The following is a 509,918-nucleotide window of genomic DNA, read 5'->3' as shown; positions in this document are numbered from 1 at the left end:
ATGTTCCAAGCGAGAGAGCAGCAAATCTTAATGCGAGCTAGCTTTATTTCTAGTGCTCCATAGGCATACGTGCCTGGTGGCTGGTACTGAGCAATGTGATTATAACTACCTAGACCTGGAGGTTTAGCCATTGAAATCTGTGTGGTAGAATTTGAGGAAATCTTAGAGAACTATAATATCTCAGCCCCCAAAATGCTGCTTAACCAATATTGATCCATAATATAATATTCCCAACAAAGTCTCAAATGTACTTGTCATTTCTTTTTTTTTAAATTTTTTATTTATTTATGATAGTCACAGAGAGAGAGAGAGAGGCAGAGACACAGGCAGAGGGAGAAGCAGGCTCCATGCACCGGGAGCCTGATGTGGGATTCGATCCCGGGTCTCCAGGATAGCGCCCTGGGCCAAAGGCAGGCGCCAAACCGCTGCGCCACCCAGGGATCCCGTACTTGTCATTTCTAACATCATTTCTTTCTTTATCATTCTTTAAGATTTATGTATTTATTTGAGAGAGAGAGAGAGAGTGTGGCTGTAAGCTGGGGGAGGGGCATGGGAGACGGGGGGTGAGAGAGAAGCAGACTGCCCGCTGCATGTGGAGCTTCATGCAGGGTTCCATCTCATCACCCTGACATTATGACCTAAGCTGAAATCAAGAGTTGGATGCTTCGCCAATGGAGCCACTTAGGTGCCCCTAACAATATTTCTATGACATAGAAAAGTCTGTATACAAAGGATATTCCTGGAGATAAGCCAAGTGAGTTCTAGGTACCAGGAATTAGTAACTTCGCCATGATTTTAAAGAAGGCCTACTCCAAATGCCAACTACCTTGATGTTAGTTTTGTATGTAGGAGTTTCTATAATGAGAGTATAATTGCTTAGATAAATGTATGTTGATTTAGCATTCTGATATATCCCTAAAACTAGAATTTATGTTCCTGTGGTAGTGTTTCTCAATGCTGGCTACTGATCAGAGTTATCTGGGGAGCTGGTGATCCTTAGGCAGTTATAATCTCCAGGATGACTCTTGAGCAGGTCTATATTCCAAATCTTCTATAAGGCATTTTGATGGGCAGCTGGGGTCGAGAGCTACTACTATGGGCTTATGCCCATATCTGGAAGATGAGGATGGGCATGAAAAGGTAGTAATTGTCATGAGTGATAGTTGGCCTGATTCTGGAAAATGGAGAGAGAGAAAATTTTATAACCCAAAAGTACAGCAGAGTGGAAGGAACAAAAAAGAAGAAACTTTAGGTGGAAAATCCAGAAATGATTTATTATCATCTTGACAAAACCAGCCAGACATTACATAGGTAGGTATTATACCATCTGTCTTCTGGAACGTAGTCAACATTTAACAAAAATTATTTGCTGCATCTCTACTCAAATCCATCCTGTGTGCTTGCCTTTGGAAGAGTCTCCAGAAAAGATTTCGATTACACATGAAGTGTGCAATGTTATGGTCTTTGAATGAAGAAGAATACGTGAAATATGTGAATTTAGAAACTTCTAAATATTATAGGACACTGTTTCTTATTAGTATTTTTAGAAAAGGGAATTTATGTCATTTACCGACTTGATTACTTAGGTAAAAGAGTAATTAGATATTTCCCCCCACAGTGTTATTAAAATGAGCACAAATGATCATCCTTTAAGTAAATATGAATACATTTCCACCTTTTAGATAATTTTAAAAAAAGCGTTAGAAGAATATATGTGATTATTTGTGGCTACACGTCCTTTATTCCATCTTGCCCAGAACTTATGCTTTGTAGGTGTTGACTGCTTTTCTGATCCCAGATCATCCTCTCTGCTCATTGCCTGCTATGCTCTGACCTGATGATGATTAGCCTTCTGAGAAAGGGAGATTCAGAATTATAATAGTGGAAGAGGGAAAGTGGCAGAGAACCTAAAACTGCTTAGAATTTCAAAAGAGAGAGGAGTCAGCTTAGGTTCTGACCCTAACAAGGGCTTGAGGGCTGGATGGGTCAAAAGGGAATATTTAATAATCTAAATATATAGTGGCACTAAATAGGTAGAGAATGCCTGAAGTCTAAATGGCAGTAAAATGAAATGTGGGACAGATGTGAGAAAAAGCTACAGAAAGGATTTAGAAGAGAAATAGGAAAAAAATTATGAAAGTGGACAGAACAGTTCCGCTGGTGGTGAGTTATTTCATTGCACTTGGGAAGTTCTTTCCTTTTAATCCCTGCCTTTCATGGAAGCTATTTCTAGTGTTCTTTCCATCCTTGCTTCGCTTGCCCAAAGTTCTAGGGGAGACTATTGGGTTGGCCATGCTCAGATCACTTGCTTGCCTCCTGGTTTTATCATGGCAGGACAAGTAGGTCCTGTTAGCCCTCCCTGGCTTCTGTATATGGAGACAGGAATCTGAAATTACTGGACCATCAAGATGATACACACTGGGAACCAGGAAATTGGGATGCTGTTAGGGAGGGGAAACAGATGCAAGAGAGCAACACAAATCAATCAAACAAAAATCTGATAACTGTCCCTTATAGTTCCTATGTCTTTGATTATTTACTGACCACATCCTATAGTTAATAACATCAGGACAATTTAAAAATAGGAGTGGTCTATGTGTGATTAGTTGGATATAAAATGATTTATACAATATTTTGCTTAGGAGTTATATATATATATATATATATATATATATATATATATATAATGAAAAGTGCTTTATGTATTTCTCCATTTCCTCCTCCTCATTTACTGAAAAGCGTATTAACTGAGCATTTTCCATTTGTTAAGCACTATACTACATACAGGAAATACAAAAACAAACACAGCAGACGTGGAAGTTCTCTATGTTCATGCAACATATTACATCAGCAAAGTCACATTGAGGGCAACTCTTGAGATGATGATTAATTAATCCAGATTAATCTGGTACTTTCAAAAAAGCAATATTTTCTCAGGCAAGAGTTTCACCTCTATTTTATAAATAGCATGATTTATAGGGTGATTCCAGAAGTATGAGTAAAAGAAGGAAAGTGTGTGTGTGTGTGTGTGTGTGTGTGTGTGTGTGTAGGTAAATGGAATCCCAGTTTAGTTAATTCAAGTATGTTCAGCCTAGGACTGAGCATATCTGAGGATCTGTGGTTTCAAGAAGCCTAGAATGAACATAGCTTTTTAGTGAAAAACAAAACAAAACAATACTAATACAGATAGATTTTTGATAGGTCAGTGATGTCAATATCTTAGAAGTTCAACAGAAATCACTTTTTAAAATTAAAAAAAACATAGTTTCCTTTAAATATTAGGTGAAAATGTAAAACATTACTTTCTGGTCATCAGATTAAAGAGTTATAACTATATCAATGAAATTTCATCTTAAATTCAAACTTTGCTAAGCTCTTTTCAGCTGGGATTTGACTGGCTCACTTGTTGCATTTCCATTAAAAAAAAAGTAAGATGACCTCTAGGAAAGGGTTAATGCCAAGGAAAGAGACAGTTGGTCACACAAGCTTGATGTCAGGCCAATAGCTCAGGGCCAGAGAGGAAGGGTGATTTTGATTATAATATAGTGCTTGCCAATCATATTGTCCCATGATCTAATTTCCAGGCATTTATTCTTGGATTTTGGGAGAGGGGCTTGGAATAAAAGCTGAGATCCCTGTCAGTTGTTGAGGATCACAGTGGCTCTACCCGCTAATTTGTGTAAAGTAGAGGAATACCATGTAGGCAAAGATGATGTATATATCTCTTCACTTGACATTGTCAGTGGTACGTGGGGTGGATATGGGTGTGAGTCCAAAGTTTGTTCAGAATCAGAGAAGGTGTTGGAGACCTACATAGCATGCCATGATCTATAATCAGAGTAACAGAAATTAGGGTTGGAGGCACAGTGTTCACTTGAGGTGGCCCCAGCAGCAGCTCTGGAATTAACAGGAAGACTAGGCAGCAGCAAAGCGGAAGGCTGAACAGTGAAGAAAGAAAATAATGGATATTCCAAAGACACTGAGGGGAATTAGTTTGAGCATGTGATCCTTAGATCCTTAGATCCTTCCAGAAGAAATGAAGGATAGTTTGAAATGAGGGTAGGAAATCCAACACAGTTGTACCTGAGCTTAAAAAAATCCCAGATTAAGGTTATAAATGTGACCATAAACCTAATTTCAGATTGGTGTGGCCATTAAAAAGACACTTATGCAAAAATTTGTACTAAAAATAACATATAAGTATGTGTGTTAAGTGTATAATTCAAACTGAGCAAATATGTGAGGAGAATTGTTTTTCTTCATAGTGCACATAGCCTATTTTATTTTACTTTTGAGAGAGAGAGAGAACACAGGCATGAGCTGTGTAATTGGGAGGGGAAGGGGTAAGAATAGAGGGAGGAAGAGAATCTTAAGCAGGCTCAGTGGGAGTCCAACTTGAGGCTTGATCTCACAACCCTGAGATTCTGATCTGAGCTGAAATCAAGAGTGGACACTTAACCAACTGAGCCACTCAGGCACCTCCATAATCTAGATTATTTTAGAAGTGATGATGCATAAAACTGTTTTGATCTTATAGCTATTTTTCCCTTAAGATAGGAAACAAGTGTTATATGAAATCTATAGAACATTTACAAAAATATATATTGTTTGCTTTGAGACATTTCAATTGTTATTATGATAAAGGAAATATGCAGGAAAAATTTTGCTTTAGGTTTATTGAACTAACCTGGATTTGTGTCTGTAGACACCATTTGGCTCCTAAGTGATTTGAATCTCTTTCATTGACTTCAAAGGCTAAAAATAAACACCCAGGAAAGCATTCTTCCTTCTGAAATAAATAAAGAAAGCATTTACAGAGATATAAGAAAGATGAACTATCTTATCAGTTCCAAATCAACACAAATCAATTTAGGATTACCTTCCTGTATTTTTTTTAATGAGGTAATAGAATTCTAGAATAATGTCCAGTTGGAGATAGAGCGTTTTAATCAGATGTTTGAGTTTCAAGAATTTCCACAGAATAAGAAAAGTTTAATTTATTGTCTTTTCAGAAGGAACTGATTAAGTCCAGTTAATCAGACAGATTCGCCCAGGAAATCAGCAGAATGTCTATTTGTGTTGCCTTTTCTTACTTCTGATAATGCTAAAATTAAAAGCATGGGTTAACGCTTTCCCAGCTGTCAAACACAATTATTTTCAATGTTCTCTTCAAGTTGATGTAGTGAAACCCCCAATAGATGACTTTGTAAAATAATATTTTAGAAAACCTGTCATGCATAGTTGAGTGGAATAAGAATTTTTCTAAGAATGATTTTAACATTGGGAGATATTGCCTTGTTACTCCAGTTCACTGATGAGACATGGATTCACACATTTAAACCACTGGATTTATGTACATGCCAGTGAAATTTATATAGACTTAAAATAAAAATGTGAGCACAGGAATCTATATGACAGTGAAAAGTATGGTTAAGGATTTTAGAATCATAGAAAAGCTAGACCTGGAAATCACATAGCTGATATTACAGAAGTCCAATTATTTTCCTACTATGAACAGCTACATAATAATAAAAAAAAAACCTGAGAGAACAATGTTTTCTGATTAGAGATGCAGTGTGTTAGCCATTAGACATTGTTTACCCACATTTTCTGAAATATTTGGTAAAATTTTATTTTTAAAATTTTGAAAGACTTATTTATATATTTTGGGGGGGTAGAGAGAACGCAGGTAGGAGGGGCAGAGGGAGGGAGAGAGAGAGAGAGAATTTCAAGCAGATACTGTGCTGAGCAGAGCCCAATGAGAGGCTCAATCTCATGACCCTGAGATTAAGACCTGAGCCAAAGTCAAGAGTCGGATGCTTAACTAACTGAGCCATCCAGGTGCCCCCATGTGAAATTTAAAAGATGTATTTTTCTACCAAAATAAAAAATTACACTATATCAATGAAATTTTATATAAATTCCAAGCTTCGTAAGTCATCATGTTGACCAGAGTTCAATAGTTGCATTTACCATTTTAGGAACAATTTTGCTAGAAAAGTTTTTCATGACTTTAGTATTTTATGATTTTTGTATAAATTAGTCCTTAATCTCCAAATAATTCCATTTAGAGTTTCCTACAGATCACCTTTGTTTTCTATTAAAGAGAATTTAACAGAAAATATGATTTTCCTGAGTCATTCTCAGATTAATTGACCAAAAATCTTACTAAAAAACCAGGGGAATTCCTGAACCCTACACTTTATGAGACAAAGTTTAGATGTCTATACATTACCAGATTTTTTTTAGAGATAAGAGTATTAATTAAGATTATTTAAACAAAATCTAATAATCCATGATAGGAGGAAGACATATTGTTAAGAGAATGAAGGCATAATAAAAAAGATTAAAAGGTGATTGATGCCTAATTTTAGGTACATGCTAATTTGACAGACAATATTACGCACGACATACATCGATTTCTTTTTATGTAGAATAAAATTACCAGGCTTCAAACTAGAAAAAAAAGGAAACCTACTTTGATATTTTTGGAAGGACGTTTAGACATGTGTAAAAAAATAATATATTTATACTTAACCTTCAAATTATCATCATTACTTAAGTAATGGAAAGATCTTCCTGTTTAGAAGTTAGCTACTTAGGGACACACTTTAACTCTGAGGATTTGAGGTCCAGAGGAGCACATGATGCCTCAGTGCCTTGGGGTGCTGTGGGATAAAGCCCTGCAGCAGTTACGCACTCAACAACACTCCAGTGGTTTGAAAGTTAAGATGCCTCGTAATTTACCATGAGGAAGGGCCTTAGGGGAAGAAAGAATATGGCTCAATTAATTAGTACTTGTTAGCAAACTTCAACTATTACCCTATTTAGATTTTCAAATCACTGATATCTCAAATACCCACAAGATTTGGGAAGGAAGTGAGAATAAGCAGTTAAGAAAGCTAATTTGTCCAGCAGGGCACCAATTCTGGAATATAGTGTCCGCAGCCAAGCAATTGTCACAAGTTAGCCTTTCCATAAAGAAGAAAAAGGAAATGGTTTCAATTTGCTGTTTTTAACTGTTGTTAAAAAATTCATGTCTTTTAGTATGAGTTTCTGAATAAGAGGAATATTCTTGATGACCACCTATGGATTCCTATAAATTAATTTTTGAGAGCTCTCTGGAGCTTTTTTTATGGGCGTAGGCTTTCTATACTCATTATCTTCTAAGTGGCTATTACTGGTATTTAGAAAGCTTGATGATTCTGTTTTTTTTTTTAATATTTTATTTATTTATTAGAGAGAGAGCACGAGCAGGGGAGGGCGGCAGAGGGAGAAGCAGACTCCCTGCTGAGTGGAAACCCTCTCCGGCCCGCCAAGTTGGGCTCAATCCCAGGACCCCGAGATCATGACCTGAGCTGAAGGGAGATGCCTAACCGACTGAACCACCCAGGTGTCCCGAAAAATTAATGATTCTTAATGATTATCTGGTAATTTTCAAGTAATTAGCCAATAATGTCATCTGTGTTCTAAAAGTTTTTTGGTTAAATCTCATGTTTTCATGATAGGAAAGAATATTATCTTAAAATAATAATTATATAAAATATATTATATTCAAGAATTTAGCTCTATTTTTATTCTAACTGCTTTGGCCAAGATTTCCAGCAGAATGTTGAATAATAATATTGATAGTGAACATTTGAGTCATACTTTGAGTTTTTGTCATTAGGTTTCCTTTTTTGATGTTTATTTGGGTTTTGTTTAAATATTTAGCATAATGAGGAATTTGGTTTAAGATAACGATTCTTTATCATAATAAGAAGTCTTCTCATATCCTTAGTTGCCTTTAAAATATGTTTGTAAATCAACTTTATAAAACAGTATTTAGACTGATTTAGTATGGTGGAGCGTGTTTGAATTTGATGTAGTTCCCAGTTCCTATATTCTGTTACAGCCTCTAATTTCCACATTTATATTTCATACATATATGTAAACTGTCCAGCCTTGTGGACACTTAAACCTGAGTTCTTCATATTGGATTTTCAAAGAGGGGAAAATAGGAAGTTTTCTCAAATTTATTCGTAATGTTCATGGGAATCAAATTTAATTATAGAGGCTTCACGCCTTTAAAAGGAATAACTTCAGGAGAATATTCTAGTTTGTAAAATGTAAACATAAAAGTGTTCAGACGCATGGTTATAACCATAGAATGTAAACTGTTTAGTTAGCTATTTAGTTTACACGCAAGCCTTGCGTTTATTTAACTTACTTAACTTGTAGTATATTACAGACAGCATGATGATTGGTGATAAAAGGCTGAGCTGAAGCAGGTGGATTCACAGGAAGAGGACAAGAATGGAGTCAATAAAAACCTCCCAAGGAACAGATAGATGCATTCAGATTTTCTTCCTCTGGAGCGAACATAGCTGATTTGAAAGGAAGTGATTGCCTTGTTGAGCCAAGACACTTCCATGATTCACACTAACCTTCCTCTGGTGGGCAATTTCGTTCTCGCTCTTACAGCCCCCAAGGAACTGCATGGGTGCACACTGGAGGATTTCCTGACCAAAGTTCATGTTCAGTGTAATTTAAGTAAAAGCCCTGATTACATTCTGTGCTGCTCTGAGTTAAATGATAGGAGAACCTGATATGTGTGGAAGGGCAGAGGTAAGTACATGTGTTTTCTTCCCCCAGTTCAGTAAAAAATAGCCCAAGAAATACATGAGCTGATGCTGATTCCAAACATAGAACAGCCAATTCTAGGAAGTTGGAAATAAAAATAAGAGTATCTAGAGTATCTACAAGACCAATATATTGATTTGTTAATTTATGTATCGCATCCAATTGCTTCAATGGAGAGCCATACTTTAATGTATATATATTTGCATATGCAATTGTCAGATTATTCATCTGAATATCACAAACAGTTAAATATCAGCCAAATTAAAATCTGTTGTATGTACATAGCTAAATGCCCTACTTTGAATTTCTCAGTGGGTCTATTAATTTTCCTGTGAGATGATTGTAGATATATCCAAAAGCATATTCTGAATGATTAGGGCACTTACAGAAATTTATCCTATTAGTAACCTACCTTCTGGTAATAGACGTCTTATTCTGAAACCATCCCACTCTATTAAATCCTGACACTATCCAATGAAACATGAGCAAAGGGGCTAGTGTTAAGATGAAATCTTTTGTTACAAAATTTGTAATAGGCTCCATGTGCCTTACTGTCTTAAACTCTGCTTACTGTATTTAAGTTATTGGTTTATCGGGGCAAGATACACCAATAAAATGGAGGAATTGTTTGGATATTTTAGAATAGATTCTTTTTTTTAGAGTACATTCTTATCTGACTCATAGGCTGATTTATATTAAAGCAAGAAATGGGCAAAATTATAAGTTACAAATAATAGATTTGAAGTATTATAATTACTCATGAATAAATTATGCATAATTATAAAAATACATATATAAATTATAAGTACTTGAAATTATCATAAACATTATGGTTTTACTGTCTCCATAGTCTTGAGAATATAGTGATTTAATCCTGAGTTCTCATTCTTAGTTTGAAACAAAGGCATATGTAAGAGATGTGACCCCTACTCCTCCTTGGGTGGCATAATCATCTTTATCTGGCTCTTATTTTTTTCCCATGTTACAAATCACTATCCAAAAAAACCCCTGTAAAATATACATATTCATTTGATTTTATTCTTCTATTCTCAGAATGTAAGCTCTGTGAAGGGAAGGATTTTTGAGCATATTTTCGCTGACATATTGACATAATAGGCACCTACTAAATACTGGTCAAATGAGTAGATATGGAACATCATACCAGCATAAAGTGACACTGTACAACTTAATAATTTGTACACAAACATGAGTTAGGGGCGCCTGGGTGGCTCAGTTAAGCGTTGAACTCTTGATTTCAGCTCAGGGCCGGGTCTCAGGGTGGTGGGATCTAGCCCTGGGTTGGGCTCTGAGCTCCCCACAGAGTCGGCTTGTGTTTCTCTTTTTCTCCTTTGCTTCTCTGTCTCTGTCTCTCAAATAAATAAATAAAATCTTAAAAACCAAAACACACGAGTTAAACTCAATTATGGGACTAGTGAGGAAGTTTCAAAATTTACTTCAGATAGCAGTTTCTCCAGGGAGTCTTCTCTGAAATCCGCAGCGTGGGCTAGATGCTCCTGCTATGAACAGAACTCCATCCTTTACCACAGTATGAAATCTTACCAGAATGCTTTTGCTTCCTTTCGCTGTTCTCTGGGCTCCCTGTGCTCTGAGGCCTGGGGCCAATGGTGTTTCGTTTGTTCATTTTTGAAATCCAGACACGATGTTTGGCTCCTAGAAAGCACTCAGTTAAAAAAGCAAAGGGAAGGGGGTCTAGAAAGAAAAGAGAAGGAATAGGGAGTAGAAAGGAAGAGATGAATAAAGGGGTGGGAGCAAAAAAAAATTGCTCATTTCATCAAGATAGAACATCTAGACAAGGAAAGAATTTGGGTATTGCATTAGGTTTCCAAGAGAGGTTTATTTAACAAATGAATTCCCGTATAATGAGTACCTCTGTGTGCCAGGCACACTTCTAGCCACTGAGGGAGTAAACAAGGAGATAATGTCATTGTCCTCATGGAGAACTTTTACTTGAATTAAAAAAAAAAAAAAAGTTTTAGTTTTTGATTTTTTGTGTGTGGGGGAGACAGACAATAAACAAGTATAATATACATGTAAAACAATGCACAACATAATGTGAAATATAGTGGAAAATACATAAGCTGTAAAAATAAATGAGTCACATAAAATATACAAATTATTGAAAAATATAGAATCATAAAAATGTGAATTATAGAAAAATGTGAATTAAATATATTAATTATATATGATATGATATGATATGATATGATATGATATGATACAGTGTAGCTTTTGGGATGCTTAAAGGGAATCAGTGGATTGCCTCTTTGTAAAGACTCCTCATAAGCCTTACCTGTAGAAATGCTATTTGCCATATCTCAGAAAGTGAAGCACAACATAAATCACCCCAGGAGTGGCATTTATAACTTACATGTGTGCCTCAGCCCGACTGCATGTGGGAGGAAGGATTTGCATAGATGTCGAAACCATACGTAGACCTCTGGGGGCCCATCTCCCAGTTGCTCGTGGAAGCAAGGAGCCCTGGGGGGTGATGTGGGGCCTAGGGGCTCCCTGTGCTCAGGCCTCCTTCTTGCACAGCTGGGCGGGACCCTCATTTCTCAGCTGACAACAGGGATGCAAATGGCCTGAGAACCTACAGACCAAATAAACTTCTCCAGACTTTTGGCTCCTTTCGACTTCACTCTGTTTCTTTCTCCAAGGTCTGGATTAACTCGGTATTACTAACATTTCAGTAGACAAAGAATCTAGGCTTGAAGTGGGGCGGGGGGGTGGGTAGGCTGGATCTGAGTTCCCATCGTTGACTGCTGCTGGTACGTGATAATCATAAGAAATGCACGGTCACTTTTGCTTTAATATAGGCGAATTATTTTGCTAGCATATGGAAGAGTGCGCTTACCGTGGCACCGTGCTTTGTGGTAGAGAGGAAAAAAAAAAAAAACCCAAAACAATTACATGAATGAAGTAGAATGGCTGTGTTATTGCAGTACATAAGACTTTGATTACATACTGCCAAGATTCATACCAGCCTAGTAGTTGTTGACAGATAAAGTAACAAAAATGAAACTCATTTATTTTTTTCTTTATTGAGACCTCAAGGAAAAGCAGATTTTCAGTTCTTGTACTTACTACGTTGATAGAACAGAGCCTGACAGCAAAAATGTGCCAGTCCAGAAATATAAATTAAACCTCGGTTCATATCAAAATTCCATTTAGTCTTGGAAAAGGAGCTGCTGTTTGGATTATTTTTGATCCTACATCAAATATACTAGGGGGTATCACAGTATACCTGGTGTACGTTAACCCTTTCCTGAGAACAGTACTTGCAATGTTATTGTTGTTTCCGGTCTCGGATGCTTTATTTCTTTTGCAGCGTTTGAGGCAACTCGAATTATCGTCAGAGTAGGTTATATTTTCCTGAATGCAAATTGCTGGCAACAGACATATACATTTCAGGCTGCAGGAAGTATGAAACTAGATTTGGAAAATTGATAACAGACCCTTTTCTCTATTACAGGGTCCTATTCGATGCTACATTTTGATTGTGGAGACAAGGACAAAGGTAAGTGAGAGATGCAAAAGTGAGGATTTGGGGATTGTTTGTTGAGATCGTGGATGTGTATTGAAGAAAATTTCTGACGGCATCATTTGTATCTTCCATTCATGTAACTTAAGTTGACAGAGCAGAAAAGATCTGCAAGCAGGACCCCCTCTCGCTTTCTTTTCTTGTTCTTTGTCTCCTGTCCTTCTCTCTCCCTCCCTTCCTTCCTTCCTCTTTCCCTTCTTTCTCTCTTTCTTTGGCACTTTCCCCCTCTTTCTTTGTATCCAACTGTCAACATGGAAATTTTGCTTACAGTTTCTCATAATTAAGACACTACTAAGTCGACGACAGAATTCTGGAAATAACACAATAGACGTGCGGGGAGCGATAATAACACGCGGGTAAAAAAAAAAAAAAAAAAAAAGATCAGTGAGCCCTAAACATCATTATGATCCAACAATGTCTGTTTCTTGAGTATACCCTCGACATAATTTTACTTAAGCTTTTTTGTTGTTGTTATTATGATTCTTCTAAAGTCTACATTGGATCATTTTCTCATTAATTTTTTAGCAACCGAAAGATAGCGTGAACTTGTTTCTTGAATTACCTTTTCTGACCTTTTGCAAGATGATAATTACAAAAAAGGGAGGGCCTGGAAGTACTTGCACAAAAATTAAGCTTATAAAGTAGCCAAAATGGCCCTTCTGTGCTGGTGTCGATTTCAAAATTAACATTTCGGTTCATGTGCTTCTAATAATCGCTGACCCTTACTTCATGTACTTTCCACAGGAAATGAATACAGCAGAAATTACTTTGACCCACTGATGGATGAGGAAATAAACCCAAGGCAGTGTGGGATGGAGGTCAGCAGAGAGGGTGAGCTAGAATTAAGTATGCAATTTTTGTGTCAGAATATTCTTTTCCATTCATGAAAATGAGGTGACAAAGATCACACATGCAGTTCCGTTTAGATTTTGCGGCTTACAATTTAAATGGTGAGTTTTAACCACTAACAACATGATGGGCAGTGAAGGTAATTTTTGATCAAGGACAACCAGCCGGTCAGAGGGAAGAAGCAGGAATTTGCTTTCCTTTGACGGTGCCGGAAGCAGTCTGGTGTCATTATACGGCCTGTGTTACGGGTTTGAGGAGCATCATCCCTTTACAAATGCCATCCCTGCTCTTTGAGTTTAAAATGAGCATTCTGGGATGCAGTGCAAAAGTCATCCGGCAGAGGAGATTTCTGTGCAAGGTGTCTGTTGATTCCTTTCATCGAAGGCATGGAACCACCGCCTGGCTCCTGAACCACAAAGATGTGGCGATCTGATTTCCTCTTCTGTAACCTTGGGTCTAGTTGCAGTTGTAAGATAACAGTTCAGAAGACCACGTTCCATGGCTGGGGACCAGCCACTGAATCTGAACCTTTTAGGGAAAGGCTGGGCTAAGTCCTCGCAGATAGAGGGGCTCGAGCACCATGCAAAGATTATTTTAAAAGATGATTTTCAATTACTACACCTCTTTTTAGATGATCAAGGATATCATCAAAAGACATATATACAAGATAAGGCAAGGACTTACTCTCAGGGCAGTTTTTAGCAGTAGCTCAAATCAGGATGAATTGAAAACTGGAAAGATCTCAACCTTTTATTTACCCAATGCACTTGGGGGATGAAAGATAATCCCAATGATTTCTGGAGAAGAGTATCAGTTGGATTCTTCTGGAAACCTGTTTTAATTCCTCACGGATCACAGTAGGTAGTTGTATTTGTTGGAGTTTTTGTGACGTAAGGACCAAAGTTGGCTTAATAAGATGTTCTGTGATATGTGAATGAAGAATGGCTCTGCCCACGGACAGGCAAGTTTCATGAAATCAAATATTGTTGGTCACTCTTCCCTAGTCAGCGGTGATGGCCCAATGCCTGTGGTTCATTTTGGGTCTCACAGTTTAGAGAAGGCAGCTGTCTTTACTTCCGATTTTAAATCTGCAGTTAATGATAATTTTTTTTTTTTTTGGCTTGGTATTCAAGCCTGTGCATTTATTTCATGCAGGCATGTAACAGGGCCAGGATGGGTTCTGAGGAGGGCCACCCGAGCAAAGGTGCAACGTATGGCATTTTGTGTGTTTGCCCCATCTGTCTTCACTGTGGTTGTTCTTACATTTATTTATGATTTGCTTTAAAAAAATCAGATCAATACAGCTTTTATCGCATCTTTAAAATACCACAAATTCGTCTGAAAAATCATTCGGCATCTTTCTGTTTCTGTAGCTGAACAACTTAGATCTTATTCGTCAACCTGCCAGACTCTTCTCCTTGTTTTTAACTGTTGTGGCTTACTGAATCAAAGCAGCTGAGTTTGATACAAGTTCAGTGTCATTTCCTTCAAGAATTAAATCACCTTTCCTGAGTTACTGAACAAGCGATACCTGGTCTCATCCAAACCCTGTGGATGTGTTTTTCACCCAAGAAATTTCAGATTTCCACGAGAGAACCATTCTCCTGAATAACAATGTAAGTCTCCACAGACCTCATCTTGTAATGGAAGCCCAGTGTAATGCCCGTGACCATGTTCTATATATAACTACAGACAGTGCAGACAGTAGCTAGTTCTTTTCTGTTTCCCATCACTTGTCAACTCAGAGCCTCTTCTATTTCTTTCCAAGGAGACAGAGTTCTACATTGATGTGATTGAAGTCTCTTCTCAGGGTTCCTCTGGGATTTTTCGCAATAGCAGTGTCCCTTCAGAGTGATGTCGACACTTTCTGGAATGTCGACAGTCTGATTGCTGAGAATGGTCTTCATTCTCACAGTGGATGTGGCAAAGCTGTTTATAATTTGCGCTCTACTTGCTTCTGAAAGAGGGATTTGAGAACACCTACACAAAGAAGTAAATGTGCAAGAAATAGACGACAGTATTATAACTGTAATTGACCACTTTTACTTTGTGTTTCCTGGAAGTTAAATATAAAGAGACATAAATAATTAGATAATTTTCAATGTTAAATAGAATTTATAACTCTTTTTCAGTGTATATAACTTACCAACAGCACCGCCATTTTAAAATTCATTTTAGTTTTATTTATTTATTTTTAAGGATTTATTTGTTTATTTTTTTATTTGGAGAAGAGAGAGAGAAGAGGGAGAGGAAGAGAAAGAATCTCAAGCAGTTGCCTCATGGAGCATGGAGTCTGATGTGGGGCTTGATCTCATGACCCTGAGATCATAACCTGAGCCAAAATCAAGAGTTGGACACATAATCAACTGAGCCATCCAAGTTTCCCTACCATTTTATTTTTTTAGCAATAACTCCTGGAAGGATAATATTATGTTAATTTTCATTCAGTAAAGATTGTAAAAATAATGGACAATTGGTCCTTGGTTCTTCATCAGTATATTTTACTTAATATGGAATATAGACCTGAATGACGGTATGTACCATCTACTACGTAGCTGCACAACATTTTATTATTTTATAATTTTGTATATGATTTGATGTAAGTAATATTAGCTTGTGGATCAGTCAGGGTTCTCTAAAGAAACCGAACCCAGAACCAATAAATAAACTCTCTCTCTTTCTGTCTCTACGTATTACACAATACATATATAATATACACATACATAATACATATACAATAAATGTATATGCAGAGAGAGAGACAGAAAGAGGGAGATTTATTTTAAAATAGTGGTTCATGTGATTGTGGGAACTAGCAAATCTATCTGTAGGGCAGGCTGGTAGGGTAGAGAGAGTCAGGTAACAGTTGATGTGAAATTCAGGCAAGCATTGATATGTAGTCTTGAGACTGAATTCGGCAGGGCAACGGACTGGAGGTGGAGGTGTAATTTCTATATTTCAGTATGGAGGAGAATCACTTCTTTGGGAAACCTGCATATTTTCCTTATGCCTTCAACTGATTGGATGTGGCCCACCCACATTATATAGATTCGCTTTACACAGAGTGTCCTAGTGTAAATGCCAGTCGCATTTAAAAAATACCATCACAGCAGTATCTAGACTGATGTTTGGCCAAACCACTAGGTACCACAGCCTAGCCCAGTTAACACATCAAGTTAACCATCACCTGTTGTATTTAATAATAACGAATTAATTCAAAATAACACCTTATGAAGTGTTGAGGCCCGTGGATTTGACCTACTAAATGTGTTTTTCTTGATAACCAGACTGTAATTCTGCTGCTTTTTCTCTTATCACTCTGTTGTTTCATTTTGGCACGCATCCTAGTTATTAGTTTCAGATTTATCACCATGCTTATTTCTTTAGCAGCTTTCTTTTCCACTAAACCTTAAATGTCCTCAGACTCTAGCATAATGTTTGACTCCTATAGGATACCTAATATTTATGTGCTGACATGGAAATCACAGGATATATGAGATCTTATTCTCTGTTGCCTCTCAGCATCTCTGTTGTTCCTACTCAGTCTCAAGTGAGCACCAGCTCCTGCCTGGAATTGTGGGACTATTTTTGTCCACATCCATTCTTCTTTTGCGTTAGTCTGTTGTCCACGCAGCATCTTGCTCATCCCTCATTGAAGCTCTCTTACTGTTGCCCGTTGCTTTCAGGATAAAGACCAATCTACTGTCCTTCCTCATCTCAAGTCCCCTGCACTTGCTCACCATGCTCTGGCCACATGGGCTTCCTTTTGTTCTTTATATGCATGGAGCTCCTTCTGTATACTGAACCCTCATAGAGGCTGGGACAACTTCCTTACTGGCCATTGTAATCTCTTCTGGAAGGTTCAGCTTAAATGTCAATTCTCCACTCCTTTGACTAACTCACTATTTATTAGTGAGGTTATCTGTGAAGTGTGTTTCTTCCCTACTAGACCATCTCCTGAACATGAAGAGGGCAGAGATTCTGCTTACCTTGTTCACTGATGATTTTTTAAAGTTTAGCACAGTTGTTGGCTAGAGCATGAGTTTGACTTGAGAAGTCTTTGTTGAGTTATGCATTAATGATGAAATGAATGGGAAGTGCGAAGCATAATATCCCAAACATGGTGAGCCTTCTGTACACATGAGTTATTATTACTTCCTCGGTGCTCAAGGGGTGCCTTCAGCTCCGACATGGCAGCTCTGGCCAACTAGTGCAAAACTGTCCAAAGTAGCTGCCATTATTTCTATTTTTAAGATAATGAAACAAGCTTAGCAAGATTTAGTATTTTTCTTAAGCTCACAGAGATCTGGCAAGTGTGGAGTGAAAATCAGATCCCTATCTTTGGTGCTGTCTGTTCTCTTTCCCCTCAGAAGTTGCCTTTGTCCTGCTGGCCTTCCTCACTTTTCCCTTTGCAGAAAACTTCTGAAGGGAAAAGTAAGCAGATTGATTCAAATAGTTGGCATTGAATTTGAGGGGGACATTCTCTTGCCTTCTGTTTCTGTCTCATAGAACCCATTTGACCCTCCAGGGTCTTACTGGGGCACCATGGAGGGAGTTTCTCACCAGGTCTGCCTACCAAAGGAGCTAGAACCTCTATAGCAATTATCAGTGTGGTGTTTGTTTTTCAGGTTTCTCTCCTACAACACCCAGAAGCTGTCTACAGTTCATTACTTCATAATGAAAACAAAAACACTAGTTCAAATGACAGAACCTAAACTATTGAAAAGTTATGTACTTCATACAATTACTAAGTAGTTAACAACAAACAAACAAGAAAATGGGGGTGGCTACCTTTTGCTGAGCCCCTACCAAATGACCGGCATGAAGCAAGGTGCTTTGGTGTGTGTTGTCTTCCTAACCCTAACTTCCATTCCAATTTTGGGACCAGGAGATTAAAACTCTATCAAGACTCTAAGAAGCTTCCCCAAGATTACAGAGCTAGTAAGTAGTAGAGCTGGGATTTGGATGTAGGTTGCCTCTCTCTGAAGATGGTGTCTCTGTATCAATCCCATTTACCCTTTGTCTATCTGTTTGTTTTGGCATGCAAAATGTATGTTCATTTATTTTTTTCTGTGACCCTCACTGGTCTGTCAGGATTACCTAGTCCTTATAGTAAGGCTTTTGTTACATCTGCAGAGATCTCTCCTGTCTATGCATCTGCTATTGCTCATTGTTAACCTCCAAGTAAGATTCTTTTATGAGCCATGTATCAGCTTTATAAGTCTTGTAGCTGTTCTCTCGAAGAGCTATCAAGTTCCAGGCAATGTTGGAATACAATGCACAAACTGCAAAATGTCTTCCAGGAATGGCCCCTCTCCCTTTTCCCCAAATGTTGGGGTCATAGGAGGTTTGTGCGGGCTCTTGGCAGTAAAAGAACATTTGTAGGTCAACTGATACTTGAGAAAGTCACCTTCAGGGTTTAGTGAGCAGAAGCTAACTTCAAAGCCCTTTTTATGTTACACTTTAAGACATTCTATCTGGCTCCAGCAGCCTAGGCTTTCCTGAATAGTCATCCCAAGTCCCTGAGCACAGGCTACATTGAATTTCTTTCCAACGCTGATGTTAAAGAGATCATAGGAATGGATGGTAAGGGGAGACCTAGAATTCTCGGGAGCTTCTCTCTTGGAGAGCGAAGATCCCTCAAGGCTCTTCTAGAACACTTGCTGGTGGAGTTTCAGATATGAGTTGCAGAATTAGCAACCGTCTTCAGAGTTGGCTCACCCACGGTGAGAAGTAGTGAGAAGTGAGAAGTAGTAGAAACACTTGGGCTATATTAAAAACTACCATTGTAAGAGTACAACCACAGTTTAGCTAGTTCACTTGCCTTCCAGAGGAAGGGGATCATGTTTGATATATGTATATTCTAATTCTAATACTAGGGTGGTCATTCAAATTTGCATAATTTATGTTCCTTTCCATCCAGTGGCAGATCTACCTAGATGACTCTTTAAACTCTTCCAGAACCATGTTTTTATGATCACATATTTTTTTATTTGGTTGGTTGGTTGGCTGGTTTTGCTTTTTTAATGACATGACCTTGTTACTTTAAATTCACAAAAGAACTAAATAGCGCATGTATTTGCTGTTATATTGCAGTAGCATATATACAGGAATGTAAGACCACCTAATGCCACCTAAGTTAGCTGTTTCTTACATATATGCAGTAAGAAATAGGATATACAGAGGACAGTTAGTGGAAAACACTCATTCATGTTGCTCGTATCTTCTGTTGTATGATTTGACAAACCATAATGGCTTGTTCTGAAATGATTTTTGTATAGTGCATGTCACAATCTATTGAATATTAGATCATTTTTATTGGAGAAGAAGTATCCTATTATGAATACCTTGCAATATACATCTAAAAGGCATTGTTCCAGTTATCATTGATTTATAAAAGGCTTTTTTTTTTTTACTGTCAGAGCAAGATAGCATATTGAATAGAATTTGTGCCTATGACCTATAAAATAACTAAAGAGCCATGATGATTAAAAATTAGTTTGTAATTCAATTTGCATATTTATAAATTAACTGATGTGAAAGTTATCATAAATATGTTCTTTTAGCACCGTTACAAGTTGATAATAGAATTTTCTCTAATGGATTACTGAGGCTGTTTGACAAGAGTGAACACGGAGAAGCCCATGATAAGAGAATAATTTTTTTCAATCTTTTATATTAATGTTAATTAATTATAAATTTGTTAAGATGTTTTCCTTCAAATGCTGATCTGTGTTTTTTAAATATAACCATTCACTGATGACCTACCTGATTTTGAAGGTTGCAAATACTTAAATATAACTAAAGTTGGGGGGAAGGTATTTATGGCCGAATTTTCTAGAATTGGATAGAACTTATAACCCTAGATAGCAAAAATTATTTACTTGCTATTGCAGGATTTTGCAGTAGGATATGACATATTTGGATTCTCTGATATGGTGCTATATGCCGCTTTTTTTTTTATGCCGCATTTTTTAAAGAGTGTGTTTTAGCTTTTAAATAAATGCTTTGGATGATAGAAGACAGGCAGTATACTGTTTTCAATCTTAGCATGGGAATTCATACTTGTGAATGTTAGGCTCTTAAAGTAAGTAAGTCTCATGTGTATTAATCTGGGAATTTAAAGGTAATCCCTTAAAAACTAAAATCTAAATTCTTAGGTTAACACATATAAATTCATGCCAGAACACACTGGGGATTTTATCAAAGCATTAAGCATAAACTGTTGCACCCACATGTATTTAAATTCATGGGGAATCATTCTATTAAGGTTATTTCTCCCCTCAGTGTGTGCTTAGTTCTTCTCAAATGATCATTTTCTATTTCTTATTTAAATAATTCCATAAAATACTTGTGAGGAGACCGGGATTATGATTCTGTCCTCTATGTTTTAGTTTTTTTTTTCTATTGAATTATACTTTTCATCATTTGTAACTGTGTCACATTAGGCCAACTTCTTAACCTTTCTTTGCCATTTTTGCCAAAAGGACGTAAGGCCCCTGCCACAATGGAGTAGTTATAGGAATTAAATTATTCGTTATTACATAGGCAGACACAATAATCACATAAAGAGAATAATGAAGATAATTGATGATGATGAAAAGATTCACACCAGCTAACATTTCCTGAGTGCTGACTAGGTGCCTGGCACTGTGCTAGGCACTGTTCAATTCTAAATAGGGTAAATATGAACTTACGTAAACCTCTTAACAATCCTGAAAGTTAGGCTGCCTTCTTCATTCTTATTTACAGAATAGTATCCCTGAAAAAGTTTAGTCTTGCCTAGATACATCTCCTCTTAGCTTTTTTTATTTATCTATTTATTTTTTATTATGAATTTTTATAACTTTTTATTTATTTTTTGTCTTTATAAACCCAACAGACTCATTTTTCAGGACAACTTGATCCCTCATTTTGAGGGATCCTCACTTGAATGAAGAATTAGGTTTCCCCAAGAGAAGCAGAATCCAATAGAACCAATAAAAAGAGAGAGAGATTTATGGGGGCTGGCAAGTCTGAAATCCTTAGGACATAGTGGTAGGGTGGAGATTCAGGTAAGAGTTGATATAAAATTCAGGCAAGAGTTGAAGTCTTGAGTCACAATTCCACAGGGCAGCAGACTGGAGACTCAATATGAAATAATGTTGCAGTCTTGAGACTCCATTTTTTCTCTTCTGGGGAGAAACCCTACTCTTTACTCTTAAAGCTTTCAAATGGCTGGATGAAGCCCACTGACATCATAGAGGGGGATCTACTTTGCTCAAAGTCTACTGATATAAATGTTAGTCACATCTAAGAATTACCTTTGATGGCAACATCTAGACTGGTGTTTGAACAAATAACTAGGTACAACAGCCTAGCCATGCAGACACATAAAATTGAGGTATCACAAATGGTTAGGTTTAAGATAGTGAGATCTCCATATTTTTATTCTAATCTGTGAGTCAGAAAACAGATATTGAATATCTTTTCTGTGTGTGCTAGGCATTGAGCAATGCATTTTTATACCTATTATGTCCCTTCCGTTCTGACATGTCTTTGCAGCTTGGATCCTGGAAACCATCCAGGTACACATTTACAGGTGGCACCTGATAGGTTTACGAAATCATTTGTGAGCTTTCAAAGTCTTATGGCATTTGAAGAATGAATAATCAGGCACTTTACCAGCTATATTGTACACGGAGATCTACTGAGACTTAGAAAGTTTAAAAACTTATGCAAGGTAATATGGTGAACCAGTGAACAAAGAAGGAAGGCCAGCGGTCCTCTGGACACTGCAGCCTGGTGATCTTTCCCAGTACCTTCACCTCCTGTCCTTCTGGAAAACCAAGCTCTCTTCCTTTGGTTAAAAGTGTCCAGGTTTTTGTTAAAATTCTAACTTCGGAGGCATGGAAAAGTCCATATTTTATCTTCCAGCGTTTTTTTTCCAAGTCTGGAAGAGAGAGGAGTATTTTATATTTACGGTGTATATCTAGCTCAATGAATAGATGCATTTTGTAGGTGATACTGTTTTCGGGTGATAGAGAGAGAAAGAAAGTACACACATACCGTTTAAATAAATGCAGGCATCTCTATGCAAACAACAAGGCAGCCCAAATAAAGTCTCTCTGTGTTTGCAAAGCTAAGGAACTGTTCTCAGAGATCCTAACTTGAAAATGAACCCGAGTGCTCTGGCTTCTCCTACACCTATTCATCTCCCAAGTTGGTTTCAGAAAAAAATGGTGAGCAAATGGTAAGATGTTGACATAAACAGCATGTAATATTAACGTACAGAAACCAGAGTATCTACACTTTGGGATGTATTTGATAAGTGGGAAAAAGGCCTTAATGCAGAGCCTGTACTTTACTTGCTTTGTGAACATGGCAGGAAGAATAAAAGTTGTTGGTGTTGGGCTGGTGTTTTAATCCTAAAACTTGTTCTGGGCTTTAGCAATTTCCTAGTACGTTAAATAGAAAATAATCCGCTAAACTGTAGATTATGGAAAACCAAGCTTTATCCCCTATTAGAAAAAAAAGTGGTTAGGTTACTGTGTGTTAAGCTAATGTCAAAGTGACAAAGAGCAAGTCACATTTTGTTTGGTCTTTTTGGGATAAATAGATGAGAGCTTCAAGGAGATAGGATTCTGAAGAGGCAGTGGGTTCCAGAAAGAGACCTGAACCCCATAAAGAGGGCAGCAAAGCCACCCCTGCCTACAGCGAGGCGTCTGAAAGATATGTTCAGAGAAGAGGAATTCTGCTTGGAAATTCTTCCTCGGAACAGGTCAGTATTCAAATATATATCTAGAAATGTAAGATGATGTCTCTTTTTAAAATGACAAGTTGAAATGTCAGTCCTACGCATCATATTATCCACTGATTTTACTCACCAACACGCCCCTGTCTAGAACACATGATTTATGATCCACCCAAATCTTTTCCTTTCTGTTTCATATACATTTTAGCAAGCAGAACTCCTGCTACTTATCAATATCAATCCCAGCCCTCACATAATTTTGTTTTACTTCCTCTGGTTTTACTTCAAGTTGAGAGTGCTAATTTGTAGCATATTATGAGGTATCTATAATAAAACCCCAAAGCAGCATAAAGGTACTTGGATAAAATTAAGAAACAACCTGGGCTTGTTTGCATATGCACTGTGTTCCCGTGTGAACACTCTGGTAATTGTGAAGTCGCCATTTAGGAAGCTTAACCTGTAGTACATTTTAACTGTTGTGATTTATGCCACACAAAGGTGCCTTTAACCTATGGATGCATGGACTCCAGTGACACCTTTTCTTTTTTTCTTTTCTTTTTTTTTTTACTCTCAAACCAGTTCTTCCTTTTTTTTTTATAAATTTATTTTTTATTGGTGTTATTTGCCAACATATAGAATAACACCCAGTGCTCATCCCGTCAAGTGTCCCCCTCAGTGCCCATCACGTAGTCACCCACCCCCCACCCACCTCCCCTTCCACCACCCCTAGTTCGTTTCCTAGAGTTAGGAGTCTTTATGTTCTGTCTCCCTTTCTGATATTTCCCACTCATTTTTTCTCCTTTCCCCTTTATTCCCTTTCACTATTTTTTATATTCCCCAAATGAATGAGACCATATAATGTTTGTCCTTCTCCGATTGACTTACTTCACTCAGCATCACTCCTGTTCCATCCACGTCAAAGGAAATGGTGGGTATTTGTCGTTTCTAATGGCTGAGGAATATTCCATTGTATACATACCTTTTCTGTTTTCTATATGCATTTCTATTTACCTATAATGTAGCATTATGTGCTCAGAGCCACCAAAGAGAGAAGTGTTTTTTCTCTGTAGTCACCCACCTTATGTATCCCACCTAAAAACACAGGAATTCCACATGGCTAGCTCAAGGGGTGTGTGTGTGTGTGTGTGTGTGTGTGTGTGTGTGTGTGGTTGCTGTTGTTGTTGCTTTTATTGTTGTTTGTGAAATGTAAGCTGATTCAGGCTAAAGAGGAAAAAATATCACCAGGGGAGTGATACATACTTCAGTGCATCGTTAGTTGGAAGAGATGAACCATTCATAAAGCATTCAGCACAAAGAAGTTGCTCCTTAAATGGCATGGGCACATGGAGAGAAAAAAATGGTAGTCCCCTCCCCAGGTCAACACTCTCCGTGTTCTCGTCTTCACCATGTTAGGAAGTTTCCTGAACATTTGTTGCAGGAAAATCCTTCAGATTTGATGTTAGAGCTCATAGCTTTCATCCTTGGTTCTGGTATATATATGAATTTATTTGAATCTCTGTGTAGAGTAGGATGAAATAATTTACGCCCTTTATGGTTGTGATGAAGACTAATAAAATGTGTCCAAGTGCCGGGCAGTTAATGTTTCTCTCTCTCTTTTTTTTTTTAAAGATTTATTTATTCATGAGAGACACAAAGAGAGAGAGAGAGAGAGGGAGGCAGAGACATAGGCAGAGGAAGAAGCAGGCTCCTCGCAGGAAGCCCAATGGGGGACTTGATCCCAGATACCAGGATCAAGACCTGAGCTGAAGGGAGGTGCCCAACCGCTGAGCCACCCAGGCATCCCAATGTTTCTCTTTTCTTATGGTCCATCTTACATATTTGTTGAGAGCTATGCTTATTTTTTTAAAGATTTAATTAATTTCTTTTGGGGGGGTGGGGAGAGTGAGAGTAGTTGGGAGAAGGGTAGAAAGAGAGGGAGAGAGAATCTCAAGCAGACTCAGTGCTGAGCATGGAGCCAGATGCAGGCCTTATTCTCATGACTTGAGCCAAAATTGGGAGTTGTACACTTAACTGGCTGAGCCCCCCACCCCCCAGTGCTTCACCTATCTTACTTTTTGTTGCTATTGTAAAGGTGAACTGACACTTATAAAAGTCAAGGTGTTTAAATGGAGATAGGAGAAGGTCCCAGCGGAGGTGAGTGCTGTTGGGTGAGTCCTTCCTCAAACTGTTTATCTATACCTATTAATTTATATAGGGACTGAGTGGGATTGCTTTTCATCTTAATATTACATGGCTTTGTTGTGGTGGGAGATGTGGGGGTGACAAGAGACTCTAGATTGCATAAAGAGATTCAAAGGACCTGTACTAAAATATCAAGAGGACTGGCTGAGAATTGTCTGGTACAGGGATTACTATGGGAAAGTGGGAGATCCTGACAGAGATCCTGACAGTTGTATGCTTTGGAGGAAAACAGTAAGACTGAATACTATGAAACCAAAAGAGCAGTGGTGGATTGCAGGGAGCATGCATTTGAGAGTCAATTGAATCTTGGAGTCATTTGAGAGGTCCCGTTTCAAGGGTCATGCAAATGATGACATATTACTTTAATTGTTACCACTGGGCAATTTAGTTACCTAAGTATATAGAACTCTTTAGAAATATTTGCACTGACTTTATATATCTTGTAGACATGTAGGAAAGACATCGGATGAGTTGGGTCTGAGAGTTATCCAGTAAGAAGTAAAACTAAGCAATTAAGTGCATAGTGTTAACAAATTTAATCACAGAAGGAATCCAGGGAAACAGTAACACACTATTTTTCAAATAAATATTGAATTAAAAATAAAATAATTTTATTTTTTTAGCTGTAAGAGGGAGGTGTTTTCCTGGACATTTCCTAATATTTATTGTATATGATGTACCTGTTCTTAATCAGTTGGAGGTAACTAGGGTTTCCTCTCGATTTTAATAATAATTCATATATTTTGTTTATTCAATTAGGAAGCTATGCTTTCAGGAGGTTTTAAGAATTGGTTTATGTGGGCGCCTGGATGGCTCAGTCAGTTAAGTATCTGTCTTTGGCTCAGGTCATGATCCCAGGGTCCTGGGATTGACCTCTGCATCGGGTTCCCTGTTCACTGGGGAGCCTGCTTCTCCCTCTCCCTCTGCCTGGTGCTACCTCTGCTTGTGCTCTCTCTCTTGTTCACTTTCTCTCAAATAAATAAATAAAATCTTTAAAAAAATCTCTGTAAGTAAAAGATGGATTTCATAAGACACTTTAACAGATTAACCAGTATATTTTCTGTAAGCCAAAGCACATTCTACTCTGTGGTCAGTAAAGAAAATATTCTGAGATACAGTAGATTTTTAAAAATCTCTAGACTTTTATAGGAGCTAAACTATTTTATTACTTAACCAATACAGTTGCTTATCTATCACTCCTTAAATATTACCTTAAATATAAATGTAAGTTAAGATATAATGAATAAAACCATAAAGATAAACAGAACAAGAGCACAAATACTATTTCATAGAGGGGAAAAAAGCAGTAGTGATTTTCCACATGTTAATCTGAGAGAAACCATAATGACACTGTCATGGTCCCTAGTTTCTGAGCATCTGCCACATTCAGTGCCTTTTCTGAAGTAAGCAGGGAAAATGCTATATTATTACAAATGTGAAACATGGCTCTAGAGAGCAGAAATACAATTTTATAAATTAAAAACCTCATGGAATTCTTTTTTAGTTTTAATGCATGGTTATATCTGTATAAGAAAAATTTACTCTCCAATTGATGGCACTCAGATTTTTCCTTACTTAGCCTCCATTTTATGTATTTAGTTTGCAAGTCCTCATTAGTTACCTGGCATACGTTTTGACCATACCAGAATGTTCAGGAAACAAAAGGTTTCAGATGGAGACATTCTTGCCAAAGCAGACTAGCATTGAAGGAGCAGCAGTTTACCATCTAGAATGAACAAATACATTTCAGTGATGTTATTTTTGCTCTGGAAATCTTTATCTACTGCAGCCACAATCAATTATTTGCTTGCTGTCACTTCACATTTTATCAGCACCTCTAAGTGAAGAGATTTGCAAAACAAAAAAATGTTATTAGTTGTTACTTCTTTTCACTGAGATTTATTTTACATCTTATCTCTTTTTGCTGTGATTCGAAAGAATTTTAGTTTATATTAAAACATAAATTTTTCTCCATCTTCTCTTACCTCCTTTCCAATAGTAGGAGCTATTAAAGCTGATAATTAGGCAACTGGGATCACTGAAGCAATTTATATCATGAAAAAAATGTGTGGGCACACAACATAATAGCAACCTAATAATGAATAAGGCAACTAATTCTACAAGCATCTATCTCTGGTGTATAGACATGGTCCAAGGATACCATTTTATGTATCTAGAGATTGGGTGAATTGGCGAATTGATCATTCTTTAAAAATCTCCATTAACATAATTTCTTAGAACTGAAAATTCAGTATCCTAAACCATCAGAGAATTTGAGGTTATACTGTTGGTTGCAAATCTAAAGTGCAAAGGTTTTTTATTTCAAATGAATGGTAAATGCCTTTCTTTTAATACTCAAGTAAGCCATGGGGCATGGCTTATTCAGTCCTATGGAAGTCCAGGAGCCTACCAGGACATGTTCCAGAACAGGAAGCCATCCCACTTCTGTGTGGAATTGAGTCAAGGAAGGAGATTTGGAGACAGGATTTGGAGTATTGGTTTTATGTGCTAATAAAACTATATGTAGAAAAAGACAAAGTAGGAGAGCTGAATAATCTTCAGTAGATTTTCATATTCTATTAAACTTCTAGATCCTATTCTAAACTCCTGTATTTAAAATTATAGTAAAGTGGTTCCTGACATCTCTAGCCATACCCCTTTATCTTTTATCGATGTGGAGTCCACCATCACCAACAATCAAGCTTGTTCAAAGTTCAAGGCAAGTTCACGTGGGTGTTAATTAACATTTTGGCCAGATATCCTCTCACCTTTAGTGAGACAAATCAACATTTCTGAAACACAGATATTAATGAAAGGGTTTCTTGTTTGTTGTTTGAGAGCAAAGCATGCTACTTTTTACATAACTTTTTTGTAATTTCATCATGTTGAGAATGCCACACAAAACACGATTTTATCATGTGTATTTGTAAAGCAAAACAGCATCAGTCTGACAAATGATTTAATAATTGTACTCTCTTATTTGCCCAACTCCTCCCATTCTCTTATGAAGTTCCTTGTACAACCAAATTTCCTTCAGAAATTCAGCCCTCAGTTATATATCAACAAATGAAAATTTGTGCTAAATAAGACAGAATGAGAATGCTACACTGTGTTCAAGAGAAAAGAATCCCCATACATGATATTTAATATTTACTGTAAGTACTTCAATAAATAGGTCAAGATACTTATGCTTTTTTCCATGAGCTTCTTTACATCAAGGTCCATTTTTATTTTTTAAGTCTTCAACACCAGCTACAGAGCCTGGGAGAAAACATAAAGTATACTCTCAATTTTGAATGAATGAATAAATGAGTGAGTGCTGTAGAGATAATTGATAGGACAAAATTTTCATGGATATCTTTAGCATATAAATGTTCTCTGATACTAATTTTCTCTAATAGAGTCTAACATCACTATGTGGAGTGTTAGGATTTGGTACTTTTCATACATATCATCTTAATTATATTTAAAAATCTTTTGTCATAAACAAAAAAGTCACTTTTATCTCACGGATTTATTGAGGTATAATTTAAAAATAAAATTATAATATATTTAAAGTGTAAAATGTGATGATTTGGTATACTTTGTTTTGGTGAGAATGCTTAAGATCTACTGTCTTAGCAAATTTCAAGTACATAATCTAGTATTATTAACTATACCCAATGCTGTACCTTATATCTTTAGAACTTATTCAACTTACAGCTGAAAGTTTGTATCTTTGATCAACATCTCCCCATTTTTCATACTCCTCACCCCTGGCAACTACCATTCTATGCTGTTTCTTTGAATTTGACATTTATTTATTTATTTATTTATTTATTTATTTATTTTAGATTTTACATATAGGGATATCATACAGTATTTGTCTTTTTCTGTCTAGCTATTTCACTTATAAAAATTTCAACAAATTAGGTATAAAGAACTATACATCAATGTAATAAAGACCATTTATGACAAGCCCACAGCTAACATCATACTCAATGGTGAAAAGTTGAAAGCTTTTCAGGAATAAGACAAGAATGCCCACTTTTGCTGCTTCTATTCAATAGACTACTGGAAGTCCTAGCCAGAGCAATTAGATAAGAAAAAGAAACGACATCCAAATCAGAAAAAGACTCTTAAAAATACAATAGTGAACTTTCATTACATTCCTAATGATTCTATTTTAAACATTTTTCATAATTTAACATCGTAATTGCCTTAAGAACAAATTATTATTTTCATTTTATAGAAGAGCAACGTGAGGCACAGAGAGGCTAAGTCACTTGGGAAGGGTTTGTAGCTAAGTCACTGAGCCAGGATTCAAACAGACAGTCTTATCCATTACATTATGATGTTAGTAGCAGTTCACAGTATTAAAGGAATATGGCTTTTTAATGTAGAATCTTCGTCTTTTATCTGGCGTTTTGGAAGAAGTGACATTCTAGATCAATTAAGTGCTTTTGACATCTTTTAAATTATTCTGTAGGATATGGACCAATATATTTTATGAAGTGAATGATAACACTATTTCATCTTGCATTTGGTAGAACCAAAAAAAAAATAGTTGAGGCATGTTCATAATAGCTTAAATACTCAGTGACATTCCTTGTAATTAAGTTGGTAAAATAATGAATTACAAAATAATCATTCTGTACTTTTGAAAATACAGAGCATTAAAAAGAATTGGCTAGCATTATGAATTCGTTGAATTGAATTTGTACCTTATATATCTGTTTCACCTTAAAAAAAGACCGTCATTCCTCAAATATATACATTAAAAATAAAATTCTCCACAATCTGTAGTTAGTCACATTCTACTACTATTTTTTTTAGAAAGCCCAATCTCCTGCTCTTCTCTTGTCATCTCTTACCTTGTATTCTTGGAGTAAGTGACATATCGCTATCATGCTCTGCTCATCTTGAAGGTAGGAGCTTTGTCCTATTTGTTTGTGTGTCTTTCTACCCAACACCCATCCTGGAGTTCAATATTTGCTAATTAGATATTTATTGAATGGGCATTTGATACATAGCATATTGGATAAAAGAATACTTGCGGAAACATCTGAACCATTCACCTAACATATCTGTATAAGGTCATGAATCCAATTAGAATTTTTATATGTTAAGACTAAACAAATCATTACAGCCTTTTGCTACTGTTCTTTATATTATTCAACTCTAGCTGCCATAACAAAATACCACAGACTGGGTAGCTTAAACAACAGGCATTTGTTTTCTCACTCTTCTGGAGGTTGGAAGTCTGAGATCAGGGTGCCAGCATGGTTGGTTTCTACTGAGATTCCTTTCCCTAGTTTGTAGGTGGTTGTCTTCCCCTATATCTTCACATAGTGGGAAAAGAGAGAGAGCGAGGACTCTCTGGCTCTCCTTAAAAGGGCCGTAATCCCATCATGAAGGTTCTACTCTCACCACTTCATCTAAATCTAATTATCTCCAAGGCCCCATCTTAGCTAGTCACTTTGGAGATTAAAGCTTAAATGTATGAATTTTGCTGGAACATATTTCATTCTGTAGAACTCTTCATGAAAAAATACTAGATTTTCATGAAAACTTTTCTGCATAGATCTTAGCTCATGAAAAATTCATTTACCCTGAGTACTGAAGAATGTACTTGTTTCACAAATGTTTCAGCTGAAGTGCTTCTAGTGGCTGAGTGCTTTGTTTATTTTAGGATAGAGCTTTGCATGGGAGAGAAGCCTCAGGCTGAGAAAGAAGTCTGCTCAGAGATAGGTGGACTGCCGAGCCTCTGAGAAGTTGCACTCCTTCTTGCCTATCAGAGACCCAAAGTGCTTCTAAATATCCCTGGAAAACGATTTTTGACATGCACTTTTAGGAGGGACAAAGTAAAATAAAATTGCCTACTTTCTTGTTAATATTTAGAAACTTTTCTTCAACCATTTGAAATCTGATTTGGACCATCATGGTTCTGTGCCATCTATCAATTTGGAAAGGTTGAAATCTTTTCAAACACATGCTGAATATGTAAAATTTTTGCTATTTTAGTTGCTCACTCTGAGTGTTTAATGTGTTAGAATATAGAATGGTTCAGTGAAACATGGTTTGAGAAGAAACAGAAAGCACATGTGTATGGGATTGAAAATTTGTGGCAAGTCCAAACTTTTTGACTCAGCCTCTTTAAGCGAAAATTTGGATTACTTCATTTCCAAAGAAAAGTGAGGTGAAAAAAAGTGAGTATGTGTGTGTGTGAGAGAGAGAGAGACAGAGAAATTTGTCAGTGACATTGCTTAAGGATCGGTAAGATGAGAAAAGGAATATATAAGAAAATCTTCTTACGATGAACTTTCAATGCAGAATCCTATAACCCAAGTCAGTTGAAACATGAGTTCTCTGTAGAAATTGCACACATACGAGAAAAACTCCCAATGCACAATCCTCTAAACCCAGGATGTTGGGTAGGTATATTTACAAAAGACTTCCCAAGAGGAACTGTTAGACTACAGGAAGCCCATTTTCAATATGTCTGCATAACACCCATTAATATTAACAAGAATTATATCTGAATATGGAGAGGAACAACCTTCTTAACTTTAATCTCTTTTTCCCCCCTGATAAGTTATTGCTGACCACAATGCTCATTAGTGGCACAATAAAAAGGGTCTACGGGTAAATAATAACAATTCTTTGTAGTTATATACAGTGCCTTTGATCAGAGCAGCTCAAAGCCTCATGACTCATTAATTTTTGAAATACCTCAGTGAAGTATGAGGGTGTCAAGGATTACTACCCTCATTTCGTAAACAGAGAAACCAAGTTTTGCAAGCAACTATCCCAAGGTCATTCAATGATCTGGTGACAGTATCAGGGATATGATCTATAAGCCAGAGACAATTAGAACAAACAGTACTCAACAGAAACGAGCAGCTTCTGAGAGATTGCCGAGAAACTTTATGTAATGCTTAGAAATAATACAGCTTTTAAAAGCTTATTTTTCATTTAGGCTTTACTTGAATCATTTCTTCTATTGGTAATGGAGAGCCCCCCCCCCACAGCTTCTCATTTAGATCACTTAATATTGAACCATTTCCTTGAGTCTTCTCTGTGTCTGTATTTCTTTTGTATGAAAAAATAGTGTATGTATGTTTTCTATGAAACCATTCAAATTCATTGCTAATAAAAAAGAAGAAAATCATTACATATACATATATCCACACCTATATATGTTTAGGCAATTAAATATTGATCTATTTCATCCATTGATTCTGAAAAACTACCATCTGAATGAAGGTTAAGAGAATAGACCCTGCATTATTATTATTTTTCAAAAGGTAACCTCTCAGTTACAATAGGAAATAACACTTAAAAGCTGGCAAATCTGATTTTCTTTAAAATTTGTCTCAAAAAACCCCTCCCTGTGTGGTGTATGGGAAGGATGAAAATTTACCTTTTCCAGGATTATTTTTTCAATGCCCCTGTGTGCTGTTATGGTTACTTAAATTTTCAAAGGCTTGTGCCTTGGGATGCTCGTGGGGTGGCAAAGTCTCTAAACAGAGGCATTACCTTTTTGGGCGCATGAGCACGCACACATATGAGTTTGTATTTTATGTCTGTCCCCATGCTCTGTTTTCTAAGTATATCACGGTTTTATACATAGTAGAACAAGATGGTCCATGGGTTTCCTTGTTATTTTTGCAGAAGACTTCCTTTTCTCAAACTCTCCATTTTGCTGCTATGACACACCAATTCTCTCTTATCCTTATTTCTTTTCTTCTTCAGATAAAATGCAATAATATCCTGATACTGATCGAGATATCTGAGGTGCTAATTAGAATGTACATCTCCGGGAACAAAACCATACCCACTATCTCAAAATCTCTAGATTTTGAGCCCTAGATTATATAAATTTTTTTTTAAATTTATGATAGTCACAGAGAGAGAGAGAGAGAGAGGCAGAGACATAGGCAGAGGGAAAAGCAGGCTCCATGCACCGGGAGCCTGATGTGGGATTCGATCCCCGGTCTCCAGGATCGCGCCCTGGGCCAAAGGCAGGCGCCAAACCGCTGCACCACCCAGGGATCCCTAGATTATATAAATTTAATACAGACCCTCTAGAAGATTCTGATACACACTAAACTAAAGATCTTATTCTTATAATCATAGATAATACTTCTATAGCACTTACTATGTGCCAAGTGTTGGTCTTAATGTATAGGAACTCATTTATTCCTGCAGAAACCCTTGAGATGTTATGAATTTAAAAAAAGCATGTTGCTAAGAACATAAATTCCTACTCTCCATATAAATTTGAAATGTACTAGCCATGCATGAGATGACAAGACCTTTAAGCAATGAGGTGGCATTTCAAATTTAATTGATAATAAGTTGCAAAATTAGTATAGCAAAGTCTTGATTACCCTTCATTCAGATTGAGTTGCTTTTAAAAATAATTATCTCTGGAGTGGTACAATTATTTCACTGAGCTCTTCTTCCATGGTAGAGTGGATTTATTCTATCTTTAGGTCTCACAGAAAATGATGTATTTTCAGGAAAGTTTTGGACTTTATAGACATTCATCCATTGTCAGTTTTTGTTTTTAGGTTCTTAAAAGTTTCTCACAAATGAACTATTTCAGAAAACCATTTTTTTCCAGGGATGTTTCTGGAATAATCAAGGAAATTGGGATATAGACAGGCTACTAGAAGATATGAAAAAATTAGCTGCTGTAGTAATCAAGACAGTGTGGGATTGATGAAAGAAAGATAAATGTAAGATAGTAAAAGAAAAAAATAGATGGCACGGATATAGTCAACCGAATTTTGATAAAGGAGTAAAACATTCGGTGGAGAAAAGACAGTGTTTTCTACAAATGGTGCTGGAACAACTGGGCATCAACATGCCAAAAACAAACAAATAAACAACTGCCCCCAAAAACAAAATAGAACCTTGGACACCAACGTTACACCTTTCACAAAAGTTGACTCAAAATTGATCATAGACCTAAATGTAAAATACAAAATTTCTAGAAGATAACATAAGAGACACTTATGATGACTTTAGGAATGGTGATAACTTTTTAGATACAACAACAAAAGCATGATCCAGGAAATAAATAATTTATAAGCTGAACTTGATTAAAAACTAGTCTGTGAAAAACACTAAAGACAATGAAGAGGTAAGCCATAGACTGGGAGAAAATATTTCCAAAGACACATCTTAAAAAGAACTGTTATCCATGATATATAAAGAACTCTTAAAACTCAACAACAAGAAAATGAGTGACATGATAGACATATTAAGAGTTGCTGAATGTCCTAAGTCACCAGAGGCATGCAGATAGATTAAAACAACAATGAGATACCCCTGCCCATCTATTGGAATGGCCAAAATTCAAAACAATGAAAACACCAAACACTGGGAAGGCTGTGGAACAAAAGGAACTCTCATTCACTGCTGGTAGAGTGCAAAACGGTACACTTTAAAATACACTCTAACCGTATGATCCAACTCTAACCTCATGATCCACTCTTCTCAATATTTACCTAAATGAGCTGAAAACATATTTTCACAAAAAAGCAAAAGCTTGCATACAGATGTTCATAGCAGCTTTATTCGTAATTACTAAAACTTGGAAACAACCGAAATGTCCTTCAATAGGTAAACGGATAAACTGTACAACAGGATGTTATGTAATACTAGAAATACATAAGCTATCTAGCCCTGGAAAGACAGGGAGAAACTTTAAATGAATAGTATTAAGTGAAAGAAGCCATTCTGAAAAGGCCGCATAAGGATTCTGCAAAAGGCTGTATGACATTCTGGAAAAGGTAAAATGGGGAGGCAATAATAAGATAAGGGGTTGGGTAGGAGGGAAGGATGCTACAATAGGCAGAGCACAGAGAATTTTTTAGGGCAGTGAAACTGTTCTATATGATACTATAGTGGTAGGTACATGTGACTCTACAATTTGTCAAAATCCATAGAATGTAAACACAGAGAGGGAATCATACTGTGGACTACGGACTTTGTGTGATAATGATATGGCAACATTGGTTGAGTCAGTGTTTTGATCAATCCATCAAAGAGTCATTGATTTTAACAAATAGACCACTCTGGTGTGAGATGTTGATGGGGGGAGGCAATGAATGTGTGGGGGGCAAGGCGTATGTGGGAACATTCTGTGTTTTCTGCTCACTTTTACTGCAAACCTAAAACTGCTCTTAAAAAAAGTCTATTATAAAAAAAAAAAATCAGTGCTAGTTCTGTAATGTGTCATAATGATAGGGTTATAAAGAAAATGACCCTTTTTGGGAGATGGATACTGAAATATTTAATAGTGAAATGTCAAAATGTTTTTGATTTACTTTTAAGATTTTTCAGTTTTCTTGTGTGTGAGTGTATACACATATGTATATGCCTGTATATATAAATGTAACAAACATGGCAAAAATTAATCATTAGTAAATCTAGGTAATAGAGATACAGTGAATTCATTATATAATTAATTGTTACTTTTATGTATTTTGGTATAGTTTATAATTAAAAAATAAAAAGAAACACTTTTATCCAATTACCATATGTTAATTTTTTAAAAAGATTTATTTATTTATTTATTTGAAAGAGAGAGAGAGAGAGAGAGAAAGAGTTTACACAGGAGTGGGGAGAGGCAGAGGGAGAGGGAGACTCAGAATGCCAAGCAGACTCTATGCTGAGTGTCGAGTCTAACTCAGGGTTCATCTCACAAGCCTGAGATCATGCATGACATGAGCTGAAATCTAGAGTCAGATGCTTAATGGACTGAACCACCCAGGCACCCCCACATGTAAATTTTTTTAAATGTTAGATTGGTTCATTCTGATTTATTAGATTAATATGCCATTCACTGGGGCAGGAATTTTTGTGAACTAATTTGTTTTTTTGTACAAAGCCATGGGAGATAAGTGTGATGATCCCCATGGTTTCAGGTGAAGAAATTGAAGCTGAGATCCTGTATTGTCTCCTCATTTTTCACCTAGAATTCCCAGATGCCCCTTTACTCTTGACTCCTCACAGTTTCTTTCATTCTGTTCTTTGAGGTGGTTACTGTAGCATTTTGTTGTAGGAGGGAACACCTGACTATTCTTTCCAGTCTTTGTATCTGGGGATTCTTTCATTCTTCATGGCTTTCCCATAGGGTCATTAAAACGCGTGACGCATCATGCTTGATAGAATTGACAAAAATATATTTAAGCAGCCTGCCATTCAAATTATTTTTTAAGAAGCAATTTTCTACTGTTGATTTAGAGACCAAGAGATCTATTTTAGCCAGCTGAATTTCTGGTTAGCTAATTTAATCTGTACAAAATTACATAAGTAAACCTGAAACAAGCCTCCATCCTTTTTTTTTTTTGCCTTTGGATGTAACAATATTTTCAGAAATGAATCAAATAGAATAAATAGCACTCAGGCAGAGCAAATGACTCTAATGGTAATCTCTTACACATTCCTTTGTTGAAAAGATTGAAAATGAAGATAAAAACTTGGCAGCTCAAGGGTTAAACCCTTCCATGTGTTCTGTTAAGTAACAGTTTGGAATGTGAACACATAGGGTTGCCTTTTCAGAAGTTCAAAATGGGGAAGAGAATTGATAAATCTTTCCTTCAGGCTGTCCAAACCTCTCTTCTGATGGACCATCTGACTTCCAGCAGCGCTTGGTGGTCTATATTTGCATAGAGAGACATCTAGTTTTCAGTTCTTTGGTTAATTAAGTTTCTATTTGGTTTCAAGTCCATTATTTGTGGCAGCATAAGGTCACAAATAAAATATTATAATTGTAGTTGATGGGAATTACCCTTTTATGTGTAGGCCATATGAGTTCTGGGTCCCAAAGCTCAGACTAGTTCTGTATTATTTGGAAAAGCAATCAAGCAGTCTTGATCTTGGTTTTTCAGTTAACACAATTCAAGGGGATGATCATTTGTAAGTTTTTCTTTGGTTCTAAAATTTTAATGATGTTACCTTACATTTGAGTACAGACATTGTGAGAAAGATAGCAGGCAATCCCCAATTCATGAAATGTTGGGGATTTTCTTCTTTGTGGGTTAATTATACTTTACATTAATATTTCTAAGATTTTTATGAGCCTTAAGGCCACCTGAGGTGCATGTAGAGATGTGGGCTCTTTGTTAGGTTTGGAGTATGACCAGGAATCTATGTTTCTTTTTTTTTAAATTTTATTTATTTATTTATTCATGAGGGACATAAAGAGAGAGAGAGAAAGGCAGAGACACAGGCAGAGGGAGAAGCAGGCTCCACGCAGGGAGCCCGGCATGGGACTTGATCCTGGGTCTCCAGGATCCCACCCTGGGCCGAAGGCGGCGCTAAACCGCTGAGCCACCAGGGCTGCCCAGGAATCTAGGTTTTAAGTAAGTCCTCTAGATGATTCTGCAGCACGTGGTGCTCAGGTGGTGCTTTGAGGAGCTCTGTACTATGATTCCTACTAGGAAGCAGTGCTCAAATTTTTCTGTCTAGCCATCATAAGGGAACTGATTTTTCTGGCACTGCTAGTAGAGGCTCACCTCTGAGCTGATTTTTACTCAGGGAGAGAACCTTGCCAATGTAGGGAGTGGAGTGACAAATGTAAAAATAGCAGGGGAGCACAGTCTGAAAAACCTTCTAGGTGATTCTCAGGCATTGCTTTGACAGTGGTGGGGTGGTGCTGGCAGGGAGCTTGGCTCCCTCCATAGCCTCTGCAGTCAAGAACACAGATTAAAATTACATAATTATGCTATTTTTTATAACATACAACATGATTATGTTATATGAAGCAGTGTAGGACTTGCTTAAAATTATTTTGACTCAATGTGTGTATTATATTGTAAAGCATTCATAGAGAAAAGGGCAAATCAAAGAAGCTTTTTCAGTGGAGGAAGCATCCCTGGTCCTAAAACTAATTCATGTTTCTTTACTCTGGGTCAAAGCCCTCCCCTAATCTTCAAATTCTCTGTTCCTTATATACCATTCTAAAACCTGTGGTTATTCTATTTTCCTCATCTTCATAATCTTCTCAAGAACTCATGTTTTACCTTTCAGATTTCGTCTATTATTTGTTCATTATCCACTTAATTGATTTCTTCACTCATCATCATCATTCCTTATTGTTTTACCCCACAGGTGTGTGATGGACTCCCACACCACCCCAAATTTATGTTAGATATTGAGATTGATGGTTTCACGTACATCAGGAGGGTATGAAAAGGTTTATTACTTATATAAAAAGCTTTCTGGGGGAGAACAGGACAGGTTCACAGGACCTAAGAATGGCTTGAGAGGGAAGGGGAGGAGATGCCTGGCTTTTATTGTGGTTCAGTGGTGGGGCTGGGGTGAAGACTCCCCATCCATCATGTGCTAGCCTGGTTTGAGCTTCTCACTGGCACCAAGGGAGACAGTACCTAGGCTTTCTTAACAATTTGCTCACATATGGGGGTAGGATGGGAGGAAAAAGGCTAAAATATCAACAAACATAAAAAAAAGAGTGATTCTTTATCACACTTCCATTTGCTTACTTTTGGGTTAATTCACTTTTTAAACTTTTTTTTTAAAGGTTCAAGGTGAAAGCATATATCATTGATTTTATGCTTGAGAACTCTCTCTCTCTCAATGTAGAATTTAAGAGCTATACATGTTCTTTGATGTACTTCTTTGCTCCATTCTAGTGATTTGGACACATTAACTTTTATTATGTTTTAAAATTCATTTTATTTTACAATTTAACATATTTTAAAATTTCTCCTTTGATCTATGAGTTCTTTAGAAGAATGCTATTTAATTTCCCAAATATTTGGAAACTAAGGAACTTCGTTTAATAACTTATAGTGCAGGGCTGCTGTAAGTGAATTATTTTCATTTTCACCTGGTTGAAAATATCTCTATTTTGCTTTCACTTTGGATATTTTTGTTGAATATAGACTTCCAGACTGACAGTTTTTTCTTGCAGCACTTAAAATCTGCTATTCCATAGTCTTTTGGCTTTCTTGTCTCATTTGTGAAATTGGCCTTCATTCTTAATGTTGTTTCCTCCCATGAAATCCAGTTGATTGTCATTATTCATAGATTCCTGATTTGCAAATTCTCTTTCTGGCTAAAATTTATTTGTGACTTCCAGATCAATCGTAGAAACACTTTGTTATAATTCATGAACATGTGCAGAGTGGTGAAAAAGTTGAGTTGCCTTATGTGCAAGTTCCCAGCTGTGGCTGGACAAGGCAACCCCCTACCTTCTCCTTTCAGTTCTCATATTTAAATGAGGGTTCTTTTTGTGGTCTGTTTAATGCCACATTTTTGCACTCACCCCCCCCCTTTTTTTTGATGATTTCTCTGCTTCAAACAGTCCCCACATGTAGCTAAGTGTGTCTAGTGTTCCTAAGCACAAGAAGGCTCTGATGTGCCTCATGGAGAAATTATATATTTTAGATAAGCTTTATTCAGGTGTGAGTTGTAGTGCCATTGGCTGTGAGTTGAATATTAATTAATCAAAAATATAGTACATCCAGAAAAAGGAAGAGGAAATTCACCTACTCTGCATTAGGGTGCTCCAGAGAGTGTTAAGGTGACTTTGATACTGGGTAATGAAGCTATGGAAAGCATGGAAAAGTGGCTAAATTTGTGGATTCATAAGATGACAACTGATTTAAAAAGCATAATTGGTTGTATTTTTCTGAGACTAAAAGCCAGATAAGTTTGCAGTCGTGTTTTCCAAATTCAGGAAAATGCTAAACGTACCTCAGTTAGTGTTGGCCTACATTTATGTTTTAAAAGGTGATGCAACATGAAAAATGCTCAACTTGCATTTAGGGCAGGTTCTGTAGAACAGGCTGTGGAAGAATTTTAGAAATACCCGCTAAGTTTTATATGAGGAAAGGTTATATGGTAAGGAGGTTTGTATAACAGGATGGGCTTGTTTCATATGGACGTTGGCAATATCTTTATGTAACAGGAAGTGCTTCTATTGATGAAATGTGACCAGAGGCTCACAGGCACCTAACCCCATACGTTCTTTAGGAACAGTGTGGTTCAGTGTTCACCAATTCAGCGTGTGCAGTGACTTTATTGAACATAACTACCACAAATGACAAGAATCAACTACATGTCTTTTCATCTGGGTACTTTGCAGATTTTTCTCTTTATTTGCTTTCCATTGTTTTGATTATGATGATCTTTAGATTTGATTTTTTTTCTTTATATTGACTGAATGAAGTTTGCTGGGTTTTTTGATTCTGGGTTTTGGGTCCCTTTATTAATTATATAAAAGTCTTAGCTGTTATCTCTTCACATATTTCTTTTGTTCCATCCTTTCTCTTTCATTTTCCTGGAACTCTTTGTATATTTACACCATAAGATAATATTTCACAGATCTCAGACTTTATTTATTTTAACCTTATTTATTTATTTATTTTTAACATTTTTTTCTCCTTGGATTTGCATTGATATTAACTTGTCTTTAATTTTACTCATTTTCCTCCTCAGCCCCATTCAGTCTGCTAAGTCCCCTGAAAGAGTTTTTGATCATTGATATTGCATTTGTTTATTTACTTATTTTTAAAGAGGGAAGGGTAAAGGGAGAGGAATCTTAAGCTGGCTCTATACCTAGTATAGAGCCTGAGGTGGAGCTTGATCTCATGACCCTGAGATCATGACCTGAGCCAAAATCAAGAGTCAGAAGCTTAACTGACTAAGCCACCCAGGCACCCCTCTTATTTATTTTTTAAATGCTACTTGACTCTTTGCAGTCTTCATCATCTGTTAATGAAACTTGTTCATCTTTTTTAACAGGATCTTTTTACTTAGTTTTTATTCTTATTATACAGGTCCCCATCTGATAATTTCAGCATCCCATCCATCTATGGGTATGGTTCCATTGACTGCTTCCTGTCTTGATAATAGGTCATGTTCTCCTGCTTCTTTGCTTCTTTTCTGTTTTTTTAATTGAATGCTGGAATTCTGTGAAAAAAAGAGATACTAAAGTAAATAATATTTCTGCCAAGCAAAGGTATGTTCCTTTCTCTGTCATGTTATAAGTGTTGGAGTTAACTCCAACAGTCATACAAGCAGTATGCAGTCATACAAGCATTCAGTCAGGAGGTCTGGCTTGTGTGCTTGCATTGAGTAGATGTAGCTCATGACACTACTTGAATTATCTGATGATAGAATCAGAGCCTTCTTTAAAGTGGGGCTTCCGATCTGGGTGCTAGAGGTTTTGTCCCACTTTTCCTGCCCTCATCTGCCCATCAACAGCCTCTGTGTACTTGCAATGTGGGGATGTGGTCTCTCTTAGCCTTTCTGTCCCTCCTCTGGCAAGTCCATGAAGGGGCCGGAAGAGTGGTTGACTTTTCTGTCTCCTGCTCTGCCTTCAGTATTTTGTAGCTTTTGTGTCCTGTGCTTTGGGCCTAAGGAATCTCTTTTGGCTTTACTGTCCTGCTGCTAATCTTATGAGTATTCGGTGAGGACCCATGGAAGAGAATTGGTGGGTGGATGTAGATTTTGTTTGTTTGTTTGAAACTCCAAAGACTTCAAACTTCATTCTGGTCTACTCCTGATTTGATAAAATTAAGGAAATAGTTATGTTTTTCTTCCCATGTCTATGGCAGCTTTTACCTCCTACCACTGCTCTGTGAGGATAAAATCAGCCATGGGACTCTTTTCTTCTAAGAGAGAATAATAATTTTCTGGGTTTCATTTGATTATGTTTCTTTGTGACCTCAGCTCTCAAATTAGTTTTAAGAAACCCTATTGTTTGGTAGATTATGCTACTTTTATTTTTAGGAAGGGAGAGACATTCTCTTGAGACTTTCTGTCTTTAAGTGAAAGCAAAATTCTTCTATCTTCAGATTCTCCCTTTGATTCTTCTCTTTATCAAATTATTATTTTGAATCATCTTCAGTTTAAAATCAACTGAACAAGAAAGTCCCAGTAGGCTAATGGATAAGGCATTGGCCTCCTTAAAACAAAAACAGAATGACAACTCTTCATTGACTGCTTATCCTTTTTCCCCCATGGCCACAATATTTATTCTCCTCACCCCCAAACTAGAAAGAATAACTTCCTCTTGGTTTCTCTGTTTCTTTTCCCTCTTAGTCTTTTCTCAACTTGCTGATGTTTGGTTTCTAATGACTGAGACTGTTTCTGTTTCTGTGACCTCCAATTGCTAAGTCAACCGCTGGTCAATCTGTATTTTATTTTGACCTATTGCATTCAAAACCTTAGAAGCATTTTGCTTTTTTGAAACTCTATTATTGCTTGGTTTTTACACTTCTGAAAGGTCCTCCTTTTCAATGTATCTTTAAAATATTCTTCTAGAACTCTTCTAACCCATTATTTTGATGCTCTGCACATTTCCTGTAGGTCATCTCATCCATGCCCATCAGCTTTAGCTTTTCACTGAGGACTCAATTTCAATTTCCAACTCACATCTCCATCCTGCTCTCCAGAGCCGTATATTGAACTGCCTTCAAGATCGATCATCAGGGTCAGTCTAATTGGCTAGGTGGTTCAATTAGTTAAGCAACTGACACTTGATTTCAGCTTAGTTCATGATCTCAAGTCATGAGATCAAGCCCTGCATCAGGCTCCCTGCACAGCACGGAGTCTGCTTGAGATGTCCTCTCTCTGTCTCTGTCTCTCTCTCTCTCTCTCCCTTTGCCTCTCCCCCTTCTCACATGTGCTCTCTCTTTCTCAAAAACAAAAACAAAAAAACCCAAAATGATCATCGGATGCCCTTTTTCTTACCCTATTCTCAGCTCAAACCTCCTCTTCTTGAATTCTTTATCTGATTGAAAATTACACCATCCTCTATGTGGTTTTCTCAACTAGGAATCTGGAAGTCATCCTGGGTTACTACCTTTTTTTCTTTTTTTTAAATCAAATGAAGCACCTGCTCCTATTCATCCACATCCCATGCATTTCTCTGATCTTGTTTCTCCTCTCTAGTCCCATTACCACATCTCTAAAGCTACGGCACCTGCCCCCTCACTATAGCTATACCTTCTTTACCTGTTTCTTTGTGGTATGATCAGCTCTCCACACTGCTGCCAGAGATGCTTTCTAAAATGACAACCTGATTAGATTCCCCCTTGTTTGAAACCTGCAATTGTTTCCCTTTCATCTGTAGTGCCCTAACACATCAGAGACACTCAACAGTCTTGGAGGAATGAAAGGTAAAACTCAAAATTATATTGAAATGTATTCAACCTCTTTTGTTCTATGATCCTTGTCAATTTTTCCAATTTGACCTCCTACTTTTCTGTCCTTAGCCTTTCATACTCTAGCAATTATGAAATCGTTTATAATTTCAGGAGAAGCTTGTTTGCCACTGACACATTCTTGCTTTTTTTTTTTTTTTCTAAGATATTTACCTTGTTGACTTTTCCCAAGAAAACTAGATGGTCTTTTTCTTAGCTCCTTCTCATGAGCTTTGGTGAAATCTCCACCCTAGCAATTCATTATTGGCTTGCTTATAGATTAGATTTCTATAAATGATACACTCCTAAGATGGGAACTTTGCCTTTCTACTAGTAGCTAGTAGAATTGGTACACAATAAAAGCTCAAAAAAGTAGAAAGAAGAAGGTGTTAATTCAACCCAGGTTATGACATACTAAACCAGGAGCTGGTTGTGACATACTGAAGCCTGAGGGTTGGCTTATTTGTTAATTATTAAAGATACTGTTCTTTGATTGGAAGGAAATCATTTAAGATTGCAAAAACATTTAGAAAAGCAGTGATGTGGGGCAAAAGATGATAAGAACATAGTAATTTTTCCATTTTTATTTTGTTTCCTTTGCACAAGAGGTACTGAATAAAGAAAGTATTGGAGAAAAATAGCATTGAGACTTTTTCAAAGAATAGTTATATGGCGAGGGTTGAGCACAGACAGAAGGAAATCTCATAAGTCCATCATTAATGTAGTTCAGGCATCAGGAGGAAGTTTTGCTGATTTTAGAGCTTGCCAGAAGGGTTTGGACAGTCCAGGTCAGATCAACACCTGGAGGCAATGTAGGCAAAGAAAGTGAAGGGAATTATAAGAGCAGAGAGAAAAGTCAAGGATATGTCAGGAATAACACAGTAGTAGCTGACTTGATGAGATAAAGTACTTTGTAGGGCTCCTTAAATTTTGCAACTTTCTGTATTTGTAAAACAGAGTAATCAGAACACATTAATGACTGGCCTTCTGATTTTTTGGAACAAGTTATTTCTTTATGAGACACATATACATATAATACAGGTGAATTGTGAGCTTTTGTTCTTGTGTGGTCTCTTTTCTTGGGTGATTTGGTTCCATCTTTATCCATCTGGAGTGGTTTACCTGAGGCCATGGTAGTGGAGGTATCATGGGCTTGGTTCCTGGAAGGGAATAGCTCGTCTCTGGGAACCTGCCCTAGTATGTCCAGATTGAAGAAAGATGTGGGTTAATCAGGAAAATAAGAAAGCATGTGGGAATAAGTCATAATATCTTTAGGTCAAACCATTGAAGACATTTAGCCTATTGTTTTCAAAGCCATAAGCCAGCAAAATGGGCTCTCTGCCATGTGATAAAAACATAAGAAAAAAAACATTACCAAGTTACATAATAACGTACTTGCTTTGGAATCCTGCTACATTGTGTTCCACTTATGTGATCTTGGGCAACTTGTCTGACCTTTCTGTAGCTCAGTGTTCTTATCTGTAAAACAATAGAGATGACACTTGCCCTTCTTACTTCATAATGTTGTGAAAGACCAGTTTGATACAACATCTGAAAGTGTTTTTGAACTATTTAAAGTACTATATAAAAGTAAACTATTATTATTGTGCTGTTTAATATTATTATTATTTTATGGTATAGATTTTGGACTCACCCGACTGTCCCTTAGGTGGAGTTCTTTTGTTGGATGACATGGAATGGGAAATTGGAGGCATGGCATGTAGATGAGATCACAGGCTCAGGGAGGGGGACAGACTGGATTCAAATCCCAGCTCTACCATTTCATACTGGGTGACCTTGGGCAAATTGACTTCTCTATGCCTCAGTATTTTGTTTTTGTTCTGTAAAATAGAAATAATAATAGCATCCACCTCATATGTTGGTGTGAGGCTTATATTAAAACCTAAAATAATGAATGCGATAATTTAGATAAAGTCTTAGTAGAGTTCCTGGATCATTGTAGACGTGGGATAAAGATTAGCTTCGGGAAGGAAGATACCCTAACTACTCTGGATAGATGGCTGGGACCTTGGCAATGAGTTCTGGAAAGAATTGTTGCTTGGTGAATATAAATTTCATAAATTTTATAGAACCAGGCGTATGCTCCTTTAAAAAAAAAGACTGGTAGATCCATCAAAAGTCTTTATTAAGATCTATTCCCTCAATAGTTTGTCATTTTCCAATCTGAAGACTCTGCCAAATTCTAAACATAATTGTTCCTTAGCCACAACTAGCCCAGAAGGCACAAGTGGACCAGCATGATAACATGTTCAGTGGGCATTGTGATTAGTGGGAAAGGCTTTATTCATTCATTTATAACCTTCTGGTCATCTTATCATGTGGAAACAAGGAAAATAAATAGCAGAGTAACAACAACAAGAACAAAAAGGCTGATAGATATGGGTATATATATATATCTACATATATCTCATACATATACATAGTCTTTCTCACGTATGTATGTATGTATTCATATATATTTATATATGTAAACATATATTTACAGAGAACCCAATATTACCAAGTGTTAGAGATGATAATAATAATGATGGATAATTAAATGAGAAATGGATGTTTATTATTTACTAACTGTTATGACCTATTCTAAGTACTTTATGTTCTTAACTGATACATTGCTTGTATTATAAGAGAAGATAAATATCACCACTCACACTTTACAGATGAAGAAACTAAGACTCAGAAATATTCAGTAACTTGCTCAAGGTCATGCAACTAATAACAGTGGACTGGATTTGAACCTAATTGACCTAGGTATGGTGCCCACACTTGGAAGCAATAGAACCAATCTCAGCCAGCTCCTGGAGAAAAGTAAGTGATGAAACAAATTCAGATTGAGACACAGCAGACTAATAGAACATCTGCTCAACCCAAATCTCCATCAAGTGAAATTTCTGGCAGTTTAACAAACCAAGATTAATGGGATGAGATAATGTGAATTATTGTTTTAAATGTTAATGTACTCAGTGTCCCCAATGGATGATTAATAAAGTTGAATTAACTATTCCTAGAAAAAAAAACCCTAAATATAGACATTCCTATGAGTCTGTAGTTCCAGATCAAATGGGATTATCCCACAGAGAATTGGAATCAAAAGAATGCACTGCAGCAAGCATATATTCTAGGAACAATAATGCACATGATGTAATTTTTTTGAAAAGGCCGAAATATGTATTTCCAATCTATCATTTAAAAAAAAAACTATATTTTTTCAGCTTTCCTTGAAGGGGAATGGTTTTATTCCTTACCTTTCTTTTCTCCCTTCTCCCTGAAAATGTCATTTTACTTCTTCGTTTAGCATGTATAGTGGTCATAGCTACTTGTAAAAACTTGGAATGATTAAAAAATTATAATTTTTACATGGATATATATAATTTTTGAAGGATTGGTTGATGAATGATGGGAATTAGAAATGCAGAAGCAAGGAATGTTAGGAATGAGGAAGGGTGGAGCAGGCTGTGGAAAAAGAAGAATGTATTCTGTTCAAAAACCCATGCCATTTGGAATCCCCCTGAAATTATCTTAGAAGATATTTTCTAAGATATTTTATTTTTCTTAGAAGATATTCTAAGATAAAAATCTTAACTAAAATCGATATACGTAAATATTTGATTTTTTCAGTCCACCCTCCTCAAGGGATTCAAGGAAGACATTATAATTTGACATAAAGACATTCTTTTTATATAATTTTTTTTCCCTTGCTCAACCGTTGTACAAATTTTAACAAAGTGCTTCTTATTAAGGTAGTTCAATGCCTATGAGGTAACAAGTGTCAAGCATAAAACACTTTAACAAAATCTTAGTTGTTTTCCTACCTTCTCTTCTCTCATTACTACAATCCATTCAGTACTTAAGGTATAACTCTGATCATTTTACTTCTTTGGTCAAAAACCTTAAATAGCTTCTCATAGGTGTTCCCTGCTTGGTTAGTTACTTTTTGAGGGAGGCATCATGTTATGGTGGACAAACTTGGATTCTGGAGTCAGAGAGTAGTGAGTTCAAATAGCCTCCAAGTCTTATGGCATATGTGGTCTTAGACAACTCAATTAATCTCTCAGGATATTAGTTTCAATAGGATGGAGATACTAATTCATATCACACAATGCTGCCACGACTATTATGTGTAACTGAAGTGCCTGATCCAATAAGCAGTATTAAAATAATAAAAAATCAGCTATTAAATCATATATTAATAATCTAATATCTTTATCAGTCAAGAATTTCCCATCTTCTCTGTTTTTGATCCTATAATACATTGTGTACTATTATCGTAAATGTATTTTATTGCAAAATTAATCATAACTTTCTTATGGGCAAGGGCTTTTTCTTACATCTTCTATATAATAGGAGCCTAGAAATATATGTAAACTTAATGTTAAAGTTAACATTAAGGCTACTTGTTAAGCTCTTAAAATGTAAAAGTTACTTTATGTGAAATGAAGACATTCAAAACCAGAACATACGTGTGTGTGTGTGTGTGTGTGTATGTGCAACTGTGTAAAATTTCTCACCATGATTTAAAATGATTCTTGTTTATTTGGTATAGATGCCAGAGGGTCCTATGAAGATTTAATCTGGGGGGCACCTGGGTGGCTCAGTGGTTGAGTGTCTGCCTTTGGCTCAGGTTGTGATCCTGAGGTCCCAGGATTGAGCCCCACATCAGGCTCCCTGCAGGGAACCTGCTTCTCCCTCTGCCTGTATCTCTGCCTCTCTCTCTGTGTGTCTCATGAATAAATAAATAAAATCCTTTAAAAATTATCTGATTCTATAAAATAATTTATAAATTACCTCCATCTATGATTTTGAAAAATCTGTTCATCTTGCCCCATATTTTAGTTGTTACATCACTTAAAAGCTCTCCCTACTTAAAGCTTCTTAATGATTCTTCTTGTTCTGTGATAAAACCCTCAACAGAAGGGTGCCTGGGTGGCACAGTCAGTTGAGTAGCCAACTCTTGGTTTTGGCTCAGGTTGTGATCTCAGGGTTCTGGGATCGAGCCCTGTCACCAGCTCCATGCTCTGCGCAGAGTCTGCTTAAGATTCTCTGTCTAGCCTATGTCACTCTCAAGTGGGTAAATAAACCTCAAAAAAAAAAAAAAAAAAAAAACCTCAGCAAGCATGCCACCCAAGTTGGACTGTCAGCCTGCTCATTCCCAGTGAATATAAAGTTCCTTCTTTAAATAACTGTTAATGAAAGTAATATAAAACATTAAGGAAGCCTTAAGATAAATGACATCAGTGCAAAAGGGGAGGCACACATAGAGTGCCAAAAAATCCATATGTTTGAAAAGCCCCACAAATTAACGTAATATTAGAGGAAAAAAAATTATAAATATTAAAGTTCCTCAAAACACTTTTTTTTTGCCATTTATATTGAATAGCTTCATTTCAGAAAATATAATTTTTTTGTAACGGAAAAACCACCTATTTTTTTGTTATTTTTTTTCTATTCCTGCTACTTCCTAACTCTGTATCCCCAAGGCAATTGTGTGCTCTGAAATTTACATTATCAGCTTTGAGATTTTGTGAATATGAAAGAATAGGATCCTGTGGTGACAGATGGCAGCTCACTTGTGGTGAGCATAGCATAATGTAGAAACTTGTGTCACTCCGCTGTGCCCCTGAAACTACTGTAACATTGACTGCCAACTATACTCAAATAAAAGCAAATTATTTTAATGATTAAAGTTATGATTTTTTTATGACAAGTTTTTGCCGGGTCCCAATTCTTGCCACAGCACCACAATTACCAACAAATTTTTGGAGATTTATGCGGATCACGGATAATTTCTGAAATGATGCTTTAAAATGAAGTGCTTATGGTAGGGAAGGAAATGGGGATTTTGTCACATCTTCTCCGTGTGGTAGGCAGCTTCTAAGAGGATCTTGATGGTCCTTGCCTCCTGAGATTCATGCTCTGTAATCACATCTCCTGAAGTACTGGTTGGAATAATTTACAGGATTCTAATAAATGGAATACTGTAGAAATGATGGATGTCACTTCTGAGAATAGGGTATAAAAAGACTGGAGTTTCTGTGTGGGTCTTCCCTTGGATCAGTTAGTTTAGGGGAAGCCAGCTGCTTTATGAGGAGGCAAGTCACATGGAAGCGTACATGAGGAGTTCAAAAGAACTTCCTCACTACTGCCTGAGTTGACTCAAGTCCCTGCCAACAGATCCATTGCACTCTGTGAGGGACCCTAAGACAGAACCATCTTGCTATGCCAATCCAAGGTTTCTGATCCTCAGAAACTAGGGTGATCAAAGGTTGCCATTTCCAGATGCTAAGGAATTTGTTACAGAACAACAGACAACTGGGGTGTCTGGGTGGTATGGTAGGTTCAGCATCTGACTCTTGGTTTTTGGCTCAGGTCATGATCTCAGGGTTGTGAGATCGAGCCCCGCATGGGTCTCCACACTCAGCCCGGAGTGTATTTAGGATGCTTTCTCTCTCCACCTTGGCCCCTTCCTCCTGCTGTCTCTCTCTCAAATAAATAAGTAAATAAATCTTTAAAAAGACCTCAAAACAGTAGACAACTAATAGCATGCCCCCACCCAAGTTTTTGATACATTTATTATAATAAAGGGTAAAATAATTAGCAGGATTCCAGGAGTGGAGAGCACAGCTATCTCAGTGTGCCAGTGGAAATGATGTTGATAGCAGAGTGTATAGGAAATAAATCCCATTCCTCAGGCACTTTCTCTAAGCTCATTTTCCAATGCCTTTATAGGAGTTGTTTAGTTGGTATAAAATTTCATTTATACAAAATGAATTAGTCCTTGAAATCTGCTATACACCATGGTGCATACAGCCAACAAGATTGCATATTTACTTAAAATTCATCAAGAATTGCATGTGGGGGCACCTGGGTGGCTCAGTGGGTTAAACTTCTGCCTTCAGCTCAGGTCATGATCCTGGGGTCTTGGGATCGAGCCCAGCATCAGGCTCCCTGCTCAATGGGGAGTCTGCTTCTCCCTTTCTGTCTTCTTCTGCCTCTCCCTCTTTTGTGCTCGCTCTCTCCCTCTATCAAATAAATAAATAAATAAATAAATAAATAAATAAATAAAATCTTATGAAAAAGAAAGTGCATCTCCTATTAAGCATTCTAACAACATACTAGAAAAAATAGACACAAGGAAAGTTTTGGAAGTGAGGGATAGGTCTACTACTTTGATGATAGTGATGTTTTCATAGTCATCCAATTGTACTCATTAAACATGTGCTGGCTTTTAAATATCACTTACATCATAACAAATTTGTTTTAAAAGGTTTAAAAACTAGAAAATTATTTACACATAGTAGTGAATAAATCACATTTTAAAATCATTTCCAAATTAAAAATATATATAGGTATATATTTCATGTAGAAGATGTATTACAAGTTCATAGTAGTTTTCTGAGAAGAACCTGAAGTATTAAAGTTTTAATCTTTTTTGTTTAGATAAAAACTTATTAGCTGTGATTATCAATCATAGGTTATTAACTATTTTTATCTATCCTATTTTACTGTCCAATATCTGTATCTACATCTGTTCACAAATACAAGTTTGCCTGGGTAATGAAAAGTTTTTAAGTATTGATGTGACCATTATGACAATTTTACACCTGCTTAACTATCCACTTGTCTCACACGAAAATGATATCAATTATTAATTAATATTCAATTGGAAATTGAATTTATATAGCATGCATAGGAGACTCTGGTGTTTAATCCTTCTCTCTTAAAATTCATATTTAAGAAAATATTCTTAAGTGCACTAATAGGTTCTTCAGCTACATTTTTCCTCTCAGGTCAACTCTATAAAGAGAACTAATGTAGCAGAGTATAACTTTAGAGAAATATGAAAAAAGGAATTATGCCTTTAAGGAATGCTTAAAGTAAAGATGCTGAACTTTAGGGTAATCATCATGAAGTAATGTTATTTGAGACTCTTTGACCCAATATTCCATCTGACAACCTCAGACTCATTGTTTAATATTTTAAAAGGTTAAATAAAAAATATGTAAACTTTTTCTCACGGTTCCAGTTCTGGCTAGTTCTAGCAGCGCTCTGTGACGGAGGTCACTATGGTTGCCAGGCCCTTACTCAAGGCCATTTTCTGATGGCAGCTTCATAATAAGAAACTATTGGACATCTCAATGGACATGTCTTAGAAGAGGGGGAGCACATGCATAGTTATGTTGGTTTTGTAAGAGGCACGTGGAGCCAGCCAAAAAAATTGTAGATTTCTTTATGCCTTGGAAAAATAAGGACATAGTCCAAGATATCAAAATAGTTCATGAAATTCAAGTAACTCCTTAATGTTATCTAGTATCCAGTCTATATTCAAAATCACCAATTATTCCCCAAATGCCCTTTACTGTATTTTTGTCCAAACCAGGACCTAATCAGGACCATGCACTGCATCTCATCTTGTGTCCTGTAAGTCAAGCCTGACATATTGATTGGGTCAGATGTACCACAGATATTCGTTCTATAGACGGACTTGTTGCATTGCTTCCATCTGGTGATGTTAGCCTGTTCTCTTATTCCCTGTACTTCCAATAATATGGAAGTTGATCTAAAGGTGTTAACTTCAAGATGAATGTCTTTGGCTGGAAGACATTGGAGGCAATATTGTGAACTCCATATTTTGACACAGTTAGATGAATAATATCTGATCATCGCATCATTTATGATGCTAAACTTGGTCATTGATTTATGGCGATGGCAACTTGACTCATCTATTATGTTCCCTTTGAAACAAACAAAAATCTATGTGATTACTTTGGTATCAAATAATATCCACTTCTCATCAACCATTTACTTTTTAGTGTTATTATAACAATTGGTAATCCTTGCCTGAAATAATAATTTCATGAAGAATTTCAAAATTACGGGGTACCTGGTTGGCTCAGTCAGTTAAACAACTGTCTTCAGCTCTGGTCATGAGTCTGGAGTCCTGGGTGAAGCCCCTCATTGGGCTCCCTGCTCAGTGGGGAGCCTGATTCTCCCTCTACCTCTGCCACTTCCCCTCCGGTGTACTATCTCTCTCTCTCTCTGTCAAATAAATAAATAAGAATCTTTAAAAAAAAGAATTGCAAAACTATGGCTTTATATTCTACCATTTTGTCTAAATTTGTCAGCTGTAATTCTTCCATAAAATAGAATTTTCTCTGCCCAACTGCCATTATTTTATTACCCTAAATAACTTCTAAAAAGATAGGGTAGAGGCACATGGATGGCTTAGGTGGTTAAGCATCCAACTCTTGATTTCTGCTCAGGTCATGATCTCAGGATTGTGAGATCAAGCCCCGTGTCCAGCTCTCTGCTGGGTGTGGAGCCTGCTTAAGATTTTCTCTCTCTGGGATCCCTGGGTGGCTCAGCAGTTTAGCACCTGCCTTCGGTCCAGGGCGTGATCCTGGAGTCCCGGAATTGAGTCCCACATCAGGCTCCCGGTGTGGAGCCTGCTTCTCCCTCTGCCTGTGTCTCTGCGTCTCTCTCCATGTCTCTCATGAATAAATAAATAAAATCTTTCAAAAAAAGATTCTCTCTCTCCATCTCCCTCTGACCCTCCCCTCTCCTAGTGTCCTCTCTCTAAAATAAATAAATAAATAAATAAACAAGCAAACAAATAAACAAATAAAAATAAAAAGACAGGGTACACGTAGAGAGTTTTCATGATATTAGGTCATTGGTAGACATTTTACCTAAAAGACAAATGTAGGATTTTATTTTATTATTTTATTTTCTCTTAAAGACAGGATTTTATATTTAACATCAGAAATATTTTTTTCCTCATGACTCTAAGATAAACCTCAGTAAAGCAGTTGTTAAAAATAGTTTGAAAATTAAACAAATTTAGGAAATTTGTATGTTATGAAAGAGCTTTCAAAAGTCTGTAAAGTGGTGCATTATTCCTCAGATATTTCTCAGTATCTCCCCTACTCTGGATCATACCAAATATTTGTATCATATTTGATTTTATATTTTTTGAAAATTTAAATTTTCTTATTTTTTCAACCCATGTCTTCATATTTTTATATTCCTTTGCATATTAATAGAAAACCTATTCATTTTTTAAAAAATTTACCTGAGAGACAAAGAGAACACGAGCTCTCTTGGGTACAGGGGGTGGGAGAAGCAGAATCCCCACCAAGCAGGGAGCCCCATGCAAGATTTGACCTAAGCTTGGGATCATGACCTGAGCTGAAAGCAGATCCTTAACCAACTGAGCCACCGAGGCACCCATAGAAAATCCATACTTCTAAGGGCCTGGGATCTGATTCCCATGAACTTTGAGTAGAAGATGATGTAGAATGGAAAGATAACTTTTGTTGTTTCTTGGTCTATATTTGGAGAACGACTTTTAGGAGTGTTTTTGTTTTTGTTTTTTGTTTTTCGTTTTTTAACGATAGTGTATCTTCACTCCTCACTCTGATATTTGAGAAATGTAATATGGAGTTTAAAGTATCTAGACATTTTTATGGATTTCATCTGGCAAGAGTTTGATGACTATTGGGTTAATCCTTCAATATAAATAATTGTATGAATGTTATATTTAAAGTGAATTGTTTTAATAAGGTTGTGCCCCTTCAAAGGGTAAATTCTACCTATAATTTGACTTGAAAATTTTATTTTAATGATATATTTACATTTTCAATCACCATAGAATTATTAATTATATCATATATACATAGTCTTGATATATAGGTTTAAGATTGACATATTTTAAAGTTGCTGGTACCTATGTACTTATTCAAAAACTATATAATTTTTTGGGAAACTGAGAGAAAATTAAAACAGTTAAGTCACTAGAGACAGCATTCCTACATAGAAATACAGATCATATATTTTCATGCAAGATTTTACTTAAATATATTGCTTATATTGCTTGGCAAGGCTCATGTAAATTTTACGTTTTTAAGATTTTACTTATTTATTCATGCAAGACACAGACAGAGAGAGGCAGAGACAGGCAGAGGGAAAAGCAGGCTCCATGAAGGGAGCCCAACCTGGGACTCGATCCATCACACCCCGGGCTGAAGTCGGTGCTAAACTGCTGAGCTACCTGGGCTGCCCAAATTTTAAGTTTTTAGAAAAAAAAATTGAAGAATTGATGTTGAATTCAAAGGCAATTTTAACATTACTCTTTTATAAATTTGATAGATGAAATTCCAGTATAGAGATGATTTTCCATATAAACTTCAGTTTTTGTTATTTATAAATATATAATTGCAATGTGGCAATGATTTCTCATATGGTATGTTTGGCTACTAAGCATTGCTTTCAAATAAAGATAGTTGGTTCAAATCATGTAATATATGGTTAAATAATATTAAACTCAGAGCTCCATAATATAAGGGTTAGGAACATGTGTTCTGGAGGCCAATTCTCCAGGCTTGACCTAATCTTGCTCTACTCAATTTCCTCACTTCAAAAATGAGGATGATAATAGTATTTACCTGAAATAGTTAATGTGAGGATTCGGTGGATGTTACGTAAAATCTTCACAAATTAGTGCCTAGCATTACAGGTACTCAGCCAATATTAGCTAAAATTGAATTATGTCCTTTATTTCTTTCTTCTTCCCTATGTTAGCCATTACCACAGGCAAGAAGAGTTCGAATAATAACATCCAAGTAAAGTATTCATTGTTAGATAAAATGAAAAATAGGCATCTACTCAGTTTGCAGAATCCAACTGACTCTTTGGTGACTTACATTACTTGTTAAAAAACAGAGAGAGTTGAAGAAATAGAAATAGTTTTTGAGGATTTATGGATTTTTTGAAAAAACTAGCAACATTTACAGTGATTATCCTATGTTGTTTTTTTGAATATAGAAGCATCTAGGACAATCATGTTCTCTTTGTGTTATTTTTTTCATACTTTGTTTAGAAAAGGTGGTTCAGACTAGGAAAATCTGAAGACATGTTTTTGTAAAAATGTTTAAATTTTTTAGGGATAATTAGTTAGGAATATTTTAAATGTGTTTAGATGTTGGATGAATACTCAGAACATAACTATCTTAATTTCTGGTTTAGTAACAATATTTACTGATAATTTTGCCAAATTGTTCCCTGTGTAATCCCCAGTTATAACAAACCATCACTTGTTCAGACTAATAGGATATGGTGGAAGGTCAGAGTTGCAACATATTTTGAAATAAACTCTATACAAAAAAGAATTATTTTTATATGGAAGAAGATATATCACTAAAGCTGCATGAAATAATTATTACATGATAACATTTGTGATAAAATCTTCCTTAATGAGGTGACAAATTTTAATTTCTTCACTGTTAATAAATAATTGATGCTTCTTGAGTACTTGAGAGGATCTGAACATTTTTGGCTCTGTGAGGGCATCCACTCTTTTTGCAAACCATGCTTGCTCTATTTGATCTTTTTTGGAAAACTGTTTGATGCAAAGGATAATTTCTAAAGTTTCTAAAGTTTTAATAAAGTTTTACTGTTAGCCCTTTCTATTCATTTCCAAAGGACCATATACATCCATTGATTTAAGCCTTAATTGTTTTCACAAGGATGGGCTAGTTATGGGCTAGTAATAGAAACTGTATGAGGTCAAGTGAGTGAAAAAACTGTCACCCTATGCATACAACCTCTAAAATGGCAATATAACTCTGTGAAGGGCCTGTTACATTTAGATTAAGAACTGAGCTTTGGAACCATAGAGACCTGCCACCAGTCTTCACAGTGTACTGTCACCTTGAGCATGTATCTGCAGCACTCCAAGCCTCAATCTACCCAAATGCAAAGTAAGTCTGATGCTCAGAATATAGGGATCACAGGGCTGTTGTAAGAATCAAATGACAATGCATACAGAAGTGCTTAGAAGTGTCTCAGGGTGGCTTTGTTAATTCCCATCACTTAAATTCCATTATCTTGCTGGTGACAGCCAGAAGCTCTGATCTCTTCTCCTTCTATCAGACTCCTGTGTCTCACTCCTACTTACCATTGCCACGCAGGCATCACAAAAACACTGCAAATTTAACACGTCCAACCTGGAAGCTTCTATTTTGTTCCTCAAAACCGTGTTTGCATTACTTATCCCATCTTTCCCATCTCAGTAAATGACACTAGAGAACACTAATTGACTTAGGCCAGAAATTTGAAATTAGTTTTTGGGTTTTAATTTCCCCTTGTCTTCTTCATTCAATTCATCCTCAAGACTTCTTTGTTTTGTCAAGTGGTTCATCCTACAGCTTGTTCTACATACACCTCTAGGTCTTTGGTAAGCTGGCCAGTCTAAACCTACAGTCTTCTCTGTCACACAAGGCTCAACTGTGAGGGCACATCCATAGGCCTTCTGGTTGCTTTCCATCAAAGGGGAGTTTCTTAAGAGTTAGGAAGGGGAGAAGAGAGGTCGTGTGATAGATAGTTCTTCCCTCCCTGTGAGGTTAAGGCTGCACTGAGCTGGCTTCATCCCTCCATTCCAGAGTTATTGTTCTGCTCATGATAGATGACTTTATATGACTCTCCTTCCAGTGTCTGGTGACTGCTCTGTCTCCTCATCCCTTCAAACCTAACAGTGGGAGCAGCCTGCTCCTAAATCTACAGCTTTGCAATAATACATTCATAAATCCCTCTTTCTTCTCCAGTCATCTAATTTTGAGAATACGTGTTTCTGCTGGGGCCCTCACTAATACAGATCCTAAGCTTGGGCTTTCTCCGTGGTTAACCACGACAAGGCACCCATTTTTCTCTCTTGCAGTTAACTAACAGCACACTTGCCATGTTGGTTCGGGAGGTACCATGGAACATGTCTCTTCTCAGGATTTTAACTGAAAGCCTGGCATGACCCTTCTGTTCTTTGCTTTCTCCTCAAACTGTCTCATACTTCTTCTCCAATTCTTGGAGGATTTCTACCTCAGAGAGGAAGGGTTGGGGTGGGGGAAAGCCACCACATGTGCACATTTGGCTGCTTGATTCCCTTATTTTTACCTTTTTCTCCAGTTCATAATTCACAGGGAGCGACAAAAGAAAGGTTCGCCACTGCCTCATGCATTCTAGTTGTGACTTTTTAAAAAAGATTAATTTATTTGGGGGGGGGGTGGAGCAGAGGGAGAGGGAGAGAGAGTCTTAAGCAATCCTACCTTGAGCACAGAACCTGACTTGGGGCTCGATCTCATGACCCTGAGATTACGACCTGAACTGAAATTGAGAGTCAGAGGCTCAACTGACTGCATCACCCAGGCGCCCTGGTTGTGATTTCTTTTTAATGTCCTTCACATTGAGAAGACATTTCCCCCTCTCTGATTACCTGGAGCTATAGTAGCTGAATTTTGCTGAGAAACAGGATATATAGGAGATAGGAATAAATAAACAGGCATTTAATATTTTTAAGATTTCATCACTGGTTATATATAAGACAGATAATTACTACTCATTTACTTAAACCTTTTACTAGCTTCCCGATTGCACATAATATGTAGATTGGTTAACATTATCTGTTGGTCCAGCAGGAACCTCTTTATGTTTCCAACCCAATTTCCCAATATTCTCCTTTGGGGCTGTACTTAGGTCGCACTGATCTTCTTTTTAAAATATATATAACTATCTCCTACCTAAGGCTTTTGTACATGCTCTTTGTTCTGCCCGAAGCAATGAATTCCTTTCACTTTTTGCATGGCTAGACTATTCTTTTACTAAGATGTCATTTAAAAAAATCACTGTCTTTCCTAACAATTCCCGCACAACCTTGTCCCCTAAAATTCTTCTCTATACTATTCTTTAGATTGTTCTTACCATGTTTGCCAGTTTTATTTATTTCTCAAGTTTATTTATTTTATTTACGGTGTCCACTAGGAAGGTGACTTTAGAATGTCAGGTATAATCTTTATATACCACTGGCCTCTACACTGTGTCTGACATAAAGCAAAACTATAATAAATATCTGTAGAATAAGAGACTGAATGAAGTACAATGCCTGGTAGGGTATCAGTGCTCAATAAATATAGATTAGCATTGCTGTTACGAAATCTCACTCTAATTAGTATGTGATAAACTTAAGAAGATTTACTTAGTAGAATCAGATTTTTTTTTTATTAGATCTCACATACTTATTTTAGAGATCCTCTTGGCAGCTATATTAAGAAACTTATTTATCTAAACCAAGCACAATACATAACATGGCATCCTTTCCTTGGAAGCCTGTGGTAGGGAAGGTCTTCTGAACAGATTTGTGAGTTTTTTTTTTTTTTAATGAAGTGGACTCCACTAAGATTTACAGAAGATCTACAGAGTTTTAAATGGAATTAGATAACCAGAAAAACCAACTGCTGCAACTAAAAGAGAGAGAGAGAGAAACCAAAATAAAGGAGTCTTTGGACTCCCAAATCTACTGACAGGAAAAGGCTGAGGAAACTACTTAGCTGCAGACATGGGCTAGCTTTTATGAAAAAAGCAAGGAAAATCCAAAGAATAGAACCAAGTGTCCAGAGGACAGAGCTGAGATCTATGGAGAATCATTCCTACCTTGACCTTGAGATTTAATCAAGGAACTACCAATATTCACTTGTTTGGCTTTCATAATTACTATAGAGTCAGGATCTTGGCCTCCTATTTGCACATTTTTGTAGTTTCCTCTTACCTGTACCAGAGTTCATGGCGTACAGCAGAAGTGCTGCTTTGTCCTTCCCAAGGCTAGATTATAATGGATTGCAGCTTCATTCTTGAGTTCTCTCTTTCTCTTTCATTCCCTCAACATTCACCTTCTCTAAATATGTTGATATTTGTCTATATGATACCCTTTTACAACATCTGGATGAGTATTATTAATGGGGTTGCTATACATTATACTGTGCATGGGGTAGTCCTGAGTTATGCCTGTTGCCCTAGAATAATGGCTTCCTCTTTGACTATCAGAATGTCCTGGATTGGATGATAAATTATACGATCACAATTATTATTAACATCTCTAGCATCCTACACATTCAGCCGTATATCCATTTACATTTTGTTAAAATCTACCATTGTGTGTTATGAGTACTGTTATGCGGTATGTGTGTGTGTTAAAGTGTGTGTGTGTTTGTGAGAGAAAGAAAAAAAAAGAAAAGAAAACTGGGTTTGTATCCACCAAACATTTCTCCTACTTTTTAAATTTTTTTTTTATAATCCTTTCCACCTTCCTGCCTAAAAGTAACTAAGCAGAGTAAGGAAAGTAATAATCTATAAAAAAAAAAAAAGTAGCTGCTGGGGATTCCTGGGTGGCTCGATGGTTTAGCACCTGCTTTTGGCCCAGGGTGTGATCCTGGAGTCCTGGGATCGATTCCCGCATTGGGCTCCCTGCATGGGGCCTGTTTCTCTCTCTGCCTTTGTCTCTGCCTCTCTCTTTCTCTCTGTCTCTCGTGAATAAATAAATAAATCTTTAAAAGAAAAAGTGACTGCTGAAGGTATAACTCCCATATTTGTATTTGTCTCCTGGAACCCTAACCTTAGAGTAAGCATATCCAGGTCTTAGAAAACCCACTTTTGCATGCAATGTTCCAAGTGTATTTTTAATCAATTGTATCTCATTTCTGTTTTCTTTGATACAGGATTTGAAATTTGAAGGGGAAGGACTCAATCAGTACATTCCTATGTCCAATTTAAAGACTGACAAAACATTTGAGAAGTACGTGCCTTCTTGGCAGGTTTAATGCATTTTATTTTCTTTTGTCTGTTTTGCTATAGATTGAATATGGGTCAATTATAAGCATCAGGCACAAATCTACTTTGATTCACTTTAAGAATCAAGTTTGTGGAAACCATGACCTCCTTTCCTCCTGACATTTATTTGTGTCCTTTCATTCATATATGGCTGTTGAAGATGGGGTGTTATAGATATGGTATTATAGCTGGGAGCCATGTCTTATTTACTTCTCAGGAACTATCTAAAAGTGGGAGCTTCTATCCAAAGTAGTGACTTCCAGGATCTGGGTGTGGCAGTTGCTGCTTCCCCATGCCAGGAGAGGAGATGCAGAAGTAGTGGGTGTAGGTCAGAGGAGTTTGCACGTTAGATGGTCTCACTTTGAATCTTTGACTTTACCCCTTAGGATTCTGAAATCTCTGATAAGATATCCAACATTCCCCAGCATCAGTTCATCAGTGAAGCAGAAACAATAATACCTTGTTGGATTATCTTAAAGGGCTAAATGAAATAATAGATATAATGTATTTAAAAGAGTGCCATGCTTAGGGGGGCACCTGACAGGATGAGCACTGGGTGTTATTCTGTATGTTGGCAAATTGAACACCAATAAAAAATAAATTTATTATTAAAAAAAAACAAAAACAAAAAAACAAAAAACAAAAAACAAAATAAAAGAGTGCCATGAACATGCAAAACATTCAGTAATAACTGCTAATACTGTATATCAGTGGTGTTCAACGGGGACCAATTTTGCTTGTAGGGGACGTTTGGCAAAGTATGGAGACATATTTTATTGTCACGACTGGAACTAGAAAAGGGTCTGTTGATGGCACCTAGAGGGCAGGGGCCAGGGATCTTGCTAAACATTCTACAGTGCACAAGCCAGCCTCCACAACAAAGGGTTTTGTGGTTCAAAATGTCAATAGGGCAGACGTGGAGAAATCCTGTTGTAGACATCAATGCTACATTTATTCATTGTTATTTTACTTAATTTCTAATCTGACTAGCAGTGAAAACAAGGTATCAACTGGAGAGGGGCCTGTATTTCTGTGAAGAGTATTCAGTGCCCCAGAGAACAGGCCATGGGGGCAGGATTATACATTGCTTAGGTGTCAATCAACATTCAAGTACAGTAGGATCACTATACTTCTAATCCTAGGACTTTAGATCAGGACAATGGCCAACGAGGTTTACAAGACATTATATACAAGAGACTTAATCATAGGCTAACTTATAATAGTGAGAATTGGAGCTAACCTAAATATCCAACAATAAAAGAGTTTTGGTGTAGAAAAAAAGCTTAATCTCATGGAAAAGTCCTATAATGCACAAAGTGGTATAAATATGGGTTACCAAATAATATTTACATCACGGGCCTCATTTTGTAAAGAAAAGGAAGAATAGGTCTCAGTATTTTATCCATGTTTATCTCTGAGTTGTGGACTAATGGATGACTTTTGGGGGGCCTTTTATATAATTAAATTTCATATAATGTGCAAATATAAACATCTATTTATATAATCACAAAATTAATACGTGTTTTATATGAGGGGGAGAAAAGAGTAATAATATGCCACAGGACCTGATTCAAAATGAGCTCATGTCTGGTCTGGCTCCTGCTCCAAGGTATGACTGCTCCAAGGGGACACAAGTCTCCAGATTTAACTCTAGGTACCAGGTATCCTGTTAAAACTCTGTATTAACCTTTTGATGTGCATTGTGTTCCTTTTTAACTAAGGGAGGTATTTTTAGAAAATCTTTAATTACAAAGAACTGGGATTGCAACTAAAGATCTTTTTTTTTTTTTCTCTTTAGGATGATAATCATGAATTCAGCATCTGATTATTTAGATTAAGTTTTTAGGATATTTCATGAGTGCCTTACAATGCTTGCTAAGAGAACAAAGAAAGAAACTGAGGAAACCATTCCCTTCTGGTTAACATAACATGTTTGATGTTTACTAATGAAATCTGTTTACCTTCATAACTGTATAATAGGGCCATTAAAGACAATAGATACAGTAGTTTAAAAGTAATAAAATTTACAACAAAGTGTATTTAATTTGAGATTGAATTGCCAGCAAATGGGTGTCCTAATGAACCCTTGTGTCAATGTAGCTCTAACCAAATTAAGGGAAATCATTTCTATCACCAGAAACTAAATCAGCTGTGAGATCCAAAAAGGCCATTCCTCTGGTGGGGGTACAGTCATTGTCACAGATGGCCCTGCTGATGGAATTAAGCTGAAGTCAGGAGAAGTGAAATATAAGATCCTTCCTAATTCAAATGAATATGGGAAAGCAGGAGAATGTTGTTAGGACTCGTGAAGCTTAAAAAAAAATAATAATAAAAATAAATAAATAAATAAATAGTCAGTAAAATAGAAGCTCAAGTAAAGTCACTAAATGTTAATAGCAGGAAAAAAAAAGCCTGGGGATCACTTTGAGGGTAGAAATAGCTCTTAATCCCTGATCATTGCAACAAAAAAAAAAAAAAAAAATGAAGTTTATGTCATACATCAGCTATTTATCTATTTAAAAGATTCCTTCACTCCAGAGGTTTTTTGTTTGTTTGTTTTAAATAAGATTGGAGGATGGGGGTAGAAAATGAAGTACCAAAAGGGCTTACCAAATATTTGATCTTCTGGTCTTTTCTGAAACGAGCCACATTTTCATTGTTGGGAGATCTGCATTGGATATAGTGAGTCTTGTATTTTATAAGCTGCCATTTCAAAAGCTACTCATCTCTCCAACTTTAATCAATGGTGGTAATGTGGCATTTATCTAATACTCAGTTAATCTGACACAATGTTTAAGGAAAACATCAAATTGTGCTGTGTTTCCAAAGGCAACCCTTTTCATTATGCCCATTGTCGATTCCTATTCCTTTTATCTCCCCTCTTCTGGTAACCGCAGCAGAGTGCCAAGTCAACCATTAATTGCAGACCTAAACGACTGTAGAGAAGACAGCGCAGCCCAGCTCCGCACCCTCCCAGAAGTAACTCATGAATCAAAGGGAGCAGCAGGACCTTGCTGGCAGGTGAGGCTCTCCTGACGAACTTTTTCTCTGCTGCAAAATGTTAAGTGATGAGATCAGTTGTTATCGACTCACTTTCCTGGTGTGCTTTTTCCTCCTGTGGGCCCTTCTGGAGAAAAAGAGCTTGAGCAGCTCTTAGTAAATATTTTTGAGCAGAACTCTATGCTAAAATAGAATGGCTAAAATTCTCAGCAGTAGGGCCATAGGAATTCCTCAAAACGGTGTCCATGGTGCCAGGCTGGGTTCTCACTAGACAGTGAGGCTGAGCTGCCACCATGCAAATGAGACAAGGTTTGAGATTTGATGAATCTTCTGTCTTCCTTTTCCTATTCATCTGACACTCGCTTTGAGGAAGGTTGTAAATGCAAGAGAGATTGTGGTATAATTCCTCAGACTGGCATTTCTGCCCCCTGGTCACCATTCGATTATCTTCCAAATTGCTGTGTTTCAGAGAGATAAAGATTTTTTATGGCTTGCTGACTTGAAACAACCACAAGAGCCAGCGAAGAGATGGCTAAGCGGCCATGCATAGTAATTCTATTGGTAAATGACAAAATCTTTGTTTGTATGACATTTCCAAAATTACTACAGAAGATGAATCTAAAATACAAAATGTCACATTTGGCATGCAAAACTATCACAACATATTTCAGTATAAAATTCATAGAGGCGTTTAATTTAGAATGTGTTTAATAACTGGGTCTGCCTGCATCAGTAATCCTGCCTTGAGGTTTAAAGAGATTGTCTTATTTATTCACACGGTGTTAATTTTTAAAATATTTTTGGAAACCAAAATATTAAGGTTAAGTCGTTATTGTTAATTAAGATTTTCTAATTAAACAAAAATAATTGTTATTCTGATGAGCTTTTAAGTATGACTTATATGAAAAAACAAAAGGAGTTTAGCAACTTTCACTATTTATTTAACAGTGATTTGACTCCAGAAGCATACTGTCTATATGGGAATATATATTAACACCCACAAAATAAAGTCTAGGCAGGATTAATAAGTACTTACTGTTGGCTGCAGATTAATGGATAGTGCTACTAACTCCAAGAGAGTAACCTGCTTCCAAAAACGACATTATTTTTTGCTTAAAGCACAATGTAATAGAGAATTCTTGGAGGTCAAATTATTCTGAAGACTATTTGGGACTTGTGAGTATAGAAAACATGACTTAATGACATTTGAGTTATTAATAATCCCAGTTTAATTTTTATTTAATCTGAAACAAGTCCATTAAAAACCTTATCAAATTGTATAAACTTTCCAGCACTTACTAAAAATGAAAATGGCCTATTTCTGTCAGCTGAAGGTAAGCAATGAAATTCAAATGCCCCATAAAATATTCTTGAATCGTGTTCTTTGGTTACATACAATGTATGCTACATTGTAGGTGAAAGTGCATACAAATGCTACCCCCTATTTTATCTTTTTACTCTCATTTGAAGCTGATGGGACAGGTTGACCTCTTGTTGAAATTGAGTAAAAGTATGTATCAGATGAGGTATTTGTCTGACCTCCTCTATGTTTCCCTCATCAACCTGGTATAGGGGCCAAGGGCAGGCTGCCCAAAATGTGCCACAGTGGCACATTGATTATCTGAAATTGAAACTACTTGAGAAACAGCCAGCGCAAGACCACTCAGCCCCTCCTCTGTCCCCCTGAACACAGGAAATGCATCTCCCATATGAAAGGTGCCCTCTCTGTACTAAGATGTGAAGAGATGTCCTTATCACCAGAGATTGGAACTTTGAAGTGAAGAAAGCTGTAGAAACCTTGTTATTGATTTACTTTTTTTACTAATCTACTACCTCAGCCCCAATTTTGCTTAGAATTTCTTCCTAATTAAAACTCTCAAACACCTGTTTTCCTTATCCTGTCAATTTCTCACAAATTTATTGTCTCTCTTCCTAAAACGTATAAAAACTGCTTGCCACGGTCCTTTCCATAGGTCTGGCTGTCACTACTGGGTGTCGTTGTGCATTAATACAACTTTGGCTTCTTTCTTCTGTTAATCTGTTTCATGTAAGTTTAATTTGTAGTCCAGCGAAGATCTTGAAGCGTAGAAGAAAAAAATGTTTCCTCTCCTACAGTGTCACATGGTCTGTGGTTAGTGTCTGAGGTAAGAGCTGTTGCCTTTCAGACTCAGAGTTTGAAGCTCACTGCCCATGGTCTCCATCCCAGATATCTGAAAGAGGCATGATGTGTGGTTTTTAGAATATTGGTTTCTTGTTAATTTTATCTTATTATAATAGATGAATGGTTTCTGATGTCACAGATCATTAACATACCATGCTTTAAAACTGGCTAAACTTTCCCTGGCATAATTGGCAGGCTTGCCTTTTGACCTCCTAATTACATATCGTGTGTCCTCCTCTGTTATCATTGCTAATACCTGACAATTACAGGTTGAGTGAAAATAATTGTCCATTTCCCCCCCACTCCCAAGAAGCACACTGTGGCTAATTGTGTGGTGCTACCCAGTTCCTGCATGTTTCAAAGACCTGTCTTGTTTTTAGGTTGAGCAGGGTCAGGCACCTGAGTGTCTTCAAATACAGATAAAATGCGTAAGAGGCCTCAAGAACAAGACTCCCCAAGGCTCTTACCTCCTCAGAGTGTCCTTGCTTCGTCGACCAAGTGGCTGTGTCTTGCAGTGGAGGCAAACAGAGCAGCTGAAGACCAGAACCCACCCAATGAGGCACGATGGAAACTTTTATGATGTGGGGCTATACTTCCATGAAAGCCTTTATGTGGTAAGCTGGTCTTTCTGCACAAATATCACTTTCTATATAGCTTCCCCATACTTCCTATCTGTCCATCTTTTTCATCCCTATTGGTGTAGCTTTAGATATTCAACTTTGTAGTAAACAGAAAGGATTTCATTCATTCATTCATTCATTCATTCATTCAGCAAATACTCAGTAAGCGCCCACTAGGCATGTGTTGTGACCCATAAATGGATACCCTAAGTCCAGTGTAAAATGGAAATGCTATCTTTATTTATCAAGAACGTATAATGTGGGTGCTTGGGATACTTCTTCACCTTTTTTAGGATTTGTGTGCTGAGCGCTTAATGATTCATGTTATTTGGTGTGTAGTACCTATGTACATGTGTGGGCAGCCAGGGACACTGATTGTAGGTGACAAACAAGCTTTAGGTTGGAAAAGAAGTTGGAGGGAATGTTCAGAAAGTATACCATGGGTATAGGGGGAATGTGTTTATCATGCAAAGGGATTCCAGAAAAGATGATGCTGAGTAAGGAAGGAAGAGGTGGGTAAGATTAAAGAGAGACCAGGGATGAGAAGCAGGGTTGGAGATCTTCAAGTTACCTTTGGAAGCAGAGAGGGAAGGCTCAGTTTCTTCTGGGGCATGTTCCAGGGAACTCCAGCCCAATAAAAAGAAAGGGGGTTGGTTTAATCCTGGGACCCTACTTACATGCTGGTGCATTAGATGCTGGGCATGAGCACATGTTCACAAATGTATATTTGCCCTTTATACTATTAAGTTGAATGAGTAAAACAAACATCTTGAGAGTCAATATAGGTATCACAGAGTGCTACTTAAGAAAAAGACTAATTTCTCTCTCAAATAGATAGAAGTGTGTTCTCTCTCCCCATTTCCCCTTAGGTTTTGTGCTAAAAGGTATGCTTTTAATTAATTTTAGCATGTGGTGTTTCATTAAGGGTTGTAATGTATTATTCACATGAATATACTCTTCAGATAGTGTATTGTATTTATTCTGACCAATGGAAAAATTAAGACGAGAAGTAAAGTCATAAAAAAAATGAGCCATTCTGTATAGTAGATCTATAAATACAAACCTAGGAGGCCATTAATTATTTACTTGTAGGGTCCAAGAAGAAAATTATCAACCTTATTATTATTATTATTATTATTGTTTTTGCAAATTTTATTTTTTACATGTCTAAGCCCCTCGAGGACAGACAGTGTTTTGGTTCTTGTTGTTTGTTTGTTTGGTTTTTATTTTTGTTTTTGAATAAGCAGCAACTCTGTAGTGAATTTTAAGAAATAGAAAAGACCTAGTATTCATGAAAGCCACACCACTGAATAAGCGCAGAGTGTCAGATGACCTCTCTGTTTGGAAGTTAGTAGGGGTTAAAAGCAAAAAGCAAAGCCCGCCTGCTGCTGGGAGCCATGTAGTAGTAACTGGACATTCAGTGAAAGTCACAGTTTCATCTTAAGATGTATCCACGATCTACTTGTGATGCGGTTTGGAGAACTGGTAATGCTGACTGCAGTGTTAACACCAGACATCTCTTTAAGACAGAGACCTAAACTCTTCCTAGGATGGCATTCTCCGTAAGCTAGAAGGAATCCTGGATGACAACATTTACTAGGGAATCAGAACTCAGTTGACTCAGCTGTGAGATGGGGATAAATAATACCTGCTTAGCAGACTTATTGTGAAAAATGACTAAGAGAATACTTGTGAAAATCCACAGTGCCATTGTATAGTAAGAATCCAGTGGTTTCTTTTATTATCATTGTTATAATTATTCTGTTTCTTTGATGATGAAGCCCATACATTTTTACCCAGTGGACTTCCATTTTAATATATATAAGAGATGTTTCTATGGCAAGTAGCTTTCAACTGACCTGTGCTTGAGAACAATGTTGGTTAGTTTTTTTCCCCCTCTAATGACAGATCCTAACAACCTTGTGAAGGCTGGGATCCTGTGAAAGAGGTTAGTCTAGGGTTGGATTGAGAGGACATTTTTGCTGGGGGAACCCACTGCCTCTATGACATCAGACCTTGAGGATGCACAGCTGGCATAATTCAGCCCCTGAGCTGAGGTCTTGGTTCTCACCTTAACCTCAGAGAATTTTCCCGAAATGTGGTGTGACTTAAAATTTTAGTTTTTTTTTTTTTTTTTTTTAAAGAATTCAATCAGTACCTAGTGAGCAGTTATACTCTTTTGGTACATTTTAATTAAATACCTGAAATTTTAAAGCATGGAGTTAGGCTACAGAATATGTCATTTAAGGAGCTTGCTGTCTCGAGCCATCTGCATCAATAACTGTTTTATGTTAAAAGGCAACAGAAAGTGTTTTTATTATTGTTCTTATTCGTGTAGTTGCTCATCCCTGGCTCTTGCTATCAGAGCGTGAGCTCTGAGTGCAGAAGCCACATATATTGCTGTGTTTGCTTTGAGAATATTCCACGCATGATAACAGAATATGCTACAGATCAAATGCCAGGAGAGATGAAGAAATGCACTAAGGGACACTTTCAGGGACAGGGGCAAAACCACTACGTGGCTGATGTGGCAAAAATGTTCAGTGCTAAAAAGTGCATTGAGTCTGTAGAGGAAAGCAGAGGCTGGTCCTTCTTTCAGTAGTAAAATGCATTTTTTCCCCCTGCCTGCCAAAAAGAACAAAAAGTATCCTAGAATAGTTGAAATAACAACCCCAAATTTTCTTCCCCTGTGTCAGAAGCAAACAAACAAAAATAATTACCTCCTGCCACAGCCAAGGAAAATTTACTCTTTAACAGCCTGACAAAATGTCACAGAATTACATCCATCCCTTGGTATCACCTAACAAAATCCCAGATCCCTAAAGAAATGCACTAGGCTATTTCACATTCAGTGTATATAAGAGAAGTACAAAATTCAGGACAAAAACAGAAACAAGAAAGGCACCGAAACCTCCAGAACTTGACAGGAAAGAGTAGTCATCTGAGGCTGTTTGATTTCAGAATAAAAATGCTGTTGCTCAAAGTCCTGTTCGTTCCATTGGGTTCTACCCAATAACAGCAAAATTTTCACTAACCACACAATTCTGCCTGCCAGTCACTCTGCTAGAATCTGTGGGAGGCTGACAGTTAAAACAGCAAGTTCTCCCGAAATACGATTTTTAATAATAGGAATGCACATACACAATGCGCGTAAATGCGCATAAGTGTGCATTGCCTATGCAGTTGATATAGGGACATTTCGGATGTTCATGCCATCACTTTTAAAATGCAGGTCTAAGACAGGGTCATCTCCATTGTAACTCCATAAACAGGAGAAATTGGCTTCATAAGGTCTTTTGGGGACGCAGGGCATCTTAGTGCTAACTGGCAGGAGATGGTCATCTATTCTCATGCAGAGAGGAGGGACTGAGAAGCCATTGCCCCAAAGGAAGGGCAAGTTTTAATTACAGAGGCAACCAAATCTGCTGAAGAAGTAAGTGCCTGCATTTCCCACCTGTAAGGTTACGTGGCGAATGGATCTTAGAATGAGGGGGTACAAGGTTACAGCACCAGGGCTGGCTTCCCTTTAGCATCAGGCTGTACCAGGAGGTAAGTTCTTGAAGGTGAAGGTGAAAAGTTTGTGTATAGGGTTTGAGAAGTCTCCTAAGAGAGGCAGCGAATATATTGGTAAGCCCAAAGGTAGTATCACCCCCAACATCCACAAGACTACTTCCAGGTACTACCACTTGAATTTTGTCTAAATAATTCCACATCTTAACACTAGTTTTCCCGTATTGCAAGGTGGAGGTGATCACACACTCAGATGACTGACAAGTCTGAGCTTCAGTCCTCTCATGTAAATGGGGTAAGAACAACTCCCTCCTCATTTGCATTACTGTTAAGAATCATATTAAATTAAATTATGTATTTTAAACTTAGGTTCAGTTTGCCTGATGATTTTGAGTAATTCCTTGGTAGAGATATTTGGAACTTCTTTGTCTTTTGACATTTATCCTGGAAATCTTTCAAATAGAAAGCATGCCCTTCGTTTTTTGTTGATCATGTTCATTAACAACACATAGGCTAGGATCTTTGAGAAGGTCTACTCCAAAAAAAATCTGCCTTTTGTCTTTCAGTTTTGGCAGGATGATGCACTAAGTTAAATATTCAGATTGTCTTAGTCTACCATTCTGTCAGAATCAGGAGTCAAAGGCATAGATTTTTTTTTCAGATTAGGTTCTATAAGCCTGGAAATTCTAGATAAGATATGAGCCAATGGCCTTCAGATGCATAGATGAACACTCAAGAGAGAAAAGAATCTCCTTGGTTATCAGAAATGAAGAGGAAATTGAAAACCAGACAAGTAAGTTAACTGGAGCTGTTGCTGCCCTGGGACAGGGGAAGTGATCAATCTTGGGTATCTAAAGCTTTGGATTTCAATGACCATTCAGGAGGTGAGGCCTTGGGCCCATTAGGCATGGAGTTTTGAAAGAAGGTCTCCTGGATCAAACTAGGATATCTAAGACTTATCCAGAAAGGATAGATTGGACAAAAAAAAATCTGCCCACCAATAGAGGGAAATATAATGAAATTTCCCTTTCTCTATGCTCTGCTCAAAATTTTATTTCTCCTGTTAACCTAGCAATAGAATTCCTGTAATGGAAAATATATAGTGGCTGAAATTAAAAATTTAAAAGATATATTATATAGATTAGACCCTCTAATCTTGCCTGGACTGCAGCACTAGGAGATAAAGAGATGAAAAGGTGAAGTAATTTGAAAAGATTTAGAAGAGAAGGTCTAACACACATCTCATAATATTTCTGGAGGCAGAGAATAGAGAGGAAGAGGGAATAAACACTACACAAAGACATAACAGCTATTAATTTCCCAGATTTGCCAGAAGACCCAGCTCTCAGATGAAGGGGGCACACATTATGAACAGGACAAAGTAAAATCAATCCACGGGTGGACACATAGTGATGGAGCTGCAGATGGCAGTAGTGGAGGACTGACGACAATAGAACAATGTATTTAGGGTCCTGGGAGAAAATCGAAGACGATAGTTACCTAATCTATCACTCAAGAGTCGGGGCAGGGGATGTTCTCAAGTGAATAGGAACAGTTTTGACCAAAAATATTATATTAGCTTCCTAAAACTGTCATGAGGAAAGGCCAACCCTAATAACCTCATCTTACCTTGGTTAAATCTACAAAGAGCCTATTTCCAAATCCCATCAAATTCTAGAGACTCTGGGGGTTAGGATTTCAATATATCTTCTTTTGGGGGACATAATTCAACCCATAACCAATATAGCCTTTATAGAAACTTGCTCAAAGAACAAACAAGGAATATGTTTCAAGAACAAGGAAGAATGAAAGAACTAAAGCTACCTTGTGTTATTCTTTTGAATTTTCTATATTTGAAATGTTTTATAATTTTCCAAAGGAATATTAAATAAACATTCTGCCTTTTTTATTCAATTTTAATAAAATATTAGGCAATTAAGAGCTTTTGAGTAGCAGGAGAAAGAATAAATGATTATATAATTTGTATAATGAAATGATTATTTTTCCAACTAATGAACTCAAAGTTGAAGCAAGGGTTGGGACTAAGACATCTCTTCTTTCACAAGATATGTATGCCACAGTTTGGAAGCACTGATTGAAATTATTCATATATGTTTGGGAATCAATCCTATTTACAATTACAAAGATGAGAAACTATAGAAAACAGTGCTATAGAAAACCATTAAATAAGGAAAATCTTATTCGGAAATCTGACCGATCCTTTGAAAATTTGATGAAAAGTTTTACTCTTCAGTTGTACTGGGTTTCTAATATTCTAATCTATGCAGATAAATACATGTGGAATCTTTAGTGCTATATAGAAAATTGAAATAGGAAATATACTAAACTACTTTTTAAAATGTGAAGTCACAAATTAAGAATTGTGATGATTATAACTGTTTTTACATTATCATTTAAAATATGTCATTGTTCAATATGATATTTAAATATGACAAAAATATTATTGTACTTTGGCATAGTATCTGAGCTGAAAGAACAATTTCTTAATTTTTTTAAAAAGATTTTATTTATTTGTGAGAGACAAGAGAGAGAGAGCCAGAGACACGGGCAGAGGGAGAAGCAGGCTCTGTGTAGGGAGCCTGATGTAGGACTTGATCCCAGGACTCTGGGATCACAATCCAAGCCCAAAGCAGACACTCAACCACTGAGCCACCCAGGTGTTCCAACAGTTTGTTAATTATTAGACAAAACTGCTATGCCTGTGATTCTCATTTTCATTGAGTACAGGGATTGACCAACTTAAAAACAAAGGGTACAAATAATAGGTTAAAGAAGCAAAACCAGCAAAATTCAGGCAAGGAACATTGATTAATGAATTAAAAAAAAAAAGTTCTGAAAGGTCATGTGCTTAGGTTGGGCTAAGCCTCAGGCAGCTCTAACAAACATGACCAGGCTGTCTGTGTGGAGCAGGTAACCCATGCTGACTCCAAATTTGCTGACATTACAGGGTTGTTATTTCTGGAAGGATGTAGCATTCTGGAACAATTTCTCTAATGATTCCATTAAGACCATGGTTTCCTTCAATTTGGGCTTACATATTTCATTTTTCACATTACCCTACACCGCAAAGAAAATAAAAACATGTCTTGGATTGAGTGTCTGTGTCACCAACAGGGGGAAAATCACTCAATTTTGATGGTACTTAACCCCATTTTATTTGATAAGAACATCTGTTTTTTGAATCACATGTCAGTGTGTGAATGATGAAATTTTATGAATACTACTTTAAAGGCAAAAAATAATGTGTCTTACAGTAAGTTGTGGCAATCTGAGGATATTTCAGACCTATGCCATCGTTTGATTGGATGGTATTTAAAAAGCACACTATAGGGAAGAAGCTATAGGTAAAGGAAGATCATGGGACAGAATGTGACAACACAGGCTTCTTTCTACATGATGGATTCACATTGGGCAGACATTTATTAGTCTCTTACTTTCAAGAAGATCTGCTCTGCACTTATTTGTGACTGGATGAGGCTTTTTCTTTGGGTTAAGGCAAATAAAATACATCTTAACCACAAAAAAATCTTTTGGAAAGACTATCAGAGAAAATGTTCTTGTGTATTTGAATATAAAGAATAAATACAGGGGACCAAGGTGTGGAGGATGGTGGTTAAGCGTGTGCTCTTTGCCTTGAATTGAATTTTGTTTCAAAACCTCCTTAGCAATGTGACTTAGAGCAGTCATCTAATCTCTCTACGCCTCTGTGAACTCCACAAAATAATCATCACAAGAAACCCAACCTTGCTGATTTTACAATGTTATTTACCACCAATAGGGTCGTGGTCTAGGGTAAATGTCATACTGCAGCTCAGGGCCGACGTGCTTCAAGGACAAAAGTCTTTTAAAATTAAGAACAAACCGGCTCTAAAAAAAATGAAAAATAAACCACAAATATATGCCTAAGATGAAGTTTTGGCTAACTAAAATATGTTGTTATTTCTAACATGTCCATGACTATATTGTTCCAAAAGATGAATGAGCGATTGTGAACAACATCTATACCCTTAATCTTCCCCTTCTAAAATCGGTGAAGTATTTCAGATCAAGGTAGTGTTTACAGTCTTCACTAATATTATGGCATTTAACCCCAAAAGAAATAAAGGAAGTAGACATTAACATTTCTATTTTACAGATGAGAATCTGCATTATGGAGAAATAATGCTAGTTAGGTAAAATCTTAGCAGGGCAATGTTGGCAATGAACTCCTTATTCTATAACTCTTGATATTCATTTCCTTTCTAGCTCCAAAAATGGCTTTCCATTAACCCCAGGGGCATCACCAGTATTCCTTTGGTCATCATTAGTGAAAGTGGTCTTTTCATCGTATTACTCCAACACTCTCCTTTTGAAACATCTGTTGACTTCCCATTACTCTTAAGATAAATCAGAGTCCTTGCCATGAATTCAGAGACCCTGGTAATGTGGCCTCAGCCTCTGTCCATGGTCTTTACCCTCATTACACTACAGCCAACTTCCCATTATGTACACAAGCACACTCTTAGCACAAGCTGTACATGAGTTCTAGATATCCTACAAGTTTGATGTGCCATTGGATATTTGTCTCCAACGTTAATGCCTGCCTATCCTTCAAGTCCCAAAACTCAATAACTTTTGCTATTGTTTATACACGTGAATGAGCTTCAACAAGATTTCACGTGTTTGAGGACAGAAGCCATACCATATTTATTGGTGTGTTTGTTCAAAGCACACAGTATTTAGTATTCAAAAGAAGCTTCTTAAAAAAAAGGAAATGAAATGTGAAACTCTAGTTATAGATATGCAACAGGTTTAATGTGAATTCAGTCTTTAAAAAATGAGTACAAGGAGATGTCAAGATTATCTTAAGAGTTAAATCTTGGTAACAGTAGCTTCTAAAACAGGTAGATCTGATAGAGAAAAAGGAAATCAATGCAGAGGAAGAGATACTACTTTCACATTACTTATAAATGGGGAGCCCATTGCTGGTAATGAGTAAGAAAATAAACATCAATGTTTTATAGTTTTACAATTTCATGTTTGTTTTCTTCCTTCTTTAATATATAAAAGCAATATTTTAGGCAAACATTATCTAGAGAGAGGAGTGAGCTCATAAACTCATCTTCCCTGAAGCATGAGCAAAGTCAACAAAGCTCATTCTCAAGTGGAATGCCTTCTGAGAATTTTCAGGGTACTTGGGCATGCATAGGACCTGTCTGAATGCACCTGTTTGATGTTATATCAACTATAAACGTGATTATTTTAAAGACCAACCAAATATTTCTCCAGATTATTTTTGATGTTTCTAAGTGAAAATAGCTCTATTTGACCTAATTATAGAACACAACTATAAGCTCTTTATTAAGAAAACCATAGAATTTTAAAAAGTTTACATAAAACTCTAGCTCTCAGCAAGCATGTACTCCTGTTCTGGAGCTGCATTAATTGCATACATATTTATCATCCTTTTATTAGTCATTACCATCTAACCTAAGTTGATTATTCATTCACTGTGCAAATGAAAAGTAGGTTTAGAAAATAAATAAATAAGCACTTAAAGTTAGGAAAACTCCAGGTAATAAAAGAGTTAAAAAATATGAAAACCTGGTGAGTAGCATTTTGGAATTCACATTAGCTTGCTTGAGTTATTGGAAATCTTTCATGTTTGGTGTTAATTCAGATGGAAGTTGCTGGGTTAGTCAAAGGTCACTGCAATGTACATGGCCAAATAGATTAATTTTACTCTTATTGCATAATATATTTTACATATTGTTGTCTATTCAGTTACCAATAAGCCATTGTGATAGATTAAAGATGGCCAAAACTTCTTAGCTCTTCCCTCTACTGAAAAGTGAGATCTCTGTTTCCTCTTCTTGAATCTGAGGAGGGGAGAAGTTTGTGACTGCTTATCCATTGGAATGTGATGGAAGTGATGCTGTCAGTTTCTAGGTATAAGTTCTGGCTTTGAAAGACTTTAAAAGATTGGCAGCTTCACTTCCTGTCCTATGGGAAGCCATGCTCTTAGATCCTTGAGAGGTGCTGTGTAAAAGAATTCCTAAAAATCTCCCTTGCTAGAGAGACCAGAAGGTGAAGCTCAGTGACTATAAGAGAAAGAGCTCTTGAGCAGGGCCTGGCCTTTCATTTGTCTTTGCCGCAGTGCTTGGTCTGTGAGAGAACCCTCCAGTTGAGCCCAGCCACCAGTTAAATAGCATCAAGTGGCCCCAGCCAATGCTCTGTGGAGTAGATGGGTCACTCTGCTGAATCATGCCTCTTTTTTTGAGCCACAGAAATGGTAGATATAGTAAAATGTTGTTTTCAGTCACTAATTTTTGCAGCAATAAGTAATTGAAGAACTTATTTATTTAGTTCCTCATGTGACCAAATACTATATCAAGAGCTGGAAGGATAGAGTCAGGACTCTTTCTTTAAATTGCATGGGTAGCTTTTATAAATTAGATCTTGTGTACTTAAAGGGGAAAAAAAAGAACCTTTTTATTTCTAAATTAAGCTTTGAGTCACCCAAAAGGCATTTGGATTTGTATTAAATGGATTGTCCTTTAGTTATGCTATGGGTGTATAGGAAGGTAGATATAGGAGACGAGGGTGGATAGAGAGGGGGCCGTTATGGACTGAATTTTGCACCCCCGTGCATCCCCACCATTCATATGCTGAGGCCATAAATCCCAGAACTTCAGAAGGTGACTGCATTTGGAGATAGGGTCTTTAAAGGAGTTAAAATGAGGTCAAAAGGGTGGGCCTTAATCCAAAATGGTTGCTGTCTTTATAAGAAGGGGGATTACGGCACAAATACACACCAATGGAAGACCAACGTGGGGGAGACAAGATAAGGAGAGAAGCCTCAGAAGAAATAAGCCCTACCAGCACCCTGACCATGGACTTCCAGCCTCCAGAACCATGGTAGAATGAATTTCTTTTGTTTAAGCCACCCAGCCTGTGGTACTTTGCTATGACAGCCCTACTACATGAATCCATGGGCTCATGAAGAACTGGTGACAGTGAATAGTCCCTTTTTTCCAGTGGGAAAGAAGAAGCAATGATAGATTTTCACCTTTGAGAATTCAACGTGTAAATCTGGCATAACTGACATAAGGTATGGCTCTTCTAAATCTCTGGAGTAGCCATGTTGTAGGTAGGTGGGTTTAGGTTGTAGGGCACTTATAGGGCTCAGAAGCTCCAGAGAAAACCCTATGTAGACTCACTGTACTATCAGACTCTTTCACGTATCTATAGAATTGTAGGAAGTCTATCAACCAGTTAATATTTATACATCAGTGTGGTAAGGTATCATTATTATAGAACTAGATGGGCACCATTTTTGTTTTACTGGAGGGAAATCCAATATGAATAAAATAGCAACTTTTCAAACATGACATTTAATCCATGCATGTAAATCAAACTGAGAATCTATTATTCATTATTAAAAGGGTGGCATATTTTTATTACACTGAGAATGAAACAAAAATACTGTGAAAAATTTAGTGCCTCTTCTTGAAATTTTAAGACACTTATCATGCAGTCAGCTAGCTGGTACCGGCACTCATTTTAAAATATAGCCATGAAATTAATAAGTTTGAAGTTTTATGCCTGAAAAGAGGATGCTCAATTTCAGTGAAATAGGCAAATTTATTTTTTATTTAAAGCTTCCTAAATACTTAAGATGGTAAAGTACTTCAGTAATGTTCTGATTCCAATATGTATATGAAGAATATAGTTCATATTCTTGTCATTATTAGTCATGGCCACAGTGTTCTTCCCTGAAGTGCTTTCTGAAAACTGCATATATCAGAAACTGATTAAAATGACCTAAAGTATTAATTCTTAAAATATGATGAACCCAACATTTTGCGAGAGGTTATTTTCTATGTGACATTTAATATCAAAAAATTGAAATGATTTTAATAACTCATAGGAAGGAGCAGTCTTAGGAAAACCAGAGACTGAGCATGATTGCTTTTATTGATTATTGATTATTACCATTAATAATGAATAGCCCTGTAGTATATTATATTATGCAGCTTTGGAGAGTTTTCCATTATGTCAGTTGGAGGGAGGCTGTTTTGTTTTGGGGGGGTCAGTTCTTGAAAGGGTTACTTCTGGTCAAGGGGTCCCCAGACTTGTGAGAACCTACATTGCAAATAGCTTTTCCTGAATGGCGTGGGTGGTCATGGGGTGTCCTGTTCTTGGCAGTGGTCTGGTTCTGGTAAGCATTCAACACTTCAGGAAAATATTTAATCTCACTGGCCTCAGTTCCCTCATCTGTACAATGGGAATCTAATACCTAATTCACAGGGATTTTGTGAGCATTAATATAGTATATAAATTGTTGAGCATAATGGGTTGCATATAGGAAATAATTCTTTGCTATAACTATTTTTATCATAATAATAATCCACCATCTAGAATGCTCTCTGTTTCCCTCTGTGTTATGTTCCTCTAGTTCTTCAAAACATCCCTTCAAGAAGAGGGAGAGACACAGGCAGAGAGAGAAGCAGGCTCCATGCAGGGAGCCTGACTGTGGGACTTGATCCCAGGACTCCAGGATCACGCACTGGGCTGAAGGCAGGTGCTAAAATGCTGAGCCATCCAGGGATCCCTCTTTGATGCTATTTTGACTCTACTCCTTGCTGCTGAATGCTGTGAAGGGTTTCAAGTTCATCAGTGTGGAAAGTCATTTTATCACCGTGCCTCATAGTCTCTGGAAGAGAGGAAGAAAAGGGTATGATTGAATGCCTGCAGGATGTCAGGTTCTTTCCTATATGCTTACCCCACCCTATCATGCAAACTTCATGCAACCCAACCTATTGTTAAACCCATTTCACAGATAAGAGAAACTGAGGTTTTAGAGATGAGGACTTGCCCAGATGTATGAAGCTGAAATTGCAACCCAGGTGTGAATGATCCCACAGGCCAAATACTGAAGTTCACAATCCACCCTAAAGGAAGCAACAAGAACTGAAATACTGGTTTTTCCATATCTCTAAAGTCATCATCGATCCTATTATATTTCTTTGTATTTTTACCAGATTTATTTTTATTTCTAAGCCAAGTCCCTCTCTCTTTTGAGTTTCTTCCTCTGTCCTTTTGGAGGAAAGGTTTTGTATCATATAGTAAACGAATATTTGGGAATGAGACTCTTACATTACATGATATGGGCAGATGGTCATTTAATCTTAAGAATATTTGGTAGCACTAGAATACCAACTTCTTAGGAGTAGGAACTTGGGTGTATTTTGTCCATAACTTGGGTATATTCTGCTGTTTCTCTAGTACCTAGAAATGTGGTTGTCCCAAATATTTCTAAAATGGATAAATCTAAAAATTCTAATCTCATTGCAGACTTTAAATAGTCAACTATTATCTGCCTTTTAGTTGGAAATTTTTTTTTAGCTTTAAAAAAATTTTGGTGTTTTATGCAGATTGACATTCTTTATTTTATTGCAAATGCTTTTGAAATGCCATAAATCCATCTTTGCCCTTTGTGTCTGTTCTCTACATCTGTTCACATCTGATGTATTCAGAGTTAAGAATGCCCTAGTTACAAAATAGTAGTTCTTGTTCATTTTGCATGCAATTCAACAATCAAATCATTTTGAATTCTCTAAAGAGGAGAAACTTGCTTCTATATTTGAACTCACATTCAGAGGGAATATGTCTTAATATTTCAACATCTATACAAAATGCTTTACAATTACTTTTAAGGCCCTAATTCTCGTATGAACACCGAGTGAAGTCACAAAGGGCTGAGTAGGGTAAAGAATTTCTGCAAGGTCACGTGGGCTGTTCATTGCGAAGAAAAGGGTTGGTTATCTTTTCCTATTTGTCAACCTCATACATGTACAAGCAGTAGTCAATGACATTTCTACCGATGGACCTCTCAAAGCTCATGGTGGAGACAGGAAAATAATTTCTGTTCAAACAAAAACATCATTAACTCAAGGACCAATGAAGGTCAATCTAGTAAACTACAAATCAGGTCATGTTGAGCCTCTGCTTAAGATCTTCTAGTGGCCCTCCATTGCATTTAGAATAAAATCCAAATTCCTTACCTGAGCCTTCAAACCTATGTGATTTGGTCTCTATCCTCTTCTTTAATATTATTTCATACTTTTCTGCTTGTGTGTTTCCCTCCAGCCTCACGCCTTTCCATTCTCTGAGCACAACCAGCTCATTCTTGTTGCAAGGCCATGGAATTAGTTGTGGCTTCCTGCTTAGGAGGGTTCATCCTTCAACTATGACAGCTGGTCTCAGGTTAAGTGTTACTTTCTTAGACTAGATTTGTTTAACAGAATAGTTCCTTTTCCGGTCATTTTCTAGTATATCACTATTTTATCTTGGTTATTTTAATATCAGTAGTGATAAATTAGAGCATTTATTACTATTAGAATTCTTATTTTTTATCCATTATTCCCTCCTGCACCAGACTGTAGCTCAAAGAGAATAGGAAGCTTGTTTGTCTTCATTCGATTATTTTTATTCTTAGTGCCAAAAATGGTGCTAAGTACAATATGGGCACTTAATAAAATGGATGTGAATGAATGAATGGAAGGAGGGAGGGAGGTGGTAAAGTTGGGTATCATTTTTTATACAGTCAAATAAACAATTTAATAGCTGGGAAAATGTGAGCAAATCATAACTTTCCTAAATCTTTGTGCTATCACCTGTAAAATGGGCTAATATCAATGTTATAATAGGATTGATATGCAGATCATATGTGATAATGTACATGTAAGAGCTTTGTAAAGTAAAAAATGCTGCCCAGGTGTTACTAATATTACGAGATGTCTTTGGTACGAAGTGGGTTGCCCAAAGGAAAAACGTTGATTAGCAATCATTGCCAAAAGTTTTCTCCTTTCCAAATGATATATTTGCCTGCTCCTTGTAAAACCATTTGTGGTTAATTTGTTGGTCTTTGATCTAATCATGCTGCAGATGTTCAGAAATGCCATCTTTTTGTGCATTGGGGCTCAATCACTGGGGTTTGTAAAAGTAATGGGCTGTGCCCAATTTTTCCCCAATGTGTTCAACTCTCAGGGACAATGAAGGGAAAATTTATCTTTTGCCTAACAAGGAGAAACTGAAAAGAAAATTCAACTTTTTGTTTTCACGTTAAAAAAAAAAAAAAAAAACGGGGGGGTTAGAAATCCCAGAACTGAATTTTCTAAATTAAAATATTCAATTAGATTTTGCCATCTCCCTAGAGTGAAATATTCTTAGTTGAACATTTGAGTAGCATGTGAAGAGATGAGTTATGACATATTGAGGTTGAGGTCAGGTAATGGAATTTCGATATAATGAGATGACATGCCATATATTTCCTCTTGATTTCAGTCATGTTTGATGGGAAAAGGGGGAAAGGTCATATTTTTAAGCCTATAATTATTCAGGTTTGAATTGGTTTGATTTTAGACAGAAATGTGGTTGCCCTAAGCTGTTCAAGTCGTATGATCAAGGACACACAAACCTGTCTTATCTCTGTGTCCATACTGGATGGTGATACTCAAAGTGTAATCTGAAGGACCACCTGAATTATCTTTACCTTGGCATGCTTATTAAAATTCAGATTCCCAAGCCTCATCACAAACTTACTGATTCAAGGATGAGGATGAGACCTGGAAATCTGTATTTTTAATAAGCACTCTAACTTTATTTACAAATTAAATTTGAGGGGCTACTAGTCTAGAGCCTCGAGGGTGTCATTGTATGATTGTTGATGTTCCTCAAATTATTATGTTAGTTGTTCAGAAATCAAAAAATTGAATGAAGGGACCATAAATTTTGAGGGATTGGAGAGTTGAGGACCCATTTCAGGAAGGTTTTAATTCAGAATTACTAATTTGTAAGCTATCCTGTGAATCTAACCCTTCAGAAAGACTCATTCTTTAAGGATCCTGGAGAATGGGATTTTATTGTAGTAAAATTTTTTTTTATTGGTAAGCCCCATGTCTACTTTCAATGTCAGAACTCAAAGTGAACAATTTAAGAGAGAACAGGCTGAAACATGTGGAGGAAGAGCCCTAGATCCTTAGTGTATAGGAATCAGGAAGAAAAGTAAATAGGGCAGAGAAGAATGTTCTTGGGCCTTCTCTGTGAATCCAAGGTAGGCTTTCTGATGTTGCACCTCTTACAGTCAGATACCATAGTAGCGTGAATGGCTCTGCAGTAGTTTGCCAAAAGTCAGGAACCAACTCCATCCTTTACATCTCTTTTCCATGTGACCTTAAGCTTGGTCTCTGTCTCATGTCATCCATAAAATGGAGTTGATAATAAAATCTACTTCATAGAATTATTGTGGTGATTGAACTGACAAGGATAAAATGATTCAAAAGGTGACTTGCATTACACAAACTTTCAACAAACATTAACAATTGATATACTACCTTTTAGGATTAAGGAAAACAAACAAAAAATCAATTTTCTAAGACAAGGAATGGGAAATATTACATTTGCACATGAGACTGCATGGTTTTCCAGTGGTATAGGATGTAAGATTTTCTCTCAGAAGCTATGACAGTTGTAGCTGTCACCACTCTCTGTCCTTGATCCCTAGTCCAAGATAAGTTTCCAAGAATAATTACTTTCTTTTATCCCACAGCAGAAAGACTGGGGATTAGAGCTAATTTGCCTATTTATTTATCTTGGCTGAGGGATTGGAAAGGAAAGTAATGGTACTATAAAATTCTCACTGGATAACCTAGATTACCCTGTGTTGTGGCATCAGTTCCCACTCATCTGTCCAGAGTTGTCTGTCTCAAAAGGATTATTTTGCGATTTCTGCTGCAAATTAAGTGTATCTATTTACTTCCTGGACTCCCCTTATTCCTTGGAATATTAGTCCTGGAAGACAGTGTTTAGTTTATTACCCATTCTCTTACCTTTCCTTGTCATCTCTGCCCTCCCTCCTCCTACACCCCCAACTACTACCACAGGCATTTAATCAGGGGTAAAAGCAAGATCCAGAAGATGGTAGATTACCTACTTAAGTGGCACATTGGGATTTGATCTCATGTTTGTCTGATGCCAAAGCCCATGATTTTAACCACTAGGATATATAGCTTCTCTTTTAAAGCAGGGGAGCAATTAGGATGGGATTGAACAATTAGGATTGGAGTAATCAATACGTAAAGTCAAGAGAACTATTTAAGATGCATTTAGAAGAAATGGAATCAAAGCCCCGTGCAAGCACACCATGGTAGACTTTCCCAGAACAGTTTAAGCACTATTGAGTGTTCTGCTTCTCTATGGAAGTCAGATTATATGAGTATTTGCATGTTCTTCTATTACTGACTTTGTTATGAACCTGACAAAAGCCACTACACCCTTGACTCCATCTCTGGTGACTTAAACCTGTGGCTCAGAGGCTTTTTTGGCACAATAATCATCTTTATAGAACTTCTGAGACTGGACTGGAGTAAAGCAGGGCCAGTGAGTCAGTCTGTTTTAGCTGGGTTTTTCTATGGTAACAAAATACCCTCATGACATCTAAGTAGCTTACTACAATAGAAGTTAATTTTTCCCTTAAGCGCCATGTCTACCTCAGGAGAGTGAGGGGTTCTGTTTTACCTATTCTCATTCTAATCAAAGACCGGTTGAGAGATCACCATCTAGAAAATCATTTGTTGCTGTGGCAAAGGACAGAAAAAGAGAACTCTCCAGGGTCTAGAATCAAGAATAAATGTTCCAGCCTAGAAGTATACTTGGTACATTCACCTAAGGATCACTGACCAGAGCTAATCAAAGGGGCCACCTAACCACCAAGGAACTTGGAAGTGCAATCCTACTGTATGCTTAGAAGGTGAAGAGCTAGGGCACCTGGGTGGCTCCGTGGGTTAAGCTTCTGCCTTTGGCTCAGGTCATGATCCCAGGGTTCTGGGATTGAGACTTGCATCAGGCTCCCTGCTCAGCGGGGAGCCAGTTTCTCCCTCTCCTTCTTCTCCTCCCCCTGCTTGTGCTCTCTTGCTCTCTCTCTCTGTCAAATAAATTTTTAAAAATCTTAAAAAAAGCTGAAGAGCTAGAAATATTAACTAACAACATTAATGACATCATGACATCATTCCTATTGATGAGCTTCCGAACAGTTAGAGCTGTTCACACATTGATTTATCTTTGAATTGACAAAAACCTTCCCATCAGTGTAGGGTTCAGGTAGAGAATGAACAGTGGTCTTACATACTATAGAACAGATTTCTAACTGAGCAAGGGATTGACTATAACACGGTTTTGCAATTTTTGCTTTGTATATGCCACCAGTATTTTTATTACATAATCTGTATTCTTCAACAAAATTTCTAAAATGGCCTTTTCTGAGGTCATTATATATTTACAACTCTTTTCTTATTATTACAATTATTAACTTTATGTTTAAGTACTTTAAAGTTCTTAGACTATCTTAGTAATTGTTATGAAAACATAGAAGTCTCCTAGCCCATGTCTGTGGCTCATCAGTATCTCTACCTATACTTCTGCTTGAGAACCTGAAGATTAGAAATTATTACCTCAAAGATATTGTTCAAACTGAAGACCCCAAGATTCTTTGGTTATTAATAAGCAGAACTTGGGAGAGAAAGAAAGATTTCCTGAGAAAGAGGCTTTAATGAAAAAATAATAGACTCTGTGTGTGTGTGTGTGTGTGTGTGTGTGTGTGTGTGTGTGATGGGCAGATATTCAAGAAGATAATTTTGACAATACTTAATATGGATGTGTATGTATTATATATTTTAATATATGTATGTTTATTTTATTAATTTTTAAGATTTTATTTATTTATTCACGAGAGACACAAAGAGAGAGAGGCAGAGACATAGGCAGAGGGAGAAGCAGGCTCCAGGCAGGGAGCCTGATGTGGGACTCGATCCTGGGTCTCCAGGATCACACCCTGAGCCAGGGGCAGTTGCTCAACCGCTGAGCCACCCAGGCGTCCCTATATGTATGTTTAATAAGAATACTAGGAAGTTACATTTTGGTGAGGCTGCATTAGGACTTTAATGTGGTGCTAAGGAATTACTAGTTATATGGTAAATATAAGGTGATAATAAGATGTCAGGCAGGCAAGAAACAGCCTACCAAGAAGCAAAGAGTGGAGTTTACTCTTAACAAAAGTTTCTGGACACCTTTTATTCAGTGCCAGAGACAAGAATAACTTCATATAACCAGAGTATAGAACAACAACAACAAAAAGAAAGTAGGAAAGTAGAGTTTTCTGTATGATATAAATATTTTTATATTACATTCAGGACTTGTGAAGTAAGGAAACATTGATACTTGACCAAGTATGACCCTTTGACAGCCAATAATAAACTTTTCTGTTACATATCAAAGATGGTTCTATATTTTTAAGATGTTTTATGTTTGATATTTAGTAGTTTGTCTATGAGAAGCCTAGGTATTATGTGCTTTTTAAAATTTCATCTTGTTTGGGCAGCCCCCATGGCTCAGTGGTTTAACACCGCCTTCGGCCGAGGGCGTGATCCTGTAGACCTGGGATCGAGTCCCATGTCAGGCTCCCTGCATGGAGCATGCTTCTCCCTCCACCTGTGTCTCTGTCTCTCTCTCTGTGTGTCTCTCATGAATAAATAATAAAATAAAATATTAAAAAAATAAATTTCATCTTGTCAGGGTTTTCTGAGCCTTTTGGTTTTGTGGGTTGATGTCTTTCAGCAGTTTTGGAAAGTTCTAAGCCATCATCGCTTCAAAATTTCTTCTCTGCACAATTGGCTTCCACTTTTTCCTTCAGGAAAAAAAAAAAGATCACATGCTGTGATCTGGCTTTTTCTTTTTTCATTCATTATATCTTTGTTCCTCAGATAGAATATTTTATCAGTTTTTCTTTGAGTTCATCTATCCTTTTCCTGCTATGTCATTTCTACTGTGAAGTCCACCCAATAAACTTTTTATTTCAAGTATTTTATGATATGTATATTTTTTCTAGACTTTTTACAAGTTCTCTCTTGGAGTTTCTTCCCTTTCACTAGTTATTTCTGTCTTTTCCTCCATTTTGTTATCCTGGTTATGATTGTTCAATGTCTTTGTTAATTCTAACGTCTGGGTCAGCTGTGGGTCAGTTTCCATTGGCTGTTGTCTTTTGTCTAGACATCACATGTTCCTGCTTCTGTGGATGTCTTGTAGTTTTGCACTGTGGGCCAGACATGTAGAAAGGAATTATACAGACTAAAGAAGAAAATATTTATCCCCTACTGAAAAGCTGTCTGTGTCAGGAATTTAGGGTGAGGGGATGGTTTCTCTGGTTAGAATTAAGCTAGGTTTGGGTTAAGTTATAGCTCTAGTTAGTTTTAATTCATCACTGGCTTTCAGAAGTGTTGAGGTACAAAGGATTCCTCCTTCCAGCCTGGCTTGGTATCCAAACATCATGTAACTGCAGGATTCTGCTCAGCTCCTTGGTCCTGCCTCAAGATTTCCAGTGCCACTGGAGATCTTTCGTTGACTCTCACTCTGGATCCAATTACCCACATGCTGCTGAGCACCGGATACAAGTCCTCAGGTTGGTGGATAGTGAGGACTCGATGTGTATCTGGGGCTCCTATGTATTCAATATTCCACGTTAGTCCAAGATGGCTAAACATTCGGCCAGTTTCTCTTTTGACCTCTAAAGTCTCCCACCCAATGACAGGTCTGCTCCCTCACCTGTTCCCTGAGATTAAAGCCTCTCTCTAGTCCTCGCTCATGTATGAAAGGCTTATCCATCTCCAAGATTTAATTTCCCTCAGTTTCTTTGTGTCCTCAGTTCCCCCATGGGTTTAAGAATATACCTAATTGTGTAATTTAGCTGGTGTTTTTTCTTTGTTATAGGGAGAACTTTGGTCATTTATGGTGGTTCCTCTCATAAGCAGAAGCAGAACTTTGAAGTTCTGTGCTTTTTAAAATTTCATTTCATTTCACTTTTTAACAAAGATTTTACTTATTCATTTGAGAGACAGAATGAGAGAGGGAGAGAGCACAAGCAGGGGGAGTGGCAGAGGGAAAGGGAGAAGCAGGCTCCCCACAACAGGGAACCCAAGGCAGAGCTTGATCCCAGGACTCTGGATCATAACCTGAGCTGAAGGTGGCTGCTAAACTGTCTGAGCCACCCAGGCGCCCTGAAGGGCTGCTGTTTTTGAAATCACTTGTTAGTTTTTTTTTCTGATTATAAAAATAACAATTCTTTGCAAAATTCCAGAAAGTCCAGAAAATTGAAGAATACTTTATTAATATACATTTTCATGATTTTGTTTTTTTTTTTTTCATTTTCATGATTTTGTAAGACTACCCTAATCCTCTCTGATTTGCTTCACTTTCAAAGTATTTGAAAGTATTTGGTGTTCAAGTGGGAAGAATTTTACTTTCTCTTCCAATTTTCCATGCATCCTTCAGCCTTCAATATTCTTGCTTGCTTCTTGGATTTGGCTTGTTCATTACTCTCCTTTCACATGCAGTTTCTGTGATATGGAAGATGAACTGCATCACCCAGTGAAATTTAGTTTTGCAGTGTCTTTTCTTCAGAAAGTATGCTCTTTTTGGTACTCAGAAAATAAGGGACATTATGACCCCCCAATCCTCAGGACTCTCGTGATGAGATGGCGTTGGTGGTTGGCAGAGACTAGTTGATACATTAATTTCCTTCATTGTATAGCATTCAATTAGAAAGCTATTGAAAAATGCTCATGGGTGCACTTGGATGGCTCAGTTGGTTAAGCCTCTGACTTTGGCTCAGGTCATGATCCCAGGTGGAGCCCCGCATCCAGCTCCCTGCTTAGTGGGAAGCCTGCTATTCCCTTCCCTTTGACCCTCCCCTCCACCTGTGTTCTCTTTCTCTCTCAAATAAATGAATAAAATCTTTAAAAAATGTTCATGGAAATATCACATCATAAGACAGCTTTGGAAGTATTCAGGTTTGTGGAAAGGATCCTCTGAGAGACACAATGAAACTTAGTGATCCTTTGTTGCCAAAAGAGGAAAAGAATGAGTCCCAAGCTACACATAGAGCGGCACATTTCTCCTATGATACAGGGTGAGGGAAAGACACTAAAAGAATAAATAAGACAAGTATTGTCAGATAAAATAAATGCCTTTATTTTATAACATATAGCTCTTATCCTCCTTTTCAATCAATATCAGTGACTAAATTTTGTCAAGTTCATGTACTTATTATTATTATTATTTTTTACAGCTGTCAAGGTAGTTGTGTGGGACTCTTCTATCTTGTAAAATAGGTTGCTGTGGAGTTTCCTTTTGTGCATGAGGACTGGACTCTTATTGACGATGTTACAGCAGACACATGCTGCCTGATGGTAACGGGTTATGTTTGGTAGACTTGAACTGTTGTTCTCATACACGAAATGATATTGGTGTTTGATACATCTAGAGGTGAACTTTAACCTTGATATATTCTTTTCTTCTTTATTAAATAAATTGTAATCTAGCTCATCTTAGAAATAGTGGAGATAAAGTCTTAGCATAACAATAAAAGAATAATAATAGTTATATGCATTTCATGTTTTTTCTGACCATTTTTATATTTATTGTCCAACCTGATAGTTGTGTCAATTCTGTGAGGAAGATACTTATATCCTCATCTTTTATTTGTTTTATTTTTAAAATGTCATTTACTTATTCTAGAGAAAGAGAGGGGGAAAAGGGGAAGGGAGAGAGGATCTCAAGTAGACTCTGTGCTGAGCACAGAACCCTAGAGAGAGATTTGATCTCATGACCCTGAGATCATGACTTGAGCTGAAACCAAGAGTCAGACGCTCAATGGACTGAGCCACCCAGGCTCCTCTCCTGGTCTTTAATGGTGAGGAGACTTGAGTGCATCAAAGACTTGATGCAAAAAAAGAAGTGACTAGCCTGAGACCACAGAAACTTAACAATAGAATTGGGTCAGTACCACCCAAATTTTGCTTTATCTACTTCAAACATATCACTGAGTTAGATCAGGTTAGTATGAGAGGGGTGCTTCGAAAGGCAGGATTGAGAATAGATAAAAATCATTGTAATGACATCAGTTCAGCTTTATTTTTAAATGATGATCCAAAACAGGTTTCTGACTCCATTTTTTCCTCTTCTTCCTTCTCATTTAGCTTTTATTTTCTTATCACAAAGGTTACTCACAGCCAAATAGCCAAATGAAAAGTATGGCTTGATTAAGAATCTCTTTTGTCAGTAATTTGTGTCTAATGTTTTTAGCTTTCCCATGGGCTGTTGTAGAAAATGGTAAATCTGGTTTAAATGAAACCTGATCCTGTTAATGGTTTAATAGCAGCTGCCACAGGGTTATGGTATTTTTCAACAGATGCTTCTGTTTCATTTAAAACATAAACTAAGTCTTGGAATATTTACATAAATCATATAAAATATGCCTACAGACTTTTGGCTAAATATATTGCTATAAAATAGTCTTAGGGAAGTCCCTGTCTTTGCCCATTTATAGTTATTCACATAGAATTTTAAAATGAAACCCAAACCTATACTCTATTTTTAAAAAAAAGGATTATTCATGTCTCGCACTTTCCTAAAATTCTTTTTTAAAAGGTCAAAGCACAAGCTCCATCTCTACAACTGGGGACCGGAATGATGGTTTGGTCAATCTGATCATTTCATTCATCTTTATACCTAGCACTGTTTATTGAACACCAACAAACTGATAACACAGTGATGTGTATTATAGTGTCTATTGAAATAAACGGGATAGTCAAAATAGGACACTATTTTTCCTTAAAGAGGTAGACCTTGTAATAGTAATTCAAGCTATCATCATGCCTGGGGTTAGTTTCTCTGGAGTATGATAGTTTTTTCAACCATTTTTTTTTTTTTTTTGAAAAGCATTTCTTCCATATGAAGCGCCGTGCTGGGTACATGAGCACTACAAAGATGAGTGACAGGAGAGTAAAACAATGATCGTGACAACTGATAGAAGTAGTTATACAAGAGAAGTACCAGCTCAAGCAAAAAAGGGCTGAACGTACAGTATGTGGTGTTAGGTTAACTTATTACAAGATTGATTCCCAAAGCTCATAAGGTGCAGAATCTTAAATTGGCAGCATCAAATTTGTCCTGTTTGGTTTACATATTCATGATGCCATGGTTGCTCAATTCCTTTGGGCTGGAATTTATATAAATGCATCCAATAGTGAATTTTTATTTAATTTTTTTTTTGAGCATAGTTGACATATAATGTTCCATCAGTTTCAAGTGTATAACACAGTGAACTGACAAGTTTAAACGTTGTGCTGTGCTCATCATAGGAAGCTATGTCATGGGCCACTATACAACCCAATTACCATTATCACTGACTATGTCCCTTATGCGGTGCTGTTAGTTCCTGTGACTTACTCAGTCCATAACTGGAAGCCTGTGTATCTCCCACTCCCCTTCACCCATTTTGCCCATGCTCTCATCCCCTTCCCCTCTGACAACCATCAATTTGTTTCTCTGTGTTTACGGGTCTGATTCTGCTTTTTGTCTCTTTATTCGATGGTTATTTGTTTTGTTGTCGTTGTTGTTTGTTTGAGATTCCACATATGTGAACTCATATAGAATTTGTCTTTCTCAGTCTGATTTACCCACTGGCTCCATCCATGTTGTTGCAAATGGCATGATCTCATCCTTTTTTTTTAAAAAAAATTATTTATTTATAAGAGAGACACACAGAGAGAGACAGAGACAGGCAGAGGGAGAAGCAGGCTCCATGCAGGGAGCCCCATGTGGGACTCCATCCCAGATCCTGGGATCACGCCCTGAGCCAAAGGCAGACGCTCAACTGCTGAGCCACCCAGGAACCTCTGATCTCATCCTTTTTATGCCTGTATAATATTCCATTATATGTATATATCTCATCTTATGTATTTGTTTCCCAGTGGGCTCTTAGGTTGCTTCCATATCTTGGCTATTATAATAATGCTTCTGTGGAAACCAGTGTGAAATTCCTTCCTCCCCGCCCCACAAAAAAAGAGAAATACCATGTGATCTAATGATTTCATTACTGGGTATTTACCCAAAGAAAACAAGAACACTAATTTGACAGAATATATTCCCCCCCCCTTTTGTTTATTGCAGCATTATTGACAATGGCAAATTTTTAAGGGCAAAAATAGAAGTAAAACCCACTTTTGGGAGCACCTAGGTGGTTGGGTGTCTGCCTTTGGCTCAGGTCATGATCCTGGGGTCCTGGGATCGAGTCCTTCATAGGGCTTCCCACAGGGAGCCTGCTTCTCCCTCTGCCTATGTCTCTGCTTCTTTCTCTGTGTCTCTCATGAATAAATAAATAAAATCTTAAAAAACCCACTTTTTACTTAATTCTAAATAATATATAAACTTCATTGACTATAGCACGTTTCTATGTATAAGTATCTTAACGTTCCCTTGTCTTGATATCTTTTCCCAGGTACTCCCTCCTAAGAAAGATGTGAAACCCGGCATGGCTTTCTTGTTTGAACTCTGTCTCCTTCGTGGGAAACATGTTTCTTTTGAATGCGTTATGGGCTGGGCAGCCTTCCCTTTGTGTGATAACAACTTTGATGTAGTGGAGGGAAAATTCAAGTGTCCCCTTCTCCGGGGACATTATGACCAGACACTTGACAACTTCAAGAAAATGGAAGATTTGATTTGCCTGGACTTGGACCACTGGCTGTGCAATCTCTACTTTCAGGTTTGTAATATGATTTTGTAAGTGGAAAAAGAACTTAGAATTTTTCTAAAGCTCTTATTTCTAGCCTTCACCTTACTTTTGGGCTATTGAAAATTTCAATAAGTATCATAAATCTGTAAAAGCAATCACATCCTAATGCTTTCTTGATACTGATTAAATTGATATCTACAAATAAGGAATACAATTCTAGAATGGGCAGAAATCTTAAAGAAAATTTAATTCAACCTTCTGAGTCATGAGTGGCCCAGAAAAGGCACCCAAGTCCTTCAACTCTCAGTTTACAATCTGTTTCTGCTGGAGCTGAACTTTCTCACCAGCTTGGGTATAAGGCTATGTTTCTTTATCGGAAATACTAACTGAGCTACTATTGTGTGTTGGGCAATGCTTATTCTAAGGATACACGAGAGGTTAGATATAGTCTCTGCCTTCTGGATGCTTGCCATTTATTTGATGAGACAGGCATGTGCTCATAAAAAAGATAATTAATGACCCACATTTCCACAGGATAAAATGGCCATTATCACTTCAAAGCATGCTGTCTTATTTACCACAAAAATTAAAAACAAAAAACACTCCCCCAAAAAAAATCCTTGGGCACATACCATTTATTGGTCTTTATTTGGAGATATATTTTCTAACCAAGTTTTTTTTTTTTTAGCAGAAATGTCATTGCATAAATTCATTCTAAGCAAACACCATGGAAAATAAAAAAAAAATGGCAGCATACATTAAGTTTAAAGCATTCTAGCACAACTTTAGTCTATTTCTGTCCTAAATGTCCAAATCTATTCTTCCTATGATGTCTTTCTACAGTGCCTGTAATATAAAATGCTATTTTTTTCTTGCTAATTTACATGTGTGACTTTTCCCAGTCTGTGTGTATCTGTCTGTCTAGCTAACTGACAAGGTGGCTCTCAATCGATCTAATCTAATCTATGTATGTATGTATCTTATCTGTCACCATCATCTATCTACCTATGTGATGGAACTATTAAATATGGACATTTCCAGGAAACAGATAGAGTTTTGGCTTAAAAATCATCAGCTATATATCTTTCTTGTGTGATGGGCTTCCTGTTTCCTATATATTTTAAGTTGAACCTGCTGGCATTTTTTTTTTTCCTTTTAGCGAATTCCATTAAAGTGTTTTGCTGAAATATTTTTTTGAGATATTATAGGTTCCTGTTAGGAAAATAAATCTAAATCTAAATCTAACTATGGCCTTTCTACTCATTCTGAAAATAGTGCCATTCTGAGGTAAATCTGACTACATTGGGATCATTAAAGAAGCTTTTAAAATCCCATGCTCAGGTCCTGTTCCTAGAGATTTCGATTTAATTGTTTTGAGGTCAGGCATTTGGATCAGAAGTTTTTAAAAGTTTCTAAGGTTTAGAAATACTGATATAAATACATTTGAAAATGAATCCAAAAGAGTTATTAAACAATCACCCAAATTTTGAAGAAAACTATAGATAGCCCATAACATAATATTTAACAAGTTGGTGACTTGAATACTGTACCAAGAAATCAAAATTAAATAAAAATAAAAAATAGAGTCATAAAAGAAAATAAATTTTATATAGGTTTACTACCTAATGTGAAAGACATTTAAAAAAAAGATATAATTTTTTTTACCAATTGTTACCTAAAACTCAGTGGTCTGTAAATTATAGCAAGGAAAGTCAGCACAAATTATATTTCATAAAAGATCATTTAGGTAGTACTTGTATTGCTTGTAAAGATATAAATTCATTACAGTGGTTGTAATTGTCTACTAACTTTCTTATTTGGTAGCACATCTTCTCTCTCTGTATATTTCATGAGGCAAGGGGTTGGGGGGGGTAGTGTGAATCTTACTAATGAAAATAGTGCCATTAGTCAAGATATGATTTTTTGATTGTAAGGTAGAATAAATAGGAATGTGTTTGCTTCTCTTTCACGAGCATAAAATCGAAATTTGCTTATTTTGAAGCCCGATTTTCCTCTTACGTGAAATTCTAAAATATTAAGATTTTTCCAATGTTGAGTTTTCTCAAATGCAATTTTTAAACATGTAAATGTAAGTTTTGAGTAGCACTTTTTGGAGTTACTCAGGAAAAAAACATAGCTTGAAATAGGGCAGAGAAAAAATAGGTAAACCAGCTACTAGAACAGAAAAGTGGTTTCTATAATGCAGCCTTAGAAGAGATCGAAGGAAATGAGATAAATGATGATCATTTCCCTCCCATGTCTGTTAGTAGGAGGAAAGTGCCACACTCACAACGGGGCTGGTGGAGCCAGGGCATGTGGCTGAGCCATGACCTCACATGTCCTACGATGTTATTAGACATAGAATCCCGGCTCCCACTTCAAGTGTAGACATAGGAGGACAGATCTGATTCACCTCCCATAGAGTGTGTGAAAGAATGCAAGAGGAGAAACCATGAAAGCAAGATAGTCTTTAACTTCTTCCCAGAACAAGTTCCTCACTTTTCTAAATATTTCATTCCCTGTGTCATTGATGATTTCCACCAAGCCCTTAATTATTAAAATTGTAAACATAGAGAAAAGTTGAAAAAAAAATTGAACATTGAAAAAAAAATTGAACATTGAACACCCATTTGCTCACCCACTGGATTCTACAATCTTGTCTTTTATATTTGAACTAAAGATGCTGTTTCTTGGAGATAGCAATTACTGAATGTATATTTGCTAACTCAATCCCAGTGTGAATATCAGACAAACGGTGTTATTTGCGAGAAGAAATGAGAGAAAATTATGAGGCAAGACAAAGAAAAAACGAAGAACTATATAAAGCAATGGTAATATCTGAAGCAATTATGTAAATCTGCTAATACAAAAAAATGCATTCTTTGTAAGGCAGCCAAACAAAAGCAAATATAAGGTTTGGAAAATTAAATTTATCATTGACCTTTTAGAGTTTGCAAATTGTTTCATTGTTCTAGGGTACATTAACTGTGTGTGTCATATTTTCAACAGTTTAGATAAGAGATTTATCTCCTAATAGGTTATTAAACTTCCTCTGTATTTGGATGATCAAAAAACCTATGAAAGACAAACTCCACTTCCCCCTGAATTTCCAGTTTCTTTAATGGCTGAAGCACAGAAAGCAGAACCAGGCGTGGAGAACACGCCTGGCCTTTCAGAGAGACAAACAGAGGAAACCATTTGTGCATCATTGGATGATAAAGCTAAATCCTCCCTACGCTCTTCTCAGGGTTAGTAGACCATTTTCAGCATTCTTTTGTTAATACTTCCAGTTGTGTAATATTTCAGAAAACTGAGAAAGAAGTTTTAATTATTAATATATTTCTTTCTATGCCATTATGCTTAGGGAGAATGTAATCATTGACAAGAACATCAGTTTTCATATAGCTTAATTATTAAGTAATTATAATAATTATAACATTGCTTCATTGAAACGCAAGACTTTCTCCATGCTTTGTGGCTCTAAAAATATTTTTTAGTTTTTTGGGGGAGCTTTTTGACTTATTTTCTTTCTCAGTTCTAGAGCCAGGCTTTCTTGCTTGCTCACAAGAGTGGTAACCAACACATGGCTCTGCGAGAGGAAGCAGTCTCAGAAGGAAGTTCTCAAATAATGTAGTTTATTTTATAAAACTCTGTTTTCAAAGACTGGCTTAATCAAGCACTAAATGAGCAAATAGCATTCTTTGAACTATTTCACATACAGAAGTTTCAGCCTACAGGAGAGATATATTAGAAATGACTATTATTTTTTTGCAAGACAGTTATTTCCTTTACCAAAAGATTCACGAGATTCTTTAACAGATTGGATCCTCTAGCAGTAATAATAGTATTAGAAAGAAGCAAGAGTAGGGGATGGATCGGTAGTAGTTGTAGTAATTATAGTATTACTTGTAGTATGAATAGCAGCACCTATAGTGTTACCAGCATAATTCTAATGTTAGAAGGATTACCAGTGATAATAATTACATGTGATACAGCTTTTCTTTTCGTGTACCAGGCATTGTAGTCGAGATTTTATTTTTTATTTTAGAAATTATTGAATATTTTAAACATACTGTATACAAAAATAACATAAACCAGTAATTAGTACCCAGCTGTGTTCATTCTTGCTATTTTGCATCTTTGCTGTACATCTTTTTTTTAAATAAGTAACATTTTACATGTGATTAAAGGCTTCTGCAAACCGCTTCCTGATTCTGTTTCCGACCCTCTGAGACTTCTTATTGATCATTTCCATGTATGTTTCAATACATTTCCTACATATGAATGTAATTATAAACAACGTGTAATATCTTTTCTATGTTTTTAAAGTTTGTGTAAGTACCATGCTTTATATCTATTTCTGCAACTTTATTTTCTCTCAATATTATCCTTGAGATTTACACAACTCCTGTGGACACACTTCTATGTATTTTTGGTTTATTGATTTTACTGCTGTATAATTGCATACGTGGCAACATACGTGATTGTAACAAAATTTGTTTATTTTTATCTTATTTGTTGTTTCCAGTTTTAATCTACTGTAAGCGAGATTACAGTGATCATTCTTGGACATGTCGTTCTTGTGCACAGAGGGGCAAATTTCACTAGAGTATAAGGTATTTCCTGTACTGGAGAGAGGAACCACTACATCACAGGGCACACACTTTTAAAATGTATAGCATAGTGACACACTGTCAGCAAAGTAGTGTCAATTTGCCCTTCTAACAGCTATGTAGGAGTTTGTCTGGCTCACATCCTATCAATCTTTGTTATAATCATTTTTGCCAAAACAAATGCAACATAATATCCCATTGTTTTAATTAGAGTATCTCTGAATGTGGCTAAGTTTGAGCATATTTTTCATGTGTTTCTGTTGACCTTTTGGGTTTTACTTTTCATGAATTGCCTATACACATATTTTGTTCACTTTTCCTTTGAGCCATTTTTGAAACTGTTTTCTTATTGATCTGTAAAAGTTCTTGATTCTTTTCTTTTTTTAATGTGGGATAAATCATGGGAATCATTTGATTTCTAATTCAATCTTTGACTGTTACTGATTATTCAATCATTCTATTTAATTCATTTGAAAAACCAATTAAATTAAGTTAGTCATAGTATTATATATTATGCTTATATTACATACACATGTATAATGCAATATTATATATACTTATATTAAGTAAATAATGCAATATATGTTTTATATTATACAGATAATATATATATGCTTGTATACATAATATATTATTTTTAAAGTCTATTTCCTTTTGTTACAGTTTTATTGAATAGAGGATACACTCAGATAGTTCAATAAAATCTGCCTCCTACAGCAACCTAGTGCTTCTCCTTGGAGGAAACTATTTTTTGTGTGTGTGTGTATCATTCAATAGATGTTTTATGTATCTAAAGGAAAATATATAAAAATACTATTATAATTTTTAAATACCATTAAATTCATGTTCCTCTCTTCATTATTAATATTGGTTAATATATGCCTTCTTTGCTTTTCTTTAAGAGTCTTGGTTGAGTTTTATCTTTCTATTCATTTTTTAAAAATATACAACAGCTCATTTGCCTCCATTAAGACTGTCTCTCCATTGATCTTTTGTTTTCTATGTATTTATACTCAGTTTTATTGTTTCTTTCCTCCTATTTCCTTCAGGTTTTGGAGGAGTTATCTTTTAATCTCCTTGATTTGAAAGCTTAAGTCTTTATCTTGAGTTTTTATTTATGTGGTCGGTATGTATGAAATCTCCAGTTCTGACTAGATCTGTCCCTTTATCCCTGTTGTTCTGTCAAATATTGATTTCTATATTTTAAGTGCCTGCAATTTTATGATTATTAATTTTTGTGTTATTTCTTTTATACAGATGTAGTCTCCCTCTATATGTCTGTGAATGCTTCATTTCATATTTATTTCTTCTGATACTAATACTAGCACCTGATTTTTTGGATAAGTATTTTTATGGCATATATTATTTTTCTAATTTTATTTTAAAAATTTAAAACTCATCTGTGGTGGTCTTCTGAGTATAGCTTAACAGCATAAATCTGAATTTTATTTTTGTATTCAAGACAAGTAGTTATAGATGTGTTTTTAACAGGTGAGTTTAGTTTTTGTAAATGCTGTTATTACTGTTATATCTGCATTTGCTGATAACATTTTTTACAATTTATTTTAGCTATTCTATTTCTTTGCTTTTAAAAAATAGTTTCCTTAGTTTCCTGAATTTTTCTTTAACCAAAAATAATTTTCTTTTTTTGTTTATTCTCTGATGTTTATAATCTTATAGATTTTATTGTTAATTATTTCGGATGTTATCCTGAATTTTCACATCTACGTATTTAACTGAAAGTTATTTTAAAAAATCTAATTTCATCTGGTTTTTCTCTTCTCTTCCTGAGCATGACAAGGACTTTTAGTATGTTTTACCTACTCCTCAAATACCTCTGTTAAACAGAAAACTTAGTTTCATTTGTTTTTTTTTTGGTCTCAATAGAACATTAATTTACTGATATATTTGGCCAATATTTGTGTTTCATAATATTTTTTATGTAGTTGTCTTTACTTACATTTTTCTTCTTGTCGAAAAAATTTTTTAGTATTCATTTAGAGTTTGGGTCTGTAAGTGGTAAATTCTCTTAGCACTTGTATGTCTGAAAAAGTCTATTCTTTTCTCACTTCATTCACTTTTCCTCATGTCTGTCATTTATCCATGTATACATTCTAGGATAGTAAAAAGTCTCTCACTCTTTTCTTGGATGTCTTTTTGTGTCTATTGCAGCTATTGAGGGGTTGGTATTAAGTGGGTAGCCACTGAAGGATCTTAAGAAGGAAAGTGATTTGAGGGTGCCTGGGTGGTTCCATTGGTTAAGTAGCTGAGTCTTGATTTTGAGTCAGGTCATGATCTCAGGTCTTAAGTTTGAGCCCTGAGTCAGGTTTTCCACTCAGTGAGGAGTCTGCTTGAGATTCTTTCTTTCCCTCTCCTGCTGCCCCTCCCCCTGCTCCCATGCTCTCTTTCTCAAAAATTAAAAAAAAAAATTTAAACAAAAAAGAAGAGAAGAGACATATTTCAATATCTATTTTAAGCAGTTCTCTGTGGTAATTTTTAGGAGGGTTTATTTGAAAAGGGCATATCTAAAACCAGATCAGTTGGAAAAACTCAAGAGTGGTGCCATCCACAGAAGAGGGCCTGAATTAGGGCAGTGATAGTAAAGTTGGAGAAGAGAGTATAAATCTATAAAGTATTAAAGAGGTGTAAGGGAATAAATATAAGGCTAAGAATAAGAATTTTGCTGTTGGTTGATTGAATATTGATGATGAGGGATGATTAAGGATGATGCTTCTCCCTATCCCTCTGCCTGCAGCTCCCTCGCTCATGTTCTCTCTCTCTGTCAAATAAAAGTCTTTTAAAAAAGTGTATTGCATCTCATATTTGAGACTGTGGATTTGCTTTGCTTGTAGCCAGAGATGATAGGTGACTGGCATCATGGTCTGGTTTTGCTGGGTAATGAGTAGAGCTGGTTGTCCTCAAAATGCACAGTGTTAAGTTGAATTTAAACATTCTGTGTTGGAATTCTGTAAGGTTCCAAATAAAAAAATAAATATTTTTTTATTTTAAATGCGCATATCACAGGTGGATAACAATGAGTGTGCCATTATCAATATACTTGGTGTGGTACAGGGAGGAAGGAGGGGGTAGGGGGCGTAGAATGAGCCAAAGGTAATGACAGAGTGAGAAAGAGCAGAGTGCCATTAAAAAGGCAGCCAATGTCAGACAGCCCCATTCCAAATTGATTGGCAGGGCGGCTCTATTGAGGACATTTGCAGATGTTGTGTTTCAGACTCACTATGTGTCTACAGGAAAATGACTTCTGCTGAACATCTTTTCTTTATGTTGAATCAGACTAGTTAGGCTTTACAACAGGAGGTCTGGGATGCCTTCATTTTCTGAAAACAAATGACTTCAATGTTAGAATATTATCTCCTTAATTTGGGAATCCAAGATATAGAAGGGGGAAAAAAAGTCCAAACCTTTTCTGATGGTTGAATATCCTCAAGAATTAATAAGTCGAGAAATGTAAATGAAATGATTGTAATTTCATTAAATAAAAACATAGAGAACATTGCAGTTGACTTTTTGTTTAAATATCAAGTTCAAATGTCCAGTGAACTCAAACCATTATGTGGGACACTAAAAAATGTACATCTGTAATGTGGATATTTCTTTCTTTCTTTCTTTCTTTCTTTCTTTCTTTCTTTCTTTCTTTCTTTCTTTCTTTCTTTCTTTCTTTCTTTCTTTCTTTCTTTCTTTCTTTCTTTCTTCTTTCTTTCTTTCTTTCTTCTTTCTTTCTTTCTTTCTTTCTTTCTCTCTCTCTCTCTCTCTCTCTCTCTTTCTTTCTTTCTTTCTTTCTTTTTCTTTCTTTCTTCTTCCTTTTTTCTTTTTTCTTCTTTCTTCTTTCTTTTTCTTTCGTCCTGGTTTTATTTCCTCCCAATGTTTTAGGATTAAGCACGGAACTCAAAATCTTATTTTAGAATTTTTAACTTTTGAGAAAGTAGCTTCTGACTTAGTAATAATATTTCAGTGATACTGACATTTTAACCTAGTTTTAGGGTACTGAGCCCAAGACTAGAAGCAATTACTCTTAGACCATTTTTCACCAGATCATTTTTGCTTTTAGTTTTTCCTCAGGGTACTGTGGCTATATTTCCCACACTTACTGCACCGTGCTCTGAACTTGGCTTTTAGAATGGTGTCCTCAGTTCCCCTAAAAGGTGGACAGGTGACACTCCAAGAACATGAATACTGACATAATCTATATGAAAACACTATGTACTGGTAGAGGAAGAATCATTTATGTTCTAAGAAAACGATTGCAAAAGGCTAATTTGCATTTGCTCTGCTCTGAGCTCAGAAACTGATTCAAGTTTCACATTCAAAGACTGCACAGGGACGTTTTGCTCCTATTCATTATAGATTTATACAAGAAACAAAACATAAAAATCCCTCCAAATACATTATTTGCTACATGGCTTATATTTATTTATTTTTCTTAGAGTCTTCCTAAACATATTATTAGCAGTTAATATTCCCCATGGGTTTGTTTTCTAATATATCAGGGCTATGCTACACTATGCTGTTTCTGCCACTGATATGTTGCTAAGAGATTTAATAATGGGTAAACAAACACAACATGTGGTAATTCATTTCAAATTAAAAGTTTATTAAACTCTGGCTGATGGTTTTCTGGCTATTTACAATTAAAGGAGCGGACCTTAGGGAAGGGGTGACCACGTGATGTGTTCATGGCTGCAACGTTTCTATCTGAAAAATATGTTTATGATCTTCCACAAGCTGTCTCACACTGATAGGCTCCATACGTAATCTGCTGAATCTACTCTAGCTGTCAAATCATGAAAAAGTGACTAATGCTCACTTTCAAGCACATATGTGCATGCACATGCATGCACACACACACACACAGACATTTGAGAGGATTCTGAATTTAATCCCAAGGCTGATATTTTAAGTGATGATCAGCCTTGCAAATAGGTGGATGCCTGAGGCCAGGAAGTATGAAAGGCTGGAAGAAAAGAGCCATGATATAACTTTTGGGTTATTACCATCTTTTAGGCTGTTTTACTTTTTAGGGAACAGACTAGGGAAATATTTGTTATGCTTGATAGTTTTGTTTTGTATGTGCCTACATTGCATAAACAATGGTCTCTGGCAACATTTATATATGTTTTGTGATGCAGAATTCAATTCAGGAGAGTTTTATTGTATAACCACCATCAACAAAGCACACTGCTAAATGCTTTGGGAATACAAACCAAAATAACATGCAGTCCCAGACCTGCTGGGGCTTACTTGAGCCTAAGCTTACTCTTCCTCTGAGAAAACACACACACACACACACACACACACACACATTGAATAGATGATGGGAAGGTGTACCAGCACTCTATTTACATACAGGACCAACAAGCCTTCTGGGACAAGCTTCAGACTTGGAGAAGTGAAGCAGATGCAATTAGATAGTTAGATAAGAAAGAATAAAAAGAAAGATAGTAAGATGAGAGTGGGAAATGTATGCTGCCTGTCAATCAGACTTTTCTCTAGCTCACTTATCTCACAGTGGAATTCCCAGGGAGAAGGGACTTCATGGAAACACTCAGCAACCTGCTAAAAAAGAGAAATTCTCAATGAAGTTATGCAAGACATGGAAGTCTACAATATAGTATAGTACACACTGGCCTGTGACACATTGAGTTATGTTATATACATATACTATGTTCTCTATGCTACAATTCCATAATCCAAGTTGTTACAGAGCCCACTATGGGACAAGATAAGTAAGCACATCATGAGTTCTAATGGACTCTCAGAAACAAATGAGTGAGCTTTGGGGGACAGGTGAATTGCATGAACTCTTTTTTTTTTTTTTTAAGATTTTATTTATTCATGAGAGACACACAGAGAAAGGCAGAGACACAGGCAGAGGGAGAAGCTGGCTCCCTGTGGGGAGCCCCATGCAGAACTCTATCCCAGGACCCCAGGATCATGACCTGAGCCAAAGGAAGACACTCAACCACTGAGCAATCCAGGTTACCCGCATGAACTCTTTTTAATGTAATCCCATTTTAAGTCCTATATCAATGTAATCTGGAAAATAGTTGTTAATTTCACAATTTTGATCTGGGGCTAGAAAGGTAGTTTGGAGTTCAAAGGGCAAGCATTAATGGAGATGCTTTTGGATACAAGAAAAGCCATTAGAAAAGTTGAGAGGTCAGAATGGTACAAAGTATATTTGAAGAACTGTAAGGAACTATTGGGTTCCAGCATACATTTGGGTAAGGAGTAATAGAAGGCAAAGAGTCCAGTAAGAATGCCACACCATCATCTCAAAAAAGAGATGATATGGGTAGGATAGTGGCAGTGGGATGCAATCAAGAAGTCTCATTTAAGAAAAATGCTAAAGTTGAGTCAACAGGATTTGGTAGATGACTAGCTGTGCCATAAAGAAAGACATGAAAATTATAGTCAGGAGTATTTCTATCTCAGGATCTCAGAAAATAGTGTTGCTCTTGTCAGAAGTGAGATACTCAAAGGGGCAGGTTTCAGATAAAACCTGACCAGTTGGTTTGATCAAATGGGGTTTAAAGTATTGGGGAAATTAAGAAGACTGTGACTACATCAGACTTGGAAAAAAAATGGATTTAAGTTCAAGAGGAACATCCTAATAAGGATGGGTGTCATCCTAATAGGGATGGGGCCTAATAGGGTGTCATCCTAATAGGGATGGGGCCTAAGACACAAAACAAAGAGTAGAAAAATTCTAGGGGACAGATGAGAGAAAAGGATGAAGTAAATTGAAAAGGAGCAATCTGAAGAAGTAGAAGGACCAGGAGTTGTGGATTCATGGAAGCTATGGAGTTTTGAGAATCTCAAGAAGGGAGAGAGGGTGTTTCATCAGCAAAATATTATGTTACAGCACGATTCAAACTCTAAATGCTTACAAATCAGTTAAGATCTAGTTAAGATCTAGTTAAGATGTGAGTTCTGATCCAGTAGGTCTGAGATGGGCGTTAGACTCTTTAGTTCCCATATGATGCATATGCTATTGGTCCATCCGTGAACCTCACTTCACCTTAGCAAGGCTCTGGAAAGATTGACTCAGGCAAAGATGAAAAGACAGTTTGCTTTGAAAAGAAAGTACATTTTGATGCCTTTTGAGAGAATACATAATAAATAAGGGCACAAACCAAACTGCAATGACCAAAGGAGGGAACAAGAAAGGAGAAACAAAGGTGGTACATATAAAAGACACTCTTGAAAATGAGGAGGAGAGAGAGTTTCAACAGCTGCTTAATGGAGTCAAGGGTTGAGGGAAGATTTTATTTATTTATTTTTTAATGGCTGAACACTTACTCCTCTCTTGATAAACAATGGGAACATACCTGGAGGAGGAAACCTTGAGGATGCAGGTGAAAGAGAAGAAAATTGTCTGGACAAATTCCCATCATAAGCAAGATAGGTGGGAGAGGTGAGTGCTGGGAAGGAGAAAGATAATTTCTTCCTCTGAAGTAAAAGAGAAAAGAGAAAAAGGCAAACTAGTTTAAAAAATTCTCTGATATTTTCTATGTAAGAAAAAATTTTTAAAAATACATTTTTTTCTTTTTAAAGAAAAACAATTCTTTGTGAAATTTAGGAAATGTAATACATCATTGAGGCACAATGGTGTTATTTGAAATTCTAAGTTTAAGTGTTTTAATCTTACTAAATATTTTCCCCTACTGGCCCCTCTCAAGATGAGCTACTCTTTTCACAGTTGCTGTAGGTTTTGTTCTGAGGACAAAATAAAGATGAAAAGAGCTCTGATACCTTCCAGAACAGCTGAGCCACCAAATGTAAAGAAGCACCTACTTAGAGAGAACATGAGTTAATTGTGGCACTCATTTTTTATCTAACATTGTGAAGAAATATTGAGACCCCATTTTACTGCTTCCAGATGGGTTAGTGATATGGGGGTCAGATATATGTTCTCTAAGCCTCCCATAAGAATGGGACTGTGTATCCAGGAAGCCCAATTCAAAGAACCTTTCAAATAATGGTTTTCCATTCTGATACCTAATTATTTTTTCCTTCAGCCTGTGATCCTGTATGGGTGCTTCCTTGGCCAATAGACCACTCATCCATCTTTGGAAGTACACTTCTTTGGGAGTATAGATAATTGGATGAGTCCATGGTCTCTTTCTTCCTAGAGCTTTCTCATTGATAATTATAAGTACTATCATATATAACAGGAAGCAAAGAACCACTATTCTTTCATCATGTTTACATATATTGAAATCAGTTAATATTACATGAGCCTTTTCATTATAAAACCAGACCACTCGAACCTAACAACAACAAAAAAGTGCCACTTGAAATTAATCAAATGTTGATAAATTCTGAAAGAAGTCTATTCATACTTCTATGTTAATTTGTCTATAGCCATGGTTCAACAAGCCTAATAAAAATGCTTCTTAATTTTGCCTATATATTGAATCTTCCATGGAGCTTTAAACACATACTCTTGTCTGGGCTTCACCCCAGAACAAATGTATTAAATCCTCAGGGGGCAGGACCTGGACATTGTCATTCCTAAAAAAAAAAAAATCTCCTTCTGGTGATCTAATGTGCAGCCAGACTTGGGAAACACTGATGTGCAGCTGTTGATTGCTCTGCTTTTCTTCAATTCCTATAAATAGAGCAAGGTGATTTCCACCTTAGGGTATACTGTTGTCTCTCATGAATTAATAAATTAAATCTTTAAAAAAATAATAAACTAACATACAGTAAAACTGACTTTTTTGAGAGTGCTAATGTACTTTAGATTTGTGTGATTAGCACCACAATCAGGATAAAGAACCAAACACCTTCCTTTTCCTTTCTACTCTCTGCTGCAGGGGCATCCTTACCCTCACTCCCACTCCCACCCCCACTCCTACACCCTGGTACTCCCTGATCTCTTTATCATCCCTAAAGTTTTGTATTTTCAAAATTTTCATAGGGTACATAATCTTTTGTTGACACTGCCTTTTTTAAGTCAACATAGTGCCTCTGAGACTCATGTGAATTATATAGATCAACAGTTCATTCCTACTCATGACTGGATGACATGCCACTAAATGGATGTACCACAGTTTATCTGTTTACTCATTAAAGGACATAGTGATTGTTTCCATTTTTATCAACTATGGATAGAGTTGCTATAAGTATTCCTACACAAGTTTTCATGTGAACATAGTATTTCTTTCTCCAAGAGATATAGCTAAGAGTAGAATTGCTAGGTTGGATAATATGTGTGTGTGTGTGTGTGTATTTTGTTTGTTTGTTTGTTTGTTTAGAAGGAGAAAGAGAGAGAGCAGGAGTGGGGGAGAGCAGAAGGGGAAGGAGAGAAAAAATCTAAAGCTGACTCCATGCTCAGGGTGGAGCCCAACTCAGGGCTCCATCTCATGACCCTGAGAAGATAACCTGAGCCAAAATCAAGAGTCGGACACTTAACCAACTGAGCCACCCAGGTTCCCAGATAGTATATATATATATATATATATATATATATATATATATATATATATATATTTAACTCTATAAGAAGCTACCTCTTTTACAGAGTGGCTATATAATTTTGCATTTCCATGAGGAACATATGAGAGTTTCAGTTGCTCTGCACCTTTGTCCACACTTAATATTGTCGGTTTTATTAAAAGTCATTCTAATTTGTATTCAAATTAAATTTGAAATCATAATTTCAATTTGTATATTTTTAGTGGCTAATTTTATTTTATTTTATTTATTTTTTTTTTTTTCTAATTTTATTAACCATCTCCATATGTGCTTATTGGCCATTCATATTAATCTTTGGTAAAGTATCTGTTTAGTTTTTTGCCTATTTGGAATTGGGTTGTTTGATTTTTGTTGTTGTTGTTGAATTTTGAGAGGTCTTTCTACGTTCTGGATACAGATCCTTTGTGGGAAAGGTGGTGTGCAAATACTTTCTCTCTGTCTGTCTGTAGTTTGTCTTTTTTTTTCTTAATTTTTATTTTCAGAGCAAAGGTTTTGAATTTTTTTAAAGATTTTTATTCATTTATTGATGAGAGACGCAGAGAGAGGCAGAGACACAGACAGAGGGAGAAGCAGGCTCCATGTAGGGAGCCCGATGTGGGACTCAATCCAAGGATCCCGGGATCACTCCCCAAGCCAAAGGCAGGTGCTCAACTGCTGAGCCACCCAGGCATCCCGAGGTTTGAATTTCAAAAAATCAAAATTCAATTCAATTTATCAATTTTTTCAATGGATTGTACTTTTGAACTTATAACTATGAGCTCTTTGCCTAATCCTAAATCATAAGATTTTCTGTTATGTCTTTCTTCTGAAAGTTTTATAGCTTACATTTTATTTAGATTGATGATCCAATTTGGATTTAGCTTTTGAATAAACTGTGAGGTTAAGGTTGAAGGTTTTTTGCTTTTTGTTTTTTGTTTTTCTTTTTATGTATGACAGTCTAGTTGTTTCAACACCATTTGTTGAAAAGACTATTCTTTTGCCACTGACTGGCCTTTACCCTTTTGCCAGAAAATAACTGGCCATGAATGTGTGGTTCTATTTTTGCAATGTAATCAGTGGCCTAGTGAGAAGGCCTTGCAGTACAGTATACACTGTACTGTCTAATCTAAGTCATGAGTAGGGGCAGGAGGAGGGCAAATTAATTAGCAGCAGTGAGAACATAAGAAAACCGTGGCCTAAAGTCTTCAGGGAACATAATATGAAGACTTGTATAAAATTGATCACCCACACAGTAGGTCTCTTAATAAATAATGAACACATTAAGCTCTAGTGGCCAGCTTGTCCATAGATCCTTGTTCTGAATTCCAGTTTTATGGACCTTCACCTACTCTCCATCTGGGCTTCTGGTATATATTTTTAGTCAGTAATCTGAAAATTAACAGTTGCTTTGTTTCTATGGGAGAAATATGAATCTGATATATGAAAGTGGTTTATATGACTTTGCTTTTGACAGTTTGAGTAGAGTTTGCCGAGAGACTGCCCAAAGAATTTCCCGTTAGGTGTATCTCTGCTCACTCAGTTAGCTTTAAAGGAATGGGTGCTTCTACAAAGTATGCTTAGATTTTCAGACTTGGAATGGCCACTTCAGACCCACCATTGGGTGCGATGTTTGAGGCAGTTTTTAGACACGACATTTATTCTTTTGGGTTTCTTGATCTTCAGATTGTGTGAGTACAGCTTGGTTATCTGAATCCAAAATTGAACCTCAGGGACCCACAGTATGTTTCAAAGTGATTGATCAGCATAAAAAGCTAATTACCTGCAATTTGAAGATGCCTTTACTTCATACATCAGGGAAATGCATCAAAATATTTGAAATCCTAAAAATGCTACAAAACATTTTAAATTAATTTAAATGTTTTTTATTTTTATTTTTTATTTTTATTTTTTTAAAGATTTTATTTATTCATGAGAGACACACAGAGAGAGGCAGAGACACAGGCAGAGGGAGAAGCAGGCTCCACGCAGGGAGCCCAATGTGGGACTCGATCCCAGGTCTCCAGGATCACGCCCCAGGCCAAAGGCAGGCGCTCAACCGTTGAGCCACCCAGGTGTCCCTTAAATGTTTTTTAAAGTGTCAAATGGTCAAGATAAATCAATCCTTGCTTCCCTTTCTCCTTCCTTCCTTCCTTCTTATCAATGAAGTTGTCATTTTGCAATTTACAAACTAAGTAAGATTTTCAATAGCTGCACTAAAGTCCTCAAAGTGAGGCTCAGCTGGGAAAGTTCCGCTGACATGTTGTTAATTGGAGATGCAATAAGAATTATATATATATATATATATTATAAATAAATAAAATAAAAATGTGTTTTCAGCCTCGTCTTATTTTGTGAGCATCTTTCACATCCACTGTAGTTAATTACAATGGTTTCTGGTCTGATCCACTTCAATCTCAAAGTCATTTCAGAATACCCCTGGAATTGAGAAAGCTTTAAACAGTCGTGCAGGTCTCTAATTGTAAATTAGTTTTGACAGAACTAAGGCGCAGAGTCCTGCCTGATTCCAAAGTGATGCTAGCTGACAAGCCCTCGCCGCTCCAGGAGCAAAGAACATGTGGGAGGAATTGTTCTTTTACATTTCACAGCTTGTCATTTCCTCTGCAGGGCAGCCCCTGCCCCCTCCGAGAGCTCCCAACGCCCATAAGGGAAGTGTTCCCACTGATGTAAAGGAAGTAGAGAAGCAGTTTAACACTAAGGAAGGAGGGAGGCGGGTGTGTCAAAAGGATCTGGGGGACAGAGAGACGAGATGGGCTTAAAACGTTTCCAGCAGGTTAGAATCTTTGCTGTGTTGCCTTCTTTTGTGAGAAAAAAAAAAAAAAAAACCTGAAAAATTACTTGGAAGGGTTGAAAAAAAATTTTTTTGGGGGGGTTGAAGCTACCCATTTAAAATTCTTTTTTTTTTTTTTTTTTTAAGGAAATGGCAATAAAAATGAACATGTCACATGTGAATGATCAAAATAAAAGTTTAGGGAAAAAGTACAAATCTGTGCCTGCCACCCTATTCCAGTATGTTTTTAATTACAGAGTGTGTGTGGATTCGATTGACAACTGCAGATTACAGCTTGTGTTTTCAGGACATTTTACACCCTCGCCGTTTTATTTGGTCTCATATAGTCGTCACACTCTGCTTTCTTTCTGTACCTGTGCTATGAAACAGCATAGTGAGGAAACAAAAAAGGGCAACTGAGTTGCGTTACCATTGGAACTGGCTTGTCATCCTTCCCACTCCGTCGACATAGGCCATTGCAAAACTCTTCAAGTTATCAATACTTTAGGAGCCGCTAACAAAGTCATTTTTGATAATATCTTTTATATTTTTTGAAATAGTTGAAAGCGTTTTTCAGGATGTATACTTTACTGATTGTGGTCTTTAATGCAGAGGTAATCAATACTTACTCCTCCCTCCAGACACACATACCGTTTTGTGGTTGTGTGTGTGGTGTGTGTGTGTGTTCCTTCTGTTATGGGAAATAGGTTGACAAATGCAGGTACCTTGTCTATTCAGCAATCGCTCAAACAAATGTACTATCCACAAAAATAATCTGGTTTTTCCTTGACCAATCTCTCTTATTTAATCTGTGGGTTCTCAGGGCCTCAAGATATCCTTACAAAATGATGTTGCTGAAGTGGATATTGATGACAAATAATATCATAGTTCTCTACTGATATAAGACACCACAGTTGACCAGGTTGGGAAAATTTGAACCTTTCTAGAAAGCCTTAGGAGTAGTGGTTTAGGAAGGAAGGATCCCTGTGGACCTGGGATAAAACACACTTGTCTTTGGTCTCACTATTTGACCAGAGCATTCCCAGAAGACCCAAAATCTAGATGGACAGTCTTGGACAAGCTAGAAATAAGAAACTGTGGCAGTAAAATGTACTAAATGAATTATGGTGTAAGAAACCATGGATGAGGAGAATTTGCTCCTCAGACATGACAAAGCAGTAGCCTCTGACATGGCTTTACAATTGTTATAGTTTATAGAACTGATTTTAACTACTGGCATTTTCATTTTTTAAACATTATTTTATTGTGGTAATAACATAATATGAGAGCCACCCTCTTAATAAATGTACAATACATTGTTGTTAATCATATGGCTGATGGGTACAGCAAATCTCTAGAATGTACTCATCTTGGAAAATGAGATTTTATGCCCTTTGATTAACAGCCACCCATTTCCCCATCCATCCACGATTTTACTCTCCAGTTCCCTGAGTTTGACAATGTTAGATGCTTCTTGTAAGTGGAATCACAAATAGACATTTCTCCTTAGAAGACATGGTATAGGCTCTCTGTGCAAGTCCTTAGCAGGAAACATTTCCTTTGGTCCAGTACCATCCTTTGCAAACTGGAGAAACTACAAGTGGAAATGAAAAATAAATCGTATTGTGAGTCATAGCATGAATAAATGGGTTCATTAACTCTTTCTAAACATGAGTCTGGCTTTGAACACTTTAATGGTCTGACTCATTTAGTTCACCTACTTCCACTGACTTCCTAGGAACAGATGATTGACTTTGTTCAAAGTGGAAATAATTAGAATCAAAAATGCTAGAAAGGGATGGCAATTTTTATTCACAATGATCCACTTAGTCTAATTAGACAATCCCCATGGAATAAGAAACAGGAAATATAAATTAGAAAATAGGATTTTGAGTCAAACAATATTTCCTTTGGCGTGAAGTTGGAGAAAGTCAGTCTCTTGGAATTATACTCATTTCTTAGAGAAATCAGTCTGTTCTCAACTGCTGACACCTTAGCAATGAGTGATAGAAGGACTTGGTGCTTTGTGACACCATACATAACACATGGTCCTGGAATATTTTTATTGCTAGAAGGTGATGAGTTTGACCCACCTTTATTTGCAAAACCACAACTACTGTTTGGGTAAGATTATTTGCTTCTTAAATGAACACTGGACCTTAGCTATTTGACTAGGATTTGAGCATTTAGAAATTCGTAGGTTTTAAGTTGTAGTGAGAAAAATCCTGCAATGGTTTTGAAGTGTGTTGAATGAACTTATAGAAGGTGCAATGCTAGTTTTAAAGGCACGGATGGTTCCTGTAGTGTAGTGGAGAGACATAGGTTGTGCAAACAGAATTTGGTGAAAAACAATAATACGAAACCCTAAATCACAAATATTTCTCCTTTCGTTCTATCCATCCTCTCTTTTCAAATCAATTATTAGTTAGTTGCTCTACAATTAGACTGGTGTCTTACTTTAATCAGCAAGCATGTCTTCTCCAGCATTATGATGGTATCAATTACATGAACACACCCACATACATGCATAAATGCACATAAAACTTCCTAAGGCCAAGTATTTAAAAGGTGCCATCAGTTTTTAAAGACATTATAGCATTTTCTTTTTAAATCATAACTAATTATACTTCCTTTACTTTTGCTCAGATTTATAATATGACATCTTCCCCCACCCCAAAAGACTTGTAGATACAGGCATCTTGTGTGTGAATAATTACAATGAATTGAAGTTTTATTTATTTATTATTTATTTATTTATTTATTTATTTATTTATTTATTTTTTAAGATTTTTTTTTTATCTATTCATGAGAGACACACAGAGAGAGGCAGAGACAGAGGCAGAGGGAGAAGCAGGCTCCATGCAGGGACCCCAATGTAGGACTCCATCCTGGGACTCTAGGGCTATGCCCTGAGCCGAAGGCAGATGCCCAACCACACAGCCACCCAGGTGTTCCTGAATTGAAGTTTTAGCTGAGTGTAGTGAACTAGTTGTTGGAGACACCACCACGAGTTTGTCATTTTGATGTTTTCCCTGTAATGCATGCCATGCTGGATAAAACCAATAGTTCTTGAATATGTTGGTTGGCAAACATTTTCTCTCCATCTACAGCTTGCATTTTCATCCTCACAGTTGAGCCCTTCATAGAGTAGAGACTTTGAATTTTAATGAAGTTCAATTTATCAATCGCCTTTTATGGTTCAAGGTTTTAATATCAGGTCTAAAAACTCCGTGTCTAGCCCAAGACCCTAAATATTTTGTCCTATTTTTTTTTCAAGAAGATAATCCATTTCAAGTTATTTTTAATATAAGGAATGAGGTTCAGGTCAGTTTTCATTTTATTAATATCATTTTTCTTTGAGAACAGTTGAACAGATGTCTAGTTTCTCCAACACCATTTGTCGAAAAGGATATCTTTTCTCTGTTGACTTGTTTTTGCACTTTTCTTAAAAATCAGCCATTGAGCATATTTCTTGAACTTTTTTCTGACTTCTCTGTTCTAATCCACTGATTTATGTGTCTGTCCCAATATCACATGGTATTGATTACTGTAGCTATATCGTAATGCTGTGTAATTCTTTTCACACACTGTTGGATTCAATTTGCTAGTATTTTATTGAGGATTTTTTTTTGGGGGGGAGGGCAGACAGAGAGAGAGAGAGAATCTTAAGCAAACTCCACGCCAAATAAGGAGCCGAAAAGGGTGATCTCACAACCTGAGATCATGACCTCAGAGGAAACCCAGAGTTAGACACTTAATGGACAGAGCCATCCAGGTAAACCTTATTGAGGATTTTTTAAGTTTCTGAGATATATTGGTCTGTACATTTGTTGCTGATGCACTTTGCCTGGTTTTGGTGCCAGGATTATAATGTCCTCATTACATGATTAGGAAGTGTTCCCTTCTCTATTTTTTAGAAGGGATTAAAATTGTACAATTTGTATTAATTCTTCTGTATATTTTGGTAGAATTGCCTAGGGAAACCATCTGGGCCTGGGGTTTCAAAATTGTGAATTCAGTTTATTTAATGGCTGTAGGACTAGTCAGATGATCTATTTCATTTTGGATGAGTTTTGGTTATTCTTAGTATTTGACGAATTGGTCCATTTCTTCTAAGTTGTTGAATGCATGAGCAAAAAGTTATTCAAGGTATTCCTTTATTTTCCTTTTTAATGGATGCAGTATCTGTAAAAATATTCTACTTAATTCCTGGTTTTGGCGAATTGTATCTTCTCTCTTTTTGTCTTTTGTCATCTTGCTAGAAGTTTATTAATTTAATCAATTTTTGGAATTCAATTCAATTTCATTGCCTTCTATTCTAATCACTATTATTTTCTTCCATCTACTTAATTTGGTTTTATTTTGCTCTTTTTCTAGGTTCTTGAGGGAAGATCTTAGATTATTGATTTTTCCTTTCTCTGACGTGAGCATTTAGTGCTATAGATTTCCCTCTCAGCATTACTTTAGCTGAATCTCACAAAAGTTGATCTTCATTTTTATTCAGTTCTATTTTTTTATTGCCTCTGAGATTTCTTCTTTGACCCACAGATAATTTAGAAGTGTGTTTAATTTCCAAAAGCTTAAAGGTTTCTCCTTGTTTTTCTGTTATTGATTGCTGGTCTGATTTCATTATGATCAGAGAACGTATTCTATGTGATTTCAATTATCTTCAGTTTGATGAAGTTTCTTTTATGTCCCAGGATAGATTTGTGAATGAACCATAGGCATTTGAAAAAAAAGTATATTGAGCTGTTGTTGGGTAGAGTTTGTGTTTAAATTGATACCGTTTCTTGATTGTGTTGCTCAAATTTTCTATATCACTGCTGATTTTATGTCTAGTGGTGCTATCATTTGATGAGAAGGGAGTTAGACGATTTACATTTAAGGTAAATATTGATATGTTAGGGCTTAAGTTTGCTGCTTCTAAAACTTGTGTTTTCATTATGCCTTATTTTTTATTTCTCTGCTCCTCTTTACTTCCTATGTATACTTGAACACTTTTAAGAATTCCATTTTGATTCATTTTTGGTTTTTGAATGTATCTCTTTGTGTAGTTTTCATAGTAGTTGCTCTGTGTCTTGCAATGTATATATGTGACTTACCATAGTTTCTAATAGTTTACCTGCTTGAGTCAAGTGAAGACATCTTACTTCCATTGAAGTCCCTTTACCTTCCCCACTTTTAAATATAATTGTCCTGAGTAACACAGTGTTATTATGTTTCCAATCATCTAATATGATTTATGATACATATAGGGGAAACAAGAATATATACTCACATTTGATGATCTCCATTTTTCTCTTTCCCTTCCAGATACTTCAAAATTCCTTCCTTTATCATTTCCTTTATTATTTCATGTTTGAGGAGCTTCCTTTAGCCATTTTTTAAGGATAGGTCATTGAGTGTATTCTGTTTTCTTTCCTAAGGATAATCACTGGATATAAGATTTGTGGTTGGCAATATTTGTCTTTCAGCACTTGAAAAATGTTGTGCTATTTTGATCTCCACTATTTACCTTGTGCATCTAGGGCTCCCACTAGATCCTGCCGGTAACCCCTGGGAAGATAGGAGCTTCTCCAGGCCTAGACACCTGGTGCTCTGGGTGGGAAAAGAAAGTTCCTGCCTCAGGATGTTAAGAGGCTTCCTAATCCAGTCACTAGTAGCAACAGGATCCACCTTCTAGTGCCACTCAGCTACCTGTTGTGTCTTGGTCAGAGAGGGCTATCACAAGCAGCAGGGGAGGAGAGTGCATCCCCTGGATGCTCATGCCAGTCTGACTTCCAATTTATCCTCCTCTCCAGCACTACTGGACTTACTTGGTGCTGTTGGTGGGACTTCTTTTGAAAGGTAGGTGAATGAGTCTATCTAAAGCACTATCTGCTGATGGGATGTATTTGAAGATGCTGGGTCTAGGTCTTCTGTTGGGTGGTTGGAGGGTGGGATAAAATTGCCTTGCCCTACATTGTTGCTCTGGTCCTGGGGTCTATAATTACTTCTCCTTCTTCATTACAACTTTCAGAATTCTCTCTTGACTGCCTTTTACATGATTTCTGGGGGTTATAGTTATCCTTAGAAGGAAGGAAAAGGGAGAAATGAGTCTAAGTCATTTAGTGCTAACCAGAAGCCCTTTGTTATTATTTAGGATCCCATAGCATTTTGAAAGTTTCTTAGCATATCTTTTTAGACTTGAAAAATATGGAAGCAGAAAAATGCTTTTAATTGTGGTAAACGATAACATGAAACTTACCACTTTAACCCCTTATAAACTGTATACTTCAGTGACATTCAGTACCTTCACAGTGTCATGCAACCATCACCACCATATCCATCTCCAAGCTATGTCATCTTCCCAAACTGAACCTCTGTCCCTATTACACACTGACTTCCCATTCCCTTCCTCTCCCAGTCCCAGGCAACAACCATACAACCATACAGCTTTCTCTCCCTATGAATTTGACTATTGTAGGTCCTTCTGATACATAGAATTATACAGTCTCTGCTCTTTTTTGACTGGTTAAATTCACTTAACATGATGTCCTCATGGAAAGTAGTACAATTTGAATTGGCAAAATGTAGTACTCATCGAAGTGTTTCAAAACACTTGGAGAGAAGAATTTTGAATTAGTATTTAACTTGGGACTTTGAAGCCTGTAAAGCCTGATATGGAGTCTGAACTCAACAATGTAGCAATCACTATTATTTTCTTCAGTGCTTTGTTATTTCTTCTCTTCTTAGCATGAACAAGTAAAAGTTGTAGGGGGTTGAGTCAAAATTCTATTTTTATTTGTATTTGTGACAACTAGCCATAATCTCTGTCTACCACAAGAAATGAACAAAAAATTAATCAATAGAGATAATTCAAATCAGTGCAAATTCAGTGGTGGTGGTGGGGGATAGAGCTACGGTATTAGAGTCAGGTTTAAATTCAGGCCTATTTTCTTATCATTTAATGTCTCTTGTCAAGTTCCTTAAACTCTCAATCTTGTTTCTTCACTTATGAAGGGGAGGTAGCAGGCCCTATTTGAAGGTTAGTGATAATTTATGTAAAGAATTTTATATATGTATATGTGCCTGGATGGCTCCATCAGTTAAGTGTCTGACTCTTGATTTCGGCTCTGGTCATGATCTCAGGGTTGTGAGATCAAGGCCCACAGTTAGACTCTGCATTGGACTTAGAGCCTGCTTAAGATTCTCTCTCCCTCTCCCTTTGTCCTTCCCACCCTGTGTGCACTTGCACTCTCTCTCTCTTTCAAAAAAAATATATATATTAGGTACTCACTAAATCACCCTTGTGTTATTGAGTTGATTACCATAATATTAGATACATCCACATTTATATCTATATCCTGCTTAATTGTGGTATTGGTCAGTGACTCTCTCTCTCCTTACCTGTAATTTTCTTTTAATACTAGAGACTTACTAGTGGGGAAAATAAGTTTTTATTCTAAATGGCTTTGAGTATTCTACATTCAGTGAAAGTGTTAGTTGATGGTAACCAAGGAAAGCTCATGAGAAACATAATAAAATTTCTGAATTCTTTCATCGTGCTTAAGATGGAGAGTTTAATATTTTTAATAATAAGGAAAATAGATGCTTTCATGAAAAATATTTTCATAAAAGGGTAAAGTCTTCTTAAGGATGGCAGAAATAGGGACGCCTACGTAGCTCAGCGGTTGAGCACTTGCCTTCGGTTCAGGTCTGATCCCGGGATGTGCGATTGAGTCCCACATCAGGCTCCCTGCGAGGAGCCTGCTTCTCCCCCTGATTATGTCTCTGCCTCTCTCTCTCAGTCTGTGTCTCTCATGAATAAATAAATAAATCTTTTTTTAAAAAAAAGGATAGCAGAAATGGGTGATGTTTAAAAATTATTCTTAGAGAGAATAACCAAATATATTTCTGCTCTTACAATAATATTTTATTAGGCAAGGCATGCATGCATAAATTTATTTTTATCCTACAAAGGCAGAATACTCAGAGATTTCTGCTGGATTGATATCATGGCAGGAATATTTGCAGTTCTGTGTCAGCAAAAGGTTAATCAAATAGTTTGAGTTAAATAAGTAGCATACAGAAATCCGCATTTAAAAACTGAAAAAATACTATATGAAGTGTATATATTATTACCAATCAACTAGCTGCTGAGATTCATAAGTAGTACTCAAATGTCACATGTGTTGAAGTTCCATGTGGACAGATTATGATACAATAGTTTGGAAAGAAGTGAATGTAGAGATGGTTTTGTTGTTTTTCTGCTGCTAATAATATTAAAACATCCCCAAATATTAAACCATTAAGCTTCTTAACACTTTTAAGAAATCAATTCATAAAATATGCCCTTTATCTATTACCAAGCACTTTGGACTTTGGGGGGAATAATCCTAGCCAAACCTAACCTCCAATTTTATGATACTTGCCCTTTGTCAACAGTTAAATTTAAAAATCAGTTTGCTTATTTGTTCTTCCTATGAAGAAAGAGAAGAGAATTTCTTGTTTCTTGACATTTAGACAAACATTTATCTATTTATGTTTGCAGCATCCAAGAAGTTAGTGTTTATAGGTTGAAACCATGCTGCTAGCCAAAGATGTTGTCAACTCATTGCTTGAATTTATGTAATTTTTAGTTTGTTCACTATATCCTCATATAGATATTGATGATCTTTTTAAAAGTGGTTAAAACTTTTTTCCGCTTAACTAGAAACTAGATATTAAAAAAAATCACATTCCAAAAATTTGAGGCATCTATTTCTGATGTAGATAAACAATGCTAAGATTGTGGTCTGTGGCTGCAGTCAGGGTCACTGCAATATGTCATTGAGAATTCATACTTTGGTGCTTATTTTGGCCTTTTTTTTTTTTTTTTTTTTTTTTTAAATTTTTTTTAATTTTTATTTATTTATGATAGTCACAGAGAGAGAGAGAGAGAGAGGCAGAGACACAGGCAGAGGGAGAAGCAGGCTCCATGCACCGGGAGCCCGATGTGGGATTCGATCCCGGGTCTCCAGGATCGCGCCCTGGGCCAAAGGCAGGCACCAAACCGCTGCGCCACCCAGGGATCCCTATTTTGGCCTTTAAACTGTTCATTTGTACTGTGAACTAGATTATATGCTTTTAACTGTCAGTTAGCTGAATGCATTTCAAGTCAATTTACTAAAATAGTCACTGTTAAGCGGTATATTTGGACAGAGTTGACACCTTTGACATTTTCTAAAATGGCAAAAATAACTGTATTTAAGGGTATGATTTATGAATGTCGTGTGCCTACAGAACTTCCATCTGATTATGGTTTTCACATAAGCTGCTGAGACTCTTTCCACAAACTGCTGAAAGAGCAACTAATTAGTGTGGTATGATCAGATATTTCACACAGACAGACACACATACAGAAACACATAAAAACATAATATATAATCCAAAACCTGTGATCTTGGTTCTTCTTAGAATTGCCTTTGTCTAACGAGAGAATGGTTGAGGCCACAGCAGAAGCAGTGGAAGTGAGGGAGAAAGGGTAAGATTGATAGAATAGAACTGCCTTTATGAAACACATACACTTTGGTATAAATAAGGAAAGCAACTTGCAATGATTAAAAAGTATTTCCAATCTTTAGTTGTCTTCTAGATTGCTGGCTTCTATTAAAAACTTCTTAAAATAATAGATAGCTTTAATTCTTCAAGCAAAAGAAAAATTATATCATCTTAAAGATTTTCTATATTTATTGCATAGATGTGACTTGACTATGGGGGAAAAAAAGAGCAAAATCTCTTGTATTGCAAGTTTTAAATGTACCAGGCTAAGGTTTACTTAATTAGAACCTCGAGGCAATAAAGGAGCCCTTTTTAAAATTCTGTGATTCTTAATATGCTAAATAATGCAAAGCTTCGACTCTTCAAGCATGAGACACACATCTGGCAGCTTAACATTTAAATTACAGGGGGAAAAATTTCTCACTTCAGTAGTAATTTTCTCAAAGAATAGAAAATGTATTACAACTAAATTTAATTTCTTTTTAGATTTCCATCCTATCTAATTGCAGACATTTTTTCTAGATTCTTTCTATTTATTTTTTTACACATATTTTCTGTACATTTTATTAATGTTTAATCTAGGATGCTTTTCACTATTAGAAGTCTTGAAAAATTGTGGTGTATTTTTCTTAGTAAATTGTCTTGAGAAATCTATCTGATCTCAAGTAATAAAGAAATGGTCTAGAAAATAAAGGGAAAATAGAATTTCAGAGACATACAAAAATATTACTGACAAAAAGGCAACATTTTTCAGTTAGTTCCACTTTCAAGCCTTATTTTTTTTTCTTAGTATTAATGTTTTCTCTGTTTTGTCATTTTCTGGCTGTTTTCATGCAAAAGTTATTATAATCAGCATTCTTTCTTTGTATTTCTCCAAAGGATAGTGTCAGATCCTTGATTAATTTTACAAAGGTCATTTGGAAAAACCATTAAAAATATGCCAAGTGAAAAAGATTAGCACAGCACAGGGAAAACACACTTTTATAAACATATACATTTATATATAGATAGGGTACTGTAATATACAGTTTTGACAAGTGTTTTCCTTATGCACCTCATACATTATTAAAAATGTGACTATTCCATTTATTTTTTCTAGGTGATTCCAGCTGACACATTCCAAAGGCATCCGCAGGTTTTTCTTATTTATAAACACTTTGTCCTTTTCTCAATATAAGAGGATCTGATAATTAATTGAATAGTAGTTCCATAAAATAAAACGAACTTTTGAAAGAATTAACCTATATTTGTATTACTAACACATAAACAGGGGTGCTAGTTAGCCCATGACAAAGCTTCTTAACACTAAATGGATAAATGTATCCATTTATACTTTTAATTAAAAACAAACAATATTGCAATGTCCACTTTTAGTTATGACGGAGTAGCTCATTTCAGACCAGCTCTTCTGCTATAATCAACTATTATACTAGAGAGAATGTTATGAAGCAGCTGTTCTGGGGATTGGCCATGAGGAAGCAAAGACTTCCTGATCCTTGAGAGAAAAGAAATTTTGAGGCAAATCCTGCCTCTCTACTGAGGCACAATATTTTGACTAGAGCAGAGAAATGGAATCCTAACAGAGAACATTACTGAGCTAAGGATACAGAGCTTGGAATTCAGGAAAGCTGAAGCAGCTAGGGTCTGCAGAATAGAACACAGAGCAGAGATAGGCAGAAGGAATCCCAGAAGTCTGTACTGTTAGGTGAGTCTGAAAATAGAACAGAGATACTAGAACTGGAATGGAGATGAAGTTCAAACCAGGAGAGGCATATTAATACCTCAATATCTTCAATATCAATCTGACAGCAAATTAAGATGTCCCAAATCTATACATTAGGAACAAAGAACATTTACATTTGCATCAAAAAGAGTAAAATGCCTGGGAATAAATTTAACCAAAGAGGTGAAAGACATATACTCTGAGAACTATAAAACCCTGATAAGAGAAACTGAAGATGATACAAACAAATGAAAAGGTATTCCATGCTCATGGATTGGAAGAATTAATTTTGTTGAAATGTCCACATTACCAAAGCAATCTACAGATTCAATACAATCATTACCAAATACCAACAACATTTCTTAAAAAAAAAACTAAAACTAACAATACTAAAATTTGTATGGAACCACAGACCCTGAGTAGCCAAAGCATTCCTAAGAAGAATAAGACTGTATGTATCACAATTCCAGCAAGATATACTACAAAGCTGCAGTATGGTATTGGTGCAAAGAGAGACTCATAGATTAATGGAACAGGATAGGATCCCCAAAAACAAACCTACAGTTATAGGGTCAATTAATCTGTGACAAAGGATGAAAGAAGATACAGTGGTTAAAAGATTCTTCTCAATAAATGGTGCTGGGAAAACTGGACAGCTATATGTAAAAGAATGAAACTGGACTACTTTCAAACACCATACACACACACACAAAATAAACTCAAAATGGATTAAAGACCTAATGGTGAGATGTGAAACCATAAAAATCTTAGAACCATGCTTCAGCAAGATCAGCAGAGGAGTTAGGGTTTTGAGATTGAGTTAAAGTGGCTTGGAAATCCTTGTTTTTTCACAGATAGGTTGTACCTAAAAGTAAATTCAAGCCTACCCAATTTAATGGTACTTGCCAGTAATTGAATTGTATACTAAAAACAAAACAAACAAATGTAAATGGGAGAAAAAAACACAACAATTTTTCCAAGGAAGACAACAGAATCCAAAGCCTTCTCTAGTTTACATTATATAATCTATAATTACTAGACATGCAAAGAAACAAGAAAACATAAATCTTAGATAGGGAAAATAGTGAATAAGAATAACCCCAAATGATTCAGATATTAAATTTAGAATGAAAGCATTTACTATAAATACACGTGTACATTTCAAGAAATTACTTTCTAATAAGGAAAGGGAGATATGATCTTAATGAATGGTTAGATCATCCAGTAGAGACATGGAAATTATAATCAATGTAACCAAATGGAAGTTATGGAACTAAAAATCCAAGAATTAAAATAAATTAATCAAGATAAAGTAAGAAAAGAAAAAGCTGAGAAAGAAATGGAGAGACTTGAGAGACCCATGGAAAAATATCACATGGTTTTAATACATGTAAAGGAAATCTTAGAAGGAAAAGAAGGTCATAAAATGGAAGAGCTATGTATTAAAAGATAATGACTGGAAACTTCCCAAAATCGATGGAATATATTGACTTACAGGTTGAATACCCTCAGTGAACCTTGAAAAAGTAAAAAAAAGGAAGCTTGTATTAAGAGTATCATAGTTTGGGTGCCTGACTGGCTTAGTCTCTTGATCTTGATCTTGGGGTTATAAGTTCAAGCTCATGTTGGATGTAGAGATTAATTCAAAAAATATTAAAAAAAGAAAATATCATGGTCAAACTGAATAACACAAAAGTAAAAGTAAAAATTCTGGAAAGAGATGGAAGAAAAAAAGAAAAACATTATATGCAAAGGAACAGTGATATGAAAAACAGCCAACATTGTTATCAGGAACAGTGGAGACTGGAAATCCTTGCAATCACATAATTAATTTACTGATGAAAGAAATGTCAATCCAGAATTCTGTATCTAGCAAAAATGTCCTCAAAATTGAGGTTGATATGAAGACATTTTTAGATGAAGGAAAGCTAAAAAAATATTTCTCCAGCAGACTAGCACTACTAACAAACAAACAAAGCTAGAGAGTATTCTTTAGGTTGTAGGAAAACATTACAAGATGATTTACATAGAAGAATAGAGAAGTTCCAGAAATGGCTAATATAGAGGTAAATATGAAGATCTCATTTGTCTAATATTTTTCTTAAAATGTAACTATTTAAACAAAATAAAATGGCATTATGAGGTGGGGTTGTAAACTACATACTGATAAAATACATATAACAATAGCTAAAAGGGTGAGGAGGTGGGAGCTGGAATCATACTGTTATTAGTTTACCATATTTACAAAATGGGAAGTGTAAAGTGGACGATGGGAACTGTTGGGTGTGAAGTATAAAATTCTATATTCTTGACTATAAATAGACATGGATAACTTTAATATCCATGCTATTAGTCCTAGATTGAATAGTAAAACAATCTCAAAGATGCAAAAATAATAGAAAATAATAGAGGAAAGAATAAAAGATAGAGAAAATAAGATATAATACTAAAAACATGTAAGTAACCCAAAAGAAGACAGAAGAGGCTCAGCAGAAGAACAAAGAAGCAAAAGGTACAGAGAAAAAAATGAATAGCAAGATGGTAGACAAACTTAATCATAAACAATTATATAAAATGTTCAAGACTAAATAATTAAATTAAAAAGCAGAGACTGTCAATTAAATGAAGCAAGACTTCACTCAATGCTGTCTATGAGAGATGCACTGAAAATTTGAAGGTGAAAGGACAGAAAAATATATACCATGGAAATGCTATACCTAAGGAAACTGGTGTGTCACATTAATATCTCATATGAGAAATCTGAGAGTAGACTTTGAGACAAATATGAAAGGGGCAATTTATTAGGAAGATATAACAATCCTAAATTTGTTCCTAATGACAGAGATTAAATATCCATGAAATGTCCTGAAACTGTAAAATTAAAAGAATATATAGGTGGTGAGTTCTTTGGTGTTGGTCTTGATGATGACTTTAGGATTTGGTACCAAAAGAAAAGGAAACAAAAGCAAAACAAATGAATACATAAAACAAAACAAACAAGTGGGATTACATTAAACTAAAAGCTTCTGCACAGCAAAAGAAACCACCCATAAAATGAAATGATGACAATCTACCAAATGGGAGAAAGTATTTGCAAATCATATATTTGATAGAGGACTACATCCAAAATATACAAGTAACTTACACAACTCAATAGCCAAAAAAAAAAAATCAATTTGATTAAGAAATGGGCAGATAATCTGAATAGACATTTTCCAAGATAGATATATGGATGACCAGCAGATACACAAAAAGATGCAAAGATACTCATTATCATCAAGGAAATGCAGAGACAAAAAAAGAAGTCAAGAAGGATATGCAGGATCTGAACAATACTATTGATATCTACAAAACTGTTCACCTAAAAAAAAGTGGCATATATCTTCTCAAGGAAACACAGAATGCTTGTAAGGTAGATCATATGTTGGGTAATAAATTAGATCTTAGTATATTTTAAAAGATTTAAGTAGTACAGCATATGTTTCTCTGACATAATGGAGAAAGATTAAATATGTCCTTTTGTAAATCAGGAACAAGGCAAAAATGTTTCATCTCATCTCTTTATATCCTGGAAGTTCTAGCTAGTGCAACAAAACTTCTAGTAGAAATCATAGGGGAAATCTTTATAATTTTGTCCACAGGACACAGAAATTATTTACTTTAAGAGAAAAACAAATACATTGGATTTCAACAAAACTAAGCTTTTTCTAGTCAAATTGCCACTAGGAAAAATAAATGACAAGTTATAAACTGTGAGAAACCAATTGCAGCACCTGTATCTAAAAAATGGTTTGTATCCAGATTATGTAAAGAACTTTTACAATTCACTAATAAGAAGAAAACAAATCACTTAAAAATTATAATACTTAAAAGTTTCATAAAAGGATAGATGAAATGCCCAATTAGTTTATAAAGGACCTTCAGTCATCAGAAAATGCAAATTAAAAGTAGGTGTTGCCACTTTATGATCATTAATATGCTAAAATTAAAAAAAAATAACCAAGTGTTGATGGTGACTTGGAGGAAACTTGCATACATTGCTGGTAGGAGTATAAAATGGCACAACCATTTTGTAAAACCTTGTTAAATGAAATAAACACTTACCAAAGACCCAGTGATTCCACTCCTATATTTCCCAAATAAAAACAAAAACATGTCCACAAAGAGACTTCACTGTGAGTGTTCATAGTAGCTCTACTCACAACATTCAAAAATTTGAAATGTGCAAATATCCATCATTAGATGAATTAATAAATTACAGTACAGTAACAAAACAGCTTATTAGTAATAAAAAAGAGATGGATATCAAAATACTATTGGAAGAAGCCAACCACAAAAGAGTAAATACTGTATTATTCCACATGTATGAAATTTTGTAACAGAATTCTAATCTGTAGTGTTAAAAATCAGTGAAGTGGTTGCCAGTGGCTGCCAGGAGTGTGTGTGTGTGTGTGTGTGTGCATGTGTGCACTGGGAATGGGGGCTCAACCACAAAGGATATAGGAGCATTTTGGGTAGTGATGCTAAATGCCTTATATTTTAATTGTGGTGGGAGTTACATGTTTGTCAAAACTCATGAAATTAGAATATGTACATCGTTATACATAAACTATCATTTAGCACTTTGATTTTAAAAGTAATAATATTGGATTCAGATATTCTGGATTTAGCCAGGGAGAGTCACAGAGTGTGTGACAGCAGAGTTGCCAGTAACATCATCATCTGATTCAAGTGTTAAAGTCTGCAAGGAGTACGGTGGTCTTTGACCTTGCCTTTTATTTTTTTATTCTTAATTTTTTTCTAAAAATGCTTTTTATTAATTTAAAAATTTTTTATTTTAAATTCAATTTAGTTAACATATAGCATATTATTAGTTTCAGGGGTAGAATTTAGTGATTCATCAGTTGCATGCAACATCCAGTGCTCATTACATCAAGTGCTCTCCTTAATGCCCATCACCCATTTACTCCCTCCCACCCCACACCTTCCATCCGTCAACCCTCTGTTTGTTTCTTATAGTTAAGAGTCTCTTATGGTTTGTCTCCTTCTCTGTTTTTATCTTATTTTATTCGAGTTTTACCATAAACACGGCATGCAGAGTTAGAGCGATGAGGTAAGTACCTGTATGAATGGAGTCTGTGATGAGCCATAATTCCTCTCTTGACCTTATTAGCACCCCTGCCTCCAGTCTGAAGTTACTGGTTCATATGTCTAGTCTGGCTAGTAATAAAAAAAAAAATGTTATCAACATCTTTTAAAGACTTTACCCTGCCTGCAGTTTCCTTCAGGCTGGCCCTAAATATTGAGAAGGGAGGCAGAGCTTGGGTACATTCTTTTGTGAGAATTATACTTTTGCCAGTTCTCTCCATCTTGTGAATTATGTTTATTGACTCCTTTAGGATCTAATCAGGGGCTGGCCAGGGGTAGATGGCAGAGAAGAGCTTATTTCTCTGGTGTTAACAAATGGTAGAAGTTGCTGGGTTTTTAAAACCTGGCCTCTTCTTTCATGGGACACGTTTATGCTTTCTTTGGACATATACTTTCAGATCTTTCCTTTTGCCAGGGGTCTCTAGCTTGGTGCTGTTTCGTTTTTTTGTTTTGTTTTGTTTTGTTTTGTTTTGTTTTTGTTTACCACTCCTTTATTAGAACCAGGCATTCTGTGGTACCCTTCTAACTTTGTCCTTTTTGTATATGCCTATGCTACAGAGAAATAAAGTTATCATAGTTGAATGGAAAAGCATATACATTAAGGAAGGCAAGGCCAAGAGAAATGAACACATCATCCCAAGTGAATCAGCAAAGATTCAGAAAAGGAGAAGAAGTAGAAAAGTAAAGTGATTAAAAAAGAAATAAAATATATAATATTTCTAATAACATGATAATTCCCCCAGTAAAAGAGACCTTCAAACTGAGTTAGAAAGAAAACCTGCAACTTACAGTAAACGTGCATAAGTAGTGACAAAGAAATGTTGCACTTCTATGGATGAACTGATACCAGAAAATTAAAACAAAAATAAAACTGTCTTGGGAAGCAATGTTTACATCAGGCAGGTTGGCATTTAAGGTTTAATCAGGTCTGAAATGTAAAAGAAGAACATTTCATAGTGAGAAAAGGTACAATTTATGAAAAAGATATAATATGACATAACTTATATGCATCAAATAACACAACAGCTGAATATAAAGCCTAACATAACCTTGTTAGATGACAGATGTATACAAAATACAATAATTGAATCTGTTCTCTCTGACCATAATCTAAGAATACTATAAATTAATAATTCAAAGATGATCAAATGGTGGCAAGGATTCAGAAAAATCAATTTCCTTATGGAAGTATATAGAAGTTTTTTGGAAAGCAACCTGACAGCATCTATTAACATTTAAAATATGTGAACTCATTGACTCAGCAATCTCACCCTGGAAACCCAACCACAGGAATGAAAGCACTAGTGTGGATGGATACAAGTACACAGATTTTGTTGTAGCATTCTTTTTGTTAAGAATATAAAAATGAAGACAAATGAATTTTATGAGTAGGCAATGGTCAAATAAATTGTGCTACATTTATGATTTAAGATACTAGACAGCCATTAAGTATAATAAATTAGAGCTGTAATTATTGACTCAAAGGGATTTCCATCAGATATTGTTGAGTGATAAAGGTTAAATAGTCAGGAATATGTAGTATCTAACAGTGAACAATACCTTTATCAGCGTGTGTGTCCCCATGTCTAATATATGTGTACATGTATATATCTGATTAAATGAGCATGGAGAAAATAGAATGGGTTATGTGGAGCAAGTGGAATGGAAAGGTGTTAGGGGTATATGGATGGAAGATATGAAGGAGGATCAAGGGAAAAATTATTTTAAGTAAAATATAGTTAAGGTGTATATTTTATGACTCACTGAGAAGGCCATGATTTCTTATTATATGATAAAAAAATTGGGAATGAAAGTATAAGTATGCTTCAGTTTAAAGTCACCAGTTATCTGTATCAATCTATGTATCTGTCTGTCTATTGCCTGTACATGTGCTTTGGGGAAAGTGATGAAGGTTGAAGTCAGGTTTATGGCTGACAAGAGGAAGGAATGGCTATAAAATCTTCTAAACAGGGTAGAGGAGAAAAGTGGCAAATGAGTAGCTGTGAGTCACAGTAGGGAAGGAAAACGCATGGAGGAGATTTTGAGTCTGGGTGACTTGGCAAAGTAGTGAAAAGAAAAAGGAAATAAGAAAGAGTCCTTTGAGAGGAATGAAACTTGGTTTTATTTTCATGTCTAACCCTGTGATGTTAGGAGGACTCCTCATGTCATGGTTGCTTACCTGAATGGCAGTGGGGAAATATGAAAGAAAATCCTGCAAGAATCATAGGAATTATTTACTTAAAGTTTGCTTCTGTAACACTTTGTTTGATGATCTAGTGTGGACAAATTTGGTAAGCTTATAAGCAAAAAGAGAAACAATAAAGGGAAAACATTGATATTCATGATTATATAAGAATGAAGACTACATCTTACACACGTACACACATACATACACGCACCTCAAAGAAATTATGATGCAAACTGCAAACAGAAAAATATTTTGAACCGGTGTGCCAGGCAAAGGAGTTAACATCTTTGATATGGAAAGATAAAAATCCTAAAGAAAATGTTAAATATTCCAACTGAAAAAAATTTGGGGAAATGGCAATTTACAGCATAAAAAGCATACTTGCTCAGCAAACATAAAAGTGTTCACATTTTTTAGAATTACAGGATTGAAAATTAAAATAACAATGAAATGTTAATTTTGTCTACCAAGGAGGCCAAACTGAAGAATATGGTGAGAGTCTGTTTTGGCTAGCATGTGGGTAAATTGGATACTCTCAAACATTGTGAACTGCAGATAGAATTTTGATAGTTCTTTTTGTGAATCTTAAGTGTTTAATTTAGTATTCCTGATCTTAGATACTTGTTGTGGAAGCAAGCACAGATAAATCTTAAGATTTTTTGTAAAATTTGTTCAATATGATGTAAATATCCAACCAAAGCGGGCTGATTAAGTAAAAACAAATGATATACTATTGCGTGGTGTTTAAAAATCAGACTTTGAGGAATATTTAATAATAAGAAACAATATAAATGTAAAAAAGAATGAGAACTGGGTATACAGCATGGTTATAATTTGATAAGAATTGTATTATGTACACATTTATATCATGTATAATAGTTTGTTACATAAGGTATATAATTATATGAAGTGTACATTAATAATTATCTAATGTATATGAATTTACTATACACAATTTTATAAATAAGAAGGTAGGTTTTAGAGCAGAGAATATTTTACATAAGAACAAAGAAAATATTGAAGACTTTTATTTATTTTTTATTTTTTAAAAATTTATTTATCCATTCATGAGACACAGAGAAAGAGAGAGAGGTAGAGACACAGGCAGAGGGAAAAGCAAGGTCCATGCAGGGAGCCCGATGTGGGGCTCAGGATCACACCCTGAGCTGAAGGCAGATGCTCAACTACTGAGCCACCCAGGTGTCCTAGAAAACGTTGAAGACTTTTAGAAGACTGTCTCTGGTTGGGACTTGATTGATTACCTGGACATGCACAGCATCACTGCATTTTAACATACAGCAATATAAATTTCGTTGTGTCGAAGATTGCTTCTAGTAGGCAGGATTTCTAACATTGTTTCCCAGCAATGTCCAAGCACTCATCCCCAGAAGCTGTACATGCCTGGAAAGAGATGACCTGAGTGAGACTCTAAGGTAATCACATGAGCGTTTAAAGGATAGAACTTTCTTGGGCTGGTAAGCAGAAGAGAAGGCAGAAGAAAAAGTTGGAGAAATTCAAAGCATCAGGATGCATCCCACAGTTGTTGGCTTGAAGGGGACCCTGAGGAAAGCGTGAGAAGGAAATGAATTCTGCTAGCAACCAGCAAGCCTGGAAGAGGATCCCAAGACCCAGACAAGAACTGCAGCCCAGTCTGATACATTGACTTTGGCCTGGTAAGACTTCAAGAAGTGGAACCGATTGGGCCATGCTTGCCCAGATTTCTCACTTGCAAAAACACTTAAATGAATATTAAGTGTCCAAGTTGGTAGAAATGTGTTCCAGCAAGCAATACAAAATCAATATATTGTTCAATGTTCAAAGAAATGTCTATAAGTAGAAAATGGAGTATGGTTCTCACATAAGATGTAAATGAAGGGTTAAATACATGGGCTTTGAGGTCAAATAGAACTGGGTCTAAATTCCAGATTTTTTACTGGTTAGCTGATTTGCACCCGTTCTTTGATCTGTTCGAGTCTCAATTTCCAAGTCTGTCAAATGAGGTAATGACAGCTCTTTTAACAGTTTTGTGTGAGTGTGTGTGTGTAATAAACAATATAATATATGTGAAGTTCTGCAAAAACACTAAAAATTCATTCTATCATGATTTCGTATTTGTTACTCCACCCACCAGCTTTGCACTGCAAATTTAAATTTCAAGTCTTTTAAAGAAATGGTATATTTAAAATGTAATTCCACTTCTTTCACTTCTCTCTTTCGCATCTTGATTTTGACCTCACTATCAATAAATTCTGTTTTGGACTCAAGGAAGTTCTTTTAACTGTTTACAAGACCCTCATCTCAATAGACTAAAGTGCCAGGCTTCTCACACAGGGGGCACCTGACTCATCGGACTCTCCCTGAAGAGGGACATTCTTTGGTGTCTGCCTTCAGTTGGACAGAGCACTAGGAGGAGCAGAGCTAGAAAATACAGTGAAACCATCGCTGCTCAAAATGCATGAGCCACATAGACCTCATCTTGGAAGAAGAGGCTGGCTGGGTCATCTTTAGGGAAAACAAGTTTTCTAAAGCATGCATACATGGAGTCCATGTCTTAAAACTTTAATAATATGGAAATCTCATTAAAATAAATATCCACAAGAGCAATTGCAAAGGGCCTGGCAATGATAATATTTAATTCCTGGAAGGGGAGAAGAGGGCAAGCAGCAAGACTTTGGCTACTTATCATATATGATATGTATATACTTAAATAAAAAGATGTTAGGTCAACTTATATGATTGATGTATATTTAAGAAACAGTATTGAAGGTACACTGTTTCAGGCCCTGTGTTAGACATTGTGGAAAAAAACAAAGATGAACAAGACCTATTGCCTGCGAAGAGGCTTTTTTTTTTTTCAAAGAGATTTTGACCTAGAGCAGTTGTTCTTAACTGGGGATGTCTTGTCCCCCAAGGGACATTTGGCAATGCTTGGAGACATATATGGTTGTCACAAAATGTGGAGTGGGGTGGAGAGGTGGAAGGTACTGCTGGCATCTAGTGGGTAGAGGCCAGAAATGCTGCTAAACATTTTACAGAACACAGGGCAGCCCCCATAACAAAGAAGGATCCAAACCAAAATACCAATAGTGCTGAGATTGAGAAACTCTGATACAAAATAAATCATGCACCATACACAAGAAAGCTCAGCTGGAAAATGCTGGGCACAGAGAGAGAACAGAATTTTCTAGTCTCAAAATATGAGAACATTGATATGAAGTGCAGAGGAGTTTCTTTGAAAACTCGATCCCAGAAAAATAGCTGATAATGGAGAATCCTACCCAGATGTGGGTAAGAAAGCAGATCAGACACAGCTGCTGCTTGTAAACTGCATCCCTGTGGTGTGGCCACTGGTAGAGTTCTACTTGAAGTCCATACATTGATCAAATTAAAATTGGAGGGATAGAACATCTTAAGAGCCTCCTTCTTACAATTCTTCATTTTACCCCCATTTGTCAGGCTTTACAAAAACTCTTAGATTACAGTAGTATAAGCTTACATACCCTATGAAGTGAAAATCTGTAATATATTTTTGCCACCTTTTGTTTTTAACCCTAGGAAGCATTTCTAATAAAGTTGGTCCCTGCCCTATGGACTGTGATCTCGATCTCTTAAAAGAAGACCATGAATTACACAAGAAGGTAAGATGAAAGCTGTAGACACTGGCTTAGGAAAGACCATGAAAACAGCAGACCCTGATTATTAACTATGATTTCTTAAAATATATTTACAGGTAGAAAGTAATTTGGTCTTCAAAGCAGGTTTTGAAGTGTGGGACATGCTAAAGCAGCTGACGTTTGTGAAATCAGTAATGCCAATAAATTTTTATTACATCCGAATCAGACTTCTTTAAGCTGTTGAAGACTTTAGTTAAATTAATCAGTCTACAAGACTCTTTCCCGCTTGGGCAGGTGATTAGCAAATGTGCTGATTGTACTGTGTGTTATTTGGCATGATCATGGCTGCCATGAAGTCTGTCCAGAAACTCTCTTGATAAATTTATATAAATTACATAGCCTGGGTTTTCAAACATTGTCTAAATTAATTTTACTAAATCCAGTTTTTAGATATTCAGCTATTTTCAAAATCCATATCTACATAGAGCAAGTGACTTTGGGTTTTAAGAATTCAGAAAATTTGGCCTGGCTAGAAAATTGAAGTGAAGGGATTGTTCTCCAAGCCCTGCCTTTTCTCATACAAATTGCTTGAATTATCTTGATTTTCCACTTTTTTGATTAAATAGTTTTAGGTCTATAGAACCAACTATTTTTTTTTTTTAAGATTTTTAAAATTTCATTGAGAAGATAGAGAATGAGCAGGAGGTGGGAAAAGGCAGAGAGAGAGAGGAAGAAGCAGACTCCCTGATGAGCAGGGAGCCTGATGCAGGGCTCTGTCCCAGGACCTTGAGACCATGACCTGAACCCAAGGCAGACACTTAACCAACTGAGCTACCCAGGTGCTCCTAGAACCAACTTTTTGCCTTAACCTCAAGATGGACTTTAAAGTCTATCTTATTTTCATCTCTAAATAGTGGGCCACCATCTAATCAAATAAATGGCTAAGTTTTTAATGTCTAGATGACCACTACAGCATTCACAATTGCTGTTTCTATCATAGTTTATATTAAAAAAAAAGAAACTAAGGAATCAAAAGTTTAGTGAAATTTGTAATGATGACATTTGAACTCAGTCTTTACTGAGTGCTTGGAAATAACTAGGTTCCAGGAAATATTCTCAGTTCTCTGCATCAAATGACTCATCTTGTTCTCACAACAAACTAATGGCACAGATACTGCCATTATCACCATTTTCTCTATTTTACAGGTAAGACAAATAAGGCAAGTGAGATGGAGTGAGTTAGCCAAGATAATGTTGCTAATAAGTGTATAGCTGGGCTTTGAACCCAGACTGTCTATTTCTCGGCTCCATATTTGTTTTCATCATGAAATAATACTTCCGAATAGTTACGATTTGTTTTTCTTCCTCTAGCTGGGTATACATTGTGTTCTACTTCTTGGGTTGTAAAGGGCTAGGATAAGGAAACAAAGAACAACTTCTAGGAAGGAAAAAAGCTCATGTCCTTTTATACATATTACATATTAAGTACTATTACATAGTATGTACTTTTTAGAAAATTTTAATTATTTATTTTAGGAAGGGAGGGAGAGAGAGAGAGAGAGAGCATGAGCAGGGGGAGGGGCAGAGGGAGAGAGAATCTTCAGGTAGATTCCCACTGAGCATGGACCCCAGTTTGGGGCTCCATCTCATGACCCTGAGGTCATGACTTGAGCCAAAATCAAGAGTCAGAGGCTTAATTGCCTGGGCCACCCAGATGCCCGACATATTACGTACTTTTATGTATACTCTTTGGGACACTGAAGAAAGGGTATGCCCATGAGACTCCCAGAATATTGTGGATCTAATGTTAGTTTTCTATGTGCTTTTGTGAATTTCCCTACTAATCGTTGAATTTAAACTTTTGGGATTAGAAGAAAAGCTAACATAGGGTAAGGTGAGAAAGAATACAATCGTCCAGAAAATCTAAAATTCTTCCCTATATTTTCTGAGTTTGCATGTTCAAGTAAGGAATTCTTTTTCACTTTATTTTTAATATTATATTTCAAAAATTGTGAGTCAATTTCTTGGGATATTATACTCTTCCCTGGGGGGTCAGCCACTTTGGGAAGGTGTCTTAATTGAATCGCTTCAGAAAGGAGCTTGTTCTTATCAGGAATATGTCTTTGTTAAATCAGTTCTGTAAAGAGAGCCAGACACACACCCATCACCCAGAATCACGTGACTGAGTGCTGTGGACAAGGGCAGTTATACGACCTACTAAACCTAAATTTAAGACTCCCTATTCCAATTTGAGTGTTTTCTTTTTTTTCCTCATCTTGGTATGCTTACTGGGGATTAAGTTGGATCTTCCATTGATATGAAAGAGCTGACCTAGGCAATTTCCAGGGTGGCTGTTGGCAAATGAGGCTAATGTACTACTTCACAAGGGATGCATTGGTTTTCCAAATAACACATGACCAGAGAACAATCAAAATTTGTGGTTTCAAGTGGCCAGAACTGCTAGTTGTCCTCCAGAGGGCAGAAACAGAAGACTGGGGGTGGAGTAAGGTGGGGAGGTTGGTTACTCAATTTAGAGGTCTCTCTAGGTAAATTCTAGGCAGCCAGGGGTACTTTATTTCTCCCTGGTCATTGCTAACGGATAGCTATCTTGAAAAATTATCTGGTACACATATCAGATATGAATTAAGGAAAGAGGAAAGAGTATACTTGCTGGATGGGTTCAGGATTTAGGCTGGTTTATTTTAGAGCTGTGACTTTTTTTTTGTATGCTAATAACAGCATGGATGGAATTGAACATGATGTCATGTTTGTTTGCTTTGATATTTCAGATGCACCTGGTGTTTGTTGTTGTTATCTCTGACTTGTAATTCTGTGATCTTATTAACACAAGCCTCTTAGCAGAGTACCTCCACCCCAAACCTTCCTCCACTGCCTTCTTAAAAAATGGTGCACCTTATGGGGCAGGCATTAAAGCGTCCACCACTGCTCCCTTCTGATCTTCTCAGGGAAGTTCAAAAGCATTTATAATCCTCAGGATTCAGCCTTTTATTCACTACTTCCTTTTTCTAAGGCTTTCTCTTTTGATGAAACAATCCCCTTGCTCTTCATCTGGCCAGATGGGCAGATGAACAGTGCTCCCTAGAGCCACACACAAAGACTCTGTAAGGAGTTTTGGGAAAAAATGCTGCCACTAAGTGGAGCTTCATTGTATTAATGCGTAATGCTTTTCCAATGCACTGGTGCCACTGGTCTGTGAACTGCAAACTCTTTCTCTACACAAAGACTTACCTTCTCATCAGTGCCATCATGGTCACCCTTCTCCACTAGCTGATTGGGTCATGGAAGGAATCCTGGCTAAAGGGCAAAAGCTTTGAACAACGAGATAGTGACCCCGGGCTTTGCTTCCTATCCTATAATGCAATTTAATGAGCTTACCATGTCATGAGTTGGACAACTTTGAGATTTAATATTAATCTCCTTGTAATATTTTCTACTTAACTGCTTCATAGAAATGCTGTAATAAAAGCAAAAGAAAGGATGTGAAGTGTTCCATTAATCGCTTGTGCTATGTAGTACATTGTGCCAGATACCACTTCTGTCCTTATATTCTAAAGCATTTTAAGTGCTCTCCACCCCATGCCCAGAAGAATTTTATAGTTATTATCTCCACAGATTCTTGTCTCCACAAGAATCCTGTGATCTATGTAGGTCAAATATTATCTCCATTTTTCATATTAAAAAACATAAACACATGAACTTTAAATAATCTACGTTTCCAAAGAAGTGAGAAGACTTGAATGTATGTCTTTCTGAATATTACTTGTCGACCCCTTTCACTCCAATGCTATATATACATTAATTTTTCAAAATTCTGTAAAACACTCTTGGCTGTCATTTTGTATTGTTTTTGAGAGAATGTTCATTCATTGTTTGCTAAGCAATGTTGCATATTTTTTAAAGATTTTATTTATTTACTTGAGAGAGAGAGAGAAAGCATGAGATGGGGAGGGGGTGGATGGAGAGGGAGACCTAACTTCACACTGAGCAGGGAGCCCAATGCAGGGCTTGATCCCAGGACCTGGAGATCATGACCTGAGCTGAAGGCAGACACTTAACCTACTGAGCCACCCAGGAGTCCCATAAACATTTGCATTTGAAGAGCAATCCCAACAAACCAAATTTATAATATATCAATTTATATTAGCAATTTATATTTCAATATTTGTTACTAATTTCTGTGATGGATTAGGGTATGAGTAGCCATACACAAAATATATGAAATGTGATGTTCCAGAACAAATTTTGCACCACTGATTTCTTAAAATATAGATATTCATCTTTCTAAAGACATTACTGTTGGAATAATTTCTTTTCAGCGTTGATGTTCTTTGGCTTCAGGGTACAGACAGGATCTGTTTTCTATCTTTTGAATGTTGATGATATCCTAGTTAAAGTATTATTCTCAGGTATAGATTCAAGGTATAAATCTATGGTTGGTGGATTCCTCTTTGTGAGTAGGCTCATACACCCTGGTACTTACTTGGGAAGGTCCCTGCCTGTACTTAGCTCTTTTTGAATTTAAATTTATTTCTTTGTGTTTTTTGTTCCTTTGGGGGCTCATATCTTTGGACATAAACTAATTTCCATGACCTTGTATTATGAAACATCAATTTGAAGTAATTTTTAGCATATTTAGATATTCTTTGAAGAAAATCCAAAGATTCAAAAAATATTTATTTTAAAATTCACAAGTGTTTTGCTTTGTGATTTAGCAACTAAAGATAAAGTTCATTGTTGTTATTATTATAGAAGTCCTCAATGAAATGACCACTACTAGCTATTTCTTGAATGTCAACCATGTGGTTATTGCCATGTTAGATACTATGAAAGATAAAGAGGAATATAGTACCTCCTACTTCCACCATGAATTTAATTAAACAATCAAGATATATATTCATACATTAGCCAAATAGAAAGCAAGTTAACGCATTCTATCATGAAATACCTATACTTTATCAAATCAGGAAGTTTGGTAAACCAAATCTATGACATGATTCTAAGCAATTCATAATGACATTCCTTTAAATCTAAAATATAAGTAGTTACAAAGCATGTTTTAAGCAGTCTAGTAAGGTATACAAATCAAATGTATTTAATTGGGACAATTCAAAACTCTATTTTTTTTAGTATATGTGCTGCCAAAGCAAGCACAAAACTCATTTTTTTAAACCGTTTTGTCATTTTTTAACTTACTCAAGGAATGGAGTAATAAACAGATGCTACCAGTAAGTAATCTTATTAAAAATAGCATTAAAAATAGCATTATTGACACAGAAGTTACAGAGGCTGAGAAAGACAGAGAACCACAGTGATTGATTGATTGATTGATTGATTGCTTTTGAGGGGATTGGTTTCTCCTTTTTTTAAAAAATTATTGAGATATGATTGACATAACATTATAATTAGTTTCAGGAGTACAGCATAGTGATTCGATATTTGCATATATTGCAAAATGGTCACAAGTCTAGTTACCCTCTTTCACCATACAGACTAGAGACATTATTAACATTATTAATTGTATTCTCCATGCTGTACGTTACACTCCTATGATTTATTCATTCTATAACTGTAAGTTTGTACTTTTTAATCCCTTCATCTACTTCACTCACCACCACCCCACACTGGCAACCAACACACTTGTTCTCTGTATCTATGAGTCTAGGTCAAGGTTTTTTTGTTTTGTTTTGTTTTTTTGTTTTTTTTTTTTAGTCAACCTATAAGTGAAATCAATGCAATATTATTCTTTTTCTATCTGACTTATTTCACTAAGCATAGTATCATCAAGGTCCATCAATGTCATTGCAAGTGGCAATAATTTTATTCTTTTTATACTGAGCATATATGTATATATATATACACTATATATATACTATATATATACTATATATGGATACTATATGTGGATATACTATATGTGAACATACTATATATATATCCCACATCTTCTTTATTCATTCATCCATTGATGGACACTTAAAGTTGTTTTCATATCTTTGCTATTGTAAATAATGCTGCAATGAACATAGAGGTGCACATATCTCTTCAAATGTGTTTTGTTTTCTTCAGATACATATCCAGTAGTGGAATTGTTAGATTATATTCTAGCTCTATTTTTTTATTTGTTAGTTTGTTTACTTATAGAAAGGCAGAGAGAGAGAGAGGTAGGGGGCAGGGGCAGAGGGAAAGGAAGAGAGAATCTTAAGCAGGCTCCATGCCCAATGTGGAGCCAGAAATGGGGCTTAATCTTGCAACCTGAGATCATGACCTGAGCCAAAAACAAGAGTCAGGCACTTAACTGACTGAGCCACCCAGGTGCCCAATATAGCTCTATTTTTATTTTTTGACGAAGCTTTATATTGTTTTCTATAGTGTGTGTAGCAGTTTACGTTCCCACCAACAGTGCATTATGGTTTTCCTTTCTTCACATGCTGCCAATACTTGTTCCTTGTTTAGTGTAGTTTAGTTTTGAGAATAGTCATTGTGATAGGTGTGTGGTAAATCTCCGGGTGATGTATTTCCCTGATGATGAGTGATGTTGAGCATCTTTTCAGGTGTCTGTTGCCCATCTGTGTGTCTTTGGAAAAATATCTATTCAGATCTGCCCATCTTTAATTGGATTTGTGCTGTTGTTATTATGTTATAAGGATATTTTTTTTTAGGATATTTTTATACTTTGGACATTAACCCCTTATCAGATAGTTTACAAATATCTTTTCCCATTTAGTAGGTTGCTTTTTCATTTTGTTGATTGTTTCCTTCTTTATGAAGAAACATTTTTTAGGCTAAGTTGTGTCATTTGTTTATTTTTGCTTCTGTTTCCTTTGCCTTTGGAGTCAGAACCAAAAAAGAAAAAAAAATTGCTAAGAGCACTCTCAGAGCACCTATGTTTTCTTCTAGGAGTTTTATGGTTTCAGATCTCATGTTCTTTAATCCATTTTGAGTTAATTTTTGAAAGGTGTAGGAAAGTGGTTCAGTTTCAGTCTTTTGCATGTAGCTGTTCAGTTTTCCCAACACCTTTTATTAAGAGATCATTCTTTCCTCATTGTATATTTTTTTTCTTTGTTGTAATTCAACTGATCACATATAGTGGGTTTATTTTGGGGCTTTCTTGTTCTATTGACCTATATATCTGTTGTTATGACAATGCCATACTCTTTTAATTAATATAGGTTTGTAGTGTAGTTTGAAATCAGACTTTGACTTGTTCTTTTTTCTCAAAACTGTTTTGGCTGTCTGGGGTCTTTTGTGGTTACATACAAATTTTTAAATTATTTGTTCTAGTTGTGTGAAAAATATCATTACAAGTTTAATAAGGGTTGCATTGAATCTATAATTTGCTTTGGACAGTATGGACATTTTAAAAATATTGGTTATTCCTTTTGTTTTTAAAGATTTTATTTATTTATTCATGAGAGACACACAGAGAGAGGCAGAGACACAGTCAGAGGGAGAAGCAGGCTCCCTGCAAGGAGCCTGATGCAGAATGTGATTCCCTTGATCACGAACTGAGCTGAAGGCAGATGCTTAACCACTGAGCCACCCAGGTGCCCAATATTGTTTCTTCCAATCCAGGAGCATGGAATATCTTTCCACTTATTTGTGTCATTTTCAATCTCTTTTATCAATGTCTTACAGTTTATATCATATAGACAATTTGTAGAAATGTGTCTCTCTCTTGACATATTCAGCTATTCTATGTCTTTTGATTGAAGAAGTTTGTTCATTTGTATTTATTTATGTATATATGTATTTTTTTAAGATTTTATTTATTTATTCATGACACACACGCACAGAGAGAGAGGGGAGCGGGGAGAGAGAGCTAGAGATACAGCTAGAGGGAGAACCTGGCTCCATGCAGGGACCCCGATGTGGGACTTGATTCCAGGACTCCAGGATCATGCCCTGCCTGAGCTGAAGGCAGACACTTAACTGCTGAGCTACCCAGGTGTCCCTGTTCATTTATATTTAAAATAATTTTTGAAAGGTATGTATTTACTGCCATTTTGTTCATTATTTTCTGCCTATACTTGTAGTTCTCCTCTGTTCCTTTCTTCTTTCTTACTTCCCTTGTCATTTGGTAACTTTCTTTAGTTTAAGTTGAGATTCCTTTCTCACTTTCTTTTGTATACTTACAGTAAGTTTTCACTTTGTTGTTACCATGAGATTTACATTATCACCCTACATAAGTAAAAGTCTATTTTGTTGATAGCAACTTAAATTTGAGCACATTCCCAAACTCTACATTTTTACTGTCTCCTCCAACATTTCATGTTTTTTGTTGCCACTTTTGATATATTTTATATTATATATTTCTTGATTATTGTAGTTTTAGTTAATTTTACTACTTCTGTCCTTTAATCTTCTTAGTAGTTTTATAAGTGATTAATCTTCTGCCCTTACTATATATTTACCTTTTCCAGTGATATTTTTACTTCCATATATTCTCTTGTTATTAATTAGTGCCATTTCTCCTCAGCTTAAAGAAGTTCCTTAAGTGATAAAGTACTTCAGCTTTGGCTTATCTGACAAACTCTATCTCTTCTTCAAATCTGAATGATAATCTTGCTAGGTAGAGTATTCTTGGTTGGAAGTATTTTTTTTCCCCCTTGAGCACTTTTAATAGTCATGTTCTCCCTTCTAGCTTACAGAGTTTTTGTTGAACAATATTCTGATAGCTTTATGGAGTTTCCCATGTAAATAGCAATTTGTTTTTCTCTTGCTGCTTTTAAGACTATCTCTTTATCTTTAACTTTTGACATTTTAATTATTATGCATCTTGGTGTGGCTCTCTTTGGGTTTATTTTATTTGGAAACTTGGGGATTCCTGGATCTGGATATCTGTTTCCTTCCCTAGGTTAGGGAAGTTTTCAGTCATTATTTCTTTATATAAGTTTTCTACCTCTTCCTTTCTTTCTTCCACTTCTGGGACCCTTATGTTGTAAACATTATTCTGCTTAATGTTGTCCCAGAGGTTCCTTAATTATACCCATTTTTATTTATTTATTTTTTATCCCTCAAATTTAAACTCCAGGTTAAACAAATAGGCCTTTTTTTCAGAGGAAGACCTGGCTCATGTTTCAGTTTGCTATCTGTGCAAAGGCCTGGGGATGATGGCCTGGCAAAAATAAACAGTACTTTAAATTGATGGGTGTCATAACTGGATTTTGTTCTTAAGGTAATCAAACTAGTCAACTTAATATTAAAAGAAGTAGCCTTGGGGCCCCTGGGTGGCTCAGTTTGTTAAGCATCTGACTCTTGGTTTTGGCTTAGGTCATGATCTTGGGATTGTGGGATCAAAGCCCACATCAGGCTCTGTGCTCAGTGCAGGGTCTGCTTGTCTTTCTTTCTCTCCCTCTGCTTCTCCCCTGATCTCTTTCTCTTTCTCTCAAATTAATTAATTAAGTAATTAATTTGAAAAGAGTCTAAAGAAAAAAAGAAAAGTATTGATAAAACTATCTTATAATGCAAGTCATGCCTACTTTCCTCTTTCTGTAGACTAATGGTTTTCAAATGAATTTCTATTGGCAGCACTTTGCAATAAAATCTTACAAAAGAGGTATATCTCTATCTCTATCATCTCTATCTATCTCTATCTCTATCTCTATCTAATATATATCATCTATTTATATCTATATAGATGGAAGTTGAACTGGTTTGGTGAATAAGGGAGGAAGAGCCCAGATAGGTTAGCTTTTCCCTCTCCCTACTCCCCACCATTGTAGGGCTCCTAAGAATTGTTGGTTGAACAGAGTTCAGTTTCTCCAATGGGACAATCACTTTGCTGGATCCATCATAATGGATCATACATTCTCTAATATTCTACTCAATTAACTCCACAGACATTGTATGGTCCTGAGTTTAAATATGTTGTTGAGGAACTAAGAAACTTAGTGGCAAGGCTAAAATGAAGTAGGCTGCTGAAGCAGAGAGAAGGAGGGAGCAAGAGTCCTAGGGACCTTTGATTCCTTTGCTACCATATTCCTGAAATCCAGCTGCTTCTGTCTTCTCCGTGGGCTGATTTTTCAAACTTTTTTCCAAATTCCTTTTTGCTGAAAGCTAGTTTAAGCTGCATTTTCTTTACTTGCAACCAACAGTCCTGACTTAAAACAAATACCATGACCATGGTTATTTTTTTAATTCCAACAACATTTATGAAATAATGCAAAATTGAACATGATCATCTCTCCCAAAGACATGATTTAGTGAGAGAATGGGGCATGTAAAGCAATGATTTCAATGCAAAACCCATGGCTAACTATGCTTCTACAAGTAATTCTGGAGAAAAATGTCACTGAAACCAGATAAACTTTCCATCTGATATCTGCTAAAATACTTTATTTTTTTATTTCTTTAAGTTCACACATAAAGGCAGAAGTCTGATTGATCACTCAGTGATGGAAAACTCAGCTGTGTGGAGAACTAAAGAAATTGAGGACTACTCAGAGGATGCATCTTACTTGGAAGAACTGGAGAAACACAGATTTTCAGTTTGGTAAGTAACTTGCCCTATTTTCAAATTTAAATTAATTGAATTAAACAAGTCTTTATTCATCCTATGCTTTTATTATTCATTTATTCAACAAATATTGATAGCATGTCTATTGTAGTCTATATGATATGCACCCTGACTTGGGAAAGTTCAAAAAGGAATTGGATGCTTAAAAACATCAATGTGATCTGCTAGTTTATATCATATATGTAATAAATATATATTATATATATCTTATATATATGTAATAAAATATATAATATATATATAAAAGCACAAAGTGCCATGCACACATTGAGAGGTTGACGGCCAAGTTTGCTCAAGAATGGAGAAAGACTCTCAGAAAAAGTTTGAGCCAAATCTTCAGGAGAGGAAGGCAGCATCTGGAGATGGCATTGGGAGGGTGGCTGGAGTGGAAATGTGCTGTAAACCTGAATTCTCTTAAGATTCAAGCAGGTAATAGCTATTGCTCTCTTTCCCTGATGGTGTATATACAGGTATATTTGTCTCTGCAAGCATACATATAATAAATATTTTTAAAAATACATAAAAGAGTGAACAATGGAGCCTCTTAGAGGTAATTATTATAGGATTTTGCAATGGTGGGATTCATCAAGGGTAGCAGGGAATGAATATGTAAGTGACAGGATGACATGTGGAGTAACCTAAGAAAGAAGAGACCTAGTAGCTGTTCAAAGTCATGGGGCTCCTGGGTGGTTCAATCAGTTAAGCATCTGTCTTGGGCTTGGGTCATGATCCCAGGTCCTAGGATAAAGCCCTGCATCAGGCTCCTGCTCTGTGGGGAGTCTGCTTCTCCCTCTCCCCTGCTTGTGCTCTTTCTCTCTCTCTCAAATAAATAAATAAACCAACCACACAAAGTCATCCATTCCAAACCACTACCTCTCTGTTTACTTCAAGATTTTTGCCCTGAATGGTTTTCCCAATGGGCAATTATCTACCTCACAACTTCATCCTAAAGAGCGTTCTTTTACTCCTCCATTCTGGAATCACCATCAGGAAAGCATAGTATCAACTCAAATCTCTCTTATCCAGTCACATTTTAAATAAGTTCTACTGGTTTTCAGTTAAATTTCAAAGTTTAAATGCTTTTCACCAAGGCTTTCCTGGAAGGGTTGAAGTGTGGTCTCCAGGTTAACTAGTGAGTCATGCTCTGAATTAAGAGATGCAAGCCTGTGCCTCGGAAACATCATGTAGGAATGGGAGCCAAGGAGCCCAGAAGATGAAAAATATGTATACTTCTTCTAGAATGAAAAACAATATATAAGAAATACTCTAAGTCTAGACTAGGAATTGGCAAGTCCTAGGCAAAATTCGGGTCTCCATCTGTTTTTGTAAAAGAAAAAAACGTCTAACTGGAACTGAGACACACCAGTTTGGTTACATATTGTCTTTGACTATTTTTCTGTACAATAGGAGAACTGAGCAGTTGAGGCAAAAGCACTATGACCCATACAGTCTAGAATATTTACTATCTAGATTTTAGCCCAAAAGTTTCTCACCTTAGCTCAACACTGATGTAGATATTTTTCTCTTGCTCACTCATAACTCTCACATTATTTTTAAGATGTTTTTATGCTTGGGGCACCTGGGCAGCTTAGTCTGTTAAGCATCTAACTTCTGCTCAGCTCATGATCTCAGGGTCCTGGGATCAAGCCTCATGTTGAGCTCAGCAGGGAGTCCACTTGTTCCTCTCCCCCTCCCCCTGCTTGTGTGTGCTCACGCTCTCAAATGGGTAAATAATCTTTTTTTTAGAAAAGGTATTTTACGCTTATTTCCTTTACCAGTTTTGAGTTCCTTATGTTTTTTGGATATTTATCGTTGCATGATGAATGTCTGAAGGCTTAGTGCCTTGAAATACCAACCATTTTATTTGTTCACAATTCTGAGGGTTGAGAATTCGGGCAGGGACACATCATAGAAAGCTAGTCTCTGCTCCACCATGTCTGAAGCTTCAGCTCAGGTGGCTCACATGGCTGTCGTCTGGCTTGAGTAGTTCAGTTGGGACCATACATGTGCGATCTTGGTTCCTGTTCTCACTTGAAGTTCTCACATTTCCACACGAGTCTTTGCGATGTTTGGGCTTCTTCTCACTGTGGTGCCTGGAGTCCAAGTTGCATCCTTCCAAGCAGAGAAGGTGGAAACTGCAGATATCTCAAGGCCAAGCCTTAAAAGTTAAATGGTGACTTCCACTGTGTTCTACTGGTGAAGCAAGTCACATGGTCAGGCAGAGGGGGAGTAGATTCTACTTCTTAATGGGAGAGCGGAAAGGCACCATCGCAAAACAGCATGTTGGGTTGGAAGGTATTGTACAGCCATCTTTAGAAACATAACCTACCATGTTTTGCTTTATTTATTTCTGTGTGCACAGCTTCTAGCATAGGGTCAACAAGCGTTTGTTGAACAAAACAAACAAATTAATGGAAATGGAAGAGTATAGGTGTTATGGATAAATCTGAAGATGGATTCCAGTTTTGCCACTGCTTATAAACTTAAACAATTTACTTAACTTCTCAGAAGATATTTTATCCTGTATGAGACTGGAATAATAATACCTGTACTTGGATGCTGTCATTCTTGTGGAGGTTGAAAGATAATGTATAAAAATCTAGCATGTAGATTTTTTTCATAAAGGCAACTAAAATTATTAATATTAATAATAATAAAATTTGAGGAAAATATCTTTTCCAAAGGTTAAAATTGAGGCCAAAGGTCACACGGCATGATTTCTCATTTCTCACATCTGTCTTCCTTTCTGGTCTTCAAACACACCAAGCTCTTTGTCACATCAGGGACTTTACAGTTGATGCTTCCTGTGTCTGGAATGTTTTCCCAGTTCATAATAGTATAGTTAATGGCATATACTGCAGGCCTCGGCATCAACTTTATCTCCCCGGAGAGGCCTTTCCTGACTACCCTACATAAGGAAGCACCGGCCCCTCTTCTGATTATTTATTTTCTCCTCACCTTGTTTTCTTCTTTAAACTACTTACCTTGGTTTAAATTAATTTTTTTATAGTTATATCATTTATTTACTAATTTCTGTTTCTTTCACTAAACAGAAGCTGCAGGCAGGAAGGAACCCCTCTTATCTGATCACTCCTGGGTTTCCAGGCCCTGGTTCTAGAATACTTGGTTCATAATAGGCAATCAGTAAATATTTACTGAATGAGTAAAAGGATGAATGAGTGATCTGTCATCATCTTCTTTTCTCTCTCTCTCCTAGCTCCCTTGGTTGTCATACCTATTTATTTACTTTCAATCTTTCCTTTTTTTGAAATTGCTACCATTAAAAAAAAAAGTAATATGGGATAATTAACCACTATAAACATTTCTTTTTAAACTGAGTTTGAGGATATGGGGGCTGCTGAGACCTCTATAAACTTGTGTTTTAACTGGTCTGAGATACAATCTGAACAATTTCCTTGATGTTTTATTAGAGCTGGTAAATCATTTATTGGGGCAGCCTTTACCTAAATCCTCTCCAAATCCCCATAAAATGCATTTAACACAGAATACTGTATAACTCAGCTTCAAAGATATATATGACATTGTATGAGAAGTATTTGCTTCAGTGCAGCAAGTTTGAATGTGTGCATTTTCTTTCTCTATTTCTTACATGGCCTATCTCACCCCCTTCCATCTTTCTGCTGTGCCTCATTGTAACATGCTGATTTGGGTAAATTTGGTAGATTGTTAAGGCTTCAGTCAATCACACCTTCCAATTAAAAAAAAAATGTGTAGACCTTTAGTTAGTCAAAAGCAAGTTTACCTTGTTTGTAGCTGTCAATTTTTTTTTAAAGCCTCCAAAAAAATAAATGAAATAAAAAGCCTCCAAATTGTAAAACTATTACATTTTCTCAACTGAAAAGATATCTAACTGACTTGTCTCTGAGTGTGTAAAGGAGCAAGCACGACTTGGGCACACCTCACCCCAGTGGGCTTGCTGCCATGAGTGTTAGGTAAGCACAAGCGAGCGTCATCCAGGCTGTTCCTGATGGGTTTGCGTCTTTGGTATATTTGCTGGGCCACGAGGCCTATACTGGCAGGAAGTTTACCTTTTTTTCTTTGAGATATATTTTGGTGTGATGGAATGACTGTCTTCTGCTTATATTTTGAGATAACATGATATATCCAAGTTATCCCTCGATACTTTTGTACTACAAGATTTATGTCTGGCATCACTCATTTGGGTGCACAGTGGTTGGTCTGTTATATGCTCCCCTAACACCCTGCATATTTCCTTTGTGCCACTTGGCACATGGCGAGTGGGTGTTCCGTAGTCCTTTTCTCCCATTAGACTGGAAGTTTAACAAATTTCGCAAGGGTAGAGATTAAGTCTCTCATGTTCTTTCTGGTCTAGCCACAATGATTGATGAATTGCCAGCACTTAATATATATTTGTTGAGTTAGTACATAAAAAATAAGAATAAAATAAAAATATTGTCATTTCTGGAGTGCCTGAGTGGCTCAAATTTTAGCTCTTGATTTTAGCTCAGGTCATGATTTCAGAGTTGTGGGATCCAGCTGCATGCCTGGCTCCATGCTCAGGGAGGAATCTGCTTGAGATCCTCTCTCTCCCCTCCCTCTACCCATCCACTGGCTTGTGTGAGCATGCATGTGCTCTCTCTCTCAAATAAATAAAGAAACCTTTTTTTAAAAAAGAGAAATTATGTTAGAAATGACGAGTATAATTGAGACTGTGTTGGGATACAATTATATGCATCCTTGAGAACATGCATTTCTGTTCGGGTTCCACTAAGAGCTTTATTTTTTTTATTCATTTCTTGTTTGTTTGTTTGTTTGTTTGTTTATTTACTAGAGAGAGAGAGAGAGAGAGAGAGAGAGAGAGAGAACATGAACAGGAGAGGGGCATAGGGAGAGGGAAAGAAAGAATCTTAAGCAGGTTCCATGCCCAGTGCAGAGATCCAGGTGGGGTTCGATCTCAGGACTGGGAGATCATGACCTGAGCCAAAATCAAGAATCTTAAGAGCCGAGTGCTTAAATGACTGAGCTACCCAGGCACCCCCTGGAGCTTTTTAAAAATGTATTTTCCTATGAGGGCAAGGTTTCAGTGAGAAAGTTTATAATGTCCATTCAGTTAACTACATACATACCCACTCATTTGCCTGTGTAAACAGCTGTAGAATCTCATTGCCTACCATGGACTGAATGAGACCCTGCTCCCTGATGCAGTTCCTTAATCTTGGCACACTGACTTCTCCGCAGAAGTAAGCCAGATTATGTGTTAAGTTCCTCTGCAAGTACTGCTAACGATGGCTTCAAGGCAGTGGCTGAAAGAAGTTAACATAGTTTTCAGAGGTACCTAACTCCCAGCTGGGGAGAAGGTTCAATAACAAGACAATCCAAAAATGTTTCCACTGCTGTTCAAATATGACTAGGTGGGTAAGTGACCCTGAGAATCACATGCTTTTAGAGCAGGAAGGAGGTTTGGGGATTATTTAGTTCAGTCCTGCCTGTTTACACGAGTATAAAGCTGAGACCTATAGAAGTTAGTGAATTGCCTTAGGTCATATAACTAATAAGTAGTGGAAATGGGACTAGAACCCACTTCCTTTCTATCTTAATCCAGTCCCAATTACAAAAAAAATAAATTCTCCTAGAACTCTGCTTCTTGTTTTATAGTTTCCTGTCTCGATCAATCGCAAGCTGCTATCATATCCCTCAGTACTTCGAATAGAAGGTGCTAATTCTTGGGAAAATGCATATAATGGATTAATGGCAGTTTTCTTCTGCCGTGGGTGTTGGAAGCAGGCAGATGCCTCCCTGTGCGTAAAATGCACATGTTGCTGGCCACACAGAGTGTTCTCAGCCAGTCGTTTATATGGCTGACCTGAGTTTGTTGCTCAGGGAAGGTATGAGTTAACGATAAACATCACAACAGGAAAGTTATCCTTTAATAAACGTGATACACTTTCCTTTTTTATAGCACACATGTGATTTGACGTTGAAATAAAATGCAGATGCTACTTTGATTGGCATATTCCCTATTGTGCTTTTCCAAAACACCTTCACATATGGTCTGCCTCATTCCTGAGAAATGACTTGTTGTTTATGTCATACAAACAGAACAGATTGATTTTACAGTGAGTAAGGAGGATGATGAATTGTACGTTGGAGAGAAATCCTTGTCTTGGCAATCTAAACACTTGAAAATAAATGTTGCCTTTTGGAAAAGGCTTTTGTGATACACCCATGATCCCTGCATTTCATGCCCCCTTTCTAGGGGTTAAATAGATACACACATGCCATCTCAACAAATAGAAAGGGTAGTTACAGGAACCTTGAGATGTAATTTGTTCTTTTTTATTTAAACATACCTGTGAGATCTAAAAAGTCACAAAATGGCAGAATTGTCCCAAAGAACCAACTCCGGATATCTATTTTCAATCTTGTATCTGTACTATGACTAGAATAGAAACATTTCACATCTTGGTAGGAGAGTAGTATTATTGCTTTAGTTGTCAAGTCCATTTTAAGTATGAAATTTTGACCACATGAAGCTTTCTTAGGGGTCTCCAACTTTTATCCTATCAGACTTATCCTGCACAAGACAGTGAAAGTAGTGTCATGTGCTCACTCCTCTGACAATAGGCTAATCACAGCCATTTTTTTTTTATTTTTACAGAATTTACAGTTTACGAATCCCTTAATTTTATTCCTGTACTTTTTACAATTAGGTGCTCAAAACAGCCCTGTGAGATAATATTATGCACCCCACTTTATGGATTGTATAAAGGGAATCCAGATTGCTCAGAGGGTTTATTTACCAGTACTCAACTAGCTGGACTGTATGTATCCCTATTCTGTTCTCTTTCCACTATGGCCTGTCTTCTAGCATGTTTCTACATAGCACTTCCTGGCTAGACTGTTTCATATGAAGATGTCACTTTGGGCATTTTGCAGCTTTTACTCTTTTAAGTTATATTTTGCTGGCATGTCGCACTGAGTTGGATGAATGTGGTGGGAAGATAAAATGCCACGGAGAATGGGTTGCTAACTAAGTTCTAGAATGACCCATCAGAGCCAAATCCCCGTGGAGGTACATTTCCGATAGTAATTTATCAATAACCCACATACAATTAGGTGTTATTGGTTGATGTCTTTATCTTATGATATGTGACTCATAAGACCCATCTATTTCTACTGAGAAGGAATAAATCTTTTTTTTAATATATTTATTTTTTATTGGTGTTCAATTTGCCAACATATAGAATAACACCCAGTGCTCATCCCATCAAGTGCCCCCCTCAGTGCCCATCACCCAGTCATCCCCACCCCATGCCCATGTCCCTTTCTACCACCCCTAGTTCATTTCCCAGAGTTAGGAGTCTCTCATGTTCTGTCTCCCTTTCTGATATTTCCCATTTTTTCTCGAGAAGGAATAAATCTTAATGGCTAAGAATATAGGTTCTGCAGCCATAATACCCAAGCTCAAGACAAATTAGTTTTACAAATTACTAGTTGAGTAAACCTAGACAAGTTTCTCAAACTTGGTATTTCAGTTTCTATGAAAATAGTTATAGGTTTTCCCTGCTATCCCAAAGTAGATGTTCCTATGAAAACTTTTGTAAGCCCAATGGAACAAAGTGAAAACGCAAATGCCATTAATTTAGATGGACACATTTTTAAACATGCCCAAATCCCCAAAAATACCTCTCTTAGGCTTTTCTGATACCTTAAGACACATCTTGCTAATGGATACACAAAATAAGTCGAGATAAAGCACAGATACTCAGAGCCAAGCTTCAGAGATGTGGTGGCTTGATGCTGAGATGCTGAGTGTAGTTCCTGGGGAAGGCGCTTAGTGACCCCACTCTTGCTGCTTTGGGGTGGCCCTGCTTCTGTAAGGGCTCGCTGCCAAACAAGTGCTGAATGCTACTCTCAATTTTGCCTTTTTTTCGTGAAAGTAAAAATGCTCTTTGGATTTCTTTTAGTTTGCGAAAACAGGCCCTAACGTAGGTCTTTAGTAAAGGCAAAGGAGCATAACTTGAACTTTCAAAAAGCAGGGGATACCTGTATCTGTAAGATAGAGCTAGTAGCATTTGCTTTATTTTAGCCAGGTCAGATATGTATGTAAGACAAACAAACGACCAAAACAAAGTGGACCAGTGTAAATGGTCAGAGAACATAGTAAATGCTCAATGAATGTTAGCTGCTGTTACTGAGGTTCCCTTCTCTCTACTACCCTTCACAAATATCTGCTTTCCAGCTTGTATTTAAACTATTAATAATGACCTGTTTGTTTTTGGGAAACGAAGTATTTGCTAGTAACTAAAAAACCTGCAATGGGAAAATAAGATGTTCACAGTAGAAAAGAGATATCAGAGGCGTAAACATGATGTGTTAGTTTCCTATTGCTGCATCCCAAATTATACAAATTTAGCAGCTTAAAATAGCACTCTATTTTTTTTTTTCATCCCACAGTTTCTGTGGATCAGGAATCTGGACCCAGCTTAGCTGGTTCTTCTCCCAGGATCTAACAAAGCCACACTCAGGGTATCAGCTGGGCTGCATTTTCATCTGGAGGCTTAACAGGGGAAGAATTCCTTTCATGTTTATTCAGGTTGTTTGGAAGAATTTATTTCCTTGTGGTAATATGAGGAGAGCCTTGGCTTTTTTTTCTTTCTTTCTTTTTTTTTTTTTTTTAGATTTATTTATTCATGAGAAGCAGAGAGAGAGAGAGAGAGAGAGAGAGATGAGGCAGAGACATAAGCAGAGGGAGAAGCAGGCTCCATGCAGGGAGTCCAATACGGGACTTGAACCTGGATCCCGGGATCACCACCTGAGCTGAAGGCAGACGCTCAACCACTGAGCCACCCAGGCACCCCCTAGAGCCTTGGCTTTTTATGGCCTATTGTCCAGAGGTTGCCCACAGTTCCTAGAGGATGCCTGTATTTCCATGCGTTGGAGGCTTCTTCACCATGGCCCACAAGGGGGGTCTTTCATCTCAGGGAAAACTCTTAAGGCTTTTTTTACCTGATTAAATCAGGACCTCTTAGGATAAATAGGGTTTGATTAACTCAAAGTCAACTATTCGAGATCTAATTAGTTCTGCGAAATCCCTTCACCTTTGTCATTTTCTGGCTAGAAGCAAGTCCCTGGTGTCTTCTGCACTCTAGGAGGGGATTGTACAGAGTACAAACATCCAGAGGCTGGAATCATGGAGGCCCTGCTCATGACGTTCTCATCTGTCTACGCATGTAGGAAAATGATGGGACAGGCTGTGGCTCTTTGTAGTACTGGGCAACTGTCTCTCAATGAGCAATAAAATGAAGCGCCACATATGGAAGATCCCAATCTAGTTTGACTTTTGGTTTATAGTTGGGTGCGTTTCTTTCCTAAAAGTGGGCTTGAGGCTGAGAAGACCCATGTTCACATCCACGGGTGGGTCTCAGCAGCCCACTATGCTGAATATGCTCACCTCTTCCTTTTGGAAGACTTTTCAGTTCTACTATACTTTCTTTATGCCATCCTTTTGCCCTTTGGCCCTTCTTCTGCCTATACCCACTGTTGCTTCTACAGATTGGTCTTAGTTATATTTTTATGAAGTGTTTTCTTTTGATTTTAAGTTTCATATCAATTTTTTATAGTGCTGTTGGTGCTCAATGAACTCATTTTAAAGGCTAAAAGCTACTCACTAACAGGATTTCTCCCTGTTCATTTAAAAATAAACATATATATAAAAGAAGCTATAAAAGCTTCAATAAATGGTCTTATTACCTGGATTCCATAGTTCACTAGATTCCTAGACTGATGAGAAATACCAATAAGATACTGATAAGAGGGATCCCTGGGTGGCGCAGCGGTTTGGCGCCTGCCTTTGGCCCAGGGCGCGATCCTGGAGACCCGGAATCGAATCCCACGTCAGGCTCCCGGTGCATGGAGCCTGCTTCTCCCTCTGCCTATGTCTCTGCTTCTCTCTCTCTCTGTGTGACTATCATAAATAAATAAAAATTAAAAAAAAAGATACTGATAAGAAATATCACCTTTTTCTTCATCTATATTTAAAGAAGTAAAATAGCAAAGCAAAATTTACTTACCATTGACATCTACTAGGGTACTTTAAGGCTTTGACCTTTCTGACTTCCCTTCATACAAAAGCAGAGTTATGTGTTGTGGTGGGCACTGTTGGTTGCACCCAGCAACCAGACCTCTTTCCTGTCTTTCTAACTGGTGATGCTGCCTCCGAAGACTGAAAACGTAGACACTTACCCAATCTATCATGCACTGTGGATGGTGATGGACCCACTTCTGGCCACTGAGATATAAGAAGATTGCAGCTTGGGCTTCCATCCATTGAAGAGGGAAGCAAGTAAGAAAGGAAACCCCTTTTTGCCACTCTCTCATTTCTTCCCACTGAGGCCATCGCTGTATGGATGTGATGCTGGAAGCTTCTGGAGACATTTTGCAGCATGAAAAAGAAAATGGGAGAGAAACCAACCGAGCACTCTGTTATTTTGAGCCATTGCTTATGACCTTCTTTTACCTGTCACAAGGTTTTTAGATGAGGTAATTAAATGCACTTATTGCTAAATACTCTTAGATGAACATTCTGTTGTTCACAGCTAAAAGCAATCTTACAGAGACAATCAACCTGCCTGAATGTGGTTCTGATACATTGAGGAGCAGGTGTTCTTTCTTTCATTTACTACTTATCAGGTTTACATGGTGCCCTAAATTGTGGACACATAGTATTAGAATCTTTTCCTATTGCCTGGGATCCACCAAAGCATAGTGTGTAACTAGTTGCTTTTTAGTTTAGTACAATTTGGAAAATGGGCACAGTATGGTGCAGGAGATTCTTCTCCATGGATACCACACTGATTCAGTTGGGAAGGTGGAGAATGAGGTGAGTCGAATTAATTTACCCAACTGTCTGGAAACCTAACTTGACATCAGTGATAAGATTTAAATATCCAAGATCTTCCAGTTATGAGTCAGTCCAAATTCAAGCTGCTTGATTTAAATGATGGGAGGACAAAGCTGGGCGTGAAGCAACATAGGGATTTATTTGATGCAAAAGCTCAAATGACCAGTAAAATAGATAATGTTCTGTTGTAATCGTTTGCAAGCAGCATCAAGAAAACAATTGAGTGGGTGTATTTTGAGCTTCAGGCATTGTAAATTCTCTCACTCGCATATACTTTATGCCTTCTTTAATAAACTGGAGAATCTTGGGCCAGCTTCATCGGTGACGGTAGGTGGTCATTCATTTCACAATCCACTAATTTTCATGATTATTCAGTATTTTATGTTACTGAAACTGGTTTGGATTTTGTCTCACTCAAATTGTAATATGGCAATAGCTTATAAGATTTCAGAACCATTCATTTAATTGGTGTTCTTAGTATACAAGAGTTTACTCTTACCTCTCCAAAAATGAACAAAGACTCAAAGGTCCTAAATGTGAGGATGGCATATACGATTTTTTTGAATATCTATCAGTAGTCTGTTGGCTTAATGTGTCTTGTTCAAAAGATGAAGAGTCTAGAGAAAATTCCTAGAAGGGAAAAAATTGACACCCATTATAGTCTAATATTACCTTAAAGATATAAACATATCTACCCGAAACTTATTTCTAACTTAATAACTGAATTCTAACATAACATGGAACAAATGATGATAATAATCAGGATATGAAATATTTTAAGATTTTTTTTTGTTTTTTTCTCCTTGTGTGATGTCTTACAGGGATTTTACAGGAGTATATTACAAGGACTCTTAATATTATGTTCCATCATTTTGCCTTGTCTTTCTGCTGTAGCCCTCCCTGCCTAAAATTTGACACTTGTTTACAGCTTTCTGCTGAATTGTCATAAAGTATATGCTAATACTTTCATGGATGGGCCACTTACTATATATATTTTTTATTTTTTTAAAGATTTTATTTATTTATTCATGAGAGACACACACAGAGAGAGAAAGAGAGGCAGAGGAAAAAGCAGACTCCATGCAGGGAGCCCGATGTGGGACTCGATCCTGGGACTCCGGGATCAGGCCCTGTGCCAAAGGCTCAACTGCTGAGCCACCCAGGCATCCCTATATATATTTTTTAAAGATTTTATTTATTTATTCATGAGAGACACAGAGAAAGAGAAGCAGAGACACAGGCAGAGGGAGAAGCAGGCCCCATCCAAGGAGCCCAATATGGGACTCGATCCCAGGACTTCAGGATCATGACCTGAGGTGAAGGTAGACACTCAATCGCTGAGCCACCCAGGCATCCCAACTTACTATATTTTAAGGGCAATCTATTAATTGCTGGACAATTTGGCAATTAAAAACTATTTCCTTAATATTGACTTAAGTTCCATGTCCCAGTTTTTTTTATTTTTATTTTTTTAAACTTTTTTATTTATTTATTCATGAGAGATAGAGAGAGAGAGGCAGAGACACAGGCAGAGGGAGAAGCAGGCTCCATGCAGAGAACCTGATATGGGACTTGATCCTAAGTCTTCAGGATCACACCCCGAGCTGCAGGTGGCACTAAACCGCTGGGGCTGCCCTCCATGTCCCAATTTTTTAAAATTTTCTGTACCTGTTTGATTCATTAAAACCCCTAGTTAAAAGCCAATCTACTTATTTCTCCGTTTATCTTTTATCTATCTGTCATCTACCTATCTATCATCATCTTTGTAACTCTCTATCTCAGAATTTAAAGATTTGTTAGACATCATTTAGATCAATTATTTATCAGATTATCACATCTTGGGTTCAATATCATTCCCCATGTTCTTAGCTAATCACCCCTGATAGTGATGAGAAACTTACCACGAAGTGAAAAGAGCTTTACATAAGGGCTTTGGATGAACTCAAGGATGGGTATAGATGTAGTTTACGTGTCTTTAGGAGCCCAAAGAACAAGCAGAGTATACTCTTTTCATTCATGGACTAAAAAATATTGTGGATTTGGGAGACATTACTCTGCTCTCTCATACTTAGTTCTCATCTTCCAGGTACACAGAGGACTACATTCTCTAGTTTCCCTGTAGTTGAGCAAGTTCCTTTGAATTATTCTGGCTAATTAGTTAGGAGCAGAAATGGTATAGAGCCCTCTGGGCAAAGCATTGAATTGCTAGTGTGAGACCCAATCCCTCCTCTGCCCTGCATGGTGGTTGTGGAGGAGGCCTGGTGTGGAGATGACAAAATGAACGATCAAAGCATCTTGGATCATGGAGTTTTCATATGGAAGAAAACCACACTGAAGCATCCTCCTGTGGCAAATCTTTCATGAATAAGAAACAAACTTTTGTTGTGTTAAGTCATCAAGATATGAAAGTTGCTACCACAGTCTGAGGTAGTTTTTAATTAATTTATTACAGTGGGCAACTCTAAAGGTCTGCATTCACTAGAAATGTAGAAGTTTCTTGAGGAACTATTTGAAAATAGCTTGTGATGGGACCAAAGTCCTGAAGGGAGTGAGCTAGTGATGAGTGAGCCTATTCAGACTGTTCTATCTTTACCTAATAGGTGATCTTAATCCTCAAAACATCAGGATGAAGTTATTAATAAAATATTTACCTAGCAGGGGCACCTGGGTGGCTCAGTCAGCTGAGTCTGGCTCTTGATTTCAGCTTAGGTCATGATCTCAGGGTCATAAGATAGTAACCGGCCTTGGGTCTGAGCTCGGTGAGTAGTCTGCTTGAGATGCTCTCCCTCTTCTTGTGCACCTCCCCTCACTCACACATGTGCACATGCTCTCTCTCTCTCTCTTTCAAATGAATAAAAAAATCTTAAAAAATTATTATATCTACATTGTAAATGTGGAAGTGATATAATTTTCTGTGGAAGTATTTCTAAATTGGGAAAAATCCCAAAGGCCTCAGAATGTATAATTCAAGGATGTCAAAGTGTATGTTGCAGTAAGAGGGAAATATACGTGAGAGTCATAATCTTAAATTCATCAACTGTTAGTCTATTTTCCACCTAACATAGGGACTCAGAAGCCATCTCCCTCTGGTATATCTGGGAAAAAGAACAATCAATTCACTGCGGTTCCAGAGTTATCTATGGCAATACTTCTCTGAAAGAGTCATGCTCCTCCTAGAGCTTTCCAGATCTCCTTGGACCTCATTCATTCTGCTTAAGCCAAAAGGGATACGTGGACCTTTGGGATCACTATCTTTCTGAGTTGAATGACTTCTGTTCTAGCCTCCATCGATGACTGATGTGGTTCAGGCTACATCTTTCTTCTCTTTACCAGTTTTTCATAAATTGCCCATAATGCAATTGTACCAGCTTATGAATATAACTGAGTCCTTATAAGGTTGGTGTAACTGAAGAGACTACAATATAGGAGACTTAATTAAAAGCGTCATGCTAAATATAACTAGCCTCAGAGTTCAAGGGAAAAGAATCTACCTTTAAGTGAAACCATTTCTATGATATTCCTTGATTGGTTTTCTTTGCTTCTAATCTTGACCTTGGTCATAAGATCCATCCTTCCTCCTTATTTCTGAGACAGTTTCCACCATCAACTTTTACTGTGTCTATTTCTAGTCCTTTCATAAAACTCTACTCTCTATATACAGGGTTTTGCCCTATAATCAGTCTTCTCTGTCCACTTGGCTAATCCAGAGCCCCCCGCCCCCACCCCACTGCCAAGACCTCAGCAGCAAATTTCCCAAGGATGACATTAGTAGGTGTGGGATTAAAGGAGAGTCCAATGAGGGCTTCGACCTCTCCGTGTACATCCCTCTTCTTGGACTCTGTCAGCTTGAGGGACAGCTTTATCCCCTGTTTTTTTTGTTTGTTTGTTTTTTTTTTTGTTTTTTTTTGTTCTTTTTTTGGTATATCAGGTAGTTGTCATATAAAACACATACAAAACACATATATGCATGTATACCTACACATTCATCCCAAAGAAAACTCAAAATGCTCAGAAACAATCCAATCTATGTTTAAATTAAAGAAAAGAAACATTTTTTTCTAATATTTCACTGATTCTCTGCCCACAAGGATGCTAGTTGTTTGCTCCACGGGACACGACAATAGCAGTTCCCAGAGACAGCTCTTCTTTTCCATTTAGGTTCGGGAATTCCCAGGGCTTGGGAAATGTGGCTTGTTACAGGGTCAGCCTCTCACCGATGTCCACTTTTTAGCTATATCAAAACTCAAATGGAACATTACAGCTTCTGTTTAGCTTATACTCAGGAACATTCTCAGGAGGACCATCTTTCTCACTTCCATGTACAGACTATGGGGCTGGGATTTGGGGAAGAAGTTGGTCCTTCCAAGCTCATTATGAATCTAACATTAGTTTTAAAACAATGATTGGCATACTTTTCTTGTGTCAATAGGAACTGATATGTGTGCTTCTCTGTATTTTCCCATTATTTGATGATAGTCCATACAACTCTATAAATGCATCAGTGCACATGAATTTGGGGGGATTAACGTTTCTGTTCATCTGACTGTAATGAGAGGACATCCTGCCATCAACCACTCCTTAAATGAAAATAAAGTTCTTTTCTTTGTCCTTTTGACCATCATAGTTCTGTCATTAAATTATCATTCTCCCTAGCACAGTGTTTTGAATTTGAGATAGGAATGGACACCTCCACCCCACACCCCTTATCAGTTCCTAAATAGTCTATATTCTTTCCTTGTAACATCTGTAGCAAACAAATATCCCTTCTTCATTTCTTTTTTTATGGCTAATTATTATAATTTTCTGTCTTCCAATCTCTCCACTTCCAGAAGCTCCATTCAATCTTGCACTCTAGGAACTATCTAGGATGAAGGATTTTTAAAAAAATTTTTTCATGCCTTCCTTTTTTTTTTTTTTAAGATTTTATTTGCTCATGAGGCACACACAGAAGCAGAGACATAGACAAAGGGAGAAGCAGGCTCCTGCAGTGAGCCTGATGCAGTATTTGATCTGAGGACCCTGGGATCATGACCTGAAGATGCTCAACCACTGAGCCACCCAGGTGTCCTCATGCCTTCCCTTTGATGTCAGTAATAACTAACTCTTAGTCAATGATACTTCTATGTGGGCACTATTCTAACCACTTGTATCGCATCTCAAGTCCTCAACAACTCTATGAAGCAGTTAATATTATTATCCCCAATTTACAGAGGAGGAAACTGAGGCACAGAGAGATTAGTCAATATTGTCACAGTCATACAGGTGGCAAGCAGTTGAGCTGGGATGCACACCTAGAAAGTAGGAAATCACCATACTGTGCTGCCTCCAACTACAAATGAAAATGGAAAAACAACTGCTTTAATAAAATTCTTCAATCCAGCAAATAGTATGTTAAAGCCATTTAGCAGGCAGGAATTCCAAATGTCAGATGGACGAGGTTCTCTGATGTGGCCAGTGAGTCGTGTGGCATAATCCTGCCTGGGAGAAAAGCCATGAATCACAATGAGGCTTTTAGAGACATGGTCCTTTCTACAGGAACATGAGTGGAAGAGTTGCTTTTCTCTTAGTCTTTTTTTTTTCTTCTTCTTCTTTTTACCACTTTGGGAGAAACATTTGTTGCACCCTGTGGATCTAGAATAGGAGAATTGGGTTCAATGATAGTAAATCTCAAATTTATTCTTATCTTGGGTACCTTTCTGATTCTGGCTGATAGCAGATTGGAATCAGGGGAATAACTTAAGAACAGCAGTTCTCAGGATATTTTAAATTAAAGTTGTTTGGGGATTTATCAGTCCTCAGCAGTCTCCTCTAGATAATTCAGTTTATGGATTTGGGAATAGAGATTTTTATTCTTATTTTTAATTTGATTTCTGACCTTTTTGCTCTCCTCCCCTTACTTTTTCTCTTTCCCCTAAATATATCAATTTTAAGGCAGCTTTTCCATAGGTAAAGCAAATAATAGGGCAAGGGGTTCGAAACAAATAGCTTGGCTTATTTGGGGTTTTTGCCCCAAATTGAGATTTAATTTAGCCCCACCTACTCTCCTAATACCTCTCTTACTACCGTGTCCCTCTCATGCCATCCTACCTCACCCCTCCCTCCACAGATACACTTAAATAATTCTTCCCTTTCTGCTAGCCAGTTCTCATTTCCTATCACACACATTTCATTCTTCTCCATCTTGTACTAGTTTAATAATATGTCTCTGCTACCTGACTCCATTGCCCCTTTATTGCTACTTTACTTCTCTTTTACCTGTAAAACTATCATCTATTGGCTGGTGAGACCCAAATCTAAATACCTCCCGTGTTCTAAACCTGTATCTCCTGCTAGCTCATTAGTGGCACTTCAAAGGCCAAAAGACACTGGCTTGAAGTCACTTTCCTCATCTGAAAACCAGATCATCTTTTTCAAAGGGTGTCTATGGATGTACCCATTGGAGGGTTTGGAATCTCTTTCAATGTCCCCTACTTTGTTCTCTGTGTGGCATTATTGATTTACTCAGAAAACATTTAATGGGCACCAACTGTGGTGCTTGGTTCTACAGATACAAATGGTTCTTTGATGATGACTTAACCATCATAATGTGTTTGATGTGTGTTTTTGAATGTTGTGTATCATTATAAAGTATGTTCTATTGTTCTGTGTGGGTTTGCTTAAAAGGAATTGGATTATAGATATTCTATTTCTGTTATCCATTGCTCACCACTATGTCTTTTGTATCTCTTCATGTTGATGTGTATAATATCCTAATAGCTAAAGTAATTCATGTATTATTCTAACAGAGTCTAATAGTTGTGCTCCATTTCCTATGATGCATTCTTTTTTTTTTTTTTTTTTTTTTTGAGACTACTCTCCAATCTCAATACTGAAGTAAATGTGTGCCATTCTGGTCCCATGTGTCAATTTCTCTGAGAAATATGCCTAAGGGTAAGATTTCTGATTCATAGTATGCAATTGTCCTTGTACCCAAAAGTTCTATATCCACCAACAGAGCACGAACACCCTGTTTTCCATCATATCCTTCTGCATGGGGTATTATCCAACCTTCTAATGTTTGCTAATATGATCAATTTCAAGTGGTATCTCATTGTTGTTTTGTTATTTTTTCTAATTACAAAAGAGTTTGAGTGTTTCTTTCATATACTTCCTGCCATCTTGGTTTCTACTTCTGTGAATAGCTTGTTCACATACCTTGTCCACTTTCTACCAGGTTTTCTGTATTTTTCTTGATAATTTGTGGAACAGTCTAGTAAATTTTAGATATGTGTGCATTCATACCTTTTCTTAATCACTTATCTGCCTGTTAATTTTTTCTACTGATCCTTGCTAAATTGAAATCCTTTACCATAATATCCTAACCCATCACCTTTTTTATCTTATGATTTGTGCATTTTTAGGTTATGTTTTATTTTTTAAATTTTGAAATATTTTAACTTTAATATTTACTTTTTCATTAAATAAAAAAATTCTACAGTGGCATCAAATAGTGAACAAACTCTTTTAAAATAACTTCCCATGGCAAAACCTCTTATTTCTGTGCTTAGAAAAGACATTCACATTGCAAATTCTTTTTCATTATCATTGTAGTTTCTAAAACAATCTATCATGTATCATTCACCAACTTAATTCATCTGTGAGTTTATTTATTTAATTTATGTATTTTTATTTTAAAAAAAATATTTTATTTATTTAGTCATGAAAGACACAGAGGAGAGAGAGAGGCAGAGACACAGGCAGAGGGAGAAGTGGGCTACATGCAGGGACTCAATCCCAGGACTCCAGAATCACGCCCTGGGCCAAAGGCAGGCGCTAAACCCCTGAGCCATCCGGGGATTCCCTGCGCATTTTTTTGAATTGAGATAAAAAATATCATTATTCATGCCTGTTAAGCAGAATTTTGGGCTCCCTCTCAAAGATATCCATGTCCTTAATCCCCAGAACCAGTGAATATGTTACTTTATATGTCAAAAGGGACTTTGCAATTGTGATTAAGGATTTTGAGATGGGATGATTATCCTGGATTACCAGGTAGGCCAGCTAGTTTTAAAAGGCTTCTTATAAGAGAGAAAAGGGAAGGTCTAACAAGAAAGGAGATGGAAGCAGAGGTTGGAGTGATGTGGGCCAAGGGATGCATGTGGCCTCTAGAAGCTAGAAAAAGCCTCAGAATGGATTCTCCCTAGAACATCCTGAAGGAACGCAGCCCTGCAGACCCATTTTAGACTAATCTTTAGAATTGTACCATAATAAATCTGTATTGCTTTCAGCCACTAAATTTGAGGTTATTTGTACAGCAACAATAGGAAAATAATACATGCAGTAAAATATATAAAGTGCACTGATATTAAGTATATAGCTTGAAGAGTTTTTACGAACACATAGACCTGTGTAACCAATCCCCTCACATTAACATCTAGCACATTTCCAGCATCTCAGAGTTTTCATTTGCCCCTTCCCAGGCATCCTCACACACCTACCATTCTGGCTTCTTTTTGCCATTAATTGCATGTCATTGGACTTTTATTTTTTAATTTAAATTCAATTAGTTAGCTAATACAGTATTATTAGTTGCAGAGGTAGAGGTCAGTGATTCATCAGTCTTATACAATACCCAGTGCTCATCACATCACATGCCTGCCTTACTGAGTGATGGACATCAGGTACGTTTAAAAGAAGGCTCTTCATCACCCTAGATCACAAAGATATTTTCTTACTTTTCTTCCTCCAGGGTTATAATTTACCATTTACATTAACATCTCAACTCACTTAGAGTTCACTAAACTCCTTTTTAAAATTCACAAAGCAAACAGGTTTTCCCTTTTGTAGCTACTGAAGAGTATTATGCATAGCTCAGGAAACTGAAGCTTGGCCATTGAAATAATTTGCCCTATAAAATTAACAATTAAGAGTCAGGCTGTGGTCCTCTTAACCTCAGAGCTTGTGAATGCCCTTTCCCTCGTCCTTTCAATGGAAGTCCCTTCTACATCGTAATTTCCTTGAAGGCAGAGGCTGTGTATTGTCATGTGTTTATGCCCAGTATTCTAGAGAACAACTGGCACATGCGATCGCTTCAGTGTTTGCTGGAGTTGAGGTACTTCATTCTATCACTCTGTCCTTTTACCCTCTGTAGATTATCATAAAAAGTTGTAGAATTGGCTCTTCATCCATTCTACTGACAAACTCTTTCCCCGTAGTGTTGTCTTTTGATTAGATTGGCCTCAGCCTGCGAAGGCTGGACACACTCCAGGGCTTGCTGGTAGAGATTTGACACCGCCATTTGACTTGAAGAGTAGCACTTTGGTGGCACTAGTGGACTAAGTCCAGCGACTAATGGGAACATCAATGATGGCTTCCAATCTGGGACACATTAGGGTAATTGTGCAGATACCACAGCTCTGGAGACATGAATTTTCATCTTTATCTTGATGCTACATTGTTGCCACGTCCTGAATGACACGCTTCCCAATGATGCTAGTCGCAAGCTAAATGAGAACTGCTGTCTCCTTATCCAACTGTTTGTTGTTGGAGTGGGTAGTATGGAGGAAATTCAGTTCCAGTCTTTGGTTTTCTGCCACAGACGACAGGATTTGGATGCCTGTGTGATTTTTCCAGGTGTTGGCCACGTCTGACCTAACTTTCTGCCAGCTCATAATGATGTGGCTCTGCTAAGGAAAATATCAGCCCATCTCTGAGCCCGTTTGCTCGTGTAGTTCAGCGCAACCGTCAGCATTTGTCTGGAGGATTGCCTTAGAGGTTCTGGTAGTGGCTGACTGTCTACTGGGGAAAGGAAAAAGTGCCGGTGAGAAGAGAATTTAGTTTTCATGACGATGTTTTGAGCTTTGGTTGTAGCATTATTTCAGGGTAAGACAGACAAACAAACAAGCAAACAGAAAACATCAGATTAAGTCTTCAGTCCACCATGCTAACCTTGTGAGATGGAACCCAAGCCTGCACAAATGTTGATTTAGCTTTAGAAGTCAGAGGGTATCTGGGAACTGGGGTCGGATGGGATATAATAGCCTGGAGGAGTCTAAGACTGGCTTAGGAGGAGCCAAAGAATCAAGAGGAAGATCGCTTATTCATTTTTTCATGTACAGAAACCGTACACACTCACTTATGAACACTGACCATGGGCTGGGTGCTAGGGATACAAAAAAATATCAGACCCAGCCTGTACCAACAAGGCATGAATGGCTTACTCAGGGTTGCTAAGTTCATTATTATGGGTAATGCTGTCTTGTGGATGTGGTAACTAAGGGTTAGGGGAGGTGAGTAACTCATGAAAGCATACTCAGCTAGTAGCCTTCAAATTGTGACATTAGATCTGGCTGTTCTAATTCTAAGTCATGTGCTATTTGCACGGTGATGCAGCTACCCAGATATCAGTGATTTAATCATAAATAAACTGAAGGGTGAGGAGCACCTGGGGGGCTCAGTGATTGAGCGTCTGCCTTCGGCTCAGGTCATGATCCCGGGGTCCTGAGATCAAGTCCTATATCGGGCTCCCCTTGGGAAGCCTGCTTCTCCTTCTGCCTATGTCTCTGCCTCTCTCTGTGTGCCTCTCATGAATAAATAAATAAATATATTTTTTTTAGAATTTAAAAAATAAGCTGAAGAAATAGGTAAGGTACTTCATGCACTGGGTCCTCCCATGAGGGAGAACCCCAAGTCACTGAGGAACCAGGGGACAGAGAGTTTTGCATCTTGGAAAATAGTACCTAGAGAAATAATACCAGGGGCAGATGAAGCCCATAGCAACACTTCCATATGCCAAGCCAAGGGATATCTTTCATCAATCTTTAAATATAACCCCCTTCCTGGGTTCCAGGGTGGTTTTGGAGTTGGGGGTGGGGCTGCTGATGAGCCAGGGTCTATGGAACCTAAGGATGCTCAGCTACTAAGTTTGGAAGGCTAGGTTTAGAAAACATGGGGGACTAGATCATTTTGTCCTTTATCTAATTTGTTTTCAATGAATATATTTTAATGACTTCCTCAAAGTATTTGGATACAGATTTTACAAAATAAGTACTGTTATTAAATCAGCATGCCCTATTTCTCTTTAAGAACTAACAGCATCGTCAAACCTCAAAGTTGAAAAGGATACTTTACTAACTAAACATTTGCGACCACAAGTTGAACAAAACATTACGCTTCACATGGACTAGCTGTAATTATGCAAAGTAAAAGTTTAGCTCACAATTGACGTTGGTTTGAAGTGGTTTTATTCTTCTGTACTTTTGTGGGATGTCTCGTGGAGACATCTTAATCGAGAAATATAGGTTAGTTTAGTGGTGAAGAGCACAAGTTATGCAATTTGCTACTTGGCTTTATCAATTAATAATGTCCTAGCATACGCTTAACCTCTTTGTGATTCCATTTCTTGAGGCAGAATGACAGTATCTACCTCACAGGGATGTGGTGATGATTAAATGAGTCCATACAAACAAACACTTAGAGTAGTGCCTGGCATACAGTAAGTCTCTCATTATTAATATTAAGTCTTAGTCCCATAGGCTGATCCAAATTCTTTGTGATACTTTCTCCGTTGCAAAAAAAAAAAAAAAAAAGGAATATTTAAAACGTAAATTTTTCTAACATTTTACATATTTAGTTACCTGTTGCTTTGTGCCAGAAGATAAGGAACATTTCCTTTTCTGTACCCCTGTGGGCTCAGTAATAGAAGGGAGCCTATCCTTATCTCTCTTCTATGGTAAAGCTTAAGAATCTTGGCATCTAGGATGTTTTTTTATCTTGGCCGATTAATTTCACACCAACCAGGAACACCCAGCACCTGTGGAGCTGGCATGGAGTCTACTCCTGCTCAATTGTGCCCTGATGATCTCTGGTCCCTATTATCAGAGAGGAGAGAGGAAGGCCCTCCCCATCTCTTCTGCCCTACTTACTGCCAGTGCTGAGCTCAACCCACCTGGAAGCTGTATCAAAGATAGTGCATTGAAGAGGAGCATTCCTTCCTAGGTGCCTGGGGCTCTCCTTGGTCAGTAATATAGGCAAATACATAAGCTGTTCTGATGGATGTTAGGCTGGTCTTCATGGAATAAGGTTGCTGAGCTGTATGTGGCAAGATGAAGTGACTTGAAGCTCTGCTGTGCATGATATAACTAGTCTTCTCTATATCCCGAGAGGTGAAGGGATGGATCCTGCATGTACATAACATACATGAATATAAATGAAATGCTGTAAGAGGAATCAATGAATCATTTTGTTCCTTTGACTTATACCAAGTAAAATACTTGTTTTGCTATCAATTTTGCCTTTGTGGACATGCATAATTTCTAGTGTCTCAGTTTGTGTGGATTTTCCAGTTGAGCCCAAGAAGACATAGCAAGGGGTTAAATACCTCCACTTGGACTTGGAGAAACCCCAGTGCATAGATGTAATTCAGGTATGGGGCACCACAGATAATATTGGGTAATTGCTTTTTAGATTTTGAGAAAAGTCTATTCTCTCTCACCTTTTTAAGTATCATAGAACCATATTATGACTTTATTCCCCTTGGGTAAACATTTTTGAAATTTATCTACATAATAGCTTTTGTGAATCTTCTTTGATTACTCATAATAATGCTGTTTGCTATCTTTTACTTTGCACAATGTCTACATACTGAGAAATATTGTAATTGTTTACAAATTAATTCACTTAACAAATATTTACTGAATGCATACAATGAGTCAGGCACCATTGTAGAAACTAAGGCTAAAGAAATGAAATCTCTTTGAGTGTCCCAAAAAACATGTGGATGTTAATAGACTATCAATAATTACTTGTTGGTTGAATTAATCTATGTGAGAGAAAAATTCATCTTTCTTATTCATATGCTATGTTTTTTTTTTTCCTTCAGTAAAACAAACTGATTGACAGTAGTTTTAATCTGAGAAGTAACAAAAGTGAGAAGTCATAGCTAATTCCATTATATATCCATCCTTGGTTTCTCCTCTTCCTGTACGCGATTCAACCCTAACCATCCAACATACATTTCCATGTATCAGGATACAAATTGTACTCTTAATGAGTTAGTGGAATCGTATTGGTTCTTGGGACCAAATTATTGGCTAATGTTTGCTCTTTTTCCCCAATTGGAAAAGAAAGCAAATAAAGCAAATCAAGGAGTTAACTGCTATTTTCCCGATGCGAAAGGATTTGGTCTCAAAGCACTTGGCAGTGTTGGGTCCACCATATAAATTTCTCCATGTATTCCCACACCAGTTAAATTTCTCTTGTTCTTCCCCAGTAAAATACTATTTAAAGGTGCAAAGTAACCAAAGGAGAAATTTACCAAATCTCTCAGTTTACCTTACTCTTGAAAGACCAAGGATTTAACATTCTGTGCTTGATAATTTTTCCTGACTCTAGGAAGATAAATTTATTTAGGGAGGAATTCTTATGTCCAACATTGTGAGCTTATTGTGATCTTGAGGTTGTGACTTTCATTTGAACTTACCAAGAGTATCCTGTCTTATAATTAACCTTTCAATCTAAACAAGAAGTTAATTTTGGAGTGGGGGTGCAGACAAATTTATTTGATTCTTTAAAATTTTTTAAAAATTTATTTTGTGAATCAGTACTTTAATGTCTCAGAGGTTCTTGACCAATCCTATTATTTAAAGATAGAGGATAAATGTTTTTACAGGCCTTTTACCTAGCTACTGATATAATTTGTTATGCATTGTTTACCAGTTAATCCTTAAATTATTCTTAACTTTGAGGTTTTGATTCAATAAATGAAGACATTTTGACCTTACACTGCCAATATGCTATTTTTTAAAGAAAGAAATGCCTAATGTGAATGACTATATATTATTTCTCTGCTTAGCCTGATCATTTCAATTCATATTTATTACAGTTTTACAAGAATTAAAGCAAAATTTATAGGGTTTTCTGAAATAGATTCTTATTCTTGGTAGTCTTTTAATTCCTAGAAAGACATTTACATGTATTTATAAATGAGTTTAAAATTTCACTGCACTGAGTGATGTATGGAATTGTTGAATCTCTGTATTGTATAACTGAAACTAATAAAATACCATATGTTTAAGAAATGAAAAAAAAGAAATTAAGGTGTTTGGAGGGAAAAGATATAGCAGCAATGTCCACAATAGCCAAACTGTGGAAGGAGCCTCAGTGTCCATCGAAAGATGAATGGATAAAGATGTGGTTTATGTATACAATGGAATATTACTCAGCCATTAGAAATGACAAATACCCACCATTTGCTTCAATGTGGATGGAACTGGAGGATATTATGCTGAGTGAAATAAGTCAATCAGAGAAGGACAAACATTATATGGTCTCATTCATTTGGGGAATATAAAAAAATAGTGAAAGGGAATAAAGGGGAAAGGAGAAAAAATGAGTGGGAAATATCAGAAAGGGAGACAGAACTCCTAACTCTGGGAAATGAACTAGGGGAGGTAGAAAGGGAGGTGGGGGGGTAGGGGGGGGACTGGGTGAGGGGGGCACTTGATGGGATGAGCACTGGGTGTTATTCTGTATGTTGCAAAATTGAACACCAATAAAAAATAAATATATAAAAAAATAAAAATAAAATTTTACAATGAAAAAAATTAAAGTCAAAGTCCTAGGGCTTGTGAAATAGATCCCTGTTTTAGAAACCTCTCCATTTCCAAAAATTCTTTTCTTATTCCCACAAGTGAGTTTAATGTGATACTAAACAAATAAACTAAATGTGGTTGAGGATGACCATGAGTGGTGCTAAGAAAGAAGAAGCTTTAGAGGTTCATCTCCATAGTCACATATGAACGACTACTACATCTTTTACTTTGCATCCAGTGGTACTACACTACGTAGCAAGGGAGACAGGCTTTTCCCTTTTCAACTCACATACTCTGACGAGCAAGTAGGTTTCTATCCAAGGCTAGGGGGGGAGTATCTTGAGTATGAGTCATTCTCAAGGAGACTTATTGTTTCTTTCCTACAGTTACAATTTCAGAAAGTCATAATTCTGGTGAGAACACTCATTTTGTGCATTAACAGGCTTACAGAAGATTCTGTTGCTCTCCTTGATTCCTTAAGAATCTCCCTGATGCATCGTTAAACTTTAGTGGCAAAAAAAATTTAAAATGAGAGAAGTTACATGGGAATGTGCCTTGATGACTAATGACTAGGTGTCTGCAGTAACGCCATTAAAAGCCGGCTTTCAATAAATAACCTTAGAAATAGGTGATTTTAAGACCATTTTCCAAGTAAGATCAGGTGTAGTTGATTCTATATAGACATTGTGTACTAGCACATTTAATAAAGATAAAGATGGGAGTGAGGATGTTGATATTCCTATTAATGATGTGCAGTGTTTGTATAGAGTTTTACAGTTAGGCTACTACATTCATATACATTGTCCAATCTTCTAAACAACTCATGAGATAATGCATTTTCATTTTTCTTTAACAACTAAGAAATTGTAGCTCAGAGATTATTGGTTATGGGCCTTGGACAGTTTTTTGTTTCCTTAAAGCTTCCATGTAGGGTTGATTATTCATGGTATACTTTACTCTTGACTATAGAAGAATAAAGACCATAATCTGATCAGAGAAGTATTTCCTGGACACTTGCTTTTTTTTTTTTTTTTCATCTTCACCCTTTACCATGAGAAATTCTAAGTTACTTTGAAAAACTTGCCTAGTCTGGATTCTATGATGCTAGCTCCTCTTCATAAGCTCCATAAAATAACTTAGAAAATCATCCTTCTATTTTTTTCCCACCCAACTCTCCTATTATTATAAGTATCATTTTGAATGAGCTCATTCATTCAGAAGAGGCCCATGACACCCCATATGTCATCAGACAGAGGCTATTTCTCGAAGGTGTCATCTGGCACATTCACAAGAGTTTCCCAAATCTCAGTAATCATTCAAATAATGATGAAGCACCACATGATAATTACCTTTGTCAATGGATAAAAATATCTGGGTGAGTTTCCAGCTTCTATTTGTCAAGGTTAAGTTCGTAAGTTTAATTTTTTGAAATAGTATTGTTAATACTCATTACATGTAGACATTTTTCTTTGTGCATTTCAAAGATTGTGAAACTTCTTGGTTTCTAATCATGATCAGTTGAATTTACTATGATACACAATATGGCAACATTTCCAGTGGATTCTGAGATTCGTATTTTGTCAAAATGGTCCTTCCTTGTGTATAATATGAACCCTCTGTCATTGAATTTAAGCCCTGCACTTTGGTATAAATCTTTGCCTTCTGGAGCACGTTGATGACCTCAGACACAGCCCGTGGATATTCTTCTTTATAACGGGTAAGAGTTCTCTTTCTCGTCTTAGTACAAAGAATGCTGGTTTCTGTGATATATTTCCATTTAGTCTCATTGATGAGGAACTTCCTGTGTGTCACTGTAAACGTTATATTTGAATCTCAGCAGCAATTGATAAAGGCCTTTGTGTGGATTGTCAATTTCTACATACAGTGCAATTTGCCCAAAACAAAATCACAAATCAAAATACAATTCTTCAATACAATCACAAATAATACAATTCTTCCTTATAATAGCAATTTAATTTTATGAAATGTATCCTTCTGAATAATACTTATGAGATATATCTTGCCATCTCATAAAAACATCCCTTTTATATTAGTAAATAATAGGGGGGTGAATAATGTTTTGGCAAATGACTGAGCTTAGTCTATATTCAGGTGTCCAGGATTTTTCTCTTCAGGGCTCCATGTTTCTTTTCACCTTAACATAGAAGAATTCAATTCTTTCAAAATATGATTTTCTAGAAACTAGGCTAATGGGCATCTGCTCTATGCCTTGCCTCAAAATAGTACTTTTGAGCACTTGATTTGTTGAAGCTCTAGGATTGAGACTGTCTTAGTAGTCCTTAAGAATAACTTTAACTGCATGAGGGTGTTTAGATTTCTTTTAAAATATCATAGGATTTTTTTTTTTCTCTGGACTTTCCCTCTCATCTTGCTAGGTGGTTCCTCTGCTTGGAACTTCTTCCTTCTCTTTTTGGCCTTTTTGCTTTCTAGTCATTATTTAGATGAGTGTCTTCCCTAAAACCCTATTTTGATTCTCATAATACTGTATATTTCTCCTTTCTAACACCCACCATTGGTGCAATTTACCTTTATTTGTCATTTATTTTATTTTTTATTTTATTTTTTAAATATTTATTTACTCTCATGGGACTGAAAATTCAGTGATGGGAGGGATTATATTTTTTCTTACTTTTATACTCTAACCCTGACCCCAGCATTAGAAACACGTAAGTACATAAGCTTGGGAGATATATCAGTTACCCAGCAGAAACAATCTATTTCTGCCTAACCATAATTATTCATATCCCTTCCACACACAAATACAGTCACCTGTATTTCCATACACAAATGCAGTCACCTTATAGTCACCTGTAAGAAGATAGTTTTATTCCATTATGACATCAGGATCAAATCATCCTGGATCTCATCATGTCAATCAGGACCAGTCTAAATCAAGCTTCTTGGATGTAGCTACTCAGATATGGAGATCAGTGAACTAAAAAGACAAGTTATCTGCCTCTTACCTCCACCTCTTGCTCCCCCCACCCCATTATAGACATTCTCTTCAAAGGGAGAGGATCAAGTGGCTCCTGTTGATAACTGGTTCCTAGCATTTCTGAAATCTAACTGGGTAGATGTTGTTGTCAGGTCCCCTATTCCAGAGGTACAGGGCTATTTCTTGGTTAGACTTCAGTTACATTCCCTGAAAATAGTTCTCTATGCCATTGTCCTCTCCTGCTCTTAGCTACTGCTCTGGGCTCTGGACTACATGCTCTGAAATATCTCTCATGTTTGGTAAGAAATTTCCTGTGTTTGCATTTGAATGGCCTTCTCACTCTGCTTCCTGCCCACACAATATTGCCCACGTTTATTTTGAAGTGTCTTTCTTCCATGCTTTTACCATGGTGATGAAACTCCACTCCATTAGACTCTTCCATGAAAACCACAGCTACCATTCTTTTTTTTTTTAAAAAAAAGAATTATTTATTTATTATTATTATTATTATTTATTATTATTATTATTATTATTTATTTATTATTTGAAAGAGTGAGAGTGAGAGAGCACAAGCAGGGGGAGCAGTAGAGGGAGAGGGAGAGGTGAAGCAGGTTCCCCACTGAGCAGGGAGCCTGAAGTGGGGATCCCAGGACTCTGGGATCATGACTGGAACTGAAGGCAGATGCTTAACCAATTGAGCCATCCAGGTGCCCCTACACTTATCATTCTTTTTGAAATTATTCAAACCTTGGATGGTGGGTCAGGATGCTGTGGTACAATATCCTTAAGATTCTTAGAGACCTTTTGTCCTAAGGACAAGATCTAGTCACTTCTTTTCATTTTTTTTTTTTCAGGTCTTGACAAAGGGTCTTACAGCTATACCCTTGATTTATTCTTTACTCTGGAGCCATTTCTTACTGAGAGAATCTTTTGCTAGCTAAAGAGAGAAAAGATGAGAAACAGTTTTACTTATCAACCCAGGATGTCTTGGCCCTCTGCATTTCCAGACAGAAAAGTCCTTTCTTCAGCTTCTATCTTTCCTGTAGTACTTTGTTCAACATAGCTAGAAGCACCAAACAGGTACATTCAATATTCTAAGATTCTCCTGAGCAAGATCTGTTAAGTTATGAATGCATATTTTCTACTATAGCTACTATCAGTGATGGTTTTGCAAATTGTCCAACCTCCATATGCAATGAAGGACTACATCCTTTGGCAATTTTCTCATTGATTTTCTCCTCAACTAGCAGTTTTATTGCTACTTTTCCAACCTTCACCCATCACCCCACCTCCTACCAAAGCCAGTGTCACAAGTTTTCCATTTTTGTTATGGAAGCACATTTTTAACATTATGTGGAAGTACCATTTTAACATTAGTTATCTATTGCTGAATTAAATAAAACCCATCATTTTATTTGCTCACAGTTCCTTGAGGCAGCAGTTTGAGCTAGGCTTGTTGGGCAGTTCCATTATTCTTGCACGGGATCACTCATATGGTAGCATTCATCTGGCAGCTCATGTGGGAATGGATGGTGTATAATGTGTCTGCTAGTTGGTTCTTGTCTCCTTCTCACATGTGCTATCTCATCCTCACAGAGGCTAACAGAGACTTCTTCCTAGGATGGTCTTAGGGTTCCCAAAGGGCAAGAGGAAAATACACAAAAGCTTCTTTAGCCCTCCACCCAGAAGTAGTACAGTGTCACTTCTGCTATAGCCTATTCACCAAAGCAAGTCACTGGCCACTCCAGATTCAAAAGAAGGGAAATTAGTTCTGTGTCTTGTTGAGAAGAGCAAGCAAGTCACATTGTAGAGGAATATGTGCACAGGGATGGCAGGGACTTCTACAACCACCTAGGGCTTAAGGGTTCAGGGAAGCAGGAACTGAGAATGCTATGGGGGATGGGATGTGTGATAGGAAGTGGACTGTGTACAAATGTGTAAGAGGTGGGAAAGTGATGGCTTAAAACAGATCTGGGGGATCAGAAAAGTCATTAGCCAGCAACCCTGGGCTTGGCCCAGTGGACAAGTCAGAACTTCCAGGAGAATCCGCCAGGCCAAGCACATCCAACTATTGACGAGTGGAACTGTAAAGGGGAACTTGTGGAAGCATCTATGGGAAATGTGGCCTAATGAGTCCACCACTAAGTATATGGTGGTGAACATGGAGTCACTGGAGGACAGGGTCAACAGGTCAGAATATGAGCAAAGGTGTGTGTGAGGACACCTTTAGTGCAAAGGAGTATGAGGACAAACTGGATCCTGCTGAGACGTTTGTGGCTCACCATCACTGCAACCCACCATGAGAAGACCTTCAGAGGGTAATGACCATCGCTCTACCAAGCCTCCCCAACCTCACCAACCCCAGTGACAACTGGGCACAGGGGCCATGATGACATCTTTAGATGGATCAACTTTCCTGGCAGCAGCCTGGCTTCAGCGTACTGGTCCAGCAGTTGGCAGGAGGGAGAATCTGGCAGCCAGTGGACCTGTGTATGTGCAAGCTGAATCATGGGGCAGAGTCCCTGGGAGCATGGGTGAGTTTGCCCCAGGCCAGAGAGTATCTCTACATCCATAGAAGTGAGACATTAAATAACAATGTAAAAATGAGTTAAGAGAGAAAGATGGCAAAGAAAGGGAAATATGTTACATATTAGTACCTGTAACAGCACTTTTTTCCTGCTATTTGATCTGTTATATGCTGAATCGTGTCCCCTGAAATTCATAGGTTGAAGCCCTAACCTCCAGCACCTCAGACCATGACTCTATTTGGAGATAAGGTCTTATTTTTTTAATTTTTGAAAAATTACTAAAGATTTTTTAATTTACTCATGAGAAATACAGAGAGAGAGGCAGAGATGTGGGCAGAGGGAGAAACAGGCTCCCTGCAGGGAGCCCGATGTGGGACTGGATCCCAGGATTCCAAGATCATGACCTAGGCCAAAGGCAGATGCTCAACCAGTGAGCCACCCAGGAGTCCCTGGAGATAAGGTCTTTAAAAAAAGTGACTAGGGGGACTCATGGGTCACTCAGTCAGTTAAGTGTCCAACTGAGTCACCCATTCTTGGTTTTGCTCAGTTCATGGTCTCAGGGTCATGAGATCAAGCCCCACGTCAGGCTCCACACTGAGCGTGGAGCCTGCTTAAGATTCTCTCTTCCTCTTCCTCTGCCCCTTTGTCCCCGCAATTTGCTTGTTCCTTTTCTCTCAAAAAAATAAAATAAAATTAGTAAAAAAAAAAAAGTTACTAAGTTAAAGTGAGGTTCTTAGGATGGACACTAATTCTGTTACTGGAGTCCTTATAAGAAGAGAGCACAGGACACAAAATCAGACATCAGGGGTCCACAGACACAGGAGAAAGACCAGAGGAGGACACAGGGAGCCATATGCAAGCCATGGAAAGACAGGCTTCAGAAGACACCAACCCTGCCAACACCTTGATCCTGGATTTGCAATCTTCAGAACTTTGAGAATGGAAATTTCTGTTGTTTCAGTCATTCAGTCTGAGGCATTTTCCTATGGCAGCCCTTGCAAATGACTACAGGCCCTCACATTTGCATTTTGCGCTGGATTCTGCAGATTATGTAGCCAGTTCTGACTTTTTAATGGATAAATTGGGCCTGCTTTGGGGTGATTCTAACCCAAAAGCATAAAGGGAAGGAAATTCTAGAAAACGTAACTCCCAGCTTTTCCAAGTTGGCAACCCCTTACTGGAAAGCATAAAGATTCCTAGAAAAGCAAATCTGTGCTTTTCTGTGCCACAGCAACAGTATTTGTGGAATACTGCGGCATCTTTAATAGTTACCTGGACACAGAGGAATGGAGGCATAGGTGGGCATGTGCACACTGAAATGAATTTCTGTTTATCTGTACCTGTTTAAGGTGTAAAATGTGACAGAGAACCAGAATATCCTTATAAGTGACCTTTAAAAAAAAAGGTTTTATTTATTTATTGATGAGAGACACACAGAGAGAGGCAGAGACATAGGCAGAAGGAGAAGCAGGCTCCCCGTAGGGAACCTGATGCAGGACTCGATCCCAGGACTGTGGGATCACGCCCTGAGCCAAAGGCAGGTGCTCAACCACTGAGCCACCCAGGTGTCCCCTTATAAGTGTCTTTAATTGAAATTGCATGTTGACATTTCCAGTTTGAGTTTTACAGAAAAAAAAGGAATGGAAGAACATTTCCTTGTGCTAAAACCATGAACCTTCTGAACTTACTTAGGATTTGACGCATACGCCGCTTCTTGTTGCCAGGGCATATATATGAAGCATTCATGATATCCCAGCTACAAACGCATACTCATTCTTTTATTTTCTTTTACAAACGCATATTCATCCTTTTATTTTATTTTATTGTTAACCTTTGCTTCAGCGCACCCACAACGAGACTGTACATTCTATAGCTGTGTTTTAACAGTTTTTAAATTTCAGTTGTGGTTGGAAGCACTGTATCGGAAATTAGACACTTTTAGTGATTCATTTATTGTTGATTTATTCATCCCTCTTGTATATAGATACGGTGTCACTACAGTATGGTTTCCTAGTTCTGGATGCAAGTGCCAATGCTCAGAGCATGGTTCTTGGCAAGTTACTGGCCTAGAATTGGCTACACAAGCATCAGTGCCTGGTGGCATTTGGCTTCCTGCTTTTCATTAAATAGCAAAAGACAGAAGAGGACAGTAATATTCTGACTTCTTGACTGAAATGGTTTCTCAATATTTTAAGAAAAAAATTGCTAATTTAAATAGATGTCAGGCCTCAACTTCCCATGGGAACAGCATTGCTTTGATATATATTTGTGACACTCTTGTCATCTTCCAGTAAATGCTAGAACTTTGCTCTAAGTTGTGCAATTTCTAGAAAAAAAATAAACAGTGTGCTTCCTAAAATACTTAAATATCTTCAAAACAACCCAAAAATCATTATTTAAAATACCCAAGCTTTAAAAAATCTGATTGTCATGGATCTTTTCCTAGTGTCTAAGATGGTTGCCAGCCAGATAAATGGTTTTATGACATATATATATATATATATATTTTTTTTTAATATTGAATATGGAGCAGAAGTATGATCCCAGGATATCCCAATTCCCCAATCAATTCCATAATTCTTACTTTTCTATTATATAACAGCATTTGAAAGGAACTGGGTCTTCGTCTAAATAAATGCACTCATAATTCTTTCTTTCAATATTAGTATTCACAGTAGTTATAAAACAATCTTGGTTGATGTTAAAATTTCCCTATTTTCTCTACTTAATAATTAAAAGAGCATACTTATTTGTACATGGCTCTAGAAAAGAAGTCTAAGGAATATTTATACTTACATTGGATTATTGATATTCTTGCAACCACATTTAATGTTTTTCCTTTTTCCTCATTAATTGGGTAATGTTCTTATGAAAGTCTTCCCCTATTAGAAATTAGTTGAAAAATGATGCAAAAGGGGCAGTGGGAGGCACCCAGGAGGGAGTTTAGCCATTTCTCTTTTCCCATGGGCAGCAGCTCCCAGATACTTTCAGGGCCTAGCTTTTCCAGTTGCAAAAGGCCACACACTCTCCTTTGCATTCTCCATATGCAGCGGATGCTCAGTCAGTGTTTATTAAATGGGTGACTAATTAGTGATTCAATTATTTTAGTGTTATGGTAGCTTTGAGTCAGCATGGTTATTTGTCTTCCAGATTTTTCCTCACCAATAACTCTTTCCAGTAATGTGTATTAACCGCGTTTTTAAAGGGGAGGCATAGCTTTTCAGGAGGCGAAGTGATCTGCCCACTACTGCTGAATGGTTAGCTGCTCTGAACCCAGGTCCTGATAGGAGCTAAAATCCATGATCTTTCCATTACAGAAGCAGAAAAAAATTGAAAGCCTTGGAAGGGATCCCCCTCCCCCATTGTGTGCATTTTCTTACTGTTTCAAAATCCAGCCCAAGTTGATTGTGGACACAAGTGACACTGATGCCACTAGGCATGTGTCACTTATTTACACAGAACCACAACTGAGGATCACTGGTAAGCACTGTTGTGGGAAGCGGTTTCACACTTGGTGCTCATTTCAGTATGGCCCGAGTGATGATTAAATGCAGATAGTGCCCTCTGGGTTCAGCATTTAGTATAATCGAGCGCCAGACTTAGGTTTGTGTGTTTGTTAATAAATCAAACTTTGCAAAGGAAACCTTATCTTTAAAGGAAGATAGATGTCTTTTCCTTCAAGATTGTAAATTTGGAAGCTCCTAACAATGAGCTCTTCTGGGTGTATAAATTCTGGGAGAAAAGTCATAATAATTTGGCATCGTATAAAACATGATTTTTTCTAAGCAGAGAGAACAGATTAGGTTGTTCCTCATTATCTTTTGAAGAAATATGTAATTCTGGATATTAACAACCCAGAGCCAATGGATTTTTTTTTAAATGTACTTAATATTTAAGATCTTTTGGGGGGGAAGATATTTCCCCCCTCTATGAAGAAAGATGAGAGGCAGCTAGGTTTGTCTTGGCCATCCTGGCACTGCCCTCTTCTCAGATTCTGCTTTCATATTGTTATTATTCTCAAACTCTACTCCTTGGCCAATGCGAATCCTGCCACTCCTTCAAAGTCCTCCTCAAGGACCATTTTCTCAGGAGATGGCCTCTGAACATTCCTGGCTACCTTGGTCTCTTATCCTCTCCAGATGTAGAGACCTCTCCAATTAGAGAAGCAACAATTAGCATGTGGCCCGTCGTCTCTCCCCAGGGAAGGGAGGAGAAACAGAGACCGTGATATTTCTGCTCTGTTGTTCTCAGCACCTAAAACAGTGTTGGTTGAACCGTGAGTGATGAATAGAAGGATATCCAACATATCCAAGGAGACTCTGGTTGGCAAGAAGTGTCGCTTCCCACAGTTTTGAGGTTAGACATAACTTCCTGCTTCGTGGTATTAGTTTCCAGGTGGCATGGCTTGCAGGATGGAAAAACTGCCACAGCTGAATCACCGAGGGCTTTATGCTTGCTTGAGGGCCTTGGAGATTCAAAGGGAAGTAAGAACTTCTATTGGAGACAAGGGGAGCCATTCCTGACAGTGGCAGTGTCAGCAAATGACACTTGTTATTTGTTAATCCTGTACAATTAACAGTGACATGGGGAAAATCTGGTTTGCAGGGCTGCAATGTAATCACAACATATCCCAGGAAATCGTGTAGGATTTAGCAGGGCAGGTGTGAAATTAACCAATGCAATTTTCATAAATGCTATAATTAACCCAGATTTCCAGGAAGAGGTCTTTAAGATTCTGTAGAATTCTCTGTAGTCCCCTCTCCTTATGCAGTTGCTTCTGAACCGGTAGGTGTGCCCCTAAACAAGCTTTCTCCATGAGGTTTTGGCCTGATCCTAATTCTAAGCAAAGTGGTAAACGTCAGAACCGTGTTTATCTCCAGCTATTCCCCTTTTGTTCCCTGTGTTTTAAAATGTGTATTGCAGGTTCTGGTTAATGTTTAATTTTGCTTCCAGTAAAAACTGTCTCTGTATTCGGCTTTGTTGTATTTGCCACTTACGAACGCAGAATTTATTATTATGTGCTTAAAGCAATCATTTAACACTGACATTTTAAGTATGACAATAATCCGAGTAATTGTCACCCATTCACTTAACTGAAAATATCTCTACTTCCTGAGACAACTAATTATAATGCAGTATTACTATCTTTTAATTGTAGGCATGTTTGTTTTTGTGTTTATTTTGGTTTGGGCTGTCTTCAAGGACATCCTCAGTCTCAAATTTGGCAATCTGCCCTTAATCTCTCTCTGCTGCTTTCTGAAAATAAACGAAAACACTATAGCAACAATCTTGAAGGAAAACAAGAGGATTTTTATGTTTCACAAGCTCTGCTCATGACTTCGGGATGTTGGATTATGAGTTGTTTTTGAAACAATCTGATCAACTGCGATATAAATGGGGATTACTTTCCAAACATACTCAATGATTCTAGAAGCTGAGGTGAGGCATCTCAGGTATTATTCTTTTTTAAAAAATATTTATTTATTTATTTATTTATTTATTTATTTATTTATTCATTCATTCATTCATGAGACAGAGAGACAGAGACATAAGCAGGGGGAGAAGAAGACTCCATATAGGGAGCCTGATGTGGGACTGGATCCTGGACCAGGGATCACGCCCTGAGCCAAAGGCAGATGCTCAACCACTGAGCCACCCAGGCGTCCCCTCAGGTATCATTCTTTTATATGGCTTTTCATCATTGAGAAAGGTGGTGTTGCCCTTTTGGCTTTATGAAATTTGGGTTCAGATTTCCTGTATGGCTTCAACTCTACTCTGGAGTTCTATTATGATTTGCCTTACACAAGCATTATTGCCCTGTCCCCTGATTTTGAAAACCCCCTAAATTCAGGAAATTTTTATTTATGTATTTATGTATTTCTTTGTATTTCTTTTTTAAAGATTTATTTATTTCTTCATGAGAGACACAGAGAGAGAAAGGCAGAGACACAGGCAGAAGGAGAAACAGGTTCCTCTCAGTGACCCCGATGCAGGACTCGATCCTGGATCCCTGGATCAGGCCCTGAGCAGAAGGCAAATGCTTAGCCGCTGAGCCACCCAGGCATCCCAATTCAGGAATTTATAATTGCCCAAGATAATACTAGATGGTTCCATTCAGAGCAGTTAAGCATTTCATTGACTTTTATCACATTATGCCATACCCTTCTTATTTAATACGTTGTGTTCCTGAATTACCTATTGAATGTTTTTTTTTCCTACCAAATTGGACCTAATAATTAATGTTATAGTTGTGAGGAATAGTACAGGGAATGTAACATTTCACATAATATATTTTCACCACGTTTCTACACTTATTGTGCATGCATGTCTGTGATTGCCTCTAGGGAGATACAATCTCAGGACTGTGAATTGCTTCTGAACACACACACACACACACACACACACACTCAGATGCTCAGCTTGGAAAATGTTTTGTTAGGATATATCATAGCGTCCTCTCTAAATGATACTTGTTCATATCAAGTGGGGGCATTTGATGATCATCCTGCCACCTACAAACAAACTAGCAAAGACACACGTTCTTTTTTTTTTTTTTTAAGTGACTTGAGTGACATCATGAAGACAAACATAATGATGTCTTCTGCCTTTTTATGATTTTTTAATTCCTTTTAATTTTGTTTTATTGGTACGTGTCAATTTCATGACAACTCCTAGGTTTTGCAAGATTTTAGAAATTAAATATACTGCATGGTCAGTATCAGCAAAGAATACTTTAAAATTGGAAATAAAGGAATCACCAGATACCAGTGGCCCATACAATGGGTTCATTTTTTTTTTTGCATAATGAGGAGGAGGTAAGAAGACACTTGCTGGTATTGTTTCAACAGCTTATCTAAAGATGGATTGTGGTTTAACATCTCTGTAATTCTTTCTTTTGACCCCTCACAATTTCAAGTGCTCTAAATATCACGTTCAAAGGCAGAAGAAAGGGCCAGTGGAGAGTGAGCTTTCTTCTCATTCTTTCTTTCCTACTAGGGAGATTTCGGGCAACCTTCCTCTTACGTCTCATCTCATTGTCCAGAACTGGGTCAGATAGTCATTCAGTTGCAAATGGGAGCTAAGAGAAGGGAACATCTAAATTTTTCTTGCTTTTACACTTAGAGATGGGCAAGGGACATTTTTGGATTGGAAAGTTTTTCTGAGTAGCCAGCTAATCATTGCTGTATGGTCCATAAAAATCTTATAATTATTTTAATTAACTTTTAATTAACCACAAAAAGAGGTTTTCCCTCTCCCCTCTGCCCCACCCCCAGCTTCTGAACATGGTATATGAAAGAAAAGTAGGTCTGAATAGAGGTAGAAGATAAAGAATAGTTCTGGCTTACTGGCCTACTGGCCTCAGGGATGGCTTAACCCAAGGACATAATCATTCTATCTAGAATACTTTTCCCCATGGTCATCATCTGATAGGGAAACAACTAGATCCATCTCATTCAGATCTCATCAATGCCACCTCCTCAGATAGTCACATTCTATCTCATTATCCTTATTTGTCCTTTTTTGTAGCACTTACCAGTTTCTGATATGATCTCAATTTTTAAAGTAAGCGGCAAGAACGAATGACTTAGAGCTTCATGATTCTTACCATTGGTGCACTGGAGGCCCTGGTTTCCAAAGGATAATATGTCCATCTGGGAACACAAACCTTCTAGCTATAGCCACCACCAGGTCACATCAGGCTCCTCATGAAAGGAGTCACCACTACCAGCAAGGTTAATCATTGCTTATCTGTAGTTGAAGGTAGAGCTGCTAGTATGCAACACAGGTAGAGAAGACTAGGTTTGGTTTTCACGTGATCCTTTTGGGGCACCTCTAATCTTCTTGAGCCCGGCTTTAACTGAGAACAGTTACCGCCTAAGGGAGCATACTGCTAGGAGTTTGGAAACTTCAGTAATCTCTATTCAGACTATACCACCAGATAAGCCTTCCAGACCTTCAGACATGCTGGTCAGGACAACAGGAATCAGAGATGATGGTGGAGGAGGGTGATGAAGAATTTCATTTTCACCTTGAGCTTAGTTACACAGCTCACCCTATAGTTGTTCCCACCAACCCTTCTCCATTAATTGTCCCAGGAAAGAAAACTGGCCATAACCCTCTTGGAACTGTTCCTAGATAGTAAAAGTTTACTATAGAAGCAAAGGGGTCTGAGGAGCAGAAGGGCTGGACTTGTGATGGATACTGTGGTGTTTCACCTATGTCCCGTCAGGCTAAACCCACACCCCTCAGTTGCTGAGAATATTGTCTGCTCATGGCTTAGACCAGAGTCTCTCTTTGCAAACTTTTCTTGACAACAGGAAACATCCTCATCCGTGTCATGCCCCTCCCACAGGAAGATTTGTAGTCACTAACTGACTGATATGGAAATACAGAGCCTTTCCTTCAATTTTGAAACAGCTCTCAAGAACCAACTCCAGATCCTCAGCTAAAGCCCCAGTTACAACCTGTGTATGGGTCAGGACTTCCTTGTGCTCAGTTATACTTCCTTTGCTCCTGTGTAGGTATGGCTGTCAAGATGTCTTCTCAGGGAGTCTTCTGCATGCACCTCTGCATCAGAATGAAAAGCAACTACTTAGTAGTACGTAACTCAACATTTCTGTGATGTAGGTTTACTTTACTGTTCTATTCAGCTTTGTGTTTGCCGATGGCCCCATTGAGAAAGTGTTTGGTGTGAAGATTAAGAAACGATCATTTTTATATGCTAGAGCTCCAACTGATAAAAGCTTGTGCATTCTTTGAAATAGAGGAGTATATCTATATAGCATTCAATCAGTGAAGTATTTTGCAAACTGTGGTCATATTTTTGTTTCATGATGACATCCTGGAATTCTGACACCAGATGTGGCTTTCTTATAATGCTCTTATAAATATGTTTAAAAGCTACTTTTTGAAAATATTCAGGCAAATTATTTATGAATGTATCATTTAAATATACATTTGGGGATGCCAGGTCATTTATAGAAGTGGGGCCATTATTTAAATGTTTTATAGATTACTTATTATTTTTTAACTTAAGATAGTAAAAATTTTCATATGATTCTCCATAAATAGTAAGTTCATAGCAAATAGGTCAGTTTCTCATTATCTCTCATCCTTTCTTGATCATAATTTCTGACATTCTCATTCAGCCCTACCATGTGCATGATCTATGATTCCTTTGGAAATATGGCTTAAAGGTTAGATGTGCTTGCCTAGAGGAAATGGTTAGTCAAAATAGATATCATGGAAGGTCAGTTTCCAGAAACATCTAGCAGCATTTGTCCATTTGCAGATGTCTAAATATGTGCTCATACACACATGTACACACACACATACATATATACATATATATATAGATACAGAGACTCAGAAATTACTCAGAAAAAAATTTAATTAGCTCAATTTCTAGATTTCCTCAGAGCTATCAACACAAATTACTTTTTGTAATAGGTGGCTAAATAAAACAACTCAGAATTAAATTGGAAAGAAAAAGAGTTAATATATTGTATTATGTACTTTTTTGTACTAAATTATGTGATATAGGTCCTTCCACTTTTAGGTGTTTATTTAGAAGTTTTAAAAGAAGGTATGGGTTAATAATTGTTAAAACTTCTCTTGACATAATTGGAAGGATTTCAATTTTATTTCTACCGCAAGAATACTTCCCTGTGAGTGATCAGAAGAGGGTGAAATTCAAGCTCTTTTCATCATTGTTATTTATAAAATACTATTATTGATGATGATAAAATAGTTTTGTCAACTAATATCAATTAGGCACTTATTAAGAGACAAATATTACATTCCCTCTTTAGCTTTCTTTACAAATCTTTGAATAGGTATTATAAGTATGGGTATCTTATAGGAATTATTTTAGAGAGACTGAGTGCCTGGATTCACATAGGCATGTTTTGAGAGTTGATTCTCAATCCCAGCTCCATCTGATTTTAAAAATTCATACTTTTAAAACTATGCTATAAATTTCCTTTTGATATTATATATCAAATATATATATGATATGATATACTGTTATATAAAGTTCATTTATTATGCTATGTGTATTTTTTCAATTCCATTCAATTCAATTCGATTGCATGAAATCTTGAACACTAGTAAGAATTACCCATTGCTCTAGACACCAGATTAAGGGGCAGGGATGGCACCCTCGGACTTCTTGTCAAGAACTGGTCATGACTTTTTTCCTAATCTGTCTTCATCTTCATCTTAACTTGATCATTTGATTTATATCTGAATTAGGCCATCATGTTGGGGTGAGATGATGTGAAACTAAGAATATATTTGCCATGTGCCCAAATTTTGCTAAAAATGGCAAAATTAAACTCAATCCCACAACAAAATCTGAGTGTTATGGCTTTTACCCATTAAAATAGTTTATCAAGCTTCTGTTTATTTCTTTTTAAAGATTTTATTTATTCATGAGATACACAGAGAGAGAGGCAGAGACACAGGCAGAGGGAGATGCAGTCTCCATGTGGGGAGCCCGACGTGGGACTTGATCCCAAGACTCCAGGATCATGACCTGAGCCAAAGGCAGACGCTCAACATTGAGCCATCCAGGCATCCCTCAAGCTTCCATTTAAAGTCTTCTGTACACCAAGAGAATATTCTCTCTTTCCTATTTTTAACCTACCTAGCATTGTCAATAATTTGGGTTTCACTTCCATTTATGAATTTCTTACTTCAAAAAACCCCAAACAAACAAACCCTCCAAAACTCTATTTATTTAGCACACACTATGCAAATTACGATTTTAGGAAAAAAGCGAAGAGGATCATCCAAAGCTATATCTTTTGTTTTTTGATGTAAATGTCTGAGCCACCTATAGATGCCATTGGTAGGATCATAGTGCAATTCCCTCTATTGGAATGTGTTTTTCCACTGCCTCCAGCAGTGGAGTTGAAATTAGAATTTTGTGATTCATATCACAAAGCAATCCTCCTTTAAAAATGGCAAGCATTTTCCTGGGAATCTGACATCTTTACTAATTTAATCCTCATAACTCAAATAAGTAGACATAACAAATTCCTCTTTTTAGAGGAAGCATCTGAGACCCAGAGATTAAATAAGTCACAAAATATAAGAATAGTAAACAGAAGAGCTAAGATTTAAACTAGGCTCTGTGCTCTCAGCCTGTATGTGGATTTGCCTTTGTTTATCCTACAGCTATAGGTAGCCTGACAAGTCCTGAAGCCTCCTGATAATAGTCTCTCTCTTTCTCTCTCTCTTTTTAAAGATTTATTTATTTGAGAGAGAAGAGAGAAAAAGAGAAAGAGAGAGAGAGACAGTGGGGAGGGGCAGAGGGAGAGGAATAAAGAATCTCAAGCAGACTCCCCATTGAGCATGGAACCTGGGATGGGATTCCATGAGCATAGTAGCTTGAGATGGGGCTCCATCTCAAGACCCTGAGATCATGACCTGAGTTGAAAGCAAGAGTTGGCCGATTAACTGACCGAGCCATCCAGGTGCCCCATCCTGATGCTATCCTGATGGCTAAGCTGTGAAGCATCTTTTTTTTTTTTTATGCCTCCTTGCTTATGCATGATCCTGCCACTCGCTAATGAGATTGTTTTCAAAGCTAACTGATTTTACATTATCATTCCGGTTATTAATAAAATTTCCATTATGCATAAAGTATTTAGCCATTTTCACTTAGGAAGTGCTTTGTAAACATTTTAACTAATTAGATCCGAAAACACCAGCAAGGTAGATGCTCTCCTTCTTACTAGCGCATTAGCTGCAAAGCTAAGTGACTTCCTAAAGCCAGAAGGAAAGCTGCAATAAAAAACTTAACTCAATTCCTCTTTCTGCTCCCCAGTCCAGGGCTGGTGTTGGGTCAGGAGCGCTAGCTGTTCTTCTTGTCATATATACTCGTTCCTGGCTCTAAGTGAATTTCTCTTGGAAAAATTAGATGCATTCTAATACCACATCCGGTGTTTATTAGCACAGACTATTAAGAAAATGTTATGTGTGAATGGCAAAGATTGATGGAAAACAGAAACACACACACACAGTGGATAGAAAGTATTTTAGAAAGGCAAATAGACCTTGCCCCCTCTTTGCTCCAAGTGGTGACTTTGTTTTTGAAATTGGCTTTCATTGTCTCCTGCTCTGGGTGGAGTGTTGTCTGTCCCTGCCCCCCTCCCAGTCCCACTCCCATTCTGAGACTGTCACTGGAAATAACAGCCTAAAGAGTTTGGGAGTCTCTTTGGACTCCTTCAATACACTTCAATCCCTGTTTTCTCATTAGAACATTCATACTTTTGTGCCTCAGTGGGAATGATCAATTATTTCAATGTCAGTAGTGGTAATATTACCCCTAAGATTTAGCAATTTTCAAAGATCTTTTAACTTAATTAGAGGCATTTGTTATAAATTGAATTAAATCTGTTAAAAGTGCAATGTGTTACATGAAAAGTATAATACCCAAATTGGCCAAGGAGACACAATTTTAGGGGGGATATCTAGTTTAAAATGCTAACATCAAGATAAACTTGTGAGGTTTTCCTTTTCATAAAGTTTTATAAAAGTTGAAAGAATGGAGAACAATTTTATCCAGAACACTTTGGTGACATCTACATACATGCAGATATTTTTGTGAAAGGATTTTTCCGAATACTTGAAACAATGACAAACCAATAGCAGATTTGAGCATTTTAATACCTTGGGTTAAAAATGAAACTGATACTGATGTTATTTATAAGTTATTAATATCAATCCAATAATTGGCATATGATAATAATATAGAAATTCATTTTTAATTGTGGTATAACTGACACATAACATTATATAAGTTTCAGGTATATGATAAGACTATTCAATATCTGTGTATATTGTGAAATGATCAGCACAGTAAGTCTTGTTACCACCTGCTGCCATACAAAGTTAAATTTTTTTATTTTCTTGTGATGAGCGCTTTTAAGATTTACTTTCTTGACCACTTTCAAATATGCATTACGATATTATTGACTGTTCACCATGCTGTATGTTACATCCATATGACTTATTTATTTTATAGCTGAAAGTTTATATATCTGGACCCCTTTCACTCGTTTCGTGCATCTCCCCAACCCCCCTCCCTCTGTAATAATTCATTTTTGATTAATTCTCTCTCTTTCCAAATAAGTGTTTCCTAATCTTGGCATATTTTACTTCATTTTCTTTTAAACATGGTATCCTAGTGAACTTGCCCAAGAGTCCCTACCAGTCAAATCATTTAATAATATACTGCTGTGAATTTAGAAAGTTTTAATGGTGGTTTGCCAATTTCTAAAACACCAAACAACTAGATTGCAATAGACTATGAATCTTGAAATGGCAAATTAAAGGTACAGACCTCCTCACTGACGTAGATCATAGTTTTACCTAAACCATTTAGAACACTACATGTTTAAAAAAAATATTCATTGAACAAATACTTGTTTTTAGACCCCTACTATGTGCAGGGCACAGCACTAGGACCTGAAGATATAGGAGTGAACAAGACAGACCATTCCTGCCTTCATGGAGTTAAGAGCCTTACTAACACATTAATATTAATATATCAGATTGCATTTTCACTGATTTGCAGTATAACCTTTGGGTACATGTGAATAAGTTGTGATTCTCCTTCCTACCACCTCTATCAACTCACATGTACTCACCCACATGGATCGTGGAGATATACAAGTTTTGGTATCAGCCTAACATTAGGTTCAAACCTAGATGCTTGTCTTGTTCTGTCTCTTAATAGCTTTATGATCTAAAGCAAGGAATTTGAACTTTCTCGCTGCTCATTTCCTCATCTGTAGACTGTGTATAGAAACACCTGCCCTCCAAAGTGGCCCTGTAAATTAAATGTAATATACACATATTATATAGTGTGTTCAATATAGAAGAGCTATTATTATTACATTAGTTATTATTGTCTGTGCCCCAAATTCTCACTTACCTTAAAAACTCTTTTCCATAATCTATTTTTCAGGGAACTGAATGAAGGAGGAGGGTTTTGTCTAGGCTAAGTGGATTTGCAGCTGTAAACCAGCATATGGGAAAAGAATCTCTTCAACGAGTGCTTGAGTTAATGTTGTTCAAGATCATGATAGCTGATTTCATTCAAAGAAAACATTTATATTAATCCTGGGACTAGCATTTGTTTTGCCTTTTTTTTTTTTTTTTTTTTTTTTTTTCAGTTTTCATATCATTTCCACATGCTGGACATTGACAATGGGTCTCACCATTCGAGTGGCTTCTTGTTACCATGTTGGTAACTCCAAACTGTTTTCCAGTTCTGATGTGTCATGAACCCCATTTCCGTCAGGACAATAGACTATTGGGCAAATTCCTTTGGATTTACCATGAGCATTTCCATATGCGGGTCAATATGAGCTTATTGTTTTCCTCATTTTTCTCTCTTCCTCACCAAATGCTTTTTTTTAATATAATCATCCACTCTTTGGATGAGCTACCTGAGCCAGAAACTTTGGAACCAGTTTTGATGAGAAACTTTGGTCATATTTTTGAGATCCCATATTCAAATGGTCTCCACATCCTGTTCACTTTAGTTGACTATCTCTCAAATCCATCCGTTTATCCCTGTCCTGCCACCCCTCCAATTCTCTTTTCCTCTACAGGGCTGCTGTTGGCATTTGGGGGTGTCACTGGTTAAATGATAGTCTCTCAAATAATATGTTGAAGTTGTAGGAGCCTCAGTACCTTAGAATGTGATCTTATCTAGACACGGGGTCCTTGCAAATGGAAACTAAGATGAGGTCAGATTGGAGTAGAGTGGGCCCTTAATCCCATTTGGCTGATGCCCTTAATCCAATATGGCTGGTGTCTTTATTTGTGAAAACACAGACACACAAAGGGAAGACAGTCACATAAACATGGAGGCAGAAATTGGATTTTTGCTGCCCCTAGTCAAGGAATGCTTGAGGCTACCAGAAGCTGGAAGAGGCAAAGAGAATCCTCCACCCACTTACGCCCCCTCTCCCATCGCCTGGAAACTTCCGAGAAAGCATGGCCCTGCCAACATCTTGATTTAGAACTTGTAGATTCCAGAACTGTGAGGGAATACATTTCCATTATTTGTAATCACCCAGTTTGTAGTTTCAGCAGCTCTAAGGAACTCATGTGGGGTCAAGAGAGATCTTCAACTCTTGAGACTCTCAAGCACATTTCAGGAAGCTTGGTGCCTTTGCCACCCTTTTGTTATTGTGACAACAAAAAAACACCCATGCCACACTTCTGAAAGCTCTACACTTCTGCTCATAGTTGAGCAGTACTAGATGGGCATCTTCTAAGTCATAATCTGTTCTCCCCTTTGGTCTGGACCCTACCCAAACTATTTCCCCCTTGCAACCTGAGAAGTGTTTGTAAAACATGAATATGACACCCCCTGTTTCCTCTCCACTAAAATACTCCAGGGGCTACTGAGAGTGGCAAGATGAAGTCCAGGTAGTGCAGTATGGCATCCACCTGCCAGGCCTCCACAAGCCGACTCCTTCCACTTCTGTACTGTCTTCACCTACTAGGACTTTCTCTACTCAATTCAACTTATTTTCAGTTTTAGAAATGGAACTCTATTCTTCTAAGAATTGCATATGTGATGGCATGCCCTATGGGATGTATCCCGTCCTCTCATTTGTTTAATTCTTGACCTCACAGGTATCAGGAGAGAAGTCTTCTTAGACCCATTTTGAGCTAGGTAACCATCCTGTGCTCTCTCATAACCTTCTGGATGTTGCTATTACACTTCCCACCCTGGATTTTATCCCCGGATTATTTGTTTTTAATATTTTATTTATTTATTTATTCATAAGAGACACACAGAGAGACCAGAGACACAGGCAGAAGGAGAAGCAGGCTCCCTGAGGGAAGCCTGATGTGGGACTCGATCCCAGGGTTCCAGGGTCACACCCTGAGCCAAAGGCAGATGCTCAACCACTGAGTCACTTGGGCGTCCCATTTATCCCTGGATTTTGTCTTTCACTCATCTGTCTCTACCAACAGAATGACATTTCTGTGGGTGAGTGAGAGTGACAATGTTGCTCATCTGTGAAAATCAAGAACACATCTATGTTAGTATTCTATCACTGCTTTCCCACATTACCACAAGCTTGTGGCTTAAAGCAACACAAGTTTATTATTTTTAAGTTCTGGAAGTCAGAAGTCTGCAAGAGACTCTTAATCATAGGAAATAAACTGAGGGTCCCTGGGGGGGAAGGGCTGGTGGGGATGGGGTAACTGGGTGATGGGCATTAAGGAGGGCATGTGATGTGATGAGTACTGGATGTTACATGCCTGATGAATCACTGACCTGAAACCAATAATACATTATAGGTTAATTAATTGAATGTAAATAATAAAAAAAGAAGTCTGCAGTGGGTCTCACTGGGCCAAAATTAGGTGTCAGCAGAACCACATTTTTTTCTGTATTCTAGGGAAAATGTTTCCTTGCTTGCTCCAGCTCCTAGAAGCTGGCCTCATCCCTTGCCTCCTGGCTCCTTTCTTCCATCTTCAAAGCCAATTCATTTGGGCCAAGGCTTTCTCACACTGCCATTCTTCTGGTTCTCCTCTGGTTGTCTTTCTGTGTCTTCTGCTTCCTACTTCACTCTTTAAGGACTCTTGTGGATTCATTGGGCCCATCCAAATAATCTCTAATAATCTCTCTATTTTAAACTCAATTGCTTAGCAAACTTAATTCCATTCTGCTACTTTAATTCCACTTTGCCATATAATTTAACATAATCACCCATTACAAGGATTGGAGTGGGGACATATCTGGGGGGAGGCCACTATCCTGCTCACTACATCATCTCAGGGCCTGATATATACATTCATTTAATGATGATCTCTTGAGTGAGTGAGTTGTGTCCCATTAAACCAGCTTCCACAAAAGAAGAACCCTTTCCTTCTTTCAGGTTTCAAATAAAAGGGCTCATTTTAAAGCAGCCTAGTGGTTCTTGTCTTTCTAAACCAATGGGAGAGTTCCTCATGGCAAGTCAGCAGACAGGAGTTAGAAAATTTATGAGTTGTACCAACTTGGGGAAATCACTTAACTCACTGGGGCTTTACTTCAGGTTCTGCAAAAGTCTGAGGGACCGTGATGAGGCCTTCTCCAACATTAACATGGTATGACCTATCCATATTTCTTTGATACCATTATTGTAATGACTCCCTGAAATGCTAAATATAAGCTTCAGGAAAAGTTTCACAATCACCGAGGATTCCATGTTCCAAAACTTCATAAATGGAACATGATGAAAAGAGAAATGAGAAAAACTCAAAGGAATTACACAAAAGTAAAAAAAAAAAAAAAAAAAAAAAAAAGCCCCTTGATTTAAAAAATGCTACATTTAGAGTATGGTTAGTTATACCAGAAAAGGGGAGTATGGAAATTTTAGTGGCATTTATCGATAGTGTCTTTTTAAAAGGATTACTATGCACAGCTGATGAATGATGGAGTCTGGTTGTATACAAATCCCTAAGGACTCCTGTTCACTGTAGAAGAGAGTTTAAGAATGCATTCCATGCTTTTTTTTTTTTTTTAAAGCAATTTTGGTCTTTTTTTATTATTACACTGATGGATCATAGAAATCTTGTTTGATATCGGGTCTCTATAAGGACTGGGCATGGAAGGGGGATATATGTGTGTCATATGAAATGTGGCTGAAGTTCAGAGAAATAGGTTTCATTTAATAGCTGAATACTGGATGACCTGACCATTCTTCTCAGCCTCTGGCAGCTCACCCCGTGAGCGATAGAGGAGTCGCCTGCATGAACTGAGGAGTAGCTGCTGGCCTCAATGTGATTTTGCAGTGATCTGTGTGCTCTATGGCTTCCTTCATAACCAACAAATCAATTCCCACTATACGTATTACACACCCCAGTGGCAGAGGCCATTTATTATCCTTTTGATGGTCATACTCTTTGTACATAACCAAGAAAGATTACAGAAAAGGAAAGAACAGTTGAAATGTGGATGAAGATATTGTACAATGGCACTGCATTTTATAATGCACCTTACATGTATACAAGAATAAAAGAGATGCTTTCTTTCAAGAAAATTTCAAAACATGGATGCAGAATTTTCTTTTGAATGAAATATATTTAGAGAACGATATATGGAGAGATAGTTGTGGATGCAGTTCACTTTCAGTACCCATTTGGATTTCAGGTACAAATTCAAAATCATTAAGAGAAAAGGACTGTCACTGTCATAGGAGATTGTTTGTAAGGCTATTCCTGACGACTTACTTTTGTTCACCTAACAAGATTATTGATATTTGCTTCTATTTCCCATCATCTAGCATCAACTTATGTCTGTATTAATTTCTAACTTTGCAGTCTATAATTTTTCAAACTCTAAATGGCTGATTCCAGGTCTTTCTTAATTATTTGCTCCAGATACTATAGTTATCACTGTTAAACAAACAAGTAAAAACAAATATTGAATTGTGTTAAGTAGGTACAGAGTAATTAAGTATTTTGAATTCAATATAAATTGTCCTAACTCAAATGTTCCACCAACAAGCATGCGTATCTGAATGCTGGTGGGAAATATTTATCAGTGAAACTAACGACCAAAGTATGACTTTATAGTGGGTTCTGTGCATAAACATTTAAACTGCTTAGTCATTTATATCAATGGATGTGAAAAGAAGAGTGGAAATTTCCAAAGGTCAAATAAGCTACTGTCTCTTCTGTTTTGCATCATTTGAGATTTTCTGGGTTTTTGCAAACAACACAATGCCAAATCTGTATTTGATTTTCTCTTCTCTTTGAAGAGGCAAAACAGCAACAGAATAATTAACTGAAGAGGAGCATGCACAGAATATTTTGCTTTAGCAGTGTAGAAAGTTCTGGATTTCATTTCACAGGATGATAAATGTAGTAAGGTATTCTGGAATCCTTCTATGAGGACTCTATTACCATCGGTAAACCAAAACCTCTCCGGGGCCTGTTTCCTGTTTAGCTGTTCCTCGTTTGTGTTAATTGAAAAGCATGCTCAGTACAGACTGCACATAGATGGGTCAGATGACGCTGTACATCTTTATGGCAAAAGACACACAAGAACAACAAAAAGGATCTGTCAGTGTCAAGTTCAATGTCTCATTAGTCCTGTGCGACCAAAAGGCTAAAGTCATGGATTGGCCTTCTAAGAACAATATGTGTTTTCTTTTACTTGTTATCAGTATTTAGTTTTTTTCTTTTATCGCCCCAAAGACTCTTGTTTCTATTATTTATCTTCTCCTTTTCACGGTACAATTATCATCATACTTAAATAATCTTCAGACAGAGTTGAGCTTTTGTATATATAATCTTTTGAATCTGCCTCTGAATTTCATTTCTGTTATGTCCTCACATTGCCTCGACTTGCTGTGGTTTATCACTGTCATGGAGTTACTTCCTATCATACTAGCTTCTCCTTTGGTAAGACACTTTTAATCAAGACCATTTTTTTGATTGAGGAATTTACTGAATTATTCGGAATTATTGTTCTAGAATAGAATCAGACACGCTACCCCGGAATTTGGAGACTAGCTATTATAAAGGTCAATCACGGATTTTATAAAACCAACATTTTACTAAGCTGGTGGGTATACACTGATAATATTTACGGTTCAAATTAAAGATTGATTGATTGATTTTAATTAATTAATTAATTTATTTATTCATGAGAGACAGAGACAGAGAGAGAAAGAGAGAGAGGCAGAGACACAGGCAGAGGGGGAAGCAGGCTCCATGCAGGGAGCCCGATGTGGGACTCGATCCCGGGACTCCAGGATCAGGCCCTGGGCTGAAGGCATCTCTAAAACCCTGAGCCACCTGGGCTGTCCTTAGTTCGATTAAACAACATATGCCCATCCTGTTTCTATCTCTTTAAAAATAAAGAGAACCATATTGTCTTCTACATTTCTTGGCCAATTTTAAAGTAGTTCTGGTAAATAGTGGAAGGGAGTGAAGCAGTGGATTGAGTTTTTGTTATTTTGTGATGGTAGCACAGGATTAGCACTGTTCTTAGTGTTTCATGTTTCTTAATTTAGTCATCATACTGCCCCTGGAGTATGGGTACTGTTATCATCTCCCCTTTCCGCCTTTCCGTGTGAGCAAACTAACGCATTAAAAGGAATTCTGTGTAGACAGAGTCCAGAGCTGTAGTCATTAAGCTAATATACTCTATATATGCTCGAGACTGGGTGGGGAATGAGTTCTGCCTCTAAATTATTTTCAAATACTTCATCTTCTTTCCTATAAAAACTCCAATTTTAGAAACTTTGAAAACATCTCTTGATCCCAACAGCAAACAGAGAGAGAAAACCTGACCTAAATTCGAACATTTTGCATTTGCTTATTTTATGTTTAGTTTCAACCCAAAATATCAGTATTGTTAAGAAATAACCTTTAAGTTTCAAATTCTCGTTCACATATTTTTGATCCTACATTAGCTCATTTCAATTTTTTTAAATAAAACAGTGAAATTTGAACAAGCCATATGCTAATAACAAAATATAATTTTAATAGAGATCACTATGGGTGGGTGAGATAAGCAGGAATATATTATGGATTTTAAAGATTTTTAAAAATAAGTTTTTTGTTTATAATAATTCACTTCCGTATTTCTCTTAAAATTTCTGATTATTGTAAAATACACATAGCATAAAATTTATCATCCTAACCATTTTTAAACATATGGTTCAGCAATATTAAGTACATTCACATCATTGTGCAACCAATCTCCACAACTTTTTCATTTTGCAAAACTGCAACCTGTACCATTAAACCTCTCCCCCCGCACCAGCTCCCCCTGCCCCTGCTCTTGGTAAGCTTCATTTTACTTTCTATCTTTGTGAATTTGACTACCACATATAAATGGAGTCATACAGGATTTGTCTTTATATGACTGGCTTAATTCATTTAGCATAATGTCCTCTAGGTCCAGTCACATTGTACCATGTCAGAAGTTCCTTCCTTTTTAAAGGCTGAATAATAATTCATTTGTGGAACATTTAGGTTGCTTCTATCTTTTGGCTATTGTGAATAATGTTGCTATAAACATAGGTGTACAAATGCCCATTTGAGATTTAGCTTTGAACTCTTTTGCATGTATACAACAGGAGTATTGCTGGATCATATGGTAATTCAATATTTTATTTTATTTTATTTTATTTTATTTTATTTTATTTTATATTTTATTTTATTATTTTATTTTATTATTTTATTTTATTTTAGTTTGTGTTCTGTTATTTTTATTTATTTATTATTTATTTATTTATTTATTTATTTATTTATTTTATTTTATTTTATTTTTTTTTAAGAGAGAGAAAGCATGAATAGGGCAGGAGAAGGGAAGGGTCATGGAGAGAAGCAGAGAGAGAATCCCAGCGTAGAGCCTGACTTGGTGCTCCAGCCCACGACCCTGAGATCATGACCTGAGCCAAAATCAAGAGTCAGATGCTCAACCAACCAAGCCACCCAGGCGCCTCATGATAGTTCTATTTTTTTGAGAACCTGTCGTACTGTGTACCATAGCAATTGCACCAGTTTACATTCCTATTTTTCCGTCTCCTCATCAACACTTGTTCTTTCGTGACTTTCTTTTCTTTTCCTTTTTTCCTTTTCCTGATGGTAGTTATCCTAGTAGATGTGAGGAGATACTTCATTGTGATTTTGTTTTCCGCTTCCATTTGCGTGCTTCTTTCCATGCTCCCTTTTAGTCTGTGATTACAGCAAAAAGAAACATACATCATCTGAGTACAAGTATTTATTTAAGAAATAATTTCACTCAATTTTATTTTCACGTCTTTATTATGGCTTCAAAATATTTTATTGCTGGCTGTACCTTGAGCTCTGAATTCATTATTTCTTTGTTTATAGCTCTTCTTCAGTGGCTGGTGGTACTGGATCTGGAGGATTCTTCAAGCATCTCCATTTTGTGAGGGTGTCAGTGTTTTCAGAACTTCAGTTAGCTCAGTGGCGAAGCCAGGGCTTCTGGTACATCATCCTGCTGATGGCTTCCCTCTGGTTCCTGAGGCTCTACCTGCATTACCTTGGCCAGTGGCTTCTCCTTCAGGCCATTTCAACTCCTGTTACAAAGTGAGTGTTTTCTCCTGGAAGTCAAAGGGATGCATTTTCATCTTGATAGGCCAAATGAAAGTACAAAATTCCTCTCTGTCCATTTACTGGAAGACCTAAAATGCAGGTATGATTTGAAAAGACAAAAATGTCTAAGAGCAGGAACGTCGATTACAGTTATGTTCTCATCTTGTGGGCCTGTATATACAAATGCATTACTGGTGCATCAATATTTATTTAAAATTTAGCAGATTCAAGTATGTTCTAATATCTGAGCAGAATCCAAAAAGGAATTTAGCAACTATATTTTATTCTGTTTTGATTTTATCAGAGTGACTCAGGCTGAAGGTATTTTAGAAGTAATGTAAGTATGATTTATCACCTATACTCAGAGAGGCAAAGATTGCTTCTTCTGCAAAATGATTGAATTCGAACAATTACCAAACTCAAACCCAGGCAGCTTTCGGGGCCATTATACTCTGGAAAAAGATGACGCTTTACAGGTTATCTCTCCATAAACATGATTCCATAGACACTATAGATAGACAGATAGAAATCAATACAAGAAGAATTCATTTTCTCAAATGTAGATGTTTCAGATAAAAATAAAGATGTGTATCTACTTTCAATTAAGAAGATTGCAAATAACTTTAAGACACTGGGAAAAAATATACGTGTATTATATATACACACAGAGTTTTTGACTGTGTTTTGAAATTAAATCCTAAACATACAAATGCTTTAGAATATGCACATTTACACATCCCTAAGTTACTGTATCTTCAAATCTTTTATACAGATACTATTTTTCTTCCCTTCTCTCTCTCTCTCTTTTTTTAACTCTCTTTTTTCTTTCCTTTGTGTAAGGGTCTCCAAAGCAGAAAGGACCTATGTCATATGCTTGAGGTAGTTGCTTTTTGCTGACTGCTTTTTTACTCCTTCAATAAAAAACATAAGGAAGAAAGAAAGCTCTATCTTTATTGGCTGTTAATAAAATAATACTGCAAGAAAAATACCTTGGCGATTGATTTCTCAAACATCAGAACATCTAAGAGATGTCAGGATATTTGGTTGGCTATTGTCTGGATCTACAGGCTTGAATCGTACAGTAGTTCCGTGTCACACTGTAGTCATGAGACATGACAGTAACTACAGTGACACCGAGCATTTCTTCTGCTCTTACTCTATGTTAGGTCCTCTGCTAAGAAATGTACACGCGTTACTTCATTTGACATTCACAACAGCATAAGAACAATGCATAAAACTTCCTTCAAAGCAAAGGTCAGGGAGTGGATAAAATGAAGAACTCTTTTTAGTAGAGAATTGGCAAAGAGGGTGCATGAGCAGAATGACAATGGCTGAAATGGGGTCAGGGGAACTTAGAGCACAATGAAATCTCACTTTGCTATAGAAAAAGGGTGCCAACGCCTGGGTCAAGGCTGCTTGAATGACTGGGCTCACCTTGGATTCAACCCATCTGTTTTTAGGTGGTGTCAAGTTGTTCCTTTTGGAACAGCTAAGAGATAGGATATTTTTGTTGGTCACAGAGCAGTGTTGTTTTGTATTTCAGGGTCTATTTAGAGGAATCACAGCAAAATTAATCAGGTGTGTTAAAAATCAGAATAATTAGCCTGGTTTACTTATATTTCTGGTTTCTGATAGAGGCTGACCCGTCACTAAGTCCACAGGTATATTTTGTAGTCCAAATAGCCTACCTGTGAGTATGTGTTATCTGCAGGGCAGCTCTTCTAGAGTACTTCGCTCAGTGGATAGAATTGTTATTCTTTCTATGCTTATCTATGACACAAGAACAATGGACAAGATAGAATCTGCCTTTTACTAGAATGTGAGCTCTTACGGTGGTCCCTACGGGGTTGGGAAAAGATGAAGCCTTCTGACATGCAATTTGGGGGCAGTATTAAGTATCAAGTTTCCTATATTAAAAAAAGAAAGCATATCATTTAAAAATTATTTTGTATCCCTGGCATCTTGTATAGTTTCTCTTGTTTACACATATGTTTATTTTGTTTTCCCACAGATTCCACTTTTCCCCTTTCACCGTTGAGCTTTGCTACCCAACCTCCTCCCTTCAAATTGCAGAAGAGTTGCTTGTGGTTGTGGTGGGACCTTTAGGTCTGAATGCAGTGATACTTCCTTTGGTTCTGATCAGATGGGGTTGTCAGCTACTGTTTGCCTCCTGCCCTGACGTCTTGTCAAAATTAATCATCACCATGGGCCTATGGACAATTCTGGACCCGTTGGCAGTGTTTATAGTGGATACTGTCCTGGGGGTAAGTCAAGTACAATAATCGGGATATGAGTTCTTGACATAGAATTTAGCTTTAGTGCACGAATCAGTTGACATGGGAAGTTTCAGTAATCATAAACAATTCAATATTTATCTTAAATAGAAGTTATTAAGTTTTTCTTCATCATAAAAAAATGATGGATGTCTCTTATAATCAGTTGAAGTGCTTTGAACTATCTTAAATGAACACTTCCAAAATAAGAAGGAAATAATGTTGGAGATCAAATCCAAACTAATTGGTGAATTTTCAAAATTATTACAGTGAAGTTTTATTTGATAACATTTTGTTGGTGACTTTGTTTTTAGTATAAGGATTTTCATAGCCACACTTTATTAAAAAAGTGATCATACTGTAGTTCCTTCAATTGATTACGTTACTTATTTGCTTTGTGATCTAATAGTCTTCTGTAATAAATATACTCAAGAAGAAGTAGAGCTTTTTGAACAATTATAAGTAATAACTGAAATTTAAAAACGTAGGCACCTAATTTGACTTTCATGATGCTCACAAAATGAAAGGAAATCTGAATTTCAACTAAATTATGTACTCTAGATCTGGCTGTGAAATATGGCCCCAAGTAAGAGAGCAGATGGATACTATAAATAAATCAATATGATCAAATAGTCAGTTATAAAATTATCTTAAGTTACCAAATAATATTCCATACCTGATGTATTTCTCCTTTCAAGAAGAAAAAGAAAAGTTTACAATTGGGTTCGTGTGTTTAGACTGTACTCATTGGGCCAAACGGATTACAGAGGTGGGCATTTTGATGGACTCTACTCATTAACAGTGTTTGAAATGTGCTTTCAGAACAAAATCCTATGAAAAGGTAAATTCTGAGTCAGCAGCTGGAGGGGTCTGCGATTCTGCATTTTAACAGATTCCTAGGTGATGCCAAAGATGTTGGTGTATGGGCCAGGCAGCACTGTGACAAGGTGCTGGGTGCTTTACTCTCCATTTCCTTTGTTTGCTAGGCTGGACTTTCACTTGCTCAAGGTTCCTGGGGTGTTCTCAACAAGACTGGGGACCTGGATGCACTGAGTCTATTAATGGCTTGCTAGGCTCTGTGTGAGGGTTCTGATAGCTTATTTCTAAGTGGCACGTGCTCTGCTAGAGATGCTCAGAACCTGTAAACAAAGGTGCTAGTTGACCCTGCAATCATATAGATCATTTAACATTATTAAAATGAATTAAAAGCAGTGCACATTGAGCCTACCAACGTTTCTATTTTTTTAGTCTCACTGCTGAGGATTAAAGGAAGAGCCAGGCACAAAGGAACGTTTGGAAGGCTGACTTGTTTCCAAGTCAGCAACCACCCTCTGGAGTCTCAATACCATTGAACACCTTGGTGACAGGTCAGAAGTGGTTGCATTTTCAACCCCATCTCTTAGTTTTTTTCCTCCTTGATCATCAACCTTATTCGGATTCTGAGTGGATTAAGCTGGAGCCAACTGGACTTTGTCCACGTTCTGACTTCCCTCAGACTTACGGTTAGCAAGGGGGGGCCCATGTCATCAAGGATGGTTGAACAGGAGGTGTAGAGAGGAATGCTGTTGGCATTCCGAGAGGATCCTTTTCTGTGGCATCTCACAATTTCTGCCAGAGGCCTGATGTGCATATTGAGCAGATGGGGTGCCACTCTGATCCTATGGCAACACCACACGTGAAGCTGTGTGGGGAGGATGAGCAGCTGTGTCTATCATCTTCTGAGATCTCATCATACAGAATGTGTGCAGCCCTCCTGGAATGGCTCTCCTTATTCCAATCAGGTCCTCTAGAGAGATTAATAGCTGAGTGGTCCACTGTATCAAAGGCGGCTGACAAAATGAGCGGTCTAAATTTACTCTGGGGCCTCTGATGTAATCTACAGGAAAGCAGCCTCCAGCAGGGCCATCTCAGCACCGGTTCAGAGGTCTGTAACCTGATGGAAGCTGACTTGGATTCTAATAGATGATTATAGCACCCATATCTTTCTCCACTTGGAGAGAAAAGCTGAAGGCTCGTTCCCAATCTGCACAATTATTGACTCTCCGGTTAGAATCGATCAGGCTTCATTGCAGATGACATCTAATTTTGCTGTCTTTAAAAAAACTTTAAAGCTGCATGCAATCCACAGAGTGGCAGCACTGGGGCCGACACATGGACACGCCCATTAATTAAATCAAAAGTCACATTCTAACATGCTCTCCAGTGACTTATCAGCACACCAAGTTTGGAAAGTCCTGCTCTAAAGCAGTGGTTCTCAAAGTGAGGCCACTGGACAAATAGCATCAATTTCACCAGGGAATTTAATTGCAATGCAAATTGAAATGTAAGATGTCAGACCCAGCCCCAAATCTATGAAGTCAAAAAGTCTGGGAAGGGGCCCAGCCTCTGAGAAGGGCCTATTGTGTTTTAACAAGCCTTCCAGATGATTCGCATGCTCATTAAATTTAGAGAACTGCTGCTCCACATGGGATCATAGTTATCATAGATTGAATGTCACTCATGAGATTCAGCTTGCCTGGGTTCGTCCTTCCAGTTCTTTCAGCACTTCCTTTCAGCAGATAAAGCCAGGGATCACTTGTATTTGATCCTGGTCAGCCAGCCAAGAGAGAGGCTACCTTACTTTACCGATATATTATGTTCTGGATTCATTTTTTTTTTAAATGGCAATCTAAAAAGAGATGTGGCAGATGGAATGGTTTGAGGCTGAGGCATTGAGTGGCTGTTGCTGCTAATAACATTTTGTTAGTCTCTCAGTTTGCTGGCTCAGAGGTTGGCAAAGCATTCCCGGATCCCCATTGATGATACAACAATTACCCTGAGTTCATAAATTCTTTCTCTGCCTGAGCCCCCAATTTAGATAAAAAGTAGAGGAAGGATTTGCTGTTGAATGTTTTAACTGATCAGCATGTGTTTATTGGCTATATATTCTGCACAGGATTTTAACAGAAACAGTAAGTATGGCACCGTTTCTTCAATATAGGTGGATCAGAATAACATAAGAACAAAGATCAAACAAAGATACACTGCAAGTGTCTTCATTCAGCAAATGATTCTTGAAAATCCATTGGAAGTGATCACGGATTAATAGAGGATAGACTTGGAGTTGGGGAAAGTGCGTTCTGGTCACAGCTCTGCCATTTGTCAGCTATAATGACATTAGATAAGTCAGTCTTCAACTGCTTCATATGTATCAAAAAAAAGTAATAATACCTACAAGTAGTACCATTTACCTTACTCACTTCACAGTATTGTTGGGACAACCAATTGGAAATACACCTTGAAAAATCTAAGGCACCATACATATAAACTGAAAGGAACAAGGATGAGGATTATAATGAAGTAATGATACTTATGCTCTATGTACAATACAGGATGTAACAGCCCTTGCCCTGATCCACGCAGGAACTTACAGTCTAGTTGCAGAATCACATACACAAAGATGAAGTATGGGCACTGTGTGATGAATGCCATCTGGCATATCACTCATTCCTTTATATCCTCCAAGTCTTTGTTCAAATGACATCTTTTCTCATTTCAATATTTTATAATACACCTCCATCCCTCCTATACTTTGTTCTGTTTCATGTTTTTCTTCAAAATGCCATTGTCTGGGATCCTTGGGTGGCTCAATAGTTTAGCGCCTGCCTTTGGCCCAGGGCGCGATCCTGGAGTCCTGGGATCTAGTCCCACATCGGGCTCTCTGCATGGAGCCTGCTTCTCCCTCTGCCTGTGTCTCTGCCTCTCTTTCTCTCTCTGTCTATCATGAATAAATAAAATCTTAAAAACAAAAACAAAATACCATCTTCTAACATACCATATTTATTGCTTAATCTTACTTGCTTATCCCCCAGCACCCCTACCCCAACTTAGGTGTAAACTCCAAGAACATGGGGCTTTTATCTAATTTTAGTCACTCTTCTATCTTCAGAGCTTAATGACACATGGTGAGTATTCACAACAACGTGTGTGGACCAAATGGATGATTAGCATCTATTGATTAGATAATGTTATTGGCATCAAATATATATCATTATTTGTGTATGTCATCAGTGAATCCTATGTCTCTTTCTTTACCTTTAAGAAATAGCAGCAGGGGAAGATCTAGAATAGGAGAAATGTATGACAACACTTACCAATCTTTGCCTAAAGCCCAAGTGACAGATTCACATTCTGCAAGGTAGACCAATTAATAAGTACAGAATATAAAAATTAAAGTTTTAGTGTAGTAATAAAAGAAATATCGGTTGGGAGTCAGAATATCTGACTTCTAGTCATTGTTCAAATGTTAAAGGATATTTTGGTATAGGGAAAACATAGATTAACCTCTCTGAGCTTCTGTTTTTTTGTTTGTTTGTTTGTTTGTTTGTTTTGTGTGTGTGTGTGTGTGTGTGTGTGTGTTTCTGAGGTTCTGTTTTTATCTATACATTTTTAGTATGGATTAGTTTTGACCATGCTCTTTTAAGCTATACTTACTTATATAATTGTCAGTTAAAAAAGTTAAGAAATTCTTCCTCCTTTCTTACACTGAAGAAAATATGCTTTATTTACATTTACATTGCATACTACTTCCACCTGATACCAGAAAGTCATAATTACAGAACACATATGTTTTGTAAAATTCAAGGGTCAAAGATGTCAAACGGCAATGTTCTAGGTCCGTAGCATTTAATATTTTTTTTAAAGACCTCATTGCCTTGTATTTATTTCTAATTCATACAGAATATGTTTTCGTTGTCTAAAATAAGAACTTATGGTTAAATTGACCTAATGTAAATTTTGGTTTTCAAGCTCACATTAAATAGCCTGATAACTTTTTTATAAGTTTCTAAAATAAGCCATCTATTTTATGCATAGCACAAATTAAATTCCTTTCAAATCTGCTTCAGTGAGAAAGGGGTATTTCCACCATCATATTTAATTTCTTCATATCTTGTGATCATTAAGTTCAGAAGTTAATAGTACATAAATAATACATGGTTTTTCCTTTATGAATTGCATGTAGAGTGTACACATTTAAAAGCTTATAGGGAAAAATGAGAAAAAAAAATCAACTGCTAAACCAGCCATGCAAACCCAGGCTTTTTCTTTTCTTTTGCATAGCTGAAGATCTGGTGATCTTTAGTACCTTGATAATTTAATTTAAAAACAAATTATGGTATCAAATGGTTTTCATGTATTTAAATTAATCTAACTTGATCAGTGTTTCCATCCTTATTTCTTAAATTTTATTTTCTTTCTCAGAGGCTTATGCATAATGGGGACACTCCCATAGCTGATGCAGCAAAGCTGTACTGGGTGTTTGTAAGAACCATGGAATCGGGAGTTCTCGGTATAATGCTCACCGTGTTAATTTACGTGCTGCTGTTCATCATTTCTTCTTTAATTTTATATTTGTATTGTCTCAGGTAAGGTGCTTCAGTGCTTTGGGTTCAGGGTGTTCAGTCTCCAGTCTTGTGCATTTGAGCTGTGAATGTATGATTAGAGAAAAGAAGTTAGATCCACATCTATATGTCTAAGATAGAAATGTCCTTGGTTAGGGCTCCTGGGTGGCTCAGTTGGTTAAGCATCTGCCTTTGGCTCAGGTCATAATACCGGGGTCCTGGGATCCAGTCCTGTGTTGGGTACCCTACTCAGTGAGGAGTGTACTTCTCCCTCTCCTTCTGCCCTCCTCATCCCCCACCCTGCTCATGCTCTCTCTCTCTCTCTCTTTCTCTCTCTCTCTCTCTCCCTCTCTCTCTCTCATGTATGCTTTCTCTCAAATAAATAGAGTCTTAAGAAAAGAAAAAAAAGAAAAAAGAAATGTCCTTGCTTATTTGTAACAGCTGTCACAAAGTCCAGCTGAGAAGCTAATCAACTTTCAGGGAAATGTTTTCTCTCCATAATAGAGAGATCTCCTTTTTCTGTAAACCATTATACTTGTCTCTTCAAACTGGGGGCCAACCAGAAACAAAGATATCCAATAGTAACCTGGTAAATTTCCTGAGAAGCTTATGTAAAATTATTTTTTTCTCTTCCTTCCAACCCAATTTCTTCCCATTCTTTCCACACACACCCCTGCCAAAATCACCAAGAGAAGTATTATCCTTCAGCTTTGATTCTGAATATCTTAGGGTTTGGCTTTCCAGGTCACTCATTAAGCAAGCAATGTATATATATGAAGAAACAGAAAAGCAACAAATTCAAGTATAAAAAGTGCTAGGAATACTTTTCACTCTGTTGGTGGTTTCCTTTGCTTTACAGAAGCTTTTGAGTTTGAAATAGTCCCACTAGTCCATTTTTGCTTTTCTTGCCTGTATTTTTAAAAGCCATTTTCATGTCTATGAAATCATTGGCAAAACTAATGTCATGAAACTTTCTCCTTATGATTTTTTATAGAATTTTTATAGTTTCAAGTCTTATATTTAAATCTTTAATCCACTTTGAGTTGATTTTTGTGTGTGGTATAAGGTAAGGATCCAATTTCTTTCCTTTACATATGGATATCCAGTTTTTTTCAGCACCATTTGTTGAAAAGATCATACCTTTTCCATTTAATATTCTTGAAGATCAGTTGACTACATGCATGGAGTTATTTCTGGGCTCTCTAGTCTGTTTTAATTGTCTATTTTTCTATATTTATGCCAGTGACATACTGTTTTAATTACTGTAGCTTTGAAAAAGGACATCTTGCAATATGTGACAAACATGGATGAACCTTGAGAATATTATACTAAATGAAATAAGCCAGTCACAGAAGGGCCAAACCTGCATGATTCCATTAATATGAAGTGTCTTCAATAGTCAAAGTCATAGAAGCATAGAGTGAAATGGTGGTTGTCAGAATCTAGGGTGTGTTTTCAACACACATTAAAGTTTCAGTTACATAAGATGATTAAGTTCTGATATCTGCTGTGCAACACATTGTGCCTATAATTAACAATACGGTATTATACACTTAAAGAATTATTTAGATAATAGATTTCATGTTGTTTTCTTACCATAATTAAAAGAAAAGTGCTAGGAAGAGGTCAACACAAGAGTCTCTGAGAGCATAGAGTAAGGGAATCAGCACAGGTCTGGAGAAGGATTAGGGCAGTAGCCAAACACATCAGTTGAAATATAACCCTTGACTAATTTTCCAAGATTTAATATAATTTGGCTGGAAGAAAAACATAAGGAAACATATTCCTCAGCACAAGAAAAAAGTATGAAACTGTATGAACATGAGAAAGTTCAATATATTTAGTCACTCAAAAGTACTTTAATATGGTGGGAGTATAAGACATGGGGCAAAGGAAGTTGACTGATATTCAAAGACTAGATGATAAAAGTCTTGAGTTTCATGTTATGGAGCTGAATTTGTTCTAATGGTAAAGTGAAAAGGTTAAAAGATTTTTAATAATTTTAATTTTAGGAAGATCACTCTACTAATAGAAGGGAAAGTGGCAGCCCGGGTGGCTTAATGGTTTAGCGCTGCCTTCAGCCCAGGGTATGATCCTGGGAACCCAGGATTGAGTCCCATGTTAGGTTCCCTGCATGGAGCCTGCTTCTCTCTCTGCCTGTGTCTCTGCCTCTCTCTCTCTCTCTCTTTCATGAATAAATAAATAAAAATCTTTAAAAAAACGAAGGGAAAGTGGTCAGGTTGAAAGCATGGAAATCTAGTTAGAAAGCCATTTCAATAGTCTAGACACTGTCAAGAGCCTTCACTGAAGATAATAACATAGGAAATGGACAGTTGTGGAATACTGAAGGAATAGTTGACATATATAGAACTTTTGGGCTTGTTGGGAATTGAAGGTGAAGGAAATAATGACATTTAGTAAAATCTTAAGTTTTGAAGTTGGGCATCTATGGGTAGGTGGTGATAGCATTCTCAAAGACAGAGATGACATGGAGAGTAAACATTTAGAGGAGATGGGCAATCAGTTAAATTTTCATTCCTAGTTGACCTTAAGATGTCATTGATATTGCCAAGGGAAAAAAACATCATAAGAAGTTAGATAAATCAGTGTAGAACTCAGGCAAAACCATATAGATGGTGAATTTGTGTGGAGGAAGTCTTAAGTTTCATTGCTTTATGGAGTAGAGGGTCAATTGGAGTGGGCTGAGTAAGGGATAGGGACATAGAGTCAGGTCTTACTGACTTTTTAAATATACAAAGTGATGCTATAAATGGAAAATGTTTAAAAATGTATTTTTATAAAGATAGTAGTTTTTAGGGCCACCTCGGTAGCTCAGTTCAGGTCATGATCTCCCAGTCTTGGGATGGAGCCCCAAGTGGGGTACCATGCTGAATGCAAAGTCTTGTTTCAGGTTCTTTCTCCCTCCCCTTCTGCTCTTCTACCCATTGCTCTCTCTCAAATAAATAAATAAAATATTTAAAAAAGAATGGATTTTAACATGAGTGTGGTTTGAATATATTTATATGCAAATATGAAAATTCTAAAAGGAAGAAAATTGCAAATGGCTAAGCAAGTGAGGATAATTGAATGAGGAAATCCCTGAAAACATGAAGAATAGCACAAATGGAGACAAACCCAGGATTTGGGAAAAGAATCTTGTCCCTAGATGTGATAAGGAAAGAGATGAGGGGAAAGCAAAAAGCATGGTGTTTTGTGACAAAGCACTGAAGGAATTCAAATAGGATAGACCTTATAGTTTTCTGTGAAATGGGAGGTGAGCACACTCCTCAATTCTTCCTTCCTTAGATCAATAATATAGCTGCAGTAAAGTTGAACTTGTTTTTCTGGGGAAGGGAAGAATATAGCTGCAGTAAAGTTGAACTTGTTTTTCTGGGGAAGAAGTCTTCCCTGATCATTAGCTTTCATTTGACCACTAACATGTCCTGTGGCCCCTAGGCAAAGATGTTCAGGCATTTTCTTGTGTAATATGGTACAGATGACACATATGTGTAGATCTTACAAGAGGCTCTACATAAAGCATGACCCTATTATTTAAAATGACTAGACTTTTCTAGGGAAGTTAAAGAAATAAAATAGTACATCATGTAGTTTGGGCTTGAATAGGATTAAAAAATTGTCAGATAACATTATGTACCATTTATTACATTGATATATCTCTTCTCACTTAAAATAAGGTGAATGTTTGCAACCATGCATTTCTCTGCCCAAGGTTCACATTTTTGTTATCAAGATTGCTTGTAAAGTATGAAAAAGGAAGTGTAGAATTTATACACTGAGTAACTAGGATTTTTTTTTTCTTCTGCCTAAATGAAATAGTGATTTGCTTTAAAATACAATAGAAGGATTACCCCATGAGAAAGCATGGATAGGAGGAGTGAGAAGCTCTGTAATGGATGGAAAAATGATTTGGGAAAAGGAAAGACAGACAAAGTGTCAGGACATCATAGAGAATGAGTCTGAAAAAGTCTAAGAGGAGTAAGTTTTGTGCACTCTCTGAACGTAGTCGCTCACTGTTTTCCATGCTTATGCTGTCCCATCAGAACTAGACATGCTCAGTAACCCCCAGGTTTTACTAGTGTTTTAGAAGCAAATGCTCTCAAAATTTCTTTAGGTAATAATAGAGGTAACAACAATCTCCTGCAGGGAAAATACTTGTATTTTTTGTATGCATAAAGTCGCTCTAATATGTCAGCCGAAAGATCGCTTTACTGATGTTTGCACAGCATCTCTCTCTAAAATGTTGGAGAGCTGAGTGGCCCTGTTCTTCTCTCCAGCAAGCGCTGCCATCAACAGAGGCATCTGGTCAATGAAGTGGGGTTTGCTCTGGCATAAAAGTAGGCAAAGAGATACAAAAATCATAAGAACTCATCTTCGTGAAAGGTGCCAATATGGATTTGTGCGTGTTGACTGATTTAGGTTAGCATTCTTAATCCAAACATTTAAGCAACAATCATTAAGTCTTCTGGGCTTTTGGATCAGTCCTGTCAAAACATGTGATAACATGACTAGTATTATAGGAACACAAAGGAGATCAAGTCTGTTGTGCAGACTGTTAACAGAGAATTTTGTCTAGCTCTGGGCACCGAAAGCTCTACATTATGAAGACTGGCTGTGTAAGCTCCAGATTGGACCCTATTGAGTTTGGCTGATTGGATCTTATTCCTCCAAGAGCCTGAGTAATTTATTGCTGAAGGGTTTCTACTAGAAAAATTCTCCCTCTCCATGGCTCTAGTAGGAGAGTTGACCTGCATGGGGAAGTTCCTGACCTTAGTGTAATTATCCGAACTGGATTTTATAGCTTTAAAAAAAGCATTAATCTTTTTAATGCTTCTTCCTTATTATAGGAAGAATATGTTATTTAGGAAAAAAATTGAAACTACAGAAAGGAAACAAAAAATAAATCTAGAAACACCAATAATATCACCACTGAGACAAAACATTGTTAATCATTTGGTAAAATTATTTCAATTTTTCCCCACGTGTATTTATTTTTAAAAGTTGAAATTATTTTGCAAGAATAACTCCATATGTTGATTTTAAAATTAATATTGTATGATAAATATTTTCATATTCTTTACTTACTTCATGAACATTTAATGTCCACACATTATTTTATACCAGATAAGCAGTATAAAATATTTAAATATTTCTTTGTTCCTGGACAATAGATTGTTTCTCATTTTTGTGCATCTTATAAATAATTCTGATGAACATCTTAAGACTCTGGGTCTTGTTCACATTTTAGATTATTTTTGAAGAGTATCCTAGTGACCCAGAAATACTGTTTCAGATAGAATGATGTTTCTAAGACATTAGATAATATTGAAAAGTTGTGTTTTTGAAAAGTTGTATGGATTTATACTTCTATAGAAGTGCGTGGGGGATCTGACCAAATCATGTTCACATTGTTAAATTTTTTTTTAATGGGATTTCAACCTTTTCTAAATGTGCCCTCCTTTGTTCCTAGTCACTAAACATTGTTAGTATGCTTATAACTCATTTATATATCCTCTTTGTGAATTGCCTTTTAAGTGTCCCTTTGGCTTTCTTTCTATGAGTATTCAAATGTTTTCCTTACTGGGTTATATGAATTTTATATATATTACAGTATTAACCCTTCTGTCATATTTTAATGGATGTTTTCTCCATTTGACAATTAACTTTTAAATCTATTTTTGATGTTTTAGAAAAATAGGTATTATAGGGGCATCTGGCTGGCTCAGCTAGATCTTGGGTTGTGAGTTCAAGCCCTACGTTGGATGTAGAGATTACTTAGAAAAACAAATATTAGAATTCATATACTGCAAAGCCTTTTGATCATTGTTAGACTATTTAAATAGATATTAAAATTTAAAAATCCTTCCTCATTCAGAAATGTTATAACTACTTACTTCTATTCTTATAAAGGCTGAATTTTTTTCATTGAACTCCTTATCATTAGTCATGTAGAATTCATTTGATATGGATAGTATCTAGGTCTAAACAAGACATTTTTTATTTTATTTTACTGGTCTTTTCTCTCAATTGACATATTTAGATATTAACTGTTTTGCCATTTTGTTTTACTTTGGGAAATTTTAATTCTCAGCTCATGTTTCCATTGGGATAAATGAAACTCCTCTTTTCTAGAGCATTTTTAAAAACTTACATTCTGAACAAACATTAATAGATAACCATCTATAGGCATCGGCATGAAGGAAATCTGTGAAGACCATCTACATGTCTCTAGGTGTTTGTTTCATGTGGCCTTGAAATGCTTCTCATAACCCTTCTGGGTAAAGCCTTTGTTGATATTATATGGAACCTTTCACTCTAAATCCTTTATCTGAGTAGCCTAAAAGATCTACAGGCTGCTTACATATTTCTTTATAATATTCAGGGAATGAGAAATCACAATTTAATTTAGATTTGCTTAAGCTTTTATATTCCTGGAAGCTGTACACAAATCTGAAAGACTGATACTCAAGTTAATTAGTTTTTGGGGGTGCTGATGTCTTCTTAATCATTGACTTAATAGTTCTAAATAGCCTTATAAGTTTTAGCTGTGGCCACTTATTACTTAGGAAAATTAATTTAGATTAAAATAATTTAAAGGTAGGTTTTGATGAGAATATTATGAACATATTCATTGTCTAGGGAATACAGATAAGATAAGCAAAGATTTTCCACTTTCTGAATCAACCTTCTTTGCAATATTCCTCACTAAAAGCAAACTATTATTTACCATGTGGAGAAAAAGATTATAAAAATTATCCAATTCATATACAGCTAACCAACTTTCATACCCCTTGAAACTGTCACCTAGTATGGGCACTCAATGCCCTAATAGCCCTAATGGACTATGAATATTGTGACATGTTTTATATAGGAATAGCCCTATTTAAAAGATTTGGATCCTACACTGGGTCAGCTCCAGAAAAACTGAATGACTAATCAAAATAGTTCATTACTTTGGATCCAGATAGCTCATGGATCATTCATGAGCCCAAAGGCCATCAGTATCCTCTCTCTGTTCCTCAGGCCCTAAGTTCTTTGGTGTAGGCAGTTGAGTTCATGCTATCTTTTCTTCCACAAACAGCCACATCTATTTCTACCTCAACTAACCCCATCTGGAGCTGCAAGAAGCTGGGTCAAAGATAAACTGAACATTTCTTGATACGCTCTTCTCTTGCAAAGATAAAATAAAAGCTGCTTAGTTAAGTTGAAGTCATTAATCAGTCATTTGATAATCAGCTTTTGGTGAATTAGTGTTCTTCTGATTCCTCTAAGACAAAAGAAAGTAAAACAGTCTACGACAACTTCTGTTTTCATCCCAAACTTTGGGAAATTGGGCATGTGGGTTTCTACCAATGAGAAGCAAATGTCAAGAAGGTATGTGTATCCAGAGAAAGAGGCAATGTCCATACTCTCGTACAGACACAGTCCAAATCACTGGTGTGGGCTTCTCTGAGGCCACGGGGGTGAGGAATGACCTTTCCCACTTCTAGGTGACTATCTCCATCTGTGCAGGAGCCAGTGTCATTCCCTACTTCTCTCTATCAGCATCCTGTATAATAGGTACAATTCATACTTATCACTGAAGTAATTAAACAAAAAACTGAATACTCAAAAAGAGTAATTATTTTGCTTTGCTTCCATAAAACAATGAGGATTCCATGTGTATAAAGTAGTACCTCAAACACTCAAATCATGTATTTAAAATGCTACGTAACATGACACTCTGGACTCTAGAAGGCAAAGTCGTCTACTCTAGAATTCACCATTGTCTTCTCTGTACCCAGAAAAGTGTCTAGAACACAATAGACACACAAATAATATTTGTTGAATTAAAGCCACAAATAAATCAAGGGATATATTTTCTTTTCCTTTTATTTTTAAAGATTTATTTATTTATTCATGAAAGAGAGAGAGAGAGGCAGTGACACAGGCAGAGGGAGAAGCAAGCTCCATGCAGGGAGCCCAATGCAGAATTCCATCAGGATCACGACCAGAGCCAAAGGCAGACGCTCAACTGCTTAGCCACCCAGGTGCCCCAAGGAACATATTTTCTTAATGATGTAGACATAACTCTTTCAAATATGGCTCACAAGCCATCTGTTAAAATGACTCTAATTCCCAAGTATTTTTTCATTTTGAACTCTCCACTGGAATATAATAGAGAAGTGTGAAAAAGACATACACACAGCTTTCATGTGTGTTAATTTGACTTACCCAAGAAATTAGAATGGATTTTGAATTTGAGTTTTTTGACAACACCCAACTTTACAAAATCACAGTGCCATGTGGATGGAGGAGTCTAAAAGAGTCATAATGATGTGCAAAACATTTAGGCATTGGATGCAAAAAAAAAAAAAACCCACAAAAAATCCAGAGGAACCAGGGAAGTGCTAAACACATAGTAGACATACAATGCTTTGTGACTCCCTTCTCACCGGTTCTCTGTTCTGATGCGATATTTCCAAAACTCAGTTCCACTTGCCCCAGCCTTCATTCTCTATCACACTCTCCAAGTAGCTTTTTCTTTTTAATCATCTGGTGAGGAGGTTCATATGAAGCTTAGATGCTCAAAACTACCAGTGGGTTCCTAGTGATCTCGATCACACTTGTGAAGGAGCTGTCATTCTGCAAGGTCACAGATGGTAGAAGTATCTCGGCCTTTAGACTGGCTTAAGTGCTGAAGCAGCACCATTTATTTATTTGTTTGTTTGTTTGTTTGTTTGTTTTTTGTTTGTTTGTTTTTGTTTTTGGTGTTAACACTGATCATGAGACCAGGACCTCTCATCAGCCCCGGGCTCTCCCAGTGGCCAAGACCTCACAGTTGAGTTTGATTTGAAAAAATGCTGTCTTAGTTATTCTGGTTCACTTTACTCCTTACAGTTTGGATTTTCCTATAAAACTGATGTACCTACATAACCTGAGTTAGTAACCTCATGGAAATAGAAGACACTGTGAACTGGAAAAGCTGATCCTTGTGACCATTAGAATGAACAAGAAAGAAGAGAACTTTAACTCTAATATATGATTGGATCTCACAGTCATCTTAGAATATCTGAGGATAGGGTTCAAAATAATTTCCATCATGTGCCATATAAATTGATATACTGGAGGTTCCACAGAGGGTGTTTAGTATTTTCCTTTCAATCACTAAATAGTAATTTCTGACATTTCCTGAACACTTACTGCATGTTAAGTCCTGATTTGAATATAGTATGTGGTTACTTCATTTAATCCTGACAATTCAGGATCTGTTAACATCGTCTCCTTTTCATACATGAAGACACCAAGCCTTATTGACTTTCAGTAATTTACCTAAGGTTACACAATAGGCCAGGGTCTCAGCTGATACCCATATGAAGTCTTCCTAATTCCAGAAATGCAAGATTACTTGTATATCATATTTCTTAATTTTTTTAAAAAAATTTTAAGTTAATTAATTTATTAATTTATTTGAGAGAGCACACAAGTGGAGGGAGGAGCAGAGGAAGAGGGACAAGTAGACTCTGTACTGAGCACAGAGCTTACTTGGGGCCCAATCTCACCATTGCAAGGTCATGACCCAAGCTGAAACTAAGAGCCACCCAGGTACCCCCATATTTCTTAATTTTTTAAACAATGAGATTACTTAAAATTCGTATTTGTGGTTAATTTTCACCTAACGAATGAATATGATGTAGTGGTTTGATACTTGGATTGAAGATTGTTTGGCCTGGCTTGAATCATGGCTCTGTCACTTCCTAGTTGTACAACCTTTGGCAATAGTTTTAATTTTTTTTTTTAATTTTTTTTTTATGATAGTCACAGAGAGAGAGAGAGAGAGGCAGAGACATAGGCAGAGGGAGAAGCAGGCTCCATGCACCAGGAGCCTGATGTGGGATTCAATCCCGGGTCTCCAGGATCGCGCCCTGGGCCAAAGGCAGGCGCTAAACCGCTGCGCCACCCAGGGATCCCCAATAGTTTTACCCCATGATTCTTTTCTTATCTTTAAATTGTGTATAGTGAAAAAAGAGAAAAACCTTTTTTTTTTTTAGATTCCACATATGAATGAAATCATATGGTATTTATCTTTCTCAGACTGACCTTGCTTAACAAAATACCCTCTAGATCCATCCATGTTGTTGCTAATGGCATAGTTTTATCCTTCTTTATGGCTGCATGTGTATACACACACATGCAATATACACTGTTTTCTTCTTTCTACTTATCTATAGATGGACATGAGTTGCTTTCAAATTTTATGCTATTTCAAATCATTCTGTAGTAAACATAGGGGTACATATATCTTTTCAAATTAGTGTTTTCATTTTCTTTGGGTAAATACTCAGTAGTAGAATTGTTGGATCAACAAAACAAATGAATAATCAAAAGGACAAAAAAGTAGAATCAGACCCATAAGTACAGAGAACTCCTGATGGTTGTCAGAATGAAGAGGGTGAGGAGGTGGGCAAAATGGATGAAGGGGAGTGGGAAACACAGATTTCCAGTTTTGGAATGTATAAGTCATGGGAATAAAGGGCACAGCACAGGGAATATAGTCAATGATACTGTAATACTGTTGTATGGTGACACATAGTGGCTACACCTGTGGTGAGTGTAGAATAAAATACAAAAAAAATCAAACCACTATATCATATACCTGAAACTAATGTAACATTGTGTGTCAACTATACTAAAAAAAAATGTTAGAAAAAAGAGTAAAAGTTTAATCTGCTTCTTGGGAATGAATTAATTGATTTAAATAGTATATTTGGGGGCACCTGGGTGACTCAGTGGTTGAGCATCTGCCTTTGGCTTAGGTCATGATCCCGGGGTCCTGGGATTGAGTCCTACATTGGGCTCCCCGTAGGGAGGGAGAGCCTACTTCTCCCTCTTCCTATGTCTCTGCCTCTCTTTCTGTGTCTCTCATGAATGAATAAATAAAATCTTTAAAAAATAGTATATTTGTAACAGATTTCTAATTTAGGCCGCTCAGTTGAGTTCTTTTTTAAAAAAAAAAAAGATTTTATTTATTTATTTAAATATAGAGCATAAATAGGGGGAGGATCAGAGGGAGATAATCTCTAGTAGACTCTGTTGAGCACAGATCATGACCTGAGCTGAAAACTAGAGTTGGACACTCAACCTACTGAGCCACCCGGTCACCCCAAATCCATTTAGTTTTATAATTCAGTTCTTAAAAGTAAATATGAGTTTAATTTAGAATTCTCAATTAACTGACAATTCTACATATATATGTCACTAGAGCTTCAAAATTGACATTCTGAAAAGAAATTCATGCTCTCCTCCAAATCACTTCATCTAGGGTTTCCTGTCTCAGTACAATATGAAGATCACCCATCCAGTTCTAAGAAAGAGGAAAGAGAGAGAAAGAGAGGAAGGAAGGGAAGAAAAAAGAAAGAAGAAAAAGAAGAAAGAAAGAAAGAAAGAAAGAAAGAAAGAAAGAAAGAAAGAAAGAAAGAAAGAAAGAAAGGAAAGAAAGAGAAGTGGAAGGAAAGAGGGGAAGGAAGGAGAGAGGAAGGAGAGCCTTACAACTAGTCTCTTTATATTCCTTTTTACTTCTTTCAATCTATTTTCCTTACAGTAACCAGAATGATTTTTAATTAAAAAGTATTTTATCACATCTTGCCTTAAATCCATGTAATGGCTTCCCATTGTTCTTGCATTAAGAGCTCTTGACATGAGTATACCACCCAAATACTTTGTACTTTCCTTGTCATTCTGCACTCTTCCTGCCAGCTGCAGGGCCCCCTGTAGGCTCCTTTGTAACCCCTTCCTGGGATTTTCACCTGTCCCCTTCCCTATTGCTTGCACTTACCAAGTATTTGGCATTTGGTAAGCAAGGGTGAATATTTGTCGACTGAGATAATGAATTAATGACCAGTAAATTAAGAAAATGATTGTTCCCTTATAAACATGAGACCACACGTATTTTGAAGGATATAAACTTCATAAACTTATGATAGAGCTATCTCTGGAAATAGGGGTAGAGGGGTTCCTGACAATTTCCTATTATGTGTGTCTTTTTATTTTCTGAATTTCTCTTTTTTTAAGATTTTATTTATTTATTCATGAGAGAGACACACACACAGAGAGGCAGAGACACAGAGGGAGAAGCAGGCTCCAATGCAGGGAGCTGGATGTGGGGCTTGATCCCAGGTCTCCAGGATCACACCCTTGGCTGAAGGGGGCACTAAACCGCTGAGCCACCTGGGCTGCCCTGGATTTCTTTTTCTTTTCTTGTTTTTCTTTTCTTTTCTTTCTTTCTTTTCTTTTCTTTTCTTTTCTTTTCTTTTCTTTTCTTTTCTTTCTTTCTTTTCTTTTCTTTCTTTTCTTTTCTTTCTTTTCTTTTCTTTCTTCTTTCTTTTCTTTTCTTTCTTTTCTTTTCTTTTTAATATTTTATTTATTTATTCATGAGAGACAGAGAGAGAGAGAGAAGCAGAGACACAGGCAGAGGGAGAAGCAGGAGCCCGAAGTGGAACTTGATCTGGGGACTCCAGGATCATGCCCTAGGCCAAAGCAGGCTCCAAACCTCTGAACCACCCAGGGATCCCCTGAATTTCTTTTTCTAAAATTATTTTCCCCTTCTTCATTTTTCTTTCTTCCTTTTTTTTTTTTTTTTGTATTTATCTTTTCCTCTATTTACTATAATTTCAAACCAAAGCCATTTGGATTTCAATTAGTGTTACCCAGGATAGGGAGTATTCAATTTTTTCTTTTCTTTCTTTTTTTTTTTTAAGAAAACTCACAAAAGCTAGCTTTTCCCATACATATAAAAACTTTAGGGTCATACATCTAAAATATTCAACAAGTCTGCTAAAGAATATGTGAACAGATTTCACATACTCATTTTTTTAAACATAAAAATGAGAATGAATTTTGGCAAGCATAAGCTGCTCAGACCTTTACCTGAAGCATTCTAACATACTTATACCAGTAGGTAAGTAGTTTTATCAATAAGCACATTATGATATGTGTAAAACCATACTGCTAAACTCATTTGTAACTTTTAGAGTTTGAAAGAAGCAATCGTATTTTGATTTTTTTTTAATTCATATATATCCATATATATCTATATATGTAGATATATATATCTTTTTTTCTTTTGGAGCTAGTTTAAGTTATAGACTCCATCTTTTTCATGACCCTTAAAATACTATATTAGCTAAATGTCCACACTTGTCCTTTTTAGCTGTAACAGAAATGTCACATCCTAGGTTTCTGTAAATGACCCACATTCAGATGTGAACCAAACATAATAGCTTATGCCATTCACCAAGCAATGAATTACTTCAAATGTAGGACACAGGGCATAGGACTTTGTAAATTACTTTGTTTCATTGGCCGTCATCAGAACCTGTGGCATAATATGTGACCTATTTCTATAAACAATAATGCCTACGGCTTTACAGACAGGTGGAATACAGTTTCTTTCTTAATTACATTTTGAAGAAATAATTTAAAAATGTAGAATTTTCAGACACTTTCAATAGTTGTATTGTTAAAAGAAATCCAAATTTGTAGCCATCATCATGTAATGATATATATTATCATAAAATATTAGCTTTTCATACATAGCACAACTCAAATCTATAAAAATGCAAAAATAATGCAATGAACTTGAATATTCTTCTCCTAATTTCACTAATTATTAAAGTGTTTGGTTTTCTCTTTCTTTTCGCTCATCTAATATATTTAATATTTTCAATTTTATATAAATCAATCTGATCTTTATACACACACACAACCAAAATGGCAGGAAATACATGGAAATACATGTGCATCTGTGTGTGTATATGTGTGTGTGTATTTCTGACCCATTTGAGAATAACAAACTTTAATAACTAATTACAATCATGGAAAATTTAAGCTTAATATTTTATTGACTGACTCAATGTTGTCTGAATAGAGAAAATAGTCTGTTCTCTCTCTCTTCAATACCCAGTAATGCCCAGTTTATTTACAAAATAATTGTTTCAATTTTTTTTACAAATAAATATAAACAACATAATGTTTTATAAATAAAATGTTTAATTATGAAATGTACTGAAACTGTTTTGACATTGTATATCTTTATAGAAATTTTCTTAACATTTAATCAGACTAACTTTCTAAAGAGAGCCAGAAAAGTGAAGTTCAATAGATATGCACCAAAGTTGATCACTATGTACTGCCTAACTCTCTGAAAGGATGAAATATTTTGGGTAAATGTTGTATGGCTTGATTGATTACATAATCAAATGAATTACATAATTATCAACACTCAATTTATTTTTAAAATTTTGCATATATAACCCTAGACTATTTTTTTGTGTCCCTTTTTTTGTGTGTAAACAGTCTCTAAAAAAATAAATAAATAAACAGTCTCAGGCTGAAAAATATGCTAAAAACTAGTAACTGTTGGTAGGTTGACTTATTTACAATCCATCTTTAACCTTTTCACTGGAAAATGCCACTCAACATGGCAAAAAAAATGTAAAAGTAAAACTAAAAGGCAGTTAATCTTTGTATAGCTTTCCATATTCCAATGTGTCATTTTGTTCTCTGTTCAAACATTTGTGTACCATCCTGTAGATCCTGGCTAGGATGTTCACATAATTATTCTTTCACACAAAATGAAGGAAATATACAGAGGAGACAGACACTTTCTGGGCAAAAGGAACAGAAGCTAGCAGAAACAGGACTGTGATTCCTAATTAATTCAAAGTTAATTGCATAGTTGGTAATCCTGCACTTAAAATCTTCATATAGAAAATGTTTATGGCAGCAAATTGACAGTAATTTAACTACATTAAATCTTACTACCATTAAAAGAAAAAGATGGATGTTACATTAAACAAGCTTAAGAGAATGGCAAAGACTAGTTTTTATTTAACAAGACAACTAGCAAATCATTCAAATGGCCAACCTAGTATCTCAAATCACAGTAAGAGTAGTAGTTGATTTTCAAGATGGTACCAAGCCATATGGTCAGTCTAAGGCCATCAGTAACACTGGTTGGCAGTTTTGCTTTTATTTCCACTCTGTGATGAGCATAAAATAGGGGAAAACAAAGACACAGAGTTCTTATTTGGCAGGTAGGGTCAAAAAAATCTATTTTACTATTTTGGAAGAACCATGATAGAGGTCCTTCCTTAAGTGAAGATGTGTGTTGTATTGGTTATTTTCACTCAACAGTCAGATGGTGGAATGAAATGAACTTTGGTGTTAGTTCTGAGTTTAAATTCTGTCTCTGTGACTAATAAGCAGCAAGACTAATTTTTTTTTAATTTTAGCATATTTATATGTATAAGACAGGATTAAAGGAAGGCTAGATACACAACGGATGTGAAAGGCCACCATTATAATGGGAACTCAACAAATTTTAGTTTTAATTACCTACACTATAAAGCAAAATATAATTATCCTGATCATTGAAATTAAATACTTACAATTCCCCATTTTGTATGGAAAGGCACTCCATGTAATGCTCAACTATCTTGGTACTCCAACTTATAACTTGGGCATTTGGTAATAACTTCTCAAATGGGTAGTTTATTGATACTGTGTTACAGTAGGGTTCTTGACTATTAGTGGCCGTTAGTTAATTATTAATTTATTATTATGTATGTATGTATTTATTTATTTATTTTTAGGGGGAGAGTGAGAGTAGGGCAGGGACATGGGGAGCAACAGATGGAGACAGGGAATCTTAAGCAGGCTTCATGCTCAGTGAGGAACCTCATGTGGGTCTCAATCCCATGACCCAGAAATCATAACCTGAGCCAAAATCCAGAGTTGATCACTTAACAGATGGAGCCATTCAGGTGCCCCACAATTTTACTAGTTCCAGGTATCCATGGTGAACCAAGAGTGTACTACATCACAGGATAAATATATTTCCCTAGAGCTTCAATTTTATTCAAAGTTTTACAAAACAAAGCATATGATATGAAAGCAAATGCACTGATTGATGAGGGATAGAATACATATTTTCTCTTCTCTGAACTTAAGTGTATTTAGTGGAAGAATTTTATAAATATCAGTCTAATTAATATTTATAGTACTTACCCCAATGTTACTAATGAAGTATTAATGTTTTTCAGTAAGATTCTTCCCTAAAATTACAAAAAAAGCAGTGCATTTCTAAATTAATATTAAGTGTTGTTTTGGAAAGGGAAAAAGATCCAATGAATGGTTTATCAGGTTAGGTGCTTCACTAAAGTGGTCCATATATCATTCATGTTGGAAAACAACTGACCAAGCAAAACCTCTGTTCCAACTGAGCTGGTCCAATGGGGTTTCTACCAAGGGGCACTAAGATCAACTCACTGAGAAAGAATAAATTCAAACTTAAGTTTCCTTTAACAAATCCTTCACATTTGAATTAATCTGGTATTCATAATATAAATTAATGGCTAAATATTTCTTAATATCTACCCTCTATTACCTAGACATCAAAAATCAGAAATTGTAGGCTTAAATGGGTAGGAAATATCAGAAACAGAGACAGAACATAAAGACTTCTAACTCTGGGAAGTGAACCAGGGGTGGTGGAAGGGGAGGAGGGCGGGGGGTGGGGGTGAATGGGTGACGGGGACTGAGCGGGGCATGTGACGGGATGAGCACTGGGTGTTATTCTGATGTTGGCAAATTGAACACCAATAAAAAATAAATTTATTTAAAAAAAAGAAATAATATTGCACTGTATGTTACCTAGTTGGAATTTAAACTTAGAAAATAATCATTTTAATAAAAAAGAAAGAAAAGTAAAATATCCAGCTATTAAGTATGTTTACTTGTTAATATATCATGCAAATTATGATTAAATGTTTTTAAATCAGCATAGGAGGGGAAAGTTGAGTTAATGAATGCATTTTGCTTACTCTCACTGATTTCCTTCACTTATCATTAAATCTTTGATACAAAAAAAAAAAAAAAGAAATAATAGGCTTATGGGAGATAATTGCAAAAAAAATCCCCCCCAAACCAGATTATTCTTTGACTATGATAGTTAGTGAAGAATAGTATTAAATTATTTCTGGAATGTTAGTCAAAGAATTTCTGAAAAATAAATGGGAACAATGAACTGGAATAGAATTGATTAAATTGATAAAATAAACAAATTCTTTAAGATTTTTTGGAGGACAAAAAGTAAACAGTATTTGGGGAACAAAAGTAACAGATGGTTTTGTTTTTAGATTGCACAGTGATTCTTGGATATTAGATGCATTTCAGCGCATCCACAGTGAAGAAGCCATGTTTTTCATGCCGTATGATTTGGAGATCTCCAATCAGGAGCTCAGCTACATAGTGAAAAGGTCTGAGCAATGGAGAGGAATCCATGGTGAAAGGAAGAAGGTGAGTTGGTTTGAAATAGATTTGTTTTTTGACTGCACAAGAGAAGCTCATTCTGTTAGCCTATCAGTAAGTTGGTACATTTTCTCACATTGTTCTTTATGATTGTATTTTACTGCCACCACTATACAAATCTTGCAAATTGCTTGTATACTGATTATTTTTTATTAGTTAAAATGAGGAAACATGGCCAGGTGGTTTTTAGAGTGTAGCACCGTCATTTTCCTGTGGAAATATTTCTTGATACCTGCTGTATATATATAGCAAAATTACACAAGGGTTGTGAAGAACATAAAAGAAGTTAGTGGAGCACCTGGGTGGCTCAGTCAATTAAGCATCTGACTCTTGATTTCAGCTCAGGTCATTATCTTGGGGTCATGAGATTGAGCCCTTTGTTGGGCTCCACACTCGGCAGGAAATCTTCATGAACTTCTCTGTCTCCCTCTCTTTCTCCCTCTGCCCTCCCCTGCTGTCTCTATCACTCTCTCTCTTTCAAGTAAATAAATAAAATAATAAATAAATCTTTAAGAAAAAAATAAAAGAAGCTAGTGACCAACTTCCTGCATGTGACATGATTGCTGGCTTCAATGTCATCTTGTAATGACAGGAGGAAGAGAATATTATTTTTCTCCTTTGATGTTTTGTTAGTCAGTTCTCTTGCTTCTCTTCATTCTTTCAGTAATCTCCTTTCCAGACTTCTCCATTGGCTCCATCAGCCTCTTCTGTGTTAGAGTCTTTCAGGGTCCTATACTTGGTTTATTTCTCTTCTTACTCTACACACTTTTTTTTGTTGCCCTCCTTTCAAGCTGTATCTTCCATCCTTCTGAAGATGACCAAATGTGTATCTCAAGGCTATGCTTCTGTTCTGAGTCCTAAACTAACAAACTAGCAGCCTACTTGATATCTTCAGGTGGATGCCCCACCGATACCTAAACCCAGCACGTTCCAAACAAAATTGACTTAACACATGTTGTTAGTTAATTACCAAATGCATTTCACCTGTGTCACAAAGCCACAGGATTCACATATCCATAACCTCTGTACATGGCATTTTCATCTACTCTGATCACAAAGAACTGAAACTCAGAGTTTCTCTAGACTTTCTTTGTCTCCTAGAATTTTTTTTCCGTTTGTTCATGGAGTTAGTTATATTGACTTTACTTTTTTAATATTTATTCTCTATGCTATTTGCTATTGCACATCTATGATCTCAATTCCCAACTTCTAAAGAACAATAACACTCTGCTAACTGCTCTGTCTACCTGCAGTCTCACGCTGCAGTTACCATGTCATCACATCCATGAATTCATTCTTTAGAATATTTCTAAGATGTAGATCTGACCCCCCCTTTTCCTGTCATAAACCCTTTGCCTGGATAGTAAAAGCCAAAATACAGATATTTGCATTTTTGCCATTTGTTATGATTCTTGTTTACCTCTCTGGTGATTAGCCTGTATCCACATGCCTTCCTTCCCTCTCAGACCTCCTCTTGTCAAATGCTTCTTGCTGAAATATAATGAGGCCATATAAAAATAAGGATATTTTGCTAAACATGTTATATTGTTTTACATTACCATCCATTCCTCTCTGTTTTGAGGAGCATCCTCCCAGGTCCTCAGGGACCACCTGGCAAACTAATTCTTCTTCCAGGCTGAGTTTGAGTGTTGCTTTGATGGAGCCTGCCCAAAGAGGGCCATCTCCTTTGTGTCATGGCTGCTTGTTCTATCTGACCCTTCTAACACACAGTCTGAGGATTACTTGTGTTTCCCTCTTCCTGGGAGCCTGATGTGGGACTGGATCCCAGGCCCCCAGGATAATGCCTTGAGCCAAAGGCAGACACTCAACCACTGAGCCACCCAGGCTTCCCTCCTTCTTCCTTTTTAGATTAAGATCTTCTGGTGCAATAAATGAATGGCCTCTCCATCTTCGTGTTCTCGATCTTTAATAGTGTCTGCAGAACATAGTATATTTTTACTGTCTATTCGTTCAGTACAACAATGAATGCAAGCATGAATGACTAATTGAAAATATATTATTTGCCCATATAATGAATATATAATCTACCTCATTCCATTCTCTACCTGATAGAAACCTAAACATTAGCTTTTAAAAAAACTCCACATGGGTTTACTATTAATATATGCAATATGTCTCAAATTCTGTTAATTTGATAGGTAAATATAACATTACAGCAGGCATTTCCACAACAACTGTCCCTGACTTAAAGTAAATCACATTTCACTTTATGATATAGTCATCCTGTCTTCTTCTTCGAAAATCCTTGACAACAGCATAATTTTTAAAAGGCTTGAATTGTTTAATAAATCATCCTAAAAATTAAGCAAAGAGCACTTTCTCTGTAGGATAATGTCAAAGTGACTGAGGTAGATAGAATATATTTATTTCATTATTAAGTTTCACAATATGGAAGTTTAGGAATTTGGAAGTAATCCAAAGTTCAGTATCAAAATGATCTGAGCTGAACCATAGTACCTAACAAGAGAATACAGAGGAAAATAGAGAATTATTTTATTGTTCATGATTATTTGTTTTGTCTAGGGAAGTCAGAGAGAGTGAGAGACAGGGGAAGGTGGGGTGGAGAGGGGGTTGGGGATGAAAAGGAGAAGAAGAAAATGAATGTTTAGCTGCCAGAGGGAAAATTAAAGGAGATTATGAAATTCTTTAATTCTTAAAAAATTAATATTTATTCCCTCGTTTATCAAATGATTTAGCTGACCCATGATGGACAAAAGTAGAACTCAAGAAAAGACCTCAAATCTTGTGTGTTCATAATTCTGACAATGTATACACATTTAAATGGATCAAAGAAAAGACAATTGGATTAAATGTAATTAAAGTAAATAATTTAATAAAAAAACATTTGTGTCCTAAGTAAAATATTTTGGCTTAGATTCTTTTGGGCCATTAACAAACATTAATATATCTAGATATATTGCTGCTGTCTCTTCCCCAACATGTATAGACTCAGCATCTATCAGTGAGGAGACTCACAGAGATGTTTATGCAAATCATCTGAAAATCTGGAAAGCACCTGTTATTTCTCATTATCTGGGTTATGTTTATTAAGCATACAGAAACGTTCCTAAACTTAAATGAATAGACATACATATTTTATTTGTTATGTCTCTTCATGACCTGGTGTTTATACCATGAAGACTTCCTCTTATGATTAATTTTTTAATGTTCTTCTTAACCTATTTTACCTTTGCTTGTTTAGTTTATTTCAATAGGGAAGCAAGGTAGTCCTGTTGAATAATTGAAGTACTAATTTCAAGATACAATGCCAGTTTAATTTAGAACACTCATCTGTAGTCTAAGTTGCTAAATTAAGAATGGAACAGACACTTTAATATGAAAGTATTTCAAGTAAGTATTCTAGAATTTTTGCATTTTAAAAATTTGATCTAGATCTTTGCCATAGTACCAGCTATTAAGCACATGCTTCTCGTTTTTATGCTCTGGATTAAAAATTGCCACATAAATGGACACTTTATAATATGCTTAATTTCCTTTTATTAAATTGATAAATGCAAAAGCACAGAACACATTTACAGTATGATGAGAATTTAGGATTATTGCATTTTGTAATTTTTATATTGTTCATACATATAATTTGTCATTTGTACAAAGACAGCCAGATGATAATTTCAAAGTATTTTAACCATTTTTTTTTTTTTGAAAAGGAAAAGGTCACTTTCAGTAGTCAGAAAAGACATCATTCTATTAAACTAATTTGCCTACATGCAAATTTTGTCATTTTTACCTCATTAACTATTTATCATGAGTAAAAATATATATATTCATGAAGGGGCAGCTCACAGCCTGATGGAACTGGAACTAATATTTTGCAACTCTAATGATTTTTTGCATCCCTAATTAGATAGCATAAGGTTGATATGATTAGGTCAGGATGTAGTGTTTTTCATTAAAATACATTTTAGAAGCTGTATTCATAATCTGCCCTTGCAATTAAATAATGAGCCTATGAATTTAATATTATCGACCCAATTATTATCCCATGCAAACGTATACCTTTAATAAATTTGTGCCGTAGGACCTTCATTAGCAACAGAAGAAATGATATTTCTAGGTACATAGATTGAATGGCTATGGTTAAACTTATATAATGGTTTTAAACATATCAGGAAGCAAAGCTTCAATACTTAGGAATTTAATTCCGAAATGTGCCTTACTATTTGTTGAAGACTAATTTGCATTGTAATTATTTTCTTAAAGAAACTACCACTTGAAAAGGGGCTATTGAAGCTCATAAAAATAGCAGGATGTTAGGGAGAGAGAAAGGGTTGGAGAAAGTTGTGCCTTGTGGGACAGTGGACAGTACAGTTAGAGATCCATTCAAGCAGCATAATTGAAAAGCATACATACTAAAACGTCTATTTCTTGAGTGTCTGTATTATCTGGGAACTAACAGATGCAATTAATGAAGGTTAGCATTTTGTTGTTGTTGTATGTTAGAATAGTTTTTATTAAGAGATGGCTATACGATGGAATTATGTTGGGGACTCTGAGAAGGAGCTACTTATCTCTTATTATGAATGTGTAGGGGGAAACACAGGGCTACATATACACATACCCATTTCCCCTTCTTTGTCTAGTCTTCACTATTTATCTACTACTCTTGTGCACTGGGATAACGATTTAAAGTTCTTTAGTTGATGAAATTCTGTTCTGAAGGTTATATACAATCTATAATTTTTAATAAAACAAGATGATTAATGAAAGATGAATTTGCATTTGGTAATGAGTTTTATAGGGAGCTAACTCCTAAGCATTGTTATTGACACAGCAAACTGCAGGCAGTGTGTCATGGCATGACTTTGTTTTCCTAACTACTCATTTTTACTGGGGGAGTACAGTAAGGGAGGAGAAGAAGCTTCAATGAGGATCTTGAGGGGCAAGGTGGTAGCAAATAGATAAATGGATGTACGTTGATGAGGATTTAGGATGGAGACACTTGATAGAACTTTCCGTGTAGAAGGAGACAGTGAGTAGAGGTGTTGTGATAGGAAATGCCAAGGCAAGTTTGAAAACTGAGAGCAATTTGTTAGGGCTGAACAAAGGACAGAGAGTGGAAGGAAGTGAGAGAGCAGTCTGGAGAAGGAGATTAGAAATTGGAAATGTGCACAGTAGTGGAGCTATATATTTTTCATAGGCAGTGGGAAGCCATTGAAAGCTTTAGTAGAAAGAGATAACTCATTCCATCAGAATTTGCGTTGCCTCTGCATTGAATTCTATAAACTGCTTATTTTAAAGTTCTAATGTTTTTAATACACTCTAATACATAGTTCAGTTATCCATCAATCATTCAATTCAATTCAATCATATGATCACTTATAGATTCTGTTCTACATGTCATTTAGTATTCATTATCCTGATCTTCAGTGGAGGGATAGGTTTTGCAAGCTTGATGGGGGCTTGAAGTAGGTGAAGATAAATAATAAGCTAAATTGGACCTAGCCAAATTTGAAATTAAGAATGGAAGGTAGTAGCAAGTGGAAATGGAAACCAGGAGTCAGACTGAATTCAAAATGGCAGATGTCAGGGATCCCTGGGTGGCGCAGTGGTTTGGCGCCTGCCTTTGGCCCAGGGCGCGATCCTGGAGACCCGGGATCGAATCCCACATCGGGCTCCCGGTGCATGGAGCCTGCTTCTCCCTCTGCCTGTGTCTCTGCCTCTCTCTCTCTCTCTGTGTGACTATCATAAATAAATAAATAAATATACAAAAAATATTTAAAAAAAAAAAAAAAAAAAAAAAAAAAAAAACAAAATGGCAGATGTCAGAGTGGTGACTCCACCACCAAGAATCTTCACATCTTGTCCGTTCAAAGGGTGGACAGGCTGCTTTGATTATAGGAGGTGGGAAGCAGGAGCCTAATTCAATAAGAGCGAGGCACATTTTAACTCCTCACATCAAGAGAACAAAAGTTGAGCATTCAAACTTGCCTGTAATACTTCTCGTACCCCAAACGTGATTCAAGTGAATTTCATACTTGCAAGATCTGCCTATAGAGGGTTCACTTCCAAAATGATGGAAAAGCTTTTTACACTGAGTGGAGGGCACAAGAATAAGTGCTCACAATAATAAATGAGCATCTTGGATGTCAAAAGAGTATCCTTAGTGAAAGAGACATTAAAATATAGGAATGCAAATTCCTTTGCATGGGAAGATAGTATGGGGTGCTAAAAACATACTTTGTTGCATTGAAAAAGAGCACTATTTTTATTTTATATTATTTTATTTTATTTTAGTAAAGGACATGTCTTAGGGCCTGGGTGAATACATCCTGAAAGTATGCCTAAATTATCTTAAATATAGGTGTTCCTGTTCAGTAATCAAATATATATTCTGAACTCTACATCCAGTATTATTTTCCTCTTGCATTGAATAAATTCCAAGATCTCAAGAAGCATGAAGACACTTATCTTTTAAAGGTTTTTATGTAAATGTGGACTGTATTTAGAACTACTGTTTATAGAAATTTCAACTTTTGCACGATAAAAAGACTGATATTATTTCAACTAATTTGAAAACACAAATCCTAACCCCAACTTAAAAAAATACATATAAAAGAGAATGATTTAAAAAGTTATATGACCATTGGCATTTTTCTTTTGTTTTGTCTTTCAAATCATGATAAGCATGGAATGGGGAAAACTGTTCTATGTTGGCATGGTGGTTTTGGTTAATTGATACATATTTTTCTCTTGATCTTTTTTTATCTCTGAACTTCTGGGATGTCTTTGTATAACTTACTCAATATATTGTTAAATGTTTGAAAGCTCATTTGGCCTTGGAGAGACTGATCTTTTCTATAAAATGAAAATGATAGGTAACGACTAAGGAAAGGAATAACTAGGAGCTTTCTGAAGATACCATAAATGTTTGGGTTTTAAAGATTGACAAAGACTTACATTTTGCTAAGTAGTTCCCCCCTTTATCCTAAAATCATTTCTATTTGAAGTGAAGTGTAATCCATATGTTTTTGATTCATTAACACTTAATTTGTCAGCATCTCTTTACAGGAGTGCTATATAGCAGCCTTTTCATCTTTTTTATAAGCTTATTTTCCTCAGACACAGGAAATCAAGTTTTTGTAAGAGTAAACAAACTTAAACTCAAAGAGACATAAGAGAGTTTTGTTTGTAACAAAGCACCTATTAGCTTTGAACTACTTCTGTACTTGGTATGCAAATTTCTTCCTTAACAGTCCCTAAGAATCAGATATATTTGTAATTAACTGAGGCACAATACACAGCTTTCTGTTTTATTATTTATTGAATTTTCCTACTATCTGACTCTAATTTCTCTTCATGATAAAACAGCCGACTACTAACATATTAATGAACAAGTCATTAATGATAGTTACTTAATTGCCATCTTATTATTTATTCTTATTAATAATGCAGAAGCTACTTATCTTTTAATAATTATGTGGTGGGAAATGGAATTTCATGTAAAGCATTAAACAATGTTCTTTTTTTTTTTCCTTCCCTTTGTAAGTATAAATGTTCTTTACGGGGAAGAATGAAAGTCAAACTCCTTTCCATAGCTGACTGTTATTTGAGAAAAGCTGGTTCCCCAATATCACTTGCATTTGTATAGGCTTCAATGAGATGAAAATACAACTCTATTGAAATACTAGCTCTCCTATTACCCTTTGTCCCTTTTAGCTTATCTAATTTCTGTAGGGTGTTCTTTGGGCTTTTAACAGTCACAAAGCTTGAATAAATTAGAATTGCAAAAATGTCACCTAGTATTATTACCTGCTCAGAGAAACCATTTGCTTGACTCTTAACACTCACGTTTTTGGTAGATAGGTCAAGGAGAAGTTTTTAAAAAGGAACTTAGAATTTAAGTAATATTTTCTTAGGAACAAAGGAAGAAAATGAATAGCTCTTAGGGTGGGTCAGTCACTATGTCAAGCAGTTAATGCATTGGTTCATTTAATTCTCAAAGCAAATATATGTGGTGGGTACTATTTCCATTTTACAGATGAGGAAACGGGCTCAGAGAAATGAGATAACTTCACTCATCCATCTATTCATTTATTCGCTATTTTGTTATGGATCATCTAATATGAAGAAGGTACTTTTTTTTAGATGCACATGAAAATAAAATGAAACAGTATCTCTTCCCTGATAGTACAGTGAGGAAGTTAAATAGTTGGAGCTAGAATGCCAATACAGTAATGGTGGGGTAACAGCTATGTGCTGGGGCCGTACGGTGGCAGCTTGAATGAAGATAATATTGTTAAAATACAGAACTCCACCCAGTACATTGCAAGATCTAATTGGCTTTATTAAGTGATTCGGGCAGGGGGCAGCATCCCATCTAGCAAGTAGAGGGAGCTCAAGGAGTTGTACAAAATGGAAGGTTTTTATGGGAAGGAGATGAGGCAACAAGTTAGCAAGAGAAAATAAAGGATTATTTCAGGCAAGGTCTCCCTTCCTTAGAGAGAAAAGGCTGAGGGTTTTATCATGCAGATTGCCTCCTTTTCCTTTAGGGCAGGGTAAGAGATGGAGAGAGCCCCTGTGACACATTACCTCATTGGTACTCCCGAAAATTTTTGACCAAAAATTCTTGACCAGCTGGTAAAGACTACATTTCTGGGGGAGTTTGCAACTGCAGTTAAGTTAATTAATAAGTCTCAGTTTGGTGACTTGGACCAATGGACTTCATCTGGGGCCCGTGGCTTTCTTTTAAACAGTCTTAACTCGTTTGAAAGGACCATTGAAAATCTCACAAAGGAGATTATTGATATAGGTATTTAAGATGAAGAAGAGCAGTTCGAGGACAAATTGGGCACCAAAAGAATAGGCAGAGGATAAAATATCATGGAGGCAAACCACAAGAAACTCTTAACTATGGGGAACAAACTGAGGGTTGCTGGAGGGGTGGTGGGTGGGGGCCATGGGGTAATTGGGTGATGGTGAGTAGGGGGATGGGGTAACTGGATGATGAGCATTAAGGAGGGCACGTGATGTAATGAACACTGGGTATTATATCAACTGATGAATCACGAAATTCTACCCCTGAAACTAATAATACACTATATGTTAACTAAATTGAATTTAAATAATTAAAAAAATATTATGGCATTTTGGAGAACAGGAAAGAATTTAGTATGGCTGGAACATGACTAATGAAAGCAATAGGCAAGAAATGATACATATTAATATCTCACTTTTCTGTGTGCATTGCAAACCACAGTTGCCCGTAATTCAATATTAGTCGATACAAAAACAACCCATGGAAGACTGTAAAGTGAAGTCGAAAGTTACAAAGACATACATAAAATATTTACATAGGTGATATCTTCCTTTGGTGTAGGAGTATGGGACATGTACCTTGCCTTCTTTGTGCTTTTCTGAATTTCCTACTAATTTTCATGATGAACACATTATTTTTATAATTTGGAGGAAAGATCTATAAAAGTGTTCTTTGAAAGGAAAAAGTACCAAGCACAATATAAAATCCTTTGCAAGGACGCTGCCACATACTACTCGGGAGCAATTCATGCTATGCTCATGACTAAGAGTTTGAGCCATGACAATCTGTCTTCTCCGAATGGCCTCATGATCTGTCTTCAGACAGGGAAGAATGAAAATCACAGAGAGCATTAATGTCATAAGGATGCCCTGGCCAACATTGCCCGGTGTTTCTCCTTCCCCATTTGGATTATCACTCAGATTTGATGAAACATGCACCTTTCTTAACTTGGCAGCAAAGCGCAGTCACATTTTGTGTCTCCTGATGAGATTTGGTTGGTTGTTTCTCTTTGTTCGCATGTCCTCCTTTCCAATTAGAAATGCGGTTTGGTTTCCATTGTCACCAGCAACAGCAGCAGTTGTGGTTTATGCCTCGATGAGGTCCTAAAACACAGCTAAGCTGCTGTATATTTGGCAGGAACAGAGTCACCATGCAGCGCTCCAAGTGACACACACCGCCATCTACATTTAGCTCCTGGTTTTCAGGCTGGTCCCTTGGCTTCTTCTCAGGCAAGCTGTTGGAAAAGCTCTCATTGTCACTCCACAGGCTGTCACCAGGTCAGGCAATGACTCATTTGTCCTCGTGCTTTCGATACTTGCTTACTTTTTATTTCTTGATAGAAAAAATTTGTTTATGGATCTCTTGGTACACTTTTCTCAAATAAATGTTGCCCTGGCCAAAGGTTTGATCTTCTAGATGGTTTTAAAACTCTTGTTTTTTCACATTTGACTGATATTCATTTCCTGGGTCTTTTCTAATTGTCTTAGTCAGATATAAAACTTAAAAATTGTGAGTAATAAGCCTAATTTTGTCACTAGGATGGAATGAGGTAGGGCAATAAGTTTATTTTTTTTAACAAAGAGCACAGTTTTTTAAATAAACTTTCAATTTCTTTTAAAATAAATGCGATGTTGTTAGATATTGCAAAATCTAAAGGAGAGGTCAAGAGATTCTTAAGTAGAGGGAATTTATTACCCTTGATCAAGATTTCAAACTCTAGGCCCTCTCCACGGAACAATAGTCATAGTCTAATGAAAGGTAGAGATACTTATTAGTATATATATGCATTGGTTCAAATCATACCATTGTTTTATATCGTGTATTACCAAAGGAATTTTTATTTTTATTTATTTTTATTTTTTTTTCCAAAAGAATTTTTAATTTGGAAAACTAATTGTCCCTATTACCAATTTCTTTTAATGTCTATATCATACTTTTAAAATCTATAGTTTCCATTTCTTAATTTCCACTTTTTACCTATATATCCCAGAAATAAACTAAAATTCCTTTTAAAGGAATCTGTGAGCATCCCTTAAAGTATAGTTACAAACGTCAGAGCAATCAGTGGACCCTACTGAGACAAACATTGAGTTAACTAATAAAGGTCTTATTATTTTAAAATATATTTGCCTTTAAAATGAGTCAAATACTTTAATAACTTCATTAAGATATAATTTGTAACTTAAGGGCACCTGGGTGGCTCAATGGGTTAAGCATCAGCCTTTAGCTCAAGGTCATAATCCCCGGGTCCTGGGTTCAAACCCCACATTATTGGGCTCTCTGTTCAGCTGTTCAGGGGCGTCTGCTTCTCCCTCTCTCTCTGCCCCTCACCACCATTTGGGCTTTCTCTCACTCTCTCAAGTAAATAAATAAAATCATTAAAAAGCAACAACAATGATAATTTATAATTATAATGTTAACCCATTTAAAGTCCCTAATTCAGTGGTCTTTATTATGTCTACAGAGTTCTGCAACCATGACTCTAATTTAATTATAGAACATTTCCATCACTTCAAATATTATCATGGAAATAGAAATTTAATAAAAAAGGAAAATTAATCTAAAAATAAAACAAAGAATTTGCAATTGTGGAGAACACATCGTTCCCAGTTTAAGGAACAATGCTTCAGGTTCTTCAGAGGTAGCACAACAGACCTGGGTTGAATCTAAAAAGTTCAAGTCTGAAGATTCCAAGAGGTCTTTTTAAAATTTTTCCCCAAGATTTTTAAAAGGGATTTTAGAACAATACAGCCCAGAGAATTTTGACCCAATGCTCAATAATAAATGCCAAGAAAAAAAGTTATTAATAGTGTGAGGGTTTTTTTTCTCTTGAGCCTCATGATAGCTCTTATGATGTTCTGTTTGTTGCATACCATACAATTATGTAAGAGAAAATGGTACCAAAGATCATCAGGATCAAAAGAGAATTGGTTCTGTCATGATAATAGTGTTTTTCTGAGGCTCTCATTTTATTTGCCAGAGCTTCAGGGTCGTTGAAAATATCTATTATAGTTTTTACTTAAAACATCAAGCTTTCATCTTGGTATTTTTTTCTCTTCCCAAAAGAATGTAGAATAGTATCAATCCCAGTAACAGACGTATTAATGATGTGTAAGCAGTGGTGGAGATTGACCCAGTTAACAGTATACTATCATCCCCTGTATTATCATACCTGGAGAAGTGAGTTGTTATTTTTTGCAGTCTTCAACAGACAGGCAGGCTGCTTCTCCTGAGTCCAGGAAGAGTCACACAGGAACTATATACACGTTACTGAAATTTACCACAGTTCAGGAAGAGTTTCATTGTCACAAATGAATGTATTGATGGCCCTCAAGGTGATTTTACAACAGTGCTCAGCAAAAGCTACATCCCTATTTGCCTTCCATTTTTCTCAACTTCTCCAAGATCATTCGTGTCCATTAGTCAAACTGCTAAAAATTCATTGAAGGAAGGCCTGTCATCAAGGGGATGACATAAATAGAAGAGGACACTCAGGGTTTTTGTCCTATTTACAGGACCAAAGATTTCTGAGACTTCCTGGCAGGATGTGCTACATATGCTATTTTCTAACTTGAAATTTGATTCACTTTATCATTTAATAGATTTGCCTACTATTCACCAAGAATAATTAATATCAAATCTAAGCTCTACAAATAAAACATGACATTCAGTTGTCCCAGAGAATGGCATATCATATACACCATTTCCTGAATTTAGTTTCTTTTGTTTTGGGGTAGGAATCCCACATTCAGGAAAATTTTTGTTGTCACTTGTTTGCTTCTTTGTTTCTGATGCATTGGATTCACTGAGAAGGCAAATCACCTCTCTGTATGAAACAATACTAAAGAAAAGTTTAGTTTTTTAAAAAAATATTTTATTTATTTATTTATGAGAGACACAGAGAGAGAGGGGGGCAGAGAGACATAGGCAGAGAGAGAACAGGCTCCTCACAGGGAGCCTGACATGGGACTCGATCCCTGGACTGGTATCATGCCCTGAGCCAAAGGCAGATGCTCAACTGCTGAGCGACCCAGGGATCCCAAAAGTTTAGTTTTTAATACTAATTGGTAGTTTTATGACTGAACCAAGTCATCTAGTAGGTTAGGTAGAAGTATCCTTCCTTCTTTCCTCTCTCCCTCATTTTTTTCTTTTTTCTTTCTTTCTTTCTTTCTTTCTTTCTTTCTTTCTTTCTTTCTTTCTTTCTTTCTTTCTTTCTTTCTTTCCTTCCTTCCTTCCTTCCTTCCTTCCTTCCTTCCTTCCTTCCTTCCATCACTTTTTTAAAGATTTATTTATTTGAGAGAGAGAGAGAGAGAGAGAGAGGAAGAATATACACATAAGCATGAGCGGGGGGAGGATCAGAGGGAGAGAGAATCTCAAGTAGACTCACCACTGAGTGCAGAACCCAACACAGGGCTTAATCTCATGACCCCGAGATCACGACGTGAGCTGAAATCAAGAGTCAAGATTCAGTTGCTTAATCAATGGAGCCACCTAGGTGCCCTCTTTTCTTCATTCTTAGATAAATTCTGTGCATAACAATTTTATTGTTGTTGGGCTCAACTCAAAGATATAATATATAGTCCTCATGCTCAAGGGCTGGGGAAGCCATTCTACCATGAGGGTGTTATAATGGCTACCCATAGTTTGAAATGATCCTGTCAGCCACTGGTATTTCCCATTTTCAATATTCAGAAAATTTGCCAGTGATGAAAAAATTTAAGAGGAATATGATGAGGAAACATGATGGCAGGTAGCAAAACAATTAAAATATTTTTTATTAATTGTGTATTTCAGCCTTGAGATTTAGCTAATCCTGACATTTCTGAATATGAATATAATAGTGGAAGATGTTTCTGTGTTTAGACTTTTCCACTAAGCCTAATCATTGTAAATGTATTGGCTTGGCAAATGGTAGTCAGTATAGTGCAAATAGACAAGTAGGTTTTTTATTAGTAAATATGTCAAAGGGGTAATGAATATGGTTTTCACATGTTACTATAAAACAGAAACACTCATCAAATATTTTTTTTATGTAATTCTCCTAGGTTGTTTCTGATAAAAACTGTCCCAGCCCCAACTAAATTTGTAAATTGCTTCCCAATGAGTGATGAAGTACAGAAACTTATGCTGTTAGGTAATTGGAGTAGAAGGAGATGCTTATTCCCACCTTGATTTTTGGTGAAGAATCACCTTATACTGCAGGAGTGCTATATAAACGTATAGATGTAAACCTTGTGTAACAAGTCAGAGTGGCGAAACATGATCATACGAAGTGGAACCCTTCTAGAGAATGGGAGGTCTTTTCCTTGTCTTTGTTGTAGATTTTAAATCTAAAAGATTTTGCTTCTAGCATCTAACAGTTATTTGAGTACTTTATGAAAATGTAATCTATTTGTAGATTTTAACTTCAAACACCAAAGGAACAGCAGTATCTTACATTAATATCACATGTTAGAGTCTTCAACATGTTGTCAACATAATTCTATTTGTTCCCCAGAGAAACCTTGAGGTAATCAGGTCAGGAATTTCACAGGTGAGGGAAATTAGTGAGATTCAGAAAGATGACTTGCCCATCATAATAGATGTCAGAGCCAGGACTAAAATCTAGGACATTTTGCCAGGCATGATCTTTGCACATGTCAGAATATTTCAGGGAAAAGATAAAAACCTCCCAACTATGAACATTTTTGCCTTTAAATTTGTGTTATTTAGTAAATGATGTGCAAGTGGGTTATATGGCATTTTGCCCTCAATTTGAAACCTTGAAATGATGAATAGTAAAACAGCTTCTGCTGGATGTTCAACCCAGGAATCTCAGCTTGTCTGTCAAAGCATCAAAAGTCGAGCAGGAGGGAATGGGTTTTCCAGTTTCCTATTCGAGATCCACCGGAATTTTAATATTACTCCCAAAACACTGAACAGGAGCTGAGCTTGTTCCTGTGGTAAGATCTAGTAAGGAAATAGTTGGAAGACCTTGATGAGGGTCCTATTGGTAGGAAGACTTTTCCAGATCTTAGAAGGCTACTTAATGGATCAGAACACTATATTTTACCTGAACACTATCACTTTAATGGAAGAAGATTTCAAGGTCATGTTAATACTTTATGTGTTTCAATATAGTTAGGTAAATAATAATAATAGTACGTTATTTCCCTAAAACATAAAGACCATAGAAAGTAGACTAACAATCGTGTTACTTTATTCACACACACAAAAACAATTATCAGACTGAAACTCAATATTAAAAGAACAGCCAATTCTGTGCAAAGAAAATAAATCAACCAATTCTTTGACTTTACTGTTGTCATTCAGACAGAGTCACTGTGTAATTGGAAGTCAAGACATCTCATAAAATGGACTTGGGAATCTGGATAGTAGAACTTTACAGGCTTTCTATCCTGGCCTCTGCTTTCAGCAGTCCTATATCTTTGTGTCAATGTAGCATAAAAAGCTAGTATGTTGGCTTCCATGTCTAATAAAGAAATACCCATTAAAATGCATGAAATCAGCTAGTACATCTGTCTTCAGTCGCTTTACCTTTACATACAGAGGAGGATCTTTTAATGCAGTAGTGATGTGACCTTTTCCTGATAATCTCCATTAGCCTCTCACCCCCAAACATCCCCCAAAATATGTAACCTAAGTCAAAATTGCTTGCAGATTTAAAATACACACCTCAGCCCACCTCCAAGCTGAAGATGTCGCTCATTCCCTCTAATGTATTTTAGAAAATCTGCCATTGCCACTCCCTAAGAGCTTTCTCTCACCCCATACTGCTCTAGGATTTTTAGCATATTTACAGATTCCACATGATTTCCTTTCTTTTTATTCTTTTTTGGCCACAGTCAAGTGATTTCCTAGCCAAAGTCCTCCAAGCTTCTTTCTTCTTAATCTCCTGATTCCTCTATCTCCTTTCTATGATAACACTACACACACACAGACACACACACGCACAGACACACACACACACACACCCTTTTGACCATTCCCTCCTTTTCTCCTCCACTTTATACTGCTTCCTTAATTCCACTAGATATAAATCACTGCATAAACTGCAGATCTGAAGTCCTGGGAGCTCAAAACTCCTGCCGCTTAGCACAGGTTTATAGACTTGTTCTTTTCATCATGGCTTTATAAACGACAGCGTGTGAAGCGATGTGTAGGCTAAGTAAAAGAACACCGAGGGTTTCAATCCTTGGGTGTTTGGAAGCTTTGGTCTTGAAAAGTACACTGAACTTTTGTATGTGAAACAGCCATACTTGAAACTTTAGCACTGACCTCAAGATTCAGTCTTAGTTTGAGCAAGGAAGCGTCATTGCAAGCATAAATGACTCTTTTTAAAAACTGAACATTCCTGAGGTTTGAACAACAGGTTGGGTATCTGACATTGAATGTGGAATAGAATCAACCTACTGGAGGAGAAAACCCATTTCCAGTCTTGTTAGTTTGGAGATTTTTTTTTTTTTCACTTTTATCTTTAGCTTTCTCTCACTGATTTATCACTAACTACATCACTGACATATTTTCTTTTACTAAATGGCAAAGTCCTTTTAAAGGAAGAAGGAAAGTCCTTGATTTTTGTAATTTGTAATTTGTAGGAACCCTCATTTACACATCCTTTTTAAACTCTTTGATATAATTAAATGTGACTCTAAATATTCCAGTTTATATTATAACGTATGGGTAGGGTGTATTATATTACTTCCTTTTATAAAGTTTAGTATTTGACCTGAAATGCTTTTATATCCTCCTATTAAAGAACATCTTCACCAGATAAACCTATAAACAGGCTTTTCTAGGTCCTGCTGTAATTATTAATACAAAGCTGCTACTGAGGCTACTACTACCGTAAATCATTTAGTAAAGTACTTTCACGCATCTAATTTCAATAAAATGCCATACTTTTAAGGGAAAGATTTTTATTTTCTTATTTAACATTGATTGAAGATGTCAGAGCAGCTCCAAGGCTTGAACAAAGCTTCAGCCCGGGCTGAAGCTTGGGACTTTGGATTCTAGTACCTGTATTCTTTCTCTTTCCTCTGCAGCTTTTGGAATTTATACGTAATATAGCATGAAGGTCTAGTTCACCAAAGAATTGAGAACAAAAGTCACTTATTTGTTGAATATGATGCAAATTGAACTATTACATTTAATCTATTAAATGTTAAAATAACTTTTAAAAATCTAGGTTGCAACCCACTTTTCAAAACGTTAAATATGTATATCACACACCACAGTATGAACAAATGGTAAATTTTAAGTCACATTCCTAACTCCAAAGAACATGCCATTCTATTAGAGTAGATAGAAAGCATAAGCATTTTAATACATGGAAAACAATTCGAAGACATTATTTTATTATTGTTATTTTTAAAAGATTTTATTTATTTATTTGACAGAGAGAGAGAGAGAGAGAGAGAGAGAGAGAGCACAAACAAGGGAAGCGACAGAGAGAAAGGGAGAAGCAGGCTCCCCGGGGAGCAAGGAGCCCAGTGTGGGGCTCTATCCCAGGACCCTGGGATCATGACCTAAGCCAAAAGCAGATGCATAACTCACTGAGCCACCCAGGTGCCCCCTGAGGAAATTATTAATATGATAATGAGTCAGTTCTATAGGAGTTGAAGCTTCAGACACCATATGGGGTAAAGGTGGTATAAGATAAATTGTTTCCTTCTTAAAAGTCACACAGAAAACCGCAGAGAGTTTACCAAAGAAACACTATTCTCTGCATAGGGAGGGTGGCTGATTCATGTGACTCCAGAAAATTCTGCCCTGGTGTCATTTCCCCTTTGGGAATTTTACCAGCATCACTGCTGATCCTGCTGGCTGGAACACAGACTTGTCTTCCTCCCATTCTCAAACTCCAACAGAAGTGTGGATAAGCTATCCTCTCTTTGGATCCTTCCACATTGCCCAAGTACCCTCAACTTACAAAAGAATTGACTAAATACTTGGAACAACAGGGAAACAAGATGAAATGTAAAAAGTGTCCAGCTTACAAACCAGTTTATGACCCCAGCATAGCTAATTTACTCAGTGGGAAGACCCTGGCCTTTTAAAACATCACTTTGGAAATACAGCATCACACCTTTACTCCGGAGAGCCTGTATAAATTTTTAGGAACTTCCTATTTCCTTGTTTTTTTGTGTTTTGTTTTTCTTTTTTAACTCCAAGTTTGCTGCCAAACAAAGGAAACTCTTTACAACCAATAAGATTGGAAATGATCTCCTAGGGTCTTTCATGGTGGCAAACTAGGAACTTTATGGAGTTCTGTTTTCTGGTCCGAGGATACATCCCCCCACTCCACCCCAGTGAGTTGCAAAACTGTGGTGACTGACAGGACAAATAATCCAAATTAAGGGAGAAATGTAGCTTTCTTTTTCTTTCTGGGAACAGAATTATACCATGACAAACTCAGTGTTCCAGCAATATCATCCAAGTAAATATGACATTCCTACAATGGGAATGATATTTTTATATCACCAGGAAACAGGGGGAATTGGAATTACCATATTGTTGGATCCTAGTAAGGGAACAATTTGAAGAAAGGAAACGTTTCAATAAGCTACTTGAAGGATAAGATATAAAGGAGGAAGCACTCGTATTGTACGTGACATATTGAGCCTGTTACATTTCTTAAAATAACCTTATTTTTCCAAGAATAGGAAAAGTGTCTGCTAATGAACCTTTCATCATCAGACTTCTTAATTAAAAGAATGTGAGGAGAGGAAGGAGAGTGGTGGGGGGTGGCACTTTTATCCAGGTCATCCCCTCATCTCAAGAGGCATTGTGTTGCTTACGACATCAATAAACTTTCTTCTTTAAAAGAATTATTTAGTCTGCAAGCAGCAAATAAAATTTTATTTGTTCCTCACACATAAAGTTTATTCCAGACAGACCACCAGCCTGTAGTTAAAAAAATAAAATAAATAAATAACTCCTGCCCCCCAACAAAGCCCTCAGGATTTATTTGATGTTAGAGATCAAAATATTAAAAGTCACATCATAAGTGTGTAACTTCCTTTCATAAAAATCATTTCAGACATGGGAAGCCTATATATGCCTGTTATTTGTGTTTATTATTTGGAAATTTTAAGAAGTATGTAATGTTTATTAAGGCATTGTTGCAGACATTAGACGTTTGACAAAATCTCTCAAAGGATCAACCATACATAGAGTTATCCCAAAGCAGGAGCCATATGGTTAAGACATGGAAGAGGAAATTTGAACCATTATTGTGTAGAAGTTAGATATCAGAAGCTTTATGTACAGTGCAGATTATCCAGTGAAGCCATCTTCAACTTGTCAGTCAATTAGTAAATATTTATTAAATGCACTAGGTTCTCAGAACGAATCTTAGTGGTGGCTAACCGTGAGTGTTTACTCCGTGTGAGGCAATGCACAAGTGCTTTGCATGGATTATTTAGTTCTACAGTCATACTGTTGGATAAGTGCCATTATAGATGAAGAACTAGAAGCACAGGGAGCTCTGATAACATGCTCAAGGTCACACAGTTGGTGAGAATAAAGCTTGGATTGAGTCCAAGGATCTTTGGACTTACCTCTGCTAAGATATGTCTCTCTTTAAATTTATTTACACAGCCCAGAAGTTCCACTTCTGTATGTCTATCTAAAATAACAACAGACAGAAAATATCTTTGTACATGAATCTTTATAGCTCTGTCATGCTCTTCATAATAGCCAAAAATAGAAATAATCCAAATTTCTGTCAACTAGTGGTGGGTAAACAAAATTCAGTATACTCAAACAATGAGATACTCTTCACCAATAAAAAAGTGAACTAGGGATCCCTGGGTGGCTCAGAAGTTTAGCCCCTGCCTTTGGCCCAGGGCATGATCCTAGAGACCTGGGATCGAGTCCCACGTGGGGCTCCCTGCATGGAGCCTCCTCCTCCCTCTCCCTGTGTCTCTGCCTCTCTCTGTGTGTCTCTCATGAATAAATAAATAAAACCTTAAAAAACAAAAACAAAAACAAAAACGAGGCAGCTAAAACCCTGACATGTGATCCCCATAATGCACGATGTTTAAAATGCTCACTAATTTGGCCTCCTCAGTGAATAAGTTGGTTTCTCCCTCCCAAATCCAATCCGGATAAAGCATGGTTTTGAGGTCAGAGCTGGGATGGAGGAAGATATTGCAAGAGCATATAAAAGCTGGGAGGTTGTCTCTTCTTGTTCCTTAGGAATTGGCAGATTGGCGTGGGAGGTATAGAATCAAGAGCAACAGAGGCAGATTCTAAGACATGCAGTTCTCATTTTTATGTTCTGGTCTTTGGTTCAAAAAAGGGAGTGGGATAAAGTAGTTGATGGAAACTGGAAGTGCAGCCTCTCTAACCCTATACCCCACCCAAATTTAAGCTAATACTGACAAGGTATGACACAAAGCATTTGGTAGAAGATAGATTTCCTATTCCTGGGAGCATGGGGACCTGGAAAGATGGAAGAAGCTGGAAGGGGAGCTGAGTGGCAGGGCATGCAATCCTGTGATGGCGCCTTTATGGGGGCCCACTGTGGCCATGCCACAGCACCCGCTGCAGGGTGAGAGGCAAGGCCAGGGATGGAAGTAATGACAGAAATGCAATGACAGAGGATGTCACAGCTGCATCAGCAAGAACTGAGGGCTGGCTGAATTACCCAGGGACCTCCACGGGCCTCTGGCCAGGTAGAGAGCCTCTCATGAGTTATATCAGCTGCTCGCCTCAGTAGAGTGAGCAGTGACCAGGCCATAAGGAAGATTGCCTCGATGACCACAGGGCATGGAAAGATGCCAAGAAGAACCACCGGCCCTTCGTTCTCATCCCACCACATCACCTAAAACCTGCTGTATTCCCACAACCCTTTGAAGAATCTCTTTTGATTCTTCAGAGAGAAACAGAGTAAAGGGAGAGAAAATAAGTGAATGAGCTATTTAAAAAGATTTCTGTGAAGTCACTTTGATGGATTGGATGGATTTGGAATGTGAAGAACGAGAAATGGAAGGCGACACCCAGGTGTGAAGTCTGAGCAGTTGGGAGATGCTGTGGTGCCATTAACTGTGGTGATGGCAAATACCAGAAAGACTCCCTTTTCAAAGGTGCAGGGTAGAGTGGCAATCAATCGATCTGCTCTTCCAGCTATGAGAAATTTGAGATGGCGGAGAGGGGTACTCAGGCAGATGTCAAATAGTTAATTGGGTACAAAGTTTGTAGCTGAGGGGAGAAGTCTGGAGAAATAATCTAAATCTGAGAGTCATCAACACATAGGTAATATTCAAAGAGAGTGTCAAGAGAGGGTTGAGAGTTGGCCGGGAGAAAGGCCGCAGTCCTAAAGGCAGTATGTAGGGGTCTTGTAAAAGAAAAGGGACGACCCCAGAAGACCATATGATGGTAGAGCCAAAATCAGTGTATCTTCCCTAGGAAAGGCCTCAAAATATTTGAGGTATTTATTATAGGCTGGTGGCAAAGTAGAGACTCATTTGAAATAAAATTCCAGAGAACCGTGAAAATCGAGAACATTTTTGGGTCCAGTGATATTTCTGACATAACAGAGAAATGAAGAAAGCGTGCTCAGACAAACTGTGAGCATCAGATAGCCACATTTCGTTTATTTCCACTAGAACTTGATGAATCTGGGACAATAGCTTCCAAATGGAACAGCTGGAATATGATATCCATCACACACTCTGTGGAAGCTGGAACTCCCATAGCTTTTTATCCCGTGTATTAATAAGTCTTGGGGATGCGAAAGGAGAAAATTTAGTTAGGATAATGTTGTGTTCTTCTATGTGGGATTATGAATCCTTAATGTTATTGTCTCTACTGATGTTTGTTGGACTAGGAAAAGGCAGCTGGCTCTCTGTGGTTTTCACAGGAAGATATCCACCTCACCAGGCTCTCACAGTGAGAAAAATTTTAAATGCATAAATGAAGATGGATCATTTTCCCAGTCCCATTGCTTCTCTTTGTGGTGCTTTTTGCCCCGAGATTATACAAATGGATGGTTTTATGGCCACGGAACACAGCACAGCTGTAGATACAATATATAATACAACAAGAAATTGTTCAGAAATGGGGAGGGGGGGAGCACGGATTATGGGAGCGCTCTCTGTGTAACGGGTTCAAGTTCAAGAGCTGCATGTGTCACCCTACCCCGTATAGCACATACTGGTCATGGAAAGTTAGAAATAACCTAGAGCCACTTTTAAATCAAAGGCATGACGCCTTTGAATATTCTTGGCATTGTGCTTTTCTTTTCTTTTTTTTTTTCCTTTTTTTTTTAATTTAGTTTGTGTGAACTGTAGGAAAAGAAAGAAAGAAAGAAAGTTTTCTTTCATCTTTGTCATTCTCTGCAGATCGTTTCCCTGAAACGAGGGCAAACTTAGCATGCCCTGATGTGAGCTGAGGCCACCAATACACCAGAGCCACCAAAGGTGCTATTCTCCTTGCGATCCACTAATTTTCAGAACAATAGAGTTTTACAGTCATTCATAAGGAAGCCCCAGGAGCACAAAACAATATAGAAATTAAGCTTAGTGTGTGAAAACATTATGTACTTTTCTCTTGCTACTCCTCTGCCTTTATGTCTCTGTTCTCTGAGTGATAACATCGCCATAAAACCTCACGGCTACACTGGAGTGTGTCACTTTGCTTATACCTAGGGGTGTGAGGCCCTTGTAAATCTTGGCTCTTCCACGACTAGCAGCTGATTAAAATGTGTTGGCTTGCTCTGGAGCTCTGCTTTTTCCTGGGCTCTGTCTGTCATTGCCAGATACCCGCAGTCACCGACAGGGCTCCCTGGTCCGCCTCTGCCAAGTGAAATGTTTTGAAATTAAAAATCTGAAGAAATGGTGCAGTGAGTGCTTGATCAGGTGGTTTCTCCTTAGGAAACTGCTTAATGAGGGAAATTCAGCACAACCTCCCAGTGGCGGCCCAACACAGAACTCGAATTTAAAGAAACAGGGTTTCTTTCTCAAATTAGACCAAATATGCTCAAGTGCCTCCAAGTGAAGACCTTTGTTTCTTGAGAGAATGGTGTAGTTTTTGAATGATGCTTATTGGGTTTCCGGTGATCCGTGGAAATGCATGCTCACCCCAGGAAAAATTGGAGAGCGGATCAAAAGTATTGGGAGAAAATAAAAATGATTCATAATTTCCAAATCTCATCAAAATTTAGGTCATGCCGTGTATGTCTCAAACTAACTGCTTTGAAGAATTTTCCAGTGTCATTAAAGGTTCCACGGAAATATGACATCAATATTTACATAGTAGATCATTGCATGGAAGTAACAACAGTGGTATAGTTTATATTCTATTATTTAACATTTAAGTACTTTCTCCCCAAATGTTACGCTCTCGTGAATAATAACCGACACTGCTGTACGTAAGTCTTGGTAGGTGATAATTGTCTGAGATTCATTTTTTAGCAATATAATTACCAAGTCAAACATATTAAATTTTAAAGATTTATTATTTAAGAGAGAAAGAGAGAGACAGAGAGAGAGAGCATGAGCAGGAGGGACAGAACGAGAGGGAGAGAGAATCTCAAGCCAACTCCAAACTGAGCACCAAGCCCCTCGAGCTGGTTGAGGGGCTTGATCTCACCACCCTGAGACCATGACCTGAGACAAAACCAAGAATCAGATGCTTAACCAACGGCGCCACCCAGGTGCCCCTAAAAGAAATAAGATTTTAAAAGACTTTTTATCTCTGAGTGATAACAGAAATGTAATAGCTTATATTATCATCAGTGGTGTAGAGCAGTGTCCATTACAACCCATCATCGCCATCACTGAGTGTTTTCCTTAAAGCCAAACCAAACCAAACCTTTGCCAGTCTGAAATAGAATTTCATAATTTTAATTTTTATTTCTTTGCTAAAGACTCTGAAGTTTTCCACACGTTTAATGCCTATTTACATTTCTTCTGTGAATGACTCACTTAGGACAATTGGTATTTTTCTGGTGGAGTATTAGTGATTTCCTTTTTAATTTGTCAGAACTCATTACTGATTATAGCTATGCTGTTTTACATTTGGCCATCATTTTTCTCATTATAAACACAGTTCCAGTCTGTCACTAGCCTCTTAATTGTGAATATTTTTTTTTTAAAGGAACTTTAATTCTTAGTGACTTAAATTTTTCCTTCTGAGTACTTGCTTTGCTTTTATGGTTTCTGGGTCTTTCTCTCTAACTCCTAATAATTTGGTCTAATGTGTAAGGTCATTTCTTATTTTTTTAAACTGATTTTACTTTAAACACTTGAAACTATGATATACCTGGGAATTTATTTTGGTATATGGGTGGCATTGTGAAAATCCAATAAAAAAATCCTAACTTTCCTAATCATCAGTCATTTCTCTTAACTATTAAAGACGTAAATGCACTGGGACCTAATGGGGGGCAAAATATTCTATTATATTCAGTATTAATTCTCATAGATCATAGTATTTTATTGTTCCTTATTAATTCTCACATCTGATCACACAGTTTTATTCTCATCATTCTCCCAATGCAAACTTGTTACATATGTTTGCATATTTATTCTTTTAGATGAAATTTGGAATCATCTTGTCAAAGTTAGAAAAATATAATCAGAATTATAACAAATTGCTTTAAAATTACAGTTCGTCCTCACTAGGCATAATTCGCTGGAATTGATACCACATGAAGGTGCAAAACAAGGCCTATGTCCAATATATACATGTTTTCATTAACACAATCTGGGACAAAGTGAGAACAGCCTGAATAAATTGGTTTGTGACTATATTTCACTAATAGTTTTTATTAATACAAGAGCATCATTCATCTCCAAAATATTTATAACTTACAATCTATATTCCAGGCATAAAAATTAATTCCTTAATTATATTTTCATTTTAAGATCTCTAAGAAAAACATTTCAGCGTTCTTCGTCTAGGTTGAATATGTTTTAAGGTACTTCCTTGTTATTTTAAATTTACTTTAAATAAAACCTTTTTCCTTCCTCTTAGATCTTTTAATGGCTTGTGCTCTTAAATACCAAAGTTATTGATTTCTGTACTCCCCTAATAATCTAAAATCTCCCCTTTTATTTTCTGTTTATTCCTTTCAGTTTTCTGGAATAGTAAGGCAACTCTTGCCCACTCTTTATTCTTCAATGATTACATTTTTTTTAAATTTCAATTCATGTATTATTGATTTGAAGTTCATAGTTTCAAAACAATTTTAAGTAGTACTAGTGATAACAACACTTACTTTTTAAAAAATTTAAATTGGTGTGCCTCTTGTGTTTCATTGCTATGAATTATGTTGGCTTTCAGTTTAAGGCAAATCTTTTTTTTGTAGTTGAGTAAGAATCCCTGTTTTTGTGGCTTTGTTAGAATTTTGTCAGGAATATATCCTCAATATCCTTTAAATTTTTAAACTTTTATTAAGGTTTTAGAATATGCTTCTTTTAAAACTTTTTAATATAATATACTATGGTACTATGTTTACCAATACTGAAATAATTTTGTGTTTTGAAGAGGAACCTTACTTAGTTGAGGGAGATGGGTTTATTATTACACTAATGAATAGTTTTCCTAAGAATTATTAAGATTTCTAAATCACACAGTAATAGTGAGTTTGAGCAATTATTTCTTTTTTTATACTTTCATCTATTTTTTTGATTTTATGATTATGAGTTTTATAAAAAATACCTTTTTTTTTGTCTGAAAGTATGTATATATGTATGTATGTATGTATGTATGTATTTTTATACTTACATAATCTCTGCAACCAGCATGGCAAGAGCTGCAAGCTCTTCCAAGTGAGCCAACCAAGAGTCCCTGGTCTGAAAGTATTTAAATAGCATTAGAATAATTTGATTTTTGAAAATTTTATAGTACTGTATTCACAAATAAGGTGCTCTGGCATAAAGCCCTTTTTATTTTTTTTTATTATTATTTTTAAAGAGTCTATTTATTTATTCATGAGATACAGGGAGAGAGAGAGAGACAGAGACATAGGCAGAGGGAGAAGCAGACTCCCTGTGGGAAGCCCAGTGTGGGACTCGATCCCAAGACAAAGGCAGACGCTCAACCATTGAGCCACCCAGGTGCCCCTAAAGCCCTTTTTAAAATAATTTTTGATGATACATTTATTTTCTTTCCTGGTTACTGATGTTTTCCCCTTATTGTTTTTTGGTTAATTTTGGAGGAGTTTCTATTTTCTCAGAAAGCTTTCATCTTTATTGAGACTTACAAATCTGTTTACAAAGTTACATGTCATTATGTTAATATAAACTATCTCCATCTTTGGAGCCTGCATCTGGTGTACACCCTCTTGCCACAAAAAGTCACTTCCTTGAAGGTATCAAGTACTATTTCTGTGTATTTTCAGGGTCTGTTCAAATACAAACCCTGTCAACTCGGGCACCTGACGTTACTCCTCCTGCCTTCCTTGGTTTTCTGGGGCTGCCAGGTGTGTAGCTGTTCCTCTCCATTGATTACCACTTCTGCAAAACCCAGTATCTTCCCCTAAGCAGTAGGCACTGCTGTTTCTGCGAGGCCACCATCTTTTCTCTTGGGTACTGCTATTAACTCCCTCTCCTTAATGTGGATTCCTAGGTTCTGATTTCCTCAAGGTGCAAAGCCACCAATGGAACTCCTGATTTTATTCAGAGGTAACTTTCTATGCTCTCGTACTAGTCTCCCCCACAAGGATACTGAAGTACCAGCAAAGGAGAATCTGATTCAAGATGTCCGGGATGCAATCCTGAGTTTTCTTCTTGGTTAACATGTCCTCAAAATATATATGAAGCACTTTACAAATGTTTACTTTACACTGGCAAAAGGCTGGACTTGAAGCCAAGTCCCGGTAGGCAAGACCATGCTGCTCCCAGATCCTGGTCTCTATGTTGCCCAAGGCTTTGTTGATGGGCAAGGTTTGTCTTCTTTGAGTATGAGTACTTCCTAAAAAAATCTCTTCAACTCTTCTTATAAATAGATTGCAATCATCCAAGCACACCACCTATCTGCTTTTGTCACCCTAAAGGAAAACATGGAACTTAACATAGCATTTGGCTTCTTCCACTGTTTAGTCTTTTTTTTTTTTTTTTTTCTTATAGCACATTTTATTTGGCTAAAAGAAAATGTGTCATACCAGCTTTTGCTTAAAGGCTGTTAGGTTGAAAGAACCTTGAAAGAATAGGAAGATAAGTTTAGGGTGACCAAAATGATTTAAGAAGTTTAATATTACAAAATAGCTATCTTACGCACATGTATCTAAACATAAGAATAGATAAGTCAACACTGATGAAAAGGCAGGGAAAAAAACTTTCATCATGCATTTCATCTTTTTGATCCTTGTTATATCCCTGTTTTGACTTATTATGGTTTGAGAATTCAAAATGTTTATTCGTATCTATTTTTTCTACCTTGCCTAGATTAGATAAAGATTATTATCTGCTTTGCTTTACCCTGTTCAAATGCATAGCAAATGCATTTATGTATTAATTTAATTTAATTTTGTATTTATTTACATTTTATTAAAATGTGTTTTCTCCCCCTAACTTTTTAGTTGGAATTTTATTTTAAAGCATTTATGTCCATGAATCTATGTCTAGATATAAGTATTTATAGATTTGATTTCATGATCTTGTTTCATTGTATGTTATCCTACTTCTATTCTTTAAAATGTAATTAATTGTAGTTTTGATTTCTCTTGTGACCGAATATGCATTTAGAAGATGCTATTTGCTGTTATAGTGTTAGGTTTTTAATTTCCAAATGGTTTGATTTAAATTTGCACAATTCAAACAAAAATAAATAAATTAATAAAAATTTGCACGATTGCCTACATAGCTTAGTTGGTTGAGCTTCCAGTTTTCGGTTTCAGCTCAGATCATGATCTTAGAATTGTGAGATTGTGTCTTGAGCTGGGGCTCTGGGCTTATCACGGAGCCTGCTTCACCAAGTCTGCTTGAGATTCTCTCCCTCTGCCTCTGCCCCTCCCCCTACTCATGTTCTCTCTTTTTCTCAAATAAATAAATAAATAAGTCTTTTAAAAACTTAATTTACACAATTCCATTTAAATTTACATGATTAGTTCCTAGTTTATCATAATATATTCTGAGAATATGCATGTCTTCTATATATTTTTTACTAAAAATTTTATTGAGGTTTTCCTTTTTAACACATGAAAATTAGTATAAATGTTTAATGTTCGCTTGAAAAAATTATTCTCTTTTTGTATCTACAACTTCATATGTCTTTTTCTAGAGTGCCCATTAATTCAAATCTTTGTTATTAGTATACTAAAATACCTCATGTCTTTGTCTTGCACACTCGATGTAGCAAAACCTCAAATGAGTGCTTTTGAGTTCTAGTGTAAGACATTACAGTTGTCTTCTACTTCTGAGAACTTTAGATTTCTATTTCTATAGCTAATTAATCATGGCCATGATTTGACCTTTTAGGATTTGAAATAGGTTTTTTTTCCCCTTCTACCTTGAATGCTAATTTGATATGAAATTGGTATTTTCCACATACTGTTTTTATACTTTTGTTAATTTTTCTTAGTATGGTATATACCTGCTGTCAGTGCAGGTTTGGAAAGACTGGTGGAGTTTTAATCCTGTTTCTTCCTACTTAGTGCCCTGTGCATTTCCTTATTTATAAAATGAGTGTGTGAGGTAGGACCATCTAGCTGAATGTAATTCAAATTAATTTGGCACCCTCCTACATCATTTCTTTGAAATGCCTTTTGCTGTGTGTCCTCTGTCTGTTATCTCCACTCTCAGGCTGGCCTTACCCACAGTTGCAAGAGAGTTAGTGTAGCTTAAAGCTTCACATGCACTGACCACGTTCCATGGCCAAGATCATGGAAACTTTTAAAATCTGCTCCCCGTTATATCTCATTGATCTCGTAGAGACCAATGGAAGCAAGAGGCCTGGTCAGATTTTTTTCTGAGCGAGGCTGCAAGGCAAGGACTGACCACTTCCTAAAAATTGTGTCTGTTGAGGTGGAAAGAGCAGAAATCCACAATGAAGGACAATAATAGCATTACCTCATATTGAATGAAGTCATCTCGCTAAAGCAACTAGAAGTGTCTGGCACATTGCAAATGCTTAATAAATAAAAATGCTATTATTATTAACCTTTTCATATTGCTTTTTACTTCCTTGTGAGCAGCTTGCATTTGAATTTTTAAAATCTAGTTTGGATCCTGCTCCTCAATGAGAGAATTTATACCATTTTCTGCATTCCCAGAATTTTCATTTGCTAATTGGTTCTGTCATCTTGTTTTATAAACTGTTGGATAATCCATCTTCCTTGAAATTGCCTTGATTCTTTGTTGTTGGTTACTGAAATGTATATGTTTTCTCCTTCCTCAGTGATTTGCAAAGTATAACTGCTATTTTTTGGAATATTTTGTTTATTAAAAAATATTTTGTTTATTTACTTCTTTATTTGAGAGAGAAAGAGAAAGCACGAGGTGGGAGGGACAGAAGGAAATGGAGACAGAGAATCTCAAGCAGACTCCACACTGTGCACGGAGCCTGGTGCAGGGCTTGATCTCATGACCCTGAAATCATGATCTGAGCTGAAATCAAGAGTTGGATGCACAGCTGACTGAGCTATTTTTTATTTCATAACTGGCTAAATTTAAGATTAAAAATTACTTGAGCCTCTGTGTGTTTTTTCTAACCTCTTTAAGGTCAATGGTGGAATAATATGGAGACTTTTATCTATCTTTATGTGACATGAAGACAAAACATGCTTTTATTTTCTTTCACTAGCTCCATGGTATTTGTCCATATGAGTCTGGCTAATAGAAACAAATTATTAATTGTTGTTGTTGCTATTTTAACATAGTGTAGTTTCTTCTTCAAGGATTTACAAAACCAGAACATTCTCATGTATCTCTTTGGAGATATTTTCCAGGTGTCCTGTGTTCTTTTTCTATGGATATTGTCCAGTGCAAATCTCTGAGATACTCTACAGTCTAACATTTCTCTCTCATGAAACTCAAGAGGAGAAAATATAACAACAGTTTTCCTGAAGGACACAGTCTGGAAAATGCAGCTCTACACAATGGAGACAACATTTCATATTACTATGTTATCATGCTATTATAAAAAATATATAATATTATATAATATTAGCAGTTTTCTCAGATTTTTTCAGAGGCCTCCTTGCCAAATAGAATCATATTGTCCCTTCTAATAAGCTAACGGTCCAGCTAAATGATTTCCTCAAGACAAAAGAGCAGTCTTATTTTTAATTTGAATTTAAATACATTCAGAGAAACACAAACATGGTATTTAGCCTTTAAAGGTAGTATTCCTTCTCGCTGTTTCCACTTAAAAGTGTGGGTGTGGAGTTTCAAATAGAATACCCTGTTAAAGGGGCAAGGGGCTGAGTTCAAAAAAATCTTCAGAGATGGTTTCATCATTTATCACTTCATCTGATACCTGCCAAAGTTCTGCAACCTGCAGGTATGATGAGATACAATGTTCTTAAAAATCTTACCGTACAGTAGGTGAGATAAGAAATTCAGGCAATGGCTTCTGTGTCTAAATCCCTTTAGAATGCCACAAATGGGGTGGCACAAATCATTCCTTTAGAATGCACAGGCAGCACAAGTGGAATAAGAAATCAAAGAAATATAAGAGGTCAGACATTTTTGAAGTGACCACGTTGGTGATCATTAAGCAGAGTAAAAAAAAAAAAAAAAAAAAAAATGCAAAAGCTATTTAAAACAGGAGTTTGAATTACCCGCCCTGCTTTCTGGGAGAGGCTGGGGTTAGGCAGGTGGCATAAAGCAAGCAACACTACTGCAAAGCCTCTACCACTCTTTCATGCCACGAAGGAAGAGCTGTTGAGAGTACAGGACCCTTCATGTTGGAGAAGCACATCAGTGACCCTTGGTGTATAAGTGTGGACACCAAGGCAGCCTCCAACAAAGGGAAACTAGAATTCAGCATGCAACTAAAGAAATGTTTGCTCTTTTTTTTTTTTTTTGGTAAAGTTTTGTTTGTTTGTTTGTTTGTTTGTTTTTAAATTTTAGAGGCACCTGGGTGGCTCAGTCGGTTAAGCTTCCCCCTTGGGCTCAGGTCATGCTCTCAAGATCCTGGGATCGAGCCCCAAGTCTGGCTCCCTGTTCAGTGGGGAGTCTGCTTCTCCCTTTCTTGCTCCCCTTGCTTCTGCTCTCTCTCTCTCTCTCAAATAAATAAGATTTTTAAAAAGATTTTATTTGAGAAAGAGAGCAAGCATGCATGCCAGTGGGGGAGGGGCAGAGGTAGAAGAAGAAGCAGATTCCTTGCCAAGTGGGGACCCCGATGTGGGATATGATTCCAGGACCCTGAGATCATGACCTGAGCTGAGGTCTGATGCTTAACTGACTGAGCCACCAGATGCCCTAAAACATGTGGTCTTGAAATATATATTTAGAATAAATGTACATAGAAGTAACAATTGCCTTAAGGACTATAAACCCAAGATCCCTTATAAAGAGATCACATGTCAATACTAGGGGAGTGATGATTATCAGACCATTTTGGTGATGCTACTTAGAAAAAGAAAACTCAGGTTATAAATATCACTTTGCTACATTTACTTTAAATTATTTGGCAAGCAAAGTTGCAGCTGAAATGTCCTGTTTACACTTTGAGAAGCCAGTGACTTATTAATAACATGTTCACTTTCTAAACGAGTTAACTATGACCTAGTTCCTAACAAATATTGATGATCATTTGAAAATAATAACAATAATAATAACAAAAGACTTAATTTCACTTGCTTTGTTATATTTCATCTTATCAATACTACCCTGAAGAGTAAGCTGTAAATCTTATTTTCCTAATAGGGAAATGAAAGCTCAGATAGCTTAAATTAAGTGATTGAAATAACATTGAAACCTCGACCATCCTGGTCTGAGTCCAGTAAGCGTTCTTTTTCACTAAATTATACTTGATGTTGTCAAAATAGTTGAAGGAAAATGATTTGTTTTCCGTAGGAACACATGCTCTCCAATAGCCATTAGAATGACACATAGCATCCACCCACAAATAATCACACATCACCTCAGTCTGGGCAATAATGACCATTCACGTGGCAGAAAAAGCAGGGATTGAAATTATTTAGAAAGTCCAAGGTAAGAGATCTCATGATATCAGTGTTTGAACAGGGATCATCAATAATCAAGACTGAAGAATGGATGCCAATCCAAGTCTGATCGGTTGTGAACTGATAAAGCTGCTAGCCCTATATTTTGCCTCATGCCCTTTCCCAATGTGGCTACGCTGACATGAATTCCTCAAAGTTACACAGATCGCTCAGTTGATATTGCCAGAAGTTATGTTTTGAACGTGCAATTTTGCCTCCTTAATGAAGGAGCTTCTGCAGGTCATGGCAAAGGAGACAGGACACTAAAATACTACTAAAAAGGCATCGCAGAACTATGAACCTGCTTGAATCTTTAAAAATCATTGAGACTGCCAAATATCCTTGATAATGAGTCTGGCATTTATGGAGCTACTGCTCTGTCCAACACTGCAGTAAATATAAAGACATATATAGTATGTAGTAAAGGAGCTTACTAGCCAGAAGTGTAAGACAAAAATTAAATGCATAAAACAATCAGAGCAAAGAATAACCATTATAATTAATTGCTCAATTGTTTGATATGGTTTTGAAGTGTATATACAACCCTTAAGGAAATATGTGTGCCTGTATGATCTGAGTCATATCTACATATCAAAAAGTTTCAGAGGTAACATCACTTCTCAAAGAGTTTGTTTGTATCAGGGAATTTATTTGCCTCCAAATGAATCAGTTTTATTATCACCTGAGGAACTGTTGGGAGCAAATAGTCCTTAGAATTGAGGCCAATAAAAAGAGTGCACTGATAAATTTTTTCTGGCCCTTTGGCACAGCTGCTCTGCCTGTGGTATGTGATCAACAGGACTCAAGACCATACACCAAATCCCTCCTCTGGAGGCAAACCCAACACATGGGGTGGGTCTATCATCTGGAAGACGTGAGATTGCTTGTATGGCCCTCAAATCAAGCACTGTGGAAATGAAACATTTTTGAAGAAACTGTTCTTTTCACAGACTCTGTCCTGATTCACAAAACATGCTTTGGGGGTGTGTCTGAAATATAATAGAATGCTCAGTAAGTGTAATATAGTTGAGACAGCACATATTGGTAAATAGCATCAGCTTATTTCTGGTAATGTCTGCAGATATGTAGATAGAAGAAAGCAGAGATAAAATACAGTAACTTGGTTTTTAGAAAGTCATTAAAATAAGAGAGGTGGCTAATGAAATAGTGTGAGCTGATAGTTTGTAGAATTCCAACTTTTAAGTCAGAAGGACATGTAAAATTATTACTTCAAGATGGAAGTAATAGTTCATCACTTAATGAGCACAACAACATCTTGGGGCAGTCCTTGGATCTTTTATTGGTCAAAGTTATAGGTTGTGGAGAGCAGAATAGCTCTGGCTGGTTTAAGAAGGAATAAATATATAAAGGGGACTTGGGGCTGAAAGGGGTGTGGCAAATACTGTCTTCAGTTTTCTCTACTTATAAAGGGTCTGGCGTGTAAATCAAGTGAGCCAGTCTGCAGGATCTGGTACAGAGCTCCAAGCAATATACTCAATTGACCTAAATTTAAGTTAATTAAAATCTTGATGTCTAAGAATCATTTATAGGTTTTTTTTTTTTAGCAATTTTCTGTAATGTTTAGCTTTTACTTACATATCCAATAGCAAAAATAAATATATACATTTTTGCTCTCTAGGATACTCATTGATCTAATAAACCTTAGGCAAATATGTAACTTCGGTGATTTGGAAGGGGACAAAGAGCCATCAAACTTTCTGCCTTTAAGATTCTTCTATTAGGGAAGATGTTGAAGTTTGAATATTTTGATAGTCTCATGTAGCTTTATAGTTGAGAGTTATGAACTATATGACATTCTTTTCATGTATACTTACTTTGGGATGTAGTAGAAGTCTTCCCATTGAACATGTGATTTTGGATTTCGAACCTGGTAGATTCTCTCTCTCTCTCTGTGTCTATCATAAATAAAAATAAATAAATAAATCTTAAAAAAAAAAAAAACAAAACCATTGTAGAGATGTTTTGGAGGAAAAAAACTAGGATCACTTTCCTGGAAAATAAGTAGTCAGACCATATGTCTTTTATAATACTGGTTGAAAAGTGAAGCATTGAGTCCTTGCACAGTTTATGGGTTGCCTGACTGAATTATTTACAAAATTTCCAGTTATTAGTCACTTGAATGTTAAAAAACAGATTAAAATGAAATCTGTCAAGTTTAGAAGACAACGCATTCCTGTTCTTGGCTCTAAAATTAACTCCAGATGAAGTTCATCTTATAGTAATCAGATTTAGGGTCTCTGGCCAACACATATTAGAATCTAGAACACATACGAGGCCAACTGGACCATTCTGGATGGCAGAGTGTGGTCGAATCAAACCATAAGCAGTGGGCCCTGCCACACAGAGTGCTAAACTGCCAGGTTTTTTTTTTTTTTTTTTTTTTTTTTTTTTTCAGATTCTGTGGCTCAGGCACCCGCCAAGCAGGAGATTTGTGATGAATAGCGCCCATATTGATTTTTCCATAATGGAGTGTAAAAGAAAAATGGACAGGTTTTGTTGCAGGTATTTTCATGGGGTACTAAATTGGAGGATTAGTTGCAAACAGCAGTACTGATAAAGTCTGCTGTCCATCTTGATGGTTGGGTCTTTCTATTAAAATGACACATAAATAACCTATTATATCCCCCACCCATGGAAATTCAAATGTACCTGTCAACTTGATAAAGCACTTGCCTGGAGGGAAGCATTGTTTACATTTTTACTCTATTCTTCAGAAAAAGTGAGATTCTAATTATTTCTCCCACTGTAAATTAATGCTGACTATGATGGTTAGCATATCTCTGTATTGTTACATCTTTTGGAAAGTTAAATAATAGAACTGATCCATCATGTATTATGCAATGTGTATTTTATGACAGCCTTCCCTAAGCTCTTCCATCTCCTCTCTATAAATGCTCATTTCTTCTCTAACTTGTGTGCTTTCTGCGTCTTTCTTTTTTCTATCCCATGAGAATTTTTTTTTTTTTGATACCCAGTTAATTCCAAAACTCTGAACTTCCACCCTCTGTAGCCTGCCTTGTTTCTTTCCCTTATGGAAAAACATATACAATTTTCAACTGTACAACTACTTGTTTTTAATCATCCAGTGCCATTCTTAGCCTCCTCCTGGGATATTTTTCCCATTAGATATATCATGTTTGAAGACATATCATTTGGTTATATACAGAATTTCTTACCTCGTAAGTAATTGGGTTGATTTTTCTTCAGAATAACTTCACCTTTCCCTTGTTGTTATCCTTTGGTTGATACTTGTGCTAATAATCATGTTAAATAATGCCCATAATAATAAGCTCTTACCACTTTCCCCAACTTATTCCATCTATTTCTCTTTTAACTATTCCTTCCTCATCCTCCCCCCGACCCTAATCTCTACCAAAAAAAAAAAAAAAAAATGTTTCTCCTCATGGGCAGAAAACATATGGGAAAACATAGTCTCTATGATTTCCTATATTAATCCAATAACAGTCACCTAAAGTAACTTTAACAATAAGGGTATAAAGTACCTAATAATCCCGGATCTAGTGTTTTTTTATTGTTTCCTATATATAGATAGTCACTAATATATTCATCTGTTGAGTGCTGCGCTTACTAAGTTTTATGTATCCACGAGGTGACCATGGAATTCAAAGCACCTGAAAGATACAGATTCAAAAGAATAAGTGCCACTGCGTATTTGCAGATCTCTGCACAGCCATCGCTAGAAGTGTGGCAGAGAGAGAACACCATGCCTCATGCACCCTGGGCTCAGCCTTCCCAGCTATTCTCTTAAAGGGTCTCCAGGGGTGAATGGATTCCCTAGTTGCTCTTTTCCCCTAGTTTGTAAATAAATCTCAAACCAATCTTTAGCTTAATCTTCTCTAATACCTGTGTCTTCCACGAGTCAATTCCTGCCTGAATTCAAGATAGTACACCACAGAATTACTGGCAAGTTTCAGTTGGGGATCTGTAGCATAAACAATTTAAAAATCTGTAAATATTCTTCCTTTGAGCCAGTTTAACAAAAGCTAAATTAATGATAATGACTTTTAGCTGAAATAGTAAAGCAGTTTAATAACTTCATTAATTTTAACGTGTTTTACAATCTTAATAGTCACCTATATGTCTTTAAAAATTCAATTTTCCTATTGCTCAAGAGATATTAATATATTCTTATGATTTCTAAGGAATTATACCAAATGCTCTGGAAAAATATTACAGTATATTATCTGTCAGCTACTATTTTATTTACAATTATTTTACATTATCTTGAAAATTATATATTGTAGTGAGAATTAAGACATAAATTTTATTTCCTCTATGCCTCCTTTCTTATAAAGGGAATGGGTAGACTAAATGCCTTATTTGACAGTTTTGGTTCTCTTAGTAGATTTAAGAGAAAAATAAAATATGCTGAGATAATATGTTGAGAGATAATCTGATAGCTGGACAAAACTCAGCTGCTGATCAGCTGTTGATAAAAAATAAAGCTATAGTTTTGACAGAGATGGTATTAAACTGTAAATTAAAAGATAACTAAATAAATCTTTTTTAAAAAACCAGAAATGCCTGGGTGGCTCAATCCATTAAGCATTCAATTCTTTTTTTCTTTTCTTTCTTTCTTTTTTTTTTAAGCATTCAATTCTTGATTTCGAATCACGTCATGATCTCAGGGTCATGAGATCATGCTCTGTGTTGGACTCCACTATCAGCAGTCTGCTTGAGATTTTATCTCCCTCTGCTGCCCTGTTCCCCACAACTTTCTCTAAAATAAATAAATAAATTTAAAAATAAAAAATTACAGAAAGGAATTGCTAAAAATTCTTTCAATCTGACATTGATTAAAGTCTGGATTATAGTATTTTTTAATTACCCAGAAAATAGAGGTGCTCTGTTGTGTGTACGTACGTGTGTGTGTTTATGAGAGAGAAGGAGACAGACACACACAGAGACAAAGTACGACTCCACACTGATGTGTCACTCTTATCTAACCACTTATCCATTTGCCAGTCTCATGTCAAGTAAACTGAATAAATGAAAGAAACTAGATAGTGCTGCATGTCACCATACATTACCTGAAATAAACAACTTACGAGTCCAGTGGTCTATTCTCTTATATAGGGAGATGCGGACTCTGTTTGGTGTGTGCTCAGCAGAATTTTATAGTAGATGAGTTTCATGATAAATTTTAGCTAAAATTTTGTAAGTATTTATTTCCTCTAGACTCTACATGAGAAATGCTTGTTAATCATGGTCCTGTCACTTGGATCTTGAATTTCTGGCTCCCAGATGGAAACAGTGATGGGTTATGTTTACATATTTTGGCATTGTACTCTTTCAGATTATAGCAAAGTTGAAGAAAAAAGTTCTATTAAAAATAAGTCTATTATTATGATTTGCTGATCTCTAGGGACTTGAGGGAAAATACTGACTTATGGAAAGTCATATCCCTCAATCTTGGATTTTTTAAATGTATTCTCATTCTAATGCATGTTCATTACTCTAATATTTTACTGTATTTCAGAGATTGAAATTCTCTTAGAAATCACTGAGTTCAATCATTCTATTTTACCACTGTGGAAAATGACAAACCAAGAATTTTGCCCAAACAATAAGAATACAAATCTAGAATTTTTCTTATGACTATTGTGCAAGACGTCTTTCCAGAAAGAAGAAAGGATGATAAGCCAGAAACATAGACAAAAATCAATGGCTTATTTACATTAAAGTAATATTATCCATGTTTCCAGACTTTATGATCACAGAGTGTACAATCAAACAATCCAAAGTTTGTATTTTTAAAGTGTTTTGGGTTTGTCTTTGGCCTAAGAAAAGAACTAGAGGGAAATATTTGTCAGTATTTCCTTAATTGCTCTTTAAAATTTTTAATGTAAATTCAAATTAGGGAACCCCGAAAAGAATAAATGACAAACGTGTATAAAACTTTGCATTACTATGGGGTCAATCTCTTAGAAACCAAGAAATGCCACATTGTCAGTTTCTATTAGCCATGTTAATAATTTTAAGCATTCTGTGTCATGGACTATGCAATTGCCACATGGATGCACTGGTAAGCTGAGCTTCTACAGTGCAGTGACTCTTCAACATTATGTCAGTATTGTCTTCAACTGGAGGGGTAGGTGTTTTTTACCTTTAAAAGAAATAGATGTAGAATTTACGGATGGCCAAAGTAATAAGAAAACAACCTATATGACTCTTAGACCTAGAAGATACCTTAGAAATTATTTCATCCAATTTTCTCATTTGTTTTTTTTCTTTTTTTTTTTAATTTTTATTTATTTATGATAGTCACAGAGAGAGAGAGAGAGAGAGGCAGAGACATAGGCAGAGGGAGAAGCAGGACTCCATGCACCGGGAGCCCGATGTGGGATTCGATCCTGGGTCTCCAGAATCGCGCCCTGGGCCAAAGGCAGGCGCCAAACTGCTGCGCCACCCAGGGATCCCCAATTTTCTCATTTGTATAGATAAAGAGTATGACCCCCAGAGTTGGTGACTAAGGCAGGGCACAATATAGGTGCTCTTTTTCCTAGGGTATTGTTCTTCATCAAAGTAAACAAGAGATGGGATATTTCTTTACAAGCCCTCTCCAAACACTTGATCCCCATTTCTCAGCTTCAATAATAAAAAACACAGATATAGCTATTTAATATATATATATATATGTGTGTGTGTGTGTGTATTTATGATTCAAAGTGCATATAATTCCCTAGCTTCATTGAAATAGGCACTTGGCAACATCCATTTCACAGTTTTCTCTTTTTTAAAAAAATATTTTATTTATTTATTTATTGAAGAGAGAGAGAGAGAGAGAGAGATCACGAGCAGGGAGGAAGAAGGGTAAAGGGAGAATCAGACTCCCTGCTGAGCAGGGATTTTTTTTTCCCCACACGGGACTTGATCCCAGGACCCTGGTATCATGACCAGGCAGATGCTTAACCTCTAAGCCACCAGGTTCCCCCACTTCACAGTTTTTAAATGTGTTCTAAGAGAAATAGTAGAGATAGAGTTTAAAAGCCTGAGTTCTGGGGGCAGATGTCCTTGCAACCATACTTTGGCCCTACTATTTACTAATTCATCCTAAGTAAGTTAGTTGACTTCCCCTCCCTAACACCCATGCTTCATTTTCTTCACCTGAAATTTGGGTTAATTACCACCTAGGTTTATAAGGAGGATTAAATGCAGTAATTTATGTAAGTGGATCATTCATTCCCTGTGTTAGTTTTCTGGAGTTGCCCTTGCAAAGTGCCACAAAGTAGGCAGCTTAAATAACAGGATCGTACTATTTCACAGTCCTGGGGGCTAGAAATCCAAGGTGAAGGTGTTGGCTGGGTTGGTTTCTTCTAATAGTTCTGAGGAAGGATTTGTTCCATGACTCTCTCCTGGCTCGTGGCAGTTTGCTCTCCACCTTTGTCATTCCTTGCTTTGTACATAAATCACCCCAATGTCTGCCACCATGTTTATGTGGCATTCTCCCTGCATGTGCATGTCTATCTTTGGATCCAGAGTCCTCATTTTAAAATTTATTTATTTATGTATTTATTTATTTGAAAAGGAGAGAGAGAGAGAGAGAGAGCGTGCATACAGTGTGGGAAGGGGCAGAGGGAGAAGGAGAGAATCTCAAGCAGACTTCACGCTGAGTGTGCAGCCTGACCCAGGGCTCAATAATACAACCCTGAGTCCATGACCTGAACAAAATCAAGAGTTGGATGTGCTTAACTGACTCAGCCACCCAGGCACCCCCAGATTCCCCATTTCTGTAAAGACACAGTCATATTGGCTCAGGGCTCACCCTATTGATTTCATATTGGTGGATTGCAAAGACTCTATCCCCAAATACATTCACATTCATAGGTACTGGGGTTTAAGACTTAAACATCATTGAGGGAAACACTATTTGATCCACAGCCTTGTCCCCATTCTCAGTCTATTCCTCAGTGTCAGCCAGATGATCCTTTCTATAATGCCATAGATGTTACTCTTCTGTACACAAATGCTCAATGGTTTCTCAGTCCCATCAGCATAAAAACCATCATTCTAGGGCAGACGGGTGGCTCAGTGGTTTAGTGCCACCTTCAGCCCAGGGCGTGATCCTGGATACCAGGGATTGAGTCCCACGTCAGGCTCTCTGCAGTGGAGCCTGCTTCTCTGCCTGTGTCTCCGTGCCTCTGTGTGTGTGTGTGTGTGTGTGTGTGTGTGTGTGTGTCTCATGAATAAATAAATAAAATCTTTAAGAAAAAAAACAAAAAAAAAACCCCATCATTCTTCAGTTGTCTACATATAACTGAATGCTTGGTTTCTCGCCCTGGATTCCCACCACTCTGATCTTACATTCTTTTTCTCCCCTTGCTCATTTTGCTTTCAGTTCTCTTGGTCTCGTTGCTTTCCCTTGGACACATGGCAAGTGTATTCCCCTCACAGCCCTTTTAGTTGCTGTCCCTTTTTCTGATACTATTCTCCCATTTAATATACAGAACTGATACTCTTTCACCACATTCACATTTATTCCATTGTCTCCTTCCCAGAGAGGCTTTCCTAGAATAAAATAGAAGCTCTGAATAAAAAGTAGCAACAACATAGCCCGTTATCCATGGACTCCACCCATTGCTTCATCCCCCACCCTGTTTCCTTTTTCTCCATAGCATTTGTAATATATTCAGTTACATATCCTATGCTTCCTCCCTTGCAATGCCACCTGGGGTAGAGCAAGGACTTTGTCTGATGGGTTTAGTTCTGTATCTCCATATTCCCCCAGTATGAGGTAAGATTTCAGTAAATAGGTTTTGAGTGAATCGTCAAATAAATGCATGTGCTTGGAACAGAGGCTTTTATATAATGAGTCTAAATAAGTATTATTTATCATTCTTATTCTTAATATTTCCCCAAATAGCTACTGCTGTGATCAATTTTCTATATGCTGTTTTACTTCCTTTTTAATTCTGCCCTGGAAATTCCATGTCTAAAGAGAGAACTCCATTCACAACAAAAGGGTAAGGATGATGATGAAGTCAGGAACCTGACAAAATCTCGTGAAATCCTCAAAAGGTGTTAACATTCTGGAAACTTAGACTCACCGAAAGTCTGGTTGAAAGATGAATGCCAATTTCCCCCATTCTTTTATTTTTCAGGACAAATTCTCTTTTCCCCTGTGTGTAGTTTTTCTGCTCCTTCCAAATCTTAGCACAGGGGAGATGTCCAGCATTAGTCATCTATCGTCATCACTTACTGACATGATTTATTCCTCCTCAAATCTTTTAGAATTCCTAATATCTCATAGGGCATTTAATACTTGTAAATGAGAGTTATTTACATATGTGTCTCACTTCCCGTACTAAATAATGAGTTTCATGGAGCCCAAGATAATGTGATTTAACTTGTCTATCTCACCTGTATATCTGGCTGAATGAGTGACTCAAAAATGTCCATGAATAATGAAAAAGGACCTAGTTGTTGTTGTTTAAGATTTATTTATTTATTTATTTATTTATTTATTTATTTATTTATTTATTTATTTTAGAGAGAGAGAGAGCACATGTGAGTGGGCATAGGGGAAGAGAAGAAAGAGAGACAACAGACTCCTTGCTGTGTAGGGAGCTGGATGCAGTGCTTCACCCTAGGACCTGAGCAGAAACCAAGAGTCGGCCACTCCCTCAACTGAGCCACTCAGGCATGGTACCCCTAAAAGGGACCTAGTTTTAAAGCCCAAAGGACACATTCTGATTTCTTTTATGGTTGTGAAAAACAACCAGAAAACATTCCCTGGTCCTATAAGAGGAAGGTATTAAACTAAATACACCCCCTTTTTCCCCATTAAACAACTATCATTTCAATCAAAATATTTCTTTACTTGTTGGGCTGTTAATAAGGCAATTAATTACCATATAATGCATTGTAGCTTTGGAGTAAAGGTTTATATGCGTGCAAAGGGGTATTATTCCAGGAGAGGCAATCTTTGGGTTGTGGGTGGAGTAGGCGGATGATGTGATAAGATAGCAGCTGAACAAACTTCACTAAATTAGGAAATAAGGAGTTACAACTTGCATTGCGGGAAGTTGGTGGAGAGTTCACCTCACTGATACTTCTGAAGGCGTGGCCTTACTGCTTTTTTAAAATGACATGAAAGAGCGGTTGTTTTGCATATTCATTTTGGAGTTGGCAAAAATGAATCCATTTCAGTGGCTTCAAAGATAGGCATGCGAAAAAAAAAACGAATATAAAAACAGGGTGCCAAAAAATAAAAATAAAAAATAAAAACAGGGTGCCTTCAGTACTGAGTCCATTCAATACTGAGTCAAATCACTGAATTCATTTATGTATTCCTTCAACAAATATATATTTAGTGCCTCTTATGTGGGCCAGGCCCTATTCTCTTTTCTCACAAAACTTACATTTGTGTGCAGGAAGACAGACAATAAACAAGTAAATCTATAGTATGGCTGCTAGTAACACTTTTAGCAAGGGTTATGATGAAAATAAGGCATAGGGCATGGCTGACGGAGGAAGTGTTATTTCATATGGGGGGCGGTCAGAAGAGATGCAGTGATAAGGTGACATTTGGGTAGCATTTTAAAGGAATGGAGTAAGCTAGTAGGTGTCTGGGGAAGATTCATGCAATAGCCATTGCAAAAGCTCATGTAGGAGCATGCTCAGTGTTTGGTAAGTTCATCCTTGCTGCTGCCAAATCTCCCTCCTAGATTTTCAGCCAATTTATACAACCTAACTAAGGTTTAGAAAAAAAAAGAAGAATTGGTTAAGGTATAAATAAATTATAATATATGTACTTTTGTTCATTTAGTTGATGCAAAAATATTTGGGGACTACATCTTGGGAGTCATTTATCCCGAATATAAAATAAAACAGTCACACATATACATATACATAGAGACAACTTCTCCCTGCATCTTTTGCATGTCTCATTGTTTGGTATTTTTTGACTGGTAGAGAACATTAAACTGAAGGTATGGGTAAGAACCAAGTATTAGTCACCAGTATGGTGGTGGCCACCCTTTTAGATGAATAATTTCCTGATAGAGAGCTCAGGGCACATCAAAGCAAATGTAGAGGTGGCTGGTTGAATAAATATTTTAAAAAGAAGGAACAACTAATCTTCATACTTGTAGATACCTGAAACTCATTTTATCAATGACTTAGTGGCTTAGTTGGATTGATGGGTTTGAGTAAACTCTAGCCGTAGCCAGGTCTATGGATCACAAGGCAAGCCTGTGATCCAGAAAGGAAAAAAAAACAAAAAACAAAAAAACCCCCAAAACACTGTAGTCCGATTTTTCTTCTTCTGATAATCGGACTAAAGCTGGCTGCCTTAATTAAATCAGTTCAATTATTTGTCTTCAGTTGCTTGGGACCAGACACTAAAATATTAGATCACAGACAATTTCATGTTGTGTTGTGTTTTGTTTTGTTTTGTTTTCTTTCTGGAATTCAGGGGAAGAAAGGCTTCTTTTAAATTTGAAGATTTGCGTATATAGTGCAATTCTTTGGCCATGGTTTAGGTATTTTATGCAATCTGACTGTAAAATTAAACATTTTTTTTTCTGTGTCTCTAGAGAGTGAAGCCTATGAATGGAAAATACTGCTAGCCATGTTATTATGATTGCTTTCCATTTAAACAAATGCATTTGCCACCTGTGGGATTTATCTCCAAAAGCAGTGGGCGACTGGAGCAAATTTTTGTTTTTTTCCTTTCCTTTCTCCTTTCCGTCATCTTTTGAATCTCTTCTCTGTTCCTGATCTCAGATTTGTAGGAGAATGTTTTCACCTATAGTCCTCTCTTCCTATCGGTAGCCAGTGCTTCCCAAGCACAGTGTAAAGGCAGAAGTGTGTGTGTCGGGAGGGGCGGAGGTGGAGTTGCTCTATGCTTGTGCTCTCTCTGAAACAAATCTGTAGCTGTTCACATAGAGTTGTATTGGTGCTATTATTAATATTTGCATGCATATGCCCAAGCAGAAGCCTTGGGAATACTGCTAACACCTGTGTCTTTCTACTTGCATGAAATAACCTGTAACTTTTTCTTTCATTTATTTCTATTCCCAAGAGCTTTGAAAAACGACATATAACCAGAAATTCTTTGTGGTTTTCCAGTGTGTTTCTTATTTTTTTTTTATTTTTTTTATGATAGTCATACACACAGAGAGAGAGGCAGAGACATAGGCAGAGGGAGAAGCAGGCTTCATGCACCGGGAGCCCGACCTGGGATTCGATCCTGGGTCTCCAGGATCGCGCCCTGGGCCAAAGGAAGGCGCCAAACTGCTGCACCACCCAGGGATCCCTCCAGTGTGTTTCTTAAGAATTTTGCAGTAGTGCTATGAAAAGCACGTATTTCTGCAGACAGATGCAAGACGTAAAACCTAGGGGTTACTAAAATTAGAGACAGTCATAATAAGGGAACTTACTATACAGTGAGTATGCAAGCACATATAGATATACATTAGCTTTCCCAAACTGCATAATTTCTACCTAAATTAAGTACAGGTAATTTTGTTTAGAAGTATGGCTTTCTGGCAATGCGACATAGTTTATTGCCTTTCTCCAAATTGATTCGAATTTACTTAAGTGCTTGTTCCATACTCCTAATGGTTATGTTAAAGAAAGTAACAACAAAGGGATAATCATCTTACTTACCTAATTTATTTGTAGGTAATCTTCTATTATTTTTTTTTTTTGCTGTTTTGTTTCAAAGCGACACAAAAAATGAAGGAATGTGCAAAATTGCTGATATACGTATAGTCTGCATGGAAATAAGAATGTCTTGATGAAAATTGAAAACATTATCAAATATGTGGGATATGCTTTCAAAACTTCTGATATTATCTCAGGTTTTCGTGTTTAAATCAAGGTCATAAGTTACATTCTCCTGTGAGCCAAGTATGTCTTTGTCCAAAAAGTGGAAATTACGGATGAATCAAGGAAGACTATCCATTTTTCTGTTTGGAAAACCAAACCAACTCCTGCTATGTCTTTTTTTTTTTCTTTTTTTTTTCCCATCCTGTGAATAGGAGTTATCATCTTTTACTAGATCCAAATCTTTGACATTTTTTAAATTTACACTGAAATAGATGATATTCGAGAACTAAAGACATGCTTAGTCATACATATGCATTCATTGATTCGAAGGCAAGGCATTGCTTTCTAAGACAAAATAAAGCACTTTTGGGTAAGACATCCATTTTACTGAGACCCAGGTTTTTGATGACACGTTCTCTCCCAAAGAAATGATGAATAAAAATCACCGTCATCGAGGCACAACTTATTTGGAGTTCTAAGCTTTAAATACACTGGGGACCAAGTGGATCATCCAGTATGACCTAATTTCCTGACCCCGGTTCCCTCTTGCTGACTTTCCACACTTGTAAATAGAGTGCAAATTCCAGTGAGGAAAGAAAAGAAATCCACCCAAGAGCTGGCCTGTTAAAAATGTATCTATGCAGTAAATCTATGTACCACTGTGTAATTATAATAACATAAACAAATCCACTATAAGGACATTCACATCAGACCTAATTTCATGCCGAACTATTATAATGCAATTAACAGCCTCATAGTCCTGTTTTAATTAAGCTCTGTTGTGAAATATGCAGCATTTGAACCTGTTCCGGCCTGTTTCGTCTACCATTGAATTACCGCCCTTAACTTGTTTTTCTACCAAACGATGAACTTCATTTAAGGATTAGGGTTTGCGGGTCTGGCGTGCTGTGGGCTCTTCCTAAGCTTTTGTGACTCCAGATTGAGCTCCTCAGCTGTGTCCTATATGTGTAGTCTCTTGACTCACTTGTCTCCATAGATCTGTTAACCTGCTCTGGGCATTCCTGGAAATGAAGGGACAGAGGTGATGGGTTTAATGAGAGAGATTTCAGATGGCCGGAGAGTTCACTTGTGGAACTACCTTTGGATTCCGTAGGGCACAGTGGCTGTCTTCCGGCCTATCGTTTTGCACAAGTCCTGAGTGAACTCCAATTTTCCATAGGTATTATTCAGACTGCCAAATAGTTTAACCATTCCTCACTAGGAAATTGAAAACAAAAGCATCCCGAGAAAATGCAGTTTATAGAAAAAATCATATCCTGCTTCCCCCCTTGTATCCCTCACCTACCCTAGGCGAGGATGTCTAGGTTGTCTGGTATTTGCCTTAACAGATCTTTCCCTCCCTCTATTTGAATTGTCTTCATGGCCTGAAATAAAATTAAATGAGAACTACTGCATGTGAACAGTTATCAATGATCACAGGTCAGTTTGCCGAGAAGCTTATTACTCAACAGCTCGTTTTAAAGAAATAGAGCTAATAGTCAAGGAAGCACAGTTGCTGAGAATCACATTCACCCACATAGATTATTCCGACATGAGCCAAAGGACCGAAGAAAAATCAAATGGTGATTTCCCCATCACTCCTCACCTCTGTGTCCACCCTCTGATCTGCCTTTCTTCAGATTTAGTTCCTGTTATAAAAACCATGTTCTTCTTCTTTTTCTTTTCTTTTTCTTTTTTTCTTTTCTTTCTTTCTTTCTTTTTTTTTTTTTTTTTACCTTGCCCTACTTTCTTAACCCTAGGGAGGATTTTAAGAAGGTTTCAAAGCTAAGCATCCCCAATTGCTTCAGGCTGTCTTCAGTTGTAAGTCAGAATATAAAGCAATTACCCGTAGGGTAGGATGTGTTCATGGCCAATGGGAGAATGTTCGATATATCAGCGGGTAACCGAAAATATTCTCTTCTGCGTGAACATCTGGTTCAGATTCTTAACCATTTCTAGTGAGGTTTTATGGGTCTCTCTGCCTCACTTCTGCTGTGCTCTGCCTTCTTTTCTAGGAGGAGGTGTGTACCCGTAAAGCAGAAGAATAGGGTTTAACTCGATCCGCATGCCCTGTTGTTGATAGATATCCCCTTATCCTATCTGAAGACCTGCTAGCTAGAAATCCTGAAAACTATGCTGGTTGCTTTTGTATCACAGCTTTATAGCCCAAAGGAGGGGAGAAAAAACATACTCCGGTATCTTTTCCAGTTAATCATCAATTCAAAGAACCTTGAGAAACTTCCATGGGCTCTCGGTAGACTCACTGCCTGCAGTAATTTGGACACTGCCTCTGTTCCCGACTTTAAAGACAACTCCACAACATCCCTTTTGAGTCAAGAAGGGTGTTTACAAAGTTCCCACCCTGACCGAAGATAGGAAGAAAAATCTTCCCTTGGCTTCTTCCATGAGTGCTTCACCGAAGGGAAAGCGCAGCATCTGGAATCATGCTCAGACACATCCCCATTCTGCAGCCACACACTAGCGTGCAAAGGTGATCGTGTACTATGTGATCACGCATTTTACCCACGGTGTAATCAGAAGTGCCTGGGCTGTAGAGTCAGACCAACCTGGGTTCAGATATCAGAGCTGCCTCATTATTGTTGGGGTGTCAGGAGGCTACTAGGTTATACACCTCTTTTCCCCATCTGAGCTATTTGAGAAAATTAAGGAAACACAGGAACTGGACCAAAGGCAATAAAAATGCCAGCCTCATTACTGATAAAGCTGTTTGGAAGATCTGGCTCTAGATCAGCTGCCAAGTGGGCTTGTTAATTCATCACCCCACTAGGGAGGAGAGTCGACACAGACGGAGCTGGAATGCAAGGTCATGCTCAAAAGAGGCTGCTCTTGTTAAAACCAGACTATGGATGGGCAGGGACTATGGGTGCTTTCTTGAGGCAGCTTGGATGTAACAGAACAAGGAGGCAAGGGCAAGGGGGTGACTCTGATCTCTTGTTCCAAATTCACCAGCGAGGACAACACGTAACATTGTGGAGAGGAGCCAGGAGCATAGGGCTCCCTGAGGTGAAGGGATAAGGCTTATCATCTCTTAGAAAATACCATCACGTACCTGTAAGTTGCTTAAAATTTCGGAGCTTCAGTTTCCTTGTCTATAAAACTGGAATAATATACCAACCTGGCACACTTGCAATATTAAATTAAAACATACATATAAACGTGTGTGTGTATGTGTGTGTGTGAGTGTGTTAACTGCCACTAAGGATTGACAACTTCCTTTCAAGTCTACTTCTCCCTTTCTCCCTAGACACTTAGATCAAAGGTGTCTCTGGGCAAAGGCAGGTTATGTTGTCTTCCCTAGGGTGAGAGATAGTTAAAAAGGAGAAGAGGGACGTGCATATCAAAGTGACTAAAGATTATTTTAAAATTCTACTCTGCACGTTTCTACTGCCCAAATCTTCGATATCACTTACCTTTTGAAGTGCGTCAACTTCCAAAGTAGGAGTTGCTGCTTTTCAGACAAGTGTGCGCATCTTCGTGGACCTTTCAACAGACCTGCGGCGTCTAGGGGTGCAACACAGGTCTGTGTCAGAGTGTATTTCCAAGGCGGAGAGGCTCTCGTCTATCGGGGCTCCAATCTAACTGCCTTTTCAACACTACTTCGTGAGACGAGCAGAGACTGTCTGGTTCTCCGGGACATGGCATGCTTGTTCCCAACTCATTTATTTTATTCTGCTTTTTCTGAAGCTTAATCTTTGAATCCAGAGGCTGGAAAACATCAGTGAATGGGCTGCCTTTAAAGAAGAGAAGGAGAGACATATGTAATACCCGGCCTGGAGCTGTGTGCACACAGTGGAGAGCAACGAGGCCTCTGTTCTGATCCCTCGCAGACTTTTTGAGGGGTCCGAAGGGCAGCCTGTCCTCATTCATCTCCTGATTTTACCTGGGGATGTGTGGTGTTGCTTAACATCCTCAGCAGGCCACTATGCAGATTAAGGATTAATTATAAAAGTTGATTTATATTTGCAGCTGCTATCACAGTCATGCCCCAGTTTAGTGATTTCCTCCTTGAGATATATGTTCAATGAACTGTTGTCGCTCCCCAAACCTGCACTGCCTGCTTGCTCACCGTAGTGCATTTCAGGGGCATCACTGGCCAGCGGGGTCTCATGCTTGTCCACCTTTGAGGTGCCTTTTTCACTCACAGCTCATATCTACCTGGTGACCAAACTCTGATGAGTCCAGTATCAGGAAAAGAAATCATGCACTCTGACTCCATCCAACTGCCGCTGCCCAAACACCAGGCCTCATCATCTCTTTCAGGTCAGATGAGCTCCAATCTCTCATCCTTCTGGTCTACCCTCCCTCCAGGGCGCTTTCAGCTCTATTACTCTATAATACAAATCAAGCCTCTTCTGCTCAAACCTTCTTGCTCCCCCACCCCCTACAAATGATCAAAATATCTTAGCACAGCAGGCAGCAGCTTTGCAGTTCTGGATGGTGTTTCCAGCCTCACATCCCGGCCCTCACACCCCCTGCTGTACAATCCAGTCCCCTGGAGCATTCATCGGCCTCTGACCCAGGTGCACTTCTGCAAAGCAGTGCCATTAGGACTATGACTCCTTTGCCAAAAACATCTTTAGTGCTTTTCATCCCTCCTGAAATCCTGGGGAGGTCTTGGGGACCCAACTCACACCTCATGTCCTCAGGAAGTTTCCTTCTGTGTCCTCATCTCAGAGTAGAGTATTCAGTTAAATGTCTGCTTACTGTGAATTCCTGCTAGGGTGTTAGTTCCCAAAGCATGTTTAGATTTTCTCAGGAACCGAAAATAGAATGGATCCTCAGTAAACTTCTGTTTTTAATTATAACAGACCTTGATCTTTTCTCTCGTTCAAACTGTTTCAAGACATTTACCACTTCTGTACCTGTTCATCCAGATTTCAATCTTGCCTTTTTTTTTTTTTTTTCAAAGAAAAACATCACTAGCTGGAATCTTGGGAGTTTATTGTCAATTATAGACTTGGGGTAAATAGTAATTGGCCAGAACTTTCTTTCATATTGTTAAATCTTTCCATATTTCTGAGGGTTTAAAGCATTTGTAAATCATCTTCGGAGAAGTTAACTTTGGAGCACATGTTTGATCTGGACTTTCTGCAACAACAGATAAATGTTTCATGCCTCAGAAACAGCCAGTGAGGAAAGAAATCCATTGACTACTTTCCTCTATCTGCTTCTGAAACTACCGGCATCTGCAGATATGGAAATTGGAAATTGTAGAAAGCATCTCTATAGCTCAGTGGTTGTAGGAAATGATAACAAAGATATCTGGAGACCAGAAGGTTTATCAGCCACAAACAAGTTTTAGAGCGGTTTAGTCTAATCTTCATCACTAATATTTTAAACGAGCAATAAAGGTGTTTTTTCCATTTATTCATAATTCATTTAATATTAATGAAGGCCTCACACAGGTACATTGTATCAGAAAATGGAATTGTTACCTGAGAAATCCTATCAGAAATAAAGTCCAGTAAGTATAAAAGTAGGAGTTGTTATGAAGGAAAAATAGTAGATAAATGTACGAAATATGCAAAAGTCCTGTCCTGTGAACTACAGCAAAATGTATCTTTAATTTATCTCATCCACTGTTTTGATGATGCCAGTGACTTAGCACTTAGCACAGTGAGAACAAGGAAAACGAGCAGGGATTTCTTTTGGATGAGAAAGCACAAACACCCATTCATAACACCATCCATAAGCATTTTTTTTTTAAATCAACATTGTGCATTGTCACATCCTGCTTGATCTTCCTACTTTGGGTTAATATGGGAGCCAATTACAGCTTCATCTGTGTAGAATTAACTTTATGGAGCACACACCGGGGATTTGTCTATCTTCACTATTTAGATATATGTCATAAAAATATGCATGGAATGGAGTACAGGCATTGCAGATGGCAGAGACTTTCAGATTTATTGTAAAATCATTTAAAATTGGTTATGCTCATGCCAGAAGTTAATTAACTTTTTTCTCTTCTTTTCTGGGGCTGGGGGGGTTTGGGGGGGGGGGGCTCTGTGTCTCACTAGGTGGCAGTGTGCGATTATATCTGGGAAAACCATGGCGTCAAGTCCAGAATCTCCAGCTGTGACCTCCAACAGCAAAATAAAATTTCTGTGTCTGCGCTTGGTCCAGGAGATGTTACTTCTCATGTGTCTATATGTACCGTTTATCCCAGTGGGTTCCAAGAGCTATACCGCCATTTTCTCCGACTCCCCAGTGGTGCTATTGTTGAGGTATGTGCATCTGAACATATTTTATTTTATTATTATTATTTTTTGACCATATTCTAATGCAAGTGCTGTGTATGTTGTAGTGCATGAGTGTATATGTGTGTGTGTGTTTATACTTGATTTCAAAGGCTTCAAAATGACTTTGTAAGCATATTGTATAATTAATGTCTCTAATACCATAATAGACTTGAAGATACATTTGAGTGTTTTCCTAAAGAAATATATGTGCTGCCAAAGTGAGCACTCCTAAAGAAATAAAGGTGTTATGTAAGAAGTAAATTGTTTCTGCAGATAGCTTTGTGGCAGGGAGACAGGAAACAAATCAAGTGAAATGATTCAGGATTCAGCCTATGAGAACTTTAACTCAGTTAACATTTGTAAACATCAGCAGATTGATGAAGAATTCTCTAAATCCACGGACACACTTCAATGCCTCAGGAAAGTTTGCAGTCCCTTGCTCAAATGATCTCACACAAAATGAACAAGATGGTAGCATTTAATACTTTTTCCATAAGAAAAATCTTTTTTTTTTTTTAAAGATTTTATTTATTTATCCATGAGAGACACACAGAGAGAGAGAGAGAGGAAGAGACACAGGCTGAGGGAGAAGCAGGCTCCGTGCAGGGAGCCTGACATGGGACTTGATCCTGGGTCTCCAGGATCAGGCCCTGGGCTGAAGGCGGAGCTAAACCGCTGAGCCACCCGGGCCCTCTATAAGAAAAATCTTAAAAAATAAAGTCCCCATCCTTAAATCTTTAAAAATGTTAAAGGGGTGCTTAGCAAAGATCTTGAGGCCATGCTTTCTCTTAAAAGGCCGGAGTCTTTAGGTGAGCTGAGTTTAGTTTAAAATAGGGATCTCTCATGTTGCACCATATTCTTCAAACCCAAATATCATGGCCCGTTGAAACCTGAGGCTCAGTCCTATTTGCCTCAGTGTTGTTGAATTCTAAAGTCTGAAAGAATGTTATTTCCCATTAGATGGTAGAAATAAAGGGTGGAGGAGGAGGAAAATCTAGATATATTTCATGACTGCTCCCCTGGTGATGTTGGCATGACCACATCACAGGGGCACAATATTAATTTGTAAGAATTTGCAGGATATTTCACCCTTTCCGTATGGACTTTTGCCATTGTGTTTTTTGCTAGAAAGTTGATGAAAGTCTGTCCTCATAAATGAGGACATAGTCGGTCCTATTCCTTTTAATAGAACCTTGAGGAAATTTCCAATGGCTTAGAGATCAGTGTTGCAGATAGGGAGCTTCTCCTCTCTACCATCCCTACCCAGACAGCATTTGGGTACTTGAGCGACTCACAGAGACGCTCTCCTGGGAAAATCCCAGATGTGCCAGACAGATTCTCCAGTACTTCACCTCCGGGATCCCTTATTGAGTGGTGAAATGATGGAATTGTGTATATTGCAGCAGAGCAACAGATGGAGGAGATTCTGATTGTATCTGTTGGAATTCCTTGAGAATTTGGGTCAAGGGTTGCTATAAGTACTTTGGCATATGCTCCCTTTTTGGACTTCAGAGACATTTGCTTTAGAAATCTCCAGAGAAAAACTGTCACGGCTGAATTGTTGTTGTTGTTTTTGTTTGTTTGTTTTTCAGTTTTGTTGTTGTTGTTGTTTTTGTTTGCACAGGCACCTGTGCTTAATTATGTGCATATACCATGCACTGAAAGACCTGAAGAAGCCAGAACACCAGGGGTGTCTCTGCTTCTGCTACAAAACATCTTGTGGCAGCTTGCCAACCTTGAGACCTGAGTGGGAAGCCCTGACATGAGGTGGCCTGTTCCCAGGCACAGAGCAATCCTCAGGGCCCTCTGATTCACTCACCTCTGCGTTTGCCCCAGAACCTTGCCTTACTCCCTTCCCACTCCTCTCTGCCGACATTCTTATCTGTAAAACTGGGTTATGAAGACTTAGACTGCCTGCCTTATAGAGATTTGGGGCAGATTAATGGGATCATGTTGGCAAAGTACTTTTAGCTCTTTTTATAAAAGAAGGTGCAATAAAGATGACAAAGCATTATGGATCATGCAACGTTAAATTCATTCAACTCGCACACCTTTTTTTTTTTTTTTTTTCTCCCCAGGTACTAATGGTAACATTAGACTAAAAAATAAAACCCCTCTGGGAGTCTTGAATGGTGAGGGAATTGGGCTCAAGGGGCCATCTGACTCTCTGCCTGTGTTTTCACCACTACTGCATTATGTGGTGGTAATGATATGGTGATGGAAGTACACGTCAGCACTTCTGAAACCGTGTCCAACAGAGATTCTAGCAAATACTAAACCAGCTTTCCCTTTTTTGCAGATCCCAGCAAATGTTTACACGAGGTCCTGCTTTCATGTGGGACTGCATCTAGACACTACCTGCTTATTGCTTCATGTTTTACATTCCCTGCTTTTGGTCCATGAAATCTACTGAGAGCCATTTCAAACAGACTTATCCCCTTACACCATCTCTACCACTTATCACCAGTACCAGATTTTATTTAGCCCCTCGAAACATATTACTAGTATGAAATTTAGTCTCCTAAAGGGCAGGAACTGTAAAAGAGTACAAATTCTAGAGCAACTTGAAGATTAGACAAATTTTCTTTCTAGCTACTCAATAGTCATCCTGGTCTCCTTTCTCTCTCTCTCCTGACCCTTACCAGGGACTTCCAGGTGTATTATTGGCCTTTAGAGCTATAAAACCTGAACCTGGGGGGTGTTCGAGACTGGTCTTTTGTAACTTCAGTGAGAAATGAAGTTAGTGCATTTCTTCCCCAAAGATGTATGCATTGAAAAGAAATTTCAAATATCAACACTCGGGTAGATTATGTTTTTTTGGATTAATGAAAAATCTATTTGATTTTTTAAATTGTGGTTTATAAGTAGTTACCTACTTGGAAGTTAACTTCTATCCTGGAGCTCCCTATGGCTGTGCTAAGTGCATTATTGATGCTCTAGGAAATCTATTAAATTGCATTGACTTTATAGATGCCAACTTGTTCTATATGGTAATTCGGCACCACGACATCCTTTCGATTACGATGGAGATTTCTTTCCAATTAATATTGTGCCACTGTTAAGTGATTTCATGCCAACATGGCCAGGGAAGCAGACATGGAATGTATCACATTATGTGAATTGATGGAACTTATACTTTGGATATTACTTAGAACACTCACTTAAAGATACCTGTGAGATCCGAGCCACAGTTTGAGTGGATAGTCTGACAGGAGAAGAAACAGGTAATTGTGTCTGAGCCTAATTTATTTACATAATAGCCATGGCAAAAAAAAATAAAATAAAATAAAAATGGATGAAGTTTTGCTTCAGCCTTATAACCTGAACACTATTCTCAAAGGTTTTATGGTGTTTTTTAAATAGGATATCCAGTTATCTAAATTCCTTTTGCATTTAATACAGCTTTCACCCGTGACAAGAGTGATCTTGAAGCCTCTCTTTAACCGGATATGAAATATAGGTCATATATTAACCATTTTTTTTTTGGTCTTGATAAAGCCCTAGCAATGTGGGTTTGAACAAATTATCTTCAAGATTTATTTCTATGGAAAGCCATGTTTTTGAACAGAATGAGTTCTATTCTAAAGAGGTCAGATTTCGTGAGTCTGAAATAGAAGTTATATTACAAAGGATCTCTCCTATGGATTTGTGTTCATCGTTTTCTTTTTCCATCCAGGCCTGTCACCCTAATGACATGGCTCTTATTATATCCTACATATTTTGCTTTAACAAGTAAGGTCCCCTCTGCACTTGTCGAGGTCATCATTGGTCTGTCTTGCGGTGAGCACTTCTCTGTAATTCTGTTTTATATTAGCCCCTCCGAGCTCTGTGATTCCATAGACTTTTGGAGAGCAGTGCCTCATCTCTGCTCCACAGGTAGGATATCTTGTGTGTGTGTGTGTGTGTGTGTGTGTGTGTTTGAACAGAGTCGCTTTAAAGTTTTAGTGCTACAAAACCTAGAAACCCAGGCAAGACTAGAGCAGATTCATCAAGTCACAAATAAGCTTCCCGATCCCAGGGTATCCATCGCAATTAAGAAAGTCCTTGGAGCATTGGTTGGGGTGGAATGGGAAAAGGGTTTTTTGTCATTAGAGGCAGTGTCGCCTGGTGGTCTGAGCGGAGATGTGGGAGTCAGGAACTCAGTGATCTCAGAGGCTCTGTGAGACCCAGCTGAGCGGCTCCAGGCAAGTGTCTGGGCCTCAGGAGAACAGGCTCACCTACTTTGAATCTCTCATCTGAAGAGCTCCTTACCCAGGGCCAGAAGATACACAGCAGGAAGCCTGATTCCTCGTCTGCAAAATGAGAATATTAATACTTGCCTAAATAACATATTAACCAATTAGTGATTGTTAAGTGCTCTGCTGATAGAAAGCAGCAGGAGAAGAAAGGCAAAAAATAAAAATGGGAACACAATTTTGTTATTAGATGGGTTTTACTCAGCTCTGAGCTTTTCTTCCACTCACTGAATTTAATGACCATATAGTGCAAAGAGCAGGTCTTGAGAGACCCAGCCTCACCTTTATTGGGCTCAATGAGAAGACAACAGGTGAAGCTGACTGTCCCCTGCAAATCCACAGATGCTTGGAATAAGCAGGATGGGGGAAACCACATTTGGTTCATGAATCAGTGAGTTGCAGGGGAACATCATACAAATAACTGAGACTTCAATTTTAACTCTTCTATTTTAGTACATTTCAGGAAAAACTACTGAATTTCAGAATCCCCCCATTCACCTATTACAGTGACCAATCGTCAGTATAGTGTGTGAGAGAGAAATGTGCACACTAATGTGGAAGAGAAATCAATAGGAAAATATAGGAAATTGGGGCCCCTGAAATGTATTCATTAAACATATAAATTGATGATAGCTTTCATTTTCTGGGGTGGGAGGGATTTCTACCATCCAAGTTTTTCTTTTGTTGAAAATCATTACATATGGGAAGGAAAAAAAACATTTGTTTATTTTTTTTATTGTGTAGATTCACTTAAAGAAGATATTAAAACTAATTTGCTCATGCAAATGAGAGAAAGTCATGTTTTCATTCCCTAAATTTGGACCATTTTACATTTTTTGCACAACACCTGTATAGAAAGATGCAGTGAGTCCTTTGGACACATCTGCTTATGTGCAATATTGAAAATACACATTAAAGTGAAATAGTAATAGCAACAGTTATGGCTTTGCATAAAATATTGTTAAAAAATGTCAGTATGCCAATGCCCTTTATTTCTAGTTTTCAAATTCAAATTTAACAGTCTCCACTTCGTTTAATTTTTTTAAAAAATGGAGTCCTAATACTATTTTGCCTTTTTTTCCCCACTAAGAATGGTTGGCTATTTTAGTAAACTATAAAGAGTCATCATTCTGTTGTATCTAAAACTTAGACCCCATTATAAGAAACATTAAAAAGGAATCAGAATATAAAAGCAAAGAGGAATTCAACAGTCAGACTAATATTAGAATATAATGTCACTTACAAGACATTTTCTGTCCTATTACCATAAAAAGTCTTACATAGGCATATTTGCTAATCTTTTAAATATATGTATATATATATGAATCATATTATTTGAAAAATTATGTGACAAAATTATTATTCCCATATGTATATCTCAAAATAAGTGATTTTATTTGTCCATAATAATTAGGTCAGTATAATTTGCTATGAGACAGTTTGCTTTTCACAAAACTAAGCTAGACAATTCTCACCTCAGGCTAAATTTATCATTTATATATATTGTATATAATATATATAATTGGCATATATAATATGTCTATTATCGGTAACCTATAAGAGAGAAAAATAGAAATTTTCTCACGATTAGGACACTATAATTTTTAGATAAATACAGCAGATTTCAGACACATTCTCAGGAAATGTAGCTGTTCAATAATAAGGTCAAGACATTAACTTTTAGTGACTAAATTAATGTTAGTGTAACTGGGCTTGTTTTCCATAGAAAATCATGAAGAACTGTTTGATTCTATTTATTGTGTACTGAGATATGACATTTAGAAACATTTTAGAGATTCTAAGGTCTTTTCTGAAGTAACCACTATTACCTTAACTTATAAAATATTATTTCTCCCTGCATTTTATTTATATTAGTAATTTGAGACAGTCATTCATTAATAATTTCTGGTTTTTATAGATCTCATACTTTTTATTTGTGTATAAAGAAAAAGAGTTATAAGATGCATACTTTGATAATACTTACATGTAAAATTATTTTCAGCATCTTAGATTTCCTTTGAATCTTCAATTAGAATTTATGAAAGTTAAAGAAAAGAATTATTGTATTATTATATTCATACATCTATTAGAAATAATACATATATCTGACATACTGGAGAAAAATATTTTCCAGGATTCAAAGTCATAGGAAATGTTTTAAAACATATATTAAGTATAAAGAAGCCATGTTAAAAATAAGCCTTGACAACTAAACTTATTGGTTAAATGTCTAACATAAACATTAGAGAGGGAAATAATTACATTTTTATTGCACAGTTGATAAAGATTGATTTTATCTTTCATAAAAATATGTTCACTTTTACTTCCAAATATTTTTGTCCACTATTCAATTGGATTTTAGCAACCATATCTTGAAAGGTGAAATGTGAAGTGTGAAAAATGTGATAAATCTTTATTTATTAATCTGAAGTTACTATATATTGGGAAAAATTTTGAGCTTTTGCACTGAAAATACATTTTAAATCCATGCAAACAAAATCAGAGCTTGAGAGAAGCATTTTCAGAATATGCCATACTACTAATCAGTGATTTTTATCTTGACTCCAATTGATAAGGCTAATATAATACTAATTTCCCAAAAAGTCCAAGATAATTCACTCATGAAAAAAAAAAAAACCTCGATAAAAAGTCAACATAACTATTTTTCCTTATATCTATATTTAGAAAAGTCATGGAAATATTTTGATGCATTTTGTAGTTGTATCCATATTTACCTAAGAACTATCTGGAGATGTACTGATTTTTTATTTCTAAGAATGCATGGATATAGAAGTATAATGGTTTCTTCTGTTTAGCGTATGGGGGAGATTTTTTTGTAATTCCATGAAACAATTGTTTGATGGTAATATTCGAAAACGATGTAAAAAAAACAGTTCATAGTGTCAATTACATTTACATATTTGTATCCAATAAATTATTTTTAATCCCACATTTTCTAAACACTGATATAAAATCATATAAGCTTATTTTATGTGCAAAATCGCATATAGTATGCTGAATGACACTTGAAATAGTAACAGTAGCTTATTTTCTGAAGCAATTTTGACACTAATGCTAAATTACAACTTGGAAACATCTAGCATTTTTACTTTTATGAGAAAAGGCTTTTTACATATTTAACATAATTCCAGGGAAAATAAACTGGAATTATGTATAAAGGTATGTACACTGTAACCAAAGGGCATTTATATTCCCCTGTAGAATACTTACAATGATTTTATTGCCATTTTGTGTCATTTTCTAAAGGATATAAAATACAGCCAGTAAACAAACTAGACTTTAGATTTAAGGTGACACCTGCTCCTTCAGAAGCAATATTCAGATATTTAATCCTAAGAACATTGCATATTTTACAACCAAGTAAAGTACACTTTTGCAAAACTGAAAGGACCATGTGCTTTGGCTTATAATTTTCACAGCTGTGATGATCAACGGGGTCACCACTACCAGCGCCCCATCACCACTAAATCTCAGAGAATAAATCCCATTGTCAGCCTTTATTTAACTGCTGGAGGAAATTCACATCAACACTCTACTTCTTCAAAATGCAAAACGCCCTTTCTGTAAAACAATGTTGATTCAATCTATTACTTACACAGAGTGTTGTATTATTTCTGGTTCTATTTTTGAAGCCTACAGTTGTAATAGAATTTTAATAGACTCTTTATCCCTAGTCCAGATTGCTATACTTCAGGTGTAGCAATCTGAATTCCATTGAGAAAAAAATTCTATTTCATTACAGAACTATAATGGGTTTAACTAAGCCTCCAAATCCTGCTGTGTTGCTGCGGTCAGTGAATTAGTGCTATGCATACATGAATCCTGTGGTAAGGGGCAAATTAAATCAAAATCCACCTGGAATGTTGTGTCCAGTTTATTATTCTTCATCTTCTTACTATATATATAATGGGCTCTCAGGTGCGTTTTTTGGCAGCTAGGTATGACCCATTCTACCAGGTAAATGGTCAATAAACTTGACTTCATTTTCCCAGTTAGACACCTGAAGAGCTATCTACCCTTATTAGCAGACAATTCATTATCTCTTTCTTAAGGCCTGTTTTATCCCTATGATTTCTAAGAAATTCGGGGACCTTTTGATACCACAGAGGGCCAGGCATGTTTCAAACACAAGACAGAAGGAACTCACATGTGCTATTGTCTGCACAGCCATGGGCATCACCAGCTCCATGGAGCCTGAAAGATCCTTGTCTGCCTCTGCAGAAATCCTCTGCCAGTTATGCTGCTTGGCAATGGCACTCAAATATCCCATGCTTGAACTCTACTCATTCACCTCATACATTTCTAAAAATAGGTGGGGTCCTGATTGGCAAGTCAAGTCCCTAATGGCTTCAACCTCAGCTGCATGATTTGCTGGAACTTGTTTTCATACCAAAAAGTTGATTGTGAGAGTTTTTGCTCATGTCGTTTTGTTGTTTTTTTTGAAGGTGTTGAATATGGAATTCCTTACTCCGCCATTTTCATTGATGTTTTGAATTACCTTTTTTTTTTAAGACTTTATTTATTCATTTATGAGAGACACACAAAGAGAGAGGCAGAGACATAGGCAGAGGGAGAAGCAGGCTCCATGCAGGGAGCCTGATGTAGGACTTGATCCAGGAACTCCGGGATCATGCCCTGAACTGAAGACAAAGGCCCAACCAGGCGTCCCTCTGTATTATCTTTTAAAGCTAGATTCTGATAGTGGAATCACTAGGCCAAAGAATATGACAATTTAAAAAGATAGACATTTATGTGTATATTTGCTATATATTTATGCATGTGTTATATATGTGTGGACAAGTGAATATATATGGATATATGTATCCCAATTGCCCTCCAAGATGAACAAATACGTAGCCACATCTGTAGTGATTGAAAAGTTTGCCCAACAATAGCACTTGAGTATTACAGTTCAGGATCACTTTCTGCCTCCGAAAAATGCTACACGACTAAGTAGTTTTTTTGTTTATTTTCAAAGTGTGGCAAATTCCCATATAAATTTGCATGAGATTATACTTGTTTGTAATCTATTTTCTAGCAACATTTCTTCCCAGTAATCGATGAAACTCATAAAGTAAGTGGGATTATATTATCAGTTTATTGTTCTCGCACAAACATTTGAGATAAATGACTACATAGATTGATAGAAATTAAAAATATTCTAAGATCATTTTTTAATAAGGATTTTATTTATTTATCAGAGAGAGAGAGAGAGAGAGCGAACGAGCATGGGGAAGGGTAAAAGAAGTGTAGGGGACAAGCAGACTCCCTGCTCAGCAGGCAGTCCAATGCAGGGCTTGATCCCAAGACCCTGAGATCATGACCTAAACCCAAGGCAGATGCTTAACTGACTAAGCCACTCAGGTGCCTCTAAGATTATTTTTTATAGTCACATTGCAGTAATTGGAAAGAGACGTGTCCTATATACAACGGTTAACTCAGAAGTGACAACAAACACATTTCTGTAGCAATAGATTTAAGGTTAGTTATTTTCTTATTTCCCTTTTCCCAACCCTCTCAGGCCAAAGCATATTTGTTAATTTGAGATTATACATATATATAATAAATGACCTGGATATATATCTCCAAATCATTTTAAAGAGGTAAATTTGAATACTTCATGGTGACAGCCTTGATGAGTACAAAGAGGATTCTTAAAATTATAGGACCACATGAGAAGGACCAGTGTGAGCCAGAAGGCTACCTGCTTCTAATCAATGGCTCTGCTGGTGAGCAGCAGGAGAGAGAGATTATTCTGGGTAATTGGTCCAAATAATAACTGGAGGAGTTCCTCAAATCTCCAGCCAACAAAATATCTCCTACACGCATGTCCCTTCTTACCCACACACTCTGAACTCTTTGAGGAATTCTTATGAATGGAGACACGCTACTGAATAAGAAGTCCCAATAATTCATTTCTTAGAAGACAAAGTGATGATTGAGGTTGTTTCTCTGAATCTAATTCTCAGCCACAAAGAAAATATTGTAAATGATGAGAAACTTAAGAGAACTTGACCTTGTGGTTGTTATTCCTAATGCTGGTAGAGGCTGAGTGACTTCCAAATTGACATTAGGAATGTGCATTCCAAAAGTTCTGAGGACAACTGGCATGATCCACCATTTGAAGATCTAAAAGGGAAGATATCTCAAGAGACATGGACTGGATGAAGCTCTCAAATGGTGATTCTTACTGCATTTTTAGATAGTCTTGCAAAGAAAGAAAGTGTGGCATCTAAATAGGTGCTGTTGTGGCATGAACATTACCCAGGAAATTCAGGTTTTTAAAGATCATATGCAGAAAAAGTGGAAAGAAAGAGGTATAATAAGGAATAAATATAACAGATGGTTAAGAAGAGTGACAAAGAAGCAAATAATGGAAAAGAATCACAAAATTTTAGATCTCAATGGGGGAAGTGGACTCGAAGAAGGTCTGCAAGAGAGAGTCCACAAGACAGGAAAAATCAAGGTGTCCAAAGATACTTATTTTTCTTAACTCATGTAGTTGTATATGTCAAACATCTATTTCTGCCGAATCACAAAAGGTATTTGTTGATGCACATAATTGGGAATTACAGTAGATAGTCTAATGGAATGGCTGAATTCGGGAGTTCAAAGGATGTTATCAAATCTCTCTCTTTTCTCTCCCATATTTTCATCTATTTTGGCTGCATTCTTGATACTGTCTTTTGCATATGGTAACATATAGCTCAAGGCTTTTATCCCATCTGTACCCATTTATTTGTCCATTTCTGGAAAAAGGCTTTCTGATTGGCTTGCTATATGATTTATAGCCCCATTAGGAGATGGAAGAGTAATTCTAGAAAGAAAAAATGGCTTCTGGAACCAGAAGAGGAGTTTGTCAAATAAGCAGATGTCCTCTTTGCTATCCAGAGAAATGCATTCATTTAGGCAATGTAGATGTAGCTGTGGCTCCCTGCCTTTCTAACCAAGATAGCCTTCAGTTAAAGAGGTCATAAGTTCTAGGGAAAACAGTCATTCAGCAGAATGCCTGGAAATGCTAGATACCTTCAAGATGTGGGAGAGACATATGAAGTCAGTGAAATTGAGGATTATTATAAACAACCCAGGAATAAACCCAAACTGTGTGTGACAAGTGAAACAGGATGTTGGCATGGTTGCTAGTTGTGCTCAGTGATAATTAGTCTTGTATATACAGAAAGTTTCTCTAGGGACAATGAGTTCCTACTAAAAGGAATGCTGTCCTGTGTTTTCCCCCATTTGAAAACAGTTTTGTGTTGGATCCATTTCATCACACAAAAGTTATTAAAGGCAGAGGAAGAAGACGAAGAAGAAGAAGAAGAAGAAGAAGAAGAAGAAGAAGAAGAAGAAGAAGAAGAAGAAAGATACAGTCTTGTATTTGATTTTCACATTTTTGGTTTCCATAGAATTAGGATAATTCACTTTCCAAATGTGTTTGAATTGCTAATGTGTTCTGTACTAGTAAATGTTATACAGATTTAATTTTTTTGGTGTGTTATATGATGAGTACGAATAGCAAGTCAGAAGTGAAACCAAACTATGATACCTAAATTGTAAACTTCTGTTAAACTGTGGAGTTCAGTTACCATATGGCATTTCAGGGGATTTCCAAGCTGTAATCTTGAGGCAGAGGTAAGGAAAAATCACAGCATTTGTTCATTCCACCTAAATATTTCTTTGAAACATGGGAGATTAATATGTGCCATTTTACCACCACTTTTCAGGTGTTTGGTGATATCAGTGGCCTAAGGTTTATCCCCACTGAAATGGTCATGGCGATTCAGGAGCAGATGAGTGAACTGGACAGTATACCAGAAGACTCTTTTGATATTAAATCAAGAGAAATGAAAAGAATCCATTAAAATAAAAAGGTAATTTTTTTCCTACTGATTAAATATATAACTGGGCTGTATGTGAGTGTATCAACTAAGTAGGAGCCACCAAGTTCTACTTTGTTCTTGTTTTCTTAAAGCCCCATGGTGGCCTGCAAATCACACGAGAGTAGTGCAACTTTCTTTTCCATCTACTGCCTTATAATATGTACTTTACTAGAACTCAATAACCAGTACTGAAAACAACAGTTAGAAGTCATAATAATCCTAAATACATTTTATGGAAGCACAGAATCCTGCCAATCTTTGTTAGTTTAGAACGACACTGGGCTACTGCAGAATCTGAAGAGTGGTAGGATACCATTTTTGACTTTCTTTTATAAGTGATACTTTCATTCTTAGGGAATAAGGAAAATGGATAGAACATGATATAACTAACTCTAGTAAATCCCTTTCCCTTTTTATTTAGCTGAAAAATTTAATGTTTTATTTTTTTATTTTATTTTTTTAAATTTAATGTTTTAAAAGAAGGAACTTTAAGAAAAAAATGAAAAAAAATTAAATCATAAAAAATAAAGTCCCTCAAATTAGTTGGCTTGCAGAACATATATTTTGTGTTTTAAGATAACAACCAACCCTAAAATGGCTGGCTCAGATATGGGGTCTCTGCGTATACCTCAACTCTTTCTAAAGGGATCAAATTAACATACTTCTCTTTCAGTTCTTATAGTGTCTTTTTTTTTTTTTTTTTTTTAACTCCTTGCTTTTTTCTCTTTCAATCTGAAGGTTTGGAGTAGGATTTATGATCACAAATGGACAATGAACTATCAGAAGGTAGATGGATCCTAAAAAATCCTGCATTGTGAAAACTCCTTTGCCTCACTACCAAACAATAAATACAGTGGGTAGCTAGGCCCTCCTATTTTCCTCTGCACTTTTCAGGAAGGGTGAGCAGATATTCTCTCAAACAAAAATCAGTGTCCTAGAAGGGTCAAAATTGATTCTTCTAACTAGGAAATATGAACACATCTGATCCTGGTGATTTGCATCCCAGGGTTTAATCATTGTCTGACTATGATGGTATCTTCAGTCTCTCATAAAACAACTGCATTAAGGATTACACTAGGTGTTCCCTCTATTGGTCAAAATTAGCATATGCATATGCTGTCTATATTTTTCATTCTCTACGGCTATTATTGAAGGCAGATCAACATACAGTAATATCTCTGTCAACAGATCTCAACTCTATAAAAATGAATAAATAACCAGACACCTTTTAATAACTTAAATTAACACACAGGCCCACTTCAGGCAGTTCAACTCTTCTTTCAAGATGAAACTTGAGTGTCACTATCACTGATGTTTTCCTTCCTCACCTCCATCCCTGCAAGTGTAATTCATTATGGTTTTGATGACCAGGCACTGACCTCCACTTTCACTGAATGGTTTTGTATTCTAATTTCCTATTTCTGCCTTCCCCATTTCAGCATGGTGTACCCGTGGACAGAGAATTTCTTGAATGTATCTTCCTACTGACAGAACTTAGAAGAGTGCTGGGTATAATTCAGGGGCTCAGTAAATACCTCCTGTTGAAAAGACAATGTAAAAAAGAGTAGGGGTGGGATGGTAATTAAGGCCAGGTATTCATGGTGTTCTCCTTTATAAAGAAGGTCAGAAAAAAAAGGGATAAGACAAGTTCTATGAAAGAGTTGTCAGTACAAAATATACTGAGGAGGAATACAAATAAGATTTCTACCTTTTAAGCTATATTTCATTAGATCCTTAATTCAAGTCGATAACTCGAATAATGTTCAATAAATGATATGTTTTTTTTACTGAGTTGTCATTCTCTTAACTGAATGAATAAAAATGTCTACTGATTATTTAAATCTGCTACTTTTATTTATACTCCCTTAACTGAAATTTAAGTTTTATGAGGGCAGGAATCACTGCTTCCTTTATTCACTTTTACCCTCCCCAGTCCTTAACACCATACTTTGAACTACCTGGTGCTCAGTCAGTTTTTGTTGCATGAAAGAATGAAGGGATAAGTCAGGTCTCACTTAACTTTATGTTTAAAGTACTGTATGACAATAAATTGAATAAACAATACAGAGAACAACACAACCACCACAAAACACTTTTCTTTGTTGTGTTTCCTGTAAGAATAAGTGGCCCCAATGGAAAGACTATTATAATTAAGAAATTATATTTCTCCCCCACAAAGGATACCCACAGCCACAGTGTATTTCCTAATCCATGGAGTCTCTTACTACATTTTTGTAACACACGAGTTGTTCAGTACTTTAAAATGGAAGTCTGGAGTGTTTTCGTTGCTCTTGTTGCTTTATATTTGTTTTCCTTGCCACTGAATTTATCTTACTGAGCATTAAACATTAAGTAATGGATTCAATATATGAGTCATTCTAACACTTTTATAACATGATCTGTGTGTGTGTTGTGTAGAGATAGACTAACATGTTTTTTCAAGAGTCCTCTCTTCTTGTTGAATATTTATGGGCTCAGTACTAGAATTCAGGCCAACACTGAAACAAGAATTTGACACTATTTTACCTTTGTAGTAAATACTGCATTTGCATTGGCATTGAAATAACCTATTTAATTTAGATTTATTTATTTTTTGGGTATACCTGTATGGTTAGGTTCTTAATATAAAAATTTAAAAAAGAAAAAAAGAAGAATTTTTTTCTTATACTCAATACCTCTCATCCTCTGTGCCTCTTTATGAACTGCCAATAAGAATTCCATGGATAAGGAGAGAGACAGAGTGGTCATTGCAAATAGATGTTCTATAAGAATGGAGTTCTCACATGTGGGACCCTGCTATAAAATCACCTTAACAGTGTACACATATTTATATGCAGTGCAAAATGTATGTTAAAATTCAAGATAGATTTCTGGAGCACTGTATATATATATATATATATATATATCTGTGAGTCCAATCATCAGTTTTCATAAGCATATTGAAGATAATTTATAATGCTCATAATTATTTTTCAAGAATCTGTTAGTAAAACAAGTTTTGCTTTATCTATAAACTCATGCATGTTTATTTAATATTTTCATTGGTAATTTTATTTCTAGTATTATAGTTAGCTACAAATTGATATGTGTCATTCATATTGATATTTTTACATATAGAAATAATACACAATATAACATATGGCTATAATTGAAAACTGTAAGTTAAAAAAATCCTTTTGGTAGATTGTTTTTGCTCTTATATACTGTGTACTTATTACCTAAATATATTTTCCATATGAAACTAAATTCTTTTAAGGAATAAAAATATAAATAAGAAGGAATTAAAAATTTAAGTGCCTGCTGTAAATTTGAAAGTGAAATCTAGTAAATGTTCCTTGTATTAAGCTCAGTGACAATAGATAGATTACACTAAGTGTCAGTTGAGCAAGTGGATAAAAAATGAGTGATTTTCATCCTTCAGTTAAATATGGTGCTAAGTGGTATGTGCTAGCATTAAAAGCAAATTACTTATCACTTCAACAATCACAGCATGAGAGCATTCTATTGGAAGTTGTATTTCCAGTCTTTCTCGGTCTTCAGTTTTATTAAATAAATCAACTGATAATGCTTGGATAAGCAGAAGAAAAAAAAAAAAGCCTTGATGGCATTATGGCATTTCCATTTTATAAGTGCTTATTCAAGATGTCTCCAAAATGGTCTTTTCTCTATATTTTAGTCAGTAAGAATTTACACACACACAGACACACACACACAATGTCATTTAGCCCAGCCACCTCTGTGATACCACTTCTAGTTGGCCATCTAGCTTAGTCTTAATCACCTCGAGGAATGGGAAAATCACCACTTTAAATGAGAATGCTTACTACTAGGAATACCTTCCAAGACGTTGAAAATTGCTCTTACTGGTCTGAGATCTTTGTGGAAACCTGCTAAATATAGTAGGTCAGAGCCTTGACAAATGGTGAGTCCTAACTAGCTATTAACTGAGATAAAGTAAGCCTTGTTATTTTTTAAAATCCAAAAAAAAAATAAAAAATAAAAAATCCAAAATATTTTCTTTAAATAAATAGTGAATTTTCATAGTTTTTTTTATTTTTGTGATTGATAAAGAGTGGAAGAGGGATCCCTGGGTGGTGCAGTGGTTTGGCGCCTGCCTTTGGCCCAGGGCGCGATCCTGGAGACCCGGGATCGAATCCCACATCGGGCTCCCGGTGCTTGGAGCCTGCTTCTCCCTCTGCCTGTGTCTCTGCCTCTCTCTCTCTCTCCGTGTGACTATCATGAATAAATAAATTTAAAAAGAAAAAAAATTAAAAAAAAAAAAGAGTGGAAGAGGGAAGGGAGCAGATATACTCAAAGGTGAAGGATAATCCTGCATACTTCCTCCAGGGATCCAGGAAAAGTTCAACTCTCCTGCCCCATCCCCACAAATGAACTTATTACCTATTCCACCAATGCCTCCAATGTTTTAAATAAGGTCAAATATTTTATTATATAGTGAGACATTGGCCTTGTGGCATAGAGGGTCTGCTTGATCTTAGACAATGAGGACATTTGCAGCACCGGGATCGATTGGAATTTAAAGGCCCTTCTCTTACTTTCTTAATATGTTGAAACCCTGAAAGGAGCAGAAGTTCATTCCCCAAATGGTATAAATTCTTTAAGGATAACCTTTCCAACATTTATGTCATAATAGGAATTCAGTAATTATACAATAAATGGGTTGATGAATGATACAGCATAGTGGTTAAGAGCTAGGGCTCTGAGTTAGATCTAAGTCGAAATCCTCCTCTATAACTTACTCTCCATGCAACACTGAATGAGTGGCTCAACCTTCTGAGACAAGTCAAAGAGTATCTGCTAATCCAGTGACATAATTCATATACATAGTTTTCAGGTTGCATGATTAGAGACAAAATCTGCATATATGATGCACACTGGCCACTTGAGACCTGGAGAAAGACTACTTCACAATAAGCATCAGATTAGGACTTGATGATGCCCTAAGCCGACCACATAGGATGTGAGAGCTGCTTGGTCAGGAACAGAGCTTGAATGGGCATCAACCAAGACTCCAAGAGATAGCTTATAAACTAATGCACCAAAGATTTTTCTTCTTTTTTTCTTTCTTTTTTTTTTTTTTTCTGAATCTAACTGTATACTTTCAGTTCAGCCTCTATTGAATGGCCTTGGATATTCTATTTCAGTTCAACTAGTTCTATGTTCAATGTGAGTATGTAGGATGGTTTTTTTGTTTATGTTTGTTTGTTTTTTTAGTTTTTATTTATTTATTTAAAGTAATCTCTACACCCAAAATGGGGCTCGAACTGACAACCCTGAGAACAAGAGTTGCATCTTTTTCCAGCTGAGCTAGCCAGGCACCCCAACATGATTTTCTTAACAGTTCTCTTCATGAAGGCACCAAAGTTCTAACCAGTCTCTCATTTGGAGCTTTGTCGTGTTCACTTCACAGGACTGTTATGAGAAATAATAAGGATGATGAAAGAAATATATTACCTAAGATGCTGGCTGAGCAAATTAATGAGAGAAAGAAGAAGAGGACAAAGAGAAAGAAACAAAAAGAAGAAGGAGGTCGAGAAAAAAGAGATACTGGAAGGATTGAAAGAAAAAGAATAATGATAAAAATAATAAGAATAAATTTCTAGAAGTAAAATTATTAAGTCAAGTGTACCACATTTAAAACTTTAATATATCCTAATTTGATTTCAGAAATATTGTACCAATTTCCATTTCAATTATAAATGATAGTTGAGATAACCTCTTTCTCCAGACTATTGCTAGTAATAAACAATAATAGTAAAATTATTTTCTTACCTATAAGGGTAAAAAATAGTTTACTAGAAATGCCATTTATTTTACATGATTAATGAAAACGTATAGTTTTACCATTGGAACCCATTTATTCTTGTTGATTTATAGTAGCTCTTTATGTTTTAAGTGGAGTAAAACTTTGCATGTAGGTTATGTCACCAAAATATAGTAAGGTTGTAAGTTATTTAGTTTGCTTTAATATATATTTTGGCATATAGAAGTTCTTTATTTCTAAGTCATTTAATCTCTACATTTATTTCTTTTTTAACATGATGTATTAGTTTATCATTTTCCTTATGTTTCGGATTGACACTTTTATTATATAATAAGCACATATAAGTTATATATTTTTAACCTGGAAAATGTTGTTGTTCCACTGATTTATTGCCTATTCTCATAATAGTATCAGACTCCATTGATTAACATAGTTTAGAGATGAAGCAGGGGCATCCTGTAACTAAACCACACAGCACTATAAAAGACTTACGGGCAACAGGGGAAGAATGAGAATAAAGATAAGAGAGCACAACATAAGAATATTGGATTGGGGTAATGGATATATGAAAGTTTAGTGGATACTATTTTCTTCTAGTTTTGAATATGTTTGAAGTTTTTCTTAATAATAAATTAGGAAGGTCATAGAACAGAATATACACATACAAGGCATAATGTAGTATGACCTATCCATTAAAGTACATTTTCAAATAATAAATAATAACATGAGGAAATGTTCAAAATATAATGGGGAGCATAAACAGAACTATGATCCAGTTATAGAAAACATATTGCATAGGAAGAATCTGAAAGCACACAAAACTATGTTGATAGTGGCTATCTGTGGGTGACAATAAATTTTATAATTTTTTCTAATATTCTATTTTTTCCTATGAGCTCAAGTTGCTCTTACAATTAATGCTGAAACAATGAACATAATTTTAACCACTAAAATCACTGAAGAAATAATTTAAAAATATGTGATACCGCTTATAAAACTGAAAGTTATCTCTATGAGCATTATCTGCCCAAGAGAGATGCATAAAAGTTGCATTCTGAAAACATTTTAGAAGATAAGCATCTATGAAATAGGATCAAAACCTGCAACATATTCTTCCCTAGCCTCATTTTACACTGATAAATTGGTTTTCTACTTCGTTGGGAAAATTGAAGCAGTCAGAAGAGAACCACCAGCAAAAATTCTTGCCACCCTATCTACTGACCTACCAGCACCTGCCACCAGTGCTTCCTGTCAGCCTTTATCAAAGATGAAGGCATCATATTCTTCTAAAGTTTATCCGCTTACTTATACCCTAGATCACGTGCTCCTTGAAGGACACCACTCCCAACAGCTTCTTCCTCTTTTCTAAATTATCATCTTAACTCTATTTAATAATACAAATCTACTATTGTTTCTCCATATTGGAAAATAATTACTCCAGACTCCATTCTTCTTGTCATCTATCACCTCACATCTTTGTTACCCTTTATTACAAGACTCCTTGGAAGAAATTTTTCTTCTTGCTATCACTAATTCCTCCAATGCTTGCTGACACTCACTCCATTCATGATTTTACATCTGTACTCCATGGAAACTGCTCTCACCAAGGCCAACAGTAACCCCACCCCCATATTTTTAAATGCAATGCCCCATTCTCAAGCCTCTTACCTATTTTCGTAGAAATGTTTTCCATAATTAAGCACTCTCTCCATTCTTTGTACACTTTCTTTATTTGGCTGCCAGGACAGTACCAGTTTTCTTCCTAAATCTCTAGTGACAGTTTTACCGTAGCCTCTTCTTTTCTCTTACTTTTATTTTTTAAGGTTTTATTTATTTGACAGAGAGAGAGAGAGAGAGAGAGAGAGAGAGAGAAAGAGCACAAATAGGCAGAGCATCAGAGAGAGGGAGAGGGAGAAGTGGGCTCCCTGCTGACCAGAGAGCCCGATGCAGGGCCCAATCCCAGGACCCTGAGATCATGACCTGATCTGAAGGCAGATGACAGGACTGAGTCACCCAGGCACCCTCTCTCTTACTTCTTAATGGCGGAGTACTCCAGGACTCAGTCCTTATTTTCTGTTCTCTTTGCTCCCACTTTTCATTATTGATCTCAGTTACCAAAGGAGATCACCCCCAAATTCAAAGCTCTGGCCCAAATCTTACAAACATTAGACATACATATCCAAATGCCTACTATACATCTCTGCTTGAGGGAACATCTACCATGGTATGGCCCCAACCTATGATTTTTCCCCTCTAAACTTGATTTTTACATCTTTTTGCATCTCTGTTTATGGCAAGATCAATATTCCATTTTCTCAAGCTGGAAGTTTAAAGTTATCCTTGACTCTGATATTATTTGGGACATTATAATGCAGTAACAAGCCCTACTCAAATCACAGTGGCTTATAACAGCAAAATTTCCCTGTTATGCTACATTTCCACTGGGGGCTCCCAGGGTTGGGACCAGAAGGATTTGTTCTGCATCACTGTCATCCTCCTTCTGGATCCAGGCTAACAGAGAAGCCATTATATGGAGGAATTCCCAGTTATTAAGGCAGAGGGGAAAGATATTATATTGGCTTGCACATCTCTACCTGGATGTTTTACGTGTCAGGTATATTTCTATATCGCTAACCAAAGCAGATTGCCAAATTTCTCCCAATGACAATTTGGTGGAGAAGTACATTCCTGCCATACCAGAAGAGAAAGGATTGTGAACACCTCTAATGACTACAACAGTTGGCCATTTTGGTCAACTAAACCAGTAAACCAGATGTTTGGTTCACTCATCATTCAGGATGAAAAATACACACCCCTGTCTCAAAGTCATATCACCCATAGTTCAAGGTCTCTGGGTAACGTACAGTGGCACATGTAGTAGAAAGAGGTGATGCCAGGCAATCTCTACATTAGGTATGAATGTAGCTCTACTTGATGGAAAAACCTATTCACACTAAAGTAAAGTTACTAACTACCCCATGTACCCAATATATGATGGAAGAACAGAGATAGAAGCATAGTAGATACTTCGATTCAAAAAGAGAGATGGCAACCACTGGTCTAGAATCTTTCTAAAACTCCTCAGGCAGTTGAAAAGGTCTATTCCTTTGGTTGCAGGGAATAATTATTGATCAGACTTTATTTCTGCTTCATGGAATAAGTTCCCCCTGTTCATTGTTCTTTATGACTCTTGGCTTCACTTTCTGGAAGTTCCTTTCTGTGTCATTATCCTGTTTAGTTGTATCTGAAGTGAGCTTTAGAGAATATGTCCTCCTTGGAGACTAAGCAGTTTTGTCAAGCTGTTTCTTGATCCTTGGGGCCTCAGGGTTATTTTAGGTCTTAAATGATTAGAGTCTTTTTTGGTTTAGGTTAGCAGCTCTTTTTGGCAGTACAACTGTCTCAGAAACTTAGGCAGCCTTGTATTCGTTTGATTCCAGCCCGTTTCATGTGCCAATAACCATACTTACAGTTCTTTTTGAGACATGACTTAATTGCAGGTGCCCTGAGCTCATTAAGCATTGGTAGGAAAGCAACATCTTTTTCCTAAGCCATTTTCTGCTACATTAACTGAGCATCACCATAATCTACCCAGAGGTAGTAACAATGGGAGTGAGGGACATCCGTTGATTTGATCCTTGCCAAAAGGCTTTCTCTGCTCAAAGACATTCCCAAGTTTACTTCCTGCTAGTAGGTGGTGAAAAACGGTTACCTATTCCAACCTTATAAGTCTTCACATTTTCTCTCTTCATCACTTTTTATTTCTCCTTGCTAATTCTTTTTAAGCTCATCTCTTTTTGTAGAACATTGTCAAATGTAGCCAGTAATATCCAATAGAAGCTACTAATATTCTATTTTTTCTCATTTTTTTTCATATCCTAGGATACTCATTAAATGTGTTATATACTTTCCAAATGATTGCTGGTTAGCAGTTGATGGTTTAAAAAGGAAGGGTAACTTATTGTGCTGGTTGTACATTCATCCCATGTCCCCTGAGGAATCTATACAATAATGTCATCATTCTCACTCTGTGCTTATGTTGATCAAGTATCCACTCTCCAGAACACTGCTGATTGTCCAAGCGGAGAGAAAAAGGAATATGAGACAGCATGACAGGTTCTTAAGCTCTCAGGAAGACATGAAATATGTCAACTACACTCCCATGATCAAAGAAAGTTATATGGTCACAGAGAGGTGGGAGTGTAGTCATGAAGGCCTGGCTTAGTTATAAAGATCTCTACTGCCTCCAATAGATCCTTTTGACTCCATATCAACCATTCAGAAACTCAATTGGACATGCTTTGAAAATAAACCCAGAATCTGGGGTTACTTATCTCATAATTCTCTGCCATGGTTCCAATTTGAGCCACTATTATTGCTCTACTGGATTTCTCAGTAGTCTCTTTACTGATTTCTCCATTTTTACTCTCATTCCACTTTGATTCATTCCCAACACATTAGCTAACATGATCCTTTTAAAATAAGTGAGATTATATGACTCTTTTGCTCAAACTCTCCATTAGCTTAGCATAAAAAGCAAAGTTCTCATGATGACCTCAAATCATCCTCAGTGAGCTAAGTCATTACCTCTTCTTATCTCACATGTACACTTGCCTTTATTCACTATGTCCTAGCATCCTGAGTTTTTCCTATTTCCCAAAATACCTGTTTTTTCAGCCTGGAAGATAATTCTGTGTTTTCTGTTAAATCTGATATCCACACTGCTAAATTCCCCTAGAGGTCCACATGGCTAACTCTTTGACTTCTTTCTTGTCTTTGCTCAAGTGGTATTTTCTCACTGGAAGCACTGACCCTTCTTTAAAAACTGCATCTCACAATCACCCACTAGAGAGCCCTCTAAATCTGGTGAACACTTTTTTCACACTCTCACAGTCCCTAAGTCTTATATAGTTTATTATGCAGATCAGTTAAACTCTTTTTATTTATTACACCTTTAGGCTTTTACACACATAGCCACTGGAGGATCACCCATGGAACAGGCTTTTAAAAGTATATGCTCACCAAAAATCTTGCCTAGAAGAAAATCTTACGTTAAATGCTGGGGAAAAAAAAAAAAAAAAAAATATATATATATATATATATGTCCAAAACAAAACAAAATCAACAACAACAACAAAATCTTCAACTTCATGAGGCAAGTTTTATTTTTTATTTTTTTTTATTTTTAAAGATTTTATTCATTTATTCATGAGACACACACACACACACACACACACACACACACACAGAGCCTGATGCAGGATTCGATCCCAGGACCCCAGGATCATGTCCTGCGTCAAAAGCAGGTGCTAAACCGCTGAGCCACCCAGGGATCCCTGAGGCAAGTTTTAATAAACAACCCTAGAACCAATTCTTAAATATTTTGAATTAGGAGAGCCTGAGTGGTTCCTGGAAATCTATATTAAAAAAATATGTTGAATGTAACTATAACACATTTCCAAATATTCACTAATATAGATAACATAAATAATACAATAAATAAGTATACTTTACATAGAAGGATGTTAATGTCTTATATTGTCAATATAAAATCATATTTATAAGAATATAACATATATTAGGATTTCCCAACAAAAAAGAAAAAAAAATCACTAAATCACACACAACAGAAGTTGTACAATACATATTCAGGTAAGATTGAACAAAAACAATTATAAAATTACAGAAACTTATATTGAAAGAATACATGTTGAGGACCTTTTAAGAGTTCTTATGCCTCCCACTAAAGTACTTGTGGGCCAATAGGAAATAAAATTTGCAATTATAAATTATTAAAAACAATATTTATTTAGCAATTAGAACACTGTATATGAAAACTCGTAAAATGTGACCAGAGTTGTATCTAGGTAGAAATACTTTTATTATTAAACCAATAAAAATAAACTAGAAAAAATATATATGAAAGAAACCTTGCAAAGCTGAAAGTCATTCAGAAAATCGGATGTAATTTAATTGTATTTTTTTTTTGTGATAAACTCATAATTTCCTCTTCTGTTAAGATTGAGAAAGGAGAAAAAATTGCAAACATACAACAGGTATCAGAGAAGTGTCATATAACCACAGATAAAGAAGAGTTTAAAAATCAGTTTGAGGGATCCCTGGGTGGCGCAGCGGTTTGGCGCCTGCCTTTGGCCCAGGGCGCGATCCTGAAGACCTGGGATCGAATCCCACGTCGGGCTCCTGGTGCATGGAGCCTGCTTCTCCCTCTGCCTGTGTCTCTGCGCCTCTCTCTCTCTGTGACTATCATAAATAAATAAAAATTAAAAAAAATCAGAGTTTGATACACATATTTCTGTGGTGATAAATAAAAACATTTCATTGGGACAAATATTTTTTTTAAAGTATCAAGTTTATTTTAGAGGAACTGAATTCCTAAAGTAATAGACATGGACATCATTTTTTTGAAGTATTTTGGAAAACATCCTTCAGAAAATCATTCAGACTGGATGGATTTCTGATTGATTTTTGGAGAGAGTGATTTAAACAAAATCATGAAGAAGTTGATAAATTCCATATCCTCTTTAAATTAAATTATTCTAAATAACTGAAAAATGTGAGTTTCTAATCATTTAAAGTCTATATTATCTATTTACATGTGTTGCTACCCAACAATGATGTTGTATATCTGTCCCCATACACACACACACACACACACACACACACACACAGAGGCACACAAGAATTACAGGCCTGAGGAAAATGTTAACAAGTTTTGTGATCTACTAAATTAAGAAAAAAATCTGTTCCTAATATGTTTTACTTACTCATTGAACAATGATACCCTATTAAAAAGTTTGTTAGTATAATGCATAACGTTAGTAAGGGAAAGAAAAATAAGAAATGACCTAATTGATGAATTTATTCAAATTTTTCAGGAAGAGAAGAATAATCCAGTAAATTGTGTTGAGGTGATTTAGAATAGTGACATTAGCAAAAAGGTAGAAACAGCTTTTTACCATCTTTTTCCTGACGAACACCAATTTTGATAATCACCCTCAGATAAGAATATGTTTGTGGAAGTCCCAAAGTCCAATGGAGAGGTTCTAGCACACTATTAGTTTAAAAATAAAATTTCCAAGAATGGACCCATTGAAAAGGGTAAAAGGAACAGTTTTATTTTACCTATATCAACCATCCTCCAAAGCAGCACACCTCAGTACTGTTGGTGAGTGATTTTGTCCATTGGAAAGTGAAAGTGTGCAGGTGAGAACCTAACTTCTGTAGCTATGCATACAGATGCGGCCAAAGAGGCCCACTTTCTTCTTGTCCCAGACACAATATTGAGGTATACTGCAAAACTGAGGGTCAGAGAAGGGTGGGAAGAAAAGCAGCAAGGGCTTAGAGATAATTAAGGGAACACAGATCCTACTAATTACTTTTCAATCTCCATCAGGAATCTTGTCCATGAATCACTCAGGACCCGTCATCTGTGGATCTCTCCAACTATCCCATAGGCACCTTCAATGCTCCACATGTCTCACCCACACAACCCGCACCTCATAGTCAGCTGTCTGTGTGTCTCCCAAGGGCAAAGATTGCAAACATTTGCAGACAGCTAGTGAGAGTATGTGAAAAGCTGACCTAGTTTCATGGGATTGAAAAAAAATGCACAAACTTGAGCATTCAGTAATAACCTAGGGAAAGTAACCCTAAAGGAGGCTTTTAGAACTTGGTCTGACTTTGCAGGATCAAAAGTAGCCATACAGTCATAAGAATTCACCCCACCCAAAAGGAAGAAGTATGAAGGCAGGCATATCATAGAAAAAGTCCAAAAAAGCCTGAGAACTCCTAGCAAGGCTGACAGAAGGTATTTCTCTCTTGAAATAAAGACTGGGGAAGATGACTACTTTAAATCCAAAGACAGCAATGCAAGACTTCAAGAAACATGAAAAAATCAGGGAAACATAATACCACCAAGGGAATACAACCATTTCCAGCAAATGGCCCCCAAGAAATAAAAATCTGTGATTTGACTGATAAAAACTCAAAATAATTCTTCTAAGGAAGCCCACTAACCTGCAAGAACACAAAGAACACATATTTCAGCAAAATCAAGAAAAAAGATATGTGAGCAAAATGACTGACAGAGATAGAAATCATAAAAAGAACCAAACAGAAAATTTGCTGCTGAAGAATACAATGAATGCAATAAAGAGCATCAACAGCAGGCTTGACCAAATAGAAGAATCTGTGATAAAGAAGACAGGCCATGTGAAATTATCCAGTCAGGTGAGAACAAAGGAAAAATAATTTGAAAATATGAGATACCATTAAGTGAAAATATCTGTGCATATTGTAGTTCCAGAAGGAAAAGAGAGAGAGAAAGAGGCAGAAAACTTACTTAAAAAATGAACGACTAAGAACTTCCCAAATCTGGAAAAGATTCAGATATCCAAGTTCATGAAGCTCATAGATCCCCAAAAAGATTCAACCCAAAGATGTCTTCTTCAAGACACATTATATGAAAACTACCTACAATTTAAAAGAGAAAGAGGAACTTTAAAAGCAGCTAGAGAAAAAAGTTCTTACATATTAGGGAACCATTATAACATTATCAGGAGATTTCTCAGCAGAAGAAACCTTGCAAGCTAGAGGACAATGAGATGATATGATCAAAACATACCACTACAGAAAATCGTCAGCCCACAACACAAGACAATAAAAGATGAAGAAAGGAACAAGGAACTACCATACAGCTAACAAAACAAAACAATAATAAGGTGGCATTCATAAGTCCTTAACTATCAATAATTAGCTTAATAGTAAATGGAATAAATTCTCCAGTCAAAAGGCACACTGTTGGTGACTGTATTAAGAAGTAATAACCTACAAGACACTTCAGCTTTAAGGAAACGCACACAGGTTCAAAGTGAAGAGTTAGAAAAAGAGATTCCGTCCAAATAAAAATTAAAAGAGAGAATGGATATATATATACTTATGTCAGATAAAATAGATTTTAAGTAAAAAAAAAAAAAATGATACAAGAGACTTCCTTTGGCACAGGTCGTGATCCCAGGGATAGAGTGCCTCATTGGGATCCCAGCAGGGAGCCTGCTTCTCCCTCTGCCTATGTCTCTGCCTCTTTCTCTGGGTCTTTCAAGAATAAATAAATAAAATCTTTCAAAAAAAAGTAACAAAAGACAAAGAGGGTCATTATATAATGATAGAAGAGTCAATTTATGAAGAGGATATAACAATGGCATATAAAGATAACAATACAATAATAGTAAAGAACTTCAACATTCCACTTTCAACAATGGGTATATTGTCCAGACAGAAAATCACTAAAGAAACATTTAACTTGAACTATACTTTGGACCAAATGGATTGAACAAACATGTACAGAACATTCCATCCAACAGTAGCAGAATACACATTTTTCTTAAGCACATATGGAACATTTTTTAGAACAGATCACATGTTAGGTCACAAAACAAGTTTTAGCAAACTTACAGAAAACTGAAATTACACTGAGGATCTTTTCCAAATATAATGGTATGAAACTAAAAATCAATAAAAGGAAGAAAATTGGAAAATTCACAGATTGTGGAAACCAAGCAACACGCTCTTGAAAAACCAACAGACCTAAAAAGAAATCAAAAAGGAAACTTAAAAAATCTTGAAATAAATGAAAATGGAAACACAACATATAAAAACTTATGGGACACAGCAAATCAGTTCTAAGTGGGAATTTTATAGCAATAAATATCTATATTAAGAAAAAAGAAATATCACAAGTAAAAATCCCAATTTAAAACCTCAAGAAGCTAGAAATAAAACAACAAACTGAACCCAAATTTAAAAGGAAGGAAATAACAAAGATCACATAAGATATTAATGAAATAGAGATTAGGAAAACTATAGGAAGATAAATGAAGCTAAAAGTTTTTTTAAGATGAAATTCACAGAAATTTAGCTAAACTAAGAAAGAGAAGACAAATACATAAAATCAGAAATAAAAGAAGGGATATAGTAACTGATACCACAGAAATATAAAGAATCATGAGACCATCATGAATGCTTATGCACCAAAATTTGGACAACCTAGGAGAAATGGCTAATTCCTAGAAACATAGAATCGACTACAATTCAATCAAGAAAGAGAAAATCTGAACAGACCAAAAATACATAAGGCTATTAAATCAGTAATCAAACACCTCCCAAGTAAGAAAAGTTCAGTTCCTAATGGTTTACTGAGTTCTACAAAACATTTACAGAAGGATTAATACCAGTCTTTCTCAAATTCTCCCAAAAAATTGGAGAGGAGGAAAGACCTCCAAACTCATTTACAAGGGAAGCATTAGACTTGAACAAAAGAAGAAAAGAGAATTATAGACCACTATCTTGATAAACATAGATGCAAAAATCTTCAATGAAATACTGGCAAACTGAATCCATGGTGTATGATCCATTAAAAGATCATACACCATGATCAAGTGTGATCTATCCTGGGATGCGAGATGGTTTAATGTATGCAAAAACAATATAAGTGATACACTATATTAATAAAATAAACAAATAAAAATTATAAGATCATTTCAATAGATGCAGAAAAATATCAACAAAATTTAACATCCCTTCCTGGTTAAAACTCTCAAAAAATATAGAGGAATGTACCTCACAAAATAAAGGTCATATGTGACAAGCCCACAGCTGACATACTCAATGGTAAAAAGCCAAAATCTGTTCCCCTAAGATCAGGAATAAGACAAGGATGCCCAATCTTGCTACTTTTACTAAACATAGTACTGGAAGTGCTAGCCAGATCAGTTAGGCCAGAAAAATAAAGAAAAGTCGTCCAAATAAGAAAGGAAGAAGTAAAACTTTCTGTTTGTGGGTGACATGATGGTAAATATATATAAACTCTAAAGATCCCAACAAAAAATTATTATAACTAATAAATTCAGTAAAGTTACAGGATATAAAATCTATGTACAAAAGTAAATTGTATTTCCATACAGTAACAATGGACTATATGAAAGAGAAATTAAGAAAACAATTCCATTTACAATATCATCAAAAACAAAGCATAGTTAGAAATAAATTTAACCAAGGAGGTGGTACACCTATACACTGAATACCATAAGACACTGATAAAAGAAATTGAAGACGACACAAATAAATAGAAGGATATCTTATGTTCATTAATTGGAAGAATTAAAATGTTAAATGTTAAATATTAAAATGTTCATTCTACCCAAAGAGATCTATAGAATCAATGCAATCCCTATTGAATTTCCTTTTGTATTTGTGACAGAAATAGAAAAAAAAAACCCTAAAATTTGTATGGAACTGTACCAGAGTGATCTTGAAAAAGAAAAACAAAGCCAGAGGTGTATCACACTTCCTACTCTCAAACTGTATCACAAAGTATAGAAATTAAGACAGTATGGTAATGGCATAAAATAGGTAGACTAATAGAACAGATAGAAAGCCTAGAATTAAATACCTTCTGTAAATAGTCACCTAATATTTGGTGAAGGAGCCAAGAATACCTAAAGGCGAAGGACATCTCAACAAATGGTGTTGGGAAACTGGATAAACACATGAAGGAAATAAAATTGGACTCCTATCTTATATCACTCACAAAAAATAACTCAAAGTAAATAAAAATCATAAACATAAGTACTGATACCATATAAATACCAGAAAAAAACATAGGGAGGAAGTTCTCCAACATTGATCTTGCTTATGATCTTTCGGATATGAAATCTAAAGCATAAACAAACAAACAAAAGAAAAATCAACTATTAAGACTACATCAAACCTAAAAGCTCCTGCATGACAAAGGAAACCATCAACAAAAGGAAAAGGAAACCTATACATACCAGCCATATACCTGATAAGGGATTAACATCCAACATATATAAGGAACTCATACAATTCCATGGCAAAAATCAACTCAATTAAAAAATGGGCAAAGGACCTGAATAGGTACTTTCCCAAAGAAGATATACAAATGATTAACAGTGTTCAAAATCACTAATCATCAGGAAATTGCAAGTCAATGACACAATGAGGTATTCTACCTGTTAGGATAAAGTGGCTTTAATAAAAAAGACAACAGATAAGGTGAGGGAAAGATGGGGAGACTCTGGCCAAAGCATATAGGCTTCAGTGGTAAGATGATTAAGTTCTGGGCATCTAATGCATAACATGATAGCTATGGCTAATAATGTGTATTCTATAGTTGAAATTGGCTAAGAGGACAGACCTTAAGTGTTCTCACCACACACACACACACACACACACACACACACACACACAAAGGTAACCATATGAAGTGTTGGGTGTGTTAATTAATCTGATTGTAGTAGTCATTTCACAAAAATATACGTAGTGCAAACTTGTATACTTTAAATACACATGATTTCATTTTTCAATTATACCTCAATAAAGCTAAATAAAATAAAAATAATGATGCAATATTCTCAAAACATGAAACATTTTTGGATATTCCATTGGGATAACTGGCTCATAATTTGTTACAGAAAACATTAAAAAGCTAGGGATGCCTGGGTGGCTCAGCGGTTGAGTGTCTGTCTGCCTTTGGCTCAGGGCGTGATCCTGGAGTCTGGGGGTCAAGTCCCGCTTCAGGGTGTCTGCATGGAGCCAGATTCTCTCTCTACCTATGTCTCTGCATCTCTCATGCATAAATAAAATCTTGAAAAACAAAATAAATCATTAAAAAGTCCAAATAAATTACTACCAAAAAACTGATATTTAAAGCCCTTAAATCAAGCCAGTTCATTATGAGGTTCTCATAATATATTATTATGATCAAAATCATCATATCAAAATATCATATCAAAATATAAGATATTTCATTATCTTAAGGAATACTTGAATGAGTATAGAAAAAATACATACTATTTTCCATTGTGAATATTTATAAATTGGACATTAAAAGTAATGTAAATATTCAATCTATGATAAAGGATCGATGAAAGAAATCATTTATATTCTTGTAATGCAATTCTCTATAGTCTTAAAAAATACAGAGGAATATTGAAAGCTCACTAGCATACACAAAAGTATATTTCTCATTCACTGAAAGTCCCCTGTCTCATATCTTTTTTTATCGGATACGACTGACATGGAAGAAAAGACAGTTGGAAGTTGCACAGGGATTCTTACATCAAGACCTGAAAGTGGTTATGTCAATTCCACTCATGTCTCATTGACCAGAATTCAGTCATATGGTCCCAAACATGCTGCACAGTAGGAATGTAATCTTCCCAAGAAGATATGGTCTAATATAGGGGTCTGTATTTTTCCTGTAAAAGAGCAGATAAATCTTTTAGGCTATAGAATAAAATGAGCCTTAAACAATATATAAAGGAATGGGTGTTATTGTGTTCTGGTAAAACTTTATTTATAAAAACAGGCGGTGAGCTGGATTTGGACTGTAAGCCAGAGTTTAACCACTCTTTGTTCAGCGAAAACAAAAGCATGGTTACTGCTATTTCATAATTGACTTGGAAATACATCTCTCTCTCTCTCTCTCTCTCTCTCTATATATATATATATATATATATATATGTATATAACTCTCTCTATATATATATAAAATATATATATATTTTAAGATTATATTTATTTATTTGATAGCTCGAGTGACAGAGAGAGAGAGAGAGGGAGCACTAATAAGGGGAGGGGCAAAAGGAGACAGAGAAGGAGTTTCCCTGGATCACAACCTAAGCCTAAGGCAGAAACTTGACCAACTGAGCCCCTGTAATATGTTTTTTTTTTTTTGTAAAAGATTTTTAAATTAATTAATTATTTATTTTTTTAAGACTTTATTTATTTATATGACAGAGAGCAAACACAAGAAGGGGGAGTTGCAGGCAGAAGGAGAAGCAGGCTCCCCTCAGAGGAGAGAGCCTGATGCAGGACTTGACCCCAGGATCCCAGGATCATGACCTGAGCTGAAGGCAGAGTTTCAACTGACTGAGCCACTCAGGTGACCCAAAACATATTATTTTTAAGCAGTCTCTACAGCCAGTTTGGGGCTCGAACTCACAACCCTACAATCAAGAGTTGCATGCTCTTGACTGAGCCAGCCAGGTGCCCCTGTAATATATTTTAAAGAAAAACGCAAAGATTGTTATTTGTAATCTAAATATATTTTTATAAAAGTTTATCTCTCTTTACATAAATACAGATATATGTGTATATTTGCATTAGAATTACAGAAGACCATTAACACTGGTTGTCGGTTGGTATTTCAGGTGATTTTCTTTTCTGTATCTCTACATTTTCCAGTGTTTTTGCAAGAAACATGCAGCACATGTGTAATTAGTAGAGGGACAAAAAAGGGTGAAGGAAATCCGGAAAAACAAAGCTTAAAATGTATTTTTTAAAAAATCTATCAATTATCAAAATAATTTACTGGCATGGATATAAGCAGACACGTCAGTTGAATTGAATAGAAAGCCTAAAATAGGCACAAGCAAAGGATAAATATTTATTTTTAGTAAAGAGCTTTTGTCTTGATAAATATATGGATGAACACATGTATATATATATACATATATATCTATATGTGTGTGTGTATATATATATATATATATATGCAGACACTGTATGCCAGGCATTTTGGCAGATAGTTAACTGATATATATATGATCAGATACATATTTTAGATATTTAGATATTTATGATACGGTGCCTGATACACAGAGTGTTGAATAAATATTCAGCGAGTAAATTGAGTTATTGATTAAATAATTAATTCAACCATGTATACATTCATTCAATCAATTATATATCATTTTGAAGGTATTGGTGATTATATTATATGCAGAGAGTTTTTATTTCTATGCCATCAAATATACCCGTCTTTGCCTTTGTCTGGTCCCCTTCTCTACACTACAAATATTCTCAATCATGAGACCATATTCTCCCTTCATCATTCCATGGTTTTATTTCTTAGAATTAACACTTTAAATCCTGGAGAATTTAGTTTATGGAGGAAAAATTGGGGCTCATTTTCTTTTCACTTAACCAATTCTCCCCAGACCATTAATTCCTTAACACTTCCTTTTCCAACCAAACTGAAATGAAGGCGAATTTAATCCTGCTCCCAACTAGCCAAACCAACTACCAGGACTGCCCTCTATGGGTTTATGACAATAAAAACTCTAACCCCTCAGGTCAGATAATCAGATGTATGATAATTAACCATATGAGTAATTATTGTGTTATGCAAATAAACAATGCAGATGAGTCATTTCATTAAACAAGCACCATGGGGTCATTAGGTTTTGATCTCTGTCCTAGTCTTTTGGGGAAAAATACTTTCTATGAACAGCTCTCCTGAACTGGCAATAAAGCATCACTGGTCGGCTCACATTAAGCTGGATAATATGCCGTCTGCTTGATTTGTATTGAATATGTGTCTGGTGGTTGGGGCCCACTGTAATGAACTAGCCCACAAATCACAGCTTAATGGGAATCTACTTTTACATATTGCTTAATTAAAAGTTGTGAGCTTATTAACATGTGTCTTTGGCACTGAGCTTTGGGGATGTAATCTCTGTGCAAATAAGACTAGGTTGTAAAAGTTTTATAGATTGACTATGATATTTTAGTCCATACCTTAATAACCCATCATTTCCCCAAAGAATTTTTCATATCTTACATCCCTCCATCCAGCTATAACAGATTCTTCTGTTTATGTTTTTCATTGTGTAGGTCCTACTGCACTATGTTCTGGCACCATAGAAGGGTTATGTCTTAAGTATTTCATCTGATCCCTCCATCATCATTTAATCTTATTAGCAAAGTTACCTGGACGAAAGTCTCAGAGCCCGCCTTTCATAAGAGGGGCTCCAGGTCGTACAGATCTGTTAGGTATGGGTTTCAAGAATTTCCATTATAAATCTCTATTTTCAGGGATTTATAATTCAGCTATAAAAATTTTGCCCTAGGCTTCAACTTGGAATACAAGGTCTTAGCCTGAGAGAGTACATTGTTAACACATAAAAAAAAAAGAAAAGAAAAGAAAAGAAAAAAAGTCATGTTGTTGTTTTCATCTTGCCAAAGTGAGAAAAGTAATGGCATGTAACCATTTTCAAATACTTTCTGATATGCCACTGTAAGGTGGTGTTTGGCACTTTTTGTTTTGTTTTGCTTTGACATGACGTTTTACAGTATGTTTGTTTGTAATTCTAACCAAGCCATTTGGTGGCTTTTTCTAAATGTCAAAATGAAATATGTCTTCCTCGTGTTTGGCATTACTGTCCTTGGACCAGAGACCTCGGCTCTTCTCTGGCGGACCCTTTGATTTGAAGCATTTCTGGCCTCTTTGCATTGAATTTTCTCAGTTTACTAACTCCTACCAAAATTTAGAGAAAACAAAATATATTGTTCTAAGCAAGTGAACCTCATTATTACTGCTTTGGACAATCATAAGCCTAATTTACTTAAAAATTCAAATTGATGATCCAGAATAAGAAAATATCAGTGACCATGGTATAATGAAAAGAACTGTGGAAGAAGCTCCTGGCCCAGAGTTTAATATGTGACCTTGGGAGGTTTCCTTAGATGCCCTGAACCTGTTTTTACATCTGTCTAAAGAGTTTCAGGACAAAATGAACTGCAGTACTCCTTCAGGAATTGAAATGATCATATAGCCGCTAATTAATTACACGTAGTTTGTCAAATTCACCAATGACTTTCATGGCACTGAATGCAACGGATATTTTTAAGACTTACTTAAATTCTCCATTACATTATGAACAAATGACCACTTACCACGTATGGACCTGTTGGCTTCTAAATTATGCTAATGTCAAATATTGGTGGTACTTTTGTTCTTAATACCTCTCCATTGAATATTGACTTTGTGGATGTGGTTTGGTGAAGTCTTCTTTCCTGTCCTAGTCTCACCCCTGAAGGGGATGTGTCCTTTCCAGTGGTTTTAAATGCCATCCAGGTACTTTCTCCCAAATCTGATTTTATGGTCTAGATCTCTCTCTGAACTACAGAGCTCCTAAATTCAAAACGTCCACACAACACTTCCTCTTGAATGAATGTCTATTGTTATTCGTAGATTTCCCCACCTCTTGTTTTAAAGCTACTCCTTCTCTTCTCTATCAAATGTATGGCTCCACCTTTTGCCCAGTATTCAAAATCAATGGCTTCATCTTCTAACTATTTCTCCCTCTCCACATCATAATCCATCCATCTGTTCAATTGTTCAAATGTACAAATACTGATTTTATTCCTAATGTTACTTCTTTAGGTTAGGCCCCTGATTTTCTCTTTCATGACTAATCCAACCTCTACCTCTCTTCACTTCCTCTCTTGTGCTATTTAATTCAGGTTAGAACTTAAGCAGCCGGATTGACACTTAAGAAAAAAAAGAGAAAGTAATTCTAATCTTGTCACTAGCTAGTTTAATGTTATTCAAGAGCTATATATTATGCTTAAGCAAAGATCTCAAATCCTAGCTACACAAAGCCCTGCAGGATCTGAGTCTCCAGCTTCATCCCTCATGACACTCCCAACTACTCTCTTTGTTCCAGGCCTCCTGGATTTCTTTTATTTCTGCAAAATATCTTTGCTTTTTCTGCATTAGGCGTGGCATGCTGTTCTTTTTGCCTGGAACAACCACTCCTGTGGCTTTCCTGTCCTTCTCCTAGGAACTCTCCCTCACATTTGTGTGGGGGGATGGAGGAGGAGGGGGTGGTCCTTAGGATAGGCTCCCTATGTCTTACTGATTTTCTCTCTTCTTCTTTAGAGTTAAATCCTCATGAAGGCAGAGTCCTTTTGCTCTGTTTCAGGAACCTGACCCAAATTTCACCTGGAACCTGGCATATGGCAGATGCTTAGTGAACTCATTTTGTGACAGACTATTGAGACTGAAGTCCAGGAGATGACAGATGCTAGGTCCAGGTCACAGCAATGTCTTAGACTGTGATCACAGGGGATTACACATTCCACTCATCACTCTCTAAAGTTATTATTATGTTTTTAAAATTTTATTTATTTATTTATGAGAGACAAAGAGAGAGAAAGAAAGGGAGAGACAGAGACAGAGGGAGAACAGACTCCTTATGGAGCAAGGAGCCTGATATTTCAAATGCCCTCCATATACTTACTTCCAAGTACAAGGTAGGGCTCTATCCTAGGACCCTGAGATCATGACCTGAGCAGAAGGTAGACGTTCAAATGACTGAACCACCAGGTATCCCTCTCTAAAGTTATGTAATATATGTTACATTGTTCCACAAGATGGTAAGAACAATTAAGCAACAGCTGCTGATGACATGATTTGGGCCTTTGGTTTATAATAACCAAGGTATACGTGAAGTACTTGCTCAAGGCTCTCAGGCAGTTCAGAGAGGATAGAGACTAGGCTAGCCCTGAAGTGCTAAAGTTTCCATTTACTATTCACTACATTTCAGGTAGGCAATTTCTTTCCCTAGATTTATCCTCTCCCCTTTCCTTATTTATTAAGTAATATTTGATATAAAACCTTATATTAATTTCAGGTATACAACATGGTAGTTCAACATTTGTATACATTGCAAAATGGTCATTACCCTAAATATGATTACTGCCTGCCACCTTACAAAGTTAATGAATATCATTAACTATAGTCCCCACATACATTATACTCCCCATGAAAAACTCATTTTAAAGATTTTATTTATTTATTTATTTATTTATTTATTTATTTATTTATTTGAGAGGCAGAGGAAAGGGCAGAGAGAGAGAGGAAGAGAGAGTCTTAAGCAGAGTCCCGAGAACAGAGCCTGACATGGAGCTTGATCTCATGATCCTGAGATCATGACCTGAGCCGAAACCAAGAGTTAGCTTAACCAACTGTGCCACATTCTACTTTCTAATAGAGAAATTCTACACCTTTAGGAAATCAGATGTGCTTAAAACCTGGTAGGGAGCAAAGCTCCCCCATGGTTTCAGGGCTGAGTTTAAATCAAGGCAGATTTCATGGACCGTAGCATGGAAAATATCATAGACCATGGGAATGGAAAAATACATTTATTTCCTACACATGAGCATAAATGATGTCATTAAAAGTTTTCCTACCTCATGAGGACTTGGCAAATATTATGGGGGAAACTCCACAGCTAAGATGTGGACTAAAGTAAATGACCCTTGAGTTTCTTTCTAACTCTTGGATTCCATTACTCTAACATTTCTTTTCACAGCACATAGATAATGGTCCTCCTTCAAGAGAGGATTCATTTAGCACCTACATCATTGCAAGGAGTTAATATGATTCCATTTACCTGGATGAGGCAAATCCTGCAGAATAACCTGGAAGGTCATGACCATTGAAGCATGGTGCCTTAGTGACATTAAAGAGATTAAAGAAAGTGTGACTGGTCCCTAGACCAGGTGACTACCTGGAAACCCATTCACATCTGAAAATCATTTGATTCCATTTTCTTGTTCAACAAATTCCCTTTAAATGAGGCAAGAAATGCTGGTTTATGGCAAAATGAACAGAAAAAAGTTTATTGCAATGTCTCAGGCCAGGTTTTGTGTGTGTGTGTGTGTGTGTGTGTGTGTGTGTGTGTGTTTCCAGTTGTATGCATAGAGCTTTAACAGGAAAGCCGTAATTTTCATGATGGTAAAAGAAAACACTTTCTTTTTTTTGTTTGTTTTTTTTTTTTTTAATTTTATTTATTTATGATAGTCACATAGAGAGAGAGAGAGAGAGGCAGAGACATAGGCAGAGGGAGAAGCAGGCTCCATGCACCAGGAGCCTGACGTGGGATTCGATCCGGGGTCTCCAGGATCGCACCCTGGGCCAAAGGCAGGCGCCAAACCGCTGCGCCACCCAGGGATCCCAAGAAAACACTTTCTATTTTAATCAAAAGGTTGGGCAAAATGACAGCCAGTCACTTTGCTGCCATCTTGGGCAGTTAGCATGTCACAGTTTATATTTCTGTTGATCTTGGTTTTTGAAGAAAAGTTTTTTAGGATAGAAAAATTGTTTCCAATCTACTACTAGTGTGGAATAGCCAGAGATACTGAAAAGATTTAATCTTCATTGCATTAACTTTATTTAATAATCCTGGCCTAAGACTGGTTGGACTTCTCTGTAATTGCTCTACAGAGAGTCATCAACCAATAGAATCAAAATGGTTACTTTGAACTATTTCAATACACAATAGTTGTAAAGCACATACTACACTCCAAAAATTCTGTGGAGTTACAAATATGTATAAGCCAAGATTTCTACTTTTAAGCAGCTATAATCTACTTAAGAGGGTGAGATATATGAGAAAAATACACTATCTGTTGAATGGCATTTGCAAAAAGAGCAGCTAATTTTTTTTTTTTTTTTGAGGCTGATCTCATGAATATAAATAAAAACAGAAAGCAACTTAGGGCAATCATCTGGTAAATTTGGCATTAGATAAGATATCAAGATTAATCAAATAATGTAGCATTCCCTTCCCTTGTCTTTTTTATTTTGAGTAGCAGCAAATCTACTGAATAATTGCTATGCTGCTGGTCATAGGTTAAATGCAGGTACAACTAATCAGATTTTGAATAGGAATATGGCTTGATAGAGTCAAGCTTGATCTTTAGCTGATCTAGAAGTAGAAATAGAAGATAGAAGTAAATAGGAATCTACTACCTGCTGGTAGCAGAGTAGCTGACATTTTATTAGTGGTGGGGCAAGAGATCCCACTGCAGGACCATGGCCACTATTGCGGGAGCTCTTGAATTAGGAACCTAAGGAGGGAAGATCCATCAGATCCTTACATTATACAAATTCTTCTCACTATGTACTTGCATGTATCTCATCTTGTGAATGTGTAATGAAAATCAGGTCTGAAATTTATCTGAAACTTCCCTGCAGGTCCATCCCCAAAAGGATGCTATTGTTGAAATATATATGCAAAGTGCGCTTAGAATGTTTATTAAGAACATGTCTCTAGCCTATTGACATGAACACTGAGAAGCATGCGTTCCAATTTCTATCACTTCATATCACATTGCTTTTTCTTTTACCCTCTTTGTTTTCCATTCCACCTTCTTGTTCAAGCTTCCTTTGAAAATATTCTAAACCTTAACAATTTCCCCAGTGACCTAGAATATATGTATCTGATTATAATAGGAAAAAATATTTCTCAGACTGTAACGAGAGAAAATAACTCTCCAAAATAGTCATATTTTATTTGATGAAACTGTTTCACTGAGATTTGACAATTTGATTGTTGTTTTTGATGCATGATATCAATATTAATTTCTCTGACTTTTGAATATGTGTGAGATTGTGTATCCTTTTTATTCTGGGCAGAGACATCATATAAATACATTTTTTGATTAATTGATATTCATATGAAATGTTCCCATTTTAATGGAGTCTATAGTTGTTCTTCAGGGAGAAATCAGCATTTTTATGTGAAATTAGGTGTATATTGTTTAATCAAGGCTTTTTCAATTTAATTTACTCACAATAAGTATTCATGAGGGTTCACTTTCTGGAGATCCTTTGTTTCATTATAGCTAATAATTTTTGATGTAGTTATAGCTAATTATCAAAGAAAAACTAATGAGGCTTCCCATGACATAGTAAGATAACTACTTCTATTAAGTAACCGAACTCTTACTGGTATGGCATTTTCAAGAAATATTGCTAAATATTTAACATGTTTAAAAATATCAGAAGTATATACCTGTTTGGTATATAAACTCAAAACTGTATTACCTCATTTTCTGAACTTTATAATATACTATGTATAACATTTCCTCCTGTTAAATATGCAGTGGGAAAATTATATATATTAGTCTTGCTATTCTGTTACTTTTAAGCAATTGTGATCTTTCTATGTATATCAGAAAGGAAGTTTTACTAGTGAATCACTAAGATCACTACATAAAGATTTGTGAGCATATTCACAATGCTTTTGAAAAAGGAAACTGGATGTTAAGAATTACTTTTTATTTTTTAAAATATACTTGGATAGTAGAATTTTTGTTTTTAAGTTTCCACATATTTTTTCTGTGTATATAAAAAGCTAAGATTAAATAAAATTTGCAACTATGTGGAAATCAAATTACAAACAAGATATGCTCTACTACTACTGCTATTAATAACTGAAATGCAATTAGCTGTCTTATGTATGTATAGCCCTAGTTAAATCTTTAAATACACCAATGATATAGGTCCTGTTAGTTCTACTATATTTACCAATAAGGAAACTGAGACAAAGAATGAAGTAACCTGCCCAAGTTCACGGGGTTAGAGAGTGGAGAGTGGAGAGGCAGTGTAAGATGTTGAATTGTCTTCCCAAAATTCATAGGCTAAAGTCCTAACCTCCAGTACCTTATTATAGGACCTTCTTTAAAAATGCAGTCATTGCAGAAGTAGTTATTTGGGGTGGAGTAATACTCTAGTAGGGTGGTCCCCTAATCCAATAGGACTGAGATCCTACAAAAAGAAGAAATTGGGAGATACACTCACATGAAGAATGCCATGTGAAGATAAACACAGCGATCAGGATGATGCTTCTACAAGCCAGATATTGCTTGCAAACCATCAGAAGGTGGGAGACAGGAATGGGGCAAATTATCTCTCACATAGAATTCACATCTCATTCACATGGAACCAACAATGTCAATGCCTTACTCTTATTTCTGGCCTCCTGGACTATGGACTAATACACTTCTGTTGTTTAAGCCACCGAATTTGAGTACTTTGTTATGACAGCCGTAGCAAATAGGTAGTCAAGACAACAGAAAATGTGTGGATGCTGGAACAGTTACTGCTTCTTTTATATTTTATCATTTACTGATAGTTGAGTTACTTTCCCTCCTACCAACTCCTATTCTAAAAGAGGGAGTTCAGTTCAATACCTAGGTCATTGGTTGAAAGCCCACTGTTGAACTGAAAATAGGATTCACCCACAGGAAATAAATAAATTTTATGTATCTGAGGAACAAATGTATAATTTTTAATTTAAACTTTTATTTAGAATATGTTTTCATTACATATACGTTTGAGCATATAAAATCACATTTTTCCTCAGTACTTTAAACCTTCTCTGAAACTTTCTCTGAAACACTGAATAAAATATGTTGACTAGAAAACAGAATATATGTCTTACTTTAACAGATATTGATCATTTAGCATAAATATGAGTAACATTTTATGAACAGTTGATTGGTGCTAAAATATGAAACAAGGCAAAACAAAACTTTCTTAAGTTTGGCATGGCCAAAATGAAAATTAATCGTATTATCCTACTAAAATTTAAAACATTTCAAATTTTGAAAGATTCCCTGAGCTTGGTTACTAGAAATGTCAATAGTGGAGGATTTATTTTGCATGGTAGGACTTTGGTAAGGAAGTTTTCAGAAGCAGCTTCCAGGTGATGGTGAAGTCTAATTCTTTCAGATTTATGGCACCACAAGCACCAATTCAGTTATGACAGGTCTTGGAATTCTACTAAGAGTCAGGAACTTAATAATTCTTCCTCAAAAAAAGTCACCTGATTAAACATCTCAACCATTTTGCTTATAAAAACCATTTGGAGCCTGTTATGATTCATGGGCCACATTTCTTGCCAAATGTTGATTTCAAACAACTTCTCAATAAAATTCACTCTCAACTGAAAATGTAATCTACCAATTTCAGTACTGCAATAATATTTTTCGACATTTTAGAAAATAATTTCTGGGATAACTACTAAAAGTTTATGTCTGCTAATGGCTTAAATAATTTACACATTTCAAGTCATTGTAATGATTCCATTATTAATCACTAAAACTCCCTCTATCTTCTTATAAGAACTCTTAAGTCCTTCTTCAATTTTTATTGCCTTTTTACTGATTTTTGGTTTTGTGTAATAGAAACCTGTAATGGATCATGCTATTTGGGCTCAAGAGAGATCCATCCTCACATTGAGAACCATACAAATTTTGCAGTTAGTCTTCCTCTTTCACTCAGGACAGAACTGGTTCCTTAAATGTCAGACAATAATCTCAACCATTTTAAATTGTGATATATACTCCTTTTCCTTTAAGTTTGTTTGCTAACTGCCTGGACCCACTTCAGATTAACTGAATACTTTCTACGCAAATAATTTATTTTAGGTTTTCTTTAGAGATGCGGATCAAGATACTTAAGTACACCTGTCTAAATTGTCCTCCCCCAATTCTCTACAAAAATAATAACTTAGATTTAAAAGTTTAAGGTAACACCTCTGTCAACACTGACACTTGCTAACATAATAGCACATGCTGTCAACTTAGAGGAATTTTTTTACAGTATAATGGAAATAAGGCAGGAAGTAAGGATTTCATAGAAAAAACCCAGTCTCAAGGACTGAAAGGAAAATTGGGTCTAAGGTCATGTTTGATTTCATTCTCCTTTTCATAGAAGTGCCCATGAAAATAATAGCCACACCAAACAGTGATCTCACAATATCACTGTGGAGGGAATGTCATGCTAATGAGAAATAGAACCATTACATATGGCTGTTTCATAAAAGGAACAGTTAAATCAGAGAAAGAACATGGGCCATATCATGGGTAATTTCTGGTTGTCACAGCATATTTGACAAAGAAATGGATCTTATAAGTACAATACACCCTGGGTTGCAGAAGACTATGGCTCCTGCTTACTTCCTGCATGTTCTTGAATTTCTGATGAGGCCAAGATCAAGTACAGGGAAAACTTGTTTTTTTTATAGTTTAAATTTTCCCTGAAAGGCTAAAGACCTATTTACTTTTTGAGATAAATCATTTTATTTTCCATTAAATATGGAAAATAGAGGTCTTTCTACACATGGACAACAGCTTGAGACATAAGGACAACCATCTGGAAAAACGCTACATTTCCAACGAAGAGAACTTACCTGACAAATAAGAGAAAAGAATTTCTAAGAAATAAAGTTACTGCCAGGAATAAGCAAAAAATAAGGAAATCGATATAACTATTGCCTCTGTGAAAAACAAAATGACAATAACAAAAAACAAGCAATCACGAAGACAAACAAAATTGAGAAGCAAGCATAATTTCTAACTTATATAATAACTATAATGGAGACAATGAGCAAGTTTTGACTACTGTCAAAATTTTAAATGGTAAAGTAAAAGACAAAGTGAAATAATTGTCCCCAAAAATACAGAATAAAAAGAAAAGAGAAAGATGAATTGATTAGAGAAGTCAAGAAATATAAAAGACAATCTAGGAAGACCATTATAGGAATCCTACAAATTGTAGAAACAAAGAACAGAGTAGATACAAGGGAATAAATACTCCTTAAAATAATAATAATAATTTAGGGGAAAAAGTTGAGGGGCTAACTATCTCTCACATTGGCATATTCTAAGGGCTCGTACAATATTCAACATAATGGAAGTCCAGACCTAGCCATATCCTGGAGAAATTTCAAGGAACAAAATTTCTATGCCAATAAAGAAGAAAAATCAGATTTCCAAAGAGGAGAAAATTCAATTTGGTCAAAGGCTTCTCCTCTGTAACTTTAAACGTGATGATGGGATATGTCTTCATAGTTTGATGGTAATGCATTAGATCTAGAAATTGCTACACCCAGAGAGGTGTCATCTATATGTAAAGGTGACAGAGAGGCACTCTTTATGAGCAAGGATACATTGCTTCCCCAAAATGATTACTCAAAAAAGTGAAAGATTGATCAATATACAGACGACTAAATGAGGAAGCTACTATATCAGATAATTATGATAACTATTGGGCACAATGAATAGATAGAATCAAAATAAATGATATACATGCCAGAATAATTCCTAGCTCTGAGGATGTAGAAGATAAACAAAAATTTAGTAGTAATTAGATCTAAAACATGAGATCGTAGCCATGAAACTAAAAAGTGAATAGTGACAGAAGGCTTCTGGATAAATGTGGAGGGGTTAGATATAAATACCACAGCTATCTATAGTCATCTTACTAAATGAAAGTAAATATATATTTAAAGGTATAAACACACAAAATAAAACAAGAATAAATATCAATAAAAATTAATATATATAATAATTAAATATAATATTGGGACGCCTGGGTGGCTCAGTGGCTGAGCATCTGCCTTCGGTTCAGGTCTTTATCCCAGGGTCCTGGGATCAAATCCCACATCGTACTCCCTACGGGGAGCCTGCTTCTCCCTCTGCCTATGTTTCTGCTTCTCTCTCTGTGTCTCTCACAAATTAATAAATAAAATCTTTATAAAATATATTAATAAATCTTAATAAAAAGAATTAGATATATTCATGTTCTGAAGTCCTAGAATTATTAAGCACTAGCAATATCTTTGAAGATGGAGGCTGAAAGTCTTTATATAATGCAGTTATAACTTCAGAAGCCAACCTTATTGTAGATAATTAACAGAATGAATTTTATCTACCTGAGTACCAAGGATGTGCTCTCTGAGGTGAATGAATCTGAACCAGACTCTGGATTCGAGAACACCATACAAACCAAGTGCAGGCAGGAGTGTTTACCAGACAGGTAAATAAAAGGGACTTATTTTGGAAAGGGGAAATCTATGGGACTGCTTATGTCTGGCTCTGAAAATTCTACCAGCCAAGCATACTCCAGATAAAAACAGTAAAGAAAGAAAGACCAAAAAATATAATCATTGGTTTCCACATTTAAATGACACAAGCAAATTTTTCTGTAGAAAAGGCTACCATTTTGAAAGCTCTGTTAATGCAGACAGTGCTCCCTAGTGTCTCAATCTTTAGTATTTATTCTGCATGGAGTTCTCTGAGCATCTTGGTTTCTATAGTTTTATGTCTTTACTATTTTGGAAATTCTTGACCATTATCTCTTCAAACATTTCTTCTTCGCTCTTGTTTTTTCTTATAGATTTCAAATTACACACGTTAGACCATGTGGTATTTTCTCACAGCTATTGGATTCTCTATTCTTTTTTGTTCTTTAATCTTATTATGTCTCCGTTTGAACAATTTTTGTGGACTTATCTTCAATTTCATTGATTCTCTCTTCAGTTGTGTCAAGTGTTACTGATGATTCCGGTTAAATCAGAAACTGAAGTGTCTGAGATTTTATCCTACTTACAATCTAACAAGTTAGCCTATCACTATGACACACACACACACACACACACACACATAGACAGAACACAAAACCCCTAGGTCAGAGAAACACACTATTTATTACTTTCAGCCAAAATAGCAGTCAGAAATATTTTGTGTTGTTTGTCCATGCCTCAATTCCCACACAGTGATATGATAGGGGCCAGACATTTACTTGCATAGTGAGATGCACCACAGGTAAAGGATTTTGAAACTAGATGGTGTTAAGCTTTTTGGAAGCTTTTGGCACAATTGCCTGTCCTCTCTTCCCAAGAAAGAGATTACATATTACCCTGGAATACCAGCAGATTGTTTTTCTGGGGAAGAAATCAAAGTCTTTAACTCTATTACTATGGGACACCTCTAGGTGGGTAAGTCTCCAAATTTTTCTGTAGTGAAATACTATTTCTAGTATCTCTAGTTTCCAACGTTGTTTTCTTTTCTTTTTAATTTTTTAAAAATTTTTTAAAATTTTTATTTATTTATGATAGTCACATAGAGAGAGAGAGAGGCAGAGGGAGAAACAGGCTCCATGCACCGGGAGCCCGACGTGGGATTCGATCCCGGGTCTCCAGGATCGCGCCCTGGGCCAAAGGCAGGAGCCAAACCGCTGCACCACCCAGGGATCCCCAACACTGTTTTCTGTTCAAATAAATAATTTCTCATTAGGCCAAGATAATGCAAGAAGTCAAGAAATCCAGGGAGAATTGTCTTCCAATAATTTTATTGAAGACATTCTTCATCTCATACCGTGTATCTTTATTTTTAGCAATATTTCTTGAATTTTTCTTCTAGTTCTCCTCTTTCTCTTAAAATTTGTCATTTTAACAAGAATGCTGTCCAGGTTTCTACCAGAATTTTAAACAAATTAATCATATAGACTTAGGTTCTCTGATAGTTCCAACAACTGGGTCATTTTTCAGTGTGATTCTGTTGATTAGTTTCTTAAGTGTATTGTTTTGTTTTACTCTGTATATTAAAATACTTTATTGTATGCAAAACTTTATTTATAGAACAATGTAGCTGAGGTAGATAGTATTTACACCTGGAAATGGGCACAATATTCTTGTGCTATTGATGTGGGGTGTTGAATCCAAGTGGTGCAACAGCTGAGTAATAAATTATTCACAAATTAAACAAAAGAAAAGGAGAGTAGGATAGCAGACAATTATCTACGAACTTATTTAAATAGAATTCTCCAAATTGAAGGATGTGAGTTTCTAAACAGTGAGGACCCACCGATATCCTGTATCAATAGATAACAGAGACTTAAGCATGACACAGCTTATGATATGAGACAAAGAAACATTTTTTTAATGTTCTAGAAAAAAGAATAAACAATAAAGAGCAGAAGTCCAAACGACATCAGATTTTTAGTAGCCATACTGGTGGTTTAAAGTTAACAATGATCTGAAATTCTCAAAAAGAATTTGGGTAATGATTTTTGAAAAATGATGTTTAAATAAAACTCTTAATCTAAAAAAACTATAAATCAAGTAAAAGGGTAAATAGGAACTTTTGATACATGAAAGTTGGAAAAATTACCTTCCATGAGTAGTTTCTCAGGAACTAAGAGAAACAATAAAACATGAATGAGAGCTGATACTATAGAGAGGTGAAAAGAAAGCCCACTGAAAATTATATCACAGGCTTTGTGAACAGCCAGCTCAGTGGTAAATTTCAGGAGCATGGAAATTCTGGAGACAAATTTCCAATTAAAAAAAAGAAGGGGGCCATTGAGAAAATTTCTTTTTTTAAAAGATTTATTTATTTATTCTTAGAAGGAGAGAAAGCACAGGCTGAATGGGAAGGGCAGAGGAGGAGGGAGAGAGAATCTCACATAGACTTCACACTGAGCTCCTCAGATCAGGACCGGAGACAAAACCAAGAGTCAGATGCTTAACCAACTGCACCATCCAGGTACCCCATCCAGGTGCCCCTGAAAGAATTTTTGATCTTTAAGAGTATCTGGAGGAGATTTACTAACTCAGAGAGTTCAAGGCTCAATATATTCATAGAAAACTAAATAAATGAAAATAAAAAGATTATTATCTCTTATAAAAACAAAAGTTTTACACAAAGACAGCAATTATTATACTGGCTCAGCTATGTATAATATTTACAGAGTCATAATAATATAAGCAATGGGTATTGATTTAATTGTATTTCAACTTCTTTATGAGGGTCAGAGGGAGAGGGGTAATATGTACATATTCATGGCAGTGGAGGATGAAATGCAAAAAAAGCAGAATCTTTTATTCCATGTTAGGAAATAATAGCTAAACTAAGGAATCATGTAACATAAGCTTACTAACTCAAAGAGGATGGGTGGCCCAGGTGGCTCAGTGGTTTAGAGCCACCTTCAGCCCAGGGACTGGATCCTAGAGACCCAGGATCGAGTCCCATGTCAGGCTCCCTGCATGGAGCCTGCTTCTCTCTCTGCCTGTGTCTCTGCCTCTCTCTGTGTGCCTCTCATGAATAAATAAATACGATCTTTAAAAAAAAAGAAAGAAGTGAATAAAAATGGTTGCTTCTGAGGAGTTGAAATTAAGGTCATGACTTAGGTATTCTTGTATATTTTTAAGTCCATAACTTGAAGAGGTATTATATATGTCAAAACAGATATATGTGTACATATATATGCATATACGCACACACAGATACATGTTTATACATATTTAAATAAGATGATCAGATTGTGTTTGTTGGTGTATCATAAACATGTAAACACACTTCATAGGTGATAAATATAGTTCACCATCACTTCAAAAGAAAAAAAATTGCACATCTGATGGAAGAAAAGAATTAAAAGAGTTATGGATATCTTGTCATAACAATAAATATTTATTCTAGTTAAAAATTAAACTATGCATAAACATTTTAATTTACTAAAGAAAATCAAGTGCCTCAAAATATAGTTCTCACAGCAAAATATAAAAATAAGGGAAAAAGCAGGATAATACCTAAAAATATATGGCAAAATATCAGGTAGTTGTCATAAGACCAGGAATATTAGTTACCAATGAGATATTAAACTCAGCTTCCTAAGTTATATTTGAGGAAATAGGAAATGTTGACAATTCTTTAAAAATATATTTTTAATTAATTAATATTTTCAGTTGAACAGGGCACAATTCAAATATAATATAGCACTGCAAGCATTCAAGGACACTTTCTTCAATATTTAGTAAAATACCTGGAAAAGGTAATTCTACCATAACCAATTGGTAATACATGTCTAAAATTTTATTGTTAAAAAATTCTATATTTGGTAATATTAGTAAAGCAGTTAAGTCTGATGACCTTAAAGATCATTTCCACTTAAGAAGATTAGCTACTTTTTTAGACATCAATAAGCTCAAATAGGTGGAGAGATGAAGTTTGTTGTGAATATTTTAAATGACCTTAAGTTTCTGAATTCTCTAGGTCTTAGTTGTGGCTCTAATGTTTTGCATTTAAATTAGCTTATTTCACACAATTTTCCTTTCGGTCTTCTGACATGTGTCTTCAACACGTAAGAATCTATAGTAACGTGTCCCTTGTAAACTGTAATGGTCACTCATCTAATCTCCATTATTGGTGGAAGATTTACATGTGCTTGAGTGTCTTTATATAAAACACTGAAATGGATTCTGAAATGGTGACAGTTTTGTCTTTCCTTGATATTTTTACTTACAGGAAAAGGAATACTACAGAAAAGTTAGGCTTCATTCAAACTCTAAGAGACCGGAATAAGATTATGATCACATCCCACATTCTCTCAAGTCACAAACTGGACTAGGAGGGCTTAAATTTGTAATTCAGGACCTACTTGTTATAATCTTAGACATGTTATTTCATTTATCTGACTTTGAGATTTTTCTTCCATAAAAGGAATACAACAATAATAACACCAATCTGAGTTAATGTACCTAAAGATCGTAGCATTTCAATATTATCACTTTTGAAGGAAAGTTTAAATTTGGACCCAATGTGTTATAGACCATTCCAAAGATATCACCAAATCTTGAAGAGTTGGCCCAATAAAGAGAATTTGGTAGTAAAAGAACATGTTTGTAAAAAATAAACAAATTTGTTTAAAGAGAGACATTGGCAACAACAGGTTATAAGAAGAGACACTGGAGTGAACAGGTGGAAACATGATGGAAAGTAGCAATGAATTAGATATCTTTTGTGCACCAAAATTCAGAATCCTTTCGACACCACCTCTTACTCTGCCACTGCTGTGGCACCTGGCTTTGTACAAGACATGAACTGCTTCATGCAGGACTAGCAAGGGCCTTGTCTCAGAGCCCTGATACAAAATTTTGCTTTCTGACCTGAGACATCTCAAATGCCATTGCTGAGGATGCTCACAGGAAACTTTTTACAGTAACCAATGATTAAACCAAATTATGGAGAAGTAAATGTCCTTGAAGCCACTCTTGACCAAGGAAGAAATGGGAGTCTATTGTTAAATGAGTGTGTTTGAACCCAATAAGACAATTTCCACACACTTTGTAAGCTCCTTCAGAAGGTTCTAGTGGGATGAAGCATAATTGCCATTAATGAGGGCCAACATAATCATGATTCATGTCTTGGTTTTCATTAATTTTCTGTTTTATCCCTCCTGCCTTACCATCCTGCTCCTTGGAATTCTATTACTCTCCAAACTACCTGCACCTTTATTTTCAAACTCATCTTTTGAGGAAACTCAGTATAAATGAATGGGTGTCTATAGGATGGAATTGTGGAGCTGAGTGACTCACCAGTCAGATGTGAAAAATAACTTCTTAATGATGGTCAGCAAAGCTGATAACTCCTGACCTACAAAGCCATTTCAAATACCAAGACTTTTATATATGTGAATTGGGATGAGGTATAGGTAGAAGGCAAAACACTGGGTTACGAAGTCATTGTGACATTTAAAACACATGAAGGCAATTATAATTTAAAAGATTATAGCATTGATGAGTTTTTTAAAAACTATTTTGGAATCCTTGAAAAAGAAAGAAAGACAAGCCAGTGGGAAGCAAGGAGTAGAAGACTCTCTCATTACCACTTCCAGTTGATCCCTTTATGGAATTTGTGCTTTCCCTCTCTATGACCTTCAGCTTGTTAGAGGAGAATCTGGTTTTAGGTATGGGATGAATTTAGCAGGGGATAGACCCTCACTGCTGAATGTCTGGGTCATCTCAGCAATAAAAGATGTAGGTCAGTTAAAATACTACCAGTGGTGAAGGGAAATTGGAAGGAATAAGTAGAAGAGAGAGATAGCAAATGTCATGATATGAGGAAGACCTGCACTGATTGGGACTAGAGTATCTCTATTCTCTTTGTATTAAGACTTTCAGAGGTTATAGCAACCCTCTGCTTAATAGGGAGTCTGTGATTGATTAGACTTCATGGAAAGAAACTTACTTGCTTAAATTTCTTTCATGAAGGACAACTGTGAGTGATACAAAGGAAGTAGGAATCAAGGAAGGAAGTGATTATTCCTCTTTGGAATAGAAACTAATAAAGTGATTTAATGGTGGGCGGAATGAAACATGCTCCCAATTATTTTTAAAACAGATTTCAAAATTCTGAGGTTAAGAATAAGTATAATCCTGTCTACAGAAAGCCTGAAAGGGATGACATTTAAAAAACAATGGAAATCTTATAAGGCATTGATGAAAGAAATTTAAAAATATACAAATTAAATGGAAAGATACTTTATTCTCATGGATGGGATGAATTAACTTGTTAAAATGTCCACACTACTCAAAGCAATCTCTAGATTTAATGTGATCTCTATCAAAATTCCAGTAGCATTTTTCACAGAAATAGATCAAACAATCCTAAAATTTTGATGGAACCATAAAAGGCCCAAATAGCCAAAGAACTCTTAAGAAGAACAAAACTAGAGACATTATACTCCTTAATTCTAAATGATATTATAAAACTATAGTAAGCAAAACAGTATGGCATTGGAATAAAACCATACACATAGATAAATGGAACAAAATAGTCCAGAAATAAACCCATATGTATTTGGCCAATTAATTTACAACAAATGAGCTATACATATACAATGGGGAAAGGACAGTCTCTTCAATAAATGGTGTTTGGAAAACCAGACAATCACATGCAAAAGAATGAAAATGGACACCATCTTCTTGCACCATACATAGGAATTAACCCAAAATGAATTAAAGACTTGGATACCAGATCTGAAATCATAAAACTCCTAGAACAAAACATAGTTAGTAAGCTCCTAGACATTGGTCTTGGTGATGATTTTTGGATTTGACACCAAAACAAAAGCAAAGATAATCAGTTGGGGCATCAAATTTAGAAGCTTCTTCATAACAGAGAAAGCCATCAATAAAATGTAAAGGCAACCTACTGAATGAGAGAAAATTTGCAAATCATATATTTAATGTGTTATAAATATAAAGAACTCAAACAATTCAATAACAAAAAACCCTCAACCAATGTGATTTTAAAAATGGGCAGTGGATCTGAGTAGACATTTTTTCCAAAGAAGATATACAGATGGTCATCAAGTGTGTAAGAAGATGCTCAATGTCATTAATCATAGGGAAAGGTAAATCAAAACCACAATGACCTATCACCATGTCAGAATGGTTATTGACAAAAAGAAATAAGAGATAAATGTTGATGAGGATGTGGAGAAAAGGGAACATAGTACACTGTGCATAATTGGAGCATAAACTGGTGCAGCCACTATGGAAACATTATGGAGGCTCCTCACATAGTAAAAATAGAGCTATCATATGATCCAACAATTATACCTCTTGGTATGTATCCTAAGAAAACAAAAGCACTAATTTGAAAAGATATATGTACTTTCATGTTCATTGCAGAACATTACCTATGATAGTCAAGATATAAAAACAACCTCAGTGTCTACAGATCAATGAATGGATTAAAAAAAAGTAGTATACATATCATATATATATATAGTATATCATATATATATATACACATTATACATATGCCTACAATGAAATATTATCCAACCATAAAAAATAATGAAATTTTGCCAGTTGAGGCAACATGAATAGGCTTGGGGGCATTTTGCTAAGTGAAGTAAGTCAGACAGAGAAAACAATTACTGTATCATGTCACTTGTATGCAAATCTCAAACAAAAAGAAACAAAAACGATAAAATAAAATAAAAATAAAATATAAGGTTATAGAAACAGAGCAAAATTGTGGTTGCTAGAAGTGGAGACCGTAGTAGGGGAAAAATAGGCCTAGGAGTCAAAAGGTACAAAGTTCATTTTTTTTTTTTTAAGATTTTATTTATTTATTCATGAAAGACACAGAGAGAGAGAGGCAGAGGCATAGGCAGAGGGAGAAGCAGGCTCCCCAAGGGGAACCTGATGTGGGACTCGATCATGCCCTGAGCTGAAGGCAGATGCTCAACCACTGACCCATCCAGGCGTCCCCAAAATTCCAGTTATAAAATAAGTCATGGAGAGGTGATGTGTGACATACTGGCTATTGTTAATCGTTATAGTTCAACTTTGAAAGATGCCAAGAAAGGAAATCCCCATCTGAAAAAAGGAAATTTTTAAAAGTTTTTGTGGTAACAGATGGTAACTAGACTTACTGTGGTGATCACTTCACAGTGTATACAAATGTCAAATCATTACGTTGTACATCTAAAACATAGAATGTTGGTCAATTATACCACGATTAAAAAAAAGGAAAAAAAAAGATGGAACTCTTTAAGAGTATAATATTTCTACAATTTGAAGTACGTCTCATGACACAGTATAAGGAAAAGTATTAAAATCAGTCTACATATAAAAAGAGTGTTTTGATGAGTTTACATGTGGAAGGATATTTATAGAAAATATCAAGGAAGTCACAACATCAAGAGCCATAAACCAAGAGTATGATGCAAGTTTCTAAGAATTATGTCAACATCACTGAAGCTCAGAGTAAGCAAACATGTGTAAACAATGTTAAAAGCAGGAAAACAAAATTACTTATAATCTACGGTTGGAGGAAAAAAATGAAGAAGGAAATGGGGCTTCTGTCTGGAAAATATAAGCGAGATAAATAGATGACACCAAGCTAGGAACGAAACAGTAACATTCAGAGACTAAAGGCAGCCAAATTTAACCAATATGGCAGGGGGAAAAAACTTGCAAAATCACTTTTGGATATACTTCATTTCCAAAGATTGATTATGTTATTAGCTTCTTCTAGATGATGAAAACCATTTCTCTGTAAAAATATTTGTGTGCATGGAATGCAAGACTTAGGGAATTCAAACACATTTATAAAATAAAAATGTCTTTCATTTTCCAGGATCCTGGGATTGAGGAGCAGCATTTTATTGAACTCACAGAGGTAAACAGAGTTCTTCAAGCTAGCTAACGATGAAATACGGGTGCTATCTGTGTAGGCATATAGAACACACACACATGTGCATATATTAACACAAGTTAGTATATCTTAGGTCATAAGAAAATATGGTTTATATGTAGAAGAGCGGGAGAGGCAATTTATTGGGGGCAGACAGAAACAGAGCCATGGGATTTCCCAACCCAGACAGAGGGGTGTGGGAAAAGGTGTCAGGCTTCTCTGGACCATCCAGGAAGTCTTTGTGAGACAGACAACTTAAGGGATGTTAAAATGTCTACAGATGTGTAAACCTAGTCATTTCAAGCGTGTATTTATCCCCGAAATTGAACCCATGTGTGTCAAGTCACTGACTATAGATTTCAAAGGGAAACAGGACTGAACATTTCTGTTCCAAACAGGTTTTTTTGTAGTAGCAGCTGCATTGATTTTAAGATAAGGGCTTCTTTATCCAGGCAGATGCAGCAGTCATCAGAAGCTAATTTGCTGGGATATTCACATATGCAAATCATGTCACAATGCTGAAATGCAACCACGTAATGACTGGAAAATGTTATACTCATAAATCATACCACCACGATCATCAAAATTTCCACTCAGCCAGGACAAATTCAACAGCATTTATGTCTTTCCAGCTTTTAGCCCATAAAAACTCTGTGTTTTTGGAGAGTGTGTTACACTGGTGATCTTAAAACTCCCAAGTCTGGTATAATGAGTCCTCAAGTGCGTTATAACTTACCAGTAATTACATTTCAACATATCTGCTTTCAGCAGTTAGTGTTTTATTCATAAACATTTAAACACTGAATTAGGCATAAAATAAGAATGTTGGCAACAACCCGGCTTAATTTCATTAACTATTAGGTAAACTTAGTATTTCTTCTTCAAATAATCCTTGGTTTTGAATGCTAAAGATGTAATGAACTTCATGGTTCATAGCATCTGACATTGCTTAATTAATGGGTGCATTTATAGTACATAGGCCTTGGTAATTGATTTATATGCATGATTTGCACATACAGCTGTTAGTTCCTGTAGGAAAGTCATAATTCAAATGTGTGCATATTTTGCAGATATGGGAAAAAGAAAAAAAAATTGAACTTGACAAGTTCCCCCAAAACATGATAGCAAATTAATAGCTCAGAAACAAACCTACAGGATGAAGCATTAAAGTTATAGTCTTGAATTTTAACAAGATACGCATTTCAAAAATATTGAGAAAAGGCTTCTGTTTCTTTTAAAATTTTGTTTCTTTTAAAATATTTCGTTGATGAGAAAAAGGGGTTTGCATACCTTTCTGTTCAAATCTACGTGTTGTAAGGAAATGTGATTAGCTTACCCATTGACTGAGTCAACTTCATTAAAATGTAGCAAAACCCTAAGAGATATTCACTGATGTCATCACTGGTCCCTTCACTGGAATGGTGGTCAAATGACTAAATAAGCACTTAAATGTGTTGTTCTTTAGATATGAAAGGTCTACACCATTCATTACATTTGAAGGTTGAGGAACACCCCCCCCCCCCCGCCCCCAGAAGTAATGGTAGAGTGCCATTTACATTTTCTTAGCTAGTTCTCTGAGTTAACAACGATGCTAATTTCCAAGCAAGCTACCCTTACGTGAGGGCACAGTTGGGGATGATGAACAGGGGCAAACTAATAGGTCTCGTGAGTAGAAGTGGCGGCTCTCTTCTATAAGGAATGATGTGTGAGATATTGTGAGCGCTGTATCTATATTTTCCCCATGGCACCCAGGGACCTATACTATCAGGAATAAACGATGATTTCTCTCTACTCAGGGTCTTGGGTTAAGTCTTCTCTAAATGTAAGACAAATATTTTATGGGCAGGCCTGGGAATTCCATTTTTTTACATGGTACAACAGATCATTCGTGAAAGCCAAAGTTGCAAATGGAGAGGTGAGAACCGAAGACTAACCAAGCTCTGAGGACGAAAGTCTTCCATGGCAGGTAAGAAGGTTGGGGCAGAGAAATAGTTGCTTCTGGATTCCTCATTCTCCCAAAGGAGGGACAGTGCTCTTCAGCTATGGTCCTGTTCTGTATTCTGGTCCCATGCTGCACCCCATGCCTCTCACTTGCTCTGCCATTTGCCAGAGTCATTTAGCACCTTTCCCCACATCATTGATGACGACTAACCCTTTCCCCTTTGTTAGCTGCTGGAGGTATTTCAGTGAGGCTTTCAGGAAACACTTGCAAACATTACCAGTTTTTTTTTTTTTTTTTTTTAAGGCAGCTATCAAAGTGCTTTATTGTACATTAAAACATTCACAGCCCAGGCAACTTGATGGTTTTCACCATGCTGGCCCCATTTCCTGGCGCTCCAAGGCAATGCTTTAGCTTCTCACTTTCTAGCTTCGTGCTCTACATCTGCTATTCTAATGCCTTCATTCATCAGAAGACCGGCAGTTGTAAATTGTTCCAAAGCCCTTCCCACACATGTGCATACATGTGCGCACATGCACTCACACACGCACACATACACACACACACACACAAGCACGTACGTATAAGTAGTTTTTCTAGCACCCATCTGCACTGTATGGAGAAGAGCAAATCCATTTGATTTGCCCAATTGTTGATGCCCTTTTAAATCTTTCAGTGGTTACTTGATGCTTTAACTACTCTTTGAAAATCTGGAATGTATAATAAATATACAATCTCCTTGGTGGAGAATTAATTGGTTTACTCTAGCAAGGCATTCCATTTGAGATAACGCATATTCTTGTCTGGGGTTGTAGCAATGTATGACCTATGTAAGAATCGACTTCTACTAGCTGATTAGCATGATGAAAGGTGGAAGCTGCCCTGAGTTTCTTTGGCTTCTTCTGATAGAGTATTCTGTAAGATGCTGGCATTTATGGGCAATCCCTACCCACCCACTTGCTTTTATATATATATAAAAATATATATTTTATATTTAATATTAATATATTATATTAATTGTAATATATACTATTAATTATATATAATATTATATATTATATATCACATTTTAAAAACAAAAAATATATATTTTATATATATATATTTTTGTTGTTGTTGCTACTGCTGCTGTTGTTGTTGTTATTTATATCCAAAGCCTTGCATTGTCAGGGCTAGAGATGACTGAATAATACATGAAATCCACCCATCCTTTCTTTGAAGGAAATCGTAGGTTTGTAACTCATTATTCTCACATGTTGGAATTTTGCTTTTGGTCCAAGTTTTTGAATTTGAGAATAATTCCAAGCTCTATTCTGTTGCCATCATTAATAATTTCCATTTGGTGCTTAATCAAGGGAACAGAAGGGGAACTTAGGTGATACGTTAAGTCCCTACTAGAGAACAATACAAATAATTAATATTAGGTCAGTGTCCTCGAGTCTAGTGAATGACAATTATTTATGTAATTCTGTTGGATACAAGGTTAATCCTTACACGTAGCCTAAGGTCATTATTTTGTGCCATGGGATATTATGAATAGCAATAACAACTACTCTTCTTATGTGTAGCACATCGCATTTTAAGAACTCTTTCCCCAAGCATAAGCTCATTTGAGCTTTGAAGTAATCCTATGGCACAGGTGGTAATACATTAGCATTATCTTTTCTCTATAAGGACAGAACTGGGGTTGAAAGAGGGAAAATAAATGGAGCTAGTACATACGTTTAAGTTATTTAAATTCCGAATTACATGACCTTTCTCTTATAACCAACTGCTATCCATTATCATCTCTGCATCTCTCATCTTAATTATAGGAGTGCTTCATTATAGATATTTATACATTTGAACCTGTCACCACTTACACCTCAGAAAAAAAAATATAATTCTCTTCTTTATAAGGTATCCTGAGAAGAAAACTTTGGAGCTGTTGTCAGCTCCCATGATCATACCTACAGGAGAGATGATAAACTCTATGGTGGAGTGGACCTATCATCTGACAACAAAACAATTGGAAAAGATAATCCATTCATTCATCAATCCTTCCTTCCTTTCTCCTTTTCTTCCTTCAGCACTTAGAAGGGCCGCTAAAATAGTGACACTTTGAGAAAACACTGGTGAAAGCTTACTCAAGATACGAACAGAGAATGTGGCAAAAAGAGCAGTTCAATAAATTAGTAAGTTATGTTCTACTTAAACAAGTATTGTATCTCTCTGGGTTTTCTGTTTGTTTGCTTTTAACCTAGGAAATGAGAGGATTAGATTAGTTAACATCCAAGAGTTCTGCACCTCTGACATTGTATTCGATTGAACGTCTCATAAGAAGTTTAGCGTAAAAAGAGCTAAATATTGTGCCCAGGTCTTAATATCTTACTAAATATTCAATCAAGTATTGAATGAGCCTCTGACTGCGATCTAAGAAACTCTATAAGGCAGGCGGAGCAGCTTAACAGCATAAGCCAGTTATGATGATTCTATGTGTAAAGATTTTCTAGGGAAAATGACTCTTATTCCAAATTCTCTAAAATTTATAAACACCTATAGGGAAACATCCTTTGCAACTAAAATGAGGCCTGACTTATTGAGCTTTAAAACTTAAAAGTCTCAATAGCAGAAAAGAGTTAACATTTCTTGAACCCTTGCTATGTTCTCAGGCCTAAAATGAGGTACTTTGATGAAATTAGCTCATCATGTAGAAGGCCTTACAGCCTGTCTACTCAGATTGGCTCTTACTCACTGGTGGTACGGATTAATTCTCTTATGGGTGTTGTTAGTACTAACCACCCCTGTGTATTTTCACCTTTCTCCCAACACACATGCTCTGTGTTGATCAGATTGTTCTCTTCCGTTTTCTCTGTCCACACTTACCTCTTCCCTCTGCCTCTTCCAGCTTTTGTCTCTGTATCTCCCCCTGCCTCACTGCCTCCTGCTCTTTCTTTCTTCCATAAACATTAACCAAACGTCTCCTATGTACCACGCACTAGTCATTTCTGCTGTGGATACATCAGCGAGCCAAACAAGGTTCCTGGTCTTATATTTTAATTGGGCACAATTGATACTTTGGTAAATACACACATGCCAGCTTGGTTTACGTGCTGTGATGAGAAATAAAGCAGAGTGAGGGTACAGAAGGGGACAGTTCCCATCCACCGCTGCTCCTTCTCTTGACTCCCTGGTGAGGGCTGTCTCCTCCACCTCTTGAATTTTAACCATGCCTCAGTGTCCCTCTCAAGCCTCACCCCCTCCCCATGCAAACTTGCCCAGCATTTGGGGTCCATCTGAATATCTTCGTTTTTTTTTTCAAACTCTGCTTTTGCACTTATTGTTAGCTTAATCAAGTTTTTGGATCACAATTCTGCTCCAGTCGTTATAAGTCATGCCTGCCACTCAGCTTGACTGCACAGTCTTTGAGAGTGGGCATCACTGCTATTACACTTCTTAGCAACTTGATTAGGAGCACGCACATATCGAATGCTCAACCAATCTCATAAAATGATGCATTAATATATTTTATAGAAACGTGTAGATAGATCTTATGGAAAATATAGGCATAATAATAAACTTTAATTAAGCCCTGATGTGCTAGAAGCTGTGCAGAATAGTGAACATGTTTTTTTTTCCACTTAGAAACTAAAATGTCTCAGTGATATATAAATTTTTATATAACCTGAAGCAGAGTTTCTTAACTCTTCATGTGTCGTAGGTTCCTTTGGCAATCGGACGAAGCCTGTGAATCCATTCTCAGAATTAGATTTCAAAATGTGCAAAATAAAATACTTCAGATTACAAATGAAACTGATTCTAGGAAAATTAAGTTATCAAAATTTAAAGGGTTTTGACAGAGCAATGCAAGTACTTCATCAATTTATTAAACAACAAGATCGAGTGGCGGATCCAGTAACCACCACAATGTCAAAGAAGTGATGAAGATATATCCTATTCCATGATATCTCTACCAGTGTGATAGGAGTATACCTGTGATTTCTACTGATGACAAAATCGTAAGTATTGCTACTACTACTACTACTACTACTACTACTACTACTACTACAGTTTTTGACATTAAAAAGATGAAATGCCAAAAGTGTTTGTCACATGTTAGTGAAAATAAAGAAGTAATTTTTCCTATCCATATTCACAGACTCCTTGAATCCTCTTGAGGGATTCTGGGGTCCCGCATGCATGCAACTATATATCTCAGGTTAAGAATCAGTGTCCATAGTCATTCATGATGGAGTGTCCTTAGATTTCACCTTCAAAAATATCTCAGTTCTTAGGAATCTTTAGTCCACTTCCATCCATAGCATAAGATGCATAAACATGAATGATTGGAGCATCTTGATGTACTGAAGAAAAACAAAATTAATCACAGAAATGTATATTGAAATTAAGCACAGCAGGTAGACAAAGATCCTGTGTGGATTTCAAATGATATCACACATCAGTGCACTGGCTCACGTTGTCTTTCTATTTCTGCTGCAAAGAGATCTTATTGGAAACAATTAAATATGCTAATGAGAGCTGAGAAATAGAGCTGAGAATTTACAGAATATTCTTTTTCTGTTTTATAATATCCATCCAAGTTTTGGCTTCTTAACAGCAGGATCTACCCTGGGATTAGATCCTGGGGTTCTCGGTGGACAAGGGGATTACATTTATTTAGTGTGATCAAGGATTTTATTCAGAATGGGAGAAGTGATCTGTTATGGAGATTTCTCTAGTTTCACTTCACATCATTCTGGCTAAATGCATTCCTTACTATTTATACATAATGTGAGGGTCAGGGCTTAATTTGGAAAACTGCAGGATATAAGGATGGTGGAGTGAAGGCACCAACAAAGGGACCAAGAGGAACAAATTTAGGTCATCAATAGGAGTCAGCCAGATTTCTTACCTTATAGGCTTTGGAGATGGCACTGTGTAAATTTAAAGCAGTTGAGACATTGTTTTCATTCTGTAACGTAAATCAACTTTCCTAAACTAAAAAATCAACTTTTTAGGTGATTATACTTAGATATATTTTTTGGTGAGAAAAACAGCTTCCTCTCATGCATCCTGAAGGAGGTTGATAACTCCACAACAAATCCATCTGTCCCAGCCATATGGCCCAGAAAAGGTAAGGAATATGTGAAAAGTCAGAAAAAGGGATTATTCATGATGGGGCCATGTAGATTTTCCCTAGAAGTTGTGTAACCCAGCATGAGCTGCAGGAGACAGAGGGCAGCCATGGCTTGGGGGGGCCTTGAGAAACCTTCACTTCATATGAACATATAGAGACAAGAGTCAAGAAATAGGAATCAGAAAAAAAGTGTATAAATATCAAAAGAATCAAGTTCCTGGTAGGTCAACAGATGTCTCGTTGCTCTGACACGCTCAGAACCTTAGCTCTCCTTTCTATTTCTTCTCTTTACTCCCTGCTACACAAAGAAAGAAGAAAACAAAGACAAATTCAAACATCTTCTCTTCACCAACCCCTTTTACTCATAGGGTTTCACGTGATACAACTCATTCCCAGTTGAGACCAGGTGGCTCCTTGGCTTCCATTGTAGAGTGGTCCTATAGAATAATCTAGCTTCTTTGTTGGGGTTCCCCAGTACTTGCCCCCCACCCACGGCCAGGTTCCAAGCTGGTGGGCACAGTGCAGCTGCAAGGGGACAGGACAGGTTTGTTTAGGATTTTCTTTTTCCTAATCTGGCTGTGCAGAGTGGGCAATATTTGCTTGTTCGTGGAAACCAAATGTCTCATTTTCTAGTCCTAGAAAATCATTGTCACTTCATTCAGGAGAGTGAGTTAATGTTAAGTCTGTGATTAAAAATAAGTTTCAAGTAAACAGGTTTCTGGGGGAAGAATCCCATGGCTATGCAGAGGAATTACAGTTAATTCTAAAGATGACGTACTTTAAAACTATTATGAGACAGTAATTTTAGCAGTTCTACAGATGATTAAAAAGCCATTTTCTAAAATATTCTCACTGGAGTTTTTTTTTTTTTTTAAAGAAAACATTTAATTGCTCCAATCAAGCATAACTACTTTCTGCTTATGGTGTAATTTGTATACTCTGATCACACGGTATGTGGCTATTTGTCATAATTTTATAAGTAGATATTCCCACTGTAGTGATTGGCTATCATTAATTGTGAATAATTCTCTGCTCATTAAGGTAGTTCAAGAAGATGGCAAAACGAGGTCCAGCAAACATGAGGAGGAGGACGGGAGGCCTAGTTTGAGTCCTTCTTAAGTTTGAAAGACTTTCAAAAATGATACAAACAAGCCACCCAAACCTGCTTTTCGAAGCTTCTCGGGGGAAAAACTGAGCACACCCCCAATGCTTTCTCCGCTGCAGGTAGCAATCGCTCGATGCAACTCAAACAAGCTTTGCTTTGAAACATTGAAACCTGCTGCAACCCTTCTCTCGTGTGTAGGTTAAACCATACTGACAGGAAACAGGAAACGACTTAAGGATTTTCCCAAAGGGACCATTTCGGAATATAGTAATACCATTACCCATTTAGGGAACATCAAATCCTTACAATATGCAAACGTTTGGAAGAAATAATATCTGGAAGTAACATCTATCTAAGTAGCTGAATATGGGCCTCGATATGAATACGTTGTGTAAGGCTAATCAGGATGAAAACAATCCAGGTTTCTCTGGAATAGAGCAGAATTCAGGACACCGAAGGCAGCACCGTGCTAATCGTAAACATCTGCAGTCAGCTGCCTGTAAGACTTTATCTATTGTCCTGATATAATAAAAACATCTTACACATTTAAACTTTATGTGCAACTGCCCCCATTCCTTTCAGGTGAGGTCTTTTGTCGTTCTTCCCACTCCTACCTCTGCTCTGGGTTTCAGGTGCAGAATGCACCCCAGGTCTGCAAATTCGCCCACCTGTTGTCCAAGCAGTTGCAGGCTTCCCATTGCTCTCTCCATAAATCCTCAACCAAATCAATCCAGAAGAGCTCACAGAATGTTCTTTAGCCTTCCTGATGAAGTGACGGGGTGGGGGTGGGAGGATTGACAGCAGTTCTGTGGCTGGCACCAGGCCACCAACATGGCTGCCTCTTCAGACCACAAACCCTACGTGTGCTACTTCTATACCCACGTTGGAGATATTTTACTTAATCATGTAGCTTCTGTATGTGTTGACATTTTCCTTATTTATGTATTTGTTGAAACTTTCTTCTTTTTCACATCAAATCAATAACTCTATATTAATCCCTTATTATCTGCAAGGCAACTTCTATCCAGATCAATGGTAAATATTACTAGGTTTATATATAATTTTCCATGGTGTCTTGAGCGAGTCGGCTTATATCATAGTTACTGCTAGTATCCCCAACATCATCATCATCAAGTCCTAGTGCCCTGGACTTGGATCGGGTGAAGAATGTCATTGAAGGCCCCATAAAGGATCCCTGGGTGGCTCAGTGGTTTAGCGCCTGCCTTCAGGCCCAGGGCATGATCCTGGGGTCCTGGGATCGAGTCCCACATCCGGCTCCCTGCATGAAGCTTGCTTCTCCCTCTGCTATGTCTCTGCCTCTCTCTCTCTCTCTCTCTCTCTGTGTCTCTCATGAATAAATAAATGAAATCTTAAAAAAAAACAAAGGCCTCATAAATTGTGTCAATTCATTACACATATCTTTATTCACTTAATATTTATTTTTTAAAAAAGATTTTTAATTTATTTGTTCCTGAGAGACATAGAGGCAGAGACACAGGCAGAAGGAGAAGCAGGCTCCCTGCAGGGAGCACAATGTAGTACTTGTCCCAGCACCCCCAGGATCGTGACCTGAGCCAAAAGCAGATGCTCAACCACTGAGCCACCCAGATGCCTGGCATATCTTTCTTTAAGAAAATATTTTATTAATAGTCAAGGCAGAAAAATAGAAGAAATATTGATAGATATTAATCTGTTGTCTCAAGTGAGTGCTACAATTACTTAATATAAAAATTACTTTTATGGGGATACCTCGGTGGCTTAGTGGTTGAGCATCTGGCTTGGGCTCAGGGCGTGATCCCAGAATTCCGGGATAAGTCCCACATCAGGCTCCCTGCATGGAGCCTGCTTCTCCCTCCGCCTGTGTCTCTGCCTCTCCTCTCTCTGTGTCTCTCATGAATAAATAAAAAAATCTTAAAAAAAGAAAATATTTTATTTATTTGTTTGTTTATTTGACAGAGAGAGACAGAGCCTAAGCAGGGGGAGTAGCAGGGAGAGGGAGAGGCACACTCCCTACTGAGCAGGAAGTCTGACATGGGGCTCCATCCCGGACCCCGGGATCATGACCTGAGTTGAAGGCAAATGCTTAACCAACTGAGCCACCCAGGTGCCCCTCATCTCACATATCCTAACAGAAGCAGGCCATCACAGCTTCTTTCATGCTTATACTTTCCTTTGTGTGTATGTATGTATACATGCATGTGTGATTCTTCTTTTTTCCACACAACATAATAACACGCCCCTCAAATCAACTTCCTAGTGCCCCAATGCCATAGACATTAATTTTTGGCTTTCTCCCTCCAATCGCCCACCATATCATATCATTGCTTTGTCATTTTGTTTACCCAATTTGGACCTCTTGTTTTGGTTTCTGTTATTGGTTCAACACTTTCCCTTGGGAATTGACAAATGGATATGGCTTTTCTCATTTGCTTTTGAACACAGTTGACCCTTGTGCTTGAGTTCAATTTCTCACTGGCTGTTTCTGGTCATTCCCTAGCCTCATTTATTCTCAGCCCTCACGGGTCCATGCTTGCTCATCCTAAAGTGGAATCCAAGGCAGTGGTTAAGAATTATCCACTAGCTACTTGATGAATAGACAATTATGGATGAAACAATTCCAGTTCCTGACGAGTTCATGATCTAGTTGAAAATATAAATTTGAAAAAAAAAGGAAAATATAAATTTGTAAACATTATTAAATAACATAGTAATGCCACAACAAAAGGATATTCAAATTGCCATGGCTGCTCAGGAAAAGGCAACAGTGTCTACGTAAAGGATATTTTGAAAATATTTAATTACACAAAAGAGGAAAAGTTGTCTAAACAGAAGGCTTAACTCAATTACTTGAGTATTTAAAAGGAGACTAAAAATTTCTATTATAATTCTCATATATTGTGCAGCTTCTTCATCAATTACTTATAAACATCTTTTTTTCAGATGTCATTAGTGTCTTTTTTTTAGACACAAAGGATCAATGTTTTAAAAGTTGTTCAAAGTCATTTCTGAAAGATGAATAGAACTAGGTACACATTATGATATGAGAATTCAGTTTGGTTCTTTTGATCTTATTGGTTGGGGTTTTCCTTTACAGACACCCATGTTTTCTTCTGAGATAGTCTGGATTTTCCAGATGCATATGAAAGAAGAAAGCATATACCATCGTGTGTAGGTATCTGATCATACAAATGATTTACAATATTTATCAGTATTTAAAAAGAAATTCTGATAAACTTCTGGACTAAAACCTTTTTAATTTTTATAAGAGAGTTCTATATACAGACATGGAGGTTGGAGATGTGGTACCAGGAAGTCACCGGGCACTGTAGCATTAATGAGAGAAAATTGTTACCTCCACCTAATTATGTAACCTGAAAGGATATAGTAGAAACCAAAGAGGAGGGGAAATCCATTGGTTTGTAATGACTTTGCACGTGTGAACTAATGGGGCTCTTTATAAATTGAAAGACATTATCGAAACACATGTATATACTATTTGCATAATTATAAATATATCATAAATGAGTCTTTGTCTAACTGTCCAATTCTATTGACTAAAGTGTCAATTTTGGAAGACATGAGTATATTCTACTGTGTCCACAAGTCACAAAGACAGTGGATTCAACTGGCTCCACCAAATTCAAATAATTCTTCTAAACAATATAGGCTTGAGTTCTTTATCTCAGGCTATATAAATACTATCAAGAATAGGGATGAAACAACACTGCCTAAATCATGTACAGAATATTACATGATTAAAGCAAGTAGATCGAATATTTCAATTTTGATGTACACATGCTAGGTAGTTAGAATTCCTCCTTGGGAAAAAAAAAAAAAAAAAAAAGAATTCCTCCTCAGGTTATTCTAGAGCCCTTATCTAGAAGTGAGTATCATTGGTTGAGGTTTTGTCGAAGTGCAGGTTCCACTCAATTCATTGTACGTGTTTCTACCAGAGCCTTCTATTCTGTATTTTCATAAAACTTACATTTGGATGCCCATTTTGAAAAATATTTTAACTTCATAATTACAGGCTCAGCATTGTGTTTCTACAGTATAGTCGTTTTTAGCAAATGCTAAGTCGGTCAACTGAAATATATTTTTCCAATCAACTTCTTTTGTTACCATACGTTTGTCATTTGTGAATTGTTCACATTTGTTGTATAAATGATTTTGGAAAAAAAATCTGCTTTTGTAGCATCACCTTTCTGGAAGTTAGAAGGAGCAAAGTCCAGGGGTTGGATATGAAAGAAGAAAAACATTTTGACTGAAGAAAAGATAGAACTTATCATTAGGGTATTTTTTAAAATGTCGTACTTTAAAGGAAAAAAACAGCATTTTTTTAAATAACTGGATCTTAAGACTTGTAGCTAAGAGTATAAGGAAGGAACAAAACCAAACTCTATTCAGTTATATATAATTGCCAGAGGAAAAAAGAGGTACACACCATCACACATACACAGATCTACCTGTCAGAGTGAGTGAGTTGCATTAGAGTGGAGAGGGCTAGAGCTGGGACAGGTGTGGTCACCCTCGGTCTATCAGGGTCAACATCACCTTCCATCTCTTGGTCACATATTTTATCACCTTCAACTCTCCCGCTGTGCTAGAGTTTACTGTTTAGAATCTACTGACAGGCTGACATACTTCCCACTCTAAAACGAAGCCAAAGCAATATAATACTACTTCCTCTGCCCTTGCATTCCCTCCTACCCATGCCATTTCTCTGCTCTGCAACTCACTTAAACTTCTCAGATGTGAACGGAGACAGAGGAGCTCTTCCTAGGAAAATATTAGTCTACATTCGACGTCCTTAATTCCTTGCTGGTAGTTAACACAACAGTGTGTCTTCTAACCATCACTTCATGGACACCAATCTCCTTAAGATGACCATTTACTTCTCAAATTAAATAGGCACTTTTAGCTCTTATCTTGCTAGATTGTAGATTTTATTTCTATTGATTAGTTCTCCTTGGGACTGTTCCCATGATTTTATGATATACATATTTTTTATCATTCTGCTTCTCTTACCACTCTCTCCCCATTTCTTTGTGAGTCTCTTCTTTTCTCACTATTTTAAACATAGCATTTATTTCCTTCCCTCTTTCCTTCCTTCCTTCCTTCCTTCCTTCCTTCCTTCCTTCCTTCCTTCCTTCCATACTTTTTTCTCTAAGCCCACTTCTTTCCCATTTGTTTTCCTCCTGGGCAAACTCATCACTTTTTAGTTATTATTGATATGTAGACAAAATTTGATTTATACCCTCAAATAGGACCAGTCTCTATTGAACCATATTCAGGTGCCTGCCTCATCTAATTACTGAAAGGATTCCAAAGCATTTTAAAGTACATGAGTCCAAAATGGAAGAAATTACTTTCTTCCTCAATATATATTTCAAATCTTGTGTGTGGTTCTAAAAGGCTCACCCAAGTAAGAAATTTGGAATCATTACTGACTCTTACATCTCCTAATGCCTAATCTTATTAATCAATATTAGTAATCCATTATTTTACCTTAAAAATAATTTGTAATTCACTTTCTTCTATGCCTATTTCCATTGTCCAGTTTAGGCTTTTAAGATCTTTCTGAGGGCTATTACAGTAGTCCTAATTAGTCTCTTTGTCTTTCTTTTTGGTCTATTTAAATCTGTATTGTATGATCCTTACACAATGATAATGCTTGAGTTAAAGTCAAATCTGTCTGACTCATGTCAATAGCTTCCCAGTGTCTAGGGTCTGAAATTCAAGTGCCTTGGAACAGCATAAAAGGCTGTCTTCTATCTGACTGCATCTATCATTGGCCCCATCATTCTTCATGCCTCACTTCCAACATAAGGTTTAGCTTTACTAACCTATTTTTAGATACTTACAAATTCTACAGCTTCTCATTTGTATGCTCTTCTTCCTACCTCATTTGTGGTATCTTTTCCTACCCCTTCACTCTGTTTTCATTCAGCCAGTTGTTTTTATTTTTATTTTTTAATTTTATTTTTGAGTGAGACCATGCACCCATGAGCATGAGCCAGGGGAAGAGCAGTAGATAGGAGAGAGAATTCCAAGCAGACTTCATGCTAAGCAAGGAGCCCCTTGCAAGGCTCAATCTCAAGACCCTGAGATCATCACCTGAGCTGGAACCAAGAGTCAGTCATTTAACTGAACCAAGCCACACATCATTTAGCTAGTTCTTATTCATGCTCATAAGACCTAACTCTGGAGAGTTCCTTCATGGTCCTCTGGGCTCTATCAAGTTTACCTCAATGGGCTTTCAAAGCAGCCCTTGTAGGTCTTTTTGGCACTGTAAGTACATTATATGTATGAGCAACTCAATAGTAGGGTCATTTTCAATGATATATATCTTGGCACTTACAAGGTGAAATTTCTTCAGAAAATCTATGCAGTATCTTCAGACTAAAACTGTGGTTGACAATTTTTTAAAAACCATATTACAGTTGTTGCACGTGTTTTTTCATGAAAGGTCAAAGATTTGACTCACAAGATCAAAATTTGTGATGGCATAAAAACTAAAATGGCTTAAAAATGCAAACTTTTGTTAGAGAAATGTAGGCCATGTAAATGCAAGTTGATATTTGCTTTCTCTGCTTGATCTAGATAAAATTCTGCATAAAATCATATTATCCCAAGAGTGGCTAAGATCTTAAAGATTATCTGGCTCTACCAGATAGAAGTGACTCTACACAACAAAATCCCCTCCTACTGTTTATGAACATGTACCTCAATACCTCCAACGTTGAAAGACTTAACAATCACACGTTCAAGCACTTTCACCATGTGATGGGATTGCCTTGAACAAATCAAAATCTGTATTCCAAAAAAGCCTGCACATGGCTTTTCTCTTTACAGTCAAACAGAGCTAGTCTGCTCTTTTCTACTTGACATTCCCTTCTCAAGGAGCCATATTTTAGATGCCATTTGGCCATGTCTTCTCCAAGTTTTCTTTTAAGCTTTTTTGAGATGATTCTATTTTAGGTCCCCTTCACTGAGTTGATCATCCTCTAAGTTATATTTCTACTCATGTATGTTTCCTACAGTTATGTCCAATTCTGTTCATGAATCAAATACTTCAGGAGCAGCTGATTGAACAGGTTATTGCCTCCTCCATTCTAGATATTCCACTTCTATTGATGTCTCAAAAGTATATATGGTCTATATTAGTAGGTATATAATATTATTGATATCCTAAATCAAATAACTATTATGAAAACAATCTTTCTTCTCTGTGGGTCATCACATAGGCCAGGGATTATCTTTTATGATGCTTTTGCCATGTTGCCCGTGATGTAGAACAGATTTGTGTTACAGAGAGTTCTAATTAATTCCCACACTGCTTCTTTTCCAACACCTGACTCTTTGATCTCATTCTCTTGCTCTACTCTATTTCTCCCATGCTTGCCTATTCCTGTGGCATTCTCCTTATTTCTGTATTACCCCATTTTCTTCCTTCTCCTTCATCTACTAATCAAACTCCCACTTTTCTCGATATGCACTACTTTCTACCTTCTCTGACCTCCCTCCTACCGTTTAGTCATCTCTGTTATTAGCAAATATACTTTTAATTCTAACAATGTACTAGAATACTGCTAGCCCATTCTTGTGATAGATTGAATGGATGCCTTTACTTTGCCAAATTAGATCAAGGTCATTCAATCCACCAAAGATAAATACTTGTTTGGGCAAATTGTGAGTCAAGTTGAGGCAAGGATGCCAGTGATTAGAGAGAAAAATGGAATGCCAAGGGAAGTGAGTGAAGGGATATGATGTGAGTAACGATGCATGATGAGGGTAATGAACTCTCCTTCATACAAGCCTCTTAACAAGCAAACAAAAGGTCATATGAACAGGATAAATGGGGAGAGCTTATGAGTACAAACTAACAGGTTAAATATAATACAGTGCATCCATCATTTGGAATATTATGTGACCTTAAGAATTAATTTTCCAATATTATTTAATATTCATAAGAATATATTCCCAGTGTAATATAAAGGGGAAATAATCTTAAAAAACTAGCATAAAATACCCCTAATTATATAACTTATAGTACATAGAATAAATATATAAGATTTTGTATTGTTTTTATAAATAAAAGAATAAAAGAACAGAAAATTAACCAGGATATCAGAATTATAGATAATTATTTCCTCTATGTCTATTTCTACATTTTTCAAATTTTCTACAGTGTCATACATAATGAGTACTTTTATGGGAGTAGAAAATAAATGCTACTAAATATAAGATGTGCCCACTGACAAATACAATTAACAGCTAAAACACAAGGTGAGTTATATGTTTCATAGTAGATATCACATGGATCATAACATGCAAAAATGATATTCATAATTTCATGGTTTATGTATATAAAATATTATGGAATGTCAAACATAAATAAACATAAGATGATATGCGAATTTAGCATCTACCTTTATGAAAGAAGTGCCATCCCCCCCATTCTCCATCTTATAACACAACCCAATCATTCAAGCATACTTTTAAATAGCATTTCTTGTATTTGAAAAGTTATTGAGTAATCAAACAGTGACCTTTAGTGCTCCACCAAGAAATGCAATTCAGCTTTGTATGGCATCCAAACTAATCAATATCCTATTATGATCACAGACGAGATTTTCACCACTGAGACACAGTAGCTAGGGTATCAGACACACCTTTGTTTTCTCTAATGCCAGAAATTTGGTGGTTTTGCATAGGAAACCACTGTAAGTAAGAACATCAATTCATTTTTCTTTTTAAGCAGGACAATGAAATTTTAGCTTCTAACTTTTATCATGACGTTAAGAGAATAAGGGTGAACTAGGCTTCATTACCTCATACAAACTTACTCATTACAAAGACTAAAAATGTGTCTTATCAGCCTCTTTATATCCTGTCTCTACATTCTGAATGGATCTGTAAAAAAAAATAATGTACATAATACTGTCCATACATCAGCTCACAGAAATGGCAAGAGATACTAATGCATGTAGCTGATTTAATTATTAATCTGCACTAGCTAGTTATCTAACCAGTTATTAATATAGTTGATTAGTTCATCAGTAATGACCAAACCATTTGTAATGACCAAACCAGTACAAATATATCTGAAATGTTTATAAGGCACTTGAAAATCTGACATACAATCTAGGTAAAGTGTTGTCTGCTGATTTTAGCCTGAATGGGCTTCCAGGGTAAAGTCAGTTTTGTTCAAGGTCACTGTTGAGAGTGTCAAGGACAACTGACTTTATATATATATATTTGAACTTTTTTATAAAGAAACAGAGTTTCCTTCTTGCTTCTTGAATAACACACACTTTTGGAATTCACTATCAGTATATATGTTTCAGAATATTACAAAAGAAGTTCTTTTTGAATAATAGAAATGAATGTTTGATGAAGTTACTTCGACAAACATCAAAAAAGGGACATCTTCCTTTTAATCTACCATCAACAAGATAGATATTTTAGTAAGATTCTCATGCTATTAGCTAAGTTAACCAAGAAAATGAACCTGCCAGGTCTTGACCATCATCACTAGGAACAATAATTGATCTTCATAAAAGCATTATTGGCCCTTTTAGCTACTAAGTTTTGAAGGGGAAATCCCTAAATTCTCTTACTATTTATGGCACTTAAAATTTTCTATATATTGAAGAAGGGCCCTATTTCTATCATGTATATTCATTTTATTAACATATATTCCTATAATCTTCCATTACAATAGGTTATAGATACCTTGGTTTGGAGCTTTTTGTTTAAAAGTGACCAAAAAAGTAAGTAATAACATTCTCATGTTACTTTGAATTTGAAGAGGTCTACTTTCTGTGTTGATATCTGAAAATTACTTTGAGCCAATATCTATTCTGTGTAAGGGAGTTATGTATGTCTCTCAGAGAGTCCTAAAGGAGCCTTGGCCATTTGAGTCATGGGATTAAAAAGGAAATCCTAGGGACAGGAGTGAAGAATCTTTATTGGAGATTATGTTCCAAAAAAGGGATCAAGAATAATAAGTAAAACTTCTTTAGTGCTTCCTGTAGACAAGTCCCTGTTCAAACTTCTTTATATGTATTGCTAATTTCAATACTCAATCACACTATGGAGTAAGTTTTATTATTACTAGCCTCATATCACAGATGAGGAAACTGGGGAAGAGAAATGTTGAATTATTTTCCCAATATTACAAATCCAGGAAGTGCCTGAGCCATGTTTTAACTTGGGCAAGTGTGTCTCAAAGGCCTACCTTTAAACCAGCATAGTCCCTCTGTCACCCAGAACATGTCGGTTTCCCTCTGTCCAGGAGCAACATAGCATCTGCTCCTCATAGTCATTGTATCTCTTAGACAGGAGTAATTCCTCTCCAGTGATAATGACTCAAGGGGAAAATTTCAACAGCAGCAAGTAGGGCTGATTGGACTTCCTTTATCTTCAGAAGTGTGATCTAATGCCCTCTAGAGGGAGAAGGAGGAGATTATGGACTATTTAGGTTTTTATGATTATAAGCAAAAAAAAAATGCATTAAGAAAATATGAACATAGGTTTTTGAAAAACCTACACTCCTACGATTAAATTTCACTCTCTCTCTCTTTTTCTCTGTCCCTGGTAAAGTTACTCATCTTCCTGTCATATGGGAGGGATAATGTGTTCTGGATGTTGTGCAAGTGAACTACAGCCAAGATGATACTATTAAAATAAAGAGCATTAGAAAATACAGAGTAAATGTTAAAATGTCAAAAATAATCATTTGGGTAGTACAATTTCACAGCTGTATTTGAAGACACCAAAAATTACTTTAAGCAGCTCAAATAAAAGAGAAGATAATTAGTGAAAAATCCATTGTTCTTTTGCAGGGAGCCTTGGTATCACTCCAATCAACATGAAATCAGGTCATCTGCACAGTGCATAGAGATGCACACCAAGCACCAAAAACCCGTCCTGGTTTTGAAGAAATCTGATCTCTCTAGAAATCAGTATTTTGTCGATGCTGAAAATAAAGAGACCTTTTTCTTTTTCTCTAAGGCAGAAAAAAAATATATATCGCTAATATTTTAGATAATTGGTACTCATTAAATACTTGATAAATTAGTGAATGAATTCTGGTTCCAGTTATACTATAAAGGTCAAATACAAAAAAAAAAAAAAAAAAAAAAAAAAAAAAAAAAAAAAAAATACTCTTTGGTTCTTTTTTTTTTTATGTATTGTCTAACTTCTCACCCATCTTTGTTGTACTAATGAAATGAAGATATCCATCATGATGTAACTGTGAGCTGGGGGGATCTAAATTACCTTCATCTGGCACCATTCCAATATACTATAAATGAGGTAATTGTCCTTGACTATAAAATTTGCATTTTCAAGACTTAATTGCTATCATTACATCTTTTTGTAATTCTATTAATTTAACTGAATGGAGCGTTTGGTTTTTATGGTTAAAAATTTGCATTAAAACATTGTACATCTAAATAGAATTTTAATATTTTTATCAAAAGCTCTGTACAGTTATCCCAGAGGAGCAAAATAATTTCTCAAGAAAAAAGTAGGAAGCTGTCAACAAGCAGGTTTTACCTTCAGTGATCATTAACAGACCTTCAAGTCACCTGGCAAATGCTTCATTCTGGGATTTGAGAAATCACTGAGGCTGTGTGCTCCATGGAGTCCTCCTAGTTAATCATTAACAGGAAATCTATTAGCCATGGCCAAGGCATGGATGGGTGCCCTTTCCTATGATCGTCCTGGTGTTTGAGGCATTTCCCTCTTATCCTTGGTGAATGGCTCTTTCTATGTGTGCACGTGTTTGGCTTCTGCTGGAACATAATGTTCTGACTGCCCTCTCCCCTCCCGAGCAAGCCTCTACATTTACAGGTCTGATCTTCCGGCCATGGTTCACTGCACGGACTAGTTAGGAAAATGTTAGAATTCTCTCGCCTACTGGAGGGTGCAGTTGAGAAAACTTTCCACCTTTGCCTTTGGAATCTTCTCGGTCACCTTACAACTATGTAGCGATTTCTTAATAAATCTGAATGGGAATTTAGCACCTTTGTAGCAGATTAACTAAAGCACTTTTTTTTTTTTTTAAGATTGTATTTATTTATTCATGAGACACAGAGAGGCAGAGACATAGGCAGAGGGAGAAGCAGCTCCCTGTGGGAAGCCCAATATGGGACTTGATCCCAGCACCCGGGGATCATGCCCTGAGCCAAAGGCAGACACTCAACCACTGAGTCACCGACATGCCCCCTAAAGTGCTTTCTTAAGTAAAGTTACAGATAATTGCAGTTAATGAGATTACCTTTCTATTTAATAATTCTCCAACCCTTTAGACCCTTAAAAACTGCCAGCATCCTCACTTGAGGTAGGGTTACAAATCAGAAGTGAACTGGAGCAAAATGTCAAAATAAAGTTTGGAAGGAGGGGTAAAAACTCAGAAGCAGTCTTTGTTTTAAAATATTTGGGCTCAGTAGTAGATTTCTCTTCATACCTCACTATAGTTAGGATGAAAGCACTCACACATCTCTGTTTACACCTTTATTTACACTACGGGAAAATGGCCAGTATTTGCAGAAAATGGACCAAGAACTTTATGACTTGACCCAGGGCTTACATTTCATCAAGTGGCACAGACAGGTCCAGCAGGGACAATTCTTGATTTCAGCATGAACTTTTTTTTGTCACCGCCTCATACTTTCCCCCTGCCATCATTAGGTCTTCTGAAGAGCTTCTGGAAAGCATCACAGAATGCACATAAAGCAGCAGGGCCTGGGAAGGTTTGATGAGAAGTTGTTGATACTAGCCCTGGATGCCAGGGTTAATTCCTCATTAACCCATCTCTCTACCTTGTGGATCTTCCTCTGAATATTCCCAGACCCAACCCCTGAAGCCCAATAAATTGAAGGGTGTGTGTCCAGTCAATGACGAAGCTATCTATGGTGTGTCACTAGGTTCCTTTATCCACCAAACTGACACACCCATCACAGATTCTACACCTGATGTCAGTTTTAATTCATTCAGAGGCTTGAAATGTGAAACTCCCACCTCAAAGTAAATTCAGGGTGCATACACCAGAAATACAGAACCGTATTGTATTGAGCACACAGTAATGTGTCTACTTAGAAGGAACAGCAAGTGTGAGTAATATATGAAAATACATTAATTAGCATATTCAAAACCTATAGCTGTGTCAATCCAGGGCTACAGAACGGGCCCTTCTCATTGGATTGAACCCATCATTTCAATTATATAACCCAGTTGACCAATTTAATGAAATCAGCCAATTATTTATGGATTCATATTTACAACAAAGATATTTCTTGCTCAAACAGGAAGTTAATTTCCTTATCTCTGCTTTTCTGCCCCTAATCCTCCCCCCACGATGTGGTTAGTCATAGCTTGCTTTGCTCTGTAAATCTTTAATATATGGTATTTTGAGTTTGCCCATTTAGATCAGGGCACATGATTATCACAAACTTACTATCACCATGAGCAAGTCAAAAGACTTTGTGTAACTTTGACTAATATCCCACTCTTTTATTTACCAAACACCTCAGCTCAAAAAATCCAAGTCAACTTAATAAATATTTATTGAGCTTCTACTATATTCTAGGCACTAGACGAAGTGCTGGAATCTTATAAATGGATAAAGCATCTCCCTCTGCCTAAGTGAGACAGTATAGGGAAAGCAAGAGAGACGTAAGTCCTATAAAGCCACTGGTCTAAGGCAAGGGTTAAAGTTTCCATAAGCTTTGAGACAAATACCTCCTTCTGGAAAAGATGAGAGATAACAGCCATTCGGAGTAACGGTTGTCTGAGCAAAATTAGAAGTAACAATCTAAAGCCTGTTTGTACAAGTATTTCTGTTTTGCAGGAGCCCTAAAGAATGTCGACCATGAAGAAAGACATCCTGTGGTTGTCTTGCGTCCACTAAAAAGTAACAACCACAAGACAGTGACGGTGGGACTGAAGGGACGCTTCCCTATTCCCAGCTCCCAACCCTTTGGGAAAGTGCCTTTACAAACCTCTCATGTTACCCCTTCGGGGAATGATATTTCTCTATCCTTTCAGCTCCCTTATATAAAAGCTATCTCTAATAAACTCCACATGTTTTCTTTTTTCTCATGGACAGTGTTCCTCCTCTCTATGGCATTGAGACTCCAGAACTTGGTCTGGTAGGTCTGGTGACATAAAGAATATATTCTTTCTTGTCTGAATAGCTACAGCTATTATCACCTACCTGTCTCTTCTTTGTCACTTTGGGGGTTTTTGTGTGTTTTTTTAAAAATTATATTCTAAGTCCCAACCTACTTTCTAAAGAAGCTAGAGTTTGAAAGCACAACTTACTCTTTATACTCTGACCTAACTTACTCTTGCTTTTGTCACAGCATAACTCAGAGTAGTACCCCATGGCTCACCGGCCAATACATTCTTCTTTGGATGATAAATTCTGTCTCCACGACATGGTGTTTGGCTTGTTGTTGATTCTGAGACCAAAGGAAAAAAGCAGGAAGGGTAAAGTTTCAGAGGCTGAAACCTGTGTTTAACCTCTGCTCCAGCACTGGCTAAACCATCCCAGGTTAATCCCTTCAAACCCAGCCTTCAGCCTCCTAATCTGCAAATGGACAGGTGACATCAGTGCCGTAGACTTCTAAGACCAAAAGGTTTCAAATACTGGTAAGCAATTTGTAAAAGTAACGCGTTGTATCACCATTCTAATAAATAATTGTGGTTGGGGAGATGATGGTAGTGTGAGGAGTCCTAGCTCTCAGCAACGGAAGGAAAGAAGCACACTAAAGCTTCCGGTCTAAACCCAATATTTAGATCTTCTGTCCCTGAGTCTCACCAAGGAGTTAGCCAGATATAATTGACTACTAATAAGAGGAACAATGGAAACAATCTTAGCTTTCACCCACTGGATCTTTCAGGATCTATCAGCCAGGCATTCTATCAGGTATTACATATGGAAAAAAATAAAAATAAATAAAAATTAAAAAAATTAAAAAAGGTATTACATATGGGATGTTACTAATCCTCATTTTCCCCCCATTTTACATATAGAGAAACCAAGGCTCAGTGGTTGAATAGTTTATAATGGGCATGAATTAAGGAATGGCAGAGTTAGTTTTCAAATAAATACTTCCTATCATTCCAGACTGCCTTTTGCTGTGTACCTGCCCTGGTGGGAAATTCCCAGCACAGATACAGTAATACAAATACGTGCTTTCACACACACACACACACACACACACACACACACACACACATTCCTATGCATACAGCCCTACACATCAAGGAGCTAGATAGTATAACAAAGACTGTATGCACACACTGTGTATACAGTGCTTTAACCAAACCAAAACTTTTTAAAGTCTTGATTTCTTTGAAGACGTCTTTAAAAATTTTGGGGGGCGTATGACGGGATCTTTCTACAGTCACATTTCTAAAATACAACAAAATGTTTTCTATGAAACTGTTCCTTTTTAATGTTTGTCATGTGTTTTAAATAACTTATTGTTTTAGGTGATTTTTTAATTTAAATGACCACCAAATAAATAGTATAATTAATCTTAAATTCAAAAACATATGTTAACTTTCCAGTAAACAAGAAGATTAACTATTATTTGTGTGTTTCTATTGCTGTGTTAAGTTTTGGTTCTATATTAATTTCACCTTTCCAAAAATAATACTCATTGCTTTTTATTCACAATATCTTTTATTAGGTAAGAGTAATATGATTTTTCCACATTTCATTTTATTTATTAGGTACCTCAGTTACTTTATTTAAATGTTAAAGCTGTTGGCTTTTTGTAAAAAAGCATAGAGATATCACAGTAATAATTTATACTCTTCTCTGCAGGAAATCACTTTTTTCTGAATCTTTAAAAAAATGCAAATTATTAACAGTACATCAACCAATATTGCACTTTACACACTATTTGAAGAGGAGTGTTCTAAACTGCTTGTATTAAAATAATCTATTTTACTTCTCCCTCAGCAAGTCAACTGTTACTTTTGTACCAGGACTAATCTGGCCAAAGATACGCAAGCGTATTTTGCTGTGAACAGCTCCCCTTATATTCTAATGCTAGGACTGGGTTCAGGAGGGAAGATAGCTGTTCATCATGATATGCTGAAGGTCAAATACAATAATACAGTGAAAGTCATTTTCAAACTGAAAATTGTGGATTTTTTCCACAAATATTTAGTGAGCAACTTTTCTATGCCAGGAACTCTACTGTGAACTGGGGATAAAAGTAATAATTAAAAAATGAATCATTGTCATCAGCATCTGTGCCCTCAAAGAACTTCAATTCAGGATGAAGATGCTTGACAAAGAATAATACATGAAAGTGCACTGGGATAAATGCTGTGATGGTGGAAGGCGTGAGATTCTGTGGGACTGTGGCTATAGGAGAAGTCTGTAGCCTACATTGGTAGGGGCACCATGGGGTCATCGTGTTGATTATGGTGTTTTTTTTTAATTTTTATTTATTTATGATAGTCACAGAGAGAGAGAGAGAGAGAGAGAGGCAGAGACACACAGGCAGAGGGAGAAGCAGGCTCCATGCACCGGGAGCCTGATGTGGGATTCGATCCCGGGTATCCAGGATCGCACCCTGGGCCAAAGGCAGGCGCTAAACCGCTGCACCACCCAGGGACTATGGTGTTTTAAGCTCAATCTTTAAAAAAAAATGGGCAGAAGATAGGGTCTAAGGCAGGAGCACAGAGCAAAGTCCAGAAGTGAGGGTGCAAAGCTGTTCCAGTGGAGGTTTTGTATTGTTGATTTTCTTGTTTGTGTCTTTGTTTGGTTTTTAATGATAAAATGATTGGAAGGGCTTTCTAGAAATTGTCCACAGATTTGAGTTGCAGAGTTATTATTCTCTTTGTCCTGACTATACTCTACACTTATTGGTGAAGCTTGATAATACCTTTGAATGCTCCTCCAAAAGAAAGAAGAAAGAAGAAAAAAAGAAAGAAGAAAGAAAGAAAGAAGAAAGAAAGAAAGAAAGAAAGAAAGAAAGAAAGAAAGAAAGAAGAAAGAAAGAAAGAAAGAAAGAAGAAAGAAAGAAAAGAGAAAGAAGAAAGAAAGAAAGAGAAAGAAGAAAGAAAGAAAGAAAGAAAGAAAGAAAGAAAGAAAGAAAGAAAGAGAAAGAAGAAAGAAAGAAAGAAAGAAAGAAAGAAAGAAAGAAAGAAAGAAAGAAGAAAGAAAGAAAAAAAGATTTTTTCCTGTGAATCATCTGTGCTTCTCACCCATTCAGATCTGAGGATAAGATGAGGTACTAAAATGAGGGAATATCCCTTGAAAAATTCTACACCGATCCCTGCAAGAACTGAGAGAAGAAACAAGACCCCGGTCCTGCAGGAACTGGAAGAGCAAGCAAGGACTAGAAGAGAGAACAGAATTACTGCAACTCAGCATTTTACAATATGCTGGAATCCCACTCTCCATGCAGGGTTGTGGGCTACCTGCTTGCATGATGCAAATGCCCGCCTACTGGAGAGTCAGCCAGTTCCCTGCTGGGAAACATGGGGATTCTATTTGTTTGCTTTCTGAGACTTTACAACAATTATTGCCAAGACATTAACATAGTATTAATCTCTAATACTTTTTTTTTTTCCAGACTGACCTCAAGAGAGGTCAAAGGGAAGCAAAGAGCTCCATAATTTGGCTAAACTATACCATGAAAATGTTGTGCTTAATTAAAATGATCACCCACTGTGGTGCTAGGTTAAAAATCTCCCATAACTATTTTGATATAAAATAGGATTGTTTTGGGGCGCCTGTGTGGCTCAGTGGTTGAGCATCTGCCTTTGGTTCAGGTCATGATCTCGGGATCTGGGATGGAGTCCCACATCAGGGTCCCCACAGAGAGCCTGCTTCTCCTTTTGCCTGTGTCCCTGCCTCTCTCTGTGTGTCTCTCATGAATAAATAAGTAAAATCTTTAGAAAAAAGTTTAAAAAAATAATAAAATAAAATAAAAATACGATTGTTTTTTACAAGAAGTGGAATCATATAGCTACTAGAAGTATGTTTTCTAAAGCCAAGACTATCTAGGTTTGAGTCTTGGGTCCCTTGACTGCTAGCAGAATGGTCTGGAAAAAATGATTTAACCTCCCTTTGCCACTGTTCCTTCACCTGTAGAATGGGATAATAATAGCATCTACTTCATAGAGTTCTAAGGAAGAATAAATGAGGTCATTCGCATAAAGCTGTCAGAACAATGCCTGGCACATAATAAATGCTCAATAAATGCTGGCTAGTATTATATTCGGCACCAGGGCCAAGATAGGTTACCTTATTGGCACTCAATAAAATTGGTGATTGAAACAAATGAATGTTGGACTCAAATAATGACATAACACTTCATATAAGTTCATTTTAATGAAATTATCCCCCCCCCAAAGGCATACCTGAAAGCAAACTCCGACATTAATGCAACTCAAATGGACACACATGAGAATTGCAATATTCAACAGTGAACAGTTTTATAATGAGGGGAAGTTTCTGTCTGTGGGCTGTTATAACAAGAGCTCAGTGAATACCTTGCCTGTTACAGAGTGGGAAATTGTCACAAAGGGAAAACTTGAAGGTGTCGGAGAGCATTTAAAATATTGAGTCATGAGTGATACTTTCAAAGAAACAATGCTCTCTGCTGTTTTCCACTTGTACTGAAAATATCAAAACAAAACAGCAATGATGAAACTTATTATTTTAATCAAGCCTCCCCATTAAAATCCCACCTCTCATCACTCTGGCCAAATGTCACAGCAAGGGAAGTTTTGATTCTCTACCACCAGGTGTGTCGAAAGAGGCTGATGTAAACGTCAACCCCCGCAAACAAAGGTCTGTATATTTGGAAACAGCCAAGTGGCTTGCTGAGTCACTGGCTTGCATCTGCTTTATCTGATGTAGATCTATGTGATGTGTCGATCCAGTGACTGAGCCAGTGGTTCAAAGCATGTTTATAGTTCAGACTGGCTACTACAAAAGTGTGCAGTCAACAGCCAGCATCGAAAACTTGCTCCAGAGGGTCAACCCAAAGAGTCAGCACTTCATTTTTGAAGAAGCATTTTCCTGCTTTGACAATGTCTAGAGCACTGTGCTGTCCGTCATGAGTTGCCTCCATCTGCACATGGGTGTTCTAGATTTCTCACAAGTGTGGTTGCACCAAGTTATTCTTCCACTAGTAGTGAATGGCTCGCTTTTTCAACACTGTTGGTGTTCTCTCTCTCTTTTTTAAATTTCAGAAACGTACAGTGTTACTAGCTTCAGGTGTACAATACAGTGATTCAACAACGCTGTGCATGACTCAGTGCTCATCATGGTAAGTGTCCTCTTAATCCCCTTCACCTATTTCATACATCCCCCCCCCCGCTCTGGGAATAATCTGTTTGTTCTGTAGTTACCAGTCTCTTTTTTAAAGGTTTGTCTCTCTCTCTCTCTCTCTCTTTTTTTTTCTCCTTTGCTCATTTGTTTTGTTTCTTAAATTCCACGCCTGTGTGAAATCATCTGGTATTTGTCTTTCTCTGACTGGTTTATTTCGTATGCTCTAGCTCCCTCCATGTTGTTGCAAATGGCAAGATTTCGTTCTTTTTTATGGTCGAATAATATTCTATCATGGTTAAAAAGAGAATGCCACTAGCCAAATTATGGAAGCAGCCCAAGTCTTGAAAATAAAAGGCTTATTCTTTTAATGTGCAATTCTTTTATGATTAATTAGAGGGACACCTTTTCATAAGCTTATTGACTATTTTGTTTTCTTAAAAAATGTTTGAGTTGCCTGTTCATATGCTTTGTTCATTTTTATATTGGGCGGTTTCTTCCTCTTAGCACTTCACTAGATTTCCTTATATGTAATAATTCTCTCTTGACTCCCTATATTGTTTCCCTTCTGTAATCTGTGGCTACCTCTTTCATTCCCCTCCCATTGTCTTTTAAATACTTTTATTTAGAGATCCTCTCAAACATATGGAGAAGTTCTAAGAATAACAGTGTAAAGAAGAGCTATGAATATTTTTTTTTCCAGATGTACCTATTCTATATTCTGCTCTCTTTGTATGCACTGGTGTATATACAAAATCATGACCCATATATGTGATATCTCGTTATACAAATATGCTTTTAAGGAGGTCAAATTTCTCAGCTTTCTTCTTCATGCTTGTGCTTTTGGAGCCTTATTTAAGAAGTTGTCCTTACTCCTAATTTAGTATTATATTTTCTTCTAGAAATGTAAAGCTTTGTTTTTATTTATTTTATTTTATTTTTTAAAGCTTTGTTTTTATATTTATGCCAAGTACCCACATATTTTGTGTACAGTGTGAGGTAAAATTTAGTTTTCTTTTTCCTAGAGATAAAAAAAATTTGCATTGCCTGTAAGTGCATTAGTAATTTTTTTCATATTGATGTATAATTATACTTTGATCATATAAGATATCTAGAGCTATACCTATAATTGTAGTTATAAAAACATACACACATAAAGAGGACATAAGAACACAACAGAAATCACAAAGACAGACACCTGTCCCTCCCACTCTCCCTATATGTCTCTCCTTGTCTCTCTATATATTATGGATATGTGTGTGTGTGTATAGTATGTATATATACTGTGTGTATATTGTATGCATCTGCATAATTATACAGTATAGATATATAGGAATAGATAGAGGTGTGTGTATGTATATGTAGATAGATATAGAATTATACTATATTTTTGTATATAGATTTATATTATGTATATTATACGGTATATCATATATAAACCATATATACATGTATAGGCATATATGTGTACAGTGTAGACATATATATTATATAAATGTTTGTGTATATAAAAACATATAGTGGTAACTGTTTTTACAGTTTCTGTTCTGTTCCAGTGGTCTGTTTGCTTAATAATTGAGATTGTAGTTTAGGTATTTTAAATACCATATCTTCAAAATATGGCTTCATAAATTTCTCCCACCTTGCAATTCTTCTGTGGTGTTTTTATTGTGTTTGGACATGTTTTGTTTCTCTGCCACCATCATATTTTAACAGCAGATTGTTAAATTGAAAACGTTTTGGCATTTTATTGGCTTTAGTTTAATTTAGAGATTTAATTTGGACATTATATCTTTTCTGATATTGGGTCTTAGCATCCATTAATATAATATATTTTCCCATTTATAAAAATAGTTTTTTGTCTCCCAGTTATATTCTCTAATTATTTTCATAGAGATCTTGAGTACTTTGTTAGGCTTATTGCTATGCACTTTACTGTTATACTGTTTTTGTTTTCCTACTGAAATAAGCTTTTTTTTTTTTTTTTGCCTAGTATATTTCACAACAATTTATTTCGGTGCTTTGAAATGTTCTTATTTTTAGGTTGTTTTTAGTCACCTAAACAGGTCATTTGTCTTAGTTTTAAATGTCTGCAAGTACATTCTCTTGGATTTGGATAGCAAAATATACTATCAGTCAGATAATTTTGTTTCCTCTTTTCCAATTATTATTCTCCTTTTTACTCATATTGCACTGATTAGCACCTCCAATACAAAGTTAAATGGAAGTCTCCCGTGATTCCTCCCTTAGCAGGCATGCTTCCAATATGTCTTAATGAGCATTTTGTTTGTTGTAGTTTACTTGGAGATTATATTTTATTACTTAAAAAACTTCCTTTTCTTCAGAAATGTAATGCAGGGGGCTGCCCGGGTGGCTCAGCGGTTTAGCGCCACCTTCATCCCGGGGTGTGATCCTGGAGCCCCAGAATCGAGTCCCACATCAGGCTCCCTGCATGGAGCCTGCTTCTCCCTCTGCCTGTGTCTCTGCCTCTCTCTCTCCTCTCTGTGTATTCTCATGAATAAATAAATAAAATCTTAAAAAAAAAAAGAAATGTAATGCAGTTCTATTATGAATAAATTGTATTTTTGTATCTTTGAGGTGATTGTGGTATTTTCTTCTTAATTTTATGGTATTATAATAGATTCTTTGGAGTTGAGTCACCTTTACATATTGTGAATAAATCTTATGTAATTGCAATATTTTTATTTTCAAGCACTGCCATCTTTGATTTGCTGATATTTTATTTAGGATTTCTGCATCAGTCTTTATATAGGAGAGTGGCCTTTATATTTTCCCCTATCCAATATACAATCAAAGTTATAATATTTACTGGCATACTGTTTAAAGCTATCTACCGAATCTACTGTTAGCATTTTTTTCTTTTTTTGTGATACCAATATCATGTATTTTGAGATTTTTTTTCATTTATTAGTATTGCTTGAGACTTATATGTTGTGTTACTTTTTTTTTAATGGATGATTACTTATGTGGATCCTTTGTGTTAATATTTGTTAATTTTAGTGCTTACCTGTTTTTATTTCATTCTTTCTGCTTTCTTTAGTTTCATCTCTTTTTCATAGCTTTTTGAAAACATCACTCCACTTTTTTCAATTTCTCATTTTTAAAACTGAGTATGTTTAAGATATAAAATAAACATGAAGTTGCATTTGCACTCTATCCCCAAACTATGCTATATTTCACTTTCACTGTTGTTCAGCTTAAAATATGTAGTATATCTGATATTCCCACCTTAAATTTTGTAAAATTGTTCTAATTTCTTGTTTTTCTACAATTTTTTAATCTACTGGAACTATAATTTCTCAGACATGTGTGTTGACATTTCTCACAATGATTGGAAATTAGTCATTTGTCAGTTTTGTTTTATATTTTGAAGTCATGTTCTTATGTGCTCACTAGATTGTGACCATTATAATTTCTCAGTAGATTGTTATCTTAATAATTATCTAGTTTTTCTAGGACTATGAAAACTCTTTCCTTGAATTCCATTGCTCTATAACAATTTTGCTATATGATATATCTTTGGCTTGGAATTTTTCTGTTTTTCTCTTTCATATCTTTATTTTCAATCTTTATGTAGGTTTACTTTAGGTATATCTCTGCTACCTGGAGAGCTAGATTATCTTAAGTTTGTGCTGAAGATTTTGTGAAAATGAGTTCAAGTCATTTATGTTTATTTAACCATAAGAATAATTGGACTTATTCTATCATTTTGTATTACTTTTCACATCAAAACATTTTTCTCTCTTTCTGCTTTTAAAAAAAAATATTGGTATATTTTAAATATCTTTCTCTATCTGCCATTCCTAAAGCTGTAGATTGCATTTTATTCATTTGAATGATTAATTTGGATTTTATTTTATTTTATTTTTAAGGATTTTATTTATGTATTCATGAGAGACACAGAGAGAGAGAGAGAAGCAGAGACAGAGACCAGGACCCCGGGATCACGCCCTGAGCCAAAGGCAGACCTCAACCACTGAGCCACTCAGGTATCCCGATTCATTTGGATTTTAATTTTTATGCTTAATCATTAGTTTTTCTACAGAACATTTGGGTTTTTAGTGCTTTTATTACCTTAAAATCTCAAACAGTCTTGTTATTTATAATATCCCACAGTATATAGTTATGTTTACCAATTTATTCTATCAGTTTGTATATTCACTATTGTTTCTTTTACCCCACATGATATTCACTTTTTTTCATCAATGAAATGCATTTTTCATTGAGGATATGATTATTGTAATCCCTCTCAGTCATTTTATATGAAAAATATCAGTATTGTGTAATGATTAAAACCTTAGGTTCTAGTGACAAACTAGGTTCATATTTGCCTCTGTACTCATTAGCTCAATTAACATTGGGAAGCTAACATTTATCTTAGCATAAAATGTAGTAAAAATTATTTCTAGGTCATAAGGACCGTGAAAATTAAATAAGATAATATATGTAAAGGGCTTAGGACAGCGGTTTGTGGCAAACATGGAATAAATGTTCACTATTTTTATTAGCATTTGACTTTTACCCTTCTATTTATTCCATTTGGAAATAACTTTATTAAAAAGTGGCAAAAATAGAATGCCCAGGACTTTTTTCCTGACCCATTGAGAACATGTGGCCAACCTGATGACTTAACACTTTAGTATATATTTTCATAAACATATTTTTGACATCTGTTTTTTAAAAACAAATTTTCTTCTAACATGACCAAAATGAAAAAAAAATTGACATTAATATATTACCACTCTAAACCTCAGACCCCATTCAAGTGTTCCTAATTGTTACAAAATGTCCTTTGTAGCAAAAATAACGCAATTTAAAACCATGAATTGCATTTAGTTTTCATTTCTTTTCAGTCTTCTCCAATATGGAACAGTTCCTAACTCTTCCCTTGATGTTTATGTCCTTGATAAGTCTGAACCTTATAGACCAGTTATTTTGAAGACTATTTCTCTATTTGGGTTTGTCTGCTGTTTCCTCATGATAGGTTTATGTTACAACTACAGGATTATTTTAGGAGAGATACTGCTTTTTGCTGCATTTTATCAAGGAGCACAAAATCTCCATTTATTCCATTACTGATGATGATCACAAGGGTCACTTGATTTAAGTGGTATTGACAACCTTCTCCATATAAAATTATTTTGTTTTCCTTTTGTGATCATGATGGCTTTGCACCTTTTCACCTTAGCTAAGCTTGAACTTGGGTTCCCAGAATTCCTTTCCCTGTATGGCTCTGAATGAGAAGCTCTCACAAGGGAAATCTGATTGAGATCTGAAAAGCAGGAAGGCAGTAGCAGCCATGTTCATGATCAGAAGGTTGAAGAAGTGTCAGAGGCTGTGACCGTTCTCAAAAATCTGGCTGATATGAGCCACCATTAGAATCCACAGTTCCTCCGGCTCCTGCTGGAACCATGTCACGTGCATGTTTATTTAGCTTTGTGATAAAGGGCATCAGCGTCTCCTGCAGATAAGATAGCTTATCGTCAACACTGGAGGCAGTGCAAAACTGACATGAGTTCATCCTCGTGGGTTCCAATTTTTCCTTGCCCTCCCCACTTCACAACCAGGTTTCCTTCCTGCCCACCCACTCTGCTGACTTCTGACCTAGCTCAGAGGCAGAAGCAACAGCTATGTGCTAAATTGCATAACTAGAACTCTTGATTGCATGAAGTTAAACCTCTCACCATAAGTTCCTTATTCTATATCACTCCTAACACTTCTGTTTCTCTGATCAATCCCTGATAGAAATATAGAAATATTTGTACCTATCAACCTATCTAGAAAGCCATGAGTTAGTCCCCTTTTGAAGCTAAAACTATGAGGTTCATTTTTTTCTCATGTTTCTAACTCTCTTCTAATATGAGAAATGTAGCTTCTATCAGAATTAATATGTTTACTATTTGACCAATTCCTCTGAATATAACCGATTTTTCATAGTCATCCAACACAGATGCCTTACTGAAGCTACTTGGCAGAGACATCCCAGACGAGCTCATTTCTCTATGTGGACCCCCTCTTATTCTGCTTGGCCTCTGATGTACCATGTCAGATGAGTCTTCTCACCCTGCTAGCACATGGGTACCTTTCTAGGCAGGAGCCCACCATCGTCCCCCCCCACCCCCTATCCATCTCTCCTCATTCTTGTCTGTCTCTGATACACTGTGTACCACCCCCTTACATCTCCAACTCCATGCCTGATTAGATGCAGTGTTGCTCAGCCCCATCTAATGATGGTAAGAGTTTTCAAAAAGGAAAAGAAGGACAAAAAGATAGTAGAAGAAACAGAAAAACTTGCTCTTATATTTGCATGACAGTTTGTCTTGAATACCTTTCTAAGTTAAGAAGTTTCTTGTTTGTTTTTTACACAAAATTTAAAGATATGTTTCTTAATTTCTAGCTTCTCTGGTTGCTAAGATGAGTGATGTTGATTCTAATTGTCCTCCTACTATAGGTAATGTATTGCTCCTTGATTGTTTTAGAATATTAGTTTTGTTTTTCTTTCCCTTAAGTTTTGCAGCTTGACTACAACATGCCTATATAGATATATTTCTTTGTTCATATATTTTCTGTTCAGTATTTATAATGGCCTTTTGTTCTGTCTTTATATGTTTCTTAAGTACTGAAAGAAAGTCAATAGTTGTGTGAGCCGAAAGACGTGTTAACTAATCCTACTGTGATAATTATTTTGTGATTTTAAGTATATCAAATCATCACATTGTGCACCTTAAATTCACACCATGGTATATGTCAATTATATCTCAATAAAACTTGAAAAAAATAAGTTGAAAATAAAATTTTAAACAAGTGGCAATTGTGCACAAAAAGAAAACCTTTTGAGTATGTTTTGATTTGTGAGATGAATATTTGTTTCATTCAAGTTGAATTTAAAAGCCAAAAACAGTGGTTATTTTTAATATATTCTTTTCCATCATCTGTATACTATTCCTAGGTTCCTTATATGACAAAGACTAGAAGGTTTGTAATGTCTTTTCTTACTTGTCTTGAGTTCTTTTTGGATTCCTTAGTGCTATCTTGAAATTCAATGATTCTCACATCTATTGTATACAGACAAGAGTCCATCCCACCTATTTTATTGAAAGATTTTTAAAATGTTTTAATGAATTCTAGATCAGACTATTCTACATGTTACTGTGTGACTTGGGATAAATTATTCTTTCACTGTCCCTCAGTTTTCTCATTTTTAAATAAGAAAAGTATCTACTTTATTGCATTATTGTGCTGTCATCCTTAGCTGTTACTATTATTTTATTATGTTAAATTCTTATTTTTTCCTGTACTTCAAATTATATCATCTTTATATCCACCTTTTCTTTTAAAGATTTTATTTTATTTTATTTTATTATTTATTTATGAGAGAGAGAGAGAGAGAGAGGCAGAGACACAGGCAGAGGGAGAAGCAGGCTCCATGCAGGGAGCCCGATGCAGGATTCGATCCCAGGATCATGCCCTGGGCTGAATGCAGGTGCCAAACCGCTGAGCCACCCAGGGATCTCATATATCCACCTTTTCTTGTTTCATTTATGCCTGTTTTTATTTCATAATTTAAAAAGTAAAAAGAACCTCTGTGTTCCTTTTGTATATACAGAACATATAAAATACCTTGTCGGATTAATCTATACAATTATTTTTCATCTACAGTGCATTTTATTCCAACAGATTTTGTGAACTTCTTTCTTAATTTTCTTAGATTATTTACATGCCTTAGAAATTGGGTTTATATGTATGCTGTGTGGAAGTCTCCTTACAGCCTTTACTCTCTCTGTGCTAACTCCTCCCTGTCCACCAATATTCTATTTGTATTTATGGTCCTCATCTGAAACAGGTCAAATCATAGAACCTGTTTCCTGCCTCAAAGTGTTGCAAGGGATATCACATATACAGTTGAAGAACTAGAGGGTGGTTTGAGTAGTTCCTCGTGGAAGAAAAGAACTGCATTTGTGTCCCTTGACTAATAATTCTCTAAAAATAATATCTTCAGACAGGTTATCAATGACTTTTTGTCTAGGTTTCAGGCTTCAAATTATGAGAAAACATTTTTTTCCCTAGTTATACATGGAGCACGTTTAGTCTCCATTTCCCTTTCAGAAAACAAAGTCTTGGCTGCCACTGCCTGTGCAAGGATTTTTACATCCCTTACCCTTTTATGTTCCTGTTTTCTTTGCCGTGAAGATGTTTATTTTATTTTGTTTTGATTCTTCTGTGTCCTCATAATTTTTCTTATTTTCTTCTTATGAATTATTTACTTATTTTTATTGTTTATTTTTATCTGCTATTTGCATATGTTGGAAGTTCTGCTTGGTCTCTTAATTTCTAGATAGTTATGTTCCTACTGTCTGTACTTTGGTTCAATTCTCCATTTCAAAGTTGATACAGTTGTCAGAGTATATGTTGACTTTTTACATAACACACACACACACACACACACACATCTCTAAACATAGAGTATCCACTTAGGCTCAGAATACTGAACATATACAATAAAAATAAAATATTAACATACTGACGTCTATATTTTCCCAAGACTAGTTAAGAGTTTTGTCATTTATTTCCAGTTGACTTCTAGGAAATGTGCAAATGTATTCCAAGTTTTAAAAAACAATTTGTGGAGGTCCCTGGGTGGCTCAGCAGTTTAGCACCTGTCTTTAGCCCAGGGCATGATCCTGGAGACCCGGGATTGAGTCCCGCATCGGGCTCCTTGCATGAAACCTGCTTCTACCTCTGCCTTTGTCTCTGCCTCTCTCTCGCTCTCTTGGCGTGAATAAATAAAATATTTTAAAAAATAAAAATAAAAAAACAATTTGTAAGAAAAAAAATCACATTTATGATCAGAATTGACTGAGTAGGTAGAGACTCTTACCCTTAAAGGAACAACAGAGACAGGTAGTACATTGTAGCATCTAATAAGATATGTATAGTCTCTCCTTTTTAATGAATGCCAGACCTTACTGCTTTTTGGTCCAGTCTGTTACTAAGAAAAATAGCATGTTTCAAATAATTTAAAGATGTAGAATGTTGCAATATTTTTTTGAAAGAGGAAAACAATAGTACCAAAACAGTGATAATTTTTAAGAAGCAAATCATATTCCAAAACCACAGTTCTGTTTTGTCAGACAAAAGCTAGAAAATGTATTGTCACTTCTAAAACCACTAAATCTGTATTAATTTTTGCATGATGTTTTAAAACATAATAGAACGCTCAGAGGGAATGTCTTTAGTTATAATTCTGCTTAATAATTGGGACATACCATGATGGTATGCTAGGCCACAAAAGTGGGATTTGCAGAAAAAATGGGGAAAAACAAATTTGCAGTACTTTTCTGACCATCTAATTCTCTCATAAAGAAAGAGACTGAAAATAATTTTGGATTGCCTCTTGGACCCTGTGAGTCTTACCCCTTCACCCAGGTATGGGCTGCTTACATGGGAAAGCTGCCCTAGGATTCTCTTAGCTCTTGTTTAAGAGAGTCTTACAAAGGAACAAAAAAGAGTTGCAATGCACTGTGATAAATAATATGATGGCAGTAGGCATGAGATGTTATGGAGCTGTATACACAGGAAAGGCTCTGATGTAGGATCTTAGGGTCACCTTATTGAATGTGGTGATTCAAGTTCAGTCTTGAAGGCAATGGGTATAGGATGAGGTCTGAGGCAAGGGAACAGCTCAGTGTCCACTGGTAAGAGGGGAAGCTGTTCCTAGATGCTGGGGAAGTGACCAAGTAAACTGCAGGTGTTTATTAAGTATTTATAATAAGTATTAAGTATTAAGTATAAGTATTAAGTATTTATTATCTAAATAAGATAATAAGTAAATATTAAATATTATCTAAAGCGAAGGAAATGCCAAGGAGGAATTCCCAACAATGTAACAGAAGGGACTCAAATGATCCACAAAAGTCCGGCAGAACATTTGCCAAGTTCAGTGAGAAGCAACACAATTTCACACAGTATTTATCTAATAACACCTTTCTGCTCCCCACTCCATCCAAATTTCCCCTGTTTACTGCACTAGTCCAACCAGGAGTCAAACACCATGCTCAGTAGGATGGGGGACAGAAATAGAAGTATAAAGTAGGGGGAAGAGGAAAGCCAACAGCCCTCTGATCACCACAGCCACAGAAATAGAGGCATGACAAGCTCCATAGCATGCGTATTAAAAGATGTGAAGGACCAAAATGACATTTCTTTATGCTTATTCCCCACGAGTTTTGTTTCCTTAATGTAACATTTATACTCGTAAAATGGGATTCGTAATACTCACCTCATATGGTTTTTGTGGGAATGGAGAGAGGCAATATGCATTAAAAACATGGCACACACCTGGCTTAAAGGAAGAGCTTGCTATTAAATTATTTTAGCATTCTTCCTTTCTTACATTCATCATGATTGGAATAATTAGCTGAAATGATTAGCAAAGGGAGAAATAAATTACTAAGATGAATCAGAGATGGAAGCTGATCACTGATAAGCTAATCATGTACCTTATATAGGGAAAGCCCAGCAGATGGGAGGAGGTCAAGAGTGGCAATGAGCTTTTCATCCGTCGGGCCTTCCAAGACTGACCTATCACACGGGCTACCATCTTGGGTCTGTGTCATTAATTCATCTATCTTGTCTTTTGTTTAAATCACTCAGCTAAAAATCTTTGATAGTTCCCATGTGAGACTCTGAGAGACCATCTCAGAAGTCAAAGGAGAAGACACAACACTCTTGATAAAAAAAAAATTACACAATGTCAAGCTAAAAATTCCCCCTCAATCATCTGTTAAATGACTCACTTTCTGAAGATTCTTTCTTGAATATGTGGTATTGAAGGATATGATTCATAGTTTTGGCATATTTGTGGATTTGTCCCATGAAGATAAAAGGAGTGAAGTACGTGAAGAGCAATAAAAGGCCACTACTGCAGAAGAAGGTCTGTGAAATTATGGTGGCTTTCTGTTTCCATGGAAACTCACCTGTGGTTTGGGTGCAGCCCATGCCTTCTTTTAGAGCCAAAATGTTATATCCAATCATGATAATGTTCTGATCTATAGTTTTCTAAAATATCCAATCAATTTATTTCATGTTCTGACTTTTCTTCTCACATAGTGAATATTTAGTTGAATCAATGATTTGATGTCACATGGGTACAATCAAGTGCCTATTGCATTCATTAGATTTTTAGTTCAATTACACAAAAGGACATTTTCCTCTTCGGCATAAACTTGGGAGTATGAAACACTTGGGAAGTAGTTTCATTGGGTTACTTTTAATCTAATAATGTATTTATAGCACTCAGTTTCCTTTTCTTTCAGGAAACAGTGTACTTATTACAAAAGAAAGTGTTATTTTTTCAGCATCCCTTTCTATATATAGCAGGTATTACATTTCTGGCATTCATCTGCAAATAAGGTTTTAGTATTTATGTTTGCTATTTTGCTATACTGTTGTTACACTGATCTGTTTTTAGGGAGACTGATGGTTAGGGATATGAGATATTGACATTATTCTGAATTTCGTCTACTTAAAATATACGACTACATTTAGTCACGGTTTGAAATATATGTTCAAGTGTGTTTAGTCAATATTTAGAGTCTCTTAGTCTCATGCAGAAGGAAATAATCATTCCTTTTTTTTTTTGGAAATAATCATTTCTATAAGAACTTTTATGAATGAAGTCAGCAGAATCTGAATATAGTATATTTATGATATTTAAAAGGGAGTGGGGTGTAGCAAGTGTTGATACAGATAGATCAATGAATATTGTCAGAAATTTAGATAATTGGATAATTATAAAATAGAAATCCTGCAGCACTTGAGTGGCTCACGTGGTTAAGAATCTGACTTGAGATTTCAGCTCAGGCCACGACCTCAGAGTCATGAGATTGAGCCCCATGTCAGGCTCTGCGCTAAGTGTGGAGTCTACTTGGGATTCTCTCTCCCCCTTGCTCTTTGCTTCTCCCACCAATTTATACTTCTTCTCTCTTAAATAAATAAATAAATAAATAAATAAATAAATAAATAAATAAAATCTTTAAATAAAAATTCCTTATTCCTGTGATTGGGCACATGACCAATCACAGTATCTCTATTTTTTACTATTTTGTTTCATCTGTTCTCCAAGGAAATTGCAGTTTCTCATTACCCTTGAGACATTGAATTGTATGGATGCTAATTTTATTTATGTCCTGTGTAAAATCAACTTCAACTATGAAGTGAATTACTGTTGAGAACCAAATAAATAGTATTACTTATAAATTAGGGAGTGATACTTAAACATGATTAAGTTTCTTACATAATTTTTAGATGTTTCAAACAAGATGTATCTGAGCAGACTAGGGTACTCTGATGCATACATTTTGCTTTATTTTGGATTTCCTATATGATGTCAAAATATTTGCTTTGAAAAATGAACTCTTTATTTAGCCCCTGAGCTAAATGATTTATATGACAAGAGTTTGCTTAATGCCAAAAAATAGAAGTTCTGTGTTTATCACCTGAATATTTTGGCATTGTTCTAAAACCTGGGTAAAATAGGTAATGGGAGTTAAGGAGGGCACTTGTTGTGATGAGCACTGGGTGCTAGATTATACATCACTAGATGTACACTAGATTGTACACCTGAAACTAATATTATAATGTCTCTTAACTAACTGGAATTTAAATAAAAATTTAGAAAATACAAATAAAACTGATATATATATATAATATATAAAATACTGTTACATTTATAATGGTTTCATGTGTCCTTCAGAATTGACTTACCTTAAAAAAGGGTATTCTAGAGAAGATAAATAGGTGATACATAGACTCAGTGCTTCGTTACCTTAGTCCCTAAATGTTTTTTTTAACCCATTGATTTTATTTTATTTTTTTCATTTTTTTCTGGGTGTTGTTTTTTCTAAATTGCTTTAGAACAATGCTATTTATTTTTTTACAATGTAAATATTAAATATTTAATACATAAATATTAAATGACACACTCTTGCACAAGCAATGGGACAAACAACAATACAGCAAATCAAAATAGGTCTCAAAACAAAAGAAGAACACACAATACTCCCAAGCCTATGGGATACAGCAGAAGCAAATGTTAGACTGAAATTCCTACTCTAAATGCTTTACCAAGAAAAAAGTTCAAATAAACAATATGACACCACAAGGAAATAGAAAAATAAGAAACTTAGCTGAGATTTAGTAGAGGAAGGAAAGAACAAAGAAAAATCAGAAATAAATAAAATAGAGACTAAAATAAACAATAACATAACACTGAAAGTACCAGTTTTTCCACAAAAAGAAACAAAATTGGCAGTGCTTTAACTACATTAGCTAAGGGGGGAAAAAGAAAGAGTTCTCATAAACCAAAATGAGAAATGGAGGAAAAAACAGTACAACAGATAATCACAGAAATATGTAGTATGATAACAGATTACTCTAAGCAATTATATACTAACAATTCAGATAACTTAGGAAAAAAAAACCCAGGTTAATGCTAAAAATGCACAAGTTACCAAGATTGAATCATGAATCTTAAATCCAGTACATACGAAATCTTAGAAGAATAATAAGAACAAAAATTGAATTAGGAATAAAAATCTCCCAGCACAGAGAAGCCCAAGATGGCAGGTTTCATTGGTGAGTTCTATCATTTAAAACAATAATTAATGACAATCTTTATCAAAATCTTACAAATAATGGAACATAGGAAACACATTATTTCATTCTGTGAGGCCAGTATTACCCTGCACCAAAGCAGGATAAAAACAATACAAAAACATAAAGGTAAAAAAAAAAAAAAAAAAAAAAGAACATAGAAGTCTAGTTTGTCCGGTAGAAGTATTACTATTCGGGCTTTCTCACTCTCCTATTCCTCAGCTCTTTACTGCTGTCTTAAGTCATATTTTACACAGCAACCACCATCTGCCATCAGGCTGACTGAAACCCAAGTGGAACCTCATAATTCCCCTTTACTAAACTATGCAAAGTAGCTGGCAGGGAAAGCCCACAATCAATGTCATTTCTAGATTTGAGCATATCCTCCACTATTGAAATGTAGCCACCCTGACAGTTCTGGCAGTTTGAACTATTGAAACTAGAGCCACTCTGATCAGAAAGGATCATCCGTAATGTATTTATAAAATATGGTTAGAGTTTGATCTTGTATGATTCATCAAATTACTGTAGGGCATCTGTTTGGTGACCAGCTCACTCTTCTTTTGGGCAAGTCAAGGCATTAGAGAGCTTGCGTTAAAACACACCCAAGGTTCAGTGTAGTTGCCTACTGAGTCATACTCTGGAATATAGAATGTGCCACTCTACCACACTATTCAGGGGGGGAAATGTAAGTTATATGGCTCGTAAAGCAAAAGGGATAACTCATACTCTCCACTCCTCCAGATGTATGTTTGAAAAATTGCATTTTGGAATACCTAGATACCTCCAGCAATTATTGCCCTGAGCATGTAGCTGCATCATCTCTTCAAATATTTCATCCTTAGACAACAGGTTCAATTCTTTTTCTGGTACATAAATACTTCATTCTTAATTCTACTTCACACCTGATCTAGGGAAACATATTTTCACTTGATCTCTAATCTTGAGAACCAGGAAGAAGAGCAAAAGTAGTAACCTAGGGATCCCTGGGTGGCGCAGCGGTTTAGCGCCTGCCTTTGGCCCAGGGCGCGATCCTGGAGACCTGGGATCGAATCCCACGTCGGGCTCCTGGTGCATGGAGCCTGCTTCTCCCTCTACCTGTGTCTCTGCCTCTCTCTCTGTGTGTGACTATCATAAATAAATTTTAAAAAATTTAAAAAAAGTAGTAACCTAGAAAGCCCTAGTTTCTACAACCTAAGTTTTCTTACATTTTTTTTCCGATATATTATGGAAAATATCAAAAGTTGACTTTAAGACTCAAGAGAGATCACCAGAAAGTCTGACTTAGAGTTGACAGCAATTCATTCACTCATTCCCTTGCTCACTCATCCACTGGGCACTCATTCTGCGCCCCGTACTGTGGTTGTATACCTTTCATACACCCCTGATGAAAGGATGATGATATTTGATAACACAGAGGTCCTTACAGGGTGATTGGCATGTCGAATTGGAGAAGGTAGTGTCACTCAGTTCACTTCCAGGGTTTATCTAGGGCTAAAACAGAGTTTATCTGAGCTCTTCTCTGTGATGCCCTGGAAGGAAGTGAAATGTACAAATGAGGTTGCCCCTTCCTCTCTGTGGATATAACGTTGTCCACATTTTAAACTCCATTTCAAGGAATTAAGGTCACTTAAATACTCTTTAGAACAATGGAAATGTTAGTGCAAAAAATCTGGGAAGTGATGAATTGGGATTGCTAATGGTAGAACAAGTGAGGGAAGAGAGAATAGGAAGCAAATAATTCAGTTCTAATTCCAGTAGAAAGAATAAGAAAAAGAGGAGGGGGGAGAGAGAGAGAGAGAGAGAGAGAGAGACAGAGAGAGACAGAGAGAAAGGGAATGCAGGCAAGTCTTTTTATAGTTTACACACCCAAATCCCTTGGCTCAGGGATGGATCACAGCAGATTAGAGGTTGCTGGGTGGAGTGGAAGCTGTGTTGCTCCTGTTGGGATGGCAGGCTGTGTTGCCCTGAATGCTGACTCACATGTGAAAGAACAAGGGGATGACTCCATGCCCAGAGCAGTGTCTTCTTGCATCCTTGGCCCCCATAGGGTGTCTGGCGTACATTGGCCTACAGCCTGCCACTCAACAGGAGGCCCATTTGTGACCAAAGCTCCAGCCTGGCAGCAAAACAAGATACCCGTCTCTCAAGTAAAACTTGCTATTTGTGCTGCATCGGCCGCTATTTAAAGCTGATCAATCCTGGTAGCGCCCCTGTCACTATAAACTGCACTTCCCAGAGCTGTATTTTTAAATAGGGAACTGCTTACAATAGCCATTTACAACTGTATGCTGTTTAATTAGCCAGCCTGGGCAGTGCTGCAGGCATAGATCACTTTGCTTTAAAGATTTGAGAATGTTAATAGTACAGTATATCATTTTAATTATTGCTGGATTAATGTTGTGTCTCAAAGAACACCTAATGCAAATCATGAGAAATGGCGTAAAGTGACCCAAGGGTTGCGCGTTATTAGAAAAGTAATAGTTGTGATGCTTAAATATAAGGACATTTTCTTTGTTCAAATGTCAGTCAGCATTCAGCAGTAGGGCTTGGTGAAAAGAAAGATTTTGCTTCATTTATTGGTGGCGGCATTCTGCAGTTCACGCTCAGAAAGGCCAAAGAGTTGGGTGAGAAGCTGCGTGTCCAATGTGGTAGCCACAGGCAACCATACACGCAGAGGAGCACGTGGAAAGTAGTTCTTGGAAGGAGACATGTGCCCTAAGTGTGAAACACACACAGGATCTCAAGGATTTAGAACTTTGAAAAAGGAACATAAGACACCTCAGTCCTACTTATTTCACGTTGATCACATGTCGCATTACTAAGAATATTTTAGGGGGGCACCTGGGTGGCTCAATGGTTGAGCATCTGCCTTTGGTTCATGGTGTGATCCTGAGGTCCTGGGATCGAGTCCCCAATGGGGTCCCCACAGGGAGCCTGCTTCTCCCTCTGCCTCTGTCTCTGCCTCTCTCTCTGTGTCTCTCATGACTAAATAAATAAAATCTTTAAAAAAAAAAGAATATTTTAGAAATATTTGGCTAAATAAAATATATTGCTAACATTACCTTCACCTGATTCTTTTTACCTTTTTAACGTAGTTGCTAGGAAATTTCAAATTACCTAAAAAAAACTATCAAATTTTCAAATTGGTGGCTCACATATGTGACCAATGCCACATTTCTGATAGTCAATGCTGGGCTAGATATCCAGGAGGAAAGAGAAAATTCTGTCTGACAATAAAAATGTATTTAAATTTCTTTTCTATTACCACTAGCCGACTGTATATAAAAGAGACTATTAGTAAGCAAACTGTAGAAAGAGGGACAGAATGCATCATGGCATGACAAAGAATGATTATTACGATTATTTCACACCGTGAAACCAAGAAACCTAAAAAAAAAAAAAAAAAAAATCTTTTTTTCTGAGTATTATAGCATTAGTCAAAATGTAGCCACATTCTAAATACATTTTATAAATGTCATTCAACAAATAGATGATTAGCTGCCTCACCTGTGTGATAGCAATCTATGCCATGCACCTCGAGGTGTGTCTTCTTTCTGAACATCTGAATGTCTGGAGCTAATAAGAAACCTTGGGTTAGTCAAGGCTCACTTGAAATGGACTTGCTCACAGAATAAAAGGGGTTAGAAAGAGACCAAAGAGTATGTGCCCATGAGATAAATCGGCTGGAAAGCTGTGGATGATTCTAAATCCCATTAAGATATAGAACCAAAGGTAAAAGAAAGCCGAGAGAATTAATTTGCAGGGTTGTTTTATATGTCTGAAGTTTGCATAAAGTTAGAGAAGCGGTGAACAAGCTTGTCAGAAAATTATGGAGCTAATAAATTCCAGGGACGATCTCCTAGGGCCGCCTCCCTGAGCCTCACCTTGGCCATGATTATGTTGCTACTTGTTGAGAAAAGCTTCATTATATCAGCAGCGTAGTTAAAAATGTTTTACAACAAACCATGATTAAGCCCATTGAGGCATATGCCTTGTAAGAAACAGGACCAAATAGTTTTGACTTTACAACACTTAAATCTATGATTTTAAATAGGTTTTTAATGTTGGACACTATGCCCCTTTCCAGCCTCTGTCCCAGGATGATTTTTTTTTTTTTTCAAATGCACACTGTTAGGTATATATGAGAACCAAAAGTTTAAGGAGTCAGGTGATGACAGGTTCATACTCCAAAGGAGATGACAAAAAAATGATGAAGGAGTCTTATTTGAACAAAGATTATTTAGAGACTTGTTTGGTAACTTTTTGGCATTTCAGATTCTCTATTAAAATTTCCAAGAAATCCTCACACACTCGTTTGCTTTTTGAAAACTCTATTTCTTTAGTTAACACTTGTCTGTTCTCTACGGGTGTTCCTAGGCAAAAAGGCAGAAAACAAACTCATTGTTGCATTAGGAACGTGCAGGGTATATTTGCCATGGCTCATCTCTCCAGCGGGAATCTAGAAGCACTGATTTCTACCATTCTCATTACTTATTTGTAAGAGTTACATTGAAAGAGGTGACATTTTAGGAGTCTTTAGAAATCATCAAAACAGTGGCAAAAATAACAATAGTGAACACTTATCAAGTGCCATATATGCTAGCCACTGTCTCAAGCACTTTATATCTCATTTAATTCTTCTAACATGCCCAAGAGCTAGATACTGTTACCCCACCTTATAGATTAGGAACCCAAAGTACAGAAATATGGCCCCATGGCAGAGATACGATTTTTGCTCACATTTGTCCGCCTCCAAATTATGCTCACATTCTCTGATGCCACACTTCCTTCTAGACACACATTTTACTCAAATACTAGAAATGTCACCACATTTATTATAATAATATAAATTGTGTGTAAGATTGACATTCTCACCTGCCACTTCTAGAAGAGTTGTCTGTGACAAAAAACAAGTATTATTTTATTATGCACTAGTTATATTTACTTGCTCTAATTAGAAAAATAAAGTTCTGTGAATCTGAAGCTGTATCACTTGGCATTGAAAATCATTTGACAAGTGAAAGCAGTCGACAGTCAGCACATATGGAATACACTCAGCTAAACCAGCTTAACTGTTTAGTGTCAGTGAATTTATCAGCATATGGACTGGTGCAGTCTATATGTGGTAACCACTGGCCACACTTGGACGCTGAACTATTAAACGTGGCTAGCCCTGGGGCAGATGAACTGGTAAGTATAAAATCCACACCAAATTTTGAAGACTTTATACCAAGAAAATTGTCTCATTCATAACTTTTCATATTGAGCATTATTGAAAGGATAATCATTTGGACTAAATAAAATATTATTAAAATAAATTTTACCCATTTCTTTTTACATTTTTCAAAATACAACCACCAGAAAATTTAAAATTGAATTTGGCTTCTATTATATGTTTATTGGATGGTGCCAGTGTAGAACAATCCAGAAAATGAGTATGATAGACAACCACCAGATAAATCCCTTAAACTTAAGAAAAAACATTTCTTTTTTCCTATATCCTGAATACTCTTCCAGGCATGGAGGACAGAAGGGTGAAAAAAAAAAATCAAAGTAAACAAAGCCTTTAAGAATTTACAGTTGACTTTGAGGAGGGCACATGATGAGATGAGCACTGGGTGTTATACTCTATGTTGGCAAATTGAATTTACAGAAAATTTTTAAAAAATAAGAAAAAAAGAATTTACAGTTGAGGCAAGGAAACAGGAGCATTTAAATAGAGTGCTAGGGAGGAAGTAGTAGAACAGGGGAGGGTACCCGCTGAGGAAGAAGTAGTGAGTCCTAAAGCTGCAAATTGAGGTTCCCTTTAAACCCTGCTTTAGCCTTGGTTAGTGTCTGACACTCACTGGGGTGTCCTGCACCGGGGAACGGGCCAAATATAGGCGGGCCACATGGAGCCGCTTCCAAGCGTTCCTAATTAGTGATGTTGCTTGACCAAAGTTTTGAGGGCATCAATAGAAGGAACTTTTGGCTTTGCTAGAGAGGAGTATATGGATTATTCTGCACAGTTTGGGACTCATTAGTGCCCAGGAACTTTGTACTCTAAATGAGAGACTGTTTCACTGTTCAAAGAGAAATTCCTGCTGACCTTAGACCCTTTTTTGGGGGAAGTGGAATAATGGGGCACAGGAGCAGAGTTTGGTATTTGACCGAATCCTTCACAATTATCATGCATGTGTATATAATAAAATTAATTCTGTGTCTCTGCATCGTAGCCTGCGGCAAGAAGCGTACAATCAGTTTTGTATGTATAATAGATCACAGAGTTGTTCATGAATAATACAAATGCATTGAGCAGATACTAGTGAGAGAGGATGTTTGTCTTTGCATGGAATCGAAGTGAACATGTAATATTGTGATAATATATATTTGATGAATTCAGGTCTGACTTGCCTTTGCCATACTCTGCTAATTCCCCGACAAGGGTTGCCACAATAATTGAGTTTCCAATAACATTATGATTATTTCCACATGATAATTTAATTGTGGGTATTTTTTAATATTGTAATATTGTAGATTTGTGATTATTATGCATTTACATGCAGATTTTCATGGTGACTTGGAGCACATCCCCACATTTATAACTTAATTTTATATATTATTGCATATATATTTGAGGATGAGCTCATTAATGCAAATAAAAAAATGTAGGTCTGTTTAGTCATTCAGCTTTTATTATAAATGGCTGAAAGCCTTGCTCATTTTTTATAACAGTTCTTACAATACTGTGAGTAAACGAAAGAGAACCTTAATTCAAGAATGGATTCATTAAAAATAATGGTAATAGTTATAATAATTACAAATTGTACCATATTTGTTCCACCTAATTGGGATACAAGATACTATATATTACTCTTCAGGATGTAAAGGTTCTGTGTGTGTTATTCATTGACCTTATCACATGAGCTCCTTGCTATTAAGAATGTAGAAATTGCTAACTCAGAACTCAGTCAGTGGAAAATAAGAGAAAACTTTAAGAAAAAAGTAAAATCTTAAATAATGTTCAGATTATGCATCTAAAAAATCAGTAATAAATCTCATGGTAAAGACATCTGAGTTTCCTTAAAACTAGAATTTGAATTTTAGGGTAGAAATCAGAAGTAAATATAACAAGCAAAATATTATGACAGACGTGAACTCTTCAGTAGTTCTCTAGCTAAAATAACTTGAAAATAAAAGCCACCAAAAATTTAGTGTTAAAGGCATGTATCCTAAAACAACAAATATGAATAAATTACATACCTACTGCCACTTAAAAGCAATAGAAATGCTTATCAATTTAGAAGATTTTTTTTTAATGTAAGTTAAAGAGATGAGGCAATCATTAGTACAGTAAGCAGGCCAAGAATCACTTTCAATGAAGACTCCAAAAATTTATGGGCAATGACCTTCAGTTAAGTATTAATCTTGGGTGCACTTAAGTATTAATCTTGGGTGCCAAGAAGAGAAAGAAAGACTGCTCTTTCTGGGATTAATTTCATTCATTTCATTTTAGCTAGTTTGCACTTCCATTGAGGAAGAGAAATATAAACCATCACTGACACAACAACTGAATTTGAACTGACTGAATTCACGTAGATGTGTTCAAGCTAAATGATTTATCATAATTCAGCCATTTTTTTAAATTGCAGTGCAAATTTCATCTCAGATCATCAGAATCAAAATGGTGAATGGACATGCCATGCAAAGCTTAATTTTAATAGATTTTTGTTAGAGTTCAGTTTTCAGATTCATCAAACATTCAAGTATTGATGTGAAGTTGAGCTCTGGTTTAGTTACTGTGGGAGGTCAAGGGGTTTCCAGTCAGCAACAGTCGGAAAGTTTCTTATATGCTTTTTAGGCTAGAGAGAAACCAAGGCACATTGAAAACCATGCTACAGTGGAAATGCAACCAAGAAAAAAAAAAAAAAAGAATTTTTTTTTTTTTTTTAAAGGAAATGTGACCAAGGACAACCCAGGGGATGACCAAGTTGAGAACATCTTCTAGACTGATGAAGATCTCTCTGTGAAGCCAATCAAGAAGATGATCGTGCCATTCGATAGAAGTGGGCGAATGACATGATCAAAGATGATAGAAAGGGGTCAATGTGATTGGGGAAGATGCATATCTGGAGTAGATAAATTAGATAAAAATTTAACTTCTATGAGCTTCGACTTCTTCGATTAAAATGGGTATAAAAATAGCCACATGCCAGAATTATGGTAAGAATTGGAGATAACTGTTAGAAATAACCTAAAGAAGAATGACCCAAAGCTTGGCCTAAAAAGACATAAAAGACAACGCAGTAAATAATAACAATAGCTAACATTAACGGGAGGCTTACAAGAACCCAAGAGCTTTTGCCTCCATTCTCATTATTTGTATTTGCACCCTTGTATGGACTTGAGCATGTGGACACTTTAGTCCAAAAAAGAAAATTCCTTTGAGAGAAAGTCATGGGGAATTTTGGGAGGGGAAATCACAGATCCTAGCGTGAGCTATGTATTTATGTGAAGATTCCTTTACCCATAACCTCTTCATTTTATAGTGAGATACTCCCAACAATCAAATTAGTCCCTCTGTGTAACAGAAAAATAACCCAAATGCTAATCCATTAATCCTTAATAAATGTGTCTGCGGAATTATCAAAAGTATCTAATTTTAGTAGTATGCGTATATGTTACTACAGATAATTAATGCAATTGTCATATGGAAACATTAACCGTTTAATGTCCTATTCAAATGAATGATGCCTGATGTCCTATTCAAAGACTGCCGAATATTCTCATTGACCTTCGTGTGTAGCTATTACCTGAAACTATTACTGTTCCTCCACCACACCCGTACTTGGGTGAGGAAGTACATGCACATATGTTCACCCTTGTGGGAATGATTGTTACTGCTGATAAACGCCTCCCTCACAGAATTGTTTTCTTCCCCCATAGGTGGAGGTTGATGCCTGGCAGTGGCTGCCTACCTGGCAAAGAACCATGTGATGCTATTTGCTTTTGATCTTCTTGGAATTATTCACCTCAATACTGAAGCAAAAAGGGCCTGGGCAGGTTGGCAGATACAAATCTACTCTTCACAACATGTTGGACTTGTAGCTACCCAGAAGCATGGCAAGATTCTTAAAAGATTTACCTGGTATATTGTATTAAATTCTGACTCCTATAACCCAGAAGAGGCTAGGAATTCTTCTACTTTTTGTTGTTGTTGTTGTTGTTCTTGTTGTAGTTGCTTTAAATTCCATGCCCTAGTTGGTATTGCTGAGCATTATCCTTGAATCTGAGATAGAGCAACAATCCAGACGTGGTTCTGTATCAGTGACTGAAAGGCAGAGAATTTCTTCAGGATTTATTCCACATCAAAGTAACAAAACCCCAGCTAGTGATTAATCCCGAGAAAATGCCCTGATACTTATTATTGATTTTAAAGACTGAGAAAAAAATATATACCTCCCAGGATTTACTTATAGATGCGAAGGTTCCATTTATTCTTATTAGTAGTAGTAATGATATGCTCCCATGGTGCTTTTGTGACACATGTTCCTTGCCCTACAGGTCCTTTATGCAGAGCAAGAGCAAGAGGAAGTACACTGATTTGCATTGACTTCCCATGGGGGTTCTACGGGCAAGGGGATTTTTTTCACATCTCCGAGGGTAGTACAAGATCTCACTGAGAATGGAATGTCTAAGGAATTACTGCCCTGTACATTGGCCAATCAGATTTCCTGAATAATTGCTCAACATTCCATTTGCCTTATTACATTGTGTATCATTTTAATTTCCTCCAGGTAATCATATGACGGATCTCTCATGCACATAAGGCGCTCGTTTTCCCCCGTGCAACAGCTATAAACAAAGGACTGCATGTTCAAGAGAAGGAAACAAAAATGGAAGAGTCAAAACATATTAAACAAGCTTAATTTGTTTGAACATATTTTATGCCCCTCATCATTCCCAGTGGTTTCCTGTTGTGAAATGATGCATTTTGTTTTCCAAATTGCAGACTTGAGATAAAAAGAAGGCATTTTTACTATGAGGTCACATTCCAAGAATATTATCATATGCCTATTTCTTATGTGTGGCTTTTACCAGAAGAAAGACCCACTTTGTGTGCTTTTATATTTTAGGACCATGTGATGGTAGAGCCATCTCGAAATTCTTTTTAAAGAATTTGCTACTTACCAAAATTCTGTGGAATACCCCACTGATCAGCCACTCATTTTGTCTATAGAATACAAATTAAACTTTTTGACTTATAATTTTCCCATGAGTTTGGCTTCTGAGCTTAAAAGTGTATGGCTATTTAGGATTTGTTAAAGGATCATTGTTTTATTCAGGATTTAGGGCACAGAGGGTTTCTTCAAATTGGAAGAAATAGGGAACAACTGTTGAACTCAGGAAAGTCTTCCTCCATCACAAGAAGATTGAGCTCCCATTATATAATTATAATAGCAGGCGTAGCTAAAAGTTGTATTTATGAAGTGTCAGGCACTATTCTAATTACTTTGCATTTATTAATTAGCACTTGTAAAACAAATTTGGGGTTTTCTTTATTAGTCAACTTAAAAACTTGGGTTTTAATTCCACTTTTATCAAGAATTAATGAGACGAAACTTTCTCTATGAAACAAATTCAATAGCTAAGTACACACTCTTCTATTTTACCTTTCATGTTGGACCTAAGTAATTGACTACTGTCAATTATGAGATGTAGAGGCTTTGTTTATTTTATATTAGTGGTTAATGACCACTTTTCAATTAGAAATGTAATACAACTCCTTTTAAAACTAAGACAATAGTGCAGAGAAAGACAATTGCCCATAATTCACTGGTTTTAAAGCATCAGCTTTGGAGTAACAGAGTTGGATTCAGGCCCCAGTTCAATTACATTCTGCAAACGTCAGCAAATAATTTGCCATGTTAAGCTTCAATTGTGGATCTGCAAAATGAATAAGACAGGTCTAACTTATGAGTATTCCTCTGAGAGCGAAGTCTGTTTTAAAGTATGAATGGAGGCTGGAACACAGTAGATGCTCAATAAAGCCACTTTCCTTACAGTTACTGAAATATAAATATTATGGTACTTTGAATTTTACATACATATGTATATATACAAAAACATACATATTAGTAGTATTAATGATTGTGCATATATACGTATTGATAGTAATAATAATACACTGCCATGGTTCTTTTGTGACACACACATATATATTTAAAACCAAAAAATAAAAAATAAAATAAAATAAAATAAAACCAGGGCAGCCCGGGTGGCTCAGCGGTTTGGCACCTGCCTTCGCCCGGGCGTCATCCTGGAGACCCAGGATCGAGTCCCACGTCGGGCTCCCTGCATGGAGCCTGCTTCTCCCTCAGCCTGTGTCTCTGCCTCTCTCTCTCTTTCTCTCTCTCTCTCTCTATGTCTCTCATGAGTAATTAAATAAAATTTTTTTAAAAAAAGCAACAAAGGCGCCATACTCTATGTGTGTATATATACAATGATAATGATTGGTTACACATAATTTAGAATCCTACCTGCTTTCTTCACTTTCTCTACTATTAAACTTTTTATAAAAGTTTCAAAGTTATAAAAAGCAAAGATCTTGCAGTTTTGAACTCCAAAAAAAGACCATTCATTTTAAATTCTCTCTTGAGCTCTAGAATACTAGTTTGAAAATTATCTGCCTTGGAGCATCCTGGTTCTTCAGAGGGGCTTTATAGTCAGTTAGGGATGGATGATTGGACATGATTCAAGCAACTTTGCTTTTACAGGTTTTGGAAGTCACTGGAAGGGTTCTATTTCTTTTCATTTTGCCTTTGGTGCAATGATTTGGTATCTCAAGTCCGCATAAGCATTACTGCATTCATTTGCAACAGAATAGTCTAGTAGAAAGGACCCAGGCTCAACAGCGAACCCCACCTGGCTTGGGACTGTGGTCTTCTTGCTTCCTGGCTGATATATTTGGTAGAACCACCTACTTTCTCAGAGTATCACTTTCTTCATCTGCAGAATGAAGTTACTAACCACTCACATTTTAGGGCCATTGTAAGATTGAAGGAAACAATTACACAAAGTTGTTAGCATTTAGCAGTTCCCAACATTCCTTCACTGTACACTAAAATCACAATTATTTACCAAGGCTTCTTGTTATACATACATGTAACTGTATACATACATAAACACACATGTGTTTATAAATATGAAACAGAAACTATAAGACAACATTAGTTTTCAAAGCAACAGATACACAGTTTTTCAGGCTGGAAAATATAAAGAGGTTCTTGTAAAAGAATGACTTCACTAAATGAAATTTAGCGTTGGGTTGTGGATCAAACCCAATGATACTGTTTCAATCAAGTGTGGCTGAGCACCCTCAAATAATTAACCTTTCAAAGTAACACATTTGTTCGAAAATTATATTTAATCAGACACATAAAATGTCCCAAAGTTCCAAGGAATATGTTCATCTTTATTAGCTGTGTATACCTGTTGATTATTAGACTTATTAGTTCCATTCCAAAGAAGCATTATGGATCCTAATTGTAATGATGGTCTCTGAATCAGAGGTACATTTTCTTCGTGCTATTTCTTGTTAAAGTTGAATTCCTTGTGAGTTTCATTTTTCCAATAGATGCTCATTATTTTAGATCATACGATGCTGTGTTTGTATGATTAATGAGCTTGAGATTCCAAGCTGAAAGTAAGAAATTTGGTTCTTGCTTATTAAGAGAGGCATTATGTCCTATTTGTTTACCCGAGAGTGATACGAAATAGGGTGGTTCTCAGTGGGGCAGTACCATCAATGGGGACATTTAAGATAGTTGTGGGGGCATTACTAATCGTCACAATGTTTGTTTGTTTGTTTGTATTTAAGATTTTATTTATTTACTCATGGGAGTCGTAGAGAGAGGCAGAGACATAGGCAAAGGGAGAAGTAGGCTCCCTGCGGGGATCCCCATGTGGGACTGGATCTCAGGACCCCAGGATCATGACCTGAGCCAAAGGCAGACGCTCTACTGCTGAGTCACCCAGGTGCCCCATGACAATGTTTAAAGGGGTGCTGGTAGCACTGAGTGGACAGAAGCCAGAAGACCTAGTTTTCACTGCACTGTGTGGGTCAGTTCTGCCCTGCAAGGAGCCTCTTGTGCATCACATGGCTTCTGTTAGTCCTGCTAGAAATTCCCGTACATGAGAATCTGGTGGTCTGAACCTAGAGCCTAGCTCAGGTAACATGGACAAAAAGTTGTTGCTACTGCTGTTGCTTTTTGTTGTTATTGTTGCTGTTGTTTTACTCAATTTTAATCTATGGATATTCTAATACAGCTGCTACATAAATTGAGATAAGATGCCACTTTGTAGTTATTTGGAGAATTGCAGTGGCTTGTTCACCATTTTAGAAAATCACATCACTTGACCGATACCACTTTTTATCCTCCTCCACCTGTATCCTTCCACATTTATTTTTTTTAAGATTTTTTTATTTATTTATTCATGAGAGACAGAGAGAGAGAGAGAGAGAGAGGGAGAGAGAGAGAGACAGGCAGAGGGAGAAGCATGCTCCATGCAGGGACCCCGATGTGGAACTCGATCCCAGGACACCAGGATCACGCCCCAGGGCCAAAGGCAGGCGATAAACTGCTGAGCCACCCAGGGATCCCCTCCTTCCACAGTTAAATCTGTTGCATTCATGGTATTTGAGCTGTATGTCTTCTACTATTGACGTGTCTGATATTTACACAATAAAATGCACCTCACTTTATTGTAAAATCCTTTCTTTTTATTACTCCTCTATATTTCACTTAGTTTTGTACTAATATTTTTCACATTTTTAGACACCTTGTACTATCTAAAAATTTCATTTCAGAATGGTACAAGAGGAATTACAAACTATTCATGATTAAATACAGTATTGGGGGAGTGACTGAGAACCACTCATACAGTGGTCTATACACCGGCTTTGGCATGAGAAGTATTTCTGGTTTTGAATTCAGTTCTGCCCCTTAGTAGCTATGTGATCTTACACAGTCCGAATGAGTCAGAGCCATCATAACTTCACATGTAAAATAAGACTAATAAGAGAAACTGCCTCATACATTTGTTGAGATTACATCAGTTAATTCAAGCCAAGCTTGATGCACTGTAAGTGTTCAATGCATATTACCTCTTATTGCGTTCATCATGGGGAACGTGGAGTCATTATATGCTGAGATGAATAGCACTGTTCACTTTTTCTTTATCTTGTTGTTTCTGTGTTTGTTTTGGCTTCAAAGTGATCTTGGTAATATAACCTTGTCAAGGCCGAGGTGGAGAGCACGGTGAAGATAATGACCTTCATGTTAGTTGCCGGATGTTTTCTGGATTCCAATCTTTCATCACCCTCCTAGGGGCTGCGTGATTGTATTTGTGTTTGGAGGAAAAATGACTACTTGGGATACTGTTTTGAGCCCGGATTGGACATTAGTGAAGAGCGCACGTGAAAAGAACACTTAAATAGTGCTATTCAATGAGAGCCAGTGGCAGCCTGGACTGGGCTGTGGTCATGGCCAAGGGGAGGAGTGGAAAGAGCAAGTTTTTGCATTGAGTTAACTTAGAGTGGAATATAGGGTAGAGAGGGAAGCCACATTTGATTCCAGATTTCTCTCTTGGAACTCTGGCTGGATAGCAAATATACAAGAAAAAGATCAAGTATGGATAAATTAATTCAAATTAAACTGGAAAATATAAATATGTTTCCTTGGAAATGGGAGTAGTAACAGAATCTTCCTCACAGGATTATGTGATGAATAAATAAGCTTAAAAATGTGCTTATTATAGTATTTGGCAGCAATAAGCATTCAAGGGATGGTAGCTATTATTATGACAAAATATTATTATTATGAAATAATAACAGTAATAGATAATAGGTAATAATTCACAAGTAATTCAAAATAATCTCAAAAGCTGAAAATGTATTCAGTTCATTAACTTCCTATGAATGTTTCTCTTTCCCACCAGAAAGAACATGATGGATACTTGTCAGTTTTTTTGAACTCAGACTAATAGAAGGATAGTTTTACTTTACAACTGATGCCTTCACTAAATGGTTTATATATCTACCTGCCATCCTTACTGTTAAATGTAAGAAAATAATTTTTTTATAATCCAGACTTTTATAAAAGTCCTTGTCTCTTTTGAACAATTTTCAGTGTTATATTTATTTGAACAAAACACTGAAAAAAGAACACATTTTCAAATAATTATTGTTTTTTTATTTCCTCAAAGGCACTCTGTGCAGGTCATTGCAGTTGGTGCTGTCATGGTTTAATAGAAGACTGCCCTGATCTCCATTGTTTACAGTCTTCTTGCTAAATGAATCATTTACTCTCCTATATTATTGGTTATTTTTTTTCTAATTTGAATATAAGTATCAAGTTATACAGTAATTACTCTAAAGAATCCAGAAACGATTGAAGAAATCATTATCAACAGCAGTAGAGAAGGAGGCTTTATGAAGTAGGTAGACATTGGTTTTTGCCCTGAATGATATCTAAGACTTAAACATGCATAGACACCCAAGAGAGCATTCTGTTTGGCAAACAGGAGAAATGGATATGAAATACAGGGCATTTGTTTTTTGCCCTAAAAGTTGCCTATGCCAGTGATTACATACAAGGGGAATTGTAAAGGGAACTAGAGCTAAAAGCCCCTAGTATTTAGATTCCTGGAGCATTTGAGGCAAGGAACTTTCTTGAAAACAATTATTTCTTCTTAATGTCTGCCAATTCTTAAGGAGAACCTATGTTATCCTGAAACCTACCCATTAACCCTATGTCTATTGCTGTTACCAGAGTTTACTTTTTCACAGATGCTGTGGCTCAGGCTGATGGCATCCACTTTTCTCTGTACACTGACAGCTTTTAACACTTGCCAAATATTAAATCCTATAGCAATCATCCTAAGTCCCTTCCCACAATAATCTCATCATCTAATGTGGAAGGCAGATGTATAAAAGTTTGAATGATATGGCATAACCATGATAAATATAGGAAGACATAAAGAACAGAGCCCTCCAAGTCATGCAAGGAGAATCTAGGAAGAGTTCACATAGGAGTGATTTGAATATTTATGTGGATGGTTTTCCAGACAGAATTCACCTGGGGAAGGTGTGTGGGAATTCAAGAGACATAATACACTGGGAAAGAAATTTAATCTACTTGTATTGCTAAACATAAAATATACCTAAAGAAAAAAACAAAAAATAAAGCTGATTCAATTGGTTTATCATTAGCATTGATATTTCTTTTAACAGCTGTATTGAGGGATAATAGACATACAGTATTTAGAGTGTATAACTTGTTTTGTTTTGACCCATGTGTATGGTGGTAAAACCATCCTCACAATCAAACTAGTCAATATGCCCATCACCCCAAAATCTTCATTTGATCCTACTGGAAGCCCTTCCTTTCAGCCCTCCTTATCTCCCATTACCAAGCAATCACTAATCTGTTTATATTCACTATCAATATATTTCCATTTTTTAGAGTTTTATGTAAATAATACCATCCAGGAGATCCTTTTTTGATTCACCTTCTTATTCTCCATAAATATTTTGAAATCATCCATGTTATTGTGTATAACAATTGTCTACTCCCTTTTAGTGCTGAATAGTGTTCTATATATACCATGATTTGTTTATTTATTATCTGATGAACATTTAGTTTTTTTCCCACTTAGGGTAAGTGTTCTTTTTTTTCTGTTGACTAAATATCTTTTTTTCTGTTGACTAAATATCTAGAAGTAGAATGGGTAAGTCATGAGGCAATTGTGTTAAGAAACTGACAAACTTCCACGGTGGTTGTAATGTTTCACATTCTTATGAGCACTGGATAAGAGTTTTAGCTCTTTCATAACCTTACCAACAGTTAGTGAAGTCCATCTTTTTAAAAGAATTTTAGCCATTGTAACAGGAGTGCAGTGGTATCTTATTATTATAGTTTTAATTTGCATTTCTCTAATGATTCATGATGGTGATCACCTTTTCATGTGTGTATTGGCCATTCATGTCATCTTTGGTGAGGTGTAGATCTTTGCTCATGTTGTAAAACTATGTTGTTTTCTTGTTTTTGAGTTTTGAATTATCTTTACATACTCTGGATATAAGCTCTATATTAAATATATGATCTACAAATATTTTCTCCCTGTCTGTGGCTTGTCTCCATTCTCTTAATTGTATCTTTCAAAGAGCAAAAGTTTTCAGTCATCAAAGATGTTGAATTTTGTCAATTTCATTCTTTTCCTCAGTAATCATGTTTTTGGTGTCATATCTAAAAAATCATTAAATTAGGATCTTTGGGAATAGTAATGGGAATCATATACCATTACTTTTGAAAACTCCCCAAATAATTCCAATGTACAGCCAAGTTTGAGAACCATTGTGCTATAAATAGTGCTTTTCAGAATTTAAATATGAATTCAAATAATCTCAACATCTTCTTAAATTGAAGGTTCTGTTACAGTAGGACCTGGGATCCCACACTTCTAACAATGAAAACAACAGAAAAGATAAAGCTGATGAAGCAAGCAGTAAGTAGGCAGACAAAGGAGAATTGCACATGCTATTCTCCTTTGAAGGAATTAGGAATTTTAGTTTGATTATTTGGGCAATGGAGAAACCATTGGAAGGTGTTTAGGGGAGGAATAACATGGTTGTATTTGTGTTTTAGAAAGATCATTCTGGTAGCAAATGGGGAAAGATGGATAAATGATACAATGAATCAGGGACCCATTTGGAATATATTCTGTAATCCAGAAGAGAAATGAGAGGTAATGAATATCTGAATAAAAGGGGAAGGATGTGAAGAGCATTTAGGAAAGTTATGTCACTGACTAAATATGGCGGTGAGGGAAAGGATGACATCTAGAATGGCTTTGGATACAGGGTACTTTGAGGTATTATCACATTTTTCAGTACAAGAGGAGCTAGTTTGGGGTAGGGGCTGAACTGGATGGCATAAACCTCTAATTTAGGCATGATAAGGTTGAGAAGACTTTGCAGTGTTCTGAAGACCATTGTTCAGTAGACCATTCATTGTTCAGTAGACCATTGGCAAATGGACCTTGAGTTCAGGAGAGAGATACGAATTGGAAGCATGCATGTGGGAATTTGCAGGATAGGACAGTTGAAACCATGGAATCAAATGGAATTAACCACTGAAGATATAGAACATGAAAATTAAAAAAAAAAACAACCCACAACAGCCTAAAAGTGACCACTTTGGAGGTCATCCATGTCACGTGTCAGTAGGGTGAGTGACAGAAGCCTGAGTGCAGGGTTGAGGGCTGAAGAAGAGCCTGTGCCTTCAGGGTCCTCATTGATCACCTTGGAGGGTAATTATTAGGTTACAAGGGGTGATTGCGTACTATATTGTCCTGAGCATCTGGGACTACTTCTCTAGAATGCCAGTTTGAGGAATGATTCTCTTCCCCCGACCTCTATAAATGTCGGCAGCCTTGTGAGGCATAAGATACAAGGGGTGACACTGTCACACCTCCCAAACCAGAGTGAAAGACAGGGAAAAGAGTCTCCATGAGCACTTTTCTCCAGGTACCATGCAGAAGTGCTCTATTGATGGCTGTTTAAAAAAAAAAAAAAAAAAAGAAAAGAAAACAAAACCAACCAAAGAAACAACAACAACAAAAAAAACCCACAAACTTCTTTGTACTACTACCCTGGCCTTCTGGCTGTGTCATTACAATCATTTAATAGTAAAAGAATTGACCCAAATTTCAGAAGTGTCTTCCTCAACAAGCTTATTTCCCTAGTTGTATTTTCATCTTGCAAGTAGCTTGCCTTACCCTAGCACAGACTCATGTACTGGGTTTGAAGGATCAAGGGCAAAGCCCTCAAGCCATACCAAACATAATCAGAAACATTTCCATTTTTGTTCTGATTGTATGAGACAAATCCTAAAATTGCCATGTGGATTTAAATGCTCAGTATCATGTGAGAAATCCATCTCCAAGTTGGTAATTATACCAACTCACTGTGGGTTTCTGGATTCCTTCTCTGTCTTTATTTTGCCCTCCAAATCTATGTTATGCTTGTAGCTATGAGGGCCATGACTATGTTACATGTGTAGCTTTTAGGGTAAAACTTGGAGTATATGCATCACTTCCTTTAGTCTGGGCAAGGTAAGGGTAAATTCCTTGTGTGTTTCATCACTAAATTCCAGCCTGTCACAGAGAGTGAGGGAGCACCAAAGCCACTATGAAAAGGGGACTGTGCATCTTTAAAGAAAACTGCAAGGGAAACCCTAACCTCTCCTCATTTACATACGGTGACATTTTGCAGAAATATTGAAACATTAGCAGTGACATAATGAAATTCTGCCTATCAGCCATGGAAGGAATAATGTTACTGTAAAGGTAACCTGTCCACAGTTTGTTATCAAGAAAATATTCTTGCCAAGAAACATATATTTAGTAAGGCATGATAAGGAGGGATTTTTTTTTCCCCTTTTATATTTTCTCTCCTGGGCTATCCATCTTCCCCTACAGATTTACTGTGCGATCACTCCCTTTACATGCTAATTATGTGCAGGTCTGGTGAATTTGTTAGTGGTGACACTTCTGGGACCCAGTGGGACTACAACTCATTATGTGGCAATGTCCAGATATATCAGATATTATTAGCTGTCATTAATCTGCTGTGGAAACACTGAGTGCTAAGCTAGGGAGCAAGCAGAAAAGGGTGTGCAAATGAAGTCTGGGAACAGCCTGAACCCTAAAAGGTCAAAGGGGAAATCAGCCAGAAGGGGACAACGACTGGCAATGGACAACACCTTGCTCCAGATTTTCTACCCCAATAGCTAACTAGGTGCACCAGAAAGAAGGAGCAAGGAAGCATCGCTTAGCCATTTGTTATTTTAATACCCCTTGTGGCCATTCACCAGTGCTAACCTTTTACTGTAATTATGTACAATTATACACTGTTTTTTGTCTGTGCCTCAAAAAAAAAAAAAAATAACACAACCACCACAACAACTGAAAAACTCAACCTACCAGTGGTGGGCATTTGACTGTGGGATGGAAATTCAGCTCCAATTTCCTACAATGATTCATAGGAAAATAATCTTGAAATACATACCTTCTTATTGTTATTATTTGAGTTTTATTATTTGAGTTTTATTATTTGAGTGAATTTGAGTAAATTCAAATTCTTCGAATTTATTGGTTAAACAGTTTCCTCCATATAGAGTGTCTAGTCCATATGTACTCCCCACCCCATGCCATCTCTGCATGCCCAAATTGTTCTTTCAATGCTCAGCTAAAATTTATGGAATCTTACTATCTTCTGGAGTGCTGTAAGAGGTTCTCTTTGTGCTTTAGTGATATATAACTATATTACATATTTTCTCTAGCTATCTATCCACTTACCCACCCAATTTCCCTTAGTAGATCATAAGTCTTCACAAGGAGAGTAAGTTGAGATCCCATTTGAGCTTTAAACAAGATGTTTCAGGTCTGATAAGCACACAAAATTAATTTTTACAAAAAGTACATAAATAAACATATATAAGTGATTTTATCATGGAGGTGTGCATAATAAATGTATTTATATGTTCTATATGTCTGACACATATAAGCACACATGCCTACACTAGAGACATGTATACAGAACAGAAAGAGAGGATAAGAGTTTCAATTGTATTAAAATGCCTCATTTTCTCTACTTTCATCCATTCTTTGCTGCTATAGGAACTTGCCTTGTCCTGCTCTCTTTCAGGACTACCCATTTTTCAGTGATTCTATGGTCTCGAAGCAAGAAGTCATCCTCACATCCTGAGTGATTCAAGGTTCCAATTCAAATCTCTTCCTACTATTATTTATCTTCCTTCTACTTTAGATTCTTCACACTCTAAAGGAAAAACCTTTCAGGGATTCCTAAGATTATGCCAAATATCTTTATCAGTTAAGCAATTTTTACATTGTCGAATATTGTACGGCACCCCAGAATGCTCAAAAATAAGTTGACTGAGATGTCATTGATGATTAGCTTCCCAGCTGTAGCAGACATTGTTACTACTCCACCCATAACCCTTTAGTTACCCTCAAAGAAGGTTGTATACAATCTTACTCAAAGCCAATGACTTTCTGTAATCTTCCTCCAGAACATTCTGTCCATGGAAGCAGCCAGAAGTTTCAGGGAGTAATGTCCCAAGAGTGGCTCTCAACAAATGAGAGATAGAAGTTGATGGATAGATATATCAGTTTTCTTGTGCTTCACTAGGAATCTGAGATATGTTCTACTTAGCCTCTGAAGGAGTGGGGCTAAGCTTAGTTCTCCATAGTTATAACCCCTTCATTCTCATGTTATTTCCTTCCCACATCTTCACTACATCACCATGAGTCCTATGATACCTCCCAAATAAGCTACATGGACCCAAATCCTGTGTTAACAGCTGCTGTTAAGGGAGAACAAATAGAATAGTTAGTATCCTAGAATCACAGTGAAAATTCTTGAGTTGGACAGCCAGTGATAGGATGGCAGCAGGCGACTTATCTTGGTGACAAGTAGAGTGGTGATAACTTTTGTGTCACTGTTACTATCTCATCTATGCTATAATATGATGGGGTACAGGGTAAGGGGATATATCAGTGTGGACAAGATGGTGACAAATGCCAATACAGGGACCACAGAGTAGGTTGTGTTTTGTTAATTTCTGTAAAAAATCTTAATATAAGATGATAAGGACAGGCTTGCCAACTCTCACCTTGGAGTTCACACTGAAAGTCAGAAGTCCTTATGCAGGGGTTTAAAGAGACCCTCTTCCTGTACCTGAAACAAAGTATAATCAAGTCAGGCCCAAGATTTGAGCATGACAGCAGTGGAATTAACACGGATCCTCAATTTACAGCCCCAACATGTTTTCCATATTAAAGTCAGGTCTGATAGGATAAGAAAGAAGCCTTGAGACCTCAGATAAAGACATTTGGGTGATGCACTTGAGTCGCGTAGCCTCAGAATCACCTGAATGATGGAAATGATATACTCTGCTTGGATGGCATTCAGAAAGCTTGCATAAAAGCCATGCCTCACAAAATACTGCTCCCTTTTCCCCCCAAAACCTGCCCCCATCTTCCCTATTACTAAATCAATAACTGGAATCAGTGGTCAGCATGGCTTAAGTAGGAAAATATTGTTCCTACATGGGTAAAAATGGGGTATGCCACAACATCTGCACAAATCCTGGGGAATAGGTACTAGCAGGAAGAGGAAGAAGATAAATAAATTGAAGGGAAAGGTTGCCTTGGGAGGCCCAGGACATAAAGCTGGAGGAAAGGTGACCGTCAGTGGCCACCTGTTTGTGACATAAGATTTAACATGCTGGGATCCCTGGGTGGCGCAGCGGTTTGGCGCCTGCCTTTGGCCCAGGGCGCGATCCTGGAGACCCGGGATCGAATCCCACATCGGGCTCCCGGTGCATGGAGCCTGCTTCTCCCTCTGCCTGTGTCTCTGCCTCTCTCTCTCTCTCTCTCTCTCTCTCTGTGACTATCATAAATAAATAAAAATTAAAAAAAAAAAGATTTAACATGCTGACGAGCTCACCTGAGTCTGTCTTAATTCATTGATAGGATGGCTACTTGGAGGCTTGGACATGATATTGACCTATAGAAATGAGATGGAGAAGCTGAAGGTACCTGGCAGTTGTTGGAAGGGAACAGAAGGCTCAGAGAGGTGGTCCTACACCCACTATAGAAAGTTGGCAAACCACCAGCAAGCTGTGTTCGGAGGAAGAGCTTCCTTTACAGGAAAGGATTTCTTTACCAAGTAATAAGGGATGCACCGGTGTGGAGGGCAAGATTACACATTTGTTCTATTAACCTAAGAAATCTATTTTTAATATTTAGGTTGTATGATTTCCCAATACTAAAAATGATGTGATGGATACTTTTGCCATATGGTGTTCTTCGAGTAAATTCCAAAATATCGTGCTATATTTTGGAATTTACTCGATATATTTCTGGTCAAATGATACATTTTTGGATTTCTGGGATATATTGTAAATTGTTTTCAGAAAGTTTGAGCAAATTTATAGTACCGACCACAATATATGAGTAGATTTCTCAGCACCATTACGAGAAATGAGTATTCTTTAATATTTTTCTTTTGACCACTGAAAAGAAATATGAAGTATATGATTTAAAATCAATCTTTATTTGATCTTAAAGATGATATCCCCCAATTCTTTTTGTTACTCATCAGGAATTTGGGAGGCCAGAAAGATTTTGTTGATTATCCAAATACACACAGCTCATCATTTCAATGTCTATAGGTTCGCTTTCTTATCCAGATCTTTCCCTTGTCTTATGCTACCTGATTCTGAAGTCTTATCTGCCTCTGCCCATTGCTTGAACAGTTTTTTAGCATATCTTCCAAAAAAAAGTATTAAAGTTGAAAGGAATGAGCACTGCATTTGAATAAAGATTTGAGGCAAAAGCGATCTGCTGATGTTTATAATCTGACACTTATCTTTTGAAAATATTTACCGCAGTGCTTTATAAATGGCTGGGAGGATATCCTCTCCTGTTGTAGGGAGTAGGATCGCTCAATTTTGCAATATTTCAGTTGACTTCTGGCTATAAATTCAAATAGTTCTCTTGAAATAAAGGTTATGGTCTTCTTCCCCACACTTCCTTCTCCTCTTCCCACTCCCCACCACCTCTCCTGGTGCCCCTCTCCTCTCAGTAAACCTTTACTTCTTGTTTTGCCTGCCTTATTGTAACTCATCTAATATCACACATGTATGCTGTCTCTGCAGACTTACACTGTAATAGGCCTGGCCAGGGTGTCCATGGCTAAAATCAAGCCCCCTGCATTGTTACTCTCACTACCATTCTAATTCTTGAGCCAGTCCTATCATTGTCAAGTCATATATCACTCACTTCTCTGGAGTTAGATGTGGAATCTAGAGCCTCGCCATTACAGATTGGTTACATTTAGTTCCCTAGCCTTTTCTGCCAGCTACAATCTAGGGTCTGGACTTTTTTTTTCAGCTTGTAAATTATAGATTTCCCTTTACCGTACTTCCAACACAATATTTAAGCCAAGAGAATAGTCAATTTTTTCATTATTTTTATTTTCTTTTGCTGCACTGTGTGCAGTGCTGACACAGCTTCCAACATTTGACTGTTTATTTGAGGCAGCACCCAACTTTTGCCAGCGATTTCCTCCAAAGGTTTCTCTAAACTATAGATTTAGATTATGCTGTTTATAGTTAGATCTTCCCCCATGATGACCAAAACCATCCTAACTCCTCTGTAGGCAACTATCCAACTGGATCATTTCCATCTGTTGTCTGCAAACTCTGGAGGTAGAACTAATACAGTTCTATTTAGTCTAATATAGTCTAAATTTAGTGCAGAACATAGAGATCACTCTAGGTAGGAGAAACAAGAAGGGACTTACAGAGATAATTAGAGAGAATGGAAAAGCAAGGAAGGAGATGGCAGCTCTAGAACTACTCAAGTTTAAGATTAAACAAATGCACTGCGGAGATTAGGCGGAGTGCTGAGGCTGGCCACTGCAAATGTGCCTCAACATCCATGTTACATGGTCTTGCCTGGTGTCAGAATCAACATAAAAATATAGCCTCTGTCTCACCTTTACCTTTCAGATCTTCTAAAGGTATATCTAACTAGAAAGACTTGATTGCTCCCCAGAACTCTCATTGTAATGGAGCCTAGGAACTGCAGATTTTAACTTCACAGCTCTGTAGTAACACAGAAAAGAGGTAGGAACAGATGTTGAGTGTTCATCATCTTAGCCTCTTGTCTCTCCCCACCCCTACATAAGTGCTCTGTGGATAAAACTTCCCTCTTCTGGATTAGGCGCTGCCGCTGCCGGAAGTGCAATCCTCCATACCCTATCCCATCCTCTTCCCCTCAACCCCCACTCAGTCCTCTTTGTTGCTCATTCAGTTTCCTGATGGCTTATAATGCTTTGCACTAGAATCAAGTCAAATGTCTTCTGCGATATTTAAAAGGGGCCTGTTTTGTATCAGAAATTCCCAGATCTTAGCCAGTCAGAAAGTGTTTTTCTCCCTCAGATAGCACTTGCTTATTCTTTTTTTAAATTCAACAATCAAAAACAAGTGCAAACTTGAAATATCCCTCTTCTCTCCCACCATGATTCTCATTTCATTCCAAATGTCTAATGTACAGTTAAAGGGCTCACAAAAAGACACTAAAGAGTATAGTGGATGGTGAATGAGTCCATTAAGCCCTGCCATATTATTATTTTCTCTGTTGTATATGCATGTAGCCCTAGGTGTTGTCCAGATGCCTTTACCAAATTGTTCTTTCCGTGTTGTCCTTTATACTGTTTGTTTGAATATCCAAGGGCGACAGTTTCTGCTATCTGCCTCAAAAAATTCCTCAATGAATTTGGCTTGCCCAGACAGGTTTGATAGGATCATTCACAAAGTACAAATATGTGAAGCTTGAGTATGTTTTAAATTCTTTTAAAAATCCTATTTTCTTTATAGCTCATGCATATCCCTTTACTTAACACTGACACTTTGTGTATTTGAGCATATGTCTTGTTGAAGCAAATTATGTGCAGTTCAATTGAGAACAATAACAAAATTGCATGTAAATATGTAGCTAAGGTATGGGCAAGAAAAACAGAATTGCTAAACACATATCCAGGATGATGTTTCCTATATACTAGTCATATGGATTAAATATTAAATATTATGGACAACATGCACACATATATACCCCATAGGAAAGAAAGACCAGCTTAACCAAACACCCCAAAAGTTATGGAATATTAGATGATTCCTTCACTCAAAAGCTAGAGTAGCTTTAAACCTCGGTCACAAGCTGAAATGCCTATTGCGGCCAGAAAAGGGATCCAAGTAAGTAAAGTTGATGTGTGAAAAATGAAATATTAGTTGACACCCGCTCTCCATACTGTAGATCGGTAAAGGGTAACAGTGACTATGTTGTACCAGAGAGCTCATGTTTGGTCGAAAAGGATTAACTCCTGCTCAGGAAGGCAAGCCCACTATTTTCACCTCTTCCACTTTTCCAAGAAAATCAAAATTGTAGATTTCTTTTTAAGATTTTATTTATTTATTTATTTATTTATTTATTTATTTAATTTATTTTTTTGACAGAAAGAGAGAGAGAGAGGGGATAAGTGGAAGGAACAGCAGGCAGAAGAAGGAGAAGCAAACTCCACACTGAGCAGAGAGCCTGATTTAGGGCTCAATCCCAGGACCCCAGAATCATGACCTGAGCTAAAGGCAGGCACTTAATGGACTGAGCCACTCAGGCACCCAAATTGTAGATTTCTATATGAAGTGCACGGATGTTTAAATGTTGTGATTAATGCAATTATAGGCAAGAAAAGCACTGTAGGCTAGCACACTTATACTAAGGCAGGATCTGGCTTAGGAAATCCAGGTTTACCTTCTGAAGTTATCCCTGGGATGTAGGAAACTCTGGGATGTCATAACACCCCATCTTGGAAGGACAATTCATTGAGGGGGAGCTGTGTCTCAGTGCTGCTCTGTTCCACTTGCATTCCCTGGCACACTCCTTCGAGTCTCTTTCATGTCTTTCCCTCCTCCTTACCAACTCCCCTACCTCAGGCCAGGTGAGATGACTATTTGTGGTCTATGATCAAAACTGATTGATGTATGCATTTGGTTATATTTTTGAGTTATAAAGTTATTTGGCAAATTTCCACCTGCATCGAATCACATGTCTGTGGGATTATGAGGCCAGTTTACCTGGTCTCATCAATCAGTTTCTTTCTAAATTTCAGTGATTCTTTTCCTGCTGAATTCAGTGTCCAGTTGAGTTCATTGGCCAAATTGGTATCAACGGTATTTTGGAGAGAAGTCTGGATCTTTCCACTTCCTTGAAAGTGTAAAGTGCAGCTGCCCTAGTCCATACCCATGTGGAGCAAATGAAATGAATTTGTGCTCAGGCAACTCTAGGTTGAATTCGCAAGACTCATTTATGTAGCAAATTATCCCAGGAAGTATTTGAAAATATCCATGCACAGTGCTTTATTTTCATGGCTGGACCCTTTAGCTGACTCAATTTTCCAGCCCTGTACTTATTTCATAATGCTTCTAATTGGCCCAGTTGTATCAAAGATTACACTTGCTGCTTTGGAGAAAACACTTTTGAAATCATTGTGACAGCTTGTGTAAGTTTCAAAATCAAAATAATTGAAAAAAATTGAGTCTTAGTCACTTATCTTATGGGTTCAAATCTAAAGCCCTACATCAACTCTCTGTCTCTCTCAAATACATAAATAAATCTGTAAAGCACTACACTGGACCAACGTGAGCTATTTCAGTTCCCTGGTGATTTTATCCCTTAAGTGAAAAGAAAAAGTGGTAAACAGGTTAGCAACACTTTGGGAAATTACAAAAAAACCACAGGCACTTAAGTGGTATACGGCCCCAGACCATCCTAATATCATTCAATAATAACCTTAATAGAGAGAGGTCAAAGCATAGATGCATTTAGTTATTTAGGTTAAACCAAGAAAGCTGGTTTCAAGACTGTTATTGCTGTAATTTAGACAAGGAAGCCCCAATTTGAATTGCTAGAAAGCAGAGGAAAAACTTCTCCAGTGGTGTTGCTTCAAATGGTTTATTAGCTGCTGTGGGATCCCTGGGAGGTGCAGCGGTTTAGCGCCTGCCTTTGGCCCAGGGCGCGATCCTGGAGACCCGGGATCGAATCCCACGTCGGGCTCCCGGTGCATGGAGCCTGCTTCTCCCTCTGCCTGTGTCTCTGCCTCTCTCTCTCTCTCTGTGACTATCATTAATAAATAAAAATTAAAAAAAAAAACAAAAACAAATGGTTTATTAGCTGCTGTAACAAGCAGCAGTGTTGATTATCATAATTCCTTGGGGCTTCAGTTTCTGTCCCTTTAAAGTTTCCCCAAAATTTGTTCCTACCTTCAGATGAATATTTTATCTAGTTAAACAATCAGTTCAGTGTAATAAATGAGAAGAAGGCACACTGTGATCACATTTGGCAACCGTGAGTAGACTGGCTGTACATTCCTTATTTAAGGAAACCATCTCAGACCAAATGTGTGCATATTCCTGGCACAAAAAAATATAATTGAAAAGAAAGCCAGAAACAATTGTCTTTTAACTTATAACATTAGCCAATGCTATAACTTTGTTTCTGAGTTGAAGTTGTCAGTAATCAGAACAATTATAACAGGCCATGAATGTCCTAAATTAAATAGATAATTGATGCATTTAGCACTCAATGGATTCCATTATTCAGTGCCTTAAGCTGCCAACTGGGACATGGGACAGATCATCTGATAATTTTGGTTATCTCCATTCAGCTGTGTGATTCTTAGGGGCTGGAGCAAGTAGAACAATTTGGCCCATTTATCATTTTGGATTTTTTTTTAATTCTATAAGTTTCTTCTTATACTTTCCCAGGAATTTTGTATGGTTTATAAAAATTGCCAGAATTCTACTAAAAATCAGAATTAAAATCATACGCGATTTTTCTTACTAGTGAGCCTTTGTGCAATTACCCATGTTCATTGCTGTCTACTGGCATCATCCAATAGAACATGTTGCATTCCTTTGCTTAAATCATGTAGCTCACACAGTCTTTAAGTAGCACATGTGGCACCTCCAGAGAAATTAAGGAGGCTCAAAATAAATCTGCTTACTGATACTTTTGAGTCAAGTCAGGTGGACTAAAGCAAGGATGACTACATAGCTCATTGTCTAAACTGGTTCCATTTTAGAATGAAATTAATGATTTGCTCAAGGAAAATGCTCAAGTTAGGGCTGTCTCAGGTAGATGGGGACAAGCCTGGGAAAAACTGACATTCTTCCAAAGAATTCACGATTTGTGTCTTTTGTCTCTCATCGTATTTTATCAATGATGCATGTACATTTCTGATGTGACAGCTTTCCTCTTGTTACAGCTCTCAGAATCATTTCTCAAGTTATGTGGATGATTCTGTGCTATTTCATTTGGCCCCTGTGATAAAACACAAACATTAATAGGTAGCTGGTGGGGATTTGGGTTATAGACTGTGACAGCGTGACGCTGGCATCCCGTCCAATGATCACACTCAACCTCATTCCTGGCTGCGTCAGACTCTAATCAACTGAGCTAATGCTCATTCTAACAACACTCCAAGACTTTACATGGTATTTTATGATTCAGCTTCTTTATGCAGAGCTTCTTCTAGGAACCTTAAACTTTAAAGGAAGACTCAGAGTGAAGTGGATCCCATACTGAATAAGAGCCAAAGTCTGTAAGATTTGTTTTGCTTTTCTGGAAGCTTTGTTACCACAGCACAGATCTTTGTGCAAAGACTTCCACTGGGTCCCTAGTGGTAAATGTCAATGAGTCATTATGAGTAATACTAGGTAGTGTTTATGCTTTAGCCTCTTTGCTGTATCCTGTTGGCTGGCAAAAATCATGCCCACTCAGTAATTGTTATAATGTACTCCCTTTTCATAATATCTGGGCTGAATCTCTGTTGCTTGGCACTTCAGTTTGCATTCCAGCATCTTTTCATGCCAATTCTGGTGATTACTTTCGGTCCCTAAGCTACAGGCATAATTAGCTCCCAAGAAGTCACTGGGGATTCCAGAGAGGAAGGAGGAAAGTGGAGGAAAGAACAGGAGTTAAAGTATTTAGGTATATCTTGGGTGACGTGAGCAGGGGATGGGAAGACACGACGGAGGACATTCACTTACCAAGTGTTTAGAGGGGGCCAGGAGCCTAAAATTACACCCCTAATGTTAAGACCTAAGTTAAGGTCATAAAACAACCTAAATGGCCACTTATCCCTTTTGTCATGGCAGTCTGCAGCTTTGCAAATACACAGAGATATCATATCATTTAAATGTAGCTAATACTTGGTTTTACTTCAAGTCAAATTCATCAATCAGTCAATTCACGATATCTCATATTTTTGAAGAAAGATTTGATTTCCAGAGATCTTCAGAGGTCATGCTCCCTAAAAATAGTGTCCAATGATGCTCGTCTTTCTACATCCATGGGATGCGCTGCGTGGCTTATGAAACTACATCATTAACTAAATAAAAAAGATATGGCACCTTTGGCTGGGAAGCGCAAAGTGGAGGTCATTTAGTAACACATGAACATCAAAATGCACGAGAGATAAAGGAAAAAAAATGCATCTGATGAAAAATAAATAAATAAATGACGAAATGTTAAGTCAGTATGATTTCATGATCACTGCAGAAAAGTAAATAAAAATCCTTTGATTATTTACATTTCTGGCTCGCCTTAGTGGTGTGTCATCTATTACCAGTTCTGTTTATAGAAAACATTGCTTTTGCAAAAACATGTTTGCAATGAAAAATAAAATCCATGAAAAAGGATTTCATTGCAAAATAAACTTGTAGATTCATTACCCTTGGCAGCATTCTCTATAACAGCTTCGTGTTTCTCATCGACCAAGATATGGTGGGCCTTTTTAAAAATGTTTATTTTTCTTTTAACAAGCCACCTAATGTATTTATCTTCATAGGCATCGGGAGAAAAAATCTGGGACCAATCAGTTTCTATTTTATTATGAGATAATTTATTACTATGCTAAGTGTTACCTATTTTTTTCCCCAGTAAAACAACTAAAAATAGGAATGTCTCTCAAACACTGACATATGTGATCAGGCTAATACCATAATGTGTGCACTCCTTATTCTAAAATAAGTTACTGCAATCCAAAATGCAATGTGTGTACAGCAAGCAAAAAGGACCATGTGACTATGGGGTGCCAGGGTAGGATTTTTGCATTCGAATATACATGGCATCCATAAAGCCTTCTTTTCAGAAATGTAATTAGCTTTTTTTATGAACTGGTAAATATAGTATATAGAACACCCAGGGGATTTCCCTATAGCCACATTTATTCCCACATGTCTCTGGGAATCATAAATGGTTGTCTCCCTCTGAAATGCATTAGGACAAATTACATTAGGACATGATTGTGAATCTGATTAAGGTGGAACACAGTTAGTTTTTTTTCTTTTCTTTTTTTTTTTTTTTTAGCCTTTTTGGGATGACCATGTTTTCGTCTAACAAGCAGAAGATGAAAGAGCCTTTGGCAAGATGTTTCAAAGGCATGTTTCACAACACACATAAAAAATTTTTCACGCTTATTCAAAAATTGGTCCATACCTTTAATTTCTGTATCTAGCTAAGACAAAGCTTGAAGCACATTCTTCTCTAGTAAAGAGCAGTTTCAGATATGATTTGAGGTGTCAATGAAATCTTGTAAAAAGGAAATTTTTGTGCATAATTTCCTCTAGGAGAGGAGAACCTGGTTGGAAGGATTTTCCCTAACTAAAAATCTTTAAGAAAGCAAGAAAAATGACTTCATAGATGGTGATAATACCTTATGGCAGTTAAACATCTTCACACTCTTGTGAAATAAAGGTCAACCATAAGGCAATGCCTGTTGGCAGGTGGCAGAAATTGGACATTGGCTAAAACTTGGAAGATGGAGGGAGTTGAGAAGTTTTGGGATAGTGATAAGAGTGTATCAGGAAAAATAAGGGAAATAAGAAAATATGAGATCATAGCAGTGATCCATTTTTTTTTCTGGAAATTAAAAAAAATGATTAAAATTGAAGCAAGCTATTTTCAAGCTACGTTTACTTCATTAATAACAAATATTTCAAGTGTGTGTGTGTGTGTATGTGTGTGTGCGTGCACATGCCCATGTTCTTTGATTTGTAGTCTTCTTATTTTTGGAATTCCAAATCAGTGGTTGTCATGCTTTGCTCCATGCTAGAATCATCTGGGTAGATTTTAAAATCACCACATCTGGGCCACAACCATGAGAATGGAACGCAGTATCTATCACCATTCAAAAAAAAGAGAGTTTTTTCCAACATGCAGCCATGTATGGGAACCAGTGCCCTAGGATTTCATTATGATCCAGAAACTTGGCATTCAACTTGTGGCATAGCAAGATCCTCCAAGATCTATGGTAAGTATTTATTCTGATTGCTTGATAAGCATGTCATACTGGTTATGAAATATATTTTGAATATCTTACCTCTTAAAATTTCTTTAAACATATGGCATATGTGCAGTGATTCCTGGCCCATTTGACTTCTAGATTTTCCCAGTTCTTGCTTACTATTGAACCTCTTATTCTTTACAGACATGAGTTTTGCCAGGAATTCCAGCCAGTTTGTCTAGAAGCTGGAACACTGTCTTTCTTCTTAAATCTTGATTTTTCTTCTGAGAGTTGGATCCTAGCTTTCACACTATTGCCATTGTTTATGGGCCAGATTTCCAGCAGATCTAACTGGAGACAAGGCATTGCTGTCTATCTTATTTGTTTTTTTGTTTTTTGTATTATTCCATTCTATGGAGAATAAATGCACATAATGTTTTTTGTTTGCTTTTTGTTTTTGGGTTTTTTTTGGCATATAATGTTATATTAGTTTCAGGTATACAGCACTGTTATGCTACCCTCACCACAAATGTAGCTACCATCTGTCCTGATACATGGTTATTACAATATCATTGACTATATCCTTTATGCTGCACCTTTAATTATCAAAAGTTATTCATTCCATAACTGGATGCCTGTCTATCTTGATGCTTGACATTTTCAAGCATCTACACTTTTGCTATTGTGTACAACCTTTTGATTGGAACTCCTTAGGTATTTATAATGGCCCAGAGTTGCAGGGATGCTGCATATTAGTTGTACTATTTGTAGAAACTATGATGTGCTCTGCACAATTCTAGGGGGAGCAATTCATATCTATAGCTACTGTGGATTTCTCTCCATTCTTCAACAATCCCCTTCATGTGCTTTTGGATGTGGAGTGTTCACTTGAATGTTCCTTGCTTGGTGGCAGACCCTAGAAGTTAACCGGTTTCTTCAGTTCTGTGTTTTTGAGCTGCTTCTCCTTCTTGCAGCTAAAGTTTCAACTAGTTTAATGACCGAGGCCCCCCAAGATCTATATAACACTGGAAAAATAAAGTGCTTAGTTTGAATAATAACTTGCAACCGCTTCTTGGAATTTTCAAAGAATATAGTTGGTATATAAGACAAACATCATGGATAACAACAGTTCAAGAGCTTCATAAATCAACTGGAAAAATATATATTGTTCCCTATAAAAATGAAGGCAATGAGAAGAAGGAATTTTCTTATATTTTTTCCTCAATGTTCTCTAGCTACTCACCAGGTCACCAAGTCTAAAGACAGAAAATTATGCATTAAGATTTGCTTTGTAATATCATGTATTAGCTCTTTAGTTCATAGACACTCTACAAATGCTACTTAAGGTAGAATATTAGTAAACAATCTGGTACTGATCTGTGATGAGCTAAGATTATACATCATTGTACTGCTTCCTTCAATGAAAAAGTCTTGCTAAAAAAATTAGCTGTGTGTCTATGAAATAGTTGATTAATGTTCTAGCATAAGCTTTTCATCTCATTAAAGACCATTTGCAAAAAGTTTTTAGGAAAATGCTGGTTCAGGGAGCACACCTGGTATTCTTAATGACCTTGACAGACATCATTGCTTCACTTAAAAATATATATTACTCTTTCATTTATTCATCCATTTTATGAACATATGAAGACCATTTATATACATGGGATCTGTGTTTAAGCAAACACAGATGAGTAAGATATAATCCCTGCCCTGGAGAAATCTCAATTAAATTCATCCTGGTCATAGCTTGGCAGTGAACCAATCCATTTATTAAAAAAGAAAAATAAATTTAGTATATCTAAAGCCGGGGAGTGGTATGGCACAAATGAGTTGTAAATAGATTCTTTGGGGGATTTCTGGGTGGCTCAGCGGTTTAGCGCCACCTTCGGCTCAGGGCGTGATCCTGGAGTCCCAGGATCAAGTCCCACGTCGGGCTCACTGCGTGGAGCCTGCTTCTCCGTCTGCTTCTCTCTCTCTCTCTCTCTCTCTGTGTGTCTCATAAATAAATAAATAAATAAATAAATAAATAAATAAATAAATAAATCTTTAAAAAAAGAGAAAATAGATACCTTAAGATTAAGAATCTTCTATTTAATCCTACAAATAACCCTTTGATTTAACTAAATCAGGAACAGATACTAACAAATGGTTAAAATTATTTGTAGCTGGAATATAGTTTTCCACTCTGATGACTATATTTTAATATTCTTTTTCTCTGTTCACAGAGTTGGCATACAAATCTAAAATTGGTTTATATTACCTAAATAGTTTTTAAAAACTGCTCATATTATTAAAATGTTTCCCCCTCTTCATCTTAACCTGTTATAAACAATTATATATGTATATATATAGCAATATATATGTGTATATATATATTTATAATAATCAACTTATTAGTATGCAATGTTAAAATGAAAAATTCCAACTATAGAGACTAGAATATTCAAATATATAAAATATACTGCATGTAAAATACATTAATTATTACTTACACCAGACTAGGATCTCCTTAAGACATAGAATTTGTTTGATTTTTGTTGGTATCCTCCATAGTATGCAGAATGCTGCTTGGGCCATGGTAGATGATTGATTAATAGATCTTCTACAACACTACTACTACTACTATGAATAATAATAATAATGACAAAAATAACAACTTACATTGTGGTCACTTACAAAACAAGGGGATTTGTGCTAAGTGATTTGCATAGATTAATTCTTTCAATTATAAAAGAGTTTCTGTTTCTAGGTACTATTATTGCTTCTCCATTTTTCAAGTAAGGAACTTAACCAAGATTTTCAAAAAGTGGTACTAGATGGTAATACTAATTTAGAAATGATTGTAGAAATATAGTTCTCCTTTGGAGGTCAGATTCCTGTCACTATCTTCTCTTAATTTCTTTTTTTTTTTCTTTTTTTTCCACAGGCTAATATCTCTGATGAATAAAGAGGCAAAAATCATCATAAATATTAGCCAACTGAATCTAACAGTACTTTAAAAAATTATTCACCAAATGAAATTTTTATTCTAGGAATGCAAAAGTGGTTCAGTATCAACATATTAATCAACATGATATGTTACATTAAAAGAAAATATAAAAAAATCAGTACCTCAACAAATGCAGAAAAAATACTTGACAATGTATTTGTGTATGTAACACATTGGAATAGGTCTTAAGAATAAAAAGAATGAAATCTTCGCATTTGCAACAATATGGATGGAATTTAAAGGTGTGAACCATCTATTACCAACTGCTGAGCTAAAGGCTATCTATAAAACATACTGGTATGTATCACAGTTAATAGTAAAATTATTTCCTTTGAGATAGAAACAATACAAAATTTCCCACCGTTACAACTGATTCACATTGCATTTGAGGTTCTGGTCAGTTGCAGTATGGTAAGAAAGATAAATAAAAAGTACAAGAATTGGAAAAGGAGAAATAAAAATAAAAAAATAAAAAAACTGTATATATACATGTGTGTGTGTATATATATATATTCAAAAGAACCTACAGATAACTTTTTCAATGAGAATTTAGCATTGTTCTAGATTCAGAAATCAATAAAAATGTATGCCTATAAGAAATAAAATTTAAAGTAATAACATTATAATACATTATATATATTATAATATATATACTATATGTATACTATACTATACCTATAGTATACATATACTATATATAGTATCAAACATTATAATAACATTATAATAGTATCAAAAACATAAAGTACCCAAGAATATTTATGAAAATAAGTATGACTTCTATAGAGAAATTTATTTTTATTTTATTTTTTCTAATTCAAGTATAATTAACATAGTTATGTTAATTTCAGCTGTGCAATATACTCAACAATTTTATACATTTCTCAGTTCTCATCAAGATAAGTACACTTTTAATCCCCTTCATCTGTTTCACCTATCCCCCCACCAAACTACCCTCTGGCAACAATAAATGTGTTCTTTGTATTTAAAAGTCTGGGGTTTTTGTTGTTGTTTTTATTTTTGTTTTTAATCTTGTATTTAAATTTGTACTTTTGTTTCTTAAACTGCACAGATGAGTGAAATCTTATGGTATTTGCCTTTCTCCGGCTGATTTACTTGAATTAGCATTAATTTCTAATTATAGGAAGAAAAAGCTGATTGGACTAGCATGGCTCAGGCGATCACCCTTTAGACCATTGACTGCCAAGGAGAGTAAGATGATGCAGCTTTCTTCTGCTCTGTAATCCCTTTTGTTTCCTTAGGGTAACAGCACCTCAATTTTTCAATAATGAACCAGCCTTTGCCAATTTCAGTTCATGTGCCTCAAGTCATGGGGTGAACATTTAGCTCATCGGTGTCAATCCCAGGACATTTGCTGGAAATCTTCGGTTAGCTGTGTTCACTGCCTGCAGTCATGTTCACCAGTACCAGGGAAGATCCTATGCAAGTAGGAAAGAAAAGAAAAAACACATTCTCAGCAATGTCGACTGAGCACTCGCATCTAGCCACACCTGGACTTATATAATGGAATTTTAGCCAGTTTGACTTTGGTTTTTGTTGCTAGCAGTGAAAAGATGATGAGTGTGGTAGACATACAGATGTACTGCCCATTGTTAGGGAGTGTAGTCATCAGCCAGCCTCCAGGTGACCCCTCCTTCATAGTCGGCCTCAACTTCAAAGAGCTGCCTTTCCCTAAGGGTATGGTATACCCAAGGCAGCCCAAATCCTATGACTAAGCAGGATGGAGTAGAAAGGGTGAGCCATTTTCATCCAATATAAGGCAGTCAGTATCCACTTCAGTTCCCTGTCTAGTTAGGAGACATGCCATGTGTCCACTGTTTAGCATTTGCCATATGTAATGATGCTTCTTTCCCCTTAAATTTATAACATGTTAACCCCTAATAAGCATCTTATGCCTTAAACTCTCAATGTTTGCTGCCAGAGAACCCATTTTGCAGTAATAAGTAGTCTAGAAGTGTATACAGAACCCGAAACATCAGGGCAAACTTCTAGGTTCACAATCAGCATAGAAATTTGTGGTTATGAATAAAGTGAATGAGAAGAAGAAAGCAATATGGACAAATCAAAATAGCTGTGTCAGGGTGGTGGATGATTTTCTAGTTTTATTATTGTGTATGAGTTAAATAACACTTTAAAAAAATGGCATCTGAAAGGTTTCCGTAATAGTCCAAGCAATCGAGAATTGCGAAGGAAAGGATAAGCTTATATTTCCTCTATTTCAAAGATTAATAGACTCTTATCTGAAATTTAGAAATCAGAAATACAATAGAACTGTTTTCCTAATAAATTGATCATTTATTTTCTAAATTTTGGTGTTTGAATGTTCAAGTAAGTGTAAGATAAACTTAGTGATTGAGAGGAATGGACAGGCTTTAAACAAGTTTAATTAATAACGGGGCAAGTCCAAAATCTGTTTTTTCTTTCCAGTCAGTGAAAGATGAAATGAAGTGTTAAAAGAAAACTGGTAAATAAACAAAATCTTTTAAAAAAGGAAAGTCAGATCGGTAGCTCTGTTGGTTAAGCCTCCTGCTCTTGATTTCAGTTCAGGTCATGATCTCAGGGTTCTCGGATTGCGCCCTGTGTGGGACTCAGCCCTCAGCACAGTCTGCTTGTTCCTCTCCCTCTGTTCTCTGCTACTTGCTCTCTCTCTCTCCCTCTCTAAAATAAGTAAATAAAATCTTCAAAAAGGAAAGAAAAGAAAAGAAAATTGGGCAATATGGTGGCCCAAGGAATCCTAGAACTTGTTAATGGATTTTATTAAGGTTTTAAAAATAGGATTTATAATAAACTGGGCTAGGTTTTATGTTTACATTCCCTTTAATGCATACAGAAATTCCTCCAAGTTCTTTTCCAAAGTCTAATCTTACATTTGGAGGATCATGATAAAGATAAAGCAAGAGCAGATATTTCTAAGAGGGTGTTTATAGCTACTTTATTTTTTATGTGTGCTTCCAATAGTTATGCTTTCAGCAGGCGAACATGCAGTAACAGCATTCTCTTGTCAGATACCATAGTGTCTGAGGTTACTTTTCTTTCTAAACACAAGCCAAGACTTCCTGTATTATTTCACAGATTATTTTTAGAGGGGAGGCATCCCACTCTCTTCCCCTTTCTCCGTAAGTGGTGACTTCTGTGCAAATGTCTCATAGTATTCTGAAATACATACTTGCTGGTAGGGGTTCCTCTTTCTTCTTTAACAGGGTAGAAATGTTGAGCACAAGAGACATACATAGTTCCTAAACTTAGCACTTTGAGGGGGAGATAAACAGAAAATTGAGCCGATAGTAGATATTATGCAGATCAGAGAAGATGTGTGTTAAAATATTGATTTGTGCCTCATTTTCTGAGCTCAACCCATTATTATCAATATAGTCACCAGGTCCTACAATATTTAAAGAGGTGTTCCACTAATTGCAAGACTGCATTCACTAATTGTGAGGCTGAGTTAAATTGTATCTTTACTCAGTTAGCCAAGTACTTATCTTTGATGGTGACAAGATGAAAGTTAATGATCCCAGGGCACTTTAACATGTGAACAAGCCACTTGTTACTTCCTTGGGTCAATAAAATATCTACCCATGTGCTATGGGTAAACAATTCTTAAAGTGCTAACAGTTGTATGTTTTTGATTCATATTAAAAAAAACTTTTGAGAAGAAAGATGTCCATTAAATACAAAATTAAGTAGCTCCATGGAATTCCTAAGACAAATAACAGTTCCTCTCTCTATAGTAAATTTCAGTATGCCATAGTCTCTCATCATTTGTCAGTTGTTATATCCCGTTTTAGAAAAATAAGCTAATCTTTTTGTTTTTTTTTCACATTTCAATTTTATACAAGTTATTGATGGTGGCATTAATTTGTGACCGATGATTTTCATAAGAGCAGGGTTTTATGTATGCATTGGTGGATCTCACTGAAGTGGTAATTGTGAACACCACTGAGAATGCTAGTCAAGAAATGTGAAATCCTCACTAAAGTTCTCTGGAGAACAACAGTTTAATGGATGACCCCTTTACTTTTTTCTCCTGAATGGTATAATGAAGGCTTTGGGGGAAAATACCCATGCCTAGTATTTTTGGATCTCTTTTTTCCTTGGAAAACAATGCCTCTTGAATAATTAAAAGACAAGGGCAAAGAACAGGGGAAAAGGATAATTCGAGATAAGAAGGATGTAGATATAACAAAGCTAATGCTCCTTTAGTATTTTCTTTTTTCAAAATTTTAGAAAACACCGATAGATTTTCTTCCAAATAATAGAGCAAAATTAAATCACTGCATTTCTTTTATTGGGGAGAAATAAAACAGAGGCTTGCATCTGAGAGCTCCCAACAGTGAAATAAAAGCAAAGAGGCTTTACCAGCCACAGAACTAAAGTTCAGTAGAATGTAGGGTCTGCATGTGTGATGGGAAATCAATGATATGGAGGGTACTCTTTTTTTCCTATAAAGTTAATTTTTTTTGCCTTTCATGTGATGCATTTATTTATTTAATTTGATTTCTATGTTTAATTGTATATCCTCATAACATATGCAATTTAATTAATATGTTTTTAATAGACATAGCTGATTTCCAGGGCTTGCAAGAGATGACAGAGTATTGACACATCTTCTCTCTCTCTCTCTCTCTTTCTCTCTCTCTCTTTAACTGGCTCAGTTTCTTCTAGTTACTCTTATTTCTAGCCAGTCATATAGGGGATTTCACCATCACCTTCACAATATATGTTCTACAGATTTCTGAGCTCAGTCTTCTTAACATTTAGATACACATTATTCCTTGAAAATCTTATTTTTTCTATAGCTTGAAATAGTACATCTCATTCTTTTTTTCTTTTTAATATTTATTTATTCCAGAGACAGAGAAAGACAGTATGTAGGGAAGTGAGGAAAGGCAGAGGGAGAGAGAATCCCAAGCAGACTCCCCATGCAGCCCTATATAGGGGTCTATCTCATGACCCTGAGATCATGACCTGAGTCGAAATCAGGAGTCTGAGGCTTAACCAACTGAGCCACCTGGGCTACCCATAATGCCTCTCAATTCTAAGCCTCTAAGTCTTTCTTCCAAGTCCCAAACCCATAGATTTAACTAACTGAATGTCTCCATGTGAAGGTCTTAGCTCACATTCAACATAGAGCAGCTAAACTGATCACCTCCACCCAATGCTCTGCCATTGAATTCTTTTCACCCATATTATTGAATGGCACACACATCCACTAAGATGTCTAAAGAAGAGTGCTAGTAGGCATAAATCTTGATGTATTATCTGTGCAGATCCAAATTAAATCTGTGATACATTTATGTGGATTCAATCTTCCTAACATCTCTCAGATCTATCCTCCTTTGCCATCAGCTTGGCCACTGGATCATTCTGTTCTTCTTCACTACACCCATGGCCACTGGGTTGCCAGTTCTCCTCCCTGAGAAGATGTTTGGTCTGAGAGGATATTCATTTTCATTTTGGTACTTAGGATTTTTAAATATCTGTTTTTTTCTTTCCTTTCTCCCACATTAAATAAAAAAACAAAACAAAACTCTAAATTCATAACTTGGCGTGCCAGGTCTTTCATGCTTTGAGCCCTTCCTGCATATTTGGCTTCAATTCCTGACACTCCCTCTCAGTCTTGGTTTTTCACAGGGATACAGATATATTCTTAGTTCCCCAGACATGCTAGATGGGACTGCATTTCTGATATTTAGTTCTCTCTCTTCCTTTTATGTGGCATCCCTTCCCTTATCCACTATCCCCAAATACCTCACTTCCTACTCACCCTTCAAAATCAGTTCTTATCTAACCTGGTCCAAAAATGTTTCATGAATCTCTAAGCAGGGTCAGCCGGTCTGGCTATGGGCCCCTACAGCACACTGCTTGCCTCTCTCCCTTCTCTCTGATGCCTCTGCCTCTTACCCAGGATGGCTTAGTTGTGAGCTCCATGGACAAGGGTTGGTGTCATTGGCATCATCTGAATGTCCTGCACCTAACGTAATGACTAGTACATACTGATCATATAATAAATATCCTAGTAAAGATACGGTCTTTTCTATGGAAGAAAGCTACATTTTTTAAGGAACGGACAATGTGTAAAAGTATGAATAACTCAAATGGGATGTGTAAGAAATGCAATCACAGTTTACGTCCAAAGCACTACTGCCTTAATGTAAAGGAACAACTCAACGACATTTATCTAGGAAAAAAAGAAGGATTTTATTTAAAAAAACAAAAAACAAAAAACAGAAGTACTTTAGGACAGGAGGTCTTTTTCCTATTCAGGAAGTAAAATAATAAGCTGGACATGATATGAGGGAAACAGGGAAATGGCATGGAATGAAGAGCTACTGAATAGATTTGAGGAGCTGGCAAAGAGGTTTCAATTCATAAAATACAGAGAAACCCAAGAGAAAGCCACTTGGTGATTATATTTTTACCCATTTATTTTAATCTAGTTGCCTTAAAGCTATGTTAAACATACAATCAACCTTTTCAGGTACAGTTCCAATTTCAGATATGTTTTTTAAATCAATATTTTGAGGTTCAGAAGATGTGATGGCTCATTCTAGATTCTTTAGGTGATACACATGCACATATTCTATATCATTGTATTTCAGTAGTCTCTGGGAAAGAATATCACAATGACTATTTTACTAAGACTTAATGGTAGCAATGACTTCATGAAAGGAGAGATCTAAATTGAAGCTTTTGTAAGTACAAGAATCTTCTTGAATAACCTAAAGAGAGATAAATAATTACACTTTAAAGGTGTTTTCTAATCTATTCATCATTGTTGAAAACTCAAATCCATAGCACTTGAAAAACATATTTTGTCCCTTTCAAGTGCCTTTAACTTTTATAGAAAATAATTTCAAAATTTCCCATTCTAAAATGTTGAGAATCCTTTTCCTAGATTTGATGTGGGAGTTAAATATTAATTGATCTTGAACTTGTGGGGATTTATAAATATAACTATCAAGCTGATATATTGCTTCATTTCAGAGTAAAGACTCTCAATGTTTTATTTACATGAGACATTTTATTAGACTCATTGAAATTCTCTTTTTCAACATTCAAATTGCAGCAGTTCACATCTATCTACTTTTTGCCCTATTTCCCAAAAAGAATCAAAGAAGTACACATATTCAGCAAGAAAGAAGAAAGCCATTTCAAATGTAATGCTTTCTTAAAGATCTCAGTGGATGTGGTTGGCAAATCAAATTTTGCTATTATATCTATAAAAAGGGGAACGATCGTTAGTATTCGTGAACTGCTTCACTAGTTTGTATGTTGCTGTGACACCAAGTATGTAATGACTCTGAGTCTCAATTCATTGGCCATAATGTGGGAAAATAAAGAAATGAATGGAAAGTGATTTCTCAGCCCATTCTGTCATGGCAGTTCCTTTTGGTATGATTTAGGAAACTATAGGCAGTAGAAAAGCCTCCCTTTTAAATGTCAAATACAAGATTCATTTCTGTACTGCTTTAATCCAAATGTCAGAGTTCTGAACTGAACCATCAATCTCACCAGAACTTTCCAAGCTTTACGCATCAAAACTGCTGTCCTTGAAAAGAGAAATCCTGGTTTCTGGGACTACCCAACATTCAATTTGCATGATGCCGAGAAATGCGTCCCTCAAGTAGCGAGATATGTTCAACGTCTTGGGTACATATGACCACTCAAGAGTAAGGTTAGAGGGTATTCTAATCATACTATAAGAGGGACTAAAGTAAATTAAGAGTATTTCCTCCTAGAACTGAAAGATTTTTTTTTCAGGGATTTTTCTCCTGTATTTTTTATTTCCCTATCCTCTGTTTCCTCAGTGTAGAATTATGTCCTTTGTTCCTCAACCTAAAGCCATTTACACTTGTCAAGTTAAAGTGACCCACGCTTGCTGTTCACAATTTAAATGTCCCTGTGGGGTTCACTGTAGAGCCCAAAAGATGTGTTTGGACTCTAGTCTTTACATGGAGATGCACAGTGAAGCAAAGCTCTCCACTTCCAACCCCCAAGAATCAGAAAATAATAAGAGATTTGAATTAAAACAAAACAGAACAAAAAACAGACAACAAAATAAAAAAGAAAGATATGAATCATGTACCCAAAGATCCAAATAACTTTCATTTGTTCTATGCTTTCCAATTCAGGTTAACACTGAAAATATTTTACAGTGTTCTCAAAACAAACTATTCCTTCAGATACATGGAGATCTATGTGGTAATCCTCAGCCTACACACTAAATCATTCAGTCCCAGAACAGAACATGCAGAGCAGGTCTCTCCAGCCTGGCTGAAAAAGATGTATCAGGTGGATACAGAGAAGCATGGATCGTGACTAAAGGTCTAGAGCTCAATGGATAAGTTTCAATGGAACACAGTCCCCTGGGAATAGGAATGCTCTTCCTTTATAAAGGATTCTTCTAAAGATAATTTATTTTTAATGTCTATATTAAGAAGTTTTTCCTTGGTATGTATATCTCTAGTGGAGAAAAGTTCTGTGATCATGAGTGCATGGAAAAGCCAATTAAATAGTAATTCTTAAGTTTGAAAATTATTAGCATTGATCTTCAGTTATTTCAGAAGAAATTATGCATAGGATAATGATTCCATCTTCATTTTCATGGAACTCTGGGAATACATTAAAGAAACTTTCAAATGAGTATTGTAAACAAACAAACAAACAAACAAACTGAAATCTGCTTTCTCTGGATATTTTGTGTATTCATCAAAAGGGCAACTTTGTGGTTGAGCGTCTGCCTTTAGATCAGGGCGTGATCCCAGGGACCTGGGATCAGGTCTCATATCAGGCTCCCCGTAGGAAGACTGTTTCTGTTTCTGCCTCTCTCTCTCTCTCTCTCTCTCTCCCTGTCTGTCTTTCATAAATACATAAATAAATTAAAAATCTTAAAAAAACTCTACATTATGGGGTTCAGATAGCTTCCAGGTCAGTGAACACAGTGAGTTGCTTGGAGAGTGGTAGACCCAGAGAGAACAAGGAGGCCCTGTACCCATTCTTGCCCCCATATTTTGCCCTATATGCATCCCTTCCATTTAGCTTTTCCTAACTTGTATCCTTCTAGGAAACCAGTAAATGTGGGTAAACTTTTCCTGAGCCCTCTGAGCCATTCTAGCAAACTGTCAAACCCAAGGAGATGGTCAGGGGATCCTCTTGATTTATTACTGGTTGGTCAGAAATATGAGAAGCCTATTATCTATCTATCTATCTATCTATCTATCTATCTATCTATCTATCTATCTATCTATCTATCTATCTATCATCATCATCATCTATCTATCATCTATCATCTATCTATCCGTCATCTATCTACCTATCTACCTATTATTACAACTGACAAGGCTGTACTGTAAAGAGAAGTTGCCAATGAAACCCATTTTATACTGGCTATGCCACTGAGAGTGTATTGGCACCCTTGGATTTCAAACACTCGTAGGGAGATGTGCTTATATAACTTGCTTTGTAGCAAAAGAAAAAAAAAGGCAGTAGGAACTGAGAAATGTCTGTATTGTATCTTAGATTATAACCATTAGTTTATGGGTCTTACTCTCCTTACTGTGTTGACTAGCCCCTCAGGGTACAGAATGCACAATATATTTTACTTCCTTGTGTAATGGTCAGCATGGAGCACATTTCTGGCCAACAGTAGTTGAATGAATGCTTGTCAAATGCAACTGAGGATCTTTGCTGTCTTTAATTACAAGTAAAGCAGGGGCAATAAGAAAAGAGTATGGCAATGTAACCCCCTTCCCAATTTCCATTATTTAGGGACCAATTATTGTGTTTCTCAATGCCTTGTACTTCCTATGCCTAACTCATTTCACTGCTCATTAGCACCTCCACTACACCAGAGGGTAGACAGGAGTTAATAAAGTGATTATAAGGGATAATATGCAAATTACCCATGCTGTTTTGGTAGGCAGGTAGTTTGGAATTCTTCATTAACAGGAGGCTATGGGATTATCTTGGAATTTTCAGTATTATGCATCTCCCTGTTGGTGAACATACACAATCCAGAGTATATATAGATTTGATCTACAAGACTTTGGCATAAAAATCAGCATCCGCTGGCTGTCTGGCCACCTGAGCTGTGATAGGTGCCGGCACATCAGAGAAAATAGATTCAAAAGAGCTTGGCAGACTGAAAGGCCTTGAAGCAAAATTTGTAATCTGATTGGCAAGCAGTTTAATAAAGCAGAAGTGGAGTTATGTATGTGTTCTATATGATACTACAGTAGATTCCCCATGTCAGCATTTTGTACAGCTGCAGTCTGTTAATTGTGCAAGCAGAAGGACATCCTGAAGGGTCATTACTGTAATTTAAATGGGGAGAAAAGCTTAGGTAAGGACCCCTACATCAGCAAAAGAAGAAGGATTAGAATTTGGAAATGTGAGATTCACCTAGTGATTTGTTTTATATCCTATACTGATCATAGGAATCAGGAGAGAACAGGTTGATAAAAGGAAAAGAAGTCAGTAAGAGCCCAAGTCCTTTAAAAGTCCAATCTAAAAACAGTTGGTAAATGAAACCAATGAAGAAAAAAGAAATAAAAAAAAAAGAGAGAACTGAAGGGATCTAAGAAATCACCAAGTCCATCTTCTCAGACACTGCTAAGTATAAGAAGGAACTGGGATGCTCTTCTAAATAGAGATCCGTGGGCCCAATTCCCAGAGTTTCTATTTAGTGTGCCTGGGTAATGGTAAGAGATACCTTTATGTCCAATATCTATGTCTGTGCATCTATATCTATCATCTGCATATTATTTGTAGTTAGAGGTAGATGGATAAACAAATATAAATAAAGATACATCATCAATTATTTATTTATGTCTATCTATCGATTATCTATCATCATCATCATCATGTTATCATCCATCATCCAGCTATCTATCTATCTATCATCTATCTAGCTACCTGTATTCTTAAAGCTTTTATGGAAAATCTGATGTATTGCCAATTTTGGGAATCACTGATTAATCTGATTTTTCATTCTAATGATGTAATAATTAAGACCCACAAATATTGTGTTACAGTCAAGTTATTTTATGAACTGTGAAAGGAGACCTAAGTCTCTTAATTATCAGTTCAGTATCCCTCTTCCTATTTCATAAATCAAAAAGAGATAAGGGTGCAAAGGAAAAATGAAGCTGATACTCAACAAAGTGGAACAAAGTAGAATTTGGAAAATAATCAAAAAGTCAGTTTTTCTTTTTTGAGTAAAAGAATCATCTGAAAATTATTTGAAGACAACCTTTTAAAAATATTTTTAAAATATTATATAAAAATATTTTAATTCCAAAGATATCCAGTGCACAGAATGGAGAGGAATAGCAGGTGGGGGAAAGCTGAATTTTCACTCAGATACCACAAAATGGCAAGTACTTTTGTGAATTCATTCCAGTCCAGAACCTAAATATCAGCTTTAGAGAACCAGAGATAAGTTATTATTTTGTCTATTTGTTTTGTTTTTTAAATATCTCAGGCACAAGTGACCAGATTTACACTAACTTGAAGTAATAAGAAGCCATAAGTATAACCCAGGATCCCAATTATTAATTTAAAATAAGAAAGAGACCAGATTTACAGACAATAATAATGTTTTCTTGTAACCAATCATACTGGATTGTGATAAGTAGTAAGTTACTTGTGGGTATAAAATAAAAAGAGAAAATTATATAACCCTATAAGAGTAACACCTCGCTAAGGTTGCTAGTAATTTCCTTCATCATGCCTTGGTGTTTCTAAGTGGATGGTACAGTTTATGAGATTTGCAGGATACTTCTGGGTAGGAACAGTAAAAGTAAGTTCTCTATTAGTTTTCTCCCTTTTAAATTTTAGCTCCTTTTACATAATATAATATTTCTAAGACTAATCCAGCATTGTAACATGTCTTAGTTCTTTATTCTTTCAAATAGTTTTCCATTGTTTGGATACAACCAATTTGTTTATTCACTCAGAAGCTGATGGATATTTGAATTGTTTCCACTTTTTGGATAATCATAAATAATGCTGCCAAAAACATTCATACACAGGTCTTTGTGTGGATATATTTTTAATCCTTCTTAACTAAATAGCTCAGTGTAGAATTGCGCAGTTGTGTACGTTAATCCTAAATTTAACATTTTGAGAAACTGTGGAATTGTTTTGTAAAGTGGCTGCACCATCTTACATTCCCACTAGCTACTTGTTACTGTCTTTGTGATCATGGCCATCCTAGTAAGTTATGAAGTGGTATCTCATTGTGGTTTTGATTTGCATTTCCCCAGTTATTAATAATATTTAGCATTTTCACACACTTACTGGCTATTTCCATATGTGTGGCTCTTTCCATATATTCTTTAAATATGTATATTCAAATCATTTTTACATTTTAAAAATTGGAATTTTTGTCTTCTTGTTAGTTGTAGGAGTTCTTTGTATATTCTGGATGCAGGCCTTTCAGTAATGTTTTATAAATATTTTCTCCCAATCTGTAGCCTGTGTTTTATTTATTATTTTATTTTAACATTTGTTGCACAAATAATTTAAATTTTAATAAAGTTCAATTAATCACTTGTTTGTGTGTGTTTTAGCCTCATGTCTAATAACATTTTGGCTCATGCAAGATCATGAAAATTTTCTGTTTTCTTTTTAGAGGTTTTATGGCTTTAGCTTTCATCTATGATGCATTTCGACCTAACTTTTTTTTTTTTTTACCTAACTTTTTATATGATGTGAGGTAAGAATTAAAATTTGTTGCTTTGCAAATGAATATCTAGTTGCCCCAGCACTATTTGTTGAAAAGACAATTCTTCTCCCATTGAATGGTCTTAGCACCTTGTTGAACTCAACCGATCATAAATTTAAGAGTTTATTTATGGATTCTGAATTCTATTCTATTGATACAGGTTTCTATCTTTTTAGCAATACTCCATATTATTGTAGCATTGTAGTAAGTTTTGAAATTGAGGTGTTAAGTTTTCCAACATTGTTATTCTTTTCCAAAATTGTTTTGACTACTCTGAGTCTTTTGCATTTTTATATGAATTTCATAATGAATATTTCAGATTATGCAAAATAGCTATTGGGTGACAGGGGTTACATTGAATCTACAGAGGAATTTTGAGACTATGCCATGTTAACAATATTATGTCTTCCAATCCATGAACATGGGATGTCTTTCCATATTTATGTAAATTTTTCCTTAATCTCTCTCAACAATGTTTTTTGACTTTTAAGCCACAAATCTTGTACTTTTTCTATTAAGTTGAATTCTGAGGGTTTGTGGGATTTTCTTTTATGTTCTTATTAATGAAATTGTTTTTCAATTTTATATTTGGATTATCTATTGCTAGTATATAAAAATGAATTTGAAATCTGGATATAGAACTTGTTTGTAACAGCCTTGATGCTCATTTCTTAGTCCTAGCATTTTTTAAATAGATTCCTTAGGATCTTTTATAAAGGAGGTCATGTGTTATATAAATAGAGTTTTGTATCTTCTTTTCTAATATAAATACCTTTTATTTCTTTCTTTTCCCTAATTTTCCTGCTTAGAACTTTCAGTACAATGTTGAAAAGAAGTGATGAGAGATAACATCCCTGCCCTGTTCCTAGTCTTAGAAGGAAACCCTTCATTTGTTCACCATCAAGTATGATATTAACTGAAGATTTTTAGGCATCATCTAAATGCCTTCTACATGTTATTTCTTTTAACCTTCACACAAGCAATATGAGTAAATTTCTACTAGCATGTCTATTTTATAGGGCAGAAAACCATCATGCAAATTAGTAAGTGATTGAGTCAGAATTTAAATAAGACAATCTAACACCAGAATCCAATTTAACTGTATTTCTATATTGTCTCAATAATTATTAGCTAAATTACATTCGCTGGAACTATAGTTAGCCTAAAATTTAGAAAACTAATTTATAAAGTCTACCAAATTTGTGAGTATTATAATTTAATGATTTATTGATTGTAAAGTGTAAGCAGCTGATTTTCTTGTTTCAAAAATGTTTAGATGTTAAGATAACAAATCAAATAATAGTAATATTGTCAAAAAATCAAAATCACTTATATGAGCCTAATACTAGTTCTCTATGTGATTATATATATATATATATATATAATTATATAATTATATATATGTGGATACATATATATAATATGTGGATATATAAAAATTAATATTTTAAGACCTCTATATTTCTGAGGGATTGGTTTGATTTTCATTGTATCGTCCAGCTTTAACACCTTATGATTTCATATAATATGTTGTGAAAAATAACTACAGTTAACAAAAATGTTATGAATTTGAAAATTTCTGTTCTTGAGATATTTTAGTTCTTATTGCCCATTTTGGTCTGTGCAGAATATTATATAATCAAAAGACGCATTGCTATTCAAGGTCCATTGGGTGTGCTGAAGATAACCAGGGCAATTTTCCCTCTTGATGTTGGCCATGAGACCAACTGTCTGCATTCTCTGTTAGGCCATGATCCTTCTTTTTTATTTCTTTTTTTTTTTTTTTTTTATGATAGTCACATAGAGGAGAGAGAGAGAGAGAGAGAGAGAGAGGCAGAGACATAGGCAGAGGGAGAAGCAGGCTCCATGCACCAGGAGCCTGACGTGGGATTCGATCCCCGGTCTCCAGGATCGCGCCCTGGGCCAAAGGCAGGCGCCAAACCGCTGCGCCACCCAGAGATCCCCTTCTTTTTTATTTCTTTGATTTTGAGCTCAAAACAGGTATAAGTGAATGCAAAGGGAAGGGAAATGTATTAGGTTCTAAAGAAAAACAATCATCTACAGTATTTGGTTTCTACTGATGTGACCACTGTACTTTAAATACATATTTAAAATATGTAAATTTTAAAAATTAGAATGCTTAGTATTCATTATAAGCAAAAATCAAGGCTTTGAATCATCAACAAAAACCAATTTTTAACTACTAAACTAGGGCTTAGGAATGTTCCACTTTGTTATAATTGGCCATCATGATCTCTAGTTTCACTATGTTGAATGCTGAATGGGTAGGTTCTTTTAGGATCTGATCAATAGGAGGATGGACAAAACTATATTTTAAAGAAAACTTTATTTATTTTTTTTTTTAAAGAAAACTTTAAAAATCAAGCAGGTCGGGATCCCTGGGTGGCGCAGCGGTTTGGCGCCTGCCTTTGGCCCAGGGCGCGATCCTGGTAGACCCGGGATCGAATCCCACGTCAGGCTCCCGGTGCATGGGGCCTGCTTCTCCCTCTGCCTGTGTCTCTGCCTCTCTGTCTCTCTCTCTCTGTGACTATCATAAATAAATAAAAATTAAAAAAAAAATCAAGCAGGTCAGTGAGAAAAGAGACAAAAGAGACAAAAAATATAAACAAAAATGTTCTGGAAACAAAAACATTCACTATTTTAAAATTCTTCTGGTTCCAATTATAAATTCAGGAGTTACATCAAGTGACTTGTATATCCCATGCTAACCTTAGGTATAAGTGAAAGAATAAATTCCAATTATTTCATAGAAAGATATTAGTGCTTTAATATTTCTAAGCAAATGAAGGAATACAGAGGTTACAATTTGCTCTCTCCTTTAGCAGAAAACAACCAAAGTACAGAAAACATGATCACTCTTCCCAAAGCTGTACTTGTCTCCTTTGAACTAAAATGGAGAAAAAGAAATATGCAAGTGGATCCAAATTAATACCACAACTGGGGGCACGTGAATTAATTTCACAGTTATAGTTAGATTTTCTTGAAAGAAATTTCAGTGAAAACTTTTACACTGGAAAATCTAAAAGTAGATTTTCTTGAAATACATTTCAATAAAAAACATTCAGCTTGGAAAATAAGCTGGTACAGTAAAAGAAAAAAAGAAGTCACTTTGAAAAGAAAATCAAAACAGTAAGGTAAATGCAGTAAATGAGAAGAACAAAAGCAGTTAATTCTTCTGTTTTCCACCTCTCACAGGCAGGCTAATCAGTTGTAATTAAGAGGCAAAGTAGCAGTCTAATAAACCACACTTGTCACCAGTTGTCATCTTAGTGATCAATTCACACCTCTATCACAATGACAGCAACCCTTCAAGTACTCTAATAACCCCACTCCTTGGCACAGTGGAGGATTAAGGAATGGATAATGGATTGTTAAGGCTCTAATGAAGTGGAGGGTAAGGAGATGAAACCTCTCAGCTGGGGAGGTGGGGGTGGGGAGGGGGTGGAGAGAAACTCGCAAGAGTAAACTTTAATTAAGGTTTTGGTTCACTTTGGTTTCCTATATTCGAATAAATAAGGTTAACCTAGAGTATTTAAGACTTCTCTTTCTACGACATTGACTCCCTTTCTCTATTTTTCCTTTTCCTGTATTCACAGAAAAATCTTTGGGTTAATCTCTACCCTGAGCTTTTTCTTTATTTTTTTCCTTTTTAATAAATGCCATTTAGAAGACACTTTCAATTTCTTTTACCTCTTCTTTAAAAAAAATATTTGCTTTCTCCAATGAATTACAGAAAATTATAGGGAAATAGAAATGCTCTCTTTTTCACCATGTAGAATAGTTTTGCGTATGAACATTCAACAATAATAAAAACAGCTCTATATTGTGTCCTACCTATGTCCCATCATTTGCTGACTATAAAAAGGAAGAGGACCTGATGTAAATAGAATATAATCAAGCAATTTTGCATGTGGTTTTTAGAATCTGCCAAAGCCACTACTAAATTACTTTTGCTGCCTTGGATAGTTTATGAAGTTATCCTTTTGATGACCAGTAGAAGTGTGTGTTCTTTAACATTTTAAGCAATTCATTTCCCAACACTGGAGAGTGAAAAATAAAGTTTATAATGGGAGCTAAGTGTGCACTGCCCAGGTTCACATAAAGCTTTGTGGATGTCTTCTACCTTCCTTCCTGCTAACACGGCAGGGTGTGTGCTAATAGGCTACCAGGTGTGGGATCAATCAGCCAATCTAATCCTTTGCTTTGGGCTGTATCACATTGGTATAATCCTAGATCAGGGAAATTGTATATAGTTTTAAAAATAAATGCCATCATCTCCTTTGGTTATTTGGTCTGCTGGCCAATAATTCTCTTTTTCATTAATTTTTATATGTACATAGTTAACATTATCACTTTATATATGATCATTTCAATGGAATATGTCTTTGTTGGGTTGAATCAGAACCACCTCAGCTGCAAGTGGAGACTGATTAACTCTGAATTTTTTTGTTTGTTGTTCTAAATAGAAAAGCTCTTCATCATGACCCTTCTTATAAACATTTTCTATTCAAGATCTTGTAGCCAGAAGACTTAAGATATGTAACAGCTTATGTAAGATTTTAGAACTCTAAGACTTTAGTAATCTCATAACATTTGGGAGTAAAGATGTTAAAAATTGATGCTTTTCTTTTGAAAGTCCATTCTTCTCATCCAAACAGAGATTAAACTATCCTACCATGTAAACAGGAGTGATGCCTTATTTTTTGGACTTCTCATTAAAGTAGCTAGATGAAAGCTGTCTGTGTGAAATAATCAAAGACAGGATGAAAACTGTTGTAACTCAGTTGTTTTATTATTTGAATCAATTTTGAAAAAAATGTAAAAACTAAAAGCATTGAAATCTGTGTTTCAGAGATCAAAAGTTATTCATTTCCATTATTCTCTGAAAATGTCAGTTTCTCTGATGGGGCAGTGACAGAGTCTCCTGTGTACCCATTATCTGTCTCATTAGGACTGAGATCTCATGTTCTTCTCTAAAATCAAATCCAAGGGCCAAGTGGTAGTGTTTTGATGAGGTTCTCGTTTCAATTGGGTTGTTTTCAAATTCCATGTGGAACAGAACATTTCCCACTACCCAAGAGCCCCTGCCTTTATTATTTACTCCAGAGGCCTGCTGCAGGAGCACCGTCCATGTGTAATATTCAAAGAACAAGGTCAACATCTCACCAGCTTTTATTTATTTATTTTTCTTTTGTGCTCAACAGATTGTTGTCCACACAATGGCATACTTGACGAACATGAGCCCTGCTTCCTCTTCAGATGTCTTGCTGTGAAATACGAGAATAGCAAAAGGCTAATATATGCATCCACGGGGCAGAGGGGACCATTGCAGCCCACATTTCACACTGCAGTAATCAATTCATTGGTTTAAAAAAAAAAAAAAAAAAGGAAAAGAAAAGGAAAAGAAAGAAGCCTGCTCTTTCCTTGTCCAGCTGCAGCAGGCAGGAGCTGGAACATATGCCCATCTGAAAGAGGACGAGGGGGGACAGGCCTCTCAGGAGCCGCCACACAAAGAAAGCCAATCTTCTCCACAAAGCGTGGAATGACTTAAACACTCTATTGTATGAAATATGAATGAGTCCTCATTGTGGGGCACAGTGTGTGGGGACCCGCGGTGTCCTCCCATTAGCCACATGATTAACCAGATTACACCGGGAAGCCGCTAAGGTAAATAAGGCGAGCCTTCTGTCATTTCCTCCCCCAGGCCTGACCAACAAGGGGCTGAAGAGCTGGACCCTTTGTAGTCAACTGGGTGGAAAGAAGAAATAACCATGAATGTCATGCTTGGTAATTAAAAAAAGAGAGAGAGAGACAGAGAGAGAGAAAGAAAGTTGTCTCCAGGGACCATCTATGAGAAACAGAGTGAAAACATCTTTCTGATCAACTAACTGTCAGTATTGTTCCCTTTGACCACATAGGACTCTTCTAACTCTCCTAAACAGGGTCCTCTATTCCCCTTTGTGGTCAGGGAGCCAACAAAACAAAACAAAACAAAACAAAAACAAAAAACCCCCACAACACACATAAATTAAAGCTGCCTGATTCTGCTCATTAGGGGTGAGACCTGATTATTCTGTGCCTACAAATCTGCTAGCCTGTTACCTCAGCCCCCATTTTATTCCATGTATGGGTCTCTCTTCTCCCCGACTTCCGTCTGAACTCCTGCTCATTCTTGGAATAGATAAATACCCATAGTTAATTGGTTTATGGAAACTGCACCAAAGTTACAATTCTCACAGCAGCTTGAGCTTTGAGAAAATACAAGGAAATGCATAATGCGGAATGGCACCAATGAGGGAAGTATGTATTATCTGAGTTCAGACCTGGAAATGCACAAATCTGATGTGTAAAGTGTCTTGTGGAATATTTTTATGGTTTATTAATATAATATAAAAGTGAAGGACTTTTGGTGAGTCATACTTGAAGTGAAAAATATTTCTAGGGATTTGTTATTGTGTAAAGACAAAAGTCTGGATATCTGGTATAAAAAAAAAGAAAAAGAAAAAGGAGTCAATATTTTTTAAAGAGCCCCATAGATATAAAGCTCCAAAAGGGAGTATTTTGATAAATTAAAATACAAGTTAATAAAAAATGACAACTCAATTTATTTTGGCAAAGCTTAGAAATTTTAAATTAAAACATATTTTAGATTAGAACAGGTAGTATACATCTAATGAGCAAACATCTATTGGAAAGCCATTGAAACATAGTATTGTGAGAAGTTAACATTAGTTTCATTTTTTTTGTGTTTTACACATATGTGTGTGTGTATATACATATATATATATATATACATATATATGTACGTTTAAAAATCCAAAAGATCTCCAAATTATTAGAGTATTTTATATTACTTGCAAACCAAGCATGGAAACTAGTTGTTTGGTGGGGTGTATATATATATATATATATATATATATATATATATATATATATATATATATCAATCTTAGGTGTAAGATATAATCACTCTTATTTTCTACCTTTTTCCTTAGTCAAAAAATTGTAGGACAGATGGGCAGCCTGGGTGGCTCAGGGGTCTAGCGCTGCCTTCAGTCCAGGGCGTGATCCTGGAGACCCGGGATCAAGTCCCTTGTCAGGCTCCCTGCATGGAGCCTGCTTCTCCCTCTGCCTGTGTCTCTGCCCGCCCCCACCCTCCCCATAAATAAATAAATAAAATCTTTAAAAAATTATAGGACAGGGAGGAAGTTGTCCCAAATGATGATAGTAAATTGCACCTTGACAAATAATTTATAATATTTTAACAATTCAAGCAAATGTCAAATGAATAGGATATGAAATAAATTTAACAAACAGTAATAGAGTTTCTGTTATGAATTGAATAATTCATTGATTAACAAATTTATGTTTATTGTTCATTTTGTCTCCTTCAGCATTTTGTTTTAAGATTTAAGATTTATTTATTTATGTTAGAGAGAGGGTGAGGGCAGAAGGAGGGAGAGAAACTTCAAGCAGACTCCTCGCTAAGTGTGGAGCCTGACATTGGGCTCAGTCTCACAACTCATGAGACCATGACCTGAGACCAAGAGTTGGAGGCTTAGCGGACTGAGCACCCAGACACACCATCCTCTAGCACTTCTTCTGTGCAAAGAGCACCATGCTAGGAGCAGCAGATCTCAAAAATTCAAGAAGCAGACATTCCATTTTGAAGGTCAGAGGGCTGAATAAGGCCAGAAACTACCTTAGATAAACATGAGAGAAGAGATTTTCCTGGATTATTTAGTATTTAACTTTTTTTAATGAGAAGCCATTATTTAACTATTTTTGATAGAAACATTTGTAAACTATCCAACTATTTATTTATTTTCTCTTGTCAAAATAAAACCAGCCATTTAAATTGATTTTGGTCCAAGACCTTCCTGAATGTCAACTATTGTAGTTTTGGGAGGACAGAGTCCTGCCTGCTTATGACAGGTGGTGTGTTCCTAGACCTGAAGCATTTCGATTTCCCTTGCTCCTCACCCAACTTACTCAGATTCCCCAACAGTACTGGTGAGCAGATCTCCACATAACACCATGGTTTCCTTGGAAGCAGGAGTCGGAATTGGCAATGGTTGTGGTCATTGACTCTAAACAGTATTCTTATTTCTTCTGAAATACTCATTGCAGAACTCTGTTTTTGCTGCCATTTTCTCCTATATATATATTTTTTTTCTCTCACCTCTCTTGACTTCTATTGCTTCTGTATAATCAGTAAAAATGTTTTATGTTGAGGATTATTTTATAAATGGTGTCTTAACCTCTTTTTTTTTAGCTGGTTCATGAACTAACTGATCCCAGCTCTGATGTTAGTGTTTTTATGTTTGTTGCTTAGTTTCCCAACTTCTGAGGCTACCCAATGGCCTATGTTTCTCCTGCCAATTCTGGTTTGAAGATCACTTGAAATTTGAGGAATTCTGGAATATGAGTATCCAGAAAAGGAATACTAGATTAGAATGAGAGGAAAAGTAGAATATCAAATGGCTTTTTGTTGTCAGGGGGGTTTCTTAAAATTTGAGATACTTGTTATTTTGGCTCTTGCCTTTGAGTTCCATTGTTCCTGTAAAACAATCTGAGTGATAAATGATTCCAGTCATAATTTCTCTATCACTATATGAGAAAGAGGTGAGAATTCCTCTTTCTTGGTGTGTGCAGAGTTGTTTTAAATAAGGTTTGAATAATGAATGAGGTGTTTTCAATCTCAAATTTCATATGTTCGTTTGGATATGCAGAAATAAAAAAATTTGAAATGATAAACTATGATATTTCTATATGTTGTTCATATTTAATATACTTTTTGATTTCCAGTTATATCACCAATGGCATAAAAATTCGTGTGTTATTAAAACATTTGTCAGTCCTTATGGAACCTTTCATTCTCTAAGATTCTGAACACTTGTTTTATTTATTTATAGCTAGGATTCAAGTCATTTATCAGGTAAGGAATTCTGCATTTAAATTGCCTTAATTTCTTCCTAGTAAACAATGGCAGACAAATTTTCATTAAGCAAATTATGCAAAGGACCTGATGTTAAGTATAACGATTTTAGCTTTTTGGATTATTTTATCTCAACTCTGCAAGGTATTCTATGTAGGATATTGATGAACTGGCTTTTCTCTGGCATGAGAGAGCATGAAAATTTTGTGCTTTGTGTGTAGGCCTCTTTTCAAATGGTTAATGCAGAAGAATCCTATTTGAACGTTGGTTTCTGAAGATGAAGATAATGGTAGTCCATTAGCTTTCCTCATCATTGTGAAAAATGGACATCTCTATACTGGAACCTTATTTGAAATTTATAGCAAACTAATTCCTAATAAAATAAGGTGCTTATAATAATTCCTTACCTGCTAGTAGTATTAAAATTCAAGGGATACTTTCCCAATTTTGTAGATAAAATCTTTAGGCAGGACAGTAAGGAACTTGAATAGAAAGTTATAAAGGTCTACACGTAATTCTACTGGCTTAACAGCTGATTATTCATAAATATTTTAATTTACATTAACAAACAATCTTATGCTTTTTTCTTGATTATATTTTAATATTAAAATTAAGATATTGGGATCCCTGGGTGGCGCAGCGGTTTGGCGCCTGCCTTTGGCCCAGGGCGCGATCCTGGAGACCCGGGATCGAATCCCACGTCGGGCTCCCGGTGCATGGAGCCTGCTTCTCCCTCTGCCTATGTCTCTGCCTCTCTCTCTCTCTCTCTCTCTCTCTGTGACTATCATAAATAAATAAAAATTAAAAAATAATAAAGTAAAATAAAATTAAGATATGAAAACATTAAGTATAAAAATTAAAAGTATTTAATATTTCTTTTCTCTGATAGATCTTGGTACTGGCTGGCTGACTGGTAATAGAATATAATGAGCTATAATGAGAGGACATTTTTCTTACAGTTAGCTTTTATTCTATCCTTTACTCGTTATCACTATTTATCCCTAGGATTATCATATTTCAAGTTATTAATCCATAATAATAGCATAGCAATAACAGAAACTAGAAGAAAGTTAAAACTACCTAGATTACATACTAACAATTATTTTTATGCCTTTATTTTAAGCTTTGGCTTAAAAAAATGCCAAATTAAATACAAAGTCCCACATATTTTGATTATGGAATAGGTACAACATTCTATTCCTTTTCTGTTCAAAAAGTAAGGATTTCACATTTAGTGACACACTTCTAATTAAATGCTCTAGGTTTTATTTAATATTATAACATGGATACGTTGCTGTTTGCCCAGTTCTGTGGTTACAGATTCAGGTTATTTCCAATTAATATCTCAATAGTTATCTGGTAAATGGCTTGTAAAAATAATATGTTCTTTCCAAAGAATTAGTACTCTAGAAAATTCTCAGGTAAAAACTTGAAATGTACTCAGAAGAATCTTATTCCTTCCCTGGGTATGAGAAGACTCCTTGTTTCACATATTAAACTTGTCTTCATTAAACACTCATTTTATGCATTATGTTAGAAACTTGTGTTCTTTTGCAAACTCTTTGGTCATTTTTATTCCCTTTTCCAACTTTCTATGAATTCTACTACACAAGAAATCTGAGAAAAAAATGCTACATTCCTCAACATCATCTTTACCTTTTCAAGGCCATTTTTATTTTATTTTGTGCAACATTTTCTTGTTATCGTAGTCAAATAATACTATGAAATAATACCAGGTTTGGGACAGAATCCTCTTGAGAACATCTATCAATGTTCCTTTTTTCCCAAAGTTCGTCCCTAAGTATAGTTTATGAATGACCTTTTAAAAAGCTGATCTTTGATGATAAAATGATATAAAATAGCTACAGTTCTATAATTCTTGAAGTATGTGCTATGTAAGACATGATTTTTAAACTTGATTATTCAATGCATGGTTTTAAAAGTGGAGTAGAAATTTAGCTCATGCATAAATAAAAAGCATAATTTTTTAAATGAATGAGTACTTAAAAATATGTATCTCTTTTGTGCACTCTGGATTCATCTATTTCAAGGTCCTAGAAGCACAAGGTAGTTCTTTTTTTGATTATTGATGTGAAGTCAATGTATGGCAAAGACAAAAGAATGACACCTTCACTAATCTCAGGTAAATTTTAGTGTTTATACTCTAAGAGCAACCAAAGTAGTTTTTATTTAATATCATGTACACTATTGCAGTTATGCATCACAATACTATGAGATAGTCACTATTATATCCTCAGTTCACAGATAATATGAACAATCTTAGAAAGATTTAAAACATTTGCCCACATTACATAGTAAGTGATGCACCTGGGATTTTGACCAAGATAGATCCAACTCAGGACATATACTCTTCAACACTGGCATACACTGGTAGTGTAATAATAAAATCAAAATCAGTGGTGAAATGTTTTGTCTTCTAGTTTCAGCTTCAGGACATAGTGGAAAAGTTTGCACTAGAATAAACCTAGATTATATCCTAAAATCGTCTCATCGAAGACATTGAACAGACACCAAAATAGGGCTTTAGGGAACAAGATCCCAGGCAAAAAGGAAGCTCACTTAGGTAGACCAATATTCTTTTTTTTTTTTTTTTTAAGGATTTGTTTATTTGAGAGAGAGAGACAGAAACAGAGAGCATGTGCAAGGAGAAGGGGCAGAGGGAGAGGGAGAGAGAAACTTTAGCAGACTCTATGCTCAGCCAGGAGACTCACCCTGGGATGGATCTCACTATCTGGAGACCACTACCTGAGCCCAAAGAGTCAGGGTTTAACCTACAGCACTACCAGGTGACCCTAGGGAGACCAGTAGTCTGCATGAAACTTCTCCCCTTCAGAATATTTCCCAGTTGTTAATCTGGGGTCTAGGAAGAGGATAGCCTGAGAAGTCCGTTAGATGGTGACTGTAAAGCCGCAGACTCTGGGGACTCTCCAGAGCAGTAGTGAGAGGTCGGGGCAACCAATCAATCCAGACATGAAGGGCCATAATCCCTGAGAGAAAAGATGGAGCTAGGAGAATTGCATTTCTTGAATTTTTAAGTCATGTCAGGTTAAGAGGCTAAACAGGAAGCAGGTAAAAACAACCCAAAGTGAAGATTTTGTTGTTTCTATCATTTCACATTACTATTTATCAATAGAGATCTATTATCTTTCTTTCATTTATTTCTCTTCTATCATATCTATCTATCTATCTATCTATCTATCTATCTATCTATCTATCAATCTATCTATCTATCATCATCTCATCTATATCCATCTACTAGTTAGAGACAAACATTACGAGTTTGTACTTATACCTCTACTTCCAATCCATCACTGTAGAATCCAATCTGGTCTTCTATATTTCCACTGTATAACTCTTGTATCCTCTATATGTTTACTCACTTGCTTAATCCTAGAATACATGGAAAGTGGTTTTGTAATTGTTCGTCTATACCAGCACAGAAACCAATCTCCTAACTGAAGTTCAAAACATATTTTGTTCTTTCATTCTAGAATATGTAATCAAAATACTGTGTTCAAAAGCTAATTAGATTAGTTGTACCCCTCCCCTTTGGTGTGATTACGCTATTCATCTAAAATGTGTTCATTTGCTTATGTTTATATTCCACACTAGGGATTTCCCTCATTCATCTTGCTTTGATTTGATTTTCTGAAAATTTAAAATATAAAAAAGTCAAAACTACAGAAAAAGTATACTTATAGAAGTATCTATTCCCAATTTCCAATGCTTTCATCTGATTCCCACTCACTTCTTGAGATAACAAATTTGATTTGTTTTCTGGCTTTCTTACACAAAAGACAAACCATACATAAACTCATTTGCACTTTGATTTTTACTTTATAATATATTCCAGAAATGATTTATTATTTTTTCATATAGATCAAATTCTCTTCCTCTCTTTCCACCTCTCCTTTTATTACAATGGCATAGCAATTCATTTTGTGTATTATCGAAGTTTACTGAAATTTATGAAAATTTATAAATTTATGAAAATTTACATGGTCACCAATGTGTTACAGTTACTAGCAATACTACAATGATTAACTGTGTTCATAGAGTGTTTGTTTGTTTTGTTTTTTGTTTGATTTAGTAGGTTTGGTTTTTTAGCATTGTAAATGAACCTCTAGGGTAAAACCCTAGAAGTAGGTTTGCCAAAATTTTCGTAGTCATCTCTTGATTGGCTGAAGCTTAGAGGTTAGTAAACTCAGAAAGAAGTTTTTTGGAGAAGAGGCTTCCATGAGCTATTCTATGCTTAAACTAATTTAAACTGATTTCTAATTGCTTATTTATTTATTTGTTTTTGGTATTCTTTATGAGTGCCTGCATGTAAAATCTTTAATTTACAGTTTTTACTTTGAGTTATTTGAAAATGCTTCTCTATTGTCACCTAGCATTGTAAGCTCCTTTTCTCTAATTTTTTTCATTATGGTAAAATACATATAAAACTTACCAACTTAACCATTTTGGAGTGTACAATTCAGTCATATTAAATACATTAATATTATTGTGCTACTATCACCACTATCCATTTGTACGATTATTTTTATATTGTAAAACTTAAACTATATACCTATTAAACTATAACTTCTCATCCCGCCCCCCCAGCCCCTGGCAGCCATTGTTCTCCTTTCTGCCTCTATGATTTTGACCACTGTAAATACTCATGTAGGTAGAATCCTACAGTATTTATCTTTCTATGACTGGCTTAGTTTACTTAACATGGTATCTTCAAAATTTATTTATCTTGTAGCATGTGTCAGAATTTCCTTCCTTTTTAAGGTTCAATAATGTCCCTTTGTATGTATCTACCATATTTTCCTTTTCCATTTGTCAATTGCTGAACTGATCACAAGTACTTCTTAAAGACTTTGCTTTCAGTTCTTTTTAATATATACCCAGGGATCATAGGATAATTCTATTTTTATTTTTTGAGAAACCTCCATACTGGCTGTGTCATTTTATATTTCCACCTATAATGACAAGGGTTTCAATTTCTCACCATCCCCACCAACACTTTTTATTTTCTGGTGTTTTGGAGTTTGTTGTTGTCATTGTTGTTTTTAATATATATATATATAAGCCATTCTAATGCATATGAGGTGGCAATCTCATTGTGGTTTTCTTTTGCATTTATTTATTTATTTATTTATTTATTTATTTATTTATTTATAACAGAGAGAGAGAGAGAGAGAGAGAGGCAGAGCAACAGGCAGAGGAAAAAGCAGGGTCCATGCAGGGAGCCCGCCGTGGGACTTGATCCTAGGTCTCCAGGATCACACCCTGGGCAGGTGGAGCCAAACTGCTGAGCCATCCAGGCTGCCCTTTATTTGCATTTCTTAAGCTTTAGCAGTGTTAAGCACTTTTTCATGTGCTTATTGGCTCTTTGTCTGCCTTTAGAGTAATGTCTGTTCAAGTCTTTCACCCTTTTTTGAATCACATTGTTTGTTTTCTTTTGGTATCAAGTTTTAAGAGTTCTGTATGTATTCTGGATACTAATCTCTTATGAGATATACAGTTTACAAATATTTTCTCCCATTATGTGAGTTGCCTTTTTACTCTAGTGGAGTGTCTTTTGAGGCAGAGTTTAATTTTTTAAATACAGCTTATTTTCTCTGTTTTCTTTTTCTTTTGTTCCCTCTGTCTTTGGTGCTGAATCCAAGAAATCATTGTCAAATCCAATGTTGTGACGTTTACCCTTTCTTTTCTACTAAGAGTTTTATAGTTTTAGCTCTTATATTTAGGTCTCTAATCTATTTTAAGTTAATTTTTGTATATGGTATTAGGTAAGGGCATAACTTCATTCTATTGGATGTGGATATGCAGTTTCCCCAGCACCATTTCTTGGAAAGACTGTCCTTTCCCGAGAAGTCTTAGCATACTTGTCAAGTATTAGTGACCATACATGTGAGGGTATGTTTCTGTACCCTCTATTCTATTCCACTGATCTATATGCTTGTCTTTATGCCAGTACCACACTGTTTGCTGTAGCTTTGTAAGAATCTTTTAAATTAGGAAGTGTAAGTCCTCCACATTTTTTTTGTTTTCAAGATTGACTATTTGGAATTCCTTGAGATTCCATATGAAATATGAAATGGATTTTTCCATTTATACAAAAAATATCATTGGGATTTTGATGAGGATTGCACTGCATCTGTAGATTCCTTTGAGTACTATTGATATCCTAAAATGAAGTCTTCTATTTCATGAACATGCGATGTATTTCCATTTATTTATGACTTCTTTAGTTTTTTTAGCAATGTTTTGCAGTTTTAATTGTACAAGTCTTGCACCTCCTTCATTAAATTAATTTCTAAATATTTTATTATATATGATATTCTCTTAAATGGTATTGTCTTTAATTCCTTTTCAGAATGTTCATTGCTAGAAATGGAGCTGATTTTTGTGTGTTGACCTTATATTCTGCTCTTTACTAATAAAATTTATTTATTAGTTTGAATAATTTTTTTGTTGAATACTTAGTATCTTCTACATACCACCTGCAAACTAGAGATACTTTTATCCTTTTCTTTATATTTTGCATGAATTTAATTTCTTTTTCTTACCTAATTTCTCTGTCTAGAATTTATAGTAATATATTGAATAAAAGTGGCAAAAATTAATGTTCTTACCTTACTTATGATCTTAGAAGAAAAGCTTTTAGTATTTTATCATTGAGTATGATGTTTACTTTGGATTTTACATATCTGACTTCTATTATGTTGAGATAGTTCTCTATTCCTACCTTACTGAGTTGTTGTTGGTGGTGTTTTTTAAATGATGAAAGGTTGTTGAATTCTGTCAAATGCTTTTTCTGTAGCAATTTCTCATCAGTGGATTTTTTCTTTCATCCTTTTTCTTAGAGATTTTACTTATTTACTTATTTGAAAGAGAGAGAGAGAGAGAGAGAGCAGGGGGACAGCAGAAGGAAAGGGACAAACAGACTCTGTGCTGAGCACAGAGCCCAATGTGGGGCTTGATCTCATGGCCTTGAGATGACACGACCTTAGTGTAAATCAGGAGTTGGACGCTTAACCGAATGAGCCTCCCAGGCACCCAGTTTCCTTTGTTCTGTTAATACAATCTATTATATTAATCAATATTCATATATGGAACCATCCTTGTATTCTAGGAATAAATCCAATTAGGTCATGGTGTATAATCCTCGTAAAATGCCACTGAATCAGTTTGTTAATATCTTGTTAAGGATTTTTGTATCAGTGTTCATAAGGGATATTAGAGTGCAGTTTTTTTTCCTTGTAGTCTCTTCAGGTTTCTTCAGTATCAGAATCATGCTGACCTCAAAGAATGAGTTAGAAAGTCTTTCCTTCTCTTTTACTTTTTGGAAAAGTTTGAGAAAGATTGGTGTTACCTCTTTAAATATTTGGTACAATTAGCCAGTGAAGTCATCATGGCTTTACTTTGCCATAGGATTTTAGATTACTGATTTCATCTCCTTACTCTCTATGTCTTTTCAGATTATATATTTCTTCATAATTTAGTCTTGGTATGTTTTGTATTTCTAGAAATTTATTTATTTTATTTAGGTTATCCAATTTTTTGGTGTACAGTTGTTCATAGCACTTTGTTTCTTTTTTTTTTAAGATTTTATTTATTCATGGGAGACAGAGAGAGAGAGAGAGAGAGGCAGAGACATAGGCAAGGGAGAAGCAGGCTCGATGCAGGGAACCCAATGTGGGACTCAACCCTGAGACTCCAGAATTACACCCTGAGCCAAAGACAGATGCTTAACTGGCGAGCCGAGCCACCCAGGTGTCCCTCATAGTGCTTTCTTATGATCCTTTTTATTTCTGTAAAATTAATAGAAATAACCTCCACTTTCAGTCCCAATTTTTAAAATTTGCATCTTCTCATTTTTTCTTAGTTGATCTAATTGAAGATGTGTCTATTGTGTTTATCTTTTAAAAAAGCAGTTTTGGTTTTATATTGATTTTTCTCTATTGTTTTTCTATTCTTTATTTTATTTATCTTTGCTCTAATCTTTATTATTTCCTTCTTTCTGCTAGTTTTGGGTTTCATTCATTCTTTTTTAGTTCCTTAAGTTGTAAAGTTAGGTTGTTTGTTTGAAACATTTCTTTTTTTTTTAAGATTTTATTTATTTATTCATGAGAGACACAGAGAGAGGCAGAGACACAGGCAGAGGGAGAAGCAGGCTCCCTCTGGGGAGCCTGACATGGGACTCAATCCCAGGACCATGGGACCACTCTCTGAGCCAAATGCAGACACAGAACCACTGAGCCATCCAGACATCCCACATTTCTTATTTTTTAAAACAAGAGTAAACATTTATAGCTATGAATGCACCCAGTAGGAATGCTTTCTCTGCATCCCACAAATGCAGGGGAAATAAATGTGTGCCAGACATTTAAATCTCCTGGTAATCGCTTCAACCAGAGAGGATGGGACTTGTAAAAATGGGGCCAGAGGGATTTGACAATGATGGCCATATTCCTCTTTGTCTACATCTTTGAGATGAAAGCAGTGATCAGTGATTTGAAGACAGATTCCTGTTATATGAAGAATAGGATCCCATTTGCCCACCTTAGCTCCCATAGGCTATGTGCAAACTCCCTCCCACTGTCTGACACAGGGCTAGAGGGTGGGGATGAGTGGCCACTGCCTAGCTAAAAGTTGAGATTGACCAAAATGAATATCTTACCATCCAAGTCTTCTCCCTGAATGTGGTAAACCTTTACAGTCTCCAGAGTTCCAAAACAATTATATCAGACAATTTCTACCTGTTCAATTGTGGTCCAGGTGGGAAGACAGATTCCTGGTGCTTCCTGATCCACCATCCTCCCAGAAGCTCCTGTATTATTTTTTACAAAGTTTGATGTCAGCAAAAATCTCTTGTACTTATAAATCATTTTACTACTTTGCCTTGAATCTCTATGTATTTACTTATCTATCTATTTATTTTTGTTATCTTTACCTGATTCTTTTTAATCTTTCAAGTTAAATAAGTCAATTTTATGTATGGTGAAATATTAATGAGTCCTTTCAATCAATATATTCAGATATTTCATTTTCAGATTTTTTTCTTGCAGTATAATTTTAAATATTAGTTTTGGGTCCCTTCACTTTTCTACCCCTCTTTAGGGACTTCGATTATACATTCATTAGATCTTCTTTCCCTGACCTGACTTCTATTCAGCTCTTTTCATTTTATTTCTTTTCTTCATCTCACTTGCATTCACCCAGTTTTTTTGTCTTTTTGTAGTGCTTCTCATTAAAATTTCATTTCAATTTATTCTTCCTCAAAAACTGAATTTTGACATGATTTTATCCTTGTTCCATTTCTTGACTAAGTTTTTCCTCTTTCTTTAAGTCTATATATATTTTCACATTTTTCTCATACCCCTAAGTACTTGTTTGAAGATTCTTAATGTATTTTGGAATGTTCTGATATGTTTCTTCTGTTAAGTGGTTGCATCTTTTTGGTGTTTGTTCCTTTAATATTTTGATACTGGTTTTCTGCTCTCTTCTTACAATCTTATAATAGCTATGAGTCTGTGCATTTAGTACAGTTTGGCAGTGTATACAATTTTATTTCTAAAGCATCCTCACCTATCAGTAGCAAAGTGAAATTTTGTTAATAGTTTCCTTTTGAGATGATGCTGTGAAGGGAGGAGTATATTTGATTCTTATTGGTTCTCTTATGACTTGCAGATTTCTAAATTTTTTCTTCTTTTTATCCCTTCACTACTCATTCTGCACTTGTTCTTTTTAGCCTTCTTTCTTCGGAAACAATGCCTTTCTGCACTATCACCTCAAACTTGCATTCTTGAGTACAATTTCTGTAATCAGTGCCTTGAATTACCAAGATATTCACAGTATGTTTCTTTGTTTCCTTCTACTTCTTCTTTCTTGAGAATGGGATATTAGATCAATTTTCAGGCCCTTTTTTTTCAACGATATGTTTCACTTCAGTAAAACGTTATCATAAGAAAAGATCATCCCTATTCACCTTTACCCACAATTAAAAAACAAAAAAATCTCACATTCACAGTTGTGGCTATGGTGGCCATAATGTGAAATGCCACCTATAGTTCTGTATCAATAGATTCTTCTTTGAATGATCTTTAAATGGTAGTGATGATACATTTATTTAGTGAAGCATAAATCAAAAATTTCATATGTCTGATCATCAGGGAATATCTCCATTACACAGATATATTCTAATTTCAAAATTACCAGATAATATAGGGAAGATTACCAATTATATTTTTCTTATCTTTTCAAATAAAGGTGTGCTCGACTGATCTTTTTAAGTTTAGTATATCACTTTGTTATGGTGGATTATCAGTCAAAACTATTTTTTTTCTGAATTCTCACAGCTTTGTTAGCTACAAACAACTCTCTTTAAATAAAATATTCTTATCTTTTATTTAAGAAGCCTAACTCTGATAGAAAATAGGAATTTTTAAAAGTACATTGGGAAGAAATAAACCAAAGCATTTGGGAAATATTAAGATTTTCTTCTCTTTCAGTACTAAGAAACAATATTTCTTGCCATAAACTGTATCTTTTAAAAACTTTAACTTAGAAGCTAAACTTATAATAAAAAAATTTTCAAAGTTTGGCATTTTGTTTTAAAGACATAAAAGCATGGAAATGGTAATGGAAATGTTCTTTCTTAAGAACAAGAAACAAAGAAACAAAAGCTTAATTTTCTTTCAGGCTTAGTGTTTAAATGGCACAAATGGAGAAAATATTTTGTTGGGGATATTTTCACAGCTGGAAAAAATAACTAAGATTTAGACGTTTAATGCAATCGTTTTTTTTAAAAAAGCCCTAAACATTTCATTACTGCCAAAAAAAGGAAATTAAAAAAAATTATACTGTGGTCTAGCAAATGGTGTGAGTTTGCAAGATAGAATCTCTTCTCGGCCATTCCTATTTTTATAATTTTGGTGAATATTGAAGCACTTCTTGCCTTCAATTTCTCAGGCATAAAATAAGAATCCTCCCTTTCCTGCCTCTCTGTGAAATCATCTCAGAAAGAATTATCTTTTCAGGGAAAAGCAAAGGTACACCATTCAGTGACCTCTCTCACTAAAGCTCTCCCTTTTATTCATCACACGGGTGATTAATATATAATTCCTTGATTCTAAGTGGGCCTGAAAAGCCCCAAAATTTCTATTTCAGAATCTTTTCTCAACCAAAGCAGCATCCACAGAGAGAAACATGTACACCGACATTCCTTTGCTGAATTCACTGACATTATTAAATTATTACAGTTTTGTTTTGTTTTGTTTTTATCTCCCTAAATTTGGATACAGGTTCTCGCTTCATTTCCAGCTCTGATTCAGCTTCCCATCCCATTCTATGTCTAACTCTCCAAAAGCAAGAGGAAGGCCTCTTTACTTTTTTGTTCAGAGGGGAGTGGTAGAAGTGAGTAGGAAAGCTAAGACATGTCCTAGACCATTAAGAAGGGTATCTGAACAAGTCAGTTCTAAACAACCGCAAGGAAGCGTTGGAGCATGAGGAAATATCTAACAAGAATAAAAGGAAAGCAAATGGTTATAGAAGATGGTGTGGCTTCCTCATAACTTCCATCATTGTGCTCAAATGGTGAAGTGTGACCTTCAAGATTCCTTAATTGCTGGCCATAGACTCAGTGGTTTGCTATCTCTATATTCTGGAATCCCCAAGCATTCCACATTTGCTCCCAAGCTCAGGAGTCTGTTTCTCTAGGATCCCAAACTTCTCAATTGGTATTTATGTACTTTTCTCTAATAATTGGTGGGAGGAATAACAGGTAGCATTTTTCTTAATTCTTCTTTTCATTCTTATAGCAACAACAGCAAAGAATCCTTTTTAAATTCTCAAGTCTCATATTAGTGGTAAAAGAAAAACTGAACATTGTTTTTTTATCTTCACTATAAAAATGGTAATTTCTATTCAAACATGTTCAATGTTCTAAAAACATAAAGAGCAACCCCAAGAAGTATGAAACCAAAAAAACCCATATACATATATACATACATACACATATGTGTGTCTGTGTATTTATATATAGAGAGAGACAGAGACAGATAGAATGAGAAAGAAGGAAGGAGAGGGAAAAAGAAATTTCTCTTATAATCAATAGAAATTAACTGCCAAATGAAACATATTCACAATTACTAGCCTATAGAGTTAATATTCAATTTTTAAAGTAGTTTTTAAAGTAGTGTGCCTTATTTGACTTCAATATCTTTTCCTGAAATTTCTCAGAACTTGCTTGTTTTGAAATACTCTTCTCACAGTCTTACCTGTCTGGTGAATTCCTGTTCATCTTCAAATCCTGAAGTTAAATAACACCATGTCTGTGAAATCTTTCTTTATTCTACTTTAAGATTTTATTATCTCCTCTTTGGTATCTTTCTATAACTTGTATCTACATCTATGCACTATGCATTTTAATATAATTATAAGCTAATTACTTGCTTGCTTGTCTGTCTCCTATACTTGTTTATGGGGTCCTTAATAGTATGCATTTCTTTTATCCATCAGTGCTTTGCACGGTACCTGATACACTGGAGATGTTTGATGTTTGTTTAACATTCAATGTCTATTAAATGTTAAATGAAATTTTGAACATTTTTTTCATAGTCTTATGCCCTTTTTAAAATAGACTTTTTAATTTGTTGTATTAAAACTTCACTTTTTTTAGAGTAGTTTTAGGTTTATAGACAAATCAAAGGGATGTTCTAGAGATTTCCCATATACCTCATCTCCACACATGCATGGCTTCCCTTTTGTCAACATTTCCCATATAAGTGGTCCATTTGTCACAATTGATGAACTTACACTCATATGTCATAATCATCCAAAGTCCACAATATACATTAGGAATCAGTCTTGGTATTACACATTCTACGGGTTTAGACAAAATATATTGGCATGTATCCATCACTGTAGTATCATACAGAATATTTTCAATGTCCTTAAAATTGTGCTCCACCTATTCATCTCTCCTCCCTCCCAACCCCAACAATTACTGATCTTTTTATTGTCTTCATAGTTTGACCTCTCCAGAATGTCATCTAGTGGAAATAATACATAATATAACCTTTTTAGATTGAATTCTTTCTCTCAGTAATATTGCTTTTTGATTATTTAATTTTCATGCAATTACATATTAAGAAATAGATTCTTGGGCAGCCAGGGTGGCTCAGCAGTTTAGCGCCGCCTTAGGCCCAGGGCCTGATCCTGGAGACCCGGAATTGAGTCCCACATCGGGCTCCCTGCATGGAGCCTGCTTCTCCCTCTGCCTGTGTTTCTGCGCCTCTGTGTGTGTGTGTGTGTGTCTCATGAATAAATGAATAAAATCTTTAAAAAAAAAAAAAGAAATAGATTCTTCACTATTTAAATCTATTACTTGAGTCATGGAGCTAAAAAGTGATTAAACTAGGATTCATGCCTAGATTAACTCCAACCCATGCCAGTTTTCAATCATCTTCCTCTATATCTTGTTTCTTCCTTATGTTGTTTCTATTTATTTCCAGTGTTTTCTTTATATTTAATATTTAGGTGTAGAATTTTCAAGAGGCCTTATATAAATATGTGGAATTTTAAGAAGGACTATATTTATATTTCATAAACTATTCAATAGACTATTCAACATATGAGGGTAGGTAGTATTTGTCCCTTTTTCCTCCTCTTTTATAAGGAATTGGTTGTCTAGCATGAAATATGGCATATAATTAAGTCTGTAATACATGTTTTTCAATAAACGAAAAATCAAATAAAAGGATGCATGGACATCATTTGTAGGAAGCATGCTTATCCCTTCCATGTATAATTGATGTCTATTTGTGGAGAAGGTTAAAGCTAAACATTTTTACTCGTACTTCCTATCTTCTTTTTTCATCAGACATATTATCATTGACCCAGATTTTTTAAAAATATTTTATTTATTTATCGATTAGATACACAGAGACAGAGGCAGAGACATAGACAGAGGGACTTGATCCAGGACCTCAGGATCACAACCTGAGCCAAAGGCAGATGCTCAACCACTGAGGGACCCAGGTGCTTCAAGGACCCAGATTTTCATATTTTTAATACATAAAGTAAGGAAAAGTGTGTCACACACTCTTCTAAAAGAGATATGTCATCCTTCAAAAATAAAAATAAAACATTTGAAGAGTCAATAGTCCCAACTTTGATGAATAGCCAAAATAGATCTCCCCCTCCCCCCAACACACACATGCAACACACACACACTTATATGTATTGTATTGGTGAATAGAAGATAGGATCTAGCAGCAATGACAGTAGTTGACTGTTGATATTAAACACTGGTGCTAACTGCATTGCATCTATCATCCCATGAAAGCATGGCCTTTGAAATAGCCTTTGTTACTCGTATTTAGATGAGAGGAACAGAGCAATTTAACAACTTGCTCAAGTCACAGAGTGCATAAGTGAAGGTGTCAGTATTGGAATGGCGATCTATTCTTCCTTATGAGGTGAGTGCATTTTAGCAGGAATTTTAAAAACAGAGTGCAAACTGGTAAGTAACTGTAAAATACTAAGCAGATTTCTTTACTGCTGGACAGCTTGGCAACTTTGACATGCTAAAATGTGTTGTGTATTTCCATTATGAAGACAATGCATTATATTTATAAAAATATATTTTGACCATGGAGATAAGTGATAGGGACAGAAAAATGTTCACCTTTAGCCCAGAAGGCTGGCTTGTAGCCTGCAGAGTTTCAAGAAGGGTCAAATATGTGCTGCTTGCTACATTTTTAAAAGGGTCTCACGCCTGCCTGTATATCTTACCAACAGTTTATATTGAACTGAATGATAAGCACCAGAGAAAATTTGCAAAAGTAGTTTTATGAGTAGAAATTCAAAGAAGACATTTATGGTCTTATAATCCCTACATGTCCCCTCCCCCTTTAGCACTAATCACAGAACCACCAGCTTCATACAACAAAAGTGTAGCTCTTTCTGCCCACAGATCCTGTCCCTGTGCTACTCAAATTACCAAGTTTCACCATACAACATCTCAAGAATTCTTTCTTGACCATTGCACTCAATTACCACACAACTATGGAAACTTTCATTTCATGTGACTAACATTTTCTAGAACACACTTTGGGAACAACTGCTTTAAAAGTTTGAAAGTTTTCACCCCTTTCATACCAAGAAGCAACCAGCTGCCTATAGGCCCAAGCCCAACCATGGTATCAGAGAATAGGCCCAATTGACTCTGCTGCTCAGTGTAAATAGAATATTCTATTTAAGCAACTCAATTTAAGACTGTGTTTAATATCAGAGTTCTTAGAAAAATAAATTATTTCTGTTTAGTAGGTTTATAGTTAGCCTCTTAGGACACTAGCAAATTACCAAATTTTGTAGAATGCTCTAGAGTTTCTGAAGCTCAAAATTATTTCATTTCATTTTCATCAAAACTCTGTGAGGCCTATCCTCATTTTATGGATGAGAAAACTGAGTCCTAAAAATCATCTTTTAACCTTCTAGATTTCTCTTAGTTTCACACAGGCAGCGAATAATGAAGTGTTAACTCAAATGGAATTGTTAAAATTGTAGTATTTTCAAATTATCATTTCAGTTCTCTTCTCTCAAGCCACTTACTTTCCACCTTCTGGAGTGGCTAGAGAATATGCCCTGTGGTTTTCTTTCAATTCAAGGAGAAAACCAGAGCAACTTTCTCTTGGCATTTTATCTTTTCTCTTCACAAACTCTACCCATTCTAATTTTTCTTTTTTCATTTCTACTTTTCTCTTTTTTCCTTTATTTTTGCATATGTTCTAAAACACCTAGATATACCCAAATTACTGTATTATCTGTTTCACGTGTCCCCGACGTGAGTTTTGTCAACACTGAAGTTATCGGCCCATGGATTTTTCATGACATGGCTGAAGAAAGTTTCTTTCAGTGTTCAAGAGATGTTTGGTTTTTCTTTTTCACAGGTTGACTGTTAAATTTGTACTGTACATTTATCAGGGATGCTCTAAATGGTACTAAAGCTGACAGAGAACAAGCAGGGGCTGACAGCTTCACTCCAGTTACAGCTGATTAAAGGCTGCAGAGGCCTGAGGGCCCAGTTTCTAGAAGAGGACCACTAAAACTCGACCGAACAATTTCAGTCTGCACATTTTACTCTGGCTACAGTGGAAATGTCAGGATCTTGCACTGGTAGAAAGGGCTGTGCAGAAGGAAAGCTGGTAACTTTAATAGCATTTACTACAAGACAAATGCATAGTTTGATCGGAAAATAAAATAAACACACATCCCAATGTATCCGAATGCAGGTGTGCTCCGTATACAAACACAAAGACTGCATACAAAGGTGCAGACATGCCTACATTTCTAATGATGCCCCTTAATGATTATTACCAACTCTTATGATGCTAAGTAATTGGTGCATGTGTATACATAATAATAATAGACCTTTCATTTGCATAGCACCTTTAAATCCTCAAAATGCTTTCACATCTGTTATCTCAAGTGATCTTACACAATAATTACTCGAGCTAAAGAGAGGAAACAGTGCCTCAATTTTATACATGAGGAAATTAGAGTACCTCAACTTTAGGTAGTGAGTCTAAGAGCCATTGCATGGCAAAGCTAGTAGTTTAATTATTTCAACTTCCTGCTCTTGCTCCTTCTATAAATCTAGGGCCTCCATATTTAATAATTGTAGATTTAGGTCATTTTCTGAAAGCACTAGCTGCACTACAGAAACGACTTTGCTTATTATTGTGTATGTCAAACAAATTCTCTGTTTGGCATGCAGATGACATTCTAAGATTCTAAGTTCTTTGACAGCAGGGACTATGTTCCTAGTTATCTTTTATTCTCCCTTCTTGGTACAAGCACATTTACCTGTTTAATTGAACTAATTGAAGAATTTCCTAAACAGAAGGGTAATGATATCAAACACTACTTTCCAAAGTGAGATTAGATAACTGAAATGAATTGACAAATTACTTGACTCTAAAATCAGAGGACATTATTAAGAAAGGGGTAAGACAACCTATAGAATGGTTGAGAATTTTTGTAAACTTATAATTGACAGTACTTTAATATCCATTATCTATAGAGGAGTCCTAAAACTCATTCACAAAAAGCCAAAAAAAGTAAATGAGCAAAAGACTTGAATCGACATTGCTTCAAAGAACACATATAAATGGCCATAAGTATTTGAAAGGATGTTTGACATCATTAGTCAACAGGGAAATGCAAATCAGAACCAAAGTAAGGTATCACTTCACACATACCAGTATGGTTACAATAAAAAAAAAAAAAAAAAAAAAAGAGAGAGAGAGAGAGAAGATGAAGGAATATAAAAGAAATATTTCTGAGGATGTAGACAAATTAGAACCCTCTTACATTCCTGGATGGAATATATTTTCCCAACAATAAAAATAAAAAAAATCTGAGTGAAAAGTTATCATATCCGTGATCTCACCATTGATCTGAAATCGCTTGTTAAAACAATTAAGGGATAAAACAAAATGAATTTCAATTGCCTTTATTGGTTCATCATATTTAGCCCCCTAACTTACTTACTTATTTATTTATTTATTTATTTATTTATTTATTCATTCATTTATTTCCCCCCAAAGGGATTAAGAGGTATGTTTGGATGACAAAGTATTTAGAGGAGAAAAATATGAAAGATAACTTTTATAAGAGCTTTTATTAAAAAAAAAAGAGCTTTTATTGCTGACAATATGTTTCAAATAGAATTATTTACACTCATTGAGTAGGCATCCATTTTTTAAAAAAAGATTTTATTTATTTATTTATGAAAGACACAGAGAAAAGCAGAGGCACAGACAGAAGGAGAAGCAGGCTCCCTTAGGGAGCCTAATGCAGAACTCAGTCCCAGGACCTGGGATCACGCCCTGAGTCAAAGGCAGACACTCAACCACTAAGCCACCCCAGTGCCTGGCATCCATATTTTTAATAAAAATAATGCAAAATGAGAATTAGAATTTGCAGGGAAGACATTATGGAAACAAAACATTTTTTAATGTTTTTAAATAAGGTTAAAACAAAATCAAATTTATACAATAGGAAAGCTAAACAACACAAACTGCTCAATTTTTTTGCATTTACATGCTAAAATTCTTTATATACCTCATTTTTATTTTTAGAGTGAATTTCCCATTTTTCTACTATTGAATATTCACAGGTAAATCGCCGTAAGTCTGTGTAGCCGAATAATGGACCTATTTATGATAGGCATTTATATATGTTACTCTCTTTATAAGCTCCCTTATATGGGGTGATACATTTATCCTATCAAATCCATAACTTATTTGTTCAAATGCTTGAATTAGTTAATCCAATGGGAGTAATCAGGCAAATAAAATTTCATGAGACTTAATTGGCTCATTTATTTCTAAATTTTAAATCAGGAACTTTATGCAGTTACTTTAACTTAGATACATATTTCAGTCAACATTTATGTTATTCTAGTAATCAGTTTCTGGTTCCCTGTGTGATGTTGCTATATAAATTCCTCCATATAAAGAAATTCCTAATGATTATGGGATATTTTGTCACTCTTTGTTTTCTTTTCAGGGATTCTGAACAGATTTTTCTGTGCCAATTCCTTGCTTCTTCAATTTGTGGTTATTTTGAAATACTAAGGTACCTTGTGATTGCATTTATGCATTAAAAGGATTATCTAATAGTGGAAATGTAGTTTATGTAGCTTCTCTCTGGTTGATTTTATTTGGGATGTGCCATTTGACCATGTTCTTCTGAAATGTTCATAATTTCTAAATGTTCATGCAAGGGTGTGGATTTTTAGATGTTTTTGCTTAAATCATTAGAGTTTTTCTTTTTCCTTCCTTTCTTTTCTTTTCTTTCTTTCTTTCTTTCTTTCTTTCTTTCTTTCTTTCTTTTTTTCTTCTTTCTTTCTTTCTTTTTTCTATTTTAACCAGGAGCTTTTCATTTAATTATCCCACCACATTTTCCCCTTTAAATCTCAGACTTCATTTATTAGCACCTAAGGCGTGATTCTCAAAAATGCTGATAAAAACTCCACACATAATCCTTAGAAGAGCTTAGCTTCATACAGTACTTATAAAACATGTTTGAAAAAAGAAATTATTGCTTGTGGTTTGAGAATAACGTCAACTATAACTATAATATGTCAAAGAAAAATAAGTTGCAATTTTTCCTTTATATTTAATTCTGAGCTTATTACAAAATTTATTTAAACTGTTTCATTATTTGGGTTTTAATAATGAATCTGAAGAAAGTATAACCAAGGAATTTTAATGTACATACTAAAGAATTGTATTTCAAAATGCAATTTATTAAAGAAAAATGTAATTTACTGAAGATATGCACTAAGTTTTTAAAAAACATTTTGGGAAAATTCTTTTTAAGCTTTTTTCTTAGAATATAAACATAGATGCTTACATATTATAAATAGGTACTTTTATAAAATAAGGATTGTATGGTACTACATAAATTGCTTTGAGATAATGCTTTTCCCACTTTATAATTTATTATTTATGTATTTACTGTTAATAGTTTTTGAAAACATGGCTCTCTGTTTTGTTTCGTTTTGTTTAATTTCCTGAAGTCTACAAGACTCTGTTTTCACCACTAAAAAGTAGGTCTCCCAATCCCTTCTGAGGAAGCCATGGTGCCAGCAGCCCCTAGAGGCTGATATGCTGCTGGAGAGAACACTCCAACAGCCATAGGACTCATCTGGGGAACACAACCCCAAGTCTTTTCCTTTAGGCAGCTGTTACAGGGTCAGCACATGCATAGGACCCAACCCTGAAGTAATTGGTAAGGGATTGCATCTGCAAAACCAAACCCTATGTTCTCTGTCCATACACATGTAATCTTGAAAAATTTTACTCTACATATGACAAAATCCTTAGCTACTTTAATACAGACTATTATTATCACAGTTAAAAAAATCAGTTTTCCAGGCTACCTGGGTGGCTCAGTCAGTTAAGGCCCTGACTCTTGATTTTGGCTCAGGTCACATGATATCAGGGTTGTGAGGTCGGGCTCCACGCTGGGCATGGAACCTGCTTAAGATTCTCTTTTTTCTCTCCCTTTGCCCCTTCACCGTCACCCCCACTCCCATGTACTCTCTCTCTCTCTTTCTTAAAACAAGCATCACAGTTTCCTTAAAAAGCAAAAACATTTGGGACATCTGGGTGGTTCAGAGGTTTTGTTTATGCCTTTGGCACAGGGCATGATCCTGGGATCCCAGGATTGAGTCCCACAACAGGGGCCCCATGGGAGCCCATGTCTCCTTCTGCCTGTCTTTGCCCCTCTCTGTATGTCTTTCATGAAGAAATAAATTTAAAAACATTAAAAAAAAAACAAAAAATTTCAAAGTATTTGCTCAATTATTCCATTTCACTTACTTTAATGCATTTATTCATTCACTTGTCCAATTAATATTTGTCAAGTGTCAAATTTCGTACTAGATTCTGTTTTAGGTATTTGTATAAACAAACAGGAAGAGGATGCCTACTGTTATTTTGTGATCTAGTGGGGAGTAGGCTAGGAAATACTAGGATGTGGACTTTAGTGTTTATAAGTTGCTTTAGGAAGTCAACTTTTCTAAAGAGTCATGGAGAGTTTCCTCACAGAAGTGATATCTAAGATGTGCTTCATCAAACTCAGTAGGGTCTTAACCAGTAGAGATGGAAGAGAAATGCATTCTGGATAGAGGGCCTGGAATGGATGAAGGCCTTGGGAAGTGAAAGCCCACAGGGCATTTTGTGAACATAAAAAATTTGATATGGTAAGAGGCCAAGAAACTACAAAGGCAAGAGTGAGAAATTTCCAAGGCTGGAAATCTAGTGTGTGTGGTGAGTGCAGTTCAAAAAGAGCACATGTAGGCTTACAAATAGAGCTAAATCCTGACCATTTTCCCTTATGCTCTTTTCACTCATGACATATTCTTGCACAAATTAGAAAGCCTAATGAACACTCACAATCACCCAAATAAGCTGCTACGTATCCACAGAAGAAAGTTCTAGGAATCTGAAGCTTTTTACTCAAGAGACAAAATGTTTTGGCATTTTAAAGGCACCTGGGTGGCCCAGTGGTTGAGGATCTGTCTTTGGCTCAAGTCATGATCCTGGGGTCCTGGGATCAAGGTCTGCTTCAGGGTCCCCATCGGGAGGCTGCTTCTCCCTCTGCCTATGTCTCTGCTTCTCTCTTGGGTCTCTCGTGAATAAATAAATGTCTTTTTAAAAAAAGAGAGATTAAAATATTTTCTTCCTGCTCCTCTTAGATCCAGCCCTGCTCTGCTAAAACTGAGTCCCAGTTTAGCTCTACAGAGTGACAGAAGGGAACGGAGTGGAGGATAGTGGGGGGGGGGAAGAATAGACTGAGATGAAAGCAGATCCCTAGGGGAGGAGAATAGAGACTAGGAAAGGGACATTAGAACATGAGATAAAGAAATCCAGAATCTGGACCAAACTATACAAGCTGCTAGTTACAAGTTTTGCAAAATTTGCTTCACTTCTCAGAGACTGCATTTTCTTTTCTGAACCAAAAAAAATGTTGATCGGTCAATGTCAGCCATCCTTCTAGATCCAACATTCTAGGACTATAAGATTTGTGATTATGTAAAGAACACTGAAAATCAGGAAAGGTAAATTTCCATTACTGTCCTGCCTTTAATTCACTGCATATCTTTGAATATCTTCACCAAATTTTATTATGTATAATACAGGTTATCAAGAGTTGTATCTATTCTGAGCATATGTATGTGAACACAGTTGGGTAGAATTTCACAGAATTTCACTTTATAGTTTAACTAAATATAAAAATCAGTGTGAATGTGTGCACCCCACTAGGTCTGGTTCCACCATAGCATGAACAAAATAAGCAGTCTTTGAGAGGCTGAAGTCAAAAGTGTCAAGGTTAATGCAACATTAATTGGCCATCTTTTACTGGAAATACTCTAACAAAGATGATCTGCACAACAGTCAGGCTGAGGGAGGACAGCATTGCCTCACTAACAGAGCTTCCCTCATGTGCATCCATAATACCTCATCAGGACACCTCAGAAGTAATCCTAAAGGCCCGTAAGTTCCAACCACTTAGAAAAATATTTCCATGGCCAGAATTCCTTATTATTAGGACTACATTAACCACTGTTCTGGGCCATCTGATGGCAGAAGATAGGCTGTCTAGAAATTTTATTAAGGACAGAGTAAGAAGGACCATGCAAGGCACTGTGGCAGACACTGTTAGAACAAATCCGTTACTATTTCTTTTCAGCTTCTCAACAACTCTGAAAGATAGGTCTTACTATTGCCACGTACTATGCACGTGAGAAAATATTGGGTCCCAATAGATGGAAGGTTTTGCTGAGTGCATATAACTAACATTGACAAAAGGAGACTTTATATCCAGTTCTGGGGATCCCTGGGTGGCGCAGCTACGTCGAGCTCCCGGTGCATGGAGCCTGCTTCTCCCTCTGCCTGTGTCTCTGCCTCTCTCTCTCTCTCTCTCTATCATAAATAAATAAAAATTTAAAAATATATATAAAAAAATAAATCCAGTTCTGTGTAATGAGAAAGATAACATTTAAGTGGGCACAGGTTTTTGCGTGTGCACGTATGCATGTGTGTATGTGTGTGTGCACCCTTTTAACTATTGAATGATGAGTACATAGTAACATCTGGTGGTTGCATGAGGTTAAAGTGGATTGAAGAAGTATAAGTGACTACGTTTTCTCTTAAGTCAAAAAGAATGATTTCTTTGCTTTGAAAAGCACTTTTCCCTCTAACAGAATTATATCGAAGATGGATCCATTTATAAGAAATCCACACGTAAAAAAAAAAAATCTACATGTAAATGTCATTTACCTTGATCGTGTCCATACACTGGATGTACAAACCAAAGTGGAAAATGCTATTTTAAAAGAAAAAGTGATACAAGTTGTTTGCAAATTGTTTTCAAAGTATGCTAAATGAAATACCTTCCTTTCTCTTAATGATGGTTTCCTACCCAATTACAATTACATGTTTCAATATTGCCATTCAAATAGTGGAGTCAGCAGTAAGTGCAGGTCTACATGTCTACTTAGTGTCTACTTGTCTTCCTCCCTAGTAATCTAGATTTATGGTACATCTACCCTTCTCCTTCATCTGCAAGGTCCTAGGACATTCAGGTAGCCAATCTGCCCTTAAATATGTCTCTAAGGAAATGGTGCTAATTAGTATTGGAATTTACAGCCTTCCATTTTATTGACTTGTCCTACTTTTTTCGATAATTAACTAATGAGTAAAGTAATGAGCTATGTTAGTCAGTCATGCTGTTCAATTAAACGGCAAATCAATTATTGAAAATAGTTTCGGACAGCTCTAGTGTTGGCATGATGTGTGCGTGTATGTGTGCGTGCATATTGAATGCAAGTGTAATTATGTCCTAGATATTACAAAGTCAGGCTGTGTGATGATGTTATGACTGAAAAGGTCCTTTCTCACTGCAGTGCAAATATGATCAGATATCAAAATATACATAAGTCATTATGTATCTATGTCCATTCTATACTTCTTTATTTTTACTTAGCTGAGACGTTGCTTTTTTTATTTTTTTGGTTTCTGTGAGATACATTACAAAGCAATGTCTAGTGGATGAGTAGTAAGAGAGATGGCAAAGAAGCAGGAATCAACTTTTCACTTTAAAAAAGTGTCAAGGGTGGCATGGTTAAAGTGGAGAATGGGTCTTGCTGAAATTTGCCTTTCTTCCTTTGATCTCAGGTCACTCAACTGAAATATTTTCCATTTTTTAAATGATACGGGATACATCCTTGAGCTCGAAAATTTTCTCTAAAATACAATATATAAATATTTATTGGAGGTGAGAGCAGAATTCTGTCTCAGGGTAAAGTGAGCAGAGAGCGCACACATGTGCACACACAGCGTGTATACACACACGCACACACACACACACAGAGGAGACGAAAGCCAGATTGGCAAAGCCCTCGTAAGTCTCTGGCCTCGAGTATCCCTTGAGGAAAGGTAAAGTGACCATGAGGTCCTCACCAGCTATGCTCCCAACCTCTCTACATTTCTAATCCTTTCTGCTGTTTCTCACTCAGTTCCTTAAGCAGCGCCTGTTACCGGCACTTCTTCTCTGCGCATGACCTCAAACAGTGGTTTACTGTGGATTTTAGATACAATACCTTATAGTTTTCCCACCTGCTCTTGACCCTGTGGTGATGCATAACTTAGCGTACATAACTGGCTCAGCCTAGTGCATTTTTTAAATCATGGAATGTCTTAGTTAACAATTCCTCAAAGATGTCAGTTATAACACTTTGGACAATTCAGACTCATAATGGCCCATCACTATCTTTTTAAAAAGAAATCTTTAATTTGAGATCCATTCCATTCTTGTTTCTTCTTCATGACAGCCTGTGGTCAAGCAATATTGTACAATAATTACTATGTTCTCCTTTAATATAGCTCATAGATATTGTGATTTTAGAGTTCATAGATTCTTAAGAGTATTTTCTTTCGGAGAAAAATCGAGTAAAACTTTAAATGGGAAGGCTTTTTTAGCATGAAAGAATGTAACTTCCACCTTCAGTTTGCACCCAAATCCTTTAAAGGTGTAAAGATAGTGTTTAGGCCCTAAATTACAGTTTAAAATCTTAGCCTTCAAAAGAACAACAGAGCAAAGCAAATCAAAGCCAGGTCGAAAAAGGCAACATCAAGTTCTCATTTCCAAACAGTTTTAATGCTGTGTTTGTGTTCTTGCCTGAGAGGAGGCAAGGAACACAAACATTCCCATATGAACTAAATTAGAATTTACATATGAATTACATTAGAAATATGAGCTCCATCAAGGAATAATTAGCACTGTCCTGGGTTATGTGAAGGCGAACAAAATTAAATAAAGACAATTTCAAAGCAAGTTTTGTTTTGCCTCTTCCACTAAGCTGGTTTAATCAGTGATAATGACTGAAATAAATCCACTCCATCCATTGTAATGTACAGCCTACCATATTGTGTGAAATGCCATTACCAACTTAGTAAATCATAAAGTCAATGAGAGGACATCACTCAGGGGTCTTTGACATGGTTACTTTGTGCTTTAATGCCAAGTGTAGAGGTGGGAGGCCTTGATCCAATCAGAAAGCACAGTGAGGGCTAATTGTTACAAAAATATTCCAGGGAGGCATCATAAAAGTCAAGGAAATCCTTAGAACACGTCATATGTGTTCTGTATTGCCTTTGTCGATGGATGTTGCTATTGTGATCGTTACTTTACACTCACAGAGGACAAAGACTGAAATTTCTCTCTGCTAAAATGGTCATGCTACCAAAGAAACAGAGAAATTAAAACACTAAACTGGAATTGGCCTGGTGACATAGATGCGCTTCAGTCACTAAACAGGGCTATGGTTTATGAGTGCCTCCCCTAATGAGCTAAACTCCAGTGACCATAAAACTGAAATATAATTATGACATTAAAGATGCCTATATTTGAACTTAATTATTAATTAATTTAATGAGCGGAGAGGAGGTTGTAAAATTGCTAATTAAATGGCTCTGTAAAACTGCAGACGGTGGAGGATTTACCAAATGATGAATCCCGCAACAGTATTTTTGCTATATCAATATTCTATTAATATACAGTATGCCAGGGGTACTAGCTAGAAGGTGGTTGTTAAGTTGATGTGCAAGGGTGCAGTGCAGAATGACCTAAAATTCCAAATGGCAGCAACCTTGAAGATACTTCGGCCCCTCCGTTGAGAGTAGATGCGGAGTCTGTTAAATGAACTGAGGAGGTCAGGGCACAGCTTGTCTGACTGCGGTTATGTGGAAATAAAGGGCTTTTGTTGCTGTCCTTAGCCACTGTCTTAGATCTTGTGGTGGTTAGGAGTGTCACGGTCATCTCGCTCAGTACTAATCAAAGGTGTGGGTTTGTAGGAAGTCTAAATACTCATCCATCCTCAAAAACAAGACAATGCTCATGCTTGGGGAAATGCAGTTCAGTTGAGATTGCAAATCTTAGCAATTGATGTACTAGAACAAACAAAATACAGATTTCGGCATGAGATAGACTAAGGTTCAAATTCTGGTTCTAGTTCTAGGGGTGCCTGGGTGGCTCAGTAAGTCAAGAAAACAACTCTTGATTTTGGCTCAGGTCATGATCTCAGACTTCTGGGATGTAGCTCTACATCAGGCTCCAAGATCAGTGGGAGGTCTGCTTGATGATTCTCTCTCCCTCTCCCTCTGCTGCCTCCCCCTGCCCTAATGGTTCTCATTCTCTCTCTCTCTTTCTGAAGTAAATAAATAAATCTTAAAAAAAAATTCTGATTCTACCCCCGTATTGTCTAGGTGACCTAGGGGGAGTTGATAGACTTCTCTGGGCTTCAGTTTTTTCATCAGTAACAGAGGGTAAAAATTCCATAAGTCATACGGCTGTCAGAAGGATGGTAATAATAAAGTAGGTAATGCACCTAGCACAGTTCTTACTCAGCTGGTGCATGAAACTCTCCATGTTGAATTAGTTACTTGAGATTTCCACATCACATCATGGTAGGAAATGGTACTTTAACCCTAGCACATAGGAATCAGTCTTCAACCGATGGCAGGTTTTAAAAATAATGAGTCCTCACTAGAAAAATGTTCCTATTCATTGTTCAATATAATGCAGAAGGCTTTTTTTTCTTTAAGATTTTATTTATTTATTCATGAGAGACCGAGAGAGAGGCTGAGACATAGGCAGAGGGAGAAGCAGGCTCCCTACAGGGACCCCAATGTAAGACTCAATCCCAGCACCCTGGGATCACGTCCTGAGCAGAAGGCAGCCACTCAACTGCTGAGCCACCCAGGCGTCCTGCAGAAGACTTTTTACTGAAGCATTTTTAACCCTACTGGGATCATAAATGAACAGGGAAAAATAGTATTTAAGGACATATTTTAAAGAATAGCTAAATTAAATTCAAGGTGATTAAAAATACAGCATGATTATTGTACAAGTTGAAGATTGTCCTTATCAATACACAAAGTATAGTAAACAGTTTTCTAATCATGAAAATATGATTAAAATGGACTCAAATTAAGTGCATGATGCGGTTTGAGCTATTGAAGGAAATCCAAAGCCCTTGTTATTTTTTTCCATCCTGTCTCATTGTGCAGCTTTTCCTAGTCAACATGAAGTACAATACTTTTAGAAGCCAGGGATAATTATAAAAGTAAGAGTAATCAATGAATTAAGAAAGAATCTACCTAGGAACAAGGCAAATCTTTTTATTTAATCACAAAATGAATTTAGTAATTGAAAACGCTATTGATTATATTTAGAGTGGAAAAATTCATAAACCAACTTGAAGATCTTGGGCTTACTAAAAATCCATTTATGGATGAGGATCTAAATGTATGCATTTGACATTAAATGTAGCTTTGTTTTGTTGCTTAAACAGCAGAAATTTATGTCCTCATAATACCAATGCCTAGAAGTCTGAGATTGAGGTGTTGGCAGGAATGGTTTCTGAGGCCTCTGTCCTTGGCTTATTGGTGGCAGCCTCCTCATTATGTCATATTGTCTTCCCTCCCTGTGTGTGTCTGACTCCTCATTCCCTCATTTTCTAAGAACACCAGTCATATTGAATCAGGGCCCTCTATATAACCTCATTTGTATATGTGTACTACCTGAAAGGCTGTACCTCCAAAAACAGTCACATTCTGAGGTGCTGGGGGTTAAGGATTCAATCCATGAACTTAGGAAAACATAATTCATCCCATCACAAGATACAATACCAAATTTATGATCTTTTCCTGAATATTTGCTATGTCAATTAATTGCACCACCATCCACCTAGTTCCACAGACCAGAAAGCCATGAGTCATTTTCATACTTTCTTTCCTTCCCCTACTCATGTACCATCATCAACTACTGTTAATTATAACCTCTGCAGTAACTCTCTGGAGTCATCAGTGTTTTCCACATCTAGCCCTTAGTGTATCCAGTTATAATGACCACCTGTGGAATAGCCTCCCAATTAATTGTTTTTTTCTCCTTCCATTATTGGTCCTCCCCCGATGATCCAGTACATAGCAGTCCCTGTTATCTCTTCTGAATGAAAATAGAATCCTCTTACTCTCCCAGGTAAAAGCATTTGATGGTTTCCCATTGCTCTTAAGGCAAAAAACAAACTCCTTAAAATGGGCTACAAAGCCTTAGATGGTCCCTGAGGCCCCTGCCTGCCTCTTTAGGCTCAACTCAAGCTCCCCACACCTTAGAGTCCAGCCTAAAGAGCCCCTGTACCTTCCTGCCAGGAAGCCATGGCACATGCTTCCCATCTACACAAAGCATTCTCCTCTTGCCTTCTGCACTGCTCTTCCCATTGTCTCTGAGCTCTCAGGTCTAATGGCATTTCCTCCCCATCTGTTCCTGCCTTACCTGCTTGAGTAGGGTCTTTCCATTCTAACGATGAAAAGTTAAGTTTTTCTTTTGACTTATCACAATACTGGAACCTGACACCTTGCTGATTTAAAATAGCAGAAGGTGTTTTTATAACTCCAATCAGAAAGGAGATGGGCATTTTTTTCACCCAGGGAGTATAGGAGATATGCCAGCGACAGGCTGACCTCTGCAGTGCTGAGAATCCAATTTTTTTATTTACTTATTTATTTTCTTTATTGAAGTATAATTGACATATAACATTATATTATTCTCAGGTATACAACATAATGATTTGACATATGTCTACACTGTGAAATTATCACCACAATAAGTCTAGTTCCCATCTGTCACCATAAAAAGTTGAAAGAATTGTTGTCTTGTGATGGGAAATTTTAGGACTGATCAAAATACCATGGACTTTCTTCAGAGAGTTAGAACAAATTATTTTAAGATTTATGTGGAATTGGAAAAGACCCCGAATAGCCAGGGGAGTTTTAAAAAAGAAAAGCATAGCTGGGGGCATTACAATGCCAGATTTCAGGTTGTACTACAAAGCTGTGGTCATCAAGACAGTGTGGTACTGGCACAAAGACAGACACATAGATCAATGGAACAGAATAGAGAACCCAGAAGTGGACCCTCAACTTTATGGTCAACTAATATTCAATAAAGGAGTTGAAAGACTATCCATTGGAAGAAAGACAGTCTCTTCAATAAATGGTGCTGGGAAAATTGGACATCCACATGCAGAAGAATGAAACTAGACCACTCTCTTGCACCATACACAAAGATAAACTCAAAATGGATGAAAGATCTAAATGTGAGACAAGATTCCATCAAAATCCTAGAGGAAAACACAGGCAACACCCTTTTTGAACTCAGCCACAGTAACTTCTTGCAAGATACATCCACGAAGGCAAAAGAAACAAAAGCAAAAATGAACTATTGGGACTTCATCAAGATAAGAAGCTTTTGCACAGCAAAGGATACAGTCAACAAAACTAAAAGACAACCTACAGAATGGGAGAAGATATTTGCAAATGACCTATCAGATAAAGGGCTAGTTTCCAAGATCTATAAAGAACTTATTAAACTCAACACCATAGAAACAAACAATCCAATCATGAAATGGGCAAAAGACATGAAGAGAAATCTCACAGAGGAAGACATAGACATGGCCAACATGCACATGAGAAAATGCTCTGTATCACTTGCCATCAGGGAAATACAAATCAAAACCACAATGAGATACCATCTCACACCAGTGAGAATGGGGAAAATTAACAAGGCAGGAAACCACAAATGTTGGAGAGGATGCGGAGAAAAGGGAACCCTCTTACACTGTTGGTGGGAATGTGAACTGGTGCAGCCAGTCTGGAAAACTGTGTGGAGGTTCCTCAAAGAGTTAAAAATAGACCTGCCCTATGACCCAGCAATTGCACTGCTGGGGATTTACCCCAAAGATTCAGATGCAATGAAACGCCGGGACACCTGCACCCCGATGTTTCTAGCAGGGGGTTGTTTCTAGCAATGTCCACAATAGCCCAACTGTGGAAGAAGCCTCGGTGTCCATCGAAAGATGAATGGATAAAGAAGATGTGGTCTATGTATACAATGGAATATTCCTCAGCCATTAGAAATAACAAATACCCACCATTTGCTTCAACGTGGATGGAACTGGAGGGTATTATGCTGAGTGAAGTAAGTCAATCGGAGAAGGACAAACATTGTATGTTCTCATTCACTTGGGGAATACAGATAATAGTGAAAGGGAATAGAAGGGAAGGGAGAAGAAATGTGTGGGAAATATCAGAAAGTGAGACAGAACATGAAGACTCCTAACTCTGGGAAACGAACTAGGGGTGGTGGAAGGGGAAGAGGGCAGGGAGTGGGAGTGAATGGGTGATGGGCACTGAGGGGGGCACTTGACGGGATGAGCACTGGGTGTTATTCTGTATGTTGGCAAATTGAACACCAATAAAAAATAAATTTATTATTAAAAAAAGAAAAAAAAAACAAATTAGTGTTTTGGTGTGTTTTTTTTTTGATACACACTCAGAGTGGAATTGCTTAATCATATGGTAGTCATACTTTATGTTTTTGAAGAACATCCATATTGTTCTTCAGCATACGTTCTCCATGTTTTTTTCCAGAGTGGCTGCACCCATTTACATTCCCATGAATATTGCACGAGGTAATCTTTTTTCCACATCATCACCAATGCTTATTATTTTTCATCTTTTGGATACTAGCTATTTTGACAAGTGTGGGGTGATATCTTATTGTGGTTTTGATTTGCATTCCCCTGATGATGAGCAATATCAACATGTTTTCATGTCTGTTGGCCATCAGTATGTCTGCTTGGAAAAATGTCTATTCAGAGTCTCTGCCTAATTTTTAATTGGATTTTTTATTGTTATATGAGTTTTAAAATATATTCTGGATAGTCATCCCCTATCAGATATATAATCTGCAAATATCTTTTCTCATTCAGTAGGATGGTTTTTATTTTTTTATTTTTTTGATAATTTTCTTCACTGTGCAGAAACTTTTAAATTTGATGTAGTCCCATTTGTTTATTTTTGCTTTTGTTGCCATTGCCTTTGGAGTCAGATTCAAAAAATACCGCCAGGGCAGCCCGGGTGGCTCAGCAGTTTAGCACCACCTTCAGCCCAGGGTGTGATCCTGGAGACCTGGGATCGAGTCCTACTTCAGGCTCCCTGCATGGAGCCTGCTTCTCCTTCTGCCTGTGTCTCTGACTCTCTCTCTCTCTCTCTCTCTCTCTCTCTCTGTCTCTCTCTCTGTCTCTCATGAATAAATAAATTTTTAAAAAGTCTTTTAAAAAAATACCACCAAAGCCAGCATCAAGGAGCTTACTACCTATATTTTCTTCAAAGGGTTTTATGGTTACTGGTCTTACAATCAAGACATTAGTTTATAATAAGTCAAATTTGCATATGGTGTGAAAAGTGGTCCATTTTAATTTTTCTGTGGGTGGCTGTGTGATTTCCCCAACAGCACTTATTGAAGATACTGTTCTTTCCCCCTTTTATCCTGCTTCCTTTGTCATAAATTAATTAGCCATATATGCATGGGTTTACTTCTGAGCATTCTATTCTGTTCCATTGATCTATGCATCTGATTTTATGCCAATACTATACTGTCTTGATTACTAAGATTTGTAATATAGCTTGAAGTCAGAAAGTATGGTACTTCTAGCGTTTTCCTTCTTTCTCCAAGTTGTTTTGGATATTTGGGATCTTTTGTGTTTCCATAAAATTTTAGGGTTGTTTGTTCTAATCCTATAAAAAATGTCATTGGAGTTTTGATAGGATTTGCACTAAATCTGTAGATTTATTTGGGTAATATGCATATTTTAACATTTTGATTTCATATTAATTTGGGTAATATGGCCATTTTAACATTTTAATTTAATAATAATTCTTTTAATTCGTGAGCAGAGGCTATCTTTCTATTAATTTGTGTCTTCTTCAATTTCTTTTGTCAATGTCTTATAGTTTTCATTGTATAGATCTTCCACCTCCTTGATTAAGTTTATTGCTAGGTATGTTATTGTTTTTAGTGCAGTTGTAAATGAGATTATTTATTTAATTTCTTTTTTTTTGATAGTTGTTTGCTGCTATTGTGTAAAAATGAAGCATATTTTTATATATGTTGGTTTTGAATCCTGCAACTTTATTGAACACATTTTTTTTTAATTTTTTAATTTTTATTTATTTATGATAGTCACAGAGAGAGAGAGAGAGAGAGGCAGAGACATAGGCAGAGGGAGAAGCAGGCTCCATGCACCGGGAGCCTGATGTGGGATTCGATCCTGGGTCTCCAGGATCGCGCCCTGGGCCAAAGGCAGGCGCCAAACCGCTGCGCCACCCAGGGATCCCTTGAACACATTTTTAAATTCTAACAGGCTTTTAATGGCATCTTTACGGTTTTCTGTATATAAAATCATGTCATTTGCAAATACTGACTGTTTTACTTATTCTTTTCTACTTCAGATCCCTTTTATTTATTTATTTTTTCTGTCTAATTGCTCTGGCCAGAACTTCTAATACTATGCTGAATAAAAATGGTTAGAATGGGCATTCTTGTTTTGTCCCTTAGAGTAAAAGCTTCCAGCTTTTTGCAGTTCACTGTGATCAAAATTACAGGCTTTTTACTCATGAGGTGTATTTTGTCTACACCAATTTTGTTAAGAATTTTTATCACAAATGGTTGTCAAATTTTGTCAAACGCTTTCCTGCATCTATTGGAATGATGTACTTTGTTACTGTGGTGCATCATGTTGATCAATTTGTAGATGTTGAACTATCCTTGCACTGGAATAAATTTCACTTGATCATAGTGTACAATCTTTTAAAAATATTGTTGAATTCAGTTTGCTGTTATTTTGTTATGGATTTTTGCATCCATGCTCATCAAGGATTTGGGCCTGGAATTTTCTTTTTTGTGTGGTGTCCTAGTTTTGGTATCATAGTCTCTGTGGTCTTGTAAATTGACTTTGGAGCATTCCTTCCTCTTTAAATATTTTGAAGAGCTTGAGAAAGATAATGTATTAAATCTTCTTTGTACACTTGTTAGAATTCATTAGTGAAGCCCTCTGGCCCTGGGCTTTTGTTTCTTGAAAAATTTATTATTATTGATTCAGTCTTCATGCTAGTCTAAAGGCTCACAAAAAAATAAGGCCTTAATGGAGCCAATAAGGTGCTACCCTATTCTTTCTCCATGTCCACTGGGGTAAAGGACAAATTTTTTTGGAGACATGGACAACTTAAAACGTCCATTTCATTCCATGTACTTAAGTCAACAAAGTTCAAGGATACAATTAACTCACCAGATTTGTATTCTCTAGGTCAACAAATTGCAAAACAATATCCCAATACTTTGAGACAAAGGCACTCAAAGGCCACTGTTAATGAAAAAAAAAAAAAAGTCTGTTTAGATTTTCTATTGCTTCATGATTCAATTTTGGAAGATCATATATTTCTAAGAATTTATCTATCTCTTCTAGGTTGTCCAATTTGATGACATGTAATTATTCATAGTAGTGTCTATAATTCTTTGTATTTCTTTTGTATCAGTTGTAACTTCCTCTCTTCAATTTTTGATCTTATTTGAGCCCTGTCTTGTTTTTCTTAGTGAGTGTAGCTGAAGGTTTGTCAGTTTTGTTTATCTTTTCAAAGAACCAGGACTTATTTTCATCCAACTTTCAATTGTCTTTTTGTCTCTATTTCATTTATTTCCACCTGATCTATATTATTTCTTTCTATATACTAACACTGAGTTTCATTTGTAGATAATTTTAGTTTCTTTAGGTGCAAAATTAGATTGTTTACTAAAGATTTTTCTTGTTTCTTGAGATAGGCTTGTATTGCTATAAGCTTTTCTCTTAGAACAGCTTTTGCTGCAACCCATAGGTTTTGGTATGTTGTATTTCCATTATTACTCATCTTAAAGTATTTTCAAAAACTATTTTATTTTATTCATTCATGAGAGACACACAGAGAGAGACAGGCAGAGACACAGGCAAAGGGAGAAGCAGGCTCCTTGCAGAGAGCCCAATGTAGGACTCAATTCCTAGACTCTAGGATCACACCCTGAACCGAAGGCAGATGCTCAATCACTGAGCCACCCACGTGTCCCTCCTTTTATTTCCTTGTTGACACATTGGTTGCATACTATTTAGTCTCTACATGATTGTGTTTTTTCCATTTATATTCTCGTAATTGATTACTAGTTCCATACCATTGTGGTCAGAAAAGATGCTTGATATGATTTCAATCTTATTAAATTTACTGAAACTAGTTTTGTGGTTGAACATGTAATCTATGCTTCAGAATGTTCCATGTGCAGTCTGCTGTTTTTGGATGGGATATTCTATATACATCTGATATGTTTATCTGTTCTACTATATCATTTAAAGCTGGTGTTTCCTTTCTTATTTTCTGTGTTAATGATCTACCATTGATGTAAGTTGGGTACTAAAATTTTCTACTATTTTTGTGTCGTTGTCAATTTTTCTCTTTAGATCTGATAGTATTTCCCTTATATATTTATGTGTCTGATGGTGAGTGCATAGATATTTACAAATATGATATATTATTGCTAGATTGACTCCATTATCATTATGTAATGCTCATCTTTATCTTTAATTGTAGTTTTTGTTTTAAAGTTGATTCTCTCTAAGTAGAGCTACCTTAGCTTTCTTTTGGGTTCTATTTTCATAAAACATCTCGTCCATCCCTTTATTTTTAGTTTCTATATATCATTACATCTGAGGTAAGTCTCTTAAAGCAGCATATAGATACATCCTGGCATGCAGGCTTTTTTGCACTGTTTTGTTTTTAAATCCATTTGTTAACTCTGACTTTTGATTGGAAAATTTAGTCCATTTACACTCAAAGGAATTATGGATAGATATGTACTTATTGCTTTTTTGTTCATTGCTTTCTGGCTTTTTTCTTATCTTTGTTTCTTTTTCTTAAGGTTTTATTTATTCATGAGAGACACAGAGAGAGGCAGAGACATAGACAGAGGGAGAAGTAGACTCCATGTAGGGAGCCCAATGTGGGGCTCGATTCCAGGATCCTGGGATCATGCCCTGAGCAGAAGGCAGATGCCCAACCACTGAGCCACCCAGGTGTCCTTTTCTCTGTTTCTTTCTTCTCCTCTTTCCTTGTGGTTTGATGACTTTCTTTAGTATTCTGTTTAGATTCCTTTCTCAGTATTTTTTTGTGTTAGATATTCTAGGTTTTAGCTTTGTGGTTACCATCAGGCTAACATGCAAAAGCTTCTCTCTTTCTGCCTCTATGTGTCTCAAGATCTCAAGATGTTATTTACTTAAATATGAATACATTTAAAACTTCACAATTTTATTTTCTGCTGTTTTTTGCTGTCGATGTAATGTTTTGCAACTTTTATTTTGTATATCCTGTACCTCATTATTGTAGTTAGTTATTTTTACTGCTTTCCCCTTTCAACCTTCATATTAGCTGTATAATTGATTAATCCACTCACTACCTTTGCTATATATTGACCTTTACCAGTGAGAATTTTACTCTCATGTATTTCCTTCTTACTAATCAATGCCCTTTCTTTTTGGCTTAAAGTAGTCCCTTTAATATTTCTTGTAGGATCAGTTTAGTTTTTGTTTGTCTCAAAAGCTCCTTATGTCTTTTTCAGTTCTGAATGGTAATCTTGCTGGGTAGAGTTTTCTTGGTTGCAAGGTTTCTCTCTTCATCACTTTAAATATGTTTTGCCACTGTCTTCTGCCCTGCAAAGTTTCTCCTGAGAAATCTGTTGATGGCCCTATAAAGGTCCCCTTGCACATAATAATTTGCTTTTCTCTTGCTGCTTTTAAGAGTCTCTCTTTCTTTTTAACTTTTGACATTTTTAATTACAAAAATAAAATATGTTTGGAACATATTGCTCTGTATTCTAATTTTTCCTGACTTTCTGTTTGTTTCTATGTGTTAGGCAGTATAGCTATCGTTTTGAGAATTGAAGGCATGCCCTTGTGAGAAGATGAAACTTACCATTTAACCTTGCCCTATCTCTTGGTTGTCTCTTGAACCTTTGTGATTGTCTCAGCAGCCTGATCTGTTTTCGGCAGGTCCCACTTGTCAAGGGAGTACCAGGTCCTTTGCATGTTTTCAGAGGGAAGGATCTCAGTCAGCCCCTAGTTTTAGGCTAGTTGGAAGCTAAACCTTAAGGTAGTAGCTTTAAAGATATGCAAATACATAATCCCGAGGGACTGCAATCCTAAACCATGCTGGTCTCCAGTCTAGGTCATCTGGAGGTGTTCTTTTAGTGACAACTGCAAAAATTAGGACTCTGGATGAGTATATGAACACCTTTCTGAGAAATGCTGGAAAGCTGTAGCAAGGTCAAAGGAGAGTGCAAAGATTTACCCAGCCTACATTCCCTTAGAGCACTTCCAGAGGCTCTAGATGTGTGGTAATCAATCCTGAAGCATGCCCCTTAGGCAGAAGCTGTGGTACAAATAATTTAACAGGCTTGTTTCACAGGAAGATTGGGACATATTTTGTTTTGTCTGTTCAGTGCCCTTTTGGTAGCCTATTAAGAACTATTCTCTAGTTGTTTCAGACTTTTGAGGCCCAGAAATGAAATCATCTCTGGCCTCCATTGCAAGGCATTCAAGGGGCATTCCTTGAATGGGTTTCACATGCCTGCTACCTTTGGTTGGGACCACAGGAAGTGGGATGGGACAACGTTGTGGGTGTCCTGCAAAAGTGTTGTGCACCCACAATCATTGGCAGATAAGAAAGACAGACTGCAAAAACTGTGCCTATCTACTTTGGTCCAGGTAAGATAGAGGAAGAAGATAAAAATGGGATCCACTAGAGTCTCCATCCCCAAAGAAAGCTCTAACAGGCACCTGTCTCTCTGGCAGAATGCTGTGAAATTAGCAAATGGGTCTCCTTCATATGAGATCTATATACTTTTTAAAACCACTGCTTTTGTACTGGGTCAAAGGGTAAGTGAGTCTGTGTGCAAACCATTTAAGAGTGGAATCTCTGCTCCTTACAGCTCTATGGTTCTCCTGGATGTAAACAACATTGGTTTTCAAAGGCAGACATGCTGGGGAATCATCTCTCTGGTGTAAGTTTCAATGGTTGAGGTGTCTGATGCGGGGAATAAAATATTCCTAAGCTCCTACTTTGCGAGATCCCTCCTGTTTGTGGGTTGCCATGCCACAGGTGGTGTTTTTGGTAAGACTGTCTCTTTGCCTCTCTTATCCATTTTGATGTAGCCATTTTATCCTTTGTTGTGGGGTAGCTGTTCAGCTAGTTTTTGGTCTTTTCCGAGGGAGTTATTTCATATGTCAGTATAGATTTGTTGTATCCCTGGGAGGATGTAACTTCCTACACTGTCATCTTGCTACACTGTCATCTTGAATCACCAAACATTGAGTATATTTTAGAGGTCTGCTTATGATTGTAGGATATCTTGGTTCTCAGAGTGGACTTATGATTAGAATAAAAGTCTGAAAAGATTAATAGCTCATCTTGGATTAGAAAATTTCGGTTTGATTGAATAAGGGAAATACTTCATTAGTCAAGTCCCAGACTGTTATAAAATAGCATAAGATGATATAGCAAACTGTAACACGGCATAATTATAGTTGAATATTGTGACAGTTAAAACTTCTAAGGCAAGGGAGAGCCATTTTTTTAATGTTGGGTTACGTGGAGTGATTTGTGGTGACAAAAATCAGTGAAGTAGTATCAAAATTGTGATTAGAGAAAGTATTATAAATAACTAGAATTAAACATGGTATTTTAGTCTTTTCTCTCCTTACACACATGTGCACATACACACACATGCACAGATACACAGATAGTGGGTAGTGGAGGAATGTGAACATCAGAGTAGTCAACATTTATTTTAAGTACAAAAGTACAAGAAGGGACAATCATGTCCCTTATTAATAAAAAATGGTTTTTAATGAAAGTGCTTGATGAATTATGAAGGCTAGGTAAGTATAAACTATTGTTATCACCACTGGCTCAGTTAACCCTAACACTTAAGCCCTGTGTCAGCCACTGATCCTGTGTATCCTCAAAAGTATATGAATGAGCTTTCTCCATTCTTTGACAAATACTGGCAAGGCTAGTGAATATGCTTCTGTTATTTTTATAATAAAGAAGAATATGAAAAAGGAAATTCCCTAAATGGCCAAAAGTCCTTTCCTACTCCCTGGAGTTACACAACTAAGGCATGCTCTCCTTCTGGGTTTCCACTTGAGGGACCCAAGGAGGTCCTCATCCAACCACTTCAAGATGATGAAAAGCATGGACATGCAGCGTGCTGAGAATTACTAGCAATATCCTTCTATTTCTTACCCTTAACAATGGCCCTATGGCTCCTGTTCTTCTGCTCACTGCTTTACTCATTCCATCTGCCATCACCAGGGGTCCACAAGGAAAAGGAATCCTACTGTGAACAAAAGCCCATAAGCCTCCAAAAGATATTAGTGCTAAATTCACTGTAGGCCATACACCCATTTTACTTAGTCAACAAACTTAAGAGCTATCAGTTGTGTCAAAGACTATCAACAATTCTTCTTCACTTTTAATTTATTCTCTTTACAGAAGCCAAAAGAGTCTTTATCTGGCAGATCAGTGCAAATCTGATTTGGCCAGTATTTTCAAGTGGCTTACCATTGCTTTTAAGATATAATTCCAGGTCTTTACATTGACTACCGTGCCAAGGGTCAGGAAGAGTTACTCAGCCCAAATCGTGGCCATGATCCCTCTGCAAGTCAGGCTTTTGCAAATGTTTTACTTCTCCCAGGAATTTCTTTTGCTTCCTCTCTATACTAGTGTAACTCATACTCAATCTTAACACTTTCTTCTTTTTGCTTCCCCCTATGAAAGCACACACTTTTGGGAATTATGTAGCTCACCGGTTGGAAATAACTCATCATTTCAACTAGTGATGTATATAATTACATATTAGACCCAGCTCTTCCAATAGCCATTTGGGAGAACTTAACAAATAGTTTTAACTCTGTGTCTCAAATTTCTCTTTAGTAAAATAAGTGGTCTAAATTGTTGCCCTTTTACACTTCAAGGGCCTTTTCAGTTTTAGTGGTTCTGATAAATTCCATTTTTTAAAAAAAGATTTTGTTTGTTTGAGAGAGAGAGAGAGAGAGCTAGCATGAGCTGGAGTGGAGGTGGGGGAAGGAAGGACAGAAGGAGAGGGAGAAGCAGACTGCTTACTGAGCAGGGAGCTGCATCCTAGGACCCCGGGATCATGACCTGAGCCAAAGGCAGATGCTTAACTGACTAAGCCACCCAGGTGCCCCTCACTAAATTCCATTTTTAATTATGGATTGTAAAGGTCATGTGAAGCTAGCATAATGAGTATACCAGAGAGAGCATGTATTCTCACAAATCACATAATTGTCAATTAGCTATAAGATAGAAGACTCTTAGGCCTACAGATACTTTTATTTAGGAGCCAGAAAATGTTGGTATATATTTTCTTCCATCTGCATTCATAGTCATAAAATAGTTTATTTGCATGGCAACAGGAAAAACATCTCAGCAGCAACCTAGATTCCATTGGGCCACAAAAGGAAAAAAAATATATTCTGAATCATCATATCTAATTATATATATAATATATAATATATATAATTATATATATATATATATTTAAAAGAAAAGTTCGGTTTTCAGTGGAGCACAAATCAATTTCAGCTTTTTAGGAATTTATTCCTTCCTTGTTCATAAATTTCCTAAACTTCAAGTGTAAGATTTTATTTAGTTATTTTAAATCAGAATCATGACAAATTTTTATCGTTGTCTATTTTGTTTGCAACATATCTTTTCAATGAAAGAACTATAACTACTACATGTACAGAGCAGTTTTTCAGCATCAAAAGATAGCTCAGAAAAGACACTGTGGTCTGAGCCTAAAAAAACATCTACTCATGCTCTTATAAGAAATGTTTCTAAATACCTGGGGATTTTTAAGCACAAAGACAGTATTTGCTGACTTTCAGATGTATTTAACTTTCCTGAATCCATTCAACTCCAATTTAAGATCAAGAAAATTAAACTGATTCATGGAGTTCTGAATATTTCATTCTCATGTTTGTATCTTGAGCTCTTCTGAGTCCTGGTGGCAAGATAGTTATGCACCCTGGTCAAATCTGTTATCCTCAAAATAGTCCTGTATTTGCACCTCAACACTTAATTAAAATTTTAGTTTCAGGTAAAAATTTTAACAAACGCTAAGGGTTAAGTATAGTGAAAGGGAAGTCTTGATCATATTCATATGCCTCAAATACCCACTTTTCCTTACTCCAAACAGCCCCAGTTGTTTCCTTCTTGTGCATTTTTTACAGATATTTTATATATGCAGTCACATATGTCATGGAAATAGCTTTTCCTCCCTGCAAATTACTCACAATGCTGTGCACCTTTTTTCTGCTAGAAAAGGTACCGATTAAGTGTTCCACTGGGAATGCTCACCGTGGCTTGTTTTCACAGTGTGGTCAGACTTTTAGATCATCATGGATCTGATGGAAGAAAATTTACATTTCTTAATGATTTAACATTTCAATATGCCTTTCTTTTGTTGCACATGAAGTTGAACATCTTTCCACACTATTTGTACTCATTATTCTGAACTACCTGTTTGTGGCTTTTGCCAATTATTTCCCTTTATAAATTGATGTTTCATTGATACGGAGGGATGTTCCATGTGTTCAAATAACTATAACTTTTCATTGTTGTGCAAGTATTGTCCCCAGGATACTCTGTGATTTTGACCTTGTATGCTTTTTCCACTGCAGATTTTTAATACATTTTCATCTATTCAAATTTTAAAACATTAAAAAAATAGTTTCAAGATTTTGTGCCATTCATACAAAGGATTTCACATCTTTAAAATTGTAAAGAATTTCCACGTTTGGGATGCCTGGGTGGCTCAGTGGTTGGGCTTCTGCCTTTGGTTCAGGTCGTGGTCACAGGATCCTGGGATCAAGTCCTGTATCGGGCTCCCTGCATGGAGCCTGCTTCTCCCTCTGCCTGTGTCTCTGCCTCTCTCTCTGTGTCTCTCATGAATAAATAAATAAAATCTTAAGAAAAAAAGAATTTCCACACTTTATTTGATGGGTTTTATTTCTGGTTTTATTGTTATGTTTAAATTATTAATCTACTTTGAGTGAGTAATGAGAAAGTGATCTGTATTTCTTTTAAGGGTGGACATCCAGCACATGTAATGATATATGATATACAATGTAATGATATATCTTTTCCCTAAAATGTGAATATCACCTTTATCATAAATTATTATATTTATTGGAGTCTTTTGTTAGAGTTCTATTCTATCCTATTCTGTTCCATTATATTCTATTGATCTGTTCCTTACTAAACATTTATAATTGTTTGTTATGCCTTTTTTCTCCAGAGCTTCCCTGGAAAATTTTATATTTTCAATTTTTAATATTTTTCTAGAATAGCTAAAGTCATGCCAAAATAATTATTTTGTTATTTTTACTGATTTTATTACCTGTGTACATTAATTTAGGGAAACCATTTGTGTTATAATTTAGTCTTGCTTCATAAGATGAAACTGATATTTTATTCACTCAAAATTTTTAAATGTTTTCCGAAAAATTATAAGGATTCTTCATATATAAATTTTACATATTTGTTACATTTGTGTCAAGGCACTTAATTTTTGCTATTATAAACTGAATATTTTCTTCCATTATAGTTCTTTTTTCTATAAAGATTATAGCTCTTATTTATTTATTTATTCATGAGAGACACACACACACAGAGGCAGAGACATAGGCAGAGGGAGAAGCAGACTCCTCGCAGAAGCCTGATGTGGGACTCGATCCCAGAACTCCAGGATCACGCCCTAAGCCAAAGGTAGATGCTCAACCACTGAGCCACCCAGGCTTCCCTAGTATAGTTCTTTTTTTGCAGCTTTATTGAGATATAACTGACAAATAAATTGTATATATTTAAGGTGTACAATTTGATGAATGTATATGTGTATACATTATGGAATGGTTACCACAATCAAGTTAATTAACATATCCATCACCTCACACAGTTACCTATTTTTTTTGGTAAGAACACATATCTATTTTATTAACAAATTTCAAGTACACAACACAGTATTACTGACTATAGTCACCATGCTGTATGTTAGAGCTCCAAAACTTACACATCTTGAAATTGAAAGTTTTTTTACCTCTAACTCACAATTTCCTATTTTCCATACCCTCCAGCCCTTAGCAACCATCATTCTACTCTGTCTCTATAAGTTCAACTTTTTAGGTTCCACATATAAATGAGATCATACAATATTTTTCTTTCTCTTCCTGGTATATTTCACTTAACATAGTGCTTTCCAGGTCCTTCCATGTTCTCACAAATATTTTATGACATAGTGATTATTAATATTTTGATAATATTGCCATATTTGCTAATATTTTGTAATTATAGTTTTTGCTCATTTTATTTTAAACTGTTGGGTTTATTATAAGAAAGCTATTGATTTTTCAAATTAACTTTTTATTAACCATATTAGATCCTTTTTTCTCTTTCAATTTCTCAGTTGCCTCTTCTGCTGTTTTGTTGTTGTTGTTCATAATATAATCTGAATAATAACAATAATAGTTTTGCCTCTACTTTTACACTTATATATGTCACTTTGTTTCCTTATCTAGTTACATTAGATAGTGTCTTCAAATATTATTAATTTTTTAAATGGTAACATGGTGATACTGGATTTCTTTGCTTTGCAACAAATAAATATTAAATTGTAACTACACCCAAAGCACAATATTAACTTCTTCTTTCAAAAGAAGCTGATGATATTCGAATTGTGTTATTAGGGAATTTAGTATGAAAGGGAAGAGTTACGAGTTAATAGCTTTACTTTGAGATAAAAGCTCTAAGTAAGATAAAGATGAAATATAGTCAAAATTTAGGAGAAATGAAGATCTATGTTTCTAAGTAGCTTTGCTAAGCTTATGTGATGAGGACCTGTTGAAACAGGAACAAAATATTCTCATACAAGAGATTCTTCAGTTGAAAAAAGAGATTAGTTCACTGAGTGAGGCAAGCGTTTACAGTTTACAGTAATTGTACATTTGGACATATCAGAGAGGTGAGGGTAGGGATGGAAAGCAGAGTGAGTCAGGACCTGTATTGCTTAAGTGAAGTAAAATGGATGTAGGGAGAACACTAGAGAATTTGGAGTTCTAATTTCAGCTTTGTCATTGACCAGTTGATTGACCAAAGTTAAGTTATTCTACTTCTTTTGGCTTGCTATTCTCCATTTTTTTACAAAATTAAAAGAACAGCACTAACCTACCTTTCCTTTAAAAGAGAAAATCAAGAATGTATCTATTAAGTACTTTACAAATAAATCATAAAAAATGTAACCGCAGCAACAGACTTTGTGAGTTACAACACATGTTGGTCTTTATCTATGGCCCACTGCCATTTAGGAAGAGAGCTTTATTTTTAAAAGCTATGATTTTTTTAAAAGGACATATGGGAACTCAATGCATTCTTCCACAAATAAAAAGCCAAAACATCTGGTGTACCAAATGGAGAGGGAGAAGAAAATGGGCTATTTAGGGACGCCATCTTTTAACAGTGCAGGTGTATATTGATAATCATTTGGCTAGAAAAATGCTCTGCCAAGCCTGGCTCCAGATTTCTGCTTTGAAGGAATTGTAGATAATTGAGAATAGGTTTATAAAGGCTTTGCTCTCCATTCCTAATTATGACATAAACTTTCTACATACTGGGCTGTTTTACATTTATAGTCCTGCATTTGTAATGTGAGAAGTGTTAAATCTGCTTTGCTTTATAAGCACTTGATCCATTATAAGTTAAAGTTTGCATTGGGGAGGTGGTGAAATGCCACATAACACGGGTCCATAAAGAGAAGACTGAGTTCTTCCTAATATAAAAGAGAATAGTCAAGAGGGAGCTGATCAAACTGTTGAGCCAAAGAACAAATGAAAGGAATTTGGAGCTGGGAGATTACCCCATGACTACTTCCTTGCCTAGTTTCAAGTCAAGTAAAATATTAATTAGAATGTGAGCAAGAAAGGGATGATGCTCCATTAACCTCTCTTCTATAAAGTCATCGAATAACACATTACTGTTCTTATACAGATTTCAAATGTACCAAGGCATTTGATCAGGTGTTATTTTTTAAACCTAGTTAGTTGTTTAACAGGATGTATTTGTCTTAGAGTTAAAAGCAAGAAAGTACTTTTATATCCATATTCATTAAAATATGTACCAAGGAATTAATGAATATTAGTAAGTGTTTCCCAAAAGAATAAGGTTATGTGATGAAAATTGTTTAGGAAATGCTAGAAATTTCTTGGTAGTAGGAATTCTAAGGATCTTGAGTACATTAATGTGCATTATGTGTCTCCAAGAGAAGAGGAATATTTTGCGGTAGTTCCCAAAAGTATTATACTGATGGAACTCTTGTACCACAACACAGATAAAGGCTCTGAGGCCTTATCTAGTCCCAAGAATTAACATTTCTATGGAACTTATTTATTCAAAAAAATTGAGAGTACTCATTATGGAGCACCACATTAGAAGCTCTGGATAGACACAAAGAAGTATTAGAATAGGGGTGCCTGGGAGGCTCAGTCTGTTAAGCGTCCATCCAATTCTTGATATCAGGTCAGGTTTTGATCTCAGAGTACATGAGTTCAAGTCCCACATTGAGGCTTCTAAAGTAGGCCCAATGTGGAACCTACTTAAAAAAAAAAAAAAAAGAAAAAAAAGAAAAAAGCATTAAAATACCTTGTAGTAAAATAATAATAATAATAAAATAAAATAATAAAATAAAATAAAATGAAATAAATAAAATAAAATAATAAAATAAAATAAAATAATAAAATAAATAAAATAAAATAAAATAAAATGCCCTGTGGTCCTCAGGAACTGTCACTCCTTGGAGAAAGGAAGGTGATTAGCAAGATAATATCCTGAAAGGAATTGGGGTGCATGTGTGTTTTAATCGCTGCAATACTCCCAATGCTACATATTAGGCACTTAGTAAATACTTAGTGAATGAATGGGTTATGCCAAGATTGTGAGGGGCCAGAATGTTCAATGAATGGACTTAGATTCAATTTTTCGTTCCATAGTAAATAAGGAGCAATTTAAGCTAGTTGAGCAGAACATGTTAAGTCATTTCCCTTTTACAGAAAGGATTGCACATCAGTTGTCTTGGAATCCTGGCAATGAAGTGTTCAAACTAGATTAACATGTGGCAATAAAATAATTAAGATAAAGTTTGCATATTTTATTATCTACACTTTGCAATTGTAATTAATCTAACCAAAATTCTCTACACAAGACTCATTCATTTTTCACACAAAGGTAAAACCTCAAGAGGATGAGTTTACTGTATTTTTCAAAGATCTCCAAGTGACCAAGATATCTCATCTATGATATTTCATGACATGAATATATTCAAGTACTTTTCAGTGAAGTCAACTGAATTCAAATCTTAACCATTTTTTCTGTATCATTTTATTCCATTCATTTGTCTTTTCCTACCATATCTCTATTCTAATTTTGATTGCCTCTGTGAACTCTTAGGCTTAGCATACATGGTTGCCTGGACCTAAAGTTCCTAAAAGGATCCCAAAGCACATGTGCATGCATAACCAAGAAAATTTTAACAATCACAGCCACAATAACAATGACAAACAAATGTAGAAACATAAATGGGCTCCAAAGCAAGGTTAAATGAAGTAAATCGTGCATAAGACATCCAGCTTTATAGAAACACCTTCAGCCAGCCTGATCCACTGGCACAGACTCACTCAGATAACAAATCATATTCTTAGTGAGATAACCACAAATTGGATTTGCATCTAACACACCAAGTAAATATGAAAAGACTGCCAAGTCTCCCCAGCCATCTCATATATTTATGTTCTCTGTATTTGACAATAATAAAACAGAAAAATGGGAGAGATTTCAATCGTTAGGAAATATAGACCTTGAAGAAAGAAAAAGAGAGGGGGCAGTTTTGATGTTCAAAATAAATAATGCCATGATTTACTGAGTGCTTATTATATGCCACATATTCTTATTCTCTCCATTCATGATTTTGTTTCAGAATCTGCAACTCAATAAGATAGATATCATTAACCCATTTTATTATTTCTAAGAACTGGAACTTATTAAGAACCATGCCTGAGATTATTAGACAAGTAAGTGGTTGAATTGAGATCTAAATCAGGGCTGTCTAAATCTTAGTGACTGTGCTGATACATACAATTTTTTGACCATTCTAAATGCAGTTATTTTCTTGGATTTTGAGTAAGAAAGGTTAAGAATAATGTGTTTAAAAGGAGGGTTATGGGAACAGTATCTACCCAGTGAGGCTTTTCTCAATACCTACTCACAATATAAAACTTAATTCTAGTCAAATCTGTCAAGTAGATAATGAATCATACATGGTCATAATCCCTGTGATTTCCTTTCTTTTTTTTTCTCTTGCCTCTTACTTCCTGTTTCTGCTAGCAATTATGCTTGCCCAAGAAGAAATGTTTTCTGTTGTTATTGTTTACTTTATAAAAAGCCATAGAAGTTGTCATCCAAACATGAATTTGTCATAAATATATTATTCAATAGCCATCTAAACCAGAGTATCATCAGAAGATCATTGGAGGGCTTGTTGAAACACAGTTCGCTAGGTCAGAGTTTCTGACTTACTAGTTCTGGGACGGGCCCAAATATTTGTATTTCCAACAAATTGCCAAGAGATGCTGTAAGAATAGCTGTAAGGTAAGTATAGAGTTGTTTCAGCTGGCCAGGCTCTTGTACTGTAATATTTTTGGCAAGTAGTTCTAGGCAGGATAGCTCCAACACATACCAAGTCTAGGTGCTGGAGAAAGAACGAGATCCTGTGCATTACTATGTCCATTTTGAGACAAAAGCATTTGGGAGGTACCTGAGTGGTCTGGAAAGGTGACCACTTTTGAGGAGGGACAGTGGGGAGCCCTGAAAGAGAAACTCAAAGTGTCACTGCAGTGGAGTAACAAGTCTAGGAAAATGAGCCTGAATGTCAGAGAGGCTCAGGGGTTTCAGGAGCAGTCTGGCTAACCATTATGAGAATTTTTTTTTAAGACTGATTTATTTGTTTTAGAGAGACATGAGACAGAGATAGTGAGAGAGAGCACAAGTGAGGAGGAGAGGGAGAAGCAGACTCCCTGCTGAGCTGGGTGTCCCAGGCGGGGCTGGATCCCAGCACCATGAAACAATGACCTGAGCCAAAGGCAGACGCTTAACTGATTGAGCCACCCAGGTGCCCCCTGTTATGAGAATTTATCCCAAACCAACATGTGTGGTCTTCAGAGGACAGGTACTGCGTTTGATCATGAAAGAAATCTGAGAGTCAATACTACCACGTTTTGACGCTTAAGCAACACTTCTATGGATCCTCAGCTTAGAGTGGTTTAAAAAAAAAACAGATTTCTTTGCTCATAGTCCTGTTGCTGCTTCCAGTTTCAGCAGCTGTCAACAGTCCCTGACATGTGGCTATATTGCTCCAGTCTCTGCCTCTGCATTCATACTGCCTCCTCCTCTGCTTTGTGTTAAATTTCCCTCTGTCTTATTCTTATTAGGACATTTGTCATTGGATTTAGAGCTGGTGCAGATAATCCAGGATAAATCCTCCACTCGAAATCCTTGACTTAATCACATCCTTTGCTATATAGAGTGATATTTATGCTTTTACTGTATAAGGTAATTTTATTAGGATTTGCCAGGGAAATGAAACAAACAGGAGATTATATCTATATATCTATATACATAATTTGTTATAAGAAATTGACTCATGATTATGTGGGGTGGCAATTCTGAAATGTGTAGGGTAAGCCAGGTTGCTGGAGGCTCAGGAAAGCTGATGTTCCAATTTGAGTCCAAAGGTAGGCTGCTGTAGAACCAGGAAGACTTGATGTTGCAGAAGGAGGGCAAAAGTAGTCTGCTGGAGAATTCTCTCTTGGTCTGAAGAGGTCAGCTGTTTTACCTCTTAAGACCTTCAACTGATCAGACAAGGCCCACCCACCTTAAAGAGGGCAATCTGCTTTACTTAATATATATTTATTAAGACGATAATACTAAACGATAATACTAGATTGTAGGGATTAGGACAGGGACATACCTTTTGGAGGAGATATCATTCAGCTTATTATATGTGTGTTCATAATATAAGATGGCAGAGCAAAAGGTCTTACTGTTCAGTAAGCTGCATGTGCAGGAGATCGACTTGCCATGCAAGAGTTAAGATCATCCCATGTGGCAACAGTTCTTTCAGGATCTGGGGGGTCCTTTTCCCAGGGAAACTGAGAAGGATAAGGTTAGTGGGAGAAATTATAGCTTTGATGCTGCAGCTGGTGCATAGATTGCAATTGATACTCATCATCTCCCATGTCTTCTACCCATTTTATATTCCCCTAATCTTTGCCTAGCATCTCTGCTGATGGAGGTGACTTATATACATAAGAGTTATCCCAATCCTCTTCCGTGAGGAGTCTGAGCCACTGATCACTCTGCTGTTAGGCTGATGCAGCCTCACATGCCCATTTTCTGCTAAAATGAAGCAAAGAGTATCAAGAGTCAAACTAATGTATTATGTGGGAGCCGACATGTTCTTCTTTGCCATCATTGTGAAATAGCAGCTTTACTTCTTTCCGATGAGTAAATAACCTCTGTTGGGATGGAGCCTCCTTTTTTTGACAGCTGATCTCTTGTCATGGGGGTTCAGAGTGAATGGATTAGAAACATTAGTTTAAAGTTTATGAGACTTTTGCTGTTTCCCATAGTAAGAGCATTTCCTCTCTGGAAACCAGGACCTCTAACCTCATTGAGCCAAATTTTCAGGGAAAAGACATACAAATTGCCCAACAGTGTCTTTGAAAGTGAAGAACTGTGTTCTAGTGTTATGTGCTCACTGTTGCACCTCCTTTGTCAGAAAGTGGGTTTTTTTTTTGGTGTGATGCCATATATATTCTACAGGATCACGTGCCAGTGGACTGAATACCTTGTAAATCCTAACATAGTGGGGCTAGATGAAGACCTGCGGGAAGGAGAGGCAAACTCATTTCCAGAATGTGTGTCAATTCCAGTCTAGATAAGTTGCTACTCCTTCCAGAGTGGAAGGGGTCAGATTGATCAACTTACAACTAACTGGCTAATTAGTCTTCTAGATGTGTGATACCATATAGAGGCATATAGGGATTCAGAAGGAAGGTTGAGAATTTTAAGCATCAGTAACAAGAAAAGCTTTGATGAATGGGACCCCATTCTCCTGGATTGATGCATAGCTTCCATTTCTGCCATCATGGCTATTCTATTCACTCACCCAAGGGATCAGCACTGGGATAGTGAGAGACAGAGGATGACTGATGTAAACTGGCCGAGCCCTACTGTCTATTGGTTGTTAGTACCTATTTAACAGTGACTGGCCATGGGTGAAAATTAACATGTGATACAAAGAGCATCATACTTTTAGCCTATGTCTTGAAGATTACCACATGCTCCTGGCCCAGACATCTTTGTCCCCAATCTTCCAAGTGTCTGATCAATCAGTCAAATCATTTGCAATGTCTTATGAGTCCATATGTATCCTTATTATCCATCCTATATGAGATGCCTAGGCACACTGTGAGAAGCTTTCCTGCCTGGGGGCATTTCACTCAACTCTATCCTTCATGGCCACCATTGACTGGAACAATATTGCAGCAGCAGTCTTGTTTGGGTTGCCCTCACATACCAACTTGACCCATCCTTGTACCTTTACTTCCTCTGTTAGGGGACAGTCCTACTACCACCACCAATGTAGCCCTGGATATAAGTTGAGGAAGAGAAGCCAGTTGACGAATAATATAGGGGACAAAGTGGCTTTTCCTATTACTCATAACAATTTTATATATAAATACAAATAAATTTATATATTTAAGTATTATGGACGTGTATGAAAACACATAAATACAAACACAAACATAACATATTCCAAAAGGTTGAAATCACAGATTTTCCATAAGACATGAAAAATATTAATAGGTAGCTATTAATTTATATATATATATATTTCTGTATATGGCATTAGAGATTATTTACACATATCTTTAAAAAATACCAAGTTGCAAAATATTGTGTGGTGTGATAAATCACATTAAAATTAAACTGTTTCTCTTTCTATGAGTGTGTATGTTGCATAGAAACCAAAAAGTAGACATCATCCTCTTGAGAAAGGCAACTCTGGGCAGTGAGGTTTAGGGGACGCAAACAGAGAACTTTCCTACTTTAGTCTACTCTTCCAAATTTCTTGCTTTTTTAAACAACAAGCAGATACTACTGTAGAATGAAAACTCTTTAAAAAAAGAGGTTTAATACATTTGAGAAACAGGTCACACAGGGCTTGAAACAAAAGAATCAAGTTGATTCTAGGTCCCATCTGATTGACTGTACTCACGAAGTAGCCTTCCTTTACCACCTCATCCCTGAAACATTTTTAATATTCCTCCCACCTCACCTCCTTCTTTTTTGGAGCAGTTTGGGTGTGTGGCTGCATCTCTTTATCTGGCCGACAATCCACAATCCAGAGTCACTGAGCACATGCATATTCCTGGCACAAGTCCAGGTAGTAGCATGATTTCTTTTTAAATACTGAGATATTCAAAACCTATTATACGTAAGTGGTATTCTTTAAAGATACCTTAGTGAAATTTTGGAGGTAGATTAGAATGTGACTTGATGTAGGATGATAGGTTATTAATGTTAAAGGAAGGTCATTGATGGTATCACTACTGCTTTTATATTGAGAAATTCAAGTTTCACAATTTCATGATTTGCCTTAAATCATACAATCTGTGGCAAAGATGAGAGTTTGGATTTTTAGCACAATTCTCTTCATGTAGAAGTCTTAAAATACTTCTCTTTTCCATCATCAGTTATTTTCCCTTTAACAACCCCTGAATTGATGGCTGATTTTGAAAATGTGTTTTGGCATATGAAACATGACTCTCTCTATTTGGAAGGAACTACTAATACTGTTCTCCCACCAGCTGAAACCCGAGATGCAATATTGTATTATTTCTACTTGAGAAATGGTGAGGAAATTGGTGGGTTCTCATTAAACTCCTTCTGGTATTTTGTGGGAAGGAAAATATCTTCCAAATTATATTTCATAATTTGATACACGCTATGGAAGAGAACGTGGTTCAGATCATTTGGCTATTAAGCTATATTTTTGGAACAACCTCAATATGGAGTCAGTGATCTTAAAACATGCAAATAGATAAAGGAAGAATGGATCTGTTGGTTGAGTTCTTAACCCATTCAAGTTGTGACCCTGGAACACCAGTGGCAGGTGCACAAGAGTGGAGTAGGGTGGGGCGGAGGATCAGCAGTGAGTCCTCAAGGGGGTCTTAGGACACTGGAGAACTAAGATTGGGAAGGTGCGGAGGAAAGGAAAAGTAGATCATTCCAAAAAGAATAAGAGATTATGTTTGGTTTCACTGCTCCTCGTTTATAAAATGTGCCTATATTTGTTTTCTTTTGAGCTTCCTTTTTTAAACCTCCCTACCTGCCATTCCTCCTCAAATGCCTCCATCAATCACGGACTCTTCTACCAGAGAAGGAACACAAGCCGAGGGAAGCCCAATGTCAAGAAGGGCAATAGGTGTACACTGAGCTAGCACCCAGTGAGAAAACACAGTTTAAGGATAAATTATCTATTATATTTCACACTTCAAAATTATTCTCACAAGTTTTTATTTTACTTTATTTTTCTCACAAGTTTTTAAATCAAAGCCTGAGGAGAAACCATATACAATTAGAAACTCCTGAGCATGTGACATCCATGTACTCATATTACTCTCCTGTTGTCTCTTTTTAGTATTATTTTAAAATGAAATTCTGACAGATTTTTTATCTCTCTTTGCCTCAATTTACTTATTCAATATAATTTATTCAGTTAACAAATTTTAAATAATTTGCAATCTGGGTGACATATGGTTGGTGGCGTAATCCAGCATCGGAATCATAAGTTTAAAATACAATTGGGTTATTTATCAGGGACAGTTCAACATCAGTTTGTAATGACCTCTGAAAATAAATATTTACAAGATAAATAAAACACAGATAAATACAAATCTAACTGAATCTATGTGATGTGTTAAGGAAACTTAAGTAATAAACCATGTTATTCCAATACGTTAAGTGGAATATAACTGTGTCTGTGTGTATATGTGTGTTCTTCTTGACACAAAATGCCACTCTAGCAGATGTACATCGTTATCTTATATATTTGACATATTCATTTTAGTTATTTGGAAAAAATTCACAAACACATTCTTCTCAGCAATAAAGCATAAGAGGTATAATGATGGAATTCTTAAGAGGTCATTGTGACTACGAAAGGAATTTGACTCTTACAAATACTTTCAAATTCCTGTCCCAGTGACAAATTCAGATACCTGAACAAATGTATAAATATTTCATACACTGGGTTAAAAAAAAAGAGGTGACCCATGTTTAATAACACATACTCTAGAATTTCAGATACAACTTTAAAAATTTAAGCAAGCTCTGCTCAGAATTACCCAAAAATGACTCTCTGCTTATCTTCTATTACCTGCCTGTGGTAGTATTTATAAAATACCTGGCAAGATTTAAAACAAGCATTGATTACTTGGCATTCATTTCCTAGAATGATCAAGGAAAAAGTCCAGAAACAAAAACAATTCCATGACCATAGACATATTGAAATCACGGTAAGGTAAATTTTGGAAAATATACTTAACACACCCAGGTGAACCTCGAAGAAATGTAAACCTTATGAATGTGTGTGTGTGTGTTTGCATGTGTGTGTGTGTGTGTGTGTGTGCGTGCAGTTATGTGCTAGGTACACAATTTTAGCAGATTAAATCCTTTATATACTTAATCTCATTTAATCTTCACAATGACTTACAAATTCAGTATTATTACTACATCACACAGAAAAATAACCTGAAGCAACAAAAGATTGTCCAAGAAGAAAGACTTTGGGAAAAGCCTCTTTATAAAGTGTCTCTGATACCAACAGTGATACTCTGGCTTCATCATGGGAAACTGTTGGGATCAATGTCCCGTTATTGTCTATTTTTTTTAAGTGAGACATATCAACTTTAAAAATCTTACTTAAAATATAAGTTTCTAAGGAATTAAGCAGTATACCTTCACATTCTCCTAAGTTTTTTTTTAGACCTCCTTGTTTAGAAATGTTATTTTTAAATTACACATATTTCCATAAATAGGAGAGATTTGCCTTTTTGTTTTCTGAATAAGTGTCTTAATGTTGAGAGTCTTTAGTTTTAACCTGAAGAAGGTATTTTAGTCCATTCAGGTTGTTACAATAAAATATCACAGGCTGGGTAGCTTTTAAACAAGAGAAAATTTATTTCTCACAGTTCTGGATACTGGAAATTCAAATAGAGTGCCAGCATAGTCAGTTGAGGGCTCTCCTCTCAGTCATAGATTTCTCACTGTATCCTCATTTGGCTGAAGGGATCAGGGATTATTCTGGAGTCATTTTTATAAGGGTACTATTCTTATTCATGAGGGTTTCACCCTCATGACCTCAGAACCTCCCAAAGGCTCCACCTTCTAGTACTATCACATTGGGCATTAATATTTCAGTATATGAATTTTTAAAGGACATAAACATTCAGACCACGCCGAATGCCTATCAGGTGATGCTGGTGGAGATTCAGATGCTGAGTCTAGCTTATTCCACTGTCCTAGAGCATTCATACACTGGAGTATCTCTGTATTTAGAGAATAGAGAGCTCTACAAGTCATCCTTTGACATTACTGGATACTGAATTTGGTAGCAACAGCTATAATCTTATGATAGATTTCCATCTCCTCCAGGCCAGTAATTTTCATCTTCTGTTACAAAATGCTGTATCTGATGAGAAAGGTGAGACATCCTTTAAAAAAAGTAAACTGAAATAGTCAAATCCCAGGGAAGTACAAACCTTCATGCAATGAATTTTTGTATTACGTGTTTTGAGGCAGTGGCTTGAGGAGGGCAACATGCAACTTCTTTTTTTCATTTAACTTTCTGTCCAAATGAATACAATTCTTTAATATTTCAGGCAAGACTCAATTCTTTCTGTTGCATGGTACCAACTTCTATTATAATAGTTCAACTCTGTTATCAACACACTGATAATTTTGAGTGTGGCTTCAGAAACAGTCGTGCCCTGTCTTTAGATATCTACTCCAGAACTGAGACGTGACTTGGAAGGATGCTGGGATTTAGTATGAAAAGGCAGCAATATGAGGTGGCATTGACGTTAGAATGGTTAGTTAACTGAGACTCTATTAGTAGCAAGTCTTGAGAGGGCTGGGCAGATTCTTTTTCTTTTTTCCAAATTTTTATTTAAATTCTAGTTAGCATTCAGTGCAATATTGGTTTTAGGAGTAGAATTTAGTGATTTATCACTTAGATATAACATGTAGTATTCATCATAGCAAGTGCCCTCCTTAATGCCTATCACCCATTTAGACTGAATGACCTTAAGATCCTGAACAAAGCCATTATCTTATTATACAACCTTTCAAAACATGAGATCCAAGAGAGAAAATGTATTAATACTAGCATCATTGAAATAAATGAATGAAGTTTTAATGATAAGATATAAGCCTTTATTAACCCATAGTAGAGGGAAAATTAGTGGCAGTATTTCAGTTGGTTGTTTTTTTCAGTTTTTCTTTTTCTGTGGCTCCCATCCATCTATTCTTTTATGCATTTATTCCCATAAACTTTCCTTTGTTGTGATAGATGGAGATATATTTTGGTAAATAGAATAGACACAGTTCCTGTATCTCTAGAGATTATGGTCGTTTAGGGGTTACAGTTATGGAGGATGAATTTCTGAGGATGAAATTTCAGGCAACTGGGAGAGAAGGAATTCAAAAATTAATGTCTTTCCTATTTGTTTTAAAAATCACAGTATGGAGCTATTCCTCTTATTAATGTAAGGGCAACTCTAAGAATGCCTAAAATATTTCAGAATTAAAAAAAAATCTTAAGAGTGAAAAATATGAGGAGGCTAGAATTTATTGCTCCCCCCAAAAGGAAGTGCTCAGGAAATCATGCTAAAGAGTGTGTTAAAAGGACAAAAAAGCCAAATTGGAAGAGCCTCAAAATAATAAAATCTAGATAAATCCCAAAATAAATTATGATAAAATGGATAACTAATTAAATAAAATGAGTTCGCCCATGATAAATAAATAAATAAATAAAAAAGAGATGAAAGATGTCTTCCCTCAGTTAAAATGCTAATAAATATATAACAATATGTGGTTAGAAAATCATCAATGAATAATACAACCTTTCAAAATTTGAAAGGAACAAGGTGTTCCCATAGACATATGTTCGAATAGCTTTTTACTAATCATGAAGAGAATATTAATGTATTAATATAGAAACCTGGTGTACACTAAGTTAGTTCTGATTTTAAACCTTACATGGCTAATATTTGGACAAACTGAGAACATGCATCCCCTAATAAAATACTGAGAAAGAAACAGCATTATTTTTGTGATCTTCCTCCCTAAAAGTAATACTCTTAAATTATAAGGAAAGATCAGAGAAACCCAAAGTGAGGGACAGCCTACAAAATGAGTTAAGAAACACAAAGGTAGAGATAATATTCTAGATTAAAGGGATTAAGAAGACATTTCTAAACTAAATGCAATGCATAACCATAGCTTTGATCCTGAACTAGTAAAAAAAGAAAAAGTATCTATAAATGACATTATTGGAATATTTGACAAAATTTAAATACTGACTGTAGTTAGAAAAAAAGTAGCTTATCATTGTGAAATTTCCTGTTATTGACACCTGCACTCTGCTTATGTCAGAGAATGTTTTTTGTTCTTATGAAATGTACACTGAAGCATTTCCAGGTAATGGGATAAACTGTTTTCAACTTATTCTCAATTGGTTAATAAACATATCTATGTATAACTATTATCTATCTATCTATCTATCTATCTATCTATCTATCTATCTATCATCTATCTACCTATCATCTTTTTATGCAGAGCTATTAAAAGAGTGGGAGAGAATGGTAAAGCAAACAGTGCAAAATGTAAACAAGTAGTGAATAATAATAATGATAGATGGTATCTGGAAATTCCTTTACTGATTCTTGAAGGTTTTCTGTAAATTTGAAATTATATCAGAACAGAAAGTCATGAAAACAATATAGTTACTAGAATTGTCTGGAAAATGTAGGTTAAATACTTTCCAATGAATAATAAAGTTGTTTCTTTTCTGTTGTTTCTTAAGCCACTGTTCTTTGCTCCTGAGTTTGAGCTGAGAGCTTTTCATTTTCTCTTCAAATCTAACATCAAATATATTTCTTCCTTTTATCTATGGGCAGACATACCATTTGATCAAAGGCTTATTTTTCATATAAATATCCCATCAAATGTGCAAACAGAATCCCACTACATTTACTAACAGCAAATATACAGATTCTAAAATTTTTTAGACATATGTTCAACTGGATTTTTTAAAAACAAGTGAAAACCCCAGAGAACATTATAAAAGTAGGTAAACATGAGAATTATTTATAATCAACATAGACCACTAAACTTGAAAATTAGGTGAAATAGACATTTTCTAGTAGAAGATAAATAGTTTAATATAATTACAGAAATACAGAACAACAGAAGAGATGGGCCGATGGGTTTTCCAGGAGAGTCTTATCAAAATTTCAAGAAAGAGATCATCTATAAGTTATGTACACAGTTCCAGAGAGCAGGAAAAGAAATACTTGGAAAGCTCTAATGTATGAGCCAGTATAACCTCCATATCAAAACCTAGCTAATGATGGAACAAAGAATGAAATCACATGTTAATTTATTTTATAAACATAGATACATAGTTAAAATTAAACACCAATATAGATAAAAATAATTATAAAGTGAATCTGAGTTATTAGATGTGCTCTAACTCTTGATTTCTTAATTTGGGTGGCAATTACATGGATATATACACCCCCAAAAAACCCCATCCACTTGTATGATTAACATTTGTGCAGTTTATATGTCTACTTGTATGCAACATTGTGAGTCAATGAAAAAGTTTTTGTTTTTTTTTAAAGTATTTTAAAGATTTTATTTATGTATTTGAGAGGGAGAGAGAATGAGAGTGAGAGAGAGAGAGAGAGAGAGAAAGGGAGAGAGAGCATGTTTATGAATGAGGAGAAGGACAGAGGGAGAAGAAGAAGAAGCAGACTCCCCACCAAGCAAGGATCCCAAGTGGAGCTTGATCCCAACACTCCAGGATCATGACCTGAGCCAATGGCAGGCGATTAACTGAGCCACCTAGGCACCCCCAAAAAGTTTTTTTTAAATGTTAGTGTGGATAGGGGAGCGACATAATACCTTTGCTTGTATAACCACTCAATTAGTGTTTTTCCTCTGATGTTTTAATAAACTTTATCTCATTTTAGGTGCTTCCTGGGATTCTAAAAAGATTTATCCCATCCTCTCTCACTCGGTCTCTAAAAACCCATTTAACTCTTGCTCATAGATATTGCACAATCTAAATATACATCCCTAATTGCACATTGAAAGAATGCAAATTAAAAAAAAATCAAAACGAAAGATGTTTCTTTAGCTCACATAAATGGCATTCTTGGTCTCCCCAAACTTTATTTCCCTTCCCATTTCTAGTCTTTGATAACTGGCTGTATGGCATGGCTGTCTTCCAGGTCTTCCAACGCACTTAAAAAGCTCAGAGGAGCCATGCAGTGTATATTAATCCACTGTGAAAACAAATAACTTGAGTAGTCCCCCTCCTGTAGTCTCGGCCATTAATGGCAGTGGTTGGTATTTACGGTTGTGATCTGTGTGCTGCCAACACAAAGGCCTGGAGATGGAAACTTTCCTGAAACTTTTCAACAACTTTTTCCCCCCCTCCTGGTCTTGTGCAAAAGATATATTTGATAGGAGTTACTTTCTCCTCAGTGTGAATCTTACCTTCATTCTTAGTCTGATGGAGAACTATTACGAAACAACAAATAGTAGTTTTCCTGATTTGTTCAGGAAGACTCTGGGAAGGATCTGGAAACACCAAAGAGAATCTTCATGGTTGGAATGCATCAAATAAAATGTAGCCAAACAAACAAAGAAGAAAACGATAAAGCTCTTTGCTTTCCAGCATGACATCTACTATGATGTATTTTCTGAAAGCCACCCAAGTATAACTATTTATTTTAACTAAAGTAATCGAGATTAATGTCAGCGGTTATGACACACACTGTTTGCTAAAGAACACATAGAAGAATTGCTCAGGGCAAGCTTCATTAAGAAATCAGATAAAATTAGTAAAACTGATTATATTTCAAAACTCAGCAGCAGCTAAAATTGCCATTCAGGAGCTTCCAATTAACACAATTGGTCTTGTTCACAATCAGCTATTGTAATCTCATTAGCTTATTATATTTTAATCACTGTGATAACAGCACAGCAAAATTTATTTTATTTTGCATGGGTGGAGACTGGCCAAATTCGGTGAGTAGCTTGCCCGGTATTAGACCTGCATAGGCTTTTGGAACTTGGCATCTATCCCACTCTTTTTGGGAATCATCATGATCAAGTGTCAAATGTACATAGATCCCCCTACCCTAACAGTGAGAAGGCATTATGGAAACAGACATCTAATTTGGCATCCACTGATGGGAGGATTAATTATATAGCTGACACCGTGACTCAAATCATTTTGTAATGGCATTTGGAGATTTGACAGTTTATGCAAGAGAGGAAGAAAGAAAGAGACTGAACAGAAAAGAAAGAAAAAAAAAAAAAGGAGAATTCTCTGACTTTAACCACTGAACCTCTTTGTTTTACAACCGTGTTTTGTAAATATGTTCTGAAGACACCAGTCACTGCAAACACACAAAATCTTTTTGTCCTTTAGGTCGAAGCAGCCTGCATCTAAAAATACTTGTGTTTCATTGATACCAAGTATTGCTGCTGCAATGAGATTATGTTCTATTGATGGGAACTGGGGTGTAACAGCCATCTACAGAAAGCAATAGGTTGCCCTATTTTCTGGCTGAAAATGCTGCGTGTTTTATGAACTGCCTCTATCTTGCACACCAGGGATGTGTCTGTGGCTAAGGCCATAATAGGATTTTCCTAAATGATACAAAAATACCAATATTCTGACCAACCAGCTTGCAGAGGTTGCTTATTTTCTGGCAAGTTTTAACACTGCATTTTGCCACCGTCTTTTAAGAATATTTTTTATTTCACTTTTCCATTAGGAGTGTTTTCTCTGAAACATCGATGATCACTAATTGTGTTCTGCAAAAAGGAAGACAACAGAGGCAGTGTGCCAACATACGTGCAAATCCTTGTTCTTGGCAGGACTGTGCACAACTGCAAAGACAGAAGAGGGAAACAAGCATAGATGTGCACATGGGGAAATTCGGAAGTCCTGTGGCTTCAAAACTCCACTGTATCTTTTTTTTTCTGTGTTTTTTGGTTTTGTTCTGTTTTCCTTTTTGGTTTTTTGTTTTTTCTTTTTTTTTTTTTTTTAGTATTTGACATTAATTCTATTAAAAAAAAAGACATGAGATCCTGCTATTTTAATGTCCATAAATAAATAAATGAGAGAAAGTGCCCTCATAAATCCCAGGAGAGAAAGCTAAATGAAAATGGAAGATGGAGTCCTTCTGTGACTATCATATTACCATACCTAAGCACTCAAAAGGTGAACGTTCATCATTATTAAAATCATTCAATTTGTGTCTTTAATTATAACTTTTGGGGGCATGAATGGCTCCAGAGAAATTAGTCTTCTATTTGCTCTATGAAAGAATTTAATAAGTAATACATTATGTTAACTGATTTTTAAAAATCCATTTAATTTTTCCCTGAATTCTATTTTAGGATGATGAGTTTTGATATCACAGAAATTCTTGTCCAGCATTTCCTGCTGAGACAGACAAAATCTGTTTCCTAAGCCAGGAGTTCCTGGACATTGTATATTTATAATTTAACTTATAGGTTACATGGCTGTTGTTCATAATTGCTCATAATTTGAGCCATGGCCTACTTAGCCATATATTAATCAGCTGCAGTCTCAGACTCTCTTTAGAAAAAACTACACAAGTTGTTTGAACGATGGTCTCAGGTTGCTTCCGAATCATGGTCTTTATTTCTAACGGTGACTCCTGCATATTTAGAGCAGCCTGGGTTGTACAATCAATAGATCTCCTCTTTTCATGTCTATAACTGATTTGAAGATTGATACCCTTGTGGTGTGGAATCTGCATGGGCTTCACAACAGAAGGAACTTATAATCCTCCCTATCTATTCTGATGGCAATTGATAATTATGTTGAATTCTTATGTGCTACTCCACTTAAAAATCACTCTTAAGAATGTGGCTTATGTAAATACAGATGAAATTCCTATACCAGATGCAAATGGGGAAGGCAAGATTTTGAGATTCAGCATCTTACTTTATGCAATTTCAGATGAAGATGCTGTTTCATAGGCAGATTGTAAATTCATGTGTCAGTATACATATGCATGTACATGTTAAAGAAAAACTATTGCTCTAACTATTACAGGGGGAAAAAAATTCCATGATACTTGTTAAAGAATGGATAAGGCAGATTTTATCCAATGGTGGTGTGTGGGGGGGTAGCATTGTGCTGAATGAACGGATCACTTGCACAGGCCAGGGAGGTTGGACTCAACTCCAATCCCAACAAGGACAAGTGGGGATGTATACTGAAGAAGCAAAGTGGGGGTTGTTGGGCCACAAATGACCAGGAGAAGATACCAGGGTTGGGAAGATTCCTGTTAGATTTACTCAGAATTCTTGTGGAGGGTAGGCAGGGTGATAAAATACCAAGGGTAGCCTGTTACCAAGGGTATGGGATTGTCCTTAAACTGACTTAGCAAGATTGCTACCCAATTGGATTTTCCAAGGACAGAGAGGGAAGCCAAGGACAGGTGTAGTCTGACAGAGGGCTCTGAAGAAGCTGAGTAAAGTAAGGCCAATAATTGAGTCTTGTATACATATATGCATAGGTGTGTATGTGTGTGTGTATGTGTGTATATGTGTGTGTGTATATAAATTAATAAATATATTTCTCTATCTCTAAAGTTTGTTCCAGTTAACCCTCAATACTCTATTGCATAGTCAGGATTATACAGGTAAGCCAGCTGATTCTGTGTCTATCAGAAGCTCCGAGGTAGGCACGTACCACCTTAGATCCCTAAGGAATCTGTCATTAAACTACTCCTGCTGGGCTTTAGTGACTGAGAAGAGTCAGCAAACCCCATCATGTGTGGACATCCAGAAACAGTTCATTTGTTTATTTACTCAATTAAAAAAACAATTATTCTTTTGTTCATTAGATGGACATTTATCTAGTAGCCACCATGCACCATGGAGTAGTATCTGGTTCACGGATGATTGCAGGGTTTAATCTGAGCAGCTGGGTGCCTTTTTATCAAACAGTTTATTCTTACCAGATAATTTTTAGTCGTTTCCAGCCACTGGTCACAGAAAGTGTTGGAAGCTGGGTAGATAAGCCTTGGAAGTTCCTTGAGCTTCTATCCTGTTGTGCCTACTTGAGCCACATGACAGCTTTTGCTGGATTCCCAGTTTTTACTGAACTGATGGCTCTGGTCAATTCTGGCACCATCTCCCCCTCCTCATTTTTTCATCACTTGACATCAGTGCTCTCTTTACCAATTTCTCTTTCTATCCTTGATGCTATTGGCAATTGGGGCTGGATGATTGTAATGGGGGCTGCCCTTGATTTGCAGGATGTTTAATTGCATCCTTGGCCTCCACCAGCTAGATGCCAGAAACCCTTCCTCCCCAAGTCATGACAGTCAGCAATGTCTCTAGACATCGTCAAATGTCCCCTGGAGAATAGAAGGAATCACCTCTAGTTATGGACACTGCTATGGACTTTACAGCATTTTCTTATAAAACATGATAGAAGGGTTTTCCTCAACCTACATCACCTCAGGCTACTGTAGGTAAACACCTCTTCTCATTCAATTTAACTTTTATCTGCTTACCTCTCAGGCAGAGCGTGCCCTAGCCACAAGTAGTTCGAAGCCAGGTGCATCCCTTTACAACACATATCCTACAATGGCTACGAATATCCTTTTTTTAAAAAAAAATATATATATAGTTTTATTGGAAGCCAGGGGAAAGTGATCTTGTCCCTTGAATCCAATTTAATAATGTGGCTATATTATTATAGTTAATACAGGTTGATCTTGAACCCCCTGAACGAATCAAGATGCTGCAGTTGGCCATGTGTCAGAGTTGTCATCATCAAGCATGATGAGATTTTTCTCTGGGACCATAAATTATGGAAGATCCTTTTGTTTTCACCCTTCTTCATTAATAAAACCAGTCTTACAAATGCTATGCTCTCCAAGACAGAGCAGTTCAATACTTCGCATTGACAGGCTGGGGTCATAGTTCCATTTCAAAAATTCACCTGTGCACAGCTTCCCAGGGGTTGTGGACTTCTGGATGTGAGCAGAAATATGCAGGAGGAGGTAGAGATATGTGGAAGGACAAGCTTTGGGACCCCCTCCTTTCGTCTTTCACAACTAAACCTCTCTGACTTTTTTTTTTCCTAAGGAAAACAAAATTAATTTGGAGTCTTTCAAAAATCTTGGCATGTAAAGTAATGCAGCAGAACCCCAATTTTGGGACTGCTGTGATTGCATTCCCTAGTTAAGCACCCTAGATATCAATACTTAATGGTATTCTCTAAGCTCAGCCAGTGAAGAAAATAGGGTTGTTATCTATCAAAGCACATTTTCGTTTCTGACAAGTAAAAAGCAGCATGGGGAATGCAGGAAGGCTGAAATGAAAGCCTAAAAGAAAACTCATATAACATCTGGTGTCCTTTATCCCCTGTTGGCCTTTCATAGTATGATATGATGAGCTTGTTCTGATTTAAGACCTGATGATTTGGTTTGAAAAAACAGGAGGAGGGGGAGAGATGCAGCCAGGCTGGCAGCAAATTGGGATACAAAAATCTGCTCAAATAATTGGAAACACGACAGATTTTTTGTAACTGACGCCAGTGGCATCTTAGTTTATCCATCTCTCTCAGTTGAATTTGTAAAGTGCATTATCTTATTGGTTTTAAAGTTTCCATCTCACTTATTTGCAGGGGGAAATGTGGGCAAATCAGTCATGATGGATTGCCTAATTTTCTGGGCTGAATAAACCAGTTTTATGAGATTGTGGATTCCTAGGTTATTAGTTAACAGAAACATTGATCAATTTTAACTTAAAAAAAGGCTTATCAAATTATTGTATTTAAAATGTTTCATTATTGCTATCATAGGATTGGTAATGAATATGCTAATCAAGGAATTGAGAAAGGATTTCATGAAGGAGTTTTTTTCTTTACTTATTCTATTTTCAATCCAAATGCTAAAATTGGCCGGAGCTACAGATGTCAGAAGATTAGTAATTGCTCTATAAGAAATCATCTTTGATCAAAAAACCAGAGGAAGGGGCACAGAACAATCATTTCCTACCTAGAAAATATAGGTCCAATTTAATCCATTGCAAATTTGTCAGTGCTTCATTTACAAGAGCCGGAAAATAAGGAGAACCAAATACTATAGAGCCATATTTTTTAAATTAAATGAATCATTTCAGGTTCATTGGCTGTGGAAATATACATAATAATTAACAAGGAGAAGAGTTTTTATTTGTTGATCTGAACCCTTGACGAGCAGTTGGTTTCATGGATGCCCCAAATGTTAATGCTCCAATAAAAAATATTTTTCCTAATTAAAAAAAAATCAAAAGTATTTGATATATTTATGCATCAAAAAGCAATGTACCTAGGTGAGAACCCCAAATAGAAAAAACAACAACAGTCCATCTTTATCATTTTTTTCTCAAATTTGAAGGATAATCAGAAGACTAAAACTTCTTTTTTGTTTTGTTATCTTAAAATGAAGAGTCAGAGTAACTATGCCACAGTGGCTAAGGAAAAATTAACATAAATGCAGACATCATCTTTTGAGTGAAAACAAATGTTCCTGTTTTTTTCTCTTTGTTCTTTCTTTTTTTTTTTTTTAGATTTTATTTATTCATGAGGGACACAGAGAGAGACAAGGCAGAGACATAGGCAGAGAGAGACATAGGCAGAGACAAGAAGCAGGTGCCCCATGGGGAGCCTGATGCTGGACTCGATCCCAGGACCCTGTGATCAATATTTGAGCCAAAGGCCAACCCTCAACCACTGAGCCACCCAGGCATCCCTCTTTTCTTTCTTTCTTTCTTTCTTTCTTTCTTTCTTTCTTTCTTTCTTTCTTTCTTTCTTTCTTCTTTCTTTCTTTCTTCTTTCTTTCTTTCTTTTCTTTCTTCTTTCTTTCTTTCTTGCTTGCTTTCTTTCTTTCTTCTTTCTTTCTTTCTTCTTTCTTTCTTTCTCTCTTTCTTTCTCTTTCTTTCTTTCTTCTTTCTTTCTTTCTTTCTTTCTTTCTTTCTTTCTTTCTTTCTTTCTTTCTTCTTTCTTGCTTTCTTTCTTTCTTTCTTTCTTTCTTTCTTTCTTTCTTTTTCTTTCTTTCTTTCTTCTTTCTTTTTCTGTTCAACCTTTTTAATGGGCTGTATCTCAGTGAATACACACTCCTACCCAGTGTGAATCACAAGCAAAGGAGAAGCTCCTTCACAAAGGGAAAGAAGGAAGTTAAAAACTTTTCTGCAAGTAGACTTTACTGTGAAATGTTATCTTTTGTTAGTTCAAAGGTTCCCAAAGATATAAATTCTTCAGAACTGCCCTGAGGTGCTGGGGATGTAAATTGAATACTTTACAATGTGTAGACGGTTCCTGCAGTAATGTGTATCTCCTCTGTGAGTGAGTGTTTGGGGATTTTTCAATTACTGGAGTCTGAAAACTCAGAGATTCTTTAGGGCAGAAAAAAAGATTCTTCTCAAAGTTGAGTCACTGATGTTCAAATTAGCTGCCAAAAGCACTATAATGATCTGTGTTCCAGATTTTGCTAAACAGGGAAAAATGGCCCATTTTTGTCAGGGGGAAAAAGCCTCCTCTAACTGCATCCATGAATAACTGCGGGATGGGTTATGTGATAGGTTAAAAGTGAAATAAATTGGTGATATGTGCCATATACAAGAGACCTATGTTATTTCTAAAAGACTCAAATGAGCTTCTTTATATTTTTTAGAGTGATAGCTTAAGTACGGCCTGTAGGCTCACTGTTAACAGCTTTTTACAAAACAATGAATGAAAAAAATGACAAAATGGTACATGTGCATTTAAAATTAGGCATACTTTGAGATTCTACATAGTATGACCGGCTCAAAATAACGGGGGGGGGGGGGGGCGGCTGAGAATTATCAATTTCCAAACTTCCATCTAATTTGATCAACCTCTTACTATATGCCTCTTCCTCCCCGCCCCAAATTAATGGAATTGACTGGCTTAAAGTTGTAATTCTTTTCCTGTAGTAGGCGTGCTGAGCATTAGTGAAACACAATACTAAAAAGTCAGCGTGAAGGAAAAGTCATGAAAAATGAACAAAGAGCTTACCACTGGCATCTTCCAGCCCTCTTGATAGGAATGAATTTCGAGCCATGGCAATCTGAATTAGAGCGACATCTGTTACAGAATTTTTAACCAGGCTAAAAAGTGTTACCAGGTAGTCATATTTTTTTTTGGGGGGGGGTTGTTTGTTTCCTAAACGGAGAATATATTTCAACTAACATCTCTAAAAGGATTTTTATCATGCAATTTTAAACCCAAATACGTGGTTCTGCATTGTTTAAAACAGCCTGTTCTTCTAAGTAGGTCAGCTATTCTTATGTTGTCATTTCATGTGTGTTTTACGTCCTTTATAAATGCAAACTGATCTTAAAAGAAAAAAAAAAGCCATGAATAAAGCATTTCTTACCTGTTAGCATTAGACCTAGGCTCATGTCAGATGCTCAGAAAAACAGTCATACCAGACAGATTAGGGTTTTTTTCGTACTAGGGAGGAAGAGAGAACTTTCTTAGGGCTTTATTAACACACTTACAATCTCATAGGACCTTCAAACCTCTCCTGGATATTTTTGAACCTGGCTTTTTTTTTTTTTTTTTTTTAGGAGAAAGAGGTAGAAGATTAAAAATTAAAAGGATAAAGCTAAGATGCGATTAGTTCTGGAATATGCACTAAGTCAAGAAAGTGGGTTAAAACCTTCCCTTTTCTGGTTAAGAAACATTTATTGAGAAACTATTATGCCCCAGGCCACAGAATTCATGCAACAGATATAAACCTGCAAATTCACCTTGGAACTTTTTAACTCCAAGGACTTTACTACGAGTAAAATATGCAAAGCAGAACTAAGAAACATGCAGCAATGGATCAAAATATCCAGTCTCAGGAACTTGGGAAGGTTTTCCAACAAGGAAGGGATATGTAAGTTGAGCAATGATACAAAGAAGGTAAAGAAGGATACAGGCTGAGGTGCTTCATACCTGCTACCTGCATAAGCAAAGACAGAGGGTGGGAAATTGCACAGCGTCTGAAAGGAACTACTATGTTGTTACTAAGAGGACAAAGGAGCTGTGAAGTTGAAAGAGCTAAGGTTGTTGGAGTGAACAAGGCCAGTCACATTGGATGAATGTTTCCTTTAAATGTTTATTCCGGACATAGGACTGCCTCCATAGGTTTCAGTTATGTACCTTCGTCCTAAGACTGGGGTTCTCAAGTGACCCAGGTTCTTGATTAGAGGCATCACCTTCCCATACCAGTTAGTCATATGTCAGTAAGTGGCACTGATTTATTTTTAATTCGGTCAGATTGGCTTGTCTCCACAATCACTTTGGCTTTCTAAGTGAGTTCAAATTTCTGAAAGCCAATGGAGCAGAAGTCGGGTTGCCAGAGGGCTAAACCGAATGACCACCAAAAGGCCATTCGTCATTTTCTCTGAGCGAATCATTTTGCCAAACCTTCCAAATACACTTAAATACACTTAAGAGTAACAATGAAACCACGCATGCACCTTGGCTTTCTGCAAATTAAGCACCTGTTTAAAATGAGTATTCTAAGAAAAATGGTCCTTAAAATAGGTGTTTGGAAAATGGGGGGGAAAGTGGCTAAACTTGTCAAATTGTCTGGGAGCGAACAATATTGTTAAGCCATAGGAGTGTCTTTCATATTGATCAGTAGTCATGTGCGTTTAGCAGCTTGGTCTACTGACAGAATTTTGCCTAATATTTTATTATAATTCAATATTATATTAAATGATTTATTTAATACATTTAATGATATAGAGTTCAAAGAATGAAACATAAGAGAAATGGCAATTGTTCCAAAATTGCCCAAAAGTGGCGATATAATTTTTAAAAATTAACATTTTGTATAATAATAAAAAAATCAACATTCGAGTCAAAAACTTCAAATAAAAATAACATTAGCAGGGGCATCTGGATGGTTCAGTGGTTGAGCATCTGCCTTTGGCTCAGGTCATGATCCCGAGGTCTATGATCCTGAGGTCCTGGGATCCAGTCCTACATCAGGATCCCTGCAGGGAGCCTGCTTCTCCCTCTACCTATGTCCCTGTGTCATGAATGAGTAAATAACATCCTTAAAAAAATTTAAAAAAAAAATTTAGCAGGCTTTTTATTGATGAAAAGTCATTAAAATCAGTTTTCCAATACTAAGGCTGATCCTTTACACCTGCACATCTACAATTTACTCAGTAAAGTCATTTTTACAGAAACATATAGGTAATTTTATTGACTATGCGCATATTACACGGTCACAATTAATGAACCAGCAGTTCATTTACTATGTGTTCTTAAAACATCATCATAGCATAGTTTTTCTGTGTCAAGGGCGAACTCTTTTTTTGTTTTTTTTCCCAAGTAATTTTAAAGTCTGAAAATCACAAAACATGTTCCATCCCACAGCCTCTGAGATGCGGTCCGCACCTGGCAGCGCCCCCGGGTTTGCTGTGACAACGTCCTGCCAGGCCGGGCCAGGCTGTGTAACTCTGGGTAGAGCAGCGGCAGGTGTGCCTGTGCCCCCCCCACCCCGCTGGCTTTCCTCCCCTCCGGCCCCACCGCCCGCTTTCCCAGTGGAACAAACACGCCGAGGAGCTGCAAGTTCGTTAGCAGGCCTGGGCGTCTTTCCAGCGCCGCAGCAGGGGAGCACCCGCATCCTCCGGGGACTGCGGGCCACGCCGATGGGGGGGTGGGGGGTGAGGGGTGCGGGGTGGAGGTGGGAGGGTGGGGTGCGAGGTGGGATTTGGAGGTGGAGGTACAGGGTGCAGGCTGTGGGGTTAGGGGTGCGGGATGGAGGTGCAGGGTGGGGTGTTGGTGGGGTGCGGGCTGGGAGGTGGGGGTGCAGGGTGCAGGCTGTGGAGGTGGAGGGTGCAGGGTGGGGTTTGGAGGTGGAGGTACAGGGTGCAGGCTGGGGGGTGAGGGGTGCGGGATGGGGGTGCAGGGTGGGGTGTTGGTGAGGGGTGGGGGTGCAGGGTGGGGGGGCGGGGGGGTGGGGTGCGGTGTAGGGGTGGGGGTGCAGGCTGAGGGGTGCGGGCTGGGGGGGTTAGGGTGCAGGCTGGGGGGGTGCGGGGTGGGGGTGGGTGTGCTGGGTAGGGGGAGTGGAGGTCAGGGGGTGCGGGGTAGGGTGGGGATGTGGGATGCGGGGTAGGGGGGTGGGGATGCAGGGTGCAGGCTGCGGGCTGAGGGTTGGGGGTGTGGGTGTGGGGTAGGGGGGGTGGGGTGCAGGGTGCAGCCTGGGGGGTGCGGGCTGGGGGATGTGGGCTGGGGGTGGGGGTGCGGTGGGGTGGGGTGTGGGGGTGTGGATGGGGAGTACAGGGGTCGCGGGGGGAGACCAGCGAGGAGTGCGGGGGCTGGGATGCCGTGGGTGGAGGACACCGCCAGGTGGTAAAGGCCCAAGTGGCTGGAGTGGAGGGCTGAGCTGTGCTGTCTCTGGGCCCCCCGCCCCCCACCCATCCCAGCCTCCGCCACTGCCCCACGCCCAGCTGCCCCGCTCCTGGTGAAGTCAGCACTGGGCACCGGCAGAGAGAGCTCATCTATCTGTGAGGAAAGAAGCCACGCTGATGGTTCCCCAGTGGATGTAATTGTGCTCATTACTGCCCATTTACATTTCATCACTCGATTATCACAAATGCCTCATTACGGCTGAAAAGGGTTTTCTGCTGGTGAACTACTTGCTAACTATTCATTCCTCGGCTCCGATGTCACCAGACAGGCTGATTGGAAAAGGAGGAGAGAGGAGGAACCGAAGAGGGGCGAAGGTGCAAGAGGTCCTCTATCAGATTTGATTAAAGGCCGTGATTTAAATCGATATTTAATAAAGTGGCTGCTACCACACCACACGGGCAATTCCCCATGCAGTCAGAATCGTGATTAGGAGCCCCTCACTGCCTGCTACATAACTCAATTGGGTTTTGTGCACTGGTCTGGCACCTGTGTCCCTTAGCACTGCGCCTCCAAGGTAATAGGTTTATGAGCCGATGAACAGAGCTGATAGGTTCTAAATGGATTAACTAGGTGTCTGCAGTCTGGTGATGAATACATCAGGAAAAAAAAAAGTGTGCATAAGCAGGCAAGTGATAGGGAGTGTTGACAGACATTGTGTGTGTCATGAGCCCCACAGGGTAAACACTGGCTCGGTGCCTGTCATTCAAGTGCTCTCTCAGAGTAATGGGTGAAGATAGCAGGCTGGGCTGCTTAACTAGCCTGCAGGTGCCAGGGAACAGAAGCTTGCTGCTGAAAAAGGCTTCCATGGGGCTCTGCTCACCCACCAGCCATAGCCAGCATAAGAATCAGCTTCCAAATGGATACTTTTTTCTGTCCCAGGAATGACAAATAGATTGAAATTCCTGGGCAAGCCCTAGTTCATGGTGGCTGCCCAGAGCATGGTGTTAAGAAAGATTCTGAGGTTATATCTAGACTCAGAAGAAGGCAAGGATTAAACAGCACTATCTGCTGTGGACACTACAGGAGGAGTGAGGTATGATGATCAAAATAAAGAAGTTGTCACTTCTTTATTTTGTTCTCTACCCTCCTAAGATGCTTGAAATAGCTAGGTTTGTCTATCCTATGGTTTCAACGTCATAACGCAAAGACTTGTATACATGTATGGTGGAAAGAGATTCAAATTAAAATCCAATTTAGTAATCCTTACCAGGTACTCATAAACAAGAATATGGTATAAGGGTTTTATCATAGTATTCCAGTATTCCTAAATTCTTTTAACTAAGACCAAAAATATGCATCTTTTAGTGGGATAATGCTGGAATAAATGTAGAAATCATTTACATGGCAATTTCCTCCCCTTCCCACGATATTACCAAGCTATTAAGTTGAGAAACAGAGCCATTCGTGTAAAAAACAAACAAACAAACAAACAAACAAAAAAAAAGGGGGTGGGGGTATTGACCTAAAGATACGTTCCTAACACAAAAAGCAATTATTGGCATTGAGCATATAATCATGAATGATTCAGTAAATTTAGTCAGAATGTATATTGACATAAAGAGCAGTTAATGTCATGACTTTTGAGAATTATTATGGATACAATCCTGAAAAAGTAAGCATTAAAAAGAGATAAGCTGTCATTTGATGAAACTGCTAACTGTACAAAGTGTAATCATCTAAGAAACATTGCTAAGGGATCTATTCTAAAATTGGCCCCAATGTCATCTGAAAACAAGAATTTGATTCTAAAATAAAATCAAGATGTATAATTAAGAAAAGGCCTGGGATCCCTGGGGGGCGCAGCGGTTTGGCGCCTGCCTTTGGCCCAGGGCGCGATCCTGGAGACCCGGGATCGAGTCCCACATCGGGCTCCCTGTGCATGGAGCCTGCTTCTCCCTCTGCCTATGTCTCTGCCTCTCTCTCTCTCTGCATGACTATCATAAATAAAAAAAAATTTAAAAAATTTTTAAAAAAAGAGAAAAAAGAAAAGGCCTTATGGCTTCGGGGGACTATCAGGTCCATTGTGTTCTTTTAGTGAGACATGGTTAATGCTTTCCTCACATTTCTGAGTTCCATCAATTACAATATCAGTCACTTTTTCTTTTGTGATTTCTGTTTCCCTCAAACACCAAAATATAACTGGGCACTGGTGAAATGATGGATAACTATAAAATCCATGTGTTTTCAGTGTCCATGCAAGAGAAGCTGAAGAAAACACTGGGAGTCTTTAGGACCTTAAATACAAAATATCTCAGTGAACCATCTGAGGATAATGCTGATATAAGAAGGGGTGCACACTCTAAAGGGGGTGAACATAGTTGATCTGAAATGGTCTGAGCACACAGGGCTGACTCGATTCTGGGAACCCTCAAAGCTAAAAAGCCAAAATCCCCTTCTAGAAAGAATACCTCACACTGAAGACAAATGGCCAAAGATACAATTGAAATATAGACAGGTCAGGAATAATAGGAATTAAGGAACAAGGGGAGTCAGATACAAATGTACAGGTGGTTAATGTGTGGGGAAGCAGAGTGGACTAAGGAAGTTTCACAGAGTAAGTTGTCATATCATATTATTTAAACATTTCACAAAAAAACAATAGAAATGAGTTCTTGAGCTATTTTAAAGGATTTCTAGAAGTTAGGAAGGCTATCTTAAACTTTTCCCCTAAAAGTTAGGCAAAAGTTAATTTCATGTAAACATGAGCAGCATAAAAGAATTGGAATCAATTTATACGATGTTATCTTGGAAAAAGATTAAATAGAGAATGATATTCCTGTAGAAAAGAAACATGTCCTGGAAAGGTATGCCCATACAACAAAATAAAATACTACCAAATATTTCCAAACAAGGGAAAAAAAAGTACAACCTAGAAATTGAAGATGATACAAGATAGGAAATAATAGCACAAATAAGAATTAGAAAAAAAGCTCAAGATTGAGGTAACAGAACTCAAGAAAAAAATTAGAAATAAAAGAAATGTCATTTCAGAAAGAACATTAACCTAGAAAGCACACAGAATGAACATACTCGACAGTTAATTCCCTAAAAAAGAAGTGGAACAAAAAAAGAAGAAAAATGTAAAATCAAAAGGAGAGAGAGATTTAAAAGACTGGAGAGAAAGTGACACTCATTGAAACTAGGCAGTCATGATCCCAACACAAATATAATGGAAGTCCCCCAAAGAAGAAAATTAAAACTAGGAAATATATTAAAATAAATAAAATCATAATTCTAGAAAGTTTTTTTAAAGGACTCAAACCTATACATTGAAAAGCCATAATGCACACCTGGGAAAATAAATTCAGAATTATCAAAACTGACATGTATTCCAGTAAAATCATTGGATTTGTAAAACCACTGGGCATTGGGAAAGAAAAGAAAATCATTTAGGTGAACCAGTTGCTTATAAGAAAAAGAAAATCAGATTGTCAGATTTTCTTACAGTACAAGTTGACACCAGAAGACAAAAAACTATTGAGATAGCTAAGATAGCTGAGAAAAGAAACAGTGAGTGAAAGATTTAACATCCAAGCACATTGTCTCGTACATGTAAGGACCCAAGGTACGCTGACATTGCATGAAACTCAAACACTATTTTTCCTATGAGCTGTCCTTGGGAACCAGTTAGAAAATAAGCTTCAGACAACCAAAATAAATGTGAAAACATCAATGTAAAAACAAGGTGTAAACCTTAGAGAATTGAAGCTATGGAACTGAGCTTTGTAAGGTAGAGACTTCAGCAACTGAGAACAGTATGTCCATGCAATACAACCTCAAGTGATAGCGAAAGAATGAATGCATTGTATACCAAACCAAACCAAACCAAACCCAAATAAAACATTTTCAACTGTTTTTAGTAATCTTATCATTGGTGGCAATATTGGTGCCTTATTTTGAGCATAGTTTATGTATTAATATAATTCTATCATGTCTGAAATATTAAATATTACCATGACAAGGGAACAAGTAACTAGAGTTGTGGGATAGAAGAGGTTGGATAAACATGCTCTAGTCCTGAATTTCTTTTTTTTTTTAAGATTTTATTTATTTATTCATGAGAGACAGATTGAGAGAGAAAGAGGCAGAGACACAGGCAGAGGGAGAAGCAGGCTCCATGCAGGGAGCCCGATGTGGGACTCGAACCTGGAACTCCAGGATCACGCCCCGGGCATGAAGGAAGGCACTAAACCACCCAGGGATCCCCAACTAGTCCAGAATTCTAAGTGGAAACATCAATTATGGAAAAATGACGTTTTGTTTTAAAAATAAGATATTTATAATCTTATTAGATTAGCAGAATTATAAGTGAATGGATTTGTGTATATTTGCACACATGTTTGCAGGTTCAGCATTAAATCTAGAATTGTAAGGTGTTTCCTTCATTGGAAAGGACTAGATGCAATGACCAACCAACCCAGTAGCCATGAGCATTGCATGCTCGGTGCCCATTTCACACAGGTGTCTTGCAGACATGACTGTCAGCAAGTCTGGGGCAGGAAATGTACACATTGAGGAGCCTGTACATGTTATCATCCCAGAGAACAAAAGTCTTCAGAGATATGAAAAAATTGCAAGAGCCTACTTGAGAAGTATCTTACTGGCCAAATATCAGACAAACCAGGCACCAAGAAGGAAAGTAACAATGGTAGGCAGAAACACATCATCTAGGCTAAATACATGAGTTCATAAACACACACACACTTGCACGAGGGCACACTTGCACACACACACAACAAACAGACAAAAATAGTGATGGGTCACACAGGAGGATACTAGGAAACCAATCATTTGAAAAAATGTAAATAAAGAGACAGAATCAAGAATTAATTCTGCATTATTAAAAGAATTATTGATTGATTGATTGATTGATATGAGAGAGAGAGAGTGCAGTAGCACAAGCAGGGGGAGAGGCAGAGGGAGAGGGAGAAGCAGACTCCTCACTGAGCTGGAAGCCCAATATGGGGCTCGATTCCAGGGCCCTGGGATCACAACTTGAGCCAAAGGAAGACACGTAACCCTCTGAGCCCCCCAGGGGCCCGCCCCTGAGTTTGCATTTATTTTACAAAGTATAGCCATTGGGAAACCAAATAGGAGGCGTAATGTGTCTCTTTGTAAAAGGTCCTCAGCAAAGAAAGTGTTCTTGGTTAGCTATTACCATAAAGATGAAGCATAATGAAACACCTCCTCAAATCCTCAAATCTTAAAATAGTAATTTATTCTCTTGGATCTGTGGGTCTGCTGATGGCTGATGTAGGTTGGGCTCAGCTGAGTGAGTGTTCAACTTCAAGCTGCAGGTCCAGTTGGCCATGGCTGTTCCACCTGTGTCCATTCTGGGGCCCAGGAGGACGGTGTCATTGACTCTATGACTGAAGGGAAGCTCTTGTCATGGTGAAAAAGCACAAGACAGAAAATGAAAACACAGGAAGCTCTTAAAACCTAGGCTTGGAATAGTCACACAGCCAATTCCACCCCCATGCCATTGGCCAAACCAAGTAACATGTCCAAGGGCAAGGTCAAGAGGCAGGAAATGTGCTCTGACTTTGAGAAGTCAAGGCAAAGGCCCAATGTGGACACAGGGAAGAGTGAAGAATTGGAACAGTACTTTCATCTTCCTCAGGTATAATTGGAATATTACTATTTTTTCAACCATGAATGAATAAAGGATCTAGGTATTGATGTCAATACTGGCAACATCATGAAGAGAGACAGTCAGACATTGCATGCCTCTTACGGAAGAATACAACTATGAGATGACCTTGCATCCCTTCTCCAAATAAACCAAATTGCATGTGATTGACTCTCTTGGTGTAATAACTAATTTATACGAAACGTGAAGTAAAGAATCCAACCAGGAAAATCCGGACTGAAAAATTCTGTACAAAAAATGATCAAGCTTCTTCAGTAACTAGGTTGAAAAAAATAAAAAGGTAAGAAATAAGATGTAAGATTTGTGTATATAGAGAATATATATAATGTATGCATTACATACATATATATATAATATTGTTATACTATATATAAAAATTTAAAATTATAGCTAATATTACCCTTCAATTTCACTGTTGGCATTTATCCCAAAGACTGAAGCTGTATTATGATCACACAAAATCAGGAAAGTAGGCCTTACATAAAATATTCTAGCCAATCAATATGTATATAAGAGTGAAGCAAAGAGAAGATATATAAGTAATAACAGCCCTGTGATCTTGCTCCTATAGAGGCTAAATCAAAGCCAGATTTCTTTGGTGGATTTAGAGAAAAACTCCTCAGATAAAACATGTTAAATGATTGTCTATTTCCAAGGCCTAAAATATACAAAAATGGGACCAGAATGCTGGAAACCGATTAGCACAGTAATGGATGCCCACTACTGTGAATTTTCATGTATTTTTCTTCTTTTAATGCCCTTTTTTTCTCTCTTTAGATATGTTAATATCATTCTCAGTCCACAGTTTTAATAATTTAACAGAGCTAATATCAAAGGTAGACATTTCAAAGGAAATCTTATCACTTATCCATTTATAAGGCGTTGGTTAGGCTGATGATTTGGCATTACCAATTTCCCTGAAATGGATTTGAGAATTCTCATTCCTTCTTGGGGCATTCCTCTCTGTGGAACCTAAGTAGCTCCACTTTACTTACTCCTTGGACTTCTGAGTAATTTCTTTGAAGAAAGAGTTCCACTGCGGCAAAAATTTAAATTAAAAAAGAATTTTTTTTTTTTTGAAAAGCTGTTCTTTCAATGATCTGGCAGGTGCTAATGGGAGGGATGGGAGGAGGATGGACAGAGGGGATTAGAATAGGGCTTTGAGTGGAAAGCAGACACATTTAAATGAAGCAGTTCATCCTCTGGGGATACTCCAGAATACTGAGGATATTTCTGAGCACCTGGGGATACTTCTGAGCCACTTTGCCCTCCAAGTACCAGTCATGGAATTTCAAACACGACCTGTGCTTTCTGGAAATCTCCACTTTGGTGACCCTTGAAGGCACTGCATCCATAGCTAAACTCATCAACTTCAACCCTCAGATCATTCATTTGGATGAGTTCCATCTCCATGAATGTCACCCACCCATAGCCCTCCACTCAAGCCAGCATCAGGGTGGGAGAGTGGTTACCTCCCTTTTTGTCTCCCTCACAGAGATAACAGAGGCCTTAGCCAGGCTCCCTCTTGACTCCATGTCTTCCTTCATATGGTTTCCTATCCTTGGAATATTCTCCTTGTCCCATCTTCACCTCCCAGCAGCATTAGGTGGCCTGGCTCAGATTTCCTACAATCTATTTCATGCACTTGTGTGATCATGGTTAATCCATTACAATGTAATTATCTTCTAATGACTTCTCACCTTTCCTATTGAACCCATTTCTTTTATGCAATGAGGGTCTTCAGATCAAGAACCAGACATAGTCACCTTTGTATGCCAACAACCCAGCACAACATCACACACATGAGGACTACTCAGTAAATGTGTGTAATGATTGAGATTCGATGCGTGATTTTCTGCTCTTATTTTTTGTTCTCTGTTTGATTTCCAAGTACGGTTGACATTGGAACAACACAGGCTTGAACTCCACAAATCTACTGAGATGCAAATTTTTTTTCAATAAATACAGTATAGGACTATAAATGTATTTTCTCTTCCTTATGGTTTTCTGAACATTTTCTTTTCTCTAGCTTGCTTCATTGTAAGAGTGCAGTTAATGCATATAACATACAAAATATGTGCCAATCAATTGCTTTTGTTATTGCTAAGACTTCTAGCCAACAGCTGACTATTACCAGTTGAGATTTTGGGCACTCACAAGTCATAAATGGATTTTTGACTGTGTGAGATGTCAGTGCCTCTAACCCCCATGTTTTCAAGAGTCAACTGTACTGGCACTTTTCCCCTGAATGAATTTCTTCTAAATTTCTGTACCGTTCTAGTCATTTTTAATTCCAGAGAGATATTACTGCAAAGCTGCCAAGAAGATGTGCATCTCGCTGCCCAAACTATGTAATAAAAATTGAATGTATATATTATTTTTTTGTTTTTTACTGTCCAAACTTTTCTTCCATCTAGCCGCTACCAATGATTACATATCATTTAAATATATATTGAAAACATTAGTATTTGTTACCACTTCTGTTCACATACTGAATTTCTTTGATTTTTCATGCTTTAGGACTTTTAGGAAAATATAACACCTCTTTGAACACACGAGAACTGTTAATACAGCAAAAGAGTGCCGCATTGAAAACTGCTCAACCATACTACAACTCAAATAGGGAATGGATTCAGAAACAATTGCCCTTTTCGGGTGCTGTGTGAACGTTCTCATGTATGATGCACCTGTAGATTCTTGGCAATAGGCTTTTTGGGAAGACACCCAAATCCAGAGTCAGCATTTTGTCTCAGTTTCCTTTGGTGAGTTTTGCCATATTTGTAGCCAATGTGTCTGAACTGCTGTGCCGTAAATGCACAGAAAAGGCAAAAGTCTGAATTCTTGCCAGCACTGTGCAACTGCTCTCCTGTGAGCAGAGTTGAAAGCAGTAGTCAAGATGTATAGGGAAATTACGCTAGATTCATTTACAGAAAGCATTTATGTTGAACTAGCAGGTTCCTATGGAGTCAGCAATTTTCTATTGCATTTATTTGTTACTACAGTACTTGGCAAAAGCGCAATCCTATTAAACCTGTACAATACATTACACAAAATTGTAATCATTTTCTATTTTATAAAATAAAAATAACAGTGAAATGTATACAATTGTGGAATCCTAATAGATTTTTAAGACAAAAAAAAAATACAGTCTTGGGCAAGCTAGCTCCAAATGCACTCTTCAGTTCTTATCTCATTTCCAATGCTTTCTCTTTAGTTGATGTGAACAATCACCTCCCTACGAGACTTGACTTCATGAATTAAAATGAAAAGAAAGAAAGCTCTGAAATGAATCATTTTTTTTTCTTCAGAACATTGGCTCAGCTTGTATTTTTCTATAAACCAATGACCTGAAAACTTATTATTTTAAAATAATAAGCTATTGCTATTACTCATCGTTACATTTAACATAATGATATTATCTTTAAAAATTAGATTAAAGTTTAAATGAAATCATTTTTGATACTAATCATTATTAGTCCTAAAGCCAATTGCTGCCTGCTCTTGCCACATTCTGGAGCGTGTCCTGACCAACTCTGGCTTGGATCCACTGAAGGAGGTCCCTATCTGCATGCAGTGAGTGGGGGTGTCTCATTAGTCTTGTCGCCTCATAATATATCAGATATGCCTGTTGCAGCAAGTTCAGGTCCTATATGTCAACAAAACATCCTCCCCCAGGTCCTAGTAATTTGGCACAACATATGTAGGGTAGGACTTCTAGCTACTTTACTACTTGGTGCTCCATATTCACCTCTGAGGCTGGAAACCTTCCCTGCTCCTGACTCACTTCCTGACTAAAGGTTCAGGGTTCAATCCTTGTGTGAAGACTTCATAACTAAGAGAACTAGGGTAAACTAACTAAGTTCTCTGAGACTTAATATCCTGGCCAATAAAATGGAATAACAACACTTCCTTTGTTAGGAGGAGTTCATTTTATATAGATTAGATATATTTATCATACACAGTGTGTGTACTGACAATTAAATGAGATGTAGACAACAATAAGTAGTTTCTAGTACGTGATGTGAGCTGAGTTCATGGTTATTACTCACATGGAAGTGGTTGATATTGCTGATGAAGAGTAGTAAGACATGCCACTCCAAACTATGATACGTTGGCATATTGATTATCTTAAGCTGAAAGCATTTGCAAAATAGTAAATTCAGGGAGAGGCTCTCTTTGAACTTGTCTTACCTGCCCAAAGACAAGAGCCTCCAAAGAGAACTCAATTGCCATAGATCACCTTCCTGGAAGATTCATCAACCAGGGGAGATTTAGTCTATTCATCTTTCTTGACATTCATTCACTCTTTCCTAAGAGACCTGCATCTTCTTTTCTTCCTTCCTGTTCCCTATTAATATGGTGTTTAATCCTGAATTCTAAGCCACCTTGGGAAGTTACTCATTTTTCCCTTGGTATCTTTCCACATATACAGGAGGTATCCATGCTAATAAACTTTTGTTGTGTTTTTCTCATATTAATCTTTTATTATAGGGGTCTCAGGATCTGCATCTAAGGATGCAGAAGAGTAGAGGGAAAATTATTTTCCTCCCTTCCACTGATATCATTGTTATAATTACTAGTCTTCTCTTGTTTTCTTCCATGTTCTCTTATTTTTCTAGTCATTGCCAGAGGTCTCATTCTAAATAGTATAAAAGTTTCAGAAAAATTGTATTTCTACTTTAAGAATCACTACAGATTCCTACAGATTTTCACCATTTTTGTCTGGTCCATAAGTCATTTAGAGGGAATGCAAAATGGAACAGCTATTTGAGATCTAGTTAGGCAGTTTCTTATAAAATTAAATGTATCCTTATCATACAATCCAGCAATCATGCTCCTTGGTATTTACCTAATGAGTTAAAACTTATGTCCCCTCTAAAATCTTGCACATAGATGTCTATAGCAGCTTTATTACAAATTATAAAACTTGAAAGCAATAGAGATGTCCTAAAAACTGAGTAGATAAGCAGACCATGATATATCCTTATAATGGAATATTATTCAGTGTTAAAAAATGAACCATGCAAATATAAAAAAATCTTGGAGGAAATTTAAGTGTATATTACTAAATGAAAATGCCAATATGGAAATATTACATGCTACATGATTCCAAATATATGACTGTAGAAAGACAAAAATATGGAGGTGGTAAAATATCAGTGGTTTACCAGGGGTTAAGAGAGAGAGAGCTGAATAAGTATTCTTTTTAAAAGATTTTATTTATTTATTTTAAAAAGAGAGAGATAGAGCAGGGGCAGAGGAGGAAGGGAGAGGCAGAGGGAGAAGGAGAAGGAGAGCAGACTCCCTGCTAATTGCAGCACAGGCAAGGGGCCTGATGTGGGATGTGATGTGGGGCTTGATCTGAAGCCCTATCCCAGGACACTGTGATCATGACTTGAGCTGAAGTTAGATGCTCAACAGACTGAGCCACCCAAGCACCTCAAGCATAGGGGATTGTTAAGGCACTGAAACTGTATCTTGTATGATACTAAAAAGGTGAATACATGCTATTATATATTTATAAGAAATCTATAAAATGTACAAAATGAAGCGTGAATCCTATTGTGAACCATGGAATTTAGTTAATAACAATGTATCAATATTGGCCCTACAATTGTACAGACCCACCATACCATATTAACAAGATGTTACTGATAGGAGAACCCAGAGGAGTAGATGAGGACTCTCTGTTCCTTCAGCTAAATTTTTCTGTAAACCAAAATTGTTCAAGGGCAATGTTTTAAAATGCAAAAATAGGGGCACCTGGATGGCTCGGTCTGACTCTTATTTTAGGATCAGATCATGATCTTGTGGTCATGGAATCAAGCTCTGTGCTCAACAGGGAGTCTGCTTCAGATTCTCTCTCCCTCCCCCTCTGCTTCTCCCCCTGTTCATGTGCACTTTCTCTCTAAAATAAACAAACAAATGAAATCTTTAAAAAATGCAAATATAATTTCAGGGACAAGATGACCAATTCTAAACGTTGGAGATGGCACTAATAACAACCAAAGGAGAATTTTGAAAGAACTGCAAAGTAGTAGGGTGCTTTGTCCCCTCACCTCCAGAGAAATACCACCCAGATATGAAATTTCCCTTCTTCAAATCTAGCCATAGATGGCATCCCCACTAGACTCTTTCCTCCCAAAGACAAGATGGGAGTCCTGTGACACTGTCAGATGAGCCCTAATTCACCACCAACAGGAAGGATTGATTGGAACCTGTGCCAGAAATAAGTGACCAGAAGCAGCACACCCTTCCCTGTCAAGCTTGAGTCTCTCTTTTCCACTAAGAGATACCATACTAAGCTGGGTGGGCAAAGAGGGCAGAAAATACCCCGCCACAGCAGGCAGCCTCATCCAGGAAGCATCCTTGTCCCTGGGGCCCAGACTTTCCTCCTCTGCCAAGAGACTCGAGGGCAACTGGAAAGGCACCTCTAGGGATATCCTGTGTACCCCTTTCTTACAGGCAAATACCCACCAAACTGTCTGGGAACAATCCTTTTCAAACAACTTCAGCAGAGAGTAGGAGGAGCCCCAATAGCCCCAGGTAAACCAAACAGGATGAAATAATACCACAGAAGCTGAGAAACAGGAACTGCCATTGAAACCACATCCTACAAATGTAGGGCAAGATTCATATGCTAAACCTAAACTGTCTGCTAAGATAAAATATTTAAGTAAGACCCAAAGTCCTACTAACATAATAGATAAAATGTCCAGGACATAATAAAAATCAGCAATCAAGAAGATTCCGATTGGAATAAGATGACAATCAACTGATGCCAGTACTGATCATCAGTCAAATGTTGGAATGATCTGAGAAGCACTTTTGAGCAGCTGTCATAAGCATGCCTAAACAACTAATTACAAATCATCTTGAAACAAATTAAAAAGAGAAACTCAGCAAAGAAATAGAGATTATTATAAATAACCAATTGGAAACTATAAAAACTAAAAAATACAATAACAAATTATAAAAGACAAAAAAAAAAAAAAAAAAACAACTTGAACAGAGCCTTAAGAATCTGTGGGACAACAGTGAAAGAGCCAACATTTGTATCAGCAGAGTTCCTGAAGGAGAGAAGGAGTTGAAGCACATTTGAAGAAATAATAAGGGATGCCTGGGTGGCTCAGCGGTTAAGTGCGTCTGCTTTCAGCTCAGGGCATGATCATGGAGTATCAGGCTTCCTGCAAGGAGCCTGCTTCTCCCTCTGCCTATGTCTCTGCCTCTCTCTTTCTGTGTCTCTCATGAATAAATACATAAAATCTCTTTTAAAAAAGAAGAAATAATGGTTGAAACTTTCCAAAATTTGGCAAAAGACCCAACATTCAGATCCAGGAAACTGAGTAAACTATATACAGATTAAACCCAAAGAAATCTACACAAAGACACTCTATAATTAAAGGTTTGAAGACCACAGATAAAGACAAAATATCCTGAAAGCAGCCATAGAAAAATGGTTCATTACCTCCAGGAAATCTATCAGGTTTCTTGTCCAACCACAGAGGACAAAAGGAAGGAGCACAGTGTTTTGCCAAATGTTGAAAGAAAATAACTGTCAACTATGAATTCTATATCTGGAAATGCTATCATTCAAGAATTATGAGAAAATGAAGACAAAAAGGATTTGTCTCATGGCACCTGGGTGGCTCAATTGGTTAAGCATCTGCCTTCAGCTCAGGTCATGATCCCAGGGTCCTGGGATGGAGCCCTGCATCTAGCTCCCTGCTCAGCAAGGAGCCTGCTTCTCTCTGTTCCTCTCCCCTCACTCATGCTCTCTCTCCCTGGATCTCTCTCAAATAAATAATTAAAAATCTTTTTTAAAAAAGAGGATTTGTCTCTAGCAGATTACCTTTAAAGCTTGGCTCATGCAAATTCTTCATACAGAAAAGAAATGTTAAAGGGAGGCATCTTGAAACCTCGGGAAGAAAGAAATAGCGATGATTGAAACAAAAATTTTAACATTAGCTGATTTCTAAAACAATGATATATTATTTTTCTAAAACAATGCTAAGGAAAAAGGACCTCATAAGTGAGGTTTGCACACCTCACGTGGGGGTAGTAAAATGTTCATTCCTACAGACTTTCACAAGTAATGCACACAAGTAATTTTAGTACTTAGTCAACCCCTATGAAAAACATGAGAGATGCACTCACTATACAGGCTTAGCTTGTTTTATTGTGGTTTGCATTATCGCACTTTGCAGATACCGTGTTTTTTACAAATCAGAGATGTGTGACAACGCTACATTGAGCAAGTCTTTTGGTGCCATTCCTCCAATAGCATTTGCTCACTTCATGGCTCTGTGTCATATTTTGGTGATTCTCACACTATTTCAAATCTTTTCATTATTATTATATTTGATGTATGATCTATGATCAGTATGATGATTGCTGAAAGCTTAGATGATGGTCAGCACATTTTTAAACACTAAGGTATTTTTAAATCAAGGTATGTATATTGTTTCTCTATTTTATTTTTGCATTTTTTACTTTTTATTGGTCTTAATTAAAAATAGAGATATGAACAATCATTTCTTATATATTTTTCAAAACTTTATAAGTTTCATGTTTATCAATTCATATTCGTAAATATTTCATAAAATGCTTTTTAAATATCTAAAATATAATTATTTTCTTAGTACATTTACTTGTAGCTCTTATGATAAATGATCTGGCCTAGAGTCATTTTAGGGAAATAAATACACAAGAAAATAAATTTTAATATTATTTTTTTTAATTTTAATATTATAAGGTTATTTCTTTTATACTAAATTGAAGTATAGTTGACACACATTGTTACATTAGTTTCAGGTGTACAATATAGTGATTGGACAACTCTACATGTTACCAAAGGGGTAGCTACCATCTGTCAACATGGAACACTATTACAATACCATGCAATACAGTAATTTTAATCAAGTATGTATATTGTTTTTTTATTTCTATTGTCCCGTACTGTACCTTTCATCTTCATGACTTATTCATTTTGTAACTTGAAGCCTGTAACTCCTATTCCCCTGTACATTGTTTTTTGTTTGTTTGTTTATTTTTTTAGACATGATGCTATTTCACACCGAATAGACTACAGTATAATGCAGACATACCTCCTATATGCAATGGGAACACAAGAATTTCATTTCACTCTCTTTGCGATATTCACTTTATTGGAATGGTCTGGGACTGGACCCACAATATCTCTGAGGTATGCCTATAAATATATTAAGATGGGAATCCTAAAAAAAAAAAACAAAAAAAAAAACCTGTTTAAATAATTCACAGGTACACACACACACACACACAAACCAGATGAATGCAAAGCAGAGGAAATTAAAGAGAAAACAAATAATAAAGTGGCAGATATAAGCACAAACATATCAGTAATAACCTGAAATGCAAGTATTTAAACACCAATCAAAAGACAAATTGGCAGAGTGGATTAGAAAAATAACCCAACTGCATACTGCTTACAAGAAAACCACATCAAATTCAATGATGTATGTAGGTTGGAACCGAATTCAACAACTTAGAAGAAATGGACCAATTTCTTAAAAACCACAAACTATCAAAACTCAGCCAAAATGAAGTAGGCAATCTGAATGGTTTTATAATCATCAAGTAAATAGAATTTGTACTTAAAAAGCTCCTGAAAAAGAAATCTCCAGGCCCACATGGTTTTCAGTAACAAAATATTAGCAAACTGAATCCAACAATGTATAAAAAAATTATATACCATGACCAAGCAGAATTTATTCCAAGTATGCCAAGCTAACTCAATATTTGAAAATCAACTTATAAAATCCATTATCTCAAGAAGCTGAGGAAGAAAAATCATATTACCAAAACAATTGATACAGAGAAAGCATTTGACAAAATCCAATATCAAATCATATAAAAGCTCTCAAGTTAGAAATAGAGAATTACCTCAACTTGATAAAGCATGTCTACAAAGGAACCTACACAGTTAACATTATATTTAATCACACTTAATGGCAAAAAATTGGAATGCTTTTTTCCTTAAGATCAGGAGTAAGTCAAGGATGCCCACTCTAACCTATTTTATTCAACTTAGTAACAGAAGTTCTTGTCATTACAGTAAGGCAGGAAAAAGAAATAAAAGGCATGAACATTGGAACAGAAGATATAAAATGCACTCAATTTGTGGCTGACATGATAAAAAATCTGAAGGATCACACACACACACACACACACACACACACTACTCTAAGAAATTAGAAGTGATTTCAGCAAGGTTGTGAGATACAAAAGACATGCACACAGATTAATAGAATTTCTATATACTAACAATGAAGATATATAAACAAAAACTTAAAAATGCAGTATCATTTAAAATTGCCCCAAGGGTAAGATAGCATGTAGGTATAAATCCAATGAAACATGTACAGGATGAAGATGATTTAAATTACAAAATGCTGATAAAATAAATCAAAGAATATCAAAAAAGAAAAACCCAGAGTAGTCTGTGGTGTTCATGGATTGGAAAACTTAAATAATACAGATACCAATTCTCTCCAAATTTATCTATAGGTTTGATGCAATTCCAATCTAAATCCAAGAAAGCTTTTGATAGAACAGATAAGCCTATTTCAAAATTTGTCTGGAAAACCACAGACCTTAAGAATGGCTAAAGCAATTTCGACAAAAAATAATTTAGACAAATAAGAATAGGATAGGGCAGATTACTAATATCAAAGCTTACTAAGGAGTGGCAGTACCTAAAACAGTGCAATCTTGGTGGAGAAAAGACACATTGATAATGAAATGGAATCAAGTAACCAGAAATTAAGTTACATAAATGTGTTCAACTAATTGTGACAAAGGTTCAGAGTAAGATAGCCCTGAAAATGGTGTTGAAATAAGCGGATATCCAAAGGCCAAAATAAACAAACAAAAACCCCCCTATCTAAAATTCCCATCTGACCCAAAAATCATCTCAGATTGTACCATAGAAATTAACGTAACATGTAAAACTCTAAAACTTTTGGGAAAAAAATAAGAGAAAATATTAGAGAGCTTTCTCTAGGCAAAGAGTTCTTAATTTTTTTAAAGATATTATTTATTTATTCATAGAGATGCAGAATGAGAGAGAGAAAGAGAGAGAGAGAGAGAGAGAGAGACAGAGGCAGAGACACAGGCAGAGGGAGAAGCAGGCTCCATGCAGAGAGCCTGAGGTGGGACTCCATCCAGGGTCTCCAGGATCGCGCCCTGGGCTGCAGGTGGCGCTAAACCGCTGCGCCACCGGGGCTGCCCCAAGAGTTCTTAAATTTGATCCTAAAAGGAAACTTGGTACATTAGACCTAATCAAAATTATTATTATTATTATTTTTACTCTGTGAAAGCCCAGATGAAAAGGACAAAAAACCAATTTCCCATGTGGGAAAAAATATTGCAAACCACATATCCAACTGCAAGAGGAACAGAATAGGCCACCTTAATATATGCTATTTTTAGCATAAAGATAACTTGGAGCTAAAGGCACATAAAAAAACAGCAGATGCAGGAAAGGCATTCTAATCTCCTCCTCCTGGAAACAGGGGATAAAAACTTCCATGTGGAAGTGCCCTTCTTGTACTAGAAAGAAAGTAATGTTCTTATCATCAAGAAGTGGAGACCGAGATAATTCTATAGAAAGAGATAATTCTATAGAAAGGTCTCTTTCTATAGAGACCCTGTTAACATAATTCTCCTTTTCTGTTAGCTTTCTCACATAGTTCATTTACTTTTTCATGGTCACCTCCTTTTCCTTCAACCTAAAAAGCCTGTAGAATTCACCATTTCTCTCGGTCTTTGTTTCCTTAGGAGGGTTTCTGTGTCATGTTCAACTTACATAAATCTGTATGTCTCTTTCCTGTTAATCTGCTTTATGTCTGTTTTAATATGCAGGCCTGGCCAAAAAATGCTAAGAGGGTAAAGGTAAGTTCCATTCCACTAAACAAAGAACTAGTATCTAGAATATATAAAGAACTACCAAAGTCTATAGTTTAACGTGAAAATCCAACTAGAAATATATGAAAGATACAAAGAGACATTTGACTGAAGAGGATACGCAGGCAGCAAATAATTACATGAAAAGATGTTCAACATTACTAGCCATTCAGGAAATGCAAATCAAACCTATAATAATATACAACTACATACTTACAAGAATGGTAAAAATAAAAAAATATACTGAGAATGTTGGAGTGCCTGGATGACTCAGTCAGTTAGTAATTGACTCTTGGTTCCCACTTGGGTCACTGATCTCAGGTTTGTGAGATTGAGCCCTGCATGGAGCCCCAGAATCTTTTCTTCTCTTTCAATGTTTATTGCCCAGTAGAGAAGAAATGACATTAAATACTTGATTGTAATTTAATATGAGTAAGTGCTATGATAGAAGAAAAATGGGATATAATGGGAACATAAAGAAAAAACATCTATCTAAAGGAAAGCAGAAAGGACTTCTCATAGGAATTAAGGTTGATCCTGATAAAAGGATTAATAGATATTCACCAGGCATGATGCTATATGTCTGTGTCCCCTTGTATGTGTATGTGTGTGTGTGAGAGAGAGAAAACTAGAGACACAAGGACAGAGATCTTAACTAGTCACTGATTTATTTATCTTAGATGGTCTGAGAGATTTGTTTTATATAGTCTCATTGCACAAAATTAAAATAAGTAGATGGAAGTCATAAAGACAAAGACTTAATATTTTTAAATAAACTATTTCTAAAAAATTTAAGCTTTCTGAAATTAGAGGAGACTCTTGTGTTGAATTCTTAATTACAGTAGCTTTTCAAGCCAGATGACATAAGATATTATTACTCTTTTATAAGGCATCTAAAATCCTCAAAGGTATAGAAGTGAGTAGTAGAATGGTATTTACCAGGTGATGGAGAGAGGGGTATAGGAGGAGTTGTTCAATGGTTATAAAATAGCAGTTATACATGAAAAATAGGTTCTAGAGATCTGCTGTCCAGCATAGTACCTATAGTTAACAATGAGGTGCCGTATACTTAAAAGTTTAGTGAGCATAGATCTTTTATTTTTTAAAGATTTTATTTATTTATTCATGAAAGACAGAGAGAGAGAGGCAGAGACATAGACAGAGGGAGAAGGATCACGACCTGAGCGGATCACGACCTGAGCCAAAGACAGATGCTCAACCATTGAGTCACCCAGGTGTCCCTATTATGTTAAATGTTCTTTACGCACACACACCAGAAAACAAAACCAAAGAGACACAAGGAAACTTGGAAGTGATGGGTATGTTTGTTACTTGGACTGTGGCAATGGTAATACAAGTATATGCTTATATCCAAACATATCAAATTACCTACATGAATTGCATGGAGTTTTCTATATACCAAATACATATCAATAAAGCTGGGAAAAAGAATTAGATTTCTCTTATTTCCAAACAAAAGAATATTTAAGCTTAAGAAAAAGGAATTGAACTAGATCCCTTCTGACACCATGATGATATTCAGAGACACTGTACTGCCTATTGGTCCTCAGTGACTCATTAAGGTGGCACCATATCTTGGTTATGTTTTAAGGGCCATGTTTGAGTTATGTTTTCTCAATAGAGAGCACCCACACGAGCACACACACACACACACACACACACAGAGATTGAGGCACTGCTTATATTTCTCATGAAAATTGCATAACAGGAGCTTATTTTTCATGAAAGCCCTGACCACCTATTAAATCATAATTAAAACAGTTAATCTACATTTTTTTCCTGTAAATACCTACTTTTTCCATCTTCAGTTTATAGTATTTATTATTTGACAAACTATGATACCATGCTTTTTTAAGGTACTATGAGTAGTTATAGCTAGGAAGTAGAGAACATCATGAAGTCCTGCTTTTCTGTTGTCATGGATAGTCGAGCCAAGTTTCTAAACCAAAGTATTTAGTTTTGCTTGTGCCTGTAAATTGCTTTAACTGAACCTTCTATTAACAACAGCAGATAATGTATTTGTATGTAAGTATTTAAATACTTGGATCCATGCCAATGAGTGAATAAATATGAAGCTGAGCCTTGGATTTTGAGCAATCATGAGACTCTTTAGATTTTTCACCTTTTACTGTAGCTATCATCCAAATCTGTCATTTTCTTCCATCTGCTCTTAATATTTTATTCAATCACTTCCTCCCACAGCATTGCTCCTGAGCCTGAAACTCATGCCTCTTGCTGTGTAATGCCATTCTGCCATTATGGTTTGCTCTTCAGATCTGAATGGGGCATATACGGCATGAGGACTTATGGGACTAGACTTTCTTCCCCACAGAAGATTCCAAGGAAGATCCTCTGGTCAAAAGAATTAATCACCATTATTGCATTCTCAGTGCTGTTCATAACTAAAATGAAAAAAAAAAGGAAAGAAGGGAGGGAGGAAGGGAGGGAGAGAAGGAGAAGGGGAGGAAGGAAGGAAGGAAGAAAGGAAGGAAGGAAGGAAGGAAGGAAGGAAGGAAGGAAGGAAGGAAGGAAGGAAAGAAGGAAGAGAAAAAAGAAAGAAAGAAAGAAGGAAGAAAGGGAAAGAAGGAAGGAAGAAAAGAATATGTTGGGGGACTGAATTTAGGGTCTCCAATTCTGTCAAATATTGTGTTTAGGTCTTTGCAAAAC

The 509,918-nt window shown here is 36.4% G+C and overlaps 2 protein-coding genes and 1 pseudogene across 2 annotated transcripts in view; 2 read left to right on the top strand and 1 right to left on the bottom strand.

The window, feature by feature from the left end:
• LOC125754375 (orofacial cleft 1 candidate gene 1 protein-like) overlaps positions 1 to 13,466 on the top strand; it is a 60,668-nt gene extending 47,202 nt beyond the window's left edge. The window contains 3 exon segments of the mRNA XM_049105929.1: positions 12,116 to 12,160; positions 12,929 to 13,015; positions 13,168 to 13,466. Coding sequence (XP_048961886.1) covers positions 12,116 to 12,160; positions 12,929 to 13,015; positions 13,168 to 13,466 — 431 coding nt within the window.
• Positions 13,467 to 14,429: 963 nt separating this feature from the next.
• Positions 14,430 to 14,943, bottom strand: LOC125754374 (60S ribosomal protein L9-like; annotated as a pseudogene).
• A 7,710-nt stretch (positions 14,944 to 22,653) lies between these two features.
• LOC112659662 (uncharacterized) lies at positions 22,654 to 281,503 on the top strand (the record flags this gene model as incomplete). Its single annotated transcript, XM_049106032.1, has 14 exons — positions 22,654 to 22,793; positions 29,784 to 29,875; positions 59,695 to 59,771; positions 62,704 to 62,827; positions 65,348 to 65,581; positions 90,492 to 90,755; positions 93,763 to 93,973; positions 129,743 to 129,825; positions 140,178 to 140,314; positions 193,154 to 193,372; positions 195,390 to 195,642; positions 200,893 to 201,056; positions 218,228 to 218,387; positions 281,378 to 281,503. Coding segments are annotated over exons 3-14 (2,010 nt in total), but the record flags the coding sequence as incomplete, so codon positions are not given.
• Between the last annotated feature and the right edge of the window lie 228,415 nt (positions 281,504 to 509,918).

This window comes from Canis lupus, chromosome 35 (assembly GCF_003254725.2).
Source record: "Canis lupus dingo isolate Sandy chromosome 35, ASM325472v2, whole genome shotgun sequence".
Classification (NCBI taxonomy): Eukaryota; Metazoa; Chordata; class Mammalia; order Carnivora; family Canidae; genus Canis; species Canis lupus.
Note: the sequence above shows the minus strand (reverse complement) of the source record. Positions and strands in the feature narration are given on the sequence as shown.